The sequence below is a fragment of the Ovis aries genome, chromosome 15, assembly GCF_016772045.2.
Source record: "Ovis aries strain OAR_USU_Benz2616 breed Rambouillet chromosome 15, ARS-UI_Ramb_v3.0, whole genome shotgun sequence".
NCBI classification, from domain to species: Eukaryota; Metazoa; Chordata; class Mammalia; order Artiodactyla; family Bovidae; genus Ovis; species Ovis aries.
In genome coordinates this window covers 40,747,915-41,324,630 of record NC_056068.1, presented here as the reverse complement: position 1 = coordinate 41,324,630, position 576,716 = coordinate 40,747,915, and the positions used below count along the sequence as shown (strand labels likewise).

General features: G+C 46.6%; 1 protein-coding gene and 1 non-coding gene across 5 annotated transcripts; one reads left to right on the top strand and one right to left on the bottom strand.

Annotated features, from left to right (window-relative positions):
• Positions 1 to 145,474: 145,474 nt before the first annotated feature.
• Positions 145,475 to 500,426, bottom strand: GALNT18 (polypeptide N-acetylgalactosaminyltransferase 18). Of its 4 annotated transcripts, none has more exons than XM_027979390.2 (12): positions 499,776 to 500,426; positions 328,856 to 329,048; positions 315,188 to 315,354; positions 255,363 to 255,546; positions 253,659 to 253,856; positions 248,343 to 248,457; positions 211,803 to 211,988; positions 202,042 to 202,179; positions 196,536 to 196,631; positions 162,395 to 162,559; positions 161,597 to 161,647; positions 145,475 to 145,898 (listed from the first exon to the last, which is right to left on the bottom strand). In XM_027979390.2, the coding sequence occupies exons 1-12, from the start codon at positions 500,008 to 500,010 to the stop codon at positions 145,752 to 145,754; spliced, it is 1,875 nt and encodes a 624-aa protein (XP_027835191.1). In that variant the 5' UTR covers positions 500,011 to 500,426; the 3' UTR covers positions 145,475 to 145,751. The 4 variants fall into 4 exon arrangements, 3 of the variants coding, with proteins under 3 accessions (XP_027835191.1, XP_027835192.1, XP_027835193.1); XR_003591776.2 differs by lacking the exon at positions 161,597 to 161,647 and adding an exon at positions 151,022 to 151,239 and having other exon boundaries at positions 145,786 to 145,898; XM_027979391.2 differs by lacking the exon at positions 161,597 to 161,647.
• Positions 500,427 to 532,918: 32,492 nt separating this feature from the next.
• On the top strand, positions 532,919 to 532,991 carry TRNAG-UCC (transfer RNA glycine (anticodon UCC)). The gene has a single exon. It is a non-coding gene; the product is annotated as a tRNA-Gly (tRNA).
• Positions 532,992 to 576,716: the final 43,725 nt, after the last annotated feature.

Genomic DNA, 576,716 nt, shown 5'->3' with positions numbered 1-576,716 from the left:
TGACCAGTGCTGGCACAGGCATTGCAGTTTTGGGTGCATTTCATTGATTTGCTGAGTATACTTCTCAGATGTAATGGTTTTGCTTGGATTTGGAAAGCTGTAGTGGATCAGATGGGCAACAGAACACCAGTGAAAATAACCTTAGTTTTTGGTCAAGTTTGGCTTTGGGAAGTGCTTTGGAGCTTCTTCTCAGTCCAGCCACTGAGCTGGTCGTCACTGGTTGTCATGTAAAATCCACTTTTCGTTGTACGTCACAATCCAATGGAGAAATGGTCCATTGCCGTGTAGAGTAAGAGAAGATGACACTTCAAAAAGACAATTATTTTTTTTTATTTTCAGTCAACTCATGAGGCATCTACTTATCAGACTTTTTCACCTTTCCAATTTGCTTCAAATGCCATATGATCGTAGACTGAACAACAATTTTTTTCAGTATTAAGATATTATATCAGTTCAGTTCAGTCGCTCAGTCGTGTTTGACTCTTTGTGACCCCATGAATCGCAGCACACCAGGCCTCCCTGTCCATCACCAACTCCCGGAGTTCACTCAAACTCACGTCCATCGAGTCGGTGATGCCATCCAGCCATCTCATCCTCTGTCGTCCCCCTTCTCCTCCTGCCCCCACTCCCTCCCAGCATCAGAGTCTTTTCCAATGAGTCAACTCTTTGCATGAGGTGGCCAAAGTACTGGAGTTTCAGCTTCAGCATCAGTCCTTCCAATTAACACCCAGGAGTGATCTCCTTTAGGATGGACTGGTTGGATCTCCTTGCAGTCCAAGAGACTCTCAAGAGTCTTCTCCAACACCACAGGTCAAAAGCATTAATTCTTCAACGCTCAGCTTTCTTCACAGTCCAACTCTCACATCCATACATGACCACCAGAAAAACCATAGCCTTGACTAGACGGATCTTTGTTGGCAAAGTAATATCTCTGCTTTTCAATATGCTATCTAGGTTGGTCATAACTTTCCTTCCAAGGAGTAAGCCTCTTTTAATTTCATGGCTGCAGTCACCATCTGCAGTGATTTTGGAGCCCCCCAAAATAAAGTCTGACACTGTTTCCACTGTTTCCCCATCTATTTGCCATGAAGTGATGAGACCAGATGCCATGACTTTCGTTTTCTGAATGTTGAGCTTTAAGCCAACTTTTTCACTCTCCTCTTTCACTTTCATCAGGAGGCTTTTTAGTTCCTCTTCACTTTCTGCCATAAGGATGGTGTCATCTGCATATCTGAGGTTACTGATATTTCTCCCGGCAATCTTGATTCCAGTTTGTGCTTCTTCCAGCCCAGCGTTTCTCATGATGTACTCTGCATATAAGTTAAATAAGCAGGGTGACAATATACAGCCTTCATGTACCCCTTTTCCTATTTGGAACCAGTCTGTTGTTCCATGTCCAGTTCTAACTGTTGCTTCCTGACCTGCATACAGATTTCTCAAGAGGCAGGTGAGGTGGTCTGGTATTCCCATCTCTTTCAGAATTTTCCACAGTTTATTGTGATCCACACAGTCAAAGGCTTTGGCATAGTCAATAAAGCAGAAATAGATGTTTTTCTGGAACTCTTTTGCTTTTTTGATGATCCAGCAGATGTTGGAAATTTGATCTCTGGTTCCTCTACCTTTTCTAAAACCAGCTTGAACATCTGGAAGTTCACGGTTCACATACTGCTGAAGCTTGGCTTGTAGAATATATCCAGAGGAAAACATGGTCTGAAAGGATATGTATACCCTAGGGTTCATTGCAGCACTGTTTACAATAGCCAGGACATGGAAGCAACTTAAACGTTCATCAACAGTGGAATGGATAAAGATGTTGTGGTACATATATACAATGGAATATTACTCAGCCATTAAAAAGAATGAAGTGATATCATCTGCAGCATCATGGATGGACTTAGAGATTGTCACATTGAGTGAAGTAGGTCAGACAGAGAAGGAAAAATACCATATGGCATCCCTTATATGTTGAATCTAAATAGAAATGATACAAATTAACTGACAAAATAGAGAGAGACAGACTCAGAGAACAAGCTTACGGTTGCCAGGGGGAAGGGATAATTAGGGAGTTTGCGATGGATATGTACACACTGCTCTATTTAAAATGGATAACCAGCAAGGACCTATGCATAGCTTATGGAACTCTGCTCAATGCTGTGTGGTAGTCTGGATAAGAGGGGGGTTGGGGGAGAATGGATACCTGTATATGTGTGCCTGAGTACTTTTGCTGTTCATCTGAAACTATCACAACATTGTTAATTGGCTATATTCCAATACAAAAAAAAAGTTTAAATACAGCTTATTATTATGTGACATGATGGTGGTAACATATTATTATTTTTTGTTGTTCCTTATTTGATTGCTAATATTATAAAGTCTCCCAAAGAGCATTTTTGAAATTATAATGGACCATAAAATCCAAGTGCCTAGAATCATTGATCTACTACAACTGCTCTGTTCTCCCCAGGAAATCTAAACCAGCAGAAAGAACTCCACACCAACCAGCCAGCACTATGCCCAAGGGAAGCCCAGCAGTGCTCATCATTTGTGCTTTGCTCTGAAGCCTTGAACCTTGCTGTGTGTCCTGTTGACTTGTGATGGAGACATTATCTAAACAGTGCCAAGTTTTAATTCACAACTTGGAAAATGCATGGCTGCTGAGCATGCCAGGATATCAGCCATAGAAAGCAGGGACTGACTAGCCAGTAGGTGGGCTTGGGGACTGGCACCTTGCCTGGCTGGCACCAGTAGTGGGAGTAGTGGGTATTCTATTGCCCAAAGGCCAAGAGGTTGCTATTCCTGGACACACACAATAGACATCCAAGTCAGGGGCCAGTTGGTGGGTGAGTAGGAGTCACACTCAAGTGGTAGATAATACCTGAGGTCACAAGATGGAGGGACAGTGGTGCTCTCAGTCAGTGAACATTCCAACTGTCGGAGGCTCCCAGGAAGAAGCAAGTCAGCTGTTAGTAGAACACAGCCCCTGGGGAGGGAATGGCTTGAGAGAGGTCAGGGTCCCACCAGATGTGGTGGGGTTGAGGACAGGGTTCAAGTCCAGCATAGAAATCAAATGTTAGACAAAGAAACTGGAAGGAACCCAGATGAAAGACCCGAACCCACCTGTGGTGAGGGAGAGGGTCAGAAGCAAGAGCAGGCTGTGCTCATGGGCCTTGGCCAAGAGGCTGAGATCACAAATGTCTTCCTACCACGGGCAGGTTGGCTACAGACCTGGGCTGGGCAGAGTCTTCAGGAAGTGGCCCCAGCATCTGGAGCTTTGAGAAGATCAGAAGATCAGGGCTTCTGTTTTAGAAAGCAGTTCTTATGCTGCATTCCCTGCAACACCCGTGCGCAAAGAAATTGGGCCAACTCTGCACATTCCGTCCTTCTCCCGGAATCTTACAGAATACATGACTGTACTCAAGGCCCTGAGAAGTCCTCTGGGAAAGAGCTAACTGCTTAATCCAGCGTTCCCTAAATGATCAGTGCCTAAGACCCTGAGTCAGCGCCGAGCCTATTAACCCTTAACCTGAGGGCTGACAGAATGCCCTATGGGAAATGCTGCTCCGGGAAATGGACCTGAAGGCAAACAAACCGCCTGCGCTTTGAGGTTTGTGTGCCTGTGTGCGCATGTGTGTGTGTGCATGTACGCATACATGCCAGAAAGAGAGTGATTAATCTTCAAATGAGCCACGGAAATCGTGCGTTAATACCACCATCTGCAGCCTGAATGGGTCACCATAATGGGCTCTGACCAGAACACTGAGTCTTTGCTTCAGGTCCTTTTATTTCAATGCCAGGGAGGCTCTGATTGGCTCACTTTCAAAGGGGAAATATGAAAAATTCAACAGGACAGATTTCCCACGATAATGTCACAACTTCTCTCATTCCCTCCCAGTGTTAGGGCAGTTACATTTCAATTTGTTGTTTTTCACGGTATTTATTACCATCAAGTGTTCTAGGATGTGTCAGAGGCAGCCTCAGCTCATCATGGTGACAGCCCTCATCTGTGCACAGAGGGTGAGCTGTGCGCAGAGGGTGAGCTGTGCCCAGGAGGTCTCTACTTGTTAGAACAAAGCCCTGAAGTCGGACTCTGCTCTCAAGGAAGAGTGTTTAACTTGCAGAGGTTGCCTGAGCAACCACAATGACCTGATTTCCTTTGTTACCAAACCAAACCTGGGTCTACTCGCCTGGATGCAGGAGAGCAATCTACTCACCCTGGATCATGGTAAAGTAAAGAATGGTGTTTATTGCAAGGCATCCAACATGGGGCCCAGGAAGGAGAATGGGCAGCTCATGCTCAAAAGACCTGGACTCTCTGATGGTTTTCAGGAAAGAGGTTTTAAAAACTGTATGATGGAGAGGGTTGTGGGGCACATGATCAGCTTGTGCTAAATTCTCTGATTTGTTGGTGGTTAGGTAGTAGGTTGATGTTTTTGGAATATCAATCATCAACCTTCTGGTTCCAGTTGTCTGAAGTCCACATGCTGGTGGTCAGCATGCAAACCTCTTCACTTGGTGGGGGTCTTAGCATCGACAAAACAACTCAGAATATTATCTACAATCCTCAGGAGGAACTAAATGTCCTTGATTTTATTTTATGGCTAAACTTTTACTATGTTGTCTTGTTTGACTATTTTCCTTTGCTTCTCACTTCTGTGATTAAATTTGCAGAAGGCCTAAGAGGCTAAAGCTTTTCTATAAACAAGGGGCAGGAGGTGATAGGGAAGGGGGTCTGTCCTTGGGAAGGCCCTGCAGGGTCCTGCTCTGTTTCACTTTGAGCCTCACCTCCTTGGAGGAGGCATCATTGCCTAGTGGCCTGTATGGGCTGTATGAATGGCCTGTATGAGGCTGTATGGGCTGGAATTTGACTGCCTGCACTTGAATTTTGGCTCCACCATTAACCGGCTGTTTGACCTTGCGTGAGTTATTTAACCACTCTCAGCCTTAGTTTCCTAATCTTAATAGCATCTATCTCATGGGTTGTAGTAAGATTAAATACATTTAAAACTCTTAAATCACAGAAAAGGATGCAATAAATTCTAGCCATTATCACAGTTATCAGGAGGTTTCCTTACTCTAATTTAACTACCAATACCTTCCTTTTAGCTTTGGATTCAGAGGTGGGGTTGGGGGATGCTATTTCCCTTTTAATGTTTGGCTCAGAAGTAGATATAAACTCTGTCTTAGGTTTTAAAGAGTCTACTGAGGAAGGACAGCAGGGAAATAAATGTTAAGACTATAAGCATCATCCTCCCAATCCAAAACACACAACATTTATCTTCCTCCTTGGACTTAAGGTGAGGATTAAATTGGACAGTGTATGCACAGTACTTAGCAGAGTGAATTTGCATAGTGAAGTTCCATTAAATTTGCCCTATTGATATGCGCCCACTGTCACGGTGGTGTTAGCCTCAGGGGAGGGATTTGCAGAGTATTTCATGTGCTTTCTAATTTAATTCCTCTGTATTTAGGCGTTTTGGTGGAGGATCAGGGGCTCAGGTCAACACCCATCTGTGACTTTGATTGCCCTGTTTCACCTTATCCTTGCTTCTTCTTCCTCCAATCAGAAATGCTCTTTGCATCCTTTCAGCCTATATATAGTCTATGCATCCTTCACTCTCCTCTGTGGTATGTTCCTGGGATCACCCCAGGTATTTCTAACAGCTCTGAACATCTAGCTGTGCAGTCTCGACTGTTGGCAGGATTGATGTCATACAGTCGCTGAAAGGGTGGAGGGGTGTAACTCATTGCTATAGGCTAAATTGTGTCCTTCCAAATTCATACGACAAAGCCTAAACCCCCATACGGACTGTACTGGAGATAGGGCTGTTAAGGAAGTAATTAATGCTGCTGCTGCTGCTGCTAAGTCGCTTCAGTCGTGTCCAACTCTGTGCGACCCCACAGACGGCAGCCCACCAGGCTCCCCCGTCCCTAAAGGAGGTCATAAAGGTGGAGCCCTGATCTGATAGAATTAGTGTCCTTAAAAAAGAGATACCAGAATGTTGGGGTGCATGTGTCTTTTTGAGTTATGGTTTTTTCCAGATGGTGGTTCTATTTTAAGTTTTTTGAGGAACCTCCATACTGTTTTCTATAGTGACTGCACCAGTTTATATTCCCACAAACAATGGAGGAAGGTTCCCTTTTCTTCACACCCTCTCCAGCATTTATTGTTTATAGATTTTTTGATAATAACCATTCTGACTGCTATGAGGTGGTACCTCATCCTAGTTTTGACTTGTATTTCAGTGATAATTAGTAACATTGAGCATCTTTCCATGTGCTTGTTGGCCATCTGTCTGACTTATTTGGAGAAATGTCTATTTAGATCTTCCCCTAACGTTCACCGCAGCACTATATACAATAGTTAGGACACGGAAGCAACCCAAATGCCCATCAATGAGGAATGGCAGATGTGGTAAATAGACATAGTGGAATATTACTGAGTCGTAAAAAAGAATGAAATAGTGCCATTTGCAGAGACACGGATAGACCTACAGAATGTCACACGGAGTAAACTGTCAGAAAGAGAGAAACATCATATAATACTGCTTGTATGTGATATTTAGAAACATGGTACAGACGAACTTACTTGCAAAGCAGAAATAGAAACACAAATGTGGAGAACAAACTTATGGATACCAAGGAGGGAAGTGGGGTGGGATAAACTGGGAGACTGGGATTGGCAAACGTGCACTACCAGGTATAAGAGAGACAACTAATGAGAACCTCCTATGTAGCACAGGGAATTCTACTCCATGTTCTGTGGTAACTTAAATGGGAAGAAAATCTAAACAAGAGAGGATATTTGTGTACATATAACCGATTCACTTTGCTGTACAGCAGAAACTAACACAGCATTGCAAAGCAACTAAACATCAATACAAATCAGTTTTAAAATCTGAACAAAACCTTCAAATCACCAAGAAAGACAAAAGTCAGAAGTAAAAAAAAGAAAGGAAGAAAACAAACTTGAGATTTAGCTCCTTCAATAAAAGAAGAAAAATGTAAAAAACAAAAAGAGATAACAGAGATCTCTATCGCATAAGGGAACAGTAAAAAGGGAGCCATTCACAAGAAGAGAACTCTCTCCGGAAATGAAACCCTGCTAGAACCCTGATCTTGGACTTTGCAACCTACGAAAATAAATGGTTATTTAAGCCTATAGGTTTAATTGTTATTTAAGTCTATAGTAGTTTGGTCTGGCAGCCCGAGCTGACTAGTATCCTCATGTTCACTGCATGGGATTAACATGCTGTGGTCTGCACAGGGGATTTATACAAATAAGAAAAACCTAGTTTGTGACTTCAAATGTCTTATTGCCTTTGCTGAGAGGGGAAGATAGACCCTGTGGTAAAGGCTTTGGTAAAAGTAGGCACAATATGCCAGGGAGGATGGTGTTTTATAACATGATAGTTAGGCTTTGGAGTCACACAGACCTTAGTTTGAAATCTGCATTTGCAATGTGATCTCCTTCAAGTTGCCTAGCCTCTCTGAACCTCAGTTACTTCACTGTAAAATAATAATAATAATAATTCATAATAATAATTGTGAGCTTAAGTTAAGCAGTAAAGTACTTATTAGAAACATGGGGAAATAGTCACAGTTATTTACAATACTACTGTTAATAGCACATGGAAAGAGCATCATACCGCTGGAAGGAGGGTCAAAAATCTTCCAGAGGAGACAAAATTAGAGCTGAGTTTTTATAGGATGAGTATGGGGTCGCACAGAGTCGGACATGACTGAAGTGACTTAGCAGCAGCAGCAGCCGATAACCAGAAGAAGATAGGTGTGAAGGACATTTGAGGTAGTAGGAACAGAGTTTGTAATTTGGAGGCCAGAAATCGTGTGCCACATTTAAGGAATTTCCAGTAGACCAGTATGACCTGATAAAGTCTCAAGGGGTGAAGGGGCTGTGGTAGGAGGGCTCAGGGAGTAGCAGGGGGTACAGAACAAGAAAGGTAGTTAGGAGCTATGAAGTGAAGATGTTGGGGACTCATCTAAGAATGTTAAATAGTAGGTCTTGGAGCCATCATCAGATTTACATTTTTGAAAAGCCCTCTGACAATAATGTGGAAGATGGATTTACTGAGGAGGGATTGGTAGGAGACAGAGAGACTTATATGGATATTTTAATGATTAAAGGAGAAAAGACAAGGGTCTGAATTAAGACAATAGCAATGGGGACTGAGGGCTTTCCTTGTGGCTCAACTGATAAAGAATGTGCCTGCAATGCAGGAGACCCGGGTTTTGATCCCTGGGTTGGGAAGATCCCCTGGAAAAGAGGCAGGCTACCCATTCCAGTATTCTGGCCTGTAGAATTCCATGGACTGTATAGTCCATGGGGTCACAAAGAGTCGGACATAACTGAGCGAGTTTCACAAACAGTGGGGACTGTAGTTGACAGATCTGAGAGACTGGGAGATTAGCTGGGGAGGATGAGGAGGGAGCAGTAATTAAGGAGAGGGAGAAGAGAATGGACAGAACTGGGTCCTCAGTTTCTGTCACGGCTTCAAGATGCATGGTGGTCTCCGTCCCTGAGATGGGATGGCCTTGCAAGTGGAGTGAGTTGCATGTAGGACATGAGATTTTGGTGTCTGTGAATCTCCCATAGAGAGATATCCTTCTGAATGGATTGAATGTAGAATTCTAAAGCTCTTCAGAGAGCACTGGGCTGGAGACATCTATTTGGGTTTATCTTTATACTGGAAGTTGAAGCTTAGATTTGAATGAAGTCACTTAAGGGAGAAATGTGTAAAGAGAAGGCTAAGGAAAGAGTGTGGTGAACTTAGATATTTCAGGGAAAGAGGAGCCATTGGAGCCAGTGACGTGATGTGTGAGAGGTCAAAAGGTCAGGAGGAGGGCGTGGTGGCACCCAGGTGGAAGGGAGAGCTTAAGGAAGGAGTACATGCCAGGAATGCTACTGCCACAGAGACGCCAGGCAAGGGAGGCGTGTTGCATCTGACTGGCAGTCACTGGTCTCAGGAGAATTGTTTAAAGCTGAGGGAGTGAGCTGTGTTGAGAAAGCTTGACTGTTAAGTGAGGGCTGAAGAAAGGGGGTTACCCAAGGAAGGCTATGGGCTATGGGAGGCTCCCCTTTCAAAGAAAGGAGAGACTCGTGCACATTTGTAATCTGTGGGGAAGGAACCAGTGGCGAGGAAAAGGCTGAAATTATAGAGAATAGTGGTTGATGGGACCAAGCTCCTGAAGAGACTTGCCCCACCTGGAAAGGGTCTGCAGAGCACAGGGTGCAAGCCTAACTTGACAGGAGGAGGGGACACCCGTCTCACTGAGGGAAAGGGAGGAGAAAGAGACACCTGCTGATGAAGGCAAGGCTGACACTGACGGGAAAGGGAGTTGTCTGGATGGTTGGATTTCTTTGTGGGATAAGAGAAGAGGTCACCTGATGAGATGAGGAGCTTGAAAAGGGGTAACAGTTTGGACTAGTGTTTGGCATGGAGGGGGGAAGCTGCTGGGGAGATGCAGAAGATCCCCCATCAGCGCAGAAGCCTTAGCATTCTTAACAGGATCTGAATGGGGCAGGAGAATTGAGCACATGAAGAGAGAATAATGAAAGAGCTGTTCATCGTGGAAAAAGAAAAGGAACTACAAGGGCCACAGACAGATTGGGAGGCTGTAACATGACCAGTCGACTGGAGGTCTCCCTTAAATGTACACCAGGAGTATGAGAATCAGAGATATACATCTCGGTCTTTAAAAACGGTCAGAGAACAGGACAGAATGGTAAGATTACAGAGGGAAAAGAAAAGCAAGCTCCTAGATGTGTTAATATTTATGTGTGAGAGTTGGACTGTGAAGAAGGCTGAGCGCCGAAGAATTGATGCTTTTGAACTGTGGTGTTGGAGAAGAGTCCTGAGAGTCCCTTGGACTGCAAGGAGATCCAACCAGTCCATTCTGAAGGAGATCAACCCTGGGATTTCTTTGGAAGGAATGATGCTAAAGCTGAAGCTCCAGTACTTTGGCCACCTCATGCGAAGAGTTGACTCATTGGAAAAGACTTTGATGCTGGGAGGGGTTGGGGGCAGGAGGAGAAGCGGACGACTGAGGATGAGATGGCTGGATGGCATCACGGACTCGATGGATGTGAGTCTGAGTGAACTCCTGGAGATGGTGATGGACAGGGAGGCCTGGAGTGCTGCGATTCATGGGGTTGCAAAGAGTCGGACACGACTGAGCGACTGAACTGAACTGAACTGAAAGTAAATGAACAGGAAACTTTTGTATTAAAAAGAACCAGGGTCTTGGGTCTTCTACATCTGTGATTCTCAAATTATAATATGCATGTGGGTCACTACAGGATTTTGTTAAAATGCAGCTTCTGTTTCAGAAAGCCTAGAGTGGGATTCTACGTTTCAGTAAGCATCTTCAGTGATGCTGGCTCTCCTGGTCCACAGATCACACTTGAAGATGCAAGGTCTAAATGGATATCGAAATGGTCCAGGGTGAAGATAGGCTTGGGGGTAGAGAGAAAGTCCACGCTTGAGGCCTCCCTGATCAAGGGTGCTCCTGACTGCCGTCACGGGAGGGAGATGGAGTAGGACAGATGAGAAGTGTGAGAAGTGCTCTGCCTGGCGTGTCCCGTGGCAATTTCCCCACAATAAGAGAGAAGGCTGCTAATTGGCTAGTGACACTTGGTATTAATTAGCTCAATAGAATCGGTCCCTTGAAGCCTGTTTTGCATAATTAATGAGTGCTCAGCTATAAGCTGCTGAAAACACTGAAGCCAAAGTGTGACAATTTTCTGATCAGCTAAGCAGAAACACCACAATCCCCTATTGTTTGTGGACACAGAGCAAAGCTTGGTTGTTTGTTGCTAAGTTGAGTCTGACTCTTTGCGACCCCATGGATTGCAGCTCATCAGGCTTTCCTGTCCTTCACCATCTCCCGGTGTTTGCTCAAACTCATGTCCATTGAGTCAGTTATGCTATCTGATCATCTCATCCTCTGTCGTCCCTTTCTCCTCCTGCCTTCAATCTTCCCCATCATCAAGGTCTTTTCCAATGAGTTAGCTCTTCGCTTCAGCATCAGCCCTTCCATTGAATATTCAGGGTTGATTTCACTTAGGATTGACAGGTTTGATCTCTATGCTGTCCAAGGGGCTCTCAAGAGTCTTTTCCAACACCACACTTCAAAAGCATCAATTCTTCAGTGCTCAGCTTTCTTTATAGTCCAACTCTTATATCTGTACATGACTACTAGAAAGACCATAGCTTTAACCATATGGACATTTGCTAATGACTGAGATTGGCTACAGAGCCCTTGGCTCTGCCATGTCCTAATGGGGGGGAGGCAGGCTGAAACATGTGGGCACCCCAGGCAGACTGATAATTTGATGCCTCTCCAACAACATATTCTTTAAATATTTGTTCAACATTTAATTAGAGAGGAAGTGGAGTGCAGCTTTGAGGAGGAGCAAAGCAGGACAGTACTGGGCCAGGTACAGTTTTTTTCTCTGTTGTCTCAAGCAATTCAGCTCTGGCCCCAACTTTCTTAACATGCTTAGCCAAACAAGACCATCCAGTCACAGGCCCACCCTCCTTAGAAACCAGGTTTGCTTCCACTTCTATGTATTTCTGGAGATATCCCTGGGAGGTTCTGCCTTTGATCCCAGGCTGCTCTCTGAGGTGCTCTTTCCAAGAGTTCTTTCAACAAATAGAATTTTTAAAAAACAGCTTGTTATCTTTCTAGAGAATTTTAGCCTCATTTTTTCAATGATTCTATGGACAACCGCTCAGATGGCGGTGCCTTTTTCTCTGGGAGATGGTCCTGAGATAGGTCAGTCTCCTTAGCACTCAACCAGAGATGCAGTTAGTGGGGAGAGCTGGTTCTTTGGTGCTTACTTATGCCATTGGTAGGATAATTTGAAGAGAAGTCCTTGTTTCTTAGAAACCTAAATTCTGAGCCAAACTGTCTAGGTTTAAATTTTACTTTTGCTCTGTATGAACAGCTACCTGGCTATGGGTAGAGTTTGTAACTTTTCTGAGCCTCTGATCCCCCATATCCCTGTAATATGGGGATAATGATAGATGGCTTTTCTAATGTTCTTCTGAGAATTAAGTGAGTTAATAATGTGTGTGTATGCGCTTGCACGCTCAGTCACTCAGCTGTGTCTGACTCTTCGTGGCCCCATGGCCTGTAGGTCACCAGGCTCCTCTGTCCATGCAATTTTCCAGGCAAGGGTATTGGAGTGGGCTGCCATTTCCTACTCCAGGGGATCTTTCCCACCCAGGGATCTCATGCATCTCCTGCCTTGGCAGGCACATTCTTTACCACTGTGCCACCTAGGAAGTGAGTTAATAATGGGGAGTACTTAAACAGTTCTTGACATATAATAAGAATTAAATAAATATTAATTATAGTTATTATTATTCTGCAGCTATTAGCTTCTATGCTGCATAACAACTGTCACAAAATTAGTGATTTTAAACATGTTTTAACATTTGAACATCAATAAATATACTATATCAATAGAATAAAGGACAAAGCCACATGATCAACTCAATAGACGCAGGAAAGCATTTGACAAAATCCAACAGTCCATAATAAAAACTCTCAACAAATTAGGAGTAGAAAGGAACTTCTTCAGTTTCATTAAGTGCAGCTATGAAACTCTGCAGCTAACATCTTACTTAAGGGTGAAAATCTGTAAGATCATAAATGAGACAAAGCTATTCTCATTTATGATTTCTATTCAATGTTATTTTGGAGGGTCTAGCCAGGGTAATTAGGTAACAGAAGTAATTCAGATTGGAAAGGAAGAAGTGAGACTATATGTATTCACAAGAGACATGATCCTGTATATAGCTGGTCCTAAGGCATCAACTAAAAATGGCTAGAACTAATGAACAAGTTCAGCAAGATTTCAGGATATGCGATTCATAAACAAAAATTCATTGTATATCTATACACTTACAATGGCCAGTCCAGAAAAGGATATTAGGAAAAACAACTCCAGTTACAATAACATACAAAGTTTAGAAGTGAATTTTTAAAAGAAGTGAAAAATTTATGCTCTGAGAACTATAAAATATTGTTAAAACTAAAGAAGATCTAAATAAATGGAAAGACATCCCATATTTGTGGATCAGAAGATATATTATTGTTAAGATGGCAATTTTCCAAAACTGGTTTATAGGTTCGATTCTTATAACCCCAGCTGTTTTCCTTGAAGAAACTGACAAGGTGATCCTAAAATTATTTGAAAACTCAAGGGGTCATGATAGACAAAACAATCTTGAAAAATACCAAAGTTAGAGGACTTATGGGCTTCCCAGGTGGCTCGGTGGGTAAAGAATCCATCTGCAATGCAGGAGACACAGGAGACTCAGATTCAGTCCCTGGGTTGGGAAGATTACTTGGAGGAGGGCATGACCATCCACTCCAGTATTCTTGCCTGGAGGATCCCATGCACAGAGGAGCCTGGTGGGCTACAGTACATGGAGTTGCAAAGAGTCAGATATGGCTGAAGTGACTTAGCACACATGCACACAGAGGACTTACACTTCTCAGTTTAATAACTTGCCATAAAGCTACAGACAGTGCGGTATTAGGATAAAGATAATTATAGGGCTCAATGGAATAAAACTGAGAATCCAGAAATAAACTGTGACATTATGGTCAATAGATGGGGGAAAGACTGGTCTTTTCATCAAATTGTGTGTGTGTGTGTTAGTATATGTTTTAAGCACTAGTAATGTGTTTATTTGGAGAAGGCGATGGCACCCCACTCCAGTACTCTTGCCTGGAAAATCCCATGGGCGGAGGAGCCTGGTAGGCTGCAGTCAATGGGGTTGCTAGGAGTCGGACACGACTGAGTGACTTCACTTTCCCTTTTCACTTTCATGCATTGGAGAAGGAAATGGCAACCCACTCCAGTGTTCTTGCCTGGAGAATCCCAGGGACGGGGGAGCCTGGTGGGCTGCTGTCTCTGGGGTGGCACAAGGTTGGACATGACTGAAGCGACTTAGCAGCAACAATGTGTTTATTAGGATTTCTACAGGAATGGGTACAAGTAGAAATATTAGGCGGAGAAGGCAATGGCACCCCACTCCAGTACTCTTGCCTGGAAAATCCCATGGATGGAGGAGCCTGGTGGGCTGCCGTCTATGGGGTCACACAGAGTCGGACACGACTGAAGTGACTTAGCAGCAGCAGCAGCAGAAATATTAGGCATTCTGGTTGTAATATTGGCTTTTAAGTCATTTGCTGTGCACCTAACATGTGCCAGGCATTTTCTTAGGTGCTGGTGGTATGAGGCAAGTTATACAGATATAGTTAGTCCATTAACCCCTCTCTGATCATTGATAAGCTGGGCCTGCTTTGCTTAATCTGTTTAGTGGCTCTGTTAATTGATGCATACTTGCGAGCTCAGTCACTCAGTCATGGCCAACTCTTCGTGACCCCATGGACTGTAGCCTGCCAGGCTCCTCTGTCCATGGAATTTTTCAGGCAAGAATACCAGAGTGGGTTGCTGTTTCCTACACCAGAAGATCTTCCTGACCCATAGACTGAACCCACGTCTCTTGCACTGGCAGGAGGGTTCTTGACCACTGCACTACCTGGGCAGGCTATTTGATGCATACACATATAGAATTCTAGTAGCTTCCTATTCGATAGGCTCTTTTATTGTTATGAAATCTCTGTTGTATCTCTAGTAAACAGAGTTTTGATTTTTTTAAAAATCCAAGATCTATTAAAAGCGTTTAATGAGGTAGAGAGCCATTAAGAGTGCCAGAAACTGATGACAGCAAACTGGTTTTTGAAACAAACAATCAAGATTCCAATGAAATGTGAGAAAAAGCCCCATGAGATCTAACAAGTAAGAGAAGGAAGCCAATAAAATGACAAATGGAGCTTTTAGTTGATCTAAAGGCTTTTTGCAAAATGTTTGGAATGCTTTTTGGTTTTAATGTCTATTTAGGTATAGCTATCCCAGAGTTTGATTAGTGTTTTCATGGAATATCTTCTTTCATCCTTTTACTTTCATCCATTCTATAGTTTTCTATTTAGGGTACCAATCAAAATCCTCTGGGATATACCAGGATACTTCCCTCTTTGGAATAAAGCGTCAACCAGAAATAGATGAGGCCTCATAAGGTGAAGCTCAACTTTGAATAATCTAATATCTAGTTGTAATTAAGGTGACCTTCCAGAAGCAAAAGTAAATCCTCTCTGGAGTAAAATACAAGAGCCACAAATGATCTCTGTGATTTATTAAACACGTTGTACAGCACACAGTAAAAAATAATAAAGCATGCAAGAAGACAAGATTTGTGAAAAAATAGAAGAAGACAAAAAAGAAAAGACAAAAAGACATATTCACTAAAAATCCTGACATTAGACTTATCCCACACAGGGTTTTAAATGATTATATTAAAATCTCTAAGAGTAAATATCCAGATAGGAAAAAACTGACAGAGAACTAGATACTATCATAAAGGATTAAACGGAAATTGCAGAACTTCCTTCTTGGGAGATCACAAACTCCATGTTTGACCCTCCACCTCATGTGTTTTCTGAAACTTTTCTGTTTCTCAGCCTCTCAATCACTGCTTTTGCTTTTGGATTTGTCCTTTGTTTCTGCTGTTTTGTTGTGTTCAGTTGCCCAGTCATGTCTGACTCTTTGCAGCCCTATGGACTATAGCCCGCCAGGCTCCTCTACCCAGGGAATTTTCCAGGTGAAAATACTGCAGTGGAGGGCCATTTCCTGTTCTAGGGGATCTTCCTGACCCAGGGATTGAACCTGAGTTTCTTGCACCTCCTGCATTGGCAGGCAGATTCTTTACCACTAGAGCCATCTGGGAAAAGCCCAAATGCTAGGCTAAATTCTTTTGTTTTTCTATTTTATTTTTACCATATTCTAAAGTTTTAAAAATAATCTTAATCATTTTCTACATGTTCAAACAGATTTTTGAGATATTTTGATTGTTTAATTGTTTTTAGAGAAAGACTTGGACCAAAATAACTTATGCTGCCTTTGCCAGAAGCAGAACCACCAGAGTTTTCCCAGCATTTTCATGTGGGCTTAATTGATTGTGCAAAGTTAGACCATAGTTTTGGAATTTAAACTGAGACTTTTCTGTTTCCTGAAGAAGAAAGGAGGGAAGTGCTTACCAATGAGAAGCTGAATGACCACCATATCCCAATTCTTCAGTCCCAGAAACTCACAGGCTAATATATATATACATATACACCCAGATATAATCTAAGATTGTCTGTGAGAATTACCCTATGCTTAGCAAGGTGGCACTAGTGGTAAAGAACCTGCCCACCAGGAGACATAAGAGACACACCATGGGTTTGATCCCTGGGTCAGGAGGATCACTTGGAGAAGGGAATGGCTACCACTCCAGTATTCTTGCCTGGAGAATCCAATGGACGGAGGAGCCTGGTGAGCTCCTAGGGACAGAGTCCCTAGTGCTGTAAAGAGTCAGACTTAACTGAAGCTGCTTAGCACGCATGCATCTATGCAAACACAGAAAAGGAGGAGTGGGTGTTTTGATACTTCAGTGGGAAAGATCTCATGATACTCAGGAGAAGGGCAGGAAAGCAAGAAGCCCTTCTCATACCTTAGGGAGTTTCAAAAGTATTTGTAAGAGTTGCTGATAGCATGCATTTTAGAAATGTGTATTTTTGTCCTGAGGGGTTAACTTTCTTTGAGTAACGCTTTACATGTTCAGCATCTGTCTCTGTTATAGGGCACAGGACTGACTTCTTTATCACTTGGTTCCGGTTAGTACTGTTTCAGTTGAGGAAAGAGACTGGGATAAGAGTATGCTTTCCAATATTTGATTGGAAGGAGGAAATTTACCACTTTGCTCTGGTTACCTTTCAAAAAGGACTGGAGAACTTCTGGAAAAGAGCTGAAACAATCCAAACAATCACTTTGGCTGAAATTTGTGTTTTCCTTGGGACTCACTGCTAATTCCCTAAGTTGTGTGCTAATGTGTGGAGAACTTCTAAAGTGGCTGTCACTGTGAGCGGCATAATTATAGGTTGTCTACAATGCTTGATAAGCAAATGGAGAAGAAAAAAATCTTTTAAGACTGAAAAAAAAAAAAAAACCAACCAAACACACACACCTGAAGATAATGAAGATGGTAAAGAATCCTGGAGGGCACCCAACTGCTCTGTTTTCCAGGGCTGAGAAAAAGAGAAATGGAGAGAAAAGTTCCATGTTGAATCCAGGGGCAATTTCTGGTCTTCTTCGTGCCCCTGGTTGTCAGGAGAGCAATGCTAATGTGAGGAGACTCTGTATGGAAAAGTCTGGTCTTTGGAGGAGAAGGAAGGACTCTCAGACTCTGGCTCTACCACTTACTCAGTGCATGGTCTGAGAATACTATTCACTTTTTTTGAGCCTCATCTGTAAGATGGTGATGATCACTCTTGCTTCACTGGTTTGTTGCAAAGATGAAATGTGGAAACCACTGTGAAAGCAGAACATTCAGCATGTCAGTAGAGCATTCAGAGAGTTAAAGAGGAGCCAGATGTGGTTAGTTTGATGCTGCGGCTATATATGGAGTCAAACAGGCTTGGGTTTGAATACCACTTTTTATTTCCTCATTTGTTTGGATTAAAGGACATGATGTAGACAGAGTGCTTAGTATAGATTCTGCCATAGGGCAAATGCTCAATAGAAGTTATCTGCTATTATTATTGTTGTCCTTTTTGTGATGATGATGACAATGATGATGATAATTATGACAAGGTAGGGGAACTTATTTGTTTTTGCCCATTTTGAGATTCAGTTCAGTTCAGTTCAGTCGCTCAGTCATGTCCAACTCTTTGCGACCCCATGAATTACAGCACGCCAGGCCTCCCCGTCCATCACCAACTGCCAGAGTTCACTTAAACTCATGTCCATCAAATCAGTGATGTCATCCAGCCATCTCATCCTCTGTTGTCCCCTTCTCCTCCTGCCCCCAATCCCTCCCAGCATCAGAGTCTTTTCCGATGAGTTAACTCTTCACATGAGGTGGCCAAAGCGCTGGAGTCTCAGCTTCAGCATTAGTCCTCCCAAAGAACACCCAGGACTGATCTCCTTTAGGATGGACTGGCTGGATCTCCTTGCAGTCCAAGGGACTCTCAAGAGTCTTCTCCAAAACCACGGTTCAAAAGCATCAATTCTTTGGCACTCAGCTTTCTTCACAGTCCAACTCTCACATCCATACATGACCACTGGAAAAACCATAGCCTTGACTAGATAGACCTTTGTTGGCAAAGTAATGTCTCTGCTTTTGAATATGCTATCTAGGTTGGTCATAACTTTCCTTCCAAGGAGTAAGCGTCTTTTAATTTCATGGCTGCAATCACCATCTGCAGTGATTTTGGAGGCCCAAGGACATCGATTTAGTAAGATTAGGTCTTCCAAGTCCAAACATATGCCTTTAACTAGATGGCATATCAATGTAAGGTTTGAAGAGATTAACAAAAAGAACTGGAGAATTTCTGAACTCATATTCAGGAATGTATTTTACTTGACCTCAACATAAATATATGTAGCCAGTTATACATGACCTAGGAAGCATTCTGATGAAAACATCCACTGGTTCCTCATAAGGAACTAATAGGCACCCTTACAGGAGAGGCTAGGGGAATATGTTTGTTCTGGCTTGGTGTGGATTTTTACTGGGTTCTAAAGATTCTGTGCTTTTTAATGCTCTTTTTCCTACAATATTTGAGTTGGAATCTTCCTTTCTCATATATTGCTCACTTTAAAAGTATAATCAGCTTCTGATTATCTGGGGATAAGTAGAATGGTTTGATGAACAAGATGTACATGGGCTTGGTACATGCTTGCCTTACCAGAACAGCTGGGACAAGGGCTTGACTTACCATTTACCCTCCCTGCCTTGGGAGTGGAAGAGAGACAAAATCTGCAGCTGAGGTCAAAGGCAAGCTGAACAGGAAGAAATGCTTTAGCTCAAAGGAAGTTGTCAGCTTAGATGAAGCATTTGCTTGGCAATAGAGAAAACACTGAATATCTTTTTAAATTATTTTCTCCCACCTTCCTTGACATTGTATTGCCTTTCTATTTTCTGACTTCTTGATCTGAATACTTAATCTGTTAGAGGCAGAGTGTGTAGATTGGAAATGAAAAAGATCAAAGGGAGGATTTTTCCTCGGAATAATGTTTTGACTGTACCTTATAGATGTTAGTATATAATGTTTTCATTTTCATTATTTCCTAGAGATTATATGTATTAGTTAGGGTTCTTTCAGCAGCAAATAACAGAAAATCTTGATCCAAATGCCTCAAGGAGCTATTATTTCCCATAACAAGGAGTTGGAAGCAGGAATATTTCAGAGCTAGTTTATTCAGAAGTTCAGTGATACCTTTAGGCTACTTATTTTCATGGTGCAGCTTTGCGTGTCACATGCCCTTGACAACTTCCAGATGCAGAAAAAAGACTTTCTTTTTAGCAAAGAAGTAAGCCTTTCCCAGGGGACTTCCCAGGTGGCTCAGTGGTGAAGAATACACCTGCCAACGCAGGAGGCATGGGTTTGATCCCTGAGTTAGGAAGGTTCCCTGAAGGGGAAAATGGCAACCCATTCCAGTATTCTTGCCTAGGAAACCCCAGGGTTACAGTCTGTGGGGTTGCAAAGAGTCAGACATGGCTTGGTGATAAAACAACAACAAAGCCTTTCCCAGAAGTCATTCATCAGACTCTTTTGAAGTTCATTTGCTAGGATTACTTTATATGTCTGTTCTTAAAATCACTGGCAGTGGGAGTGAGACCACTGGTTTGATTGAAGACAATCAAGAGCCTACCTCATCTGAAGCAGACGATGTCCTAGAGAGAAGAGGGGACATATGAAAAGAAGCAAGGGAAGGTTCAAAACAAGGAAGGAAGAAAAATAAATACAGGAAATGCAACCAGCAATAACTACTACTTTCTGCAATTGTGGTTTTGATTTCTCTTTTTCACCATGCTGTGCCAGCTGATGGTATCTTAGTTCCCCAAGCAAGTATGGAGCCCAGGCCTTGGCAATTAAAGTGCCATGTCCTAACCACTGGACTGACAGGAAATTTCCTTGATTTCTTCTTAATCTTAGGAGTTGTTTACAGTATTGGAAAAAGTTTTAAAATGGTCAGAGATTTTGTTTTGTTTCTACTTTAATTTTGAATTATGGATAATAATATGGTTGAGTGTTTTACTTTTTAGAATTTTGAGGGTTCTTTGGTCTAATATATAGAGAACTTTTGCATATTATGGCATGTGAGAATAGAGAGTAGTTTCTGTTTTTGAGTTGAAACTCTCAATTATGTCATTCAGACTTTCTATATCCTTACCAATTATTAAGTTGATGTTCTTCTAAACTTTCTGTTTTGAAATATTTTAGATTTACAGAAAAGCTTGCAAATATAGTACAGATGGGTTGCATACACTTTTCACAAAGCATCCCTAATATTAGTCAACATAACTGCTGTACATTGTAAAAGCCAAGAAATTAATATTAGTACAATTCAATTGCTTAACTTACAGATTTTTTCATATTTCACCAGTTTTCCCACTAATGTTTAACTTGAGAGAGGGTAAAGCATCTGCCTGCAGTGCAGGAGACCTGGGTTCAGTCCCTGCATTGGGAAGATCCCCTGGAGAAGGAAATGGCAACCCACTCCAGTACTCTTGCCTGGAAAATTCCATGGACAGAGGAGCCTGGTAGGATATAGTCCATGGGGTCTCAAAGAGTCGGACACGACTGAGTGACTTCGCTTCACTTTAAAGACCATTAGGTATTAAAATGTCCATTTGGCCTCTTTCACTTTGCATTTCTAGCAACTTTTGGCTTCATATATTAACCACATATAGATTCAAGACAATTTTACTTTAATGTGGCTCTTACTCTCTACCATTATACTATGATCTTTTCAATCTCATTTAATGTTCTTTCTTTGAATTCAACATTTTCTGTGGATGACAAACCCTGACTTCTTTTTCTTTAAATTTACCTAGATTTCTTCCCCCGTTTGTTTCCTTTCAGCTTTATGAAAGTAAGATAGCTTTGTCTGAGTGTGTATCAGTTGGGGGTCCTGGTAGAAAACTGGTGCCATGCTCAAAAATTGGATAATTTAACGGAAGAACCATTTTTAAAGATATGCTATGTGGAGAAGCAGTAACAGTGCAGTACCCTTGAACTTAGTGATGGGGCGCTGTTATCACCACCGTGTCAGTTACTGGAACCTGAAGAGAAGGGCCTGCCTGATGGGAGTGGTGGACTTTGGTGTCAAGAGGCAACCAGCATGGTGACTCTGCAAGAAGAAACCCAGGAAATGTCCTGACTTCATTTTCTTCCCTTCCTTAGCGCTCCTGTGGGTACCTCCTATAACCAAACCCAATTGGAAGCCTGAGGGCAAGGCAGTGTGGTGATACATTGGTGTCGGTTGGCTTCCTGGCTCACAAAATAGTGGAGAATGGAAACAGTGGATCTGGAGAGCAAATAAAAAATGTCTAGTACACGATGTGTTGTTTTATATAGAGCTAGAGTTAGTTTATTTGACTCAACCTGAGAACTCTTTTTATGTATTAGGTTAATGTCTTGCTTCAACACTTTTTGTCATATCAGATGTTTTTAGTCTTATTTCTGTCATCTGTTTTCTATTTTCTGCTTTTTAAATTCCATCTTACTATTTCTGAGTTTTCTATCATTTGCTATTGTCTGATTTCTATTTTCTGCTTTGCTAATTTGGAAGATAAACAACTGATTTTCAGCTCCACTGCTTAGTAACCCAGGCTGTATACTTAAAGAACACAGTTAAACATAATTTTGGTCTCAGAGTCTCAATTTTGTAGATGAAGCAATATGAACAGACAGCTCCACCTGCCATGAAAGCTAAAAAGATTAATGCATACACTTTCCTCATATCTCCCAACTTTCAAGGTTTTGTTGGTATGGGCTGTGATTTTTGTTCTAATTTATGTGTTTTTTCCTCATGTCATTTTAATCCAAAGAATTACAAGGCTCACTTTCTGTATAATTGATCACGTTAGTTACTGAGATGAAAGTCTTAGATGGATTCATTGCTCTGGAGAACTGTGCTCATCTGGGGCTGGATTCTCCCATGACTATATTCATTAGTCTTTAGTTTGCTCTCCCTGCTTTGAGGTGAGCTGGCTGTGCTTGCATAAAATCCTAGAGGTTCCTGGCTTTTGGTTTGAAATGGTGTTATTATTTCTCTTCTTCCCCACTGGGCCTTTTGACAGTTATCCTTAGGGTATCTACACTCGCTGCTCCTCCCCCACACTCTGCTCAGAAATTTTGCAAGTTGGGGAAAGGGATCCCTGGGTGGAATATCGCACATTCCCTTTGGATACTTCTAGCCCCAGCCTCTCCATTACTCCAAGTTGGATATCGAAGGGGGATATTGGTAAGATTTTCTTTTTAGTGTCCTTGGTACTGCTTTGCACTGTCTCTGTCAATTCCTAGAGTCAAATATTTTTTATTTTAGTTCTAGAATAATTCTTGAAATGTCAATAGTATACTTACTATTTCTTCTTTTCATGCACTGATATAGGTTTGGGGAAACAAAGTTTTATAACTCTGCTCATATACTGTTACTTTTTCCTGAATGTTTTGCTTTTTTATAAAAAAAAATTCAAATTCAAATCTTTAATTTATCTAATGCTTATTTTTCTATATAGTATTTTTCAATGTGGTAATTTATTTGATAGTTACATTCTAGAAAGTATTTTCTTTATGAAGACCTGACTCTGTTTTGACCCAATTGATAGGGACAGAGTAAAGGGACAAAATAGGTAGCTAAACAGTTAATCCCACTAGGGGACTGTAAGTAAAGAAAAAAAAAAAAAAGGGAGACCTCTGTAAGCTAACAATCACTCAAGAAAGCAGGTTTGCTTAACCACAAAATCAAGCAGGCTTGCTCAGCAGCAAAACCATGCAGCAGAGGCATAAGGCATGGCCCCAAACAATAAGACAGTGGTGGACTGAGATCCGCATCCTGCCCAGTGAACTCAGTCAGTTCATGATTCCTAGGACATGCTCCTCTGCACGCACGAAAGACAAAGATATAAGAAAACCGTGATGTTCTACTGAGCCCTGGCGTGACTCACCATTTTTAGTACAGATTACCGTCTTTTTGCTCATTTCCATTGCGCCATGACAGTCCTGGCTTGACCATGTAGGGACAGGAAAAACCCCTGCTTGACTGTGGAGGGGAAGCTGCTGATAGAAGCTTGGCATCTGCTCAAGAATAGGGAAGAAGGTGGTCTTCCACGTTTCCTTTGATTATAAAACTGTAGCCCACTAATTTCTCGGGGCACTCACAAGCATCCTAGAAAAATCGCTTCTTATCACACACTCTGAGCATGTGTGCATGCTAAGTTACTTCAGTCGTGTCTGACTCTTTGCAACCCTGTGAACTGTAGCCTGCCAGGCTCCTCTGTCCATGGAGATTCTCCAGGCAAGTATACTGGAGTGGGTTGCCATGCCCTTCTCCAGGAGATCTTCCTGACCCAGGGATCGACCTCTCATCTCCAGCACTGGCAGGTGGGTTCTTTGCCATTAGTGTCACCTGGGAAGTCCATCTATCACTTTGCCTCCTACTAAATTTCTGCATTGAGACATAAAGAACCAGAGCTGCTCAGAGCCTCCCAAATGCATTAACTGTGGTTTCACCATGGTTAATGTTTTGTATCAAATAGTTTATCGGATAATCATAGTTTCCTACCTCTACTGTGAACCTGATTCTCATAGATATTTGGTCTATTGTTGACTCTCTATTCTGTTTCACGGTCTTAATGATTTTCTTCCTTGCTCTCTCTCCATCCTCCCATCCCCCCAAACCCATTCACTGTGTCTGGGGTGTGACAGCCTGAGATAATAAGCACTCTTGAATGAGGCATTTCCTTTCGTTTTCCTGCCCCTCAAAAGCATGGTGCATGTTCTCCTTCCCTGTCTGGCCCCACCACTGTCCCTTCCTCAGAGATTCTTCTGAGTCTTCAGAGGTTCCTGATGAAGTGTCCTGCCAACCTCTCACCCAATTTGTATTTACAAGTGGACAGGGATGGCTTCCGGGATATGAGAAGTCTGTTACCATCAGAGTCCTAAGGAAGGAGTGGGTGAGCTTTGCAGGCTGCAAATTTCCAGTCATCTTGAGCCCACAGACCCACCCACTCCTTCCTCTGACCTTCACTATAGCTACTCAGAGACTCCACTTGCTTCAAGACTATCTCATCTCCTCACTAGCAAGGTCCTTTGTCTAGTAAGAACTTGGTAGGGCTCTGAGACTGTGTACTATTGAGCATTTAAACTATTTAACATTTGGGAGTGGGTCTGTCTTCTCCAGTCTTATGAATACATGAACAACCCCACAAGCCCCGCAGAAGAGTACAGAGCTCTAGACATGCTTTGATATGTGTGACTTTTCAGAGCTGCACAAGGACCCTCAATCTTGGAGCAATTACAACTTTTCAGGAATTCTGAACCTACTAGAGGAGAGAAATTGACAGGAGTATCATTTTTTCCTGTTCCATTAAAAAAGGCAATTTTAGGGAAAATTGAAATTTATGATTTTTTTTTAAAGCACTCTAAATCTGAAACCATCTTGATAGCTGCAGAACATAAAAATGCATTATGGAATACTTGGCTTGCTCATAAAATGATCTAGTTTGGCATATTAAATGTCAAAGTATGGTTTATGAAGATAACAATTATACATTTACTAATTGAACTGACATTCAGATACATCCCAGTTTGCAATAGACAGAATGACAACACTGAGTTTAAGGAACAGAGCACCTCAGAGTACTCACAAAAAGAGAACATTTCTTTCTGTTTCTTTGTAGATTGCACAGTCACAGAACCAAGAGAAACCCAGTCAAGAATTTCAGCTTCCTTTCTTCCTCTGGATCTAGAGAGACAGAGTTGTATAGTGGTAAAGACCGAGGACTCTAGCACCACACTGCTAGGGTCTGAATCCCAGCTCTGCTATTTGCTACCTTGGTTGAGTCTCTTATCTGTTTGTGTTTCCATTTTCTCATCTATAAAACAAGGATGATGAAGGATTTCTTCATAATATTGTTTTAAGGATTAAATTAATATATGGAATATCTTTCAAGGAATTTTTAGCATATAATATAGACTATATAAATATTAACTACTATTACTATCAAAACTAGATAATAATCCTTAAGGTTCTATCCCAAACTAGGAGTAAGTCATTGCAACTACCATAAAATTTCTTAAGGGCAGGAATACATCGATCTTTAGTTTAGGGACCACAGGGCTGTGAGATTGGGAAAGCAAATTTAGTTCACAGATGTATTTTGTTTGACTTGAAAGTATTTACAGAAACAGATCCAAGTACATATGGAAATTGAACACATAATATAGATGATATCTCAAATTACTGGAGCAAGGAATTATTTTTTAATAAATGTGTGAAAACAAGATAGCCATTTTAAAAAGATGAATTTATATTCTTTTACACATATATAAGCATAAACTTGAAATGGATCACATTTCTAAACATACAAAATTAGGCTATATAAGTACTAGAAGAAAATTTGGGTGAATTCCTCTGTGATCTGAGTGTGGGGAAGCTATAACTCGAAATACAAAAAGTACAAAATGCCAAAAACAAAAAAATCAACCTTTGACTGCAAAAAAAAAAAATATACTCCCCACTTTTTAATGACAAAAAATACCATAAATAACTCAAAAGATAATTGAGAAATTGGGAGGAAATATTTGCTATATATATCACAGATGTGGGTTGATATCTCTAACATAACATTGAGTGGAGGGAGAGACCAAAAATCTGTTAGTAAAATGACAAAATTAATAAGCAACCAATTTATAGAAGTATCTAAAATGGCCCTAAAATGTATGAAAAATATTCAATTTCACTTGTAATAAAAGAATGTACATTTAAACTAAACCAAGATATTACATTTCATGCATCAGATTGGTAAACATTCCAAAGTTTGATAATATATCTACTTGGAGAGGTTTCAGGAAAATAGGAAGCCTCATACGTTGATGAGAATGAAAAATGGAACAATTTCCAAGGAGGGAAATTTGGAAATACCTAACACAACTACATATTTACTAAGTCTTGGGTCCAGCAATCCCATCTCTAGGACTTGGCATGGAAAGTACACTGCCAACAATATGCACAAGGTTTTCATTGCTGCCTTTTTGTATAATTGCAAAATATTGGAAAGTACTTAAATGCTCAAATATAGGAGATTGGCCGAAATAAACCGTAGCATATGTACACAATGGAGTTAATGCCACTGTAAAAAAGAAATGAAGTTTATCCCTGTGAATGGAATCAGAGTAATTTCCAGGATATATTGTTAAGTGACAAAAAACAAATTGCAAAAAGTATGTACAATATACCATCTTTTGTGTAAGAAGGAAGGAGGAATAATGAAATAAGTGTATATTTGCTTACTTTTGTCAAAAGAAACAAAGAAATAAAATTGATTACTTCCAAAGCTGAGGGGAAATGGGATGAAGAGGGCAAGGGAAAGACCATCACTTCTTTGTATGTCTTTTTGCATAGATTTGACTTTTGGAAGCATATTTATGCTTTATAAACTTGAAAAGGCAAAATTAAGTAATTGTGGATGGGAAAGTTAAAACTGAATGCAAATAGAAAAAAGTAAACTCAACTGTATCTTGAATTAATAACATAACTATGTCAGAGGGAAAAGATAACTAGTTCAAAATAATTTGAGCACAACTCTTTGACCATAATATATACCCTCTGTTTAGGGGAATAAAAGAACTACAAACGCTTTTGATTGTGTGGGTAAAACTATTTTGAAATCAGTTTTTTGGGGGGCTTCCCTGAAAGTTCAGTGGGTCTGTGCTGTGCTAAGTCCCTTCAGTTGTGTCCAACTCTTTGCGACCCCAAGGACTGTAGCCTGCTAGGCTCCTCTGTCCATGGGATTCTCCAGGCAAGAATACTGGAGTTGGTTGCTGTGCACTTCTCCAGGAGATCTTCCCGGTTCAGGAACTGAACCCACGTCTCTTACGTCTCCTGCATTGGCAGGTGTGTTCTTTACCACCAGCACCTCCTGGGAAGTCCAGTGGCTAAGAATTCATGCTTCCCCTGTAGGAGGCATGGGTTGGATCCTTGGTCAAGGAACTAAGATCCCTTCTTGCCACGCAGTGCAGGCAACAAACAAAATAAACAGCTTTTAAAAGTACATTGTAAGCCTGAATGGTTGAGTAAATGGAGGTTAAGATTTTCAATGTGGAAGAGATCCAAATATTAAGTAAGAAAATGTGAGGAAGAACTCTATAGGGCTGGACTGGAATTTTAAGTACCAATATGAACTCATGGGAGAAGGCAATGGCAACCCACTCCAGTACTCTTGCCTGGAAAATCCCATGGATGGAGGAGCCTGGTAGGCTGCAGTCCATGGGGTTGCTAAGAGTCAGACATGACTGAACGTCTTCACTTTCACTTTTCACTTTCATGCATTGGAGAAGGAAATGGCAACCCACTCCAGTGTTCTTGTTGGGAGAATCCCAGGGATGGGGAAGCCTCCTGGGCTGCCGTCTATGGGGTCGCACAGAGTCAGACATGACTGAAGTGACTTAGCAGCAGCAGCAGCATGAACTCATGATTTCTTATATATAAATATTCCCTAGATACATATATTGAAAAGAAGCAGTAACACTCCAGTAGCAATGATTATACTCAGTGCCAAAGTCTTGGTTTCTAAATACCATTCCTCACTAAGAGAAACCAAGTATCTTTGGAGAAATAGCTAACTACTGGACAGCATCAGGGAGGGTATGAGATAAACCTGAGCATCTTTCTGTGCCAAAAAAGAAGAGAATGTTAAAAAAAAAAAAAAAGAATTCAAGCATGTCACAAAAGATATAGAAACCACTTTGAAAGGGGGGGACATCCAAGGTAGGATAATTTGAGCAAAACAAATTAAGATTTTAATGGACTAGGAATTATATTTAAATAGGAATTATAAGTTCACGAATGGATAAATGGATAGATAGGTGAGAAGAGAGGTTTCATCAATATGTTGCAAATATTTTCTTACAATGGAACATGAACTAGTAAATGCAAGGGAGTCATGGAAGTGAAATCCACCGTTTTATAGCGATCAGAGTAAAGACTGGATCAGACAATTCACCCATAAATGTTAAATCAAAGGGAAAAGTTTGATGAGGAGCAGGACATTTCAGTTCAGTTTAGTCGCTCAGTTGTGTTCAACTCTTTGTGATCCCAAGGACTGCAGCATGCCAGGCTTCCCTGTCCAACACCAACTCCTGGAGCTTGATCAAACTCAAGTCCATCGAGTTGGTGATGCCATCCAACCGTCTCATCCTCTATCATCCCCTTCTCCTCCCACCTTCAATCTTTTCTACCATCAGGGTCATTTCAAAATGAGTCAGTTTTTTGCATCAGGTGGCCAAAGTATTGGAGTTTCAGCTTTAGCATCAGTCCTTCCCATGAATATTCAGGACTGATTTCCTTTAGGATAGACTGATTGGATCTCCTTGCAGCCACAAAAGTCTTCTCCAACACCACAATTCAAAAGCATCAATTCTCGGTGCTCAGCTTTCTTTAGAGTTCAACTCTCATATTCATACACGACTACTGGAAAAACCATAGCTTTGACTAGGTCGACCTTTGTCGGCAAAGTAATATCTCTACTTTTTTGCTGTCTAGGTTGGTCATAGCTTTTCTTCCAAGGTGCAAGCATCTTTTAATTTCATGGCTGCAGTCACCATCTGCAGTGATTTTGGAGACCAAGAAAATAAAGTCTCTCACTGTTTCCCCATCTATTTGCCTTGAAATGATGGAACTGACTGCCATGATCTTAGTTTTCTGAATGCTGAGTTTTAAGCCAACTTTTTCACTCTCCTCGTTCACTTTCATCAAGAGGCTCTTTAGTTCTTCTTCGATTTCTGCCATAAGGGTAGTGTCATCTGTGTATCTGAGGTTACTGATATTTCTCCCAGCAATCTTGATTCCAGCTTGTGCTTCATCTAGCCCGGCATGATGCACTCTGCATATAAGTTAAATAAGCAGGGTGACAATATACAGCCTTGACGTACTCCTTTTCCTATTTGAAACCAGTCTGTTGTTCCATATCTGGTTCAAACTGTTGCTTCTTTACCTCATATAGATTTCTCAGGAGGTAGATCAGGTGGTCTGGTATTCCCATCTCCTGAAGAATTTTCCATAGTTTTAGTGATCTACACAATCAAAGGCTTTGGTGTAGTCAATAAAGCAGAAGTAGATGCTTTTTTGGAATTCTTTTGCTTTTATGATGATCCAACAGATGTTGGCAATTTGATCTATGGCTCCTCTGCCTTTTCTAAATCCAGCTTGAACATCTGGAAGTTCATAGTTCATGTACTTTTGAAGCCTGGCTTGGAGAATTTTGAGCATTACTTTACTAGCAGTGAGATGAGTGCAATTGTGCGGTAGTTTGAGCATTCTTTGGCATTGCCTTTCTTTGGGATTGGAATGAAAACTGACCTTTTCCAGTCCTATGACCACTGCTGAGCTTTCCAAATTTGCTGGCATATTGAGTGCAGCATTTTAACAGCATCATCTTCCAGGATTTGAAATAGCTCAACTGGAATTCCATTACCTCTACTATCTTTGTTCATAGTGATGCTTCCTAAGGCCCCCTTGACTTCCCATTCCAGGATGTCTGGCTTTAGGTGAGTGATCACACCATCATGGTTATCTGGGTCATGAAGATATTTTTTGTATAGTTCTTCTGTGTATTCTTGCCACCTCTTCTTATATCTTCTGCTTCTGTTAGGTCATACCATTTTTGTCATTTATTGTGCCCATTTTTGCATGAAATGTTCCCTTGGTGTCTCTAATTTTCTGGAAAAGATCTCTAGTCTTTCCCATTCTGTTGTTTTCCTCTATTTCTTTGCATTGATCACTGAGGAAGGCTTTCTTATTTCTCATTGCTATTCCTTGGAACTCTGTATTCAAACAGGTATTTTTTAGGTCAGAACATTTAGACGTCTGCAAATGTCTCCCCATAGATTTAGAAGAAAGTCTAGATAGGATGTTTTGAACTAAGAATTGCAATATCTGAAATTTAGATCTCAATGCATGGGCTTATAGTAGATTGGACACAACAAAAGTCAGGTCATTAAACAATATTCAAATCTTGGCACAGAGAAAAATACTAAAACACAGAAAGTTTGGAAGTAAAATAATAGAAAAATATTTTTTTCTTCTAAACACTAACCAAAAAAAAAAAAAAAACAAACCAGAAAGCAAAATCCCCCAACCCCACAAACTGCTGCATAGTTATATTAATTTTAGACAAAATAGAATAGACCTTAAGACAAAAAACATTACCAGAGATAAAGATGGACATTTGAGAATGATATAACACTTGATTCAACTTTCAGATATTACATTTAAAAATGCTAACGGCTCTTAATAACATAAAATGTATAAAACTTGACAGAACTGTGAAGAGAAACAGGCAAATCTACACTTGTACTTCAAGATTTTAACACCTGAATCTCAATATTTGGTAGGCAAAAATAAATAAATAAATAAAATAAGGTAAGGATATAGACATTTGAACAGCATGATTAGCAGAAAAGCCTCATAAACTTTTAAAAACTATTCCACTTAACAAATTAATACTACACATATTTCAAGTTATACATGGAACACTTTATTCTAATTGACCTTATGCTCAGTCATAAAACAAGTCTCAACAAATTTCAAAGAACTGAAATCACACAGTGTGCATTCTTTTTCCATAATATGATTAGACTTGAAATCAGTACTAAAGACATAATGATAAATTTTGTATAATTTTAGAATTTAGAAATACATTTGAAAGTAGCCCCTGAGTCAAAGAAGAAGTCACAAAGGACATTAGAAAAAATTTTTAATTGAATGATAATAAAAGTATCAAAATATTTGTGTGTAGGTAGGTAAAAGAGGAAACTATCTTTATGTTATGATAGTACAAAGTAATGAGGGCTTCCCTGATAGCTTAGTTGGTAAAGAATCCACCTGCAGCGCAAGAGGCCCTGGTTCAATTCCTGGGTTGGGAAGATCCCCTGGAGAAGGGATAAGGCTATCCACTCCAGTATTCTGGCCTGGAGAATTCCATGGACTGTATAGTCCACGGGGTTGCAAAGAGTCGGACATGACTGAGTGGACTTTCACAAAGTAATGGATCAAATATCTTTGTCAAGAAGTTAGAAAAAAGGAACAGATTAGTAGCAAAGAAAGAGTAAATTAGTAATAAATATAAGCAGAAATTAATGAAAGAAAACAGTGAAGAGGATCAACAAAAACTCAAGTTGGTCCTTTGAGAAGAGTAATGTCCTTGATACACCTCTACTGAGTATATAAAAAGGAAAAGAGAGAGGGTATCTATCCAATGTTAGGGATGAAAAGGCAGCACAGCTAGAGATTCTGCTGATGCTAAAAACAAGATAATATTCAGTTCAGTCCCTCATCATGTCTGACTCTTTGAGACCTCACGGACTGCAGCAAGTCAGGCTTCCCTGTCCATTGCCAATTTCCGGAGCTTGCTCAAACTCATGTCCACTGAGTCAGTGAGGCTATCCAACCATCTCATCTTCTGTTGTTCCCTTCTCCTCCTGCCTTCAATCTTTCCCAGCATCAGGGTCTTTTCAAATGAGTCAGTTCTTTGCATCAGGTGGCCAAAGTATTGGAGCTTTAGCTTCAGCATCAGTCTTTCTAATGAATATTCAGGACTGATTTTTTTTTTTTAATGATTGACTGGTTTGATCTCCTTGCAGTCCAAGGGACTTTCAAGAGTCTTCTCCAACACCACAGTTCAAAAGATGATATTAACGGCATGGTGTTAATTAGATAGCCTGGGTTTAGATAGGATGGGCAGTATTCTGGAAAAAAATTCAACTTATCGAAAGGAAGTTTTTCATAACTTTGGTGTATAGAGAGATTTCTCAGACAGGATATTAAAAAAGAGCTAACTGTAAAGAAAAACTATACTGAGGTTTACTATGTTAAAATTAAGAACTTGTCTGTTCATTGCATAACATCATTAAAAAAGTGAAAATTCAGCCAAGAGTGGGAGAAAATATTTGCTATATATAAAATAGACAAAGAGCTGATATTAGGAATGTCAGAAGAACTTCTACAAACCAGTAAGGAAAAGACAATCAGCAAAGTAGAAAAATAGGCAGAAGACTTGATAGGCAATTCACAAATGAAGATAGCAAATGGCAAACAACACATAGGCCCCGTTACTAACCAGAGAATGTAAATTAAAACCATGAGATACTCCACACTCAACCAGAATGGATACATTTTCAAAGTCTGGTAATACTAAATGCTGGAGTATATGGGGAACAATTGGACCTGTTATATTTCAAAACTGAATATACACATATCATATGACCCCAAAATTTCTCTCCTAGATTTACACCCAACAGAAATTTGTGCACAGGAAGACCAAGAGGTTTGTATAAGGATATTCATAGCTGCATTATTCACCATGGTCCCCAAGAAGGAGCAATCTAAATGTATATGGACAGCAAAGTTAAATTATCTAGAGTGATATGTCAGCAATATTTGATGGAAAAGCTTAACTCAAAGGAGTAATTAATGTGTGTGTGAAAGCTCAGTCACGTTGGACTCTTCACAACCCTATGGACTGTAACCCGCCAGGCTTTCGTGTCCATGGCATTGTCCAGGCAAGAATAATGGAGTGGGTTGCCATTTCCTCCTCCAGGAGATCGTCCAGACTTGGGGATTATACTCGCATCTCTGGTGTCTCCAGCATTGGCAGGCAGATTCTTTACCACTGCACCACCTGGGAAGACCAATTAATGTATAATTTCATTTATATTACGTTCAAAAACCAGGCAAAATGCTAGTGTTTAGGGATGCATGCTTAGGTAGTAAAACTATAAAGTAGGGAACTCACTGCTCTAAAATCAAGACAGTGTTGCCCCCTATCGAGGTGAAAGCATGACGTGGCTTCTGAAATGCTGATAATCATCTCAATCAGAGGTCAGCACCCGAGTCTGGTGCTTATTTAAAAAAAAATTTATTTTGATGTGGACCATGTTTTAAAAGTTTGTATTGGATTTGTTGCAATATTGTTTCTGTTTTACATTTTGGTTTATCAGCCATGAGGCATGTGGGGTCTTAGCTCTCTGACCCGGGATCATACCTACACCCCTTGCATTGGAAGGTGAAATCATAACATCGGACCTCTGCATGGTAGCAAAGAGAAGTCCTGTCTGGTGCTTATTTTTGTAAATAAAGTTTTATTGGGACAAAGTCAGGCCCACTTGTGTGCTGTGGTCCATGGATGCTCTCACAGCACAGTGACAGGGTTAAATAGTTGCTAAAAGGACAGAATCAGTTAAGTATTTACTCTCTGGCTCTTAAAAACAGAAAGTTTGCTGACTTTGACCTAAACCTTCACCTGAAAACTGATTTCACAGGTATTCTTTTGTGACACATCACTGCCCTCTACCTTTTTTCTTTTTCCTTGCTGTTCACTTTTAATATATATTTTTCTGTATATGTCTTATATTTCACATTAAAATGATATTTAGACTCTATATTAACTTTGAGCAAAGACTACCAGAGAAACACCTTACATACGGTTTGTTCTGACATCTCAGCAAATGTACACTTTATGGATTTTCAGGGATGCTCAGAGAGAGTAAATGATCTTGCCAGGATCTCAGAGCTTGTATGGGGAGATCAGATTTGAACCTAGTCTCTCCTGTAAGTCCCTGATGCTTCCATCATATCACTGAAGTTGTCTCCTGGATATTGTTAGAAAGGAAACAAATAGGAAAAGAAAGCAAAAGCAGCCTGACTGTCAAGCATTTTAAGGGCCCATTGTTGTTGTTTAGTTGCTAGGTCATGTCCAGCTCCTTGCGACCCCATGGATGGTAGCCAGCCAGGCTCCTCTGTCCATGGCTTTGTCCAGGCAAGAATACTGGAGTGGGTTGCCATTTCCTCCTCCAGGGGGTCTTCTCAACCTAGGGATCAAACCCACGTCTCCCGTGTCTCCTTCCATAGCAGGCAGATTCTTTATCACTGAGCCACCAGGGAAGCCCATAGCCAGCCTCTAAATTTAGCCAGTATACTTTTCACCAGGAAACAAAAAGAGAAGGCTTAACTGGACCATATTTTTAGTCTCTTGAATAAATGCTTTACCAAAAGGCTTGCAGATGAGGTGGGAAAAGAATGGAGTTCTGGTAACTTCTAGTTCTAATAATTTACCTTTGGTGATGCAGGGGAAGCCATCTTCAAACCCCAGTTTGACTCTGAAGCTTGTGGAAGCCGGCAGTTGATTGATGGTTTTCATTGCCATGACGCCTGTAAACCTTTCTGCAAGCCTTGAAAAAGAAGTGACAAGACTGGTCCAGCCACTCAGTCCCTGTGGGAGCTTTATATTCTGCTTCCTCTGCAATATACCCAGGGTTACAGATGAAACAAGTGCTTTTCTCCAGTAATAATTAAAGCAGAGATGCCGTCTCAGAATCTACTCTGCTTTGGCAAAACGTTTATTGCCTCTGCTATAGTTCACCAAATGTAAATAATGGGGCAGATTAACCTACCTATTATTATAACTGCTCACTCAAGTCTTTATATCAAGAGCCATTACATGTAAATTAGTCCTGGGGGAATGCTATTTACAGCTGCTGGCCAAGCACCCAGTGGATGTTCCTAAATTTGTTTACATGCTTTCCCCAACGAAATCCTCAGTGGATTTAGGTTACTCCATCCTGTTCTTTAAGTGACCTTAAATTCTCCAGGTCATCCTAGTGACATTTCTTTTTCCATCATACTTGATTATTTATGTAATTGACAGGATTATGCCCAGTACTCTTGCTGGCCCTCAAGATATCAAAGGCACTGTGGACTAATGTGCTTAATTTTGGCACCAGACAGACTTGGGTTCAAATCCCAGGTTCTTCCTCTTACTGGTCGTGGGGATAATGTTAGACAAGTTATTTAACCTCTCAAAACTTCAAATTCTTTGCCTAGAAAACACACAATTGTTAAAATTCAATAAGATAATAGAAACAAATTGTTAAACTTGGTATCAGGCCTATAGGAAGCAATCATTATTGTTTATTATTATTTTTTAATTATATATTTTACTGTCTTGCTTAACTCTTAGTATCCATTATTATTGTTGTTTAATGAAACTTATTTATAGACTGGACAGACAGGGAGGCACCAAGAGCAGTGGGGAGAGTTTATGGAGCCTTTTGGAAATGGATGGTGTCTGGGTGGTCTGAGCTAGTTAGCAAATGGTTTAGGGAAAAAGTTCTCCCCCCATCACTAGCTCCCACCAACCATCCACATTCCCTGGCCTGGGGTCTCTGCTTCTTGATCTTCCAGACCTCACGTAGTCCAACAGCCCAGGGCCTGGCATGGTCCTTGATTAATCATAATCTCTGTTCACAATATTGTGCTCTTCCTGGCTCTGGCTTCTAGCAGCAGAAGTTTTATAAACCTCTGGTTCTGATTTTTAATTAGAATATGGTAATTTAATTAGGATTAAGCAAGGCACCATGTCCTCACCTCTCTAGTCCTTGCCTTTTTCTGAAGTCACATGGTTTCTTTGCTCCTAGGGGTCGGGATGCCTCTTCCCTGCTGTAGTTTTGCTATGCTTCATTTCAAAGCCCACGTACAAATGCATCACCTACAGCAGATGTCATAAAATGGGCACCCATGTTCTCTCACTTGATCCTTAGAACATGCTTATGAGGCTGTTGGGAGCTAGTATCACCCCTACTTTACTGGTAAGGAAGCCAGGACTCGTTTGTTGTTATTTAGTGGCTAAGTCATGTCTGACTCTTTGCAACCCCACAGACTGTAGCCCTCGAGACTTCTCTGGCCATGGGATTTCCCAGGCAAGAATACTGGAGAGAGTTGCCATTTCTTTCTCCAGGGGATCTTCTAGACCCAGGAATCACACTGGTGTTTCCTGCACTGGCAGGCAGATTCTTTATCCCTGAGTCACCAGGGAAGCCAGAAGGAACTCTGAGACCTGGGTATATCTGGGCTGAGATGCCAGGTTTCCTGGGTCTGTGCCAGCACATTGAGGTTCTCTGAGATGATCATCGTATCTTCCCTAGACTAGTTGTGGATACAGAGGAATGGGAACTCATTAGAGTCAGTCCCCTTTTAAACCCTGTCTCTGGTCTGACTTGGGTTTGTTCCCTAGGTTGGGAAGATCTCCTGGAGTGGCACATAGCAACTGATTCCAGTATTCTTGCCTAGAGAATCCCAAGGACAAAGAAGCCTGGAGGGCTATAGTCCATAGGATTGCAAAGAGTCAGACACAACTGAGGGAACTTAGCACAGCACACACTGGTCTCAAGCAGACCCCAGGTGCTATGTAAAAAGAGGGTCTAGATCACCCTTCTGCACATGCTGACTTAGCCCGTGAACCCAGATTTCTCTAGCGGCTGCCTTCTTCCATATTCTGGCCTGCTTAGCATCAGCCCCCTCCTGTCCAGCCTCTTCCTTGACTGCTTCCATCAGCTCCTTCCACTTTCCAAACTCTGACTTCATTTCCTGGCTATTGACACCCACAATCCTGTTTGATGTGGCCCCAGCCACCTCCATACCTTTGTGCTACCCTCTCCAGCAGCCTTCATCTTGAATATGCCTCCTGGATCTGATGCCATCTCCAGGAGCCCGTGCTGGCTCCTAGTGCTCAGTAATATTATCCCAGGGGTTGTTAAGCTCTAGATCTTGCCTGTCTGGTGCCATTCATGTCTCATCTGCAGAACTCTAAAACATCCAGGTACCTGGGCAAAATTTCTAGAAGGAAGATAATGTTCTACACTGTTGGGTTAATACCTCATCATTTCTTGCCTCTGGCATAGGCTGCTCCTAACCTGGCTAGCATCCAGAGGTTTAGTAGCTAGTATCACATTTGGAAGTCATCTTCAGCAAGCCCTGTCCCTGCTACCTCTTTCCCTTGGCTGCTCAAAGTCCCTCCCCCAGCTTCAATATCTCAGCCTGTTTGCTTCCAACCTGTCTCTACTTTTGGACCCTAGTTTACCTGCATCTCTGAACTCCATTCGACCGTTTGAGTTCTTGACTTACAGCAAATCTGTTCTCTCTTTAGATGTGACACTGTAGGATGAACTGGCTGATACAGGGAATGCTTAAGAGAGTGAGTTTCAGAACCTGACTTAAAAAAAGTTGATTTATGAATTTTAAGTCATATTAAAGGCTATGCTTTTTTACTTTCTATTGCAGCAAAATATACATAATATACCATGTACATTCTAACCATTTTTTTTAAAACCCTTGTTTTGTATTGGAGTATAGCTGATTGACAATGCTGTGATGGTTTCAGGTAGACAGCAAAGGGGCTGAATCATACATACATATGTATGAAGGCATACATATATGCCTTCTCCCTCAACATTTTAACCATTTTTAAACGTAGAATTCTGTAGCACTAAGTACATTCACATTGTTGTGAAGCTGAAACCATGCAAATCAGATGGGACTTGAACTCACAGTCTTTTAATTGAAACCACACACCTGGTCTTAGTACCTAATCAAGCTCAGGCAGCTGATGTCTCACTGCAGAAAGAATTCAATGAGAAACAAAGGGATGGGCAAGAAGTGGTTTTATTTAGAGAGGTACACATTCCATAGATAGAATGTGGTCTGTCTCAAGGAGCCAAAGTGGCCTTTGGAGAAATGCACTCCACAGAGAGTGTGGGCCATCTCAGAAAACGAGAGGCTCAAAATATGGGGTTAGCTTTTATGAGCTGGGTGATTTCATAGGCTAATGAGTGGGAAGATTTTTCCAACTGTTTTGGGGAAGGGGTAGGGATTTCCAGGAACTGGGCTCCTGCCCATTTTTTGGCCTTTGATGGCTGGTCTCAGAATCATCATGGAGCTGGTGGGCGTGTCATTTAGCGTGCATGTTAAAGCATTGTAATGCGTGTGTGTGAGGCTCAAGGTCCACTGGAAGCTGGATCTTCTGCCATCTTGGGCACAGTTGGTTCTCACTAGTTTTTGTCATGTTCTATGGTTCCTTGCCTGGAGAATCCCCATAGACAGAGGAGCCTGGCCAGCTACAGTCCATGGGGTTGCAAAGAGTCAGACACGACTGAGCGACTAAACACACAGCACACATGGCTGTATTCTTCTTTTAGAGGCCGGGCTCTGAATCCTTTCCTCTTGTTTCAAAATGGCAGGCAATGTTCTTTTTTGTTGACAGAATCCTTGGGCAATTTCCCAGCCTACTTGAATCTCCCATCTATGAAGTGGGAGCGGTTGTGGTGTCCACCTTATAGTGGTGTTCTCTGACCATCACACCTGCAGCGCCTGGCACATGGCTGGCTCTCAATGAACATCTCTAGCATGAGCGTATGTATCAGACTTTTACTCTCCCCAGTTATGGCCCCAGGGCTCAGCTGAAGGACCAACTCTCAAAGAGGTGACAGGGAGAAAATTGGGCTCTCTTGAGGACCACAGTGACTTAAACTCCAACAGTTTTCAATACAGTACCCAAAGTCCAGTGGAAATGAGTTAACAGGTTACTGTCAGAATGAAACAGGAAGCAATATTGTCCTCACTGTAGAGTTGACAGGCCCAGTGCATGGCTTAAGACCTTGTTTCGCTACTGGCTGGGGGTACCCCTCAGACTAGGACCTTCCTCTTGACAAAGTTCAGTTTCCTCATCTCTCAGCAGGAACAACAGTCCCTATTTCCCAGGGGTGCTGTGAGATCATGATGGGAACACATTCTGTGTACTCTCCCCTCCAGCACCCTCCCTTCTACCCTTCTTGAGTTCTTGTGGCTGGACCAATAATAACATTGATGCCAGGCAGATTAACAGGAGAAAAAAAAAACACATTGCTAATTCGTCACACTGATGTCACAGAAATGGAACCTAACAAGCGGCCAAAGCAGGCAGCTTTTATACTTTGTAGACAATTAAACAATAAATTTGTGAGAAATTGACAGGACTAAGAAATTTAGATTTGGGGTACTCAATTGAAGACTCTAAACAGAGTTTGGGCGTGGAGTAGTGAATTAAAGGAGGAAAAAGATCTGTATATACAGACTTCTCAGCCCTAAATTCCCCATCTCTGGTGATGAGGGTCCCTTCCACCTTCAGATGCAGGGAAGGCACCTTTCATATGAGAGATCTATTTCCTGCTTTCAGGGAGACAGAGGAGAGGGTTGGAGTGTCCCTCTTGTATCAGTTATTTCTTAAGTAACTTAAATTCAAAGTAATCAACATGCCACTGTGGTATATGTTGGGGTGGCCCCTTCCTGGGCCCCAACAGAGGCCACCCCTTTCCTTGAGGAGCAGCCAAGCCTGGTGGAGGGGGTGGGTCTCAGCTGCAAAGGAGCAACAAGCGATTTGCAGTTTGGATTCAGCCTATCCCTAATTCTTCTTTTTGTTGCTAATGTAACAAAAGTGAAAGAGACAGAGGGCAGGACTTGATTCACTTCTCCAGTGTTTTTAAGGTGCGAATATAAAACTGAAAACTGCAGGAATGAGTGGAGGGTCGGTCTCCAGGAGAAGGCAGAGCCAGGCTCGGGAGGCCCAGGGCTTGGACAGTGTCCCCCAGAGTCTCCTGCGTCACACTGGCCACCCTGGGGACTCTGTGGTCAGTGAGGAGGGGCTTCTGCCTGGACATGGCATCCTCCCCAAGGCACACGCTGGCTGGGTCAGACCAAATGATGCTTCCTTTCCCAGAGGAGGGAGGGCAACATCCTCCAGCCCACACAAGGGCCATGCAGGGCCTGTGCTGAGCCAGGGTTCTTCCGGAACATTCAATCACGCCAGACGTTCTCAATCTCAGCACTGCTGACATCCTGGCTTAGAGAATTCTTTGTTGCGGGGGCTGTCCTGTGCAATTTGGTTTGTTTCTCTGTCCCCCTGGCCTCAACCCACTGATGCCAGCAGCACCATTCCTCCTTCCCTCTCCAAATTGTAAAAATCCAACTGTCTGCAGACAGTGCCAAATGCCTCCTGGGGCAAAATTTCGTTCTGCTGAAAACCACTGGATTGGGCCGATCAGTTGGGTGATCCAGGTTGGCCCTTCTCTCAGGTGGGCAACTCTGGGCAACACAGGTGGGGGTTACTGAAACTGTGTATGAGCCTCTGTGTCCTTGTCTTTTGAAGTTAAATGCTGATTCATGAGTTAATAATTGCAAAATAAGATGTAGAAGCAATAGGTTGTTCTAGGAAACTGTTAACAATTTAGACTATAATTCTATCACATAGCAGAATCACCAAACTCACAGTTCCCTGAAAGATATAGATAGCTAGATATAGATATCTTCCTTGACACATATTCGTAAGTTTTTTTTTACAGGAAGCAGCCCCCCCACCCCCAGATGGAAACTGCTGACCACAGGAACATAAACTCTAGACTGGTTGAAACCAGAAACTTGATGATGCTCAAAACTTCACCTTGATGACAACCCATCCAAGAACTGTCCATGAACTGATCACATCCTGCTCCTTGATCACTGTAAAATTCCTCACCACCCCCTCCAGGGTGGGTCACTACAAAATCACTCACTAGTCCTGAGGGCATTAGACCATTGTGGTTCCCCTTGAATGGGAAAGCAATAAAAGCTACTCTTTTCTACTTCACCCAAATCTTGGTCTTGATATTTGTATTCGGCACTGGTAAACAGAGGTTGAGTTTGGCAACAGAATTCCACAGTTCTGTGCTTTGCTTTTCCCCTGCCCTTCTCTACTTTGAGTGAGGGGTGCCCCTGCCCTCTGGCTTCCACTTAGCTTCAGTGCAAGGGGGACGAGGGAGGAGATGTGAGGAAGGGAGGACATGAGGTCAGGGTTTCTGCCCTGCAGTCTCTCTTTGCAGATTGTGAGGGACTGGCTGCCTTCCTTCTGAGAGACCACAGCTCCCGTCTGGTGGTCCTCTCCAGGTCTGTTCACTGCTCTCCATCAGCTCTGGGGTGACAACAGCTTCGTCTCCACTCACTATGATGACCCTGGGGTGCTGCCTGTCTTGGCCAGTTCCCTACATTCTATCTTCACCTTCTAAACTCCTCTCATGACCCAATTTGAATGTGCCCTCTATTTGTTGCTGAAACTTGAATACATCATGTGCCCTTTACAAAACATCACCACAAAAGATGTTCAACACTGCTAATTTTTAGAGAAATGCAATTCGAACTCCAATGAGATATCACCTCACACCACTCAGAATGGCTACCATAAAAAAGTCTGCAAACAATACCTGCCAGGGAGTGTAGAGCAAAGGGACCCTCCTGCACTGTTGGTGGGAATGTAAATTGGTCATTTACATATGGAGAACGGTATGGACCTTCCTTAAAAAAAGGAAAAACAGAGCTACCATATGACCTTGCAATCCCACTCCTGAGCTTATATCCAGAGAAAAACATGGTCCAAAAGGATACATGCTCCTCAGTGTTCATTGCAGTGCTGTTTACAGTAGTCAAGACATGGAAGCAACCTACATGTCCATCTACAGAGGAATGGATAAAGATAATGTGGTACATATATACAATGGAGTATTCCTCAACCATTAAAAAGAATGAAATAATGCCATTTTCAGCAACATGCGCGGACCTAAAGAGAGTGTCATACAGAGGAAGTCAGTCAGACAGAAGAGAAATGTCATACGACATCCCTTATATGTGGAATCTATAAAGAAATGATACAAAAGAACTTACAAAACACAAAGAGATTCACAGACTTAGAGAATGAGCTTATGGTTGCCAGGGGCAAAGGGATAGTTAGGGAGTTTGGGGTGGACAGGTACACACAGCTATATTTAAAAGGGGTAACCGACAAGGGCCTGCTGTTTAGCACATGGAAGGAACTCTGCTCAGTGTTATGTGGAAGCGAGATGGGAGGGGAGTTTGGGGGAGAATGGGTACATATATATGTATGAGTTCCTTCTGCTGTTTGCCTGAAACTATCACAATATTGTTAATCAGCTCTACCTCAATAATAAAAAAAAAGCTTAAAAAACCCCCACATTTTCATGAATGAATATTTACTTTTTCTTGTATCAGGACACTTGACTGTTCATTGATTCACTGTTTTTTTGCTTTTGTTTTTTTTACATCCACCTATTCTGGGCCAGGTTCATATGATGCCAGGTGCTGGGGACACAGGAACAGATGTGGTCCCTGCCCAAAGGAATCTTATGTCTTATAGGAAATCAGAAGGGTGGATGGTTATGACAGGTGTTCAGCTGATTAGAGAGCAGTGTGACAAAGCCTCACTCATTCCATGGAAGGGGGAGCTCGGAGAGAGTATGGTCCAGTGGAGAAAATGCTGCCTCTCCCCCCAGAGATGTGGCTCTGCTCTAGAAAGATGTCCCCAGAACACGGCAAGTGTCCTTGGAAGGGGCACAGTCTCCAGGCCCTGGGGACTCTGTCCTGGAGGAACAAGCCTTCCTCTCTGTGGGCCCCAAAGCACATTCACCATGAGACCCTCCACCCTTGGCTGTCTGACATCCCTGACAGACGCAGTGAAGAAGCAGAACATTCCAGAGCAGAGAAGTCCTTCCCTGCAGCTGCTGCTAAACAGGCTTGTGTCCCAGGCACCCCTCCCCTCACCCCCACAGTTTGCCAGCCAACTATATTCCAAAGGTCACAGTTTCCTCCCAGCAGTTTGCTTCAGAGCTGTGGTCTCCTGGACCCTGAAATAAATTAAAATATTGATTGATTCTTAATATTCTCTCAAATCTCTCAAAATCTCTGGGTCTTATATAAATCAATGTGCCAGTTACAGGGACTTATTCAATAATCTGCAAAGTATCCTGGTAATTACTTTCGGGTTCACTTCACAGCAGAGGCTGGCTACCTCTCCATCATCTTTGAGGCCCTGGGTACAATAACTTATCAGGGGAACTCTCATTTCTTACTTTAATTACTGAGTCTCTTTGACATGGTACCTGTACAGCAGAACGAAGCTCACTTGTTAGAATGAGTCTGTTGGGCAGACCTGGATCAGGAATTCACAAAACTGGTGACTTCTGCTGCCTTGTCTGTCTCCCTGGCTCTGTCCTCTCTGCCTGTTCCTCCAGCGTCCTTAGATTTCTGACAATGACAGCTCAGAAATTAATTTAATAGCACCTCATTTCCCCAGATGAAATAAAGAACTTGTCGGATGAAGGTGATACTCTCTGAAAACCTCAAGCACCTCTGCACTTTCGCTGCTGCCCAAGGCAGCTGCCTGGATTCCAGGAGTGGAGGAGGCTGGGGAGGAAGAGCAGGGAGACGGACTGTACGCCTCCCAGAACGTGCTCGTTTCTTCTGCTCTGAGGAACAAAGCGGCTTCGGCTTGTTAGGGACCGATGTGGTTCTCTAGGATGATGGTGTGCTTCTAACAGAGCTGGAGATGCCGCCACAGGCCCCCCTACTCCTGAGCCTTGCCTTCTGTGCCGACATCCTCCCGTGCTAAGCTCTAGCTGGATGGATGCCCAGCCATCCCAGGGACACGTTCTGCTCTTCTGCCATTTTCCACCTGTGAATGAATACTCTTCTCTCTGTCTGGAATGCTTTCCTCCTCTTTCCTCCACCCAACAAACTCCTCATCAGCTCTCAAAGCCTAGTTCAGATGTGAACTCCTATGGGAAGCTCTGTGCCCCACCACACCCTGCATTTTCCTGTTAGGAATCTAGATGAGCTTCAGAGGTCTCTTTTTTTGTATGTGTGGTGATGGGGGGAACATGCCTGCAGGCTGGCTTTCCACCACCTTACAGTGAAGTTCCATGGTGACCTCTAAGGCCCTAGGTCATCTGCCTCCACTGCCTCCGAGCTCACGCCCTGTACACTGTGGAGCTCTCTGGGCTCCAGGTACACTGGCTACCCGACTGTTCTTCCAAACCGCAGGCGTGGGCTCCTTCATTTGCTGCCCCCTCTGCCTGGGACACCTTCCCACACCACGTGTGCCTCACCCCCTCCCTCCCCGCAGGTCTCTGCCGAAATGTCATCTGTCCCCAGAGTCCTTCCCTGACCACTGGGTTTAAAAGAGCCCCTCTTCCATCTCCTCAGCCTTCCTAATTTTTCTCCACAGCCCTTAATACCATCTGATATTATACAATGCGTGCCACAAGCTCAGTCACTAAGTTGTGTCCAACTCTTTTGTGACTCCATGGACTGTAGCCTGCCAGACGCTTCTGTTCATAGGATTTCCCAGGCAAGAATACTGGAGTGGGTTGTCATTTCCTTCTTCATGGGGGTCTTCCCAACCCAGGGATCGAACCCACATCTCCTGCAATGGCAGGCGAATTTTTTACCACTGAGCCACCAGGGAAGCCCTGATATCATACAATGCTTCTGTTTATTTATTATCTATGTTTCAAACTAAATTGTAGGCTATATAAGGGTAAGGGTGTTTATCTGTTGTTTTCACCACTATGACCTGGAACCTAAATGGTGCTTGACATGCAGTAGGGATATCCATGCCTCTGTTTATAGTATGGAATGAGTAAATTGATGGTGAAGTGCTGTTTGTGGGAGTTGATTTGCTGTTTGGTCCATTCCCAACCCCTGGATAGGAATCCCAGTCCCTTGAGGAAGACATTACAAGTAGAACCTGAAGAAGCTTTTCTCACCGAGGACTGGGAGGCCACACGTTTAGATCTCCAGCTGAGTGTGAGGGATGATGTCAGGCACTAGGGTCTTCTGCCAGGGGCCTAGCCATGTTGTGACCTGCAGAGAGCTCCAGGGCCTCAGTGGTGCCACTCTGAAGAGGAGCAAGGGGTCTAGAGCCCATGAGAGCTGATAGGATGCTGAGGATGGAGAAGGTCACCAGCAGTGTACGGGATTGGCTAGTGTGTGAGCACAGCAAAGACATCACCTGGGGCCCCAGGCTTGCAGTCTGGGGTGAGCAGAGGGAAATAAAGAGACTGAATCAGAGGTATGACCGCTCCCTTATCGAGGTAGGGACTGCATTCTTGCCCACAGGCCAGGGGTTTATTGCTGTGTTGATGGGGTTGCTTTGGGTTATGAAGTGAGATTCACACTGAGCCACATGTGTCCCTGTTCAAACTGGCCACAGGTTTAGGTCATCGTCATAGAAAATGCTCTCCAGTCAACCTCCTCAGGGCTTGTGGGAACTGGAACTCAAGCTTATTTTCTTCTCACTGCTGAGAAGAGAACTCTTTGGTGTGTCTTTGTACAGACTCCAGCAGTGGGGTGACCGATCCTTTACCACAGGGCGGTCCCGGGCTGTGTCATCCATGGAGGGGGCTGCCCAGCTGTAGGTGGTGAGTAATCTATCCTCTGCTCCCCAGTCAAATGGGTAATGAAGACCCCGTAGGGAACACATTTTTGTTCGTTTGCACGACAGCCTTTCTTTTGGCGACCCACCCCTCCCTGACTCAATGTGGCTCAATGTGGGGCTGTAGTCATGGCACCACGCCCTCCCCACCCCAACACCGTGCTTTGAAGTAGCTCGTCTCTGGCTGTGTGGTTAGTCCAGGGCTGGGCAATCAGCACTGTAGAGCTGACCAGCCTTTTCTGAGAGTCTGCTCTGTTTCTTTTGAGGCTCAGCTCAGAATGAGGACTGGAGTCTACCAGCAGCCACTTCCCTGCACCTGGAAAATGTCAGCTTGCAGAATTAAGTCACCACTTCCACGGAAGCCAGGCTGAATGAAGGAGGAAGAGGCAGCCTGGCTGACTCCACTGGAGCCCTGGTTCTGGCCAAGTCTACATCCATATCCCCCTGGGTTTGTTAGGTCATATCCAATAAACCCTTTTTGCTGTGGCTAATTTGAGCTAGATTTCTGTCACTTATAACCAAAAAGTCCTGATAAACATAGGTCAGTTCCCCCCTCTCTGCAAACCTCAGGGCTTGAGAGCCCAGGCCAGGGAATGCTATAGGAGAAAACTGGGAGAATCCTCTACCCTGAGCCCCTCTCTGCCCACCTTCTGCCCTCTGCCACATACGCCTGTGCTCTGGCAGGAGGAGCAGGGGCCATGAGGCTGGACTGCAGCCAGCAGCACTTGGTACAGTTAGCATCAGCTGCCCTGCCCTTTCTTTAGCCAGTATTATGGATTTTCTTTTTTTGTCCCACCGCTTCAAATTCCCAAGAGATGGGTTATGGAGAGTTGTCGTAACCTCCTCCCTTACTCCCAGGCAGAAACACAGGGGTCAAGACCAAATGTTTTATTTGGGAGGCCTGGGGGCTAGTCTGGCATATGGGTCTGGATGAGGCTGCAGCTAGAGTTGGGAGTTTCTCAGCAGGACAGAAGGAGATATTAAATAGGGTGCAGCTAAAAGCCATGCAGAAAGACAAGGTCCAAGGAAAGGGTTAAGTGACCAGTCTGAAAAGGCCAGAAGAGATTTCAGAACTGGGAGCAGTTGCAGAAATCTGGGAGACAGAGACACAAGAGCAGGCACAGTGGGCACAGAAGTGAAGTGGCTCCAGGATGACCACCTAAATGGGGCGGAGTTTGCTGCTGACTTTCATGGACCCTCAAAGAGTGTGATCAGTGAGTGGACAGACAGCCCACCTGGATGGCTGATGTCTCCCTTGTGTTTCGGCTGTGCTGGGTCTGCACTGAGGCACGTGGACTCTTTGTTGTGGCAGACTCTCTGTAGGTGTGGTGCCTGGGCTCTAGAGTATGCAGGCTCAGTAGTTGTGGCCTGTGGGCTTAGTTGCCCCATGTCATGCGAGATCTTAGTTCCCTGACCAGGGATTGAACCTGTGTCCCCTGCAATGGAAGGCGGATTCTGAACCACTGTACCACCAGGGAAGTGGATGGTTGACTTCTGTGGGAATCAACTGCTTCTTTCCTACTCTTGCCTGTATATACTCATGATGTTGCTGCTGCTGCTGCTAAGTTGCTTCAGTCGTGTTAGGATAATCTTTTTTCCTTCTTGCTTTCTTTAAGCTAATGAGGGGTAATAATTTGGGGATTTTTTTTTTTTTTCTGAAGAGAAGTCAGGTCTGAATTTATTTCTCAATCTTGGTTCATTTTCCCTTGTTTTTCTCTGCGGCAACCACATGCCTCTTACTCTACATTTCCTTCAAGGAGACACTTTCAAGGACCTTCCTTTCACTCCTCCCAGGGGCTGCTGCAGCCTGAACCTGGGACTCAGGACCACGGAGTTCTAGCCACGCCTATATCAGTTATTAGCCATGTGACCTTACTATGCCACTTACCCTTGGTGGGCAGATTAAGTCATTTTCAAAATTCCTCCTAGCTCTGTTATTCTGGGATGCTGTAAATCAGTGTCCTTTACTGATCAATCTCTAAACCATAGTAACCTCATTCAGAAATGCCATTCCTAAGTCTCACTGGTGAGCAGGTGTCTGCCCACAGACCCCGCTCCCCAGATGCTACAGGCAATTTGGGAACTATATTTTTAAAATCACCACAGATGGGAAGACTAAGCTGAAATGAGACTTGTTTAAAAATGCTGCTTTTAGCATTTTAGCCCCATCTCTTCATCCCTCATTGCTTTCAGCTTTTTGGATGGCCGCCCCAAATAGCCCATGTTCTTGCTGATTGCTCAACAAAATCTCCCAGAGAAGAGCCTTGGATCACTGCTGGTCCACAGCCCCTCCTTCCTGCCACCCCATAATTCTCCTCCTAGTCCATTGCAGAGCTATTGAGATCCCACATGATCAATGCTAGGGCCTCTTTAACAGCCTCTGCTATCTGCATAAACATGGGCAGCTTTGCGTTTTCATTGTGCCCGAGAGGTCTATAACAGCTTCCATTATCTTCCCTACCAAATCTGTCTGTAACCTTAATCTAAGTCTTGGCTCTATGGGTTCATTTGCATATGTCATCTTTTTATCCACACAGTAATGCTCTTCCTGCCTCCATATTGCTATTTTCTTTTCCTGAAAACAATCCATCTTCAGATAATATTCTCAGAATTGGGATCACCTTCAACCCTAACAAGCTTGTCCCCAGCTGGGTGAGTAACATGCCTCTTGGGCTTGGGGCTGGTCCAGCATCTGGTCTTGTCCTTGGGGCAGCATGGCAATGGGCAGAACCTCCAGTTGGTAGAATGGTGAGTTGGGAGTTGGGCCAGGAAGCAGCATGGGTAAGGGTACAAGGGGTGGACCAGGGTGCAGGCCAGGAAAACTCAGGAGCCAGGGTGGATGGAGTCAAGTTGGGAAGGGTTAGGAGACAGAATGGGGAAAGTCAGAGGTAAGGGTCGTAGTAACTGGGTGGAATCCAAAAGCTGGGGGCTTGGAATCCAACACAGCCAAGCCCAAAACGGCACTGAGAACCCAGGCATTGTGACAGCTCCGGACCCAGAGAGACTTGTGCTGGGGACCTTATATGAAAATCTGGAGCCAGACTGTCCGGATTTAAATTCTGGCTATCCTGTTAACAGCTGAGTGACTTGGAGCAACTCCCTTCCTTCTCTGTGTCTCAGTTTCCCCATGTATAAATTGAATGACTCTAATACTACCTTCCTTATACTGAGTTAAAACACATAAAACTCTTAGAAGTGGTACTTGACTCATAGTAGCATTAAATTCAGTAATTATCTTTACATTAAAAAAAAATTAAAGAAACAAGATCACTTTGCATATGGAGAATTCTTCTCCTCCCACCCCACAGCCCCATTCCCAGGTATGCTACAGGCTCTGAGCAACTACTGATGCTGCTGTGTGAGGCTTTATCTCCCACCCAGGGGAGGTCTCATCTTGGGGGGCACAGTGTCTCACTGCCTCTATTAATGGTGGGATAATTGAACTATTTGTTTTTATTTCTAAATTCTACTGGGAACACAGAAAGTAAACACTGTATATTTCCACAATAACCAGGATGTAAGCTTTGACATTAGTCAATCCTGTGTTCAAATCTCTATTTTCTATTCACTTATCATAACATGACATTTTACTGATTATAGCCCTTCTGAGTCTTGATTTCCCCATCCACACATTGGAGGTAACAACATGTATCTCACAGAATGAATTCAAGTGTCAAGGTACAGTGTGCAGAGCATGTGACTCAAACACTCTTTCCCTCTCGAAGAGCCCTGTGTCAACTAGGGGTGCAGTCTCATCTGACGGCTCTCCTGGATGGAGGTCCCTTCCAAGCCTCCTCCTGCGGCTGCTGGTGGACTGAAGGCTAGGCTAGCAGTAGGCTGTTGGCTGGAGGCCCCCTCAGTTCCTACCACATGGGTCTCTCAATAGGGCAGCTCACAACACGGCAGCTGACTTTCTTCAGAGCAAGCGAATGAGAGGGTGAGCAAGGTGGAAGCCAGACCTACTATTGGAAGTGATATCCCACACTATGCATTACCCACTCCCACTCAGGATGGGGGATTAACACAAGGGCATTAATACCAGGAAGTGGGGAAACTTGGGGCCACCTTGGAGGCTGCCTACCACACTCTAAAACTGCCTCTCCCCACACATGCCCTTCAAATCCCCCCTCTCAAAAGGCACTGTTTTGGTCACAACCTCTAAGTCATCTCTCACTTTATTTCCTCTCTACCCTCAACCAGAGCTAAACTCCACAGGCACCAAAGCTTTCAGTCCTTAAGCAAGAGAGTTACCTTAATAGAAGCTCTTAATATTGTAACTTGAAGATGTTTCTTTTTCTCCCCTGCAGCTCTCTAAGTTTTCCATTTCTTTAAACAGAGAAGAAACAGCTTTTCCCTATGGGTTTCCCCGGTGACTAGTGGTAAAGAATTTGCCTCCAGTACCAGAGACCTAGGTTCAATCCCTGCGTCAGGAAGATCCCCTGGAGAAGGAAATGGCAACCCACTCCAGTTTTCTTGCCTGGGAAATCCATGGACAGAGAAGCCTGGTGGACACAGTCCATGGGGTCGCAAAAGAGTCGGACATGACTTAGCGACTAAACAACAATTACAAATCCCCAAGGAACTGTAGTAGCCAAATTCTGTCTTAGGCATGTATTTACAAGGATATTCAAAATCTACTTTTATCTTGTATTCAGAAATCTTCTAACCCCATACTGTTTAAAAATTGCCTTTGGCAAGACTTAGGTGATAGGGTATGTTGCTTCTGTGGGGATGGATCAGCCCTACCATCCACTCCAAAGCTGGGACACATTTGCCTAAGGTTTGCTGATTTCTTCTAACAGGACTCATGTTGACTTCAGTAGCAATCGGGCTGAAAAGGAGAGAGCAAAGAAATGCTGAGATGGGGAAGCTGAGAGCAAACTGGTACCAGCCCTGTGAGGAGAAAGAGAACTGTGGGATGGAGGCAGATATAGGAGGCCTATGAACGGCTAGTCTTGGTCTCAGCAAAAAATCCCAGTGCTCTTTGTGCCATAACCCTAATCCAAGCCTGGGTCAGAGTTCACAAGAGGTCAGAGGAAGCAGTGAAATCAGATAATTGGGATAATCCAGGAGACTTCAAAAAGCATGCAGAGTTAGGCACTACTATTACTGGGAACTTGAGGCTCAGAGAGGCAGAACAGTTGTTCAAGGTCACACAGCCTTGAAGTGACACTGTATCCCTCAACTCTCTTTTCCCAAGGTTACATCAGGGGCCCTGACCCTGGAATAGAGGGGATCAGGTAAGTCCAACAAAGTTACAGAGCAGATTTCTCCCCATTTGTATCCTAAACTCTTCCTACTGTGATGCCTGGCTTTTCACTTTAACAGCCTCAAACCAGTCCAACAAACTTTCTTCGCTTTTGCTCCCGTCCCTGGTGTTCTTATTTAAGTGCTCCCAGCCTTCCCATCACCATGGATACCCTTTGTATTGTTTTTCCCATCAGAGTCCATGCTTTGGAAAATTCTATCTACCATGTACTCTCCCCTTGCAGACAATAATAAATTTGTTTCCATGGGTTTTATTCATCAAAACCATATGTAACTGCCAATCAGAGCTTCTGATCCGTAAGAGATCATCACAGTTGGTATAAATATTGAGCTGTCTAAATTGAAGCTTGTAGCTTCATTTAGTTTGGGGGCGGGGTTTACTGAGGAAAACGTACGTAGTTTCCATAAGGAACTTGAAAATTTTGAAAAAAGCACATAACTGTCTGTCACTGATCCAACTGTGAAGGTGAAACAAGACCCCAAAGCCCCACCCCACAGCACAGAGCTCCCTGAGCCCCATGCTAGAACAGATCTAAGCAACAGTTCCTCCCGTCAGGCACTGAACCCACTACCCCTGGACTCTAGGTGCCGTGGGAGCCTTAGGGCAGGACCAGATGCCTTCTTATTTAAAGAGAAAGTGGGCAGGGCTCTCTGCCCTGTGGCCCTACTGCCTCCCCTCCCCTTTCTACCATTTGCCCTCCGTTCTCCTGATTCTTGGATCCCACGGGCAGAGGGGCCTGGTGGGCTACCGTCCGCAGGGTTGCAAAGAGTCAGATGCGACTGAGCATGCGTGCATGCTGCTGATCCCTGAAGCAGATACACTTGAGGCAGGCGAGTAGGCATGATTTAAACTATGGCTAGCAGTTTCCTCCACATTATCAGCCAAGCCCTTTGTAGAGTTTCCTATGGCTCCTTCAACATGGTGGTCTCAGCATACCCTCTGGGAGGTACAGAAGGCCTGAGGTGGGCTGGGAATGGTTCCCCATTCTCCAGATCCTGTCTGTGCACATGCCATGTCCAGGCTAACAAAGCTGCGGGCACCTTTGCCCAGCACCCCATCCCCAGCCCAGACGTGTGGTCTTCATGGAGCTGTCTCAGTAGGAGGCTCAGCCTGCATGTGAGGAGGAGACACGGCTTTCCACACCATACCTTGTTATTCCTCACATGCTGGCCACTGGGCCCACAGCTTTCGGATCTCATGGCTGCCTAGGGGTTTGTCCAGCTTGCTTCCAAGGTGCTGTTGGCAGGAGTGTGGCCAGGTAGAACGGTGAACTCCATGAAGACAGGGGAGATAGAGGTGCCCAGAGAGCGCAGCTCTGTCTCCACCGCAGGCCTGTGTGTTGAGGCCCTTTTCCTGCCAAACCCTCTGTAGATCTTCCGCCACTCTCCCCAGGGCCACCCACAGCTCCTGGCATCTTCCCAGTGGAGCGCCGGCGTCATGAGGAGGTCAGACCTTATGGTGGGGGAGGGGTTTGGCCCGTGGAGCTGATCTCTCCTTCCCTAGAAGATCGTGAGATGTACAGGTCACTGAGACCCTGGCCCAAGCAACCCTCAGTGGGGTATGCACAACCTATGCTAGAAACCAGATTATCAACTTTTTGTGTATGACAAAAAAGGTAGGATATGGCAGATAAAGTTTGTCTTCTTGGATATATATATATATATATATATATACTATATAAATGTATATTTTAAAAATATGTATGCATTTTAATTATTTAATCTTTATTAAAGGAATTGAAAGAAATACATATGATCCTTTCAATGAAATCTCAATTAAAACACTTTAAAAGTTTTAATTTAATCTAATAGGGACTGGGAAACCTAAATAAGGATTCAAGTTAAGAAAGCTGGTGGAATGGTCATGAGATGAGTCATTGAAAGCGTACAAAATGATTAATAATGAGTTTTAAAAAATCCTTGTCTTTTAACAAATGCCATGGAAAAACTTCCAGTTTATTTCTGGACAGTCTGGGACGCCCAATTTTATTTTATTTTTTAAAGGTAGCATAAGAGGAAAACATAAGTACCTAATAAATAATAGTAATAAATAAAACAAAACCCTATAGAAAAATGCTTATCCAAATGGAATCATCAAGGAACCTTCAGAAGGAGTTTATTACATGAATTTTTCCAGCAGCCTTAAATGAGGTCAGGCTCCAGCGGGCCTGGAAACCTGGGTTTAGGGATATATCAACACCTATCAAGCCGTGAATCCTGCGCCTTTACATCTCTAATTGTTTCGACTTCTTCCAGTCCCAAAGGCAGTAATTCAAATGTCTCTGACTTTTTAAGCCATCCTGATTTCCAAAAGCTCAAGCACTGCATCTCTTTTCATGCCTAGAACTTGAAATTGGCCTCAACAGATTCCTTTTCCTTCTCTTTAAACTCCTAAATATACTGCTCTTGGGCAGGCAGGGAGCCTGTGCCCGTCTTCAAACCAAACTGCAGGGCCAAGGGCAAAGTCAGAGAGACAGGAGGAATGGTCACCTCTGACCTGTGGAGGAGGACTGCCTTCAGCACTGACATTAGGAGACAGCGGGGCTTGGATCAAAAGACCCCAAAGAAAGAAACCCAAGTCTATAGCTCTAAAACTTCTGAAAACTCAAGCTGCAGCATTAAAGTAGGTATAAAGAGGTCAGAAAGGGCCTTTCTTCTCTTAAAACCTCAAGATTATTTCTTAACTTCTCCAGGTTAAAACCACCAGCTTCAGGAGATGTCCTGAGGCGACTTCCCACAAATAGCCTAAACTTATCTTTCCTCAATAACATTTTGTGAGTTTGTGCTGTTTGACAGTGATCTTGTTACCCTGGTGACAGCTGATTGGACAAGAGAGAAGCCACCCTCTGCTAAGGGGTACCGGCATGAAGCCCCTCAGGGAGCTCCATTAGCATGACCCTCTGTTCGATAGGATGACTGCATATTAGATAGTGATGAACCAATTCATTCAAACCTTTTGGGGAAGAGCATGGGCACACAATAGTTGGTTGGACTCAAGCTGCATCCCGAATGGTAAAGAGCTGTGGTTTTGGTTCTTCAGCGTAGCCCTGGACTCCAGAGTGCATGTTGAGTTGGGATGGTGATGGCCTATGACTCCCCACTGTATTAGTCTCTTACTGCTGCTGCAACAACTCAGCACAAATTTAGTGGCTTGAAAGAAGACACACTTGTTCTCTAACAGTTATGGAGGCGGGAAGTCTAAAATCAAAATGTTGATGGGGCTGTGTTCCTCGGAGGTTTCAGTGGAGAATCCATTTCCCTGTCTCTTTTAGCTTCTAGAGGCTGCCTGTCGTTCTTTTTTTGAAACTAAAGAACATATGTTTCATTGGGGTATAGTTGCTTTGCCTGTTGGTTTCGGCAGTGCAATGAAGTGAATCAGCTCTAAGTATGCGTATATCCTCTTCCTCTTGGACCTTCCTCTTTGGCCCTCATCCCATCCTTCTGGGTTACCACAGAACAGCTGAGCCCCCTGCGCTCTGCAGCACATTCCCACCAGCCTTTCCACACCAGGACAGCTCTATGGATAACAGTATGGAGGTTCCTTAAGACACTAAAAATAGAACTACCATAGGACCCAGCAATCCCACTACTAGGCATATACCCTGAGAAAACCATAGTTCAAAAAGACACACGTACATGTGTCTAAACATTGGCATATCTTGTCTCTCTAAGGCCACCTGGTCTCTCTATTTCTGTTTCCATTTGATTCTTCTCTTGATTAACTGGCTTCCTCTGCTTACACATAGTATTCATGACCCCCCGTAGCAGCTATCAATCTGGATACTAGATCCTTTTTCAAACCTAAAGAGCCACCATCAGCTGGCCACAGTCCCTATGCCATTTATCCAAAGTCTTTGAAACTGACTGGCCATTGGCAAGTCATGCCTGCATGACTTAACTTCATTGCCTGCGTTTCTTAACTTGTGGCCTCTTCCTTGAATCACTCCAATCTCTAGTATCTATCATCACATCTACCACTGCTGTGTCTACGACCTTCCTTCTTAAGAGACCTTTGTGATTACATTGGGCCCACCTGAGTAATCCAACATAATCACAAGATCATTTACTTAGTCCCTTCCTTGGTGGCCCAGACAGTAAAAACGTCTGCCTACAGTGGGGGTAGACCCAGGTTCGATCCCTGGGTCAGGAAGATGCCCTGGAGAAGGAAATGGTAACCCATTCCAGTACTCTCGCCTGGAAAATCCCACGGATAGAGGAGCCTGGTAGGCTACAGTCCATGGGGTTGTAAAAAGTTGGACATGACTGAGCAACTTCACTTCACTTCACTTTTGCCATATGAGGTTACAAACTTGTGAGTTCTAGGGATTAGGTGGGCTGCTGTCCATGGGGTCACACAGAGTCGGACACGACTGAGCTACTTCACTTTCACTTTTCACTTTGATGCATTGGAGAAGGAAATGGCAACCCACTCCAGTATTCTTGCCTGGAGAATCCCAGGGATGGGGGAGCCTGGTGGGCTGCCGTCTATGGGGTCGCACAGAGTCGGACACGACTGAAGCGACTTAGCAGCAGCAGCAGCAGGGATTAGGCTGTGGATGTTTTGGGGGACATTATTTGGGCTGCCACACCTGCTCTGCTATATATTCTTTCAACAAATCTGTATTTCTGGTAATTGTATAATTCTATATACTTAGGCTTCAGCATCTGGCCTGCCCACATCCCCTGGAGGGAATAATGCAAGTATGGTATGATTCTGTCCTCCATGGCAATAACTGGTGAGTAGCTGAACTATTTTCTGGTTAATTACCTATTGAGTAATGATGCATTGACTTGCCATTAGCAGCCAATGACTCATTGACTTGCCAATGGTCAGTCAGTTTCAAAGACTTTGGATAAATGGCATAGGTACTGTGGCCAGTTGATGGTGGCTGTTTAGGTTTGAAAAATGATCTAGCATCTGGATTGATAGCTGCTACTGAGGGGGAGGGGGTGCTGTTCATGAATAGTATGTGTAAGCAGAGGAAGCCAGTTAATCAAGAGAAGAATTAAATGGAAACAGAAATAGAGAGACCAGGTGGCCTTAGAGAGACAAGATATTCCCCATGTTTAGACCCTGTGGGGCCTGGCTGTGCTTCTTACCCTGAACTGTAGTGTAAACTCTCTCTGTGCAGCTGCAATGAACCACATCTCTGTTCTGGAGCCAGATTGCCATTTGATTTTCTTGCAACAAAAACAGCTCCAAATAGAAGACTCTTTTTTGCATGACTTCTTAAAAAGACGACTTACGCAACCCTTTAAACCACAGGTCCTGTCTTCAGGCGGGGGTCTTTGGAAATTCAAGAAGGGCAATGAGGAGGTAAGGCGTTGCCCCTATGAGCTGCTTCTGTCCGTGGTGCTTCAATTCCTTGGCCTGGCTGTCCTTCCATCCAGCAGCTAGAACTCTTGAAGGGCAGACCCAGGTTCTCCAGCTCTGATCAGGATGGGGTTTTATGTGACAGTTTTCTCAGGGTTGAGTTGCTGAGAAAAAAAAAAAAAATCTACTCTCACATTCCTATCCTCACCATATCACCTCAGTCCATACACCTGGACTTCTGCCTTAGTTTCCCTGTGCTGAACTCTGGTTTCTCACCCTCAGCCCTCCCTGTCCAGCCCCCTCCCAGAATTGACTGCCATGCGCTTCACTCCTAGATCTTGGTTGGGGCTGTGCTGTGACTGAGCATCACTCAGAATCACAGACCAGGAGTGCCCCCTACTGCGTAGACACCTGTTGCCACCACCCACCCATCAGGCACTGGCACCTACTCCCGCCATTCGTGAACTTTCCACACCCTCTGGCACCTGAACCTGCATCTTCCAGCCTCCCAACATGCCCCTGTTCTTTTAGATCAGGTCTCCCCCTTGATCCCCACAAGTAAGTATCAGTGAGAACCCTGCTGCCTTACCCTCCTTGCCACTCCCTACTTGCCCAGCGTAGGACTCTTCAGGAATCCCAGAGCCATGAAATAATGAGCAGATTTTTGTTCATCAGCATGCATTTTGTGAATCCAAGAATGAATGAGGTCTTTGCTGCCTCCAGCACCTTTGCTGTCAGGGAAAAATTGAAGAAGACCTGAAATGGCTGAGGAGCTGGCTGGTGATTTAATTTCCTCCTAATTTTTCTGCCTCTCGGGAAATTGGCAAATTAATTGGAAGCCAGACTTCTCAACTCTGCTGGAATGTAAGTGGTTGCCCCAGGAATGCAGGTCCATGGGGTCAGCTGGGAGGCCTCAGACACTGGGTCCGGTGGTACAAGGCCACCTGGGGATCCTAGGACAGTCCTTCCCATTCCCTGCAGCTCGGCTGCGGGATCTTGGGCACATGTGGGCCGTCCTGTTTCAGCATCCTGTGGAGAGCATCCTGCTGCTCAGTATCATCTATTTCCCTTTCCTGGTGCTATTTCTGCTGTGGAGCTGATCTTGTTTTGCCTTAATACATGGGGTGCCAGACAAGACCTGGGTAAGTAGACAGGCCCCTAAGGTTCAACACGTTGGTTTCGTAAGCCTTGAGCATAGCGCTGGGAGCCCTGTCGTGGGTGCTGCAGCCTGGGTTGAGTCTGCAGCGCTTCCCAGCTGTATTCAATCCCAGAACACGTTGGTTTCAGAGCACTGATGAACATCTCCCTCAAAGAGTATTCAGTGACACGCATTTAGGAAAATATTATTCTATTACAGGATTTATCACATTGGATTGAAGTGATTTATTTGCATGTCTGCTTCCCCACCAGGCTGTGAGTTTCTAAAGGGCGAGAAATAGATCTTATTTATGTTTTTATCTCCAGCACCTGGCACAGTGCTTCTTTGTAGAGTTGGTCCCTTAAATAGCTCTTGCCAAGGTCACCAGTTACCTCCATCTTGGTTCCCATCTTATTAAAATTTCCAATAACATTTTACTCAGTTTGGTGCTCCTTCCTTCATCTCTTTTTTTTTCTCTTTTTAAAAAATATTTATTCATTTGACTGTGTTGGGTCTTAGTTGTGACAGCCAAGATCTTTAGTTGCAGCAAGCAGAATCTAATTCCCTGACCAGGGATTGAACCTGGGCTCCCTTCTTTGGGAGCAAGGAGTCTAAGCCACTGAACCACCAGGAAAGTCCCCCCACCTTTACCCCCCTTTTCTTTTCTCTTGGTTCCTCGGACACCACCGTCTCCACAGGACCAGCGACTCCTTTGCACCCCCTGGCTGAACACTTCTCTCTCCGTTATCTAAACATTGAAGTGCTCAGGGCTCCATCCTTGGACAGTTCCTCTGCCACCAGCTCCACCCTTTCCCCGGGTGACCTCGGGCAGATCCACAGCATAAATCATCTCCTGTAATCTGATGATAATCATGCTTATATCTCTAAATGCGGCCTTTTTCTTGAGCCCTGGACACATATCTGGCTACCTATTTGACATCTTCTCTTAAATTTAATATTTAACATGTTCAAAGCAAACCTCCTGATTTTACCCAGTACACCTGGTCGTAGGGCTTTCCTGGTGGTTCAGCGGTAAAGAATCTACATGTAATGCAGGAGATATGGGTTTATCTTTGGGTTGGGAAGAGCTCCTGGAGAAGGAAATGGCAGCCCATTCCAGTATTCTTGCCTAGGAAATCCCATGGACGGAGAAGCCTGGCGGGCTACAGTCCACAGGGTCTTGAAAGAGTCGGACACAAGTTAGTGAGGGAACATCAAGAAACCTGTTCGTTTCCCAGTCTTTCTGTGTTAGTAAGTAACGTTGTCAGCTACTGGTGGCTGCTTGTATCCAAACGCTAGAACTTATCACATTTAAAAAATTTCCCTTTCAGTCCATCAGGACATCCTACTAGTATCCTCTCTGTGATTGTTTAGATTATTATTTGGCAAATATTCTTTCTTCTCCTCCTGTCTCTATAGAGTAGGCTTCCCCTGCCTCACCCCCACGCCCCCAGAGTGATAATAGATTTGGTCAAGTGACTTGCTTTGCCCACTGGGATGTCAGCAAATGTGTCCAGAGCTATGTTAGCAAACTGTGGTTTGGCACTTACTTCCTGTGTTATCAGTGTGCTACCTGTCAGCTCCAAGTTCACTGTTTGCTGCCTGAGTTACGGAAATAGATCAAGGCCCTTTACACCTTTTCCCTTTGCCAGCTGGCAAGATGTTAATTTGTCAGCAGAGGGCACTGGATATGACTGCTGAGGAGTCGGCGATGCCCTGCTCCTCAGAGGGCTTCCTGGTTCCTGCTTCCCTGGTGATTGTGGAACTCCTACCTGAGGGACCCAGAGAACCTCTTCATCATCATAGTCCTCTTTGACTATTTCAGTAGCCTCTTAACTGTTCTCCTTTCTTGCACTCTTGTTACTCTGGACCATTTCTGGGTCTCAACTGATTAAAGATGCTTCAGTTGGTTACATGTAAATTTAAATTATATCAGGTTCTGTTTCAAACTAATTTATCCTATCCCAGCATCTTGGCCCATTTATTTACTTGATTTGGGGCCCTTATCACAACATTTGAATTATAAGATCTTTATAAAGTATCCTCATATCTGCTAGGACAGGTCTTCCTCTTCAGTGCGTTTTTTCAGGTTTCTTTTCGTTGTTGTTTTTACACTTCCCCACCCCCAAACTGGAGTATAATTGCTTTACAATGTTGCGTTAGTTTCTGCTGTACAGCAAAGTGAAGCAGCTATATGTGTACCCATGTCCCTTCCCTCTTAGAGCTCCCTCCTACATCCTTCCCCTCTAGGGCATCACACAGCACTGGGCTGAGCTCCCCATCTATACAGTAGCTTCCCACGAGCTATCTGCTTTACACCCAATAGCATATATGTGTCAATCCTGCTCTCCCAGTTCATCTCACCCGCCTCCCACCCACCGCCCACCTCTTCAATGCAGTTTGTTCCAACCTTCTTTTCTATAAACTCTTCCAGATGAATTTTAGAATCATTTTGTCATGTTCCAAAGAAACCTCAATATTAGAAATTCACTTGGAAACATTAATATCTTTATGCTATTGAGTTTTTCCATCTAACAGATTGACATGTCTATATTTAGTTATCTTTTATATCTGCAATAGAGCTTTCTGATTTTCCTTATATAGGCCCTGCATTTTCTTTGTTAAGATTACTTGCAGGCATTTATGTCTTTTGTTACTATACTATTCTGCACCAGATTCTTAATTTTTCTATTATATCCTTTAAGTGAGTACTATTGTTATTTAGACAAGTTATTGATTTTTACATGTTTACTCTGTAATGAATCATTTTATTGAATTCTCCTTATCAGTTCTATGTGTTTTCAATGAACCTCTTGAGTTTTATGGGTTTGAAATTCATCTTGACTGTAAATAATGATGGTTTTCTTTTCCTTTCCAATAATTATACTGCTTGTTATGTCTTGTATCCCATTATATCAGTTAGAACTTTTAGAACAATGTTATATAATAATAGTAATCTGGTGCATTTTTACATTTAGATGCAAAAAATGAAAATTGACCCTTTTTTCACTCTCTTGATAAAAATTAACTCAAAATGAATCATGCACTCAAATATAAGAGCTAAAACTGTGAAAGTTCTAGAAGCAAGCATGGAGAAAAAATCTTTGGGTCCTTGGGTTAGTTAATAATTTCTTAGACAAGACACAAAAAGCATGAATTATGAAAGAAAAAAAATGATAAATTGGATTTGATCAAAATAAACCTTTTGCTTTTTGAAGGACACTCTTAAGAAAACTAAAAGACAATCCCAAATAGAAGAAAATACTTTCAAAACACAAATCTGACAAAGAACTTGTATTTAGACCATATAAAGAACCCTTGCAGTTCAATAATAGGGAAAACAACTATATAAAAAAGAGATGAAAATTTGAACAGACACTTCACCAAAAAAGATATATCGGTGGCAAATAGGTGCATGGAAAGATGGTCAATATCACCAGCTATTGGACGAATACAAATGAAAGCCTAATCAAGGTATTACTGTGTATTTATGAAAGAGCTAAAACCAAAGGACTGATAATACCAAGTGCTGATGAGGAAGTAGGGCAGTCCAGAGTTGGAGGAAGTGCAAAATGGCACCGCACTTTGGAAAACAGCTGGGAGGTTTCCTATAAAATTAAATACTCACTTAGATTTCTACTTTTAGCTTCTTGATGGAAAAACTCTGTGAACAGAGAAACCTGGCAGGCTACAGTCCATGGGGTCACAAAGAGTCAGACCAGACTGAGCAACTGAGCACGCAAGCAATGCTTTTAGATACTTCCCTCATAAAAGTAAACATATATGTTTACACGAACCCCTTTACACAGATGTTTCGAGAAACTGTATTCATAATACTCTGAAGCTTAAAACAAACCAATGTCCATCAATCACAGAATGGGTAAACACATTTGGTACATTTATACACAGAATATATGCATTCAGCAACTTGGATGAGTCTCAAAAGCAGTATTCTAGGTGAAAGAAGCAGGACACCAAAGGCTGCTGCATGCTTTCATTATCTGACATTCTGGAGGAGGCCGAAGCATGGGGACAGAAATCAGATCAGTGGTTGGCAGGGCTGGGGTAGAGGAAGGAATTGACTCTAAGGGAACTTAAGGGAACTTTGGGGGATGATGAAAACAGTTTATATATTGGACATTGTGGTGTTTAAATGATGGTATATATTTGCTAGAACCTATCAGATTGTACACTCTAAAGGGGTAAATTTAGTGTATGCAAATTGTACCTCAACAAACGTTTTTTTAAAAAGACAAGGATAGGACTTCCCTGGGGGTACAGTGGATAAGAATTCGTCTGCCAATGCAGGGAACACGGGTTCGATCCCTGGTCCAAGAAGATCACACATGCTGCGAGCAACTGAAGCTGTGTGCCACAACCACTGAGCCCGTGCTCTAGAGCCCACAGTCCGAAACTGCTGAGCCTGCATGTTGCAACTACTGAAGCCCAAGGGCCTAGAGCTTGTGTTCCACAACAAGAGGAGCGACCTCAGTGGGAAGCCCTCCCACCACAACTAGAGAGGAGCCCCTGCTGCTGCAGCTAGAGAAAGCCCACACTCAGCAATGAAGACCCAGTACAACCAACAATAGATAAATGATGAAAAGGACAAGGATACATGCATTAGCTGTAATCCTTGTTTTTATCCTTGTTTTAATAAGGATGCCATTATTTATGTATTATTTTGGCACAGCTTTGAGGGAAAAGAAAAGATGCATTCTTTATTATGTTAAGAAAATAGCCTTTAGTATCATTAAGATTGGGCTTCCCAGGTGCTGCTAGTAGTAAAGAAGCTACCTGCCAATGTAGGAGATGTAGAAGTGGGTTTAATCCCTAGGTTGGGAAGATGCTCTGGAGTAGGAAATGGCACCCTACTCCAGTATTTTTGCCTGGAGAATTCCATGGGCAGAGGAGCCTTGTGGGCTACAGTCCGTGGAGTTGCAAAGAGTTGGACATGACTGAGCAGCTGAGCACATCACATCGTAAAGATTTCTGAGCTGTCAGGATAATCATCAACAGAAACTGATCTTGGTGATTTAAGCAGAAAAGGAATTTACTAACTGGATTCTGGATAGTTAAGGGAATCACTGGAAAGCCAGGACCAAAGGGAGCCTGGGCAACTTGCCCCACAGCCCAGCTCATGACACAGAATAAAGAGGAACGTGCTGCCGTCTTGGAATGTGGGATACGCCGCTTGAAGTACTTGCGCTGCTGGGCCTGGGGCCGGGATGCAGCTATCTGTGCTTCCGTCATGGCCGCCTGCAAACTGATGCTGCTGCTACTAATGGAACACTGTAACTTTTTTCCCTGCATTCAATAAAGGTGAAATTAAAAAAAAAAAAAAAAAAACCTCTGCTCCCTGTCATCTTTGCTCCACCTTTTGAGTTTAGGTCAAGTGCCTCATTGTTGCTTCAAGGGTGGGGCTGGCACCCATGGCAGTGAGCATTCGTTTTCTCCATTTCTAAAGGGGAAAAACTCTGCCTCCACCCAAATTCAGAAAGTGAGGACTTTCTCAAACATAGAGAGGAGGATGGATTGCTCTCCCACATCTGTGGAATGCTATCCCACTAAAAAAGCCCCACCAGGCGTCCACTGGTACCATCTGTTTCTAGTATTTTGGAGAATGTCCTCTTTAATAATAAATGTTGAATCTTCATACATGATTTTCCTGCTCCTGCTGAGATACTTATGTGATTTCTCTTATTTGACCCATTGATGTGTTCTATAAACAGATTTACTCATATTAAAATGGTTTTGCATTGCATTCTTTGGGTAAACCCTGCTTGGTTGTGGTAAATTATTCTATTAATAGACTGTTGAATTCCATCTGCTGGGTTTTGTCTCAAATCTCCACGTTTGTATTCATGAGGGAGCTTGGTCTCATTTCCTTTTATTTTATGCTCTTTGTCAGTTTCAATGACATGCTGGACTCTTCCTCTCAGGAGTTTTCTACCCCCTGGTTGGGATTTCAGCTCTGAAATCTTTTTCATAAACTGCAGTCTTCACTACAGCCCATGTGGCTCATCAAGCAATAGGAAATTATGGGGATGGACACAGATATGATGAGAGAGTCCAGATGCCTGAGGCACCCCTTAAATTACTCTGGGACAATTACCGAGGGCCGACCATGTGCCAGCTGCTCAGTTATTTAACCTGAAGCTTAAATAAGCTTCTCCTCTGTGGGTAGAATTCAGATGACCCGTGAGAATCATCTGGAAATAGAGAATGTGAGAGCACACCCGGAGGCCATCTCATCTACCCACGTGTTATGGTTGGGAAACGTAGGCTCACAGAAGGGACGAGACATGCCCCAGGTACATACCCAGCTTTGCCTGATTTTTTTGAACCTCGCTCTTTCAAAGACTCCACTTCATAGACAGGGCAGCCAAAATACAGATTCAGACCCTGCTGAAAATATCTTTTGGGCCCCTCAGTGAGTGTGGATGAGCTGAAACCCTTAACACAGCTGGTATTTATGTCCTGTACAGTTAGGCCTCAGGCCCTCTGAAGACCTCTGAGCCCCTGCCAGCTGGCCCACCCCTCATGAGTCTTGTCCAAAGAGAAGTATGAGGAACATCATATATGGCCCAGAGCCTAAGCCGAGGGTTTGGAGTCTGGATTTAAATCCCGAGTTTAGCACATAGTAATTGTGAGGCCTGGGATTTGGAAGCCTCAGTTTCTCATCTGTACAATGGGATACTGAAATAGACTAAAGCGAAGCCCACCCTGGGCTCAGAACAAGCACTCAGTTATTTCTATAAAGAATGTGCTCTGTGCCACACCTGTGGCTGATGGTAGGGCTACAGAGATAACTAAGACTGAAGATGGTATAGTGCAAATGTATGTTCAAGACACACTTTTTGCTCATAGCAATGGCATCTTTAAAAAGCCTCATCTTTCACTTTTCTCTGGAAGCAATGTTTAACAGAATAAGAAGGCCTTTGAAGAATTATCAGGACACTTCCTCCTCATCCTCTCAAGTTCTTTGATTTTTATGGAGATACTTTCATGATCTCTCACCTGTGCTTACCTCTTCTTCATTGCTCACAGCCCAGGGGTTCTCTGGGAGCTGTGTCCAGGGCCAGAGTCCCAGGCCAACATCCCACAAATTTCTTCCAACCACCTCCTCCATGCCTCACCTCTCCTGTTCACCCAGTTCCCACTTGGGAGCTTAGTTGTGCCCTCTGGCCTATGGCCATTGTCTTGTTTCACAACAGAACTGTCTGCAGAGCTTTCCCTTGAGTATTTTACCTTGTATCCATGTCCCCAGGTCTGGCATCCCAAGAGTCTATCCCATGTTACTTTCTAGAATACATAAGAGACCAGGGCAAAAACTGATCCATAGCAGAGTTCTGCAGACAGTCTGATTCCGTAACAGCCTTGGCCTGTAAAGATGAGGTGCCGTGCAAAGGATAAGGCCCCTGATGGCATGTCTGGAGAAATGACTACACTTAGTCACTGAGTGACCTTGGGTGTGTCTATTTCCCCTCTCTGGGTCTCCATTTCCTCCTTTGTGCAATGAAAACCCTTCCTACAGCACTGATCTCCCTGGTCTAATGGACTTTCAAATGGAGCCAGTGAAGTCAAAGGTCTTTGAAAAGTGTAAAGCTGCAAGGCACTCTTATTGGTTGAGGTTTTGTTTAATTGGCAATATGAGAAGACATCTTGGTCAGAAATTGTTTGGTTACCAGGACGCAGGAGAATTTCCAGGCACCCCATGGAGGAACTATAACTGGGCTTCACAGGGGCTGAAAGTCATCAGCCTCCTCCTCTCTCTGCCTCTGTCTGGGGTCACATTTCTCTCTGCTCCATTCTCCTCTCTGTTAAACTAGTCTCTTTTCCAAAGCTTGCAGTGATGTTCCCCAGATTCAACTCCTCCGTCACTCTGCCTGGCATTGGTGCGGTAGTTATGGCACCCAACAGCATATAGTCGACTCTGTCCTTGTGGCCTAAAACTCAGCCTGCGTGAGGCATCCATCCTTAGTGCCATCAGCTTCGGGTGCTGAGTGTGACCCCATGTTACCCAGAACTGGCTTCGGTCTGGTGGCAGGTTCTCAGAGAGGAAGAGAGCCTAGAGCAGGCTTGCTGGAGCTAAGTCAGCCATCTTGGTGTTTCCTTTCATAATGGAGTAGAACCAATCAGGAACCTGGCAGGAGTAAAGTCAGGCAGAGAAGTAATAGAAGTGCTGGCGCTTGAATGCAGGCCTCCCAACCCATGACATAGGATTTTTTTTTTTTTTTAATCCCTCCTGCCCTTCTCTGGTTCTGATGCAGAGAACTGTCTGTACTGGGTGGACCTTCTCCTGTAATGGAGAAATGGAAATCAAAATGACAGGCCTTGTGTGGCCGGGTGGGACCCACAGGTGTGTCTTTCGGGCCGAGGAGCTGGTGTAGGTTGGGAGGGCTGCCTTGCAGGGTGAACCCTCGGAAGTCAGGCTGTGGCTGCACTCTGCAGTCCCCTGGCCACGTGGGTAGTTACCACTTGGAACTACAGGAGTTCTAGGGGGCCGTTGGGCTGATTTAGTGCCTCTCTTCAGGGCTTGCGTGGAGGACTGAGCAGACCATTAATTCAATGTCAGCCACAAAGGCCTCCCCAAGACATGCCTCTTGCCTTCCAACCCTCCAGCTCCATATATGGTCATCGAAAGCCTGAACCTCATCTCACATCCACACTCCTTTGATTGCCCCAGAAAAGGAAGCCTTGTGTTCATTTTGAGAAGCTTTGCTAGGCTCTGGGGATATAGTGGTGAGCAAACAGAAGCATTTCTGCCCCGAAGGGGGCTCATGGCCTGGAGCAGAAGGCAGACAAATCCACTCTGTGCTGTAGAAGGAAGGAACCGGGAGCTAGGAGGACACAGAACAGCCCCTGGCCTGGTGCGGGTGGGGAGGTCCCACCAGGAATGATCTCCCTGAGAAAGGAGCAGAAGTTGGGGCTTGCAGGATGAACTAACAGTTTTGAGCACTCAGGGCATGCTTGGCTCTAAATTCTATACATGCGTCATCTCCTTCCTCCTGCAGCTACAAGTGCTATTGTTGCCTCCATTTTACAGACGAGGACATTGGGGTTTGCAGAGCTTTTGTAAATGGCCCAAAGCCACATTTTTTTTTTTTTCTTTTCTTTTACGTGCTAGAGCTGGGGATTTGAAGCCTGGCTGTCTGGCTTCAGGTCCTGCATATGTAACCACTAACCACAACAGATGTTAAGTGAGCAGAGGTGGCAAGATAATAGCCAGCGTGGGGAAGGCACCAAGCGAGGCCAACTCGGCAGAGCACAGTGCCGTGAGTGAGGACAGCCAGGTGCCAGAGGAGGCCTGAAGTCTGGCAGGGCCTTGTAGGGGCTTGGGGGACCTTGCAGGCCACATCACGAATTTTATTCTTTATCCGGAGCACAACAGGTTAGAAAACGCAGAAGGAATTTAAGGACAGGAAACACAGGATCAAAATTGTAATTTTAAAAGATCATTCTGTTTACAGAATGGAGAACAGATTGGAAGGGGGCAGGAGTGGATGCGCGGAGACAAATTTAGAGGCCAGGGCAGGGCCCAGGGAGGGATGATGCAGCTTGAAGGAGGGGGCCGTGAAGACACAGGGTGGGTGGGAAGTAGGAGTGCAGAGTTCTCTAGGAGGGAAAATTGGCCGTGTTTGGTGACTGGGGCTGCAGGAGCGGGAGGCCTCAGGGAGAGGCTTCAGGTTCTGACTTGCGCAACTAGACGAAGAGCGGGGCCACTCACGGAGAGGGAAGCCTTTGGGAGCATGCACTTATTTTCTGCATTCCTCCACACGTTTATGTGACTCTCCAATTCTAGGGGCAATTTTACTTTGCAAATGTTTAACAATAGCTGTGTCTAAGGGGGTTGGTGTGATACTTCTGGGAAATGACAAAATGGCAGCTTTGGCTTTTCTGCCCCTTCTGGACCCTGCACTGTCACCAGGAAAGTGACTTAGAGGATGGCACCAGAGCCCACTCCAGCAAGTGAAGGGAATGAACTTCTAGGCCGTTTTTCTGGAGGCAAAATCTCAGCCCCTTCTTTCCAAGCTCCCTCTGCAAGAAATTCATACTTTTCTAGAATTCCACATTCCCTAAAACCCAGGTTCTCCCAAGGAGGGCTGAAAGTAAGGTGGGGATGGGGGACATGCACTTAGGCACACGATGTGGTATGAAGCAGTTCAACAGAAAATCCCAGGGAAGCTGTTCAAAGTCCCATTTCCAGCCCAGCAACTGAAGTAGAGATGAGGAAGTAGCCACTAAACAAATAACAGCAAGCAATGGCTAAGATTAAGAATCAGCCAACTCCTATCAGTAACACAAAGTTTTGCACCTGGAAAACCCTCCTCTGGCAGGTGTTTGTTCCATTCCTCACAGTCGAGGCATTTAGTGAAGCAGGTTTACTGGACATGGTGGTGCCCATCCAGACACCCTCTTTGGGACCAGGGCTCTCCATCCTCCAGCTGCCAGGAGTGGAAGCTTCTGGCAGCTCATAGCCAAGTCCACTCTGGAAACTGCCGTCCACCTCCTTGTTGCCATACTTAAGGTTGGGTGCTTTTCCTGAGGCAGCCTTGCCTAATCGAGACAACCCTAAAGGCCACCCCAGCTGCAGGGCTCCAGCCCCAGAGGGTCCCAGTGTATTGGGCATCCCCATGGGATTCAGTGCTAAATGAAAATGTGGGGCTCCCTTGTTTAAATTATTAAGCATTTCAAGACAGCAATGGACGGCATAGCACTGAACCAAGCCCTGGGTCTGTCTGAGCACAGGGTCTGGTGACTATAGTCTGAGCACACCCACCAAATCAGCTCTGCTGGCTTTGGGGCAGGGGGATAACGTCCAGTCCTGTAACCTGGGCCAGGCTAGGCTGAAGAGCACAGAGTCCTGCTGGGTCCCAGGGCTGTGCTGCTCACTCCCCCGTGGCTGGGAACCACCCGGGAGCTTGCGATCCAGCAGTTCTGGCGCAGGACTTGCATTTCTGACTAGCTCCTTGGAAACACCTGAGGCTGACTGTCTTCAGGTCACACTTTAAGCAACAAGGTCCCAAGAGACAGCTCAGGTCAATGATGTGGACCTGGGCATCAGTGTTTCTTTTCACTTGGCCTCTCCGGCTACAGATCTTGTCTTTAGGGACCTGGCACTTCTGTTCTGAACTGTGAGAAGATAGCTTAGAGTTAGACTCACCTGTTATGTCATGAGTCAGTTTGGGTTTAGTCAAAGATAGGATCTCCTAAAGGTAGGTTGGAGAAGGCAATGGCACCCCACTCCAGTACTCTTGCCTGGAAAATCCCATGGATGGAGGAGCCTGGTAGGCTGCCGTCCATGGAGTCGCTAAGAGTTGGACACGGCTGAGCGACTTCACTTTCCCTTTTCACTTTCATGCATTGGAGAAGGAAATGGCAACCCACTCCAGTGTTCTTGCCTGGAGAATCCCAGGGACGGGCGAGCCTGGTGGGCTGCCGTCTGTGGGGTCGCATGGAGTCGGACACGACTGAAGTGACTTAGCAGCAGCAGCACAGGTAGGTAGTCTGCATCAATCTGTTCTGCTAACAGGAACAACAACAACACAAAGACGCCTTAGCAGGTTGTATTTATTGAGCACAAACCATATGCTAGAAACAGAACTAATCATTTCACAGGCATTGTCTTTTTTCCCATAGTTTAACTGTGTTTAGTTGAAAAGTACTATTAACATTAGTGAATACACATTTTCCAGGCCCTATAACTGGTTTTGGCGCAAATGCCAAAATTATATTTTGATTATGTACATTGTTATTAATGGTTGTTTATGTCACTTAAGGGCTTCAAAAAAAAGTATTTAAAGACACATAAACTTTTTACTATTAATTCTATTCGTTTAAATTTTATTTATTTATTTTTATTTTTTTGGTTGTACCATGCAGCATGTGGTACCTTAGTTCCCCAGCCAGGGATCAAACCCATATCCCCTGCATTGGAAATGTGGAGTCTTAACCACTGGGCCACCAGGGAAGTCCCTACTACTAATTTTCATCCATAATCTTGCATATGCCCGCTAACATCCTTAGAGTAGGTACCACCTTGATGCCCATTTTACAGATGTGGAAAATGAAATAAGAACTGTTCCGTAACCTGCCCTTTCTGCCTGGCTCCCAAGTCCTTTTCTTAAATACTCTCAAGTAGTTGGTCTTAGTTGTGAATAAATGGGAACAGGTTTACACTAAACAGTTTGCAGCGTGAACTCGCAGGGGATCGTTCATTTGCTCTTTACAGCCATCCTGAAACACAGCACAGGGATTCAGTAAACTGAATAGATAAAGTGATTGAGGCCTGGAGCTGATAAGTGACTTGCCAAGTTCAGAGCCAGTCTGCGGGAGATGGAAAGCCCAGGGAACTAGGACTCTGTGGGCACCCCATGATGTCACTTCTCCATGGGAGGGCGAACAGGAAGGGGAGTGTTTGAGGAGGTGGGGACCCAGCTCCAAGACTGAAGTGTTCAGGCAGTGGCTCCAGGGAAAGGACAAGTTCAGGGATAGCACTGGGGAGACATGTGCTCCCAGGAAGGGCCTTCCTAGGGGCTGGTGCTGAGCTTCTGCTGCCATGGGAGAGGGTGAGAATTTACCCCTTCCTAAGGTCTCTCCTCTGATCCTGGAGCAAAGGGCTAGAAGGGAAGCCTCAGACCCTTGGGTTGGAAGACTGACTCCACCTATTGCTGGCGAATCGGTATCAGTGTTTATGCAGTGGAATTAAGAATAATGCCCTCCCTCCACCCCCAAACTGGCTTGTTAGGAGGATTAAATGAGTTCATCCATGGAGGGCTCTGAGAAGAATGTCTGATCTTCCTCCTCTGGTAAGAATTGCATGCTTGCTAAGTAGCTTCAGTTGTGTCCGACTCTTTGCAACCCTCTGGACTGTAATCCACCAGGCTCCTCTGTGCATGGGATTCTCCAGGCAAGAATACTTGGAGTGGATTGCCACGCCTCTCTCCAGAAGATCTTCCCAACCAGGGATCGAACCTGGGTCTCCTGCATTGCCGGCAGATTCTTTTACCACTGTGCCACCAGGGAAGCCCTGAAAGTGAGTGTTAGTCGCTCAGTCGTGTCTGACTCTGTGTGACCCGTGGACTGTAGCCCACCAGACTCCTCTGTCCATGGGATTCTCCAGGCAAGAGTACTGGAGTGGGTTGCCATGCCCTTCTCCAGGGGATCTTCCTGATCCAGGGATCGAACTCACATCTCTTACATCTCCTGCATTGGCGGGTGGGTTCTTTATGCTAATACCACCCAGGAAGAGTTCATGCAAGTGGCTCTCACCTCCAACATTGGATGCGACCAACAGCAGGTCCCCCTGAGCTGAGGGCCTGGTATTTCCTTGTCTCATCAACTACCAGCCTTCACCGTGTTGGTGGGACCCAGCCCCCACATTTCCATCCTCCAGATCTCCCTTTTGTTAACATGTTGGGAAGCAGATCATTGCTGAAATTCTTCCGCACCCATATGGAATATACACAACCTTCAAAAAAATGACCCCAATTTTCTCTCCAAGTGTGATGAAACACAAACAGCTCACCTGAAGGTCAGGATGCTTTGCCATTAGGTAGCCGTGTGATTTGGGGAAAGCACCTAAATTTTCTGGACTGTGGTTTCCACACCTAAACTATGGAGAAGTTGGATTATATTTTAATTTAAGAAAAAAGTGCCCCGAGCCCCTACTCCAAGCTGGGCAATGCGTGGGGCCCCAGGGACATAAAACTAAAGAAGCCAAACTCCTCTCCTCAAGGAATTCCACTCCAGAGGAACACACTGGAGGGATGCATCATTTAATACTTGGGTTTGGCTCTGACAGCCTAGAATTATGCCCATTCTCAGTCCTGACTCCTACCAATAGTATTGTGTTCAACAATGAACAAATAAATATGTCTGTTGCTAATCTTTGTTCTTCCATCAGGTACCCATCCATTCTGGTCAAAGAAACATTCCAATGGCAATCATCTAAATTCTGAACCACTGGCTTGGTTCTGACAATCTGAGTTCTGAACCACTGGCTTGGTTCAACAATCTAAATGCTGAACCACTGGCTTGGTATCTGCCCCAACAAGGTCCTCTTGCTGGTCAAAGTCCAATGACTTCCAAAGTTTAGATCTAGTGATATTACAGGTGACCTTTAGTTTCTCGGGGTTAGTGGAGACAGAGACATTGAGAGGTCCCCTCTGACATTCTCCCAGCTTACCTGTGCCCTTTTCCAAGAGGCCTCTGGCTGGTACTTTACATCAGCAGGCCTGGAGGCTTATGTCTCAGTAATTCAGCAACCACGGCAGCTGGTTCTTTTCTCTTAAGATTTAAGACTTGCCATTTATCTGTGTCAAAATTGCAAAGGAGCAAGTTTCCAAAGACAGATTTATTATGTGTGTGGAGTGTCTCAGGTGCAGCAGTGCATAGAGATGGGCTGAATTCCATATTTTCTCTCAGTTTTTGTTCTATAAAAATAGCCACTTTGACTTTGCAATCAGACAAGTGAGAAATATACAGTCTTGAGCTGTGAGTCACCGCGGGGCATTCGCAGAAAGTAACATTATTGTGGGACTGGGTTCTAGCCGTTGGTTTCAGGGTCAGCTGCCAGGCTTACCTAGTCACTGGCTTAAGCAAGAAGCATGCTGTAACCAGAACCGACCACATCATTTGGGAGGCTCAGTGCTAAATGAAAATGTGGGGCCTCAATGTTAAAAAGTAGGAAAAAAATGCTGTAATAGATAAAGCCTTTCCCTTTCTTCTGTGGCCTTTCTCTCACTTGTCGTGGTGCTTTTCATTTGCTATTTAATGTTATCCTAAGAAAAGTTAAAGTTTTCCATTAGAGGTACAAAATTTTAAAATTTTCATAATGTCTAGTTGTTTTGTTTGTTTGTTTGTTTTTTATTGTCTGTATCTATGTCATTCTTTTGGAGAAGGAAATGGCAACCCACTCTAGCATTCTTGCCTAGAGAATCCCAGGGACAGAGGAGCATGGTGGGCTGCCGTCTATGGGGTCGCACAGAGTCGGACACGACTGAAGTGACTTAGCAGCAGCAGCAGCAGCAGCAGCAGCAGCAATGCTTTTACTGTTTACCTATTTATTGTGCAATGCAAACTTAAATGCAAATGTAAAGCATATAACTCCTAGGTGGAAGCTCTGAAATTATACAATTGTATTTCGCAGCTTGTCCCCAGTGGATGTCTTGCGTGCTCTAGAAAAGACAAACCCATGCCAGGATCAGGAATACAGAAGGAAGAAAGGATCTTCAGGCAGGGAGTTGGCTGAGGGGGTGCTCCAGGCATGCAGTGTGAATCCTCACTGGTGTCCTGGAACTCCTTCCCAGGATGCAAGGCGCATGAGTGCTCATTCTGGCCTGAGAGCTTCCAGCTTTGCCTTCCTGCCGCCCCCCACCCCATCCTCAGTACTGAGATCTTGTGCATCTTGGGGATGGGGGCTGGAGACATCAAACCAGGCATCTCCTCTTCCCATGAACTCATCACCAACAGGCACAGCAGATGGGTTTCTCCACAGATTTTTAAATGTTCATGCTGGAATGGACATTAATTTCTAATCCTTGGAAACTGTTTTGTCTTATTTGGGCAAAAAGTCTTTGCAGATGTCATTAAGCTGAGGAACTTGCAAGGGAAAGATTATCCTGGGCAGTCTGGGTGGGACCTAAATGCCATCATAAGTGTCCTTATGAGAGAGGCAGAGGGAGATTCCACATGCAGACAGAAGAGAAGTCAGTGTAAAGACGGAGGCAGAGATGGGGTTGCTGAGCACAAGGAACGTGGAGCCACCAGAAGCTGCAAGAGGCAAGGAACAGATTTTCCCCTTTAGCTTCTGGAGGGAGCTTAGCGCTGCTGGCAGCTTGGTTTTAGCCAGTGAAATTGATTTTGGACTTCTAACTCGCAGGACTGTGAGAGAACAGTTCTGTTTCAAGCCTCAGTGTTTGTGGTAATTTGTTACAGCAGTTTTAGAAAACCAAAACACAAGCTACTAGAGTTAGTAAGTATAATCAGGAAAGTTGCTAGACACAAGGTCAATACACAAAAATCAACTATATTTCTATCAGCATCTAATAACTTAAAAACTAGAATAAAATATTCCATTTATAATAAACATCAAATTCCTATTGTTAAATCCAATGAGAAAAGTAGAGCCCTGAAATATTATTGAGATAAATTAAAGAAGACCTAATTAAATGAAGGTATATACTGTGGTCATGGATTGGAAAACTGCAAGATGTAGTTTTGCAAGATTGCAATAATGTAAGATGTCAACTATCCCCATATTAATCCTTAGATTGAATAATACCAATAAAATTCTGGTAGTTTTTTAAAATTGATAAACTGATTCCAAAATTTATATAGAAATGCAAAGGGCAAAGAATAACCTAGGCAATCTTGAAGAAGAGTAACATCAGACAGCTTACATTACCAGACAAGATCCATTATTAATTTACTGTAATTTAGATAATATCAAACTGTCACAAGGATAGAAACACTTATCAATGGTATAAAATAAAGCTCAGAAACAGACTCACATATATAATGACCTGATTTATTAATAAGGCAGTGCATAGGAAAAGAGTTTGTTAGTAAATATTTCTCAATTGATTTTATGTAAAAGATAGTACTTCTATTCCTACTTCATATCAAGCATAAAATCAGATACATATGGATAGCAGCTCTAAGTATTAATAATAAAAAATAAAGTTGTAGAATAAAGCATAGAATAATGTCTTCATGACTCTGAATAAGCAAAGCTTTTTTTTTTAAAGGACACAAAACTGCTAACCAACCAAAGAAAAATATATTAATAATTTAGAAGAACTTTGGTTTTCTAAAAGACATCATTAAGAGAGTAAAAAGGTAATGAATGCTCAGAGTAGACAAGATATTTGCAATACATATATCTAATTAAGAACTTGTATCCAGAGCATACAAAGAACTCCTACAAATCAATTAGAAAGAGACAACCCAATAGAAAAAAAAATTGGCAAAAGACTTTAATAGACACTTCACCACGAGAACCTCTGAAGGGTGGCAAACAAACAGAAAAACAAAAAACAGCCCTAAACCAACCACATGAAGAGGTACTAAATGTCATTAATTATTAAGGAAATGCCTCAGTTGTACTACCACACACCCACCAAAATGGCTAAAGTGATAAAGATGAAAGGTTTCAAGTCAAGGTGGGTGAGGGTGTGGAGCAAAAGAATTCTCCTACACTGCTGGCAGGGGTGTAAATCGGTGCAATTCTTTTGATCAGCTGTTTGTCAGTGTCTAATAAAGCTGAACATATGCATACCTCATGACCCAGTTATACACCAAATAGAAAGGCATTCATGCGTTCACCAAACAGTATGTACTACAATGATCATAGCAGCATTATGGATATTACCCAAATGTCCACAAGAATAAATAAATTGAGATATTCATATAATAGATGTCGATATAGATGTGAAAATAAATGGTCTAATTCCATGCAACAATATGTATGAAACCCAGAAAACATAATATTGAGTGAAAAAAAAACCTAGATTCCAGTAAATATCCATTTATTATTCCATTTGTATAGAGCCCAGAAACCAACAAAACAAATCTTTACTGTTAGACTCTGGAACAATGTCTCCCCTTCAGTAGGTGCAGTAACTGGAAGGGACCACAGAGAGGGACTTGGGGGCACTGGTCATGTTTTGTTTCTTGACTTCGGTGCTGGTTACGTGTATGTTTAGTTTGTGAAAATTCATTGAGCTTGAGGCATATTTTGCTTCAATAGAAAGTATATAAAATCTCATTTTATATAAAAACATTAGGACTGGGATTAATGAAAGTAATTTAGCACAGGTCCTGGCACATTGTAACTATTTTAAAAAGACTTCTTCCAATTTATTTTATATTTTTAACTTTTTCTTTTATACTGGAGTATAGCTGATTAACAATGTGATAGCTTCAGGTGGACAGCAAAGGGCCTCAGCCATACATATATACGTATCTATTCTCCCCAAACTCCCCTCCCATCCAGGCTGCCATACAAAATTGAGCAGAGTTTCACATGCTACACAATAGGTTCTTGTTGGTTATCCATTTTAAATATAGCAGTGTGTACATGTTGATCCCAAACTTTCTAACTAACCCTTCCCCTCATCCTTCCCTCCTGGCAACCAAAAGTTGTCTCTAAGTCTGTGAGTCTGTTTCTGCAAAAAGACAGCTATTTTTATTATTGCTACATAATAGAAATGATTTCCTGAGGGACATCTGCTACAGCTGCTGCTGCCTCCTCCATTCTGCCTTGCTTGATGTTAGCCTGACAAATGAGGCCCTGTCCAGTCCTGACTCTGCTACGGTGACTCTGAAATTTGTCAAAATTTGTGCAGCAGTGCAGATCATCATCAGACGTGTAAACTGAAATCTGGTGAACAGTAATGTCTGTTAACAAGGAGTTATTGTTCTCCACTTTCAACATTTTTCTAAAGCAGTTCTGGCAAATGAGGCCAGGACCCATGAAAGGGCAATGACTAAGGTTTTCCAGAATCGTGTCTGACATGGATTTCACATACAGGCACCTTATCTAAGTGAGATTTAGAAATGGCTTCACTGGGCATTTTTGCAGGGGCCAAGGTATTCTCTGTGTGTGTGTGTGTGTGTGTGTGTGTGTGTGTGTGTGTGTGTGTATGTGTGCACACGCGCGCGCTCAGTAGTGTCTGACTCTTTGCCACCCCAATGACTGTAGCTTGCCAGACTCCTCTGCCCAAGGAGTTTCCCAGGCAATAATTTGGAGTGGGTTGCCATTTCTTACTCCAGGGTATTCTAGGAGTTGCTGTAATGTTCTTTGCTTTTGCCTCCTCAGCACATGCTGGCCCCATTTGCCCTCTGTATGAAGCTTTGTATTGTTTCCCTTTGTGATAAGGATCCTAAGGCTGAAGGCTCAGATCCAGATGTAATTCATGCTGCGCATCCCTATCTGTTTGTTTGTCTATACATTTCCTTTTTCCAGAAAGGCACTAAGTAGCTTACATGAATATTACTGTTGGAGTTACCCTTAGGGTATTTGCCTCACCCATGACCCTTCTCTTATAAGCTGCCCCTCTCAGTTTTAGTTGTGGGTCTGGAAGGCATGTTTGCATTTCATTAGGTGAAATGACCATGACCCCACCTGAATAGATCAGGTGGAGGGGACTGACCCAACTTGGACCACTTGCAGTCTTTCTCCTGAGATTTGAAACTGATGCTTAGAGACAGTAGTCACTGTCCACTGAGTGGCTGAATGGATAGTTGCACTGACCCATTTTCACAAGAAGAGAAGAAAGGATGTCTACAGTGACAGACAGAAGGAAATAGATGCAGAGAAGAAAGCAGAAAGCGGGCATTTGAAGAAGAGAAAGGAGAGAGACGGGGACACCTTGGTTTCTGATATTTCTCTCAATTCTGGTTCTTCTCTCTCCTGTGGGCCACCTGCACTCTCTCCCCCGGGGCCGTGAGATGACCTGCTACTATTATAATGCCCTTCTCCTCTTATTTGTACCTGAAGCTAGCTCAAGTAGATTGTCTGGTTTCAGGCTAAAATAATAAATATTCCAACAAGAAACTCATATTTAAAACATGTCAACAAATGGAAAATGTGTCAACAAATGACATTTAAAACCTGTCCTCATATGGAAGGCTAGTATGCTATCAGGAGAGAGAAGAGGATACCAACGGCAGCCAGAGGACCCTATCCATTTTCTGCTAGCAGCCACAGATGCCAAGGAGGATGAGTCATCAAGATCAGGTGTTCTCAACCCTGATTTGCATAAAAGGGACATGGGAGCTTCTAAAATATACTCCTAGGCCCCACCCCGGAGACCATGATTCAGTTACTCTGCTCTGGGATCTTGATGTTGGAAAAGCTCCCTTGTGATTCTAAAGTGTGGCCAGGGTCAAGAGCCACTGAGTGACATTATTCGCAAGATGTAGAAATAAAAATACATAATAAGCCAAACAAAAACAGTTCCTTAAGAGAAGTATAGAAATAGCATTGTGGTCACAGAGAGAAATCCCTTCCACAGAGCCTCATTTGCAGGGTATGTGTTGTGTGCTCAACAGTGTCCCCACAGCAAGTACAGATGTGGCTCTGAATGTGAGCTGATGGATAATTCCAGAGCACATCTGGTAAAGCACTTTCACCTGGTGGAGCAAAGTGTCTCAGTTGTGTGGTTTCATCTTAGAGTGAGTTTTAGAGTACTTAGAACAAATGTTTATACTAAGACTCCTGAAATTTAAAGCAGCTTCCCGCCCCACGCCCCTCCCAAGGAGGGGGACCATAATTTTCACCAGGTCAGTGGTAACTCTGAGTCCCAGAAAGTTTCAGTTGAAGGAGAAGTTTTCACAGGCTGACTATCTTTTCAGTGACTCTCTATCATACAGGGGTCTCCCAGCTGCCCAAGCAGGCTTCCAGATAGACCCATTTATGGGCACCAAACAGGTGTAGAGCCTGCTGTGTTGCTGACTTAAGCATGGGGCAAATCTGCCTTAATAGTTGGTTAGCAGGATGAGGATTGGTGTCCCCTTAGGAAATAGTGAGGAACCTGGCAAGGACACGTGTGTAAACAGAAAGCAAAGAGGAAGGCTGAAGAGGGGCCAAGATGCTCCTTGGAAAGCATCTGAGATACACTCTAGTGCACAAGCAAAAGGGCAACAAAACCCCAAAGTTCTCTGAGTGTAAACAGCAATAATTTCTGCTCGAAAAAAATTTAAAGCAAGTGGACCAAATACCCATATTGTTCATAAAACATCTCTGTAAACACCCATGGAACATTTAACCTTGAGAAATATAGTTTCCTGGTGCTGTCTCTAAGCTAAATTGTTTGCAAAATATATGGCTATGTGACTGAATTAGTTAACTTCTTCCTTAGGGTTATTGACCATAAGTCAGTTTAATGCTGGAGGCTGTCTACCAAAAATGATGACTTTGTTTTTAGAAGCATTTGATCTCTAGTCCTTCTTTACAACATTAATTAGATAGTAGATAAGTCATCTATCAAGGTCAGTTTTGGTTCATGACATTGGACTATGATATCTAGGGATAAAGATATATATACGCTTTCAATTTTTTATAACTAGGGGTTATATCCTGATATCCTATTCACTGAAGAGGAATAGCAAGACTTTGAGGTGTTGATTAAACAGAAGGCAAGCCAGAATAAATACCTGTTTTATCTCTTTGGGAAATGCCATCTGATTCATCAAAAGGATATTTTTATTAGGTAGTTCCTAAATCAGGCTTTGGGGCTCCCCTGGTGGCTCAGTGGTAAAGAATCCACCTGCTAATGCAGGTGATGTGGGTTCAATCCCTGGATCAGAGAGATCCCCTGGAGAATGAAATGGCAACCCACTCCAGTATTCTTGCCTGAGAAGTCCCATGGATAGAGGTGTCTGGCGGGCTAGAGTCCATGGGGTCACAGAGTCAGACACAACTTATCAGCTAAAACAACAATGACAAAATCAGGCTTTAGCTAACTACAGCCACAGGCCAAATCTAGTCTGCAGCCTGTTTTTGTGCAGCCTACAAGCTAAGAAGTTCATGGTTGACATACTGTTGAAGCCTGGCTTGGAGAATTTTGGGAATTACTTTGCTAGCAAAATCCCATGGACGGAGGAGCCTGGTGGGCTGTAGTTCATGGGGTCACGAAGAGGCGGACATGACTGAGCGACTTCACTTTCACTTTTCACTTTCATGCATTGGAGAAGGAAATGGCAACCCACTCCAGTGTTCTTGCCTGGAGAATCCCAGGGACAGGGGAGCCTGGTGGGCTGCTATCTATGGGGTGCATAGAGTCAGACACGACTGAAGCGACTTAGCAGAAGCAGCAGCAGCAGCATGTGAGATGAGTGCAATTATGCTGTAGTTTGAACATTCTTTGGCATTGCCTTTCTTTGGGACTGGAATGAAAACTGAACTTTCCCAATCCTGTGGCCATTGCTGAGTTTTCCAGATTTCTTGGCATATTTAGTGCAGCACTTTCACAGCATCATCTTTTAGGATTTGAAATAGCTCAACTGGAATTCCATCACCTCCACTAGCTTTGGTCATAGTGATGCTTCCTAAGGCCCTCTTGACTTTGCATTCCAGGATGTCTGGCTCTAGATGAGTGATCACACCATTGTGGTTATCTGGGTCATGAAGATCTTTTTGTATAGTTCTTCTGTGGGATGACAGAGAATGAGATGGTTGGATGGCATCATTGACTCAATGGAGATGAATTTGGGTAAACTCTGGGAGCTGGTGATGGACAGGGAGGCCTGGCGTGCTGCAGTCCAGGGGGTCACAAAGAGTCGGACACAACTGAGTGACTGAACTGAACTCTGTGTATTCTTTCTACCTCTTCTTAATATCTTCTGCTTCTGTTAGGTCCGTACAAGTTTCTGTCCTTTATTGTGCCCATCTCTGCATGAAACGTTCCCTTGGTATCTCTGATTTTCTTGAAGAGATCTCCAGTCTTTCTCATTCTATTGTTTTCCTCTATTTCTTTGCCTTGATCACTGAGGAAGGCTTTCTTATCTCTCCTTGCTATTCTTTGGAACTCTGCATTCAAATGGGTATATCTTTCCTTTTGTCCTTTGCCTTTCACTTCTCTTCTTTTCTCAGCTATTTGTAAGGTGTCGTCAGACAACCATTTTGCCTTTTTTGCATTTCTTTTCCTTGGATATGGTCTTGATGCCTGCCTTCTGTACAGTGTCATGAACCTCCATCCATAGTTCTTTAGGCACTCTGTCTATCAGATCTAATCCCTTGAATCTATTTGTCACTTCAATTGTAAGGGATTTGATTTAGGTCATACCTGAATGGTCTAGTGGTTTTCCCTACTTTCTTCATTTTAAGCCTGAATTTGGCAATAAGGAGTTCATGATCTGAGCCACAGTCATCTCCTGATCTTGTTTTTGCTGACTGTATAGAGCTTCTCCATCTTTGGCTGCAAAAAATATAATCAATCTGATTTCAGTATTGACCATCTAATGATGTCCAAGAGTAGAGTCTTCTCTTGTGTTGTTGGAAAAGGGTGTTTGCTATGACCTGTGCATTCTCTTCACAAAACTGTTAGCCTTTGACCTGCTTTGTTTTATAATCCAAGGCCAAATTTGCCTGTTATTCCAGGTATCTCTTGACTTCCTACTTTTGCATGCCAGTCCCTTATAATGAAAAAGGCATCTTTTTTGGGTATTAGTTCTAGAAGGTCTTGTAGGTCTTCATAGAACTGTTCAACGTCAGCTTCTTCAGCATTACTGGTCTGGATATAGACTTGGATTACTGTGATGTATAATGGTTTGCCTTGGAAACAAACAGCGATTATTCTGTCATTTTTGAGATTGCATTCAAGTACTGCATTTTGGACTCTTTGGTTGACTTTGATGGCTACTCCATTTCTTCTAAGGGATTCTTGCCCACAGTAGTAGATATAATGGTCATCTGAGTTAATTCACCAATTCCAGCCCATTTTAGTTCACTGATCCCTAAAATGTTGATGTTCACTCTTTAGAAAAGGCAGAGGAACCAGAGACCAAATTGCCAACATCTGCTGGATCATAGAAAAAGCAAGAGGGTTCCAGAAAAACATCTACTTCTGCTTTATTTTTTGACTACACCAAAGCCTTTGACTGTGTGGATCACAACAAACTGTGGAAAATTCTTCAAGCGATGGGAATACCAGACTACCTGACCTGCCTCTTGAGAAATCTGTATGCAGGTCAAGAAGCAACAGTTAGAACTGGACATGGGAAAACAGACTGGTTCTAAATCAGAAAAGGAGTACATCAAGGCTGTATATTGTCACCTTACTTATTTAACTTATATGCAGAGTACACCGTGTGAAATGCCAGGCTGGATGAAGCACAAGCTGGAATCAAGATTTCTGGGAGAAATATCAATAACCTCAGATATGCAGATGATGTCACCCTTATGACAGAAATCAAAGAAGAACTAATGAGCCTCTTGATAAAAGTGAAAGAGGAGAGTGAAAAAGTTGGCTTAAAACTGAACATTCAGAAAACTAAGATCATGGCATCCAGTCCTATCACTTCATGGCAAATGGATGGAGAAACAATGGAAACAGTGAGAGACTTTATTTTCTTGGGCTCCAAAATCACTGCAGATGGGAACTGTAGCCATGAAATTAAAAGACGCTCCTTGGAAGAAAAGCAATGGCCAACCTAGATAGCATATTAAAAAGTAGAGACATTACTTTGCCAATAAAGGTCTGTCTAGTCAAAGCTATGGTTTTTCCAGTGGTCATGTATGGATGTGAGAGTTGGAGTATAAAGAAAGCTGAGCATTGAAGAATTGATGCTTTTGAACTGTGGTGTTGGAGAAGATTCTTGAGAGTTCCTTGGACTGCAAGGAGATCCAACCAGTCCATTCTAAAGGAGATCAACCCTGGGATTTCTTTGGAAGGAATGATGCTAAAGCTGAAACTCCAGTACTTTGGCCACCTCATGTGAAGAGTTGACTCATTGGAGAAGACTCTGATGCTGGGAGGGATTGAGGGCAGGAGGAGAAGGGGACGACAGAGGATGAGATGGCTGGATGGCATCACTGACTCGATGGAGAGTTTGAGTGAACTCCAGGAGTTGGTGATGGACAGGGAGGCCTGGATTGCTGCGACTCATGGGGTTGCAAAGAATCGGACAGGACTGAGTGGCTGAACTGAACTGAACTGATGTGAAGAACTGACTAATTTGAAAAGACCCTGATGCTGGGAAAGATTGAAGGCGGGAGGAGAAGGGGATGACAGAGGATGAGATGGTTGGATGACATCACCGACTCGATAGACATGAGTTTGAGTAGGCTCTGGGAGGTGGAAGATGGACAGGAAAGCCTGGTTGCTGCAGTCCATGGGGTCGCAAAGAGTTGGACACAACTGAGCGACTGAACTGATTGACAAGCGAAGAGTGTTCTTTTGCATTTTAAACTGGTTGAAAACACCAGAGGAATAGTATTTTGGAACCCACAAAAGTTACATAAAATCAAATTTCAGTGTTCATAAATAAGAGTTTACTGAAACGCCACCCTGCTTGTTATACATTGTCTATGACTGCTTTCATTCTACAGTGGCCGAGTTGGGTCATTGCAACACAGGTTGTATGGCCTCACAGCCTAAGTATTTACTCTCTGGCCTTCTATAAGAAAAGCTTTTAGACCCTGTGCCTGCGGAATGCAAGCAGCAGCCACACTGAGGCCATACGTGTGCTGTTGCTTCAGTCCTGTTTGACTCTGTGTGACCGTATGGACTTTAGCCTGTCAGTTTCCTCGGTCCGTGGGATTCTCCAGGCAAGGATACTGGAGTGGGTTGCCAGCCCTCCTCCAGGAGATCTTCCTGACCCAGGGATTGAACCTGCGTCTCTTATGTCTTCTGCATGGGCAGGTGTGTTCTTTACCACTGGAGCCACTTGGGAAGCCCGCAGTGAGGCCATGTAACACTTAACCACAAAGGTCAAAGAACTGTCAAATACTACAAACCATCTTATATCATTCTTAGGAAAATTTTTCCCCATAGGAAATAGTACAATAGTCAGTAGTAGAATAACCATGCCTAAAACATATTCTATTCTAGAAAGAACATTGGACTGAGAAATTCAAGTTTAACTTTGGATCAGAAGACAAAAAGTCAACCATCATGCATCTAGATGAAATTGAATAATTGTAAGTGTATAGGAAATGCTCTCAAAAATGGGAGATACCACTTTTGAAGTCATTTAATGATTCAGGCAAATATTTATTGATAAATTACTGTGTGTAAAATATCATGCCCAGAGTATTTATAACAGACTTAAATCTAAAAGCAGACCACCGAGACCAACCCTGAGTAGTTCTGGGCACAGGAGATTTTGTTCAGGTGTTTTATTTAGCTTGAGGCCTTTGTTTTAATCAACTGTATAAAATGAGAGATCATTACCAGGCCTGAGTCAGCAAGTGGCCTGGGATCTACAAGACTTGAATAATTGAACTTGCCTTGTACGGCTGCGGAAATTAAGCTTCTGGCCTCTCAATCATCAAATGCATACATCCTGTAATTATTTTCTAGACTGTTCCCGTGGCTGGTTGTCATGGCATGGATCAGTTACACCTGTGGGAGCTTAGCATAAGATCCGGAGTTGCCAGTGAGTTTTCTCTCTTCCTTGGGGTTATTGTTTGACCACGCACTAGGTGAGTAAGCACCTTATTTCCTAGGATACGACACGGAGAGAAGTGTATCTAAGTAATCAGCATTCTACCTGGGAGGGAGTCAAAGAGAAAACATCTCCCTTGAGGCAGGGGAAGCAACATTTAATAGCTGACTAGTTAGAAACTGGTGGCTCAGTGATGAAGAATATGCCTGCAAAGCTGGAGATGCGTGTTTGGTCTCTGAGTCAGGAAGATCCCCTGGGGAAGGAAATGGCAACCCACTCCAGTACTCTTGCCTGGGAAATCGACTGGACCGAGGAGCATGGTGGGCTACAGTCCATGGGGTCACAGAAGAATCGGATAAGGCTTAGCGACTAAGCAACAACAACAACAGGATAGAAACTGGTCCTAGCAGGTCCCATTGACTTGGGGATGAAGGATTTAAAAACAGGAAGTCTGTCCCACAGTTCTGGAGGGATGGGAGGGCAGGCTGCCACACAACTCCCTCCATCAAATGCGTCAGGTTTTATGAAGAGAATTACCTTGCTGGGGAGAGCTAGCATGAGTCTTCTGGGTTTTCAGTGGATGGGGTGAATTGGAGGCTATTGAATAAGAAAGGGAGCCTCTAGGGACAGGGTGTGACTTTTAGGTCAAATACAAGGAAGAAGGGTCTCAACCTCTTCTTACAGGTGAGCTTTGCTTTTGCTACCACAGCTATAGCAATGAGTCCTAACTAGCCACTGTAAAAAGAAATGATGATTATAACATACATATAAGAAAAGGGAAAAATGAATAAGATGGTATCAATCATGAGAGTATAGAAAGTTAGAAGGACATTAAAACAGCAATAAAAAAGCAATATGCGTTTTTAAAAGAATATAAATCACAATAAAGTCAGTCAGAAACTTAAAAATAGCAATCAATAAAGTGGTTCAGATTTAAAAGAAAATGTAAAAGGCTATAAACCAAGAAAATAGAAGGTTAAAATAGAAAAGTAAATGAGATGAAGATTAAGATAAAAGAGCAAAAACATTAGTTAAAAAGTAAAAAAATAAAGTACAAGCAGATGGAAGCTAAGGATTAAGAACTAAAAACTATAAAGGTAAAAACAGAAATCACAAGGATAATAACACTAAAGAAGCATCTTTAAATAAAAAATTTCAAATGTGTATAGCGTGAGAGAAATATATATATATATATATATATATATATATATATATATATAGCCATGAGGCAGGAACTGGCTGGAAGAAATGAGAACAAGTCTTAGGATGTTCTAGCCAATGGATCAAACCCTCCCGATTAGGGAACTGAAAGAGAAAGGTGGAGTCTTACATTCTGAGAATCACCTTCTACACAAAATCTTTTTATTTAATTTCTTTATTGTCCACTCTGTGCAGCACATGGGATCTTAGTTTCCCAACCAGGGGTCAAACCCATGCCCCCTACATTGGAAGTGGACCACTGGACCACCAGGGAAGTCCCATCTACACAAAATTTAGCACAGTTGCAAAGCAGTCAAGTCTTGGCTCTTGTAATGAGACGAGACAAGACACTTTAACACAAACAGCTAGGGTGTCAAAGTTGGCCCACATCTGCCTTTTGCAACTATCCAGCAAGAATAATCATTTCAGGTAGTTATCAACATCTCCATGGTTCAATTAATATAATTACTTAAAATTAGATAACAGAATTGACAATAAAACTCAAGTCTAGTTTTTTATTCTACAGCTTTGTTCATCCTAAAGCTTCCAAAGTCTAATCTTCAGTTGCCAGACTTGGGAACTGCCCTTTTCTGTTTGTTCTGAATGTTAGCTACTCACTCCTGGCTGTTAGGAATGAAGGAATAAATTCACTTATTTTCCATTCTACCACATTCCACTTTTCTCCTCTCAGTTTTAAATTGTTGGAGTGTATACCATTTATGTTCTATGATGTTGCCTTTATTTCCACCCTTGTTTGTATTTGAGTCTGCATGAGTGTGTGTGCTAAGTTGCTTCAGTTGTGTCTGACTCTGTGACCCCATGAACTGTAGCCAGTCAGGGTCCTTTGTTCGTGGGGATTCTCCAGGCAAGAATACTGGAGTGGGTTGCCCTCCTCCATGGAATCTTCCACCCCAGGAACTGAACCCTCATCTCCATCATTGACAGGTGGGTTCTTTACCACTAGCGCCACCTGGGAAGCCAGGTTAAATATATTTAATGCTTAGTGATATTCTTTTTGCCTGGTTTCCTGCAATCATCTCTTGAGTTCATTCTCTACTCTGGAGTCAGTGTTCTCCAGAAAAACAGAATGAACAGGGTGTGCGTGTGTGTGTGTATATACCTATACAGAAAGAGATTTATTATAAGGAATTGACTCACACAATTATGGTGGCTGAAAAATCCCTAGATGTGTTGTTTTCAAGCTGGAGACCCAGTAGAGCTGATGGTATAGTTCCACTTCAAAAGCCAGCAGGCTTGAGCCCCAAGAAGAGCTGACGTTTCAGTTCAAGTCCAAGTCCAAAGGCAGGAAAAGACCAGTGTTACAGCTCTGTAGTCAGGCAGGAGGAATTCCCTCTTACCTGAGGGAAGGGCAGCCATCCTGTTCTTTTCAGGTCTTCAACTGATTGGGTGTGATCCACCCACTTTGGGGAGGGCTACCTGCTTTACTCAGTTTACTGATTCAGATGTTAATCTCATCCAAAAACCTTTCACAGACATACCTAGAATAATGTTTGATTATATATCTGGGCAGCCTGCGGCCCAGTCAAATTAACACATAAGATTTAATATCAAGAAAGGCTCCTGAGAACAATATTCCCAGAGCTCTTTCATGTTTAAACCATTTGGCTTGAAAGTGTGTCTATATATAAGACCTTTGTTTTTAAATTCTTTTCCTTCATTATCTTATAACTGCTTTGAGAGAGTACCGTTGACATATGTACACTGCCCTGTATAAAAGAGATGGCTAGTTGGGAAGCTGCTGTATGACATAGGGAGCTCAGCCTGAAGCTCTGTGATGACCTAGGGGAGCAGGATGGGATTTGATAGGAGGAAGGTGCCAGAGGGAGAGGATATATGTATACTTATAGCTGATTCACTTCATTGTACAGCAGAAACTTCATTTCACAACATTGTAAAGCTATTATCCTCCAATTAAAAAAAAATAAAAAAAGAATGGTTTCACTATACTGGTGTTCAACAATGTTGTGAGGAAGTTTGAGGCAGCTTGGTTTATTTCCTTTACAAGTGATTTAATCATTGTGCTTGGCTGCTGAAAGAATCCTTTATCTTTAAAATCTAATAATTGCATTAGGATGCATCTCGGTTATGATCACTTGGAGTCAGTTTTTCCTAGCACATGATTTGCGTTTTCAATACGTAAATTCAAGTCTCCTTTTACTTTAAGAAAATGTTCTTAAATCTCATTTTAATTATTTTTTGTTGGTTTTTATTTTCTCATAGTTTGGTTTTTCTCTTTGGAGACATGACTCATGCATACGTTGGATTTTTGGTGTATCTTCCTTGTCATTTGTAGGCATCTTCTGTGTTATCTGCAGTCTTTTCTTTCTGGTCTTCCTTCTAATTTCTTCTTTTCTGAAAAGTTTATTTTTTGGAGGGAGGATCTTCCCATTAATTCTCTAATTGTTTTACTTCTCATCTCGCTTCTTCCCTGAACTCTTGTATTTCTGATTTTTTAAAAATCACTGCCGGCATCAAGTTTTAAAACAGTATGGTAGAACATTTGGTTATGATATTTAGATAGTGAGTTTTCTTCATCTGCAGGAAAGTTCTTCTAGGCTTTGAAAGTGTTACCTTTGTGAGTGTTTGGGTGGGTCCTGTGCCTATTCAATATTTGCTAGCTTAATGTATTAGATTGATTTCTGGACTGACTAGCCGCAGGCAGTTCCTTTGTTCATCTGTTGGAGGTGGTTGTGAGATGAGATGAGAGAAGACGTGGAAAATCTCCAGACTTTGCAACTCAAGGGCTTCGTGTTGTGTTAAGGTGCTGGGCCATTTCCTTTAAATATGGCACCCCCGTGTAGCTATACCCACTCTGCCCCTAAACTGCTCAGATGGGCTTCTAGAGCCATCTTTGTTTTTCTCTGTTTCTTTATTGGCCCCTGCCACCAAAAGTGTATTTTTCATGCCTTCTGAGCTGTGCCATTCCTGGGTCCTCTTGGACACAATCTCTGGTCCTTCTTAGCCTCACTCACAGAAGTCCCCCCCCTAGGGTAGTTATCCTCTCCTTCTGGGGATGGAATTTTTGTTGATGATCTGAGGTCTGCACTCTCAGTTCTTACCTTCTGGCTTCTCCCATCACTGAGTCTTATGAGGATTCCCACAGGACTCAGCTGGTCACACCTGTTTTGCTGATTGTTTAAATGTAACGGGGTTTTGTGGGTTTTCTTATTTTATTTAAAACAGTGCTTGTGCTTTTCTTTTCTCAGCCTCTCCCCTCAGTTCTTGTCTCTCTATATGGCTTCCAAAAGGGGCCAGAAAAAGTCCAAAACAGAATCAAACAATGCAGTAGTTTTAAAAAATCTCCACAGTAATTTCAATGTCCAGAGGAGAAATGATGGTTCTATAAAAGCCAGGGAATGATAATCACAGCACTTAACATAATGGTTATCCCTGGATACAGGAAGTGTGTGGAATGCAGGAAAATGCAACTGGGGAAAGAAAGCTTCAATGGTACAGGTAATATTTTATTTCTTTTTTAAATAATTCTGTTTATTTATTTATTTTGGTCTGTGCTGGGGCTTTGTTGCTTTGCACATGATTTAGTTGCATCGAGCGGGGGCCACCCTAGTTGCAGCGCACAGGCTTCTCATTGTGGTGGCTTCTCTTTTTGCACAGCACTTGCTCAGAACCACTGGGCTTCAGTAGGTGCTGCTTCCAGACTCTAGGGCACAGGCTCAGTAGTTGTGGCACATGAGCGTACTTGCCCCTTGGCAAGTGGGATCTTCCTGGACCAGGGATTAAACCCGTGTTTGCATTGGCAGGTGGATTCTTTACCACTGAAGCACCAGGGAACCCAATATTTTATTTCTTAAATTGAGTACTAGGTTCAGGAGTATTTAGATTATTGTTTGCCGTGTATTATTATGTATGATTAAAATATTTCATAGTTAAAAATTTTTAAAATCCTTTAAACACTCAAGGAGAGAATTATATTTTAGTGATTTGAAATATGATTTATATTAATATGACTTGCTGAAAAATGACTGTAATAGCTTGTGTTTAAGGACAACAAAAAAACAGCTCTATTTAGGAAGCTAACAAGCCAATATTACTACTTACTTCTCTCATCCCCAGACATATGAAAGGACCTTCAGAAAGCCCACCAGAGTACCTAGGATACTGGTATTCTTTTTTTTATTTCTTTTTTTAAATTTGAGGTATAGTTAATTTACAATATTAGTTTAGTTTCAGGTATATAACATAATGATTCACAATTTTTTAAGATTATACTTCACTTTCTATTCCTGTAAAATATTGGCTATATTCCCCGTGCTTTACAATATATCCTTGTAGCTTCTATTATATACAATAGTTTGTGTCTCAGTCCCCACTCCTATCTTTTCCCTCCTCCTTTCCCCCTTCCCACTGGTAACCACTAGTTTGTTCTCTATATCTGTGAGTCTGCTTCCCTTTTGCTATCTTCATTAGTTTTTTGTTTTTAGATTCCACGTGGAAGTGATGTGGAATACAGTATTTGTCTTTCTCTGTTTGACATTTCAGTAAGTATAATATCCTCCAACTCCAATCATGTTGTTGCAAATGGCAAGTTTTTGTTCTTTGTTATGGCTGAGTAGTATTCCATCATGTATATGCATATGACTTCTTTATCTAGTCATCTTCTGATGGACACTTAGGTTGCTTCCATATTGGTGTCCTTATTTTAAAAGAATATCCGCTATGGTGTCTTTAACTGGACTCTAAAACAAGTGGAATATCAAACAATAATACTCCCATGCTGTATTAATCTTGTTTGGCCAAAACCAGGAGAGCATAAAGTGGTAATTAGAGGTCTGGTTAATAATGACATGGTCCTTGACACCACGACTCCATATCCCCTTCTGTTTTACAACCATTTCTCAGAGAACTTAAAGCATACTTCCTAAGAATAGGATCAGAAAGCACATGGCTATAGTGATGATAATAATGACAGGAAAAACAACTTTAATTTTCCATATATTGACATGAAAATTTATGTTGGTAAGGGAAAAATAGTCATGTGGACTAATATATATGACATGTTGTAGTTTATAAATAAAATTTAAAGATATCTATATCTTTTTTCTGTAGACAGAAGGGTAAACAATGTTATCACGGCACAGTGGGGATTGATTGGTGTTAGGATAGAGAAACGGAGTTTCACTTCCAAATTTAATAATTTGAAAAGTTTATACTTTTAAACTTTTCGTGCATGATTTTATTTTACTGTTTTAAACATATTTTTTCAAATGAAAAATAAAATGCATCTCTTCTTGTTATCGCCAGCCTCCAGAGCACTTGCCATCAGTTCCAGCCTGGGAATGAGTCCCTGCTCCCTACCTGAGGGGATGGACAGCCTTTGTGCCCCTCTTTTGCAGGAGTCCAAGGGCTAGACCATTAGGGCTAAAGTCCCCAACTTCATTTCTCCAGGACATCCGGGTGGCCTTCCCTGGTAATACAAGTCTCCCAGGCTCAGCTTCAAAGCTAGCCTCCCCCTCCCTTCACTTCAGGTTCTTATTTTTTTAAATGACAGAAGAGATGTGTTTAAACATCCAATTCAAAACAGAGAGGCTCTGAAGGTGTCTGTGTTTCTTCTCCCCTGGGAGCCCTGATTTGGGTTATGAGCTGGATATGTGTCTAGGGGTCCTGCCTTGGGTTGCTAATCTCAGCCCCCTATGGATTCCAATCTGCGTCAGTTCCCTGTGTGTCACAGGAGGAAAGAGACCCGGGTGCTGAGGTTATCCTATGGCCAAGAGGCTTTGCTGTCTCCAGGCTGTGGCCCATAGGGCTGAGCAGTCCAGATCTGCAGGACAATGGTATGCGCTGGCCCAAATCAGAACCCAAATGGGGACTGATGATGGCAGGATGTATGGTTACAGAGGGGGGCTTACTAGTGATTCATAGACATTTCCCATCGTTTCCAAAAAGGTTTCTCTAAAAATTTCAAACTTGCCATTTTATTGGGGAAAAAAAAGGAAATAGGTTGTTTTTTTTTTTCATTTATACCAGAACTCCAGAGACATCTCCTTGTCACGTGAGGCTCCTATTGCTCCTACAAATAGAGTTCATTATTTTGTCAAAGTGAATTAAAATAGAATGTCACTTAGTGAATGCCACATTTCCAGATTTGACATAGTATATAAAAGGTCCTTTTTTTAAAAAAGGAGAGAAATCTGAAAACCTTGGTCAGAAACTCACTTGAAGAAGAAAGACATATAGGCATTAAAAAAATCCCATTTGGGTTTCATAAAATTCCTTTCCAATGTGACAGTCTGGTAGAAATCAAGCAGTTTTCAGTTCCAAAAATGCAATTTTGATTAAAAATTTATCAAGCTATTTGGAGGAAAGATACTACATAAACTGAGAATAAGTCTTATGGGTCCCTTGGAAAGAAGCTGGGAAATTTCCACATCAAAGCAGTAAACAGTGTTCACTCCCTACGAACAAATATGCTTTCTTAGTGTTTGGAGTGAATTTCTTGTCACATTCCGGTGGTTTATGCCTGTGGCAGCTGAGGATGACCGGAGACACTAGAGGCCAATTCAGAAGGCCACACTCAAGAGGCATTCAAGGATCCAATGCTTCTCACCTCACAGGGGGACAGCCTGGGGCCTGGAATCCTGTGCTGCAGAGCCTGCATCTGGACACACCTCTCCTCAAGCTACAAAATACAAAGAAACCATACGGGACTAAAAACTGCGTACATGCAAAGTTGGGGCAAATTCTGGACCAAAAGATAACACAAAGATGAAAAAACCTGACTGCCAAATTAAGAATGCCAGGGGAAATATAAATAACCTCACATATGCAGATGACACTATGTTTATGGCAAAAAAGTAAAGAGGAACTAAAGAGCCTCTTGGTGAACGTGAAAGAGGAGGGTTAAAAAGCTGGTTTATTTTGAATTCACCATTCAAAAAACTAAGATTGTGGTATCCAGTTCCATCACTTCATGGAAAATAGATGGGGAAACAGTAGAAACAGTGAGAAACTTCATTTTCTTGGGCTCCAAAATCACTGCAGATGGTGAGTGTAGCCATGAAATTAATAGACACTTGCTCCTTGGAAGAAAAGCTATCACAAAACTAGACAGTGTATTAAAAAGCAGAGACATCACTTTGCTGATAAAGATCCGTATAGTCAAAACTATGATTTTTCCCAGTAGTCACGAACGGATGTGAGAGTTGGACCATAAAGAAGGCTGAGTGCTGAAGAATGGATGCTTTCAAATGGTGCTGGAGAAGACTCTTGAGAGTTCCTTGGACAACAAGGAGATCAAACCATTCAATCTTAAAGGAAATCAAGCCTGAATATTCATTGGAAAGACTGATGCTGAAGCTAAAGCTCTAATAATTTGGCCACCTAATTCAGAGAGCTGACTCATTAGAAAAGACCCTGATGCTGAGAAAGATTGAGGGCAAGAGAAGAAGGGTGTGACAGAGGATGAGATGGTTGGTAGCATCATTGAATCTATGGACATGAATTTGACAAAATTCCAGGAGGCAGTGAAGGTCAGGGAAGCCTGGCATGCTGCAGACCAAGGGGTCGAAAAGAGACATGACTGAGCAACTGAATAACAGCAAGAGTGAAAAACTGGATGTCAGCAGCAAAAGCAGGGCACTGTGATGCCCCCTGCATGCACCACCAACAGAGGGGTGGGCAGGCCACCCAAGCCACCCCTCCAGCCTGATCCCTAGGAACACCCCCACCCTCGCCCCATATAAGGAAATACTTGCACTCCCCCGTGTGGGGAGCAAGCAAAGGAACCTGTTATTCCCCATCCCTCCTGCAGCCCCAATAAAGCCTTGCCTAAATTTCATGTCTGGCCTCTAGTCAATGTCTATTAATTAGGGAAGGCCAAGAACCCTGATCATTATCAACAGGATTTCCTGAAAGAGTGAAAACTATCACCTCCATCTTCTGGTGGCAGGTAGAAGTGGGCAGCTAAGTGAAGAATGTTTTGTCTCGTCTTCTGCCCACAGGGCGCAGGAATCATGAGCCTCTGAGATGAGAGGGAATTAGGAATTATGGGAGCTGTGGGCTCACTTCCACAAGGTTGAATTTAGGGCTGTCTCTTCTTTACCCACACTCTGCCCCAACCTTCTTTGATTGATGAACTCTTAGTCAAATATTCTTTGTCCTGGCAAGATTCTCCCTCACTTTTACACAAGGATAATCAATTTTGAACTCTCCAAATATATCATATCATACGTATTCAATGAACCTAAAACATTGCAATGCAATTATGTATATAAACGGCTGTCTAATCCTTTAAACAGTTCTTTAAGAAGAAGGATTTTGTCTTATAGAATTCTATATTCCTAACATAATATGGTACTTAACACATAGTAGATGTTCAGGAAAAGTCTGTTAAATAAATGGTTGGATGGACTGATAAGCAAGTGAGTGAATGAGTGATTGAATAGGTAAAAATATAAGCGAATAAAATTCAGTCTTGAAAAAATATGAGTGAATGGAACAATGAATAAATCAAATGTCTCTTCTCTATATGCATATTTATATATGTATTATGCATATACACTTACGTAAACTTCTCTATACATGTTATTCATATTGAAGTCATTTCCTCCCCTGTTAAAATTCATTCTGCATCCTCAGGAAAGACACCAATAGGCTCTGAGATCATTCTGTTAGGGAGAGTCAGGAATCAGAGCAGCCTTGTCCCCTGCTGGAGGCTGTTGAGGGGAAGCTGCTTCTTGGGGACTGGCCATGATGATTTTATTTCTGGGACTCTCCCCATTCAAGGACCTGCTTCCTATTTTTGACCCTGACATCTTGACTCATTGGCTTCCATCCTTCTACAATGAAAACTGAATCCCAACAACTTTGTCTGGAGTGTGACTATGACCATTAGTACCTGCACTCAGTCCCTGATACTTGCTCTCCCCCCAGGAGAATGGGGCAAGAGGTCTAGACCTGAGGTCCGCAGACACTTCAGCAGAAATGAGGCCCAAATATACACCTAGAGTATCATGATCCAAGGCCATGCACAGGGGACAGTGCATAGCTGATCTTGCTCCAAATCCTCGCTCTGCCCCTTGTTTGGGTGTATCCTCTGTGAGCCTCAGTTTATTCATTTGTTGAGTGGGGATAACCGTATCTATAAAGAAGGTGCATACAATAAACACAAGAAAGACCAATTTCCTTCATGCTTGATATAAAATTTAAAAATAGCAGCTGAAGGAGGAAAGCTGCTCTTGGACTTGTGGCTCTGGTCATTGACCACCCAAGACACAGCTCTAGAAGGGCATTAATTCCACTGAATCCCACCAGTAGTCCCCTCCCTTCACCTTCAGTGATACTAGCATTGCTGGCTCATCTCCCAGGATAGCCTGTGGCTCCCAGTGGCTACAAAAAGCTGTTCTACCGAGCAATTAAAAGAGTGACTGGAGACCCTCTTATGGTTCAGGACTAAAGACAAGATATGGGACACCTTGGACTTCCCTGGTGACTTAGATGGTAAAGAATCTGCCTGCACCACAGGAGATCTGGGTTCAATCCCTGGATTGGAAAGATTCCCAGGAGAAGGAAATGGTGACCTACTCCAGTATTCTTGCCTGGAGAATTCCATGGACAGAGGAGCCTGGGGTCACAAAGAGTCAGACACAGCTGGGTGACTAACATACACAAGCACATAACACACACACACACACACACACACACACACAGAGGACACCTTAGGGGTTCCCAAGGGGCTCAGTAGTAAAGAACCTGCCTGCCAATGCACACAACACAAAAGGCTTGGGTTCAATCTCTGCGTTGGGAAGATCTCCTGCAGGAGGAAATGGCAACCCCCTCCACAATTCTTGTCTGGAAAATTTCACAGACAGAGTCTGGTAGGCTACAGTCCATGGGGTCCCAAAGAGTCAAACACAACTGAGCACGCACGCACATGGGACACCTGGCTCTTATTTCAGGACAAAGTTTGTTCTGCCAAAAAGCTTGTTCCACCATCTTTGTCTACCAAGGATCTAGGGTCTTGCTACAGCCCTAGATTGCTGTAGGGCTGTAGCCCATTGCTACAGCCTGGATGAACTTGATGGGTCCTCAGCCCTGCTGACACTACAGTCCTATACTGTGTCTGTTAGAAAAGACAGAGGAGAGAGTGGGCAATTTCTGCAGAGAGAACGATCAAGCCAGTGTTGGGCTGGAGAAGTCCCTTAATCACCTGGGTCATAGCCGGGAAGAAGAGCTAAGAAAAGAGGGGGTCTCGGTGAGAGCACAGGGATTCTAGAGTCATCCTGATCTCGAGCCACGCTAAGCAGATGTGAATAGATCATACCGGCAAGGACTCTGGTGAGGCAGTGACCCGGAGAGGAGGCACCTCCTTAAATTTACACCTGGGGTGCCTTCCTCATTTGCATCACTGTAGTACTGGCCTATGTGTGTGTGTGTGTGTGTGTGTGTGTGTGTGTGTGTGTGTGTGAACTCAGTTGTGCCTGAGTGACTCTTGGACCCCATGGACTGTAGCCAGCCAGACTCCTCTGTCCATAGACTTTTCCAGGCAAGAATATTGGAGAGGGTTGCTATTTCTTCCTTCAGGGTATCTTCCCAACCCAGGGATTGAACCCACATCTCTTATGTCTCCTTATGTCTCTCTTACGCCATTGGCAGGTTCTTTACCTCTAGCACTACCTGGGAGGCCCATTGGCCTAGGTCACAGAATTGTAGCCACCTCATCGCAGAGTCAGACATGACTGAATCGACTTAGCAGCAGCGTCTATAAAATGGGATGTTGACCAAACCTAAAAATACTATTAATAGTTAATGCTATAAAACACTGTTATGCTCCCTTTACCCACATTAACTGATTTAGTCCTCACAACAAGTTTGCAAGGTAGGTTCAATGATAATCTCGATTTTACAAATGACCACACGGAGGCTTGCCCATGTTCTCACATCTAGTAACTTGGCAGAGCTGGTATTTGAACCCTGGGAGCCTGGCCCCAGTGTCCAACCTCATCACCATCCTGCCAAACTAGCTAGAGTGCAGGATGGGTGTAGGGAGGACCACATGAAATGACAAAGACAAGAAATCAGTGCCGAAGAGAGAGACTGTCATTAATAACCTGAGAGGTGCCCAGTCAGCCCCATCTTAGCTCCTCCATACTTGGAGCATAGCTGGGCAGGTCCAAGGTGACATACACCCTGAAGACCTGACCGGGCAGCAATAGCCTTGGGACACACTTGCTCCAGCAGATCCTGGACTGGAGTTCTCTGGACACACTGAAGACCTGGGTTCAGGGCCATTGGCTTTCCTCCCAGGACCACCATATGACAGCGTGAATCCAGCTCCTGTGAAGCTGTCACAAGGTTCATTCACATGCATATGAGATAATGCTGTGAGTGATGCCCATTAATTAAGTAGAGCAATTTGTTTATAATTAACTTGAGAAATTTATGGCTTTAGAAAACAATTACAGGAGCTGATATAAACACATTAAGTAGCGATAGCAATGCCAAATTAAATTGCTTTCAAGAAGAACCACTGACATTAATGCCATGGCCATCACTAGTCACGTCTGACAGCAGCTTGTAAATTTATCAGTTTGTCTACGAGCCAACTCCTCAGGCAATTGGAATGGAAAACTTCAGCCACTGGAAACTGCTTATGATACAGTGCTAAGTGAAAAAGGCAGGTTTAAAAATGTACATGGCGCATTCCCAACTTGGTAAAAACATTCTTTGTATTTCCCCCTCTTATGATATATATATACATCATATATTTATGTGATATATGTATCTATGAATATACATGTACCAATATAAATAAATATATTTCTCTCTGGTGAAAAAAATACATAAAAATGAAAGAAATACATATGGAGTACGTAGAAAAAGGTTTTGGTTATTTTTCCTGGGTAATGAGATTACTGACTTCTTTTATCTTTTTTCTTTATGATGTTTTGTACTTTTCCAAAATTTCAAGGACTCCCTTGGGGGTCCAATGGTTAAAACACCACACTCCCAATGCAGGGGGCCCAGGTTCAATACCTGGTCAGGAAACTAGATGCCATGTGATACAGCCAAGAGCCCGCACACTGCAGCTAAGACCTGGTGCAGCCAAAAAAAGAGAATTGATTCTTTTTTTTTTTTGAATTGATTCTTTTTACAGCAAAAGAGAGTAAAGGTTATGGAACGTGTAGATGTAGAAAAGATTAAAAAGGCAGAGATACTTTCTTTTTCAAGTCAATTACTTTTAAAGTTTAGGCAGAACTTCTGTAATAATTGTGTGTGCTACTTCATTGGCATTTTAAGGTAACTTTTATTTTTGGGTGAGAAAATGACAAAATAAACTCACCATGTTCACAAATGTGATCCTCATCATTGGGATATTCTGATTCTTTAATTGGGGAAGCAACGCAGCACCCTTCAACTTTTAAGAAAGTCAGCTCATGGAAATACTGCAGGAGGCTGTGGACTCAGTGCCCACACTGTGGGTTCCTGCAAATTCAGGATGAGACACACCAACCAGCCATTCTGGATAAGGATGAGCTCTCAGAAGACTCTTTGAATAAACCTCTTGCTGACAAGTATGTGTACTTTGAAGAGGGGTGAATACCCATCCTTGCCAAATGATGCATCTTCAAAATGTCACAAGTGAAGAAAAAAAGGCATTTGGCTAAAAACTGTGAATGTCTTCTCAGAAAGTGCACTCCCAGAATGTCATAAGTCATTTGACCTCTGTCCCTTCCCCAGCTAAGAGGAGATAGTGTGACCTGTGGGGTCATGTGTTTGCCAAAGACAGTGCTCGTTATGAGCACAGATGGGATCCTCTTTCTGTTAACATTTCATGAACACTAACTCTGTGTCAGGCAGTAGCCCTCACCTTTCATAGCGTAGCACATTTGTAATTATTCTTCGACCTCTGCCTCTTGAAGGTTTTTTAAGCCAGGGTCTGGTGCTCCTCAAAGTATGGTCACTGGAACATTCATTTGGCTAGATGTTCCTTGAAAAAGATTTCATAGTCCAGAAAGTTGGGAAACACTGATTATTCTTTCCCTTCTTGGAGAGTCCTAATGGCATCAGTTTATCCAAGTCGTTGAGGAATCCCCTTGTAAAGAATCTTACTTAGCCTTGCTTAGTATGTTTAACAAGTTTTCCAAGCTTCTTTGTGCACAGAATGCTCTTGATCCTATAACATCTCTTAACATTTGAAATTAGTGTTCCTGAAATTAGTGTTTGAAAAAAGGGCAATGTCTTATCTTAGTATGAAGAGGCAGAACAATTGAGTTGAAGACTAGCTGGGCAAGTTATTTCACTCACACCTCACTAGGTTATTGACAGAATATACCTAGCATGGAATAGACCCTCAAAAATGTTTCAGAAAATTTTGAGTCAGAGGAAAGTCTGAAGCCCAGACCAGTGAAGCAATGGGCTCAATTGAAACTCACAATCAAAGCTCTGTTTTATTTTTATGACACATATAGAGAGACGTTCCAGAATCAAATAAAGTAGAAATGCTGTCTATAAAACTTTATTCATTTGACAGTGAGTCATTCTCTTGTTTGGCTTGGAAACACAACTGTGGGCCTGCATAATCCAAGGCACCTCATTATTTTAGAGGCAAAACTGATGCTCGTGAAGCCACATGGTTTATCCAAGATCACAGGACCATCAAGGGGGCTTCTCAGGCTCTGACCCTGCCTGCCTGCTCTCAGTCCCTCCGAATGAGATGGCACAGAAAGGATCTCCTAGATGAGGCAGCTGAATGGTTAAGTCCTGGCTTTACAGATCTGTGTACTGCTGGGCAAGTGGTCTGAATGCTGTGCGTCTCGGTTTCCTCTTCTACTATATGGTGATCATGGGAATTCCCGGGTGGTCCAGTGTTTAAGACTTTCATTGCTGTGGACCCAGGTTCAATCCCTGGTCAGGGAACTCAGATCCCACAAGCTGCATGGTGTGCCCAAAATAAATAAATGGTAATCACAAACTCGCCATACAAAGCTGTTGAGAAAATAGAATGACATCAGAAAAAGATTTTTTTTTAAATCCACTGTTATAAGCTCAGTCAGTATGGGATACATTTTATCCCTGTCTTTTTATTACCAATTTGCAGTGTATTTGATTATTTTTTCTCCCCAGGATATGCATTCAAGTTTTCCCTTCTCTCTGGCTATTTGTCATTCTGGAACAGTCCTTTATATTTGAGTAACAAGAACTTTCAATATCAATAGAAGACAAATGGATTAAATATATAAATTGCCCGTTGATAAAAAACAAATGATGCTCAATTCTAAGGGTGTGAAATTGAGAAAAACAGAGCAGGTGATTTATCACACCCTGGCTCTGTCTTCTAACAGGGCCTGAAGATTCAGAAATCAGGTCCCCTCAGATGGAGGCGCTGAGGGTCATGTTCTGACTTCTGCCTTGTCATTAGCTCCAGCCCAGAGGGACAGCCTTGCTGACTTGACCCTGATGCTATCATGGGTCAGCATAAGGCTGTGGGGGCAGACACCAGTGTGTTTCCCTGGGAGAGTCATTCATTTCAGGCTGGCAGAGGGCTTGCTTTCCTTGGTAGTCAGGCAGTATTTGGAGCATTCTGCAGACAGCTGGGCCCCAGGCAGCCTTACCAAGCTCTTTCGTGGCAGTACAAGAATTTATTTATTCTGACTCCTTGGAGACAGAAGTCTTGCTATCAACATCTAGAGAAACATCCTCTCTTTTCCATCACCTCTAATTCCACCCTCTCATGCCTTTACTCCATGCTGTACCTCACATTCGGAGAAGGTAATGGCACCCCACTCCAGTACTCTTGCCTGGAAAATCCCAAGGGTGGAGGAGCCTGGTAAGCTGCAGTCCATGGGGTCGTGAAGAGCCGGACACGACTGAGCAACTTCACTTTCCTTTTTCACTTTCATGCATTGGAGAAGGAAATGGCAACCCGCTCTAGTGTTCTTGCCTGGAGAATCCCAGGGACAGGGGAGCCTGGTGGGCTGCAGTCTATGGGGTCGCACAGAGTCAGACACGACTGAAGCAGCTTAGCAGCAGCAGCAGCAGTACCTCACATTTGGTCCATTGTATTGGCCTTCCAGGGGCTTCCCAGGTGGTGCTAGTGATAAAGAACCTGCCTGCCAATGCAGGAGACATAAGAGATGTGGGTTTGATCCCTGGATTGGGAAGATCCCCTGGAGGAGGGTGTGGCAACCCACTCCAGGATTCTTGCCTGGAGAATCCCAGGGACAAAGGAGCCTGGGGGGCTATGGTCCATAGGATTGCAAAGAATTGGACAGGACTGAAGTGACTTAGCACACACTTTGGCCTTCTAACTGACTTTCCAGCATCTTCTCTATCCACCTTCCTATTGACCATCTGCAGCCAGAACCATTTTCTAAAACTGTTGAGTTTAGAAACTCCAGTGACTACCTTTGTTTTCCAAAAACCTTAATCTGATATCTGGGATCTTCCAAACCTGGCTAGTTTGCCTTTCACTTTATTTTACATTCCTCTCACAGGTGCTTCCTTTGCTGCAATAATATTGAGTTTCTTGATGCTTATTTTTTCCATTCTCACCCTGTTATTTTAAGTCTGTAAGTCGTTGCAGTGGCTATTTCCACTGGATGGCCTTTTCCCCCCTCTTCATCACCTTCATAATTCAGCTCAAATGTCAACTGTTTGATGTCATCTTCTATGCTCCCTAGAATTAATCATCTTCTGCCTTGGAATCTCATACTGCTCTCTTCATATCCTTCATAAACATTTGCAAAGATTTCCATTTTCCTCACCAAATTATTAGCACTTTTAGTCCTGGGCCTGTGTTTACCCAGCTCAGCAGGCCCAGTACCCAGTTCAGTTTCTGGTACACAGAATCTACTTAATACATGGATAACTTAATGGATGGATAGAAAGATTGGATTGATGGAAGGAAGGATTAGATGGAAGATGGCTGGCTGGATGAGTAGATGGAAGACAGGAAAAGAGGAAGGAATAAAAAAGAAAAGAAGCAAGAAGAGGAGGGAGGGAGGCATGAAAGAAAGAAAAATTAGTGAGTGACCATGTAGATGTGCTACGGAGATTGTACCCCAGGTAGATTTTAAAAGGTTGAAATCTAGCTAAAGACAGCTGTTTTGCCTGTGGGGAGGTTGTGATTGGTTTTGTGATAAAGCAAAAGGAACTTCTAAAATAAAATAGAAAAGAAAACTTGTTTTTCTCCCTGGCAAAGTTTGGGCTTCAGGGAACTTGTAGGAATCACGGAGGAATGATGGAGGAAAAAAGTCAGGCTGTCTTGGCCAAGACTCAGGGGACAGAAAGTAAAGAAGGCTGAGAGGGAACTCTAGTAGCAGAAAGAGTGAGTCAAAATTTGAACCACGGAGAGGGATTTTGCTCTTCATCTGTGAATTGTCCAGAGCCTGGCACAGTGGCATCACTGATTCTATGAACATGAGCTTGGGCAAATGCCAGGAGATAGCAGAGGATAGGGAAGCTTGGTGTGCTGCAGTCCATGGGGTCACAGTCGAATACGGCTGAGTGAACAACAGCACAATGGCTGGCACACAGTAGGTGTACGGTAAATACTTACTGAATGAGTGAGGAAGCATGTGCTCAGAGCACGTATAATACCCAAAGTAGGTCTATTCTCCTCTGGGAGCAGTAAGTGATCCAGAGACTTCTTAGTCTCTGGGCATCACTGCGAGAGGATTCCATGATTTCCATGGTTGCCAAGTTAATGCTGAGGGGCTCAGGTAACATTAGCTGATTTTTCTCTTATTCTTTTTGTATGTTATTATTTTCCTCAAACGCTGAGTGTTTGTATGTGGGTAGCTCTGGGCCGTGGAGTAGAAGCCCTTCCCCTCCTGAGAGTGGAGGCTTGAACCAAGAGAAGGAATCTATTTTTCCTGATGGTGGGATGAGCAGAATGAAACATAGCTCAACAGCTGAGATTCAGCTCTCCACATGGAATATCAGGTATTGAGTCTCTGAAACAGAGGTTCAGCCCTAATTCTAAATAATTAAAACAACACAATGGGAGGTGAGACAAGGAAATTTCCTTACAAAAGATTTCCTGGCTATTGAGAAAGGGATGGGCTTGCACTGCATGGATTCAGTAGCTAAAGGATTCAGTATGGCTTAGGTATTTTGAGTCTGCAGGTAGAAAGATATCAACACAAGATTCAATTTCTATATCCCTGAGGTAAAAGAGAAAGAGGATTTTGAAAGGCCCCTGTCCTTCTTATTACATGATTCTTTAGATCAATAAAACACTTATGAGACATTGACTGCTTGCCAAGAGCTGAGTTAGACACTGAGACGAAGAAAACATGGCCCCTGCTTTCAAGAGGCCCCAGGATAGAAAGATGGGCCTAAATCAATGGCAGGACCCCATGACCAGGGCTCAAAAGGAGGCATGGGTGCCAGTGCCCGGGGGCTCACTGGGGAAGGAGTTGGATTTCACTTTATGTGGGGAAATCATAAAAGGATTCCCAGAGGAGGAAGCATTATGAGGAGGGAGAGTTTGCCAGACAGACGAAAGAGGATGTTCTAGGCAGATGGACTAAATGTTGAGGCTAGTGTGCTAAGTCTCTTCAGTCACATCCAACTCTTTGTGACCCCGTGGACAGTAGCCCGCCAGGCTCCTCTGTCCATGGGGTTCTCCAGGCAAGAGTAATGAAGTGGGTTGTCATGCCCTCCTCCAGGGGATCTTCCTGACCCAGGGATTGAACCCATGTCTCTTTATGTGTCCTGCACTGGCAGGTGGGTTCTTTACCACGAGTGCCAGCTGGGAAGCCCTGTTGGTGCAAGACCAGTGCAAAAGAACCCAGTGAAAAGAATCCGAATGTCAAATGCTGAGAGAAGCTTGAACTTGAATGATTGCAGCAGGGACGGGAAAATATATATGGATTATATATATATATATATAAAATATCATACAGTAAAGAATCTGCTGCAATGCAGGAGACACAGGTTCGATCCCTGGGCTGGGAAGATCCTTTGGAAAAGAGAACGGCTACCCAACTCAGTATTCTTGCCTGGAGAATTCAATGGACAGAGGAACCTGGTGGGCTCCAGTCCATGGGGGTCACAAAGAGCCAAGAACAACTGAGTGATGAATATGTTCACTTTTTTCATATATATATATATATATATATATATATATACACACACACACACATATATATGGAACTGGCTGGCCTGGATGAATGATTGGACATGAGGGATGGAGAAGGTGGAAACAAGGATGAAACCTGTGTTTCTAGCTTGAATGACATGATCCACAGAGATGGGAACAAACAGGAAAGATCAGACTTGAGAGCAACATGAAGAGGACAGATTTCAGTTGTCTTGGGGACACTCAGGATGAAATATCTGGATAAATGGATCTGGAGCAGAGGATAAAGGACAGAATGGAGATACAGATTTGAGAGCCATGGGGGAAATACATGGGGCCCTGGTGATGCACTTTGAAGTCAAGACCCATGAGTGGGGAGCCCTGCTGTCTCTGTGATCAGAGAAGGGTGCAGCTTGGTGAGACGGTGTGATTTCAGAATGGGAGAAGGAGTGAGCCCTTCCTAACAGCCTTAGAGACTTTCCCCACCTATTGTTTAAAATCCATAGTGTGTCTGGAGGGAAGCTCCCCTTCAGTGTTTTTCACTCTGCTCTCTAGAGGCAGAGCTATGGGCTCCAAGGGTTGGGGGATTTTGTGTGAAAAGCTGTGGGCCCAGAGAAGAGGGGACCTGCAGGGTAGATGGTATCACTGCTGGATACTAAGATGACATTAGTGCCCTTCCTCTTTAAGATTTAAGATGTTCTTATCTGCTGGGCATCCGGAGGGGGCCAGGAAGGGGGCCTGAGTGCCTTGTGGGGGAAGCCTGCCCTCATCCCTTCCCTTTCCGTAGGCTCACCCATTGGGCAGCACTACAGCCAGCCCTCCTGAGCCAGCCCCCTGCCTCTCCGTCAGGAGAGTGAAGTGTCCTTGATGGAGCTTCTGGCTTGTGCTGCTCAGACTGAGTCAGTGCGCTTCCCTCCATTTCACACGTGTTACCTGTCGCTCCTTGAGAGGGATTGTTGGGTGGGAAGGAAAACAGCTTCAGTTAGGAGCAGGTACGATTGAGATTCAAATATTTGCCTTCTTTGGCCCCCAGCATAAGCCTAAAAGACCCAGGCAACCCCATATCCTGCACAGGAGTCAACGTCCAGGATGGGTCTCCAGGGGCGGGACCAGGTTGTGGGGAGGAGGGGGAGTGGTTGAGAGCACCTCATGGCCTGGCCTGACAACCAGCTGTGTGATGGGAGGTGTGGCTTTTACTTCTTTCTGTCTGGGCAATGCCAAAGGCAAGAGACTTGCTCTACAGAGCTAGTTTGTGGTTGCTGCTAAGGTCATGTACATTCAGAGAAACAGGGGTAGAGCAGGAGGCTCTAATTCTGGCCCAGACACACCCTTCTGCCCCCTGCCTCTTGACACAGAGAGTCAGAAGCTACCTCACTGGATTCCCTGAAGGTGTGGGTCCCTAGAATGCCATTCATGTTACAGTCTAAGAAAAAGGAGGGACAGAAAATAACTTTTATGGGCTCCTATCACGGGGAGCTCCAAGTTTCATCTACCTCTGTTTCATTGACCATGCCAAAGCCTTTGACTGTGTGGATCATAATAAACTGTGGAAAGCTTGTAAAGAGAAGGGAATACCAGACCATCTTACCTGTCTCCTGATAAACCTGTATGTGGGTCAAGAAGCAGCAGTTAGAACCCTGTGTAGAAAAACTGATTGGTTCAAGATCAAGAAAGGAGTACGACAGGGCTGTCTGCTTCACCCTTTTTAATCTATATGCTGAGCACATCACGAGAAATGCTGGGCTGGATGAGTTACAAGCTGGAATCAAGATAGGCAGGAGAAACATCAGCAACCTTAGATATGTGGATGATACCACTCTAGTGGCAGCAAGCAAAGAGGAACTAAAGAGCCTCTTGATGAGGGTGAAGGAGATTGAAAGAACCGGCTTAAAACTAAATATTAAACAAAACTAAGACCATGGTGTCTGACCCCATTATTTCATGACAAATAGAGGGGGAAAGTGAAAGTAGTGACAGATCTTTTCTTCTTGGGATTCGGCATCACTATGCATGGTGAAATGCGTCATCGGTGAAATGCCCTGCAGCCAAGAAATTAGAAGACATTTGCTTCTTGGCAGGAAAGCCATGACAAACCCAGACAGTCTATTGGAAAGCAGACACATTACCAACAAAGGTCTGTATAGTCGAGGCTATGGTCTTCCCAGTGGTCATGTTTAGTTGCGAGAGCTGGACCATAAAAAAAGCAGAGTGTCGAAGAATTGATGCCTTTGGACTATGGTGCTGGAGAAGACTCCTGAGAGTCCCTTGGACAGCAAGGAGCTCAAGCCAGTTAACCTTAAGGGGAATCAAGCCTGAGTACTAATTGGATGGACTGATGCTGAAGCTGAAGCTCCAGTATTTTGGTCATCTGATGTGAATAGATGACTCTTTGGAAAAGTCCCTGATGCTGGTAAAGATTGAGGGCAGAAGGAGAAGGTGTCAGAGGATGAGATTGCTGGATGCCATCACCAATGCACTGGACATGAACTTGGGCAAACTTCACCATCTGGTATGCTACAGCCCATGGGGTTGCAAAGAGTCAGACACAACTGGGTGACTGAAGGACAACAGTCATGGGGCAGATGCTATGCTGAGCGTTTTCTCTATGTTGCCCTCACAGAATTCTACGCAGGGATTCAGAGGGTCTAAGCCACTTGCCCAAGGTCACTCAGCTAGTGAGTGGTAGAGCCAGGACGTGAGCCCCGGGAGGTCTGGCTCCTGATGCAAGGCTCTTTCTGTCCACCACGCTACCCCTCTGAAGGAGGATGCCCAACACCATGTCCCACACCCTCCACTCTGGGCTCCAATCCAGTTCATCCTTACCTGGCTCACTTGCTTACAGCTGCCCCACAGAGGTCTCTAATGCCCCATCCTCCCTCCTGAAGCCCTCTTCCTGTATTCCAATTCCCCGTACTTTTCAAGGCAGTTCAAGACCCAGAGTTTCACCTTTGGAATCTGCCCTTTAGCAGACTCACTCTCCAGTATCTGCCGGGTGATTCCCAGGCTCTGTCTTGGATAATGTGTTCCCTTCCCATTTTCCATCTGCTGTTCTCCCAGTCAGTATAGGATCAAACTGCTAACTGTCCTCTCTATTTTCAACTGGAGGATAGCTGGCTGTCCATGGAATGGCTACTGGTCAGAGCTCCAGTGCTGACTGAGAAAGTTCCTTTTGGGCTGGACTAGCTGAAATGACCTTAGAACTGTCCTCCCATTTCCAACTCCAGGCGGTTGGCTGAGTTTTCCTATTTTTGTTTCTGTGCATATTTTCCTGTCTCTGACTTTACATCAGAGAGTTTGACACTTCTGTTTTCAGTCTTTTCTAGAGATTTCTGAGTGAGGACTCGGGCTGTCTGTCCATGCTTTTGTCTCTTGGGCCATGGAAAGAGCTTAATAATATGTCAGTGATCGACACTCTCCCTGTAAGTCTTCTTGCCTCTTTCTGCCCAGTCTGGCTCAATTATAAGGAGAAGACTGCAGGTGTCAATTATAAGGAGAAGACTGCCCTGTCCATCGCCTCTCACCTCTGCTCAACACTGGTGCTTCTCTATGCAATACTGCAACTTTCTGCCCGAGGGGGAGACTGGAAGGACAGGGTTCTGACGCCCCTGGGAGCAGCCCTCAGCCAGTGATGGATGGGAACAAGGGACAGCCAGCCAGCTTCCTCGTCCCTCAGGTAGGAGAGCCCAGAGGCGTATTCTACATGACCAGGTGTCCCTGATGAGGCTTTCCTCAGCTTCCCGCAGCAGTGACCCCCTCACTTGCTCATCTGAGTTGCATCCCTTCCTGTCTCTATCTCACCCCTCACTCCCCTAAAAGTACTTGCTGTACAAATTGCTTGTACTCAAAGCCTTCTTAGGATAGGCTTCTGGGGGAATCCATCCCAAGAAGTCCTCGGTGGCTCTGGCGTCCATGTGGCCACTTTCCAGGGGGGTCACAGTCACATCAAACCCCCGTAATAATTTCAGGATCCAGTCAGTGTACATGCTAAAGCTCCAGCCAGTGTGGGAGGCCAAAAAAAATGTTGAACATAGTCATCGTAATGGAAGCAAGTTATGGAGCTAATAATACTGATATTTTCAATGGACTGAATTAAATTATGCTTCCCATCTTGTATCTTAATTAAAGGGATAAAAACCGTTTTACATTTTAATTAGCAAGTATGTCTTGGAAAGACTTAAATTAATATGGGAGTCATCTCCATAGGAGAGCAGCCTCTGCCAAGATTCACGAGGCCAGAGAGAGCTCGGAGATCAGACTAAAGCTTCTGGTATGGATGAGCACGGCCACAGCAGGAACTTGGAAACCTCTGAATTTCCTGAAAGAATAAAAGCAGGATCATGGCATTAGCTTGGAGGCATGACCACTTCCTTTCCTACAGGGGCCATTCTCTATGCATCAATCTTCTTGAAGACATTTGACCACTCGATCTAGAAGATGAGAGAGTAATGAGGAACCATTTGAATGATGACTCCGCTTTGGCTGTCTTCTCGGATGAGAGTTCCTAGGGGTTCTGGAAGCCCTGTTGGCAGAGCCTGAAATGAAAAAGGTTTCCCATAGAGCTGGTCTAGCAAACACCTTCATTAAATATCCTTTGCTGGTTTCAGAGAGGAGCTGGGCTCCCAAGGCTGTGTGTTTTCCTTTGTCCAAAGAGGAAGACTATCCGGGGCCATGCTTGTTGGCTCACGCTGAGTACATAAGGTCCATGGCAGTCCTGTAGGCATATTTTTATTATTATTTTTGTTTTACTTGTAAAAAATGTCACAAGGAATACCTGTGTATAAACATTGAAAGTATATACAAGCAAAGAAGAAATTCACAACAGAAAGCATAACCCCTCACCCAGAGATAATCGCTGATGACACTTTGCATGGTTTCCTCTACATTTCCTTGGGTGCACCTGCCTCCTGGTATCTCTCTGGCTAACGTTTCTGAGGATCCCGGGCAATGGGTGGGGTGAGGGCGTGGAGTATAGTGCTCACGTTTTTCTGCTGCTTCTGGTTCTGAACTCCTACCCCATCTCCATTCTTCATTCCTGCTCAGCATCCTCCTTCACTCCTGTCAGCTGCTCCAGCGTTTTTGGTTCATTTCATCAGCCAGGAGCTGGCTACCCCCATTTTCATTTCCCTTAACACAGCCCATTGTATAATGACTGGTATTGAAGGATTTAGGTAAAAAAAGACTTAAGCATGGGAAAAGGAATAATAGTCACCATTATTCTTTCCTCGAGGACTTTTTACTCTCCATTTCATCCAAGGTCCTCCCGCTGGATTTCTTGGCTTTGCTCTCTCTCCCCAAATTCTCCTCCCATTTCCTCTCTTTTTGGTTATCTCATCGTCCCCCAAACTCCTTCCTCCTGAGTTGCCAAGAGACCACCATAGTATTTCTATTACTTGTGTTATGCTGGACAATTTATTTTTCCCCCCTATCTCTTACAAATAGGCTAGCCCAAGGACTTTCCTTTCATACCCCAAAAAGCCAGGAATTTTCTAAATCATGTAGCCAACTACTTTTGAGATGAATTTACCATTCCTCTAAAAGATAGAAGTAATTTTATTTGATTTGATCTTTCCCCTGAAATATTCTTTTACATAAATTAAGGGGGTGGGGAAGTAGGGGGACCTGTGCAAAAACTTATCCATATGTTTAGACTCAGTTCTTAAACATGTGAGTCTAGCTCAGGAAATATAAAAAATTTTGAGGTTTCTGATACATTTTGCTGAGTTTCCATGAAGAAAAGACATACCATCCCACACTCGCTCTAGCACTGCCACGTGAGGATCTGTTTCTCTCTACCCTGGGTGGCTTTGGATAACATAATTTACAGGGGGAACTGATGAGCTATTTTGATCGGTCAAAGTCACACCTGCATGTTGATGTCATTCCAACAGCAGTTTCTGAGCTGTGTGTGGGCCAAGACTGGAAGACAGGAGCCGTTGGTGGAAATCCCACATGTCACCTCTTTGACATCCCGTTCCCAAATGGAATCTTAAGCTCTGCACAACAATTTATCAAAGGGTTTCTAAATGTCACTTTCCAATTTGCATCAGACCTTTTCTACATATTAATGTGATTCTGTAACTAATGTATATATTTTTGCTGCTCTACCTAAATTTGCATTTGAAACTCTAATGAAGCTACCGAGTGAGCCAACCCCCTGGGGAAAAATGATTCAGTTGCTTCCCTTCGTGGCCCATGAGGATGTCCTCCCAGAATCAGAGAAAAGTCAGAATTGACTCAGAAATTCCACTCTCCAGGATCTCCATCAATTTCAGTGCTCAGTTTGGCTCCAGCTCAACTCTCTCTCTTTTTTAAATATTAGTGGGTTCCATCCCTGGGTTGGGAAGATCCCCTGGAGTAGGAAATGGCAACCCACTCCAATATTCTTGCCTGAAAAATCTCATGGACAGAGGAGCCTGGCAGGCTGCAGTTCATAGAGTCACAAAGAGTTGGGCACAACTGAAGTGACATTTATTGTTTGGTTGAGTTGGGTCTTACTTGTGGCACACAGGCTCTTCCAGGGGCAGCATATGGGGTCTAGTTCCCTGACCAGGGATTGAACCCAGCCGCCCTGAACTGGGAGCATGGAGTCTTAGCCCCTGGGCCACCAGGGGAGTCCCCAGCCCAATTCTTGACTCCTGCATTATCTGGCTCTGGGTAAAGCCTGCTCCAGTTTGTTTGGTTTTCCTCATTCAAAGACGATGAACTGGCTTTAAAGGGATGGGTCTCTTGCTCCCCAGGAATTTTGTCATTGAGAGGATGGCCTGGTCCGGGGTCCAGAAGTAAGAAGTTTCCTCAGAGGTGACTCACAGCAGGGAGAGCCAGACAGCCAAACCAAGTCCAAGTTCCCTGGGGAAATACCTTTGCTGTGTTGTTCTGGGCTGAAATGGATATCTCTGAGCATCACTTCCCTGGTCAGGGTCTCCGACTCTGAGAGCCTGGGGTTTGCACTCTAGAGAAAGATTCTGGAGTGTTCACTGCTTCCCATCCTGTCACCCTCTGCTCTCTTCCTCCTCTTGCCTGGCCTGACCTTGAAAACAAGATGTGGCTCCTGGTTGGACACCAAGGGCTTGCTTGAAAGTTTGGGAGGGAAGGGAGCATTCAGCCACTTCCTTCTCCAGAGGATCTTCCTGATGCAGGGACTAAACCCACTTCTCTTGAGTCTCCTACATTGGCAGGTAGGTTCTTTACCAGCTGAGCCACTAGGGAAGCCTTCAGCCCTACTCAGCAGCAGTCTTTGACCTCTTCACTATCAAGGCCCTGAATCTGCTCTGACTGGGACCAGGAGGGCATTGAAGCCTCAGCCACAACCTTAAGCCAAGGAAGAAGTTTTCTGAGCTTCTAGCTTCAGTATCTAGTCACTGAGGAGAGACTCTGGCCCCTCATCTCTGACCCAAGACCAGCCTTGGCCCATAGCTGCTAGATTGCTGGCATTTCCTGGTCTATTGATGAGTCTCACTGGGAATTGATCCTGTGTTATTTTGCTAAGGCTGTTGTAACAGATTGCCACCACCTGGTTGGCTTAAAACAACAGAAATTTATTCTCTCACAGTTCTGGAGGCCAAAAGTCTACAATCAAGATATGGGCAGTGTTAGTCACTCAGTTGTGTCCAACTCTTTGCAACCCCGTGGACTGTAGCCCGCCAGGCTCCTCTGTCCATGGGGTTCTCCAGGCAAGAATACTGGAGTGGGTTGCCATTTCCTTCTCCAGGGGATCTTCCTGACCCAGATGTGGGCAGGGTTGGCTCCTCCTGGAAGTTCTGAGGGGGCCTCTCCTGGCTTCTGGACACTGTAAACAATCCTTGGTGTCCTGTGGCTCACAGACAATGTTGTTCCAACCTCTGGTTCTGTTGCCACACCGCCTTCTCCTCAGTGTGTCTCTCTCACCTTCTCTTCTCTCCTAAAGACACGGGCCATTGGATTTAGGGCCCACTGAGGCAATTCAACTAACCTCAGAGCCCTCCCTGAAGGCCAGCCATTGCCCATTCCTGTCTAGCTTCTTGCTGACTCCCTGCTCCCATCTCCGACCCCAGATAACCTTCTTTAGCTCCAAGTGCCGCTCATGTCCAAGTTCCCCCAGTAACGCTCTCTCCTTACTTGTCGGCAGAATTCTTCCTCCACTCGGAATGTCAGAAGTCAACCAGAGTTCACTGTGCCCCACAAGGCACAGAATAATGGATTCCAGAATCTGGTCAAGCCAGGACAAGGGCAGAAGCTGGGGGGAGACGGCAGGGGCCTTGTGAGAGACCTGTCTTGGTTTTGGCATCGACACTCGCTCCCTGTGTTGGTGGCTCTGAGTGCCTGTTTCCTCAGTGTGGACGATGTTGGGCCACGACGGGTGGTTGTGAGAGAGCTGAGGACTGTGGGTGAGGGGACTAGGGAACCAGCGATGCTATAGGCTGGTGATGCTACAGGGTCATCCTGCTCTCTCCTGCTCCCCTCACCTTCTACAGTAAGGCCTTTGTGACTATGCAGATGAGGGGTAGTAATTCTGCAATGTGGAAACACTGTCATGTTATGCTTAAGAGGAATAGCTACCTCTTCCCCTCCCTCCCCCCAATAGGAAATAAGATGAAACTAAGCCGGGAGCCTGGGGATCCAGCCACAGGGTGAAAAGACTGAGGGGACTACGGGGAGAGAAGAGGAAGAGAGATGACACTCAGCATCCACCAGGGACAGATTCTGAATGAAGTGTCCACTCTTGTAATAGTCTGTGCCTGTAGAACTTTCTAGAATATAAAATATAAACTAAAAACAAAAACCCTTAGGCATCACTAAGGGGTGACAGATAGGAAGTGCTCAATAAAAGTCAATTCCCTCTCCTCCTATCTTCTTCTGAAGCCACTGCTCTTGGTCCCACCTTCCTCCTTGGCACAGGAAAGCACCACTAAGTCAAAACTTGCCCCTCGGCCCCACAGATCTAACCCTCCCACCATTCCCTGTGTTCTCCTTGTGAGCGGGTTAATCCAGAGTCCTGAGTGCCAACTTCAAAGCCACAGTAATGACTGTGAAAGAAAGGATGGTTAAGGAGTCCCCACCTTTCAGAGCTGAGATGATAGTTTCCCTGGGGTGGAGTGAGGGGGTGGTGGTGTTTAAGTATAATCACTGCTAGGTTGAATTCGAGTGGAGTCTTCCTTTGTGAGTGTCTGGAAGGACAGGTTTTCAGTCTTCTCTATTCCAAAAAATATTCAGGCCTAAGGTTCTTAACATTTTCTGACACTCATATGGGTTTTCCACAATGAGTGAATTTAGTTTAAACAATTCACAGTTGAGGATGAATATGCAAACAGGTATTAATTAAGACCTTTGCTTTTCCTGCCTCATTTTGAGTGTTCAGGGTATTCAGTCACACTGGGTAGGGTTAGTCTATCCCTCTGGTGCCCAACCCTGGGTACCCACGGCCCTGTTCCAGGTCGCCCTCCCCAACGTCTCAAGATTATTCAAGGCTAGCATCACGTAGAGCTGAGCCCAGGTCAGTCCTCCACCAGTGAGAGTGCACCCACTCACAGGGCCTCTGATTAATTAACCGAGTTCTGCTGAAGGCCTTTTTGTGGATGGATGGAGGAAGGCGTGTGGCCCTTTAAACACGCTTAATTAAGCTGGAGGAAATGCTGGGCTCTTTGGCAATGAGCCAGGCCTCAAAGCCAGGCTTGTGGAAGATTTGCACAATGTGCTCTGTGTTTGTACCTTTGAAATGGGATCCGTCTGTCTGGGGAATGCCTTGTGCATCTTACATTCCCTGTATTCTTTCTCGGCAACAGTCAGACTGGGGAGAGCTCAGAGAAGCGTGCGTCTCCCCTGCACTCTCCTTAGAGATAAGCTGTGACTTTACCATGCAGGGAGCTTGGCCAGCTGCTGCTGAGGAAGGGACATGAGATGTATGTGTAACCACAGCATTAAAGAAAGAAAGTGAAAGTGAAAGTCACTTAGTTGAGTCCGATGCTTTGCGACCCCATGGACTATACAGTCCATGAAATTTTCCAGGCCATAATACTGGAGTAGGTAGCTGTTTCCTTCTCCAGGGGATCTCCCCAATCCAGGGATCGAACCAAGGCCTCCCACATTGCAGGTGGATAGCATTAGATATGGCATTTGACATATTCAGTAACAGGGAGAGCACAAGTCCAGCCAATCAAAGCAAACAACAGCCGTAAATAACAGAGCTAATCTGATGGGTACTACCTGAATACCAGCCATGGAAAAAGTTATCTATTACAAAGAGTTTCACATACATTTGAGGGCTTCCCAGGTGGCTCAGCAGTAAAGAATCTACCTGCCAGTGTGGGAGACTCAGGAGATGTGGGTTAGATCCCTGGGTCAAGAAGATTCCCTGGAGAAGGAAATGGCTACCCACTCCAGTACTCTTGCCTGGGAAATTTGATGGACAGAGGAGCCTGGCAGACCATTGTCTGTAGGGTCGCAAAGAGTTGGACACGGCTAAGTGTACCTGAGCATGAATGCCTCACATACATTTTCCCATTTGATTGTTGCCACAATCCCATGAGCTGGGTTGAGATACTTTCCTATTCTAGAGATGGGAAACTGATGCCCAGGAATGTGTCTTCCCCAAGGCCGCAGAGTTAATGTCACAGCTGGAAGCCAAGCACCCTCCTTATTCTTTCTACCACCTCACTTGTTTGTGCCTGTGCAGATGCTGGGACTCTACCAGGTCCAGAGAGATCAAGAGAATACCTCCCAGTTTGTGGCTGGATTGCTAACTGATGAGTCCAGGGCCAAGGTGACCATGAGGGCAGAGATGTGTGTGTGCGCTCAGTCACTCAGGCATGTTGGACCCTTTGAGATCCACCAGGCTCCTCCGCCCATGGGATTTCCCAGGAGAGAATATAGGAGTGTGTTGCCGTGGCTTCCTCCAGGGGATCTTCCCAACCCAGGGATCGGACCCATGTATCCTGCATCTCCTGCAATGCAGGAAGATTCTTTATCAACTGGGCCTTTGGGAAGCCCGGAGGGCAGGGATGGGCGATAGCAATACTCTGTGATTTGTGGTCAGTCAGGATGAAGCCTAGAGCCAAGTGTAGGCCTTCTTATAGCCTCTGCTCACAAAGCCCTGTGATCCTATGGGAGGCTCAGCGGAAGGAAGGATGGTACAGAATATATGCAGAGAGGAACATTCCTGGAAGACAAGGACATGGGTATTTGTTTTAGAAGGCGGTCCATCAGGAAGCACAGGAGGAACCGAAGCAAGTCAACTCTGGAAGACAAAGAGCCATTGAAGGTGATGCCAACAAAGTCACCCTCATGGGTGGCCAGCATTAGTCCCCGGGGACTTCTGAAACCAACAGGGCTTTTGCCTCAGAATTGTGCCAGTGGAGGATGGGGAGGCTGGGGCACTTACCCACCCACTTCCTCCCCTAGCCCTGGGCATTAACTTCCTGGCACTTTGCAGCTGCTCTTGGCCCCTCAGGGAAACCAGCAGGCAGATAAGAGAGACTGGGTGCTCAGAGGACGGGGTGCTGAGAACGATCTTCATAGCCACAGGTGTCTAGGATGCCCATGGATCCCCAAGGAAGCCAGAAAAGAGCAGAAGGCTCTCCCCTTCATAGGGCTGCTTTCCTCCAGGTGAAAGAGGCAAACACGGAGGTTCCTGGCTTCTGTGCATGCCCAGGACTTTCAGAGAAACTTGGAGACTGTGCCCCATCCCTCTCCAGCTACAGGCTGCCAGTGTCTAAACTTCCCACTCCCCACAGCCTGACTTATTTGGAGACTCTCTGGAGCCTCCAAGGTTGGGCGGAGACTTCTTGTAGCTCTGGTGGGAAAAGCCACCCCGCTAAGGCTGACAGTCTCCCCTTCTCCACGGCCCCCACCTACACACCAATCTGTAGCTGGCACCTCCAGCCTTTAAGGGCCTGGTAGGGACCTGTGACAGATACAGAACATTTTAATTTTGGAAGCCATTGATCTGGAGCACATTAACAAATGACACCTGTCATTTGAAATGTTGTTTGCCATTCATCTTGTCTTATCTGAGCACCAACTGCATCAGATAGGATACAGGCCAGTTTTCAGGGACAAATGGCTTGCACGTCCTCCCTCGCCCCAGAGCCAAGAGGAATTGTCCCACAGTGGCAGTGCCTGTGAGGATGGCTCCGGGGCCAAGGACAGGAGAAAGTAGTAGGGAAGTGCCTGGAAGTGGCTAAGAATAGGAGCTCCTCATTTCCACCATGAAGGGAATCTTCTGGTACCTTTCAGCGGTGAGTTGGAGAGAGCTCTGTCAGTCGCACGTGGACCTCAATAGGCAGCTTCATGTGTGTGAAAAGCACCAAGCCAAGGGTTCATCACAGGTGCCTGGAGCTTGCTTCCATCTAGCAAGATGTGAAGCTGAGCAGACACTTATCCCTCTCTTTTCTTTCAGGACACCATCTGTAAACAGAAGCTTGGAAGTCTCTTCCCTGCCCTGTTTCACTAGGCTGCTCAACAGAGTTGAGGCAGAATGGCTCTAAGAAAAGTAGAAGGAACCACGGAGATGCACTTTATTTATAAATTGATGTGGATGAGTCAAAGTCAAGACAACCTGGGTAGGCTGGGCAAGGCTGGGCAGAGTGACTCACCTATAGCTCTGCCACAGATTCAGTGATGCTAATCCCTCTGAACAAAGGCAAATGTTCCAGCAGAAGGAATGGGGTCCAGCACAGAAACCAGGGGTGAGGACAATTCCTAGAACTTAGTGGAAGCCTTCTTGCTCCCTAATATTCCTCTTGCCTCATTTGGACACTCTAAGTAAACCTCTGAAGAATATTTTGGTGTCCTCAAGGGGAGGATGGGAGAAATGGAAAGAGTAGCACTGAAATATACACACGGCCATGCGTGAAATCGACAGCTAGTGGGACGCTGCTCTATAGCACGGGGAGCTCAGCTCGGTGCTCTGTGACGGCCTAGAGGGGTGGGGTGGGCGTGGGAGGTGGGAGGGAGGCTCAAGAGGGAGGAGATATGTGGACACATACAGCTGACTCACTTTGTTGTATAGCAGAAACCAGCACAACATTGTAAAGCGATTGTACTCCAATAAAAAGGGTGTTTTTGTATCCTCAATGCTATAAAGGAGTGTCCTGGCCTAGGGGCATCGGCTGGATTTGCTGCCTAGCGTTGTGGTACCCTATTGCCCTCCCTCTTGTCTGTTCTCAACCCTTCTGCTTTAGATGAGGCATCAGCTATTGGTGGAGGGATGAAACGTCCCTGGATCTCAAGGTGATCTAGGCTTCAGGCAGTCAGAACATGACATTCCTCTCCTGGACACTGAGCTGAGTTCAGGGTTGGCTATATGATCTAATTAGAACCAAAGCAATGCAATGAAATGCTTTCTGGGGCTTCCAGAAGAGAACCTTTCATGCTTGTCAGCTAGACTTAAAGCTGAGGATGGGATCCTGGAGGGCAGGAAGCATTCTTTCCACCCTGTGGAGCCTAAGGTGGAAGTTGACCCAGTAGAAGACAGAACTCAGAAAAGGAAAGAATTGGTTTCCAGTGGTACCATTTGAGTTCTGAATCCAGCTGTGCCCGGAGCTGAACTCACCCCTGGGACTTTCAGCTTTGAGAGCCAATAAATTTCGTCTGTGCTTAAGTCGTTTTGAATTAGGCTTCCAGTCTCTTGCAACTGTCGCACCTGGAGAAGAGACAGCATCTTTACAAGAAGTTCAGCTGGCATTCTCACTGTGTACCAGGGTCTTTTCAGCCTGGATCATGTGAGTTTGCCCTGAAAAACTGATGATTTTGGATGCACTGTAAAGGTCTACATTCTGAACTTGAATGGTGGAGAACTTAGCCAAGGTATAAGGTACCAATGAAAGACCCTTCCCAAGTGGCCATCTCTGGCCCTGAGTGAGAACTTGGCGGTCACCATGGATGGTACCTTACTTGTCAATCAACATGCTGCCCTGGACCTCCTTCCTTCATGATGAGGCTAAGAAGATAACAGGAGTTAGATTATATACCGTTCATTCCTTTATTTACTCAGATGTTCTCTAATTCACTCAACAAATAAATAAAAAAGGAAACGGTGAATGATACGTCTAGTAAAGCTGACTGACGAGGGAGTAACATTCACACTACTGCCTTTAACAGCCAGTGTGGTATACACTGCAGAAGCTGTGGTTCCCAAAGGGCTTCAGGCAAGGGGATCTATTGGGAGTGCTGGGCCATGTCAGGGGCCTCAGTGCAGGGTATGTCCACTGGGGAGCCAGTGCCAAATGTCACCTTTGTCAGAGGTGGCGTCTCTCCCATCAGTGCTCTGGCCAGGAGACATATGGGCTAGGATGTTGGTTAGTGGATGGTGAATAGCCATTGGAGGAGGAGAAGTATTTCAACATTTTAACAGCTGGCGTGGTGTTTTGGGTGAGTATTGGCTGCATTTCAGGTCTAATGGAAACCAGACTTTGAAGAGCTTGGCGCAGCAAGTTGAGAAATCTGCATCCTACTTTGAAGACAACGCGGAGCCATTGGGGGCATTAAGAAAGAGAGTGGCACAACCAGATTTGTGATGTGGAAGCACATGTCTACGGACGGCATGGAAGATGATTAGATATAAGATCAGAAACAGGTAGCCTTAACGGGAGACTCATGACAGCTGTCCAGGCAAAAGATGGTGTGGGGGACAGTGTTAGAACAATCTTTTCCCCTTCAGAGGTTACTGGACTGAGTGGCTTGGAAGAAGGCGGCTGTGTGGTGATGTGGGTGGGTTGGCTGAGTATAACATCTTTTCTGATGGTGCAGGGTAAGAGTTGGCTGTTTGATGCAGTTCATTTCCTGTTGCATGTAGAAAGTTCCTGAACACTCCCAAGAAACCTGCCATTGCAAGGTATCACCCTCTATTCCCTAACTTGGGTGCTCTGCTGGGATTCTGAAAAGCTTCAATCCATAGATAGACATCAGTGAGGACACTGAGATGCTTAGCTTTGACTGTCTCTACTTGAAAGGCTCAAGATAAAGTTTCTGAAGAATGCTTCTGCCTTCTCTGCTGGACGGGAGGGCACTTACGTGTCTCAGGCCCTTAACCAATCGCAGTCCGCCAGCAACCCTGAGAGTCCCTGAATATTCATGACTGTAAATGAGTGGGTCAGGAGCTCTGGGAAATTCACTCCTCAAACATTTGCTAATGCCTACTGTGCACCAGGCCCTACTGTTAGGGAGAATAGTGACTGAAATTGCCCACCCTGTCCAGGGACCACAGTAACCCTTCGCATGATAGGAGATAATAAGCCACCACCAACCAGAAGAATTTGGGAAAGGTCAGAAGGAGACACTACATGTCCTACCAACCTCTCAGAGTCACCTTGCTGGAATCCAACTTGGCCGAATAATGTGTGCACCACCAGGAAGGACCCTGAGTCAGAATAATTACCCAGAGGAAACCAGGAAACTAATCCCATCAGCATAAAGCCCAAGACTATAAGACTATGAGCCGTGTGGCAGAGCAGTTCTCCCGGGTTGACTGGCCCTCCTGCTCCCCACCTGGTGCCCTTTCCCATAAAGCCCGGGACCATGAGCCACGTGGCAGAGCAGCTCCCCGAGGGTGACTGGCCTTCCTGCTCCCCACCTGGTACCCTTTCCCAATAAAGTCTCTCGCTTTGTCAGCTTGTGAATCTCCCGAGGCAGCTCATTTCCAAGTGTTAGACAAGAGCCCGCTCTAGGGCCCTGGAAGGAGTCCTAGTTCCTATAACACTGCTGCTGTTTTCACACCAGTGCATCACAGAACGCTTCACCAATCCACACCCGGAAGTGCTCTAGGCAAATCCAAAGCTGTATTTTATTTCCCCACTAGGCAAAGCCCATGTTGCTGGGCTTTCAGTAGCGTCAGCGTCAGGGTCATCCAGGCTCTCCAGCAATTGCTCCCTGCTTGGTCCTTCTGGTCCCCTAGGGTAACTCTTAGGCATCCAAAGACTATGGGTCTAGGAGGCTGCAGGTCAAAGCAAGCACCAGTGTGGCAGGTCATCTCTGCTATTCCCGAGCACTGGAGAACAGTGTTCGCGTAAACGTCCTCTTTATCGCACCATGATGTCTTCTGCAGAATCTGAAAGGAGTAGCTCTAAGGACCCAAATCTGCCACGCAGTCCAAACTAGACTTTGGCCTTGGGGATGGTTTTGCAATTAAGTATGTGACATGGTTCTCTGCTGATAATCCCCTTGCTGCCACTAGGAAGCAGAGTCAAAGCGGCTTCTCGCTGGAGAGCTCTCTTTTTGATTCAAAACTGGGCCCTTAAAGGAGACAACTAACTCTTTGTACTGAACATTCAAAAACTACTATTGTTAAGGGCAGCTTTTGAACCAACAAAGACAGTATCATTTCCTTGCAGAGACTCAAGGGAGAGCCTATCTGACTAGGTGTGGGTATGGGGAAGGGGACTCATGGGGAGGAATTGTTGAAGGTATGGGGGAGGAAAAAGGGGTCTCAAGGATCGGAGAAAGCTGAGAAAAACCCAGGAAGAATCTGGATTGTCTTGAGTGCCAGCCTTGTGGTGGGTAAAGAGAGGTTGAGCAACTCCCCTGAGGGCACCAGGGATGCCAAGTAACCTAGTGGGAGGAATCTGCTGGAATCCTGGATCAGGGTTAATACCAGTAATTGCTAATACTTCCATTGCACTTAATATGCATCAGGGACTACTGTGTTCTTTGCACTTATGAATGCATTTAATCTTCCCATCAATACTATGAGATAAACATCAGTATTGCTACTATTAGCATATTCCAAATGAGGAAATTGAGGCAGAGAGAGGTTGAATAATTTGCTCAAGCCACTGAGCTGGTGGCTGGTGAAGTGGGATGCAGAGCTGGGGAATTGGCTCCAGGGTCTGTGCTGAGAACCGCTGTGCCAGAACGAGGCCTGGGGAGTGGGTTCCCAAGTGCACCAGCAGGAGAGCCAGGCTGAGTTCCTTGGGTCCTCATTTTGCCACCTTTGTGATGGAGGAAGGGTGGATAATGATGGGTCTGGTGAAAGTAAATGAGACAGAGTGAAGAAAAAGAGCTTTATGGGTTGAAGTGTTCTGTACACACACTCAGGGAGGTGGTTTAGTTTGCTCCTGTGGTGAGGGGAGAAGAAGAGGCTGGAAGACTGACTTTCCCAAGGAGAATCCAGCTGGTGCCCCAGCGATGGGGACTCAGAGAGGCACTGAGGCCAGAGAAGCGGACACCTGGGAAAGGAAGCGAGCCTGGCGGTCAGCACCCATCAGGGATACATCCACCCAGAGATGGATTTGAGTGCTGGTCTCCATACAAGACCCCATCTGGAGCCCTTCTGCGGACTCTGAACACTTGGTTGGAGCCCAGCTGAGGTGCTCCTCCTGCTGACCTGCTTGCCACACCCCATAGGTCCCCAGATGTTCGCCATACCCAGGAGGTCCCCGCATGCTTGCCACACCGCCTTCCTACCCAGAGGTCCCAGGGTCCTCCCTCCATCCCTCTCCCTCCTCTTGAAACCCTCCTCATCTCTCCAGGCCCAGTGCCAAGGCTGCCGCATTCCTGAAGCTTCCATGCCATTTTTAAGGCTAAAGAGAACCCGGCTCCCTGAATGATTCACAGTGCAGCATTTTCCGCTTTATTCTGTTTGTTGGCCTTATTTGTATCTTCCTCCCATGAGCTCCCTGAGCTCAGAGAACAACTCCTGTTAAACTGAATTGAGGAGAATTTGGGGAGTACCCAGAGCCCTCCCTCCAGCTCTGCATGTGACTGCAGGTTAGTCACGAAAGCTCTCTGGGCCAGTCTCCCTGTCTGATGAGGAGAGGGCTGGGCTGGATGATTTTGAGGTCCTTGCAGCACTGACCTCCCTGTTGTTCTAGGGACGGGACACCACCAGGTAGGGAATCACTGGGCAAGCAGAGGTCAGCCTGTGTGTCTGTGTGTCCGTGTGTTCTCTCTGTGGACCAGACCCTATGTGTCTTTAGTGTTGGTTGAATCTCACATCCGGCTCTGAGAGGTGGCTTAGGACCCGGAGTGGTTAGAATTAACACCTACTTTATTTAGCTGGCAACAAGAATTTTGTTGGCAATAAATTGTTTTGCCAATGAGAACATAATCACTTCTCATCAGATTACCCCTCACCAGGAGCTGTTCTTAAATCCTTTCCATGTCCCATCCAGCTCTGACTTGGAAGAAAAAAAAATTAAAAACAAATTAGATGTTAGGATGATGAATTTGATGAAGGGCAAAGATTCCCTGAGGCTTTTCCTCCTGCAGAGACACTCAGGAAGTGGGGAGGATGTTCACCAGCAAGCTTAAGAAGCTGCCAGAGGAGTCTAAGGCTGTAAGAGTTAGCTGCACTCCCACAGTCTCACTCCCATGTTGCATGAAACTGGGGTTCAGGCCTGGTTCCTCTGTGCGTGCACTTACTCACTCACAAGGCAGCAAATAAAACTGTCCCCAGAGCCTGCTCTGTGAGCCCTCCATCCTTACATGTCTAAACTTGCCTTGCATGAAAGGAGGAAGCAGATGCAAGAAGATTCCAGGTGCGGGACTCCATGCTCATAGTCAATATCAGACAGCTGGAAGGCCTCCTAAACCAGTGCCAGACCCAGCACCAGGCCTCGGGGTAAAGGGCACAGGTCTCCGGGATTCTCCTGTCCTGACCGTGCTCAGGGGAGCATTGTCTCCAAAGCATTTTCAGCCAGTCCATGTAGCCCAACAACTTTCATTCCTTCAACGCAAGCCCACTTCTGATACTCATCTTGCTAGTAAACAGGCTGTAGTTTTCACCAAGAAGCCCCATTTCTGGCATGCAAATATGCTAATTTTCAGAGTCTCAGCTGTCGATGGAAATACAAATAATAGAAGTGTTGACAACAGTTGCTTGTGACACATGGGCTTTCTCTTGGGTGTGTTGTTAGCAGCTGTCCCCAGGTCTGGGGGTTCCCGATTAGGGCAACAGCTCTGAAAATTGAATTCTACTCTATGCTCAAATATTGGAAAGTAAATTACACACATCATAACAAGGAACCACAAACAGGAGACCTTGTGACCCTGCCAATCACTGAGTTTGGAGAGAGAAAGTAATTTACTAAACCATGTCTCATGCCTGATCCCTTGCTAGAGATTCAGTCCCTGACTGAGTCCACAACCCCAGATATGGACCCCAAGCCCCATCACTAGCTGACCACTGACCCTGGCCACAGATGGAGCCACCGTGCTCTGCAGAGCCTGGACCCCCAGCAAGTCAAACTCCAGTCCCGGAGGCGAGCTGGCAGGGAGTTTAGAACAGCATGTGATTGTAACTATTCAGGCCACAGGGTAAGCCTCCAAGCCTGAAAGTCCCTAGTAAATAGAGCTTGGTTTGAATATCCTGTCAGTTGCTTTCCTGGGAGAGATGCGGATTTTCACCTCCTTAGGATACAAACCACTAATTCAGGCCTCTGGGAGTTATTTCATCGGGAGCTTTCACTTCCTATAAATGTACTGCCTAGATTTTTGGCACATCTGGGGACTCAGAGTCAGTTTAACATTTTAAAGAAGCTAAAGAATACGTAAAACATTCTAATAAAAATATATTTAGAGCCCAGGCGGGAGGAATAATTATTACATTAATGCATTGGACTCTTATTCCCAAAGGCAATTTTGCTTATGTAAAATCTGTCCCCCTCACCTTCCAATCCTTGTTAACTGGTCTCAGGGAATGACAATGTATTTACATTTTCTTTCCTGAGAACTCTGGAATTTCTGAGTCTGGAATATGAAGTCCCCTCACTTTTTAAAAAAGTTATTATTATTGGAATACAGTTGGTTTACAATGCTGTGTTACTTTTTGCTGTACAACAAAGTGAATCAGTTATATATACACATGCATCCACTTTTTTTTAGATTTCTTCCCATATAGATCATTACAGAGTACTGAGTAGAGTTCCCTGTGCTACGGGCTTCTCAGGTGGCTCTAGTGGCAAAGAACCCGCCTGCCAACGCAGGAGACATAAGAGATGCAGGTTCGATCCCTGGGTCGGGAAGATCCTTTGGAGGAGGGCACACAACCCACTCCAGTATTCCTGGCTGGAGAATCCCATGGACAGAGGAGCCTGGCAGGCTGCAGTCCTTAGGGTCGCACAGAGTCAGACGCATCTGAAGTGACTTAGCATGCGCGCACCCTGTGCTACACATAGGTCCTTGTTAGCTAGCTATTTTATACTTAGTCATGTGTATATGTTAATCCCAGTCTCAAATTTGCCCCTTCCCCCTTTCTCCCCAGTAACCATAAGATTGTTTCCCACACCTGTGACTCTAGTTCTGTTTTGTCAATAAGTTCATTTGTACCGTTTTTTAAGATTCCACGTATAAGTGATATTGTATGATGTTTGTCTTTGTCTGACTTTACTTAGTATGACAATCTCTAGGTCCATCCCTTTTGCTGCAAATGGCATTGTTTCATTCATTTTTATGACTGCGACCTTCCTTTATCTATATGGACTATATCTTCTTTATCCATTTCTCTGTTGATGTACTTTTAAGTTGCTTCCATATCCTGGCCCCCTCACTATTTTTATTTATGATGTAAAGCATAAAACAAACACTACCATGAACAGGTTCCAAGTTTTGGAATCAGACATCTGGGCCTCATATCATAGCTCTGCCCACTGCTAGCTGTATAACCTTGGGCTCTCAGCTTCAGCCTCTCTGAGCCTCAGTGTCTGCATTTGAAAAATGGGGCTAATAAAATTTATCTTATTAGGGGTTATGGGATGACTACACTGTGTTGTAAAGTACTGGTCATTTAGAAAGTGCTCAGTTAAGAGTAGCTGCTATGAGTTCAAGGCTAACCCAACAGAGAAGCTGTATATGGAAATAGCATTAGGAACACTTACATTTGGGTGTTGTGATTGCTTCTATTTGAAGAATAATTATTCATGAGCCTTAGTAGACCTAAAGCCTGGCAAGTGGTCTTTTAATTTCATGGCTGTTGTCACTGTCTGCAGTGATTTAGGAGCCCAAGAAAATGAAGCCTATCACTGTTCCCGTTTTTTTTCCAATCTATTTGCCATGAAGTGATGGGACTGGATGCCATGATCTTAGTTTTTTACAGTGCTTTACAATTTATAAAATTTTCACGCACGACTTCTTATAGTCCCATAATAGCCTTTCTTCCTTATCCCTGTCTTGCCGCTCCCCCTTCCCTCTCCCTACTGGTAACCACTAATTTGTTTTCTGTATTTCCGAGTCTCCTTCTTTTTTGTTATATTCACTAGTTTGTTGTGTGTTTTAGATTCTACATATAAGTGATATTATATAGTATTTGTATTTCTCTGTCTGACTTATTTCACTTAGCATAATACCCTCCAAATCTATTCAAATATCATTCTCTTTTATGGCCGAGTAGTATTCCATCGTATATATACACCGCATCTTCTTTATCCATTTGTCTGTTGATGGACACTTATGTTGCTTTCATAACTTGGAAGCTGTAAATAATGCTACTATGAACCCTGGGGGCTTCCCAGGTGATGCTAGTGGTAAAGAATCTGCCTGCCAGTGCAAGAGATGCAAGAGATGCAGGTTTGAACTCTGGGTTGGGAAGACCCTCTGGAGTAGGGAATGACAACCCACTCCAGCATTCTTGCCTGGAAGATTCCATGGACAGAGGAACCTGGCAGGCTACAATCCTTGGGGGTGCAGAGTCTGACATGACTGAGCACAGCAGCCGTAGCATGAACACTGGGGTTCCCGTTGGGATGGGCTCTTTCCTGTTAGTTTTTGGATTCAGTTCTCACTAGAATCCAACTGGGCCAGTATTACTCTCCTCCCTGTGTTACAGGTGAGGATGACATAGAAGCTGAGGGGAAATGTCTGCCCATTTCCCAAGGCTGGTATGTAAGGGAGTCAGAATTCAAACCAGATCTGTTTGCCTTGAATTACTTTTATTAAAGGAGGACATTTTCTTCAAGGTGTGTGTTTGGGTTTCTAAGTAACACGCAGAAAAACCTCTGGTGGTCACTTGATCTAAACTTTCTCTGGCCACTTTATAGGGGAAAAGCCTTCTGAGGGAGATGAGGAAGAGAGAGAAGTCTCACAACTCCCCGCGGGAACTGGAGGTGGCGGGCACAGAGGTATCAAGTTGTCTGGTGGTGATCTTCACTCTGTTGTTTTGCATTTTTATCTCTAGAGCATCTTCTACAAGCCAGGCTTCTCACTGGGTCCTCATAGCCTCTTTTCAAGGTAGTTATTTGTACCTCCACTTCACAGATGAGGGGGAGGGTTGATGAGAAGTTTTGTCCCCAAAGCGACATAATCTGGTAAATTTTAGAACCAGTATCTGAACCCAGATTTGCTGATTGGAAAGTCCTTGCTGTTTTCACCATGCAATCTTGTCAATTTAGGAGTCGGAAATTGAGACTTAGAAAGAATTACGATTTTTCTTTCTGGGATTCATGGTGACTGAAGTGAGAAAATGGAGAGGTTCAAGCAAATGCCTCAGAAGCCTGCATTAACTTCTGAGTTGCCGTGATTTGGGAAGGAAGATGTGCACACACAAGGTGGCATGGATGAGAAGAAACATCTGGTCCAATACCGAAGCTCGGGCGCAGAAAAGGAGCGCGATCTGATAGGCCATTGTAGAAAAGAAAACATGCAGAAAGACCATGAGACTGGGACCAAATCCTGCTCCACCACTTCCTATTGGGCACACTTGGGCAAGTGATATATTGAGCCTTAGTCTTCTTACTTAAAATGAGGATAAGTGGGGCCTGGTAAAAATTAGAAGAAAAGAAAAGCCCACAGTAGGCATATGGCAGGCCCCAGCTTTCCCAGGCTACACAACTCTAAAAGGTGAAGACCAACACCTCCTACCTGGGCATCATTCCTGGAGGCGCTTCTGAGGCATATGGAGGGCACTGGAGGCTGGAACCCCCCCGCCCCCACCTTCCCCAGTCACTGCTGAAAAACTGGGTTCTCGCTCGTAGGGCTCCCTGACTCTAGAAGTCACAGAGAGCAGGGCTTGGGGTGGTCAGTACTTTTGGGGCAAAGAACTTGGCCGAGTTTGGAAATCCAGCTCAGCGTTTCCTCGGTCTACAGCCCCAGGAGACTTGAGTAACAAAGATACTGCAGTCCCACTGGTGGCTGCTTCCTTGTTGCTAAGCAACCAAATATTTGATATTAAGTTCCTGTTGATGAAGCTAATTGCAAAGGTTAATTGTCCTCTGAGATGAAAAACGCTCCAGGAATGTACTTAGGAGTTGGTCTCTGTACTATCGAGAGGATGTGATTTTTTGAGAAATCCTGTTTTCCAGATGGTGATGGCATCAGCAGTTTATTCTTCCTGCATTGTTCACCCCCTCAAGCAGAAGTTTTCAAACTCAATGAAGGAGATGTTCAAGGGGGCTCTTGTATGGAATCTCAGTCTATGGAAGAGATCAAGGAAAGCTCACCTGGAGAGGGCAGGGTGGATTTCATAGCCCACCCCCCACCAGACCCATGCCCATGCAGGGACACTCCCACTCAGAACCCTTCCTCTCTCCATCCTTCTACCCAGGGTCTTATCTGTTGCGCAGGTTGCTGGTTTCTCAGTTGTGTCTCCATCATTTCACTGTGAGATCCTTGAGAGGTTCTCATTTGTGCCTTCATCACTACACATTTACCTCCTTGAGAGGTAAAGCTGTGCTCCGGCTACCTCTGTGTCCTGAGCGTCCAGCATGGAGTCTGGTGCAAGTGAACACCAGTGCATGTCTAGTAAATGGCAGCCTCATCTGTTGTGAACCAGGCTGGGTCAGGTGAATGCAGCTAAATTACTTGCTTCAAAGATCATATGGAATTCCAACACTGTTCCAGTTGCTGAGTCATGGGCCCCTGGGAAAGCAGGTCAGGGACACAGATCAGAGGAGAGAGTGGGTTTCCGTCTCATCTCCAGTACATACTGGCTATGTGACCTTGGGAGATGGCCTCACCACCTTTAAATGGGGATTATAAAGTCCAGTTTGCCTCTGAAGGCTGTCCTGAGAACTGCTGTTGATTCTGTAAAGTCCAGGACGTGATGCCTGGCACAGTGCATGGTTCAGGGAATGGTAGTTGGTTTTATTGCTGTTGCTGTGTATTTGTTGTAGTTGCTGTTTTACAACAAGAGGTTGAAGTGATCGCTGTAGGGCAGTCTGCCTCCGGAAACTTCTGATTCAGTTCATGAGAGATCTAAGGAAAGGCACAGCCACAAACCTGGGGACAGAAGAGAGCAGGCAAAAAGGAGCAGGGTATGGCTCTCCAAACTGTCTCCAGTTGCTTTTCCATTTCACCAGTGAGGCTTCCTTCCAAGTAGACGCTGGCCATGTCATTTGGGAGGCTAAGTGGTGATAGGGTGACAAGGTGGTGACCGGTTACTGGTCCTGACTCAGGGTTACCTGTGGGGACCAATAGGCAGCTGGCAGCATCACAGAGTTGAGGGGCTCCCCAGGATCTGAATGGGGCTCAGATCCTGACGTCTGGGTTCCTGATGGGGTTGTTCCTTCAGAAGTGACATCAGTTCAAGTCTGACACATCTTCACTCTTTTCCTCATTCAGCATCTACTTAGGGGGCCCCCATCACAGGCCAGGATGAAGGGGTATAGACAGAACTACATGAGTCCTATTTCAAGGAGACATGGTTCATGTGTGTATGCTCAGTCATGCCCAGCTCTGGGACCCCGTGGACTGTAGCCCACCAGGCTCCTCCATCCATGCGATTTTCCAGACAAGAATACTGGAGTGGGTTGCCACTTCCTCCTCCAGATGGGCTTCCCAACCCAGTGATCCAATTGGCATCTTCTGAGTCTCCTGCATTGGCAGGCAGTTTCTTTACCACTGAGCCAGAGCTCACAGTCTAATGTAGGGGTTGGCAATCTTTTAAAATAAAGGGCTAGCTAGTACAGTCATCCCTCAGTATCTGCAGGAAATTGGTTCCAGGATACCTGTGTCCCCACCCTGTGGACACCAAACTCCTCAGATGCTCAAGTCCCTTATGTAAAATGGTATACTATTTGTATAAAATCTGAGCACATCTCTCACATACTTTAAATCATCTCTAGATTACTTACAACACCTAGTACAACGTAAGTAGCTGTAAATACAATGTAAATGCTATGTAAGTAGTCGCCAGTGCACAGCAAATTCAAGTTTTGTTTTTTGGAACTTTCTGGAACTTTTTTCCCAAATATTTTTGATCTATGGTTACTTGAATCCACTGATGCAGAACCCACAGATACGGAAGACTGACTACAAATATTTTTAGCTTTGTGGACCATATGGTCTCTGTTGCAATTACTCAGCTCAACTATTGTAGCATGAAAACAGCTATAGACAATATGGAAACAGGCATGACTCTGCTCCAATAAAACTTTCCCTAAAAAACCCAGTTCAGCCCAAGGGCTATAGTTTGCTCACCCCTTAGAGAAAGATGAAGTTGTAAATAAGTCGTGACAATGTGTCATCGTGCAGATATTACATGGTGTGGCAGTGGGCCAATAAGGGGGAAAAGTATTTCTTGTTTAAGAAACTTCCTGAAGAAATCAGCTGGGTGCCTTTGGGAAAGTCACTCTCTACATCTTAATTTCTCCAATAGGATTTTGATATTATCACAGGATAAATGTGAGGACCTATGCATGTAACATGTGGTTTGGGTCACAGTGATGTCTATAAGTCAACTTGATAAATGTTAGCAATAATAATAGCTATAATAATAATAATGATGATGATAATGTTTTTGAGGGTTTTTTAGATGTGGCAGCCACACTTTCATGCACTTTGCACACACCGTCTCATTTAAACCTGAGAACTATACTCTGGAAGATCTATACTCATTCCTTCCATTTTACATATGAGAAAACTAAGAAGCAAAGAGGTTAAATAACTTAGCTAGTAAGGGCAGAGCCAGGATTCAAAGAGAGTCCAAAGCCAGAACTCTAACATTACACCTACAATTACCATTGATTTTATGTTTGTGGCCCTACTCAAGCCGGGAGGGACAGTTGCTGGTTAGTACGCTTGTGGCTGTGGACAGCGGGCATGGGCTTCATTGCTCTCTGCTGGCAGCAGAGCCTGAAGCCAAGTGTCTGGCTGTGGCAACCGATGAGGGAAGCCCATACTCTGTGAGCATGACCTCGAAGGGTCATTCCCACTGTGTCTGCCTCAGGGACTCAAAGGTACAGGTGGTGTCTTCCAGCCCTCTGCCCTTTGCAGTTAAGCCTGCTTCTTGTTGTATCAAGCTTTGTTCCTCCCCCATCCTTTCTCCCCTTATCCCTTATTACCATTTACCCCCAAAAAAAACAAATTAAAAAATATGGAGTCCTGTAAGGATGGGTGATGATATCCTTACTCACTAATTCGGAGCCATCTCTTTAGAGTTCAGTTTTCATTCTGTGCTCACAATGAGGGCAAATGGACCAACTCTGTCAAGAAACAGAGCCATAAGCCCTCTGGACTAAGGATGCCTTTGTCTACTTCTGAGTGATGGCCTCCCAGGGATCAGATGGTCTGGCTTACGATCATGCTTTTAACAGCTAATTGCATTTCTTAACTATGCTGCTTCAGACCAAGTTACACAAAGTATTGAATACAATTCCTGGAAGTCTGACATAGCTTTTCAGAGTAGCAGGGCAGAGCTCATCTTACTGGAAATCTCCCTTGACCTTTGGAAGGGGCTCAGAATAGCAAGAGTCAGAAGCCCCCACCCCCTTAGTGTACTCCAGGATTCCAGTGAGAGTTGGCCCTTGAAGTTGGGGTGGGAGCCAGCCTAGAATAAACCTGTTAAAGGCAGCTTTTACTTGGCCCAAGGTTGAAATTCAGAGCACCAGACTCCAGGGAAGATGCTTGTGTTCAAGGATTGATATCTGTGGCTAGCTCATAATGATAATAATGACAATAGGTACCACCGATTTCACTCCTGTGGATCAAAACCCTCTTACGCAGCACTTCTCAGCATCACCTTTCTCTTGTTGCAGCTGCTGTTGCAAAGGCCACTTCTGCGTGGGATGTGGTCAATTTCCCGCAGGTACCGCCAGACAGGTTCTCACCTTAGATGTGCCTGTGTCACTTGCCTCCTATCCTGGGACTTCCCTATTGATGCCACTGTAAATAGAACCTCACTTTGCACCCATACAAGTGCAAGGAAGTTAGTGTCCCATGGGGTGGAATGTTGGCCAATGGGAGATAGAAGCCCCTGAGGACATTCTTTTTTCTGTCCCTCCCCTGATAGATGGTCCTCAGACACAGCTTGTGTGGCTCGAGAGCTCTCGGAGATGCCATTGTAATTAAGCATTATGGGATTGCTTCTATCAGTGATAACCAGAGTCTGGTGGCTACAGTGTGCTCAGACTGGATTTCTGGGTGTGGGTGGTGGGGAGCTAGTCCACAGTGGTCTATTTAGGACAAGGGGTTCCCACCAAGTATGCTGCTACTGCTGCTAAGTCGCTTCAGTTGTGTCCGATTCTGTGTGACCTCAGAGACGGCAGCCCACCAGGCTCCCCCGTCCCTGGGATTCTCCAGGCAAGAACACTGGAGTGGGTTGCCATTTCCTTCTCCAGTGCATGAAAGTAAAAGTGAAAGGGAAGTGGCTCAGTCATGTCCGACTCTTAGCGACCTCATGGACTGCAGCCTACCAGGCTCCTCCGCCCATGGGATTTTCCAGGCAAGAGTGCTGGAGTGGGGCGCCATTGCCTTCTCCACCACCAAGTATAGAAGGCATCAATTTCAATAGTGAACATGGGCTGGATGGGGTTAAGCTGGAACCAAGTGGAGGTAAATTTGCTTCAATACCAAGAAGTCTCAGGCCTATATTCTTGACTTTCTGAGGATGTTGGCTATTTACTGCCATAAATGTGGAGCAGGTTAAATGCTACTTTTTTGCTCTGGAGTACATCCCCTTTGGCTAGTCCGGGGGTTGAGCTATGTAGCTACTTGAGAACTTTCTGGGCCAAGGGCTAATGGACTATCAGGACAGAGAGGGGGTGTTTTGGATGATTTTATATCAGCACTTGAGCCAAAACTCCCACACATCTTTTGAAAGCCCAGACAAAATAAAATCGGGACAGACTCCACTGTGATAACATCCATCTCCACTATGACGGATGCTGAGCCTGAAATGCATTAATTCCCCATTCATGTTTAGAGGAGATCTACATGCTTACATACAGAGGACAATCAGAGATAACCTAATCTAGGGTTTGTTTTTATTTTTTTTTCCTGTTAACTACTAATGATTTTACCCAGAAGTCACAAACATGGTGTAACAGAGACAATGCTCATGTGAGAACACGGGAATGTTATATTCCACAGTTTCCCTTGCAGTTGCGTGTGGCCTCAGACTAGATTCTAGCTATTAATAACGGGAAAGGAGGTAGATATCCTTTACCGCCTGGTGGCTCGGGTGGTAAACAATCTGCCTGCAATGCAGGATACCTGGGTTTGATCCCTGGGTTGGGAAGATCCCCTGGAGAAGGGATAGGCTACCCACTCCAGTATTCTTGCCTGGAGAATCCCCATGGACAGAGGAGCCTGGTGGGCTACAGTCCATGGGGTTGCAAAGAGTAGCACATGACTGAGTGACTAAGCACAGGTAGATGTATGCCACTTTCAGTCTTGCCCATAAAACTCTGCATATACTACCCACCATTTCTCTCTTTCCCCCTTCTCCTGGCTGGAAGCCAAGAAGTCCAGTTAAGTGGAGCCCATGATGCAAGGGGCTTGATCCTTAACACTGCTTGGAGGTGGAGACACCCAGGAAATGCACCTGGGGTAGGCACCTGTCCCAGGCCAGGCTGTGTTAAGCCATTGAGAAAGGGGATTGCTCATTCTTGGAGCTTAGCTCGCTAATGCTAACAAAGCAAGGAGACAATGCCCTGCCAGCCCTTGTGTCTCCAGATCTCTGTGAGATGGTTGGAGTGCATCTCCAGCCATCTCTTCCACTGGTATCCTAAGGTTTACAGGTTTTGCCACAGTAGATCATGATGGAGATATAGGAAGGTTTTACTAATGGGCCAGGTGGGTTCCAGAAGAGCAGACTTCTGTGGGAAGAGCAGAATTTGTAATTCACTGTGATCACTTATTTCCCTGTGCACACAGGCGAGGGACTGCTGAGAATCAGCCTGCAAAACTCCAGACCTCTCCCTCTGGTTCCATCCAGTGTCCTTTCGAGTCCATTGAGTTTTGTCCTCAGGCTTGGTTACTAACAAGGAGATGAGGTTCCACCCTTCCAATCCTGTTGGTTTTGTAACCTGGAGTGCTGTAGAATTTTCTTATGCAGATACGGTATGGATTCTGCTGTCCTGAGGAGGGAGGGATCAGGGTGCCACCCCTCCTTTCATCTCCTACAAGGGACTCACCTGAGACTGAGTCCTCTCCAGGGCACCTCTCATGGGGAACGTTACTTTTTTCTCAGAGACAATCTAGCACTGATTTGTTTGAAAAAAGGAAGCTTTTTTCTTGGTAGGAAGTTTTGACCTTATTGCTTTACCAAATAGTAATTAATATGTAGGGCATTTGGCTCTTGTCTGGGGTTGGATTAGCTCATAAAGGCCACCAACTGAGCTACAAATAGCTCACTTGTTGCCACTCAGAAGAAGTGACAGCCCGTCCTTTTGGGAAGGATGATTCCCAAGTTGTTCTACTTCATTCCCAAATTATTTTTATACTCCTTCCCAAATCATCATTACATATATATATATATATATATATATATATATATATATATATATGCACACATCCCCTAGAAGGTAGATAACTCTGTTCCATAGCCCAGCACTCAGATGGTAAAGAATCTGCCTGCAAGGCAGGAGCCACAGGAGATCTGGGTTTGATCCATGGGTCGGGAAGATCCCCTGGAGGAGGGCATGGCACCCCTTTTCCAGTATTCTTGCCTACAGAATCCCATGGACAAAGGAGCCTGGTGGGCTGTAGTCCATAGGGTTGCGGAGAATCAGACATGAGTGAGCAACCAACACTTTCACTTTTTTAGCAGCCCAGCACACCAGGCGCATTCCCACCTCAGACCTTTGGCACTGGCTGCTTCCTCTGCCTAGAACACACTTCTCCAGATCTCTGCCTTGTTGCTCCTTTCTTTCCTTCAAGTTGTTGCTCAGCTGACATCTTCTCAGGGAGGTATTTCTTGACCATCCTATAAAATTGCATTCCCCACCTCCCAGCAGCTTAATTTCTCCCCCTGTTTTCAATAACGTCACAGCAATTATCACCTTCCAACATGCTATCTATTTTACTTATTTTTTATTTATTGCCTCTGGTTTCCCTTAAACAATATATAAGCTCCAAGAAAACAGGGTTTTCATCTGTGTTGTTTCCTTTTATCTTAAGCAGTGCCTTTATCTTTATCCCTTGCATCTTAAACAGTGCCTGGACTATGGCAGATGCTCAGTGGATACTTGTTGAATGAATTAATGACCCTGTTTTACAGATAAAGGAGCAAAGTCTTAGAGGCGGTGGTTAGATTCTGAGCTAGTGAGTACCAGGAAAGATTTCAAACCCACGAATTTCTGCTTCAAAGCATGTGTATTTTTTTCTCTGACATCAGACTTCAGACATGTTCAATGTGGCCCTGGGGTCGTTATATGGGATGATGTGGCCGTGAGAAGAATATTTGTTGTCCCACATCAGGCACCAATGAGTGGACTGTTTGGGGGGAGCGGGGCACATGCTCTGCAGAGCTTCTATTGTATCCACAGGGGCATTTATCTCATCAGCAGCATCTATGGGCTCTTGAAATCGTTTCACCTTTCTGTAGTTCAAACGCCTTGAGCTCCCTACCTGCAAATATTGCCTTTGAGGTTTTTCAAGCCATGTTGAAGTCCCGTCATGCTTGATGGGACTCGGGTTGGGTGTTCCATGACACTGTTGGCAGCCACACACTTCTCATCAACGTGCTGTCTGCGCCCTTCTCTCCCAGGTGGCTCACCTTGGAGGGGGTGACTTGTGATCAGCTGCTCATGTTTTGCTGATGGGGTTGGAACCAGCCAGAGTCACCTCATTTTGAGCCATAAAATTTTCCATGGAAGGGATCAAGTCTTGCCTTAAATCAGTGGGTCTTCAAGTAGGCTGAAACCTGAGTCCAACTCCCAGATATTCTGATTCAATTGGTCCAGACATCCATTGTGATTTTTAAAACCTCCCAGGTGGTTCTACATAGGCAGCCAGGGCAGGAAATGCAGCTTAGGCTGATTCTAGAGCCTCGTTGCAAGAGGAGAGGCAGAAAATACAATTCGACTGAAAGCAGAAGTATTTCCGAAAAGTCACATCTCATCCTTCAATTCTCCTCACTTCCCCTGACATCCTGCTAGTACCTGGAGACCTTGGCCTCTTTAGTTTCATTGCAGGATTCTGATGTTTGTTTTCTTGATGCCTTTCTTACTATAGATGATGGCAGTTTTGGTTCTTTCCATGTCTATCAGTAAAATAGGCATCAAACTAATAGCACTGGCCTTATAGGTTTGAGACTAAAATAAGCTAATACATAGTTAAGTGCCTGGCATGCAGGCATGTATGGATCAGCTATCATTGTTGCTATCAAACATCTTGCTTATAAAATGCCTGTTCCAGAGTCTGTTGTTACAGTAGTTGGTATGAGCTCCACCATAAACTTCCCTTAGATTTTGCATGACTCTTCAAGGGTCTTTGCTGTGTCACTGGCATGCTCCAGAGACTATCACCAGAAAAAGTCTCATCCCATGTCTCTTTAAAGCTTAATACCACAAATTTTGGATTCTTTGCTGAGCATTTCCTGCTTGGGCACCAGCCAGTCTCACCTGCTTCTGGACTAGCTTTCTGAGCCTGGTACCATAGTGGTGGGCTTCTCCAGTGGCTCAGTGGTAAAGAATCTGCCTGCAATGCAGGAGACTTGGGTTTGATCCCTAGGTGGGGAAGATCCCCTGGAGGAGGGCATGGCAACCCATTCCAGTATTCTTGCCTAGAGAATCCCAGGGACAGAGGAGCCTGGTGGGCTACAGAGTCAGACACGACTGAGGTGACTTAGCATGTATGCACCATAGAGATATCTACTCCAAGGATGCCTGTGATTACTCCTGCCAGCTCTGTGGCACAGCTTTGTACCCTCAGGAGGACTCTGGATTGTGTCTCTACTGGTCCAAACCTCAGTTTTCTTCTCTCATTGATGCAGTCCCAGAAGTGGCTGTGGACAGATGCCACCCAGCCTGTGACAGTGACCGTGGGGGAAAGAAACATTGAACTGAATGGAAGGGGACCAGCACTGGCAGGACCTGTGAGTGGAGAGCCCTGGGCTGGTGGGCTGGCGGGCTGGTGTAGCCAAACCACCAAATTGTATGTGGTCCAATCACACATACAAAGATCTCCTAGAACTGGACTTGGGAAATTAGCTGTGAGGGCCTGGGATGCTGGACCCCGACCAGGGGACAAGCATCCACATCTACCCATGCCCTGCATGGGTGAAACAAGGACACCTACTTTGGGGAGAGCATAGCAACACGAGACAGCACGATAGATGGTTGTTTCCATCCGGAGAGACTGGCAGAGCGACCTGTGTCTGTGGACTAGACAGACTAGGTGATGCAGACACCAGCTCAGACTCCAGAAACTGTTGGCTGGGGGTGGGGGCAGACGAAATATTTAATAGGGTAGCCATGTAGTGTGACAGACAGGTGACTGTGGGCACAAGTCACAGGAAACCCAGCTTCACACGGGACTCCCAGTGGCAGCCACTTCCCTCAACTGTGGCTACAGGCTGCTTGGCCACAAGTTTTTGCTTCATGACCACTCCATTCTGCACACGAGGGAAGCCAGGACACTATGCTTGTCTTGAGCTGGGCCTCATGCAGTTGTCCTGGCCCAGCACCCCTGAGAGGAGGGATTAGGTTCTCTTGTTTACCACTGTGTCTCTTGGGCACAGAAAAGTATGTGGCCTTAGCAGGTGTTTTATAATCATTTGTTGAGTAAATGGATGAAGGCATGAACCAATGAGTGAATCTCAACACAGCGCAATGACGGGAAATAGACGCTACCTCCAGTCTACACGGCAGGAAGCTGGCAGGTGCCACAGTCACCTGTACATCTGTGCTGTAAATGCAGTAAATGAAGTAAGACTTCCGCGCTCACAATGACTGGGATGGGAATTTGCATCAGGGACCAAGATGAGCACAGAGGGAGGGCCGAATGGGTCTCTGTGAATCAGGGCCCAGGACCTGGGCATGTTTGGGCCTGTGGATGGAGAATCGGTGGAGCCAGCAGTTGGGAACGGCTGCCAACGGAGGCAGGACTGACACAGTAATGAAAAAGACATATGGTCCATTCAAGAGAGAACTAGTTAGTGAGTAAATCGCTCTGAAAGTGGAATATTTCTGAGGTGGATGCAGAATTCACAGGCTTTAATCGTAGATCACGTCATGTTTTAAAACACATTTCTCTGTGTCGACAGTTTCACTTATTTTGCAGATTGTGCCTGATTCAAGAGCCATAATTCCTACCAGTGAGGCTGGAGCCGTGTCATTTGTGTTCCCAAATTGGGTTTGCAGATTACACCTAAACAGCCATCTCTTCATTTAGGGAAGCTGAAGATGCACCATCAGCATGGCCACAGTGACAGACGAGAAGCCCCGCATCTGGTAGGGTTTCCCCCAAGCAGAGCTGACTCTGCAACTGGCAGGTCTTGTCCATCCCTAATGATGTTATCATCCCACGTGTGGCCTTCTGCTTTGGAGGCAGGTGGGTGCCTGAGGCAGCTGGTGTGCTGAGAGCGCTGGTAGAGTCTAAAATTTGAGGCTCACATCTAGTACCAAGGACAGCTGCGTACGAGGTTCCCCAAGCACAGCTCACACGGATCAGCAACGGACAGAGACGGTGGGTTGCTGGGAAGCCCAGGCTGACTCCCAGGGACCTCAGGTGTCTGTGTGAGGCAAGGCAGCTGCAGGGATGGGGAGCCTGGTTAAGTCTCAAGGGGAGACACATACAGACAAGCTTCACTGATGGGGGTTATTACAGGTGTACAGTGAGCTGTGGAGCAGCTCAAACATCTCAGCTGACATAGACATTCCCTCTGTGTCCAGAGTTTCTGGGACTGTACCAAGAAGCCAGATTCCTAGAGAACCCACTGTTCTGTATCTAGGTCAAGGACCTATTTTTAGGTGATAGGATGCCAAATGGGACTTCATCTGTTTTCTTGGAATTGGAAGTAGAAACCCAAAGTTGAAGTGACTAGGGGCTGTTGTGTTCCCATGTTTCTAGATGGAACCACCTGATACATCTCTGTGGGGCACTGCCCGCCCACCGTGTGCGGTGCACAGTCTTATCTGACTCTTTGTGACTCTGTGGACTGTATCCCGCCAGCTCCTCTGTCCCTGGGATTCACCAGGCAAGAATATTGGCCTGGCTCCCCTGCCAGGGGATCTTCCCAACCCAGAGATCGAAACCAGGTCTCCCGCATCTCCTGCACTGGCAGGCAGATTCTTAGCCACTGTGCCACCTGGGACTCTCATACGTACATATATGCACATATACCTACATACATACTCTTTTTCTTTAGATAATTAACCCCTAAGGTAGAACCTGTATTTTTGTTTCTCCCTTTAGACTGCTTGTGTCTAATACTTTAGTCTCAAAGAGGCTAAACATTTATTTGGGGATTCGGCTCCCTCAGAGCAAACTAGCCCCGACTGACCTTTCAGCATGGGATGACTCCAAGTGACAAGGTCCCTGTTCTCTATCGTAAAGCAGGAGAGAGCATCCCTCTTCTTCCTGTGCTGGGCCATGCTAGCGGCCAACCTCAGGAGAGCATGCGGGGGAGTAGAAATTCCCGTCTCTCTTCCTAGGAGTTAGGAAGATCCCCTTGCAGGGGAACCACTCCAATATTCTTGCCTGGAGAATCCCAGAGACAGAGGAGCTGGTGGGCTGCAGTCCACGGAGTCACTAAAGTCGGACATGACTGAGTGCACGCCCACGGCGTGTGAGGGGCCAGGCTCCCCTGTTCCCTCTCAGCCACCGTCCTCCGCACGCGGTGTGCCTGGGCTCCTGGGAGAGCTGACCCGGGAGAAACCGCTGGCTGGCAGACACTAGGCTGTCCTCAGCCTCTCCTCTGGGTCCTGTTGACTAATGCTTTCACACTGAATCTTAGGCGCTTGGACCTCTCTTCTCTTAGGATTCATTATCTCCCAGGAAGCTGCTCAGTATTTCATGTAAACAGCCTTTTGAGTGCCTGGCCCCACCAATCCAATAGATTGAACCATAGAAATAATAGCAGCACCCCACTCCAGTACTCTTGCCTGGAAAATCCCATGGATGGAGGAGCCTGGGAGGCTGCAGTCCATGGGGTCGCATAGAGTCGGGCACAACTGAGTGACTTCATGTTCACTTTTCACTTTCATGCATTGGAGAAGGAAATGGCAACCCACTCCAATGTTCTTGCCTGGAGAATCCCAGGGACAGGGGAGCCTGGTGGGCTGCCGTCTCTGGGGTCACACAGAGTCAGACACAACTGTGGTGATTTGGCAGCAGCAGCAGCGATGTTTTTTGAGTACTTAACTATATTCGAGGTACAGTGTTAAGCACTTTGTATTCTTTAATTGATTGAATTCTCAAAATAACCTTATTAGTCAAGATTCTTTTGATTGCACGTTACCAAAACTCCAGCTAAAACCAGCTCAAACATAACAGGCCATGTATTGACTAATGGAACTGAAAAGTCCACTCTCAAGCACCTGCCAAAGTTAAACAGACAGAACAATGGCATGGGTATCTCAGAGCGGGACTTGGATACTCTTTCACTTTCTTTTACAGTTCTATATTATGTATTTGTTTACACCAGACATTATTTTTTATAATAAGAGAACTTTTCTTTAAATGAATCTTCTATGGTATTCTCCCACATTGTTTTGTGTATTACAATCAGTTGGGACTCTTGTTTTCTGGTCTATGATCTCAAGGGCAGGGGCTTTTTTCTTACATGTCTTTGTAGCCTTTCCTTTGCCTTTTAAATTTGTGTTCAAGGATGTGTGTAGACTGGATTGGATTCATGTGTCTCATAAGGGAAGCTTTTTGCAGTTTCAATTCTTCCAGAAGGCAGATGATAATAAGAAAGTAGTTTACACTTGATCCAATACATGATTTCTCAGGACAAACCTTGTAACCTCAAATGGAGGTAATAATCCCAGGTTACTGTGAAGCTCAAATGAGTTAGAGCCCAGTGTAGGCTGTAAAACTCTGTGTGCCCGGCAGTTGGTAATGACCTGGGTTTATGGAGCCACCTCCTTCCAAAGCCTCTATTCAAGGTGAGTCATGTCTATTTCTACATTTCCTAAGGACCATCATCATTATCTCTTGATGAAAAGAAGTGGTGGAAGAGAGAGAGAAGCTGAGAACATTGATTTAGGACACACTATTAATCCCCTGCTGTGAGCACACCCTGCACCCACATATTCCACTGTCAGATTGTCAAATTCTCCTGACATCTCATTCTGGGGAGCTTGAAGGGTCCTCAGACTCTTGATAGACTTAAGACTAAGTTCAGTATCTTGCTTTCCAAACGGATCCTCATGACATACTCTTATCCCAGGGAGTGGTGCCCTTTATACCTTCTCTTCCTCATGCTCCATATTCAAACCACTGCTGTGATCCATCTACTTTACCTGCTCTGTGACCTTGGAATTTCTTCTCTCCATCTTCACTGCTGTGACCCTGGTCAAAGCTATCATCGTCCCTACCTCCTCCTTGATCTACCTGGGAAAGGGTTTGCCCTCCTCCAATCAAATGCAGTCCTGATCATGTCACCTGCCTGCTTAAAACTTTTCAATGGCTTCCCTCATCCTGAGGATGAAGGCTCCATCCTTAGCAAAGCTTACAAAGGCCTTCATGGCAGGGTATCACCTACTCCACTCTCCTATTTTGCCCCTTCACTCTTCCAGACCCTCCTGTGTGAGCTGTCCATAGGCCCCCTCACCTGCCTCTCTCTCCATGTGCTGGTCCCCAGGATGGAAGGACATGTCTCTATCCTCCAGTTATTGCTCCTCAACATAGCTCAGCTCAGATGTCACTTCCTCAGCACCCAACTCTTATCTCCTTCTTAATACTTAACTACAGTTCAATTTCATATTACTTATTCAATTCTGTGGTTAACATTTGTCGTTTCCACTAGTATGTAGGCTCTATAAAGGTAGTGGCTGTGTCTCTTCTAATTCACTGTCGTGTCCCCAGCACACAGCACCCAGTGGGTGATTGGTACATAGGTGCTGAATGAACACACACATGCATGCCGGGCACTGTGCCGGGAGAGAGGGCTGCAAGACAGATTAAGCGATGCTGCTGCCCTCAAGATGCTCATAGTCTAACAGGAGGCACAGCACAGGTACACTGATCATTTCAAGGGGTCTGTGGGGATCCTCCGAAGAATTGTTTGATGGGGATAAAACACACATAGAAGGGAATGTAAAGAGGCCCAGTCATACCAACGTCGAAAAACTAACTTGCATTCTCACAGACAGATCATATCTATATGAAATACAGCAATACTGCTCTTGGAGACTGACGACCTAGGTACGAATACAAACTCTTTCACTTACTAGCTCCGAGAACTTGTGCAAGTAACTGATCCCTTTGGAACCACTTTTATTCCTCATCTGTAAAATGGATGCTTTATATTAACCTCACGATCTACATTGAGACTTTACTAGATGTACCTCAAAGTGTATAGACGGTAAATGCGCATCATGAATATTTGTTGAATGTCTGTTACTTCTGATCACACTGAACCCTTACGATCTACCTACCATCCCACCCAAGACAACTTTCAGATGGTGAGCACCCCACAGGAGATGCCTGCCCTCCTGTCCTGCCCTGTGCCTGCACACAGGGACCTGAGAAAGATATCCAGTTGAGTACATGGCTCTGCAACCAGCCATGACCCCTGGAGAGGAGGTGAAGGCCTTTTAAGGTTTGGTCCATTTGATGGAGTTTGGACACACTGTTCAGTTTGGCCAATCTACCCAAGTTTGAAGCAGAGGAAAGAAGCTTCTGCCACGCCTCTGTCCTTGTCCTTCCTGGTGATTTTCCTTGAACCATTAATTGTGAAGCTATACTCTGAGCCTCCCTGACAACGGTTTCCACGTGTGGGCACTGGGCCTCCAGGGCCAGGGCTCCAGAGCTCTAATCATTCTGCCCTCTGTTCACCCTTCCCCTCGGCCTGCCTTTTCCTGGGGCCCCACCTGCCTGTCTTGCTGTTAACATCGAAGGACAAATGCAGTCCTATATTTCAGAGTCATCTGGCAGATCTGATTAATTTTGGAAATGAACAATGCAAAGATTCATCACAAACTTTCAGGTATGAGCAGCCATAAACAAAACCAGAGCACGGAGCACTATTTATTTATTAAAACTGTAAATTGAAGGGAAATGGGCTATTTATTTTGCACAATGTCTTCCACAGAAGTAATTGGCTCATTAATCACACTCTCACCGTGGTCACGTTTGGAAGGTCAGGCTCACCAGGGAAATGAAACAGGGGGTGGTGTTTACAGCTCTGGCAGCATGTGGAGCCCCACGAGGCTGGCTCCTGGGGACCGTGTCACATCCCAGGGAGATTCTATATCATGCGAAGGCAGCCAGGCAGTTGGGAGAGGGTGTGGCATAGTGGCTGGAGGTTCCCTGGGGGCTCAGCAGTTAAGAATCAGCCTGCAGTGCAGGAGATGCAAGAGACGTGGGTTCCCTCCCTGGGTAGGAAAGATTCCCTGGAGGAGGGCATGGCAACCCAGTCCTGTATTCTTGCCTGGAGAATCCCATGGACAGAGGACCCTGGTGGGCTCCGGTCCACAGGGTCACAAAGAGTCGGACATGACTGAGCGACTGAATACGGGCACGTACTGAGGAAGGGATCCAGTTATACCAGGGGCATTTCCATGGCCAGGAACTGAGGATGGATGAAGTGTGAGTAGAACATCTTAGGCGAGCAGAAAGTATTGGGAAAAACAACCTCCATGCTCCTCTTTGCTCAAGGGATCACTTCCTTGGATAGTCCCTTTAGTAGTTCAATCCCTTTTGGAAATCTTGGTGCTGCTCGCCAAGGAACCCAGGGACGGAATTTGAGTGCACCCTTCAGACACAGCACAGCGCCCCCTAGGGGCTATTGTGAGGGTGGCGGCAGAAGGAAGCTGAACCTCACCTGGAAGAGGACAGGGAGGGGTGGGGGCGGGGAACCAAGACTGGTTCTGAATTTAGGCCACTGGGCTCAGCTGCTTCTCTCACCAGGAGTGGCTCCTCCTGGGAGAAGGTTCTGTGCCATGGACTGGATTCTGGGTGTTTTCTACAAAAAATGCTGTGTCACAAGCGGGGTCTGCAGTATACTTTGCTGGGCCCAGCACAAAATAAAGATACAGAGCCCCTTGTTCAGAAATTAACAAGACGGTGACAGCAGAGCATCAGACTAAGCTGGGGCTGGAGGTGGCTGGAGGGAACTCTGAACTCAGGGTCCCGGGCCACACAGCCATGAAGCCACATTAGCTTCTCCCTGCGGGGATCAGGGGTGGGTCTGGGCCCCCTCCTCTGGGTACAGTGATGAGAAGGTTTAACAGAGAGAAGAGGCATTATGTGAGGAAGATCTTTAAAGTCTGGTTCCCAGGCGTGACCACACTGTGTAATCTGGAAAAATATCCACATTAGGGCTAAGGCCCCCGAGGCCCTTTTTGGCCAATCAGTTGGTAAAGCACCGAGGAAAGACAGAGTTCCTGTCTGTGGGCAGAGAGATGGACTGAGGCCAGAGCCAGGCAGTGGGGGTCTCGTGGGGTCGGGAGCTGGAGGTGTGCCCACTTCCTTCCCCTCTCTCCTCGTGAGTGCCAAGGGCTGGAGAGTGAGCAGGGCTGAGCACACAGTTTTGGGTGACTGTCCTGCCCTTACTTTCCCATCATGAAGAAAGCAAGCAGAGCCAGACTCTTAAGGCCAGGGAGTTTCTGTCTTGCCTCAGAACTCCCTTGGATCTCTTGTCTGCATTTAGAAAGAGATGACGAGAATAAAAAGGCTCTGATTTCCAGCAGCCTCTGCTTCACAGGCACCATGTTAAATAGCTAAATCGTGGCAGCCTCGTTCCTGTAAAAAGACTTTTGGAGCATGGACAGAAATAACTTTCCCATTTGGGATCAGTGTGTGTGTATATGTGTGTGTGTGTGACATACTGCATGCGTGTGCACACACGTGGATGTGTGAAGCCTGTGCATGTGCATGCAAACACTGAAGGTGCAACATGCGCCTCCCTATTACTTGTGTGCACAGCAGTTGTAGGGACTGTGTGTGTTCACACACAGTTGAAGGTCTGTGCGTGAGTAGACTCTGATGTCTGAAACCTTTACACCCTGGTTCTGGCAGTCAGTCTCGTCTGTTGTAAAGAGCAGGGGCGATTCGCCAGTCTATGTCTGACGCAGGATGCAGCATGCTTGGGGCTGGTGCATGGGGATGACCCAGAAAGATGTTATGGGGAGGGAGGTGGGAGGGGGGTTCATGTTTGGGAATGCATGTAAGAATTAAAGATTTTAAAATTTAAATAATAAAAAACTAAAAAAAAAAAAAAGAGCAGGGGCAAGAGTCAGCAACACGTGAGCGGGTTGGGTCTGGGGTGCGGGGGGCTGTCTGTCGTCCCAGTCTGTGTCACAGTCACATCAGAGCTCCATGGGGTGGGTCCACTGCCTCTGTTCACCAGCATGCCTCTGTCCTCTGCTTGCTTTGGCTTCCCCCTCTCAACCTCAGCACACACAGGCTCTGGCTCACTCAGCCCTCTGGGGCTCATCTCTGTGTGCGGTCGTGGCTCCTAGCCTTCTTCACCAACTGTGTCATGGTGCCAGTTTGCAGGCAGAATGTGATCAGCCCAGCTCACTGTCTTGAGTTGTCATCAATCGCTGACCAGTCTCTGGATCCTGCCTGCAGGTCAGGTCTCATCAGCTATAGCGGGGGGAACCTAGTCACGGCACAAGTGGGGTCACTGCTGGGGCTGTGGTTGGGATAGTTTTCCTTAGAAGTGCGTGGACACAGAGGGCCATGATGAACATCTCAGGTCCTTCAGCAAAGCCTCTGTCACCTGCTTAGGACCCACCCTGTGGAGGCTGGGACACCTGGGCTGCCCCACAGGCAGGACTTGCTGGGCAAAGTGGGCTCAAGGGGAGGCAGCCTTCTGGGCCTGGGGTCTGCTCTTCACCCTCCTCTGCTCCCCCCTTAGGAGTTAAAGTGTGCCCCCTACTCATATGTTGAAGTCTTGACTTCAGAATGTTACCTTGTTTGGAGATGGGGTCTTAACCGAGGTACTGATGCTAAAATGAGGTCATTAGGATGGACATTAATCCAGTACAAATGGTGTCCTTATAAGAAAGAGAAATTTGTAAACAGGACACAGAGAGAAGATGGTTATTTGCCAGCTAGGGAGCAAGGCCTGGCAAACCCCCTTTCGTCACAGCCCTCGGGGGAATCAACACTGCCAACACCTTCATTTTGGACTTCTGGGCTCCAGGAACGTGAAACACCACACTTCTGCTGTTTAAGCCACCTGGTCTATGGTATTTTGTTATAGAAGCTCTAGCAAACTAGTACACACACCAAGACTAACTTCCCCCAAAGACGGGAAGAGGCCATTGGACACCACCGTCCCTGGAGGGTGGACTAGGGCTACAGATGTCCAGCGAGGGCGACAGCCAGGGGGCCAGGCCTTCTTGCGCTCACACCCACCCCTGTGTGTAAGGCCCTAACCTGGGTGCTCCCGACACCAGGCCCCTGGGCTCTTCGCAGGAGGAAGCTCTGAGTCTGGTATCTTAGCGAGGTGTTTACCATCTTTGGTGAGACCCACTGAAGGCCAGGAAAAAAATCTCATCCTGTTTGCATTTCAGAAAGAGTCCTTGAAAACTAGTGTGGAGGGGAGGGGAGATGGAAATGGAGGAAGGCTGGAGACGGGGAGGCAGGCCCTCGTGTGTGATGAGGGGGCCCAGGAGGAGATTTGGGGGCTGTTGAAGAGGCATCGCTGCCACGATGGACTGACAAGATATGGGAGTGAGGAGCAGGGAGGTTAGAGGCAGAGGACTCTGGTGTGAGCACCTGGAGGAGGGTGGTGCTGGTCACCTGGGTGGGCCTGGAAGGATGAGTGACAGGTCTGTTTTCTGCATGTCAGATGAGCACTGTCCAAGGGACAGCCACCCAGCTGCCTGGGGCCCGTCAGCAGCAGAGACTGGACCTGGGGTGCAGAGGAGAGGTCCGGGCACAGGCAGGGATTTGAGCATTACTGCTGGGAGGGATTGGGGGCAGGAGGAGAAGGGGATGACAGAGGATGAGATGGCTGGATGGCATCACGGACTCGATGGACGTGAGTCTGAGTGAACTCCGGGAGTTGGTGATGGACAGGGAGGCCTGGCGTGCTGCGATTCATGGGGTCGCAAAGAGTCGGACACAACTGAGCGACTGAACTGAACTGTGTCATGGGTGGGGGCCCTTGTGCAGAGGGACTGGCTGTGAGCTGCTTCTCCCAGCAACAGGGCTAGAGACTGGCACTCAAGAGGTGATCAGGGCGAGCACAGAAGGGGTGGGGGTGATGACACGGTTAGGGAGGAAACGCAGGGGGAAGCCGGCCACCTACAAGCCAAGGAACCCCTGAGGCTTCTAGATGCTCGGGGAGAGGCCTGGACCCGATTCTCCTCACAGCTCTCAGAAGGAGCCAGCCCAGCTGACACCCCGACTTCAAACTCCTAGCCTTCAGAACCGTGTGACGACAGCTGTTTAAGCCACCCAGTATGTGGCACGTTGTTGCCCCTGGAAACTAATGCACCATGATTCATGGAAGGAGTTAATGGTCTCAGCAGCTGGACGTGGCAGTTGCTGACACAAGTCTCACTGCTGAGGGCCTAAGCCGTGGACAGCTTTGGGAGGTGAAGGCGGTGGCTTCCGGAGAGCAGTGTGGCCCAAAGCCCAGTGGCTGACGAGTCTTCCTGTTTCTCAGGATGAAGCACTAAGGCGTCTTGTGGAGGCAGAGGGAACCCTCTCTCTGGAGGTGACCCTGAGGTCGAGGTGCCCGTCTCGTCTCCCTGGGCCCCACAGAGAAAGCTGGCGGCTTGCACAACAAGCTCCCACTGTCTGCACGGCCTTAAAGCCTCGTTTCTCTGGCATGGGAGCAGGGAAGGCACACACAGCCACATCTTGGGCTCCATGTTCAGAGGAGCCAGGCCTGAATCTCCACCAAATGACTGCAACACCCCTTTTCTTAATCAATGGTATTTTATTGTCAGTTATAAATATTTTCCACGTGTCCCCTATTTACAGTTGCAAAATAGTTTATGATATTATACCTTCACCCACCGTTCGGCATCTTTCTATAAACTCCATGAAAACTGAATAGGAAATACAAAGCTCTTTTGGGGGCCCACCAACCTGGTTCCCCAGACTCCAAACACCCCCACACGGACAGCAGGCAGCATTGCAGCGGGTGCTACACAGTAGCAAAGGGGCGGGGCGTGGGGGCAGCTCCCGGCGGGGTCAGGATGCCAGGCTCCTCAGGACGTTGGTGATGCTCCAGTGCTGGCCCGAACACCTCTGCAGCACCAGCTGGAAGCCGAACTCCGCTTCATTGTTCTCCTGCAGCTCCAGACAGCGCTTGGACTTGCGGTTCTGAATGGGGCCTCCCTAGGAGCCAGGGTGGAGAGTGGGGTCAGAGGGTGTGGGGGAGCCATAGGCCCAGTGGCTGGTGGGGATTACTTGTGGGTGCAGATGCGTGGGATCCTGGGAGGCTGCAGGGGGTCTGGGGTCAGCATGGCCACAGAGCCTGAGGCTCCTCATCTCCAGGTGCTGGCTTCCTCCCCGAGATGGAACCCTGTGCCTTTGTTTTCTTCACAGGGCCCTAGTCTTTTGTTAGGAAAGAGGACAGAAATGCCCCAGCCCAGCTTCCATCTATTAGCTGCGTGTGGCATGCTGGTTTGCTTCTACTGCACCTGCCATGGGGGCTGGCCCTGCTCCCTATTTATTCTGTAAATCCGAGTTCCTTGGGACCGCCCCAGGATTGGCCTGAATGTGAGCATCACCGGAGGCCCAGGACCTCCTGCATTTAGGGTCCTTGCTCCCAACTGAACCTCTGGAGTCATCAGTGCTGGCCTCAACCAAACCCACACCCCTGGATCCTGTCTTGGTCAGCCCTGGGTATGCGTGGCTTCCCTCCATGCTGCTGATGTCCCAGAAGGTTCTGTAGCCACGCAGACTCAGTTTATGCTCAAAGCCCTTGAAGGAAGGGAGGTTCTGCTTCTTAAGGCAGCAAAAAAGAAACCTCCAATTTTTGCTTTTAGTGAGATCCTTGCAGGCCTTGGACACTCTGAGGCTGCTGGCTGGCACCTGGGTGAAGGTCCAGACTCTCGGAGTATCTCTGAGTTTCATCAAAGATGTGCTCAGCCTGACTTTGGCCTCCCAAGCAGTCAGGCTCTTACAAGTTGGCCTCCTGGAGCTTCATGGTCCTGGAGTATATGGAAACTCACTTTTCCCCAGAATCTACTCCTCCTGTGCTTCCCATCTCAGCAATAAGCAAGCATTTCCACTGACACCTCTGCTTCTCCCCAGTACTGATTAGGCACCAAGTCCTACCAATTCCTCCTGATACCCTGTGACTATCCCCTTATCCCCATGCCATCACATCTGCCCTGGTTTAGGCAGATGTCACCTGGACAACTGCACCAGTCTCCTAACTGACTCCCCTTCCACAAGCAGGACTCTGTATGCACCCCCAGCTGCCCCCATGCCCATCCCAGCGAACAGCACCCTGTGATAGAGGGGGACACACTCATCTTCTGTAAGGAAGCCAGCCCCTTGGCCACTATTGTCCCCATGGCGACCACTGACACCTCAAGAGAACACTGAGACTCAGTTCTTCCAACCACTTGGGAAATGAGCAGCATCCCCTGCAGCTGAGTGTACACAGCCCTGAGACCCACCAATCCCATGCCCAGGCAGGTATCTAGAAGAACTGTCTGCACCGGTTCTGAAGCATGGTTTATAAAAGCTCCAACCTGGACACCACCTAAATGTCCATCAATAGTACAATGGATAAATAACTTGTGGTTATTCACATAACTTGTACTCAGCCTTAAAAATGACCAAACCCAAGCTCCATCCATCAAGGACAAATCCTACAAATACAATGCTAGCAAAAGAAGCCAGACAAAGAACACATACACAATTAGACTTATACATACTTCCCAAACAGGCAAAATAAGACCCCAGACTCAGAGTCAGGGCTGGGTATCTTGGGGAGGGCGGAGGGGGAAAATGATTGACAGTAGACCAAAGGATGCTTCTTGGGAGTGGGGAGTGTGCTATTTCCTGACCTGGCTGGCGGCTACCTAAATGTTGGCTTTGTTTTAAATTATTGAGTTGAATACTTACCTTGGTATGTATGTTTGGATGGTTCTATCTGCGTATATGTTATTCTTCAGCTAAAAAAATTAAAACAAAAATCCAGCTCTCTCAGAGGGATTTTGAACAGCAGGTGAAGGAGCCAGGGTGGCAGAGGAGGGTAAGGAGTGTGTTTTATGTGTGTGTCTGGGAGGGGCTCCCCATTTCCCGTGTGTGGCCCGGGGACTGCAAACCTCCTTAGAAGCATTCAAGGGAGCAAAGCAGTGTCTCCCCGTGTGCCCCGACCCCAGCACCTCCCCCGAGGAGCGTAGGGACTCACTGACCCTAAGAGTGGAGGGAGAGCACAACAAGAGCAGCTCGCCTGGGGCCCAGAGGTGCAGCCAGAGAGAAGCCCTCAGGCTCGGGCTCTGAGGGGCCGGGGGACGATGGGCCACTGGGCCAGGGCTCGGAAAGGCCCCTGGGTCCCTGTGTTGGAAGAGATGTGGAAGGCTGGCCCTCTCACTCTCACCTGCAAGCTGACGGAACCCTCCTGGCTGCACTCTTCCCTGGGCCGCTCCGTCTTGGGAGAATTCTCCACTGAAGGAAAATTGTTGTCTTGGGGGCAATCAGCAAGGGGCCCCAGCCTGTGCCCTGAGGTTTCCGGAGGTGGGTGGGCTCCTTCTTCTCCACCTTCTCCTTTACCGTAGGAGAAGATGGGGCCCACAGTCCCCCCTAGTTCCATTCTCTACCAGGTGAAACATTTCCAGTTCCTTGCGAGATAATCCGGTTTCATTTTCCCACCCTGGTTGCCCTCCCGTGGACAAACTCCAGTAGTGTGTATCTCTCAGAACTGACCACGGAGCAGAGGGTCCCCACCTCGTCTCCACTGGACAAGAGGCTCCTTGGACATAGCCAAGGAATCTGCACTTTGGTGGCCACACCACGCTCCCGAGCCCTGCCTGGGTGACTCTGTTGGCCAGCCTCAAGCCGTATCTCCAGAAGCTGTGCTCCACCTCGGGTCCTCTCCCTGTCCCCCAAAATCTTGGCTTCTGAATCCAGAGGAGTCCCTTGTGACACCTGCTCTAAGCGAGGCCAGCCAGTCACTCCACCAGGCTCGGGTTTCCGAGGCCTGAGCGCTCTGCTGCCCACACCCAGGCTGGGTCTAGTGCTTTGTGGGCCTAGGGCCAGCCCCCCCGATCCTCCTGTATCCCCAGCAGCCTGGTGGGATGTCTTATTCTATGAGGCTGGAGGAGAGCTCAGGCAGGATGGGGATGAAACCAGCCCAGCTCTCTAATCACAAGGTCTGCTGGTGATTCGGGTGGTGAGACAGAGGAGAGGCCTGGACAAAGATGCTTCTGCCTGGGGCAAGCTGCTCTGCCCTTCTGCTTCCTTTCTCTCCAGGGCCAGATGGTAACTTTGGTCCTGATGACTGAAGAATGAGCAGAAGGCTCGATGGGCAACCCCTTTAGCAGCTATAACACAACAGATGGGTATGAAGCTATTCACGGTGTCAGGATTGGGGCTCCAGAAAAAGAGCACAACAGGCAGAAAAGAAGGATAGACGAGGATTCTGACAGTTCAGGTTGTCCTCAAGGCCAGGACAGGCCTTGCCAACCGTCACCAAGCCCAGACCACTGAAAGCTGGAGAGACTTGTCCAAAACAGAGGCGTCCATAGCCCTCTCCTTTCCTGCCAGCTACTCGGGCACATTCTAAGCCTTCCTCAGGGGCACCATGCCAAGGCCCAGAGAGGGAGGTGGGGCAGAGGTCTTTGAGAAGCAGAGTGTTCCTTCAGAGACTCAAATATGGCATTTCCCAGGCCCTACCCTGACCCAGACACACTCTCAGCACCCAAGACACAGGAAGCATGGTGACCCTGAGGCAGAAACAGCCTGTATGGCCTCCGGGAAGGCTGTGGGAGAAATGGAGTCAGGCCAAGAGCAGGGCTGTGAAGGAGACACAACCTCAGAGAAGGCATCTGGACCCGACAGTGGAGAATGAGGCCAGGAGAGCTCTCTCCCCAGAGGCTTTGAAGGAGAATCTTCTAGAACAGAGCAGCAAGGCCACCTTGGAGGCCTGATATACGTCTTGGGACACATGCGGGTTATGGAGAGAGGAGCCAGCCCACTGTCTGATGTGCAGCTGTGCTGGTCACCGGCTAGTCTCCCTCCTGTCTTCCTTCCCGGACCTCAAGCTCTGTCATTGAGCAAACCCTGGAATCTCACCCCATTCCTGGGCAAGTTCGATTTGCCACAATTGCGGAGACTCCTTTTCTTTATTCGGTCCCTTCACAGTGAGCTCAGCACCTTTGGGGGCAGCCTGGTGGAGCTGCTATCCTTACCTCTACCTTCAGGCTCTGCCCTGAGATAGAAGTAGTGACGGTCAGGGCTCATTCCCCATGTCCCCGGCACTGCGTTAAGTGCTTCACACACTGTTTCAAGTGTTCCTCACAATAACGCTGAGCAGTGGAGGTAAGAATTATCCCCATTTTGTAGAATTGGAGACTGAGGCTCAGAGAGTTGGGCCACATGGTCAGTCAGTGGCAGAGTCAGGCTGGGAGTCTGCCGCCTTCACTGCTCCCCACCAGGCCGAGTGGCTGGACCCCCCCTCCATTCATCCCCGCCCAGGCCTGTTGGTGAACTAGACTGAGAGCTGCTGGTGCGTCACAGCTTGTGGTGGAGGACGGCCACCCGTTGAGCCCTAGGGGCTCTGGAGTCAGGTTGATCTCATTCTTTTGAGAGTTCTCTGCAAAGACGTGATTCATCACTCTATCCATCCATCCAGTATTTAATGAGTGCCTCACTCCAGTATTCTTGCCTGGAGAATCCCATGGACGGAGGAGCTTGGTAGGCTACAGTCCACGGGTTGCAAAGAGTCGGACATCACTGAGCGACTTCACTTTCACTTATCACATTCTGGGAATAGCTACTGGCCACTGACACGTGCTGCTGCTGCCGCTAAGTCACTTCAGTCGTGTCCAACTCTGTGCAACCCCATAGATGACAGCCTACCAGGCTCCTCCGTCCATGGGAGTTTTCAGGCAAGAGAACTGGAGTGGGGTGCCATTGCCTTCTCCCCACTGACACATACCAGTGACTAAACAGGAGAACTTTCTCTTTGTGGAGACTGTGTTCTAGGGGGAAGAGAGAAGAGTAGACTCTTTACTGTGTTAAAGGTGCTAAGATTATGCACAAAAATGGAGAACAGTGCTGTGGATTGAATGTGTCCCCTATAAATTCAAGTGTTGAAGCCCTGATCCCCAGCATGATGCAAGGTAGGGCCTTTGGGAGGGAATTAGGTCCCGGGGTAGAGCCCTCCTGATGGAATTAGTGTCCTTGTAAGAAGAGACGCAGGAGAGATGGTCTCTTTCTCCGGGCCACGTGAGGACATAGTGAAAAGGTGGCCGTGTGAAAACCAGGAAGAGGGTTCTCACCAGACACCAATCTGCTGGCACCTTGATCCTGAACTTTCCAGCCTCCAGAATGGTGAGTAATAAATGTTTGTTGTTCAAGTTTCCCAGTCACTGGTCTTCTTTTTATACTAGCAGGATAGACTAAGTCCAGCAGGTTGGGAGGATTCGGGAACTGCCGTGAGCAGGAGGCAGGCTGCAGCCGCAGGAGATGCTTGGGGGTGATCCTGAGAAGGTGCGAGCTGGGCAAGGCGTGAGGGAGGAAAAAAGGAGTCTAAGTGCATCGGAGAGCCTTGTGACCCAGGATGAAGCTCCTGCACCCACAGAGGCCTGGTGTGTGCAGGGAACAGCATGGGGTCGGGGGAGGAGAGGACACCCAGGAGCCGAGAGAGGGGCAGGCTGTGTGAAGGGACTCTGGCTCTTCATCCGGTGACACGACTGGCCACTGCGTGGGACTGACATGCTAACTGGGTCCCTCGGGCTGCTGTGTGGCATGTAGAGCACGGCGGTGGGGGAGCGGGGAGGAAGGAACCAGGACCACCTGTTAGCAGGTTCTCAACCCCACCAGAGAGCCCCTGCCAGCCCCGCCCTCAGGGCAGAGCGAAGTTGCCTGGTTTACCAGTCCAGTCATCTAAATTATTTGTAATACTTACAACTACAGGATCTGGAAACACACAATACTTTTAATTAAAGAATTTAAATAAGGGCAATTAAACCTGGCAGGAGAGAGGCCGCAGCACACAGAGAGCTTAATTGGAACGGAAACCAAGTTAAGTATGGAAACAGCATTAAAGAAAAAAAAAGGAAAACTGAATGTATGGAATTAAGAAGGCTAATAATAATTCCTAGAGCTGGGTTCCCAGCCCCCAGCCTAGCTCCTTCTTCTTCCAAGCCTCTCTGGCGTAGAGACTAGAATGGGCATCAGAGTTGGGACGAGTGGAAGTAAGAACATGGGACTCTGCTCCCAGCTCTCCCTGCCTGTAACCCTGGTAAGCGGCTGAGCCATCCTGGGCTTCAGTCTTCTTGTTTATATAAGGTACCAGACGACCGTGGGGGTACAGACACATGGAGCGCTGACTATGGGCCTGGCGGGGCACGTGGCACTATGGTCCATAAGCTCCTTGGGCTGAGGTGCTGAAGAGCTGACTCTGGATTTCACAGCCACGCACCTCCTCTCTGCCTGTTTGCCCAGGTATGTCTCTGGCAGGTGACTAACCTGCCCAGTTCTTCCTGGGGATGTGGTCAGGGCAAATGGATTAGACAGCCCCTGGAGGGCTTTGTGACACCCTCGATCACTGGGCCCCACCTTCTGACCCACACAGGCCTAGTGTGCGCAGTAAACAGCATGGGGCTGGGGAAGAAAATGAGGCCCAAGAGCTAAATGAGGTTCAAGAGCTAAATGAGGCCCAAGAGCTAATGTGAGTGGACTTTGGCTGTTCATCCTGTGACAGGGCTGGCCACTGCAGGGTGGAGCTGACGTGCTGACCAGGTCCCTCCCGCTGCTGCGTGGAGTGTAGAGCACGGGCGGGGGTGGGGTGGGGGGGTCGGGGATGGGGGAGTGGGGTGGTTGGGGGGTGGGGAAGGAGGAAGGAAGCGCCTTTTTAAGCTGCCTGTGCCCCACTCCAGCACTCTCACCTGGAAAATCCCATGGATGGAGGAGCCTGGTGGGCTGTAGTCCATGAGGTCGCTAAGAGTCGGATACGACTGAGCGACTTCACTTTCACTTTTCACTTTCATGCATTGGAGAAGGAAATGGCAACCCACTCCAGTGTTCCTGCCTGGAGAATCCCAGGGATGGGGGAGCCTGGTGGGCTGCCGTCTATGGGGTTGCACAGAGTTGGACACGACTGAAGCGACTTGGCAGCAGCAGCAGTGCTTTTCACAGCTGCCGGTGCTGCTGGTCCAGGGACCATACTTTGGGGACCACAAGCAAACCGTGATCCTCTCTGGGGAAAGGATGAGGCTTGGTTATCGCCCTGAGCTGGAGCACCTGGAGCAGCTGCGCTGCACTCAGGAAGCTCTCGCGCTTGCAATCAAGGTGTTTCCAAGGAGGCTGCACGAAGATTGAATCCTGTATTCCCGAGACTGCTTCTTTCAGAGCTCTGTTTCCACTCTTTGTTCTAATTAGTTTTCCACGGGCAAGTGGCCCAGTGGGTCTTTGGCTGTAAGCACAGTGGATGTGGGAGTTTCCAGGTTAAGTCGTTACCAATTAACAATCAAATAATTCAAAGCATGGGTGGGATGTTAGTGCTAGTTAAAGAAATCCTGAGATTAAGTCTTTTTTGTAGAGGAAAGTAGTCTTTCTGTACTATGAATATTCAACACTCGGTTTATTTAAAAAGTGCTTCGGTGTTTGTTATTCTTAAAGGAGACGCACGTGTCCCTGAGTGAGATTCTGCTTCGGATTTACTCTGAGGTCTGTTGGACTGAAAATGGGGTAATGGCAATGTCAAATGCAAAAGGAAAGGTGGAGGAGGGTATCCAGCAAGATGGCTGGAGGGAGTTTGCTGAGGAAGCAGGAATACAGCCAGTTCATACACATCTACAACTGGCCTGTCAGGGAGACCGTAGCCCCAGACTCCTACTGCAGTAATCCACGGGTTTTCTAGAGACAAGACAAAGCCTCCTTGGCATTAAGGTTTAAAGCATGGGCCCTGGAGGCAGAATCCTGATTTGACCCTGGACAAATACTATAATCTCTCTGTGCCTCAGTTTCCTCATCTGTAGAACGGGGATATGAAGCGCCTGATGGCAATGTCATGAGGATTAAGTGATATTTATACAGCAGTTACAGTAGTACCTGGTGCACAGTAAGAACCACATGAATGTTTGATACATAAAATTTAAAATCCCACCCACAGGTTCCCTGGTGGCTCAGTGGTAAAGAATCCACCTGCCAATGCAGGAGACACAGGTTTGATCCCCGGTCCGGGAAGATCCCACATACCTCAGAGCAACTAAGCCCCTGAGCCACAATTACTGAGCTTGAGCTCTAGAGCCCAGAAGCCACAACTACTGAGGCTGCACAACCTAGAACCCGTGCTGCACAAGAGAGACCACCGCAATGCGAAGCCTGCACATCGTAACTAGAGAGTAACCCCCCCCCGACGCAACGAGAGAGAAGCTGGTGCGGCAGTGAAGACCCAGCACGGCCAAGAATAAGTAACTAACCAACTAAATGAAAATTTAAAATAAGTAAAATTCCCCCCAGGTCTGAACAGTGAGGTACTGAGCCTTCACACCTGGTCCTGGCTCCTGATCTAAAGTACTGGCAGCCATAAACTAAAAATCACTAAGCAAATATTCAGGGCCTAAATAAAGCTTTGTCAGTCCTTCAAAACTGGATGGTTCTACACTTGCCCCTTCATGTGACATGGAAATGAAAAGCTGCTTTATTCCAGAGCCGCAAAGAAACACCCGATTATAGTCTTTTCTTCTCAGTACAAAAGGTTCTCCAAGTTGGACTTCCCGACAGCGCCTGGGGATTGGAGCAGGAGAAAGTCAAGGACTCCTCCTCCTTGCGTGCTGGGAAATTCTTTGGCAGAATCAGTGGTGCTCCCTGGGAAATGTGCTCTGCAAATAAGTTCTTTTTGGAGTGAGTTACTGATCTTGCATCAAATTATCAAATTAGACCCCACAAATCAGAACAAGTGGTCCACGGCCAGGCTCTGCGCTCAGCTCTCTTCCAGGCAGTCTCTGCAGGCTGTCGAAATTCTTTCTCTCCTGGCCTTAACGGTCATCTATGCTGTTACCCTTGATGCTCTCCATTTGGAAAAGGCATTAAAAAGCCTTTTAAAGCCCTTGCCTCTGAGCTGAGAATGAGGCAAGACTGGGGGCTGAGATGGGAGGACAGCCCACCAGTGGGAAGGCTGCCCTGTGCACTGAATGGGCCTTGCCTGTGATTCTATCAAAGAACCCAATGGCCCACGGGGATGACAGCACATCTCAGAGCCTGGGGCAGCATGAAATATGGTCAGAACACACTGACATCTCATCAGAGCCTCTTGTTTTAACAAATATTCATACAAATTGCGACTCCCTTTCATACAATATGCATACTTGTTGTAGTAAAGATCATTTCCACCTTCCTCCCCCAAATCTAAAGCTATAGGAAGAGTAAGCTGGAGCAGCCTGCTTCAAGTATGGCTGTGTATCACAGCTGGATGCACTACCCTCTAAAAATGTTCTTGTAGGGATTTTCCAACTAAACTGAGCCCTTGGACTACGATGTTCAAATGTCCTTGAAATACTATAGTACAGTTATTTTTTTTTCAGCATGCATACGTGCATGCAAGGAGTTGTTGAGGGTAGAGTTCATCTTTGGGTCTCCCACAAATCTGTCTTGAGATCTGGGACACAGAATATTTGTATTAGTATTTGTGAATTTTTAGAAAGGATTCTTTCATTTAATTGACAGCATCCTGGGGTATCTCTTCTATTTCAGGCTTTCAGTTAGGTGCTAAAGACACTGAAAGTGTAAGATAGCCCATCCCTCCAGTCTATTAGTTGATGGGAGAAAGAGTGATGGAGAAAAATAACAGATAAACAATTCCATAAAGTGGGATAACGATGACCCTCATAGCAGCCCATTTTAAGTTCATGGTGCTTCTTAGTAAGGTGGGCCCAGTTGGGGCGTCTAAGTAGAAAAAGCCCTTTTCTGGGCATTAGGAGCTTAGAATTATAGAATGACGTCAGAGTTGGCAAGCCATGAGAACCGTCCAATCCAACTCTACTTAGAGTTGTGGCACCACTGATGGCCTACTGAGTGGTTCTCTGAGTCCACCTCTTCCTTGAATGGCCAATTTCATGTCCAGACATCTCTGTAAGAAAGCTGCTCTGTAAATTGCCCTTGTATCCCCCTCCAGCTGGTCCTCCCTCAGAGCTACTTAGGATAAGCCTGTTCTCTTTGCCTACAGAAACCCTTACGATATTTGAGGGCGGATATCATCCATTTCTGAGGTCATTCTTGCTTCAACCATGTATTCAAATAGAGTTTAAGGAAGCTGAAACTTAAAGGACACACATCATAACAGCCTTCCTAGGGCATGAATTTCCTCAATAACATCTTGGAGAGAGGACTTGGCATTTGCTTAACCATTCAAAGTAATAGTGATGGGGGGTGGTGGGGAGGATGGGTACCTCATTGCCCCTGAGAGGCAGTCGATTGCTTTGGTGCCACAAAAGCAATCGACTTTTGGTGTAGTGACCTAATACCTGCTTCCTTTCTCTCCTTCTATTGGTCCAGGGGTGCTTATTAGATGCCTCTTTCACTGACACTGCATTGCCTAATCCCAGAATCCCCCAGATATCAGTATGTGGGGTATTCTGAGAAGGTTAAAGTCTTATGCACGTGTGTGTGCTGAGTTCCTTCAGTCATGTCCGACTGTTTGCGACCCTATGGACTGTAGCCTGCCCGGCTCCTCTGTCCATGGGATTCCCCTGGCAAGGATACTGGGGTGGTTTGCCATGCCCTTCTCCAGGGGATCTAACCTGTGTCTCTTATGTCTCCTGCATTGGCAGGCAGGTTCTTTACTCCTGGTGGCCCCTGGGAAGCCCTAATGTCTTACACCTAATGTATATGAGTCTATAATCCCAGGACATAGTCAGCTTAGGAAATTCTTTAATTCTAGATGAATCACAAGTTAGGAAAATCATGAAGGAACAACTACCACTTCTGATAATGAAGTCTCGTCACTTGTTGACACGGGAAATGTTGGCTGTTTAGAGATGGGTGCTCACTGACCTCTTCAAACTCAGAGCCTGGGATGGCCCTCAATCCATAATCTCCCCTCACAACCACCTCCATTTAATTCATCACTACTTCCGATAGACTGATGAACTGACTCTCAGTGTTCTCCCCAACAGTTGCCTGGTCCCATGCCCCCATGGCAACCGCATCCATCCCTTTTCTCACAGGGATGATGGGACAGCCTTCTACTTTCTTCTCTGTCTTCCATTCCACCTGGTACTCTGCTGCCAGAGGTATTCAGACCACATCATGTCAGTCTAAAGCTTATTGAACCCCTCCTGTGAAAAGTGAAGTCAAAGTGTTAGTCGCTCAGTCTTGTTTGACTCTTTGTGACCCCATGGGCCTGCCAGGCTCCTCTGTCCATAGAATTCTCCAGGCAAGAATACTGGAGTGGGTAGCCATTCCCTTCTTCAGGGGATCTCCTGACCCAGGGGTCAAACTCGGGTCTCCTGCACTGCAGGCAGATTCTTTACCATTTGAGCCACCAGGGAAGCCCATGAACACTCCTAGTTCCTCCCTTGGCTTTTAAGGTAAAGTCAAACCTCTTGGGCTTAATTTTCAATGACCATTACCTGCCTCCAAACTGACTCTGTGTCTCATCTCTCTCATACCCCAATTCTAAATTCCACCCACACCAACAATGAATTTCTGTTCCCCGGACATACCCTGCCTTTTTCTGCCTTTGCCAATGCTGAGCCTCTACCTGGGCTGTTCTTCCTTTCCACACCTGGGAAGTATCCTGCAACTTTCAAGATCCAGATCAAACATGTCTCGAATGTGAGGCCATGCCTGAGCTGTGCAGCCAGAGCCCGTCACCCTGGGCTTCCAGAACACTGTATCCCCCTCATCTCTGCTCTTGCCATCCACTTTTGTTATGTGTTTATACACCCAAGAACTCCTCCAGGGCAGAGGCCGTGTCTGATTCATATCTGCATCCGTCCTGCCCAACCACTGTGCTCAATAAATGTTTGATGAATGACTGAAGGAAAGAATGTTCATCATTGGAAAATTGCTCATCAGAGCCCTGTACATCAGCGTTGCTGAGAGATGTTTTCATCAAATGTGGTTTCTCAGTGTCAGTATCTGATGCTGTTCTGATTCATCCTGAAGCACTGGAAATTCAGAAGAGCATGCAGGGGTTAGAGGACAGGCATTTTATTTGTTAAACAGAAAAGCAGGCTATGAGATAGAACACTGAGATATGCAAATACTATCTTCTTTGTAGGAGAAACTGGGAGAATCACACTAGATTATTTTGGAATTAATTCAGCCTAAATGTCTGTGAAGTTTAAATGCAGCCCTCAGGAGGGTAAATAATGCAGAATGTGAAAGTGAGAAGGAGATTTGAAATGCACCAGTAAAATCTTTCAGCCCAGCTTCTGCACCAGAACATTTTAGTTGGTAGAATCCCTTTGTAATTTGCAGAGATTAAAACCTGTTGCAAGAAAACTAGCCTAAGCCATAACTTCAATCATTTAAGAGGCTCCCAGCTTCCTCTGGCCTCATCAACAGTAGCTCCTAAACAGCAAGGGCTTGAGGACAGATTCTAGGATGCTTGATAAATATTGATCATTTTGCATGAAACAAAAATTTCACAAACATTAATTTTTAAATATCAAGTGAGAGTGGCTGCTCTGGGTTTGCAAATTAGGGATTTAAAAATATTATTTCCAAATAATATTTGGTAGAAGGATCAAAGAGGTGATGCCAGGGTTCCCTGGGAGTTCTAATTAGATTTATGTATAAGGAACGAAAAACTGCCCGGTCCTCAGGGCTGCACATGCTAACACGGCCTGCTTTTGTCACGGTGTCCCTTCAAGCATGAGTGTGTGGGGCTGCCTGTTCAAGGCTGTGTGTGTGCTGAGATGAGTGAAGGACGGAGCTGGATTTTGGAGGAATATTCCTTTCTCTGCCCAAGTCAGAAAAGGGCAGATGAGATGAGGGCCAGCTGGGGCACCAAGGCCTCTGGATCTGGGCATGGGTGGGAAGGCCATCTGTCTGCGAGGGCTGGAAAGGAGCTAGACATGTCTGTGTGCAGGGATGGGATGTCAAAGCAGCTCAAGCTCAGATTCAAACCACATGAGGCTAGGCACAGAGAGGCCGAGGCCCCACAGGCAGTCTGAGCTCTATTCCCCTGGTGATTCTGGAGCTTCTGGGAGGAGCAAGGACTTGGAAGAGGCCAGGGAGCTCACTTCAGTTCAGTTCAGGGGCATTCATAGCCAGTGACACACGGTTCCCAGAGGGGCAGGTGCCTGGCTAGGCCCTGATTTCTCGATGGTATTCCACGGCAAGCCGGGTCCTCTCCTCCTCCCTCTCCCAGTGCATTGAAGCAGCGTGCCTGCTCATCCTAGGACCCCCAGCCACACCTGCCTGCTTGTTTCGTCCACCCCACCAAACGCTGGGCTCCTGGGGGGCAGCCTCAGATTCTGTCCTGACAGGAGGTCGTGGGGGCCAGGCAGGGTCCTGAAGACCCCAGGGTCATGGAGGAGAAGGAGAAGGAGGAAGGAATGGCTAAACTTTCAAACTGCATCTCAGCCTCCGGTAACTCTCCTACCTGCCTCTTTCCCCCTTCTAGAATTTCTCCTCGCCATTCAGCTCCACAATTCCAGCCACTGCGGGCTTTCAAAACCCAGACCTAACGTTCCAATCCTCCATATGAAGCCTCGCCGTCCATGGGATCAGGTCCAGGCCCATCTGCCCCTCAGACACATGCCCAGGTGTGCCCCACGATGCCCGCCAGGGCCCCGCCACATGCACCGGCTGCAGCTCCCTGCGTGCGGCTTGGGTTTAGTGCCTTCAGCTTGCACCTCTGCCATTCCTTCTCCCTGGAATGGCCCCTCTCGACTCCTTTATGGAGCAAACTCTTACGTCATCTGCAGGAGCCAAGCTACGTACTATCTCTTCTGAAAAGCCACCAGCCCTGCCCCAACCCACCACCCCCAGCTTCCTGCATAGTGGCATACAACTCCCAGGAGGAAACTGAGAGCAGGGGCGAAGCAGAGTGACTGGAGGCAGCACAGAGCAGCCTGATGTGAGCCCCGACAAGACCCTCCAGATGGCACAGTCCCCATCCCACCCATCCAGGTCAGCCCCATTCATCTCCACGGGCTGATGTACCTACTTCTCTCTGTTGCCTCCAGCCTGCGAGTCTATTTTGCATCTAACCTGAGCTGGGAGACAATAGCCACTTCACCACCAAGTCCACGGCTAGCCTTCCTCCCTGACCACACATCTTCAGGACTCCCTCTGCCTTGTAATTTAAAGGTGGACAGAAAGTCCATATAGTCAAAGCTATGGTTTTTCTAGTAGTCATGTACAAATGTGAGATTTGGACTATAAAGAAGGCTGAGCATTGAAGAATTGATACTTTCAAATGGTGCTGGAGAAGACTCTTGAGAGTCCTTTGGACAGCAAGGAGATCAAACCAGTCAACTGTAAAGGAAATCAACCCTGGATATTCATTGAAAGGACTGATGTTGAAGCTGATGCTCCAATACTTTGGCCACCTGATGGGAAGAGCCGACTCTTTGGAAAAGGTCCTGATTCTGGGAAAAATTGAAGGCAGAAGGAGACGGGGGTGACAGAGGATGAGATGGTTGATGGCATCACCGATTTAGTGGACATGAGTTTGAGCAAGCTCCGCGAGAGGGTGAAGGACAGGGAAGCCTGGAGTGCTGCAGTCCATGCGGTTGCAAAGAATCGGACATGACTGAGCAACTGAACAACAGCAAGAGGGGAGATGCAGCCCTGTGCTGTGTCGCTCTGGGCTGGAAACCTGGCAGAGGAAAATGATAGAGCCTTCCACTGGGCACAGGGTGGGGTCACAACAGGCCACAGCTGGGACACGTGGGCTCCACCAGGAGAGAGGGATGGGGGAGGAAGACGTGTCCTCCATTCTAAGCCTCAGCCCTGACCCTGACCTTCTTTAGGGGCCACTTCTAACACCCTCACACTCTTACAAGTAGAAAAGAGAATCTGAAGTAGTTCAGGAGGAATAATAATAACCAGTGAGCGCCTTGGGTCTGTTATTTGACATCTTTGTGCCTCATCTGTGATCTTGGGCTAATGGTCCACAGCAAATCACACACAGTCGCTGTGATGACTGAATGAGCTGGTGTATGCCCGGCATCCAGGAAGTCTGGCACAGGGTGAACACTGTATGAACCTTGGCTAATTCTTCCTATGGGACAGAACTTTATCATTTGCAGCACGTGTCAAAGGTCACGTGGATAGGAAGGGGCAGGACCAGAGGCCCCAGTCCCTGGGCACCATTCCCTTTCACTGAACCCCACGCCCTGTGCAGGCCCAGCCTGGACTCTGAGCTGCATCCCCTACCTGCCCTTAGACGTGCTGGCATTTGCCTCCCGGTGCTGCTCCCCGGCATCTGCTTTTCTGGGGTCACAAAGTCCTGGTCTGGGCTCTCACTCCTGCTCTCCAAGTAGCCTGTGAATCTATGACTTATGTTGAAGTTGTCACTGAGAGTTGACCTTCACCATCCATTTAGGACCCAACTGAGGGTCTCTCTCAGGTCTATCTGGTTCTGCACACCCAGACCACAGGTCAGAGGTGCCCTGTGCCAGACTTGATGTAGCAGGACCTCCTCGTCCCCGTCCACCACTACAGGGGAGAGTGACTGGACGTGAGGGCTGGAATCCAGGTCAGGCCGACCGAACATCTCCTTCCTATGCCCGTCAGCCTCCTTCCAGGGTGGAAGCAGCTTGCTGGGAGTCTGGAGTCGGGGCCTCTGCCTCTACATCCCGCGAGTATAGACTTTCTGTTTCTGACTTCCCCAGGAGCATCTACCACGTGCAGCCCCCAGCAGCCCTGATGCTGTAAAAGAACCCCCTTACCTCCTGTGATGAGCGCTTTCCCTGTACTCTCTGGGAGGTGGATGCTCCTATCTGCGGGTGGAAATGGATCCTAATTTAGTGGATTCCCTAGGGGCTGGGGGCCTCTGGGCCAAGGCACGGGTTTTCTTCAAAGCTGGGTCATCACGGGCTGTCTCCAGCTGGCGCCCTGCTCCTGGGGCATCATTTTATAACTGGGCCATTGCAGAGCAGGAAGATAAATACAGTCCTCAGGATTGGTGGAGACTTAATAAAAGAATGTTTCTTGGTCACCAGTGTGCAGACTGCCCTTCACGAAATGGTCCCCAGACACTGCCCTTTGAGGAAACCTCATTTCCCACAGAACGACGAGGAAGGCAGAGTGGCTCACAGATCACAGGGGACCCAGCACTGTCTGGACCTGGGTTACTGGCTTACTGGCGCTTGTCAGAAGGGGTGAGTTTTGGAGTCAGAGACTCAGAGTTTCAATCCCAGCCCTGCCCCCTCGCTATGTGACTTCAGGCAGGGGACTCCCACCTCTGAGCCTGTTTCTTTATATCTAAAAATTAAATAAAATACCACTAAAGCAACAACAGTGACAACAATAATAATAAACTCCCTCAGAGCCAGGATGAGGAGTCAATGTGCTAACCAATTCCAACCCTTGCCCTCCACCCACCCGCCCCTGCCCCGCACACAAGTAGATGCTCACTAAATCCTGAGACTTGGCTCCTGTCCTCTCCTCCTCCACCCTCCCATCCCTCCCAGGCCTGGCCCCTCCCTGGTTCCTCCTGATGTTGCTCCTCCGGGCGGGGCTGCTACCTGAGAGAACTGCCAGTGGAGCTTCATCCTCTTGGCTTTGGCATAGCTGCACTCGATGAGCCGCGGCCGGCTGTTGACGTCCACCAGGCACCGGTTGTCATCGTCGTCCACCGTGGGGCTCAGGATGCCCACGTGGATCTGCTGGCTGCTCGTGTAGTACACATTCTGGGGAATGAGGTCAAAGGTTAACAGCCAGAGAGATGGGGAGGGTCTGCGGGGCATCTCCTCGGGCAGCTGGCCGAGAGAGCACAATCCAGTGACCTTCAAATAATCTTCCATTGCAACGGACAAGAAGAGCCCCTTTTACGTTGATTTAGTACAGCGCCTGGTCCAGAGGTACAACTGATACAAAATTCTCAAGAAATCAAACAGCCTCACTTTATGCAGCGTACTCAATTTTCTATACTTTTTTCATTGAAAAACAGTGGTCATAACCTTTAAATGGATTTCACCACCCACAGTTTAAAAAACACTGCTTGAATCCACTATTTGCAGGCTTGCTGACTTCTTCTTTCCATAAATATTTTGTGTAAGATGCTGCACTTGACCAGGAGTTAAAGAGCGAAAGACCTGGGCCACGTCTTAGGGAGCTCAGAGTTCTGTGGGAGGGGTGATATGTAATAGACAATTTCCACCCATCCTAAGACTGTGTAGAGCAGTTGGCAAACGTCTTCTTAAAGGGCCAGGTGGCAAATAAATATCTGGGGCTTTGCAGCATGCTGGGAGGTCTCCCAACCACCACCAGGTTCTGTGGTTCTCTAGGACTCAGAAGATTCAGCATATAGTTGCCCTCACAGCTATGATTTATTCTGGGGGAAAAGATATAAATCAAATAAGCAAAGGGAAAGGCATGTGGGCAAAGCCTGGAGGAAACCAGCTGTCAGCTCCCAAGGGTCCTTCCACAGCAGTCACAGAAGCTGCCCAGGAGTCCCCAGCAAGGAGCCAAGATAACGCTTGTGAAGGGTTATCTACCAGAGAAACTCTTAGAGGCTCAGCACCCGGCTTTTTACTGGAGGCTGGTCACACAGGCAGCCTCTGCTTGGTACATACCCATCCCAGACTTCCAGCAGGAAGGCAGGTGTTCAGCATAAACCATAGTAGTTGTATAATCAGTTTGGGCACAGTGAGCCACTTATACCATCTGTGGGAATGGTGGGAACCTTCCTGCAATCCAAGCTCCCAGATGCCAGTCAAGGGCCAACCATGTAAGCGGGCCTTTCAAAGGAGAGCAGTCAGGCTGCTGTTTCAACCATTTTTTGCACAAAGGGCCAAATGATCTGGAAAATCAGCTCTGTGATTGTAGTGCAAACACTGCCATGGGCAATACAAATGAGTGACTTTATTTGCATTGACCGGGGCTGACTCTGGTCTAGCGGAAAGCCACAGGACCTTGGCCTTCAAAGTTTTCAGTCACTTCCCCCAACCTTAGGGCAGTGGTTCCCAACAAGGACAGTCATAGGGTTTGTGAGCTCTCGTCCTGTGTCACCAAAGAAATTTAACACCCCAACCTCTGATTAGGTCGCATGGACAAATCAAGACCCCGTACTTCTCTGCTTTAGGTTAGAATTCAGGGTAGGCCCTATTGTTATCTTGATCTATTAAAAAAAAAAAAAACTCTCACTGGTAAATGTTTTTGATTAATTTCAGATGGTAAGAGGAAGTATTTCTTGTCTTAAAGAAGGTGATTATCGAGGACTTTTAAAACAGGGTGCAGAGCGTGAAAGGGACTGTGCGGGGAGAAGGGCAATGCACACGAGGAGAGCAAATAAGGGGTGGCCTTTCAGGGCCATGTTCTTCCTGAACTTCGGCATTCAGGGAAGGGGTGGAGAGACAGTCATCCTTCAGACGTTAAACAGAGCCTCAGGCCAGTGGATCAGCTAAGGCCCCAGCAGGAGACAGGCGTGCGCTCAGGTGGAGGAATCCAAGGAGAGCAAATACAGGCAGGGGGCTCAGTGGTGTGGGTCTAGGGGAAGGGAGCACAGGGGTAGTTTAGTTCCTTGGGACAGTAGCATGCAGCTGTTACCGTCACCAGGCTCAAAGGGATGAGAGGAGACAGCAAGTACCAGAATGTGTAAAAGTTACATGCAGAGATTTGTGAGAAGGGTCCAGGGAGGGAGAGGTTTGGGGTGATGGTGAGTGGTGGTTAATAACCACCCCAACATCACTCTCCCTTCCCCAGTCCGTTCCTCTGCTGGGTTGGCCCATTGGAAGAACCCAGCTGGAAGTCAGACGACATAGGAACCCATGGAAATTTCTGTAAAGTCAGCCTCCCAGGACAGAACAAAAAGGATGGAGAGACAGATTGTAGATGTTCATTACAGCTGGATTTGTTCTCCAAGGAAGTCTTATGAATCCATGGAAATGGACATCAAAACTACCAGAGTGACTGATTCTTCCCTTAAAAGAGGTAAGGGATGACCAAAGTTCTACGCAGAGGCCAAATGTAGAATGCCTGCCTTAATGTGGAAATGTGACTAGAACACAGAGCCAGGGAGGCCCTACTTTTTTATTGTATATTAGTCACTCAGTCGTGTCCGACTCTTTGTGACCCCACAGACTGTAACCCACCTAGTCGACACCTAAACTGGGTAAGACATGGGCTTCTCATCAGAATCCTGAGACTGTCCATCGGGTGGCCTGGCTTCCCAGTTCACCATCAAGGGGAGTTGATGACCTGCTGTGGCTTCCAGTTTACTGGCATTGAGGGAGAATTTGATGACTGGTAGGATTTAGGAAATTAAATTAGATGCAGGTAGGAATCTCATCCATCCATCCAATCATCTAACAACAAGTAATCTCTAAGTTGGGTCCTGAGGGTCCAAAGGTGAGAAAGCCATGGTTTCCTGTCCTGGATGAGCCAATAGTCAAGTTGGGGAAACTAACATATCAGGAAATAGTGGTCCTAAACACACTGATGTGAGAACTGTTATCACTTCCTCCATCTCTTACCCCAACTCTTGTGATGTTGAAAATCAATATAAAAGCTCACCAACTCCAAAAAGCCTTCCCTCAATGCACAAAAGCATGAGCCTGCTGCCAGAGCCTCTCTGAAAGATGCACAGCTATATATATGCCCTTGGGTTGAACACACCATACTCTCTCCTCAGGACAGTGTAGCTCTTAGTCACATAGCAGGTCAGGACCCGAATTTCCTGAAGCTCCGGGGTGTGGGCTGTCAGACAAGGACAGCCAGGAAGGCAGTTACTGCCACTCCATCCTTCATCCCTGTCACTAGCACTTGGCTCTCATTTCTAGGGTGGGCTCCACAGACACAGCAGCCGCCCAGGTAATAGCTGAAACCAGTTTTATCCACTTAGCTGCTCTGAGGTGCTTGGGGGAGATGCTCAGAGAGTCATGTGTGCACTTACTTACTATCTGGTACTGCTGTCATCAGAGCTGTTTATTACTCCAGAGTCTGGGAAATCACCATAAGGACAGACAGTTGTTTGTTATCAAAAAAGCAAGCAACAAAGTGCATCTCGAGTAGGGTAACCACCAGCCGGTCAGATCACAGGGCAACTTAGCAAAGAAGATTCTGTTAAGCTGTCACTTGGACACCTCGAAAGCCCAATCAGAAGTGGACTGAATCAATAAATGGCCTGAACACTAAAGAGGGAAACAGTTTTTTACAAGACAACATGCTTTTGGTGGCTCAGATGGTAAAGCATCTGTCTACAACACGAGAGACCTGGGTTTGAGCCCTGGGTTGGGAAGATCCCCTGGAGAAGGAAATGGCAATCCACTCCAGTACTGTTGCCTGGAAAATCCCATGGACAGAGGAGCCTGGTACGCTACTGTCTATGGGGTCGCAAAGAGTCGGACACGACTGAGCGACTTATCTAACTTCATGCTGTTAGTGCCTGTAGGTCCAGCAGGCCCAGCTATGCTTCTGAGCAACAGGGAAACTGGAGATTTAATAGGAGATTCACAGAGAAGGCAATGGCACCCCACTCTGGTACTCTTGCCTGGAAGATCCATGGATAGAGGAGCCTGGTGGGCTGTAGTCCATGGGGTTGCTAAGAGTCGGACACGACTGAGTGACTTCACTTTCACTTTTCACTTTCATGCATTGGAGAAGGAACTGGCAGCCCACTCCAGTGTTCTTGCCTGGAGAATCCCAGGGACAGGGAAGCCTGGTGGGCTGCCATCTATGGGGTCTCACAGAGTTGGACACGACTGAAGTGACTTAGCAGCAGCAGCAGCAGACTTAGAATTGTGATTCCTAGTGTGGGGCACTTTTGCCAACCAGAGGACATTTGGCCATGTCTGGGGACATCTTTGGTTGCTATGATGACGGTGGGAAAGCCTGATACTGGCGACTAGTAGGTAGAGGTCACGATGCTGCTCAGCACCCTACAATGCACAGGACAGTCCCCCGCAGCAAAGAACTATCCGGTCTCAAGTGTCGAGTGCTGCTATGCTTTATCCCAGTGAATCCTAGTAACGACTCTATGAGGCAGATGTTACCATCACCCTCATCTTGTGGATGAGGAAACTGAGGGACAGAGAAATTAAGAACTTGTCCAAAGACACGCAGCTGGAGAACAGTAGCTGAAATCTAAACCGAGGCAGTTTGATGCCAAAGCTGGGCCTGTAACCTCTCATCTTACTCGCCACCCTCCTCCCTCCCATTACTCCAGCACCAGTGACCAGGCTGGATGGGGAGAGGCCAGCTTGGAAGCTTCCATTGTGATCCTATGAGCAAAGGGTGGGGCGGGGCTGTCCTGAATTAGGGAACAGCCGCAGGCTGGATGATCCTTGACAAAAAGGCCTAGAATACAAGGTGCTACCAAGTGCTAAGACCGCAGCAGCCCTCCTGTGACTCGCATCAGAGGTGGAGGCCGAGCTGCTGCCCTGTCTGAGGGTGATTTGTGACTCCCCTGCCTCCCGGGGCACAGGTGCGCATCCCTGACCCCCAGCTCCTCCTCAGCCACAAATGCCTGCTTCAGCTCCCTGTCCTCTCAGCCCACACAGCTCAGCAGGGCTACAAACCCCATCTGACGCTGAAAGAGAAAAATCACCAGCGAGGGAACAGGACAGACATGTGGCAAGTCGGGTCTTATGCCGGGGGATCTTCCTGTCCCTCAGGCTAGGGTCAGGAGTAAGGACCCATCGCTGAGCTGGACGGCCAGCCAGGGAGCCTGTAGTGCCCTTTGGGGCACACTCCTGCCTTCAGGGTCACTGAGGCAAGGCTAGGCAAAGCCCCCGAGGGCGAGAGGTTCCCCTTGCTGTCACCTCATCTCCCAGGTAAGCAAGGGCCCCCGCCCTGCAGGAGGTGGCTGGGCCCCCTGCCAGCTGCGCCCAGCATCCCTTCTCTCCCTGGCTGGCTCGGAGCCGGGACCTGCCTCTGTCAGACTGAGGTGCAGCCTTCTAGACGCTCCAGCCCTCACTGTATAAAAGGTCACTCCCCTGGGGGTAGAAACACTTCGGGAAGGGAAGAGTGAGAAGAAAACAAACATTTGTACCCTGCACCAAGCCAGGGACCATCCACACCTGAGGTCATCCTCGGCTCTAGGGATGAGGAAACAGGCTGAGAGAGCTCTGAAGACCTTGCCAGCTGCACAGGCGGATGGTTCTGCTCCCTTTGTGATGAGGGGGAGATTCCCCAAGATGGCTGAGATCCTGGCAGTTCAGGGCTTTCCTCCCGCTCCCTGGGCCCAGCCGCCCAAAGGGGCCTCCCATCAGCCTGGCTGGAACTGGGGTGCCATCTCCCCCACAGCCCCGAACCCTCAGTTCAGGCAGGGGAGCGAGGATCCCCAAGAGCCCTCCTGAAATCACCCCTCGGAACCAGCAAGGGAACTGCCAGGTCATTTCCACCAGATCATTCACACTGAGTCCTGGGACTCCAAGAAGGGGGTCTCAGGGCCCCTGAAGGCACTCAGGTCTGGGAGGATGGCCCACTGGGTAGGGTTCTAGGACCCCCTCTCCCAGCCCAACCTGGGCTTGCTTTCTTATTCAACTCTCACATAACATTTTACTTGAACAAGAGTTTATGAAGAATTTACCAAAAAAGTTTGAAAACCGCTGATGTCAACCATGAGAACTTCATTTAGGAGAAGGTCATTAATGCCCAGTAAAGCTTCATCAGCTTAAACCCCACCAATCGGCACTTGTGAACACTGGACGACCAGCTTTAACTTCCTGTCTCCAATCTCCTCCAGGCCACTAGTCCCTCATTCCTATCATTCAGTCCCCTCTTCTGTCCAGACTCCCATACCTGCACTGGCATACCTTAGCCTCTGTGGAAAGGCTGCAGCCCTCATAGGAAATCATGGGATGGGCAGGCGAAGGGGTGCTGCTGGTGATAAGAGAGGGCCTCCTAGCAAATCAGGAACAGGGAGCAAAATGGGGTTGGATAGATAACTTAATAATACATTTTCAAGGTACAACAGAAGTACCGGCTCTCTGGCAAACAATGGCATGCCGATTTTGAGCAACTCTGTTTCTTCCATTAACTGAGGTTTCCTTGGCAACACTGCTGGCCTACAAGTAAGTGCCTTTGAAAAATGAGGTGTCTTAGAGACAGAGACACTCTCTCACCAGGAGATGGGCGCAGCAGTGGTAGCATTTGGCTAAAACATTCCTCGGCCTGGAGAAGGGTAAGGGGGAGGCAGGGGGAGAGGCAGATGGGGACACTCTCGACAAGAAGCTCCAGAACAGGAAGAAAACTCTTCCAGAGTGCTTTCATGGGAAAAGTGGGGTCTTTGTGGACATTTCTTAGGATACTTGGAGGGGATCTGTACCCTGGAGGACTGTGGTGGCCCAGCTCTGTGTAGGGGTGGATGTCACCCCAGGGGTGTGACAGTCTAAGGGTTGGAAATTACACTAATTGGGTGACCACAGAGTATCAGAATGGGGGTGTTGACAAAGATCATCAAAGGGTGAACCAACCTGGGGGCTGGAGGGTGGGCTTCCTGGACTAAGGGGTGAGTGCTGGGAGAGGAGAAAGATCTGTGAGCAAATGAAATGGGGGGAGGATAGAGAAATGAAGAGGACACAGTCCTAAATGCGATCAAGCTCGGGGGTGTTCTGCACGTCAGAATCACCTGCAGAACTTTAAAAACTATAAAACACAGCCTTAGGAGTGGGGCCCAGGTGATTCCAGTGAGCAGCCAAGGTGGAAGACTGGGTGTATCGAGGGGATGATGGCAGCCTAGGGAGGAAATGTAGGGCCAGCACCTATAACCAGCTTGCTTCCCAGCCTCCCTCTCATCGTGGGGGGCCAGTGGGATCTGTCTGCAGGGCATTGTTTGGAGGACTCTGAGAGGTTAGGATGCACCGTGTTTAGGACAACAGTTCTCAAAGTGTGGTCCCAGCACCAGACAGGAACTTGTTAGAAATGTATATTTTTAAGCCCAACCCCAGGCATGTTGAATCAGAAACTCTGAGAGTAGGATTCAGGAATCTGTGCTTTCACAAGTCCTCCAGCGAAGTCTGATATAAGTGAACATTTGAGACCTGCTGGTCTAGGAAATGGGGGGTCTGGTGGGCTTACAAGTCAAGAGGGCTCGGGTCTTCACTCAGCGACCCCACCCTCACTGACTAGCTGGAAGCCACTCCGAGCCTCAGTTTCCTGACTGCAGAATACAGCTGTGAGGATGACGAGCCTGATCAGTCCCCTCGTCTGGCCACAGGGACTGGGGCGGGAACAGGAAGCCAGGGAGAAAGGGAGAGGAGACCCAGGGGTCCTGCTGCCCTGCCTCAATGCCCCCATGCCTGGGGCCCCTCCCTGAGTCTGCCCGGCCAGTAGACCTATTGTAAGGATTCACAGAAGCAGCGGGCAGTATGCGGGCACGTCGGCTGGTTGGGGCAGATGGAGAAGGAACAGAGCCTTGCTTTCGTAAATTTCATTTTCGAGTGGTGACTGTGATGTTCGCAGTTTGTACTAGAAATGGCCTTTGTCTTCTTTACCAAGAACGAGCTGCTGGCCCTGCTGCAGGCGGGGCGGGCTGATTTAAGGGCTTGCTTACTGGTCATTAACCCCTCAACACGGAGGTTACCATGCTGAGAGCCGCAGGGCACTGATGCTAAATCAGGAACGGAGAGGACTCATTTCCAAGATGATCTTATGTTCACTAACCACAGGACCAGTTATATTTAAGGAATGGAAACATTTATAAACATTCTGCCTTGGTAACCCTGAAGGAGTGTACATGTGGAAAGCAAGATCCCTTGCTCAGGAACCCCCTTTCTGCCCCTGCCCTCGTGAGTCCAGGAGAAAACAGGTGGTGAGGCTAAGCACATGAACACCCCAGCTTTGTAACTGGCATGCAGCCCCTAGACAGCAATGCATCTAGTTTAAGCCAGCAAATACTCCTTCATGCCCTCTACGGTGTGGGCCTATGCCAGGCGGAGAGGGGGCAGGTAGAGCCTCCCTCAGGAGCTCTCAGACTGGAGGGGAGTCAGCCATGCTGAACAGGGCAGTCAGAATAGCCCCCTGGCCAAGCTTAGCACAGACTAGGAGCAGACCAAAGCGACTAGAACTGGGGGCCACAGCTGGAGTGACGAACTCTACTGGGGGCTGGTCAGTGAGCGATGAGCTCTGAGAACCGCCTAGGAAGAGAGCGTGGGTGCATGCTCAGTCGCTTCAGTCGTGTCTGACTCTTCGTGATCATATGGAGCGTAGCCTGCCAGGCTCCTCTGTCCATGGGATTCTCCAGGCAAGAATCCTGGATAGGGTTGCCATGTCCTCCTCTAGGGGATCTTCCAACCTAGGGATTGAGTCTCCTGTATCTCCTGCACTGCAGGAGAATTCTTTACTGCTGAGCTACCAGGGAAGCCCAGGAAGAGAGCAGTTTGCCCGTACAACTGACGAGGACAAGGGGCCTCTGGCAGAGCGACTGGGATATGCAAGATCACCGAGGCCCAGTGCTGCACTGCCATCTGGGGAAGGAGAATGCCTTGGGGGCGGGGAGGCGAGCTGGGGAAGCAGCTTGGGGTCTGCAGCACTTGGACAGTGTCCTGATGGCCATGGGGAGCTGTGACTCAGATTAACCAGCCCTCTGCTTGTCAGCACACCTGGGGGATCCTCAGAGGAGTCAAACATTTAAGGGGCCTGGCAGCCAGCTTGAGGTTAGAGGTGACTCAGGCTGCTGGGCAGGAGTATCTGGGAAAGCCTGGTGGTGGGCTGGCAGGGCAGCCAGGAGGAGAGGAGCTTCGGACTGAGGGGCGGTCTCTGAACACAAGACTGAATAGAAAAGGCTAAGTCAGGCCCAACTTTTGCCTCCCACTGTGTGCCTGACCCCCTGGAGGAGGGCATGGCAACCCACTCCAGTATCCTTGTCTGGAGAACCCCATGGACAGAGGAGCCTGGTGGGCTCCTGCAGTCTATAGGGTCACGAAGAGTCAGACACGACTGAGCGCCTTAGCGCCCGTGCAGCCCGTGCACCTGGCCTGAGCAGCTGGGGAGCAGTCACGGGCACGCTCGCCGGGCTCAGGAAGTCTGCCTTGATTCCCAGCTGTCTGTGTGTTTTCACGTTTCATCCCAGGCTTTGTGCCCGAAGCACAGGTGTCAGCTCTGTACCACCGCCTGTGAGGTTGTGTGCAGCCCAGCCAGTCCCATCAGCAACCCTAATCCCCTGCCTTGCACTGTCTGCTCTCCCTGGGTCTGCTGGGGTCTCCTGGCTAGGGAGTGTGTCCCAGTGAGCCCCTCAGCCTCAGGAGAGAGCCGAGTGACAGGAGTCACCCTGGAGTTCCTGCATGGAAACCGTGAGAAACCAGAGGCAAACCAGAAAAGAAGGCTGCTGTATTCCTGATGCTGAGAGTCTTATTCACTTTCTTGCAACTTGCTCATCCTAGCCATACAGGGAGGCCTGATCTACAGGCTGGGCAAGCAGAGCACCCCATTGCCTTGGTCCAGGGTTGGTTCCAAAAAGGGTATATGCCCCAGTCTGGGCCAATAAAAGCCCCCTCGCTTCCCTGTTTGTGGGGCCAAGCTGCGAGGCTCTGCTGCTCTTTCTCGTCAGGTGAGTTGCAGAAGCCCTTTCCTCTTTGACTAAGGAGGGAGTAAGTTTACACGTAACGGAAACCAGAGTCAACTAGTGGTGAGAGAAGGAGAGAGAGAGGGAGGGAGGGAGAAAGTTAGGTAAACGCCTTTCAACCCCGTGGATCCTGCCCTACCTAAAGCTGGGACAGACATGAATTTGTCAATTACATTAGGTGATAAAAATCCACTTTGCATTTAAGTTGAGTTGACTTTTTGTCACTTGGAACTAAGAATCTCAACTAATACAGAAGATACGGAGACCTTTCCAGAATACCAAAGGGAATGAGGCAAAAGGTTCATGGAGTCATTTAGCCCAGTAGTCCTTGGCACAGGGTGAATGCAGATATCATGCATGTATAACATTTATTCAGTCTTATATTTATTATAAGAATGTTTTCAAATACAGTACTGAAGTTTTGAATGTCTGCTTTTTTTTTTTTTAAACAAGGAAATCTCTCACTCATCTGCATGCCAGTATGCTTTCTTTAGGGAATGAGAAGCTAGTGAGGCGAGAAGTTCACATGGCCCTAGTAAATCCCTGGGAGTGGGCTGAGTGTCTGAACATTATTCATTATGTGGGTGTAAGTGGAGAATTTAAGAGTTGCAGAGGGAGCCCAGGTTTAGGGCAATAAGATCAGCACTGGTCCAGGATAAGGCAAGGAACGGCTGCCCTGGAACCGGGCTTGATGGCCGAGCCCATCGTTTTCTGCAGCCTCCAGTGTCTGTCTCGAGGGGGCAGTGCCTGCCAACTGCCCCAGCCTGGACCTCAGCCCCACACCCAGTTCTGCTCCTGCCAGCCCTCCCTTACCCCTCCTGCAGAGTCTCTGTCTGCACCCCACACCTGACAGCTCTGTCCAGCAGAATCCCATGGATGGAGGCTGCAGATGAAGGCTACTTCAGGCAGAAGCACACTGCCGAGGGACAGATCAATAGCCCCATCCATAGCAATGGCCAGTGAGGTGGGTCAGGGCCTGGCGGCTGCAGACGGCGCTTGTCACAGAGAGGAAGCTTGGCGAGGATGGGTGCTGCTGTCAGAAGCAGGCAAGGAGGGCAGACCCAGCGACTGGTGCCGGCAGCTGCAAAGAGGCAGGACTGAGCCTGTGATGCCTAACAGTGACCCATCTCCTCCGAGGATGGGCTCCTGGCAGTCTGTATGCTGCGACACTACCACCTGCCCACTGGGGAAAATAGAACTGTTAAGGGGTTGAGAATCCTCCCTCCTCCCAGGAATTTAAATCATGAAATGGAGAGACAGAGATGAGGCAGTGCGATAGCTATTAATAAGACACATTTAGGGGAACTCCCTAGAGAAGATCTGTGAACTTGTATTGCTGAGGGCTGCCCCATTTCTGCCTTTCCCCAGGCAACCCTCCTTTTGAGTCTATAAATGAATCACTGTCGGCTTTCTCTAACGGCAACCACCCTTTGTGTTTCGCTTAAGCGGCCCGTGTTAGTTTCAGCTCTCCTTGAAGACCGCCACTCCTTTCTACCAAGTCCAGCTGTCCAAGTGAAAACAGCTGTCTGTTGCTCATCTGTGTTTCTCTGTCTTCAAGAAAACTCACTCACCTGCTGTCTGCCTGCTGGTCCTTTGTAGGTCCTTATTCTGGAAGGTGCTTTTCAGAACCCTTTAAAGCTGTGTCTGGTTGTCTACCACCCGCTCCATCTGCTCTCCGACAAACAGCTAAGATGGAGCACGTCACATGCCCTGAGGGAAACGCGCCCTGGCATTCCTCTCTTCAAAACACAATGTCGGCCAACTCTGCATCCGCCTGTGACAATCAATGCTGGCTCCTTAGCACCTCTAACAGATCGACTCACTGTCCTGTCCTGCCACCCCGTGCCTCCCTCCAGACTGAGCTCTGATATGTCCCTTCATCGTTAGTGTCAGACTGGGCCACGTGTCTTTAACCAATGGAACGTGAGTGGGAGAGACGCGTGTCGTTTCCAGTCGGAAGCTTTAAGAGCAATCATGTCATCTGCCATGTCTCCTTTTGCTCTCGGCCACTGGATGGGCAGTGTCCCAGAGTAGGGCTGCTCCGCTGGTCCCAGACAAAGACAGGTGACACAGAGCCATAGCTGAATCCTGATGTCCGTGTAGCCTGAGCAAGAGCTGAGTACTTTTTGTTGTGAGACCTTGAGATTTGGGGGTCATCAGCCTAAGTTGAATGATTAAGAAACTGATTCTAGATAAGGAGGACTGTCAAATCCTAAAATGTGAGACACTGACTTTGAAGCCACAAGGTGGGTGGTGAGGAACAACCCCTGGAGGCTGTAAAGACGGTGACCTCTTTTATGCAGTGGTGAAATACTTGACTAGACTGTTGCCTGCCATAAGCTGGTAGACAAAACATGGCAAGTGAGCTTGTGCTTTCGATGAAGAGCACGCCTTTGTTACTGTCGGCTGCTCGTGACAAGCACAGCAAAAGGAAGATAAGGTCAAGAAAGACTTGGACATGGAGCATGATAAAGAAATGTTTGTTATTGTAAGGCACTGGGATTTCGAGGTCATCTGTTACTGGAGCATAACGAAGCCTGAACCGGCTGACACACCTATTTCGCTATGCTCCCTCAGCAAATAATCACACACAGATAGAATCACAAAATGCGATGCGTGCGCTTAAAGACAAGTAACAGGGGTTTGCAAAGTATATACCGAGAGGACTTGCTCCAGCAGGGAAGGGGAAGGAGAGGGATCCAAGAAGGACTGACTCTGGATGCATGTTCCCAGTCTCATCATTCATTAGTTGTGTGACTGTAGACATTGACTTGGCCATTCATTCTTTTGATTTACTCATCTGTGAAAGCAGGAGATAGTAACAGTACCCACGGCATGTTGATGGGGGACTGCCTGTACTAGTTAACGTTAGCCATTAGTAATGTTCCAGCAACGTCGCCCTCTCCCAATCAGATTCCAAGATCTCTGAGGGCTGGGACCGTGCTTGTCTTGCTCATGATTGTATCTCTCTTATCCAACCCTGAGCTTGATATGTAACATATACTCAAAACATATTAGTTGATTAGATGAATCAGTTACTAAACTATTCCAGGGACAGTGAACTCCAGCTCAGACATCCATCCAGGCTCCCTCCCTGGTGCCGGTCACATTCCTTACTCTTAAGAGTCCTCTAGGCTTCTTTCTGTTTAGTTTTGGACTGGTACCTTGTAGCTTCATGTAGCCTTGTGGATTAGCAGTTTGGCCAAGAAAAGGATTCTCTTTCCAAGATTCTCAATATTTGCTCCAGTGCACAGTCTGTGCCAGGCCTAACTCTTACCGGGCCCTCATGAGTAATGAGGGACTCACTCCCTTCCTGCCACACTACAGCTGTTAGCCTGCACTGAATTGGGAAGATCTTATTAACAGAATGTTCCCAGGGAGAGCGTGTGTGTGTGTTTCATAGAGTTTTTAACATGCGGTCAATGGTGACCTAGACTCACCAGTAATCTCAGTGATCTGGAAGATGGAGGAAAGAATACGGTAATAAAATCTATGGGTTAAGATCCAGCAGGGAGAAGTTAGCCCAGAAAAATGGACTTCCTGAGGATGGAATATTGGTGCTTGATTTCAATTTGCAAATATAACTCTTTCTATTTCATATGCTCCAACACCATCCCCCATGCCATCACTCTTCCCTGGGAAGAGTATAACCTGACGTACTGGGGGGAAAAGGTCCAGCTCACATCTTTACCGGATGTCACAGGCCTCAGACAGCAATGCCTGACGGGCTGCGCTAGGACCGGGAAACTGAGGCCGTTCCTCTGGGGACTCCTCTTCTTGCCGTCCCACAAGATGGGCACTCAGTTACTATTTTTTGTATGAATGAATGAACAAATGAATGAGTGAATTAATGAGATAATACAAAGGGAACACAATAGGACATTGTGATATATTATAAAAATAGTTACAGATTTTCCTCATCCTTGCACTGAACCACTTTGCAATGTGACTTTGTTACCCCTCCTTTCAAAGATGGAGTCTGTTTCTCTGCCCGTTGAGTTTATGCTTGGCTGTGTGACTTTTCCGACTCCTGAAAAACTTTCCATAGGCAAACATCAGCCAAGCAGAGACAGGAAAAACATTCATGTGGTCATGCTTGCTGCTTTTTGCTGCCCTCAGAATCCCTGTCATGAGCATCCTGTGAAGCAGCCTGGAGCAGCCTATTGGATGAGAAATCACACACAGCCCAGAAGCACCATCACTCCAGCAGACAGTCAACCCACCTCCAGAAGCTGACTCAACTAGCTAACCAGCAACTGGCCACAGCTGCCTGACAGAGCCCAGCAGAAGACAGGGCCAGCACAGCCCAGCCCAAGCTGTGGACCCTCAGAATCTTGAGATAAGTCAGCAGATGTGTCTTAAGCCACTAAACCCTGGGGTAGTTTGCTATGTAGCAGCAGTGTACTGATCCAGGTAGCTCACTTCACAGGTGTATCAAGGACGCTAAGTGTTTTACAAACACAATTCCTTAATCCTCAAAATAACCCTGCATAAGTGGGGTGTTATCCATTGTTAGGTGAGAAAACAGAATTAGATAGAGGTAAACAGACAGCAAATGGCAGAGCTGGGAGCTGAACGCGGGTCATCTGGCTCCATAGCCCAGCTCTCACTCACTCCAATATCCTGCTTTTCACTAAAGAAAGAAAGGAAGGCTCGATTCCACCCCTTCCATGTGAGCTGCACTCCTGACATGTCTTCCTGCCCTGTTTTTTCCCCATGCATCCTACTCTTCATTTAGGGTCCAGGCGCAGCTCCTCCTCCAGGAGGCTTCCCTGACTCCAGGTTGCCAAGACCCAGCCCTCTTTCCCCTTGGCAGCTGAGACTCTGATTGCTTTTCCCAGCTGGAAGGAGGCTTCACGGAGTCCTGCTGGCCCTGGACCGAAAGCAGCATGGCGTGACCAGGACAGAGTTCTACTGCAGGTGTGGTGTGCGGTCTCCACACTGTACCCATGGAGCGAGCTTTGGAAGTGGGTGCTTCGTCCTGACCACACAACCTGGGGGCTGAGGGGGGCTGCAGTGGCAGCAGGAAAAGGGACGTGGTCCCCCCACATTCTTTCCCTCTCACCCTCCCAGCTCCCATGGGGCCTAAATGTGCACCTAAGGTTTAATTTGTGTTGTCTGTACGGGACTTTCTCACCCTCTCTTACCCCCGATATGTTCTGTGTGTACTTCTTCTCCTGATTGATCTTTCCTTATTTGCTCTCCTCCTAAGCTTTACTTTGAGTCTTCTGAAAACACCTATTAAAATCCTGGTGTCTTTCAAAGACAGTCCTTCCCAACCAAAAGGGCCTTTGCCTGTCTAGATGGTTAGGCCCTTCAAGATGGCTATTCTCTTGCTCTCTACAGGTCCCCGCCTTCACTCACATGACTATCCAATCCTCTTACTTATAGGGCTTAATAAACCCCTGGCAACTGATGAGTCTACCTGACATCAGTTTGCCCTATAGACAGTGGCCTCCTTCCCCTCCTAGCAGCAGAGCCTGCTGCCATGTCCTGTCCACCATCTGCTGCCCATGGTGGGGTGTCGCCCTTTGCGTAAGATCCCTGGGTCCAATGAGCCACTGATGTCTCTGTCGCTGTCCCTGGGCTTTTTCTTCGGTCTCGAGGCTAAGCAACTACAAGGCTGGCAGGCCTATGGGATATAGCCCTACACTGTCCCTACCAAAATAGCTTTCCTGGAGGGTGCCACCACTCTTGAGTGCTTCTGAAATGTGCTGATACTCTCATCAGGGACATGGGATGGAGCCGACCCTCTCCTCTCCCTGTAGCTCTCCTTCCAGGCCTCAGCTCCTCCATCCTGGCATAAAAACATCTCCGCCTGAAGCATCAGACATTAGACACCACTGCACTCTGCACACTTTGTGCTCATCAGATGCTTCCCAGGTAGCTGTCACATCCATCAAGGTCTTTGGCATCAGGCTCATCCCTCTATATTCCACCAGCAAGACTTTGGCTTCTCAGTCAATGAATCCACCATGGCCTCAATTCCAGGGAGGGCCACCCACCCCCAGGCCCCAGCCCTCAGTGCCTGAACTGCTGCGCCCCTGAAATCTTAATCTTGATGACTCCCTCTTTTACTTCCCAAATGCCTTCTCATCAACCTGAAACCTTCAGAATGATAACCCTTTTCTACCTTCCTCTCCCTTCTGGCCTCTCAAGTCCCTAGAAAGGCTGTACTCACATTCTTGCAATCATCCCCTTGCCATCATCTTCAAGTCTTTACTTCCTCATTTCTTTCTGTCTTTCACACCCTGTAAACCCTACCTCTGCAGCCTCATTCGCCTTCTCCACCCCTGTACCCTGGATGTAGCGTGCGTGTTGTGTAGATTCAGTCATGTGTGACTCTTAGCGGCCCTATAGACTGTAGCCTGCCAGGCTCCTCTGTTCATGGAATTCTCCAGGCAAGAATACTGGAGTGCTTGGCCATTTCTTCCTCCAGGGGATCTTCCCAACCAGGGAAAGAACCTGTGTCTCTTACGTCTCTTACACTGGCAGGTGGGTTCTTTACCCCTAGCACCACTTGGGAAGCCTCCATCCTTTCTGTAACTCCAAGAAAAATCATAGCACTGGGCAAGTTAGACCCATCACAAGCTCCTGGTTTTCAACATCAACGGGGCCCTGCAGCAATACCTGGTGTTCCCTCTTCAGGTGCCTGCCGAGCCTCTGCACCCCTTCCCCTGAGCATGGTTCCTAAATTTTCTTTACTCTTGAATGCAGCCAGATCCCCTCACTTTACTTGCAAGGCAGCTGCCAACTTATTCCTTTTGAGCCTCCCTCCATCCTGCCCTTGAGCCCCAGAGGCAACTGTTCTTCTCCAATCCCAGTGCTCACTCCTGGCCTTGGACCCCATCCTCTCCCATCCCTGCTCTATGCCCATCCTGAGAATGTGGCTTCATCCTCTTTCCAGTAGACACCTTTCTCTATAGACTTCTCTTCATCAATCTCAAAACAAGTTCCTTTATTGCTTTCCTTAAAAAGCAAATCTTAAAACACATGGTCCTATCTCAACCCCACTTGCTTCTAAAAGGCAGCCCCTTTCTCCATCCTTTCATAGCAAACTTGGAGGAAGAGCAGTCTACACTCATTGGCTGCTCCTCATTCACTTCCCTGGATGGAGACTCTCTAGCTACCAGATTCTTCTAGTCTTTCCATGACTACCACGTACACCATAGGGGATAGAATGGCCCCATCACATCAGTAGTCCTCATTTTCCAGGGCAAAATTTGTGTGCATACACACGTGTTAGGCCTCTTCAATCGTGTCTGACTCTGCAATCCCGTGGACCGTAGTCCGCCAGGATCCTCTGTCCCTGGGGATTCTCCAGGCAAGAACATTGGAGTGGGCTGCCATGCCCCCCTCCAGAGGAATTTCCTGACCCACGGATGGAACTGGCATCTCCTGTGACTCCTGCATCGCTGGTGAATTCTTTTCTGCTCAGCCACCCGGGAAGCCTGCCAGGGTGAAACTTGCCACCCCAGAAACCCCCAGGGGGATTGAGAAGGTGAATATTGATCAGCCCATATTGTGGTCATCACTTAAAAGGCTTACATTTTCCATGAATTTAGTCATTTCTGTATCCAACACAAATTTGTTAAGCACCTATAATGCCCCAGATAAACATGACTGTTTTCTGAGTAGCCCAGGATGTTCCGAGGAGCTAGAGATACTGCAGAGACATAAATGTGTTTTGTAGGCTCAATTCTACAAGAATTAAGACCAGCAGGTCCTTTTTCCTGCAGAAAAAAGTTATGAAATTTTCCTTTTAAGTATGTCCTTCACCCAAGTCAACCCCACTCCCACACATGTTCCTGCAGTTCAGAGTGTATTTTTGAGCAAGAAAAAAAAATAAAGCTGTTTTGGTGATAGATTTAGAGAGCCCAGCTCTGTTGAAATTCCCAGTGTATTAACACAGTGCCAACCTCAGGGACTCCGCTAAAACTCGACACTGGCAGGGCTAATGTACAGCAGTGAATAGACTTCAAGAAAAGCAGCTGGGACAAAGGCAATGTGGGGACAATGGAGGTAGCTGGGAAAATCAAAGAGAAGACTCCATTTCAGCCCATGATATATTCTGAGCACGTCTACTTAGAAACTTTCTTGAAACAGACAAGCATATTCTTAAGCTTTCCTGATGTAAACACAATTCAGACATCCCCACTCAATGCAACCAGCCATTTTCAAGTCCCCACGCCTATTTCTTACACTCCTTTGTCACATTCTTAGCGAGGGGTGGTACGACCTCCTCAAGGGGACCCTTGGGAATGCTTGGGGGATGATTTGGTCCCACGCTGACACTCGTGATAGTTAGGGCCCAGGGATGCTAAACATCCTGCATTGAGGAGGACAGTTCCATGCAGTGAAGAACTGCCCCAGCCAAAATGCCACAACCATCCTAGTAAGAAGCAGCAGGAGGGGGCAGCCCACTTCTTGATGGCTAGTGCTTTGTGCAAAGGGCAGTGGAGAACTCATATAGACTATGCAGAAAACTCCCCACTCCCTGCTCCAAATGGATGAAAGAAAGAGGGAGTGCCCTTGAACAGATGTGGACTGTACCTGTCTGTTCAGGAGTAGTCTCTCCCAAGACGGAATGCCTGCAACTTACATTCTGTCACTGGCTTAGTGTTCTGATCCTGGGCTCTCCTCAGTGCAGTTGTGCAAAAGCAGCTTGAGTCAGGGAGTGAGTTATAGAAAGCTCTGAGGGCGGGATATGTGTGTAAGTACAGCCCTGCCAATAGGACAACCCTTAGATTCTGAGAGTCTTTCTTGCTGGGGGTTGGGTCAAATGGAAAGGTAGCTGATGACTGGGTGACTTGAACGTGTCACCTGATTGCCTTGACCCCGGTTTCGCTCCTGTACACACGGAGTAATAGCAGCACCTACTTTCCAGGGCTCTTGGGGATTTCAACAGAGATTATACACACAGAGCATTTAGAAAAATGCCTAAAAACAGTAAACAATAAATGCAGGCTCTCATTAGCATTATCTTTAGGTAGACTAGCAAGTTCCTCAAACTGCTGAGAGATTGCCCCAACCAGAACAAGAAGCCACGTTACTCAGCCCAGTTCTGTGCCAGGCTTGGTGCCAGACACACAAGTTTGTTACTTAACTCGAAGTACCCACCCCCATTTTCCTGATCAGGAAGCTGAGGCTCAGGGAAGTAAAGTGACTTGTCAGAGAACACAGAACCAAGTCCTGGGAGGCTGGTTCAGTGACCCGTTTGCAAGGCCCAAGGCCTGGGAGGCAAAGCTCTCTAAGAGTGGTGGGCTGGTGGTGGGCGGGAGGCTTGGACTCTGGCTAGTGAGCTGGAACTGGTTTCCTCATTGCTGGCCCACTATGGGGCCTCTGATGATCGCTGCTTCCCAGTCTGTGGGAGATTAATAAAAGTGACACAGAACTTGCTGTTTACAACTCTAATTGTGGAGTTTGGACATGAAGTGAAGAACATATCATGAGAAATGAATAACAAATCAAGTGGCTCCCGCTGAAGCTGGGGGAGCAGCCCGTGCTACCTCGCTTCAGTCCTGTCTGACTCTTTGCAACCCTGTGGACTGTACCCTGCCAAGCTCCTCTGTCCAAGGAATTTTCCAGGCAAGAATACTGGAGTGGGTTGCTCTGCCCTCCTCTAGGGGATCTTCCTGACCCAGGGATCGAACCCGCGCCTCTTACACCTTCGGCATTGGCAGACGGGTTCTTACCACTAGCACTGCCTGGGAAGCCAGGGAGCGGCCCCGGGCTCAGCATCGCTCAGGGGAGGAGGATTTACCACTAGCACTGCCTGGGAAGCCAGGCAGCGGCCCGGGGCTCAGCATCACTCGGGGGAGGAGGAGGTCACCACTGCGGCACCGACATCTGGGCAGCAGACCCGCCTGTCCGCTGTCGCCCTGTGCGCCGGCACCGCACACCAAGCGCACATCCGGGCCACGGCTCTGCCCCGAGTGTCACTACTGAACGGGAAATGGCAGTGGGGTGCTTTCCTAAAGCCGGGTGGGGCCAGCTCCAGGCAGACGCTCACGGGCAGCCCCAGTGGGTGTCAGTGATGGAGATGGAGCCTGTGATGGTCACCGAGGCCACGCCCTGTGGAGGAGCCGGATCTGGGAGGCAGTGCTGTGAGAGAAACAGCAGGGGGCGACTGCCTGCTCCTCCCGCCCTCGAGTGTTCCCCTTCTGCTCGCGTGGAGAGGCTGCCCTTGGGGGTGACATAATCATACCGACCATCATGTTCTAGGCACTGGGCTATGGGCCATCAGAGCCCTCAGAACCATTTAGTGAAGCCCCTGTTCAGAGGTTACAACTGGCGTTAGAAAGATGGAGTCACCAGCCACAATCACACATGTGCTGTGGGAAGTACTGGGCCTGGATCCCAGCCTCGCCTGACCCCAAGTTTATGAAGGTACAATCACACTGCCCTGAGTCCTCTGGTGCAAAAGCTGTCCCCGCAAACAAGTGGTCTGCACCGTGAATGGGGGAGTGCTGAGGGATGGCTGCCCATAGAGTGTGCAGAAAGTGGGCTGTCCCAGGGCCAGGCATTGCATCACCCCAGAGGCCTCACTCACCCTGTATCTCATAGACATGGTGGCCCCTGGAATCATGTGTATCTATAGCTTAGAGACCAATAGAGAGCCACTTTATAACCCAGTGATTCCATTCCTGTTTATCCAAAAAATCCAAAACCACTAGTTAGAAAAGGTACACGGCACCCCAATGTTTGTAGCAGCACTATCCACAGTTGCCAAGATGTGGAAGCAACCCAAGTGTCCATCGACAGATGAATGGAGAAAGAAGACGTGTGCATAGATACAATGGGATACTACTCAGCCAAGGAAAAGAACAAAATCTTGCCATTTGCGGTGACATGATGGGCTTGGAGTGAGATAAGTCAGACAGAGAAAGACAAATACTGTATGATATCACTTTTATGTGGAATCTAAAAAATAATGCAAGCCAGTGAATGTAACCAAAAAGGAACATACTTACAGATATAAAGAATAGAGAGGTGGTTACCAGTGGAGAGAGGGGCAAGACAAGGGCGGGAACTAATAGGTACCTACTATTAGGCACATCATAAGCTACAAGGATATATTTTACAACATTGGGAATATAATCAATTTTGTAACAACTGTAAATGGACTTGTTGTTTGGTTACTAAGCTGTGCTCCACTCTTTGTGATCCCAAGGAGTATAGCTAGCCAGGTGCCTCTGTCCATGGGATTTCCAGGCAAGAATACTGGAATGGTTTGCCATTTCCTTCTCCAGGGGATCTTCCTGACCCAGGGATCAAACCCATGTCTCCTGCACTGGCAGGTGGATTCTTTACCACTGAGCCACCAGGGAAGCCGAATAAATGGAGTATAATCTTTAAAACTGTGAATCACTATTTGTACACCTGTAACATATAATATTGTATAGTAATTATACTTCAATTAAAACAAACAAAAAAAGAATTATAAAGGATCTGAGAATTCAACCTGCTAACAAGCTAACCTAATGGATGTTGGTAGAAAACACGACTTCTGGGTCAGAAGCAAAGAACCATTATCCTCTGTATCTTACCACAGTCAGTTCCTACTTTACTGAAAGAGTTAACAATTTACAGAATTTTTATTAATAAAAACATGATCAAATTAGTATTTGGAATCTCTAAGGATTGTATTGTAAAATAAAATATTAAATGCAGAAGATGTCTTAAGAAAATGAAGGACCCTGTGTGGATTAGTCCCCAAACAATGCAGACCTGGAGGTGGCCAGCTAGAGCTTCAGGCCTGGGTGAGGCTCCTCCCAGACTGTAACTGAGTCAGGGCCCTGTACTAACAGTCCTCAGCTGACACCTGGGCGATACAACCACACACAAGAAGACAAGAAACAAACTCAGGGAAGTTTTTCAAAACCTTACAACAGCTTGATGCCTGGCATTCTTCTTTATTTATAGATAAAAATTGTAGAGAAGTGAAGTCTGCCAAAGTTCGCAGAGAAGTGGCTGGTGATTTAAATTCTCAGCCCAAGAAGTAAAACTTTTCAGCTGTCTCTGAGATGTTACTTGAAAGTTCTGGGGATGCAAGCACAGTCCGTGAAGGGCCTCTGACACCCCATGTGCTGGTCTTGGGAGCATGGCCAACCAGGCCAGGGGTGATGGCTTTATCATGACCCCGTGTGGGAATGGCAGTTTCTAGAGAGTGATTAACAGACAAATAAGCTAGTCCTTTCTCTCATTTCTCTCTCTCTCTGCCTGTGTGTGTACATGTACGCACAGCCAAGTGAGAAAAAATGAAGAAATTGTAAAAATTCCAAAAAGCGAAGGAAACACATTCCATTTACAATCCCACACTTCTCTTAAACGCATTACCCGGTCTAACATGAAATTCATCTCCAGGGTAAGTTCTAATCTTTATACCTTGCGTCAAAAAGCACTTCCTGAAGCATAAATGTGACAGCTTCAGTATTTCAAAAACTTTAGAAGGAATTAAAATCCCTTTCATCTTCCTTCTTCTACAGAATTTGCTTTCCTATAGAAAAAGCACCTACCCCTCCCCGCCCCCCACTCCCACCCCCACTGCCCCGCCGGGTGTCTTTCACAGTCTAGAAGATTCAGGCAGACTGGGAAAGGCCCTCAGAACCTGTCTTGACCCATTTCTCCTCTGATGGCCTAATGAGAAAGTGGTTTGGGGCCATAGGTTGCATCATATGAATGGTAATTAGCTAAGTGACCACCTCTCTCTCCAGACCAGGGCTCGTTCAGGTCCGAGACCTGGGTAACGCTGTTACCCACAGTCCTTGGCCACGCTGTTACCCACAGTCTGCCTCCCACAGTCCTTGGCCTGACATAACACTCAATGCAAGTTTGCTGAATGAGCAGATGAATGAATGAGTGAGTGACTGAATAAACAGAGGCTGTGGGGAGACCCCACTGTTGTATTTCTCCCAGCAGAAGAAATTTTCCAGGCTGTTACACTAATTAGGGCTAATATTCTCAGTTATTTTGAGGATTGCTTGAAATTTGCTGCTAATTTAAAAAAAAAGGTTACGTTTACTCATTAACCAATTAGCATGCTTCCCAGCAGCTTCACTTCACTAATTTGATTAGTTACACTAGGCTTTCTCCTACCCAGGGCCTTCCTTCTCTGAGACTCAGGAATATCACAACGCTAACAGAGTGAACTTTTCAAACAACATTTAAACAGAGCCTCTCAAAGGGTTGAAGCGAGATGTGAACATGGCCTCTCTGCCTCACCCAAGCTGCCTGTGGGTCCCTGATGTGTTTGAGATCCACTGGGCTCCACAGGAAGTTGCTGTTCTCCAGCACCCCTCCTCTTACTAGACAGATTTGCTCTTCAAGGGAAATGAAACTTCCCAAAAGGTGAGGGCTTCCTAAAAGACAGCCTGGCCTGTGTCTAATGAATGAATGGACAAAACTGGAGGAGAAAATGGAAGTCAAAATACAGGCATCCTTCCCAGCCCTGTCTTGGCCAGTAACTCATCGTGTGACCCGGGCAGGAAGTTCACATTCCCAGATGCCATGTTCTTGTTTTCTTATTCGTCAGAGGAAGAACTGATTTAGGAAATACCTAAGTTTCTGTGGTAGAGACAAGGCTTCCTGGGCACCCAGAAAACCCTGACTTCCCACGTCCTCTGTTTGAGGCAGGGCCATGTGATAATTCTGGTTAATTGAATGTGACAGGAGGTGACGTGAGGCCCTTTTCATCTGAGGCACGGAAGTCAGGTTACCAGTCACGTTCTTTCTTTTTAGGGATGCTGGGGGTTGAACTGTGTACCTCAAAAATTCATATGTTGAAGTCTTAACATCTAGTACCTGAGACTGTGACCTTATTTGGAAATACAGTTAGCTGCAGATATAATTATAAATTAGGATGAGAGTGGAGTGGGTGGGCCCCTAATCCAATATGACTGGCATCCTCATAAAACGGGGGAACGTGGACGCAGATAAGCACTCGGGGAGAACACCACGTGATGGGGAATTTCGCTGCCACAAGCCAAGAAACTGCCAGAAACTGGGGGGAGAGGCCTGGAGTAGATGCTTCCCAGGTGCCTTCAGAGAGAGCACGGCCCTGCCGACACTGCAGTCTCAGACTTCTAGCCTTCAGAACTGTGAGATGATGAACTCCATTCTCTAAGCCACCCAGTTTGGGCTTCTTTGTTACAGCTGCCCTAGGGCACGACTGAGCGACTTCATTTTCACTTTTCACTTTCATGCATTGGAAAAGGAAATGGCAACCCACTCCAGTGTTCTTGCCTGGAGAGTCCCAGGGATGGGGGAGCGTGGTGGGCTGCCGTCTATGGGGTCGCACAGAGTCGGACACGACTGAAGCGACTTAGCAGCAGCAGCAGCAGGAAATTGGAGGAAAGACCATGTGCTTAGGCTATGAATCCACAAGGGTTTCTGAGTCACCCCACCTTTAGCCAACTTTGTGAAAAGACTAAGAGAAATACCTAAAACTTGGGAATAAGGCAAAAGGGAAGGGAGGTAATCTATCCATTCAGTATCATAGTGGAGCATTGTCTAACAAGCCCACCCAAGAGTATGTAATTTTCCAAGAGAATACACCCATGTTTGACTTTGTTATTAACCTTTTGATTTGTACTCAGACACACTCTCGCCTGGAAAGTCCCATGGACGGAGGAGCCTGGTGGGCTGCAGTCCATGGAGTCGCTAAGAGTCGGACACGACTGAGCGACTTCCCTTTCACTTTTCACTTTCATGCACTGGAGAAGGAAATGGCAACCCACTCCAGTGTTCTTGCCTGGAGAATCCCAGGGATGGGGGAGCCTGGTGGGCTGCCATCTATGGGGTCACACAGAGTTGGACACGACTGAAGTGACTTAAGCAGCAGCAGCAGCAGACACACTAACTTCTAGATTTCTGTCTGGGTTGAAAAGATCACATCATAGGCTATGATTTTATTTCTCTGTAGGGCGTTAACTACTTTTGGATCGAATTTACAGTCTTATTCTAACACTTCTTTAGAAAATGCCCACAGACACTGAGTTCCTCAAATGCTTTCAGTACCTGCTTGCTGCTTCCTTTATTAATGAGCTAAATACGTTTTCATTACATGTTCATTTCAATTTAAGAATCATGTTTTCCTTTTTTTTTAAATTGATTAGTTAATGCTAGTGTGATTTGGGACTGATTATTACGTGGTTGATACAGGTTCTTTTTGAGAACCTGTATTTTTAAAACCCCAAATGGAAAAATTTAGAAATTTGGATGAAGAAAAGAAGGAAGGGAAGTTCACCTTCAAGTCACAGGATGAACTTAGCCAGCCCGAGGTCCTCCCTTCTTTCCCTCTTCTTCCTTATTATATTCAAATCTCTGTGTCCTTATAATTTTGGAAGTTTCGTATCCCTCTTGAATCTAATTTTCTCCAGGCTACACAATTCCCTTTCTTAAGGACAAGGTCTTTGCCAATCTGGTAATAATTATCCAATATTTAGCAAGCAATGATTGTGTTCCAGGTGTATTGTCTAAGTGTTTCATGTGCATCAATTTATTGTTTATTTCATTCTTAAAATTAATGTTTATTTAATTCTTAAAACAACCCTAAAGGGTAGATACTACTATAATCTCTACTTTTTAGGTTGTGAAATTGACACAGAGAAGTTATGACACTTACCCAGGGAACTGGGTTAGTAAATGATAAGGCTGGGATTTGAACCCAGGTAGTCTGGTTCTTGACCATTATGTACCTCGTCATTTGCCTTTTAACATTTTTATGCTTCCTATCAAGTGTGATGCTCAGGCAGGAATATATGGGGTTTCATACCAGAGGCCAGCAAGACTGTCATCGTGGGTAGGTCTCTGTTCCCCAGATAACAATGGGAGATGTCACACCCCCCTGCTGGAGTTGTGCAGTGCGCAACCTGCACGACTGCATGTGGCAGTCCTGTCTGTGGACTTCCTCGGGTTCTCCTTGACCTCTGTGGCTGTGGTCCCAAAAGATTTGCTGAGAACTGTTAGTAGGAGGGGAAATACTCCTAGAAATGCATGTTGAGGATTTTATTTGGACCAAACCTAGGAGATTCAGAGTATCCCTGAAGCCTGTATCTTTTCACAGTCCCCTTCTGAGATGTACCCTGACCTTGTACTAACGTCATCCTCCTCCTCATCTTGTCTCTTCCATGAGGCAATCAATTTCTTAAGGGTTAGTAGATGCCATTGGGAAGCCTTGAGAACCAGAGGCCCTGCCTTCTTACCATCTGCTTATCCCCTGCACCTCAGTCAGTTCAGTTCAGTCACTCAGTCATGTCCAACTCTTTGCAACCCCATGGACTGCAGCATGACAGGTTTCCATCCATCCCCAACTCCTGGAGTCTACTCAAACTCATGTCCATTAGTCAGTGATGCCATCCAACCATCTCATCCTCTGTCGTCCCCTTCTCCTCCACCTTCAATCTTCCCCAGCATCAGGGTCTTTTCCAATGAGTCAGTTCTTTGCATCAAGGGGCCAAAGTATTGGAGTTGCAGCTTCAGCATCAGTCCTTCCAATGAATATTCAGGACTGATTTCCTTTAGGATAGACTGGTTTGATCTCCTTGCAGTCCAAGGGACTCTTAAGCGTCTCCTCCAATACCACAGTTCAAAAGCATCACTTTTTAGGCACTCAGTTTTCTTTACAGTCCAACTCTCACATCCATACATGACTACTGAAAAAACCATAGCTTTGACTAGATGGGCCTTTGTTGGCAAAGTAATGTCTCTGCTTTTTAATATGCTGTCTAGGTTGGTCATAACTTTTCTTCCAAGGAGTAAGCGTCATTTAATTTCATGACTACAGTCACCATCTGCAGTGATTTTGGAGCCGCCCCCCCCCCCAAAAAAAAAAATCCGTCACTGTTTCCATTGTTTCCCCATCTATTTGCCATGAAGTGATGGGACCAGATGCCATGATCTTCGTTTTTTGAATCTTGAGTTTTAAGCCAACTTTTTCACTCTTGTCTCTCACTTTAATCAAGAAGCTCTTCAGTTCTTCTTTGCTTTCTGCCATAAGAGTGGTGTCATCTGCATATCTGAGGTTATTGGTATTTCTCCTGGCAATCTTGATTCCAGCTTGTGCTTCTTCCAGTTCAGCATTTTCATGATGTACTCTGCATATAAGTTAAATAAGCAGGGTGACAATATACAGCCTTGACGTAATCCTTTCCCAATTTGGAACCAGTCTGTTGTTCCATGTCCAGTTCTAACTGTTGTTTCTTGACCTGCATACAGATTTCTCTGGAGGTAGTTAAGGTGGTATGGTATTCCCACATCTTGAAGAATTTCCCACAGTTTGTTGTGATCCACACAGTCAAAGACTTTGGCATAGTCAATAAAGCAGAAGTAGATGCTTTTCTGGCACTCTCTTGCTTTTTCGATTATTCAATGGATGTTGGCAATTTGATCTCTGATTGGGCTTCCTTTGTGGCTCAGAGGATAAAGCATCTGCCCGCAATGAGGGAGACCTGGGTTTGATCCCTTGGTTGGGAAGATCCCCTGGAGAAGGAAATGGCAACCCACTCCAGTATTCTTTCCTAGAGAATCCCATGGATGGAGGAGCCTGGTAGGCTATAGTCCACGGGGTTGCAAAGAGTCAGATACGACTGAGTGACTTCACTTTCTTTCCTCTGCCTTTTCTAAATCCAGCTTGAACATTTGGAAGCTCACAGTTTACGTACTGTTAAAGCTTGGCTTGAAGAATTTTGAGCATTACTTTGCTAGCGAGTGAGATGAGTGCAATTGTGCGGTAGTTTGAGCATTCTTTGGCTTTGCCTTTCTTTGTGATTGGAATGAAAACTGACCTTTTCCAGTCCCATGGCCACTGCTGAGTTTCCCAAATTTGCTGGCATATTGAGTGCAGCACTTTCACAGCATCATCTTTTAGGATTTGAAAGAGCTCAACTGGAATTCCATCACCTCCACTAGCTTTGTTCATAGTGATGCCTCCTAAGGCCCCCTTGATTTCGCATTCCAGGATGTCTGGCTCTAGGTGAGTGATCACACCATTGTGGTTATCTGGGTCATGAAGATCTTTTTTGTACAGTTCTTCTGTGTATTCTTGCCACCTCTTCTTAATATCTTCTGCTTCTGTTAGGTCCATACAAGTTTCTGTCCTTTATTGTGCTCATCTTTGCATGAAATGTTCCCTTGGTATCTCTAATTTTCTTGAAGAGATCTCTAGTCTTTCCCATTCTGTTGTTTTCCTCTATTTCTTTGCATTTATCACTGAGGAAGGCTTTCTGATCTCTCCTTGCTACTCTTTGGAACTCTGCATTCAGATGGGTATATCTTTCCTTTATCTCCTTTGCTTTCATTTCTCTTCTTTTCACAGCTATTTGTAAGGCCTCCCAGACAACCATTTTGCCTTTTTGCATTTCTTTTTCTTGGGGATGGTCTTGATCACTGCCCCTTTTACAGTGTCTTGAACCTCCATCCATAGTTCTTCGGGCACTCTGTCTATCAGATAGAATCCCTTGAATCTAATTTGTCATTTCCACTGTGTAATGGTAAGGGATTTGATTTAGGTAATACCTGAATGGTCTAGTAGTTTTCCCTACTTTCTTCAATTTAAGTCTGAATTTGGCAATAAGAAGTTCATGATCTGAGCCACAGTCATCTCCCAATCTTGTTTTTGCTGACTGTACAGAACTTCTCCATCTTTGGCCGCAAAGAATATAATCAATCTGATCTCAGTATTGACCATCTGCTGATGTCCATGTGTAGAGTCTTCTCTTGCGTTGTTGGAAGAGGGTGTTTGCTATGACCAGGGCCTGCGCCACGGATGCAGTCCACCCTAATGGATGGATGAACACCTGCCAAGGATACACAGCCCATCTCCAGGATGACCCAGTTCTCTCCAGCTCTCCCAACTCATTGGGAAGGCCAGACTCAACAAATTCCTGCCACAGCAGAGTCCCCACACCCCCCTGTTCTTGGAAATGTGTGTGATTTGAGGCTAGCCTTAAGCTTCCTTACTTCTGGGTATTGACGGCTATGTACCTCAAGCCTGGTAGGAGAGGGCAGCTGGGCCCCAGTGTTCATGTACAGACCAGTTACAGGAAGGTACTGTGGGGGATTGGCGGGGGAGGGGGGACCCAAGATTTTAAGGCCTGCTGCAGCTCCACAACAAAAAGCTGATTTACAAAGCATCAAGGCAAGGCAACTCCAAGTATTCCTGGCAAGCACAGCACAAGCTCACAACATCCTAGGCAACTGGATTTCAGAACCAAAGAATTCAAGGTAAGCAGATTGGCAGAGCTGGCTGAGCAGGGCCTGGAGATGGCCAGTCCAACTTCCTCACTGGCAGATAAGAACACAGACCCAGGCAAAACTAATCAATCGTGCTAGAGATGAAAACTGTCATTACCTGGGCTTCCCTGGTGTTTCAGATGGTAAAGAATCCGTCCACAGTGTGGGAGACCTGGGTTCAATCCCTGGGTCGGGAAGATCCCCTGGAGAAGGAAATAGCAACCCACTCCAGTATTCTTGCCTGGAGAATTCCATGGACAGAGAAGCCTGGAGAATTCCATGGACAGAGAAGCCTGGAGGGGTACAGTCCATGGGTTCACAAAGATTTGGACACGACTAAGCGACTAACACATAGCATTGGATGGAGGTAATGACCAAGAGGCAGAATGAGGAAGCCCACTGGGATGATGGGTTTGATGTAGGTGATGCCTGTACAACATCTACGGATGTGGAAACTCACTGAACTGTATTCTTAAGATGTGTATGCTGCTGCTGCTGCACAGTCGCTTCAGTCATGTCCGACTCTGTGCAACCCCATAGACGGCAGCCCACCAGGCTCCCCCGTCCCTGGGATTCTCCAGGCAAGAACACTGGAGTGGGTTGCCATTTCCTTCTCCAATTAAGATGTGTATACCTTAGTGTAAAAGCATACCTCAGTAAAAGAATAAAACAAAATAAGGCCCAGAGAGGGTTAAGGTGATTGCAAATGTGTGCCAAGACCAAGCTCAGGTTTCCTGATGCCCTATTCACTGTCCTCACCGCTACCCCACTGCATTTTTGCTACTATAGCAAAATGCTCTCATAGCCTATGGGTCAGCTTTGACCAAGGTTGGAGCCCAAAGCACATGACATCTGAGGTCAAGGAAAGTCAGTCTAGTGTGAGCTGGAGTTAGAAACTGGAGGGTATTTATACTGAGCAAGGCTCAATGATCAGTGATAATAACAATAATATCATCATAGCAATAGTAACAGCTAAACATTTATTGAGACCTTACTATATGCTAGGCATTACTTTAAATGTATTAAATCCTTACAACATTGTTCTTTATGGTATACGCCACTATTAATCCATATTTTACAGGTGAAAGAAATAGGCCCACATTTAAAAACCTGTCCAAAGGTTCACAGCTGGAAAGTTTCAAAGCTGCCATTTGGACTCAGGCAATCTGGCTCCAGAATCCATGTTCCTCACAGCATAGACTGCCCCGTCCTGAAGCACCTGCAGCCGGCAGACTCGGCTTGAACAGGCACCCACCATCCCCCAGAGGAGACATCTGACATGCGGCCAGAGATGCAGATGAGCATCGACACCGCACGTTTCCACCGAGATTCATTAAAAGTGAGTGCACCTATTGCACCTTGGATCATACGTGTTACAACGCAGAGAGGGAATTTACACCGAGATGGAACTACTATGACCTGGGCCATCTTGGCCCACACTCAGGAACAACTGAAACTCAGGTGCCTGACTGCATGAACAAGCAGAGAAATGCAAATTAAAACTACAACGTGATAGCCGTATACAACCACCACAATGTCTAGAAGTTTAGGAAGACAGATAATACGGAATACCGCCAAGGATGGGGAAGAACTACAACTCTCACATATGGCTGGTGGGGTAAAAATGAATACAACTACTTAGGAAAACTGTTTGGCAGTGTATTAGATGGCTCTGGCTGCCATAACAAAATGCCACAGACTGGGTGGCTTAAAGGAAGATGGAACTACCTATGACCTTGTTTATGTTTTCGCACAGTTTTGGAGTCGGGAAGTCTAAGATCAAGGTGGTGGCCTGCTCAGTTTTTGGTGAGAGTTTCTGGTGCAAATGGCCACCTTCTTGCCGTGTCCTTACACGGCAGAGAGTGATGGAGCGCTCGGGTGGTTCTCCTTATAAGGACACGATCCCCATAAAATCAGTGTTGCACTTTATGACCTTATTTAACCTGATTACTTCTTTACTCCGCAAACAGACAGGCTTAGCACTTCAACACGTGAATTTTGGAGTGACACAGTTTCAGTCTATAGCATTCTGCTCTTGGCCCCCCAAATTAATTTCCTTCTTTCACGCAATGTACATTCACTTCATCCCAACAGCCTTGAAAGTCTTAACTCATTCCAGCATTGACTCTACAGTCAAGATATCATCTAAATCAGATATGTGGGAGACTCAAGGTATGATTCATTCTGAGGCAGAATTTCTCTCCAGCTAAGAACCTGTGAAATCAGACAAGTTATGTACTTTCAAAATATGATGGTGAGACAGGCATAGGATAGGTGATCACATTCCAAAAGGGAGAAACTGGAAGGAAGAAAGGGGTGATGGGTCTCAAGCGAGGCCAAAACCCAGAAAGGCAAAATTCTACTGGATCTTAAGGCTCAGGAAAAATCATCTTTGTCTGGACACTCTGCCCTCCAGGCCCACTGGGGTGGGAGCATCACCCCTCACTGCACTGCGGGGCAGCCTGCCCCTTTGGCTCTCTGGAGTGGCCCTGTCCAAGCTGCTTACTGCCTTGGTCCCACCTCACTGGCTTGGGGCAGGGTCATCCTGGCCCACTGAAACCAGAGTGGCAGGCCCATCCTTTGAGTGAACAGCCTTACCCTGGGGGCAGTGGTAGGAGTAAAGACTTGTGCCCTGATGATCTCTAAATCACCTTCAGTATCCTTTGTCCCTTTTCTTGTGGAACAGTACATGTTAACAACTGAATAGCTTTATGGTCCCATCTTACAGAATCCGAGATGTCCAATAGTGTTCCTTTATCTTTCCCTGATTTACCTTTACTTCAAACTGGCAGCATCCCTGCTGGTATAATCCCTCTCTATTGATGCCTTCTGCTGTGAGATGGTTGGTTAAGTCCAAGAGCCCCACCCTTTATCTCTTAATCAAATGATTGTTCAGTAGCACTTTTGGTGAAGTGAAGTCGCTCAGTCATGTCCGACTCTTTTTGACCCCGTGGACTGTAACCTACCAGGCTCCTCCATCCATGGGATTTTCCAGGCAAGAATACTGGAGTGGGTTGCCATTTCCTTCTCCAGGGGATCTTCCCGACCCAGGGATTGAATCCAGGTCTCCCACCTTGCCGGCAAACGCTTTAACCTCTGAGCCACCAGTATTCTCTCCAAATCAACCTTTCTCATTTTTTGTAATGTGGATAGGCTGAGAATTTCCCAGACCTTCACATTAAGGCTAAATGAGGTCATAAGAGCAGAGCTCTGATGCAATAGGATTAGTGTCCTTTTAAGAAGAGACTCCAGAGAGCTTGCTCATTCTTTCCCCATTGCCATACAAGGACATAGTGAGAAGTGTCTATCTGCAAACTCAAAGAGAGACCAGCTCAGCTGGCACTTTGATCTTGGACTTTCAGCCTCAGAACTGTGAGCAAATACATTTCCATTGTTTCAGCTATCTGGTTTCTGGCATTTTGTTACAGCAGCCCTTGCAGACTAATATAGGCCGTGTCTGCTAAAAGTGATCATACGTCAACCCTACGACTCAGTGATTCGACTTCTAGGTTTAAATCCAGAAGCAATGAGTACATATGCACACCAAAAGACACGGACGAGAATGTCCATAGCAGGAGTATTTGTAATATTCCCAACCTGGCAGTAGCCCAACTGTCCATCAACAGTAGAATATACAGTAAACACGGCATGTTCATAAAACGGAATATGACATGGTAGGAAAAAAATGAACAGATTACAACTATATATATACAGAAATAATGATGAAGGAGAGATTCAAAAATGAGAAAGCATACACCCTATGATGCTATTTACATAAGGCTCAAAGCAATACTGTGTTTTGTTTTGTTTTGTTTTGACCTGGGTGCTGTTCCACAGGTGTGTTTGCTCTGAAAGTTCATTACTCTGTACACTTATAATTTGTCTATTTTCTGCATATATGTTACATGCCAACAAAATGCTTGCATGAAAGTAGTCACTCATTAAAAATGTTACACCATTCTAACAATGGAGAATGAGTTGATATACCGTGTGGTGTGAGGATAATGTGATCTGCTGACTGTGACTGACCGATCAGTGACATCACAGCAGCTCGGCCCACAAAAAGGACCGGGTGGTAGAGATCACCGGGGGCAATTTCTGGAAAGTCCTGGGATGGTACGCTAGTGACACATCATGGTATCCTCTAGTGGTATAACCTTCAGTTTAGGCAGGTAACAGCTCTTTCAAACACTTAACTTCAACTGCACAAACACACGTATCTTCTATACTAAAGTATCTTTTAAAAATCATTTTATACTTCTGGAGGTAAGATAAGTAAACTCTGAAAATGCCAAGTCATAATCGGTCAGTCTATAGTGTCCTTGGCCATTGATTGTCCATTGTACTTTGTTGAATAAATCATTTTTCTTGACAGTGTCTCAACGTCCTCTTTGGATATCTGAAGCCTAGACTATGAATGGAGAATTTTAGGGGGATAACTTACTTTTCTGGTAGCTTCCCTTCATTCTGTGCTAGAAGGTCAGAAGACCTAGAAAGGATCTCATGGCTATAAATTTTGGCCCCAGCTATGATGGACCAAAGGGCAGAACCTGAGGCACTCTGAAGGGATTCTGAGATGGCAGGGAGTCTAGGGGAAACTTAGGGCTCCCTCCAGCCAGGGAAAGGCACGGCTGCCAGAGCCAAGACTGTAATCTGTGACAGTCTCCCCAGCGGAGGCAGGTGTCTCTCTGCAGAGATGTATCACCTTCCTTGTGCCCACCCCAAGGGAACCTGGCATCCGAGCCCCTGCTCCTTTAGACTCCTTCCAGGCATTTAAGTATGACTCTCTTTTCTTCTCACGAGGAAACTTTCTAATGAAAAGCCCCCAAGGTCCATGGGCCCAGAGTAGCCATGAGAGAGTTTAGCTTCTCTTTTCCCACCAGACACACACATGTACACACCCGGCACGGGGATCTCAGAACACTCACCTGGGGTGTCATCCCGTGGCAGATGTACACAATAGGAACATTTTCTGTCTCTGGACCCTGATCAAGACACAAATCAGTCTTCAGGGAGTTCTGCAACTGAACACCAGAGGAGAGGGAGTCACACATAAGAAACAGAGAAATAAAAGCATTGAATCAGGAGAAACAAGCATTCCACTGAGACAGGCTCTGCTTCCGTAGTCAACTCTGCTTTCAGTCAACCCTGAATACTACAGAAATCAACAAGTACCAACAAATACCAAGAAACCAACAGTGTTGGCCTTGCATTAAAGGTGCTGAAGGCAGAGCAGCCTCCTCTGAAGGACAAGAACTTGGATGCTGTTAAACAGGATTTTGGGAGCTGAGAGGGTCTAGGTAAAAATATGGCACACAGACACACACACACAGACACACACACACAGATGGCACTACATTTCTCATCCTCTCCTTTTGCACAAGGGTGGCACAATGGCCAACAGAAGTCCCTGGATAGAAGACTTTGTTCTTGAGGGTTGAGGGACGAGAGGAACATGTCAGCTGTTTGGGGGCCTGGGATGCCCCCTGGGATCAGGTCTTCTCTGTCTCCTCCAGATCCAGCAGTGGCTGGCCAGGCCCCAGTGGGGACCCAGCTAATGAAGTTTCCCTAGAGTGGAAGGTCTGGTGGGTGAATAAGAGAGAAGCGGACCAGAGAGGGAACAGGAGAGGAGAGAGGTGTCTCTTATCCTCACCTACAAACACATGCCAATCAACAGTACAAAAGACCTATGAACCAATATCTTAGCACATCTAGGTAGGAAAGCTGATACTCAATGTCCCCTTCTGGCTTAAGCCCACTCTCAGCCCTTGGAAAGGGCAGCTTGTGGTTCATGTGGGCCTGCTTACATGTCACAGCTGAGGAGACCAGGGCAGGCACCAACTCTTAGTTTAGAATGAATTGACGATTCTCTTTCTTTCCTCCTCTCTCCCCATCCTTCTCTTTCTGGAATGTGACAATCTCATCATCCTCTTATTCTGCCCTAGGGATCCTGATGAGAGACCAAACACCATGCTCAGTGGGTGCTGGCCACTCAGACTGTGGGGCCATTTAGATCGGGTATGGGGATCTGCTGGGCTTGTGCAAACAGAGAAATCCAGCTGTGATGAAGGGGGGATGAAGCAGGAGGCAGACGGATTTAGAGATAAGAGATGATCCTGCCCCCGCTGTGGTTTTCGTGGCTTCCCAGCGCGAGTGCCTGGGTCTAGCTGTACCTGGGCCTGTAAGAGAGCTTATGGTATCTTTACCCACCTAAACTAGCTTTACCTACCAAGCTAGCTTACATAGCTCTTCTTAGTGATCAAAGCACTTTATTTACAACTGGAGGCTGGAGATGGGGGTCCAGGGGAGACCAGGGCAATGGGCCACAGGTGAGTCATCTATCCGGGGAGGGCCAGAGGCAGACAGAGGCTAAGTTTTTGTAGTCTTCATGGTAGGAGTGCAGTGAATTAACAAGTGTGAAGCACAACAGATAACTGGAGGCCCACACTTGATCTATGAACATCCTGTTCTTGACAGGGGACAAAGAACAGAGTCAAATTCTTTTCTTTTCAGCTCCCCTTCCCTTACTGGGTGATAGCAGCTCAATCTCAAACTTGGAGTTTAGAGGTTCTGGAGAAACATGAACATGTATCAGCTCCCTAGGCAGGGCCCCAGAAGCATCCATGCAGCATAAAATCCTCTATCATAAACCAACTACCTGACTGGCCTGCGTGGGAGGAGTACATGCAAATACACCCTGGACTCCTCCCACGGCCCACGGAGGGCTGTCTGTCATATCTGAAGCCGTGATCCATTAGTGAGACCTGCATAAAGTTCCAGAAAGCCCTGGTATCAGACATGGCTCTCCTGTGGGCCCCCAAAGCTGGCCTCTGAATGAGGGTGGGTGGTGACTTTTGATAAAGTCCTCTTTGATTCTGTGTCATCCATCCCCTATTAAGCAGATTGTCTGATGAGGAAGTTGGGAGAGACAGGTTGAGATGAAATCTTGGCTCCAGCTGTTTAGTCTTGGGCAAAGCAACATAACTCCTTGTCTATTTCCTTCTCTCTCTTAAATATGGATAATTATAGTGCCAAACTCATACGTTTGTGGATTAACTGAAATAATCTCTGCAAGTGCTTAGTACAGGGCCTGACAAATAGCAAAAGTGCAATAACTATTAGGTGCTATTATTACTGCTATAACTATCCTGAAAGCCAGTCAGGGAAGTTAGCGTTAATGACTGCATCTATGCACCAGGTTCCAGGTGAAGGGCTTTCCATGCATTATCCCACCTAATCCTCAAAATCACTCAGCCAGATTGGTAATGCTAACTCTCTTAAGGGTGCAGGAAGTTATGTTGTAGCAAGAAGCTCTGCCTCACCTCTCGGCCTGTAACGCTGTTCCCACTGCATGGGCCCTCTGCTTTGGCCTTCTCTTTCCCCCGACTAAGCCCTCCTCCTCCCGTGGTTCTCAGCCTCTCCGTCACTCTGGAAGCCTTTGCTGACTTGCATCGGGGTGTGGGGCCACCATACCTCCATTTCTCTGAGCGCAGCACTTACACGCTGTGTTCTAGTCACTTCTCTACTTGCCTGGCTCCTCTATCCGTCACCAGACCAGGTCGAAGGCTTTCTCACTGCCTGTGACACAGGACAGCCCTGGCACGTATTAGACAGTAAGTCCTTATGGGATGAATGAATGAAGAAAATGAGCAATGAATGAATGGCCTCAGAGTTGGAGAAATGGCAGAGCTGGAGTCTGTCTCCAAAGCCCAAGCTCTTTCCGTCATCAAATGGTGACAATCCTGAGACTGTGAAACATGTCCCAGGAAGTGATATGACTCTAACCTTTAAGGTTTTACAAACTGCCAGGGTTACACAGTGATTAAGCAGCGAAGCTAACTTTCAGAAGCAGGCATGTCTGTTTCTGGATGCCACTCCATCTCTCCTGTCAGCACCAGAGCTGGGATTAGTCGAAGCCATGCTGTCTCCCAGGCCCGAAGCTCAGAATCCTGGGGGAGGCCCATGCCCACACTGCAAGGCCCATGATCCTTCTGCCTGCCGGAGGCATTAAGGAGACCTTTTACTAGATTAATGGTCTGGGTTATTCAGACTTGACAGCGGCCTGAGAGTTCCAGGGGGTTATTTGACCTGAGCAATGAAGTTTAGGCATGAGTTGGAAGGGGGAAAAAAAAAACCTTCACCGAGAAGACATCTGGTCTCTCCACTTCAGAGTAAAAGTAATCACCAGGAAGAAAGATTCAGCTCCACAAATTGTCTTGCTCTTGCACTGCATCCTGCCTCAACCATCACCAGCTTACTGCCCTTATTGAGTTCATTACGCTTCTGGACAAGCAAGTGTCTCTGCTCATGTAAGAGCGCAGCTCGTGGAGGAGGCAGGAGAGAGGGGCTCCAGCCGAGCCCTGAACAGTAGCCGGCGAATGCACGCGTGCAGGGTCGTGAATGCACACGTGCAGGGTCACAGACGTCCGCCAGTCCCAGGAATGGCTGACGCAGTGCAGTCCTCTGGAGTGGCGGGAGGATGGGTTTTCAGCAGGACAGACTGAAAACAGCCCCCACTGTGGACTCAGCCAGATCCAGATCGCAATGTGGATATGCCACTTACTATTTGACCAGCCAAAGGTTTCTGGGAGTGATCTGGGTGAGGGGTCTACACGGTGAACGTGCTATCTGTGCTCCTACGATGAGACTCTTTTGCTTACACGACCAGAATGTCTTGGGCCCAGACCCAGGATTGCAATGGCTGCGTGCAGGCACCTCCACTGTTATGCCTCTCTGGCTGAGTTTGGCAAATACTTTTAGCTACAGCTGATAGCTTGGTGAGATCGTGAATCCAGAAGCTTGCCTTGGCTTTCAGAGGCCTGGGCCAACAGCTTCTCCGGAGCCACAGTAGCATGTCTGTCCTATTTTGGTCCAAGAGTAACCAGGCAGTACACATGATGTGCTGTGGATAGATATCAGCTGTGTCCTCAGGACGGTTCTGGGGAGCTGGATGGGGCAGATGGGCACCTCACAGTCCAGCGTGCTTCCACGGTGAAGGCAGGGTCTGGGGCCTCAGGTAACCGCTGAGCAGCGCCAGCTGAGGAGTTTCCTGACATTTGAATTATACCAGCCTGAGAAGGGGGGAGGCAAGAGGCCACTGGGCAGTTCTCTCAGGACATGTCAGCCACAGCACGGGGACTCTCAGGGGAAGGCACAACCCCCTCTGATAGTCAGGCCTCTGGGGACAACAGAGGCCCTGCAGGGGGGTCGAAAGGGGCAGTTCCTGGTACCCTGGCTCTGTCTCCTTTAGAATCCTAGGATGTGAGCATTGACAGGCCCAAGGGAACACTGAAGCTGGCCCTTTAGCAGAATCCTTCCTCTCCAGGCTGAGGCTGTGCCCATTAAGTTCCTGCCGAGGCAGGCCTTGAACTCAGTTCTGGCCACAGGCCATCAGAGGAAGAATTCTTCCGTCAAGTTTTCATCCTGGAGTATCTAAAAGGTCTGAGGGGACACTCCAGAGGGAGGAATGGGAGTGATATCAGAAGCTGATGCTCTAGACTCAGTTTCACTCAGGTTGACGACCTGTGTGAACATGGGCAGTCACTGTGCTTCTTTCTTTCCCCATCTGTAACACACCAGGGGCAGGGAGTGAGCCTAGTAACCCCAGGGGAGAGTTACGAGGGTAATTTTGAGGGCTTAACTGTCATAGAGAATCCTCATGTATTCGCTCAGCAAAAACCAGGACAGATATCCAAAAATCAATCAGGTATTTAAAATACCTTAAGAATTGTAATGTCCTGGGGATATTGGAAGCATGGGGAGAGTTTATCATCTTCAAAGTATTTTAACCTCAGACACAAACTACATTTCTATATCGGAGACTTTCTTCTACCCATGAGGAGAGCATTATTTTACCCCACTTAACATATGAAGAAACTGAGAACCACAGACATTAAGACACTCGCTCAGGAAGTGGCTGGGTCAAGACTGGAACCAGGTCCATGTGGATCCAAACCCTCTGCTCTGCCTCTCTGTCTTGCTGCCTCTGCTGGGGGAACCGCCAATCAATAAGTAGTACTAAAACATCACTCAAAATCCAATGAACTCTGGAAGGATATGCTTCCCAGATCTGCTTTCTAGGAGGCTCTGCATGAGTGGAAGGCATAGCACCTTGGGTGAGGGAGGCATGCAGGCTGGTTGGTAGAATCTCAGGCACCCATACTTGGGAAACAGTTGGGGTTGTCTTGCGATCTTAACCTAACTGCATGTTTTTGCTTTATTAAGTGGCATATTCGTGTTTGGGGCCAGCGCTGAATTGCTTAGGATTGTAAGGAGAGACTAAGCACCCCTCTCAAGGGAATGGAGAGGTGTGGGCCATGAACGTATAGGCTGCTTCACATGAAGCTCCAGAAACCAGCCTCTTGTCCCCAGGTCTATCACAGGTCCCACTTGGGCGCATGTGTCTGGATGAAACCCCAAGGGTGGGCTCCTTACCACCCCGTAGGCAATGATGTCCGAGTACATCCTCATTTCTGGGTACACGCTGACCAGGTACCACCGGAAGGTCTTGCACTGCAGCTGTTTTCTCAGAGCCTTCCTTGCAGTGATGTCCCCGATATCAATTCCTGAGTCCTGTGCGAGATGCAAACACAGAGATGCAGCCACCACCGTGGTACCGCTTTTCCCTGAACCTCCCTGACCACAGTTCTGGAGACTGCCTGTTGAAGGCATTACCTGGGAACTTAACTCAGGCGTTTCCCCATGTGTGCCTTGGCCCCATAACCATCCTGTTTGGTCTGCAAAACAGGAGATCAGCACTGATGGGGACTGTTGTCAAAGGCCATTGAAAATAAAGGGACTAAATCCTTAAAAAATACTAAAGAAAAAAAGCTGTAGTCTTTGTGTAAGTAAAAGAAATGGAAGAATATAGTCTGAGTAAGGCTATCACTTTGCTGACAAATGTCTATATATTCAAAGCTGTGGTTTTTCCAGTGGTCATGTATGGATCTAAGAGCTGGACCATAAAGAAGGCTGAGTGCCAAAGAATTGAAGCTTTCAAACTGTGGTGCTGGAGGAGACTCTTAAGAGTCCCTTGGACAGCAAGATCAGGCCAGTCAATCCTAAAGGAAATCAGTCTTGAATATTCAGTGGAAGGACTGATGCTGAAGCTCCAATACTTTGGCCACCTGATGTGAAGAGCTGACTCATTGGAAAAGATTCTGAGGCTGGGGAAGATTGAGGGCAGGAGAGAAGGGGGCGATAGGGGAAGAGATGGTTGGATAGCATCACTGACTCAATGGACATGAGTTTGAGCAAACTTCGGGAGAGAGTAAAGGAGAGGGAAGCCTGGCGTGCTGCAGCCCATGGGGTTGCAAAGAGCTGGACATGACTGAGCGACTGAACCAACAACACAGTTACCTCTATCTCAAGAGATAAGATGAGAGATTCTGAACTGTGTGGGGGAGAGGGAGAGGTAAGGAAAAGAGTTGAAGATGGAATACTGCTAATTCTAATACTATTCCTAGTGATCAGGGCAGCTAAGGCTTACATAACACAATGGGCCAGGCTTTGTTCCATATGAGACAGACACAGATATTTTTATATTTTACTTATATTTAATTTTTAGGATTCCATGGCAGCTCAGCTGGTAAAGAATCTGCCTGCAGTGCAGGAGACCTCAGTTCGATCCCTGGGTTGGGAAGATCCCCTGGAGAAGGGAATGGCTACACACTCCAGTATTCTGATCAGGAGAATTCCATGGACTGTATAGTTCATGGGGTCGCAAGAGTCAGACACGACTGAGCAACTTTCATTTTCACTTTATATTAAATTTACATATATGGTCCTATTTAAACTCATGAGGGAGCACAATATAACCCTCATTTTGGAGATGTGGGAGGTTCAGTGACCTCCTGGGTGACTTGCCTAAATCCCACAGCTAGTAAGTGATGGAGCTGAACCCATCAGCCTGGGTCTGCTTTAAAATTTACAGGGGCATTTGCAAGAGCCTGACCTTCTGCCTGCTTAGACCAAGTCCTTGCGGAAGAAGTAGAGCCCCTCTCTCTAAGCCTGGTTGGGGTGCTTAGCATAGACAGTACTGCGTCCCTCATTTCCCAGGCGTAACAAAGACGTGGCCCTGAGCCACTGCGGTGCAGCAGGCAAGGAGCAGTCACAGAGACATGGGTGTGTCCTTTAGTGTGAGTGAGAGAGAACCCCCCACATTTCTTGTGGTCCCAGGAAGCCCTGGGACCTGTACCCCAGCTGCTGAATAGGGCACAAAATCAGCTGAGAAAGAGCTGATGCCACAGCAGAAGATGGAGAGGGGTCCCACCAGCTGGGGATCAGATAGAGACAGGTGACATCTCAGAGGATGACACCATGGAGCCAGCGACCAGACAGGGCAAGTGTTGTCTCGTGAGATAGCAGCTTGGAGCAGAGACAGCAGGATGGGGCAGCACAGGTCTCTCCCTCTGACACTGCGGTCCATGGGCTGCCAGTGTGACCCCATCTGGTTCTACCGTCAATTCTGGGATCAAGTTAGTGGGGTTGGGAAAATAATGAAATTGACAGTTTAACTCTGAAATATCTGGGGAAAACCACAAAGACAGTTGCTGCATGTATCTGGACATGATCAGATCACATTCTTGATATCAGACAATGGGGGCTTGAGTCAAAACAAAAATAAATATAGAAGAAATACATTTATTTTTATCTACCGAAGTTCAGGTCATATAAAAATTTGAACTTGCTACAGCCTGAAGGTTTAAGTTCTGGAATCCCAGGGCGCAATTTCAGTGAGGTTATGCCCTTGGAGCATTTCCTGATAACCTCTTCTATGATCGGTCTGCTCCCTAGCTCCTGCCCAGAGCCTTCCCAGCAACTTCCACTTGTTATTTCTCTGCTGGACCCCTGTTCCCTGATGATCAGGAAACGTGTCCTGCTGATCTCTGTGTCCCTCGTCTAGCACTGCACCTGAACTCTACTGATGAGACCGAGTTGAAAAAATATGTATGAAACAATGAACACAGCAACTGACGAGAAATGTATCCTGCTCAATCCTCTGTTAAGTATTAACTTAAAGACATCTCTTAAGTACTAACTCTTTAAATTTCTCTGCGCTTTACCCTTACATCACAAAGCTATGTGCCTGGACCCAGGCCATCCCACTTAATGCTATATGTGATGACAAATGAACACTGTCTCAGCTTTTACAGAAAGCCACTAGAAGAATCCGTCTCAGGAAGACCTCTGTGTTTTCCTAAAAAATCTAGGTTCCCATGGGAAAACTTCCTTTCTACATTCAGGATCAAGGGAGAGTTTGTCTCTCTGAAGTGAAGTGAAGTAGCTCAGTCGTGTCCAACTCTTTGTGACCCCTGTCGACTGTAGCCTACCAGGCTCCTCCCTCCATGGAATTTTCCAGGCAAGAGTACTGGAGTGGGTTGCCATTTCCTTCTCCAGGGATCTTCCCGACCCAGGCATCGAACCCGGCTGCCTTGCAGGCAGACGCTTTACCATCTGAGCTACCAGGGAAGCCGTTTGTCTCTCTACTTCTAACCTAATCAAAAGTGGGAGAGAGACAATACATCAGGAGTACACTCTACTTTAACTTCTAGGAGACTCAAGAAACAGAGTTTTGCTCGGCTTCCATGTCTGGATATTGTGTCCCTTTCCCCTTCCTGTTTATTAATTGACTTTTGCCTTCCCATTTTAATGGTTCAGCACATCTGTACTGTGTTGTTCGCTATAAATTGCATCAAACTCTATTTCGGAGCAGGAGGCAGAAATTGGGAAATGAGCAAACTTCCTCAGAGAAGGTCACCTTGACCCTTATTATTAGAAAATACATGTATCTTCCCTGGCCAAATAATTAGAGGGTTGAACAGTGTCCACCCAGAACCTCTGAATGTGACCTTATTTGGGAAAAGGGTCTTTGTGGATATACTTAATTAGAGATGTTGAGATGATTCTGGATTTAGGATGATCCTAAATCTGTATGAGAGAAAGGAGAGGAAACACGGAGATAGAAGCATAGAATGAAAAGACACATCTGCAAGCCAAGGAACCCCGAGAGCCCCCCGCAAGCTGGAAAAGGCCAGGAGGGACCCTCCCCCAGGGCCTCTGGAGGCAGCATGGGCCTGGCAGTCCCTTGACTGTGGGCTTCTGACCTCCAAAACTACCAGAGAACACATTTCTGCTGTTTTAAGTCACCCAGTTTGTGGTAATTTGTTTTGGCAGTCCTGGGACACTAATATACTTAACTACAAAAAAAGCTGTCCAGTATTCCTGCCTCTGTGTGCAGCCACACACAAAATTCCTTGTAGCCAAACCTCAAGAATGGTCGTCGCCTAACAGCCATGGTGAGTCATCCTTGGTACTCAGCCTGTCTTCAGGCAAGAGGAAGCAAGAGTTTCCGAATCCTGCGTAAGGAAATAGTGATGCTTTGCTGCAGACTGACTTTCTGTTTGCTGATAAGCAAACTGACTTTCAATTAAAGTAGAGGAAGCGTGAGCGGAAGGCTCCTCTGATCTTCCGAAAGCTTGGGACTGCACGTGGTGAGGGAGTGGGTGAGAGAGCTGGTTCTCTTCAGTGCACGGCCAGGGAAGAACTCCGCATAGAGGGCAGCAAGGGAGGATGACTGCCCAACAAGGGCATTCTGAGGCTCGGGTGAGAATCAATTCTCTAATGCTTTCTATTGGCCAAGCACTGATCAAAGTCTTTCCACATGTTAACTTATTTAATTCTCCAAGCAGCCAACTAGGCAGGGTTGAAGGGTTCCAGCTCTGCACTTGTAGACAGAAGCTTAAGGAAATTGGGAGCAGATGTGCCTGGGACTGAGCAGAAGGTACTGCGATGCTGCTACTTCAAGGACAGCCGGGGAAAGTCCTGGGGAAAACACAGAGGGATGCAGAACCCATAATTCCTTCCTCTCATTTCTTTTTCAACTTCATCTTTACTGAGTGCCTAGACTGTGTCAGGCACTGTCCTAAGCATCATGAACACAAAGAAGAAGAAGTCACATTCTGTCTGAGAGGAGAATTTGAAAGATCCAGACAAGTAAACAGACTCTGCACAGAGTGTGAAGCATGGAAGGGAGCAGAGAGTGTTGAGGGGCAACAGAAGAGGGGCCCTTAGTCTATCCCATGGTGTGGGACGGCCAGGATGATGCGGAAGGGGAGGACAGCAGTCAAAGAAGGCTTCCTGGAGTAGGTGATGCTATGGGTGAGCTGGGAAAAATAAGCAGGTAAACGAGTGTTACCCAAATCTGGCTTCCCCAAACTAGCACCTAGACAGCGTTTCATAGGTTCGGGCACCACTACACACCTCCTCATCAAAATCTCTGAGGATGAGACACAGAATCAACATTTTAAAAAGGTTTCCAAGTGACTCTGATGCAGTTGGTTAGTAGAGCTGTTTTGGGGAGTCATTGATCAAAGGAGAATGGGATCACACACGGGGCCAGCAGATTCATTTGTTAATAAATGTTAGTGAGGCTTTATTGAGCCCTGGCCATGCACCTCACCTTGGGCTAGACCTGGTGACACAAATAGGAATATCACAATCTGTCCTCAGGGAGCCCACGGTCTAGGGCAGTGATTCTCAGCCCCGGATGAACATTAACATCCCCAAAGAGCCTTCAAAAAAAGAAAAAAAATCCCTAGTTCCCTTCCAAACCAATTAAATCATAATCTCTGGGGTGGAGCCCAAATGATTTTAAAGTTCAGCCAGATTTAAGAGCCATTGATCTAATGAGAGAGAGATTTTTCAGACAATGGAACATTCTCTTGCAGGGTAATGACGCAGTGACGGAGACACGCAGGGGAAAGGGCATTCTTCCCAGACGGGACCGCCTTCTAGAGAAGACGTCAGCAGAGCGGAGTCTAAAAAGATGGAGGAGAAGTGGTAAGGGTGGAGGCTGGGGAAGAAGTTTTGAGAGGAACTGCAAGCAGAGAGGACAAAATGGGCCCCCATGGAGAGATAAGGGCAGCACTCAGGGAAGTGCCCCAGTCCATGCCATCTGCAGAGCCTCCAAACTCAGGGTGGCGGGCGGCGGGACTGGGGAGGTGGTTGGAGGATAAAGTGTAGACCCACATCCAATGCTGCTCTCTATGCCTGATCCTGAGCACACGGAGAGTCATTTAAAGATTTCAAGTAGGACAGCGGCATGGTCATCGTGAGTTTAAAAAGATGACTCTGGGTAGTGGGAAGGATAGATTTAAGGGGTAAGACTTGAGTCAGGGAAACCAGCCAGAGGCTCTTGCAGAGGAAGAAGCAAGGCCTGAACTCAGAAGCGAGAGGAATGGAAAGGTGGGCTCGATGATGGACTGGGAATGGAGGATGATTAAAGAATGACGCTCAGGAATAGGCTCACAAGTCTAGGCAGATGGGGGGCATCATGTATTTAGACACAGGATAAGAACAGAAGCAGATTTGGGGAAGAAAGATACACTCAGTTTTGGTCAGATTCAGACTGAAGTGCCTGTGGGAACACCCAGGGGAAGATGTGCAGGTGAAGTCTGCAGCTAAAGGCAGGAGTCAGGCCAAGGTCCTCTCTAGGTAGGCAGTGCAGAACCCAAGAGTCAGTGGGATTGCCCTGCAGAGGTCTATCACAAGAGCAGGCGGCCAAGGATGGATTCCTGGGGAGCACTGAAACATCCCCCGGAAGCAAGAGTTGCCTACAAGGAGTTAGGAGCAGTCAGAGAGATGCAGACGGTCTAGGGTGTGGAATCATGGAGCCGAGGGAGTGACGAGTTTCAAGGAAAAGGTGGGATCCTGTAAGTTGAAGACTTTAAAATATTCATTAAATTAAGCAGGTAGGAGGCCCATGATGACTCTGTCAAAAGCAGCTTCGGTATTGATATGTGACTTCAGAAGTGAATGGGAGCTACGGAGTGGCTCTTCCCACAAGCCTGATAGAGGCAGAAGGGGGAGTTTGGACATAGTAGCGAACAGGGGCTCAAGAGGAAACACACTGACCTCTTCCTTCTCCTCCTAAAGGCTTTATCCTGGACATTTCCACCTCTCACCTGTCCTTCTTGTCTTACCACCCCCCAGCTCCCACCCACTTGACTTGGTCTGAACTCCTCTAGGAGTCACCAGCAGACACTGAGTTTCATCATTTTCCAATTACTTTTACTCAAAGTACACAATTCTCTACCACTCTTCGGATTTGCTGTCTATTTCAACATCTGTCAGCTGCAGTGGCAGGGGGTGTGGTGGAGAGGGCTACAAAGTTTGCGGCTTTACAGTGCAGAGAGAAGGGGGACAAGGGCATGGACAGGACCCCAGTCCTTTACAGAACCCGGGGAATCACACTGCTTTGCTGGTGAGCTCCTGGAGAATTTCCAAGTGTGCTCAACATTTTGCTATCAGAGGACTCCCACAGCAGGGCTCGGCATTCAGCCCAGAGTGCTGTGATCCAACGCCCACAGCCACAGATGGGTCCAGAACGCACCACCGTTTCCCTAGAAACACTCCCACTGTCAGAGCTGTGTTCGGGGCTGGTTCATCAAGGTTGGGCTCCCGCTGGTACTGCTGGGGTTCCTCATTCTTTCTCCCGACTGCTGAGGTCTGGTTGATTGTACAAAGGTGCAGCCAACCCAAGACCCACTCCCCCCCGTGCCATGGTGGTGGTCCTTAGGGAACTGCTTGAAAGATCCCACCCAGCCTACTTTCTCAATCCCTCAGCCTGAGTAAAACAGTAACTTGGTGGAGATATCAGGAAATAAGGCCTTCACATGGAAACTTTGAGCAAAGATCAACCATTTAGCTGTCAGGAGGAGAGAGCAGAGGCTTTCCAAAGGACTCTCGAGGAGAAGCCATGGCCTCGGAGCAAAGCAGGAGGTCATACAGTCAACAGCTCCATGTCACATAAAACACAACCTAAGCAATGACCTTCAGGCAGACTGGCTGGCGAGCAGGTGGGGATCCCGTGGCTGGCATCTGTTAGGCTCACCTAACCCAGCTGTCCAAGGTCATTTCCGTATGACACACAGCAAGGCTGAACAAAGCTACCAGAGATACATTGCTTTCTGTCTTGCACTTAAAAAAAATATATTTTTTCATTGAAGGACAATTGGTTTACAGAATTTTGTTGTTTTCTGTCAAACCTGAACATGAATCAGCCATAGGTATACATATGTCCCCTCCCTCTTGAACCTCCCTCCCATCTCCCCCACATCATATCCCTCTAGGTTGATACAGAGCCCCTGTTTGAGTTCCCTGAGACATACAGCAAATTCCCACTGGCTATCTATTTTACGTATGGTAATGTAAGTTTTGCAGCCATGAAATTAAAAGATGCTTACTCCTTGGAAGGAAAGTTATGACCAACCTAGATAGCATATTAAAAAGCAGAGACATTACTTTGCCAACAAAGGTCCGTCTAGTCAAGGCTATGATTTATCCAGTGGTCATGTAGGGACGTAAGAGTTGGACTGTGAAGAAAGATTAGCGCCGAAGAATTCATGCTTTTGAACTGTGGTGTTGGAGAGGACTCTTGAAGAGTCCCTTGGACTGCAAGGAGATCCAACCAGTCCATTCTAAAGGAGATCAGTCCTGGGTGTTCATTGGAAGGACTGATGCTGAAGCTGAAACTCCAATACTTTGGCCACCTCATGCGAAGAGTTGACTCATTGGAAAAGACTCTGATGCTGGAAGGAATTGGGGGCAGGAGAAGGGGATGACCGAGGATGAGATGGCTGGATGGCATCACTGACTTGATGGACGTGAGTCTGAAAGAACTCTGGGACTTGGTGATGGACAGGGAGGCCTGGCGTGCTGCGATTCATGAGGTCGCAAAGAGTCAGACACGACTGAGCAACTGAACCGAACTGAATGTAAGTTTCCATGTTACTCCTTCCATACATTTCACCCTCTCCTCTCCTCTCCTCCCCCCATGTCCATAAGTCTGTTCTCTATGTTTCTTTCTCCATTGCTGCCCTGCAAATAAACTCTTCAGTACCATCTTTCTAGATTCCATATATATATGTTAGTATACAATATTTATCTTTCTCTGACTTACTTCACTCTGTATAATAGGCTCTAGGTTCATCCACCTCATTAGAACAGACTCAAATACATTCCTTTTTATGGCTGAGTGATATTCCATTGTTTACATGTCCCACAATTTATTTATCCACTCATCTGTCGATGGACATCTAGGTTGCTTCCTGTTCTGTGCTAAGTCACTTTAGTAGTGACTGACTCTTTGCGACCCCATGGAGTGTAGCCCTCCAGACTTCTCTGTCCATGGGATTTTCCAGGCAAGAATACTGGAGTGGGTTGCCATTTCCTCCTCCAGGGGATCTTCCTGACCAGGGACCCATGTCTCTTTGTATCTCCTGCACTGGCAGGTGGGTTCTTACCACTAGCACCACCTGGGAAGTCCCACATATTCTAGCTACTGTAAATAGTCTCTTGCACTTCTTAAATATGGGTGACTACAGGGCTAGGGGGCTTCCCAGGTGGCTCAGTGGTAAAGCATCTGCCTGCCAATGAGGAGACATGGGTTTGATCCCTGGGTCAGGAAGATACCCTGGAGAAGGAAATGGTAACTTACTCTGGTATTCTTGCCTGGGAAATCCCATGGACAGAGAAGCCTGGCAGTCTACAGCCCAAGGAGTCACAGAGAGTTGGACACAGCTTAGTGTTTAAACAATAAGAGGGCTAGCGGACAGTAGCAGACAATGATGAGGTTCTCTGAAGGTAACAAGCAGCCTAAAAAATGCCTAGAACAGGTCCCTTCTCCTCCTGAGGGTCCTTGTGGGAGTGCCCCACCCATGTGGTTCAAGAAATCCCAAAGGTATAAGGACATTGCTTATTGGTTTGGTCAAAGGTTTGACAGAGAAGCTCTCATTCAGTCTACAGGGATATTAAGGTGCATTTGGTGAATTTTGGTAATTTCTGGGATATTTGTAATCTGGGACCATGAAATATCTATTGTCAGAGAAGCTGAGGACCTGGGAGCATGCTGGAACCTTGGAGCCACCTGGTTCAACTTTCTCAGATAGAAGGAGGACATTGTGGTCTGGAGGGAAAGGAGGAGGTGACCAGAGATGGGGCGGGTAAGGCACCCCATGGCGCCCCGCGGTCAGACCCCTTTCTGCTTTATGCAGTATCTTAGGGCTGAGAGCTCAGGCAGCATGGCAAATAAGACCCTGGCTGTCTCCTGGGAAGAAGCGTTTAGTTGTACATTTGCTTTGCTTGTTTGCTCCCCATCAACCCTCAAGAACGCCATCCCTGCAGTGGCTTCCTACCTCTTGGGGTATGTTCCATGCCATGTACACATGGCTTTTAAATTCGTCCATCCAGACTTCAGCCACCCTGAGGGCGTTCCTGCGGACGTGGGCGGTGAGGTCCTCGGTGTAGGGCTTGTGGGCTCGCTCGATGTGGGCAATCCGTGAGCAGGGCAGGACCTCCACGCTCCCGCCACACTGCCATACCTGCAGAAGACACGGAGCCACTCATCAGTGCCCAGACTTGACTCTGCGCCTTGAACCCAGGCCACGGGTGACAACGAACAGGAGCTTGGACACACCCAGCTCGCCTCACCTTCCTCTCCTGCTTGCAAAGGGAGCGAGCTGTGCCTTAATTCCACTCCCAGAACAGGAAGGCTATTGAGTCGTTCATTTGTGTCTTCTTCCCGTTTGCTGTGGTTACCAGCAAAGAGTTAATACACCCTTCCTCTCCAGTCCTCCACCTTCCTTCCCCCAAGGAGGACACTGGACATTGTGTGACCAGTGATCTGAGTTCTCCTTGCCCCAAGTTAACAAAATCCTTGGTGATGGTCTCTGCAGCAGTGTTTGACATGGAGGAACCAGCAGAACCTCCAGGAGAGGTGTCACATTACAACGGGCCATGTGGGCCTGGACAAGGCTGAGCAGTCTCCACAGGGAGAGCCAGCGCCCTGCTCCTGCTCCATCCTTCCTGAGCCCTGAGTTCTGATGGAACCCGAGGAAGGGGGAGGTTCAAAGAAAGGAATGATATGAAGCTTCTCCCTGATTTTGGTGAGTAGGAGCTTCAACTGGATGCAATTCAGTTTTGAAAAACAGAGAAAACTGAGCTTGCAACCTGAGTGTTGAGGGACAGTGTCTTGGAGCCCTTGCCACAATCATCCCAGACACTCTGGATGTCTAGCGTTCTGGAACATGCATGTCCTTTTGTGCCTTTAGGCCTTTACTCACCCTATTTGCAATTTTGGGATGCCCGCCCTACTCTTCTCCAGCTGAAAAAAATTATCATCTCTCAAGATCTTGGCCACACTGTTGCGGGGTCTTTGCTCAGTTCTTGGGGCACAGCCGATGGCTCCCTCCTCTGGCCCTCAAAGCTCTTGACACCACAACTTACCTGCTAGTCTGTTCCTAGAGGGCAGAGTAACTCATTCATTTCTCTTCTCTAGCACTGAACACACAGCCTGGTACATGTAGGCGTTTGGTAAGTACTTTTTGAATAAATATTCAAATGATTGGTGTATATAACCAGACAATCATTCAATAAATGATTCATGCTTAATAAAGTGGGATGGACCTGAAATACCTGATCAGAACTGATGAGTAAGACTTCGGAGAAAAGCAATCAAGATCTCCTGGTGGACAGCAGTGGCCGTTTGTCAGGTATTGTCAGTTGAGCAATTTGGCAGATGATATTCGCGCCTATAACATGCACCCATCAACACCCATAGGTCTTCCTCTAAGGCTAGGTCAGTTTCAGGCTTAGCTTAATTTCCCCCTGTGTTGGTTAGGAAGAGACTGCCTTCTCTTCCACCAGGCTTTTTCATACCAATTGGTCCCTGTAAGTTTCTAGAGTTGGAAAGCAAGGCACTGACTGACCACTTTCTGAGCTTCTCTTGCATTTACTATACCATTTAGGGCCAATGGGCTTCCCTTGTGGCTCGGCTGGTAAAGAATCCGCCTGCAATGACCTGGACTCGATCCCTGGGTTGGGAAGATCCCCTGGAGAATTCCATGGACCGTATAGTCCATGGTGTTGCAAAGAATCCGACGTGACTGGGCAACTTTCATCTTCACTTTAGGGCCAATGGAAAGGAAACAGACATCCCCACTGAGCATCTGCTATGTGCCAGCACTGGACTGTGTAGCATGGCGGTTATGAGCAAAGGGTCTGAACTCAGACTGCTGCTGCTGCTGAGTCACTTCAGGCGTGTCCGACTCTGTGCGACCCCATAGACGGCAGCCCACCAGGCTCCCCCGTCCCTGGGATTCTCCAGGCAAGAACACTGGAGTGGGGTGCCGTTGCCTTCTCCACTAACTCAGACTGCTTGCATTCAAATCTGGGCTCTGTTTCATACTAGCTGTGTGACTGTGAGTTATTCACTTGACCTCAGTGTGTCTCAGTTTCCTCATCTCCAATGGGGATCCTACTATTCCCATCTCACAAGGCTGCTGAGAAGATTAAAGTGCTAATATGCAAAGTGCTTAGAAAGATGCCTAGCACATAATCAGCACTTGATCAGCCTCAGCTGCTACTGATGATGTACAGCGGAATCTTCAGAATAAGATACTGTGAGGTAGCAGTTATTGTGTATGCGTGTATGCTAGGCCCCGGAGAAGGCAATGGCACCCCACTCCAGTACTCTTGCCTGGAAGATACCATGGACTGGGGAGCCTGGTAGGCTGCAGTCCACGGGGTCGCAAAGAGTCAGACACGAATGAGCGACTTCACTTTCACTTTTCACTTTCATGCATTGGAGAAGGAAATGGCAACCCACTCCAGTGTTCTTGCCTGGAGAATCCCAGGGAAGGGGGAGCCTGGTGGGCTGCCGTCTATGGGGTCGCACATAGTCGGACACGACTGAAGCGACTTAGCAGCAGCAGCAGCAGCGTGCTAGGTCGATTCAGTCGTGTCTGACTCTGCCTGCCTGGCTCCTCTGTCCATGGGATTCTCCAGGCAAGAACACTGGAGTGGGTTGTCTAGGGGATCTTCCCCACCCAGGGATCAAACCTGTGTCTGCTAGTCTCCTGCATTGGCAGGCGGGGTCTTTACCACTAGCGCCACCTAGTGGTAGCGCTGCTGGAAGCCCAGTGGTTATTGTCTCCAGTGCCAAATGAGGAAACAGATCAAGGCTGTCCCTTACCCGAGACCACACAGCTGTTACGGAAAACAGAAGGATGTATCTGAACTTGACTAAAGCTCAAGGAAGAGCTAGTGCTTCCCCTAGGGTGACCAAGATTTGAAGGAAGTTCCCACACCCAGGGGTGGTTCTGAGGATCAGAAGAGGGAGCCGTGGAAGGACCCAGGCTATGCATCTTTGTGTCCATGACCTCTACATTCTGGGACTGTGTTGATTTCCAATTCACGGGTTGCTCAGATTTTCAAGAAAAGCCTTGTAAATACCATGAATATGTACTGACAACACAGAGTCAGGGTAATTACTCCTTGTGCAACCAGAATGGAGGCTACTAATTGACATATTTCAGCAACACAACACAGAACATGATTTGTAACACAGCTCTTTGATTCCAAGACCAGTTTCTCAAAGAGTTGGTCACCATTTCACCTTAGAGTGGGCACATGTGCCATGATTCTAATCAGAAGGGTGGCTGCAGCACCTCCCATCATGCCTTTGGCTGCTCAGTGAAAGGAGCAGTGTGGACTCCGCTGAGCTCTTGAAGCCACACCCCTCTCCCCGTCCTGCAGCCACGCCCTCATCCAGACCACTGCCACGTCCCATCTGGACACTGCAACAGCCTTCGAACAACTGCCCTCCCTCCTGCCTTCCTCGTCCAGTCTCGTCTCCACCCAGCAGCCAGAATGAATGTATTTTATTTTAAATTGGAGGATAATTGTTTCACAGTATCGGTTTCTGTCCTGCAAGTGTGGATCAGCCGTAAGTATACATACGTCCCCTTCCTCTGGATCCTTCCTCCCAGCCCCATCCCACCTTACCCCTCTAGGTTGTCCTAGACAACTGGGTTGAACTCCCTGTTACACGCAACTTCCCACAAACTACCTATTTGACATATGGCAGTGTATATGTTTCAAAGCTATGCTCTCAATTCGTCCCACCCTCTCCTTCCCCCGCTGGCCACAAGTCTGTTCTCTACCTCTGTGTCTCTATTCTTACCCTGCAAACAGGTTCATCAATACCATTTTTCTGGATTCCATATATATGCATTAATATACAATATTTGTTTTGAAGGTGCACCCTGGATCATGTCCTGCTGGCACCGCACCCTTCCCAGTACAGCCTCTGAGGCTCCTGGGGCCTGGCCCCTGCCCGTCCCTCCAGCCCCGTGCTTGCTTCCCGACACAGTCCACGCTGGAGCCACGCTGACATTCCTGTTTCCCCCAGCACGCCGGGGCTCCTCTCGCCTATGGACTTCGGCATATGCCGTCACATACCCCTCCTACCCCACTTCATGTAACGTTCTCAGGGTGTCACTTCAGCATCACAGTTCTGTATCCCCCTCACCTAGGTTAACCTGTCCTGTTCTGTGGCTCCAGCCCTATCTTTCCCGATCATGACAGTCTTGTATTTGCTTCTTGACTATCTCCTCCCCTCTTCCACAATGTTCTCCAAGCTCTTCACCTCCTTCTCTTTAGACAGGTACTAAATGGTGCCTAGAACAGATCATGGTTTTCCAGCAGAGGTGGGGTGGCTGGGCCGGGTCAGGGTAGCACGTAGTGTTTAAAAGCACAGCTTTGAAGCCAGAGAGAATTGGATCCCAGCGTTTTTCTCTGCCACCTGCTACTGTCACCTTTGGCAGGCTATTTCTCCTCCCAAGCCTCAATTTCACCCCGGAAAAGAAGGGGATGGAGTGCAGATATGTATTTAACCCTGAGCTTACCTCCATGTGAGCTCCTCATGCATGCTAGTTGAGGCGGGGGCAGGATATCTGGGTCTATTCTGATCCTATCATGTCCTGGCTGAGTGGCAACTCTGGGGTGCTTCACCTCAGGTCTAGGAAACGTGCATAGCAGTGACTGCTGAACTGGACTGTGGGCTCTGGAAGCCCCTGTCATAATGCAGGGAATATTGCTAAGCCCTTAGTCTGCACTTGGTATTTTTAGGTATTTTATAATAACCATTATGGTTGCTATTGACTTCTCCTGTACAGCCACATTCAGGAGACAAGTGATTGCAGAGGAGTTATGTGTCTGGTGAAGCCCAACAGACAACAGACATGTTACCCTCCAGAGTGCCTGACCCAGCAGGGAGAGGCTCCTCTCCAGGGGCTGGGGGCACCTGTTCACCTAGAACACCTCTGCCCTCTTCTCTTCTGTGAAAAGAAACTCATCTATGGAGACCATCTGCCTTGTATATGGCCTTTGGGTTCCTGGAAGCTTCTGGTTGGAGCAGAAGAGTGTATTTGGCATGTCTGCCCCTCCACTTCTGGACCCTGCACAATGACCCTGAAATAAACAAGAGAGAGCCTGTGCTCCACGATCCTCACATGAGGAGTGACTCCACTGACCCATGGCTTGACCCAGAGAGAACCTTAGAAGTCTGCCCCACAGCTGATCTCAGAGACCCTCTCACGGACTGCAGACAAGCGATAGGGAAGAAAACCACTGGCATTTGGGTTTCATGAAAGATGATGCCCTGAAGCATCCATGGAGGCGTGGGAGGAACGGGGGATGAGGAAGTAGAAGGGTGCCAGGCCTGGGACAGCGGTCATAGCTGGCATGTGGTGGCATGTTGTGGGAGGTGATAGACAGGAGGCATTGTGCTAGAGAAGCAGGGCCAGTGGAGGGAGGACAAAGGGGCAGAGCCACAGCTCAGTATCGCAGGTTCTAGGGGGTAGAGATGCCAGGAGGAGGAAGGGCCAGGGCTGGGTATCAGAGCAGAACAAGGGCCACGAATCAAGAAGGCAGATGAGGTCACTGGGCGTAGGAAGCCACTACCGTTTCCCTTGTGTGCTTGTGACCCCGGTCCGTTATAAGGAGTGAAGCGAATGCTAGTCTTACGGGCACCAGGAACGCCTGGTGGGACGGAGGCTAGGCTGGACCTTGTGGCCTCTGGATGGGCACTGGGCATGTTTCTCGACCACACCACGTTCTCTCCTTTCTCTGTGCCTTTGTACCCACTATTGCCCCTTTCTGGAAAAACTCCCTCGCTTGTTACCCAGTTCAAATATCACCTTCTTTCACCCACCCAGTCCAAATTAGATCCCCTGTGAGTACTTTTAGCTCTCCACTCTTTTTCCTTAATGATGCTTATTCACAATACTTCTATTTATGCATTTATTCCTTCAATGTCTGCCCTCCGCCTCCGTAAAGGATAAGCTGCAGGAAGACAAGGAGCATGTTGTATGTGCCAGCACCGAGGACTTAGTACATGTTCAATAACTGTGATTTGAATGAGTGGTTCCAGCAATCCCAGAGCCCTGGGCTTGGACTAACCATACAGAGAGGCGGTTTAACTCGCTCAGCTGGCTCCCCTAATAAAGGCCATAAACATAAAATGTGCCAGATTTTACTGAACACAATGACTTCCTTCAAACCCAAGTGGTTTTTCAGCAAAGCTCTGACATTTAAGTGCAGGCTGCTGCAACGGAGGAGAGTTACTTTGGCTGCAGAGCTTAAATTACCATCGTAAAACCTGGGAAGTTATCAAATGAGTCTGGGAGATTGCAGGCGGTTTTGTCTTACAGAGCCATGAACCCAGTGTAGGGGAAGCCCCTGACCTCGCCAGTGCTCACAGATGCCCGCGGAGGAGCTGCCAGGCTGCCCCCAGATGTGACCATGACTGAGAACCTGAACTGTCGTAAATGGCAGCGTGAGTCCTGCTCATCACCAGCTCTTCCCAGGGAGCCCTAATTTTGCGATTGTTTCAGGAAAAACTTGGTGCATCCACCTGGGAACTGCAAGCAAGCGCGCAGGTCTTGGGGGCTGGTGGAGAGACTGTGGACCCTGCCTCTGCCACTCATTAGCCTTCAGCTAGGACTTGTCCTTGGATGTCAGGTGCCTTCTTATTGGGGCAACTGGCAGGTGTAAAAGAGATCATGTATGAAAAGCTCCCACTAGCAAAGACAGCCATCTAGTAGGTTCATAGGAAAGATCAGATTCCTTTCTCTTCCTGGGACTGGGAGCTGCCTGGGGTTAGGGTCAGAAGACCGAATTTATGTCCTATGTTTGCCAGTTACATAAACAGACCTGTTTCCGTCCCAAGCCCCTGTTTTTCCCAGCTGCCAAATGGAGGAGGTGGACTCAGGGACATCTTAGATCGCTTCTGCCAGTACTTCAAGTGATGCCCAGTATGTGAGACAAAATTGGTAGAGTTGTGAATTGGGAGCTGTGAAGTAGGGAGACACTGGAAGCAAGACGCCAGGATCCAGTGTGACCATTCCTCCCATTTACAGATTGGTGATCACTCTGTAAACTTTGGTAGGAATAGCAGGTAACATCCCCATATTGAATCCATTCACTTATTACTGTCCTTCTGAAGCACTGGGTTAAGAAGGATTCTAAGGTACATCCCTGGTGGTCCAATGGTTAAGAATCTGCCTTGCACTGCCGGAGTTCGATCGCTGATTGGGGAATTCGGGGAATCAGTTGCTCCACATGCCACAGAACAACTAAGTCCACACACTGCCCCTAACGGGCCTGCACGCCCCAGAGCCCACGCGTCACAACTGGAGACTGTGTGATGCAATAAAGATCCTGCCTGCGGCCACTAAGACCCAATGCGGTCAAAGATATATACATTTCAAAGGATTCCGAGCCTCTGTCTGGTCTCAGTGGAAAAGCACGCTACCATTTATTAGTAATATCTACCATAAGTAAGGGATTGAGGGTGGTGGCATCTGAGTCTTGTACTTCATAATCATGTTTCGCAGGATAAGATCCCAAATCCTGTCCAGCTTTTATCTCCTTATGGCTTTTAATGAGCTATTCTCTCTTGGCAAAATATTCCCACTGTTCCCTTAGCCCAGAAACCCTCCTTCCTACTCTCCGTCCATCCAAAACCAGCCTGGCCCTGTTCCTCCTAACTCCTGGAACACATGATTTGCACCACTCATGTGGTCCTTATTTCTTGGCTCATGTTGTTAATTACCTTTTTATGTGTAGCTGTCTCACCTAACTTGGCTGTGAAATGCTGAGACAAGAGCTGAAAGCCAAACCAGGCAGGTTAGGGGGAAGAAGACGAGAAGGATGGAGGCTGAGGCCTGAGAATGGCTGGCAGATCAGACACGTGTTTGCAGAGTGGTTGTAGGGTCAGAAAGGCAGGCAAACAAAGACACTGGCAAGGGCTGGGTATTCTTAGACATCCTTCAATTTTCACCTTAGACAGGGCAGGCGTTTTACTCTATTCGTAGCCCTGTGTGGGACTGAGAAAGAGAGGTCAAACCTGGGCAAAGCTAAGACCAAAGCCAGTGGTGGTCAGCCTCTTCCCCCTGTCACATTCCTATTTATTTGCCTGGCTAATTCCTACCTACTTTCGCAGCTGCCCTACATTTATTAAATGCCTCTGCTCTGCATTCCCATGTTCCCTGTACTTCCTCTAGCTGTGTGTGTGTGTGTGTGTGTGTGTGTGTGTGTGTACAATGTTTATGTACAGTCTAAAGGCATATAGCACAAGGGACAACTGTCTGTGTGCCACCAGCATAAGAAAGAGTGACTGGCAGTGACATCTTTGTGTGTTTCTCCCTACCCTCAAAGGTAAGCCACCATCCTGAATCTTGTTAATAATGTCCTTGCCATCAAGCTCAACTACCTACTTAGTTTTCCCTGGTTTTAAAGGCTATATTGTCTGCATTCAGCCACTTGCTTCTTGCCTCATTTATTTTCATCACTATCGTGTTCCGTTGTATAAATATACAGGCATTTATTTACACATGCTCTTGGTGGTCCCCAGTCTGGCTATTTCCCGGATTATGAATAGTGCTATTGGAATGTATACGTGTCTCTTGGCACCCAAGAGAGGGCGCCTCTCCGTGTATCTACACCACGGTGTGACCTCTGAGGCACGGGTTATGACGCCCCTTCAGCTCTCCTAAGGAGAGTGGGATCCTGTTCTCCACCCCCACCAGCTCAGGTGAGCACCCATGCTGCTTCACAATCTTGCCAGCATTTGGCATTGTCCTTAGATGGGTGTGAAACTCACTGTCACTGTAGTTTTAATTTGCAATTCCCTGAGCACCAGTGAGATGGAGCTTTTTTCCTATTTATGGGCCTGAAGCACTAGCCTGTGAGAGAAGGCCCTTTGAGCTGAAACAGGGCCTGGCACATGACAGGTGCTTGATAAACTGCATGGACAAGGAGCTGAGAGTTGGGCCTTAGTTCTGAGTCATCGCCTGTGCACTTTCCTTGGTGCCTTCCCAGGTTTCCAAGAGCAGATACTTCATTATTCTCAAGTGTAAGGAAACATTTTTAAAGTCCGGCAATGCTTATTCTTCCATCAGAAAAACACTCCCTGGGGATCCAGCTTCCCAAGCCCTGTTTTTACAGTAAAACACTGCCAAAGAGTCTTTTGGACAGAATTGCCACTCAGAATTAAAAAAAAATGCTGCTTTTTCTTGGAAGGTGTCCCTGAAGGGGTCTGATTTGGGGTCAGCCCTAAGAAGCACTTGAAGCAGTTCCCCTGTTTGAAAGGGATTTTTCATAACTATCAGAAGGCGGCAAGAGGATTCATCTGGCAGGAATCCAGGAAGAGACCAGCTGGGCTGGAATGTCTGGAAGCTTTTTATGAAGAAAAAGTAAAAAGGCTGTTTTGCAGGGTATTGAGATTTGCTGAAATAGCTGTTTACCTATTGGAAACCCAGGGGCTGCCATGGCGCCAAGTTCAGAAAACCAGCCCATCCTAGACAGGGGGTCCAGCTTTTCCTTGGACCCTAGTGCTCTGACTATAAAGACTGGAACCATGAGAGTTCATTTCCTTATAGGAAATTCCAGGAGGATCACTTTATAAACATGCAGTCATTGAGATTGTATCCTTCAATGTTTCCAACCAAGGAGAATTTATTTATGGTTACCTCAAATCTCTTATCAGTCAACAGCCCTGATTACTTATTGTTCAAACACAACTGGCTTGATTGGACTCAAGACAAATGGAAGAAAAGGAAGAAGACAGGCCTGGTTCTATCCAGGGTGGAGGAAGTGAAGCCAGTCTCCATGGATGTGGCTGAATCCTGCTGCTCATGAAAACCTGTGCGCCTCTCTGCGTCTTCCAGCCTCCCTTGAGTCAGGAGGGATCGTGTGAGCAGCTCAGGCCAATGAAACTAGAGGAAATTACAGTTGTTACTTTCGGGCCCAGATATTTAAGTGTCCAGTGAGGGAACCCATGAACACTTCTACCTCTTTCCCCCCAATCCACTGGATGTTTTCATCGAAATGACCTTGAAGTTCAAAGATGGGGAAGACACAAAAAAGCACCCTCAGCCCTCAGTTACCACTTGAAGAGGAGCTGCCTAGGAGCGCCTTGCACCCTTTAGGGGGCTGTGAAGTAAGTGAGAAATAAACTTGTCCTGGGTTCAGCCTTTGGGGCCTGGGGGCTGCTGCGGCAGACTGTGATCGTTTCCTTGGTTCATACAAGTTGCAAGCATGTGAGGGGCAAGGGGATCAGAGAGGCTTGGGCCCTGCAGCATGGATAACAGGGGTTCAATCTATTAAGTGAGACTTTGCCGCAGAAGGTCCAGGCGTGGGGAGAGATTTCCAAGTTCAGATAATTAGTCCATTCAGAGCCAGTCCCTACTAGGGGCTGAAGATACAAAGAGGGGATTTAGCTCTCAGTGGGGAGAAAGGGAACTGTCAGGGGAAGGTAGGCATTAGGACTCCTATAAAACAGGCTATACAGAGAGTCCGGTTCAAGTTCAGAATCAGAGAAGCTGTGAGAAAACCAAAGGAGAACCCAGCAGGCTGGAAAGGGGAAAGCCCGGGCCCTGGAGACCATGAGTGGCTCAGTGTTCCCAGTGGCAGCCCAGGCAGCAGCCCCATGACGGCACCACGGAGCCCAGCGTGGGCCAGGGCAAGGGGGGCTGCAGCCACATCTCCAGCCCTGGGCAGGTGACGCGGTCGAGGCAGGGCTGCCCCTCTGTGTGAAGCTGAGAAGGCTGGGGAGGCTGGCTAGTTCCAGCCCAGGCATTTCTATAGACCCAACACTACAGAAGCGTTCCAGCTCTGAGACCGAAGTGTCAGCCACGTTCCAAATCAGGGTCCCACTGACACGTGTGCTGTCTACTCTAATCACGTCTTTTTGTTTTGAACTAAGATCTCTGGCCCCGTTACCATCACTGATGCTGTCAGAAAATAATAATGAGCTTGAATGTCACAGGGACTCAGGGAATAATTTTCTGAAATCCAAATAAAACCCTTCCCGTCCCTAGTGTGAGAGTCATTTTTATCAGCCCCTCCATTTACTCAGGAGTGCTCAGAGCCCTCTCTGGTGGGTTAAGCCCCCCTGAATTGCTGTGAGCGCCTTCTCCTTGTGGATGTATTCAGAAAAGCTCTCTCTATCCAGCTGCTATTCAAAGCTGATTCCTGGACTATGTTTAATTTATACTTTGCTATATGAAGATGAGCCACTTACTCGTTTAAAGTGTTTCCTTTTTTATGTCTTTAATCAGTGGCTCTTTCCTCTCTCAGAAGTTTAATCTAATCAGAAACAAACTCCCACCAACACATATGAATGGCTCTTTAGCATGTTCTATCCAAATTCAAATTGAAAGTCCATACTGGATGAACCCCAAAACACTGGCCCAAAGAATAAGCCAGGAGGAGAAGTCAGGAGGTCCTTTCTGAAATGCAGGGCAATCAGAATCACCTGAGGAAACTATAACACACTCTGTCACCTCCTAGCACAGTGGGGTCAGGTGACAGGGGACCCCTGTGTCACTTGGACAGTGTAGGTGGCGAAGTTTGGCAGACCCTGGGTGCAGACATTAGAAGAAGCTGTGTGTCTGGCTCATGCATCACACCCACCTTTGGCTCAGAGGGATCCTTGAGGGTAACATTTAGATGATAAAAGTGAATATGAGATGCTGAACATTTTCTCACTCAGAAATATTTGTTCTAAAGAGTTTCACTCCGCTGGAATTCAGATTAAGAAAGCAGTGTGCTGAGTCTTCACGTAAAGAGATTTGCCCTTCTCATACACATCAAAATGAATTGTCGGCTTGAGTTTCATCTCTGATAGGTACCTACAGCAAACGCACATTAAAAATGAGATCTGTGGGCTTCTCTGGTGGTCCACTGGTTGGAATCCACCTTGCAATGTGGGGGACCCCAGTTCGACCCCTGGTCCCACATGTCTCAGAGCAACTAAGCTTCGCGTACCACAACTACTGAGCCCGTGTGCCTAGAGGCCGTGCTCCTCCCAAGAAGGGGCCATCGCAATGAGAGGCCCACACACCACAGCTAGAGAGCAGCTGCTGCTCACTTCAACTAGAGGACGCCTGCACAGCAATGAAGACCTAGCACAGACAATAAATAAAACTTTCAAAAAGGGGATTTATGAAATAGATCAGCATTGCAGTTCAGCAGAGCTGCAGGGGACCTAACCAATTACCTTCCTTTTCCCATCTGAGGCTCAAGGTTGCATGATACTTTAGAAGCCGAGTAGGAAATGTTTCCAAGGCCTCTGCCTCTTGGGAGATAGGAGGTCACAGTGGTCAGAGCACAGGGGTTTAACAGTCTTGATGTCAAATCCTGGGCTTCTCAGGTGGTGCTAATGGCAAAGAACCTGCCTGCAAGTGCAGGAGACATAAGAGATGCTAGTTTGATCCTTGGGTCAGGAAGATCTCTTGGAGAAGCAATTGGAAACCCACTTCACACATGCATGATGTCAAATCCTACATTTTCCATTTGCTGGATTGGTGACTTTAGAGAATTTATTTCACTTTCTAACATACAGTTGTCTGTGAAATGGAGACAAAAATGACACACTGCAAAAATAGTTGTGAGCATCAAATGAATGAATACACAGAGGGTTATTTCAACACCTAGTCCAAGTTTAGAGCCTGCTAAGTATGTGGTATAACTATTATCTCTGTAAAATTTTGTTGATGATAAGATTCGCTACCACTGTAGTAAGAGATTTTTAGGGCTGGAGGAAACACTACATTCCACTGGGCTCAAGATTTATACGTCCATCTGCCTACACATTGCCTCCACTTGTGCATCTCTCAGGCACCGCACATTTACCTTGTCCAAAACCAAGTTCTTGATTTCCTTCCCTGCCTCCCTGGGTGTCCCTTCGTTTTCCCCTCATCGACATAACAGCCCATGCCTGAAACCTGCATAAATAATTATGTAACTCATCTATAATTATGTCCCCTTCCTTTCCTTAGCATCCAATAATACATCAGTAAATGCAGTCAGTTCTACCTCCTAAATATAGCTTAAATTTAATCACACCTCTCAATCTGCACAGACAATTCTGGTCTAAGCTGCCATTATCTTTGTGTGGACAACTCTATCAACAGCCTTCTAACAAGTTGGGTTTTTTTGGCTGCAACTCTTGTTGCCCTCCACTCCATCTTCCAAAATTATAAATCAATCATGTCCCTTCTATCCTTTGATTCAACTTAACCATTATTTGTGGCTACTTCCTTCCTTTGGGCTGAGGGCTTTGGTGTGAGATGGGAATTTTGTCTGGAAAAAAACATGCAAAGTCCGTGACTTTCGGAAACTTATATTCTTACATTACGTTTTTTGTTGAGTCATTCAGTTCAGTTTAGTCACTCACTAGTGTCTGACTCTTCGCAACCTCATGGACTGCAGCACACCAGGTTTCCCTGTCCATCTCCAACTCTCAGAGCTTGCTCACATTCATGTCCATCGAGTTGGTGAAGCCATCCAACCATCTCATCCTCTGTCGTCCCCTTTTCCTTCTGCCTTCAACCTTTCCCAGCATCAGGGTTCTTTCCCAATGAGTCAGTTCTTTGCATTAGGTGGCCAAAGTATTGGCACTTCAGCTTCAGCATCAGTCCTTCCAAGGAATATTCAGGACTGATTTCCTTTAGGATTGGCTGGTCTGATCTCCCCATAGTCCAAGGAACTCTCAAGAGTCTTCTCCAACATCACAGTTCAAAAGCATCAGTTCTTCAGTGCTCAGCTTTCTTTATAGTCCAGCTCTCACATCCATACATGACTACTGGAAAAACCATAGCTTTGGCTAGATGGACCTTTGTCAGCAAAGTAATGTCTCTTCTTTTTAACACTCTTTTTAGGTTGGTCATAGCTTTTCTTCCAAGGAGCAAGCAGTTTTTAATTTCAAGGCTGCAGTCACCATCTGCAGTGATTTTGGAGCCCAAGAAAACAAAGTCTGTCATTGTTTCCATTATTTCCCCATCTATTTGCCATGATGTGATGGGACCAGGTGCCATGATCTTAGTTTTTTGAATGTTGAGTTTTAAGTCAGCTTTTTTACTCTCCTCTTTCACATTCATCAAGAGGCTTTTTAGTTCCTCTTTGCTTTCAGCCATAAGGGTGCATATCTGAGGTTACTGACATTTCTCTCCACAACCTTGATTCCAGTTTGCGCTTCATCCAGCCCAGCATTTCTCATGATGTACTCTGCATATAAGTTAAATAAGCAGGGTGACAATATACAGCCTTGATGTACTCCTTTCCCAATTAGGAACCAGTCCTTTTTTTTTTTTTTTAATGTGCAGTTCTCTTGCTTCTTGACCTGCATACAGATTTCTCAGGAGGCAGGTAAGGTGGTCTTGTATTCCCATCTTTTTAAGAATGTTCCACAGTTTGTTCCGCAGTCAAAGGCTTTGGTGTAGTAAATAAAGAAGAAGTTTTTCTGGAACTCTCTTGCTTTTCCAATGATCCAATGGATGTTGGCAATTTGATCTCTGGTTCCTCTGCCTTTTCTAAATCCAGATTGCACATCTGGAAGTTCTCGGTTCATGTCCTGTTGAAGCCTTGCTTAGGGAATTTTGAGCATTACTTTGATAACGTGTGTGATGAGTGTAATTGTGCGGTAGTTTGAACATCCTTGACATTGCCTTTCTTTGGGATTTGAATGAAAACAGACTTTTTCCAGTCCTGTGGCCACTGCCGAGTTTTCCAAATTTACTGGCATATTGAGTGCAGCACTTTCACAGCATCATCTTCCAGGATTTGAAACAGCTCAACTGGAATTCCATCACCTCCACTAGCTTTTTCTGTAGTGATGCTTCCTAAGGCCCCCTTGACTAGGCATTCCAGGATGTCTGGCTCTAGGTGAGTGATCACACCATCATGGTTATCTGGGTCATGAAGATCTTTTATGTATAGTTCTTCTGTGTATTCTTGCCACCTCTTCTTAATATCTTCTGCTTCTTTTAGGTCCATACAGTTTCTGTCCTTTATCGAGCCCATCTTTGCATGAAATGTACCCTTGGTATCTCTAATTTTCTTGAAGAGATCACTAGTCTTTCCCATTGTTGTTTTCCTCTATTTCTTTGCATTGATCACTGCGGAAGGCTTTCTTATTTCTCCTTGCTATTCTTTGGAACTCTGCATTCAGATGGGTATATCTTTCCTTTTCTCCTTTGCCTTTCACTTCTCTTCTTTTCTCAGCTATTTCTAAGACCTCCTCAGGCAACCATTTTGCTTTTTTGCATTTCTTTTTGTTGGGGATGGTACGGGTCACCACCTACTATACAACGTCACAAACCTCTTTCCATAGTTCTTCAGGCACTCTATCAGATCTAATCCCTTGAATCTATTTGTCACTTTCACTGTATAATCATAATGGATTTGATTTAGGTCATAACTTAGGGGTCTAGTAGTTCCCTACTTTCTTCAATTTAAGTCTGAATTTTGCAATATGGAGTTCATGATCTGAGCCACACTCAGCTCCCAATCTTGTTTTTGCTCACTGGATAGAGCTTCTCCATCTTGGCCTACAAAGAATATAATCAATTTCAACCCCCCAAATTCATATTTTGAAGCCTTAAGCCCCCGTGTGACTCTTTTGGGGAGAGAGCCTTTACGGATGTGATGAAGGTCAACGGGCACTGTAAGGGTGGAATCCTACCCAGACAGAACTGGTGTCCTTATAAGAAGGGGGAGGGAACATAGAGCTCTCTCTCTACCACGAGGGCACAGCAGGAAGGTGGTTGTTTGGACGCCAGGAAGAGAGCTCTTACCAGGATCTGACCCTGACGGTTCCCTGATCTCAGATGTTCAGCCTTCAGAACTGTGACAAATAAACTTCTGTTGTTTAAGTCATCCTGTCTATGCTATTTTGTTAACGCGGCACTTACTATGATTTGTGAATATACATTTATTCTTTGCTCCCTTTTATCAGCTATCTGTCCCTTTATACCATCAGTTCCAAGAGGGAAAGGTCTGTGTTTACCTTTTAAGCACTGTGTGCCAAATTTTAAGCGTGTAATTTTAAGCATTATGTGCCCAGTGTTAAACTTTGTACACTCAATGTGATGTGTGTACACCTAACAAATAACGTCAAATGAATGGATTGCATTAAATGTACATATAAAATTATAAGTGATTGTATGTCCTGGTTTGTTTGTGACAACACTGGTTCATACCTGCTGTTCCAGTGTAACAATTAGCAGTACCCTCTTTAACTCTCAAAAGTGTTCTGGTTTGGATAATAAATTGTCATTTCTTATATATTTATTATTTATCTGTATGCCAAATTTATGAGGCACAATCTGATTTTAGAAACATTGAAATCCAAGATGAGCATCTGTCTTGAAATCACGGCATTACTAATACTTTCTCTTCCTTACTCCTCGACTTCTTCATAGGACTAACAGTTCTAAGGTGGTGAAAATGACACAGGTCATCAAGACCCTCTGTCACTGATGAGCAGCACTTGAAGCAGTCGTAACCAGTGAAGCCAGGCCCACTGTACTGAGTGTGGCCCACATCAAGCAAGGAAAGAGGCCTCACTCATTAGACTTTCCAAAGTAGTCCAGACACAGAGAGAAACAGGACTTCAGGGAGGAAATGTGCCCCAGGGGTGTTACTAGGGGGTAATTCTATCTTCAGGACTGACTTCATGTGCAGGTAAGCCAGTCTGATGGAAAAACTTGTATGTGGGGATAATTTCTGCAAACCATCACTGGTGAGCACTGGGAGGTTGTACTCACTGGGAACTTGTACCTTGCATTGCTTTACAAAGTGAAAAGCATTTGCAATGAGAGTAGATGTCTCTGAATTCCCCTTCTGTGATTTTAGATTTGTGAACATGAGGATTCTTCAAAAGAAAACCATGAGAGTGTCTGGATGGTGATGATGCTGATACTGCTGCTGATGCTGAAGAGGTAGGATGGGCGGAGAAGGAGGTGAGGAGGAGGGAAGGAGGACGCAAGGAGGGGAGGAAGATGGGGACGAGGCAGGCAGTCCCTGCTCAGCTTCTACCAGTCATTCTGAGGAACTGATTTTGGCCTTGCCTGGTGGTCCCTTCCTGGAGAATTGGAAACATGATGTATTGATGGCAAAGAAGTTACCTTCCAACAGCACAGTACAAAGCAGCAGCAGCTTGCTGCTGCTAAGTCGCTTCAGTCGTGTCCGACTCTGTGTGACCCCATAGACGCCAGCCCACCAGGCTCCCCTGTCCCTGGGATTCTCCAGGCAAGAACACTAGAGTGGGTTGCCATTTCCTTCTCCAATGCAGGAAAGTGAAAAGTGAAAGTGAAGTCGCTCAGTCATGTCTGACTCTGCTACCCCATAGACAGCAGCCCACCAGGCTCCCCCATCCATGGGACTCTCCAGGCAAGGGTACTGGAGTGGGGTGCCATTCATTGCCTTCTCCGATACAAAGCAGCAGGCAGACTCAATTAAAGAAAGATAAAACTTTAAAAAAAGAAAAGAAAAGGAGAGAGAACCTGACTCTCTGGAGCTTTAAAACTCATTGCTGGCTCCCAGGTTTTTCCCTCCCTCAAATCAGGAAATTAAATACTGATACATGACTATTGTCTAATCCACAGCCTATAATCAAATTTTGTTAATGATCACAATAATGGCCTTTATAGCTATGTTCCCTTTTGGTCCCATCTTTTTAAGAAGGTAAAACATTTTCTTCAGCCTGGCTCTCAAAATCTTTTATCAATTGTTACCTCTTCTGTGTATCTTATTAATCGTACTTCTCTAAGGCTCCCTCATTGAACACAATTTTAAAAACCTAAATGTGAAGACCCTTCCAGAGTAAAATTGTCCATGGGCTCTCTCCTCCTTCTGCTCCCCACCATTTCTAGCTAATTACTCCATTACGTACTTTTTAAATTACTTTGTTCTTTAGGGATTAATTTTGCACATATCTTTACTAATCGTAAACTTTTACAACGTACAGTTAGGCTGCGTCTGTTCAGCGGCTGGTTTGTAATTGCAGAGTTACTCTGTGGCTGGTGAGCTAAAGATAATGTGCTGAAACAAAGAACCTTCCTCTCGGTGTTTGCAGATGCCTTCTGGCCACCCAGCATGGCAGAATAATTGGCTCTGGGCTGGTTGAGGGCACCAAGCTCCCCTCCCACATGGAGATTGCAGTCAGAAAAGACCTCCAATTCTGGAGGTTTAGGGTTCATAGGCCCCAGGCTGCTCAGACTTCATGCACCCTGGGGATTTCAGGCCCCATGGTCCTAGGGGGCCAGGCCCCGTGGCCACATGCCAACAGATCAGGGCTGGTTATGGCAGACCTCCTAGGAGGAAAATGCCAACTCCTTTCTCAAGGTCAAATCCATACTTTCCCAGGGCCCTTGTACATGGCCTGTCCCTGCAAGCAGTTTTTAAGGAATCCTTCTCCCTCCATTCACGGTCATATAAATCTCTAAATTCCCTACCTCTGCAGTCTCTCCTTTGACATCTATATTCCATCATCACCTCCTGCCCCCAAAACTCCCCTCAAAGCCTTCTTCCCCTCACATCTGGATGCCCCTTTTCCACTCATAACCTCACGGTACCAGGTGGGGATTTAGAGATTTTGGCATCATGCAGAACCATGTTCAAGTCCCAGTTTTACCAAACTCTTTTGCTGCAGGACCTGGGCAAGTGACTCAACCTCTCAGAGCCTCAGTTTTCTCATCTGTAAAATGAGGATAATAATTCTAGCCTTTCATAGTTCCCAGGAAGAAATGATGTACAGAATAAAACTCACCAGGATGTAATAAGCTCTATGAGGGCACAACCTAGATGATCCTGTTCATCACTGTATGCCCAGAGCTTAGCACAGGGTCTAGTATTAAATACATAAAAGCACAAAGTAAACAATAATGGGTAGCTATTATCATCAGTGATCATTTTAGCGTGACTAGTGCACTCCTGAAACACTTCCCTTGACATCTGGGATTTTCCACCAACCCAGATCTCTTTCTAGTCAATTCTTCTCTGTAACTATGGGCACCACCCTGCCACCCACCCTATTTCCTATACCCATGCTCAACTCTAAAATCTCTTTTTAGTTCAGACTTTCATCCTCCTTGGGATCCTCCATCCTCTATCTTTGACTGGACACACACAGAGTACCCAGCCCCTGTCTCACCTGCAATCTTCTCTTTACCTTTAGTTAGATAGTTCTGGCTTCTTGCAGAAGTCAAGACCCAGATCTTATATTTCTCCCTTAGTGCCGAGGGTATAACATAAGCAGCATGATAAACGTTCATTGTGTAAGTAAATAAATGGACAAATAATGCAAGCTTTCTGGTTATTTCCATTGTTGTTTTTAATGTCAAACTTGGCCCATTTCCCCACCCATAAACCAACTCTCTATATCAAACACCCCTTTCCTAATCAATGGCACCCTCAAAACCTCTCATCATCTGGACTTGAAATCTCAGCACCACCTTTGTCAGACTATAATAACTCATTTATATAGGGATCAGGAAAGGCTACCTCTTGACCTCCAGTGATCACTCAAACCACTATCTAACACATCTAACACAGTGCTAAGGAAATACGTGGACAATGCTTCAGCTAAAGCTTGGAGTCACTGGGCAAATTTCCTCAGGAAAAACAAATGTCTGCAAACTTGAAACCTGTGTTTGATGTCTTGAAACTTTTGGCCTTAGAAGATGGCAGAAATGAATAGCTATTCCATTTTATGGCTGTGAGCTGTAGGTTTTATTTACCCCACGGCAGCAGCTGAAGGACAATGCCACGGCAGATTTCAATTCATGACAAAACGGTATAAAACAGCGGCAGGGCTCATGGCCCCACCCACCCACAACACATGCGTGTGCACACACACACACACACAGAAGGATGTGTTACTCTAAGCTCTCATATTATTCTGAACTCCAGCTCCAGCTGGCCTGCCCCAACCATAACATTTAGAAGCAATCAGAGACTAAAATCCAATTTAAGGTGTTTAATTTTCTCTGTCTCCAGGGATGGGAGGTCAGAGAATCTGCTTGCAGCCTTTCTATGAGATGTTGCTTCTGGTGGTTTCCTGAGACCTCAGTTGAGTGAGAATGCTGGTGCCCCCACCCCTTCCCTTCCTTTTCAAGTCTCTCTCTCACTGTGCTGGCAGAGACTAGCTGACTTACCTAAAATTGCGGTGTCCAGCAGCACTGTCCTCATGGCTGGGTGAGATCAGTTATGGTGTTAGCCATGAGCTAACTCTGTCCACTAAGCCCAAGGCCTCTGGAGAGAACCATGTGGTCCCTCAAGTGCTTTAAAAGCCAGGAGGCTTGTCAAGCAGATGTTCACTTGCCTGAGCTTTTTTCACTGGTAATTTTAGCAAAGTCTCTAGCCCTTTAACCCTAGATACATTTTGTAAAAGTCTCAAATGATGGCAATGCCTGTTCTGAGCAGTTGCTATACCCCCTACTTTGCTTTCTCTTCCTCCTCTGTGTCTCTGGCTCCCTGAACCCAGGTTTCCGACTTCCTGTCTGTTACAGGCATTTCTCCTTTGGCAGCTCCTCAGTCTGCCTCTTTTCAGAGGCTCTGGACTCTCATTTTCAGCTTAGCTCTTGTCTCTGTCACTAGTTTTGACGTCTCCTGCAACCTCAGGTGAAGACACCATGTGATCCTGTCTGATCTAAGCCTATCTCCCAGAAGGGCTTTGAGCAGAAACCTCAAGCACTGAAATGGTACTGTGGTCATTTTCCAAAGAGATGCCGGCCCAGGTTTAGCTTCTGAAATTCAACTTTATGCCCTGGGTGATTTTAAATCCTGAAGGCAGAGGTGCATGAGCACTGTGACACAGTGATAAGGCATGAGCCCTGAACCACTCAAGCTAGTTCTGGTCTTGAGTGACTTGGGGAGGCATTTTTTTCTGTTACTTCCAGTTTCCTAACTTACAATATGGGGATAACAACACGGACCTCATGGGAGTCACATTAAAATTAACCAGATAACATATACAGTGATGGTATTCAGTAATGGAAGTTCCTTTCATTATTATTATCTTCCAGACTTGTGGCCTGATCCTTTATCAGCTGTGGAGCATGCATCTGCTTTATGAAATAATAATCTTCTTTTGTTGCCCAAGAATCAATGTTACTTAGCCACATCTTAGACATTCCAGACCTAGAAAGGCCAATGACGGTAACCAAGGAAATGTTTGCCTGGGCTCTCAGCAAGAGGTCATCCATCATAAGTTTACCTTTGCATTTTACTTAAGTCACTGGTGAAAATGTTGAACAAGCCAGGATGAGCAAAAAGCCCACCAAAGGCCACTTTCTGGATTGCCAATGACCATTCTTCTTCCCCATCTGATAACCTAGCTTGCCTGTCACTCACTCTCTGTTTTAGCACCAAGTTACAGATCCCTAGTTCTTAGCCTTAGAGTTCAGCCATACTCATCTTTCTCAATCATCACTCTACACCTGTCACCTCAACTCTCTGGAATGCCTGTCCTCCTCTTCCCACCTGGACAAAACACTTTCATTCCTTATGCCCAAGCTAAATGCTGCCCCTCCGTGAAGCTGCACCCAGCTCTGAAGGGCTGACTGGTCACTGCCTCAGCTACTGCAATACACATGGGATCCACTCATCCTTGCCATTTGATTCTGAGCACTGGGTTATGCCTTACTTAGCACTTTAGTCCAAATTATATTCTCAATGCTGAATTTTCATTCAGGAAATATTTTCTGGAATAAATGTCATAAAGGACTTTAATTCTCTAGGTCAATTTTCTATATAAGGTAATTAAAATATATTTCCTTTCATGCTAATTTTCCAATTTTACTCTACTAGACTTATTTTCATAGGGGTTAATACTTTTTGCACTGATTTTACAACTGGGATATGATTTATCTATCAGCATTTTTTAAATCTACATCTATTTTACAATTATGGCCTCCCTCACAAAGTGATCATGAGCTCACTAAGTTTAGTTTTACTGAATCAAATTTTGCAGATGTAAATTATATTACTATTTACTTCTTCAATCAGTCTTTTAACTTTCACTGTGTTCATTTTTTTTTCGTTGCTTCAGTTCATGTTAATGATCTTTACTACTACTCACAATTTGGAAAAAGAGTGATGGTGGTCTGCTATTCAAAATTTTTTAAAGAATCATCACAAGAAATAGTGTCAGCAGGGAGCTGTGTACTTACTATGGTTGCCAAAGACAGATCAAAGAACACAGAAGTCCTTAAAGTCACAGTGGGGCTTTGGGTCATGACATCCTGTTTAGGCTCAAGACGTTTTCTCTAATCTGTTAGCTAGTACTTAGAAGATGAGATGGTGGTTGTCCTTCCAGCTAGTCTGAGAGCCACTCAAAGACAGAGTCTGTGTCATTCACCTCTAGTTTCCCAGCACCTGACAAGAATGAATGAATGAATACATACATAAACAAATCCACAAGCAGAACATGAGAAATCTGATCTGATTTCTTACTGAAGGCCACTACACTATGCCTACCTATATAAGGCATAATGGTTTCTGAAGCCCGTTTCCCTGAGTTCAAATCTTAGCTTTACCATTTTCCTGGGGCAAGTTATATCATTTCTCTGTGCTTCAGTATATCCCCGTGGGAAGTGGGGGTAATAAAAGATTCTGCATCATGAGGTGGCTGCAAGGATTACGGGAGCTAATATATGTAAAGCACTTAGGAGAGTAGCTCACATATAATTATTGCCACACCTCTATTAACTGTTAGTATTTCAGTCATAAGTCTCATCTCTTTTTCTAATTATACCGAGGGGTGTTTATGCTCCCTGTTATAGGGAGCTCATGATTCCATTTGGCATCCTTTCCTTTTTAATGATTCTAATCTTTGTTTCTTATAAGGAATTGATATCTACATCCATCACAGCTTCCACGCCGCTGTCCGTGGCTCTAACTTTCTGAGATATATAGAATAAATTATCTTACATTTGACTGGCCTTCAAACTTGACAGCTGTTCATTGAGCACTTACTAGGTTCCGAGCATCAGTATGAAGGTTAACTAGCCATAAATCCTGACATTAAATATTTTAAAGTACAGACAGAAAAGAAGTGGGAAAGATGCTATTTGGGTCTTTCATAGATCTTTTCTTCCTTTGAATCCAAGGTTTTCTTGATACATTGTTGGCAAGCCAAAATCCAACTTACAAACTTAATTCACAAACATTTGTGAGTTTGAACATACATACATAATATAATGGTTACATAATAGAAGTTGTGTGATATTAGTACATGAATACATAAATAGATTAATAGAACTGAAATAAAAAATCCAGAAGCAAACCCTAAGTATGACAATTTAGCCTATGATAACGGTAGCATTTTAAACCAGTGAGGAAAAGATGCAATTTTCAAAAGAAGGTATTAGGATAACTGGGGGGCCATACAGAAAAATAAGACATTGGGTCCATTCCTCACACCATACATCAAGATCAATTCTGATGAACTGGAGATTAAAATGCAAAAAAAAAAAAAATACAATCCTACAACTATTAGAAGAAAACATAGGTGGCTTTTCTTTTTAACATTAAAGTGGGTAAATTTTATTCTGACTAAACTCTGGAAGCAAGAAAGAAAAGCTAATGCATTTGCTTACGTTTAAAAAAAAAGGCACCTTTTGCATAGCAAAAAAACTGCGGCAAAACACCAAAGCAAAATAAAAAATAACACACTGGGAGAAAATATTTGCAACGTATATGATGGGAAAAGTATTACCATCCCTAATGTGTAAAGAGGTTCTAAAAATAAAGATTAACAATCCTACAGGAAAATGGGCCAAAGATAAGAAAAGCTCATGGAAAAAAGAAATGCTAATGGCCTTAATCATGCAAAAAGCTTCTCAACCTACTTCTTAATAAGAGAAACGCAAACTGAAACTACTCTGAAAGCCATTTCTCATCTGCCAGATTGGCGAAGCTCCAAATAATTCACAACATACTTTGTTGATTGACGGTGAGGAAACAGGCAGCTTCACCATTCCTGGTGGGAAAAATACTACTCTAGAAGGATATTTGATGTCTAGCAAAATTACACATGTGTTTGCCTTTTTATCTCACAATTTCCCTTTTAGGAAACTATGCAAATGATAATCCAGAAAAATATGAAAAATTGTATGCATGAGATGATTCATTACAGCACCAAGCACCAGAATGAACTATGAAATGTGCCTGCATTGGGGCACCATGCAGCTATGAAGAAGCAATGAGGGATATGTCCATACACTATTGTAATCTTCAGGAAAAAATTTATATAGTGAAAAAAATCACAGCAGTGAAAAGGAAACTAGCATACTTCTACTTATCTAAGAAAAAAAGATGTGAATATATGCATATTTCCATTTTTTAAAAGGGTAAAATAAAACAAACAAGGTGTTTATGTTAGAGGTACTAAAGAAACAGGATAAAAAGAACAGTAATAGCAAATAGATTTTTCTGAACACACTTTCTTTTCTAGATTTGATCTTGGAATTATGTAACTATTTACATAGCTGTAAGAATTAAACATGGAAAAAGCAATTCCTAAAAATCAAAAGCAAAATAAAAGAAATGAACCTGTTTATTTGGTTGGTAGAATAATGCACAGAGAGGAACTATTCTAGTTTAAAGCACAGTGATTTGACTGTACATCTCCAGCGGAATATAACCTAAAAGCAGAAAGAAATGCAAAAAAGAAAATTTAAACTGTTTCTAGTAATCATATCACTGGTGATAGTGTTCAGAGACAGTTGTATGCATGCCGAGGAATAAAACAAGTAATTATGTTGATATCATTAAGAGCCAGAATTTTTGGCATCAGAGAAAGGAAACAGAGATGTAAGATTGATGAAATTGAGTAATAATCCTGTAGTGGGTTTCCCTGGTGGTCTAGTGGTTAAGAATCTGCCTGCCAGTGCAAGGGACGCAGGTTCAATCCCAGGCCTGGGAAGACCCCACATGCCGTGAGGCAACTAAGCCTGTGTGCCAGAGCTGCTGAAGCCGGCGCCCTAGAGCCTGGGCTCTGCGACAAAAGCAGCCACCACAATGAGAAGCCCGCTCACCGCAGCTAGAGAGTAGGCCCCTGCTCTCTGCAGCAAGAGAAAGCCCTCAGGCAGAAATGAAAACCCCATGCAGCCATACCCACACCCACACCCACACCCACACCCACACCCACACACACACACAAAGCCTGTAGTACTAAACTTGATTCAGAGAGATCATCATGAACATTGAAAGTGTTTTCTTTAAACAAAAGGAATATAGCTAGCTCTAACCACTGGAACGGAGAAGGCGATGGCACCCCACTCCAGTATTCTTGCCTGGAAAATGCCATGGACAGAGGAGCCTGGCAGGCTGCGGTCCATGGGGTCGCGAAGAGTCTGACATGACTGAACGATTTCCCTTTCATTTTTCACTTTCATGCATTGGAGAAGGAAATGGCAACCCACTCCAGTGTTCTTGCCTGGAGAATCCCAGGGACAGGGGAGCCTGGTGGGCTGCCACTTATGGGGTCACACAGAGTTGGACATGACTGAAGTGACTTAGCAGCAGCAGCAACCACTGAAAAGACCCAGAAACATGGACCAACTCAGTAGCAGTGAATGCCTGTAGTGCCCAGACCCAGACTGTGATTTTTAAATACCACTTCTCACTAAAAGAAAGCCGAGCTCCTTAGAAAAAAATGGCTGATTACAGGTCTGGAGCAAGAAATGTACAGATGGAACATTTCTAATGCCAGAGAAGTCATTCAAGAGGCCAAAGGACTCTTTTCTGAGGAACGAATGTCAATAGGCTCTCAGTGGCCAAAGGTGAAAAAACTGCAAATCAACTAGGGCATTATATACAATGAATTGAAACACATCAAATATATTTAAACTGTAAGCTCATAACAGTACTCAAAAACCTAATTGGCTCTCTCTAAAAGATGGTAGAGAATCAACTCATTATTTTGCAAACTGTAATAGAATTATTTATTCTGACTTTTCCTAATGAACTGTGTTGTATTTCCAGGCAACCAAAGAATGGATGACTATAAATGTCTCTTTATGAAAGTTATTCCAGCTAATAAACAAAGAAGGAAAAATAAAATTAAAATATCACCATTTTCTAACCCTTAATGAATTACTTGATCTAGGCACTAATCAGCGGTAACTGCTAACATCACAAACAGGGAGACAGCAAGACATTAGGTACCCGGTGATGAAAGCACGCACATATTGCCTTTGAAATATTCTTGCTACAAAACTGCACCTACACCTCCAGGTCTAACTAGCAATTTAGAAGAAATATACAGAACAGGAGTGTTAGATGACATCAGGGAAATGCAATCAGAAAACCTAGACTGTGGGAGTCTCCACAGGACAAATAACCTGGTCTTTTTAAAAATAAATTACAGGGAGAAAAAAAGGAATGGAGAAAGAAATCCAGTGGATTAATAGAGACTTATAAGACATTAATCAACTGGATCTCGATTCAAGCAAATTGTAAAACAAAGTAAAAACTGCTGAGAGAATTGGCGGAGATGTAAACACTGACTGGATAATTGATGGTATTAGGGAATTCTGTTCAACACTTTTAGGACTGAAATAGTATTGTGATCATGTTTCTCTCAGAAAGTTCTTATCTATTTTAGATGCATATTGAAATATTTTTTGATGATATAATATCTGGGATTTGCTTCAAAAAGCCAGAGTTAGGGAGGATTGGGTATGAATAGATTAAAACCAAATTATCCATGAGTTGACAATGTTGATATTGGGTGATGGATGGAAGGGGATTTATTATACCATTCTCTCTATTTGGGGATATGTTTGAAAAAGCTTTTTTTAAAAATTCCATTTATGGTAAGATATTTAGAATATAAAGTACAGTATCCTAGACACTTTTTTAGAGGACATTTGAACCTAGGTTCCAAATTCCCTTCCTATATGGAGAAGGCGATGGCACCCCACTCCAGTTCTCTCGCCTGGAAAATCCCATGAATGGAGGAGCCTGGTAGGCTGCGGTCCATGGGGTTGCTGGGTCAGACACAACTGGGCGACTTCATTTTCACTTTTCACTTTCATGCACTGGAGACGGAAATGGCAACCCACTCCAGTGTTCTTGCCTGGAGAATCCCAGGGACGGCAGAGCCTGGTGGGCTGCCGTCTGTGGGGTCGCACAGAGTTGGACACAACTGAAGCGACGTAGCAGCAGCAGCAGCAGCAGCATAAGAGACAACATCGTGTGTAATATTTGGACCCATGGAACTTGAAAGGAGGCATATGGGACCTGACCCTGACCCCTGGAAGCATGTGCCTATAACCTAGGTTTAGACAACTGTATGAGCTCATGCAGTACTTTGAATTTTGGTGACTGTCGCCAAGACCCAAGCAATGGGACTGGCTTATAACAGGACTATTATACTCTGTACAAATTAAATTTTGCTTAAAAAAATAAAACACTATATGAAATGTATGGTTGTATATTTATGGAACATAGATAAATCTGCATGTATAATAATAATAGATATGATCATGTTTTGTACAGAGCACTTTATAGTTTACAAAGCACTTAAATTGATTTCTTGTTATCTTTGTTGTTAAATTAATGATTATAATAATGAGATAATAAACCACAAGAATGAATTAATATTTTTTGGCCAATATAAACATTTTAAATTGTATTATGCTATTCAGTTCAGTTCAGTTCAGTTGCTCAGTTGTGTCCAACTCTTTGCGACCCCATGAATTACAGCACGCCAGGCCTCTGTGTCCATCACCAACTCCCGGAGTTCACCCAAACTCATGTTCATTGAGTCGGTGATGCCATCCAGCCATCTCATCCTCTGTTATTCCCTTTTCCTCCTGCACCCAATCCCTCCCAGCATCAGGGTCTTTTCCAGTGAGTCAACTCTTCTCATGAGGTGGCCAAAGTCTTGGAGGTTCAGCTTCAGCATCAGTCCTTCCAATGAACACCCAGGACTGGTCTCCTTTAGGATGGACTAGTTGGATCTCCTTGCAGTCCAAGGGACTCTCAAGAGTCTTCTCCAACACCACAGTTCAAAAGCATCAATTCTTCGGTGCTCAGCTTTCTTCACAGTCCAACTCTCACACCCATACATGAATACTGGAAAAACCATAGCCTTGACTAGACGGACCTTTGTTGGCAAAGTAATATCTCTGCTTTTTAATGTGCTCTCTAGGTTGGTCATAACTTTCCTTCCAAGGAGTAAGCCTCATTTAATTTCATAGCTGCAATCACCATCTGCAGTGATTTTGGAGCCCCCCAAAATAAAGTCTGACACTGTTTCCACTGTTTCCCCATCTATTTCCCATGAAGTAACACTATTAGGATAGTAATATCTGGCTTGCCTATAGCACTTGATTGCTAGGTACATTAAATAGGATAATTATAGGGAAACAGCTTTGAAAATACAGATGGCAAGGAATTTACTGCCTAAATTTTCTTCTAGGAGTTTTATCGTTTCAGGTCTTATGTTCAGGTCTTTAATCCATTTTGAGTTAGTTTTTGTGTATGGTTACATTTTTCTATTACGTTAGATAATGGTCCAGTTTTGTGATTTTGCATGTGACTGTCCAGTTTTCCCAATACCATTTAGTGAAGACACCATCTTTTCTCTGTTGTATATTCCTGGTTCATTTGTTGCAAATTAATTGAGCATATGTGAATGGGCTTATTTCTGGAATCTCTATTCTTTTCCTTTGATTTATGTGTCTGATTTTATGCCACTACCATACTGTTTTGATTTATAGTTTTTTTAAGTGCTATTTTGGTTGCAGTATTCAATATATTTGTTATATTGCTATATTCAGTTCAAAATAGGAGAAGGAAATGGGAACCCACTCCAGCATTCTTGCCTAGAGAATTCCATGGACAGAGGAGCCTGATGGGCTGCTATCCATAGAGTCACACAGAGCCGGACACGACTGAAGCAACTTAGCATGCACGCATGCATTGGAGAAGGAAATGGCAACCCACTCCAGTATTCTTGCCTGGAGAATCCCAGGGACAGAGGAGCCTGGTGGGCTGTCGTCTATGGGGTCGCACAGAGTCAGACATGACTGAAGCGACTTAGCAGCAGCAGCAGTTCAAAATATTTTAAAATTACTAGTATATCTCTCCTTTGACCTATGCTATTCAGAAATGTTTCACAATTTCCAAAAATATGGCTTCTTCCTATACTTTTTAGGTATAGATTTTTAATTCCATTGAGATCAGAGAATGTATTTATATGATGTTACTCCCTTGAAACTGTTGAATTTTGTGGTTGTTAGATGCAGTGTTGCACATATGCCCATTTGATTTAAACTATCAATTATGTTGGTCTATCAATTACTGGCAAAATTTATTAAAATCCTCAACTACATTAGTGGTGCTGTTGATGTCTTCTTTAAATTCTATCCATTTTATGTTATATAAGTTAAAGCTGTGCCATTAAGGTTCATAGAAACTTATAATTTTCATATATCCCTGATAAACAACATACTTTCATCTTGTAGAAATCTACCTTATTTTTCCTAAAGCATGGTGTAATAGTATTTTTTTAAACATTAATTTAACTACAACTTTCTTTTGATTGATTAGTATTTACCTGCCATGACGTTCTCCATCTGTTTACATTTTAACTTATCTGTATTATCATATTTCAGGCTTATAAACAGACTACAGATAATTTCTAAAATCCAGTTTTCAAATGTTAATCTTAATTTGGCCCATGCACATTTACTACATTTACTGATATATTTGGATTATTTCTACCGTTTCATATATTTTCTTCTTGAATTACCTGTCTTCTTTCTCTTTCTTACCATTTTCATGTCTTGTTTTTTTCCCTCTACTTCTTTAGAAGTTAGACTTTCTGTATCTATGATCTTCACGGATTCTCTAGGAATTTTAACAGATTCAGTTCAGTTCAGTTCAGTCGCTCAGTCATGTCCGACTTTTTGCGACCCCATGAATCGCAGCACGCCAGGCCTCCCTGTCCATCACTATCTCCCGGAGTTCACTCAGACTCACGTCCATCGAGTCAGTGATGTCATCCAGCCATCTCATCCTCAGTCATCCCTTCTCCTCCTGCCTCCAATCTCTCCCAGCATCAGAGTCTTTTCCAATGAGTCAACTCTTCGCATGAGGTGGCCAAAGTACTGGAGTTTCAGCTTTAGCATCATTCCTTCCAAAGAAATCCCAGGGTTGATCTCCTTCAGAATGGACTGGTTGGATCTCCTTGCAGTCCAAGGGACTCTCGAGAGTCTTCTCCAACACCACAGTTCAAAAGCATCAATTCTTCGGCGCTCAGCTTTCTTCACAGTCCAACTCTCACATCCATACATGACCACAGGAAAAACCATAGCCTTGACTAGCCGGACCTTAGTCAGCAAAGTAATGTCTCTGCTTTTGAATATACTATCTAGGTTGGTCATAACTTTCCTTATAAGGAGTAAGTGTCTTTTAATTTCATGGCTGTGGTCACCATCTGCAGTGATTTTGGAGCTCCAAAAAATAAAGTCTGACACTGTTTCCCCGTCTATTTCCCGTGAAGTGATGGGACCAGATGCCATGATCTTCGTTTTCTGAATGTTGAGCTTTAAGCCAACTTTTTCACTCTCTTCTTTCACTTTCATCAAGAGGCCTTTTAGCTCCTCTTCACTTTCTGCCCTAAGGGTGGTATCATCTGCATATCTAAGGTTATTGATATTTCTCCCAGCAATCTTGATTCCAGCTTGTGTTTCTTCCAGTCCAGCGTTTCTCATGATATACTCTGCATATAAGTTAAATAAGCAGGGTGATATATACAGCCTTGACGTACTCCTTTTCCTATTTGGAACCAGTCTGTTGTTCCATGTCCAGTTCTAACTGTTGCTTCCTGACCTGCATACAGATTTCTCAAGAGGCAGGTCAGGTGGTCTGTATTCCCATCTCTTTCAGAATTTTCCATAGTTTCTTGTGATCCACACAGTCAAAGGCTTTGGCATAGTCAATAAAGCAGAAAGAGATGTTTTTCTGGAACTCTCTTACTTTTCCATGATCCAGCGGATGTTGGCAATTTGATCTCTGGTTCCTCTGCCTTTCTAAAACCAGCTTGAACATTGGGGAGCTCACGGTTCACGTATTGCTGAAGCCTGGCTTGGAGAATTTTGAGCATTACTTTACTAGCATGTGAGATGAATGCAATTGTGTGGTAGTCTGAGCATTCTTTGGCATTGCCTTTCTTTGGAATTGGAATGAAAACTGACCTTTTCGAGTCCTGTGGCCACTGATGAGTTTTCCAAATGTGCTGGCATATTGAGTGCAGCACTTTCACAGCATCATCTGTCAGGATTTGAAACAGCTCAACTGGAATTCCATCACCTCCACTAGCTTTGTTCATAGTGATGCTTTCTAAGGCCCACTTGACTTCACTTTCCAAGATGTCTGGCTCTAGATTAGTGATCACATCATCATGATTATCTGGGTCGTGAAGATCTTTTTTGTACAGTTCTTCCATGTATTCTTGCCACCTCTTCTTAACAGATTATCAGAATTTAAAGTCAACTGGATCTTCTCCATCTTCACAAGCATTATGGACATTTTAAGCACTTTATTTATAATCACTCCCTCCCAACTTATTTGCAATTTTCATCATGCACTGTAATTTTGTTTTAATAATCCCACAATACATTACTGAAGTGTTAATAACTCTATAATACATTACTAAAGTGTTATTTACCATGAATATTTCTTTACATTTGCTCATATATTTATACTTATGCATATATGAGCTAATTATTATTCTTTCATTTCAGAATTCCTGCTGAGCTCATCTTCCTTGTATCTGAAGTATATCCTTTAAAAATTTTTTAGTTAGGATCTGTCAGTAGCAAACTCAATTTTGTGTCAGAAAATAGCTTCCTTTTACCCTAGTTTATGAAGGATTTTTAAAAAATTGAATGTACATGTAACAGTTGGTTTTTCTCTCAGCAATACAGAAGATGTTATTTCATGGTCTTCTGGATTCCACTATTGCCACTGGAAAGTCTGTTGTTATTCTAATTATCATAAAATTTTAGGTAATCTATCTTTTCTGATTGCTGTAAAGTCTTCTCGTCATCTTTGCTTTTCTATGGTTCCATGATATGTCTAAATGTGAATATTTTTGTATTTATTTTACTTTGGACAGGATTGGTGTCTTTCAGCAGTACAGGAACATTTTCAGTCATTTCTATTCAAATATTGCTTCCGCTTAATCCTCTTTCTATCATCGCCATTTGGAATTCTAAGATATTAGACCCTCTTTCTCATTTCCGCATGTCTCTCAACCTCTTTCTTTCATATTTTTTCTTTTGTCTTCCCGGGTGATTTTGAATAATTTCTTCAGCACTATTTTCCATTTTTCTTAATTTTTCCTTTAATATCCATCCAGCTGTTTAATCCATCCACTAAGCTTTTAATTTCCATTTTTATGTTAGTCATGTTTGAAATTCTATTTTTATCCGAATATATCTGGTCTTTTTATAGTCTCCTACTTCATACTCATATTTAAATCTCTTTTAAAAGTTATTAAATATACAGCTTATATCCTGTATCTGATAGATTCAGTGCTTGACGACTTTGTAGACCAAATTGGGCTGTCCAATGCTTTTGCTGGTGTTTGCTCTTGGTTCTTTTTCCATTGTCTGCTTTATGATTTAAAAAAAAAAAAAAGAAAACAACTTAAAATCACATTCCTTGGAACTCTAGCTAGGAGAAACTTTTTGGCCTGGGTCTTTCTCAGAAAGGATTTGTATACACTTTTGCAGATGCCTAAAAACTTCCAACAACTTTAAGCTAAATTTTCCTCTTGAGATTCTCTGGACCTGAAGTATTTTGATTTCAGATGATAGGCGCAAGGGAGGGGCTCACAGAGGAGAATTTTTCTTTTCTTCCTGGCCCAAGATTGAGACAGGCAATCTTCACTCTAATAATGAAAATGTGGGTGGGAGTAGTTCTGGCCCATCTATATATTCGGATAATTGGCCTTTGCAGCCCCTGCTTTCTGGGAGGTAAGGGGTAGGGGTTTTTTATTAGTCTCTTCATGTTGGTTAAGCCTTGCACTTTGTGCTTTGCCGTTCAGTTGGGTCTGACTCTTCGCGACCCCATGGACTGTAGCCTGCCAGGTACCTCTGTCCATGGGGATTTTCCAGGAAAGAATACTGGAGCGGGTTGCCATGCCCTCCTCCAGCTTAAGCCTTAGTCTTTGTGTCCTGTCCTCTGTATACTCAATGAAACTGGGATATCATAAGCTTCAGGTTACCTGGTTCTTCAGATATAATGGACTCAGGCTTTCTCTGGTTCCTACTTTCACTTAGGTTTGGTGTTTGTATTGATTTCCTTGGGTTGTTATAACAAAGCATGGCCAACTGAATTATCTAAAACTACTGAAATGTACTCTCTCACAGTTCTGAAGGCTAGAAGTCTGAAATCAAGTATTGGTAGGCAATGCCCTCCCTAAAGCTCTAGGAGGATCTTTCCTTTCCTCGTCTAGCTTCTGGTAGCCGCAGCATTCAGTGGCTTGTGGCATCGTAACTCCAATCTCTGTCTCCATCTTCACGTGGTCATCTTCCCTCTGTGTCTGGGTCCAAAGTCTCCTTCTTTTATGAGGACACCCACCAGTCATATTGGATTAAGGCCCACCCTGACCCAGTATGACCTCATCTTAACCTGATTACATCTGTGAAGGTCCTATTTCCAAATAGTCACAGGTACAGAGGGTTAGAATTTCAACATGTTTTAAAGGAGATTCAATTCAACCCATAACAGTTTCTAGCCACTTTTAAATTCCTTGCCAGCTCCTGAATTCTTTCTTATATATTCTATTATTTTATAGCTATCATCGGTATAATCTTTCTGTCTTCTATTCAGTGTCAGCTCTTATTTCTCACTCTTTTCATTCTGCTTGCCCACAGCAGTTCCCTTCTTTTTTTCCCACTGAGTTGTAGACTTAGAAATTGGGAAAAACAAGGCTTATTAGAATTGACTGCAAAATAAGAATAAGTTTGTAAATGAGGACTCTGTAGACAAGATTGTGTAAAGTAGAAGAAAATTACTGCATGGACACTGTAGTACTCTTTGGGGAATGCACAAAGAACATTTATTCCTAGATCACTGTGGTGTATCTAGCTAGGCTTTTGAATCGTAAAGACCCAAGGGTGAATCTTTTCTCTGCCTCTTATAAGTCATATGACTTTGAGAACATATTATGTAAGCTCTTCATTTCACAACTTCCTCATCTGAAAAAGGGGGTACTATGATAACAGCTACTTTTTAGGGCGCTTTGTAGATGGATGATGTAAGTAAAGTGCCACAGCAGGTATTGAATATTTGTGCAAATGACTCTGTTTCTGTGTGCCGGATGGGTAAGGACTTTGAATAAGTTGCCTCTGAATAAGTGAGGGGAGGAAAGCAATGTCCCAACTCTTTTTTTTTAACCACACGGCATGTGAGATCCTAGTCCTATGACCAAGGATTGAACCCAAGTTAATTCAAATTAACTAGCTCTGTCCTCAGCTCTGCCAGCCAACAAGTTGCTTGGTACCCGCTTTAAAAACCATCTTTCCTTCAACTCCATGGCACTTCACCTCTGTCAAACAGGAGGGAACAGACAGAAAAAGAAAAAAAAAAAAAAAGCCAGGCAACATTTTGTATTGTAATTTACACCCCCAGCACAAAACCCCCAAATTTTAAACAAGTATTGAAAGCCTCACCCAGGCCCACACTCCAGAACAGCTTTATATTAATAGTCTAGGCAAGGAAAAGCCAGAAATCTCCCACCACTCTGTGATTGACTCACATGTATGTTAGAGGTAGAGTTCACAAATCTAATTCCTTTCTCCATTCCCGGACATTTTTACCCAGAAAGCCTAAGTGACTAGAGGCGGTTCTGGCCGCTCAGCCAATTCCCAGCAGCAGCTTCTAGTGAAAAATATTATGTTTGGGGGCAAGCATTTATCCAGGAGTGTGCGGAAATGAGATGGTGAGGACGCAAATGGTGAATAAATGACCGGTGTAGGGAAAGCAGAGGAATGAGGGCGATTATGCAGGCTCTGTCCTCTATGAATACATTAGCTCCCCCAATGAACCCATGTATCTTGACTGCCTCCAAAGCAATTTATTTGGGTTTCGGTGAATACAGGTGTCTGGAAGTGTTCTCTAAGCTCGGCTTCAGACAAGCTGCTCCAGCCTCCAGAACTTAAAAGCCCTAGCATTAAGCCTGGGTGACAAGCCAGGCCCATGCAGCCTGCCAGGCCATTGTAATTGTGAGATGCTCATTAGAGATGCGCAGTCTCCGGTCAGGAAAGGGCAGGGGCTATCCAGCGTCAGTTGACTGCCCAGTGGGTAGTGGGGATGGCTAAGGAGGGTTACCTAAGCTGGAGCCTTTGAGTGGAAACTGGAGAGTGGGAACAGGAGATGGCCAGATACAGACACTGAGGTCAAAGGGGCAAGAGGGGAGTCATTGGTGGGAACCAGGCAGACGCTAGGTGGCCTGCATGGAGGGTTGGCAGTGAGGGGGAACAGCTCGGATGACTGCCATGAACACAGCAGGAATGAGGGGTGGCCAGGGACTGGCAAGCCTGTAGTGCATGTGTGCCAGGCTGCTTAAAGATCCCCATGGAGAGGACAGCGGGGACCACAGTGGGGACAAGCCCAGCTTACATGTCGCTTTTTTCATGAGGCGAGAACCACAACCTGGACAGAGAGGTGGTCTTCCCTTTACAGGGCGAGGTCCTTCCTTGCATCCCTGATCACACTGCTGTCAACTGCCAAGGGGTCGAATGTGTCTCTCAGTCATGGGAAGGGCTTCCTTTTGGAGTTACCTTTACATAGGCCCAGAGAAGGCGGTCAGTGCCTTGGAGACGTTCCCATATGATGAGAGAGTAAATGGTGCCTAGTGTGGACTCACACCACACATTGATAGCTGCAAAGGGTCCTGTACTTTGGGGCAGGATGGTGGCTATCTCTGGAGAGTGATGGGAGGTATGTACGTGCCTGAGGGTCTGACCACCAGGTGGAGGGCCAGGAACCTGCATGGCGCGAGCCTGGCTGTGCCTTGCTGTTTATACTCCATGAGTTTACTCCTCTGTGGCATTCTCTCGACAAAGTCTTGAGGAAGGTTCTGTGGGCCACTGTGGAGGAGATGGAGAATAACAGAGAAACCCTGAGGGGAGGTGACAGTGAAGAGAAGCAACTCTGAGGGTCCCTCTTGTTCACCTCCCTGTTCCTGGAGCTCCCTTTTGCTCACTCCCTGGAAACCTGCATTTGGTTTCAACACAGAGGTTTATTTCCTTGATTTGGGAGCTCAACTCTCTCATGTCCCCACCCTAGCCAAAACAGTTTCTGACGTTCTTTTCTTCCTGAAAATTCTATAGGTCCCAACCTGTGTCTCTATCCCATCCCTAGCAGCCCTGATCACATATGCATGGGCCAAGGTTAGGGACTGGACGTTCAGTATCAGTCCACCACCGTCAACCCGGAGCCAAATTTCTGCACCCCGCTGGACTCATTCACCCACTGGGGAGCTGAGCGAAGCCTTCCTGGTGAGAAACTCTGCTCACCCTGATCCCGAGCTCGACATTTTCGCCTCCATAGACCTCCATGCCTTCGTCCAGCAGGCCGATCTCCTGGAAGTACTGCCGGTCCACAATGAAGCAACCGATGAGGGCAGGGCTCCTGCAGGGCATGGAGAGATGGAGGGTAGTTAGCAGAGGGGCCGTCTCATGGGGGTCAACAGAGCAGGAAGCGCAGTGCTGCCTTCCTGCCAGGAGGGTCTGGCCTTCTCCCTTCCTTTGCTGCCAAAACTGGTGTGAGCCTCGTTCTCTGAGTGGCCGCCCTGCGCCCCGCAGGTCCACACTCACCAGCTACTCCAGGGAGCCTTTTCCATTAGGACAGAGGCAGACAGCTCCTGTCCTGTGCCCAGGCATCATTTTTGGTGGTGCTTGCCTGTGTGCCAACCAGAGAAGCAATGCTCAGTCTTCCAGTCTCGGCTGCATGTCTGTATCTCTGGCTGGAGAAGCTGGTCTCTGTTGCTACCTGTGTACCCACAACAACTTTCCCATTCTTCACCTTGGTCCCTTTAGAGAGATGAGCTGGGGCTTTGGATAGCATAGTAAATCATTTGGATTTTACCTGTGGATAAAGGAATGTCAACGAAGAATTTTAAGCAGACAGTGGTAATAAGCAGATCTGTGTTTGTAAAAAGAATACTCTCCAGCCATGGGGTGATCGATTGGAGGAGATTGGGTAGAAATCGAGGAATCCGGTTGGGAAGCTTATTGTTATATCCAGGTGAGCAATGATGAAGACCTGGGCTGGAGTACCAGGAATGGAGCTAGGGATTGTTTAAAGACATATGTTGAAGTAAAATCAGCAGAAATTTGAGGCAGATGAACTCTGAAGGTGAGAGGGAGGAATCTGGATGCCAGCTAGCCTTCTGCTTGGGTGATGATGGGGTGGGGGCCATTGATAGGTGGATAGAGAAGAAGCTGGTTTTAGAAGGAAGAGGGATTCCATGCTGGGAAAACTGATTTTAAGGTGCCTCTGGGTCACCAGGGGGAGATATCCAATAGGTAGGGTGTAGGTGGCTGGTATGGGTAAGAATTCAGCAGGGGTCTTAGGCTGGAACAACGCGCCAATAGCTGGTGGGGCCAGGAACTGAAAGGCCTTTCCTAGTAAGCGTGATTGCGGGGCTCACGGCTGTGTGCAGACACCCAGCACAGACTGTCACGAGGAGATTTACATTAGGTGAATCAGCAAGAGACCGAGTGGGCTGCTTCTCTGCTGAGAGCATCCTCTTACACAAATAACATTAAATTGTTCCACTGCACACTGCTACCACTTCTAGCCCCTGTGCAGCATCTTCTCAGCTGGTGGCTGAGGAACTGGATGGGAAGAGAAAGAAAAGGAGAAATGAAGACTACTCAGTGATGAGAAAACTGTCACTCAAATGCAAATGGACTCATCTTTGAAACTGGAAACTCATCAAGGTGGAGAAACAGCTATTTTGCAGGCCATTTCTTTGGAGAAGGCTGATGCAGGAGACTGCCTGGGTAGAGACTGGTGCTTTGGGGTCCCTGTCCCTCCTGCTTTCAAATTTAGTCAGTTCATTTGCTCAGTCATGTCCAACTCTTTGCGATCCCATGGACTGCAGCATGCCTGGCCTCCCTGTCCATCACCAACTCCTGGAATTTACTCAAACTCATGTCCATTGAGTCAGTGATGCCATCCAACCATCTCATCCTCTGTCATCCCCTTCTCAAATTGCAGCCTTTTATTTGAAAGGACTCAGTTTCCACATGAAGGCATCCAGGGCAGTCAATACAACCCAATCCATTGCTCCTTTAGGCTGAGTTCTGGTGGGGGGTGCTTGACCTGCCTTTAGAGGTGACTGCTAGGGGAATGCACACCCATTCTGGCTGTGCATCTCTGAAAGAAGTTCCCTAGCCTCCCTGAGCCTCTGATTCCATATCTATCAAATAGAGTCAACTATAACCTCACAAGGATTAAATTAAACAATATAAAGCACTTGAAATCCTCTGAGACATAATTGGAACTCAAAAGATCATTTTTAAAAGATGCACTTGCACACTGAAGAAGCCCAGAAAATCCTCTCTCTAAGTGCACAGTGATTTTAAAACATTGACCCTGCAGAGTTAACATCAGCATTTTCCTTGATGTTACTGAAGTGCTGAGTGGGGCAGGGCATTCCAGGATACAAAGGAGGGAGCCTTCCCCTCATGGCCAGGCCAAGTCAAAGCAAGAACAGAATCTAAGATAGTTTCCCTTGGAAGAGCACAGGCATCCTCAGTCTATTACTTATTAACTGGCTAGGGTATTAAGTGGGCCCACTCAGCCTGAAAGTGTTATTGATTTATATCTTGCCTTATTCCCCAAAGGGTTAGAAACAGTTTATAAGAAAAAGTAAAATACATTATAAAAAAAGAGATAAATGTCTGAAAAGCTAAAATTTCACCCCAAATTAGGGGTCAGTTAGAATGCGTGAGTCTTCCTTCATGGATCTTAGAGTAGACCCGCAAAGTTGACCCTAAACTTCCTGGTGGCCACAGAGAAACACACAGGCCTTAGAAATAAGATTCAGAGTTCCCATGTGGAAATGTTATACTGATTTCCCAGGAATAGAAAGCTTTCAGTTTGAAAGAAATTTCTCATGTCAGTCCTCTTAAAGAGGTCACTTTGGGACATAGTGAACACCAGTCTCAAAGCCATCCCTTTAGAGTTCAATAGAAGATCTCTCTGGGCTCTGTTTAGAGCTTACATCATGTGTGGGCAAAGCATTGAAGTAGAGCTCAGAGGAAATAGGAGCCAAGGTGGGCAAGATACATGTGTATAACCCACAGCTTGCTGTGAGGCATCTTCATCTTCCTATGGGGTATAAAACCAAGAATGTTCTTTCAAAGTCTTCCATTAATATAATTTCTTCCATTAATATAAAGTTAAAAATTTTTAGTTAATTTTTGTATTGGAGTATAGTTGATACACAATGTTGCATTAGTTTCTCTTATATGGCAAAGTCAGTCAGTTATATATACTTATATATCCACTCTTTTTTAGATTCCATTACCATACAGGTCATTACAGGGTACTGAATGGAGTTCCCTGTGCTATGTATACACGCGTGCTCAGTCACTTCAGTCTTGTCCGATTTTTTGTGACCCCGTAGACTGTAGCCTGACAGGCTCCTTTGTCCACGGTACTCTCCAGGCAAGAATACTGGAGATGATTGCCAGGCCCTCCTCCAAGGGAGCTTCCCCACCCAGGGATTGAACCAGCGTCTCTTAGGTGTCCTGGTTCATCAAGTGGGTTCTTGACCACTAGCGCCACCTGGGAAGCCCTCCCTGAGCTATACACAGGTTCTTATAATTATCTATTTTATATATAGTGGCGTGTATATGTCAGTCCCAATCTTTCAATATATCCCTCCCTCTTCCTTCTTGCTTCAGTTAAGTTTTTGATATAGATTAGGTGATGAAATATTTGAGGTTCAGATGATACTCTTTGTCAAGAACCTAGAATGTGGGTTTAAGGATTACGTCCAGGCTGACACATTTAGAGATGAGGGGAGCAGAAGCAGCTAGTACCAGTGCAGACTTCGGCAAGAACGCTTGCTGTGTGATGGTCTACTTCCCAACAGCAGCAGTCAACAGACCTGGGGGTAGAATTCAGCCACACCAGTTCTGAGCTCAACAGTGTGTGCCTGGGAGGATGATAGTTGGGCGTGGTCTCTGGCTGGTCTGGGTTTGGATCCTGTCTTCACTGGCTGGAGCCTTTGGCAGGGCCGTTCCCCTTTGTCACAGTGAGCTGTCCCCAGGTTATGACAAAGAGCAGATGAGCCCACATGTGTAAGAGGCCCTTGCACACAGTGACCTCTCAGCAAACATTCATTAATAATAACACAGAAGTGCGGCCCAGGCCTAACACATAGGTGACAGAGACAACGCAGGAGAGATAGGTGGCGTTCTCTTCCATCTTGTTTTAAATATGAATATGGCTTTTTCCTTCTGGCAAGGAAAAATGCAATCCCAGATAGTAATCACCCATTTTCAATTATATTTTTCATAATCTTTCTCCTTCATGTAATACAAGGCAACACCAGTTTCTAATCTCCTCTTTCATTCCAGGAACTCTCCCCTAGGCCACCTTCTGATGCCATCTATGTATTTAATGGGCAGGGCTTTGCAGGGAGCATACAGGCACTTGGTCAGTGATTAACCAGGTAGAAATAAAGGCTGGTATGGCTGGCTTTTCCAGGAGTCCTGACCCATAAGAAAAACGCCACATAGAGGAGTCACTTGAGTGTCTCTAAGTGAAAGTAAAGTCGCTCAGTAGTGTCCGACTCTTTGTGACCCGTGGACTGTAGCCCACCAAGCTCCTCTGTCCATGGGATTCTACAGGCAAGAATACTGGAGTGGGTTGCCATTTCCTTCTCCAGGAATGCTTCAAGGAGCAAGCAAAGAACCCGAGGTGGAAGTCACCTGCTTCATTGCTGGAGGTGCCCTATATAGAGTGTCTCTAAAGGCAGCAGCAAAGACAGAGTTCAGGATCTTAGCATGGCAGTTTGGAGCCGCTTTTGACTGAGTGCTGAAGGGTAAGCTCAAACATCAGCCAGGCATACAGGTGCCATGGGGTGCGCCAGCCTCACTGCCTGGGGCTGCCACCTCCCTGTTCTCCTTCCTCCCAGACCCTCTGAACCTCCTCTGTGTCCATGAACTCACTCTGCTCCTGTGAATTCACAGGAGTGTCCTTGCTCCAACCTTGCAATCTCCTACTTTCCCGTGAAAACAAGTGTGGATATTACACTCTCTATAAAGGATCCTCACACCCACACTTCCCATCAGCATGGGGAATAATTTGTTATTCCAATTATTTTGTCTGTCTTCCCTATATTCTAGGCTTTTGTGGGCAGGAGCTGAGTGGTGATCACTACAGATCCCCAGCACACAGCACAGTAGTTGGCACCCAGCAGGTGTCCCACAGCGATGTGTTGAAATGAGTAACTTTGAGCCTTTGAATCGGTTCTGGATGCCACAGCTTTTTAAAAAGGGATCATCAGTATGTATACCTATGGGTGATTCCTGTTGATATATGGCAGAAACCAATACAATATTGTAAAGCAATTATACTCCAATTAAAAATAAATAAAATTTTTAAAAAGGGATCATGGAGGCTGTAAGCTGTGACTGAAGGTCACTTGTAATTTCTCTCCACCACCCTATCTTGCCCCATAATGGGGCTGGAGTTCAGTGAATGAGGGTCAGGCTGGGCGGGGAGCCCTTGTCTGCAAGTCAACACAGGGAGACCCCCCAGCTAAGAACACATTAAAATTAAAAAAAAAAAAAAAAAAAAGAACACATTACCTGATCGGGGCTGTGGAGTTCTCCAGCTTCCACCAGGCCTTGGGGGGGTTGAGGTAGCGGCACCACAGCTCCCAGTCAAAGCCCTGGGCCGCCAGCGGGTACTCTTCTATCTCGAAGTTGTCGTATTTGATGTTGTCAAAGGATGGGGAGATGATCCGTTTCCGGTTCTCCTTAATGCGGGTGAGTACGGGTTCAGCCCTAGGCAGGGAGGAGGGGGAAGGAGATTGGCACCTTCAGTAGTTCCTTCCCCAGCAGAAGGAGGAAGGGACTCCTGGATCTCTCCTGCAGGCGAGAGCTGCTCTGCCTCCCACCCCCACACTGCTGGGTTACACGAGGCTTGACTCCTTATTCAGCGTGAACCAGGCGGAGCGGACAGATTTTTAGTACCTTAGATCCTAATGTCTGTTTGGTTTCCTTTATTCCATCAGAAAAAAAAAAAGAAACCAAGACTCAAGAAAGAAGAAAGAAACAGTTCTGAGGTTCCATGGAAAGCTTTCAACTTGGGCTTTGATTTTGCGAAAATTCAGTGTGTCACCCAGGAGGAAAAAGCAGATGAGGACGGCAGACACACGGAGGTTGAGAACAAACCTGTCTCCACCCATCGTGCGGTGCTTCTTCAGTCCTTGCAGGCATGCCACCCCCACCCCACCCATCCGCACCGCCCAAGGAGAGGTGAGGGGGGTCACGCTTCCACAGAGCCCAGAGCCCTTGTGGATACCAGGCGAGCAAAATGTTTGCAGACAGGAATGATAAGCTTCTCATTAATAATGCATTTGTTGCATAATTGTTTATTCAAATCTGCTTGAAATAGTAAGTGTCCCTCTCTTCTCCTGGCCATAAATCCAATGAAAATGCTTTTTAAACAGTTACAAATGGCAAGCAGGGACTTCAGCTATGAAAAATGACTGCGTTGCAGCCTTAATTCGGACCTGTTATGTCGAAGTATGCTGTGTGCATGCCTGCTGTTCCCTCTTGCCAAAGGACCCTCCTCACTCTACTCTGGGGAGGCAGAGGGTGGTGCTCAGAGTTCAAGAGGGACAGCAGACACCAATGCTACCAGGCATAGTGGCTAAGAGGGCGGTATACTCGGCTAGCCCCAGCACCCGGGCCCCCCACCCCCAGGCTCTCTGCAGAGCCACCCCCAGTGGACCACATGGCATGCCCTGAGGCCTACAGGGATGTCAGCACCAGGCGCCTTGTCTCTGCTTGCCTGAAGCCACTGAGGCCTTGCCCACCAGCACCTGAGCAGCCCTGGCCAGAGAAAAGAAAGGTGCTCTAAGACCTAGTTTTATCAGTGGAATGAATCTGAGATTTTCTGCTCCCTCTGATCTGGAATCTGGAGGGAGCCCAGGGTGCTTAGCTCCCTTTGCTCTCTTGGTCTTGGCCCTGTCTGTGGGCTGGGCTTCAATTCATGTCTGGTCCAGCTCCCCTTTCCCGGGGGTTGCAGCCTGGTCCTTAGTTGGGCTGGAACTCTCACTCTGCCCCAGGCATTTACTCTTCTCCCCCGTCATGTCTCCTAGAGGACCACGTCGGCCCTTATGCCACCAACCCTTGAGACACTGTGTTTTGACCTATTGATCCCTGACCCTCTCCCACTCTGAAGGGCCAGCTGACTCCTTTCCCCCATCATGACTGAGATCCCAGTGGGCTTTGACCCTGGACCACCCTGGGACTCATCATCCTCAGCTCCCAACGGGCACTTACCAGCCCACATTGAACTCCACATGGGCATCAAAGAGCGCCACTACAGGGGCAGTGGCGGCCCTCCAGCCGCTGACCCTGGAGCGGATGAGGCCTTCCTGCTTGCTGTGCCGCACGACCTTGATGAAGCCTGGCTTCTGGCCGTTCACCTTGTCCACGTACTCTGTCAGCTTCTCCTTCAGCTCCTCTGTGAGGGAGAAAATGCACTGTTAGCATGATGAAGACGTTCACCCTTCCAGGGTGAGCTGACCCCCAGAGAGAGGCAGGAGGGGCCAGTCCCTTCCCAAGGATGGCACTCCCCAGGATGGCCAACACAGCTCAGCTTTGAAGGGGAAAATGGAGGTGAAAACAGTGTTTATCATGCCCAGCAACATGAAGAGGGTCACTGCTTCACACACATGGTGCATTTAATCTTCACAACAGGCCCTTGGGAAAATCCAGCTCTGAAGTTTGATCAATTTGTCCAACACCCTGAAATTATGAGTGGGAGTTCAGTTCAGGACAGGTCTAATGACCTCAGAAGTCCCATTCTTTCTCATCTGTTCAGGGTCTTCCTTCTTCCCCAGTGTTCTCCATCAGCCCTCCCCAATCCCCAGAGAAAGCTCCATGTGCAAAGATCATAGCTCGAGACCCAATCCTTGCCTGGAACTCCATCTTTCCAGGAAGTGGATGACCAAGAGCTGTGTAAGTGGCTGGCATCGATTTGTTGCTGGGTGTCCCTGGGCCTGGCTAAACATCCAATTCCCCTGCATTTTCATAACCACATATGACCCTGCAGCAGCAGAACAGGGCAGCACGTTCATCGTGTTTCCATAGCAGCTCAGGAAACACACTATGACACCTCCCTCCTCCAGACAGTGGCCTAAGTGGGCCACATTCACCCACGTTCAACCACAGCACTTCCCCAGGACCTGATTTCCAACTGCCCCTCCTCCCTTCTTCCCAGCCTGCCCATGCCCAGGCTCTGGGACAGACCCAGGTGGGCTGAGCCCCGCGTGTCCCTTGGCGTCCAATCTTGGGTCTTGCTGGACAGGCAGCCCACTAGGAGTGAGGAAAGGGCAGGAGGCAGCTGGCGCAGCACCTGGCACATGGGAGGTGCAGCTCCTGGCAGGAGCATAGGGTGGTAGAAAGAGGACAGCACTTGGAGCCAGCAACATAGCATTTTAATTCTATTTGCCATGGAATTGGCCTCGTGACCTGTTATTAAACCACTGCTTGATGTCCATGGGGATGTTTAGATAGAGTGAATGTAATTTGCACATAGGAAGGACATGAATGAGGGGCTGAGGATTTGAGGGCAGACAATTATGGATTGAATTGTTTCTCCCCAAAGGCTTTGGTCTGACCCCAGACTTCAGAGCACAACCTTATTTGGAAATAGAATCTTTACAGATTTAACCAAATTAAGATAGGTCATTAGGTCCTAATTCAATAGGATTAGTGTCCTTATACTAATAAAAGGGGGAAATTTAGACACAGAGACAGACTACACAGAAGGAAGACAGGGTGGAGAGATGCAGAGATGGCCATCTAGCATCCAAGGAACATTTGAGGGTGCCAGAAGCTGGGGAGGAGCCCTGGGACAGATCCCTCCCATCTTCAGAGGGAGCACCTTGATTGTGGACTTCCAGCCTCCAGAACAGTGAGACAATGCATTTATGTTGTCACCCAGTCTGGGGTGCTTTGTACTCTGCAGCCCCAGGGAACAGATATGGTTGTTATGAGGATTAAATGGGAGTGACGCTTGTGAAAAGTGCATAGCACTTTCTTTCCTGTTCACAGTTTCCAATAGTGGGAGTTATGAAAGCTGGGGGAGCTGACTGTCCCTGCAAATCAAGGGACCCATCTCTGGCTGACAAAGCCCTCTTCACATGCTCTGGTCCAGGACCACTTCTTCCTGTTCTGGCCTGCCCCCAGCTCCGAGGTCTGCAAGCAGCAAGGCCACGGGAGCCAAATAGGAGACACAGATGTGCGCTGTGGCCGCATGCCCAGGAAAGGCAACAGAGCACGGTGGCTACTGCTGGAAGCGGTAGCAGATATTGGTTTCAATTCTTTTACCACACGATGCTGGCCAAACAAAAGGCTGCGTAAGATGTGGCCCCTGGGCTGCTTTTTGCACCACTGCCTGAGTTACCACTAAGGAGATGAGAAAACTGAATCTGAGGCGAAGAAGCCGACAGGGAGGCAGGCTTTGGTGCTAGACAGCCACTCCCTTGCTCTGTGACCTTGGGCAAGTTCCTGGGAATTCCAAGACCTCAGAGTTAGGACTTGGAATTTCATTTTGAACCAATTACCCATCAAAGGTTTGAATCCTCTCTGTGGATCCAGATGAGTGATTATCCAGCCCATGCAATGTCAGAAAACCCTATACAATCTATCCCAGGTATTAGATTTTTTTTCTTTTACTCTTTAAATGCCACAGTTCCTCAACCTTCCACTCATTTGGGGACCACTGAGGGCAGATCAAGTCCCTCTTCCATGTGGCAACCTTTTAGAGCTGAAGACCATCCTTGAGTCCTTGATGCGAATTTCTCTAGGTCAAATGTCTTTAATTCCTCCTTGTATTTTCTCATCTCTTGTAAGTTTCGAGTTCTTTTATCATGGTGAACTTCTCCTAAAAATGTAAGTTTTTCTCTAGTGCTTTTAAATTACATAGCTAGAAATTGGCCTATTTTTTTCCTGGAGCAAACTTAGCTATATAGGCTAGAGGGAACTAATCACCTCCCTGAATCTAGAATTGATGTACCCATTAATATCATAATAGCTTAAGGTCACATTAACTCTGCTTACTTTTGATACAAATTGACCTTACTAGAAACATATACTTAGATTCTCTTCATGTGATGCTGCTGAGTCAGGCCTCCACCATCCCATCTCTTCGTGGATGCAGGTGTGAGTGGATGGATGCAGGTGTGAGTGGATGGACATGTGTATGCTTGTGTCTGTGTGTGTGTGTGTGTGTGTGTGTGTGTGTGTGTATACTCCAGTGCTCCGAGTTAAAACAAGGATCTTTCATTTACACCCCTTTATTTCAATCTTTTCAAAGATTTACAGCACTTCTCTGAAGTCAGAATGTTTTTCCCCCTTGATTCTGTTATCCAATGCTTTGTTATCTAGCTCAGCCAGCTTTCCAGCTTCTGCAAAAGTGATGAGCATGTGGCTTTTGTTGTTGTTCAACTCATCCTTTCAAACAGTGTGACCCTTGTCTGGGGCTAGCCTCAGTGGGGGCTGTCAGGCATTCTCATTCAGCCCAGAGAAAATTCAGCTGACTTTTGGGTCACACCAACATGCGGTGCAGCTCACTCTAGCCAATAAGAAAATGACCTTGCGCTCTCCCACTGACTGGAGAGGCCTGGGGATGCGGCTGTCTCAGTAATGGCAGGAAGTCACTGGTACAGTGGCATAGGTCGGTGTACCCCTTACACGCGTACAAGATCTTTAAGCATGGTTGCCAGGAGGCCTCTTAAAATACATATTATTTCATCGTTTCAAAGGTCCACTCTTCATGAATCCAAAAAGGATCTTCATAGATCTTACACAGAGCTCATAAAGCCTGATGTTTGGACTTTTGTTGGTGGTCATTAAGTGGAGAGTGCACACAACTTGGAAAGAGACTGGGATAGCACCAAAAGACCCCTCTTCCCTGCCCCCACAGAGGATAGACCCCTGGTCTCCCTCTCCACTCTCGAGTGAGGACACTGCCTGTGGGGACCACTGTTACTGCAGTGTTGCTCGGACAGGGCTGTGGGTCATTGCCACCAAGTGATGTGCCATGAAAGTGAAGGAGGAGAGCGGAAAAGTTGGCCTAAAGCTCAACATTCAGAAAATGAAGATCATGGCGTCCGGTCCCATCGCTTCATGGCAAATAGATGGGGAAACAGTGGAAACAGTGGCTGACTTTATTTTTCTGGGCTCCAAAATCACTGCAGATGGTGATTGCAGCCATGAAATTAAAAGACGCTTACTCCTTGGAAGGAAAGCTATGACCAACCTAGACAGCATATTACAAAGCAGAGACATTACTTTGCCAACAAAGATCCGCCTAGTCAAGGCTATGGTTTTTCCAGTGGTCATGTATGGATGTGAGAGTTGGACTATAAAGAAAGCTGAGCACTGAAGAATTGATGCTTTTGAACTGTGGTGTTGGAGAAGATGCTTGAGAGTCCCTTGGACTGCAAGGAGATCCAACCAGTCCATCCTAATGGAAATCAATCCTGAATATTCATTGGAAGGACCAGTGTTGAAGCTGTAACTCTAACATTTTGGCCACCTGATGTGAAGAGCTGGTTCATTGGAAAAGACCCTGATGCTGGGAAAGATTGAGGGCAGGAGGAGAAGGGGATGACAGAGGATGAGATGGGTGGATGGCATCACTGACTCAATGGACAAGGGTTTGGGTAAACTCCAGGAGTTGGTGATGGACAGGGAGGCCTGGCATTCTGTGGTTCATGGGGTCGTAAAGAGTTGGACATGACTGAGGAACTGAACTGAACTGAACTGATGTGCCATGAATCCCGCCTCTCTGAATTCTCATCCTGGGTGGCCGCTTTGCACACTGAATCTCAGCTAACCCTGGGACAACAGAATGCAGCCAGAGGGTCCCTGTGAAAATTCCAGGCCTAGGCCTTCGGAGGCCTTGCAGCTTTTTCTGCTTTAGCTCACTTGCTGCCCTAAGTAAGGAAGCTGGCCTCCTAGAGGATGAGCAGCCCAGGGAGTCTGGGTCATTTAGGTCATCTCACTGAGGCCCTGGAATGTGAAGTCAAGTGGGCCTTAGAAAGCATCACTACAAACAAAGCTAGTGGAGGTGATGGAATTCCAGTTGAGCTATTTCAAATCCTGAAAGATGATGCTGTGAAAGTGCTACACTCAATATGCTAGCACATTTGGAAAACTCAGCAGTGGCCACAGGACTGGAAAAGGTCAGTTTTCATTCCAATCCCAAAGAAAGGCAATGCCAAAGAATGCTCAAACTACCGCACAATTGCACTCATCTCACATGCTAGTAAAGTAATGCTCAAAATTCTCCAAGCCAGGCTTCAGCAAAACGTGAACCGATTGGATCTCCAACCAGTCCATTCTGAAGGAGATCAGCCCTGGGTGTTCCTTGGAAGGAATGATGCTAAAGCTGAAACTCCAGTACTTTGGCCATCTCATGTGAAGAGTTGACTCATTGGAAAAGACTCTGATGCTGAGAGGGATTGGGGGCAGGAGCAGAAGGGGACAACAGAGGATGAGATGGCTGGATGGCATCACCAACTCGATGGACGTTTGAGTGAACTCTGGGAGTTGGTGATGGACAGGGAGGCCTGGCGTGCTGCGATTCATGGGGTCGCAGAGTCGGACATGACTGAGCGAATGAACTGAACTGAGGTTCAGTTCAGGCTACAGGTTTGAGTGAGGCCATCTGGTTTTTTTTTTTTTTTTTTTTTTTTGCCATATTGTGCAGCATGTGGGATGTTAGTTTCCTGACCAGAGATCAAACCTGTACCTCCTGAAGTGGAAGCACCGAGTCTTAACCACAGGACTGCTAGGGAAGCCCATCCAGGGATATTTTATTTTTTTTTAATGTGGACTATTTTTTTAAAAGTCTTTATTGAATTTGCTACAATATTGCTTCTGTTTTATGCTTTGTCTTTTTTGGCCCTGAGGCATGTGGGATCTCATCTCCCTGACTAAGATCAAACCTGCACCTTCTGCATTGGAAGGTGAAGTCTTACCACTGGACTTCCCAGGAAGTCACATGTGTGGCCATCTTGGATCCTTCAGCCACCAGTAGATCACAGTCACATCAGTGATCCTAACTGACATCATACAGCAGAGACAAGCTGCGCTTATTACAGAATCGTGAGGCAGTGAATGCTTGCAGTTTCAAGCCATGAACTTCTGGGATGGTTTGCTATACACAGAAGCTAATAAAATGGGATCTATTGTCTCGGAACAGGGCTGGGTTTAAAATAAGATTGTGAATTCCTGATGCACAGGAAATGAAACCAGACACAGAAGAGCCAGCTTGGAAGGTGGCAGCAAGAGATGAGAAGGCTTTGCTTCTTGTAGGAACTGCCTGCCCCTTTGTACCTCTGAGTTTTGCTGTTAACCAGAATAAAGATTTCTGGTGGAACAGCCAGGAAAAAAGATTCTGTTCTCAGTCTGTTGTATCTCAAATATTAGCTATTGATTAGAAGAGAGGATTCCCTTAGCCCCCACCACACAACTGCTATTAAACAAATTTTTAAAGGCCTGAAATACCCTTGACAACACTGGTTCAGTCTTGGCAAAGCCCTTTTACTTAAATAGATTTTCGTCTTTTCCTTTAAACTTTGCTAACTGCCAAAGCAAGAAAGAACAATATCAAAACCATTTCGACTTGTGCTAGAAAACTGTTGTGTAAGATATTGCCTATTTTATATATACATGGAATATCTCTCAGAACTTAGCTCAAAAAAACATATGAAGAACTTGAGGTTTTCTTTATACTTAAACACAAACACATAACCTGTTATATTTACTTTTTTTGCCAAGGCTGCTAGGAAGCTCAGAGACAATATAATAACTAATCACAGGGTTCTACCAGGACTTTTGCTTTTGTTAAAGCTTCAATTTTCAAGTTGCAGTCTAAAAGCTGCACTATCTTTTACCTTTGGTAGCTACTCTGTTTTTTGAAATATCTGTAAAGTGTCTTCATAAGAGCAGGACAGGAGTATAAATGTGGAAAGAAGGGGAAGGCCATACTTCACATTGGCTTTACCGTGTTGGGAAAGTGGAGGCAGGGTCCGCTCTCTGTCGTGCAGTCAGATGTAGACTCAATGGCAGAGCTGTAACTCAGCCGCCAGTGCTGACCGAGGAATACAATTTGCGCCCTGCACGGGGCCACGTGTCCTCCTGCTTGTGTTGCTCCTCAGCCTCTCCTGCTGTCCACAAATCCCTGCTCCGCTGACATCTGAACGACCTCTGCACATCAGCACTCCCAGAAGCTGTGCTGATGAAACAACATTCTGCTCTCTGGAGGTCACAGGCCACTCCCCACCCTCCCCGGCCCGTGCCTGCCCTTGGAGCCAGCTGAGTGCAAGCTGCTGTTCTCCCCCTTCAGGCGTAGATGCCAAGTGAAAATGCAACATTCACCAGGCTGGTTAGGCAGAGCCCTTTCTTCCCTGTCTATATATGCCCTTTGTACTGCTAAATAAAAAGCAATTAGCTCCTCAGAGTCACCCTAAAAGAAACATAATGCAAGCTGAACAGAAGTCTGGTACCAACAGCTGTTAATCTGATTTAAACACCTAATGAGATACTCTTTATCTCTTGCATAAAGGAAAATAAAGGATCAGGACACTGACGTCCAATGGGGCTCCACTATGAAAGATGGCTGCACAGGCATCCTTGTAAACCAGCCTGCCCATCCTTGTCACGGAGAACCAGGTCCGGCTCCTCATCCTTCTCTTAGTGCTCAATCATTTCTCCTGCTTGCTGGAGGTTTGGGGGAAGGAAGAATGAAGGGAGGGGCCACTCATTCATTCATTCAACAAACAATGAGCACTTGCTATGTACCAGCTATTGATCTAGCTGCTATGGCTCTAACAGTGAATAGGATAGTCCGTAAAGAGCTTTCATTCTGCTGGATGTTTAAAAGGCATGTGCTGTAGTCTACACAGAGAGGGGACTGGGTAGAGATGGGGAGAGAGGGGGAGAGAGAAAGGAGGGAGGGAGGTGGGGGGTCGGTGAGAGAGAATGAGGAGCAAGAAAGGGAGAGATTTTTGCAAAAGAACTCCGGGCACTGATTCAGTGCTCCCTGGCGCTGAGACTTCCTAAAGACTGGGCCTTCTGAGCCTGAGAAGCCGTGCATGGTGCAGTGGGTGGGCAGGCAGGGGAGCACAGGCTGAAGTCAGAAGACTCATATTCTGTTACTTTCCTGATTTTGCCACATTCTCACCCCTTGAGGGGGTATTTGGCAGTGTCTGGAGACAGCTTTGATGGTCACATCTGGAGAGGGTGCCACAGGCATGCACGCCACTAAACATCCTACAATGCGCAGGACAGCCCTCCACAATCAAAAGTTTTCCAGTTCAAAGTGTCAGCAGTGCTGAGTTTGAGGAACCCTGCAGGGCTCTTAATGAACGGAGGTCCCATTCTGGAAATCCGAGCATGCATGAGTTTTCAAACTGGCAGCTCTGGTCCTACATCTGTATTTCTTTGGTCTGCAAGGCAATCCTGCTTGGCAGCAACTGGCTGGAACCAAGTAGGAGCTGCTCCTATAAAAAGGGCTCAGTAACAGGTATAAACCCCCTATGAGATTCTGACAGGCAGCCAAGATTGGTAACAACTGAAATAAATGAAGATTGGCTTTATAACAGGTGGGAAAGGAGCCTCCTCTAGAATTGTGTGGTTTCAGCCCACAGTAGAGGGTCAGAGTCTGAAAGAGTCACCCCTATGACCTGGCTGGATAGTTGTCCTTTTCATTCTCCCAAACCCATGGGCTCCACCTGGCTGCTTTCGACTGCAGGCCTTTCACTTAGCAGTTGTTTTCTCTGCGTAGTCATCTTTGGATCAAATGCTTTGGACAGTCCTCTGTAGGTCCCCCGCTGCCCTCTGCACAAGGCACGCTCTTGTTTGCCCCCTCTCCCCATCTGCACACTTTTATGCCACCCAGTCCTGCTACTAGCTCAGTGCTGTCCTCCAAAGCCCAGCCTAGATCAGAGTTGCCACCCCCTCCCTCCAGTTGCCTGGGAGGGGTGGGTGAACACCCTGCTGACAAGTGCTAATAATTGCTAGTTGCCAATGATGCTAATCTGAAGATTAAAAGCACAGCGCATTTCTGTTTATTCCTCCAAAAGTGAACAGTAGCTGATCTTCCTCAGATCAGAAGATTAACTGGGTTTCCTCTAAAGCCATTTAGGGCCATTGAAACACCAATGATGTGTCAAAACACTTTAAAAGAGAAATTATTCATTTGGATGCAATGGTTGTCATACCTAGCTGCTCATCCACTCACCGGGGGATCTAAAAAATAAAAGAAGATGCCAGCCCACCCCTCCCCACCCCACCCCTAAAGAATCTGGAGGGAGACTGTGGACTCATATGGTCCTGCTGATGAATGATGGTGACCTGGGCTTGAGCAGTTTCAACCCCAGAAGAATAGACCAGCCTGAGACTCCAGCCCAAGAGCAGCCTTGTTTCATGAATTGCTCTTTCTTTAAGATCACTCTGGACAGGCTTTCAAACCCTGGGCAGTTTACAAATGCGTTCCACGCCATTCTCTCCCATATACTCCTCTTCTCTCTTCTCTCCCATATACTCCTTTAATAGCTTCACTTCTTCAAAGTCAATTGATACTGAAGTAGCTCTGGAATGACCTTTAACGGTTCTCCTTACTCAGGACTTGGAGAAAGGCTCCACCTAGGAGCCATACAGACAGCATAACAGGGTCCAGGCAGATTGTCACAATCTTCCTGGGAGTTTCCAGGCTTTAATTCAGCTATTCCAAGTCCCAGAATTACCACCTGTTAATAGACCCAGCCATTTGTTTCCAGATGTACTCTTTTGTATCATAGCCAGGCATGAGTGATCACCAAAACCCACGTGAAATATGTACTCCTCACTTAGTGAGGTCTCTAAACTCAAGCTCTTAGCATCCATTAACGGCCTCTTATCTGCTCCTAAATGACTTATTTTCCCAAAGATCCTGTATCTTGCAACAAAATGGTCAGAACTGGTTTCTAAAGATGATTGAGGTGGATGATGTATAAATGGTCCCTTGGACAGTCAAGGATGTGTGTTGGGTGCCAGCCAATGTTTAACTCTCCATCGCTCTCTTCTTTTCTTTTTCTCTCCCTCTCAACAAATGAAAACCTGACTTATAACATCTTCCAGTGTCTGTAGTTTAAATACTCTCCCATCATGGCTGGCTTCGGGCTACTCACCTGATGCTACTGACTTTAAGTTCAGAAGAGATGTGCAGAGTCTGGAACGTATGATCAGCCGGCAGCGGTCCAGGTCAGCCGAGCACACTGGTTCCAGTGGCCAAAGCAGAAAGGCTGTGGTTCTGTGGGTGCTTCCCTTTACTCACTATATAATGGGCACTGTGCTCAGGACTTTACTTCAATCCATCCTGTTCTTTATTCATTCATTCAGCAATTACATATTAAGCACTTTTGAAGTGCTGTACATTATTCTAGATTTTCATCATATTGAAATCTCACTACGACCCTACCAACAATGACATTTATAGCTAATGGGAATTTATTTGGTGCTTATCATGTGCCATGTACTGTTCCAAACAGGGTTTATATATGACTGATTCAGTCCTCTCAATGACTGTACTACTACTCAAGGTAGGCAGTACTGTCATTCCCATTCCATACATTAGGAAACCCCAGCAGAGAGAGGTGGAGCTAGAGGAAGTTAGGCTGGGATGCAAATACAGGCAGCCTGCCTCGAATCTGTGTCCTTAATCCCACAGACTATTATCTCCAAATGATAAAAGACAGAGTTCAAAGATCAGACTTGAAATGACATGCCCAAAATGACACAGACAGTAAAAAATGAGCAGGGATTCAAACTCACATCCGCCTGATTGCACAGACCCTGCTCTGGCACCTGCCCATTGCCCACCAAAGGAGCGCGTGTCCAGGTCTCAGCAGCATTCTATCATCACAGATCTGTTCCGGGAAGAAAACAGCCTCTTTTTTTACAGCTATGTATCCTTATAGCCCAAGGGAAGGAATTAGACTGACAGATTCAGCTTTCTTTTGATGCGAGAGCCGATAGATCATTTATACACAAAATCTAGTTTCTCTGGGATACAAATCCTCGAGCAAGCAAGATCAAGAAAGGAGGGAACAGGGCCTCAGACTGAGTGCTTGTTACCTTTGGATCCACAGTGCAGTCACGCCTGGCAAATTCACTGTGGCTCCGAGGACAGAAGGCTGCTGGAATCCATCTGGGTGTTCCGCGTGGGCCAGTCTGGGGTATAGGCGTGTGCTCCAGCACCCTTCAGTTCCAGGCAGGGGCGTCTGAGTGCTCACGTCTGCTTGGCTCCTGCCACCCCCAGATTTGCCCAAATATGAAAAGCCAGCAAAAGAACCCAGCTCTTCTTCCCCCAGCGCCAGAGCACCAGGCTCTCTATTCTATCCACTCTCTTATGTTTCCACCATGAGTAACTCAGAAAATGAAAATGAAAAAAGCAGACTCACAGACCTCAGTTGTCCTCATGGACTAGAAGACCCTGGAAAAGGACCGACTTGCCTTTGCCCTCTCTGGGGCCACGTGAGAAGGAAACCCTTGTAAACCAAAGATGAGCACCAGCACAGATGCCGTGAAATTGCTTGCAGGACATAAAATGCTCCTGCTATTCTGAAGGTTCTCAGCAGGAATTCCAGGACTTATTAAAAATGCCATGAATGTCGGGGGTCCAGGCAGAGTGGACATTGCTCCAGTCCAGCCGCTCCAGCTCAAGAGTACTAGGTAGGTAGGCCCCCCATGAGCTTCTAGGGAGGATGTGATCAAGAACTCAAAGCCTTGGAAAATACTGGAGTCCAGCCATTAACCACAGGTTAAATCCAGGCTGAGAACAGGCCCTGTTGATGTCCCAGCAGGCAAAGGTGATCCCAGAGGCTGGGCCCACGTACTGGCACTGGGAAGGACCATTGCCATTAGCGATTAAGTCAGACACCAACCAGAATTTCGGTGCTAACTTATCTTGTGCTAGAGCTGGAGAGTTCGAGTGTTGCCTAGCTCAGAAAATTGATGATCAGAATCTCAGGAAGAAGAGCCTAAGACTTTATGATTATGAGTCCAAAATCTTGAGATTCTCAGATACCAAGTCCCATGATCCTGAGATCCTAGGAGTCTAAGCTTCTGTAAATGCCTACAGGCCCAGCTTCCCTATGCCCACTCCTACTCACCACCCCCTGTCATTGCTATTGGCCTACCAGGTCCTGGTCCCTTTTTGCTTCTCAGACTCTTCTGCCAGACTCTCCACATGTCATGTTCCCAAATACGCCAAGCTCAGTGGTGCCACAGTGCCTTTGCATGAACTGCTCCCTCTGCTTGAAAACAGTCTTCCTGTCTCATATGACCTGGCTCGGGTTCTTTAGAAACGCTTCCCTCCCCTGCTTGTTGCTCTTTAACTGGAAGGAAAGGCCAGGGGAAGAGAGGTTTTTGGTTTTTTTTTTTTTTTTTTTTCTTTTTTCCTCCTTGGAAAACAGACATGGGACACTAGAAACACTGGTGCTCCTCTGGGTGACCAGTGAGGACTGACATCAGGCTTTAGGGTCCAAGTCCTGCTGATGCAGCTCTGAGCATCCTCCAGGGGAAAAGTGAAGGCTGTAAGTCAGCTCAGTACTCATGCAAATCACTGCTGTTCAGGCTGTGTGACCGGCAGCCTCAGCTTGGCTGATTCACGATTCAGGAAACCCAGAGGTGTGGGCTTGGCACACATATTTACACCTCAGTCTGCTGTTGTGCCTGTCAGCTCAGGAGGTTTGATGGGCTTCTCCTCAGCTCCAGAACACCTTCAGGCAATCTATTCTCAGCAGGAAGGATCCCATGAAGGGGTGGGTGATAAGGAAGAACTGAAGTACTCTGCTTTTAGCCTTTAAGATTTTATTTCTTTATTGCAAGATCAGGGGCTTAGGAGAGAGGTTTAAACCCTTGTTGTTCAGTCGCTAAGTCATCTTCAACTCTGTGACCCCATGGACTGCAGTACGCCAGGATTCCCTGTCCTTCACTGTCTCCCAGAGTTTGCTCAAACTTATGTCCATGGAGTTGATGCTATCCAACCACCTCATCCTCTGTTGTCCCCTTCTCCTCCTGCCCTCAATCTTTCCCAGCATCAGGGTCTTTTCCAGTAAGTCAGCTCTTCGCATGAGGTGGCCAAAGTATTGGAGCTTCAGCTTCAGCATCAGTCCTTCCAATCAATAGTCAGGACTGATTTCCTCTAGGATGGACTGGTTGGATCTCCTTGCAGTCCAAGGGACTCTCAAGAGTCTTATCCAACACCACAGTTTGAAAGCATCAATTCTTTGGCACTCAGACTTCTTTATGGTCCAACTCTCACATCCATACATAACTACTGGAAAAATGAACCCTTGTCTGCAAAGTAATGTCTCTATTTTTTAATATGCTGTCTAGGTTTGTCATAGCTTTCCTTCCAAGGAGCAAGCATCTTTTAATTTCATGGCTGCAGTCACCATCTGCAATAATTCTGGAGTCCAGGAAAATAAAATCTGTCACTGTTTCCATTTTTTTCCCTTCTATTTGCCATGAAGTGATGGGACCAGATGCCATGATCTTAACTTTTTGAATGTTCATTTTTGAGCCAGCTTTTTCACTTTCCTCTTTTACCCTCACCAAGAGGCTCTTTAGTTCCTCCTCACTTTATGCCATCAGAGTGGTATCATATGCATATCTGAGGTTGTTGATATTTCTTTCAGCAATCTTGATTCCAGCCTGTGATTCATCCAGCCTGGTATTTCACATGATGTACTCTGCATATAAGTTGAATAAGCAGGGTGACAATATATAGCCTTGATGTACTCATTTCTCAATTTTGAACCAGTCCATTGTTTCATGTCTGGTTCTAACTGTTGCTTCTTGACCAGCATACAGGTTTCTCAGAAGGCAGGTAGGAGGTCTGCTATTCCCAACTCTTTAAGAATTTTCCACAGTTTGTTGTGATCCACACAGTCAAAGGCATAGTTAATGAAGCAGATGTTTTTCTGGAATTCCTTGCTTTCTCTATGACCCAACAAATGTTGGTAATTTGAGCTCTCGTTCCTCTGCCTTTTCTAAACCCAGCTTGTACATCTGAAATTTCTTGGTTCATGTACTGCTGAAGCCTTTCTTGAAGGATTTTGAGCATTAACCTGCTAGCAGGTTAAATGAGGGCAATTATACAATAGTTTGAGCATTCTTTGTCATTGCCCTTTTTGGGACTGGAATGAAAACTGACCTTCATTCAGTTTAGTGTTAGTCATTCAGTTGTGTCCGACTCTTTGTGACCCCATGGACTGCAGTCTGCAAGCTCCTCTGTCCATGGGATTCTCCAGGCAAGAGTACTGGAGTGGGTAACCATTCCCTTCTCCAGGGCATCTTCCCAACCCAGGGATCGAGCACAGGTCTCCTGCATTTCAAGGTAGATTCTTTACCATCTGAGCCACCAAGAAGGCCCTCATTTAAATCCTAGGCAAGCCATTCATCAGCTGTGTAACTTTGGGTATGTAATCTAACCACCCTGAGCCTCAGTTTTCTTACCTTTAAGATGGGAATAACTCTATCTACCTCTTTAGTTGCTATAGGGTTCTGTAAGTTATTGCCCGGCATGTTATAATTACTTAATAGGTGGGACTATTATTTTCTCATTAGCCTGAACCCCTTTGTTTCCTTCCTCCTTTTTGAAGGAAGGGGCCTAAGGCTGGAAGCAGGGACCCTTGCATTATTTGGGAAAGTTGGGCCTATAGCAAATTGCCCAGGCCCAGGACTTCCCCAGGCACAGGATCTCACTGACCCTCCTGGGGGCCACTCACCATCTGGCCACTTCATACTCAGTCCTCAAACCTTTCCCACCTGACTTGCCATCCTTTGACCACTCCTTTGGGGGCAATTTCTATGTGCAAGGCTTTCTTTTTATTAAATCACTGAATACTAATGAGAACTACAATTTGGTAAGGATTAATAGTAATCCATTTTATAGACGAGGAACCTGAGGCACAAAGATGTTAAGTAACTCATGCAAGTTCAAACACATGCAAATCTCGGAGCTATCATGGGTTTGGTTCCAGATTATTGCAACAGAGCAAATATCACACGAAAATGAGTCACAGGAATTTTTTGTTTTCTTGTGCACATACAAGTTACATTTACACTAAACTATAGTCTATTAAATGTGCAATAACATTATGTCTAAAAAATGGGTATGCTTTAACTAAAAAATCCTTTATTGCTGAAAAAAGGCTGTCACCTGAGCCTTCAGCAAGTTGTGATCTTTTTGCTGGTGGAGGGTTTGAATATTGTGAGAATTACCAAAATGAGACTTAGATCCACAAAGTGAGCAAATGCTGTAGGGGAAATGGTGCTGATAGACTTCCTTGACTCAGGATTGCCACAAACCTTCGATTTGTAAAAAAAACAACAACAAAAAAACCCCACTGTATCTTCAAAGCATAATAAAGTGAACTATGCCTGTAACTAACAAGTGGTGGAGCTGACATGCAAAGTTGGCAGCTTGGCCTCAGAGTTCACATTTTAAGACATTTCCTACCTTTGGGATTAGCAGTGGGAGGGTGCACTCAATGAGCATCAGCCCAGGCTCTGTGCCGGGCACTTCAGTGTGTCTCAGCAGCCTCACTTTATGATTTAAAGCAGATAAAAAGCAAAAGAAGCCTATGCTACCTTCGTTCTCATTCACAGCACATCCATGAGGCAGGACCCTTTTACACTCTTGGGCCTATTTCCCAAATGAGCAAAATGAGGTTAGGACAAGGGGGCCAGGGTATCCATATGTCAGTTCCCATAGTCACTGTTGAGGGCTGTTCCTGGGGCCTGCTAATTCTCAGCATATCCAGGCTGCTCTGTGCATGGCAGAGAAACCTGCCTTGGCTTTGGAGAAAACCCCTTGATAAAGAGATGCAAACAGGGGCAGTGGGAAGGCAGCTGTGTGTACCTAAAAGATGAGGCCGTAAGTGTAGCCTAGCATCACCTGCTCTGCCAAACTGTCCTGGCTTTGGGCACCCACCAAGACTGGCATACAGCAGGGACGCCATCCGTGCTCATTCTGATTTTTTATAAACACATTTACAGGAATGAATGAACGAATGGTGTCTCAACTCAATGTGTCCTGGTGACCAGGATTAAACGCCTCCAGAAAGACCTCGGGGCTTATTGTCTTTGGCTGCCTGTGCCCCGGGGCTCCACCTCCCTCATTGCACTGACTTGTTCAGTGTCCCACTGGACTGTGAGCCCTTGGCAGAGAAATATGGGTCTTCCTCTTTCCTGTCCCCAGAGTCCAGCAGAGCCTGGCGTTTATGGAGGGATGTTGCTGGCTGGGCAGCACCTGGAACAGAAGTCTTCAAACTAAGGTTTGGAGATTTTTCTGGAAAATACCCCCAAAACTCAGAGGTGTTTCTGGTAAGCCTATACAGGAGTTAAAAAATCACACTTTGTCTGGAACCCACTTTCTGAAGTTTCCGCACAACTGCTAACCAACAGTGGTGCCTGGGCTCACTGGTTTGTTTCATACGCATCGCCCTGGTCAGTCCTATGCAGGCTAAACAGTACTGTGGTCGTTGTTCACAGATGAAAACTGAGGCTTAGTAACATGAAGATTCTTCCCTAAAATCATGCAGCTTATAGTGGCAAGGCTCAGACTCAGTCCCAGAGGCAGGAGGCCAGTAGGAAGCCAGCCTTTGCCACTTCCTCTCTTCAAGGTCACTGTTGAACTTCTGCCTGCTCAATCCCCTCAATAAATGGAATAACCTTGAGAAACACATCATCCTTTCCACACCCCTGCTGCTTCCTGGGGTCCACAGAAGCTGAACAGGTCCTACTCCCTCCGCCGCCTGCTCTGACCACGGTGTTGGGAAACGTTTACAGCCAACATTGCTCAGTGCTGTCACGTGCGCCAGGCACTGTCTTCAGCCTTTCGTCTGACCTGTCACACTACGTCCTTATCTGGACCTGGGAGGAAGGATCCAGCACAAGCCCTACCGTCTAGATGAGAAAGCAGATTCAACTTGCCCAGCATCACGTTACTAGTGGTGAAGCCTGGATCCAAACCGCATCTGTGCCACTCAAGTCCAGTGCCAGCATCCAGCCTGCTAGAACCCAAACTTTCCAGGGTAAAAATGGACACATGAACTCTGGCTCAAGGGAAGACATCCTACTGCCTCAGTACTCATCCCTCTGGGCCAGCTGCTGCCTAGACTGAATGACCTCAAAGAGGAAACCTCGCTCCCTTCCCTCGAGGACTCACAGACTGTTAATGGAGACCAGCAATGCATACATACATACGTGGATTTATTCTCTGATGTCAGGCAGTGAGTCTGTGTATGTGAAAAAAAAAAAAAGCAAGCACCGTGAGGGGCAGACAGTGATGGAGAAGGGACCTGGCAGCCACGATCTCCAGGCAGGGGTGATATTGACCACAGAGGAGCAGCGATGCCATTTATCTAACACAGAGGAGGAAGCTGAAAGCATTTGGAAAGCCGGAGACAAGTTGTGGATCTCAGGGGAAACTCCAGCAAAGGCTTAGGGCTGTAGGCTGGTCTCAGCAAGGGGCTGGGTTTCCAGGAAAGGCCCCAGGCTGAGAAGTGAAATGAACTGTGTGTTCAGCCTGGCATGGCGCAACCAGACAAAGCAGGCAGCCCCCTAGAAAGTAAGACTGGCCCCCACGCATCCCTCCGGTGACCTCTCAGCCTTGGACTGCCCAGCCTCATTCATGAAACTGAGCAGAGATGAGGCCTGAGAAGGGAGAGGGCCAGCCCAGCACTGTCCCCTCCTCCCTTGCCCCAGGCAAAGCCTTTTCTGTCCACGTTTCAGTTCTGGTAGGACTGGGAGAGGCTGGGGTTGAGAGAGATGCAAATCTAGGCTTGGGTTATGGGAGGCTGAGAGCTGTCTAATAAAACTCACCGAGTGCTCCAGGCTGCTGAGGCTGCGCTGCATTGCAAGTGGAAAAAACAACAAAAAATCAACCACTGGAATCATTGCTTTGTGTTTTTTAGTTTAGCGCCTTGGACTGATGCCTATGCCTGCATGTTGATGTGGACGGCTAACGCTGGCTGCCCTTGGGCTCCCCTGTCCATCCCGCACTGGCCTTCCTCTTCCTTTAAAGCTACCAAAGGTAGAGCTGAGGGGCCTAGAGATGCCATCAGGATGCAGGATGTAGGTAAGTAGGTAGCATCCCAGTGGCTCAGTGGTAAAGAACCCACCTGCCAATGCAGGAGATGTGGGTTTGATCTCTGGTTGGGAAGATCCCCTGCAGGAGGAAACTGGCAACCCACTCCAGTATTCTTGCCTAAGAAATCCCATGGACAGAGGAGCCTGGCAGGCCACAGTCCATGGCATCACAAAAGAGTTGGCCACGACTTAGCCACTAAATGGCAACAAGGTAATTACAGGTACCCCAACCACTGGCAGGAGGCTGTGGGACCAGGTGGGTGAGCAGCCCCACTGAAGAACTGCCCGCTATAAAGTCTGCAAACGTTCACAGCTCGCAGCAGTCAGCGTCATTTTTGCAGGCCTTTGGAGTTATTGATTTTTTTTCAGACCCCGTTATTTCAGCAACATGTATCCTCATATCCCTCTAGCAAGACTTACTTCAGAAAATCCAAGAAACATTACTTCCCTGACAGACAGGCACCAAACACTGACCACATTGCTCTTCCTCACTTCATATCCCATTGTGTTCCTTTCATTCAGGTGTTCAACTGGCAGATGCCTCCAGAGCGCTCAGCACGTGGCAGGCTGGGTGCTCGGGGCTGCGTATATGGAGTAAGTCTGAGCTCTACCCTCAAGAAGCTCATAGTTCAGGGGAGGAAATAACTGAACAGATCATTTTCAAGCATTGAAATATACTCTAAAAGTGGCTGTCACCAGGCGCTGTGATAATACAGCATGGGATGGGACCAGGGTCATAGGATGACATCTGAGTTTGTCTCAAATGGATGGATGAGGGGACTTGGCTATAGGAAGATAAAAGGGGACAGAAAGAAGTGTCCTAGGAAGAAAAATAACATGCATAAAGCCTGAGGGGCAAGAACATGCACATTTGACAAATGGTGAGTGGCAGGCACGCCACATGTGGGTGACAGCTGAGCTTGGGGGAACAGATTCAATGAGTGGAGAGGTCACTAGATATATGAGTTGTGTCCAGGTTGTAAGGGGGCTTGAAGGCTGGGCTAAAAAAATATTAGAAAGTCGTAAGGAAGTTGTTTGGTATCCTCTCACCTTAAGGTCTCTGAGAAATCAGCTGAAATGTCAGGACAGACCTTTTATCCATTTATTAATTTTAAAACGTACCATAGCAGCAAAAGAAACTGCCCCCTTCCGGAAAGTCAAGCAAGTGAGGTTTTTGGTTCCCATTCCCCAAATAATACAAGTCATTGTATTACTTGTTATTAGGAGTTCCTCACCCAGCCCCAAGCCTCACTCAGGCCTATCCTGGGTCTCTAACAAGGGCCAGGGACCACTGTCTGAGCCAGTAGGACATGGAATGAGCATGTCTGGCCTGTCATGAGCATGTCAAAGCTAGGTCTGGCCACTTCCAGGGTCACTGAAACCCTTCCTGACCACATGCTGACTATACCTGCCCTGTGATGAGTTCCTTGCTCCCCCAGAACATCTGGAGTTAAAGCGTCCAGGCCTGATGCTCCTACTATGGAAACAACTCATGGGTCACCCAGGTGTGAGGCCCGCCTGGTCCCTGAGCAGGTCTGGCCTTGTGCCTAGACTTCTGCAGAGAACGCCACACACACAATCAGCTCAGCAGCATCAGCCTGTATTGGTCTCCAGCCTCAGAATCTGGGCTTTTTGTCATCTCTTTCAAATCATTCATTCATTCATTCAGTGAAAATATGGAGGACATAGTATCAGACACCCATACTCAGATAAGATTCAGTCCCTGTCTATCCAGGCCCTGAAAGGTGCTGCATCAGAACTCCTTTATGGATGGATGTCTGAATCCCTATGACTGTTATGATGCCCGTAGCCCAGAGAGCCCCAAACAGAAGCCTGGTCATGGTGAAGTGACTTCCACCAGAAGAGGATGAGATGGCCCGAGAGGTAACAGAGAGAAGGGAAGTAGGAGAGGAGAGGGACCTTAGTCTGTCTGATTACCTACCATGTACTAGGTACTTCCTCTGTGTGTGTGTTTCAGTCACTTAGTCGTGTCCAGCTCTTTGCAACCCCATGGACTGTAGCTTGCCAGGTTCTTCCGTCCATGGAACCCTCCAGACAAGGATACTGGAGTGGGTATTCCCTTCTCCAGGGGATCTCCTTACCCAGGGATTGAACACCAGTCTCTCACATTGCAGGCAAATTCTTTACCGTCTGAGTCACCAGGGAAGCCCAGGTACTTCATCTACATTATCTCGTTTCATCTTTACAATGATCCCATGAGATGGGAAAACTGGACCCAGAGACCAGGAGAAAGGTGACGGCACAGCTTCAGGAACCACAGAGTTTGGGGTCCTCTTGCCAGAGATGAAAGCTAGAACACTGAGCAAATGTTAGGGGAAACTCAACCTTCTGTAGGCAAATCACAGCCACCCAAACCTGATGTGAACCTCACGTAGCTCCAAGCAGACTCTCCAACTCTGGCGAGGACAAGGGCGGCATTGCTGCCTGTTGCTGCGGGTATGGCCAGGTGGGATGGCTGAGCCTTCCCCAACCACGGCAACCTGCCTCCGTTGCTAATCCACCAGGGACTGGACAACCTCACCCAGAAGCGTGTCTCTAAAGTCTGGGCCGGACACTGAGGAACTGAGATAGTTGAGTGGTACTTTAATTGCTTTTTCCCCCACTGACTCTGAAAGAGCAAAGGCTTGACAGGACATCAGCTGGGTCTGCTGATGGTATTCGTAAGCATCGTTTGGCTTTCTTGATTCTGGCCTGGAATCCACAAAAGCTGGATCAAGCAGGACATTGTGTGAGGAGAGTGCGAGGGCGTATGTTTAGAGACGAAGTGACGCCAGAGGAGAAATGCGTGAACCGGTTACTATGGAGAGAAGCAGGGACGCTGGAGAGAGGACGCACCTGTGGGAGGTGGCCGTGAGTCAGAGGAGGAGACCATGAGGCGGAGCTGAAAACAAACCTCCTCTCTCAGAAGCCTGCTCAACAATATGGACAGACTGGTCAGGAGCAAAGGGAACTTGAGAATGGGTGCCAGGCAAGAGGACGGTCCCACGGGGAGTGCAGAGGAGTGCGTGTGACCTGAGGCTGGGGATCAGGGCTGCTGGGGCGGGAAGTATCAGCCTCAGCCTGCCCGGCAGCAGCTAACCCAAGGCTGTAAGTGTCTGGTGAGGCTGAAAGGGAAGACAGGTGAGCGCTCTGGCTCTCTAATCTGCTACTGGTGCTGTAATCAGATGGAGCCAGAGGAAGGCTGTTTCTGGTGCAAATATCAGGATTGGCAGGGAGGGTCTTGGCTGCCCAGATGCCAAAGGGAAGGTTTCCATTTCATTCAAAGCAGGATGCTGGACCACTAGCTAACAATTCTCTGCCACCATGGCTAGAGAGAACAGTTTCACGGTTATTTACCCTTTGTGCATCTTAGCGACCTCAGAGTCTAATAAAACCTATAGGTCTTTTCCTCTGAAAAAAAAATCCACACACACACACACACACACACACACACATACACACAAGCACAGATACATGCGTGCACACATCCAAACACACAGACACTGCCTATTTTAAGGGGTCAGGAAGTCCCCAGTGACCATGAGTATTCTTCTAGGAGTCAAGGGTACTTCCTGCCTCAAACATCTCCTGATCTTAACACAGCTAATTCCCAGGGTTCAGTCTCTGCTTGAACTTTATAACCTCAGAAAGGCATTCCCTGAGTACCTCATCAACCCACTCTTCCAATCCATCCCTCCACCCTCTCTGTCTTGTTTTTATGAAAGCGTTTTTAATTATCTAAGAATTACATCAATCCTTATTTTATTGTTGTGATGTTGTTGTCTGTGTCTGTAGCTAAAATGTCAGATTTATATAGGCATGGACTTTTTCTCTACTAATTTCTAGTGCTAAGACAGTACTTGATATATGATAGGGGAGCAATAAATTTTTAAAAAAAAACCACCTTTGCTATTCTGGACTTATCATTCCTATGAACCATGAGGAATTGGTGGAGTGTTGGGAACCTTGGGGGAAATATCCATATATTCTTCCAGGGCCTGGCAAAGAGGGCCTGGGTTCTAGTAGACAGACTTCCAAGAGTGGACATAAAATGATCTGTGATTTCATGGAGTGCTGCAGAAGACTCTTGAAAGCCCCTTGGACTTCAAGGAAATCAAACCGGTCAATCCTAAAGGAAATTAACCCTGAATATTCACTGGAAGGACGGACGCTGAAGCAGAAGCTCCAATACTTTTGCCACCTGATGTGAAGAGCTGGCTCATTTCCCAGCCTGCTGCTGGGAAAGATTGAGGGCAGGAGGAGAGGGGAGCAACAGAGACGAGATGGTTGGATGGCGTCACCAACTCAGTGGACGTGAGTTTGAGCACGTTTCCGGAGATAGTGAAGGACAGGGAGGCCTGGCTTACACAGTCCATGGGGTCTCAATCACACACGACTCAGCGACTGAAAAACAACAACTTTGAAAGGAAGCCCTTGGAACCAAAACTCTGCTTGTACAGCCAGTGATGATCCGAAACAGGAAGAACACAGGAAACCCAGAAAAACCAGACCCTAGGGAACTTTTTTAAGAGGGCTCTCATTTTTTAAAGATTGTATAGAGAAAATAGGAGATCAAAATTGCCGTTGATGGGGATCTGCAAGAACCAAGTTAAGAAAGGGCCTGTTATTTGGGCCGATGGCATGTATGGGACATCCAAGAGAAAGCACGGCTCCTCAGCTTCCATCCTGCAGCTCACCGCTGTTGCCCTCCAGAATAATGCTTGATTTGAAGGGAAGAGGAAGGAAATTAACATTTATTAAATAACTGCTATGTTCCCGCACTAAACTGCTCCACACATTAGAGGTATTATTTAATCTTCACAACGATCCTGAAGGAGCTATTGGTATTTGCATTTTACAGATGAGAGAACGGAGGTGTTGAGCACATGCCCAAGATTGCATACCTAATAGGCAGCAGAGGCTGGACTCAAATCTGTATATATATCTTTCTCCCAAGTGAGCTCCTGCCATGCCCACTGCCTCCTCTCTGTAAACCCTAGAGGTCAGGACGGGGACCCCTGGCTGGGCGTGACACCTTATGTCAGTTATGCCTGAGCCCCCTGGGCAGTAGGTTGAAGTGGAGGAAGGAATCAATAGTCACCATAGGAGACACTGACTGTGGGCTGGTTGGTACTTTCTAAGCATTTTCCACAGCTATCTCATTCACTCCTCACAACATGCTTATGGGAAGATGACTTTAAATGACTTTTTCTCTTTTAAAGATGAGGAAACTGAAGTGCAGAGGCATCAGTGTAAGTCACCGGCTTATAAATGGCAAGATCAGGTTTTAAAATCAGGAATTCAGTCTCTTCTGGGTGTTCACTGAAAATGAACATGAGGACAGTGGCTGACTATTCCCAGGGGACTCCAGCCTCCCAGCCGAGAAGACCACAGCTCAGGGCACCAGGATCCATTGGCGATAATAACACTGAACTAATATGCAGAAGAAAAGGGCTGGAAAACCAGATGGAGTTCAATCTCAGAAAAGGGAAAGGATTGGTCTCAATGCAGACAATCGGATTTAATACCAAGCACAGATAAAATTTACTTAAAAAAAATCTTTTTTAATGTGGACCATTTTAAAGTCTTTACGGAATTTGTTACAATAGTGCTTCTGATTTGTTTTGGTATTTCCAACCAAGGATTGAACCACACCCCCTGCGTTGGAAGGTGGAGTCTTAACCACTGGACTGCCAGGGAAGTCCCAAGATGTACTTTTTAAGAGAAGAAGAAAGGTGTTCCAGGCACATAAAACCAGCACGTGCACAAATCCTGAAAACAGGAGTATGGGGCTTCAGCCAGGGTGGAGGACAGCCAGGTTGGAGGGGATGAGGTGGGGATGAGAGGAGGGAGGGGCAGACCCTGAAGAAGGGACCCTGAACACCATGTTTAAGAGGTTCATCTTTACCCAAGAGCAAGGAGCAAGACTGGAAAAGGTGAGAAATGAGTACCTACCTCATAAAATGGTGATTCCTAGGACCCAGCACAGGTTTATCAGAGCAAAGAAGTAAGTGAAACACATTTCTTTCCATTAAGGCTTGTCAGTGCCTCTGGTCAGGGAAATTCATGGAAATGTGTAAATAGTAACAATAATAATAACATCAATAACAACTACAAACAGCAACAATACAAAATTCTACAAATCAGTGTAGTATAATGGTTACATGGACAGATTTGTGATCCCTACTGCTTCCCCATTTACTAGTGTGGGGACTAGTGGGGGAACATGAGCTATATTTGTTCTACCTCACTGGACATGTGGTCTAAGTTGTAAAATGAGAATAATAATAAAAAACTACCTTATAGAGCTGTTGTGAGGTTAAAGAGTTAATGCATGCAAAGCTTTTAGAAGAGTGACTGGTAGGTATTCAACACTGTTACCTGTTACTATGGTTATTAATAGTAACATTTATTGAGCACTTACTATGCAATACCTACACAGCACTAAAAATTTTACATGCATTATCCAATTTAAAGATTATGGTGGTATGAAAATATATCCACAAGGTCTTTGATGTTTCTCCTTTTGAGAAATGGAAATTGATTCCTTTCCCCCTTGAGTGTGGGCTGGACTCAGCTACCTGCTCCTAAGGAATAGAACGTGGCAGAAGGGGAAGCGTGTCACTTCTGAGACTGTGATGAGAAGCATCGCAGCTTGCCCTTTGTCTCTTGGATCACTCGCTCTGGGGGAAGCCAGCTGGCATGTCAGGAACAAAGATCCATGCAGGGGCTCTGGCCACAATCAAGCCTGCAGGTGACTGTAGCCCTAGTCAACACGCCGACTGTAGCCTGATGATCCAGAACCACCCAGCTAAGATACTCCTCGTTTCCTGACCCTCAAAGGTTGTGTGTGATAATAAATATTTGTTGTTTTAACCTGTTAAGATTGGGTAATTTGTAACATAGAAATGGCTTCCCTGGGGGCTCAGCCAGTAAAGAATCCACCTGCAGTGTGGGAGACCTGGGATCGATCTCTGGGTTGGGAAGATCCCCTGAAGAAAAGAATGGCCACCCACTCCAGTATTCTTGCCTGGAGAATTCCATGGATAGAGGAACCTGGTAGGTTACAGCCCATGGGGTCACAAACAGCTGGACACAATTGAGCGACTAACACTTTCAACTAATACAATGATAAATATGATAGATAACTATTACAAAGTCTCTCTTCATACCCTTTAGAAAGATAAGCAAAGTAATCAGGTAGCAAACCAGAGATGGCATATCTTATGTAACAAAGGCACTTGCTATCCAATTCCAGTTGATGATTACTAAGTATTTTTCAAGAGAAGCCAGAAACCTGGATATCCTGGTGAGAAATCTCCTGATTTTCAACATGAGTTCAGATTTTTTAAATGCTGTGCAGACCAAACAAAACATTTGCCAGTAAGCTACCATTTTGAAATATCTGGACTGGACGCTTGACAATTTTGGCTTGGGTGCTTACATGATCAAGTGAAATAGTAATTAAGTGAAGAACTATGTCCAAAGAGATTGATTTACGGGTCGATATCAATGAGAGAGGGGTTTCTAGGAGCAAACAAAAAGCTCTGTCCTTAATTCCATCCCAGATACATATTTTTCCTGATAACTTAGACAAAGACCGAGAGGTTGTACACATCAAGATTTGTGACCAATAAGATGGTGGGGGCGGGGGGAGGGGGATTGTGATAACTCCAGAAAAGAAAAGCTTTAGTAAGTGAGGCTGGGTAAAATCTAACAAGGGGACACTTTACAGACATAAAATTGCAAACTCTACACCTGTGCCCTCAGCTCAGGTGCACAAGACAGGAAGTGGAGCCAAAATGTCCTATCGGCCCTGTGGCAGCTCCTACAGGGAGGGACAGAGGAGAAGTGAGAGATGCCCATCAGCCTTGGATGGGTGGCCGCTGAAGCAGAGAGGAGGAAGGAGGAAGGAGCAGAGAGGAGCCAGGCACAAGGAACCTCAGGGGAGCCTGGCAGCAGCTGAAGGGCTCAGGTCCCACTTGTGGTCAGTGTCCAGGAGCCACAGCTGAGGTTTGCAGGTGGGGCTGAAGGGAGGTATGGCATGAACCTCATCCCAGGAGGCTGATTGCCAGGAGCAGTTGAAAAGTCAAACAGAAGATTCTTCAGCAGAGAACACAGCTCATCAACCTGGATGAAGAGTCAGGGGCTTGGTCACGTGGGAAAAGCAAGAACTCAGTTACAAAGGCCAGCATCCCACAAATAAGTTGGAACCACTTGCTGTTATCATCATCCAATGCATCCCAGAGGCTTGCTTCATTCAGATGCAATGCTGGGGGGAGGGGAGAGAAAGAGTCCAGATGAGACCCATGAAGAGCAGTACCTGGGAATTCCCTGCATTTGGTACCTGGATCAAGTCCCCAGACTTCAGCCTTGGATCCCATTATCATTCTTAAATGTGCTCTCACTCCTGGCTTTGGTATCACTAGGAAAATCTGTGCTGTCACCAGGCTAATCGTGCCTTGACTCAAATTGTCTAGATGGACATGAAATAGGCTTGGAATAGGTCTTGTTAAGCTCTCATTCTATTTCTTGCCAGTCCTCCTCTATTGGAATCTTGCGATTCCAATCTTTGAGTTACTGATCTAAAGAGCTATAAACATCTCTGAGCTCAGCACGGAATCGGCTCCAGTGTCAGGAGCGGGGACAAATGCCCCACTCTGTAATGGCTGAGGGTGGGCTGGGGCAGGAACTCGGATGGGTTTCAGATACAAGACACAGGAAAGCAGCAGTAAGCAGGGGGGCAGCTAGAGCCCGATCATGCAGGATTCTAAATGTGAGACTGAGCTGCCTGGCTTCAAGTTGTCACGTGATAAGGAGCTGTGGAATGGTCCTAAACAGCAGCATAACGGCCTCAGAGCTTTCCTTTGGCAAGACCCTTCCAGCAGTTGGTGCATGTTCTCTAAGATGGAAAAATATAGACTGGATGTGCGTGGGGACAGTGGGGCAAGCGAATAAGTAAGAAAGTGGCTACATTAACCTTCGAGATGACCAGTAGGGCCTCAGAATCCCACACACTGAAGTTTTCAGGTCCCTTAGAGTTTTCACAACACATTTAAGCACCTTCTTCACATTTGCATGTTTGACTTCTAATCTCAAGTCTTAGAAAGTTCTCCCTTCCTCTATGAAGCCTCATCGAGCCCCCTAAGATTAGGCTGGATGCTCTCCCTTCACCCCAGTGTTTCCTAGTCATTTCTCCCACTAGACCATAAGCTCCTTGAGGGCCCTGTCCTTGGCTTGCTTGGTTATAGCTTTGGTGCCTGGTCCTGAACTTCACCCAGAGAACCTGATCTGGAAAAGCTGTTTGAGAAAGAACAAATGCTTCTCTCCTGACTCTGGGAGGGGGCTGTGTGAAGTTCACCCACATCACACAAATTCTTTCTGTTGCTTCTAGCGAAACACTCAAGGGACCATTTGCAGGACTGGAGAGCTGTCCACATTCCTCCATGGAGCCAGTTTAAAGCACACTCACCCATCCACCCTCCCACACACCCTTAAATTGCTGAAATTAAGTTCATGGCATGTAAACAGTAGGGCAGACCAGTCCAGTTCTCTGTAAGGATCTCTATCTGACCTACTCCAAACCCCTTACAGTCAGAGGGGAAGGGTGTTTCTAGATCTTTTGCATTCCAGAAGAGAACCAGGGAATCATGATATGTCTGAACTCAGAAATTCCAGGCCTGGAAGGGCAGAGAAAGTAACTCTTCATAAATGAGAAATGAACAAATAAACACACAAACCCAGATCAGCCTCCTGGATGTGGCAAGTATTTGGCCATGCTTTGGTGGGAAGGCAAAACAGGGACGCAGGCTACCAGGTGAGCTCCCTGCAGGGTATGATGCTAGGTAGTATGGTCAGGCTAGCTGTTCCCAGCCCTCTGCTCTAAGGCTCAGGTCCTAGTTCAAACCTTGCTGCCTCTTGTGATGCTTGAAGAGGCTGAGTGGGGAGCACTCGAAGTTCCCCTTTAACATTCTGGTCATCAAACACATCTTTTAGGAACAATAATACTAGGGTCCCTCTACTAGAATGGGCCCTCTGCTGGTGGCTCAGACAGTAAAGCGTCTGTCTACGGTATGAGAGACCTGGGTTAAATCCCTGGGTTGCGAAGATTCCCTGGAGAAGGAAATGGCAACCTACTCCAGTACTCTTGCCTTGAAAATCCCATGGACACAGGAGCTTGGTGCAGGCTACTGTCCATGGGACCGCAAAGAGTTGGGCACAACTAAGCGACTTCACTTCACTTCACTTCACTTCTACGAGGAAATAGTCCTTTCTGCTATTTTGATCAAACATTTCACCTTCACTTGCTTAATATCACCATTTAAAGTAGTAAGCAAGAGAGGGGCAAGTTGCTTTGTATATAGTAGGAAAAGTACATTAAGCAAACTCTTATTGGGAACATATTACGTGCTAGGCATTAAGTGCTGAAGAAACACAGTCCCTGGTCTTGAGGAATTCCTAGCCCAACGGGAGACAGATGTGACGAGAGATGAATAGACTCCATTCTAAACGGTGAGTGCAGAACAATAGAGGTGAAGACACACAGCTCAGGGGACTCCCAGGAACTAAGTCTTGGTGAGAGTAAAGGAGGGCTTCACAGAAGAGGTGGCATCTCAGCTGGGCTTTGAGGATTGAAGAGAAGTTTTCCAGGTAGATAAGGGTGAGACTATTCTTCTAGTTAGAGTAACAGCATGGACAGAAGCCAGAAGGTATGCCATGGACCTACAGAGTAAATCAAAAGTCATCACATATGGCTGGCATGGAATTCTTCACATAAAGAAGAATTAGGCTGGAAAACTAGAAAGCCAACAGTCAGGCACTAGAAGAATCATGCAAGCATGATTTATTTTATATCACCTTGGGAACACTACTCTTCAGCATGTTTACAGACCGTAGATTGCCTTTAAATGATCCAGCCTCATGGAATTAGATTTCTTTCCCCCTTGTCTGTGAAATGTAAGCAATGCATTCAATAGTCTCAGAAAAAATAACTATTGTCGTCGGGGGCGTAGACATGTTTTAATCTGCGATGACAGTTTGTCTTGAATCATAAACTGCTTGTATATTGCGGAACCAGGCTTTGATGGCAGGCGGATAGGCTGTCGTGTCGAGCAAAACTTCAAAGCGACGGAAAGCAAGATAACTTGCTCCCTTAGTCAGGTGCCCAGGGTAACTGTCTGTGCAGTGTGTGGAGCCACATGAGATCCAGGACAGCTGCCACAGCGCCTGACGGGAAGGACTTCACACGGTGTCACCCCTAAGTCCTCCTCTTCATGAATAGTGCCCCCCCCAAATCTTGGGGGAGCTCTAAGTTTTTCTCCTTTTCCAAGTCTGAAGTGCAACATGGCGATGCCCCTGTCTTGCAGCTGCAGGCAGGAACAGAGGCTGAGGGTGGGAACGGGAAGACATGACGGCCTCTTACAGTGCTGCTGGCATTTGACAGGGAACCTCAGGTGTCCCTGTGGGCCCCGGGGAATGCGGTGATGCTTGTTTTTCTCTGGAGTTAGCACACCCCTGGAAGGTGGGTGCTTTTCTTTTCCCTGCCCCAGGCATTCCTCTGAAGAAAGTGAGCCTTGGAACCAGGAAAGAATGGTGGTCATTGAGAAAGAATCATGCTCTCCTTAGGGCAGAAGGGAAGATAAAGCTCAAACATGGTGTGGACAAGACAAGACGTAGGGCAAGAAGCAAGGACCTGGAGAGTGGAGAGGGATGCAGAAAGCCAAGGCGTACCTGCAGTCAAGCACTTGACCTTGAACTTGTGACATCCTTCTCAGACCCCCTCCCGAGAAGGGTCTTTGACAGTCCGCTTATCTAATCCTTCACCGTTGCGTGAATCCCCCACATCGTATTTCTGACAAGGAGCTCCTGCTTTGTTTGATTATCTCCTGTGCTGGAGAACTCAGTACCTGACAAATCAGTTCATTCTTCTGTCCAGTGGCTCTGGCTGAGAGACAATGCTTCCATTCCTGACTCCCCACACCTGTTCCCAGGGAGTAGTGTGCCATGGGCATGATCCAGGAAATGACAGTAGTCCCTTCCAGGCAGCCTGTCTACTGCAAGGAATCTGAGCCCAGACACGCCAGGCAGATGACGAGCTAATGCCGGGCCACTTGCCTGGCAGCTAGAGGAGAGTGCTCCCACTCCTCACGGGGTCCCTGAAAGGCAGGGCTTCCCTTCTGGAAAGCGGTAGTGAGTGTCAGGAGAAGCTCATGCACGCACAGCAGAGAGCCAATTATCTCTGCTCCAGGAAATGGGGATGGCATCGATCATTGGATTCCCTGGGGAAGCCTGGGCTTCCAGCTATCTGCAGATGGGCCAGACAAGCGGTGAGATCACTTGGATTCAACTCAGCTGTTTTTATTCTTGTGCCCTCCCCTAAGCAATACCCGTGAAATATGGGAAGGCAGAGGAATGGGAGCAAGAGCTAAAGCACTCACGGTTGACATGAGCCTGGGCCCTGAAGGAGTTAAGGAGTTAAGGGGCCCTGAAGGAGTTAAGCACCCAGGGGTGCAGGTCGAACATTCAGTGCAGGAGACTTTAAGAGACTCTGGCTTTATGGGACCATGGCTCCAACCAAACTTAACCCAGTTCTCAAACTCTATGCTCATGACCATATTCTCATTCAGTGTGACTCTGCCTTATCTCTGATCACAACCTAACTCTGACTTCATGTTGACTTTGATCTCCTGTTGATCCCAACCATCATCCCTCTCCAGATCCTGACCCACCCTGGTGACTCCACCAGCCACGGCTTCACCATCACCCTGGACTCACCCTGAATACACCCTAGACATGTTCTAACCTAGCCTCCAGTGGACCCTGACTCTACTCCCAGTCCTAGGCTGTTTCAGACAGCAAGGATGGCAGGGGTCCCTCCTGCAACTGGCAACAGACTCTCAGTCACAGGACTGTTTTGATGGGCCATGTGTCTCCTTTCTTCCCTCACCCCCAGTACATTTCATGTGGTCCAGACACCTTCTTCTTCAGAGAAGTCTGAACAAGGAAAAGCCTGATTTGGTCACATGTCGCTTCTGTGTCTTGAGTCGGGGGACGTGGCTGCAAGGTACTGGCTGGCCATCACTCATATTTCCTATTTGTTCTGTGCTGGGTAATGGGGAGGAGGCGAGTAGGGTTTCGGTGCTCAGACAAGATGGAGATAGGATTTCTCTTTTTCCCTTCCCATTCTTTGTTTTAGCTTTCTAGGTTATGAAGGAGACATGGGAGGAAATCACTGCATCACCTGTCTGAAAATCATTTCCAATTGTATTTAAATCATTCTTAAGACAAGACTAAGACTGGGTATGTCCTCAGCAGAGACCAGTTAGATAAATCCTTTCCAAAGTGAATTTGAAATGGCTAGACTTAAGAAGGAATTAGGTGAAAAGGAAGAGGGTAAGTCTCACTGCCTGAGTTTGGCAGTTGAGTTGGGTAAACAGGGTGAGGAGGGCTTGTGCAAATGATGCCTGGGCTTGGGGTTTCTTCCTCCTCCAACCACAAAGCATGACTCTAGGATTTAGAGCAGAGAGAAGCCCATGGAAGCAAGAGGGCTCTTTCTTGGGGGTCCATTCTACAAGGTCTGCAGTAAAAGAAAGGAAGATATTTTCTTGTTTTAAAAAAAAAAAACTAGAGAGAAGTAATGAAGGCAGAACACAAGTGGAAGTTTCCCAAGGGCCCCATTTTACCCAATCTATAAGCCGGAAAACATCTTTCCAGTGCCCAGGAACTATAAGAGTAGGAGGAAAAAGTTAACATTTCTCAAGAGTGAAAAAACTGTCAAGATTGATGAAGTAATGATGGTAAGAGTTCTACTTGGGAAGGAAGAAATATGACTTTCACCTAAGCGGGGATGTGTCTCTTTTACCCTATGGCTTGGAACCCTGAATTTCTGTCTTTCTCTGGGCAGGCAGCTTTACTGATACACTAGCCCTAACCCAATTTTTAGCTCCTTCAGTGTGGTACTTTACAGTGGGCAGAGAATCAACAGTTCTGCCAGACCAGAAGCCTAGTATCCATAGAGATTTCTGTTAGAGAGATCTGAATGTTTCAATGAATCACAAGTAGATAAACATTCCCCAGAGTGTGGACTCTATAGTCCCTGGGGTCGCAAAGAGTCGGACACGACTGATTAACTTTCACTTTTCATAGTATGTCTCCCTATTGTGACTTTCTTACTGCGAATCACTGTGTAAATTACATTGTCACTTAAAAAAAAAAATCACATCTATTAGAGAAATAAGTAGGTCACTGAATCTCAAAATAATAGCCATTATTTACTGAGTACCTACTATGGGCCAAACATCTATGCTGGAATGGCAGTTTTCTGGTTTATGGTGAAAAAAACCAAAACAAACAAACAAACTTTCCTCATTAAGTGAGAGGAGGGTCCTCATGATGTCTGCAGCTCCCACAACATAAGAGTCTATTATAATGACTGGGCTCTGTGATTTATTGTACCTTTTCTGATTTTCTATGCTGGCACCTGAGGACAACTAGCACATTGCAGGTAAATGTTGAAATATTCCCTCTCCATAGGACTAACACTTTATACTAAGCACAATAAGAGCTGGTAAACCTAACAAACATCTAAGAGCTGATATTTCCAGTCCCATTTCTATCCCCAAAGTCACTTATGTAAGTGGTCTAATATCTGCAAGCTGTTTCAGTCCTGTGGCAAAGAGGGGATGGTTCCAGGTACCATGGCGGTGCAACAAAGGCAACATTGAATATGAGGGGCCATGGGATTAAAATATCTTAGAAACTAGGGCCCAGAACATGGTCAAGGTCATATTCTAGAGTGACAGCCATCGAAACTAATATGACAACCAGAATTCATGGAGGATGCCCAAGACAGGAGACAACAGACGAGAAAGGACATGAAAGTTCTTACATACGGTGCAGGGTCATCTTTTTGACCAGTGGGTGTTCCCATCATTTCCTTTTGGAAGGATGAGAGCCTTGTCCCCATGGGCATGAATCTTCAGATCCTTTGCAAGAGAGTGAACCCCAGAGGAACATTATCCATGGGGGATTTAGGCAGAGGTGAGGGGCCTGGGGCCAGGAGGACTAGCAGGTGGACTAACCTAGGACAGCCTCCAACAGCTTCACTTGAGAAAGACTCCTAATCAGCGTCAAGGAAGGAAGCAAGTTCAGTGTCAAGGTGCTGAGTCTACATGGATGTGAGCCAACAGATTCCCAAATGTGGGAGCTGGGAACAGATTGGGATTTTTAAAAATATCTATTCATTTATTTGGCTGCATTGGATCTTTACTGCATCATGCAGAATCTCTTGTTGGCATGCAAGGACTCTCTACTTGTGGCTCGTTGAACTCAGTAGTTGGCAGCATGCAGGCTTAGTTGCTGTGTGGACCTTGGTTCCCTGACCAGGGATCAAACCCACATCCCCTGCATTGCCAGGTGGATTCTTAACCACTAGACCCCAAAGGAAGTCCTCAGGTTGGGATTCTATACACGCAGTGGGCTGAGGCAGGCTCTCAGGCAGGCTCTTATAGGGGAGGAGTGCTGGAGGACTGTGATGGGTAGGGCTGGCTGGGGACTACAGGAGGTGGCTTTAAGGGCTGGCATTTCAGCCGATGGTCATCCCACTTCATAATCGTGTGCCTTTCTGACAGACCAGGCAAAGGGTGGAACCGAACTGCTGAAAGCATCCTTCAGTCAGATCAGCAAATTGTCGCGTGAGAAAACAGACCAGACTATGCTTACAAAGGAGTGGCAGTTAGGGAAGCTGCCTCCGCCTGAGAGAGGCCACCTCTTCAGCATACCTGTCTCTGCTCTGCAGAACCACAGGCAAAGAGCAAAGGCCATTGGGCTTCAGTTCCATTTCTTATTATTCAGAAACAGCACTGCAGAGCTTTCTCAAAAGTCAGCTTCATGATGTAGCCAGCCAACAATACAAGATGATTTATGGGAGAGGAGAGGAGATATTCCCCGTGACCGCTATTATCCAGACACAGTCAGAGAACACTGCGGGACGAGGGGAGCATAGGGTTTTATTTGGCCACTGAACTTAATAAACCTAAGAGGAGGGCAAAGTGGAAGAAGGAATACGTCCAAGCAAAGGTTTACTAGACTAATGGAATAGGGCTCAAGTCCTCCGGGAATGCATGTGAAGAGCGTGAGTGAAAAGTCAGAAGCCAGAATTGACTCTAGAGACAGGAGACCCGATGAGAACTCTTAATTGATATATTGAGTGGAAGCCCCACCTCCACCACTTACAACTTGAGCAAGTGTGTCCTGGACATTCCCTGGGAGGCTCTGGATCTAAGATATGATCCTCTTCTTGAGGAATTTATAAACTAGCTGGTCAGAGGAAATAAATGAAAAAGTACCAGCATGCATGCCTGCATGCTAAGTCGTGTCCGACTCTGTGACCCCATGGACAGCAGCCCACCAGGCTTCTCTGTCCACGGGATTCTCTAGGCAAGAATACTGGAGTGTGTTGGGACCTAACACACGCCATGATAGGCTTCAGGGACTAGGGTAGGACTCACGGGAAAGGCTGAGTCATTGCCCAGTGAGGTCATCCCCGCGGATGTCAGGACTTGGCTAATCAGCATACTCCCCATAACCTGGTTTGAGTTTCTCAGGATGTAAAAGACATCCCCCTGCAGCCAATAGCCAGTTAGTAAATACCAGGAAACCCCTGCAGCCAATAAAGATTAGCCAATTAGTAAATACTAGGAAACTCCTGCAGCCAATCAGCCCTTGCCAACTCTCTGTTCTAAAACCTATAAATACTGCTGTAAATCTGGGCTTGGGGCTCCTTGCTCCACTCCACTGCGTTGGATGTGGCGGAAGCCCCAGCTCGAGCTAGAAATAAAACCCCTTCATGCTTCTGCATTGCTGTGGACATCTTATTCTCTCAGTTTTGGGGACTCGGACTCTGGGCATAACAGAGTGGGTACACAGAGAACCAGACAAATAACTAAAAAGTATATGTGTTGAAAGGGGACCTCCCAGGACTGCTGCTGCCAGTGCCCCTGTCCCTGTGGTGAGCCCCTGCTGACCCATGCCTTCACAGGAGACCCTCCAACACTAGCAGATATTATGAACTGGATCCTGACAGAAGTCTCCTTGACAATTGGTTTCCATGGCTTCTCAAGCTCCCATCCTCATCCACCAACCACAAGCTCCTAGAGGACAAGCGCTGGGCATATGTAACCAAGAAAGCGATGCCAGCCTGGCTCAGAGCCGTGCTCTATGAAGGAACCATCTGACTTTGGTCAGCCACAAGCTGGATTCCTAGACTCTTCTCAAGACAGACACACAAACCCAGACAATGTGGCTCAAAATGGGCAAATAGCAAGGATTCCCAATCAAAGCTGCATCCTAATCACCAAGACTGCCATTTTGGACCTGCACTCAGGTGTCAGGATGCATTTTTAGTGGGGAGATGTCTTTAGTTAAAACAGCCCTGGTACCACAGGTTGAAGATGAAACCAGTACTTTCTTCCAAATGCTACTGACAGTCCTCACTCACTCACTGAGGCACAAGCAAGGCCACAGTTCTCTGGCTCCTGCCCACCCATCCCCAGCTGTTGGCTCTTGGAAGGAGTGAGAATGCCCTTCTCATAGATTCCCAGCTCAGGGCCAGCAGACTCATTTCCTGGGAAAGAAGTCTAGTCGGCACTCCCCAAACCCCACCCGGGTTCCTGGAGCTCAGGGTTCCCAAGGGCAGGCTAGGTGGGCTGCAGAGCCTTTCCTCATAGTCTGGTCTGGCTAAAGGGCAAGGCCTAGGAAAAGCTCAGGGGCCCACCTGGCTGCAGTCGTGGGCCTCAACAGCCCTCTGTCTCCATGTTGACCTGGCATTAATGAGCTGACAAGGTCCCTGGGGCACCCCAGGTCCCTCTTTGCCCATGCCCACCCCAGCTCTGCACTCTCTCTGCCACCAGAGGCAGCTACACCCAGAAATCTCAGATCTCAGCTCTTCCCTAAGACAGTTACCCCATCAGATCCTGCATTTTATCCAGCACTGATCTGGAGAAGGCAATGGCACCCCACTCCAGTCCTCTTGCCTGGAAAATCCCATGGACGGGGGAGCCTGGTAGGCTGCAGTCCATGGGGTCGCGAACAGTCGGACACGACTGAGCAACTTCACTTTCACTTTTCACTTTCATGCATTGGAGAAGGAAATGGCAACCCACTCCAGTGTTCTTGCCTGGAGAATCCCCGGGACAGGGGAGCCTGGTGGGCTGCCATCTATGGGGTCACACAGAGTCGGACACGACTGAAGCAACTTAGCAGTAGCAGACCTGGATTCTAGCTTTGTCCCTAAATCACTGTGTGATCTTGAACAAGGTGCTTCCCCTCTCTGGACCTCAGTTCCTTATCTGAAAAATAAAGGCACTGGACTAAGCAGGTCCTCCTACCATAAATCTCTGGGGGCTGACAGCCCATGAGTCTCTAGTCTTTGCCGGAGGTCCTTTCAATCCCTCCTGCAAACAGAGTAACACATGCAGACAACCAACAAACTCCATCCAGGCAGCCAGAAGCTAAACCTGAAGCCACCTGCATCAGGAGAGTGAGGTCCAGAGGCACTGTGAGCTGGGACAACCTGCATCCACTCCCCTACCTCCCTGAGTCCTCTCTGCGCCCCAGGGGCTGACCTGTGGGGAGTCCAGAGGGAAGGCGGGCATTCTCCCTACACCCTGCTCACATTTTTGTGAATAATCTCTGTTATTACTCTCTCCTCAGATTCCCCAGTTTGAGAGTGCCACCTGCTTCCTGCCAGGACCCTGCAGCTAGGTGAGTACAGATTTGATCTTGTAGTCAGGGGACGAAGGATCCATATGGAAAACAGGAAGATGGAGAAGTGAGCTCAGAACAGAACCTTTGAAAGCCCTAACTCACATTTTTACCTTCATCAAACTCAAAAAATAAAGATGGCAAATGAAATAAAGAGATTATCAGTGGAATTTTTACATGTCTTAAATGAGTAATCATTGACCCCGTATAATATAATTAATTTCTATTTACCAATCTCTGTTCACTAAAACTTTCCCCAGATTTCTCTCCCCTGCAGTTTTCAATAACACGCATGAAAGTTTGTTTTGCTTTGTGGCAGAGAATATGCACAGAGTGTGCCTGGAGTTCCAGTTAAATGATCGCGATCTGTTTAATTTTATGACTCAGAGCTGGTGGCTCTGGCCTCCTATGTTACCATCGCTCCAGAAATGCAGCAGCGCTTGATGTTTTAGATAAAAAGGTCTGAGTGATGCTTATTTAACTCAGGCTGCTGGCCACTCTGAAACGCTGTATGTTTCTCAAGCTTTCCTCCATGTACACAGGAGTTATGCAGGCGGCACTCTCCACAACAGCTTCCCGCTGGGGTGGGGTGTGTTGGAAGTGGCAGGACCTTCTGACTTTCTGGCTGCTCCTCCCAGGAGACCCAGCATGTGATGAAGGGCCTGGGCTTTTTTTCCTTTTTTGCCTCAGTTTTCTTTATCTCTCCCCAAGGTCATATTGCCAAAACCTCTTCACCCTCTTTGTCTTTTGCTTTATCGCCTTTCTCCTTGTCCCAACTTCCAGTTTCCTTTTATCTACCCTGATATCTACCCACAAGTGAAATCCCCACAACAGGGGGAAAGGCTTGTGGAAATAAAACCCTCCCTTAGTTGAACTTCACTGAAGACACTCTTTTGTGTTCCTTTTTGGTCCCCATTGAGTCTAACACAGCTCAGGGCTCACATGGGGAACTCAGTTCACTCCATGGATCAATTAAGACATTGATCCATAGGGCAAACAACCATCCTAGTTAATCAGAAGGAGCCAAGTTAGCGCGGAAAATCCCCGACACTTTGGGAGGGTTGGCCACCCTTCCCGAGCCGACCATGTGTGCACCTGACTTGTTACTGCTGCCCCGTCTCACGTATCCGGAAGTCTTTGATGAGGTCCTCTACAAGTAGAGCCTGAGATGGGGATCCTTGAGTAGGTGTTTACCTGAGTGACGGCTCCCAAGTAATTCCCCTGAGGGAGTGAGGAGAGCAGCTTAGGGCAGGGAAAGAAGCTGGGCAAACATCTGCCTTCAGCAGCAGGCCAGGCTCAGAGTTGTCCCCTCTTGCAGTGAGGGGTGGAGTTTTAGACCCCCGTATCAATCAGGCACTAGTTCTGGGCCATCCCGAGGATGAGCATAACCTCCCAGGCATTTCTGGGTGAGGCAGCTCTCAATAGAGAGAGCAATCTCCAGGGGACAGGACCCTCACAGCCCCCGGGGGGGCAGGTAGACTGGCCAGTAAAGGGGCTCTGGGTGGGACGCCAATAGCATCCACGACACCGACCTCAGCTTCAGCCTGGTCTTTCAGGGAGCGCCCTCAGAACCTGTTACCAGTCAAGCTGCAGCTTCCTTCCTGCTTCACCCCAAGCACACCCAGACCTCACAAGTGCGCTTCTACCTCAGTTTTCTGGTCTGTACTCCAGGAACTCACCTGAGACCCTCCTTGGCCAGGGCCTGGCCCCTGCTAGAATTTGCCAGTTTTCCCCAGAGACTTCTCCTGACCCTTTTCTCCCAGACATGGATTGTGCTTCAAAATTCCTGAAGCTGGGAATCTCTGATCCCTACCCTGGTCTCAGTTAGCCTGCATGCATACTAAGTCACTTCAGTCAAGTCCAACTCTTTGTGACGCCATGCGCTATAGCGCGCCAGGCTCCTCTCTCCATGGGATTCTTCAGGCAAGCACACTGGAGTGGGTTGCCACGTCCTCCTCTAGGGCATCTTCCCCACCCAGGGATCGAACCCACATCTCCTGTGTCTCCTGCATCAGCAGGCAGGTTGTTATTAATTATTATTATTATTATTATTTTTACCACTAACACCACCTAGAAAGCCCTGTAAGTTAGTCAGTATCACCGCAAGTTACAGCTTCCTGCAGGGGTTCTGTCCATCGGACAGATCTGCTGGACAGAGACACAAAATGAAGTGGGTCTTGATGCACAGTGGGCTCTGCCCACTGTGGGCAGCAGGTCAACCTCACAGGGCAGGAAATGCTCTCACCCTAGTTTCGCTCGACCTGGATGGTAGCTTCACCTGCCGCAGAGGTCCGAGCATGCCTTGCAGCTTGGCCAGTGAGGATTCAGAGTCAATATCACAGGCTTTTAGAAATGCAGCTTTTAAAAGTATCAGAACATATGCATCATGGCCCTCGTGGCGGATGCTGTGGATGCCCCAGCCGTTTCCTTGGAGATTCATCCTTTTCCAGCGCTCCTCTCACCCGCACATCTAAGTGCCAGAATATTTACCCTAGGGCTTTACTCACAGAGTAGCCCGCTCTGCCTCAGCACACGGGGGGCTGGAGTGCTAGAGACTAACAGCCCTGAGAGCTGCCTGAACCGATGACTAAAGGGAGCGGTGTATAAATACCCCAGCTCCCTCACCTCGCAGGGTCGCTCACTTGTGGGCATGTGTTTTATACCATTTCCCAGAGTTCCCCTGGTTTCAGCTCCACCTGCCCACTGTGGTGCTTGACTTGATAACATGCTCTTTTTCTAGCTGCTTCCCTTCCTTGTCTTAACTCCCCACTCTGCTGGCGTATCTTGAACTTCCCAAATAAACTACTTTCTACTGAATCTGTGTCGCAGGGTCTGATCCCTGGGGAACATCCCTTCCAAGGCAAAGCTGAAGAAGCTGGGGCCAGGCCTGCCACACAAGACTTAAGCCCTGTGTAGGCTGCTGCTACATGCCTGAGCCCTGCGGTGAGCTCCCTGTGGGACCTCTCTTCACGCCAGCCCGTCCTGCACTGAGCAGCCCCAGAGAAGGAAGAGGTGGCCCCGTCAAACATCCTGCCAGAGTTCCAGATGTCCTATTAGTATTCGGAGGTGTTCCCCACTTTCTCTAGAGGCCACTGACCCTGGGAGGTGATTTTAATCAGGGATTTGATCATCCTACGGATGATTCCTTGGTCATGCTCATTCTTCCCAGGCTCCCTGAGGCCCCTTAACAACATTAGATTGCGGTTTTAGGTTTATATAATTTGGTGCTTAATGCCCCTTATTATTAGCCCAGAACAACGGAAGTAACTTGTCGGAGTGTCAGCTTCATGCCAGAGCCACCCCTTCCCAGAATGCCCCACTCTGGGTGTGTGGCTGCACTCTGGGCTCGGCATGGGAGCAGGGGCTCCAGGCGGCAAGGCTACTCTCAAGGTCTGGGCCCTGGTCTTTGAAGCCTTCCTGTGTAGCCCAGGGATTCTGCCTCTCTTCAAGGGAGTGAGCATGGAGCCACCTCTGCCACCAAGACAGGTCACCTGGTCCTGACCTCCTCGAGCCTGGATATTGGCCCCACTCAGTGGTGCCTCTGAGTCCAAATGACTACTTAAGATCTTCCTTTGAATGTCTCAAAGGCATCTCACATTCAGCATATCCAAACTTCAGCGCTCGGTCTTTCTCTCCAAACCTGTTCTTCTCTTCTCTGCTTTCCCACCTCAGTAAGTAGCACCATTATTCAAACCAGAAACCTGAATGTCATCTCTCCTTCACTCCCTTCATCCAATCACCAGCAAATCCAAATATATCTCAAATCCATCATCTCCTCTTTGTCTTCAGTCACCATAGTGCAAACCATTATCTCTGAAGTATTGCTGCTGCTGCTGTTACTGCTAAGTTGCTTCAGTCGTGTCCGACTCTGTGCGACCCCATAGACGGCAGCCCACCAGGCTCCTCTGTCGTCCCTGGGATTCTCCAGGCAAGAACACTGGAGTGGGTTGCCGTTTCCTTCTCCAGTGCATGAAAGTGAAAAGTGAAAGTGAAGTCGCTCAGTTGTGTCCAACTCCTAGCGATCCCATGGACTGCAGCCTACCAGCTCCTCCATCCATGGGATTTTCCAGGCAAGAGTACTGGAGTGGGGTGCCATTGCCTTCATGATTCCTCTGCTTCCTTCCATTTGTACCTCAAACTCTTCACCACAGACTACAGACTAGTCAGAGATCTTCCAAAAATATCAGTCAGATCATACTTCTCCCCCATTTAAAACTCACCAGTGTTTCAGGTCTCCAGAGGGCATCTCTATGACTTCTCTTTCTGCAATCAGCCAGAGGAAACTCTGCTTTTTAAAGGGCTCTTGTATTAGACTTCCCTGGTGGCTCAGGCAGTAAAGCGTCTGTCTACAATGCGGGAGACCCGGGTTCGATCCCTGTATCAGGTAGATCCCCTGGAGAAGGAAATGGCAACCCACTCCAGTACTCTTGTCTGGAAAATCCCATGGACCGAGGAGCCTGGTAGGCTGCAGTCCATGGGGTCGCTACAAGTTGGATACGACTGAGCGAGTTCACATTAATACTCAGGTCAGACCCACCCAACCAACTGTGAACCTTAATTACATCAGCAAAAATTCCTTCACAGCAATAACCAGATGAGTGTTTGATTGAACATCTAGAGTCCACACTAGAGGCCAGGAGTCTTGGGGCTCCATCTGGGAACTCTGCCTACACAGTGATCAATAATATTTGCTGAATTAAAAAAAAGAAAAGAATCTCCTTCTGGCCACCTGTTTGTACAAGCAATTGGTCCAAGTCCATGTGGGTCTGTCTCTAGGTATACGGCAGGCCGTCTATACAAAAGCAAACAAACAAACAAGCCTGGAGGGCAACATAGGAGAAGAGAAGGGGGACACACCAAACTTGGAGCTGAAAAATGTGGGCTTAAGCCCTCGTCCTGCCACCATCGTACAGGGAGAGCTGTGGTGACCCGCTGTCTCCTCTGACCCTCAATTCCTCCCATCTCTAAAATGGGCACAAAATATCTGCGTCATAAAATGGAAAACATCAATTCCATCCATCCATCTTCCTATCCACCTTCCACTCACCCACCTGTGTATCCACCCACCTACTCACCCATCCATCGATTCATCTACCCAGCCACTCCACCTCCCCCACTTCTCTCTCCTTCCCTCCCCCATGGATGCACCTGGCTTAATGTAGAAACCCAATAACTGGGAAATGGGAGGATGGGATTGGTTTTTCCTGCCATGAAGAATTCAGGAATTCAGGGAGGAGTAACCTCACCCACTGCTGGACTGATCCATGTAGGAATGTGGAGCATGTAGGTTCAGAGGACAGCAACTGGACATCTAAGATCATGGAGACTCACTCCACAGAGATTAAACAACAACCTTGAATGTTTTTTCAGAGAAAATACAATCACTTCAGGCAATGCCCCAGCTTCATGCCTGAGCAGGTCCGGTCAGGAGCACTCAGCAAACAATCTTGTTTTCTTTGATTCTCTGCATTAGTTCTCACGTTTTAAGCCAAATGAAATTTGACAACACAGACAAGCTTGCAGACACTCCGTCTATGGGACTTCACCAGGAACCTCTTTCAAAGTAGGGAAAATGTTCCTTTCTTCAGCATCTCAGCACTGTGGGGCAGGTGTAGAAGGCAATGGCACCACTGGCAGCCGGTCTGGCATTAAATAAACCCTGCATCGCTGGAATTTTCTCTCCCATCTGTGAGTCAATTAATGACAAGTCAATTCCTCCCCACTGTCTGGGTAGAGAACTCTCACTGCCCTCCTGATCTCATCCACAGGATCCTTCGATCAACCCCCTCTGAGACCCGAGTCAGGACATTCTGCCAAGGCAGGAAGCCTGCCTTCACCATTAACCCTGCTGAAGATGCTTTTGTTAATTTCCATTTGGCTCAGAACCCATGGTAGTGCTGAGCCTTGATCTAATTTCTAATTCATTTTTGTTACCCATCAAGTTCACTGGGTGAGGAAGGGTTTAAAGATTTGGGTTTGTAAAGCTCCACACTTCTTTCTCACAATGAGACAAATAGGAGGCCTAGGCGTTTTCCCCCTGGGTCTTATTCAGCTTCAAAATGCTGTGGTTATTCACTCTCAGATGGCAACCAGAACAGTATCAACCCACGGACCACAAACACACTCCAAGACACTCCCTCGGGGTTGCAGGTTGCAGGCTATGCAAGAAATGGAAGTAATGTGGTGGGAGAGAATCAGGCGTGCCAGTGAGTGCTGGTGAGCTGTGGCGAATCCAAACCACAGCCCCCCGCGCCCTGGGGAAGGCCCACGGGCGAGGCTGTGCTCCCACCTCCCTCCCTGGTTTCCTCTCCCATTTCCCGCCCCGAGAGAGTCCTGCTAAGATGAGCCTGATCAGACTGACACACTCTCCAAACGATTGTCACACCATCTGGCTCCTCTTAGACCTAGGCAGCTTTCCAGGTGCTAGTCACTCTTGTCCCCCACTACTGGCCTGTCCCAGGGTACCTAACGCAAGTTGCGTCCAAGGTCTCAGGATGCAAGGATGTCACCAAGAATGGCATTCAAGTCCATCACCTAGAAACAAAATCTACAATTTGATTGCATTGTCATACGCTATTCTGAAAGGGTCCATCGGCCCAGAAGGGGCCTCCCTGAATCAGTGAAACTCACCCATGTGGCCTGTGCACTGTGAATTTCTTAAACTGTGCCTGTGATGAAGGGAAACTGCACAAAGACGTGTCTAGGTCAGCCTACCTGAACTGGCTGCTTTCTGAGATCTGGGAACCAGCAAATGCAAGAGGGAGTGAGTGTGAGATGAGGTTCTCAGTAAGGATGTCTGAGCTAAAGAGCACCTCTAGAGAAGCTTCTATTTCTCAGACTGGCAGTCAACATGATCAGGCTGTAGACAGCCAGATACAACCATATCTGACCTGCCCACGTGGCTTGTTCAGCCCACCAAACATGAAAGTATTATTCCCAACTTGGAAAAAAAGCAGGTCTTGCAGGCTAGAAATAGGCTGCACCCAGCACTGGCTGCCTCTCTGAGCTGAACTTGGGCTCATTCTCTTGTTCACCACAGTCCCCACCAGTCCTCATTGCCTCACCTCCGCCATTCACGTTATCTATCCAGCCTTGATGGGTAACTGAGTTTAGGATCCCTGAACACAGTGACAAGGTTAAGTGCTCAGGTTCTACAGCCAGGTGCAACTTGGGTCCAGATGTTGGCTCTGCCTTTCTTAGCTGTGTAATCTGTAGCTTTTCCAAGCCTTGGTGCTCTCATCTGTGAAACGAGCAGAAGAGCTAAACAGACATTTCTCCAAAGAAGACATACAGATGGTCAATAAACACATGGAAAGGGGCTTAACATCTCTCCTTATCAGAGAAATACAAATCAAAACTACAAAGAGGTATTACTTCATATCAGTCGGAATGGTCGTCATCACACAATCCACAAGCAACAAACGCTGGAGAGGGTGTGGGGAAAAGGGAAGCCTCTTGCACTGTTGGTGGGAATGCAAATTGATACAGCCACTACAGAGAACAGTATGGAGATTCCTGAAAAAAACTAGGAATAAAACTACCATGTGACCCAGCAATCCCACTACTGGGCATATGCCCCGAGAAAATCATAATTGAAAAAGACAATCCACCACTGTTCATTGCAGCATTACTTACAAAGCCAAGACACGGAAGCAACCTAGATGTCCATCAGTAGATGAATGGATAAAGAAGTTGTGGTATATATATACAATGGGATATTACTCAGCCATAAAAAGGAACACATTTAAGCCAGTTCTAGTGAGGTGGATGAACCTAGAGCCTGTCATACAGAGTGAAGCAAGTCAGAAAGAGAAAAATATCATAAAGCTCCAGTGGCTCAGTGCGTAAAGGATGTGCCTGCAATGTGGAGATACAGGTTTGATTCCTGGGTCAGGAAGATCCTCCGGAGTAGGAAATGGCAACCCATTCCAGTACTCTTGCCTGGAAAATTCCATGAACAAAGGAGCCTGAAAGGCTACAGTCCACGGGGTCACAAAGAGTCAGACACGACTGAGTACACGGCACAACACATATACATGGAATCTAGAAAAATGGTACTGATGGACCTATCTGCGGGGCAGGAACAGCAGCAAAGCGGGGGAAGAAGGGGGTGGGATGAGCTGGGAGAGTAGCACTGAGACACATCCACCACCGCACGTAAAACAGACGGGGCAGAGGGGGCAGCTGTATAAACACAGAGAGCTCAGCCTGGTGCTCTGGGACAACCTGGAGGGGTGTGACGGGGTGGGAGGCGGGTGGGAGGCTCAGGAGGGAAGGGACATATGTATATCTGCGGCTGATTCACAGTCGTTGTATGGCAGAAGCCAACACAATATTATAAAGCAATTATCCTTCAATTAAAAATAAATTAAAAAAAAAAACAATACCTACTTCATTTGGTTGTTCTTTCAATTAAACAAAGTAACACATCAAAGATGCTTAGAAACAAACGGTAGCTCTGATGACATAGCATTTGCCTAGGCTAAGAACCTACCAGCCTGGAGGCAGGGTGTATATATGAAAGGGGAAGACATTTATTCTGATGACCGAAATCCTAAATAGCTCTTAGCCCCGTGTTGTCTAAGGAAGCAGGATGCTGCCTTCCCTCTGGCTTTGCAGATGCTCTGCCCCCGTCTCTGTCTCCATTTTCATTCAGCCATCAGATCCACTAGCGAATCACCAGGGTCCTGGTGGGCACGAGGCACTGTGTGAGGCCTTGCGGGAAAGAGAGAAGGACTCAAAGAGGAAACTTTCATTCAGAGCTAAGTAACTACTGAGTCTCAGTTTCCTCATCTATAAAGTGGGTAAAAATACTGGAAAAATTAAAGAATACGGTGCGACACGTACCTAGCACTTTGCTTGGATCATATCAGGTGCCCAATACATGGTCGTGCTGATGCCTTCCATAAAGTCCAGGGGTTGTTGCTTAGTCGCTGAGTTGTGTCCGACTCTTTGCAAACCCATGGACTGTAGCCCACCAGGTTCCTCTGTCCATGGGATTTCCCAGGCAAGAATACTGGAGTCGGTTGTCATTTCCTCCTCCATAAAGTCTAAGCAGAGAGTCACAGAAAAAAAGGCAGCCTGTCTTTCCCCTCCTCAATCCCCAAGGCCCAGCTCAAATGCCAGTTCTTCCGGAAGGCTTCCCAGAATGACTGAAACCTCTTCCTGGTCTCCCCCAGCACTCTCTCCTTCACTTGTGACCAGTGGCACTTAAACATTTTTACATTGTGGGTAATGGCTGTTCGTCTGTGGTTTATCAGCTGCCCTAGGCTGGGAGCTCTCTGGGAGTGGAAACTGTTCCTCCTCAGTCCTCAAATCATTGCTGCTGAGTGTGATGCCTCACGCTCCCTGAACATTTGTTGAATGAATGGGTGAGTACCGTCAGCAAAGCGCTGAGCACTGGCTATGCCAGTGATCAGATGTGTGACATTGCTCTGGATCTCAGTTTTTCCTCCAGTAAAATGAGGGCCTTGGACTACATTTTAGGGCTAGATTTACATTTTAGCTTGCTTCAAGCTGCCCAGTGCCCTGTAAGGGAAGCTCATCCAGGTAGGGGAGGAACCCACAAATGAGCTAGGTCACACATCTCTATCACAGGTCAGGGGCTCAGTGGAAAAGCATCTAAGCCAGGGGCAGCTACTGGCAGTAACAGTACAGGGGCCAGGGAGGAACAAATCAATGGAGCTATAGGTACCGGTACCCAGGCAGTACCCTACTTGGTTAGATGAAAAATCAAGCCCCCACTCCAGCAGCACAGGTGGGGTCAAAGGGCAACTGTGCGCTGTCTCATAGACCAGCCTTCCATCAGTGCTACTCAACTCAGCCTTCTTGCCCACTGATCTCACATCCCCCTGGTTTCTTTCTGTTCAGACCCTTTCTCCCTAAAATTTGACTTACATCTAGAGCTCCTGAGATATGGGCTTTTAAAAACAGCTAGAAATGAGAATCTCATTTTTGCATCAGTGTCAAAAGAGAGCCATAGACTGTACGTACTACTTGCTTCCATCCTCAGACTAGAACTCGCCTGAAGTAGGGAGCCACATCTGGTTCACCACTGCCTCCCCTGTGCCAAGCTTAGAGCCTGGTGCTTGGTTTGCCGAATGCATGCATGTGAATGACTTTCGGAGCAGAACAGGAATAAATATCTGTGGGCTTGAGCAGACAAGCAAGGCAGTCTCTCAGTTCAGTTCAGTTCAGTTCAGTCACTCAGTCCTGTCCGACTCTTTGCGACCCTATGAATCACAGCACGCCAGGCCTCCCTGTCCATCACCAACTCCCGGAGTTCACTCAGACTCACGTTCATCGAGTCCGTGAGGCCATCTAGCCATCTCATCCTCGGTCGTCCCCTTTTCCTCCTGCCCCCAGTCCCTCCCAGCATCAGAGTCTTTTCCAATGAGTCAACTCTTCACATGAGGTGGCCAAAGTACTGGAGTTTCAGCTTTAGCATTTTTCCTTCCAAAGAAATCCCAGGGCTGATCTCCTTCAGAATGGACTGGTTGGATCTCCTTGCAGTCCAAGGGACTCTCAAGAGTCTTCTCCAACACCACAGTTCAAAAGCATCAATTCTTTGGCGCTCAGCCTTCTTCACAGTCCAACTCTCACATCCATACATGACAAATGGAAAAACCATACCCTTGACTAGATGGACCTTAGTCGGCAAAGTAATATCTCTGCTTTTGAATATGCTATCTAGGTTGGTCATAAGTTTTCTTCCAAGGAGTAAGCGTCTTTTAATTTCATGGCTGCAATCACCATCTGCAGTGATTTTGGAGCCCAAAAAATGAAGTCTGACACTGTTTCCACTGTTTATCCATCTATTTCCCATGGAGTGATGGGACCGGATGCCATGATCTTCGTTTTCTGAATGTTGAGCTTTAAGCCAACTTTTTCACTCTCCTCTTTCACTTTCATCAAGAGGCTTTTTAGTTCCTCTTCACTTTCTGCCATAAGGGTGGTGTCATCTGCATATCTGAGGTTATTGACATTAGGGCCTGGTAAATAAAAACAAAACCCAAACAGCCCTATGCCTGGCCCCTGCCACAGTGAGTCCATACCTGTTATTGGACCCTCTGGCTCCAGTTCTTTGTACTGGTTTCCCCCGCCCCCAGCATTATTTTCAGCATAGCCTCCCAGCCAGCATGGGGGTGCTGGTATCCCACAGACTCTGAAGGCTAACAGGCAGGACAGCTCTGGGCGGCAGCTGGCACTCCAGCTGCAGGTGCCAACTCTCATGCATTCACACCTCTTCTTGCTGAGCACTGAGGCCCTGGAGATGCTGGAGGACACCTGGGTCACTGCGTGGTTTGGGGTAGCCTTTCAGGAAATCAGTCCCACCAGAAGACATTCCATCCTCCACAGATTTGCTATCAGTAGGAAGTATTTGATTGATTGCGCTTTGAGCGCTTTCCACTACTGGGGAAGTGGGGGGTGAGGCGCGGGATGTGAGCTCACTGCACAGCCTGGTGTTCAGCTTGGCTTGTCTTCAACACCAGTTTGTCTTTTCAAGCTGCTGAGCAAGATAGGCTGCGGGCCAGGAGTGGACATGGAGACCTTTCCTGCTGGCCACACCACGGGCTGGGCCAGTGTGTCCCTGGCCTTTGCCAAGGGCAGCTTGCCTCCCAGCTGTGGGCAGCAGGACCCCGGGCCTGAGGGCAAGAGACAGCTCTCCTGGGTCCTCCCACACTTGGCTCAGCGCTCCAGCTCCAGGAATTGCCCCGTCGACAGATGGCTACCCAGCTGACCAGAGGGATAGTGCCACTGGTATTTGGTTCCTGCTGGCTTTGTCAGCCAGATACTGGTCACCTTGGCCAGTCTGTAAAGCAAAATGGTCCAAAGCTCCCTTGTGCAGACTGCTTCCAGGCAGCTCATGAGCTACGGGCAGGCACTTTGCCCTCCTAGGGTTGTTCTTGGTCAGCCGGGAAATATGTTAAGGAATTCCTGGTTATTGAAGTCAGTTTCCTTTATTGGCAAAGGAACACAAAACGGTGATGAACCACCCGTCCACACCATAGCCGGACTCAAGCAGGCTCAGCTATGTGACATGCCAGGGCCTCAGCAGGGTGCCTGGTGAGGACAGAGAGGCGGCCGACAGCACGCAGGTTAGAGCCGGAGAAAGTGACAGAGCTCTGGGCAGGCCCACAAAGAGGCAGTGTTCCCAGGGCCAGGCACGCCAAGGCATCGTGCACTAAGGATGCTCTTTTGGGTGGCTCAGTGGTAAAGAATCTGCCTACCAGTGTAGGAGACTCAGGAGAAGTGGGTTCAGTCCCCGGGTGGGGAAGATCCCCTGGAGGAGGAAATGGCAACCCTCTCCAGGATTCTTGCCTGAGGAATCCACTGGACGGGGAGGCCTGGTGTGCTACAGTCCACGGCGCTGTAAGAGTCGGACATGACTAAGCACCTGAGCACATGCTTTCCGGTGGAGCGGCCCATCAGTGGGAGGCCCCAGCCCCCAGGACGCAGGAAGGAAGGTGGACCGAGCCAGCGGAGTGGGACCCCAGCACCTGGCGGCACAGGGAGCAGGGTCCAATCTCTCAAGGAAGAGGGCTAGCCAGGAAGAGGTGCGGAGCCAGGCCCTAGGGGAGTGTTCAAACAAGGCTGCATCCCTGCAGGGGCCTGATGCCCCTCAGCTGGGTGCCCTGGTGAAGGGCACAGCCCCAGGACCACGTGGGCCGTGACCAGACACTAACATGATGGAATCTGCCAGAGACAGTTATCTGACTCCCTTCTACCCTCACAGTCACTGGCCAAAGCAGACTCAGTCTGCCGATCAGGGCCTGAGTAGGCAGGGAGGGGCAGGCAGTGCTGCCCAGAGCAGCCAGGAGCTCGCGTCGCGTAAGCCGTGTCCGCAGGAGAGTGCTGCCGGATGACACGCGAAGACACGAATCTGTGGCCACGGGGAAGAGTAACTCTCAGGCTGGTGATGAAGGGTGAATTTTGTCAGGAAGAGGCAGCCCCAGGCATAAGGAGCAGCAGTGAGAGCCTCCAGGACTCTTGTAGGATTCAGGACCAGCTGCTTCCCGGGTGGCACTCACTAGTGGTGAAGGATCTGCCTGCCAACGCAGGGGACATAGAAGATGGGGGTCCCATAGAAGATCCCTGGGTCAGGAAGACCCCCGGGAGGAGGGCACAGCAACCCACTCCAGTACTCTTGCCTGGAGAATCCCATGGACATAGGAGCCGGGTGGGCTACAGTCTACAGCGTCACAAAGAGACATGACTGAAGTGGCTTAGCACACACTCACGCCTCCATCTCGAGGTTGCTGGGTATGCGGGCGTGACCCTGAAGTGACACTGGTCAAAGGCACAGGGGTGGGTGGTGACAAGCAGCCTTCTGCTGAGCTGGCTGACGGCCCACATGCCTGGTTGTACAAACACCTTTAAGCTGCCTGAGCCTTGGCTGTAATTAGGTTAGCTATATGGGATTCTTTAAGCTCCATAAAGCACAATACCGTTGGACCATTCTTTTTCTCTGCTTTTTTAATTTTTGCAATTATTCCAGCTGCACACAAAGCTGTTGGTATTTTTACAGCCTGGAATGAGTATCTCTCGTGTAGGACAGCATCTTTGAAACATTAAACAATGATTAGGCAGGCGCTGGGCCAAGGGATGATGGGGGCTTTCCGGGAAGTGCAGGGGGACCCAGCAGCTGGCGGCAAGCAAGCTGGCAGCTCTGATTCTATTTTGTCACTACACTGATTTTCTTACCAACAATTAAAAATAACAATGATTCACAGTTGTACGATTACCTGTCATTCAGCAGGATTCTGAAGATGTCCTGGGTGATGGTGGAAGGGGCTAAACCACAGTGGTGGGGACTTGCACACCTCAGCTCACACGTGCACACACAAGCCCAGCATTATGGACTGAATGCGTGTGCCCCTAGAACCATATATTCAAGTTCTAATCCCCAAGGTGAAGGTATCTGAAGGTGGGCCCTTTGGAAGGTAACTGGGTTTAGAGGAGGTCCCAGGGGTGGAGCCCGCATAATAGGATTAGTGCCCTTATAGGAAGAGGAGAAGACACCAGAGCTTAGCTCTCTCCACACCTAGGCACCAAGGAGGGCCGTGTGAGGACGCAGAGAGAAGGCAGCTGTCTATGAGCAGGAAGTAGGCTCTCAGCAGACACTGAATCTGCTAGCACCTTGAACTTGGACTTCCCAGACTCCAGAACATGAGAGGTAAACCCCTACTGTTTAAGCCACTCAGATCACGGTGTTTTGTTACAGCAGCCCAGACGGACTAAGACCCCAGGTACACACGTGCTTGCTCAGAGCGCTTACACATGATCACATGTTACATGCACACTCACAGGTTTGTACCCACTCACCCACACGTGTTCACACGCACACATATGTGTGCACACAAGCATATCAGCTTCCCTCTGTTTCTAAGAAAACATCAAGCTGACTCCCTCTCACAAGGTGACCTAAAGCACGGCTGCCAGCTCCACCTGTTACCTCTCAGCTCTGAGCCTAGAAGCCTCTGTGCAGGGTCCCGCCTTCTGACCGAGCCCAGGGCAGAGCTCCAGCTGAGGAGACGGCCACACCTTCTCTTCAGGGCCTTCTTCCCCTCCTCCTTCACTCACCCTGCTGCCGAACATCTCTCTTTGTACGGAGGTAAGAGAATGAGGGTAAAATTCAAGTCAGAAACCCACGGTGCACCAGAGGCAGCCTTGTTTAATAGTCGAGGGTGCAGGCAGGCTCTGAGGCCAGACAGCCTGGGTGCAAACTCTGTCTCTGTGTGACTCTGGACATGTTCCTCAACTCTTTTGTGCCTATTTCCTTCTTATATAAAATGATATTAATCATGGTCCTTACCATTGCCACAGAGTGCTGATTAATTTATGAAAAGTTACTTAGAATAGTCTCTGGCACAAACCTGGTCCAGCCAGCAGGGGGGGTAGCACAGAGGGACGCCAGACTGCCTGGAAGCAGTGGCCTGGGAGTGGACCCTGAAGCCCGGAGCTGGCAAAGGGGCTGGAAGGGAGGGATGAGTGTCATTCCAGAAGACAACTAAGCAGGTCCCACAGTCACCATGAGCAAGCCTGAGGGGCCTGGCCGTGGGCTACCATGTCCATGTACAGTGCAGACAGCAGAAAGACTGGCCACTGGACCAAGCAGGGACACGGTATGGAGGTGAGCAGCGAGCCTTGGCAGGAGTCAGGAGACCCAAGGTCCCATCCGGCCTCTGTCACTCACATACTGTGGGGCCCTGGCCAGTCTCTGCCTGATGTAGATACTGGTTCCCTCCGGAGAGCCGGCTGGGGCTTGCCTGTCAGCCTGCCTGCCTCCTGACACTGTGGTGGGGGAAAGTGTTAGTCACTCAGTCATCATGTCCAACTCTTTGTGACCCCATGGACTGCCAGGCTTCTCCACTCATGGGATTTTCCAGGCAAACATGCGGGAGTGGGTTGCCATTTCCTTCTCCAGGAGATCATCCCAGGAACTGAACCCAGGTCTCCTGCATTGCAGGCAGACTCTTCACCATCCGAGCCACCGGAGGGAGAGTCCGTTTGGCCTGTATCTCAAGGCCTGCATACTTCCAAGCCTCCTCCTGCCAGAAGGTGTGGAAGGCTTTGAGCAAACATGGCCAGTGTGAAGGCTGGATCCCTGGGCGAAGGATATCCACTGCCCAGGAGACAGTTCAACCCCAGCTGAAGCATGCGAGGTGCTGGGAGCTGGCCATTCTCTTGTTGGAAGGCAAGGCATCAGGCTGGTGTAGGCTGGGCAAGTCACTGCCAACCATGTGCTGACCACAATCTCCAGGGAACGAGACGCTTAAAAGAATATTTGATATCACCATTGCTTTGATGTGCTTTTAGTCACCAAATTCAGATTCATTTTGCAATTGCAAGTAGCATGAAAGAAGACTGCCTGATTTTTCAAGTTTATTAAAAGAAGACATGAGTTAAGAAAGGAAACAGAGAAACTGAGCACAGCAAAAGAAGTGGGGGTGGCTGGACTGTGGGATGGGGTGACTCGGGGACAGCTGGTGGGAGAGCCGGAAAGGGCTCATGTTCACTGAGCACCTGGCCAAGTACTGAATGCCTGAGTCTCATGAGAGTGTTCACCATGTGTGTGGGGTGGGTGATGTGGAGGTAAATGTTTAGCTGTGAGTTAAAGTACTTGGCACAAAGTATGCGGCCATTAAAAACCTGTTGAGGGAACAGATGAATGAAATGAATGATCAAGTGAACGAAAGCCAAGAATCAAAGGCAGAGATGATTTTATCAGCTGCAAGTCCTGGTGCTTCCCTCCCTCTGAAGGTCTATAAAGGTTGAATCACTCAGTCCCAGCTAAAGACATTGGCCCATTGGGATTCACTGAAGAGCACGGTAATTAAAACCAGGAGGCTCTGAGCTGTGTTCCAACCATTGCCTTGAGATACTGCCTTAGACTGGCAGGGCAGGCAGCCTGGCAGCCACTGTCAGGAACGCCTGCAGGGGCTGGGTAACATGGAAGAGAGGAGGCTCAGGTTGGCCATCTGACTCCATGCGTAGGACCTGAGGTCAGGCCATGATGGTGTAACCGCAAAAGAAGCTCCCCTTCTGCTCTGCACCCCTTCCCCATTCCTGCCATCTCCCTAGGATGCAGCAGAGAGGGTCCCAAGGGCCCTGCCCCAGGAGGAAATACTCCACCCCGCAGTGCCTACAGCCAGGCTAGCCCTGGAGGCTCTGAAGTGCCTGCTGTCCCAGGCTCCTCAGCTGCAGCACACAGGATGATGGGAGACAGAAATTAGAACTGTGATTCCCAGAGAAGGTCCCATTGTATCAGAATGCTCTGGGGTGCTTATTGATGTGCAGATTCCAAGCCTTGCCTCAGGCTACAGAATCCACATGCATTCTTTCACTGAATCAATATTTACTGAACACCTACAAGAATCAAGCACCATTGTAGGTGCTGGAGACACAGCAATGAACAAAACAAATGTCCCTGTCTTCATGGAACATGCATACTGCTGCTGCTAAGTCACTTCAGTCGTGTCCGTCTCTGTGCAACCCCATAGATGGCAGCCCACCAGGTTCCCCCGTCCCTGGGATTCTCCAGGCAAGAACACTAGAGTGGGTTGCCATTTCCTTCTCCAATGCATGAAAGTGAAAAGTGAAGTCGCTCAGTCGTGTCCGACTCTTAGCGACCCCATGGACTGCAGCCCACCAGGCTCCTCCGTCCATGGGATTTTCCAGGCAAGAGTGCTGGAGTGGGGTGCCACAGTGGAGGGAAAATGTACAAATAAATAAGGAGAGTAACTAAGTGAGTACAGTGTATCAGAAGGTGACAGATACTGTTGAAGAAAGGAAGCACTCAAGGGATGAAGAGAGACAGAGGTTAAGGCTGCCATTTTAATAATGTGTCATCTGCAACATTTGAAGGGGTAAAGAAACAAGTGGTGCAGTATCAGAGGGCAAGAGCATTCCAAAAGGCAGGGGAGTGTGTGCATGCTAAGTTGCTTGAGTCGTGTCCAACTCTTTGCAACCCCATGGACTGTAGCCCACCAGGCTCCTCTGTCCACGGAATTCTCCAGGCAAGAATACTGGAGAGGCTTGCCATGCCCTCCTCCACGGGATCTTCTGACCCAGGGATCAAACTCACCTCTGTCTCCTGTATTGGCACATGGGTTCTTTACCACTAGCATCACCAGCGGAAGCAAGTGCAAATGTCCTGAATCAAGAATGTGCCTGGTATAATTCTCTGTATTTTTAATCAAGCTCAAACGTAAGTGTTTTGAGGCCACTTTAGAGGACTGACAGCATCCTGCACAGGTGCCAGCCCCTGAAAGAGTGGAGCTTGTTTAGGAAATTGCTAAGGTGGTAAAGGACAGGGACTCCAAGTTCTACACAAGGGCCTCCTGCAGAAACTTCAGTCCTTGACTTCTGGGACGAAGATAAAGGTCTTGAGTGGTGTGGGTGAAGAAAGCAGTGATTGACTGTTTTTGTGTTTGTGAAAACACAAGCCTGACCCCAAAGCAAAGGTGCCCTTGGGGGTCTGGGGGCAGTTGGGGAACACGAGGCACCCGCACAACAGAACCTGTGACAACCACTTGGAAGACAGTCTCTGGAAGCTCTGTTCTCCGGCTTCAGGCTTCACTTAGAGTTTTAAACACCAGCATCGCTTCCATCATGCATAATCTCATTCACGCCTCCAAACAATCCCAGAGGTAAGAATCATACGTCTCAATTTTATAGATAAGGAAAATAGGATTCACAGAGGTTAAGAACACACAGCTGGGAAGAAGCTAGAAAGAGCTGGAACTAAATAGCTGGCCTAATGTGAATTCCGGCTCTTCCCACCAGGGCACACTTATTCCGCGAAGAAAGAAAAGCCTGGGTTGCTTCTAACTGGGGGCCACACGGCAGTTGTTATCGTTGCTGTCTCTACTGCTCTCATTTTAACTCTTCCTCGGTGCTCTCTTTGCAGCTTGTGGCATGTTCACCCTCATCACCCTGTGTGTCCTCGGTGACCAAGGAGCACACAGGGAGGGGGCAAAGCCTGATGTCTACACAGGGCACAAAAGGCTCCTGGCTGGCAAGTGGCAGAACTGAGACCTGAAACCAAGTCCTGTTATGTCTCACCCCACTTTGCTTTTAATCACAGGATTCCCTGATGGCAGGGACTGGATCTGACCCATCACTCCCTCCACGCCCTTGGCCCAGGCTGGGCACCCTAGGAATGTTAGCTGAGCTGAGTTGGCCTGATGTCAAATCAATGAAAGTCCGGTGCTGAGTGGGCTGATGCCCTAGAGGGAGTCCTCCAAGGATACAGCCAGAGCCACCTTCCCCGTCAGGCTGGGCCCTCAGGCAGCCCTCGGCTAAGGCTAGAGGTGTTCCCCTTCCTCCAAGAGCCACAGTCTCAATGTCTCTCCCACCCCTCCTTGAGAGCTCAGCGCAGGCTGGTCTCAGGGAGACCCATTACTGGTCAGATCTCCAGCCCATTCCCCAGAGGCGCCAACCCTTCATTGCCTCCAGCTCCCTTCCCATTAGCCCATCTGCTTTTTCTTCCCAGAGGCAAGCCTGGTTTCTGTGCCCAGGGTCCCATCCTCTCCTCCCTTCTCAGAGGCTGTCCTCACCTTTGTCTCAGAGAACTCAGGCGCCCTCCCCAGACCAAGGGCCTCATATGCCCCCTCTCCAGACCAATCAAATTACTAGAGCTAAGGCATGACAACCCTAGATTCCTTCAAAGCTCTCCAAGCGATTCTAATGTGCAGTCAGAGTCACGAGAACGATCTGCCTTTCAGAAAGAGAGAGGAAAAAAACATAACACAGCACAGTACAATAGAACACAATAGAAATGAATAACATAGGCCAGATTATAATAGAGCGTGTCAGAGCACTGTGCACGTAATAGGAATCAACTATTGTTTCTTAAAAGTTTTGTTTCAATTGTGTGTGCGCGTGTATGGGTATGAGTAGGCCTGTCATCCTGGGTCATGACTGCAGACTGTGGTTAACTGGTGGAAAACATCGCTCCAGCTCCTCCTCAGCTCCTGATTCTCCTTCACAGTCAACATCCCTGATGGAAGCATCTACCTCCCAGCGGCTCCTCATCTTCATCTGGCTTCCGCAGCCCTGCCCCCACCCTTCCCACTGAGATTTCCATGATCCGCACCCCTCACATCTAATGCCCTCTTCCTAGACTCCGTGTCCTTGCACTTGCCTGTGAAAGTGAAAGTCACTCAGTCGTGTCCTACTCTTTGCAACCCCATGGACTATACAGCTCATGGAATTCTCTAGGCCAGAATATTGGAGCTGGTAAGCCTTTCCCTTCTCCAGGGGATCTTCCCAACCCAGGGATCGAAGCCAGGTCTCCCGTATTGCAGGCGGATTCTTTACCAGCTGAGCCACAAGGGGAGCTCTTTGAATGCCTTGGGCTTAGTCAAAGAGGTGGCTTGCTCCTGAAATTCTCTTTGTCCTCAGAGTCTGGCTTGCCCTCCAGATCCACTTGGCCATTCCCTCTCTGTCTCTATCATCTAACCCTCTTCTTCCTGACTCCTAAACACCTATCCTCAGCATCCTTTCAAACTTCTATTTCTTTTGTTCTCTCCTCTTCAGTTTTCCATCCTTTCCTCCCAACCAAAGGCTGTAATTAATGTGTGTACAAGACTCCCCATTCGCGTCCCCATACTTTCTTATCAGGCTCCAGTGTGTGGCTGGCCAGCTGTGACGCAGTCTCCTGGGCATGGAGGTGGGGGCTGGGGAGGGATGATGATGATGGATTGCTGATGGTAATGATGATGGTAATGATAATGGATCTCATTGCTCAACTCACAAAGAGATCCTTGACCATGTCAGGCAAGTGAGGTAAGCAAGGGAGGAAAACAATCCCCATTTACAGAGGAAAAACTGAGACTCTGAGAGGCTGAGGAGAGTTTCTGGGGTCACTCACCCATAATGGAGAGGGTCCTAGAACCCAAGACTTCAGACTTCAGAGTTCTTTCCCTTCACACCATGCGCTGGAACTCAACACATGCATCCTATTCATTAAAGCAGAGATTCTCAACCAGAGCTGTGTTTCAGAATCATCAAGGATGCTCTTAAAAGCAGAGATAGTCAGATTCCATCACAAACTTACTGGGTTAGAATCTTCTGGGAAGGCTTTTGCTTGATTTGTATTTTGAAGTAATTACAGACGCACAGGAAAGTACACAGAAGTACACAAGGAGGTCCCACGCACCTTTCACCCAGCCTCCCCCAACGTTAACACCTTACACAACTATAGTGTGATATCAAAATGAGGACACTGACGTTACCAAAATCACAAGGCTTCTCCAGGTCTTGTCAGTAATATGTGCACTCCTCCGGGTGTGTGTTTTCAGTAATATGTGCACTCCTCCGGGTGTGTGTTTTCAGTAATATGTGCATGCCTCCGGGTGTGTGTTTTCAGTAATATGTACACTCCTCTGGGTGTGTGTTTTCAGCAATATGTGCACTCCTCCGGGTGTGTGTTTTCAGTAATATGTGCATGCCTCCGGGTGTGTGTTTTCAGTAATATGTGCATGCCTCCGGGTGTGTGTTTTCAGTAATATGTGCACTCCTCCGGGTGTGTGTTTTCAGTAATATGTGCACTCCTCCGGGTGTGTGTTTTCAGTAATATGTACACTCCTCTGGGTGTGTGTTTTCAGTAATATGTGCATGCCTCCGGGTGTGTGTTTTCAGTAATATGTACACTCCTCTGGGTGTGTGTTTGTAGTTCTGTGCAATTTTGTCAAGTGTGGCCTTGTGTACTCATCACCAAGTCAAGCTACTTAACTATGTCATCAACTCAATACTTCCCAGAGCTTTGGGTTTAAACGCGCCGCCCCCCCCACCTCCATCTCTGATCTGATGAAGAACCCACCCACTCTTCCTCCTGCCCCCTATCCTGGGAATGACCGCCATCCTCTAAGTCACCCTGGTTTGAGACTGAGTCATCATTTACCAGCCCTCCTTTGGCCTTCTCTCAGTCAAGAGATCCAACAGATGCTTCCTTTATAAAACCTCTCAGGCTCATATCTCGCCCTCAGTCCCCACACCCAACACAACTCCAGGCCCCTTAAGTTCTTGCTATATGTATGGCTGCAGTTACGATGCATCCGGTTCCCTTCTTCAAGATGTCCCGTTCCCCCAGCCAATGATTTAAAACACATCCAAAGCCCTTCATTGCCCAGTCCTGACTGTATCACTCCTCTTACCAAAATATGGTTATCACCATTTAGAAAATTAAGTCCAAATCATTTAAATTCAAACATGAAACCCTCTATATGTGGCTCACTTTCCTTATCTAAATTTCTCAATCTCAGTTTTCCCCCTCTTTCCCACATGAATTAATGACAAAACAGCATCCTTCAGGCCACAATAAAGTTTTTACCATGGGAATGAAATGAAAGAATGGCTCTTCCATCCCTTGCGTCCTGGCAATGTAAGAGGCCAGGAGGACAGCTGGCCTTGCTGGAGCAAGATAGGGTTCACGGGCAGGCTAGTCATAAAATAGCAGTGTTAGCCACTGGGGAGTGGGAGCTTTCTCAGCATCCACTCCTTGGAGCCAGGCAGGTAGCTGCATAGGAAGGTCTCCCTACTCGAGGTCTCCCTCACAACAGGCCATCACCCCTAAGCCTCCTCTGCCTATCTGCTGCCATCCGAGGTGCCTTTTCCTTCCTTCACATCCACGGAACAATGAGAGTCACATGATGCATAAGCACTGCCCTTCAGAAAGCTCTAAAAGTCCCTTCTTACTACACTATACTACACTTCTTACTGCACGATAATAAAATGAAACAGAAAATTTGCTTATAGAGATTAAAATATTTCAATTATCTGATACGTTTCAGCTTTAATTGATAACAAAATACAAATTGCTTATCTGAACTTCTCATTACAGCAACAGATTCACTGGGAAATTTACTACCTGACATCAGAGAAAATGCTAAAGATAACATAAGCCCAATGACTGTGCTCCTGTGACCAGGTTGCATTATCTATAGCACATTCATATTAAAGCTCCTATCGGGAGAAGCGGTTCTCAAACTGTCTCAGTGCATGGTCTCTAAGTTTGGAAAATATTATGGATACAGTACACATGGGAAGAATCAGAAGTCATGGAATAGGTACCAAGGGAATGAGGTACCTGGTAGTAGCTGGAGAAAGGGAGACATGCTGTGAGGGCTTCAACAAGGGATTGCAGGTCGCCTGGGGCTTTGCTCAGGTCAGATGGAATGTGGAGCAGGGGATGCAGAAAAGAAGCTAGACTTTCAACAGCTCTGTTGCTGTCATTGCAGTGTTTATCTTCCACCATCCTCACCATCAACACCACTATGACTACCACCAGCACCATCAACACTCCCACCATTGCCACCACCGCTGCTAGGACAACGGCAATGAAAAGTCTTCTAGGCCAAGGCCAAGGCGCAGAGCAAAGTGGAATGACGCTTCACAGAAAGAGTCACTGGAAAGGCTCCCTGTGTATGTGGAGGGGGTGGAGGTCACGACTATTTATCTCATCCTACTGCGCCAGGATGTTGAGGGAGAGAGCTGACACCCAGCGAGGAACAGCTTTGGGACCGGCCCCTCCGGAACGCGAAGAGCGCAGCTATGGACTGAACCTCTCCTCTCGGAGGCAACGTCCCAGAGAGGGAAGAGCCACGGAGAGCCTGCAGAAAATGAGAACCCCGCGCGGAGGCGGAGACGCCCCACCGGGCAGGGAGCCGGGCACTCACCGTTACTGCTGTAGTCATCCACCAGGATGATCTCCTTGAGCAGGTGCGGAGGTGTGCGCTCGATGGCCGAGTGGATGGAGCGCAGCAGCACGGATAGCGCTTCATTGACAAAGATGAACACGATGCTCACCTCTGGGAGGCTGTCGGGGAATGAGAGGTTGCGGCACCTGGAAAGAAGAGCAGCCAAGCTCTTAGATCTGGCACTGACTCGGCAGGGGTCGCCCCAGGTGCTGGCCCGCCCATGTCTTGGCTCCAGCTTTGCTGGAAAGCTCAGGAGTCCACATTCTCCCCCGGGGTCTTCTCTTTGATATACTTAAGATAATCACAAAGTGTATAGCAGACAAGCCCTCAGCCACTGAAACCCGTTTGCCCCACTACAGAGTCTGAATTTGTCAACAACTCTCCCAGATGAACAGTTGTATCACTAGACCGTAGTACAGGGCCTGGAACCCAGCAGGCTGTCACCAAATGTTTACTGGAAGAATGACACTGTATTTCTAAATCCAATAGGATGGGAAATGCAACCGAAAGAAAATCTTAGTTTTTCCAAAATGACAGCCAGTGCTTAAATGAGGCCAGACCTTAGATGACCTACTTCAGGAGAAAAACATGTCTCCTTCCAGAGACTCCTCCTGCCAGAATCCACTTTTCCTCACTCCTAAAGGAACGCTGCCTAGAGCCTCTCTTATGCCTCTTTCATCTTATGGATCCAGCCTCCAGAGACAGGTGGAAACCAGACGCAGAGCCTCAACATGATAGAGAAATGGAAGGACAATTTGGACCTCATTTCACAGATGAAGATGCTAAGGCTCAGAGAGGCTAGGTCCCCACCATATGTCAGCTGCCAAGATGAAACCTCAACTCTGGTCTTATTTCTATACCAAGGCTCTCCCTTCAAGGAGAAGTGGTCAGGTGAGAGACTGCCCCTAACTCTCCCATTGCCTCCCTAGATCCATTGAAACCCATTTGGAGGTCTCTTATCCAAAGGACGTGAGGCAAAATCACTAAAGTCTGCATGCCGCTCTCCATGGGAAGAGGAACGTGAGACCCTAAAATTAGACCCCATCACGAGGCCAGACAATAAGGAATGTCATGGCTCGCAAGGGCATGTCAATTTCTTCTCCTGTAAGCATTGACTTTGTCGATGGGAAACCACGGCTGGTGCCCTTCTCTGGCTGACACTAAATACTGTTCCAGAGGGCACCGAGCTCCCATCTTCAGGACAGCTGAATGAAAGGAGAGAGCAGCAATTGTGGCCCTGACCTCGGTCCTCGGCTCAGAGTGGAGGCTGCCTGCTCCCGCTATCGGCCACCAAAGATTCCAGGGGTTCAGCGCTGGTGACCGTGTTGCACTGCTCCAAAGTGGGAGGTACAGTCAGGTGAGCATAATAATGCAATAATGAGCATAATAGCACAGGGCTTCTGCTCATTGTAATTAAAGTGCTGCAGGATAGGGATGGGCCTGCTCTTCCTTAATGAGGAAGGCTGCAGGATAACCAGCGCTGAGCAATTTTGGAGAAATCACAGTGGGGCTCCAGTCTGCTTAAGTGCAGGAGATTAATAAACTAAAATCACTATCTCTATGGTTACCAGAAATTTACAGAAACTTCTCATTCTGTTTCCAGCTCTCTTTTTCTCTCACGAAAAAAGTGAATGGGGGAAGGGAAAGAACCAAAGTTTCATCCAAATCTGCTTCACACTTAGGATGTGAGGAAAGCCATCAGGGTAACAGATTGGTGTAGAATTCATTCATTCTTGCATTTAATGGAATATATTGAGTTTTTTTTCCATGAGGCGGTATTGCATTCAGGGTTAAAACAACAAGGACAAAGTGCTTGTCCTCATGGAACTTGTGCTCTGCAGTGGGAAACAGGCAAACACAGCAGCAAGCAATGATACAATTTCATTCACGCACTGAAATGAAAAGTAATGTGGTGTTAGAGGACAATGTGGTGCCCTGGCAGCTGTTCTAGAAGGAGTGGTCAGGGAAGGGCTCTATGAGGGAGAGAGGTTGGAGAAACCCACCTGGCACACCACAGGTGCAAAGGCCCGTGGGGTCGACGGGACAGTGTTGCGACTAGAGAGGAGGTGATGGAGGGAGCCAGCTCAGGTAACTGCAGTGAAGGGAGGAGAGATGAGGAGAATGAGGGAGAAAGGCTGAATGAGGGAGAAAGGCTAGGATATCTCCTTAAGCTCATCTACTGCTGCCAAGTCACTTCAGTTGTGTCCGACTCTGTGCGACCCCATAGACAGCAGCCCAACAGGCTCCTCCGTCCCTAGGATTCTCCAGGCAAGAACACTGGAGTGGGTTGCCATTTCCTTCTCCAATGCATGAAAGTGAAAAGTGAAAGGGAAGTCGCTCAGTCATGTCCGACCCTCAGCGACCCCATGGACTGCAGCCCACCAGGCTCCTCTGTCCATGGGATTTTCCAGGCAAGAGTACTGGAGTGGGGTGCCATTGCCTTCTCCGTTAAGCTCATCAGACCCTTTCAAAAAACGTGTTGTTGTTGTGAATAGTACTGTTATAACAGCAATTAAAAGGTGGTGGTTAACAGTCAAATAATTCTTCGGGCTAGTGCTTACTTATGGTTATCAAGACCAGCAGTTGGCCTTTCCTTAGGAATGGAAAATGATAGAAGTATTAACACACAACCTACTTGCTAATCGCAGTTAAAGAAAACACTTTATATGGTGAGACTACTAGCACATGACCTTTATTTTTCTTTTTTGAAAGTGTAATGAACAGCTCCTAATAAGGTCACGATATCAGTACAAGCTGTCTGCCCCACCAGCCACGAGACTGACCCTAGTCTGTTCCTACACCTCCAAGGGTTTCCTCTGAGTTCTCAGAGCCTCTGTATCTAAAGCCTCAGGTGTGTTTCCCAAGTGTTTTCCGGGGTTGAGGGTTAACTGCCTTCCACTCCTCTCTTTTCTTTTTCAAAGCTCCACATAAGCACTGCAAGCTGAATTTCTCCCGGTAATGGATGGCCGTCCTGATGGGCTGAGCTGCTGTGTCTGGTATCCATCTCCTGGTGACCTTTCTCCAAGCAGAGCAGGAATGTTATATTTGTTTTTCAAGCTAAACTCTACTGATCACTATTTTTATATGCAAGACTCTTTCAAACTCAGCTGTTACATGACAACCCTTTTGAACACAACAGAACACCTAGGAGAGTACCTCACATTTGTGTGTGTTCATGTCTCTCCTCCCACTATAATGACTTCCCTGAGAGCAGGGACTTTATTTTGCTACTGTGCTAGCTCCCAACCTTAAACCAGAGTCTGGCGTATAGTAGGTTTTCAGAATTAAACCAACACGGTTATTTATTTTATGGATAAATAACCATGGATACCTTGGAGATATTGCAGGTTTGAGTCCAGACCACTGCAATATGGCAAACACTGCCATGTAGTGAGTTATATGAATATTCTGATTTTTCAGTGCATTTAAAGTTATGTTTCTATTACATGATAGCATATTGTGTGTGATAGCATTGTCTGAAAAAAAAAAACAATATACATGCCTTAATTTAAAAATGCTTTATGGTTAAAAAATGCTAACCATTACATGATAACACAACACTTCAACTTGTAGAAAATTTAGTATCTGTGAAGCACAATAACGTGAAATGCAATAAGACAAGGCAGGTCTGCATGAGGCCTGAACTTCACGTGCATGCCACTGATCTCAGCTCTCTCCTTTTGTATCAGCCTCCTCCCTAGAAGGAGAGTCAGGTCTTCTCTCACCAGCAGGTCCTTCCTTCTCCTGCTCTCCTTCACTGGGATTTTGGCCCCAGTCGCTCACATTCCATCTCCAGCAGCTCTCAGATCCTCTGCACTATAATTAAGCGATCTCCCCTGGCCAAACGTACCGAGCTCCTTAAATCCTTCCTCCCTCCCTTCTCTCTGGAGAGTCACTTAAGACCTTCCCAGGATCAGCGTTGGTGCTTTTTCTCCAGACTGCACAGCATCTAACCTTAACCTGGGTCTCCGTGAGTAGAGAGGTGAAGGGTGGGCAAGATAAGAAAGATGAGGTGGGCTAGTTTATAGGGAGAGAGCATTATGGGGGAGAAGGGATGGATAAAGCCACCCAGGCGCTGACCCAGCTGTGCCCCAAACTGCTGTGTGATCCTGAGCAAGCCACTCCCCTGCTCTCCATGTCTTTTCACATGGAGGCAGGGACAGAGGGAGGCAGGAGAAATGATCACTTAGGTGTCTTCTCCATATAGTTCAGGATCTTCTCTCTCATATTTGATGAACGGAAAACTTCTCACTAAAGAAATAGTTTGCAAACTTCCTCTTCCTCCTAGCCAGCACCTGGCCATCACCAAATGCCACAAGACACATATATCCAATCACCACTGTAGTAGTGACTAGGCAGTGTGACCAACTCATCCAAGTCTGCCCAGGACTCTCCCAACACTGAGAATCCCAAGAACACCAGGATGGTTGGCCCTCCTATGACTAGAGCCCAGCTTCATGATGGCGAGGATCTTGTTCACGACTGCGCATGCTCTGCCTGGCACTGTTCTGGTCATCAGCAAGCATTCATTCAGCCAGCATCTGCTGAATAAACTGAGGCTACTGTTTCAAAGCACCCAACACACATATAATGGATACACATAGTCCCGGTTCCTATCTTCATCTCAACATTGGAGCAGAACTTACAAGACTGAGGGGAGAGGCAAAAAGAGGGAGGAAGACCAGCATGTCAGACGAGATGTCCTCATACTTGCCGGTCCCGCCAGACACTGAACTGGGGACAGGAGCCTGTCTGCAGCAGGGCATCCCAAGTCCTGCCAAAGGAACACATGTCCAACAGCTGCTATGGAAAAGGGTTGTTCCAGACCAAGCCCAGCGCTTCTGCTCCAAAATCTGGCCACTTTACCCAACAACCAGCCCCAGCCTCTACCTGAGGGCTATGCCTCTTGTACTCACACACCAATGATCTCCCCCAGCCCCTGTGTCTGCTGGAGTCTGGCCAGTACAGCCTCTGCTCCCAGAGCCTGCCGTCCCCACCTGCTCTGGTGTCTGCCTCTGTCTATCCTTGTCTCTGCTCACCTCTCCAGAGAAGGGCCAGGGTATGCGAGAGTCAGAGGAGCCACCAGGGTGTAACCGACCCTTCCCTATTTACACGCCTTGAGAAAGCCTGACTGTACCAGACTGGTCCCTTACTCATTTTAAGAAGAGGCATATTCTCCTGTAAAATTAAGCCATAAAAGTTCCCTTTGTACTTTATTCTTGTTCAAAGTTAAGCCATTTTCCACTAAAGATAAAAACAAGGCATTTCTGAGCGGGCAGAACTGTGGCTGTCTAATAAGCCAGGATTGATGGCCCTGATAAAGTTGACTGCATCGATCCCTGCACACAGAGGTGGTGCGGGGACGGGAGCCTCCCAGCAGAGCTCCCCAGGACGGTTTTGAGCTGTTCATGAGGCAAGTTTATGTCGAGGGCTTTAGTGATGCCATTACCTGCGAGAGGCAGAGAGGCAGTGCCAGACTAAGAGAGGCCAAGTCAGGCACCCAGGAACTGGGTACCAGCCAGGGCAGCAGCCAGACATCTCCATAGTGGAGGGATGGATTCTTCCTGTGACTCTGGCAAATCTATGAGCTCCCAGTGCATCGAAGCATGGAGGCCGATTGACCCCTTTCAGTGTGAAGATCAAAGCAGAATGTGAGCTGGGGGCTGCTGGCCAATGTGTATGGGGAACTAGGTCTAACTATGCCTGGGTTCTGGGGGTGCAGGAGGGACCATCTGGACCAAGCAGAGAGAAGATAACACTCCCCTGCATACCCACTCCCCTGAGTGTCCCCAGCCCCTAGGTTTCTCCTAGATAGGATCAAGGGTCTCCCCTTTCCCAGGGTCAGCACACAACAGTTCAGCTGCACTGTTGACCACCTAAGGATGGCACCCTGGGGTCAGCAGTGTCTTCTTATCCCTTCATGGCCATCTGTATCCTCACCCTGGCCTCCACCCTCCCACCTGCACCCACAAGACTTGCTTGATCCTCCTCTGACTTCACTTGGTTACACTTCTGGCTTCTTCCAGAACTTTTCAGATTAGACAGGTTCCCAGCCTGCCAGCATCCAGTCTGCTGGACTTAATGAGACCCAGGGATGACAGCAGTGTGGGGGTCCTCACTGGGCATGCGTGCAGTCAAGACTTCCACTCCTGGTGGCTGGCATCTCTATCTCTGTAACCTCTGGGGCTCAGAGACTGCACTGTGCTTGCTACCCCTACTGCCCAGGGACTCCACACAGAATATCTGGAAGTAACAACATTAATAATTTCTACTCACTGAGTGCTTATGACTCGCCATAAATCATACTAAGAGATATATGTATATTTTTACCCCCCCCCATTTTTATTTTTTCCTATAGGAACAGTCCTATAGGGTAAACATTTTATCCCCATTTTATAGATGAGGGCAATTGGACTGAGACAGCAAGTTATTTTCCAGGGCTTCCACCTGGGCTCATTTGCCTCCAAAGTCAGTGCTCAAAGATCCTGTTAAACTAGGGTCTGCACCTTCCTTCTATGACCATCTAGAGATTTGTCTGGCCAGACACCAGTGTTGTGACAACCCAGAGACCTGGTGCAGGGAGGGACGAAATGGAAGTCACTCCAGGTCAACTCTGATGAAAGATACGGTGGACACAGTGCATCTAGGAGGAGGATGTGGGCTATTATGATAAAGCTCTACTGGTCACGTGAAGCCTAGATTGCCTTCCCGTTTCATTGAGCCCATAGAGATAGCAATCCCCGAACACATTCTCTGTTTGAAGCCGGTTCTCTGCCCTCCTCCAGAGCCTGGGTGTGTGCTTTCCGATGGTGTGATTATGCAACTGTGTGTAGACACTGGCCGACAAAGAATCCCAGCCACCTGCTGTCACCCGAGTAAGCTCAGCTCCTTCCTCCCTGACAGCACACATATAAACCAGTGAAGAAAGACACAGAGCACTTCCTGGCCTGGGATGTGATCCCTGTTAGACTCTCACAGGCTCCTTTGTTTTTCTTTCATGCCATGTATATTGCTATCGCCACTTAGCTTTTACGTGATTATTTAACAGATGTCAGTATTTCCACTAGACTAGAAGCTGCATGAGATCAAGACCACATCTGCTTTGCTCACCAGCCCCCCACCCCCACCACCGTGCCTCATACAGCGTCCAGCACAGAGAACAAACTCAGGAAGCACCCAGTATCTGGCTGAATGAGCAACTGAACAAACGCTCAAGCAGTGAACAGTAGAATGAATGCAGGCCCGGTAAAACCCCGTGGGTGGGATTTCCACCACAGCCGAACAGAATGGAATCATGGAGTTGAACATTTCCTCCCTGCCCGACCACAACAATAAGCCCAGATCATCCCATAAGCCAGAGGGGTCGTGGAGGCAATGGGGACATTTAGTGTAGCCAGGGGCTTTAGGGTCCTGGTAGGATGCATGTCTGGCTCCAATGTGGAAGAGATAGTGGACAGGAGTTTTAATCATCTACAAGGCAAGAGAAATGGGCCAGCCTCATCTCAGAAGAGCGTCTGACACCAGAACGACCACAGGTAAAGTTCTAAGTAGAGGTGATCATCAAAGTGTCCAGCTTTCACTCAGAATCAGTTCTACTAACATCCTTTCAGGGGACTCCACTGATTTGGAGAAAGGATCTGCTATATCAAACATAGACTATAAGCAGAAGAAGGGGGGGAATGAATCAATTAAAATGTAAATAGCCAACAGGAAGCTGGGCAATCATTTGCTCCTAAAACTTATTAGAAATCCAGGGAAAATGGGATTGCTGGGACTACACAGACAGCACCCAGAAAACAAAGTCAGCTGGCTCTAGTGGAGAAGTCACACAAGGGACTGAGCGTCTCCATGTGGTGGGTTTGTGGGTGAGCAGGCCAGGCCTGTGGCAAGGAGAGCTGAGGAACGTGGGGGAGGTGGGGGAGGTGGGGAAGGCAGGCACTGCAGGTGAGAAGAAGGAGGATGGGGCATCTTTGCTTTCCAGCAGAGCCTGGCTCCAGCCTCTGATGCTCAGAACTCTGGGGCTGGGGAGAAACCACTCTGATCTGTCTTGCAATGCCCGCCAGGCCCTCCTCTCACCTCGTGTCAGGGTGGAAGGCCTGGCCTGTCACTCCTTGTCTGCTTAGTGGTCCTTCTAGTAGCTAAAGTCAGGACCGTACCCCCCAGGCCATCCTTTTTACAAATCAGAGACCCAGATGTGTTCAGTTGCACAGTCGTGTCTGACTCTTTATGACCCCTTTGACTATAGCCTGTCAGGCTCCTCTGTCCAGGGAGTTTTCCAGACAAGAACACTGGAATGGGCTGCCATTTCCTCCTCCAAGGGATCTTCCCAACCCAGGGATCAAACCCGGGTCTCTTGCATCTGCTGCACTGGCAGGCAGATCCTTTACCGCTGAGCCAGCAGGGAAGCCCAGGGACCCAGATAAAGAGTAACAAAACGTTAAACAGCAGTTACGGTGATGTCAGGCAATGTTCTAAGGCGCCTACATATATTACATGTTCAGTCTTGAAGAATTGATGCTTTTGAACTGTGGTGTTGGAGAAGACTCTTGAGAGTCCCTTGGACTGCAAGGAGATCCAACCAGTCCATTCTGAAGGAGATCAGCCCTGGGATTTCTTTGGAAGGAATGATGCTAAAGCTGAAACTCCAGTACTGTGGCCACCTCATGCGAAGAGTTGCCTCATTGGAAAAGACTCTGATGCTGGGAGGGATTGGGGGCAGGAGGAGAAGGGACAACCGAGGATGAGATGGCTGGATGGCATCACTGACTCAATGGATGTGAGTCTGAGTGAACTCCGGGAGTTGGTGATGGACAGGGAGGCCTGGCGTGATGCGATTCATGGGGTCGCAAAGAGTTGGACACGACTGAGCGACTCAACTGAACTGAACCATCTCCAGTTTACAGACAGGAAAACCAAGGCATAGAGAGGCTAGTTAACTTGCTGGAGGTCAACCAGTTTAGAAGTGAGAGACCTGGCCTTGGAATGCAGGCAATTGAGTTTTACATATTACTCTATAATCTAGCAGAAACGCCATCTGTCATGTTACCCAGTCCTTCCTCTTGAGTTGTTCTCCTCTGAACATACCTCACTTTCTCTATATCCCATAAAATCCAATTCTGTAGCTTTGATCTGAGTAGCAGAGTAAAACAAAACTATTCATCTCCCCGTTTTAAGACATTAATATTGCTCAAGATTGAATTATATATAAGAACAATCATGTGATACTACTGGTTCATAATATGTTTAATTAACCAGGAACCACAAGTACTTTCCCAGATTGCCCCAGTTAAGAAGTATTTCCTCCTGTGTCTGTGCAGTTAGCATTTTTGATGCAGCAGAATCATTACTCAGGGTGTTGATTTTACCCCTTTGTCCTGAGGCAACCATCATGGAAGTCCCATCTCTCAAAGACCTCTGAGTCATCTCCACAGAGCCAAGATTCCAAACTAGAAAAGCTCCCCTAGGAAGGGTGGGGCAAGGGGGCTGAAGAGCATCCTAGAGACACAGACTTACATAGAAACACTGGAAACTTGATCAAGTTTCTTAATCTAGGAAATATTCAGCACTCTCCTATATAAAATGTGAATAATAATAACTACCCCACAGAGACATGAGGATAAAAGTTAAAGGAGAGGGTGGACATTAATCTGTCTGCACAGTGCCTGGCGCACAGGAAGGACTGGTGAGCAGACAGTGGCTCTTGGTGTAAATCCTTGGCCCTGGGGAAGCAACCCCTAGATAATCCAGCGATCGTGTCCCAGCTTCTCACCTGAAACTGCCCCGCTTTCCCACCAGGACCAGATACATAACCTGTGGGGCTCAGTGCAAAAGGAAAACACAGTGGCCTTTGTTGAAAACTTGCTGAGAATTTTAACACAGCAACAGCAGAACATTAAACCAAGGGCAGGGCACTTTTAGCCTTCGGAGGATCTTGTGTAAAAGGGGCCCACTGGATAGTGTCCTGATACTAACACTGCCGCTGTAAGAAAGTCCTGCACCTTGGTGCCTTCAAACAACACATATTAGTTATCTTCAATTCTGGAGGCCAGAAGTTGGACAGAGGTCTCACTGGGCTGAAGTCAAAGTGTCAGCAGCACCGCATTCCCTTCTGGAAGTTCCAGGTGATTACCTGTTAGACACTGTTCTTGCCTTTTTCAGTATCTACAGGTTCCCCCTGTTTACAGCTCTTTTCCATCTTCAAAGCCACAGTGTCTGGCTGAGTCCTTCTCACATTGCCATCGCTCTGGCTTTCTCTTCCACATTTAAGTCTCTGGGATTACTCTGGGCTCATCCAGATAATTCAGGGTGATCTCCTTATTCTAAAGCCAACTGATTAGCCATCTCAATTCCATCTGCAACCTTAATTCCCCTTTGCATATACCATGTTCAAAGGTTCCAGAGATCAGGACGTGGACACCATTGGGAGGCCGTCACCTGCCTATCATACATGCTGCTCATGAAGCCAGTCCTCCTGAACCCCAAAGTTCAGAGATCTCAGAGGTCTGTCTAGTGGCTGCAGCATGAAGGCCCTGTGACCCTCCAATCCGTACACACAGATCTGGTGGCCATACTCACAGTGGCAACACCGCAAACACCCGCAGCCACCTTGGAGGGACCCTAACCTGCTCCCAGGAGGAGCCAGAGCCCCGGCTCCAGGCTGCATTCTCTCCCTGCGGTAATCCCGCCCTGACTCTTTCCACTTCAGTGCTCTTCTTTCCACAGAGTCTCCCCAGCTCGGGACTCACCACTCCTTTGGGGACAGGCGTGCATGCTTCTGCCCCAGTTGCTCCCACTAAGAGGAGCTGCAGAAAATAGTCCAGTCCCCTTTACCAGCCCCCTGTTTCCTGGTGGCTCAGACGGTAAAGAATCTGCCTGCAGTGCTGGAGACCCAGGTTCAATCCCTGGGTCGGAAAGGGAATGGCTACCCACTCCAGTATCCCTGCCTGGAGAATTCCATGGACAGAGAAGGCTCTGGGCTACAGTTCATGGAGCAGCAAAAGAGCCAAACGTGATTAGCGACTAAACCACCACCAGCAGCAAGGAGGGGTTGAATCCCAAATTACAGCTGGGCAGTGACAAGCACAGATGACAACTGGGACCTGTGACTGGTACCTAAAGTGGGGCCAGCCTTGTGGGACTGAGCCCTTGACTTATGGGATCTGACACGAACTCTGGCAGGTAGCGTCCAAAGCTAATTGAACTGTAGGGACACCCAGCTGGTGTCACAGAATTGGCCGATATGGGGAAGAAAACCCCACATCTGGTGTCAAAGTGTCATGAGTAGGAGGGTAAGGCGTGCGCCTCCTACTTGCTCCAGAAGGTTACTGTGAGACATCAAAGAGTTAATGTAAATAAAGTGCGAAATGCTTCCCTGAAAACATGGCTCACGCTACATAAACGTTTGGCAGTGTAATTTGAAATACGGTGACAGTAAAGATATTGAAAAGATGTTTCTGAAATGAGTGAAACGGGATAAGCAAGCAGTGACCTTGTTACAAGGCAGTGATGTTTTCATGGAAATTAACAGACAAAGAGAGGCACTGCTTCACCCAAGCGTGTGCTTGTTTCAAGCGGTCCACCAACGGCTCTCTAATCCTGGGTGTGTGTCTGGCACAGCAGCTGAAGTAGAGCTAGACAGAGCCTCCCAAGTCCACGTGCAAAGAGAAACCAGCATCCTTAGAGCCTCTGCAGAGCCCCTGCTGAGAGCAGGCAGGCTCAGCTCTGCCTGTTATCAGCGATTCTGTTTTACTGGCTATAAAAAGGGGTTGACAGAAGTTGCCTTGCCCACAGGGGAGGTGTGGAAGCTCCATAAACTGTAAAGTTCTGTGCAGAGGAAAGGTCTTTCCATTATGATTACTGCTTCTCTCCAGTGGCTCAGGAGGAAACCACAGAATTCAGCTCACCTGGAGTCCTTCAGAGACATCCCCCTCCGGCCCCTGCCCACGCACCTGCCACCACCTTCTTAGCAAACTCAGGAAGTCCAGGCTGTCTTTTCTGAATGCACTTCCTTCAGAGCGGGCTTTCCAGGGAGCCCTGCACTTTAGAGAAAGGCCACGCGGCCTCGTCTCTCCACCCAGCAACTCCTGCTTCTCTCCCATGGAAACTGGAAGGACTGGTGTGCGCAGCGCCTCTCTCAGTGAAGGGCGGAAGGGTGTCAGTCAGCTCTCAGCATGCCTCCTGCACAGTCGAGGCCAGCCCAGCTGTGGGCTCGGATACATTGGCTTCTGGATACATTGGTTCAAGTCCCAGCTCAAGTCCCAGTTGAATCACTTATTCAACTGTGTGATGTCAGCCAGAACTCGTATTCTTTCTGTTCCTCATCTACTTCGGCTTGAATGGGACTGTGCCAGCTGCCTGCCCACCTTCATGCAGGTTGGTGTGGTCCACATGGGAAGCACATCTCAACCAATCAAGCCCATGTAAACACCAGTCATCATTACAGCCACGCTGCAGTCAGCAAAATCCACCATTTCCCCTTATTTTGGGAAAAATGTGTATTGAGTTGCACCCGAGTCCATAGCTTTTGTGCTGGCCAAGATCATGGCTGAGGCCTCTGCAGAGTCCTGTGTGTGTGTGCCAAGTCACTTCAGTCATGTCCGACTCTTTGCAACCCTATAGACTGTAGCCCACCAGGTTCCTCTGTCCACAGGATTCTCCAGGCATGAGCACTGGAGTGGGTTGCCATACCCTTCTCCAGGGGACCTTCCTGACCCAGGGGTTGAACCCGTGTCTCCCGCATTGCAGGTGGATTCTTTACCCACTGAGCCATCTGGGAAGCCCCCACGTATTCTTTAAATGAACATATACTCTTTTTTCCCCATGTAGATCCTTAGATGGTCTTTCATCCCTTGGCCCAGGTTCACTTGGGCCAAGAAAAACCATACCTAACTACAGGGCATACAGCAGATGTTCAATAAATGTCTATGAAACTGAACTGAACTCTCCTTTCCAAAGAACACAGACTCCAAACCCAGAAGCAAGATCTTTCTTGACAGCTCCAGACACAAGCTAACTGTGGTGTGCAGCTTTAAGAAAAATTTAAAAATAAGTAGAAAGAGAGGAAGAGAAGGTGCGGAGGGAGAAGGTGAGGAAGAGAAGGGGGGAGCTCACAAAAGTTAATGAGATTTTCTCAGCTGTGGTACGTGCCCACATTTTTAATAATTAGGAGTAATAAAAATTCTAACTGAACCTTAAAGGAACATCTTTGGTAACAAAGAGAGAAGTCAAGACAGACTTCTCTGTCGGGTGTAATGACTTGTTAGCCTTGGAAGATGGATGTACTTTAAGAAACTAATTTACAGGAAAAAATAATTGTTCATAAAAATGCAACTAATTGGGTTAAAATGACTTATTAACAGGAGTGCCAGATGATTCTTGTGCCCTTAAGGATTAAATTCGGTTATTAATCCCAAAATCTCCTATTTCTCATGGAAGAAAGCCTTCTCCCTGCTTAGTAGATTGAGAAACTGAGGCTGGGAGGAGAGGGAGAGTAACTTGCTCGATGCAGGCTGAGTGGGGAGGACCATAGGCTAAAGCTGGGAAGAGATCAGGAGTCCGGACACCAGTCCTGGCTCCGTCCCCAACACCACAGGGACTCCACCTCCCCACCAGCAGGTCGACAAGGGCCCAGCCACTGACTCTGCTCACCCACTGGGTCTGAGGTCAGGCAGGGGCCGGTCGAGGGGTAGGCGGTCACTGAGGTAGGCGTTGTAGCCGTAGTACTGGAACTGCTTCAGGGCCACACGCCGGCCTTCGGGGCTGAGCTCCTGGCCCCAGTGTGCAAACAGAGAGGAGTCTGTGAAGGGCTCAGCCTCTGCCTCCTCAGGTTTGGCGGGGGCTTCTGGAGAAAGAAGGGATAAGGAGACAGTGGGTCAGAGTACACCCCTCATATGCCATGACAATCCTTCACCCTTCCTCACCATTGCTTTGGATAAAACGATCTTAGCCCCAACTTTGGGGGTGGGGGGCGAATAGAATCGTCATGCTCCCCCAAGCCCATTTATCCTTCCATACATCCATTCATCCACCCAGCAACCACTAACACAATGGATACAGAAATACACCCAGCAGAGTCCGAGGGAAAGCCGGTGGGCATGATCCTGATGCCCTGTGGCTTTATGCCAGAAGCTCCTCCTTTCCCAGTCTGCCTTCTCATCAGATGCCGGGCCCAGCCCTTGAATGGCATTTCTGCTTCCCTTTCCCCAGATCACACCCCGATTCCCTGCTAGTCCTAAACTGTCCCACACCCGGACCCCCAAGCTGAGTGCCTGCTCCCTTGCCCAGTTCTTGCCAGTCTGCTCTCTCTCCACTGTCTGGTCCTGCTGAGAGTTTCCTAGCTACACCCTATGGCATTCACCTAACTGCTAGGGCCCTCAGCCAGACTGCCTCCTGCTGCTTCAGGCTCTGCCCACCAGGAGAGGGGCTTGTTGGCACAGCGGACAGACAGACCATCCCCAAACCTCCACACGCCCTGGGCACTGCACATTGGACCTCTGGTAGACTTTGTAGGGGCAAACCTCACACCAGATCAAGAGAATTCACGGTTCTCCTGGAAATGTCCAAGAAAATGGAGGGGGTATTATTACCTATAAGAGCAGAGGCTTGGATGTATATAGACACAGATTCAAACAAATCCCTGCCCCACTATTCACTGGCGACATGAGCATAAGCAAACACTCAACCTCTTGATGCCTTGATTTCCCCACTTGTAATGTGGGGATATTAATAACAATACCTACTCCTCATTCCTGAGATCTGTGAGGATTACATGCAATAATGTACACGGAACACTTTTTTCAGAGTAAGTGCACAATAAATGGGACTCGGGGTTGCTATAGCAAGGGTAGCCTGGTGGGTGAAGACCCTCTTTTACAGGGATAATGAGTAGGTCTTGCCAGGACACAGGCTGACTATGGAACTCATTCCAAGGGACAGGTAGTCAGGCCCACCATTTAAGGTCAGCAATCAAAGAAATTGGACAGGGATGCTAAGGCCACTGGACTGGCCTTTCATGTTCATAAACATGATGTAAGTAAGAGATGGAGCCTGGAATGGGACAGGGACCAGGAGGAAGCAGAAGAGGGTTCAGAACAGGAGAGGCAGGCTTAGGACACTTGCCAAAGTCCCTTCAGCTATCTACATGGAGCCAGTAGGTGCAAACACACTTATGTCAGGAAACTTAAAGGTACAGTCTGGAGACAGGCAAAGGGCTAGGGCCCTTGGTCTTCAAGGCTGGAGAGCTCAGAGCTGCATACCACAGCTCTTACCACCTCCTTCTCCTGACAGATTCTTGGAAGAGTCCATTTGGGAAGAGGAGGAGGCTTGAGAATAAGCCTTCCAGCACCCAGGACACTCCTATCACAGAAGGGGTGCTCCTGGGGGAGGAAGCCCCATCACTGGAGGTACACAAAGGAATTCACAGGCAGAGGCGGCTGTCCTAACTCCTTGCAAATTAGACAGCGAATGATTCTGAAAGCAGAGCGAGCGCACCAACGCCAGAGACTCGGGTCAGGGAGATACCAATACTCGTGCCCATGGAGCTGGGACTCACGGCTGCTGGGTGAGCATGTGTAAGCACCCCTGCTTTTTGGGGGCCATGTCCTGGGCACATACTCACACTCTGGAGATCCATGTAACTCCTGGGATAACCATCACAGCTAGCACTTGCTGAGTGCTTACCATGAGTCAGGCTCTGCCATAAGCATTTTTCACATACCAACTCATTTCCCCTACAGGGTGGGGACTGCCACTGTCACCATTCTAGAGATAGTGAACGCGAGGCACACAGAGGATAAGAAACCTTGGCCTGGTTCACTTAGAAGGAAGTGAAGTAGCTGAGATGCAATCTGAGGTGGTCTGTCCCCCAAGGCAGTGGTCCCAACCCTTAGGCTGCACTGTCTTCACAGAGCAAAGGGCTGGATACAGGTGAATTCCAAAGATGCACATGGCGTGTCATCTCAGTTACCACTTTTCCTTAAAGATGCAGAAGGAAACTCAGATATATTAAACATATTAGACATTTAAAGGAGTAAAGTGCAAACTACGTGCGCATTTCTATGACAAAGCAAGAACTTCTGGGACTGCGGTGCTGCTCAAGGCTCCATCCCAGAGCTCAGGCTGCCCTTGGCCCCTCGACTTGGTGTGTTTGAAAGGAAATACAGGGCTCACCTGATCTTGAAGGTCCTTGTTATTTCTAAAAAGATGGATGGTTCATTCGTTTGGATTCAGGAGCAGCAAAAATCTAAATGAGTGAACCAACTGAATCACACATATAATATTTAACACAAATGGAGTTTCACTGCTCTCACATACCTAAACGGATATTATCAAGTAAAATCAGGTCATTTAATGAAAAAATTATGATTCACAATTAGACTGGTATTGCATAAAAATGGATTATAAACATATTAAAGTCCTGGGTCCCAACACATGCTTGTGCCTTTTTACTCAGTATGGGTACAAAGGACAACAAGTTTGATAGCAGTGGGTTCTGAATGATGAGTCACGGGCAGGACAGGGAGAAGAGGGGGTATATTTGGTGAATTTCTGCCTGAGCCAAGCACAGCGCTGGCTCATGTCTTTACCCAAGGTTCTCTCTGCTGTGCTCACGGGCTGGATCCCATGAGGGCAGGAGGACATCTGTCTTGTTCCCTGCTGTATCTGTGGCTCCCAGCAGAGTCTGTGGCTCTTACAAGGAGATCAGTCCATCATTTCAAAACAAATCAGTTTATCAGTACCCCATAGTGGTTAGTTACTAGACACGAGGAAACCAAAGATGAAGAGGTTGAATGGCTAATCTGAGGTCACCCAGTTTGTCAGGGGCACTGAACCTTTTCTCTGCACCAAGTGGGAAACTATGGTCCGAGGGCCCACCATCTTTTACATAAATAAAGCTTTATTGTAACACATGATATTCACTTGCTCTATATTTAGCTATAGTGCTTTAGGACAGCAAACGCAGAGTATGACAGAGACCCATACGGCTTGAAAAGTGGAAAATATGTACTTTCTGGCCCTTTAAGCAAAAGTACGCTGACCCCTGATCTACACCTCACATTTGACATCCCTTAGGTAAAGAGGACTTGCCTCTGCTAATCCATCCATTTTGTTTCCTTAGGAGCCCTGGTTGTAGAGACTGAATGTATACTCCAGCTCTGCCATTTTCCAGATTAGCTTAGCTGCACCTCAGTTCCTCATCTGGAAAGTGGAATGGGTACTAACAGTACTTTCTTGGTAGACTATTGGTGCATATTCAATGAGAAGGTCCATGTGAGAGGTTAGCACAGTGCCCAGCACATAATAAGTGTTAGCACAGGGTGCGTCAGTGGCTAAGGACACACACAGCCCCACAGCCTGCCAGGGTGCTCCTCCATTTACACTTCTTGAGCTCAGGTGAGGAAGATGAATGAGGTCCCAGCTCTGGAAGATGCTGCTGCTGTGTAGCCCCAGATGAAGGGCATCCATGTCGACAGAGTGGCCTCCCATTAACCAGTCCTAGGCTCAACCCCCCGCACTCTCCAGTAAGAGAGCAGACCTATAAGAAGGACCATGTCTGACACAGTTAGGGTGACAAAGAGGCCCCAGGGAAGTGCCTGGGCTGGGTCCTCTGCAGGGGTCTGGAGGTGTCCAGACCCATCTGGTGAGGCGCAAGACCCACAGACATCTCTCACCCAATGATCAAGTGTCCCTAGGGGCAGGCATGGGCTGTGGCCCCCGCTGGGGTTCACTCTTGACTCACGGAAGGGGTGACCTGAGAGACGTGTATATTCAGGGGGCTCAGTGCCCCCCCAGGAGAGCTCATTCATGGCACAAATGAGGAGAACACAAGGAACTCAGCCGGGTGGCTGAGCCAGTGTTTGGAGGGTTCTGAGCACAGCACGGAGGCTGCGGTCCCAGCCCACTCCTCACCCAGCCCTGTGCTCGTCTGTGTCCCAGGGAGAAGCAGGCTGAGAGGGAACACTGAAGGGCCGTTTCACTAGACAGTCACGCACGGGGCACAAGCGGCACCCGTGTGACGCCCGGGCAGGAGAACTATTCCTCTGCTTCCCCTGACTCACTATGAACAACCACGAGCTGTGGGCAGGAGGGGGCCCCAGTGGGGCCCGACTCATGAAGGACACTCACTGGAGACTCATTGGTCGAGGGGGGCAGTGCCGTGTTCGGCCCCTCTCTGCTCATGACCTCCCATAGCCAGTGGTCCTTCTTGGCCACAAGACAGATGGCTCTAACAGAGCAAAAACTAGAGAACAAGAACTGGAGCTGCCAGGACCCTAGCAGGCCTGGGACGGCCAGTGAGTGGGGAAGGAAGAACCACAGCACAGACTGCAAGTCCGAAAGGCCCGACTGGCCATGTGATTTGGAAATAGTTTCTGAACCTTCAGACACGTATGCCAAGGTGCCACTTGCCAGCCATCACCAAAGGTTCTGTCCAAAGTGGCCAAGTGCCATTCAAAAATTATTTGAGGACCAATGAGGAGGGGACTGCAGGCTAACCTTGGGTGTTTACTGCAAAACCTTGCCCCTGAAGCTGATCCCTGCAAACACTGTACCGCAATCCCACTGCACTGGCCCTGCCCGGTGGTAAGACCAGGCCATCGCAGTGGCCCCAAGATGTAGGTTCTATCATTCCCATCACAGATGAGAAAAGACTGCACCTCAGAGACAGGAAAGAGCTTGATGCTGAAACTACTCCTGGCCACAGCCCGGCCTCTGTGCCATGGGAGAGACACACTGTCTGGCCTGAGGACTAGAGGCACTTCAGGCCCCGAGAGGCTGCTGATGTTGGCCTGCACTGGTTCACAGCAGTTGGTAACCCACTGCAATACCTTCACAGCACTGGCAAACAGCTGCTTCCCCGAGGCCCTCCACGTGGCCCTCTTATCCCAACTGCTCTGGCCCTTTTCTTGGATCCGGATCTTTCTACCAGCCAGCAACTGAAACGTGTATGCCTGCTCTGCCTCCCCACCCCAGCTGTTCCGTGCTGTGACCAGCATTTATGCCAACTGGCTAGTGTCTGTGCCTTGCTAGTTAAGTACAATTTGACTATAACTTGTTCGAGCCCTTCCTAGGAGGCCTCTGTGAAAAAGAATTATGGGTTTCTGGAGACAATTCACTCAGCTCATCCATTCCCCATGTTAGTGCCCAGGCCTCATCACGCATGACCTGTTTTCCAGAAAGTTCTGCCAGTGATCACATCTAGGAAATGCCACGATATGGTCCCAGAGACAGGCCCACAGAGCCTGACATGCAGCCCGCTAATGAGAGCGGAGAATTTCAGATCCAGGTCCTGACAGCCTCCGTGCTAATTCACAGAGACAGGAGGGAACTGGGGCAGGAAAGCAGCTTCCGAAGCTCCAAACAATGAATGTACCCAAGGCTGCAGCTCCGAGCCTGAGCCCCAGCTCGCCAGCCAGGCACGGGGAGGCCATCTGGAGACCCAGTCAAGGCCCGTGAGGCCTCCAAAGCTGCTGATGCTGAAAGCGGGAGGAATACCTGTGTGAGGAGGGCTGCTTCAGGGAGCCCCCCGAGTGAAGGCTCTCCCAGCTGCTTCTGCCTGTCTGGGCGGCGCCAAGACTGCACGATGGAGGAGAAAGAAAATGGGTCTTGGAGTGAAACAGACATTACCATACTGCCCAGCCCCTCCCATTTCTGATGGCCTGTCCTCTCTAGGACCACGTTCCTGGGGATCCCTGTCTTTTGAAGCTGAGCCATTTTGTCCACTCCTGCCACGCCCTTCAGTGGAAATTCTGAGGCTGGAGGAGCTGCAGAAGAGGCTGTAGCCCAGACCTCTCCCTGAGCCCGACTCTGCTCCTTGGACTTTAAGATGAATCTTAAAATAGCAACAGAAGGGGTAACATTGCACGATCGCTGCTGGAGGTCAAAGTGATTTGGGGCTGGACAGCAGGACTGGCCAAGCTCTGCTGGGGGACAGATTGAGCCACCTGGGACGAGGCCCACTTTGCCAAGGACCAGTCAGCCAGTTGCTCAGGCTGGACTAGGGGCTCACTGGAAGTGGCAGTTCTGCTTCTGATCCCTCCATATGGGCACCTTTGGGAATATTTCGCCAAGCAGTGGAGCCCTCTTGTTTTTTTTTTTGTTTGTTTTGTTTTTAATGGTTTTCCCCAGTTTCCTTTATGCCCCTCTTCCAGGCAGTTAAGAAGACTGAGGCAGGGTGGTGAGAGGGCCTGTCTTCTGCCCTGCAGCCAGTCCTATAGCCTGCTATTTAGGTTTCTGCCCTCCGGCCATGCTCAGAGCTGAAGCTTTGGTGTTGGGTGGTGAAATCCAGAGTCCAGGGACAGGGAGGCAGGGAGGAAGGCCAATGTCCCAGGTAATTGCCTGCTGTGTGCACTGGGGCCCTGTGTCTAAAGGATGTCTGGGGGGCAGGCATAGACGGCCCTGGTGCCTGTCCGCCTCCCGGAGTGTCCTGGGGGCCCCTTCTCCCACTCTCCTAGGCCTGTTCTTCATTTTCTCTGGGTTAGATCCACAGTCCAGCCTTTCAAGTCTGCATTTCCTTGGTTGTGGAACAGGAAGAGACTGCCAGGCTGGTGGGGGGAGCCGCTGTGAAGTCGGCTTTTGGAGGGATGAAGGCTAAGCATGAAATAATGGAGCTGGCAGTGCTGAATATCCAGATAAGAATTCTTAATGCAGTTTCCTTTCCTTCCACTCCTTTCATTTTTTTTTAACAGCTTTATTAGGGTGTAATTTACATACCATAAAATTCACCTGTTTCAAAAGTACAGTTAAGTGATTTCTAGAAAACTTTTCTTCCATTCTTGAGATGTCTTGTTGTATGCTTTATTTGGTGTTAAAAAGAAAAGGGCTAATTGAATACTCAGAAATGTACGTTGTTGTTGTTCAGTATCACCTGCTGGCTGGCTCCCTGCTGATGATAAAGGACCATTGTTCCCACTTAAACAGCTTGATGCCTGGGCCTCGCCCGAGAAGCCCAGAAGCCCGGGAAGCATCTTCAGAGCCTCAAAGCCAGTCCATGGGAGCAAAACTGATGAGGCAGGATTCACACCTCCACACATGGGCTGGTTCACCCCAGCACAGCAACGGCTAGACCTGACTGCCTCTGCTCGCCCTCTGCAGTGCCACCTCCACACTCCAGGATGTGTGGCCTCCCCACTTCTCTTCCGACACCCAGCCCTGGATCCAAAGTGGTGCCCCTGGGCCTGTCCTAGCCAGAGGGAGGCACCGAGATCCTGGGGGAAACAGACAGTCCTGAGAGGCAGGGAGCCTCAGTCCACCCTCCCCCCCAACATGGGGCAAATCCCCGTTTCCCGCTCTGTGAGATGGACCCAGTGTTTGGGCTCTACTGGGGAGAAGAAGGAGGACTTGCGCATATCACCATGATGCTTTTCTTACTCCTCGAAAAGGAAGGCATCAGGTCTCCACTTGTACTTGGGCTCCCAAGGGGAGATCTTCAGGATTTTAAAAACATCCTTCAATGTGCTAAGAGTCCTAATAATAAGGAAGCAAAGTACTGTGTTGAGCTGAGGGTCTCCCCTCCTTTCCAGTTTTAGAGATGCAGTATGACATGAGCTGAAGGTCTTTTGCCCCCACAGTTCGGCTTTCTTTTCCAGGAATCCTAAGAATGGCTAAGAGAAAGAAGTGGGATCTGGCAGGAAAGAGCTTGGAGGTAATCAGAAGCAAGGAGCTCTGACAGTCTCAGGCCCCACACCATTCGAAGCCTCCGCAGAACGACTTTATCCACTGTGGAACAGACACACGGGGAGAGCTTCCTCTGGCACGTGGACAGCCCTGCGGGGAAGGGGAGCGGCTGCCACAGAAGGCCTCCTGACCAGTCAGGGCCAGGCCTGCATGGCGAAGGACAGCCTCCCACCGGGGCTCCAGAGTCAGCTCTGCCCTAGGCAGGCTGTGTGCCCTTCGTCAATCCCCCTGAACCTCAGCCAGCTTGTCTGTTTGATGGGGATGATAAAAGCTCTCACTAACTGTGAAGACAAGGCGAGCTGGTGGCATCAGTAAAGTGCTTCGCAAACTCAGACTCCTGGCCTGTGGATCTGTTTCCTGTTGCTGCCGTAACAAATGTCCACAAATTTAACGACTTTATGCTAATGTATTATCTTGTAGTTTTGGAGGTCAAGGGTCTGACAAGGTCTCTCTAGGATAAAATCAAGGTATTGGCAGGGTTGTGTGCCTTTCTGCATGTCCTAGAGGACAATTCTTGAATCCTTGAATCCTCCATTCCAGCTTCTAGAGGCCATCTGCTGTCCTTGGCCCATGACCCTCTTATTTCATGGCCAATGCCAACAACAGTGGGTTGAATTCCTCTCACGTGGCATCCCTCTGACTTCTGATCCCCTTTGACACTTTGAAGGCCCCCATGATTACATTGGGTCCACCTGGATAATCTCGGACACTCCCTATTTTAAGGTGAACTGATGGGCACCCTTAATTTCATCCACAACCTTAACTCCCCATTGCCATATCAGCTAATATTCACAAACCCCAGAGATTGGGATGCACTTATCTTTGTGTGTGGGGGGGGGCGGGGCACATTATTCTGCCTTACCTAGTAACAGTTCCATCACTGTGGGTTTTGCTCTTTATAAAGGTGTGATTCTAATACTCTGCTCTCAGGGTTGGAACCCTGAGAGGCAAAGGAACGACAGCTCACATTTGTTGAGAGCTGATCAGCTCTCAGCACAGCGGTGGTCTCCTCCCTGACATGGCTCTGGGACTTGCACGAGGGGACACACACCCAGGAAACCAGGGCAGGGCTGCCAGTCAGGTTCTCCAAAGGAGGCAGGTGCCCACGAGGCCAGCAGGTAGCTGGGAGCCTCGTCCCTGACCTTGAATCCACCCTGGCCCTGCCTCCCTCACGCACCAGCTAGTGAACAGCGAACAAGAGCCCGGGAGGTGCAAGGCATGTGCCGAGGCCACTGCCCTCCTGCCTCCTGCTTCTTCCCCACCAGCTCTGACTGAATCATCCTCTTCTCCAACTGGCTCCTTACTGCCGGCCCTGCCTCCCCTGCTGTGCTTTGAATTGGTGAGTTTGGTTACCCCAAACTCTGGCTTTCAAAACTCCCTGAAGCTGCAGTTCTATTGTTTTGGGAGTTTTCTCATCTGGGAATCTGAGAAACTGCATACTGGCAGATACCTAAAACCATCTGCATTAGATTTCATGGGAGTCATCAGAGGCAGTATGATGTAATGCGAGGGTTGGCAGGCTCTTTCTGTAAAGGACCAGTAGTGAGTATTTTAGGTTCTCAGATCACGAGGTCTTGGTTATAACTACTCCACTCTGCCCTGGTCTCTTGAAAGCAGTCATAGAGCATATGCAAATGAGGGGGTGTGGCCTTGTTCCAGAAAGAGTATTTCTTCTATAGCAGGCAGCAGGTCAGCTCTGGCCCCTGGGCTGCAGTTTGCTGACCCCAGTGCAGTGGCAGCAGAGACTGGCTCCTGGCTGCTGCATCTAATAAGCCAGGTCATAACTGCTCTGTGCTTCAGTTTCCTCACTAGTAAATAGGATAACAATACCAACCTTGTAGGGTAGTAGTGAGAAACGGAGAAGGGAACCTGTGTCCGGCACTCAGAGCACAGCCTGGCAGCTTGTAAGCTGGGTGAGTGTTAGCTAGGATCTGCCTGCCGGTCAAGAGCGTCCACCTCCAGGACACCTCTCAGCCTGACTGTATGAGGGCCCACTCTTACTCTCCTAGTACTGGCCTCATGGGCCACTACTCGAGCCCACCTAATTCAGCCCCAGCTGGGAAGGACCAAGGTAGTTATGATCCTGGGTGTTCAAGTCACTGAGAACAGGATCCTGAGCAAGGCCAGAATAGCGGACAGAGGAATCAGGCCTGCCCTCCTGGGAGGGGCTGGGAAGGATAAGAGAAGGCTGGGATTCAAGAAGTGTGATGGGTCCTAACAAGAAACTAGAGAATGAGTCAGGGGCCTAGGGAGAAGCACTAGTCATTCCGTTCTGGGCTGACACGGCAGACAAGGAACAGGAACTCATCTGACTCCGGACACTGTGTGATGGCCTCTGGCAGGCAGACAGATCTCACACCAGGTTCCTTGCCAGCCTGGGCCCACCATGCCCTCTACCCTCTACGGGGTGGGCTGTGGGCCTGGGTGTGGCTGAGCTCACCGCTGAGACAGCCTGGCAGGTAGGGACAGCCAGAGCTCAGCGTGTGCATCCACGCTCATGGAAATGGAAATGGACCTGATTAGAAATTATACGGAATGAAAGCAGCCATTAAAGGTCCAAGGTTTTATGCTCCGAGCCAACCACATAAAGAACATGTGAAAAACTCATTTTAGGGAGTGACGAATGTACGTACCTTAGGAACGAGGATTTATAGGTGCCATTATGCGCCACTTTAAAACAACCCCTTAAACCTAGAATTCTGCCTAGGAGATATAATGACCTCTGAAGCACATATCATCATTTTTTTTTTTTTCCTGAGAGCTGACAGCCTGGAGATGAGCACCCAGACTTCTACTAAATATACACCTCACCATTCACACATAAAACACAGTGTTTCCACACATCAACTCTTGAGATGAACAAGTTGGTGACCCTGTTGACGTTAAAGTGGCATGCTTCTCCTGGCACAAATACGCAGATGGGAACAGCTGGGCTCAACGGGGAGAAAGAAATGTGCTCCTTTGCAGCAAGACGGTCTACAACTCGGACCAGCTTCAGACTGCCTGCAACAGCTGCAGTTCCTAGGTGTGGGACAGGCTACAGGAGAGTCCTTGCTTTGGGAAACCTGCAGCCTGAGATAAGCTGGTAAGAGTGCGTCCCTGTCCTCCATAATATTACTTTACCCTCTTTACTCTGGTCTCAGCCTCTCTGGAAGCCTGCGGGTTTCCAGTGTCTTTCTTCTGGTCTTAAAGGGGCAGCCGTGCGCTGTCTGGCAGTGGTTCCCTTTCATGAATGAACATCAGACTTACCCAGAGGGCTTGTTCCATCACAGCTCATGCTGGGCCCCGCCCGCAGGGTTTCTGATGTAGCAGCAGGTCTGGGGTGGGACCTGAGAATATTCATTTCTAACTAATTCCCAGGAGATACTGAAGCTGCTGGAGGGGCCCCACTCTGAGAACCAGGCTGTAGAGATGATGGGAGTCACAGGCTTCCTTCTAGCCCTGACTCTGCAGCTTATTCATCCTGAGAATGAGCAAGTCCCTCCCTCTCTTCAGGCCTTAGTTTTCTCTTGGGTAAACTTACTGGGGTGGGATGCAATGATCTCTAAGACCCTTTCACATGATTCTAAGATAGTTCATCTCACATGGGAATTGGTGAAGCAGAATGTTCAATGGTATCCTTAGGTCTCTGGTTCAAACTTTTTATTTTAAATAAACTAAGGTCCAGAGAGGTTAAAATGACTTGCCCAAGGTCATCAGCTCGGTAGCAGCTGATTCTTGGACCATGTAAGTAAATCAAGGCCCTGAGTGCCCTCATTCGCTTCTCAGTGCATCTTCTACTACCCGTGAGGATTTCTGCAAAGTGGTGCTAGGGACAGACCACCTTCTGGACCCCCAAGCCTACCCAGTACCTCTGAAGCTGCCGAACCCTAGAGCCCGAGCCTTGGACAGATCAGCAGCTCCTCCCTCAGATACTCCTCACCAAGGCTGGTACCCAGGTCTATGCAGATGCCCCTGCAGCCTATACGTCAGGCTGGCAGGGAGGTGAGGGGAGCACTGCCAGTGTGGAGGGAGGGGATATTAATCACCAGAGCCCGGGACTATTAACCAGGCTCCCAGAGGAGAGCAGGCTTCCTGTTTTGCTCAGTTATCATCAGTTGTATCCTTATCCAGGGGTGCACATTTGCGCACACACATACACACACATACGAGTCACAGCAGCCCGCAGCAGCCTACAAAAGCTCGTTCTGAAAACAGATTTCTCTAGTCGTCCCAAGAGGCTGCTCACCGCATGTTGGAAGACCATTAAAATGTGTCATTTCAAAGATGAGAGAAGAACACTTGTAAAAACAAACTTGCATGAAGAAATATTACGGGGTTGCATTCTGGTTCAACAGGCACATTTGCATCTTGAAGTGCAGTTGCCAGTGGAGAAGGATCCATAGGACCCGGGGTGGAGGGTGGGTGTGCTCACAGGCTCCTGGGTGCCCGGGCTGTGGGGGCCCCAGGGCCAAGCGCCACCACTCCCAGCAGCTGTTGGCTCCCTGGACATCTTTTCCTGGTTGCTCTGAGTCGTAAATCTCCCAGCCCTGGCAGTCAAGGCTGTATTTCAGTGAAGAGAAGTGGATTTGTCCTTCGAAAAAAGTTAACAAACAGGCCCTCCCAACCCCAGGCTCTTGCAGGACCAGGAGAGGCTTTGAATCCATGTCAAAGAAGCCATCAAAGGAAATAGGCCGTTTCAAACAAAATTCATTTCTCAAGCATGACGGTAAAAATATTTATCACATGAAAGATGTGAAAACCTTTATGATGTCTCAGCGTTCTGTATTATGGATGCAGCACGTGTCCAGCAGAATGTGTGCCAAAAAAAAAAAAACAAAAAACCGTTATGCCTGTGATTTTAAAAGGGGGAAAAAATTAGACCTTTCCATCTGGTAAATTCTTAATTTGCCAACCCTGTCGTGCTACATGGGCACCTGAGGCAGAGGAAGGAGGTGGGCTTGGTTCTGAGTCAGATAAAAGAACCAAGAGCTTCAGACAAAGAAAGTCTACATGTCCGGACACAGTGAATAGGGTCCCACACTTATCTATCTCTGTCAGCCGGGGGCCTTGGAGAGCATCCAAGCTCCTGCCTCATGCACAGGGTCAGACAAGGCCACTACAGTGCACCTCAGGATTACCAACAGGGTCCGAACTTCCTGCAGGGACCTCCACAATCAGGAGCGTTTGCTGTTCTAATGGCTTTTCAAGGTGCAAGACAAAGCCTGTTCTTTCATCCAGAAAGGATCACAGGGGTGGGGAGGGGCGGGGGTGGGGGGCAAGCCAGCCTTTCTGGGAGGCCCAAGTTTCTCAGTCTCAGATCTGAGGATGAAAGGTCTGCTCAGAGAACCTAGGGTGCCCAGGTTCTACCTCCATACCACACCTCACGGTTGGTGGGTTATCAGAGTGGGCACTGGGATGCACGGCCTCTAACGGATCCATGAGCATATCCTTCTCTTCAAGAAGGAGAGGCACCCAACGCTAATGCCCTTTCCTCTGGATGGGTGGCTTAAAAAGAAGCACCCTGGTGGGCCCTGGCACACTGAAAAAGACACAGGGGCTTGCCCTACCTTTTCTGGGTACCCACAGAGAGGTGGAAATTAAACTCTATGCATTTGGAGGAACAAATGAAAGTTAATTTACTTAATCAACAAACTGCATCGAGATGCAACTGTGCAGAGAGAGCCTGGTCTGGCGGGGAAGTCCAGGACCTCTGAGCCACACAGCTGGAGTTTGGCTTCACTCTTCATTAGCTGTGTGGCCTGGTATAAGTCACTTACCCTCTCTGTGCCTTGGTTTCCTAACGTGGAAAATCGGGGGTAATCATACTACCTGCCTCCTTGTGGGGACTGAATAAATTAATGACAGCCTCTCACATTCTATGTGCTATATAATCCCTGGCAACGGTTGCTATCATTATGGGCAGGTACTATGCCAGCTGCTGGGACAGAACTATGAGCCAACAGTGGGGCATTTATGAGGTGGCTGCTCATGACTTTCTCACCTTTCCCAGCAGAGTCAGGGATACAGAGTAACTGAGAACAGGTAGCTACAGGGAAGGCTCCTATACCTTCCTTAATGGGACAAGAGGACCCAGAGCCTGCTGGTATCCTAGGGTGAGGTGCCTGGGGAAGGTCAGGCTCTGCTCCCTGCTCCTCCCCCCATTCCTGCTAGGGTGAGGAGAGTAAGGGAAGTCGGGAAAGCCACACGGGAGTAGGGGAGCCCAGTGCCCAAACGTGAGAGCCTCTGCATCAGGATGGATCCGTCTGACTGGGGAGCTGGGTGGGAGGCAGTGACTTTTCCGGCCAGGTTGGTCTGTCGCACGTGCAGCCCAGGGGCAAGGACACGGGGATTCCCTTCCTAGGGGGCTGTGACTCTGCGGGACGCCCTATGGATTCCTCACAGCATGGGAGCTGTCCAGGCTGGCCTCTGCTCAGGACCCAGTGGGCGGGCACCTTAGCAAGACAACCCAGAGTGTAAGGCTAAGGAGTGTAGCTCAGGCAGGGTCCTGAAGGCAGACTCCACGAACCAGAGAGACCTGGAGGTGCAAGACCCTCCACTGTTGAGAGTCACGAACAGGAGGCCCCCAGACCCCTCACACATATACGCCACTTGTCTTATGTAAGATATACCGCAGTTAGCATCCTGGACTATAGAACCGGACAAGGTCAGTGCCACATTAACCCTTCCTCCTGCCAGGCCCAAGGAGGAGCAGTCGGACTGACGGGTGTGTAGGGGTGCTGGGCTCTCTCGGGGTGAGGGCCTCACCCTGCCCAGGAGTCCTGCCTCTGAGCTCTTGTCTCCCTGCATTCCTTGACAGTGCACGGCTGAGCACAGCAGGTCAGAAAGTTCCCAGATGCAGACACGGGGCAGTCAGAGCCTGAAGGACCATCCATCCAGGACCACAGGAACCTTCCAGCCAGACCAGTGTTCTTGGCCTCCTTTGACTATAACTCACTACATTTATGTCTGGTACATACATGCAAACACACATAAGAGAAACCACAGTTTACAAAACAGTCTTTAGCCTTACTGTATGTGACTAACTTTGGTATATTCTTTTTTACTACAATATTTTGTTAAGAACAGACGTCGGGGACTTCCCTGATGGTCCGGTAGTTAAGAATACACCTGCCAATGCAGGGGAATGTAGGTCCGACCCCTGGTTCGGGAAGATTCCACATACCTCGGGGCAACTAAGCCCAGGTGCCACAACTCCTGAGCCTGCACACCCTGGAGCGCTGCTCTGCAGCCAGAGAGGCCACCACAGCGAGAAGTGTGTGCATCACAACTGGAGAGTGGCCCCTACTCCCCACAACCAGAAAAGGCCCGCACACAGCAAAGAAGACAGAGCTGCGCATCTTAAAAAAAGAGAACAAATGTTGGCTATGAACTAGGAGATTGATTCTATAACCTACTAATGGGTTGTGACCAGCATTTTGCAGAACAATGATCTAGATCAATGGATTGCAACCTTTTATAAATCAATGTCTCCTTTTCATAAATATTAAAAATTCCTACTTTCATATTCCTTGAAATTTAAAATAAATTATCACAATTGAAAACAAAAATAATGGCCATTTTGGAAGCCTTTTTCAAAGTATGCATGCCACCTAACTACTTTCCCAAGACTGATATAGAATCCCCCATAGGAGAAAAGACGCCCTCCGCCCAATTAACCTAGCTAAGAGTGGTTTTCAAGAGCTTCTGCGGACTCCCCTTGGGGAAAGTAGACCCTGTGTTGGGGGGGAGGGAGGCCTGAGGTCCCTTTACCATAACGCTTTGAGTCCTAAATTCCTAGAATTTTGCATAGAAAACTTTTGAAAGAAAGGGTCACTGGCTAAAAAAATGGTTGGAACCTCACAGGCTCATGCGTTCACCTGTCTCATTTCCCTGGGGAGAGAAAGAGGCAAAGCCATTCATTCCATTAGAAAGATTCAGGGATTTGCTGAAGGGAACACACAGGCCAGAAGTGAGAGGGAGACAGGACAGGACCTGAGACCTGATCTATGGCCATACCACCTTGAATGCACCCCATCTCATCTGATCTCAGAAGTGGGGCCTGGGCAGGATGTTCTGAGGCCTTCAAACTGTTACAAAAAGGCCCAGCAATAAGGACATGCACAATAAAGGGACCCAATTCCCTGGCTTTGAGTTTGATTTCTAGAAGACTCAGGGTGGAAAAATATTAACTGGGAGTCAGAAGCCCTGCTTAACAGCTACATGTGGCTGTGATTAATAAAAAGGGAAAATAAACTGACCATCTCTGAATGGAGGCAGCGTGTCTGGAGAAGAACATCTTCCTAATCTGGGATCCAGGAGGAAGGGAGCTCTTGACGGTGAGAAGTCAGGTGCCCCTGTGCGAGCGTGTGTCCATGGGGGCGGTGGGCGGGTGAGCAGAGGGCTCTGCTGGCTCTTCCTCTAAGAGACAGAAGTCAGTGCCAAGCGTCAGGCTCACGGCTCTGTGGCACCCACTCTCAGGCGCTGCTCCCCGAGGCTGTCCTCCACATTTGATGCTCGGAACACCCCCAGGATGGGCTGGTTCCAGATGCAGCTGCTGCCCTCTGCTCCTTCAAAGGGACTTGTCTGACCCAGAGCCAGGAGCAGCAATGCCAGAGGCTCTTTCCTGGACTCCTGCAAGGTCCTCTGAACACAGCAGAGGCTGCCGTGCCTATTGGATGGCCAGCCAGAGGCATCAAAGGGAACCACTCGGTGTCCTGGAGTGAGCGCAGGTCCAGGCCATAAATGTCTCTGAGGGTTGGAGCCAGCCCAGAAGACACTCACACACACTCACACACAGAGCACAGATGGGCGCTGTCCCTGAGTCTGTGGCTTACCTGAGTTCCCAACCCTGGCTGCACACCAGTGCCAATTGGGGAGCAGACAAAAAAAACTATAAATGCTCAGGCCCACCCCAGACTGTCCTCTTCAAATTCTCTGCAGGTAGGGTTCCAGGCATCCTTTTAGTTTTGTTTCATTTTTTAATCTGTCCAAGTGATTTCAATACACAGCCAATTTAGAACCACTGGGCTGGGGAACCGTTCCCAAACTTCAGTGTGTGCACCTGGGGAAAAGACAAATTCCCTCCAAGATCGTCCATCCCGCAAGATTCTAGAGTAGATTTGGTTTAGTGGCTCAATCGTGTCCGACTTTAGATTCCCCGTGGACTGTAGCCTGACTGGCTCCTCTGTCCATGGGATTTTTCAAACAAGAATACTAGAACGGGTCGCCATTTCTTTCTCCAGAGGATCTTCGTAACCTGGGAATTGAATCCAAGTCTCCTGCAATGCAGACAAATGCTTTACCGGTGAGCAACCAGGGAAGCCAAGCAGAAGGTTTGGGACAGGGTAATTATTAACAAGTCCTAAGAAATGAGCTCCTCCCTATCAATAGAACTTCATGTCAATTCAAACCATTGCACATCTCAAATGATAAAGCAATCCTTAGTATTTCATCCCCTTAACAAATACTGTAATCCTTTTATATCCCGTGAGTATTTATTGGACAAATACTATGTCATCTTTCATATGGAGCACTGTGGTATCATTACCCTCTTTCAAACAGCCTTCTGGAAGTTTAATAACTGATGGCGCCAGGTCTATTTTCCTCATCTGAGCATCACGATGCCTCATTTTCCCAACCTGGGCATCAAAGGGCTCCTTTTCCCAAGGGCAAATTGTTGAAGGCACTTGGATATACAGATACAGAAAAGAAGGGCACTCAAGGCCTGGAGCTGTAGCGCCCCAGCTCCACACTGGTGAGTATGGTCCTCCCTCCTGCCATGCATTTCTCATAAACAGCTGAGCCTGTTCTGATATTCTGAGTCTTTTCTCTGCACCACAATCTCCTCTTGTGTTTCTGATGCAGTATTCCCTAGAACACACGTTGAGAAACAGAGCTGCTGAGCCCAGGCTGCATGGAGGTTGCTGGAGAGTAAAAGAGGCCAAGTTGGGGGTGGGAGGATCACACAGGCTCTTCACTGAACCCCCACTCCCCTGTGTTTCCCACTAGCAGAATTCTTGGAACTGGGAGCTTTTACAAACAGCACCCCTATAAATCAAAGTGGCCCCCTCCACTTCGAGAATGCCTGTTTAGCCCGCAGCCATTGCAGCAGATTCCACAGGTGCTAGTGCTGGAGAAAGTCTGGGAACCACAGAAGGGATACAGAGATGAGGGAGCCTCCCTGCAGCCTCACACTCAGGACAAGATGGACAGATAATCAGGTGTCCCGCCAGCGTACCAACCTCACACTCAGGTATGAGATGGACAGGTAACCAATGTCCCACCAGCATACCAACCTCACACTCAGTACAAGATGGACAGGTAATCAGGTATCCCGCCAGCGTACCAACCTCACACTCAGTACAAGATGGACAGGTAAGCAGGTGTCCTGCCAGCATACCAACCTCACACTCAGGTATGAGATGGACAGGTAAGCAGGTGTCCCGCCAGCGTACCAACCTCACACTCAGGTATGAGATGGACAGGTAAGCAGGTGTCCCACCAGCATACCAACCTCACACTCAGTACAAGATGGACAGGTAATCAGGTATCCCGCCAGCGTACCAACCTCACACTCAGTACAAGATGGACAGGTAAGCAGGTGTCCCGCCAGTGTACCAACCTCATGCTCAGGTATGAGATGGACAGATAATGAGGTGTCCCGCCAGTGTACCAACCTCACGCTCAGGTATGAGATGGACAGGTAACCAGGTGTCCTACTGGATACCACCATGTCACAATGGGCTGGCCAGCTGGACAGATGGACAGACTGCCAGAGGGTCACTTAGGCTTGCTGCCGCAGCCAGGGCTCGGTAAGGGGCTATGCTGGTGGGGGTGCTATGTTGGTATGGGGGTAGCAGGCGTGACTGCTGCCTCTGGAGACGCCCTGACAGAATGCAGCGTTCTGCATGACTGCCAGTAAGCCAGCTCTGAGGAGATTGCTTTTTGGCTCCTGGGAGCCAGGAAAGGCTGTCTGAGTTGTATAAACGACTGTCTCAGACAGCACAGTGCTAATGATGGCCTCAAACCAGGGCCCCAGACTGTTCCCAAGGACTTCACAGAGGGAGCGGATGAAAGGCATCTGGGCAGCTCTGCAAACCTCCCCCTCATTATGAGCACGGTTCCAACACCTCACGGCACCACAAGGGCCTCGCTGTTCCTGTCTGCAGCCTCCCCTTCACCAGAAGCCCAGGCTTTTCCTCAGGAGCCAGGGGGGCCCTCGAGGCAGGCGATTCAGCAGGCGCACCCTGGAACAGGCACCCCTTCTCCGCCAGCATCTTCAGAGCCCTGATTCCACATGCCACTCAGCCGCCCTCAGCATCCATTTCGTGTGTGAGTACATCAAAGTGGTCAAGACCACGGGCACCAAATGTGACAGGCCAGGGTTTGACTCTCAGCCTGCCACTCATTACCCGTGTGACCCTGAGCAAATGCTGGAATCTTTCTCAGCACCTCAGATTACTCAGATGTGGGAAAGGATAAAAAGAAAACCTACCTCCTAAGAGCTGGGAAGAGTATATGAAACATTTCATGGAAAGCATTTACATGAAACATTTGATGGAAAGCACTTACCGTGCCTGGGATGGGGTAAGCATCCAATCAGTGTCAGTGAGTAGTACCAAGGTCATTGTTGCAGCACAGGTTCACACACACACACACACACACACACACACACACACAAGGACTGAGAAGCAAATCCCCAAGCACAGGTCTCTGCCCTGCACCAGGCACATGAGACCTTGTGCTCCGAACCTTTTAAGCCTCCACTTAGACCAAACAATGGCTATCACCGCCAACAGTTAGAAATACTGTTTTTCCAACCTGCTTTTGTGTCTCGGGTTCCCTTGGCCAATGGACAGTGACACCTAGATGGAGATGGTTTTGAAGTTGTGTCCAAAGTGTCTCCTTGCCTTGGGAGGGCTCAGGGCCAGCCCTGTTTCACACCTGGCCCCCACTGTCATTCTTGCTGTGTCCCTGAGTCTACAGACCTCGGGTTCTCAGGCTTAGGGCCAAGTCTTCGGCTCCAGGTTCCCAGAATTGAGACCCTAGGCACTCAGTTACATCTACAGTCCGTCTGTCTGTGCATGTTCCTATTGTTGGCGCAGAGGAAATTCTACTGTGTCATGCCCCATGTTTGTGGCCTGGCCTGTAGATGGGAACTTTCACCTTCTCAGAAGATGGGGAAAAGCCCCCTACCTTCCTCTGTACACCTCACTTCCTCGCAGTCATTAGGGTGTGAGAAAGAGCCTACCCTGCATGCCATTGTCTGGGTAAGTGGCCACTCTGCAGACCCCATTATTCCTCAGGCATAGCCTTGAAGACAGTGACAGGATGACTATACACTGGCAAAATTTTGATCTTGCAATCTCTCTATGACTCCTTTCTACTCGAGGGCTAGTTGAGATACTGGTAGAGAACAGAACATCAACTGAAAATCTGGGTAGGACCTCCTTAGCTGGGTCCCTTGGCAGATTCTCAGACCCCTCCCTTCCTGCAGAGAGCGTCTCCTACCACCGCGACCCTAGCTACGGTTGGCCTGTACCAGCATCTCCCCCAGGGCCTGTCCCCACACTCAAAGGCCAGGAAGGACAGCCAGGACCTGTGGCTGCCATGGTGTGTCTATAGTACCTCCACAGTCCCCAACCACCTGTGGCCACAGGATTCATCCCCTATGTCCAGGGACACTTTCTCCCTCCATGTCCCCATCCTAAAAGCTTCTGCCTGGGAGTCAAATATCCCTCCCAGTGACTTAAAAAAAAAAACAACTTTGGCAGCACTGCACAGCATGCAGGGTCTTAGTTCCCTGGCCTGGGATCGAACCCAAGCTCCCTGCCGTGAAAGCACACAGTCTTACCCACTGGACTGCTGGGGAGTCCTCCAATGACTTCTTGATCCCTCCCCATCCACACCCAAAAGCCCCTGCACATATGCCATCACCCTCTCATCTGCGTCCTCATTCCTTACCTTTCCTCTGGATCAGTCTCCTGATATCATCCATGTGCCCCAGTCTCCCTCACCTAATAAAACCTTTCTTGGGTCCCCTCACCCTATCCTCTCATTCCTCCCCTCTTCTTCAATTCCAGTCTTCTTGCAAGAGAAGTCTACACAGACTGCCTCCTCCTCTCATCCTTGGTTGGTTGGCTGGGCCTCAGTTCTGCTCATGGTTGCAGGGATTCCCTGAGGCCAGGACTGTGTCCCCAAAGTATGTCTTCATCCCCAGACATGGCCCAGGGCTTAGGACACGACAGAGGCCCAACAGATGTTTGACAAACGAATGAATGGACAAGTGAACACAACTCATATCAGTGGTACCATTCTATGACTTCATTTTCTCATCTGAGAATCAGGGAAGCAGGCAGCGCTGGTCCGGTCTGACACGGCATTGGTCCAAGACCTCCCTCTCCATGCCATCATGACAGGCAGGTGGTGGCTGGCTGCCTATAAGGGTGCCAGTGACTGGGGTGGCAACAATAATCCCAGGCAAGCTTTTTCTTGCTCTGATTCCCTGGCTTTCTTTCAATACATCCCCTTTCCTTTCCCTCTGTTGAGCACACCCACTCTGTTGTGAGATTTTGCGCTTACCTGAGATGATATTCATAATGTCCACATCACAGGAGTTGGCACATAAAAGTAGAATCCTCGTGGAGCTGTACTAAGCAAGAAAACTGAGGCTCAGAGAAGTTTGGTAACCTGCCTGGGATACCAGCAAGAAAATGAGGTAGGCAGCTTCCAGTCACTCTGGTCCCATTTTAGTTCTTTGGACCACCCCAAGACAAGATACTCTCAAACCATCTCTGAGACACAAAGGCCCAGAAAATCCCTGGAACCATACAGAACATTATTGAATAGAATTAAATAGAACTCAATAGGGCAACTGTCACTTATTTGACTATCTCAGTGCAAAATACTCTGAGGCAAGAGCTTGCAAGAGTGAAAATGTATTTATTGAGCAATCAAATGAAAGTGCTCTGGGCCCAGAATATGCTCTCGTATAGAACTTACGTTATAAATACAAACCCAATCTTATTCCAAGGTTTGAAATGAAAGATTTGCCTTTCAGTAGAGAATCTGCATTGCAACATAAAGATGTCTTAACTATTCAGGAAAGATGCAAGACCTGGTTAATGCTGTATCTTCACAGCATTTAGAAAGCCCGGGGATTCCAGAGGGCTCATTTCAGGCCTGAAGGCGACAGCACACACAGACAGTGCCTGGTGAAATATGTGAGCATGACTGGCAGCATCCTGGGTACCATCTCTAAAGGAAGTCTCCAGGGACAGCAGCAGCAGGGTCACCCTTTTGCAAGGCTGAAGTGGACATGTATGTTGGGGGAGACAGGAGCAAGTTCACTCCCAGGCCATTCGGTCAGCACTGAACACTTATTACCTGTCAAGTGCCAGGTGCTGTGACTGTGACGGTGAACTTTCCAGGCCTGTCTGCCTCATGGAGCATACATTCTACTGATGGAGACAGACACTCAGTGAAATAAAAGCAGGTCACTGCAGATTGTGACACTTGTTATGAAGGAAATGGGTCTAGTGGCACAAGAAAGAGAAACCTGGAAGGGAGGCGCTGCTTTAGACAGACTGGTCAGAACAGGTCAGGCTAAAGACAGGTTGAGCTGGTATATGAAGGGTGAGAAGAATGGGCTACAGGGGAAGGGAGACAGTAGGCATGAGAGACTTACAGCTTAAGGGGTCCAAGGGGGCCCAAAGAGCTAAAATGGACCAGCATGATGGAAGCTGGGAAAAGATCACATGGGAGTCTGTAAGTCGGGATAAGGAGTGTGAGTCTTGTTCCACAGCAAGGGAAACCTTTGAAGGGTTTAAGCAAAGGGGCTTCCCTGATGTCTCAGATGATGAAGATTCTGCCTGCAATGCAGGAGACCCAGGTTCCATCCCCGGGTCAGGAAGATCCCCTAGAGAAGGGAAAAGCTATCCACTCCAGTATTCTTGCCTGGAGAATTCCATGGACAGAGGAGCCTGGTGGGTACAGTCCAGGGGGTCACAAAGAGTCAGACACAACTGAGTGACTAACACTTTGACAAGCAAAGGAGCAACAGGAACTGATGAATATATGGAAAAGCTCATTCTGATCAGACAATGAACGGGAGGAAGCCACTTACGAGCTATAGAGCAAGCCAGGCAAGAAAGGCCTTGGATGAGGCTGGTAGTTTGAGACACAGAGAAGTAACCAGATTTAAGTTACCTCTTAGAAGTAGAAACATCAGGCTTTAAAATTAAGTAGAGGTAGATTCATTCATTCATTCATTCATTCATTTAACAAACATTGAAGATCAAGAAACAGGAGGTTCCTAACCATGGAAGAGTTGCTGGAACAGAGGCAAGGCTTGGGAGGCCTTAGATTTCCCATAGGTCAAACATATAGATACAGACATTTATCTATGTATCTATCATCTGTCTGTCTATCTATTTATCTATTTATCTCTAGTGATACACCTTTCATGGAAAGACATTGCATTCATTCCACAAACAGAGATGAACTACTAAATACTATGAAAATTTCAACACATAAATTCCAACTGCCTCCCACTTTAATTTTATCACAACAAAGAGAATAGCCAAATAAGATCTCCTTCTTCTTCTTCTTATAATCCTACTTTGTGTCATTTCTCTGGGTGCTTTCTACCTACATAATATATCTTGTTATTGTATCACAGCCACTGCATCTCAAATAGCTGATAATATCAGCTTTAATATCATATTAAAATATTATAATATAATTATCATATTTCTAGAGCCTGTTAACATTTACTTTCTACAGTGATATCCTTCTAAATATCCATGTGAGTCATTTCTTTCTTTTTTTTTTTTTTAAATGAAAATCACAGGTAGTTGCTCAGGGAAAAAACAATCAACCTCATTAAAAGAGCAGGGTGAAACCCTGAGAGCCAGACTCCTGACATCCTGAGAGTTTAGAGTTGGAGTTCCCAAGACCCCAAATTGAGTTTTGCTCCTTTTAGTGATAATGAATGTTCAAATCCAAGGCATACTTTAAAACAAAGCCTTCAAAACTTGACCAGAAGCTGCTGGATTCCGTTGCTTTGCTCAGGATGGGACTTGACAATACCACCAGCCAGTTCTGAAAGGAGAAAGGTGGACAGTTGCTGTACCTGTCCAACTTTTATTTCTTGTGTTTTCAGCAGATGCGCAGCCTCAGGCAGCATAAGCGACATTAGAAAACTAGAGAAGAGCCAGTCTGACTCCCCCAGTGCCTACAGGCCTCCTACAGGGAGTCTCAAGTGAAACGAGTGCCCCATGGCCTCTGGGTGGCCACTGTCACGGTCCACACTCAGCTGCCGCACACACACCTTGACTCCATAGAAATCCAAACCGTGCAGACCCTGACTCCACTGTCTACACCAGAGGAAGCAACAGGGGCCAAATCTAGGAGCAGAGCTGGGAGCCACGGTTTTCATGACCTACCTCTGAACTCAAAAGTTCCTTTCCTGAATGGGGACATGGCTCATGATGATGCAAATACGGACATGGAGAAGACGTAAGTGTCTTCTCTATTCAGCTTTCCCTTCTTGTCCCCGGGAGGCTCTCTTTCAACATATGAGTTCAAGAGTCATATTTCCCCTTTATATCTGTCAGCCAGGCCCATGGAAATCAGAAATCAATTCGTTTAGGTTGCCCCCAAACCAGCTGATAACTCTAGCTCAGCATAAAGGCTCTGATGAAAAGCAGTGGAACTGAGGGCCCTCTAGACACCAATAACAGCACGGAGATGGCACCCTTCAGAGTCAGGCTCCCTGGGGTCCCAGGCTCTTACCCTTGCAATAGCTGACTTATTGGAGCTGGAATTGTTCACACCTGGGAATATATCTTTCCATTCTCCTTCTATTTTCTCCTGTGCATATTCAGGAATACTCAGAGCCAGGGAATGTGATTCCTCTTGGGTGAACAGAGCTAACTGGACACACTGAGAAGGGAGAAATTTTCCCCATAGCCTATAAAATTAACAGCAATAAATAAGCAAATAAAATGTGCTTGCCACCACTCGGGAGGTGCTGTGGCATCCTCCTTTATTGGCTCATAAAGCATCATCCGGCACTCTTGCTCTGCTATTGGCAGCATCAGTGACAAAGCTGAGCTTTCAGCTCACTAATTGGAATGTCTCTTTTTCAGGAAACTCTTTCTGAAGGAATCAAATTTCACATCCCCCAGTGACTCTTTCAGGAGCCACTGCCCAAGGCGCTTAGATATTGGAGATGGCTATTTCATAGCAACTTTCAGATGGTATGACAGGACCGCACAGGGGAGGCAGATTCTTGAAAAGGCCTGTGTAACAGGAAATGCTAAGATGGGAGTCTTCACTAAGACACCAAGATGTGATGGAGACCAGATGCCCAAGTTAGGTTTTCCTTACCAGTGGGGAAACTTCAAAGTAGGTGACTGGAAAGGACTGGGTTGTTAGAGATTAAAGAGCGGATTTTTGAGGATTTCTGAGCTGGGGGTCTCTGTCAAGGGGAAATGTTGGATGACCTACCTCTCACACCAAGCTTAATGAGAGAGGCTTCAATGATATCATCTACAGTATGGATGCGTGTGTTCTCCACAGCTGGGGGACACAGGAGGCTCACAACTGATGTCTCATGCCTGAGAAAGCTAAAGCAACCACTAAGCACCATCCCCACCCCCTTCAAAAGCAGGACAGTGGTGCACAAACATGGAATCCAGGGAGGGAATGTCAGGCTGCTATCATTTTAATAGGTCTCCTTTCCAAGAAGGCAGCTAGCTAACGTAAGGGATTCTTCCATAAGCCACTATGGGGATCAAAAAATATGGAAGGATTGGGAGGATACAGTTAAGATTTAGGGATGGCCTCTGGCAAGAAAGTATCAGTTACCTGGTCCAGCAGGGTAATTTCCAGAGAACTCATGAAAATTATAATAAGAGTCATCTTCCATGTCTGACAGATGAAGAAGGCACAAAGCCATCTTCAGACAGTATCAGCTAAGTCAGAGAGATCCTGCCACCTGCTCCTCCCACCTGCCCCACTTTTCTCCCTCCATTCCAGAATGGTGGAAGAGCATAGCTAGCAAATAAGGAAGGAGGTGTGAAGAAAGAGAGAAGCAGGACTGCCCTGCCCCTCCTTGGACTGCGGAACCTTTGGAGAAGAATCAGCATCAAACCAAGTTTGAAGTTTCATGCTTATATAGCCCTGTACTCTCTTAATGATGGAATCTAGACCGTACTTTGGTTAAGTTTGAAGTTTCATGCTTATATAGCCCTGTACTCTCTTAATGATGGAATCTAGACTGTACTTTGGTTTAAAGTAATCATATGACTTATTCTTGCCCATTAATTAAAGAAAGTCCTGGTCCTGTCTGAATTTTCACCCCACTGAGGTGGAAGACTTACTCATGTTGAGGATGTTTGAAAGGACAGAGATATCAGAAATACAGATGCTTTTTTAATTACACCCCAGGGATCCTGTTTATTCAAAGTACCAGATTTACCGAGTTAGAGCAGAAAGGGAAGGCTTCATTTCATCATCCATGGTTGATGGCTAATTCTGCCAGAAAGCCCTACAATTAGCAGCTGATCCCTTTGGGATATCATGCTCGATCTAAGATGAAAGCTTCAGTCCCATTTGGTCTTGATATTTTCCTGACTGTGGGGAAAAGCCTCACGGAGCTGGCTTTATGCTCGCAACAAAACAAATCTATATTTGGGGTTGTTTGTCTCGATTTGCAAAGATAAATTGGGGATATATAGAAAATCCTAAAAGCTTCCAAACAGGTCATATATAAAGGAGCAGAAAATTGGATGGCAGCAGATCTCCAAAGCAATACTGGTATTTAGAAGTCAATGAATCAGCACCTTCAAGAGTCTAAAGAAAATTTGTCCTCATTTAGAGGACTAAAGCCAGCCTCACTTGTCAATCAAATATGAGTGTAGAATAAAGACATTTTCAGACATGCAAGGACAAAATATTTATTTCCCATGGCTTCTTTCTTGGGAAGCTGCTGGAAGACAAGATGCTATAAAAAGGGAACAAACCAAGAAGGGGAAATCCATGGGATTAACCCAGGGAATTCAGCCCAGAAGTGAGGATGAGGGACCATACCTCAAGATGAAGTTGCCCTGAAGCCTCAGACAGCAGCACTGAGGCAGGCCTGGAGCAAACCACCCCGACTGGAGCGGAGGGATTAAGCACTCCAGGAAACAAAATGAAACTGATGGATTATATGAGAGATTCAAATACTTGGAAAGTAATATCAAAGGCATAAGACAGATAGGATAGAGCACATAGGAAAAAAATCCATGCTAAATACTAATGTAATTATTTTTTCTAAAAAGGGCAAATATTAATATTAGTGTGCCTGGCATTTGCATGTCTGCCCTCATAGCCATTCCCTGTTCTCTGCCCTGTTCTGTACCATGGCAGCTAGGTGGGGTCGACTCCTGCTGGCTGCCCTTCTCAACTGGCTTCTATCTGTATTTGGCCAAGAAAAGAGGAGGCACTAGAGGGAGACGGGAGGTGGGCGGGAGGAAGAAGCCAGGGTATTTCTCCCCCTCATTCTCTGCTTCCTGTGGCGTCTCTCGCAGGAGCGGCATCTCCCACACAGGTGCCTCCTCTTTGATGAGTCTGTTTTGGTTCCACCTTCGGCCCACAAGCCTTGGCTCTCCAGCCTTAAGCATGATAGCAGCTTCCTGTTTGCCTCAACGTCTCCTGTTTGGCTTTCCAGCTTTTCCATGACTTGTTCAAACCAGTCAACCCTAAAGGAAATCAACCCTGAACATTCATTGAAAGGACTGATGCTGGAGCTCCAATACTTTGGTCACCTGACACAAAAAAGCCCATTCATTGGGAAAGACCCTGATCCTAGGAAAGATCGAAGGCAGGAGAAGGGAACGACAGAGGATGAGACAGTTGCATGGCATCACCGACTCAGTGGAAATGAGTTCGAGCAAGCTCCAGGAGACGGTAAATGACAGGGAAGTCTGGCGTGTTGCAGGCCATGGAGTTGCAGAGTTGGACACAACTTAGTGACTGAACAACAAATATATATATATATATATACACATACAACAAAGTCTCATCTACTATAACAGGAAATCAATATATACTGCCTAATACTGGTGAGTCAGGAAACAGTGATATAAGCATATTATTTAGAAACATGGTGGCAAATATGAGAAGAAATAACTAAAAGGTTTAAATAGGTCTCCTTTAAGGGTCAAAGCTGGACAGATGACTCTGGTGAAGCAGAGAACTACTGTATTTTATTACAGATAATATTTGATGATTTTAAGTAAGTAAAGAATTACTTTATTTACTTAAATAGTGGAAACAGTGGCAGTCTTTATTTTGAGGGGCTCCAAAATCACTGCAGATGGTGACTGCAGCCATGAAATTAAAAGACACTTGCTCCTTGGAAGAAAAGTTATGACCAACCTAGACAGCATATTAAAAAGCAGAGACATTACTTTGCCAACAAAGGTCCATCCAGTCAAGGCTATGGTTTTTCTGGTAGTCACGCATGGATGTGAGAGTTGGACTATAAAGAAAGCTGAGTGCCAAAGAACTGATGCTTTTGAACTGTGGTGTTGGAGAACACTTTTGAGAGTCCCTTGGACTGCAAGGAGATCCAACCAGTCCATCCTAAAGGAAATCAGTCCTGAATATTCATTAGGAAGGACTGATGTTGAAGCTGAAATTTTGGCCACCTGATGCAAAGAACTGACTCATTTGAAAAGACCCTGATGCTGGGAAAGATTGAAGGCAGGAGGCGAAGGGGATGACAGAGGATGAGATGGTTGGATGGCATCACTGACTCAATATATATGAGTCTGAGTAAACTCCGGGAGTTGGTGATGGACAGGGAGGCCTGGCGTGCTGCGGTTCATGGGGTTGCAAAGAGCTGGACATGACAGGACAAGAGCTGAAGCGACTGAACTGAACTGAACTGAACTGAGTTACTTTGATAAAAGTCAAAATAATTTTTTAAAATGATTCATTCTGGTGATTTACTAAGGGATGGCATTAAACTCACTAACCTATAGTTCATAAAGCTGACCTTTTGCCCCCATGTGAAAAATCAGGGTATTTATTTATTTTGACTTCTGTCCCCAGTCCCAATCCCCACAACACCCTGAAGCCCCTGGATGCTGGATCAGTGGTTTCTTCTGTAAATTTACCTTCTGTGAAGCTTCATCTAGTGAAGCTCAGGTCAGAAAGGTGAACTCATTTAAAACTATTGTGTTTCATATCACTGTTTCTAAACCCCAGCTGCACTGTGGACAGGTAAGTTACCTGCTCACCTCCCCAAACCAGCAGTGAGGGAGAGGCAGGGAGAGGGTAAAGAGAGGGGAGCAAAGGCGCAAGCCCACCCCATCCCCACCAGGAGACGGCAAAAGTGACCTCGTGAGTTTCCAGATTCAGGCAGGGAAACACTGCTCCTTGCTGTCTTCACTACTTGGGCTGAAACTTCCTTTTATTTGATGAGCGAATCTGAAATGTAAACTCCCAGAACAAGTCAAGGGTGGTGGAATGCAGCGGCGCCATTCCTGCCGGGGCTCGCTGTCAGCAGAGGAGTGATCATGGCAGGCTGGTTCCTGCCGTCTGGAGGCTTCCTGACTCTCCAGATGAGTCCTCCCATCCCCCGTCAGCATCTGCTGCAGCGTGCTCTGCAGAACCTTCCTCCTGTGCAGAGTTATTACTGCTGTGACACAGAAGGTTCCAGATCAAATGACTATGCAAAATGCTGGCTAGTTTTGGTTAAGCGGAAAAGAACCGTGACTCAGGACTTCTCAGGCCTCTGATGTGCATTGGAAACCTCTAAGAGCGAAGTGTAATTACAGCACTGGGTAAACCCGCTGCCTGGGGAGCCCTCTCCTAAGAGGGGCAACCCAGGACCAATGTTCCACGGAACCTGCTTTGGGAAATGTTTCCACCAAAAATCTTCTCCAAGTTCCTTAGCTCTGATCCTTCAACATAATGGAATTTGCTCTAATTGTTTCTAGAGGGTTCTTCCAATGGGATTGTGGTGGCAGGCTCTCCATGGGTCTGGGCAGCTACACATAAGAGCTGGGTAAGTGATCTCATGGCTGAGAGGGTGATTGAGCCACCCAAAGCATCCTTAGCCCAGCAAGGTGAGTCTTCCTCAAGTTCCCATGAGCGAAGACAGTCTGTGCCACCACTCACCCAGGTACCGCACAGCACCCACAGCTCCCTGAGGGCCACGTGCATCCCCTCCTCTGTGCTCTCCCTCAGGCCGGTGCCCCTTCCAAAACATGGGTCCCTCCTTCTCTACTGTCTTACTGTAAGCTCACTTGAAAGCCAACTCTGGGACAAGCATTTGGGTTCGAGTAGGAGGTGAAGAAAATCCTGAAGTGAGAACAGTGACACAGAAGAGGGAAGGCAGGCAACAAAGGGTACTTTTTCCCACCAGTACTGTGGGTGACTGGGGCAGAGTATTGCTAGGGCAACTCAGGAGCGTAGAATCCACACCTCAGAGCTGTCTTCCCCATGGGCGAGGGACCTGGGGTATTTATACTCCATCTCCCGCCAGTCATTGGCTGATGGCTGTTGGGGGCAGCAGCATCAATTGCCCAGCCTTCTCGCCTGCCCTTCACAGCAGAGGGAACACTGGTGGGAAGAGAAAACAGCCCAAGAAAGAAGCGCATGTGCTGGTGGCAGGAAGCTGGGCCAGTGTGCACCGAAGGAGCCAGGCGAGGCCTGGGCAGCACTTCCTGTGCCTGCCACCACACGCTCACTGCCCACCCACTAGCCCCCAGCACACACACATACGGTCGGCCCTTCAAGGCGTGGTCCTTGTTTGCTCTGTCCAGTGCCTAGCTCAGCGTAGAGATTTGTTGAAGGAACATACTCCATTCCACAGCATCAGTCACCCCCTACCTGGTTAGTTCCGTACTGTCCCCTTGCTCCTCTCTAACCACACTGAATGGTAACTGTCCATGTCCTTGTCTGTTTTCCTACTGAACTGTGACTTCTTGAGAAAAGGACCCTTGTTTCCCCAGGGCCCAGGCGCATGGTGAGTGTTCATTGTGCCTGGACTGAATGGAACCAACTTTCCACTAGCACCCGTGGCATGGAGAACCTGGGGTGAGAAAGGACAGCGTGCTGTCAAGGGCGGATGCACTCAGCACTGGCCTGGCTGCTGAGAAGCCCTTGTGAGCCACGCTGAGCCTGAGGGCCAGATGGAGCCCGTCACCCTCCCCCAGCTGTGCTGGTACCCACACGACTGGCACGCCTGGGCTGGGCCCTCAGCCCCACCTTGGATTCGTGCCTCCACGCTGCTCTCCATCACAGCCCGCAGACCCACAGACCCAGTGGGCAAGGGAATGAGAGGGCGCTGGGTAGGAGGTCTGTCTTGGACTGCTCTGCAATGAGGGGAAATCCATGGAGGGCAGAGGGAGAGAAGGCATCTCTGGACTCACTGAAGAGGGGCCATCTTCCCCTGAGGGTGAGCCCCAGCCCTTTATGCTCACACAGAATCCATGGGGACCATTACACCATTCTGGATTCCCATAGACAGGACAGTCTGTCTTCCTCTGGGAAATCCTTGCCTTGTCTGAATGGGAATTCAGAAACAGGACTACTAAGGCAATCATCATTAAAAAGAAAATAAAAGCAAACTAGTATCCCAGTCATACTAAGGGTCTGTGCGTTGGCTAAAATATCAGTCTCAGATGCTTCACGGAATTAGCTAAAGCAAATTCCCATTCACCAGTCAGGCACAGTCACAAAAAACGAGGAATAAAACCCTCCAAGGTCAAAAACAGAAGGCTTGCCCTTCCTGCCCCAGGTTTACCCTTTGCTACTCACATTGTGGTCCATGGACCAGTGGCACGAGTTTCACCTAGGAGCTTGTTAGAAAAACATACTCTTAGACCCCAGCCCAGACCTACCTAAGCATAATCTGAGTTAACAAGCCCTTGGGTGACTTACATCCACATTAAAATCTTTGCTCAGATTTTAGTCTGAGACACCTTTGCTCAGACTCACTCCAGTGGCTCAGGATTTTCTTCTTTAAACCCTGAGAAGCTCATGGGTTTGCCAGTCCAAAATCTTGACTCCCACCCCATCAGTCCATTCTGCTGCCTGCCATTGTGCTGAGAGAGAGACCCATGGCCCTTGGCCTCCGCTCTCGCTATTCCCTTTACCCAGAGTTCCCTCCTCCCCACAGCTCCCTTCTTAGCCTGGCTAAATTATCTTTCAAAACTCAGCCTCTAGGAAGCTGCCCTCGACTCTCCGGGTTGTAAAAGGCACTTCTCTGGGCTTCCGAGGCACTCAGCCCTCAGGCCTGGCTTAGCTGTCGCACTGGACAGTTCTGCAGACTTTTCTTTCTCCCCCATCATGGGGAAGCTGTGTGGTCACCTTTACAGAACCAACTGCTAGCAAAGACACTTAAAACATCTTGGGTGAAGAGAACTGAATGTTCACTGGGCGCTTTTCTGAGGATTTAATTGCCCGTCCATTCTGGAGAAGCCCATGGCAGAGTGGATCTAAGACTGTGCCCCCAGCCCGCTTCTGGCCTGTCACAGAGATCCTGGAAGCCAAAGTGTGTGGAAGTCTTGGGAACTGTCAGCCTGCCACCCCCATAAGGCAGCTCTGAAACACACATACTTTTTCCTGTCAATCGAGTCACAACTCTGAAAGGCAGAAGGCACTAAAGCCAGCCCTCAGTGACACTAGTGAGCTGCAGGAGGGCAGGCTGATGGGGGCTGTGCCTTCAAGGTGCCCCAAAGTGTCTTCAATAAACAATGAGCTCAATATCTGGGAGTGAGTTGATATTTAGTCTTCTTTCCATGAATTTTTGGAGGGACAATTAATGTGGCTTTAAAAGAGCAGCCATGAACTGAGTGTGGACAGAGGCAGGTTGAAATGAAGGCCCAGAGCAAAGCAACCATCACTGGACAGGCTGGGTGCAATGCGTAACCCTCCCTGGAAAGAAACAGAATCTCCTCCATCCCTGAGCCTCTCCACTCATTTAATCTTCCCAAGAGCTCAGTGAGATAACCATTATCATCTGCATTTTACAAATTAGAAGTTAGAAGCTCAGAGTCGTTTAAAGGATTATCTGAAGTCCCAGAGCAGGTGAGTGTTGGGGTCAGGATGGAGGTAGGAGGAGTGAGGATGACTGTTGGAGGCTGGCCATCTCCAAGGACATCCTGTGGAATCTTGCAATATCAAGAGCCTTCTGATGACCACTGGGAACACAGCTTATCTTGAGCAATTTCCTTCCCTTCAAAAAGAGTTAGGTGAACTGTTAACAAAGCACCCCAGGATCTCTCTGCTGCCTTCTAATGATGGAACAGGCACAAGATGGAGTATGTATGAAGTCAGTTGGCTTATGAGAATGAGATTGGTGGGAACTGGAAGGACTGGTCCAAAACAGCCCTGGCAAAGGGCAGAGGAAGGCGCTGTGCCAAGGTCCAGGAGGAGTGAGGAGAAGCCAAGCAGCTGTGCAGTGCCCTCGGGAGGGCCTCTCTACAGGGGACTGTAGGCAAGTTACTCAGCATTTCCAAGTCTCAGCTTCCTCATCAATAAACTGTGACCAGTATGCCAATCTCCAGGTGAGACTATCATAAGATAACATGGAGATAACCAGTGAATCCTCCTAGGGAGAGATCTTTGAAAATCAGTGTTATGAGAGCTGGATAGAAGGTGGCCAGAGCACCAGCTGTGGCCCAGGAGTCAGAGGAGGCCTTCACGGGGAGGATGAAGAGCCGGGAGTTTGCTTCTGAGAAAGAGAAGAGAGGGCAAGGACTGCCAGGCTGACCAGCTGGGGTGGGCCTGGGATGAAACACGAGCAGTGAAACTCCCTTTAAGAACTTCCACGATTCTGGAGCCATTGAAAGCTGCTGCCCTCATAATCTTCTTCAGAAAGGCCTACCGTGAGCCTGAACCCTTTGTGAAGTCCCTGTAAACTCACCAAGTCAGCACACTGAGCACATTTTGAAGGTGATCCATGGGAAGACAGGAGCCCAGGTGGGGGCCAGCCTTAAGGCCCTGCGAGTGAGCAGGAATCTATAAGGGCTGTGTTCCTGTGCACACACTCTCAGTCATGTCCGACTCTGAGACCTCATGGACTGTAGCCCGCCAGGCTCCTGTGTCCATGCGATTCTCCAGGCAATACTGGAGTTGGTTGCCAATTACCTCCTCCAGGGGATCTTCCGAACCCAGGGATCAAACCCGTGTCTCCTGCCTCTCCTGCACCGTCAGGAGGATTCTTTACCACTGAGCCACCTGAGAAGCCCTATATTCCCAGGGCTGCAAAATTACCCAGAATGACGTATAGATCTTTGAGGGGGGAGTAGGTCCAGCTGACAACTGCTCACGTTCGTCAGACCCACAACTGTCCCGAGAGCTTCGCAACTCTTATCTTTCTTGCTTTCTTTTTCTCCTGCATTCCTTTCCTGAACATTCTCTGCCTATCACAAGATCCTCTGAAGGTCAGAAATCAGAAATTCATTTTGCATCAAGCCTGTCCTCATCACAGGAAAGACAGAAAAAAGAGTATTTCTTTTTTTATGAGAAGAAAGTATGTGTAATTCCAAGGTCCTTGGGTACCACAGGACACGGGTGCTCCTGTCAAGAAGGGACAGAGCTGAGGAGTAGATCTGAAAGTTAAATAACTCCAAGTGGGGTTTCTTCACCACTTTTTTTTTTTTTAATAATTCATAGTACCAGACAGGTTGACAACTTATTGAAAATGGTTCCTCACCTGGAAAGTGCTTATTACTTACAGTGTACCATCTTTATTACATCGATACTGACATTTAACACTCAATAAATCTCCACTCCTTCCATGGAGATGTGCCTGACAGCCAACAGGAGTCCCTGTCTTTTCTCTGCTTTCCAGCAGGTTTTGGTTTCAGAAACTGTGCTCAGCCCCCAGGTCCCTCAAGTCCAAGGCAAATCTGAGTGGGAAAGGGCAGTCCTGGGATTTCCTTTGTCCAAGTTGGGCCCCTTCCCCGACCTAGCCAAACCTCTGGTCTGCTAACAATAGCTGATACATCCATGTAACAGGAGTTGGGTAAAAGCTGAGTAAGAGAATGAGGGAAGGATAGAATGTCACGGCCACATGCCGCTGCATGAGCTGCTGTAACAGCCGAGGCCCCTCCCAGTCCAGCCTCCTTCTACCACCCAACTCTCCACTCTCCCCTACCCCGGGAAGGACCAGCCATCATCTCCCAATAGGCCGATATGCCCCCCAACCTCTCGGCCTTTGCTTATGTGTTTCCCTCTGCCCTAAATGCCTGATCCCCCGTCAAGTCCAAGTCTAACGTCTCCTGCTCTGTGTATACTCACCCTGCCTCCCACAGAAACACTCACTGCTCTCTAGCCTGTGCGCCTGTTTAACCTGGCACAGATAGCACACAGTTCCACTCAGCACGGCTGCCTGTTACTTCCTGAGATTCTCCAGGAAGGGAGTGATCTTTCTCATTTCAGTGTCTGACTTATCAAAGGCCCAGAATTAAACAATATACAGGTAGCCCCCGGCTTTTGGAAAGTTCACATCATGCCACTTTATTTTCACGAAAGACTTAGTTAGTTAGTACCTGTTTTCACTAGTGGAAAGAAATCCAAAGAGGATTTTTGTCTTTACAAAAAAAAAAAAAGATGAAAAGCAAAATAGAATCCAGCATTTGTTTTGCAGCAAGCCAAATAATGCGTTGCCTCAGTTAGAGGTGGTACACACCCTAAGCAGAGAGAGTGGCACTACCAAGCTCCTTACTTGGGAATTATACTCAGCCTCTCAGCCTCAAGCCGCCATACCTTTGAACTGTGTCCGTGAGCAACTGTGCTTTATCTCAGTTTATTTTGCGCATCCATTAGTGAGATGTGTCTTCGGGTACCTGCTTCTCCGCTTCCCACTATTTCAGTTTATGAAAGGTTAAATAGGAATGCTCTATTTCGGGGAAATGTAGACTGAATGAATGAACGGGTATGTCACCTTCTTCCTGCCTTCTCCCCCTTCTTCCCTTTCTCTCCTTACTTCCTCTACCTCTATCTGGCAATTTCACAGACTCTTCTTTCTTTGGGTTTGCTAGGTCCCTGAAATGGTAGATTATGGTAGCTAACATTTTGAGCTCTCAAGTCAGACAAATATATCTTTATGACCCTGCCTTGAAGCTTACCAAGTAAGGGATCTCCTAACCCCTTGAGCCTTAACTTTCTTATCTATAAAATGGGGATAGTAATATACAACCCATTAGGTGGTTGGAAGGCTCAATGAGGTCATGCATATAAAGTGCTTGCATAAGCTATGCTGCCTGGAAACATAGAAACTGTTCCCTGCCCTGGGAGGACAGGAACTCCCAGTGTCCCCAGTGGGAACTCCAGGGAAGCCCCAAACATTTCCAACAGTCATAGGGCACTTATGATATGCCAGTTATTGCTCACTGGAGCCTCCAGACAATCCTCTGTGGTAGGAAGAATAAGGCCCCCAGAGACGTCTACCTCCTGACCCTCAAAATCTGTGAATATGGTCTATTATATGAAAAAGGGGACTTCAGTTTGCTAATCAATCTCAAAATGGGGAGATTAGCATGGATTACCTGGGAGGGCCCAATGTAAACACAAGGATCCTTACAAGTGAAAGACAGGCAGGAGTGTCAGAGTGACTCAGTGTTAGAAAGACTCAACTACTCTTGCTGACTTTGAGGACGGAGGAAGACAACCAGGAGTTAAGGAACACAGGCAATTTATAGAAGCTGAAAAAGACCAGAAAACAGATTCTCTCCAGAGCCTTCATGAGGAAGATGATGTCTATTTGTCTCCTCCGCTATCCTTGCCAGCTGCGTGAATATGGAATCCCCACACAGGTCTCTCTGGAGGGAAGGTGTGATCGTGTCCAGTCCGGCCTGTATGGTGGAGCTTGGGAATTAGATGTGGTCCCTTAGCCATGAAAACATTGAAGATTTAGGGAACATTCTTAATTTCTCTGTGCTTCAGATTTCTCATCTGTATACTGATAGGAACAACAGCAAACACATAATGGGTGTTTACCAAGTGACAGGCTCTGTTCAACAAGCATTATATGTGTTAACCTATTCCTTATAACAACCCACTGAGGTAGGTATTATTGTTATCCTATCCTGGTGGCTCATTGAGAAAGTATCCACTTGCCAAAGTAGGCAACACAGGTTCGATCCCAGGTCTGGAAGACCTCCTGGAGAAGGAAGGGGCAACCCACTCCAGTATTCTTGCCTGGAAAATCCCAAGGACAGAGGAGCCTGGTGGGCTACAGTCCTTGCAGTTACAAAAAAAGTCAGACACGACTTAGTGACTAAACAAAAAAATTTTCCAGATAGGATACTAAAGCACAGAAAGTTTATATTAAACATCATGCCCAAGGTCACAGAGCCAATGGTGGGAAGAGCTAAAAATTGAATACACCCAGTCTGGCTCAAGCCTCAGCAGTCCTACCCACTGTTCTATACTGCCTCACAAACATAGGACTGTTAGGAATTAAATAAGATATCTATGTAACATGCATTTATAATTATCATATAATAAAAGTACATAAAGTCCTGATATAATAAATATTAAACATTGGTTGACATGAAGGAACTGACAAGTGGAGGGAGGCTCTGTGATGGAGCCTTCCAGTACAGTCCAGGGACCTGCAGATTCTACTCTTTGCAAAACGGGTGACAATGTGACAAGAGTCACCAGGGAATGCAAGCCCTCCACAGGACCAGCCCTGACTTGTGTGCCTGACCAGAGGTCTTCCCCAGCAAGCACAGCCAAGAAACTTGCTCATGCCTTTGACCGATGATGTCTCCAAATCACGCTGTGTTGGGGCTGGTTCTCCTAGATGAAATTGAGATAGCTCAGCATTGACTCTTAGAGGGTCTGTCTGCTGGATCCAAATTGGATAAGGAACCCAGCAGCCCTGTCACTCTGACACAGCTTTACTCATCAGACCTGAAAGCTTAGTCCCTAAACGTGGGCTCTGGAAGGTATTTGTGGGGGGTGGGGGGCAATATTGGTGGCAAGGGAGCAGAAGTATTGTGTTCACTGACACGGGGAGGACCACCCATAGAGGTCAGATCTGGGACCGCAACACGTCTCCAGAGAGAGGTCCATCTCACTTGTTTCTTTGGCCCACGTGAGGCCATCAGCATCAGGGAGGTCAGAAGCCAGGTCTGTGATGCCAGGTGACTCTCTATCAGAGGTCCTGGCCATACAAGGGTACCTCGCTTCTCTGACATCCCAGGAGTTCTGCAGGAGCTGCTCAGACATAAGATGTAACCTAGGGACCATCTGGCAGAGTCAGATGGCAGAAGAGACTCACTATCATCACACAGCCACAGCAGTGATATGTATAGGCATGAACACCTTCCAGGCCTCCTTCCTGGGCTCAGAGCACCAATCTATTCACTGAAGGCAAAGAACAATTCTTCCTGCCAGATGGGGGAATGTATCAAAAGCACTTTCCCAGAGTATAACCAATTAAAGCCTGGGTTTTAAAATCCGACTGATTCGCTCAAAGAAGCAAAGCCTGGGCCGCAGGGGCTCTTCCTGCTGAGCCGCTTCTCTGTTTCCCAAAGCAGATCTAAAACCTCCCCACGGACTTGGTTTTCAGATGGCTATGCGCAGAGTCCGCTGATAATCTCCATGCTTCAGAGCACTTGCCAGGCATTTTCTGATGCATATTCATTTAATCATTCAACACAATTTCACTTTACCCTTTAACCCCGGAATCTGAGCCCTGGGAAGGCTGACAGCAGAGTGCTACGGTGGCAGGTTGCACACACTGAGCAGTTCTGGCTGATGCAGCCTACACCACAGTCACAGAGGCAAATGAGAACGGGGACCTCAGAGGCATTCGCTCCCCTCTACAAGCATGACAGTCTCATGTGGCCCCCGCAGCCACGCTGAGCCCGAGGAACAAAGCCTGCCTGTTACAGGCAACTCAAACTGACGGACTCGGTAATGAAAAGCTCATCTCTCATAGAAGGAAACAGTACCTGTGATCCATTTAGCACTGACTCAAAATTTGATTCTTAAATTCTAAAGTGAATAATGAGTGATGAGTTTTATTGGCTCAACCAGAAGTAATGGGTTAATGCAAAAAAAAAACACAACAACTCCTTCAGGACACATGAAAATCACTCCAAATTACATCCTGGTGTTTAAGTAACACAGGGCATCCTGGTGCCAGACAAGGACCTAGCATTTTATCCAGTGTGTCCACATTGACGCCCTGTCAGTGTGCAGCAGTGCACACTCAGAAATGAGTGGGCACCGGCTTGCTTTCCTAAGCACAGCCTCACAAGGGGCATCTCTCATGTCTGGAAGCTGCTGTTTTGAAACCAGGGACACCTGCACCCGAGAAGCCAAGAATGCTGCAAACAGAAGGAAGAAGTGGCCTCGCCAGCAACAGACAGAAGCACACGGCTGATAATGGATCCGTGTTCTCAAGCTCCTGAGGCAAAGCCCAGGCCCATGACTCTCAATCTCTGGGGCCTCAACAAGGCGGCTTTCCCTCAGCGGGATGGTTCTTTTTATCTGGCTTCTCTTTGTAGCCTAAGGCTGAGACCACTCAAGAAACAACAACCCCTCATTCATTAAAACCCCTCAGTTTTAGAAACAGCTCAAACTTGCTGCATAAACTTAGCAAGCAGCCTCAGCTTTCTCATCTGTAAGAAGACGGTATTAGCTACTTTGAAGAACTGTTAGGGGAATAAGGGGAAAGACTGGAAGTTTCTAGCGCTGTCCCTAGCACAGCGGTGTTCAGCTAATAGTTGTTGGTTACAAAGAGGAAATGTTACCTATCTACATCTCCAGAGTTTTTTTGAAAAAAAGTATGTGAGGAAAACCTACCACTGGGCCTTCCAGTTGGTAAGCTCAGGGTAAATAGTAATGTCCACCCTTTTCTTCTACCTTCTCACTCCCCAGAATGCGGCAGGTAACCAGAGGCCAGATCATAATCATTCAGACTGCCAAGTTCAGATGCCAAGGGAGGCAAGTTACTTCCCCTCTTTGTGCCTCTGTTTACTTATCTGCAAAATGGAGTTAAAAATAGCCCAGAGGGCTGCTGTAAGGATTTAACGAGGTCATGCATATAACAACTAGGCACACAATACCTGGCACATAGTAAATGTTTAATAAATGTTTACAATCAGTGCGCTTTTTTCCATACCGTCAAGCAATGCTTCAGCACCAGCTGGGTGTCTTACAATTCAGCTCCGTCCTGATATTATCACTATCTACCTAAAGATAGTATCAGATCCCACAGATTAAGGGCTCAATCCTACAAGACAACCCTACCCCCACCTCACTTCAGATGCGAACTTAAGTCCACATTGTCACATGGGCATCAGACTGACCAGCTATAGAGTGAAGCTTCTCACAACCCCTCTTTGGGTCTGACTGATTTGCTAGAGTGACCCACAGCATTCAGAGAAACAGTCAACTTACCAGATTACTGGTTTATTATAAAAGGGCGCATCTCAGGAACAGTCAGAGGGAAGAGATACCTAGGGCAAGGTGTGTGGAAACAGTACGGAGCTTCCGAGCTCTTTGAGTATACCACTCGCCGGCATCTCCACAGGTTCATCAACCTGGGAATGCTCCAAACCCTGGCCTTGGGGGTCTTTGTAGAGGCTTCACAACACAAGGATGCTCACTTAAATCATTGGCCACTGGCATTTAACTCAACCTTTAGCCCCTCTCCCTTCCCTGGAGGTTGGGGTGAGGCTAAAATGTCCAACCCTCCAATCACATAGCTGGCTGCATCCAACCACCTCCCAACCTTAGGTGGCCTCCAGGCTTCCCAAAAGTCACCCCATTACCATAACAAAGACACCTTTACAGCTCCCATCACTTAACAAATTCTGAGGGTTTTAGGAGCTCTGTGCCAGGAATAGCAACAAAGACCAAATATATATTTCTTACTATAAATCACAATATCACAATGTTAAGTATTATCATTACCATCATCACCATCATCATCAGGAATAAGGGAGAAAAGGACTAAATCTCCAGAGTAGAAACTGAACACAGGAAGATGGTATTAAAATTCCCAGCAGAAAGCATACTATTTTAAGAAGCAGTATAAGCAAGGTGAAGAACTGACTCATTTGAAAAGATCCTGATGCTGGGAAAGACTGAAGGTGGGAGGAGAAGTGGACAACAGAGGATGAGATGGCTGGATGGCATCACCGACTCGATGGACGTGAGTTTGAGTAAACTCCTGGAGCTGGTGACGGACAGGGAGGCCTGGCGTGCTGCAGTCCATGGGGTCGCAAAGAGTCGGACACGACTGAGTGACTGAACTGAACTGATAAGCAAGGCAGACACTTGAACCTAGGAACCAGGGTCCCTTCCCCAGCACCTCCAGTCTAGCATCTTCTGTGACCAGTCTGTTTCTCTAAGTCTGTACTGGTTTTTGATCACTTTTTCTAAAACACAAGGCAGCTCACTCTCTCTTGGCAGGTTCCGATAGACACCGCAGAATAGCAGTTGGGGGGCTATTATAAGGGGTGGAAGAAGGAAAGACCACAGCAGGAGGGAAGGACAGACCCTGAAGATGGCCTGGGGGCGATGCTGAGTTTCAGTGTGCAGATCGCACCACTTTGCTGACTGTTTCCGCCTTTGCCTCTGCTGCTTCCACCACAGTGCTCTACACTCTCACCTGGACGGCTGGCCTGGATCTCTGCGGTGCTCTGGGCTAGTCTAAGCACCTCCGCGTCTATCCCTTACTCCCTGTAATCCACCACTGTGGCAGCCGGAGCAAACTTTTGAAAACGTAAATCAGATCACATCAGTTCAGTTCAGTTCAGTCGCTCAGTCGTGTCTGACTCTTTGCAGGCCCATGAATTGCAGCACACCAGGCCTCCCTGTCCATCACCAACTCCCGGAGTTCACTCAGACTCACGTCCACCGAGTCGGTGATGCCATCCAGCCATCTCATCCTGTCGTCCCCTTCTCCTCCTGCCCTCAATCCCTCCCAGCATCAGAGTCTTTTCCAATGAGTCAACTCTTCTCATGAGGTGGCCAAAGTACTGGAGTTTCAGCTTTAGCATCATTCCTTCCAAAGAACACCCAGGGCTGATCTCCTTCAGAATGGACTGGTTGGATCTCCTTGCAGTCCAAGGGACTCTCAAGAGTATTCTCCAGCACCACAGTTCAAAAGCATCAATTCTTTAGCGCTCAGCTTTCTTCACAGTCCAACTCTCACATCCATACATGACCACATAGCCTTGACTAGACAGACCTTTGTTGGCAAAGTAATGTCTCTGCTTTTCAATATGCTGTTTAGGTTGGTCATAATTTTCCTTCCAAGGAGTAGGCGTCTTTTAATTTCATGGCTGCAGTCACCATCTACAGTGATTTTGGAGCCCCCCAAAAAATAAAGTCTGACACTGTTTCCACTGTTCTCCCATCTATTTGCCATGAAGTGATGGGAGCAGATGCCATGATCTTCGTTTTCTGAATGTTGAGCTTTAAGCCAACTTTTTCACTCTTTCCTCTTTCACTTTCATCAAGAGGCTTTTTAGTTCCTCTTCACTTTCTGCCATAAGGGTGGTGTCATCTGCATATCCGATATGATATTGATATTTCTCCCAGCAATCTTGATTCCAGTTTGTGCTTCTTCCAGCCCAGCATTTCTCATGATGTACCCTGCATATAAGTTAAATAAGCAGGCTGACAATATACAGCCTTGACGTACTCTTTTTCCTATTTGGAACCAGTCTGTTGTTCCATGTCCAGTTCTAAATGTTGCTTCCTGACCTACATACAGGTTTCTCAAGAGGCAGGTCAGGTGGTCTGGTATTCCCATCTCTTTCAGAATTTTCCACAGTTTATTGTGATCCACACAGTCAAAGGCTTTGCTCTCTTACTTAAAACTGAACAAAAGCTTTTCTTCTCAGTATAGGGCTTCCCAGGTGGTTCAGTGGGTAAAGAATCTACCTACAATGAAGGAGACACAGGAGACGTGGGTTCAATCCCTGGGACAGGAAGATCCCCTAGAGGAGGAAATGGTGACCCACTCCAGTGTTCTTGCCTGGAGAATCCCATAGACAGAGGAGCCTGGTGGGCTACAGTCCATGGGGTTGCAAAGAGTCAGAAATGACTGAAGTGGCTGAGTATGCATACACACATGCTCACTTAGTATAATTCTCAAAGTCTTCACCTTGGTCTATGGGGGCCTCATTGCTCCCACCTATTGCACTCTCCCTAACATTTTACCTCTTTTTAATAACTTATACCCTTTAGGTATCATCTTACCCTTTAGGTAAATCATTTCCAGATTTGGCTTTAAACTGGAGAAAGAACTTAAATTCGCATAGGAAACAATCTGAGTGTAACATTCTTCTAGGATTATGTACAGTTTCTTCTAATTTACCAGTGGCCCTGCTCACAACTAATCTGGCAGACTTCATTGCTATCAACTGATGTTTAGCAAGTTGTTCAATGCACACCACTTGATTTTCCTAAGAAGCAACTCTTTTCACTCATATTTCACTGGGCTGCTTAAAATTTAAATCAAATTATGTTATCACAAGTGCAGGCAGCATAAGGAGGACTGGACAGGAACACAACTCTCTAACCCTTGGTAAGCATTCACCCCAGAGGTGAGCACAGAGGCTCATAGGAAACCCAGGGGCTTCCTGTGGGCTCTGAGTACCCAGCAGGCCACACCCCTCAGTCAGCAGCTTCTACAGAAGGACGAGCACGGAGAGCATGGATGAATTTGTGAGTTGGTTAAGTAGAGATGAGTTGAGAGAGATTCTATTGCAGTAGTAGCACTCATTATCAATAGTAATTGTAGCTGTAGTCACAGAAGATTAAATGGAAATTTGCCAAAATGTTTTCTCTGATAGATTGTTACATTCCTCCTAACAATTTCCCTTATCTTTTAAACTTTTGATGTGCCATAAATAATATTTCACAAAAATAAAGAGTAAATGGTGCTTGTGGCTGAATCAAAGAATACTGCTGACAGTTATCATTTCAGGAGCTCCTATTCTATGCCAGCAGTTTTCACATGACCTCGTGTCCTCATAGCCACTCTGCGGAGCCAGTGATGCCCCCTTCATGACTGTATGACTGTGTTCACTTAGGAAGCCCCAGATCCCAGCCCAGGTCTCTGTCCCAATACTCTGTCCTTTCTCTGGCCCATAAAGTGGTGAATGCAGGCAGCTTCTTCCTGAGCTGCCAGGGCATCAAGTCCACAGCTATCAGGAGGAACAAATCTTCCCCTATGCCACTGTCCCACCCTCCTCTTTGCAAGCTGGTCGGAAATAAAGCCTTTCCTCATCAGCTATGCCCCCTGCCCCCATCCTCTTCCTGTGGCTGCAGCCTGTCCCTACTCCTCACTGTGGGCTCGAGACGCCCATCCTGGGACAGACGCAGCCCCGTCGGCATGGCCCTCTTAAGGCTACACAAGGATTGCTCTATCTCACCTCCCTCTGGAAGCTCCTTTTCTGGACTGTGGATTTCTTGTTCAGCCCTCCACTGCCTGCATTCCATCTTGGCCCATCTTAGCCATTCCATCTTAGCCTCACTCTTAGCCCATCTGGGTTTCTGCACCATTCCAGCCCTGACCTCCAGGGACTCCAGTGTTGCCCTCCAAGAAGCATAATCCACACCACGGCCTGTCCTATGTTCACCCATGCTCTGCATGGTTCCCACACCCATGCCTTACATCTTGGTGACCCAAGCTCTGTTCTGACCTGGATCCCTGATGTCACCCCCAGAAAGACTGAGGCCTCTGCTGCCCTGATTTAGTACTAACACAGCACATTCTCACATTGCTGGGGTGCAGGGATCACAGGAAGTGGACAATGTATGGGAAGAGGCTTCCCCGACCAGTTCCTGAGAATCCCAGTGGCAGCTTCAGACAGAGGCAGCCTTCCCAGTGATGGCAGCAGTTAGCTCCCAACAGCCCCAAAGCCAAAGGATTCAAAGAGATTAAGATTCAGACTTAGAGAAACAGAGGCAGAAACAAGATCCAAAGAAAGGGATCAGAATCTGAAAGAAAGGCCAAGCGATACTGAAACTTGGCATTTTCACCACATTTGTTCTCATCTCATTCTCTTCTACAAAAAGATTTCATTGGAAACCGCAAATAGGATCTCAGCGCAAAGGATAAAGAAACTGCAGGTCTACAGGAAGAAAAGTCACAGAGCAGAACTCTAGGGAAGTGTGAGTCTGGACAGATGGCATTCGTGGCAGAGGACGTGCAAGATGCTGGCCCTTCAGGAGTCTCTGACTCTGATGGACAGACACGGGTTTCCAATCCCAGTGTCATCACTCCCCACTTACGTGGCTTGATGCTTGTGTCTTAACTTCTCTAAGTTTTCACTTCGCTCCACGTGAAATAATGACAGTAACACCTGCCTCATGACTGCTGAGGCTTAAATGAGTTAGTACTGGCCCAGCACCTAGACTAGCAATGGCTGGAGACATGTTTGGTGTTCACACATGGTGGGTATGGATGGAGGCACAGGACTGGTTGTCAGCAGGTAGAAGCCAGAAGCCAAGGATGCTGGTTAACACTGGTAGTCATCCCACAATTAAGAGGAAAGCTCCCACAATGCAGAACAATCCAGTCCAAAGGGTCAATAGTGCCAAGGCGGAGAAGCTTTTCAAAGCATAGCAAAGCACAGATTAGTCCTCAACCCCATGCTCGAGCCACCCTGCCCTTCTCTTTCTGGACAGTGCATTTCATCAGGTCAGGACCAGGGACCTCTTTTTCTTATATTTCTATCATGGCATCTGGTCCCATCACTTTATGGCAAATACATGCGGAAACAGTGGCTGATATATTTTTCTGGGCTTCAAAATCACTGCAGATAGTGATTGCAGCCATGAAATTAAAAGATGCTTACTCCTTGGAAGAAAAGTTACGACCAACCTACATAGTATATTGAAAAGCAGAGACATTACTTTGCCAACAAAGGTCCGTCTAGTCAAGGCTATGGTTTTTCCAGTGGTCATGTATGGATGTGAGAGTCGGACTAAAAAGAAAGCTTAGCACCAAAGAATTGATGCTTTTGAATGGTGGTGGAGAAGACTCTCGAGAGTCCCTTGGACTGCAAGGAGATCCAGCCAGTCCATCCTAAAGGAGATCAGTCCTGGGTGTTCACTGGAAGGACTGATGTTGAAGCGGAAACTCCAGTACTTTGGCCACCTCATGTGAAGAGCTGACTCATTTGAAGAGACCCTGATGCTGGGAAAGACTGAAGGCAGGAGGAGAAGGGGACGACAGAGGATGAAATGGTTGGATGGCATCACCGACTCAATGGACATGTGTTTGGGTGGACTCCGGGAGGTGGTGATGGACAGGGAGGCCTGGCGTGCTGCGGTTCATGGGGTCGCAGAGTCAGACACGACTGAGTGACTGAACTGAACTGAACTGAACTGAACTGAACAAAGGGAGAAAGTAGAGTACTGAGCACTTCCCCTGGCTTCCCTTATATCTGGAAGTTCCCGTCCTCTCTGCTGTCCCCACAGAGCTGTGCCCACCTGGCAGCCAGGCACAGAGCAGGGATGCACAAGACTGATTTGCTAGCTGACTGGCAGGGAGGCCTCGGAGCCATGCCATGCCAGCCTGCAGGCTGGGCAGAAAAGCAGCTCCAAGGAGGCCGAACTCACAGAGAAAGGCTGGGCCAGGGGGCATCTCTGAGAAGGACCCCTCTTCCATACCCACTCACAGAGACCAAAAGTGACCACCTGATTTCTCCCAGACTTGACAATAATCCTGTATTCAGGTGGTAGAAGGCAGAATTCATCCCTTCACTCAATTCAGCAAACACTGGTCGTGTACTCTGATCTGCACAGCACTAAAAATCTATGTTAAAAAAAAAAAAAAAGAAAGAAAAAAAACTTCAGTGTTATTAAAAAAAAAAATTTAGTGGTTTTTTTTTTCCCAGCTATACATCTTTTTAACCAAGACATCGATGAAAATGAATAAATAAAAGAAGGAAAGAGATGTTTAAATCTCATAGAACTTTGGATCTGACCAGCCTCATTTTTAAATGGCGAAAATACCTATTTGAAAAAATGGCAAAAAAAAACCACAATTAATATTATTCTATTACTCACTCTCTCTTGATTCATTGAGCCTCTGAAGCATAGTATTTTTTTAATGTAACTCTTTTATGAACAAACTATTCTAAGACACAGTCTGCCTGTGTTAGATAATAATGTGTCTTCCACAGAGATGGCCCAATAAGTGAAGCCACTTATTTCTCATTCCTAAATTCAATAAGGCCTGTTTATATATTGCCTGTGTGTGAGAGAGAACACAGGGGAAAGTGCCTTGAGAACAGAAGCCTGTACAAATGTTGGCCCTGTGATCTGTATTAGCCATCATAATTTCCAGATTCCTAAGGGCAGGACAAGGGAGGTTTTGCTTTTTTGGATCCTTGGCTCATAAGTTGCTAAGATGCCTGTCCTTTTTTTTCCTCTTGCTGACTCAGTCTGGGGAGGGTAGAAGCAAATTCAGCCCAGGAAGGCCTGAGGTCGCACTCCCGGGATTTTGCTCCTGCGCCTGTGGCCCTGCTCCCCTGTACACTGAAGGTCCTTGTGAGACCCTCTGGAGGAGCCTTGAACCAGAAGGTGCCCAGCTGGAAGGAGCCAAGAAGAGCCTTGCCTATTGCCAAATGCCCGTCTGGCCCAAAGCAGGAAGTCTGCAGGAACACACCCACAGCGCTGAGTGTAGGGCCTGTCTGAGGATGAAGCGCCCTCCCCGGAGCCGGGCCCAGCGCCTCATAAAGCCAGGCCTAGACTGCGTAAATAAGACATCTCTCTAAGGTGAGGGGAGTCTTGCAGGATTTATGTGCTCTGAGGCCCCCTTGCAAACAAGCTTAAACCAACAGGACCTGAGTCCCTCCCTTCTGTGAGCTGTGTGACTTGGCTCCAAAGGTTGGGGTAAAAGGCTGCTGTGTTTGCCTGGGGTTTGCCACTGGACGGCCAGAGGCATGTGTGGCCCTTGAGAGACCTGGGTCTTTGAGCCCTTTGGGGAAAGGATGGCTCAGGAGCAGAGACAGGAGGCCTCTGACATGCTCTGCTGGCTTCTGTGTAAAGGAAAACAGGTAGAGAGAGCCAGGAAGGGAACGAGGAAGGAAAGTCATTTACAGGAACGGCCTGAGCAGAGAAACCAAATGTGGGCTCCCGTCAGCATCGTGAGTGGCCTGCTGCATAATTCTCCCATTGTGGTTCTGTTTATGTGTCTGCTTTTAAGGTTAATCATTTGTTGGTTTGATCAAGGCCTCCTCCACTGATCACTTCTGTTAGCATAAGAACAGTATGCCTGGTATGAAATGCAAACATTCTCATTTGGCAAACGCCGAGTTTGCTAAATTATCCTTCCAGCTGCAGATAAGTTGTGACAGTTGTAATAAGTTGCCAGTCAGAAGGCGCGCCGCGCATCCTTAGAGAAATTCACGGCTGAATTTCTCACCAGCATCAGTCCATAACTCCCTCTGAAAGAGAGAGGAAGTATTCTTTCTAGCTCCAAGAAGGAAAACATTTAAGATGGAAGCCTAGCCACTGACCGTTGGGGTTTCAGGCTAGTCCATGAGCCCCACTTACCCAGACTCCCCCACTAAAGGTTTGCAGTACACAGGCCAGGCCAACACCTTACGGGAGTAGAGGGCTTTTGGACCCAGTACAGTGAAAGCTGTACCTTGGCTTTCCAGACAGCTATCTCTAAGGGAGTAGATAGAGCCTAGCACTGAAGAGGGCCAGGAGTGTGAGCATACACTGAGGGTATTGGAGGTAATGAGCTGTAGGAAGAAGAGCAAGGCTTTGAGTAAGAGAAGCCTTATTTCGAACATGAGCTTTGTCTCACTCATGAGCTGAGTGGGCTTGGATAAGTTAACTCACCTCTCTGAGCTTCAGTTTCTTTTAGGTCATGTAGAGTTACTAGGAAGAGCCTGGAAGGACGGACTTACACCGAGAAACTGGCACACTATGATTTCTTGATAGAGAGCAGCTATAGCTATCCCCATTCCTGAAGTGAACCCAATCAAGCGCCTACCTCCACGGCAATTTCCAATCAAACTTCTACCTGAAGTGATGCTATTGGCCGCAGGCACCATCTGTCTTTCATTTTACAAAGATGTGATGTCGGCCTCTTTAGACTAGGACCTATGCTAGGTTCAAATACCAATAAAGTTGGCCCCTTCCCAGCCCAAAGTTGAGATTATCTGTGGGTGATTTTGACAGAAAAGATTTCCTAATTCTTTTTTGGATTTTTTTTTTTTTTTGAAGTACAGTTGATTTTTAACACTGTGTTAGTTTCAGCTGCACAGGAAAATGATTCAAGATTCCTTAATTATGAGTCAAAACTATTTCAATGCAACAGTATTCCCTGGTTGAAAGGATTATGAGAAAACTTTACTACCTTCTCTGACAGTTTCAGCTTTATTTCCAGGCTTCATCTTTTTTCTTCTTTTTTGTAGATGTGTAATGTACATACAGAAAGGTACATCTAACACGAGCGTACAGTCTGATGAACTGTCACAAGCTGAGCACCTCCATACAACTCCCATCATCACCAGCACCCTGGACAGAATCATCACCAGCACCCCAGACATCCCACACAACCATAATGCTGAATTCTAGGTGTACACATTCATTTTGCCTGTTTTACTATTTTGACATTATCTTTAAAAATTTTTCTGTAAGGGGTTCTTGTCTTTCCTGGACTATTTTCACCTAGTGAAAGCAAAAGTCGCTCAGTCGCGTCTGACTCTTTGTGACCCCGTGTACCATACAGTCCATGGAATTCTCCAGGCCAGAATACTGGAGTAGGTAGCCTTTCCCTTCTCCAGGGGATCTTCCCAACCCAGGGATCGAACTCAGGTCTCCCACATTGCAGGCAGATTCTTTATCAGCTGAGCCACAAGGGAAGTCCAAGAATGCTGGAGTGAGTAGCCTATCCCTTCTCCAGAGGATCTTCCTGACCCAGGAATCGAACCAGGGTCTCCTGCATTGCAGGTGGATTCTTTATCAACTAAGCTATCAGGGAAGCCCTAAACAAAGAAGAGGTTTCCTTTAACATCGTGAAATTCCACCATTACATGGTTTTCATTTATGATGAGCCCCTGAGGGCTGCCGGGGCAAGTGTGCTTGACCAAAATAGGTGCTCAGTAAATTGAGTAAATGAATAATAATATCAGATCCCTCAACAGTCAACACACTTGAGCAAAAGGACGATCATGAAAACAGGTGCAGGGCAAGGAGTATGGTGATGGGTCTTAGAAGGAACTCTAGAGCAGACGCCTCTTTTCTAGGTCATTCTGTTCAGGTGGACTGGACAACCCTGGGCCCAATCCTGATTCACCAGTGTTCTGTTGAGTATCAGGCATTTTGTGCTGCCTTTAAACAGATTTCCTTGTTAAAAAGAAAAAAAAACTGACCACAAATAAACCAGGTCATCGATTATTAAATGAAGGCCTACACTAGGTAAGCAGGACAATCTACCGAGAGCCAAATATGTATCAGGCACTCTGCTTCCCTCTGAAGATTCAGAGATGAATCAGGCACTCCTGCTGCCCAGAAGTAGCTCAGAGGCTAAAGGAAGATAAAGGCACGCAAGCAAACAACTGCAATATTAAAGTGTAGGAACTGCTCTAATCCAGATAGACATCAAGGGTCATGCAACACAGGAGCAAAGTTTATAAGAAATGCTACACTGAAGAGACGCCATTTGAAGAGGACCTGAAGAGTGAGTGGTGTTTACTAGATCAACACAGGGGCAGGACACTGTAGGCTGAGCAAACAACAAGAGTATCAGTAGGGTTATTTGGTAGTAAGCACTTCTATGGGCACACTGGTTGTTTATAGCTTATGTCTGCTGGGATTAGTCATGGGCTAGTTGTGAGAGATCATGAATATTCACCCTAAGTACAAACAGGAAGGGCAGGCCATGCTGGGGGAACAGTGCTGAGGTACCAGCTCCTTGAACATCTAACCTCTACTAAGGGTGGCACGGAGGTGTGATGCTTGCCAACACTGACCACTCCTAAGTCCACATTAGACATTAGTAATCAATCACAGCACTCCTACATGATCACCCAGAAGCACCCCCAGGATCCTGCTCTGCAAAGAGCTCTGGGCAGCAAATACCAATAATAGGAGTTGGCATCATCCTGGGTGGTACTTCATGGCTTCCACTGCCTCACCACCTCTTCCCTCATAAATAGCATAGAGTCTGGCTTCAGTCCTCAACATTCCACTGAAACTGTTCTATCAAGAATCTCTATTAACTTCCTTCTCACCAAATTCAGACGTCCTTCTGACTTGATGCCACGCCCACTCCCTACTGAAAACCCTTTTCCTACTCTATGCATCCAGTGTACTGCTCCCTCCTTTATCCAGTGTCTCCAAGTTATGTCTACACTTCCTCCCCACTGTTTCAGATCTGGCCTTTCTTCACTGTCAGCATCCTAGTCCAGGTCTTACTGATGGAACCTCCAAGTCAGAGAAGTGAGCCATCCATCCTCACACACCTTGAACAGGAGTCGCCTTCCCATTACAGTTTCTTCATCAGTGCAGGATGGCAGTGTTTAAAGCCTGGCTCAGCTTTGGGGGGTGAAACTATGGATTACTGAGGCCTCCTCCAGCCACCCTACAGCAACTTGTAATGCCCAGAACCATCTGATTGATTTAGATCTTAGGAGCTTCTGTGATGGAAGATCCAGCTGAGCAAGAGGGTAGAAGCTACCAGCTGAAATAAAGTTTAGGGCTTATCTATTGATTTCAAATGATCTATGTCCCCAGAGGTCCAGCACACTGCACTTCTAGCAAATGAATATAAAAAATGTACAAGCAACACACACACCCCATAAAATCCCACATGGATTTGCTACCGACACCTGAACCTAAGCAGTTCATCCATTTTGCAAAAGAAAAGCCACCACAAAATATCTAATATGGGTTTAATGCACATGTGGGCTTTTTTCTGCAGGGAGATCATTTCAGATTCAGAATGGTCAGGGATGATGTCTAAATCCTATCCAGATGACCAACTATTTCCCCAAATAGCTACAAGGAGACCCCAGAAAAACAATGAGGATTATCAGCCAACCGGTGACTCAGGCATTGGGAGTAGGAGGTGACTCCCCAGAGGGCTTACGTTGAAGGGTATTCCTGTCCCAGCCTCACGTTTCCTGGAAGAAGGCTAGCAGCTGACACTATTGATTCCTGGTTTTGTTTTTCCTGGTAGAAAGTGGGGCATTTGTGTTAGATAAATTACAAATGAACTAGGAGAAAGAACTGTGTTGTTAGTAAAGTGAAGGCATGTGAAGAAATTCACAAGACCATGCCAAGCAGATAAAACTTCTAGTTGTGGGCAAGAAAAAGCTCAGGAGACCTGCAGCTGGCCAGACTGGTATGCTGGCAGCAAGTATGCCCTGGAGACTTTTAGCAACGGAGAAGGGTGGAGAACTGGTCATGTAAAATGGCCTGCTGGCCCTCTCTCAGGCAGTTCGCTCCTCCCCAGACCAAACTTTTGCTTCTGTATCTTCCACACTAGGTACCCCAGACAAAGAAAAGTGCAGGCCAAAACCTTCCAGGGATATTTCCCATGGAAAGGCCATCTCTCTATGAGGGAGTCTCTCCCTTGCAGAGGCTGTTCTGCATATATGAAAATGTGGACAAACAGAAGCAAAAGTGCCCAGTGACTAAGGGCTGGCCACCTCGGCTTTGTTAGTCACAACCATTATACGGACACTAGTGTTTGATAATGAGTGAAAGCGAAGAGGAACTAAAAAGCCTCTTGATGAAAGTAAAAGAGGAGAGTGAAAAAGTTGGCTTAAAGCTCAATATTCAGAAAACTAAGATCATGGCATCTGGTCCCATCACTTCATGGGAAATAGATGGCGAAACAGTGGAAACTGTCAAAGTTTATTTTTCTGGGCTCCAAAATCACTGCAGATGGTGACTGCAGCCATGAAATTAAAAGATGCTTACTCCTTGGAAGAAAAGTTATGACCAACCTAGATAGCATATTCAAAAGCAGAGACATTACTTTGCCAACAAAGGTCCGTCTAGTCAAGGCTATGGTTTTTCCAGTGGTCATGTATGGATGTGAGAGTTGGGACTGTGAAGAAAGCTGAGCGATGAACAATTGATGCTTTTGAACTGTGGTGCTGGAGGAGACTCTTGAGAGTCCCTTGGACTGCAAGGAGATCCAACCAGTCCATTCTAAAGGAGATCAGCCTGGGTGTTCTTTGGAAGGAATGATGCTAAAGCTGAAACTCCAGTACTTTGGCCACCTCATGCGAAGAGTTGACTCATTGGAAAAGACTCTGATGCTGGGAGGGATTGAGGGCAGGAGGAGAAGGGGACGACAGAGGATGAGATGGCTGGATGGCATCACCAACTCGATTGATGTGAGTCTGAGTGAACTCTGGGAGTTGGTGATGGACAGGGAGGCCTGGCGTGCTGCGATTCATGGGGTCGCAAAGAGTCAGACACGATTGAGCGACTGAACTGAGATAATGACAAGATAAATGAATTTTCCCATTAATGAAAATGTCAACTTTCTAAAAGTTGCTCATTCATTAAAAACAAAAAAAAATTACTGAAATAAACATTTATTAAAGACTTACTTTATACCAGGAACATTCAAGTTCCATTAAAACCCATGAAAGACACATTTTCCCCATCTTATAAGAACACTGCGTCTCAGAGAAAAACCCTGGACTGAGTCAATATCCCAGCCACCAGCCCCAATGCACTTTCCTTTTTATTCTTTCTTTCGCTTCCTCTTCTTCTTCCTCCTCCTTCTCTTCTTCTGCTTCAACTTCTTTCTACTTTTCAGTGTCTTATATTTATACAAGCTTTATAGCCACAAAGATTAAAAGATCAGCTATTTCTATGTGTTGTGCTGTGCTTAGTCACTCAGTTATGTACGACTCTTTGTGACCCCATGGACTGTAGCCACCAGGCTCCTCTGTCCATGGAATTTTCCAAGCAAGCATAAGGGAGTGGGTTGCCATTTCCCACTCCCAGGGATCTTCCCAACCCAGGGATCAAACCCATGTCTCTTACATCTCCTGCATTGGCAGGTGGATTTTTTATCACTCACCACCTGGGAGGCTCAACTACTCCTATAAACCTTATAAAAAAAATCCTGCTCCACCTCCAACCCTGCCTCCCAACATTTCCCAAGGCAACTAACTGCTTTCAATTCTTCTGGCTTTTTCTCTTAGTATATACTCCCTATCTTTATATAACATATAATATGAAGAAGTGAAGTCACTCAGCTGTGTCCATGGACTCTTTGCGACCCCACGGACTATAGCCTGCCAGGCTCCTCCGTCCATGGGATTTCAAGGCAAGAATACTGGAGTGAGTTGCCACTTCCTTCTCTAGGGGATCTTCCCAACCCAGGGATCAAACCCAGATCTCCCACATGACAGGCAGACTCATTACTGTCTGAGCCACAACATATCTTTATATTACTTCTTCCTAATTGTTTAGGTGAAAGCATTATCTATTGACTTTCTCTAGTAGAAGATAAAGATTTAACTGTCACAAACATACTTTGCCTCCCCTTCCCACTCATTTCCAGCTATGCATTTCTGAAAATGACTTTGTTCTATACCCACAATTAATAATTTAGGTCAGTATAGAATTCCAAGTTAAAAACCATTCCCCCTCAGAATTTTAAAGGCATTGTTCTCTTTTTTTCTAGTTTCCAACATTGTTTTTGAGTGATCTTAAGCCATTGTGATTCTTCCTCCTTTGTCTTTTCTGTACAGGAGTACAGGAGCTTGAAAGAGCTTCACTTTGTCCATGGTGTTCTGAAAATTCACCTTTATACATCTTGATATTAGTCTGTTTTCATTCACTATGAGAAGCAGTCAGTGGGCCCTCTCAATCCTGATATGTGCCTCAATTACAAAACATTTTCTTGTATTATTTCTTTGATCATTTCTCCTTTCTTACCCATCCTTTCTATCTGGAACACCTATGATTTGCTCTTGGACTTCCAGGACTGATGTACTACCTGCCTCTTCTCTCCTACTTTCCATCTCTTTGTCTTTATCTCATTTCCACAGTCTAAAAGATTACTCCAATTTTAGCTTCCAGCGTATCTGCTGAGTGTTTCATTTTTGTTAGCATGTTAATTTTGTTAATTCCCAAGAACTCTGACTGTGATCTTACTTTTGTAAAAGCATCTTCTTCCTGGACACAGTTTCTACTCTTATCCCTCTGAAGATATTTAATAATTTTTAAAAGTTCATTTCCTGGATTGTCTGTTTCCTTTAGGTTTTTCTCATTTGTTTGTTTCACATCCCTTGTATATTGTTTCCTGATGTTCTTTTGGGGTGTCTGGTGACCTTCAATCATCTTCTCTTATTTAAGGGTTGGGCACTAAAAGATTTGTTGGAAATTCTGCAGAGGGGGAATGTTGTGACTATGAGCTTTACAGTGAAGTAACCTAGATGCATCATTTTGAGGGGAAACATACATTATTAACATTTTCTTAGTGTTTTAGTATTTCAGCACAGTTAACTCTTTCTACATTGACAAGGGTTTTTGTTTTACTTTTTGTCATTTCAAAATTTCATGACGTCAGCCACCAGAATGCAAAAAAAAAGTAGGCTCTTCACTTTGTACAAAGAGGAAAGTAATGCATTTCATTAAAAGTTCACTTTGACCAAAGAAGAGACAACATTCAACGAAAAGCCACATACAAGAAGACCCAAGAAAATCCAAGTTTCATAGTGTTATCTACAGTAAGGATTAGTTTGACCAGCTTTTCAAGCATTCATGGTGCAGTGGTAAAGAATCCACCTAATAATGAAGGAGATGCAAGAGATGTGGATTCAGTTCCTGCGTGGGAAAGATCCCCTGGAGGAGGAAATGGCAACCTACTCCACCCCACTCTTTTTGAAAGACTGATCAGGTTTCCCAGAGAAGACTCTTCTTATCACATGAACGTGAAAGTCACTCAGTCATAACCAGCTCTTTGCAATCCCACGGACTATACAGTCCTTGGTATTCTCCAGGCCCGAATACTAGAGTGGGTACCATTCCCTTCTCCAGGGGATCTTCCCAACTCAGGAACTGAACCCAGGTCTCCCACATTGCAGGTGGATTGTTTACCAGCTGAGCCACCAGGGAAGCCCAAGAATACTGGAGTGGGTAGCCTATCCCTTCTCCAGTGGATCTTCCTGACCCAAGAATTGAACTGGGGTCTCCTGCATTGCAGGAAGATTCTTTGCCAACTATCAGAGGCTATCGGGGAAGCCCCTCTTATCACATGACTAGAGCATAAAAATTTGCTCCTGTTCTAGGAACAAGTGGAGAATAATGGCCAGGGATGTCTCTATATCCAGTGTAAGACAGGCTTTCACTTTATCCTGCTGTTTTCAGTATGGCATCCCACTTGGCTAGATGTTGCTCAGCCCCAAATCCTGTTTCACTCTCCTGAAAGAGTAAATCTTCAGTCTTCTGTCAAGGTTGGTGGTGGGTGGTAGCATTTATTTACCTGACTCCATGGAGTAAAAGAGGAAACTGGAGGGTCTAACTGCTTCTCAAAGGACTTTCAACCAGTCCCCTTGCTTTCAGTCCTGATCATATCTACACTTTCAGCAGTAGCTGCTAGCAATGTAAATACGGAAGAAGTAGAGATTGCAAAGATACTTCTAGAGCATTGTCTGTTAGGAAGGGAAGGGGAGTGAGGTTATGATGGAACAAAGGACAGCAAAGGCGTGCTTGAGGGACCTCGGGTTCAAATAAGAGGTTCAGTGTTTGTAACCTAGTGAGAGCTTTGGAGGGCAAGGATATTTGTGAACTAAGAGGACAGATTTGGAGCTTGAGATATTGGACATGAATCAGAACCAGATGATGAGGAGGCTCCAATAGAAGGAACCAAAGAAGAACCTTTCCAGGCACCACCCCCTGGCCCCCAGAGACCCATCTTCTCTCCTAGGTTCTCAGGCCACATGTGGACAGAAACCCCTAAGGACAGATAAGAATGGCCAGAGCTTTTAAAAGGGGGTAAAGGCATTGAATACACCAAGAGAAAATGCAACTGGTGCTCAGGGCCCCATGTCTGGTCTTTCGCCAACAGGCCTCAAGTCTCTAGGCCCTCTTTCCTTAGCACTTCCAGCTTTCACACCCTGACCTTCCTCCCCATTTATTACCTGCAAGTATCAAGGAGATGACCACTGCAAGGGCTGTCCCAGAATGCGCCCTCTGTCTTCTAGGACTGCCTAAACTCCCTTCAATAGGAGAAAAAGCCCTTCCAGTCCCACTCAGAGATGGACAGTATGCCAGCTTCCCTGGAGGCTCAGTGGTAAAGAACTCACTGCCGGTGCAGAAGATGCAGGTTCGATTCCTGGACTGGGAAGATCCCCGGAAGAAGGAAACTGGCAACCCACTCTAGTAACCTTGCCTGGGAAATCCCATGGACAGAGGAGCCTGGCAGGCTACAGTCCACAGGGCCGCAAAAGAGTTGGACACAACCGAGCGACTAAACAATAACAACAAAGTTTCTCTGGGAGGGGAGACAAATTGGGTTCACTGGAGTCTGAAAAGAGCCCAGGTTTTACAGCCAGGTTCTACATTTGGTTCAAACTGTGTGGCTGTGGCAAGTTACTCAGCCTCTTTGAGTCTAAGTTTCTATACTTTTAAAATGTAAAGAATCATGTTCATCTCATAGGATTTTCCTGAGGATTACACATACAGTTTTAAAGTACCTCATAGAATTACTTGGCATGCAATGGATAGCCAGGAACAGTAAAAGTAGCAGTAGCTAGAGCAGAAAATGGCAACCCACTCCAGTAATCTTGCCTGGAAAAATCCCATGGACAGTGGAGCCTAGCAGGCTACAGTCCACGGGGTTGCAGAAGAGTCGGACACAACTGAGCAACTCGACAACAACTAGCAGTAGCAGTAAGCAAGGACGCTGCTGTTGCTGACACACAAAAGAACCAGACACATAAAAAGCACCTCCCTGAGTCTACTAGTTTCTGTGTGTGCTGGACTTTACCTATGAGTAAGGCACTGTGGGTGGAAGAACTGCATGTCCTACACAGCAGTCACACTCATCCCCTGGTGTTAACTACAGGTGCGGTGTAAATTAACTGCAGTTCCTCAAAAAGTATTCTTTGGTTTTAAATAAGCATCGTAATTGAATTTTAGTTCACAGAATTGATAAGGGGAATTACTGATACACATTTTCTAGATTCTGATGCTGCAGACAGGAAATTTTAACGTTGTTGATCAGTGACACTTACTGGCAAAGTGCAGCATGGCAGCCTAGCTCCATTAGACATGGTGAGAGGGGACAACTGCCAGGAAGAATCTCCCAAAGGGTGTAGGTAAATAGGGGGTGGTAGATTAGAGACCTCCAAGCATGGCAGAACACATTATCTTAGCAAGGGTAAAGTGAATAAAACACTAAGGAAAGTAAAGCTTGTAATCAAGAAAATTTTTACAGTCTTGAAATACTCACATAAACACCCTGGGATGCCACAGAAGAGCACTTCATGCAAACATCTCTCTTAACAAACATTTTCCCTCAATTATTCGCCATTTTACAAGGGAAATCAATAAAAAAGTGTATATATATATATATATACATACATATATATATGTCTAGTATAACCAAATTTATAACTAAGTATAATTGAATCATTTTGCTGTATACTTGAAACTAAAGCAACATTGTAAATTAACTATGGTTCAATTTAAAATAGGATGAACCACAAAAATTCACTTTTCAGTCAACCTATAGCACACAGCTCTTATTAAGCAAGGAACATTAGTACATTGGGCTTCCCAGGTGGTGGTGGTGGTGAAGAACCCACCTGTCAATGCAGCTGACATAAGAGACTTGGGTTCGATCCCTGGGTCAGGAAGATCCCCTGGAGGAGGGCAGAGCAATCCACTCCAGTATTCTTGCATGGAAAATCCCATGAATAGAGGAGCCTGGCAGGCTGCAGTCCATGGGGTCTCACAGCGTTGGACACGACAGAAGCAGCTGAGCACACAATACGTACATTTGGTCTGGAGCAGCTTTTGAAACATGTAAAATTGACTTCATGCCAATCTGAGATCACAGTTCTAAGAATATATTGTCTTACATTACTACACAAGGAATTGTTGTTGCTTTGTTTTAAGGTTTTAGTTTGAAAAACTTAAAACCTATAGAAAAGTTGAAAGAATGGCACAATGAATATCTGTATAGCCATCACCTAGATTTATCAGTTGTTAACATCTTACCACATTACTCATGTGCTCGCTCCTTGTTACTCCACCTCTAAATACAGCATCAATTATCACCTAAGTACAGGCATTCTTATACATTAATATAATGCCATTGTCATTCTCAATGAGTTTAACATTGATAGAATGAATTATCTCACATACATTCTGTATTCAAATTTTCCCTGTTATCCCAACAGTGTTCTTTATAGCTCTTGTTAGTTTCCCCAGTTCATGATCAAATCAGAGATAAAGCATTACATTTCATCGTCATATCTTTTTGGTCTCCTTTTAGTCTAACATCGTCCATCCGAACACACACACACATATACACACATTCTTTTTTTTTCTTTCAAAACATTTATAGCTTTAGAGTTTATGCTATTTGATTTTGAGGCTATTTATGATGTAAATGTGTCTGATTAACTTCTCTTTATTACATTTAGGTCAATTTTTTGACCTGAATACTATGTAAGTGATGTGTCTTTCCCATTCAGTTCAGTTCAGTTCAGTTCAGTTGCTCAGTCGTGTCCGACTCTTTGCGACCCCATGCCTCCCTGTCCATCACCAACTCCCAGAGTTCACTCAGACTCAGGTCCACTGAGTCAGTGATGCCATCCAGCCATCTCATCCTCTGTCGTCCCCTTCTCCTCCTGCCCCCAATCCCTGCCAGCATCAGAGTCTTTTCCAATGAGTCAACTCTTCACATGAGGTGGCCAGAGTACTGGAGTTTCAGCTTTGGCATCATTCCTTCCAAAGAACACCCAGGCTGATCTCCTTTAGAATGGACTGGTTGGATCCCCTTACAGTCCAAGGGACTCTCAAGAGTCTTCTCCAACACCACAGTTCAAAAGCATCAATTCTTCGGCGCTCAGCCTTCTTCGCAGTCCAACTCTCACATCCATACATGACCACAGGAAAAACCATAGCCCTGACTAAATGGACCTTAGTCGGCAAAGTAATGTCTCTGCTTTTGAATATGCTATCTAGGTTGGTCATAACTTTTCTTCCAAGGAGCAAGCGTCTTTTAATTTCATGGCTGCGGTCACCATCTGCAGTGATTTTGGAGCCCCAAAAAAATAAAGTCTGACACTGTTTCCACTCCATCAAAAATCACATTGTCCCGTTACCGGTAAAGCTAAGTGTGATCACTTGATGGAGACGGTGTCTGCTATGTTTCTCCACAGTAAAATCACTTCGTTCCTTTGTAATTAATAAGTAATATGTGGGGCTGTTACTTTGAGGCCATGTAGATATCTGCGTCCCCAAGTTGTTGTTTTTTAATCACTGCAATTATTGTGATCTCTCCCTAACAGATTTGAGCAGTAATGGGAGGACAAAGGCCTGGTCTTCATTCACTCACTATCTCTATAAATCCCATTTAGCACTGGTTAATGATAATGAAGCCTTTGGCACTTTTTTTTTTTTTCCTATAGATGCTCTTACAGGATAGAATTCCATTTAAAAAATGCATTACACCAAAGCACAGTGAAAGCAATTACCCATACTCAATTACTCTGGCATCACTACATCACTGGAGATACTCTTAAATGCAATGCAAGGGCGATTTTGAATATTCTGAAGGTGAAAATTGGTCTACAACAGCAGAGCCTCAGGAACCCTCAGTGGCTCCCAAGAACTACCCAATACATCCCCAAACCCTTATCTGGGCGTTCAAGGCTAGAGGATCCGGCCGCACAGTTCATCCTCTCTCCCGTGACTCCCTTTCACATCCCCATCACGCTGAACTGTCCTCTTCTTCTTAGATACCCCTTCATGCTCTTCCCTTGCTCATTTGGATTCCTTTGCCTTGAACATTCTGATCTCCATCAGAGAATTTACAGACGTTTTTACTCAGATTTGAAGGCCAAGGTCAAATGTGTGCTCTTCCACAAGCATTTGTTCCAAAAGTAACGTCTCCCTTATCTGAGTTCTCTTTATCTGGGAAATGAGAGCCCTCGGTACCTGCCCTCGGTACAGCTTCGTTCTGTCTATGTCTTCTCTTCCCATAAGGCTGAAATCAGAGCTGAACAGTACCCTGAGAATGTATTCAGAACATCAATGATGTTCAAGTACCAAAACATTTTTGAGAAAATTTAATATCTAAAAAAAAAATGTAAGCATTTAAGCAGTTATCATGAGAAAAATTAGAACTGGCTGGTATTCCTCATAAATATTTATAATTTAATATATTTTTATTTTGAATTACATATGGGGGAGAAGAGAAGGGAGAACTATCTTTCTTAGGACCCCATATATCTTAATCTAGTCTGGGCTGAAAACTCCAGCAACAGAATTCGCAATATTTCTTCCCTAGCCCCAGGCCCAGCACAGTGTGCTATGCATGGTAACTGCTCAGTAAGTAGCTACTGAATGACTGAGAGAAAACTAGGAATTACAATTGTTTTGCTCCCTTGAAGATGGAATGACTCTCCCCAGCTCTCCTATGCCCCTCATCCAAGGCACAGCTCATCCCAAGAGGCCCTCTGTAACTACCACATCAGAGAACAAGGGATGGCCCTAGGCCTTCGGCTTCAGGCTTGCATATTTGAATTCAAGACGTTCACTGGCCTGTGTTCTGCACAGGGCAACTCCGTCCTCTGTGAAAAATGGAAGGTCCTGTTCATGATGACGACTGCAGGGCGAGTTCACTTCTTTGGCTATGCTTGGGGCCACCCTAGCACCACTCAGAAGGTATATTCATATGAGACATAGCCCGGGTGGTCTCCCTCTGGAAAGTTTCTCAGGGGAAGAGCCTATTAGTACATCCTTCGGTACTTGGTTATAGCGTCTGACCCCTCCAGACCCCTCACTGTGGCCCTGTGAATACTAATAAAGTGCCTATGCTCTGCCAGCCATGGCATGGGGAGTTAGGCATGGGGGTGTTACCACCACATCACAGAGGAAATACTGAAATACCTGGAGGACACCAGGATAAACAAGGCAATGTAAGATGAGGGGCTTTGGAAATTCCCACACTGGAAAAATTACCTATAAGGGCAGCCAGCGTTTTGCCCAGCACTGAAGTGCACAAAGCACTTTGACATCTCTGGTCTCAGTATGCTTCCCCAAAAGCCCTCTGGGATGGGCTGGCAAGAAGCATTAAATATGAAACAGGGTAATAACGAAAGCTCCTTTCTCTGTGTCTCCTCTTCAGTGAAGTCTCTCCATGTCCCAAACTCTATTCAGGCCACTCGGCAAGTATCACTAATCACCAGCCTTATACCAGGCCCTGGGGACATAGAAAGACCCTTTGAGCACTAACTATATGCAAAGGATCTGACCATTTAGTGACACATTTTCTGAGTCTGACTCTGGGCTCAGTGCAAGGAACACAGAAGTTAAAGCACCTACCCGTGAGGACTTCTCCAGCTATTGTCACTTTTCTCACCATCTCCCCGTCTTCACTGGGAAGATTTAAAAGCAAGAGCTGATGAAGCTGTTGACCCATCTGTCTCTTCTTCCAGGCTGTGATCTTTTTCGGAAAAGAGGCATCTCTGTGGTGGCAAGCCTCAGGGTTGAACACACCGCAACACTGTTTCTAAGACAGGCTTACGTGTTAGTGGACAGTCCTGGGAGCCTATCAAGCATGTATGCCCACTGATCTCCACCCTTAGGATAAGAATATCCAGCAGGCTGCGGGTGACTGCCCCAGGCAACAGTCTCTGCACACCCTGCCATCGCTCCGCCGGTGCGGACAGTGCCCAGGCAGCCCAGTGCAATTCCTGCAGACACAGCGGTCCCCTTTCCTCCCGGGAGGGTGTGCAGCTGGCACCACTGTCTACATCTGCCAAAGACATGGGGTCAGGTGATGGGGTTCCCCGGGGCTTTCAGACGGACAGGCTGCAGCTGAGGACCTTCTGTCCTGGAGAGTCTGAAATCAGGCTGCCTTTACCTTGGGCCGAATGAGGTTTCCCACTGGAGATGTGGTGCTAAAGTGTCCAAGGACCAGGTTCAGGGACCCACACCCTGACATCTCAGCCAAGGGATCTGATGAAGACTGGATGGACCAGCTGTCTGGCTTCGCACAGGGGGACTCCTCACAGCTACTTACTAACCCAGCACCCAGGACCTGGTCTCAAACCTTACAGACTGGCCCACACACAGCCCCATCCTGAGGTTGCTCTGTCCTCCAGTCACCATTGAAGCACAGCTGAGCCAGTCCCCTGGGGCAGACAGAGCAGCGCCCCGCACACGTGACCCAGAGCAGCCTCTGCCCATCCCCCATCCTGATCCCAAGGAGACCTGCTGGGCCTCCCGTTACACTGATGCAATGGTTCTTCTGCTGTTTTGGGACACACACACCTTGGAAAACCTGAGAAAAGGGTTGGATGGTCTCTCCTCAAAATGCATACACACACATACACACACCCCTACATATATATACACATATATATGCGTGGGGGGGGTACATATATATACATACACAGAATTATTCCCACAATTTTTGCATGTTTACACATTCTCTAAAACCCATCCATGAAGTCCAGGTTAAGAACTCTTGCTTTTAAATCTTCCCAGTAGCCGAGCAACCCTGGGTTCTTAGCAAACTTCCTTCTCAAAGTCCCCAAAGTAGAAGCCAGTTTCTCCATCTGAAACCCCCTGCCCTCATGGGGTCAGAGCTGAGCTCTGTCTCCCGGGCAGGAATAAACAGTTAACACAACCCCAGGGCCAGTGGCCTGTGACCTCGCACACAGCGTGGAGGACCCTGGCTGGGCGCACTCGACCCTTGTCACAGCTGTCACGCTCTGCCCAACCCAGACCTGCCAGCAGGGCAGACTGCTATCTTTGTGGGAGGAGTTCATGGCACTCTGTCACTCACACACATTCTCTCTGGGTTTCCCTCAGAGATGGAGGGACGCATCCTCCGAGTGCTGTAGAAACCCCTCATTCTGAGCGGGCCCAGTAATGTGGGATGAAAGGCGTGGTGCGTGCAAACACACACAGGCACACACAGTTCTTTCTGAGCCCAGGGCAGTGACAGCAAATGAGCCATTTCCTCAGGATGGCTCGGCCCAGCTCAGACCTTATTATGACATAATTTAAGTGGCAGGGTCTTCATCCCAATTGGCATTTTGGGTGGGGATTGTGTGTCTAGAAGGTGCTATGAGGGGCTAGGCAGCCCCTGAGGTCTGGGCTCACCATGTGCCCTAACCCAGTGGTATTATCCATGCCCAACTACTCTCTTAGCCCATCTAGCCAAGCATCCAGGACACAGGTGACATGCCAGAAAAAGGACACCTTTCAACAAAGTCCCAGAATGAAGGTAACTCCTCTCATCAATCAGGTGGCCCTGAGTATGTTGCAGGGAGGCGCTTTCCGGTGTGGGGAGTGTGTGTGTGTATGAGTTTACACATCAACAGGCCCCTAGTGCAAGGGATCACAAAGAGTCGGTCACATGACTGAGCATGCACGCATGTACCCTCTGGGCTATAGAAACACACTGGAGAAGAAAAAGGTGACTTGAGCAGAAAGAACAGCTATTTTAGAATCACAGACACTTAGACCCGGATTCAGGGCCACACTCCTGTGCCTAATCCCTGTGTGACCTCAGGAAAGGCACTTCATGTCTCAGGGCCTGTTTTCTCTTCTGTGACAGGGGAATCAGAACCTCCCTCTGTGGTCTGGTAGAAATAAATATGAGGATTGAAGGTGAGGTGTCAGCATCACGCCTGGTACATCACAGATGGTTAAGACCCATCTGTTCCTTTTCTGTTCCTTGCTCGAGTCTCTGCAACTCTTGATGGAATCATCTCAGAGAAAAATCTGGCTCTGGCTTTTTAAACCCTCCATCGACCCCAGAGTCTACCAGTTTTATGCTTCCACATCCTATAAGAGGAAAGTGACTGGCGCCGCTCTGAGCTCTCCCAAGCTCTCAGAGAGGACGTGGGTGATAAAATTGAGGATACTGAGTTCCCCCAAATGTAAAGCTGCCTCTCGCTATGCATCACCAGCAGAGCCAGACCTGTCTTCCCTGCCAGACCCCAAGCTCCTGCTTCTTAAACAATCTAATCCATTTTGTTCAAAGCAAGAGACAAGAGGGCTTTAAGGAATAGGAGGGCAGTTTTCTTAGGACATTCACATAGTCACAGTAAAGCAGTTTATGTCTCCAGCGGCATTTCTTCTGGGATTGTTCACAAGGAACATAACTTAGTTTTTTGCAGCACTTTAAAGACTGTTGTTTTGTTGTAAGTGGGACTGAAAATGTGCTTCTAGGTACCTACAGGGTCCCGTTTGACTGATTCTGATGGGACTTCTAAAAAGAAAGCGTCAAGCTTGAATGAATCCCGGATGGAAAGTGGGCCAAATGGTGAGTGAGCAGCTCAGACCCTGAGCGCTGGACCTGCCATGGTCTAAAGGTGGTCACTGAGAGTGAAGGGGACCCTCTCCCTAGGAGATCCCCTGTGATCACAAAGGAAGGGGTCAGAATGGGAAGGGGAGCTTCCTAGAACACCGTCACTTAAAGAGAATCCTAGATTCAAACCCACCTGATGAGTCCCATATTACAGATGAGGGAACTGAGGCTCAGAGATGTGAGGTCACTTGTCCAAGGTTATGCAGAGAGTAAGTGCTGGGGCCTGGGTTCCAGCACGTACACCTGTAGCTGCCGTGCCAGGTGGATGTGTCAGAGGAATCACCTCTGACTTGCAGACCAAGGCTCCCCACGTGGAATGACAAAGACTCTAGCACTTTATTCCACAGCATCCTGAAACCCTGCCAGGAAGCAGCTCCCCTGGGCACTGGTTTTGCAGTGACAGTGGGTGGCAGGCCTCCCTGGTGGCCAAGAGTCTCCAATCCTGGCACATCTGAGTGTAGATAAGGAGAAAAGCAATCACACAGAGAATTTTTTTTCCAAGTGTGAAATTTCGCATTTCCTATTACTTGTCACTGATCCGACTGTGGCCACAAGTCACTGGTCTTATGTCGTGGGGCTATACCTGAGGTCATACACCTTTAAGTGGCAGAAGCAGGTCTTTGTCTGCATCCGAGACTCCTGCTCTTTCCAGGGGATCTCCTTTTCAGATGCAGCAACTAAGCCCACACAGCCCTACCCTCACTCAGATAACATAGCGGGCGACACACCAAGCATATAAACAGAAGGGGCTCTCAGATGGAGACAAGCGCTGCTAAGAACAATGAAGCAGAGTAAGGGAGACGGAGACAGACAGGCCAGCAACTATTTGATGAAGGCAGTTGGAGAAGGCCTCTTCAACAGGGCAAACAAAACCTGAGCAGAGACCTGGGGAGAGGGAGGAAGGGGGAGGGCAGCCACCTGGCTTTCAGGAAGGAAGAGCAATTCAGCCCGAGCAGCAGGTGCAGGGACCCCAGGGGACGGGGGGGAGAGTGCTTGGTGAGGGGAATGAAGGGCGAAAGGCCCCATGGCTGGGGCTCAGGAGTGACGGCGAGAGTGGGGCAGAACTGGTTCCTGCAGGTAGCAGAGGAGCCTGTCCACAAGGTGCTCTGACAGAGCGGAGGGCCGGAGTTTCTCTCCAAGCCCAGGGCCCTGGCCAGGTATTGGTGCCAGGACAGAGATGCAGAGGGGCTGAGGCTTCTGGGAGTTCAGCAACAGAGGGCAGGTGCTTTGGGACTCAGGAACTGGGCTTCCAGGAGGAGGAGAATATCGCGAGGCCGCCAAGAGCTGGGAGGACTGGGGAAGGAGTCCATGAAGAAGGGCTGGGACCAGGTCCAAGCAAGAATGGCTGTAAGACAGACCTTCACACAGCCTCCTTCTAGCCCCAGCTCCACTTGGGAGTGGCCACAGAGCTATGACATAGACCCAGCTCAAGGGAAGATCGTACAGGGACAGGGAGCAGGGCATCCTGTACGAAGTAAAACACTCAAAAGACAAGGTCTTACACCCTGAAAAGTCAACTGGAATCTCCTCCAAGTAGCCTTGTCCCTGGAATGTTGAAGAAAAGGAGACAGGGTATGTGTGCGTGTGTGTGTGTGTGTGTGTGTGTGTGTGCGTGCGCGCGTGCGTGTTATTTGCTCAGTTGTGTCCAACTCTTTGTGACTCCATGGACTGTAGCCTGCCAAGCTCCTCTGTCCATGGAATTCTCCAGGCAAGAATACTGGAATGGGTAGCCAGTCCCTTCTCCAGAGGATCTCCCTGACCCAAGGATCAAACCCAGGTCTCCTGCATTGCGGGCAGATTCTTTACCATCTGGACCACAAGGGAAGCCTGAAGAAAAGGAGGCCTGGACCCAAATTCTCAGTTTTGCATAAGAGGCCTTAGAAAAGTCAACTGACCACTCTCCAAGTCTCCATTTCCTATAGGTAGCAAGCCCCGCCCCATGGGGGTGTCATGGGGGATACACATGATTGAGCTCCCAGCACGCACTGGCACACAGCAGACCCTCAGTAAAGGGTGGTCGTCCCTGCTACCACTGCAGTATATGGACGGACTAAGAGAGATGCCAAGGCCTTGACTGATGTCAGCTGACCCAGTTACAATGTGTCAGAAAAGGTCAGCTCTGTGAAACAGGTCATGCAGTGATCACTGCAGCCCAGGGGCAGCCAGACAGCCCAAGAGAGATGGGAGACGAGGCTCCACCCACTCAAACCTGCTGGGATTCAGCACTCCCATCTTTCACTGCTGTGCTAAGAATGCTCGTTCCCACCCTGTAAGAAATAAACAGGGGGGTGGGGGTGGGGGAGGTCTATACAAATATATAAACCCATATGTGCACACATATGGATTTACTGTAGTTAAAGGGAGCATTTGGGGTGTTTTAGTTATCCTCAGACAACTAAAGACCAAGGGACCCTCACATACAGCCCTGGCATCCCTCGTCTGGCTGGTCCTAAAACAACGTTTAAAATAAAGCAGTCACTCCCTTCTCTATCCCTTGAGAGACACTAGCTGCCTGGATGAAGCTGGCAGCAACAGAGCTCCTGCCCCAACCCCCAGTCTCAGTGGCCCACCCCACTGAGTCACCTAGGTCCCCTCTTCTCATCCCTTGTGATGCCTGTCACAGTCCCTGAGTTTCAAATCCTGCTCAGAAAGCTTGACAAATTATCGTAACCAAAGTGAGAACACTGATAATCTTGCAAAATGAGCCTCCTAGGAGAAGGATCCGCACTTTCTCAGTCTTACCAACTTTAGCTGAAGAGTACTGTAACGTGGGGGACTTTAGACAGGCTTCCCCATGGCCAGTGCCTCCTCTGGCCTGGTTTAACAGCTCTGCTCTGAAGGCCTGTCTCCTGCCAGCAATCCCCAAGGTGGCAGAGCCCCAGAGAGGCCAGTAGAAGGCTGATATCCTCAGATACAATGCCGGGCTCCAGAGAATGTCTCAGGAGCCGTGGGATGCCAGGTTCTTTGAACATGATTGCCCAAGACCCTGCCTATCCCCAATCTGGGACCTTTCTCACCAACCAGCCCAAAGCCCTTTCTGTACCATTAACCCAATACAGACAGCAACTGCATTTCATGGTTGAAAAAGCCAGTGACGGGATAAGTGGTGTTTGTTATCTAACCAAATTGCAGAGGAAATGATGTGTGAATGAGAAAATTCTAACACAACCGTGGCTTACTTCTGACAGCTTCGATTATGGTTTTGTTTAGTTAAGCACTTGTGCATTCTAATGAACCGTCTTATGGAATTATTAATTGGACCTGGGATTTCCAGGGCTTTTCCACTGCTCTAAATCCTTCCTAGCGGAGATGACATGTCTTTGGGTGTCTTGACTACAAAGGTTGGTTTTCCACTTGAAAATCCTGAGGCTAAAGATCAGAATAAACCAGATTCAGACATGCAAGCTGAAATAGGTAGAGTAGCTTTTGGTCTTTCTAACCAAGTTGAGGACACAAAGAAGCAAATTCTTGAAATTATAGGGATATAGAACAAGACCGATTCAGGGGCACTGATCTGTGGCTTTTCATTAGGAAAGCAGTCCAGTTGAGAAATAAGTCAGAACCAGTGGCTCAATTGTCCAGGAGCCGAGCGCTAGTCATCTGAGATTAGGGAGGGAACGCTGGACCCATGAACTCCCCGAAACACAGACCAGGAAGACCTGGCAGAGGCCCCAGGCCCCTGTCCCTCAGGACGTCCAGTATCTGCTCTCCCAGTTCTGGCTGCACCAGCACCTCAAGCCTTTCTGTCCCATTCCCTGGGACATTGCTGTCACAGCTGAAGGACCCTGTCAGCCCCCTGGATGAAACCAAACCCAGATCTGCTGCTGCTGGCAATGGAGGGGATGTCCCACACTGAGAATAGAGAGGTTCCCTGGGACCCACCGGCCACTGCCCCATGCAGTCTTACAGACGGTGCCCTTCACGTGCACCCCTGCCATTCAGCCCATGCCTGCTCGCCTGCCAGAGGGGTATGTGTCAGTCAGGGCCCCACAGGAAACTAGCCAAGAGGGCTTAACAAGGAACCCTTCACAAAGGAGGGAAGGGTTGAGGGACGTCAACAAGGGCTGCAGGCAGCCTGGGCTAGCAAGACAGGGGCTATCACAGACTCAGGTCAGAGAGGGTTATGGAGGGGAGTCCCCCAGAAAGGAGCAGGATCTGTGGGTGCGGGGAGAGAGGAAGAACACGGCCACTGCACCCCCAGCACGAAGAGGCCTGGACAGGAAGTGGCCAGTCTTGGCCCAGCTCTCCTGCTGGTGCCCCCCACTGGCTATGCCCACCCGGGGGCCCAGCCAGGGGCATGGAAGCTTGTTGGATGCAATCCACAGAGGTCAGCCTACTGAGACCCAGGGCATCATCAAGAAAAGTGGGGAATGAAAGCTGACAAAGTGGAGGGGCAAAGCAGACCCTCCCAGGCCTGGAACCCGTTCTCTGATTCCCACAAAGGGCCACATGGTTGGATCTGATTCACATCTTCTTTTCACTCCCTGTGACTGCGTTTCATCTTGCCCTTGGGGGATCTCTCCTGGTTACCCCCTCCCCACCACACTCGATGCACTTTTCCATTTCCATGTATCTCAGCCCCATCCCCGTGTCAGGATAAACCTTAGGAAGAATGGGTGGTGACCCATCCAGCAAGCTGCAATCAGGAAAATCTGGACCCCAGGTCTCCTTGGAATCACTGGCAGCCTGGGAACCTACTACTCTCCTTCCTGGGAGCAGGTGGAGCTTGTGGGTAAGAATGGGCCCTGCCTGCTATGCAAGGGCCAGCAACAGTTCCCAGTGCCTGCCAGGGATCGGCTTCTATATCCTAGGAGAAAACTGGAGCAGGGCTGCCAGTCAAGCACCCGACAGGAGATGCCAAACACGTCATCCAAGGCCGAGGGGGCAGCAGGACAGCAGGTAGCCACCAACTGTCCTTCCTCTTCCCAAGAAGGTGGGCCTCCTGGAGAGAACCCCGAGCAGTGTTCTTGAGTGATGTTTTAACAAACACTCCTAAATAGCTTATAATTGCAATGCATGCCCAGCAGGCACTGTTTGTTTTAAAAGCTTTACGAAGATCTTCCCGTTTACTTCTCATAAGAAGCTATGAGGGAGGGATGGTTATCTTCTCCATTTTACAGATGAGAAAAGTGAGGCACAAAGGGGTTAATTAACCTGCCTTAGATCACATGGGGAGCAAATGGTAGAGCAAGACTCAGACTCAGGCAACCTGGCACCCAGATGTGTCCTCTTAGCTTCTGAGCTAGCGGGAGCACACTGACTGCCACCCCTGCCAGCCACAGGCATGAACTTGCCACCCAGACACACGGCCTACGCCCCACTCCTTCCAGACTGGATATGTAAGGCATCGCTGGAAAGACTTGTGCCAGTCATCAAACGAAAGAGAACAATCTCGGAGGTGACCCAGGGCCTCTCTGCCCTGCAAGGAAAAGTCGTGGGCTGAGTTTCTGAGAGGAGGCCTCTGAAATGGATATGAGCACGTGGGGGTTCAGAAGGAAGAGCTCTGAGGACCCACCTTTCCTGAAGGGAGGGAAGAAGTGGGACTGGGCAGAGTGAGAAGTCTCAAAAGAAGCCCCAGCTGTCCCTGAGGTGGGGGTTAGAGGGGGTGATCTCACACAGCTGGGGTCATTTCAGCAGGACAGCCCAAGGAGGCACCATGGCCTGGGCAAGGCAGCCCTCTCCATCGAAGCACTCCCTCAACAGCAGGGCTTGCTGCCAGCAGTGCTCCCAGTGGGTGGAAACCATTTCTTTGTTCCTGGAGGGGATCCAGGACACACATCACCATGCCCATCATACGCTGTAAATCAGAAACCTGCTGCCTAGCCTTGGCCACCCAGGAAGCCTCTCCAAACGTCCTTGTGTCAGGCTACTTGGCTATATTAACCAGGACGCAACTCCAGAGCTGTTAGGAATCCCGGGTTCCCTTGCCCTAAACACAAGGCCTACACGTCCTGGCTCTCTTCTGTGCCCCATAATGGGTCCCACATGGGCTGACACCCACACTCCCAAGCCAGAAGTTTTCTAAGGGTCTTGAAAGATCACAATTTTCTGAATACTCACAGGGGTAACAACTAGCAAACATCAGAAATAACCAGAAACGTGAAAACAGGAGAGTCTGTCTGGAGCTCTGAAGACCTGCGGGCCCAGCTCGGCCACCGGCTGGGCTTGTTCCTCATTCCCTGGCTCTTTGGTCTGTGCCCTGGGCTCCCCCAGTCCCTCCAGGCAGACTCGTTCTCCAGCTCTTGTGGACTCTGTAGGCCTCACCAGAAAGGCCACAGGGATGTTCTGAGAGGCCAAGGGGAGTTTCGCTCGCATCTCACAAGAAATGCTAGGCAGGACAGCCACTTTTCTGAGCTCCTACCTTACCGCTGAACTGTCCTCTTCCACAATCAGAAAATGTCAGAGAAAATCCCCATGGAGAGAATCTAAAGAATTATTCAAAGCCACCTTCATCTAACATAATTTACACCACAATCACAGTGGCTTCTGACAGCAGCTTAAATGAAGGGAACTGTTGAGTGGCTCAGACGCGCCCTCTGGGAGGACCAAGCAGCGCCCCATTGGTAGAGAAGCCCAGCGCTTCTCCACGTGGTCCCAGGCAGCTGCCCCTGCTCCTGCAGTCCTGGCACCCTGCTGGGGACTCTTCCACCATCACCCCCTTCATAGGGGGCCCAAGACCAGCTGACCCAAGAGTCCACCCCCAAGAACACTTTCTTAAGGTCCAAGAAAAAGCAAGAACCAAAGAACAGGGACACGGGTGGTTCAAAAGTGGGGAAAACCCTAGCACCACATCAGCCACCCTCGGGAGAGATGGCGGCACCCCCCTGACCTGGGAAGGGAGGTTCCAGGTCTCTTGTCTTACAAGAGTCCTCCTCCTGAGGTGCTCCTTGCCCCAGTCCAGAGAATAAGCAGTAGTTCAGACACACATCATCTCTGCCCTGCAAACCCTGTGACTGCTGGACCCCCAAGAGAGAGCTGCCCATCCCCTACACCTCACAGCCAACCTGCCACTCTTTCAGCACAACTTCCAGTGGTCAATCGGGGCGCGTGGATGAGGACAGGGATGGAGCCAGGCTGGAGGGTCCTCCCTTCCAGAGGGGAGTAGGGAATGAGGTCTTCGCTAATTTTTTGTGGTTGTGTTTGAACCATGGCCTTGGCTCATGGCACAGATAAGAGGCCTGTCCACAGAAACACACAGCTCACTGTTAGGCTCAAAAAGCAAATGAAGACCTCCAGACTGGTCCGTGCCACATGTTAAGCCCCTCAGGACAACTGCAGGAAAGCTCAGAGCCTGCTGGGATCCTGATGTAAGCCACCGGGACTGCATTCTTTTCTGGATGCTGAAAAACAACAACAGACCAGACACCACACTGCACCCATGGAATCCGGGTCTCCAACAGTCTTGGGGCGATGGCTCCTCCTCGGCTGACAAGGACACTTGGCCATCGGCACACAGCTGGTAGTGCACCATCTGTGCCTCGCATGTGCCATCTGGAGCATGTGTTTGCCATGCGGACAGTACAGGTTAGACCCCCTTCCAAATCTAGGTTCTACAGCCTCCCTACTGTTGAAACACCGACAAAGGTGTTAAGTCTTAAACTTCTTTCCTCGTCCTCAGATTAGGCAGGTGGGATTAAAGTAAGGGACAGAGGTCAGTGCCATCCACCAAGAATTCAGACAGAAGTCCTCCTTTACGAATTGCTTGCCAAGAGAGTAGCAATTTGTGTGCACTTTCTTACCTGAGCCCTGCCGTTATGTCTGCAAGGCAAATTCCACCTGAGTGAAAGCTGAGCTCTGCTGAGCACTGCTTCTGGAGCCAGGAGGCCTGCCTTCTGGACTCAGTTTTACCACCAGCATATTTTATGAAGCTGAGAAAGTCATTTCACTTTCTTGTGAATAACGGTCATCATAATAGGCACTAAATTCCCTCCATGCATATTATCTCCTTCAGTACAACAACCCTGTAAGGCATCTTTACTCCCATTTCACAGATAAGGAAACTGAGGCTGATGGAGGCTAAGTAGCTTGCTCCAAGTACAGGGGAAGCTGGAGGTCTTCAAAGCCAAGAAGTCTGGTTCCAAAGCTGACAGTGTTAACTACCTTAAACACTGCCCACCCTGGGAACGTTGGTGGGCGAGCCAGGGTACGTGACTATAAGCGACAGCAACAGCACTGGCCGATGCAGGCAGACAAGGAATTACTGAGAGGACATTGGGTGACCATGGGACTGCCAGGAGAGCTAGAGGACCAGATTCCTGGTAATGTCAGCAAACACTTTACTCCAAGTCTTGTTTCAGTAGAGGCCCACCCAGCACTGCCCGTGGTGCTGATATTGGATGTTGCTACCCACACTGCAGCCTCCAGCGCCCTGAGAATTTGAAGCTCCTGGCACCCCAGCCATTGCCAGCCAACCTTGACTCGAAGCCTGGGAAGCCACATATGATGGATGCAAGACAAGCCATGAACCTGGGCCTGGATCAAGGAAGGCCAGGAAATCACTTCTCTTGTAGGAGGCTGTTCTGATAGGTCTCTATTCCCACCAAGACTCAAAAGTAGGGAATTCCTCAAACATAAGAAGTAAGTTCAGATGCTGGGTAGTTCAAAATGACAAAAGTCCAGCTGAGGTTGATGGAGGCTAAGTATGAGGAAACTGGACACTGGATTCTCCAAGGTTCTGTTCAGTAGCTTGAGTCCATTTAATTTGGCAAGCACATTGCAGTAGAGTATATCATAATTCCCACTCATTAGCTCCATCATACATATAAAATATTAGACATCGTTATTCATTGCCATTGACTTGTGGGGCCCCTTCCCTCCTATGGGAGAATACGTCTCCAGTGATATCAGGCTTCAGCAGTAACTGGCTTTGACCAATAGGATATGACATAAATTATGCCCTAAAAGAAACTTTGGGAACCATCACATGGAAGACTCTTGCTTTTTTTTCTCTTCCAGGAAAACAGTATGTCCCAAATGGAACAACCTCCAGACTAGGCCTCAGAATGGGAAGAACTCAGCAGAGCCCTATAGTAACCACAATTGACCCACACAGTCTCCAACATTAATAAGAGCAAGAAATAAATGTCATTTTTAATAAGTCATTGATTTGGTGGGGGGCACTGTTTGTTATAACAAAACTATCTGATTCAACACTGAGACTCATTCCACATCACTGCCTATTAAAGAGAATACACAAATAAATAGGATCCAGTCCCCACCTTTGTGGCACTTCTCTGTGACACGCTCAAGTCATAGCTGGCACAGAGAGTGGAGATGTTTCAAAGAAAGCATAAACACAATGCCCAGGGAACACTAGGAGAGGGGACAGAGATTCTGCCTGGGGCTTCTCAGAAGATTTTCTAGGGGATGTGAAATTTGAACTGCATCTTGAAGGTTAAGGTCAGTGTTAGCAGAGAAGGTTGAAGAGGAAAGAGGAGAGAATTCCATACAAATAGGCAAATTCAGAGGTCCAAGAAAAAAATATATATGCAAGAATAAATTCTGGCGTTGCTGGAGTATAGGCAATTAAGGAGGAGGGGCAGTGGGAAAAACAGCCAAATGGAGAAGCGGATTTCAAATGCCCCAGAATGCCATGCCAACAGGATTCAACCTCATACTCAAGACTGCAAGAATGATCAAAAGTTGGCAGCAAATCCATATTTCAGAAATAGCAACCTAGAGGTGGAAGAGTGGAGGATGGGGTAGAAGCGAAGAACGCAGTGAAGAAGACTGTTAGATCAGAACCAGTTCCAGAAGCGGAACAGTGACGATGAGAACAAAAGGTTCTCAAAGCATTTCAGAGTTCATCAGTGAGACGTGGTTGGACGAGGGATGAGGCAGGGACGATAAAGATGGCACAGCATATGATGGCATAGATTTAATCACTGATTGGAGGGTAGAGGCATTCGTGGATACGGGGAAGCAGAAAGGGAAGCAGGCATGGGAGAAGCTGACCACTTGGCGCTGAACACAGCCCATGTGAGCTGTCTCTGGGACAAACCCACAGAGGGGTCCAGTTGGTTGCTGGACAAGATGGAAGAAATTCCCACCTGCCTGGAGTTGGGAAGCATGTGGGAAAAGCTTCAGATAGTGTTGACATTTGCATTAAGGCCACTAGGTGTTCACTAAACAGACTATTGGAAGAGGGGAAGAGAACAGCACTCCAGGCAGGGATTATACAATTAGAAAGCCAAAGGATACAATCAGGGAAGATCAAGCTTTTAAACATGGTTGAAGGAAGAGGAGCAGAAACGTGGTGACTGCCCTGTGTGACATCCCACAAGCCATGGGACTGGTCACGGAGTTATTCTTTCTATGGGTGAGGGAAGTGGCTGTGTGACAGTGATGTACTAACACTTTATGAACAAATCTGCAGACTCTGGAAAGCGGATGCCTTTGGGCCCTTGGTGTTACTTTATAAACTCAACTGTGGGTCCGTTTCTGGCATTTATGAATTCTTCTTTCTCTTTCTGTCCTTCTGCTATAAAAATCATAATATGTCTAGCTATTCAAAGAAGGAATAAATGTCATATCATTCTTCCTTTAAAAATAGAGAGTATTCATCAAGACAGACTGGGTTAGACTGCAGTAATAAAAACTCTCAAAACACCAGTACAGCCATGGTTTACTTCTCACTCATGCTATGCATCCATCCAGGGTCAACCAGGAGCTCTGCTCCTGTGTTCTCACTGCCATCTTCATACTGAGATCTAAGCTGATAGAGCAGCTGCACCACAGACCCTTGTGTTCATGGCGAGAGGGAAGAGAACAAGGTGAGGCACACACTGGCTCCTAAAGCTTCCACCTGAAAATGAAGCATGTCACTTCTGCTCATAGTTCCTTGGCCAAAACAATTAAGTCACATGGCCGAGACTGGCATGCAGGGGCACTGGGGGAAGTATAGCCCTCCCAAAGGAGCATATGAGATCCCCCGAGCAGCAGTGGAGTCTATAAGACACACTCACTAAGCTGGCCAGCTTCTTCAATATCTGTGATGCTGTTCCACAATTCTCACATGACCTGGACACTTCCTCCAAAAGGAGCTCAAACCTGGGGCTACATTTTCTCATTTAGAAATGCATCTCTTCAGTCATTGGCATCAGATTGCCAGTGATCTTAATATTTCCAGCCAAGAGTACATCAAGCTGACACCTGTCCTCCCTGCACTGTGATTCTTTCAAAAGCCTTCATTATCTTGAGGTGCCCCCCAACCCTAAACTAAGGATGGAGCCAAGAATCACCTACTTCTGCTTATGGATTTTCTCTACATAAAGAAAAAGAAAACCTAGCACAGAACCTGTATTTCACTCTCAGAGGCATTTTCAGATCGAAAGTCACTTACTGGTCTGCTGCTGGGTGGGTGGGGTTTCTCTCTATGCCTGTAGATAATTTGTTGACCTTGAAAGTCTCCAGTGTGATGCGGTCAAATCATTCCAGTACCATACAGGGACAATAATTATTATTCCCAGGTGATTTTGCAATTAATGGATTTTTACTAAGTGAATATCCACATGAGTTTCATTCAATGGAACTGCAAACTGAAACCAATGAGCACTGTCTCCACTACCGTGGTTCACCAATGAGAGGTACCAGGCCATGAGCAATGAAATATTTAAACCCCTTCAAGATTAGATAGGTAGATAGATATACATATTTTTTTCATCTCAAGTCTAAACGTATGTATAAAACCGTATTTTAATTTTCTTTGTGTTGCTTTCTCAAACAGATCTTTCTGAGGCTAAGAAATTCCTCCCTCCACCCCCAGTCTTGCACGACCCCATCAAGCAGGCATCTGCAAGAGGCTAATTCCTACTTACTGCCTGATAGACACTAATTATTATCTATTTGTTTTAACTGTGAAAGGTAAAAAGCCTGGCAAACTCAGGCCCCCCTGGTCAAAGACAGACTGAAGGCTCCCTATAGTCACCACTGCCCAAAATACTGACATCTCTAATGCAAGGCAGGCTGGTGGCTGAGTGTTTCTTGGACTCTTTCTACCTGCCAGACACTGCGATAAGCACTCTACCTGGGTTGTCTCATTTAATCCTCATGACAACCCCATCAGGTAGATCCTATGATTACCCCATTTTATAGAGGAAACGGAGACTTACAGAATTTTATGGAAAGACTATAAAAAGTGGGCACCATATGAATAGAGTCTTACAGGATAGTTTGGACTAGCCAGGGGTTCAGAGAGAAGAAGACTCCTCAATCAAACTAAACAACACGGGTAAAGGCATGGAAATGACGAAGACTGCAGTTGTCCCTTGAGCAATGAGAGTATGAAGGGTGCACATTCACTTACACTGGGTATTTTTCCGCAGTAAACACTACATAACCCAGGGTTGGTTGAATCTGTGGATATGGCAGAACCACAGATAGAAAGCCTATCTATAAAGTATAAGTGAATTGACCCCTGCTGTTATTCAAGGTCAACTATACTGTGTGTTTGAGGAAAGGCACAGAGCAGGATGGTGAGAACACACGGTACTTAGGTAGAACAGCTTAAAAATAAGCGTGTGAAGGCCAAATCAGGAAGGGACTCAGCAGATAAGAATCCTCCTGCCAGTGCAGGGAACACAGGTTTGATCCCTGCTCCTGGAAGACTCCACATGCCTCAGGACCACCAAGCCCATCCGCCGCAACTACTTAGCTCGCACTCTTGATCTCGCAAGCCGCAGCTACTGGCGCCTGCACGCTCTAGGGCCCTCGAGGCACAGTTAATGAGCTGCTGTGCCGCAACTACTGAAGCCCTCACACCCTAGCGCCAGCAAGTCACAAGCCCTGAGCCCGTGTGCTACGACTGCTGAAGCCCAGGTGCCGAGAGCCGGGGCTCCACAGCCAGAGAGGCCACTGCAGTGAGAGAAAGCCCACAGGCAGCAACAAAGACCTGGCGCAGCCAAAAACAACTAATAAATAAATATAGCAGCGTGTACATGTAAAAAAAAATTTTTTTTAAGAGTTTGGAATCCTCTGATTCCAGGAACTGGACAAGAAACAATGGAGGGAAGCAGGCAGGGGTGAGACCGTAAGGAGTGGTGAGACTGTGGAACTGGAAGGTGCCCTTCAACAGGTAAAAGCACTTGAATTCTTTCTTTTTTCTCTTTTTGGGTAAGTGTAGGCTGAATTTGGCCCTTAGAGAATCAGCTTACAACTCTACTAGACGGTGAGAAGCTGATAAGATGATTAATCAGGGAACAAGGTAGTTGTGGCACCCCATTCCAGTACTCTTGCCTGGAAAATCCCACGGACGGAGGAGCCTGGTGGGCTGCAGTCCATGGGGTCGCAAAGAGTCGGACACGACTGAGCGACTTCACTTTCACTTTTCACTTTCATGCATTAGAGAAGGAAATGGCAACCCACTCCAGTGTTCTTGCCTGGAGAATCCCAGGGACGGCAGAGTCCGTAGGGTCACAGAGTCGGACACGACTGAAGCGACTTAGCAGCTTAGCAGCAAGGTAGTTGGATCTCTTATTTTAGAGAGCTGCCTTTGGCAAGAGTGTGGATGACAGGCTCTGTAAGACAAGACTGAGGGCAAGAAAAGCACTGGGGAGAAAGGTGCAGGGAAGCCGCAGGAGATGAAGCCAGGTAGGGCCCCAGCAATGGCAGTGGGGAGGAAACAGTAATGGATTGGAGAAGGAAATGTTAAGGAGAAAGAAACTGGCAGGACTTAAAAGCAATTAGGATGTAGGGAAAAAACAGATTTCAAATATAATGCCCAGGTTTCTGGTACAGACCATGGTGCAAAGATTATTATTAAACCCAGAGGGTATGGAAAGAAGATAATGAGAGTCATCTTAGACAAGCTGATGGGCAAAGCTCTGACATTACTGCCACCAAGAGAGGCCCACAGGGCTGGAGTAGGTCTTGGTCATGACACCTTGCTATCTTCATGGCTGAAGAGGTGGTGGACTCACCTGAGATATGAAATTCTGCCACCCCAGAGGACAACGTCTGCTGTATTACAGCGGTGACCAAAAGCTCCAGGAGGCCCTAAGACTGGTGCTTATCCCCAGGACACCGACTGTGCTAGGACACCCACTGATGCAGGAGGTCACCAGATACTAGGTGTGATACAGATACATTTTGGGGCGCTGTGACTGGACCATGGAGTACCCAGCACTTGGTTAAACATTCTGGGTGTGTCCACAAGAGTGTTTCTGAGTGAGCTTAATATTGAATTTGGCAGATTGAGTAAAACAGATTGTCCTCCTCTATGTGGGTGGGCCCCATCCAATCAGTTGAAGGCCTGAATAGAATGAGAAAGCTGACTCTCTACAAGTTATAGGAAATTCCTCCTGCCTGACTGTTTGATTTGGGATATCTGTCTTTTCTTGCCTTCAGACTGGAACTGAGACATTGGCTCTTCTTGGGATGTGAGCTTGCTAGCCTTGGAACTGGAACTATACCATCAGCCACTGCACTATACATCCACCTTGCTGACTATAGATTTAGGGATTCCTCAGCCTCCATAATCATGTGAGCTAATCCCTTATAATTAATCTCTTTATTACACACAGCACACACCCTGTGGTTCTGGTCCTCTGAAGATGTAACTGATACATCAGGTCAAAAAGGAGCAGGCCAGAACCCTGTCCCCTTGTCATCAGAACTGGTTGGGGCTGCTCAGGCTACATGGAGAGCTACCTGTGTCTAAACAGGTCTATTTCTCCTGTGTAGATTGTCCAGGAGAATATAAAACCAAGACAGGAGATAGGAGCTCCCCATTTATTGAGCACCTATTGTATGCTAGTCACATTGCTGGAGGCTTTAATAGCTAATTATTTAAACCTCATAGCAGGACTAAGAAGTGGGCTCAAATATCCTCACTTGATAGACAGAAAAACAAGATTCAGGGCTTTAGTCAGTCACACAGCTGGCCCAGATACAAACATGATTCCATCCTATTGAAGAGCTCTGCTCTCAGCACCCTGCCTCCCTAGCTAAGCACCTCCTCTAGGGATGGAAGAACAGTTAAGAGTGCACAGAGGCTGAATTAGACCATATCATGCAAACTCAAGCATGTCCAGTCCCAAAGTCCACAGGTGCTGGCCCTTCGGGGGATGGGATTGGCCAGGTGTGGGCTCATGGAGGGGTACAATCTCACATGTGGGACATGTATCCCAACCAGGTACTGTTGAGTCGTGCCAGCCTGGCATTCCTCGGGGAACTTGCAGCTCAGGAAGGAGTCTAACCCTGCCCTTGACCTGTGTGGTCCTGGGGGCCCTGGCACCGGGCTGTGGTGTCTCCAGTCCCAGAACTGGCTGGGCACCCATGGCACAGAGTCACCAGCTCTGCACCCGCTCTGTGCTGAGCAAATCAATCTAACTCATCCAGAAGGGGATTAAGCTGGATCAGCAATCCTCTCTAACAGGTTTACCTGTTCTGACCAAACATGAACCGCATGTACCTGTAAGTATGAGTGTGTGTGTGTGAGAAAGAGACTGTTTATAGGTGTGTGTCTGTGTATGAGTGTGCATGCCTGTGTAGCTCCCTTGCTTTTCGGTATGGATTTTTCTACAGAAATATGCCTGCATCTTCCTGAAGGTCCTCTAAGTCCAGTCCCCGGTACTGCAGGACCCTGGAGTGCAGCTGGGAGATGGCTCGAGTACCACAGATTCACCTAAATCCCAGATGAGCAGCTTTTCCTGGAGCCCAGGCCCTCTCCACTCCTCCTGGGCACAGATTCATTCACATGCAAAGTCGTACACAGAAGGGCCAGGCCAGGCCAGCCAGAGAGGAGAAACACAAGGCAAATTCCAGCCCTAAGATGGGCAGGGCGGGGAACTAGCTCCCTGCCAACATAACATCCACTCAGTAACTTAGGGAAATTTTTAAATCCAGTGGACAAATGCCCTCCCTCCATAGGAAACAGGAAGATAGACCTTTTCTTTGGGCTGCTGACAGGGCCCTGTCTCCAGTACTTCAAGGTGTGGGCTCTCTCAGCGACATCAGGGTGATGTTAACGGAACCCAGGAAATAGGCGATACAGGCCCCTGAGCTTTGCTATCCAGGATGACTTTTGCAATTAACCCTTCTGAAAGCCAACCTGCTCAGAATACATGTGCTGCAGGCATCCTGTTGAGGAGAAAGAGAGGCAGACCAGTGACCATTTAGTTGGAGATCTCTCACAGGCCACACAGAGCTGGGACCTGTGGGAACTTTCAGAGTTCACAACACGAGGCCACACTGGTCAGTTGTGCTGGCCTGTGGAGAACATGTATCCTCTTGTCAACCAACAGTACAAACTTACTGTCTGCTGGGTGCTGACGGGAAGCTCAGCCTGGCACCGCCAACTCCCAGTTCCTGGGAAAGCCCTGATAGGATTAATGGTGTTGGAGAGGGCAGAGCCAGGGATGTGAAGCCAATGGCGAGGAACCTGAGAGTGCCTCTGGGGCCTCCAGGAGCTGAGGGTGGGGCCAAGCTGCTCACTGAGGACCGCATGTGATGCCCATGTCCACACCAAGCTGGGCATGCTCTGAGGACACGACTCCAGCCAGCTGCAGCCCTTGCCTAAGGCCAGGCATTCTCTCACGCCTCCTGAACATAGGCACTGGGGCAGAAAGAGAAAGCACGACACACAGATTTATCTCAAATAAGTGCAAACTCACAGTCACCTTCAGCAAAGACTAGCGAGGCTAGAAGCCAATTTGTGGTTTCCCATAAACAACTGAGGCATGACAGTGTATGAGCTTTCAGAAAATCCTGCAGAAAACTCCAAGAGGCATCTGAGAGCCCTTCCTGGCATTCCAGACATGTGGGGGGGGCTTGGGAATCATCCAGCTGCATCACACCTGCCCAGTCCCCATCTGGCCCCCCATCCAGCCCCCCATCCCACCTGCCCTGCAGGAAGAAGCTCTGGGCAGCCACTTACTCTCCTTTTGCACCCTCCCAAGGAGCCAGTCTCCATACTGCCCTGCAGGGCTCTGTGCCCAGGAAGGAGGCTCCTGCCTATGCTATCACCCAACCTCCCTGGGCAGGGCTCAGCCAACAGGAGGGGAAAAAATCAAAGGGTAAGAGGAGGGGTGGGGGGCGCACAACTCTGGGAGTAGTCATGTCCATCCACGACTGTCGTTCCTGCCAGACTGCGACACTTCCAAGACTCAGGCTCTTTCCTGCCTTGGTAACACCATGTCTTCCCTTGTTCCACCAGCCCTAGGTGCGGCAGAGCTTCCTCCCACTGAGAGTCTCTGGGCACCTCACTGTCCTTGACCTTTAACTCCATCGTTGCTTCTTGGTTAAGGCTTCTGTGTGAACCAATAGGGCTAAGTCCTGCTTCATGCCAGGTCCTTTCTAATAGGTATGATTGTCTATATATGAATGTCTATGTGACGTCCACGTTTCTGTAAGTGTGGGTACAGGCAGGCTATACACACATTCAGCCCTGTGTGTGCACCTGGACACACACACACACAACTCAGTTTTTCCCTGAACTTTCAAGGCCGACAGAAGGAAGCCATCTGTGTGTGTCCACCTCTGTATCCCAGAATTTCCTGTACCTACTCTTATCCTGATGCCACTGGAAAAGCTTAGTCTAGGTCTCTGCCTGACCTCACTCGATGGTAAACTCCTTGAGAGCAAGGAAAGAAGGAGTAGCAGGAAAAAGTAGAAAGGAGGAAGGGAGATGAATGGAGAGAGGAAGACAAGAAGAAGATGACTCTCGTCCACTCAGTACCTGCTATGGAGCCATTTCTCTAGGCTAAAGACCATGTAGATAACCGGTCTCAGTTTGCAAGTGGGAAGCCAGGGCTCAAAGGTTTGGGGTAACAATTAAAACCACACAGCTAATGAGCAGTGGAGAAGCGTTCATCTGTAGGTGACGGGGGTCGTGCCCCTTCCCAGGCCACCATGTTGCTTTGTTGTCCCCCAACCTGGATCACAGTTAAAGCCAAACAGTAGGTGCTCAACCAATGCTTGTAAAACTGATCTGAATCTGAGAAGGAGGCCCAGAGGCATGCTTAAGTCCAAGGAGAAAGCTGAAGAGGGCCAAACTGCTCAAGGGCTGAGCTCAGGTCATCTTGAGTGACCCATGGATAGTGTCTGTGGCAGCAGTCCTCCAGGAAACATCAGGGCTTCCCTGGGAGCCGCTTCAAGGCTGGTCCTTAGTCAAAGCCAGGGTGTTGGTAAGTGGCCGGACAAGGACTTTCTGATGGTCAGATGCGTGGCTGAGGATCAGAGCATCAGGAGAACTGAGCTGCTAACACACTCAGGCTACCTACTCAGCAAGGCTGGGGCAGGAACTCAGTGGCAGATAATCTGCAGCGACAGACTGTCACTCACAGAAACTGAAATGCCAGGTAGCTAAGCAGACAGCAATAAAGATGCTTAACAATTATAATAATGATACCTAGACTCGTCCTTTGAAGGTCAGATGGCTCAAAGTTTGGGGTCTCTTCAGGGATCAAAGTAGCACCTGGGCATACCAGCTTCATCATAGTGACCCGTATGTCATCCTTGTCTATCCCTGTTACGCCTCAGCCATTAGTTAATCTGAGGCCCCTAAAACTCTTGCTGCTGTGTGGCCTCAGAAATATCTGCTTGTCTTGCCAAAATTAGCAAGAGATACTGTTGAGCTGGTATAGGAATAAGCTCCATCTTCAAAGCAATCCTGTATTCGTGGTATATCTGGTGATTACAGGTATAGCAAACCTGTACTCACAGCTAGTCAGTGAATGGAGGCGAATCTGAGGCCTGGCCAATTTGCCAACAGTCACACCGCTGGCAAGTGATGGAGAGGTATGCAAATCCCAGTCTGCTGTATTCAAATCCTGTACACTCTACCACACCCAGTGATGCCAATGCCTTCCAATCCCATTGGAATGCCACAGTGCTCCTTATCCCCACAGTCAAAGCATGTAGGTCTCCCCAAGGAGCCGCGGAGAGCGAGGTGACCGTGGCTCAGAGGCAGACACGTGGAACATCTCCAGATCACCAGAGCCGGCCCCCACGGAACTGAGTCAGGGCTCACTGTGGGCACCCTGATCTCTCCACGGTGCCAGCTCTCCACAACAGCTATTTATAAACCTCATTTGTACACACGGGACGGCATATTTTGGCTTTTTCCCTGCACTTTAAATAACTAAGTTGCGGATGAAGGAAACAGAATGGAAACGTTATCCAGTCCCTGGCTGGCCCTGGTGCACGTCTATATATCCGATAGCGTCTCCTGCTGCCGTTTCTAACAGGCTCTTCTCTTCTCTTCCTCATGATCCCCTGCTCTCCCTTGTGGTCCTAAACAAAGGCAAGGTGGGCACACGGCCAAAGTTGCTCACCACCCCCCTGGCAGAGGGAGCAGAAAGGGACCGCCATGCTCCCAGGCCCCTCAGGGAATGATAGAGCAAAGGCCTGGCATGGACTGAGCCCTTACTATGTGCCAGCACTGGACGTGGTCTCATTCAACCCTCATCGTTCTCCGTGCTATGACCCCTAGTCTACAGATAAGGAGACAGACTTGAGGAGGTCAAGCATCTTGCCCAAGGTCACACAGCTGGAAAGTGATGAAGCCAACACTCAGACTGGGACAACCTGACCCTGGCATCCAGGCTTTTGATCACAGCCAGTTGGCTCGGGCCCCTGACCATAGCTAGTCAGCCCTAATGAACTCCAGTGGTGGTCCTGGACACCAAGCTGATGGCTCCCAAGGGAGGCCAATATTCAAAAAGGCAGAGGAGGACCATGGGATCTCCCAGGGCTCTCTGCAAACCAAAACTGGAGACACTGAGCCCATGGCACGTGTAATATGAAAGGAGGGGAGAGCTCTGACCAGCCATTCGGTCTCACCCTTAACCTGAGTAATGGTTCTCAAACATTCATTCCGTCAATCATTCAATAACATTTGCTGAATACCTACTCCACGCCAGACCCTGTGCTGCGTGCTCTTGATGAAAGGTAAATATGCCACAGCGTTGTCCTTAAGACACTTAGCCAGTCAGGAAGACAGATGAGAATGTGGTGGCCGAGCCAACTGAGGCACACACCCAACTGAGGCTCAGGACCACCCTTGCCCAAGACATGGGAATGCCGTCCTCCCGCCATTCCGCGTTGACTTGAAACCTTCCACCTTTTCTCCAATCCATCTTCTTTTCCCCTGGTATCTCCCTTGTTTTAATTAGCAGACAAATAGAACCTGTTCGATCCTTGCTAGCTTCCTGAGGTGTTCTGCATGCTGTGGTTACAAATGCAACTGCAGACAAATTGCTCCTGCCACCTGTCCTGAAAGACGTGCTAGAGGCCTGTAAGTGTTTGATTCTGTAGATGTTCCTTATGCAGCAGGGCCACATAATGAGTCTGCCCGTATCTTCTTCAGGGTGGGAGGAAAACAGCTCAATGCAGTGGAGACAACACCAGGCGGGGAGACAGCAGACGTGGTTTGGGTCCTTGGCTCTGCCACTTTCTTCTGAGTGTCCCCAGGCAAGGCTTCTAACTTCTCTGAAACTCTACCCCCCTATCGTTAGACAGAGGAGATTGGATAAGGCACCCCACTGGGTCACTTCCAAAGTCCCAGGGAGCGTCTTGGTTCTCAGCCCACAGCTGGTGCTTTTCATATAACACAAAAGAATGCGTGAGGAATTCTGTTGGTGAGGCAGGTCCTGGCCCCACCAGCTGGAGATCTGCACACACTGGTACCTGGATGAGAGCAGGGGATTCTGAGCAAGCAGGCCTGGGCATTCCTGCTTCTGCCACAGAGCAGCTCTGGAACATGGGGTGTATCAGTGAACCTAAAGAAGCCTCAGTTTACTCATCAATAATAGGGTGACACCAATACTTTTTCCATTGGGTTGGTGTGAAAACTTGTCTGAAATAATGTGATTTGGGGTACACGACAGAGCTCTGGGTACAGTCTCCTGAGTTATCTTTTTCTGTGGAACCTCTGTGGTCGTCCAGGGCCAAGTTCCAATGTCCTAAGGTGACCCCTTGTTCTCATGGGCTCCAGTTTCCAGGCTGGGCCCTGAGCTAGTGCCACTCCCCAGGGAGCAAAGCCTGCCCTGCCCCCGCTGGATAGCCAGGCCCAGCTGCTGTTGGCTGGACCTTCTGTGCTCCTGCAGAAGGTCCTATGAGATCCACCTGCCCGACTGGTATGCAGGAAATTCCTCCTTGAAAGTATGGGTGCCACCTGCTGGCAGATGTTTCCCAGACCTTCTCTGCCACGTCAGTGACCCCGGCCCACCCGGCCTGCCCCCTGAGTGAGTTCCCTGCCACGCTAGCATCTTCATCTGTTTCTACCCTGGGGACTGTCTGCGGTGCTGGACCCTGCCCTGCTCCCTGGGTCTCTCTCAGAAATGAGTTTCTGTGGCTCCTTTTGGAGCACCCAGAGGGGTCACATGGAGTCACCAGGAGGGTCTTTACCACGGGGAGGGTGGTCCCTGCCCGAGGAGCTCCAAGTCCCTCACACACCTCCTGTCCAAACACACACACAGGAACTCATGGGCCTGTCCCAGCAAGCTGGTCGTTCAGCCTTCGTTCCTTCTCCAGCTGTTCTGGGCTATTCTTTGCAGGAGTCTGTATTGGGTGAGACCTGAATCATCCGATCTTGGACTAGATTGGGCCCATGGAAAAGTCCACGTAGCAATGAGAATAATAAAAGCTTTCATTTACTCAGTTTCTGGCACTTTATATATTTTACTTCGCTGAATTTGACCCAACAATTAAGTGACATGGGTACTGCTATCCCCTTTATTTTACAGAGGAGGATTAGACTGGTCAGTCAGGTTCTCAAGATCACACCACTAACAGGTAGCAGGGCAGGCTGACCAGCCAGCTCTGCCTGCTCCAAGGCCTAGTGCTCAGCCATACTGCTGTCCCAGGGGACAGAGGCAGGCTAACCTGGCAGGGGTAGGTGAGGGCGAAGTGAGCCCGGTTTCCTGTCTCTTGTCTTTCATCATCACTGAAGGCCTGATTGGACACTGCTGTTCTGGTCTCTTAATTCCTCCCTTTCCTACATCAGGTTTTTCGCCTGTAGCTCTTCAGTGAAACAAGCCAAGACCTTCAGCAATTCATATCTTGGAAATGAAAACTGAGACAAAAGGAAAAGTCCCCTGGTCCCTGCCTGCCACTTAGGTAGGTCACAGCTAGAATGATTCTCCGAAAACAAGGCTTTACGGTGTTTGCGAAAGGGGCTCAGCAAAACAATCCTGCACTTCGGGCATGGTTGGTGGTCACGGATGGGGCTTCCTTTGCTGCCTTCATGGTCTGGTCCTTCCTTCAAGGCAGAATTGTGTGTCAGGAAAGAAGAGGACCTAGCTAAAGCCAGTCGGCATCATTACAGTACGTTTCTTATTTACTTTCCTGGAAAGCAGGTAATGTTCATGCTCCCTGGATCTCCCATGCTGTCTCATGCAGTTACATTTCACGGTCTATAGTGAAGGCTCACTATGGGTCAGGCATCGCTGTAAGTGCTTTATCAATCCTTCTAACAACTCTGGGGGATAGCTGCTACTATTAGTCCTATTCTAAAAACAAGGAAACCGAGGCACAGGAACTGGGCTGCAGAGCTTGCCCAGGGTCACACAGCCAAGAAGGGGCAGAGCTGGGATTCAAACCCAGGCAATCCAGTGCCACAGCCTGGATGTTTAGTCACTCTGCTGAGCCAGTCTTCATTTGCTAGGGATCATTCTATATACAAATAAAGGCAGATATACAATCATACTTTTATAACACTTTTAAAATGGATTCTCAAGTCAGAAAAAAAAAAAAAAAAAAGCCTCTATCTAAGTGTGTTTGTTAGGAGAGAGTTCAAAAATTGCAGCCGCCCAGAAATAGGTGATCACGTTTTCAAGGAGAAAAGGTTTTGTAGGTCTGCATGGTGTCTAGACAGAAAGCTGAAGAGAAAGGATCTGTCCATGCGTGTCTCCAGGGGTACCCAGGGAAGAAGAGCCTGACTTGAGGCGACAGCTCCTAGTGATTAGACAGAAATAGCCCAGCCGTGGAGGAGAGCCAGCCACGAGGCTGGCCGGGGCTGGAGGAAACAGCTTTTAAAGCAGTGCTGTCCAAAACCTAATTCTTGGGCTTCCTGCAACAGAGTCACCTCAGGATTTTAGTAAAAACACAGATTCAAAGCCTCCCCCCAGACCCATGAATGGGAATCTCTAGGGAGGGAAGAGGGCAATGGGAGGGGGTATAGCCCCAACCCTGAATCTGTAACAAGCACCCCAGGTGTTCTGATGGCAAGGAAGTTTGGAATCCTCTGCTATAAAACCTTATGGTTCTATTTGCCATAAGTCTCTCTGCCCCATGCATCCCTGGGAAATATGGCTCTGCCACCAGAATACACCATGACTTACAGCCCAGCCCCCGCCACATGGAGGAGGATAATCTGATACTAATATAATAAATTAACATCAATCATGAGAGCTACTGATTATTAGCATTTACTGCATGCCAGACACTGCTGGGTACGTTCCCAATCTTATTTACGCGCATTCTCATCACAGCCTTCTGCTGTAGTTGTGGTCAACCTTGTTTTGCTGATGATAAAATTAAGGCTCTGAGAGTCTGGGTGGCTAGCTCAGGGCTACAAGCAAAGTGAGCAGTGGAGATGGAATTCAGACTCGTTCTGCCACTTTGGCTGTTGTGGCTTTGAGCACAAGGTCAGTGCTGCAAGCAGGCCCCCCTCTGCCATCATCCCCAGGGCCACGCTGGGACTAGGCAGGCCACCAGCTGAGGAAGGGGCCCTTCCAGCTGCACACCCACTTCAGCTCATCCCCCAGGGACACCTGTCCCCCTGTTCTGATGCCTGTCAACATGCTGGGCTGATACCAGCTCTGTTAGGCCTGAGTCTGCAGGATGGGAGAGGCCAGGGTATCACCACCTGAGGTGAACCCTCTGTGGCTAGAAGACACAAGCCTGAGGCCCCAGAACCTGTAGAGCTTCTCTGGGCACCTCACATACCTCCCCTTCTGCTGACCGAATGATGTCTGCTGACCCCAGGGAGAATCCTCACTTCCAAGATGTGTGCCAGGAGGGGAGGCTGCTCACCTCTATGACAATGACTGGGGCCTCACTGGGGCTCTGGGAGGATTAATGCTGACACCATGTAGAAAGAACCTGATCCAGCCGCCGGCCCCCACACTGTAGGCGCCCAGACCTCCTGCCTTACTCCTGCTGTTGTCATCTTTAATGTCTTGGTATCATCCCCATCCGGACAGCACTAACAGATCCCCTACCCCAGGCCACAGGTCAGAAATCCCAAGAAACTCTGGGGGCTCCTTTGCTGGAAGAGGTACCCCACATCCCCTGACTCCCTTGCCATCAGTGCTGTGGGTTCCCTCAGTCTCCCTGAGCACTCAGCCTAGGACGTCAGCTTCCCAGGGGCAGGGCCTAACTTTCTTGTTCTGCGCTCTTTCCCTGGGCTAGAAGTGTGCCTGGGAGGGAGCAGGCACTCAGTTAATGCTGAATGAGTGAATCCAGTCATCTGACACCCACGAACTGCACACCTGCTCTGCACAGGGCTCAGGACTGAGAACACACACACCTGGAGCGTGTGGTTCTGCCCTTACCCCCGACACCCAGGCCCCCTCTCAGGGGCTCCAGACTGATGGAAGTCCCCTTCCTGCCCACCCTGCTCCTCTTTTCCCAAAGTGAGTCTAACTCAGCAGTGGAGCCACACTCCTCTGCTCCCTTCACATCTGTCCTGGGATCAAGACTCCCAGAGAGAGATGTTCAGACCATGGCCTCCTTCTGGAACTTTCCATGTAGGCCCAGGGCTGGAGCCAAGCCCAGAAGCGCAAACAGTAGCTGTCTCTTGGCCTGGCCACCCCTCCAGAAAGCTGTCCTGACACATTCTTACTGCTCATAGCCTCTTGCAGGAAAATCCACTTGCAAGACAGAAAGAGACACAGGCCTGAGCCAGAAAAGCTTCATATTCACCTCTCAGAAGGCCCCGGGAGGACCCAGCTCCAAATAGTGGGAACACCAAGCAGTCACAAGGTTGGGCTGCAGGGAACATAGAGGGAAGCTGTCCACAGGGGAGCCTGTGAAAGGGGCCTCCTGGCCCCCCACTGATGGGCTAATGGATCCCTCTCAACTACTTAAGTATATTTACTGAGCATTAAAGACTCTACTCAAAAGCTGCAAGAAAAGCTATGTCCAGATCTCATGAAGCAAAAGAAAAAAAAAAAAAAAACCCATAGCACTAAAGTGCTAGAAGGGGCTGCCGAAAGATGGATCATAAATAAAGAAGACACCGTCTCAGAATATCAAGGAAGTTGATGGCAGACTAGGATTTGCGCTACACAAATGTGATATATGGCTTTGAGACATAGCACCTGGCAGAGATGAGGAGCACCTCTATCCCCAGTGCCTACTCCAGGGACGGCAGAAAAGGGCACAGGGCCAGGAACCAGAGACCCATGGTGGCACTGCAGGCCAGCTCTTCTCAAGCTGGGCCACCCTAAATGAGGGGCTTACCCTCCCTGGGTCCATGTTTCCTTCTCTGAAAACAGCAAGAGACTGTCCTGCACATATTTTGTGGTGTCATAAATATTTTTTCATTTCCATGTCAACATTTTAGACTGAGATAGCTCTGTCATCTTCTCCAGTGCTTAGACAGTGTTCTTGTAACCTTGGCAAAGGGCCCTGGAAGGCACGTGATAATTGTTTCTCTGCCTCGTTGCTATGGAAACTTGCAACTCCTGCATCCCCGGTGCTAGGACAATAGAGTGCCTGGAACTCCTGGGTGGTTTGGGTTTGTTTTGTCCGCATGCATTGTACAAAAGAAGCACTGAAGTTTTCCCAGAGCTGAAGGTGGTGGCTTGCTGATATGAGTCACTTCCACTCCCCCTTAATTACCAAGTTTCACTAGAAAGCTTGGGGTCGTGACAATCACATTAGCAATACTGATACTGCACTGAGGGGCTCCCACTATGAGCACACCTCTCGGCCCTGAAAACTGACTCCAGTTCTGCCTTCTTTGGGCTTCCCTTGGCTTGCTCTGAAACTCGGGTGACGCTTTATAGCTTTCCTGTTACTTTTAATGAGACACACACTTCAAAAACATGCCCTCAACAAGCACTGAAGGGTCCAACAGCACCTCTGTGTGACTCCCTCTGATTATGAAAACATATCAACTCAGCAGACATGCATGTCAGAAAGCAGGTCTTTAAGGGCCCAAACAGGAATGTGTAATTGGCAGAAAGGCCTCTGATGGTGGTATATTCGAACTCTGAATTGCTGGAGAGGGAAAGCGGGTTAGAAAAGCAACCCCTCTCTAGAACCCTATATGATGCATCAGATTTGCCCAAAGGTTGGTGCATTGTTACAGTTCTCTTTCTACAGTGGTAGTGATTTCAGGAGCCAGCAATGTGGTCAAGGCACGCTGCCTTGCTCCTGATGAAACGGCATGCAACAGGTCTTCACTCGCCCCACATCCAATCCTGAGACCACCATGGTCTCCACTGGCTGAAATTAATGGGGTGACACCATGGCGGCCAACATTTCTCACATCATGCTCTGTACCTACCAGCTCTTTTACCCTCCCTTCCCAAACAGGGCAGCCTGCCACTGCCTGAATAATTGCCGGCATTTCCACGCATGCATCAGACCCAGAATCAAGCCCAACTCCTTCATCTCTCTCACCCTCCCAAACCTGACTGGTCATCAAGTCTTCCCTGAATTCCACCTCTACTGCCTCTGCTGCTGTGCTGGCCCTTTTCACAGGCACTCATCCAGTCATCTCCTAGTTGGCCTCCTTACCTTCAGCCTTCCCCACTCCAAGCCATCCTCCGCCAGAGGGGTCTCCCCAACCACAGACCTCATCATGCCGCTCCACTACAGCTCTTCCGTGGCTCTCTAAGCCTTGCGCCATCGAGTCTCCACCCATCTGTTGCTGCTGTTGTTCATTCACTAAGTCGTATCTGACCCTTTGCGACCCCATGGACTGTAGCCCGACAGGCTCCTCTGGCTATGGGATTTCCCAGGCAAGAATACTAGAGTGGGTTGCTATTTCCTTCTCCAGGGAATCTTTTTGATACAGGGATTGAACCCATGCCTCTCACATTGGCAGGCGGATTCTATAACCACTGAGCTACCAGAGAAGCCCCGTCATCCATTAGCCCGACACATAGGGCTCTTCCTGCACTGGTCCCCACCCACAAATAGCCACTGGGGGAACAGTCCTTCATCCAGCTCAGACCCTCTCCTCTTAAAACCCTCCTTCACCCTCTCTACTATACTGGATACAGCAAGTCATAGCCACCTCTGTGCTACCATAGCAACCCGGACTCCCTCCTCTTAGCTCTCCTCCTTCCATGATGTCTGCATGTTTCTTTTGATATCTGTCTCCTCTCCTGACCATGAGCTCTTTGTGGGCAGGGACCTCAACTTAGACAGCCTCGTGAAGAGCATGGTACTGGCACACACTTGATAATTTTTCAATGAATCAATGAATGAAGAACCTGCCACATGCTGCTTGCTTTTCACATGAAGAATAACTCTTTCCACACCTTAATCACAAAAAGCAATCAAGCCAAGCTCAAAGAGAAAGAACCTGGCTATCAAGAAAAGAATGTGGAGTGAAAAGGTGAACAGTTATGCTCCTTGAGTCCAAATCGTATCCCTACCCTTTTCTAGCTGCGTGACTTTAGTCAATTGTCTTCACCTCTCTGAGCATCCACTTTCCTACTTGCAATATGGAGGGGGAGTATGTAATATGTTCATAAGTTTCTGTGAACATTGACTGTTACATAAAGTACTTGGGAAGGGTCTGGCACAAGGCAAGCACTCAGTCAATGTTAGTTACTACTGGCGGGCAGGCACCAGCTTCCCAGATGTTTCTACCATTTAGAGAACAACGAGCTCTGTCCAAATGGCCTCCATGTCTTAGATATTTCTAGAGCCTCCATTTCAGGAAGTTGTGAATCCCAGCCTTGCTGACCTGTGACAAGTGTGGGTCCTCAGGGGCAGAATCCAAGGGAGGTCTCAGGGGAAATAGCATCTCTGGCATAGGTGTCCACCATCGTAGCTTCCTCTCCACCTCCTAATTGGGCCACCTTAGCCCCAGTCCTGTGCCCGCTCCCTTGGCTGGCTGAAATGACAGGGGCCTGGTGCAGGGAAAAGGGGGCTCAGTGGGGGACCCTGGGGACCCTGAGTGAGCAGTTTTTCATGCCCTTAGTTTCAGGGTAGGGACATCCCTCTCTGCTATCGTCTTAGCTGCTCAAGCTGCTGTATGGAAACACCACAGGCTGTGTGGCTTAGAAACAACAGAGAGTCGCTTCTGATGGATATAGAGGCAGGAAGTCCGAGACCAAGATGCCAGCATGCTGACTTTTTCCTGTGTCCACACACAATGAAAGGGGCTGGGGAGCTCTCTGGAGCCTCTCTCATTAGGGCACTAATCCCATTCCCAAAGCTCCACCCTGTCACCTAATCTCCTCCCAAAGGCCCCACCTTCTAATACCATCATCTGGGTGGGGGGAGGGTTAGCATTTCAACAGGGACTCAAACACTGGGACCATAGCAGCTACCCTGCCCCATCCTTCACACCACTTGGCACCGGGAGGCCACTCACAAGTGCTGCTGGAGGCGTTCCCATCCTGGGGGAATGGGGTGAGGCGGGCCAAGGTGTGGGGAAGGAGACAGGGAAGAGTGGCACGGGGAAGGGCCTGGCTTTACCATTCAGCTCTCGGGGCCTCAAGGCCCAGCTTTGCCCCAGCCGCCCACTGACCTGCACGAACTCCATCTCCCCCAGAGACCCAGGCTTGCTCCTCCATAAAGTGAAGGGCTTTGGGTTAGATCACCATCTCCTGCATCCTGTGGCTCAGGGACGTGACCCAGGCTTTGAATGTGTCGCAGGGTAGGGGGTGGGAGGGGGTGCAGCGTTGTTTCCTATTTCCTTCCCTCCATCCCCCCTGCTGGTGCTTTGAGCTCTAGTCCAGTGGCTTCTGGAAATACCCATTCTTCTTCAGACAGGAAGAGCCTTTTCTAAATCACTTTTCCTCTCACCAAGTCCAAGCCAAGAAACCTGGAACAATAAATAGCCAGGCCAGTCTTCCATCATGGTTGTCTGCAAACCTAATAAAAATAGATGCCTTGGGCTCTGGAATGGTGAGCACGATTCTTCCTCATCAGCCCGTAAGGTCCTTGGGCTTCAGTATCTCTTCCAGAGGCAAGAAGCAGATGACCAGCAGGCCCAGCTGGGACATCGAGACCCCACGGGCGTGGGTTGCCCAGTCCCCTCTGGCTCTCAACTGTCAGCCTCAGAGAAACCAGGCATGTTGTGATGGAAATGGAGGCGACTCAGCCTTCAGTGCATGCGAGGAGGCAGCGACTATGCTCTGTGGTCCAGAGTGCTGGGTCCTGCTGATTTATTTCCAGAGACATGCCTTCCCTATTATTAATAATGAAACACTTGGATATCTACGGAGGTCTTGCTCTGTGTCAGGCACTACACTAAATGCTCTGGCTGTATCAAGTTATAAACTGATTTGTTTATACAACTGAAAACTCAGTGGGCACTCAGCATGTGCCTGAAGCCGTGCTGGGCACCGAGGCACAGCGTAGAGCCATGGTGCCCACACTCAGCAAGCAAACGGCCCAGGATCATGGCTCTGAGCTTACGTGTGCACCCAGTAGGATCACCTGGTGTGTAACTCTGGGCCACACCTCCCAAACAGGATTCTTCAGTTTCCTCAAGCACCTGGTTCCTAAGCCACACTTTGTGAAACACTGGTCTGGTGCTATGGGAGAAATCTATTACCAGGTTCCTGTGACATGAAGAAACTGAGGTTCAGAGAGGCTGAGTAGCTTGTACTCATCACACAGCTCATAAGGGGCAAACTTGAATAGAGATATTTCTCCATCAGATTTCAGAGCCAATGTTCTTGATTATTACTCTAGCCTGCCTTCCCAAACCTAACCCAAAGAATTGTAAGTGTATTCATAGTTTACCAGATCATTTCATTGCTGTGTGATCCTTGTGACTACCTAACCACATGCGGTGGAAAGTGTTACAATCATTCCCATTTTTCAAATATTGATATAAGAATGGGGCTTAGAGAGTAAAGCAACTTGTTCAAGGTCACAGAATAAGCAGGCCCCGGAGCCAAGCTTCAAAGTCAGGTCTGTCCCACTGTAAGGCTTATGCTTTTTCTAAGACTCTCCTTCTGAAAATTCTTTATAAAAATAAGGAGCAATCAGACGGAAAGGCAACCATGAAAACCAGTCATGCTCAAAAGGAAAGGAAAAAATCACAGGTATTCTGTTAGCAGGTTAAACTTGGAGGAGGGGAACTCTTTTCCCCATGGTTCTAGAGGTGTTCACAGGCAAAGAAGCCCTGAATCGCCTTGCCCCATGGAGCTCAACCCACAGACTGGGAAATTCTGCGTGTACATGCATCACCATGAGGATGCATGCTTGCCACCGCACATGTGGCATATTTGGCCACATTTGGACATTCACCCGCACACACCATATCCAGGCCACACGCCTTGAAATCCCAACCCCTTGAGAACACCCCATGAAAAAGTCACCTTGTGCCAGGTGGTCCTCCACCACTCCAAATGGCCTTCGCCACAGGATTAAACAGCCTCTGCTGAAAAGTGTTTTCCAGTCAAAAGGGGTTTTGATAGCCAGAGTGCATGTGTAAAGGTCAGTCCCCACTCAAGGGACACCCATGCCAGGGGAAGAGACGGACAGCTGGGGAGGGGCTGCCTGGGGATGACATTTGGAATTACATGTCTCTCTAAGCTGCCTGCAGAGCTGGAGCGCTCACAGGAAGGCCTGGATCCCAGAGGACTTGGTCTTACCTTTACATGACAAGTCCCTGTGCATATAGCAAACACCAACTAACCTGCAAGGGGAGGGGAGATGCATCTCACAGCCCCAAGCAAGTGCAGAGCTAACTCCTCCCAGAGCTGGACACCTTGGGAAAGGTGCCAACGGTTGGGCCCCCTCCCGGCCTCTTAGCCAGGCTGCCAGTGCCGACTCCCTTGCTTCTTTCTTGACTCACACTGAGCCCTGACATCCCTGAGGAGGCTTACAAGCCCACAGAGACCTTGTTGCCTAGCTACCGCTGGACCACAGCATGCTTGCAAGATGGGTGCACAGGGAGGAGGCTCAGCCACACCCATCTACTTGGTGAACACCAACTCGACATGACCTGCCAACCCAGCCAGGACCCTAGGATCACCCAGACTTCCCCTCACCCACAACCTCAAGTACTCAGTCCTGCTCTTTCTGCCCTTTTTATTCTCTCCCAGGTCTGTCCTCTTCTCTTTGTCCCAACTGACAAAGGATCCTTCCCAGGACTTTAGTCAGGCTCCTCAGAATCCACATTCTGACTGTACTTTGAATTTGGGCTCTTGTGTTCATCTCTGCACCACGCAAATTCAGCAAGAATCCTACTAAATCAGTTTACCCAGATCCCCCACCACCACTCCCACCCTCAGGATCTGATCAGACTCAGCTGATCAGATTGGCTTATGCATCCTCCACAGCCCTCCAAATGATGTCTGATCACCTCAGCCTGCCTGCAAGAATCTCTGTCAGTTTAGCCCAAATCTCTTACCCCTGATGCTCCTCCCAGTAATTTTCCCTCCACTGAGCCCACCCTGCTCTTGGCTACACATTCCCACTTGTCTTGTTGTATTTGAAATTGAGCCTGGTTCTATAGGGAGGTCTCTTTTCCTCTACTGCAATTGTCTTGAATAAAATCTGCCTTTTCCACTTTAGCTACTGTCCAGCTCGGATTGGGGGCAGGAGGAGAAGGGGACGACAGAGGATGAGATGGCTGGATGGCATCACTGACTCGATGGATGTGAGTCTGAGTGAACTCCGGGAGTTGGTGATGGACAGGGAGGCCTGGCGTGCTGCAATTCATGGGGTCGCAAAGAGTCAGACACAACTGAGTTACTGAACTGAACTGAACTGAGCTCTGTTTTGTTTTTATTTTCTATTTTTTTAATAAAATCACACCCACCCCTGTTCCCTAGGCCCTAAAGCATCATCTCTTGCATGTTCTCCCTATGAGGACCTCCCAGCATTCATCATCTCAGAACCTATTTTGTCTACAGTTGTCCAACACAACTCAAATCCTGCCATTGCAATGCTTTAAGATGCAACATGACTCCCACTGGGTAAACCCAAAACCTTGACTTGGCCTTCTAAGCCCTTGGCAACCTAGAACCAGCCAACCTGCATGACATTATCTACTGCCCAACCTCTCCAAATACTCCAGCCTCTAGCCATATAAACACATCTGTTCCCCAAACAGTTCATTGTATCTACTGCAGTAGATATCCTGAATGTTACGGGTTTCTTCCCAGGTCTTTATCCTTCTGTCTTATTAACTCCTGGAAGGCCTAGCACAGAGTGGGCACTGAGTGAAATTTTAGATCAGATAGGTAGCGGAGTGGGTGATGGGTGGATAGACAGATGGAAGAGGAATCTGTTACCTGCTCTTGTCATCTTTACCCAATGTGTCTCTGGGAGGCAAGTAACCTGATCAGACATTCTCAGACAGAAAGGTTGCTTGGCCTCTACTTTTTTTTTTTTTTTTTTTTGGCCTCTACTTTTAAACCAATGGATACGAAAGATGAGAATAACAATACCTACACTGTAGAGCTGTTGTGAAGATTAAATTAGAAAACAAAGTATTTCGCCCTGTGCCTGACACATAGTCAGTATACAACATACAGTAGCCCCCACTGCTGCTGGAACCAGCGCCCATGTGTAAGTTCCTTTGCCTCCCAGTGGGCAAGTGCCAGGTGCCCCAGCCTCCCCTAGTTCTGGTTGAGATGACTCTTCCCTGAAGGCTGGAGTGGAGGTGGAGGGTAGCCACAGAGGAGCGCCTGGCCTACTTTGTGTAATTTTAGGCTCAGTCAAGGCTCCAGACAGTAAGTGATGGAAAGAGCACTCTAAGCCAACTGCAGATAATGAGGCCTGGGGGACAGGGAGCTCGGGGTGGCTCTCTCCAGCAGGGCCTGCTCCACCTGAAGGCCCAGGGCTCTCATCCAGCTTCAGGCTGTGCCCAGGGCTCAGGCCTCTGCACAATTGCCAGGCATGCTCCCATTCCACAAAAAGAAAAGGGGGGGGCGGGAAGGAAGGCAACCTCTGACATCCCAAGCTACAGGGAAACTCCTCTCCAATACCCAACTAAAAAGGCAGGAAGAGTTAAGATAAAGTTTCTCCATATAACACAGAGGCCTGTGTGTCCAAGCCAGTTCTCTAGCCCCTGCTACCAGGATGCTTAGGGGCCTTACAAGTCTCCCAGCACCCAGACACTCCCCACTAGCTCGTCTTCCACACGGCACCCAGGGGGAGCAGTATACACATAGATTCTATCCTCCCCAGCCTATAATCCACTCAAGGGAGCTGACTGCCTTCCAGAGAAAGTCCAGATTCCTTGGTATGGTCTTCAAGACCCTTCCAGCCCCTCACCCTGCCCCATGTGCTAGCATACACTTTCACAGGCCTCTGCATATGCTCTTCCCTCCGACTGGAACACACCAGAGTGACTCAGCAAGGCGGTGACAGAGCCAGGACTCCAGGCCTTGGTGCTAGTGGTAAAGAGCCTGCCTATCAATGCGGGAGACATAAGAGACTTGATCAAGACTCAGTTCCTGGGTCGGGAAGATCCCCTGGAGGAGGGCATGACAACCCACTCCAGTATTCTTGCCTGGAGAATCCCATGGACAAAGGAGCCTGGTGGGCTACAGTCCAGAGGGTAACAAAGAGTCGGACTGAAGCGACTTAGCATGCACGCACACTCACGGCACTGAGTTCCACACTCCTTGGGTGGGAAGGGCTTTGGGCTTCCAAAGCAGCCCAGTCGCATGTGCTGGGATGCCAGGACAGATCTCTCCCTTTTCTCACATCCCAGATCCCCTGAATTTGCCCTCATTACACATCACTGTGTGACACCGTGAGCACCCAGTCGATGGCTCTATTACCCAAGTAGAGCCAGCACAGGCTGCAGTCTGCATCTCCAAGGCTCTGAACAGCTCAGCGGCAAAAGGGCCTACAAGCTGACATTTCCAGTTAACCTGGTTCTTACCCTCAGGCCCTGTGCACTGCACAGTACAGCCTCACGGACCGCAGAGGTAGGAGTCCAGGGGTGGAGGCAGACCCTGGCATCCGGGGCAGCAAGGAAGCCCCTCTCCAACGCCCATTCGGGAAGGCAGCGAGAGCTAAGACAAAACCACTCTGTCCATCACAAGACTCTTGTCCCAGCTAGGCCTCTGGTCCCTGCTGCTCTGCTCTCAGGCACCTCCCTCCCTCTGACATCTGGACCTTCCGGGGCCTCTGGACCAGGGACCTCCTGATTTGTCAGGAGAAGAGCCTCTGAAGACCTCCAGCCATGTGCTCAAAACTATTGCTTCCCTCCATCAATAATGGCTCCTCACATCCAAACACATCTTGAATCGCACCAAGTGTCAGGCATACAAGAGTAAACACATGTGACTTATCACTTTTCCCACTTCAACAAACTCTACTTTCGCATGCTAAGCCTCCTCCTACTTAAGGCCGTATCTGTAAATTCAATAAATCTCTCTGCTTAGAGTAGAAGATTCAACACAAATACAAAATCTCTTTGACCACAATAGGATGTTTTCCTGGATGTCTCATCTACACCTGCATTTATACTAATGCACTTCAAATTAGCTGCCGTAGCAGAAACCATTAGTTAGAACTTCCAAATTATGTCTGGGAACATGACTATCCAGAAGAAAGACCATACTTCCCAGCTTCCCCTAAAGCTAGGTGTGGCCATGCAACTATACTCTGGATAATAGGATGTAGGAAGAAGTGGTATGTGTAACTTCCAGGAATTTTCCTAAAAGAAAAAGGATGTGCACTTCTCCTCCTTCCTTTTCCTATTAGGTGGAAGGTACATACAATGGCTGGAGCTGCAGCAGCCACTTTGGACCATGTATTGGAAGGCTCATATTGAGAATGATAGGGACAAGGTAAAAAGAGCCCAGGCCTCTGATACTGGAATAGCCAAACCAGCCCCAGACTGCTTAACTCCAGACTCTTTGAATATAAGAGAGAAACACAGTTCTATCCTGCCTAAACCACTGTTATACTGAGTTTTCTGTCAAGTCACTGCTAAACCTAATTCTAATTGATACAGCAGGTTACCTAAAAAACCTTATTTGCTTCTCTAGGCATTTTCCTCTGTATCAGTACCAAACACTGCAGGTAGAGCTGCTCTGTCCCACACGCTTGGGTTTCTGCAAGGGACTGCTTCATTCTAAATGGAATATGTACTCCCAGATCTTAGCCAAAACTTGTCACTGGCAAAGGGTCCCTTGACTCTTGTGGTTTCTTCTCCTCATTTCTATCTGCCCTGACCTTCCAGTTTGATATCCACTGGCCAGGTTTTCTGGCCTACAAGTCTATCCTGCCATTCCCAGTTTCTTCGCCATGTTGCATATAGGCAGGGTTTATTTCACATAGTGGTTTCCAAATGTCTAGCTTCTTGGGACTGTTCTGAGTACAAATCTGATGGGACCCTGAGCATTGCCCCTCCCCTGCCCTCACCCTGTAGGAGAGGCTAGCCCATACAAGTATGTCCTTATGGACCTACCTTCTTCCGTCTACCTTGAAGCATGATGAGGTAACAGAGTCAAGGGCTTGTGCTGGCTGATTTTACCTTCTCAAAGAGCCCAGCTGCCAGTCAGGCCTAATTTGGCCACAAGAGTCAGCTGGGGAAGAGGAAGGCTCACTTGATACAGGGATGCTGCTGCTGCTGCTAAGTTGCATCAGTCATGTCTGACTCTGTGCAACCCCATAGACGGCAGCCCACCAGGCTCCCCCATCCCTGGGATTCTCCAGGCAAGATCACTAGAGTGGGCTGCCATTTCCTTTTCCAAAGCATGAAAGTGAAAAGTGAAACTGAAGTCGCTCAGTCGTGTCCGACTCTTTGCGACCCCATGGACTGCAGCCCACCAGGCTTCTCTGTCCATGGGATTTTCCAGGCAAGAGTACTGGAGTGGGGTGCCATTGCCTTCTCCTGATACAGGGCAGAGGCCACTGAAAAGGAGACTTGGCCTCCAAGACAGGACTCTGGTGGACGACCCAGAGAGGAAGGACTCAACCAGCATTACAGAGTCACAAACCAAAGCGGGCCGTAGGAAAGACCCAGAGGCAAGGGAAGCTCAGCTCCCAGCCCTTCGGGAGAGCAGACTCAGATGATTCCGGCCCAGGCGGGACACAGGATGCAGAGTTCAGACCTCCTTGGGCTCCAGTCTCCAGGATGAGCAGGTTGATGGTGCCCATTCCCTGAGGGCCTACACACTTGGGACCTCTCAGAGAAAGACACAGGGGGCCTCCAGGCAGGCCTGTTCTCACGACTTTCCAATAGGACATGTTGATTTTGGGCACCCTGCCACTAGGGGACCTTGACCAAGGACCTTGATCTTGACCTTGTGCCACGTGGGGCCCAGAGCTGAGCAACCCCTAAGCCCTCCCCTGTCTCACCCTTACACAGATCTTCTGAAAGCCTTCTCCTGCTCTTTCCTCTCCCTGCTTTTCTCTCCCCACCACCTGCCCCAGGCCTCTATTCATTCATAATTTAGAAGTAAAGCATTTATCAGGTTTCACTAGCTTCTCAGATTACAGGTGCATGGGATACTTCCTGACACCAGAGAGGCCCACGGGAGTCCACGTACGCCTGGGGAGTCGATGGTCTAGAGTGATGCTGTCCAACAGAACTTCCTGTGACAGAAACGCTCCATTCTCACACCATGCGGGACAGCAGCCATCAGCCACGTGCGGCTTCTGAGCACTTTCAGTGCAGCGAGTGCAACTGAGCAGCTGAATTTTTAATTTTACTTAATTTAAATAGCCACACGTGGCTAGTGGCTGCTCTCTTGAACACGGACAATCTGAAGGAGTCAAATAAGCAAACAGTTGTTCAAACACGGAGATGAATGTTATTAATTGTGATAATCACCATGGAAGGCATGAGCAGTATGTAGTGAGTATGTATGATGGGGGAATTTATCCTTGCCGGAGGGCGAGGGACTGTTCCTCTGAAGCAGTAGCGTTTTAGTGAGTGACCCAACTACAGACATACAAAACAAAACTCCATGAGGAAAAAAAAAAGTCCAAAAGGAAAGATACCAAAAATATTTTTCAAATGCTTTGTAACAAATTCATCTTATTTATATAAAGAAGAATAAACTTTTTTTTTTTAAGTGGGTCAACTCAACACTATATATTTCTCTCTGAGGGAAAGTAAACTAAATAAAGTTGCTGTCTATTTATATGTGGGCCAAACCTAATTTTTTTTCTTATGCAACAGAGTCTGTCAGAGAACAAAGTGCTTTCCTGCCCATCCTGGGGAAAGGGGATAAATGGCCCCAGGATCATTGCCTCAGACACACACTTTGCCTTCCGTCATCAGAGACTTTAGGGCCTGAGATCATCCGTGAGGCCTGGCCACACACACATTCATCAAGCCCAGAAATTTCTAGCACTTTGGACCTCTTTAGCTTCCTTAGGATAAAGGCACAGTGGCTCTGCCTGGGAGGCTATGACTGCTCACCCCCCTGGTGAGGACAGAGCAGGCTGAAGCTTTGGAAAAGTTGGTGGATAGAGTTGCCTGGAGAACTGCCCAGGTGACTGCTCATTTTCTGGACTGGAATAAGAAGTGTAAAAAGGGAAGTGACATATTACAAATGCATTCAACAAAGGGAAGGGAGAGGCGAAGCAGCCAGGGGTGTTGGGAGGCTCCTGTCTTCTGCCAGGAGCCAGGAAGTCAGGCCTCTGCCCTCTGGGTAGGGGTTCTAGGCAGTGAGACGTGTCATGTGAGAGATGCAGGCACTGGCCCTACTTACTGGCCAGGGTCAGACTGTGGCAAGGAGCCTAGGCCTCTGAGAAAGTTAGCCGCTCTCCCATTGGCCCGCATAACTCTCGGTTCAGACACTCACAGCAGGGGGCGTCATGTTGGATTCATGTATGTACAAGCTTCCATCACTGCAGAGAGACCAGAAGCTCGTAGGGGGCGGGCGCCAGTTCATCTATCCCAGCACCCTCGCGCCCTGCTCAGGGCCTAGTGGAGAGCAGGTGTGAGAAAATGACTGTTGAATCAAGAAAAAGAGCATATGGGCAGCATGGTGTTCAAATCCCAGCCAGCGTTCTGATGGCTGTGTGAGGCCAGTTACATAACCTCAAAGAGTCTCAAAGTCTGGATTAAATGTGAGGCAGCATTTTAGGCCCAGCCTGGACCCTGGCTCCCAGTAAGCCCAGTAGGCAGGGGTTTATCACGGACAGAGCAGCAGGGTGATGAGACCCCGCTAAGTACAAAGTAATTCCCAGAGACCCCTCACCCTAACTTAAAGAACTTGCCTTTGGCCTGAGGTTATCCTCAATACTCTAGCTTCCATATGGTGCTGCTGGCATTTCTCAGGGAAGAAGTACCAGCCTCACCTCATAGCCAAGCCTCTGTCCCCATGCCCAGTCTCTGATGCCTCACCCCGACTCCTGAGTCACTCCAGACAGAGATCAGCAGTTTTCCCAGAGCCATAGTTTCCCACCCAGTGGACCTCAGGCAGACATCATTAGCAATCCCAAAGCCCTGGACAGCTCTAGGCACCTGGGTGGACCTCCCAGTGACAACTCTTCCAGTTTAGATGAGATCAGTAGTGCTTAAGCTGTTGACCCAGGACCAACAGTATCAGCATCACCTGGGAATCTGCTAGATATGCAAATGCTAGGGCCCCACCCCATTCCACACCAACTCTTGGGGGTGGGGCTCAGACATCTACCTTTTAACAAGCGCTCCAAAGGATTCTGACAGATTCTTAAATTTGAGAACCACTCTGAAATTCTCCCTAGTTCCCCTTTCTTTACTGCACCTCTTCCCATCCCCAGACTGGTGTTTTCCTCCAGTGCCCCAGCCAGGGCTAGTACTAAGGCCCCGAGCAGACTTTCCTGCCTGCTGCCTGAATCTCACGGTGGCCCCAACTGTGCATATTCTCCTTCCTGACCCAGCACCCAGAGCCAGCCTCTACTGGAATGAAGACACTGCTCAACCAGCAGGGCTGCCTCTCTAAAGCCCATCTCCACAGACTCAGGGCATGGATGGAGCGAGAGCAGCCACCATGCCCTCCCAGAACCCCATAGGCCAGAGCAAATCCACAGAGGAGACAGGAAGGAAAGCTCAGGGATGAGAAAAGCCTTTGAAATTCATTGTAAAGAGAACTGAGAGACCCAGGGAAGACCCTAAGCAGAAGGGAGAAATGTGGAGAGGACGGAGGGGCACCAAGCTCCCCCCATGGTTACCAGGCTTCCCCGGGAGCTGCTACCCAGGTGGCCCCTCCTGAGCCCTGCCAAGCAGTCCTCCTTTGAAGTTTCACTTTCTGCTTAGCTGCGATCCCTGGCTGCTGGGTGCCAGGGTTGCCTGCCACTCCCCTGACTGCAAGTCCTCAAGTGTGGCCCAGAAATCCACTTAGCTCCTAGAAAATGCAGGGGCACAGCCCTAAGGGAGCACTAAAGAATTTGCAGCACAAGACACAAACACTTCTTGCTCTGGCTTGCTGATTCTTTTGTAATTATGCATTGATTACCTCGCTCCTTCCACACTGCTGGCCCCTGCTCAGCACTTCCTAACCACCAATGGGTCTGCTCGTTAAGGGCCAGGGGATGAATCCCCCAGGTCATCACCATGCTGATACCCACCCTGCCCTCCTCAGCTCAGGTTCATCTCTCTGCCCCAGGGCAGTACTCCAGCTGGAAGCCCTACAAACTCGCTGTGACAGCAATAGCTCTAGACTAGCTCCCCTTCCTGCCCTCTGTCCTGTCCGGGACATCTCCCCAGTCGGCCTGCTCCCCTCTACTCCAGTTCAGCCCCAAAAGCCATCCCAATGGCCCCCTCGGCCCTGTCTCTTTCCCAAGAGCAGCTGGGTGCTAGAGGAAGCCCGATAAGAGGAGGGGCCACAGAGATGTGGGGGGCCTGGTAAGGAAGGGGCACAGTGAGACTCGGGGTGTCTTGGTCTGAAATATCTCAGGGAATATCTAAAATCTGTGTCTCTAATGAGAACCTACTGTGTAGCACAGGGAACTACTCCGTGCTCCATGGTGACCTAAATCGGAAGGAAATCCAAAAAGGAAGGGATTCTATGTATACGTATAGCTGATTCACTGTGCTGTACAGCAGAAACGAATCCAACGCAGCAACTATACTCCAATATAAACTAAACTGAAAAATAAAATCTGTGTCTCCAGCGTTTTTCAACATGCCTTCTGTGGAAGATGTAATCTGCAGCTGTTAGCAGGTGTTACGTGAAAAACGAGGGGCAGAGGCTACTTCTGTGATGAAATGCATTTGGAACACCCTAGAAATGAACCAGGCTTTCTTACAAAACGGTGTCCTAGAGCCTTGAGTGTGGAAATATATTGAGGTCATTCACAAGGAAAGATTTTCAAACGTATTTAGCCACAGTGTTCTCCTGCATGGGCCCGGCATGGAACTAGAGATCTGCAGGACACACTTCGGGAATGGGGGTGCTTTCAGCAGTCGGGTTGTACGAGTGTGTCTGACTCCCTCCCGTGACTTATACAGATCCATCTCTCCCGAGATGCCACATATGTGAAAGGTGTCCACAGAGAGTCAAAACTAGCCAGATTAGAGGCCGGTAGGGCCCTGTTGCTGACAGCACGTGTCTGAGCCCACTGTCTCCCAGCAGGGGCTAAGGACCCTGGAAGGAGCAAGGTGGAGGTGAGCGACAGGAGTGGGTCCTAAGCAGCCTGTTGGTCAAGAATCTGTAATCCTTGAAACTGCTTTTGCAGGCACCTTCCTAGGCACTTTGAAATCATGGTCCCATTACATCCTACCAACAACCCAGTGAGGTATTTATCATTATTGCCATTTTACAGATGTGGAAACTGAGACTCAAAGACGCCAAGAAACCAGCAGGATTTAAATTAAGATTCCTAATGATGAGTCCTGCTAAGGACCCTGAGGGGAGACCTGGCCACCCAAAGAAGGGCAAAAGGAAAGGACAGAGCCCACTGACCGAAGACTTTCTGTCTACCCCCCTGCCCACCACCACCACTCACACCAGTGAGGATGCCAAGCACCCGCCCTCTCTGACAGCCAGCAGGCTGCAGGGGTCTCTTTTATCAGATCTAACTTGTGAGCATTTTCCTGACATGGTGTAAACATTTGTCAGAACAGGGTTCTTATCTTCCCCTGCTGCTGCTAAGTCACGTCAGTGGTGTCCGACTCTGTGTGACCCCATAGACAGCAGCCCACCAGGCTCCTCCATCCCTGGGATTCTCCAGGCAAGAATACTGGAGTGGGTTGCCATTTCCTTCTCCAGTGCATGAAAGTGAAAAGTGAAAGTGAAGTCTCCCAGTCGTGTCCAACTCTTAGTGACCCCATGGACTGAAGCCCACCAGGCTCCTCCATCCATGGATCTTCCAGGCAAGAGGACTGGAGTGGGGTGCCAGCACCTTCTCCGTTATCTTCCCCAGCCCCAGCTTAACCTATGCTCTAGTGCTCAAAAGAGTCAGACCTCAATAGCATCACCCCAGGAGTGGGCATGTGTGGCATGTGGAAACACAGGTCTGGTGAGCACCTCTTGTGACAAAACTCACCTGGGGTTTGCTTTCTCACTTAAACCACCCTGTTTGTTTGGAGGAAATCCCATTATTCTCCATGAAGTAAGTCCCTGCACCTCATAATTTCCAAGAGACTTAGTCCCATGCACGGCACAGATACTCAGGGGAGGCTTCTGCACCTCTGAACACATTCAAGCAGATCCTTCTCAACCTCCCAGAAACCCACATTTCTACAAGGAAAAACAGGAGCAGGGGAGAGACACTTTTGGTGCCAGAGGGAGCAGGGGGCTCACAGACCCTCTGGAGACTCCAAAGACAAGCAGACTTTTGTCTCATTTGCCCGGTGCACGCGTGCATGCTAAGTTGCTTCAGTCCCGGGTCCAGCTTTTTGTAACCCCATGAACAGAAGCCTGCCAGGCTGCTCTGTCCATGGGATTCTCCAGGCAAGAATACTGGAGTGGGTTGCCATACCCTCCTCCAAGGGATATTCCAGACCCAGGGATCAAACCGAGTCTCTTATGTGTCCTGCATTGGCAGGTGGGTTCTTGACCACCACCACCACCACCACCACCACCTAGGAAGCCCCTCATTTGCCCCATTCATCCACAAATTTTTTCAGCACCCACTCTGTGCCATTGAAAGATCATAGAAGCTTCCCTGGTCAATAAAATGTGCCTGTCTTATGGGGTCTTTATTTACAAGTGAATGGGATTTGAGCTAAAATTTGTGAGCATCAGCTACATGAGTCAGGTTTACTTCTCTGAATCTTGACTATAGCACTACAAGATAGGAAGAGTATCCCCATTTTCTAGACGGGAGACTTATGCTCAGGGAAGTTACATTACTTGTAAAAGGTCGAATCGCTCTGCTGATCTGTCACCAGGAGTCAACCTTTTTCCTCCTTACCATGCTGTCTTCTTGGACTTTAAAAGCATAAAAGGAGTCAGACAAGACTTAGTGACTAAACAGCGACAACAACAACAAGCACTGAACAATCACAGGGAAAGGAAAGATTTCTCTGCCTCCCCTATCTAAAACACAATCTTCTCCCTCCCACGACTATCCTTTTCACAAGGCTTATCACTGCTTCCTTAGTAACTATATGTCTTCTTCTTTAGTCTGTGTCCACCAGGGAAGCAACAATTTAATTGTCACTCCAGTTTACACAGTATCTATGGAACTAGCATATACCTGGAACACAGAAAGCTCTCAACAACTAATTGTTGAATGAATAAATAAACAGATACCCAAGGTGGTCCAAGAAGATGCAAGATGGCACTTGGCTACCTACATGAGGCATGTTTTCTGCCTTGGATGGATTCAGAGCCAGTGAATAACTAGGCCCATTTTAATGGTCTTTAATGAGTTTTGGAGAATAGAAGGAAAGTCAAGAGATTAACCAAGCATCCTACAGCTCCAGTTTCTAAAGAGAGAGAGGAAGTAAATCCTAGGCGACAGACATGTAGAGGTACCCATGAGAGATTCTAGGAGAATGACACCTGGGAGGATTTGAGCACTAGGGGCCCCAGATGGCCTGTTGTACTGGGTCGAATAATTCCCACCCACCCCCAAATTCATGTCCATCCAGAACTTCAGGATGAGAACTTATTTGAAGATGGCATCATAGGTATAATTAGATAAGATGAGGTCCTACTAGACTAGGGTGGGCCTTAATCCAATGACTGAAAAACAGAGCTGCCGAGACACACAGGGAACAAGTTCACAGGAAGACAGAGGTAGAGACTGCAGTGATGTTGGACAAGCCAAAGAACACCACGGACTGCTGACAACCACCAGAGGCTAGGAAGGAGCAAGCTAGGGCTGGCCCCCAGATCCTTCAGAGGGAGCACGGCCTTATGGAACGCCTTGACTTTGGACTTCTAGACTCCAGAATTATGAACGAACACACGTCTAATGAGTGAAGCCACCCACTCTGTGGTGCTCTGTTACAACCACCTTGGGAAACTGTTGTACCTACGGAGGCAGTGGCGAATCTTCCTTGGCTAGATCTTCCACAGACCAAGGGATGGCCCCAGGGTCAGATGTAACAGCCTGGTTAGGGAGCACCTCACCTGGACCAGATGGACTCTTTCTCGAAGAGACAACCTCTTCTCCAAGGATTCCAGTACCTGCTTTCACGCAGTTAGGGTAAATGTAAGGAGCAAAGGTGAAACTCCATTGTGTGCTTAGGAAATCAACCATCAGGGCCAAGCAGCATATATGTAGGTGGCAAAACTTTAGGCGGCACCATTCATCCTATCATTTGTACCCAGAATTGTGTAGACACCCCCAGTACCCCACACAGGGAAGCCCTGACAGGAATTACAAAAATATATTGCTGAATTCATCAGCAATATGGCACCAATCAACTCAGTTTTCCATGAGCAATTATGGAATAAATGGAGCTGGCAAAAGGTGAGTCAGTCTCACTTCTATACAAAACAGTGTCCTTGAGGGGGAAAAAAAAATCAATGTAAAAATAAGACTTCTTGCTGGCTCCAGCTCCCTACCGCTGCTGAGGATTTTTGCAATCTGCATGTGGAAGTTGCACCATGCAAATGCAGACCATGCCACCAGCTCCCATGATGCCAGGAGCCAGCAACTTGAACTTGGCAGAACAGTCAACTGATATTCTGAAAGAAGTAAAGCATAGTTTGCAGGGAGCAAATACTTTATGATGTGACAATGTAAGCTACCATTATCTTTAATGAATATCAGTGACTATCCAGTTATGAGTGACAGAAAAATATGTAGTAAACTGTAGTCCCAAGTAAGCTTAAATGTTATGTTCAGCTCATGTTATCACCTAAAGAACACAAAGGAAAAGGTATACCGATTTTGTTACTAAGAAGTCCATCTCTCCATGGTCCCAAAAAATAAATGTTGAAGAAATCTTTCCAGAATATTAGATAGAAGATTTGTCATGCCATTTGCCTGCCCCCGAAGCCAACAAGTCTCAGAGAGACCCTGGTGCCCTATCTTGGGTCTTTCCCTGATAATCTCAGGGCACTGCCACTGGGTGGCCCTTGGAAATTTGCTGCTGCTGCTGCTGCTGCTGCTAAGTCGCTTCAGTCGTGTCTGACTCTGTGCAACCCCATAGACAGCAGCCCACCAGGCTACCCCAAGCCTGGGATTCTCCAGGCAAGAACACTGGAGTGGGTTGCCATTTCCTTCTCCAATGCATGAAAATGAAAAGTGAAAGTTAAGTCACTCAGTCGTGTCTGACTCTTCGCGACCCCATGAACTGCAGCCCACCAGGCTCCTCCGTCCATGGGATTTTCCAGGCAAGAGTCCTGGAGTGGGGTGCCATTGGCTTTTCCTGGAAATTGTCTAGTGTAGCTATTTTCATGCTGTTTCAAGGAGCTGAAGATGCCACAGAAGTGCCCTCCCACCAGGTCCCTGCAAACAAGAGAGCCTCTGAGCCTTACTCCAAAGTGGGCAGGGTGGCTAAAGATGAAGGCAGCAGAGGCAGGGCTGGATAGATGTGGGTCTCCACCACTCTGCCCTGGCCAGCGCCAGCCAGCACCACCCCCACCCCTTGTGGGACAACCTCACCACGCAGAGGCCCTCACTTGACCACAAAATGTTTAGAAAATATCATATTCCTTACATTCTTAGATGTTCATTTCTTTTTTACATTTCAACATTTCTGAAATGGTGATGAATCTTAAAATTAATGTGTACCTTAATGCCATAATGTTTCTTTGTTCCCCTCTGAAAAACTATTATTAAATCAGTGATCTGTCTTACAATTGGTGGAGTGCTAAAATATAGAGAAGAGCATACCTCATAAGAGATGCAGTTGGACCCTGAATTTTGTCTAGGAAAAGACAGGAAAGAATGCCTAAGTCCTACTGCTGAGTGCTTGCAAACACTCCAGCTGGCGCGCTTCACTGAGGCCAGGCACTGGGGCGGAGCCTGGGCGTACCCGAGCTGTGAGGCAAGTAGCAGCAAGAATGGCCGTGACTGATGCCTGGGCCCTGCAGCATTTCCCACCTGCTCTGCAAACATCAGAGACGAAAGGCTCAGAGTTTCCTGGCCCGGAGTCCCAGCAGCTGAGAAGCTGCTGAATTTGCCCAGCTTCTCTGGTAGGAAAGCAAGGGGAGGTGAAGAAAGGTGGCAGTGGTTCCTGTTGTTCCTCTGTGGCCAAGAAGTTGGCTTGAGGAGACATACTTCATGGAGAAAATAATACAGTATCTGCACCATAGGAGGAGGGGTTCCTGAAGCCCCTTGTTATGGTTCCCCTGATCAAGGACAGTGTCAGTTCTCACCTCTGTGTCTGGAAGGTCCTCCCTGTCTTTCCAGAGCAGCCATGAGGCACGGTGATTAAAGCCGCAGCCTGCCTGTGTTGGACCTGGCTCTATCACCTACTAAACTATTGTTTTGTGCCTCTGCTTCCTCGTTTAGAAAATGCAAGCAATAAAAGCACTTCCCTCACAGGCTATTTTCAGGAGTATATGAGTTAAAACATATACAATGTCAGGAATGCGGCCCAGCACCTAGCAGGTTCTATTGAAGTGCTAGTTCAGAGATTAGCTGTTGGCCTAGTAAACCCTCATTCACTCTCTGAAAACTCAACCCCATAATCACCTTCAAGCAGCCTTCCCTGACTGCACCGCCCCTCACTTTCCTTCTGCTACCTCTGTTACCGGGATATTTATGGGTGAAGTGACTTTGTCTGGGGGAAAGGGGGACAGCCAGTCTCTCCTCTGTATCATCTGCCTCACACTACAATTGTCTGCTTACTTCCCTCGTTAGAGGGGGTCTTCATAAAGGCAGGTGGTGTTTCTTGATCATCTCTGTACCATCATGCTTAGAACATGACCTGGAACTGCGTATGACTCATGACTGTTTAGAGCATAGAGAGTGATGGGATGGGATGGGATGGGAGAGAACGGAACAATGGAACCATGAAATGCAATAGAACAATTGTGACGAGATCTTTTCAAATCACAAAAGGACATTTGCTCAAGGTAGATTCAGGAAGATAAATCACCTTAATCTATCTGGAAGGCAATCCACTAATTGGCACCAACATCTTTAAGGCCTGGAACAAGCAGGTATCCCTGAGGACATAGAATCAGGCAAACTCTTTGAGTCCTACCTGTGGAAGAAACTTTCTTCTGGGCCAGCAGGAGCTCAGCTAGAAAGGGCTCTGCACCACCCCCCAGTTCCTGAGCCTCTCGAGGTTTCAGGCTCTATGTCAGGTGGGCCAGGAAATAGAGTCCAGCTCCCCACATGGGCAGTGCTGATGGGGACCATTGCCTTGGGCCCTCAGACCCAATTAAGTCTCCAGGGAGCACAGCTACTGAAATTCCCACCAGGCCTTTCTTGGAGAACCCCTCACTGGCATAACATGCCACAACTCTGCCACCAGGGAGCTGACAAAGTTCACAGCTCAGCTACCTGAGGGTGTTGTCCTGCAGAGGCCCCTTGATTGACACTTCTACCGTGGAAAACTCGTTTTATTTAACCTTTCCTTCCCTTATGACATTTTAACGAAAAAGTCACTTAAGACCCGCAGTGAAAAATACCTTTTACTAGAACAATGCATAACCCAAATACCATTTGCCTTTGCTTATCAATTCTTGGTTCATTCATCATCTTTATTAAAAATCCATGAAGAAACAGCAGACTGGAAACTGCTGGGTGCCTTCTTCCGGGAGATGAGGAGGGAAGGGAAAGAAAAGGGAAGGGGATCTGGGCTCCCTGTAAGCATAGCCATATTCTCTTCATGGCAGCCCTGGAGAGGCCTTTCTCATCCTCCACCTGCAGTCCTGCCCCGGAAAGCCTATATCTGGGGCCAAAACCCAACACTTCTCCTGCAAATGAAGCTCTATGTCACAGGAAGAGAAAGTGCACAGCTCCGGATTCAAATCCCTGCCCTGCCTTTGTGTCAGTTGATCTGGGGCAAGTTACACAAGCTCCCGACATTCAGTTTCCTAGTCTGCAAAATGGGTGTAGCAATACAAGATGGGTGTCAAGGATTAAATGAGAAAGTAAATGTGAAAATGCCTAGCAGAGTCAGGCAAAAACTAGATGTTCAGTAAAAAAGATGGTCCCGTCATTAATTCATCCTGAAAGTGTAGTTTTCTGAGGGAACGCTTTCTGGTCCAGCTTGGGAGTAGGGATGGAGGAGGTGATAAACTTTAGTGCAGAACTGAGATCAAGGATCTTCCCAAAGTCTTCCAGGGGTCCTAGGTGTGGTTTCTCCAAAGAAATAAGGCACTACCTCCAGAAATCTTGGGCTCCCCAGCGTAGAGAGGGAGAAGGGCTGATGAGCAGAGGCAGCAAAGGGGAGGCATCTCTGTGGAAAGAGGAGGTCAGGACAGAGGCCAAGGATGAAATAACAACGGCCATTACCCACAGCCAAATTTCACCTCCCCATAGATCTTCAGGGCAGCAGATGTCATTAACTCCATGTCCTGACGCCATGGTTCACACGGGTGGTGGGACCTGCCACAGCCACACAGTGGGCAGCGCTCTGCCCAGGTCATCTGAGCACCCCCACTCTTAAGCTCTTCTCTTTAACAAAGGTCTCCTAAGAGGCAGAAATAAGTTATCCTGGAAACATCCACTCTTAAGCTCTTCTCTTTAACAAAAGTCTCCTAAGAGGCTTCAGAAGTTATTTTGGAAACATCTACCACCACCATCCCTGTCAAGCTGGCCTACAAGCTCAGGGCACACAACATGATCTCAAAGCTCCATGTAAGACTCCACAGGACTTCTGCAAATAGCAAAATAGTCAGTAGATAAATAGATGATATGTTATGAAATTCCATGAGGAAAAGGAATCAATCACACATTCAGTTCATCTAAATACCGAGCAGTCCTCCTTTAATCCCCATGTTATTGATACCTCGAGGCTGAGGGAGGCTATTGAACCTGGATCACGTGAAAGAAAGCAGCAAAGCACGCTTGAACTCAGATCTGCTTAGCCTGGGGCCCAGGCCCTCCCTCCGACCACCCTGCCCGAGGCTTCATCCCGTCCCCTGCAGTCCTCACGGTCACAGATGGAGACAGCAAGAACTGTCCTGTTTCTTCTGCGTGCTGTGCTTTCCCTGTCTTCTACAATTTGCCATCTTTCTTGATACTTCCTGATCAGCTTCCCTGCTGAAAATAAGAACCCCACTGCTCAGTAGCTGCCTCCAAGACCCCCATTGCATCAGGCAGGGGTGCTCTCAGCAGCCCCTTGGTTCACAGGGGTGTATCCAAATCCATCCTCCTGGAGTCAGCATGCAGCTGTGGGCCTCGTGCCTATGTGGTCTGGGGACTTGGCTCTTTCTGACTTTGCTTCCACAGTGCAAATCAGCTCAGCCTGTGGTCTGTTCTTTCTAGAAGCTTGGTTTCGATAGTCTAAATAGGGTCCCTTGATAGAGGAACAGCAAAGAGCCAAGAAGACCGATCTGCTGCCCTTCACTGCAAAACTGGACAGCTTCCAGCTGAGAGCCTCACCACGACGGGCCCCCCATAGCTTCCTATTTGTGAGTCTGAACATTTAAGCTGACAAAGGATTTAAGTGCTCACATTCAACTGACACTTATCCAGGCACTGGTCTGGGCCCACCCTTATGCATTATCTCATCTGATTATCACTCTAACCTCATTTCACACGTGAGGAAACCGAGGCTCAGACTATTTACTGAGCTTGTGGTTGAGGGTGAGGGTCACACAGAGAGCAAGTGGGATTCAAACTCAGGCTCTGAGGCCAAGTCCAACAGTCTCTCTCCACAGGCCTGCCTCCCCCAACACCACACTTTTGTGGAAACTATTCTGAGAAATCAAAGCAACTCTTTTCTATCCAGAACTATAAATATCCAGAGACAGGGAGATGAGATGAGAAAACAGACATCCTTTCCCAGGATCTGGGAGCAAATTCTTGCAAAGCTCCCAAAAGCATTTTGAGTTCTGAAAGCAAAAAAACTGCCAATGCAGACAAAAAGAAGGAAAGAGAAAAAGAAAGAAAAAGCAGAGGGCAGAACATAAAAGGCTGTGCTGATCTGACACTGGGCTATCACGGCTGTGTGAACACCCTAAAACCATCGAGCATCTGCTGGATGCTGACTGCAAGCGAGGCATGGGCTATATGCAGGTTGCCTGGTTTAACCCTTAGAGCAGCCCTACCAGCTAGGTACCAACATTAACTCCATTCTACAGTTGCAGAAACTTGGGCACAGAGAAGTGAAGTAACTTGCTCAGGGTCATAGAGTTTGTAAGCTTTAACTCCAAGGTGTGTGGCCTCAAAGTCCAGGTTTATAACCACTGTGTAGACAGCCTCCAACTGAACAGCCCAGCTTAAGACACCTGACTCTCTGTTGGCACCCCATTCTAGGTCCTAAAAGGACAGGCATATTCTTGAGTCTGAACTCTGTTGTGAACTTCAGCTGGGAACCCAGAGCCAGCCCCGCATTCCCAAATCCCCAGAAGGATGACAGGAGAGCACTTGGAAGACCGCAACTGGAATAAATAAATGACCAACACCTCCACCATTCTGGCCCTTTGGGTCCTCTCTCCCATGTCTCCTTTCTTATCTTCCCCACAGGCCTGTGCATTTCCTCTGCCTCCTTTCAGGGCTGGAAGATACATTTGCTTCAGATGCAAACCTGAAAACTGTCCCTGCTCATCACAGTGATGGCAGGGCAGGCAGTCCCCCCATTCCAGAACAAATCGGTTGCTAAACGAGTTGCTTGGAATTTAATGCCAATGCTTTCTATGACAACCGTGCTAACCCAAGAAGTCTCCAGCCAGCCAACCCACACAGCATATTTACCCAGAATGTACTCAGCCAACGTTTACTCTAGCTTCTACTGTCCAATGCAGTAGGTACTAGCCACATGTGGCTATTTAAATTTTAACAATGTTAATTAAAATTAAATAAATCACACGAACCACACTTCAAGTATTTGAAAGTGGCAGGTGCTACTGAATACCACGTTGAGCAGAGCAGATATAGAACATTTCCATCATCCCAGAAAGTTCTACTGGGCAGCCTGATCTAGACTCTAGCCCCAGGTTCCAACTCTGTGTAAGATAATAAATTCCTTCAGAGGTTAAACTTGGGGTGCCAGTACCACACCACCCTTCCTAAGGGAAATTGTGGTAAATAGCAAGGACCAAGGAGTGAGGCTTTGGAGTCACACAGCTCCCAGCCTGTCCCAGCTCTGACACTTCTAACCATGTCATTAGCTTCTCTGTGCTTCAGTTTCCTCATTCCAGCATGGGGACAAGATCCTCTGAGCAGGTATCCATGAAGATCAAGTGAGAGGGTGCTCAGCGTACCCAGAGCTCCTTCTGTTCACTGCTAATTCTATCAGCCACACAGTGGTGACACAACCCTAACCCGAAGCCATCACCAGTGACTGTGTGGTCTGGGCCAGCGGTGGTAAAGGGCCAAAATGGGACCCATGGTTGCAGAGGCTGGTAGCCTCAAGGGTCCGCCCCTCTCTCCTCTCTCCATCTTGGGTCATTTCAGTCCCTGTATTGGAATGATCTAAGGTCACTTATAAATCAGCAACCAGGAGGGTAAGTACCCCATCACAGGCACTGGGAGGGGAAGAGCAGGACAACAAGAAGCCTGGAAATCCCCCAAGGTGGCCCTAGGGAAAAAAAGAAAGAGAAGCCGGCAAGCCGTGGAAAGATCGTTTCATTCATTCAGTAAGCAATTATTCAGCATGTCAGGTCTGTATACTAGGCAGCAAAAAGACACAGAGGAATAAGACATAGTCCCTGACCTCAAGCCCTCCGCAAACAAGCGAGTAAAACAACAGAAAATGAATCAACGCATGAGTGCAGTAAGTGCTGCGGTCATGGAAAATCCAGCGGGTCTCGGGAGCTTAGACAACCAGATGGTGGGTGAAGGGATCTTGGGAATGGGGAATGAGAAAGATTTGGGAGGCTTCCAAGAGGTGGCACTTGTACTAAATCTTCAAAGGAAGTGTGGAGAGGCGTCCCAGGCAGAGGAAGCTGCAGGAACAAGGATCTATGAGGCATGAATACTTCATGTCACTACATCAAGCAGTTCCACGGAGTCAGGGGCTTATTCAGGGGTGTGATGGGCACAGGGGAGGGAGCAGGTCATGTAGTCTTAGGGCATCAGGCTGTGGTTCTGCCCCATGTACTCTCTTGTTCCAAGACATGCCCGTTTCATTGTGACTGAGAAGAACAAGAGGCTGAGCCAAACTGCAGTCACATTTCAAATACTGTTCTGAGCGGGCATACTCCATATCTGCTCACATTCCATCAGGGAGCCTGTTGGCATTACGTGTAAGGAATGTTCATAAGTTAGAGATCATCTATACCTTTTTTTAAAAATTTAAAATATAGGCAAAGTATGAGCCTTGATCGGATCCTGGACGACACAAATGCTAATAATGCATGAGTTAGCACCTTTTTTCTTAAAGGGTCAGATGGTAAAATATTTCAGGCTTTGTGGAACATACAGTCTCTGTCACAACTACTCAATTCTGCAGCTGTAGCACAAAGGCAGCCATAAACAATACGTAAATGACTGAGTGTATCTGTGTTCCAAGAAAACCTTCATTTATGAAAATAGGCAGCGGGCCGGATTTGGCCCCCATAGCTGACCCTTGCTATAAAGAACATCCTCATGCTCAGAATGGAAATACAAATAGAGAATGTAGATAATGGTATTGTACTGATGTTAATTTTCCTGAGTGTGATAAGTATACTGTGGTTCTGCAGGAAAATGTCTTTGTTCTTAGGAGATACATGCTGAAGTATTTAGAGGGCATAAAGCCTACAACTAATTCTCAAGTGGATCAGGGAAATAATAAGCATATGAAGAAAGCAAGATAAGGCAAATGTGCAAAACGTTAAGAATAGTGAAGCCAGGTGAAGGGAATATGGATGTTCTCTGAATTAATCTTGCAACTTCTTTATGAGTTTGAAATCTTTCAAAATAAAAATGTTTGGAGGAAAACTAGAAACTGAAGCAGCTTCAGAGGGCCAAAGGTCTTCATGAACAGACCGCTCTGTACTTCCCTCGTCCTTCAGAGCTTTCTGACCTGACCTAGGACAGGCCTGTCTTTCTGCAGATCGGATGTAACCCACTTTGGATCATGCATCTTGTTTTTCTTGATTTGTTCTGCAATACCAGGGGAAGTCATTGGGATGCAAAAATGGGTACAGGTTCTTGGCTCATTCTCAGACCCCCTTTTGTCTGAATTCTTGTTTTCCTCACCCAACGGCCTGGAGACCAGTCTGCTTTTGACACTGAGCCTCAGCGGCTGTGGAAGAAGCAGCAGCTCTGAGAGCCCTAAGTACTCCCAGTCGTGGGATTTTCTGCAGAAGACAGACTCAGGAGCAGCCGCTGTGGGAAGGAAGCCTTTAGCACTCTGTGTCTGATCAAAGGCCACCTGGACCCCACAGGTGCTTGGTGTGAAGCTTTCTGCTGAGCCAGGAGCCACTGACACTGCTGAAAAGGTTGGCAGCAGCACTTTCCCAAGTAACCCAGATCCGAATCTCCAATGGTCCCACTGCAGAGAGATTTCCTAATTCTCGACTTACTAGTAATCAATACCATGAAAAACACTAACCCTTCCATTAAAGTAGGCATCCATTGATTTCCATTGGGAAGGTGTCGTTTGGAGGCCCAGAATCTCAAAGACCTTCAGGTTTGATTTTTCATCTGTCAAAGCAATACCAAAAAGTACAAAATACATAATTCTTGGAAAGGGTTGAAGGGAGCAGAGAGGAAATGACCACTCAGCCCTCCCACCCTCCCACTCTCCTGCCAAGCATGGCCTTGGAGCAATGTCCATCTGTGCAGCTCCTTGGGCCTCCCTGGGCACGAAACCTGGCCAGCACCAACCGGGGATGCCCATCACCACCTCTGCAAGCCAGTTCAGGACCACATCCTCTTCTAGGAAAGGAAAAGGGAAACAGAAGTCCTCCACCAATGAGAGATGACAGCACTTGGGAACCAGGACTCTGAGAGGTTGGGCATACACTTCTTAGTGTCCTCAGGAGCTGGGTTCTAGAGACTTTCTATCTCTAAAGACTATATCCTATGAAGATAAGCACCCTGTATATCTTCTTCCACCACATCTCCCAACATCCCTGGCGGTAGGCCACACTCATTTGCAATTACTTGCTACCCTCACCCTGTCGGTAACAGAATTATACAACCTCTCTCCTCTTGCCTTGTGACTTACAAAGGTCCCACCCCCACTATCAGGCTCTGTCATGTGACCTTTTCTGGCCAAAGGAATGTGAGAAGACATGAAGCATGCCTGGTCTGAGCAGAAGTTTTAAAAGTGACTATGCAGATGTGACTAAAGATCCTCTTGCTCTTTTCAGCCATAATAAAATAGGCATGTCACAGCATGAGAAAGTATATGGAGCAGAACCACAGTCAACACACAGTCCAAATGCAACACAAGGAAGACCTTTGTAGGCCACCGAGACTGGGGTGCTATTTGTTATACAGCCAGACTTAGCAACAACTGACTCACCACCCTCAAATACAGGAGCAGTAAGTAGGCTGCAGGGGGTCTGCTGGCTCTTTACACCCTTAGCCTGTGACTCCTATGCACCACCTGACAAAGCCCAGGCCAGTTTCCCTCTTCACTGAGACTCACTTTCCATCTATTTACACCCGAGGCTCCTCTGTGAGAGGGCATCGGAGGGCAGACACACTGAAACCATACTCACAGAAAACTAGTCAATCTAATCACACTAGGACCACAGCCTTGTCTAACTCAATGAAACTAGGCCATGCCCTGTGGGGCCACCCAAGACGGGTGGGCCATGGTGGAGAGGTCTGACAGAATCTGGTCCACTGGAGAAGGGAATAGCAAACACTTCAGTATTCTTGCCTTGAGAACCCCATGAACAGTATGAAAAGGCAAAATGATAGGATACTGAAAAAGGAACTCTCCAGGTCGGTAGGTACCCAGTATGCTACTAGAGATCAGTGGAGAAATAACTCCAGAAAGAATGAAGGGATGGAGCCAAAGCAAAAACAATACCCAGTTGTGGATGTCACTGGTGATAGAAGCAAGGTCCAATGCTGTAAAGAGCAATATTGCGTAGGAACCTGGAATGTCAGGTCCATGAATCACGGCAAATTGGAAGTGGTCAAACAGGAGATGGCAAGAGTGAACGTCGACATTCTAGGAATCAGCGAACTAAAATGGACTGGAATGGGTGAATTTAACTCAGATGACCATCATATCTACTACTGCGGGCAGGAATCCCTCAGAAGAAATGCAGCAGCCATCATGGTCTACAAAAGAGTCCAAAATGCAGTACTTGGATGCAATCTCAAAAATGACAGAATGATCTCTGTTCGTCTCCAAGGCAAACCATTCAATATCACAGTTATCCAAGTCTATGTCCCAACCAGTAACGCTGAAGAAGCTTAAGTCAAATGGTTCTATGAAGATCTACAAGACCTTTTAGAACTAACACCCAAAAAAGATGTCCTTTTCATTATAGGGGACTGGAATGCAAATATAGGAAGTCAAGAAACACCTGGAGTAACAGGCAAATTTGGCCTTGGAATATGGAGAAAGCAGGGCAAAGGCTAATAGAGTTTTGCCAAGAGAACGCACTGGTCATAGAAAACACCCTCTTCCAACAACACAAGAGGAGACTCTACACATGGACATCACCAGGTGGTCAACACCGAAATCAGACTGATTATACTCTTTGCAGCCAAAGATGGAGAAGCTCTATACAGTCAGCAAAAACAAGACTGGGAGCTGACTGTGGCTCAGATCATGAAATTTGTATTGCCAAATTCAGTCTTAAATTGAAGAAAGTGGGGAAAACCACTAGATCATTAAGGCATGACCTAAATCAAATCCCTTATGATTATACAGTGGAAGTGAGAAATAGCTTTAAGGGATTAGAGCTGATAGATAGAGTGCCTGATGAACTATGGAATGAGGTTCGTGACATTGTACAGGAGACAGGGACCAAGACCATCCCCATGGAAAAGAAACGCAAACAAAATGGCTGTCTGGGGAGGCCTTACAAATAGCTGTGAAAAGAAGAGAAGCGAAAAGCAAAGGAGAAAAGGAAAGATATAAGCATCTGAATGCAGGGTTCCAAAGAATAGCAAGGAGAGATAAGAAAGCCTTCCTCAGATATCAATGCAAAGAAATAGAGGAAAAGAACAGAATGGGAAAGACTAGAGATCTCTTCAAGAACATTAGAGATACCAAGGGAACATTTTATGCAAAAATGGGCTCGATAAAGGACAGAAATGGTATGGACCTAACAGAAGCAGAAGATATTAAAAAGAGGTAGCAAGAATACATGGAAGAACTGTACAAAAAAGATCTTCACGACCCAGATGATCATGATGATGTGATCACTAATCTAGAGCCAGACATCCTGGAATGTGAAGTCAATGGGCCTTAGAAAGCATCACTATGAACAAAGCTAGTGGAGCTGATGGAATTCCAGTTGAGTTATTTCAAATCCTGAAAGATGGTGCTGTGAAAGTGCTGCACTCAGTATGCCAGCAAATTTGGAAAACTCAGCAGTGGCCACAGGACTGGAAAAGGTCAGTTTTCATTCCAGTCCCAAAGAAAGGCAATGCCAAAGAATGCTCAAACTACCACACAATTGCACTCATCTCACATGCTAGTAAAGTAATGCTCAAAATTCTCCAAGCCAGACTTCAGCAATATGTGAACCATGAACTTCCAGATGTTCAAGCTGGTTTTAGAAAAGGCAGAGGAACCAGAGATCAAATTGCCAACATCCACTGGATCATCAAAAAAGCAAGAGAGTTCCAGAAAAACATCTATTTCTGCTTTATTGACTATGCCAACATCTTTGACTGTGTGGATCACAATAAACTGTGGAAAATTCTGAAAGAGATGGGAATACCAGACCACCTAACCTGCCTCTTGAGAAATCTGTATGCAGGTCAGGAAGCAACAGCTAGAACTGGACATGGAACAACAGACTGGTTCCAAATAGTAAAAGGAGTATGTCAAGGCTGTATATTGTCACCCTGCTTATTTAACTTACATGCAGAGTACAACATGAGAAACGCTGGGCTGGAAGAAGCACAAGCTGGAATCAAGATTGCCGGGAGAAATATCAATAACCTCAGATATGCAGATGACACCACCCTTATGGCAGAAAGTGAAGAGGACCTAAAAAGCCTCTTGATAAAAGTGAAAGAGGAGAATGGAAAAGTCGGCTTAAAGCTCAACATTTAGAAAACGAAGATCATGGCATCTGGTCCCATCACTTCATGGGAAATAGATGGGGAAACAGTGGAAACAGTGTCAGACTTTATTTTGGGGGGGCCCCAAAATCACCACAGATGGTGACTGAAGCCATGAAATTAAAAGATGCTTACCTCTTGGAAGGAAAGTTATGACCAACCTAGATAGCATATTCAAAAGCAGAGACATTACTTTGCCAACAAAGGTCCATCTAGTCAAGGCTATGGTTTTTCCAGTGGTCATGTATGGATGTGAGAGTTGTACTGTGAGGAAAGCTGAGCGCCGAAGAATTGATGCTTTTGAACTGTGGTGTTGGAGAAGACTCTTGAGAGTCCCTTGGACTGCAAGGAGATCCAACCAGTCCATTCTAACGGAGATCGGTCCTGGGTGTTCTTTGGAAGGAATGATGCTAAAGCTGAAACTCCAGTACTTGGGCCACCTCATGCGAAAAGTTGACTCACTGGAAAAGACTCTGATGCTGGGAGGGATTGTGGGCAGGAGGAGAAGGGGATGGCAGAGCATGAGCTGGCTGGATGGCATCACTGACTTGATGGACATGAGTTTGAGTGAACTCCGGGAGATGGTGACGGACAGGGAGGCCCGGCGTGCTGCAATTCATGGGGTCGCAAAGAGTCGGACACAACTGAGCGACTGAACTGAACTGAACTGAACTGATGAGGCTCCTTGGAAATGAGTCTTCCCATCAGCATCCTTAGTTCATGACTCATTCCCTCCAGTGATTCTAGTAGAGGTAAGTAAAAGCAGGCCTAACGTTTCAGCAACACTAATGGGAATCTCAGAGTGAATATTCCTTCTCGACTTCTGGAGAGACTCCACACCAAGGGCAGATGGACACTCACTGTTTGATAGAGGGAGCTCCATTACAGGAGAGGGAGTCTGAAGTGCTGAACTCCCATCCAGGGGAAGTTGCTGGACCATATCACCCCCTTAAGCCATGGGTCTCCAAGGGTCTCAGTGACTTCAGAAAGTCACTCCCCTCTCTGAACTGATCAGTGGTTTCCGAAGCCAGCTCTGGGTTCCTCAGAGGTCTCAGCAAACAGTCAAGGTAAAAAGCAACCTGTGGCCAGTGGGCCATCATCCCCTGCTAAATTCAGTCAAACCAGCTCTGCTTTATACTTTTGAACGTGTTGGATTTCTAAATAAGATTCTGTTCAGCCAGAAATTCCATGATTAACTGCATTCAAAACTACTGAACAGGTGATCTCTAGCAACTTTCCAGCTCTGACGCACTGGGAGCTTCTCTGATGCCCAACTTCTTGTGCATTCTGCATCCGCCTGCCTCCTTGTCACTGTAGGCAGGGATTTATTAACACCCAGAGGGCAGCCAGTGATGACTGACTGACAAGCAAGGATAGAATGAGGTAGATTCAAAACAACTCAACCAAGAGTTATAAAACAGCTGCCACTAAGTTCTGCAAGGCAATTCGCCTTTGGAAGGCTAAAGATAAAAGAAAAAATTCAGTTCAAGATGCCACCATGGAAGTGAGCTCAGAGGTTTTGATTTCAGCTCAAAGTTTATCTTCTGCTTGAGGGTTCTGGTAAGACCACCACCTGCCCCAACCCCAACATCCCAACTTGAAATGGGTCCTTTGGAGTGAGGTACATACTTTCAGATCACATTATATGGCCAACATGTCCTGGAAACTATCTCTGGGTGTGGAACTTTGTAGGGGGATTTGTTGATCAGAATTCTCTGATTCTCATTCTGTACCCTACCCCATACCTTTTTTTTCTATCTCTCTCATATTCTCTCTGAATTCTTCTAAGAACCTCTGGTCTTAGAGAACTCATTGGCCATGGGGCCTCCAGCTGAGGGATGGAGAGTCTTCCGGTTTCCCAAAGCCCCCATGGGAGAACACACACTCTGAGCCCGGGGCAATGGGGCAGTCTTAATAATCAGGACTTCACTACACCAAGGGCCGCTTCCCGTCCACCCAGGCAAACTGTGCCTTCTGAAATGACTGAACAATTCCCCACGTGACAAGAATCCATTTTCCACCCAGCACCAACCATAGGACAAAGAGTGGGCTGGATGCTGGGGCAGAACCTGGGGTGACTGTGACCTACACTCGAGTTGCTGATAAGTAGGCAAGCAGGGCAGAGATGAGAAATGGGGGCCGGAAAACAGGGTATGAGATTGCTGGAGCAGTCAGAGGAGAGAAACTGAAGCAGAGATGAGCTGGCCAGTGGAGACAGGAAATGCTCAGGAAAGAGAAAAACTCCAGTTCAAGGAGATTTCCATAAGAGGGATGTAAACAGGGCAGGCTGCTCAGGAAGTAAGGGGCTGCCTGATGGAAAATGCAGCTTGGACTTTTCCTGGCTGGGAAAACACACAGAATGGGCCTAGATTCCTCTGTGAGCAGAGATGTGAGCAAGCTCAGGCAGGCTAGAGTCAGAGTCAGAGTGAACCCAGGACTGCGACGGGAAGAGAACCCCATCGCATGGATCAGCATTAGCCTCAAAAAGCTTAGCAGTGGGCTGAGCACTCAGTGTGAGATCTAGTGTGTTGGACTGAGTCTACCAGGAACTACCCCAGCAGCCTCGCTGTTGAGCTCTTGCCCACCACCCCCCGTCTCCACCCCACAGTCAGGGCAGCCCTCCCCACTGCCTGCCGTCAGGTCTCCTCCCTTCTTGCACGCCCCAGCTGGCCCACCATTGCCCCATCTGCCTGCCTCTCCGGGCAGCTCAGCCCAGCAGGCCTTGTACACTCTGGCCCTGTCCACGACTCCAGCCCCATCCGGGCTTCTTCCCCTCACTCCCTAGGTTTCTCCCACACACCAAGCTCTATTCTTCCTTGATGACTCTGCCCCTTGCCTTGAAAGCTTTTTCCCCCTCATGATTTGACTAGCCAGAAACGCTTTTCCTTCAGATCTCAGTTTAACAGTCTCAAAACCTCCCCTGACCACCCAAGCTTGAGAAGGACCTCCCCACCCCAAGGGGAAAGGACCGTGCTCCTCTCATCATCTTCCTACCTTGTAGGCACTTCTTACAACGAGTGCTGACCCACATTTAACATCAGACTCCAGACCTAGCTGAGCACTGTGGGAAAGGGACCAGCCAGCTCTCAACACAGCCTCAGTGCCAGCCCTGAGCATCCAGGCATCATTAAACTATCACTGAATAAACTGAATAATACATCACTTACTTGCCTGTAGAGGGCCGGTCTCCAAACTGCTCCCCACATATTCCCTCGAATCATATTAAACCCACTCCATACTGAAGACAAGCAATAACACTGAAGTTAACATTCACTCAGGGCTTTTCATGTGACTCAGACTTTCCTGGGTTACCTCCCTGAATCCTCACCACAACTTAAGGAGATGAGATTTCTCCTTAGCATTTCACAGATGAGAAAATCAAGGCTTAAAACAAATGCAAGTGCTTGATCAAGAGCACATGGCTAGTGTGTAGTAGGGTTTGGATTCAAACTCAGGCAGACTGGTCTTTGGCCCATGTGCTTAGCTACCACCAGGATGGCATCTCCAGGATGCAAAAGGGAAGGTCTTCCCAAGGGTGTATGTTTGGAGAATCAACTTCTGACTATTAGAAGGAGGAAGTCAATAAGCCATAATATGTTTTCTTAGCATTCTGGGAAACGAGATTGCTTGCTGATAAGTGGAGCTCTTCAAAACTAATGCCACCTTCTGAGTCTGGGCCCCTGCATTTCCAGAAGCCCCCCAAGGCTTCAGTCCTCTCAAGACCAGGTCAGATCGAAGTCAGAGGAAGTGCAATGTGAATGTTATGTCCCCCTAGGAAGAGGTACCTCCTCCTTCGCAGGGAGAATGGGCTGTGGAGGGTGCTATGCAATTTTCAAATCATCTGTGTCCTCAGGGGCCCTTTTCAAGGGAACACGTTGGCTCTGACAACCTCCTGTCGATTAGCTGTGTCCAGGCCAAACATAATAACTTGATAAAGAAAGTTTTAATTCAGGGCAAACAGGCTTTCTCCACAGAGCCCATAATATGCAATGAGGTTATTTAATCTAAAAAGAAATCCAATGACCTGGAAAATATTTGGTGTGCATTAAAGAGATCATTTCCTTCACCCATATCTCAGTAAGCTCCTACTTAACTTGTGGACAGCCTTATTCACCTGGCTTGAAGTTGCTAGTTATTTATGGAATTTCTCTCCTGTCCCCCTTCCTGGGAATGACACAGTGAGCCATGTGCCCAGCAATGGAGATGGTGACCCCAACACTGGGCGTCACTCCCTTAAGGAGGCACTTTACAAATGCAGATGCCCAGGTTCCACTCCTGGGGATTATGGTTCAGCAGACCTAAGCCGGGCCCAGGAAAGGAACCTGTATCTTTCCATGCAGGCAGGCCTGTGGAGCAGCGTTCAGACACAGTCAAGCAGTGGTGCAGATGCTGTTGCCAAGTAGCGTTTTGCAGGGATCCAGGCTGTCACTCCTTCCTGTGAGCTCCTTGATTATGAAACATTCAGCCTCAATTTCCTAATCTAGAGAAGGAATACACAATATACGGCCTTCTTGCCCCTTGGGTGGCTCGTGGGGATCAAGGGAGATGATATGAGTAAAATAAGAAAATAACTAACATTCACTACCTATTAGCCACACCCCAGGCACCAGAGGAAGCACTCTGCCTGCATAACCTAAAAAAAATCGTATGAAGGAGTCACCTTCAACTCAGTTACCTGTGTTTTAAAGGTGCCTAACTGGAAGGCTGCAGTCCATGGGGTCGCGAAGAGTCGGACACGACTGAGCAACTTCACTTTCACTTTTCACTTCCATGCATTGGAGAAGGCAATGGCAACCCACTCCAGTGTTCTTGCCTGGAGAATCCCAGGGACGGGGCAGCCTGGTGGGCTGCCGTCTATGGGGTAGCACAGAGTCAACTGAAGCGATTTAGCAGCAGCAGCAAACTGAGGCACAAAGAGCTTAGGTAACTGGCCCCAAATCACTGAGCTAGGATATGAGCTCGGGCTTCTCTCCAATTCCACCAGTGAAACCTGGAATGTGCTGGGCACGTTTGAGACAGTGGTTCCAGATTCTGCTTCCCTGCCCCCTCCCCACTAATGGCATCAGGATGGGAGATCTACGCCAGAGGGACCTGACAGGAGAAGCCTTGAACTTAAACGCAGTCGGCCGGTGCCCTTCTGCAGGAGGACCAGCAACGATGGCCCTCATATGACCCACTCCTCCCTGCCAGCTGTCAGGGATGTCACTGTGTCATCCCCAGGCAGGGGGACAGGAGAGAAATTCCGGGAAGCATGCACCAGTTTCTGCTGACAGGAAAGAAGGAAAAGATGACCGATTCAGAGGAGCCCAGCTCCAGAGTCCTGCCCTTCCTGAGCCGCAACACCTCCACAGGCACTTCACCATCACGCTGGCTGCCTTTGAAGAGGTTAATACCTCACAACCCTACAAACTCCCCCCTGGAAGCTCCCTACATACAACTGTAGATCCTAAATATGAAGCGCCCTGTCCTGGGGGCGGGAGAGCAGGGGTGGGAGTGGGGAGCAGAGCATCCTGAAGCTTGTGAGAAGGCTGAGAAGACTGACTGCAAAGGGGTTTCAGCCCCATGCTAAGGGTGTGCCTACCTCAGTTATCAGTCAGGCCAAGATGAAAAGTCACTTTTAACTGAACACTCTCTAGTACCAGGAACTTGCTCACAGATGATAAGATTCAAGTTTCACCACCACCATGCCAAGCTGGGCTTTAGTATCCATTTTACAAATGCAGAACCTGAAGGTCAGGGAAGGGGAAGGAAAAGAGGGGGTTGGGAGCACTATTCAACCCTGTCCTCGCCCAGCAATCTGGGCCAGCATGGGAAGACGTGCTTGTCTGGTCAACAAACGGCTTCCAGGAAGGAGAAATTGCTGTGAACAATCCTCAAACCCCGAAGGCAAAGCACTAGATGCTGTGAGGACAGACAGATTTTCTCTCCAACAAGGGCTTCGTGAGACTATAGAGGCTATCCTATTTCCTATCGTCATTGTCCCAATAAACCTATTCAGAGGACGCCCAGGCACCGGCACAGGCAGTGACTGTCTGAGGCTGAGCTCAATCCTTCATGCTCCAGGAGCCTGGTGTTCTGACCCCACCATGCTTGAGGCGCTGCTCTGGGGCTTACTGGACATGTTTCATCTGGTGTTCATGGCAACGGAAGAGGTGGTGCATCCCATCAGGACAGTCATTTTAGAAGAAATTGCTCAGGGAAATTATATCAGCTCCCTGAGTCTCCCAGCAAGTCTCAGGTAGGGTTGGCCCACAAGCCTGAGCTCTCCGTGTGACACCAGGGGGTCTTTCAATGGCAGATGAGGCTCCAAGCCAATCAGTCATTGTGGGTGTGGCTCCCCACCCCCATGGGAGAGGGAGTTCCCTGGTCACAGGACAAGTTCCACCCCACCAGTGGCTGTCTGTGGCATCAGCTGAGGAAACGGCCTCCCCGTAGGACAACTGCCAGGTGGATCAGACAAAAGCAAAACACAGAAACAAAAAAGCCCTGGGTCCCTACACTGCAGAAAGGGCCAGAGAAGACGAATGGCTTCTAAGGCTACAAGCGAACCCCTGGCTGCGTGGACCAGAGAGGGGTTACATCTGCTTCCTCAGGCTGGGAGAGGAGAGAGAGCTGGCAAGTTAGGTAGATGGTGGCTGAGCCTTCCTTTTAGTCTGGACTTTAAGGCCTGGTTGGAATACATAGTCCTGAACTTTGGTATAATGTTGCATGCGTGTGTGTGTGCTAAGTCGCTCCAGTCACGCGTTACCTTAAAACTATCAAAACACAAGATCTTCCCTCAATTCCTAACCACACCAAATGCTGACTATTTCGCCTGATATCACATTCTGCAGAAGAAGGCATCAGACCTGGCTTCTGGCTTGGCCTTTCACCTTCTTAAACGAACCCACAGCATCAGGGCCACCAGGACGCCACGTGAGGTCTATTTAGGGTCAAAATCTGTTTCATGACATGAAAAGTCCACCCACCGGCACAGACCACTTTCCAAGATGGAGGAAAGAAACCCAAATGCAATCTGACAGCAGGCAGGAGCCTGTGTCAAAGGGGAGCCCCTTCTGCAGGCCGACCGGGAGAGCCACGCCTAACAGACGGAGCCACTTCACGATCTCCCCCAGCACAGGAGTCACGTTAGGGAAGCAAGGACAAGCGCTGGCATAAATTACTCTGCGTGTTCATAAGGGCTCGCCGCTCAACACTCCCAGGAGGCTTACGAATTGTTTTCTCCAGCCTGGCAGACCCAAAACATGCAAATTAATAGTCATGATTTATCGTGGGGTGTTTTTCACCCGTGTTCTTGGACCAGGCTTCTTTAAGTATTTCGGTTCATCTATCTAGCACGTGCCCAGTCGAGTTCCTGCTACTGTTCTACAAAACGCATCATAAATCCACCATTTAAGAGAGGTTTATTTAAGCCAGCCTGGTGTCCAGGGTCTGAGCTCATTATCATGAATACAATTAATTCCTGGCAGGGCATTAGAGGGTGGAAGCCAATTCACTGCTTCCGTGAGCCACTGAACAGTCGTGCAGAGTCTCTGCAGGGGTGGGGAGGGGACTGTCGAAGTACTGTTCCTCTACTCCAGAGCCGCTTGCTAGCCGCGAATCAGCCTCTGCTTTTAGGCCGCCACACCTCTGGCTCAAGCTGTGTCTTCCCCTTGGCATGCCCTCTCTACCCCACACCTTTGTCTTCCAAAATTCTCAACAGCCTTCAAGGCCCAGTTCAAGGACTTACTCCACTAAAGCTTTTCCTGATCATCTGAGGCAAGGCCATCCCTGTCGCCGCTCCAGCCTAAGCAGGGGTAGATGAAGAGGCTAAATGAGAGATGGCAGACCCTGGGCCCAGTCTCTTCTCTTTCCAGGACCCAAGTCTCAATTGATAAGACAACCTCAAATTTTCTCTCAGGTGAAAGTTATCTTCTATGAGTCATGAGTTCCTCACGTCCTTCCTAGCATCCAGCACAACGTGTCCTGCAAATAGCAGATGCCATGAGATGATGGAAGGGAGGAAAGGAATGGAAAAAGAAAGAAAAGAAGAAGGGAAGATGAATCTCACAGCGAATTAAAGGTCCTTGTGTAAGTCATCAAATATCCTAGAGAAAATAAGTTATCAGCATGATGGAAATGTAATATCAGTCTCAAATATTGAACACAATACCAGTTTACTGAGAATAACACTGGGAGGATTGACCTGACCTCCATTTCACAGAAGGGGACACTATGGTTCAGAGTACATGCAGCCACTAACCCAGTATCACCCGGGGAGATAGTCAGGACTTCAGGCTTTTCCGTTGAACCATCTGGCTATCTGTTTTCTCTTTCTTTCTAGAAGGCCAGGATACCTGGCATGTATGAGAGCCTGGGTAGATAAGAGCGCATGCTGCCCTTCTCTAAGAGCACACTCCTCCTGCCGTGACTGCATGTAGCCTGGGGCCAGGGCAGTGATTCCGGGGTCTTTAGCCAGGTTGCTGCTCACCAGGCTGTGGGTTCCAGGTGGAGCCTCACTCTGGTTTCATGGCTTGGGTTTGGAATAACTAAGAGAAAAATCTAAATGACGGCACATCATATGATTCCAGTGATTTTTCCCAAAGACATGAACTACAAGATGTTGCTGCTTTAACCAGATGCAGTTAGAGGACAGGCCAGTGTGGACAGGAGGAGGCATTAACATTCAGTGGCATGTTCAGCTGCTCTCTGCAGGCACCTGCTCGGCCACACCAAGCATCCACATTGTAAAACTCATTTAAGTTTCACAATGACCATATCAGGAGAGATTATTATCCCATTTCATAGATCAAGAATTTGAGACTCTGAGTGGTTAAATATTTCATGTAAGGTCACAAAGCTGGAAGAAGTTCGAGATAGAATTCAATCCTGGGCCCACTCAACTATGAAGTTCAAGCTAGGGTCTAAGCCTGTTCCCTTAGCTGGGTTAGCACATGGAACTAATGAGGTCAGGGCTCTGGGTGTGGGGCTCACGTTATCTGAGAATGAAAATGTGCTTTGACCTAGATGATCATTTTTTGTTTAATTGTACTTGGTTTTGCACAGAGCAAATCTCTTTCCTTTGGCTGTGGCCTGCGCCCCAGTTATCACGCTCTGAATGAACTCCCTTAGTCCAGAGATGGAACAAGGTGAGGGAGCTGACTGAGAGCAGACATCACCACCCTTCCATAGAAAGCCCTTAGCCCTGGCCCACCACTGCTGGGTCTTAGGGGGCCTGCCTTCTGTAGACAGAGACCCAAACTCAAGCTTCAGCAATGGTCAGATCACCTTTTCTGCCTTTTGGACTGTCAGACTGTCACCATGATGCAAGATTACTTAGCACTGACTGGCTGTGTGGTCTGAATTCAGTCTCCTCATCTGTAAAATGGGGAGGATCACAGATCCTCATTAACAGGTTAGTGGTGGGGAGGGGATGAAATAATGTATATGCTGTGCTCAGCAAGTGCCTGACCATCCCAGGGCTCAGAAATATTAGCTATTGCTCTGATTATTATCATAGTCTTTCAAGTTCATACCCACCAGGCCCTCCTAGACTCAGAAGATAGCTGGAGAGGGCCACTGTAGAGCCACTGAACCATGCATTGCTACAGGCCACAGAATGGAGCCAGGCCCCAGCTAGGGCAGCCCTACCTATCTAGCCCGGCTCTGAGCAAGCGTCCCCTGAAGATTTCCATCTGAAAAACGGCTGGCTTATTGGGAGCAGAGCGACCACTGAATGACGGAAGAAGACTTCCGCCCTCTGTGCTTTCCTGACTCCATGCCTTCTGGCTTCTGTTTCACTAGAGACAGTGTCATTGGTTAGGGGTCTATCGTCTCCTCTCTAAACCAAGGAGTCTCAGTGAAGCTCACGGAATCCTGAATTCCAAACACAGAAGCCAGTAATGCTACATGATTCAGGGCTAAAAGATGGAACCCTTTTCTCTTAGTAGAAAGGGGAGGTGGCAGGCAAGCTTTTGACCGACCTCTTGTTAAGGAACAGTCTTGCTTTGGAAGGCACTTACATAAAAGCAAAAGATGGGGCCCGGTGGTATGGGTATGGCCAAGTCTTCCAAGAAGTGAGAGGCTACCCTGTATAATGGAGGGAACGACTGCAGCAATGTAGGAGAAGGAGAAAAAGGGCTTGACCTCAAGACATGACCTTCACCATGACCTTCTAGTCTTCCCGGAAGTGAAGATTCTATGAATGCCTCACAAAATGCTGCTTGCGGGAATGGTTTTCTGGCCGGTGCTGACTTGAGGCAAAGCAGAGACCACAGGGACACAGACCACAGCCTGACATGGGGGACACTGAGATGTGCCCTGGAATGTGCTGAAGTCCTGGGAAGGCTGACGATACCCCCGGGCCATGGAATCAAGGACCAGGAGGAGGTGAGCCAAGGAAACTGGTGAGTTTGTACAAGGATCCAGGGTAGACTATTCTGCAGGTCACTGGCTTTGGAAAGGAAACTGAAAAGAGTAACAGTGAGCAACATCAAACTCAGAAGCCAAATACTCTCCTTGCCTTCTCTTTGTAATTGCTCCCCAAACTCCCTATTCCAGGTACAGAACACATGGCCCAATGTTCAGCTTTTCCTGTAGGTAGAAAGAACTTTAATTAAGAAGTAAATTGCAGTTTGAGTGTACCTGGTAATGTGTGTGATGGCCTTGAGCCAATTAAGAAGTTTCCCTTTTATCCTTTACTTTGCTGGAATGGATTGATTGATTGTTTGGCTTTTGAATAAATGAGAAAAGACAACAAGGCATCTCAGGAAGGGACCCCAACTCCCAGACTCAGAAGGAAACTGGGGTCATGTGTAGCAGGCAGGCCTGGGCCTCCATGTGCAGGACAAAAGGGTGCTGCAGTCTCCTTGCTTCCACTGGCTCCCTTGGAGATGCCCACTGTGCCAGCAGAGGCAGTGATGGAGGAAGAAAGGAAAGCACAATCCCAGTCCATCTTTCCCCACCAGCTACCCTCCCCAGATCAGCCTAGGTTGCTACGTGCCTTCTTAAAAATGGAAAGGGCTACAACAATAGCAAAGAACTTGAGGCCAGAACCAGCTGGCTCCCTAGAGATCCAGACGGGACGGAGTGGCCTCTCTTGGCCTCAGAAAGGAAAGAGATGAGGGCAGCACCATTGGACAGCTGGGAAAAGGACAAGTCACTTCTGGAGCTGTACCCAGCTCGAGTTTCCTAGCCAGCAGCACCCCAGCAGACATGCAGGGCTGGCCAGGAACTGGCTATGGACAGATAGCATCCCACTGGGGAAAGCGTGAGTCTGGGAATTTGTTGGGCCAAGTGATGGTGATGACAGAGAATCATCCTATCACTCTGCCATGGCATGGCCCACCCTAGTCAGCCCCCAGCTGGCTCCCGTGAGTGCCAAGGTGAGGCCCCGCTGCCACCAACTCTTCAGGCTTGACCAGGGCTTGGAGGTGACAGACAGCAGTCTACCTGCCCAGGCTCTATGGCTTGCTCCAAACAGTGATTTCCAAACTTGTTTTAATCCTCTGTGTCCAAATAAACCCCTATGTGAACCCTAATATATAATACAGATAGAGCAGAGCCGCTCTGGAAGTGGAGGGAGAGATGGGGTCTCTACCCCTACAATTACCCATCTGTCACAAGCCCCTGGATCACTGCCAAGGTACCCATGGGCTTAAGCAGAAACCAGGAAGATTAGATGAGAGCCTTGGAACTGACACCCGGAGCTCCAGTGTGGGAAGGAGCAGTGAAAGAGGTGTGGTTAAGATTAACTGATAATCTGTCCCTTTCTAAATAAACTATTAAACCCATTCCTGTATGCTCTGAAGTCATGCTAACAAACTTTATAAATCAGTACACTAAGCCCTGAAATGCTCAAGAGCTAATTTCCACATTTTAGAGGCTGGTCTCAGTTAGGAAAGAGTCCTAGGGTCTGGAGGCTGTTAGGACACAGATTTAACATGCTGGGTCAATACCCAACCCACGGCTGAGCTGTGACTCAGTCACTGCACTTGTACATGGTTTCATAGGACCTAAGAACTCAACAAAAGATGCTCCCCAAACCTCACAGTGGTGGGCCTCCTATGGCAATGAGAGGAGGGCCAGAAGGGAGGGAGTTGGGAGATGGAAAGATCTGCATCAGCCAACTTTGGACAAGAAAGCAAAAGGGAGACAAAGTGGATTAGTGAGATGAGGAGACAGAGGACGGATGGATGGATGGATGGGTGGATGATAGATAGATAGATAGATAGATGGATAGACAGATAGCTCTATGAAGCAGAGACCTATATTCAACAATCAGATAAACTCTGGCTTCACCATTAAGTCAACCTGTATTTAGACACAGGTTTTCTGAAAGCACCTTGGTAGGTCCAGGCAAACCTTACCTGTCATTGATCTTAAAGGCCGATGATAAAGAAAAGGAAGAACTGTTCCTTTTCTGCCTTGAGACCTAACTCTGGGTTCTCCTTCCCAAAGGTTTTGCAAAACAATCCCCAGATGTTAGCCCCTAAATATCCCTGGCTGTCTCTTGCCTCTGGGCCTTTGGCCAGACTGCTCCTCAGTCCCTCCCTTCACCATCTTGCTACTGAAGTCTTGACACAGTGTTCCAGTTCAAATGACGACAGCTCTATGCCCAGACAGTCCAGCCACTGGAGGTTACAGATTAACAAGGCTTCCACACAGGAGTAATATTCTTAATATTTATTAACTAGAAGAGGATGGGCACTGCCCAAGCAGAACACCCAACTAATCAAAATAGATACTTATCAAGACAAGCAAGATGGCCACCCAAGCATGTCCAGTGACCATCCAGCCTGCCTCCACCTATCATCACCCCACATCAGGGCTGTGTCTCCCCAGGTCTAATGAGGACCTAACTCACTCCTGGCTCAGTAGGGCTGAAGGCAGAGGGTAGGAAACTCTATACCTGCTGACAAGCATCTCTAAACTGCAGGATCTTATTTCCACCCTATCCGGGCCAGGTCAACTGCAGTGCAGCTTCAGTGACCTTTGAAGTGAAGTGAAAGTCACTCAGTAGTGCCCGACTCTTTGCGACCCCACGGACTATACAGTCCATGGAATTCTCCAGGCCAGAATGCTTAAGTGGGTAGCTTTTCCTTTCTCCATGGGGTCTTCCCAACCCAGGGATCAAACCCAAGTCTCCTGCATTGCAGGCGGATCCTTTACCAGCTGAGCCACAGGGAAGCCCAAAAATGCTGGAGTGGGTAGCCTATCCCTTCTCCGGCAGATCTTCCTGACCCAAGAATTGATCTGGGATCTCCTGCTTTGCAGTTGGACTCTTTACCCACTGAGCTACCAGGGAAGCCCAGTGGCCTTTACCCTTCTCCAACACAAAGACATCCTAGTAAGAGAACAAAAAAGAGTATGCCCTCCACAGTGCCACCCTGAAGCCTGCTTTGTAGCTCCCTATAGCCCTTGGAGACAGGGAGACAGTGTGTTTGCTGACAAGAAAATTGTATGCGTTGTGAGTTTTGTCTACCTGCTAGTATCCCAAGAGAAGCAAGCTTGCTGAGCCCCAGCTGTGATGGCCAGAAAAGCCTCATCTTTCCTAAGTTGTTCAAAGACACAGGAGTGTCTTGAGAGCTGGGGCAGAAATGGGGGTGGGAGACAGGTGGCTCAGCCCACACTGGTGCTGAGTGGACTTGGCACGGGGCAGAGGGAGGCCGGGGCAAGAGGCAGGCCCCAGGTGGTCCTAGTTTCCTGGCTGTTTCCTGGATTCAGAAAATCGCTGAATCCACTGGCTCCAACTGATGTGGCAAATTCACTTCTCTTCCAGCTACAAACGGGCTCTAAACAGAGCCAGGTGCTGGTCGTCTACAAGTTCTGCCTTCCGGGGATGCCTGCCAGGATTTTCCACTTTTCTCACCCATCTGTAATAACTGCTGACCTCCCTGCTCCTTTGGATCTGACCATGAATCCAAGCAGAGCCATGAGCAGCTGAGACCCTGGCGGACCTCCTGCCTACCCAGCTGGCCCCTCCCTGTACACAGTCCTAATCCCACCACAAGCCCAATTCATCCACTGCAGCACCGAGAGCAAGGGTGCAGAAGGGTATAGCTCCTTGTTATCTCAACAGGGGCTGCTCCTGGGTGCTTGGTAATGCCAGTGGGCTCTGGCTCCCCACCCCAGCTAGACTTGCAGGTGTAGGCAGAGGTCTCCATATAGGGGTGTATAAGAACTGCATCTGTCTGTTTCATGCTCAGCAGGACAGAAACATCCAGGCTGGTCAGAGACTTGTGCTTGTTCCCAAATGGGCTGCCACCCTCCATATGCTGGGAGCCTCTCTGCTTGTGGACTGATTGTTCTATGGGTGAGCAGCCACTCATTCAGAAAGCATTCACAGAAAGCTGACCAAGTGTCAGGCCCCCGGGTATGTGAGATGCTGAGAACAGGACCAAGTCCCTGAGGACAGTCACAGTCTCCAGGAGAAGACAGACAACAAGTGAACAGATATATCAAGTCATCTCAAGTAGATACATAAAGGAAAGCAAAGGAGAAGCAATGAGAAAGAGGAGCAAGCCTCTATGAGGAGGTGAGATCTGGGCAAAGGGCTCAATGAAGTGATGAGGGTCCATGCAAGGAGCTGGGCATTCTGGGTAGAGGCCCCAAGGCAGGAACAAAGATGGATGTTTGAGAAGCAGCACAAGGCTGACAGGACCAGGGTAGAATAAGAGGCTTGGGAGAGTGGTGGAAGGGGAGTTCAGGAAGGCAGGCAGGGCCAGATGACCTTTCCCAATTATTCACTGCCTCCCTGTAAGAGGGCTATACATGCCCATTCATCAGCCTGTGACTGACCATGCTATCCAGTGGGGGAACTGCACACCCAGCCCCATAGTGCGTGGCTATCTCACTTGCTTGGGCCAATGGAACATGAGTGGAAGTGACGTATGCCACTTGGAGGAGAAGCCTTAAGAGCTATTATTTTTTTCAACCACTGCTACTCCTCAGGCTGGGTCCTCCTTGAAGCAGGGATGACATTCAATGTGAATGAGAAATATACTGTAGGGGTTGAAAGCATTTGATGTTACTGCCACGAAACCTAGCAGAAACTCACTAACAGCTTCACGGGTGCCATTAAAGGAGGTAGAATTTATTCTTCATCTAATGAATAGCCATTATAGGGCTTTGAGAAAAGAACCATGAACTGAATGATTGCACTTTTGAAAGACCACCCTGGCTGCTGAATGGAGAACAGAATTCCCTCTCAGCCATTCTCCTGTCAGCTATTCCCCTCAACCCAATCACCCAGCACATCTACTGACACACATTCCATGAAGATGTGGCCATCAGGAGCCTCTGGGAGTTAAGGGTCCAAGATACCCCTGAGCCATCTTATCCCTCATGTTATTTTATACTCCGAACTGAAGGGCACTGGCTTCTCTTTAAATTCTGCCAACACACACTTCGGAAAAAAATGTTCAGGTGATGTACTGAGGAAGCCATGAGGGCCAGCAAAGAGATGGTGTCTTCCACTCAAACTGAGAAGTTGCATTCCATTTTTTACTATACTAGGGGATTGGCCTCATTCAGTCACTCATCAGGGAAGATAAAGCCAATTCTGCCCCTGTTCCTCCGTTCTTTGCAGGACCATCTCTTAGGTTCTCTCTCCTGGCACATGGTCCTTCTGCATGAGTATTCTGCATGTTCGTCTCATATCTCCTACATATCTCCTAATAGATAATGACCTACTGGATGACCCTGTATCCTCCAGAGCATCTCATACAGTGCTCAATTAGCATATTTTAAGTGAATGAATAAAAGCATATTATCAAAATCCATAGATGAAAATAAAATCCAGAAGACAGAAAGGCTGCTAGCTCTGTTTCTGGCTGGAAAGTACATGAAAGCTGGATTTAATCAATAAATGAAAAAGGTTGTGGTTACTAAATTTCTTTCTACTTGGCACCAGCAAAGGACACATTTACATCCCATTCCCTAAAGGTAGAACATCAAAGACCAGAGGTCTTATGAGATGTCATTCATTCAAATGCAGATCTTCAGAAGGGCATATATCAGGCCAGTTCTAATGCCCTGACCACATATGTGACCAGAGAAAATGCTGAAATCTTCTGTTCTACTCTTACTAAAGGCAAAAACTGAACGGGCAATGTGTACTCTCTCACCCAGTGATTGAATCTTCACAATGTCCCGGGCATTAACTGGACCAGGAGGGAAAAATGAAGTTGTCTGAGGAACAGCCCCATCTGTAAGAAGCACATGATCTCAAAACCCACACAAGACCCCGGGAAGTAAATTCTGGTCTTGAGCAAGTCAACAGCTCTCCACAAAATGAAAACACAAGGTTACACTCAATGACACAGAGGTAAAAGAAGTTCTTACAAGGGCATAAGAATTTAGGGGAAAATGGCATCATGAGCTGGCAGGCTAGAGACAATGTGAGCTTTGAAGAGTGCAGCCAGGCCGAGAGGAAGAGAAAAGACGACACACAGAGAAGCAAGAAAGGGCAGCAGAAGAAGTGGCCCCTGGATTCCAGGGACTTGGTTACAAAAGGCAGGACAAGTGGCCAGAGGCAATAAAATTAAAGCAAACTGTCCTGCCAACACTTGCGGACAGGAAGCGCAAGGATAGACAGCGTGCTACACCAGGAGAAGCTAGGAAGTGACGTCCAGGAAATGAAGAAACACACATAAACACACATGAGCTTGCATTTCAGTCTTAAAAATGGAAACCAACGTAAACAGGAACCTGACAGACATCAGATTATCAACGGATGAAAAGCCGATGGGAAATACTATGAGACCAATTCCTGTTCTCTAGGGCATTTCAACTGGTCACAATCTCACCCGTGAGTGGGGGCGCGTAGAGCTCAGAAGAGCCCTTTTGAACATGTAAAGAAAGAAAAGAAAGCCTTCAGTAAAACACCAAGAGAGCCATTTCTCTTTGGCCTTCTTGGGGAGCATGAAGTGCAAATAAGCAAAACCAGTGAGGCACAGTGTAATTATTCCTATTATCCAGAAATATTTATGAGCACAGATGCGCACATTAAGCACTTCTGCTGCAGACTGAAGAGCGAAGGTTGCCTCCAGAAGAAGTTTCTGTATGATTGAACTGCGAGCTGAACTAGCCAGTTTTTCTTTTGCATGGAACACTATTTTTACTTGAAAGAACAACAAACAGATAATAATTATTCAAAAGCTGGGCATCTGTTATGGTGGAGCTCTGATTGTGGCGAGGCTGATAAAATGAAAGTAAGCTAGTCAAGTCACAGAAAATAACTGATGGTAATTTTCCCAGTGATAAACTTTAAGCTCTTAAGCCAAAGACAATAATAAAATTAGAATTTTTGAAAACCTGCATCCACTACCATGAGCTTGACAGTTTTCTAATTCTGTACGTAAAAGCTTTTAATATCAATGGCAATAGTAGTAAAAGTAATTTTTGTTACTGTATAGTAAAACTAGTTCAACATTTAAAATATCTGAATAACTCAGTGAACCTATTTTTTTTTTCCAAATGAATAATGCAAAGTTTTACCAGATCATGCTTGGGTAAAAGAAACAAGCATAAAAGTTCAAGACAGATCACTAGATTTTAATGTAATGGAGTACCAAAATTTTTTTAATGTAATTTCAGATTCCACATTGCAACTAGCCCCTAAAAACCTGCCATTTGTCCAGTTTAGGGATAGTATAAAAAACCAATATCTATAATTATCTGAAAATGCTATTAATATACAAGAATGTTTTTCATATTCTTCAACCAAAACAATATATTGCAACAGACAATGCAGAAGCAGTTTGATAATCCAGTTTTTTTTTTTATCAAACCAGATATTAAAGAGACTTGTGAAAATATAAAACAAGCCCATGCTTCCCAAGGAAGTATCTTTTGTTTTGGAAACTCCAGTTATTTTTTATTTTTTAAAAAATGTTATCTATGTGGACATTTAATTGAGTTTACTATTGTTATTGGTAACTAAACTGATAAACAATTATTTTGAAATTTTCTCAGTTTAAATTTCTTAACGTGGCAAATACTGATAGGTGAAACCTACATGAACAAAAGCTCTTTGAGGTCCTTAATGATTTTTAAGAGCATAAAGGAATCCTATGATTTAAGCACTTGAAAACATAGATTTAAATTATTGTGAGATGATAGGAAATTCTACTTGTTCAGAGCCCAGCATCCATAAGACCCAGGCCCAGCGTCCTCCAAATCCCAACGATGAGATCATCCTTATTGACAAGCAGATGCCACAAGGGACATTGTCGCTGGGGCTGTAAACAATCAGGGCGAGGCTGATAAAATAATTTGTTTCAGGGTCTATATTTAGCTGGTACACATTGGCCCCACAATAACAGTAATTAAAATACTGAAATAACTTTTTACCATTTGGTTAAAAGCTACTGTCTCCCACCACCTAACAGAAATTTCCCACCCCCCACTATCTGCTGCTGCTGCTGCTAAGTCGCTTCAGTCGTCTCCGACTCTGTGCGACCCTATAGACGGCAGCCCACCAGGCTCCCCTGTCCCTGGGATTCTCCAGGCAAGAACACTGGAGTGGGCTGCCATTTCCTTCTGGACAATGCTACATCAGTTATTCACACTTCAACCTTCCTCAGCTTCTCCCTCAAGGGAGAGAAAACACGTGAGGCAGACTGATTTCAACGGGACAACATTCCAGAGGTCTGAACACTGACTGGAAACACTGTGATGCCCAAGTCACTAGGTCCTGGAGACAGACTGTCAGCAAAGCAGGCCTGCCGCTGAAGAGCGAGTTACACACCAAACCAACGAGAGCTGCCAGAGGTGGCTGGGGGACCGCCAGCTTGCCTACAAGGCAGGGATGAGCAGTGACCATATCTAAGCCCAGATCCAGGAGGGAGCTCCTGGTAGCTCAGCCCAGTCTTTGAAGAGGAGCTCCAGACTCAGCTTTACAGAACCACACAGAGCCAAGCAGGGGAAACATCCTAAAGTGGGGAAAGCTGAAACTGATGCTTAAAATCTAATGTCCTCATGTATTCTGCTTCAGAAGTTATATCCCTGTGGATTAATACCAGTAATCAACATCAAAGTCAACCTATAACAAGGAAAATTATGGGGAAAATTTTTTCCCTTTGACTTTCCCTGGTAGGTACTCAAAATGAAAATGGTCACGGCTGGGAAGGCAAGGTGGAGCCTCACCGCCACTCGGACCCCCAACACTCCCAGTCAGACTTAAGCAAGAACACCTCTTCATGACCCTAAAAGTTCATATTAAATCAAAATGCAGAAATCCAAGGGGAAAGAGAGAGAGAAGGAGAAATAAAGCCTTTCCTTTAATTCACTGGGTGATGTATCTTCCCACTATTTAATCGCAATACGGATGTTTCACAAATCTCCATCTTCTTTTCTAACTTCCACACCTTTATACATGCAGGTCTTTCTGCCTTGAGGCTCCTAACCCTTTCTCCAAAATTTGAAGTTGAAATCCAACCCTGATCTCTCAGTGATCAGTTCAAATACCTCTTTCTCCATGAAAACTTCCCCAAGCACAGGCACGTACCTCCTCAGCTGCAAGTCCACCCTCTGTTGACTTTCCACCACACATGCTTTTCAGTTCTTTCTTATGACACTTATCACATTCTGCCTTGGGATGGGTTACCTTTGTCCATGTCTTCATCCCCATACTGGATTATGACCTTGCAGGCAAGGACTACATGCCCTCCTTTGCATGTCTCTCGGCACCATGCATAGAATCTGGCATTGTCTCTTGATTAAATCAACAAATGCACGAAGGAATAGATGGAAGGAAGGAACAATGGTGTAATGTTAAGCTCCTGCCTGGTGAGTCAATTCTTATGTCTCCCTACTGGTTATGAAGTCTCTCCCTGGATCAGGCAGATGCTAGGCTCAGCAATATCCCTTTTTCCTTATCATTTACATCCTGACTAACTCCATCTACCTCCTTCAGATCTGGTGGATGAAGACTCAGGGATGCCTTGAAACATGAGGAGATTCATCTGGGTCATTTCTGGGCTCTGGAGGAAGTTTTTAGTTCTGTTTTCTCTATCCAAAGAGGAATACTGCAACCACCTTATTCACACACGTAAGCAGGCTCTAGATTTCAAAACCCAGCTCCAGGATTTATTAAGAGTGACGAGTGATTTGTATTTCACCACTCTCCCTTTTGATGAGAACAGATGTTACTTGTCTCTAACTCCCAGACACCTGGAACTAGGGAAATTCCCAGTGCCCACTTAATTACCACTGAACAAGCAGTGCCCATTAGAACTCTTTACCTACAAGGCATGTTTCTGCCCAAACCTGAGGAAGCAGGATCAGTTATACCAGTGAGCACAGTGACTGCCATAAACCTGGCATGGTCCCCTTTATCTTGGGGAAGACGGCATGGATGAAATCCCAAGGCATGGAATCACCTTCCCAATCGATAGTAGAAAGTGAAGGGACTCTGAAACCCTGAATCAAGGGAATGGATTGTTTAGGCCTTGCTCTTTAGTCATGTGTCCCTCCCCTGAGGGTCCCCATAGGAGTGGGGAGAGAGGCTTGGAGGGAGAAAGGGCCCACAGGCACTTTGCAAATTGAGTCTTCTGCCATGGACCAGTGAGGAAGTGGGGCAAGACATGTTTTTTCCAGAAGAGAAGCACATTTATAAAACCAATAGCTCCTTCTTGTTCCTCTGAATAAACAAGATCTGAAGCTCTAAAAAGGAGCAAGCAGTGCCCTTTGCCAAAGATAGCAAATACCTACATTCCAAGAGCATCTTCACATTTAGCCACATTGCTAAAAACGTCACCCAAATATGCCCCAAAGGGAAACCAAGGCTCCCCTTTTGCTGTTCAACAAGCGTGGGAAACTGTTAGTTCCATAAGAGCTTCAACCAAGAGAGGCTTTTAGTAGTTTTTTTTTTAAAAAAAAAGCCCTAAATAGCTGATTTGTACAAGACTCCCAGCCTTGCTGAATGCTAACAACAGCCAGAGCCAATATGGGGAGGGTGACACGGTTTGTCCATCGTCCATCACTCCCAGCACAGCCGCTGAGTGTGAGCCAGGGCCTTCAAAGGCTTGATCCCAACTCAGCTGCCCACAAAGATTCCCTACAACCTACTCCCAGATCCACAGCCTAGAGAATCCGTGGCAGGACCCAGGCATCCATATGTCTTACAGAACCGACGTGGCCCAGGAATGCAGAGACCACATGGTCACATGGAGCACCCACTGCATCCAGGGCTGCAGAACTTGATCCAGCCGGTGGAGGAGAGTGAGAGAGAGAGAGAGAGCAAAGAATCCAGAGCTAAGGTTCCACAGATCTGGGTCCTGCTCCTGGCTCTGCCACTTGCTGCCTTTGTGACTTCACCAAGGGTAACACTCAAATATGTAACAACCACAATGGCAAGCCCATGTGGCAGAGATTGCTGTGTGTTCCCTGAACGCACTTCCTTTTCCTCCTGGGCAACCAGCTACACTACGTTTCTCAGCCTCCCTTATTGTTAGGGAACACCACACGACTGAGTTCCTGCCGATAAAACATGGCAGAAATTACGTGCTCCACTTCTAATCCAGGCCCATGAAAACTCCCCGTGAGGTCCTCCACATTCTCTTCACATATCTGCAGCTGCAAGCAGAGGGTCCAGCGGAAGGCTGCAAGTCCCAAGCCCACGTCCTTGGGTGGAAGGAAGACTGCCAGCTCACTAGGAACCTCCGCGTTGGTCACTGGATAAGTGAGGAATACATTTTTATTGGTTAAAGCCACTGAGGTTTGGAAGTTGGTACTACAGTTAGCTTTCCTTACTCTAAATAAAATAGGGATCAACCAATCAGAAGGACTCTGACTATCATGCTGTACCAACACACTTAGTATATTCCTGAGGGATATTACCACGCAACTTACTTCCGAAACTTCATTTCCTCATTGGTGAGACAGGAATGTCATTGTCTACTTAATAAGGTTATTATAAGGATTGACTGAGATCATGTATGTACAGCATCTAAGCATAGTACTTTGCCCATAGCTGACTGAATTGGAGGGATTTCATTGAGTTCCTTCTCATTTGTAGTTCTCAGGTTCCTTATTTGTACAGTGAAAATTAGTCCAAATAGCCTGAATTTTCTCTTCCTCTCTTATATTTTCAACCACGGGCATCCAATCTTTAAGCAAAGCAGTCCCCCACCACCAGCCCACCACAGTAAGCACTTCTGTCATTTTTAAACAGCTTTATGGAAATTGGTTCCTTCTGGGTAAATGTGAGCTCCAGAGGAGGCCAAGACGATGATGGAAGTGCACCTTCTTTGGTGCCAGATGGAGATACAATGAGCCCAGTCATACAGATGGGCCCCAGATTCTTTTAAGAGACCAAAATACACCAGTTACAAGGTTTGAGGGCCTGAGAACACATCTATAATCCTGAAAGCCAATACCAACTGTGATTAAATTCTACAAGGACTTAAACATTGATGTAACACAGTCATTAAAGGTTCAGAACTGTTGTCAAACCACATGCACAACCAATCCCTTTCTCATAGAGTGCTAACAGTGTCACTGTGGATGCTGCTGCTGCTGCTAAGTCGCTTCAGTCATGTCCAACTCTGTGTGACCCCCATAAACAGCAGCCCACCAGGCTCCCCCATCCCTGGGATTCTCTAGGTAAGAACACTGGAGTGTGTTGCCATTTCCTTCTCCGATGCAGGAAAGTGAAAAGTGAAAGTGAAGTCGCTCAGTCGTGTTCGACTCCTAGCAACCCCATGGACTGCAGCCTACCAGGCTCCTCCGTCCATGGGATTTTCCAGGCAACAGTACTGGAGTGGGGTGCCATTGCCTTCTCCTGTTATTGTGGATACATGATTTAATATTTGTGCACCTCAATTTTATCAGAAAAGGGGGATAATATTTCCCTATCTCAGACTGTTGCTGTGAAAATAAAGTGAGATAATTCATATTTAGCACTTGACATGGTACCTGATGCATAATAAATACTCAGTAAACATTAGCTATTCATATGTTTGGCACACGTCAGAACAAACTTTTCAAGCAGTTACAAAGACTCCTATTTCTCTAAGCAAGTACCTAGAAACACTGTCAATTGCTCTCCCGCAGACATTTTTCTATTTAATGGCTCTAAAGGGACAGAAAAGCTTTAATCAATTCCCAGAAGTAAAATGCTAAGAAATTATATGCACGGTTACAAAAGAAAAAAAAAATCAAAGATGTTTCCCATACATTTTTCAGCAGACAAAAACATATTGACGTGCTGCTCCTACAGGGAAACGGGATGAATTTTCTGGATAATCTTGAGCCATACATCTTTCCACCACTGTGTCTGCTCAGAGGCTAAAATGTCCCTCCAGCCAAACAAAAGGCTCCTTCCCCAAAAGTTCCTACTCTGGTTCCCTGGAGGAACCATGTTACTCTATTCTTCCTCTAATGCTTTTTTGTTCATTAAGTGAATATTTTCTTGCAGAATATTTTAATTTCCAGAGTGATTTTTAACTCTGTTTCTTAGGCTATTTTCTTGGTGGTTGATCTGGGGCTTACATTATAATTTTAGTCCATTCAAGTTCATTAACTTAATTCTAGTGAAATACAGACATTTTACTACTTATAGTTCTAGTCCATCCTTTCTATTTTTGTTCCTCTTCTGTGTTTATCATCAAACATGTTACATTTCCATATGCTATAGTCAATGCAATTATATAACGTATATTGTTTATGCAATTCCTTTTTAAATCAGTTAAGAGAAAAAGGAAGAATAAATATGGAATTACACTGTATTTTACAGTTGTCCATATAATTACATTCAGTGGCACTTTTTTTGAGTGAACTCAGATTACTGTTTGTCTGTTGTCACTTGTACTCAGCCTGAAGGAAATCCTTTAGTACTTCTTGTAAAGGGGATCTGATGGTAACCAAATCTCTCAGTTTTGTTTACCTGGCAATGTCTTTATTTAACCTTCATTTTTGAAGAATAGTTTTGCTATATATAAGATTCTTAGCCACCATCATTTCTTTTTTAAAAAATTGGAGTATAATTATTTTATAGTGGTATGTTAGTTTCTGTGCTGTACATGAAGTGAATCATATATATATATATATATATATACACATATCTGATACATATATACCTGCATATATCCCCTCCCTCTTAGACCTCTCTCCAACCCCACCCCCATCCCATCCATTACACATGGTAGTGTATATAGTCGCTTTTAATCCCCCCAGTTCATCCCACCCTCTCCTTCCATCCCAGTATCTACATGTCCTTTAGCTACTTCTGTGTCTCTACTCTTGTCCTGGAAATAGGTTCATCTGTACCATTTTTCTAACCATTGTTTCTAGTGAGAAATCACCTGTTAATCTTATTGGGTTTCTCTTATAGGTGATGAGTAGTTCTGTTCTGCTACTGCTTTCAACATTTTTTCATTGTCTATCATTAAATATGCCATTGGTGGTGGTTTTTTTTTATTAATGGTGTTCCACATTTCTCTAAGGCTCTGCTTATTTTTCTTCATTATTTTTTTCTCTTTTCTTCAGATTTCATAATCTTTATCGATCTATTTTCAAGGTTGCTAATATTGATACTTTCTTTTGTCAACTCAAATCTAATTTTAAATGTTTCTAGTGAACTTTTCATTTCACTTTTCATATTTTCAAGTCCAAAACTTCCAGTTTGTTCTTTTCCATAATTTTTCTCTTTATTTATATTCCCCATTGACAAGATGCTGTCATCACGTTGTGTCCGACTCTTTGCGACACCATGAACGGTAGCCCCCAGGCTGCTCTATCCATAGGGATTCAGGCAAGAATACTGGAGTGGGTTGCCATGCCCTTCTCCAGGGGATCTTCCCATCCCAGGGATCAAACCCAGGTCTCCCGCATTGCAGGTGGATTTTTTACTGTCTGAGCTACAAGGGAAGCTTAAGAATACTGGAGTGGGTAGCCTATCCCTTCTCCAGAGGATCTTCCTGACCCAGGAATCAAACTGGAGTCTCTTGCATTGCAGGCAGATTCTTTACCAGCTGAGCTACCAGGGAAGTCCTGCTGTCGTTATCCTTTAATTCTTTCAGCAAAGTTTTCTTTAGTTCTTTGGAAAAATTTATAGTAACTGCTTTGAAGTCTGCGCCTGGTAATTCCAACCTCCAGGTACCCTCAGAGATAATTTCTGTTATCTGCCTTTTTCCTCCTGATGGGCTACATGTTCTTCTGTCCTTGCTGTCTTATAAATTTTTTGTTGAAAACCAGACATTTTGGATAATATATGTTAGCCTCTTTGAATACTGATGAGTACCTCTGCCCTCCCCTCCAGGACTCGTTTTTGTTTTCTTATTTGCTCATTTGTTCAGTGAAATAAATGGACTGGTTCAGTGGCATCTTCTACCTGCACAGTGTGCCGTCTATGATGCGATCCCTTGCAGCGCATAGCCTTAGGCCTGTGAGTCCCTATTGAATCCCTTGGGATGACAGTTGTTTTCTTAAGTTGGTTTTTTCTTTTTAACTATCTCTTTTACTTATCTTCCTATTAGGCTTCTGGATGGACTGCCCTATTGGTATTACACCAAGCTGTTAGCTTCCACTAATTACTATCTGATTGCTCTATTATTTGCAACAGAACTTTGAGGCATAAGTTGCTCCACAGTCTGATCCGCTTAAATCCAGACTCCTACGCAGGGGCTTTCTTGGAGGCAAGTCTTCAAAGCTTGCTTTGAAGAGTCCTCCCAAGAGGGTTCTTCTCAGATAATTCATTCTCTGGTTCTCTCTGTAAAATGTCTAGCTGGGCTGCTATCTCTCTCATTGCTATTATGGAGCTACTAACCTCCTCTTAAATACTCACCAAATGCTTTTTGTCTTGAAATTCCTCACACTTTGTTCCAAATAACCTGGACAGCTACAGAACTCTATGCTCTTACGGCCCACCTCTCCCCCTAGGTAGGATCTCTGTACCATGACTCTGGAGCTAAGAGTAGGAGTGGCGGTCCACTTCTCTCGGTGACATCCCTGCCCCATCAGCTGTGTACCGAGTGTGGATGGCACCACTGCTCACCTCGGATTGCCTCTCCTGGCATGGAAACGTCACCCTACGTGTGGACTAGGGTGTGGATGATTAGGGCCCAGTGTTCGTGGCCAAGGATAGAACTTTCTGTCGACAAATGGGGACTGGATGGCACAAAGTCATAGACTGCTTGGCCAGGCTTGCATGCAATAAAGCTTCTGCAACACAAAATTGGGAGTGATAAAAAATACAGTGGCTTGACTCTCCTGGGGAGAAACTGCAGCCTTAGAGTAGAAGCTGGAGGGGAAAGGGAGCCCTGTCTTCTTATCCACATCTGCCCAGAGAAGAGATCTGTCTCACTGAGCTCGTGTTCAAGGGGAGAGTAGGTCGTGGCTCAAATACCACAGATTGTTGCTATACCTACTGAGATTTAGTACATTTTCTTGAATAAGTGTTTTTTCATTTGACGTGGGCCTTTAGAATAACTTCCAGGGACTTTAAATGGTTGGAATTTTTAAAATAATTTCCGCAGTTATGTTTGTTTCACTGGGGAGAGGCTCCACAGAGATCCTCACACTGCCATTCCTGAAGTGCTTCTCCTAACCCCATGTGATTTGCACTAAAAAAAGATCCATTTAGGAACAGCTGGCTCCATTTACCAGTGTTGTTTACTTCATTGTGACCATATTTTCTAAATTAAATATAAGGGACATATGGTCTGGCAAGGGCTTTGTACTGCTTCCAGGTAGGGGAGTTGATGTAGGCAGGTAAACTTTGGAAATAGTAGAATTCATTTAGATGGTTTCTGGGGCTAACAGGTCAGAATATTTCAAATTCAGTTGTCCCAGGTAACCTAGGGATATATAGTTGCTAAAACTCTTGTTCTCTTTAGAAGTTAGAAGGAATTCCTGGCTGACACAAAGTCTCCTTTGAAAGGGGACACTTCTAAATTGTGTCTTCCCATCAATGATCTCAATCTATGTTTGGTAGTTCTCCAAAAGACAACCAATTAATTCTAATGGGAATTCAACACAGAGAGAATTGGATTCCAAACAAACTAACACTCAATAGCCAAGACCAAGTCTTGCTATGTAACACCAGTCCTCCAAGGCTGGAAACAAGCTGTTTCGCTTCAACTTTGAATTAGTCACCACCTAAGCATACAGAAACTTCAAAATTTCTCAGCTGAAGTATGGGAATATGGATGTAGGTAAAGGAATGCGGCCTGGCAAAGGAAGGGAAAGAAATAGGATTGTCTCTGAGACTTCATTCTCCAACCAGACTGAAGGCACCAGGGAAATCTGGTTTTAAAATGATAGACAGTCCCAACCCCCTCAGTCATCAGGGTAACATACCCTCCCTGGAAATATGCATCTGCCTAATTGCTTGAGATTGTGCACAAACTGAATATTTATGATCTTCGTGTTATCACAAAAGCTGTACTTTTAAATGTTTCTACCCAATATTTAAAACCATTTTTTCTATCCTTAAAAAGACCCACAGATTTTATTGGACCGACTGCTATGTGAGACGTGTGGCTAGCCAGGGACTGCTAGGACTATGGACTGCAGATTTCCAGATCAGGGGAAAGGGAGACAGAAAGTACTGGAGTCAGAGTGATTGCAATACATAGCCAGTTTGTTACCCATAGTGTGAATAAGGACATGAACTTAAGCAAACTACAGGTGATGGGGAGGGACAGAGAGGCCCGGCGTGCTGCAGCCCGTGGGGTCGAGAAGAGTCAGACACAGTTGGGCAACTGAACAAAAACAACAATATATTTAACCATTTTTCAATGATATGTATGGGCTTGATAAGTAAGTTAAAAACCCCTTTAAAAGCACTATGAATTTCTGATTTCCCTTAGTCTTGTGTGAGCTCCACTGACAGGTGGTGACCATATCATGTACCCGGTTGGGTCTCAGTTCTAGCATCAACAAAGTGAGGCAGGCCTACAGTTCAGGTGACCCACTGTTGAGCTCATGTTGCTAAGGAGAGGGGAGGGACAGAGCAGACAAGCAATCTGTTTCCAGTCCTAGATACTCTGGGCAACGTCACACCGATGATTGGCCGTACCAGGATTTGAACCACATCGGTCTGACTCCAAATCTTAGCACCTTGTCTGAGCTGAAAGAGGCAGGGCTGCTGCGTATCAGAAAGACACATTTAGGACCAGAACCCAGACTGCCATTTCAGACCTTTCAGAAGCTTCCTGGATTTTGCTCCTGTTTTTGCAAACTGGCAAAGACCATAAGACCTCCACTCTCAAGGCAAAGAGAAATTGATAAGGAATTTGGGAAGCTTTTCTGCCCCGGGGAAGAATCAGCCTCAATGACAGTTTGGTATTAACTAGCTCAGCCATGCAGGGAGGCATAATTAGTTTCCCAGCTCAGAGCTTCATTCCACTGGTCCCCCATACCCCAAGGGCTATACAATCTGTTTGAAATGAAAAGAAAAACAAAATCACTGCTCTCCTCAGCTCACCCATTGGGCTATTTGCTCGTGGCCACGGGCAAAAGGTGAGGCAGCCATCTGTCTACTGAGGTATAAGAAGAATGGAATAGTCATTTTTAAATGACATTTTCAATTTTTCCCCTATGTCTACTATGCCCTCTTCCACCCTACTGCTTAAATGACTCTTTTCAAATTGAAAATATCAGGGAATAATTGGAAAAGAAAAATTGTAGTAGTCCTTAGCTCCTGCCAACGGGCTGCTCTGTCCTGGCGGGCAGAGTCCGAGAAGAAACTTCTTCCTGTGACCATGCCTTGGCTCTACCAACTGGAAAGGAGAAGCTGTGCTGGTCACTGTGAAGACCTGCACTCATGGGTGGGTGATTTCCCAGGTAGCACCCGGGGGCCCAGGAGGTCTGGGCTGCCCGGCTCTGCTCCTGCACCAGCTCCCTGCCTGTGATGCCCAAGGAATTTCAACAGAGCAGGAAGGAAAAACCCTCTCCTGACTCGGGAGCCATTCTTTGAGAGTCCTTCCTCCTCTCACAGTTGGCAGGGGCCTTCTGAGTGTGAAAAGGCAGTTCCCAATTCACCACCATCACCCCAGAGACACCCTGAGAGGGTGTGGCTCTCACAGAGGCCTCAGGGCAGAGAGCAGACCTAGTCCAGCCAGAAGCCAAAAGCTACCTTTCTCTCAGCTCTGGGCCCGGAGGAGTTCTTTATTCTTTCTTGGAAATTAAGCTACACTTTCTCCTTCCAATTGACTCACCAGGTATCCATTTAAACGATCTCAGCTTCATCTCTCCTCCTGAAACACAGACATCCTGTTCAGCTGCATCTTTTCTGGAGTCTTTCTCCGCTTTTGGTGCGGTTTATCCTTCCTCTTCTGTACCCACAGGATTGCTTTCGTTTGAAAGTGACCACAAGTGACAGCTTCATTACAATAAAGACATCATGGGTCCCTTGAAGGCTCCAGGCTTTTCTCACAAGCTGGTTCCTGAGAGATCTCAGTGGAGGAAAGCACATTTTACACACACACACACACCACACACACACACACACACACACACACACACACACACACCACGCACACACATAGAGCCATGGCTTCTCTTTAATTAAACCTTGAAACAGCAGTGTAAGCTGTGAGAGGCCATGAGAGAGGCCCCAGGACTGCATGTCTTCCTGTCGCTGATCAAGAAGGAGGGCGCAGCGTGAGACAGCCTCGCAGAAGCCACCCCCAAGCCTGGAGGGACAAGAATCAGCTCTCTGGGCCCCTGGCTTCCCTTCCAGACGACTTTGAAGCCAGAGACCTGGGTGGGAATCCTCTTACTAAGTGGTTTTAGGCAGGTCGGCTTATTTATTCATTTAGTCACCCAACAAATTCCTAATTAACCCAACTATATGCCCTACTGGCATGTAGTTTCCAGTGAAACACTGGAAAATGGAAAAAAATAGGCCTCGGTCTCCACTCTCAGGGAACTTACAGTCTAATGGGAAAGCAGATGAACAGTTAGTGTGTAGTACAACTTTCTCACCTGTAAAATGGGGCTAAGGATCTGATTTTAAGGATTAAATCCTGATAATACAAAGAAGATTAACAGTACCAACCAAACAACTAGTCAGTGCCTGATAAGTGTTGATTTTTTTCTCTTTTCCTGTCCTTGGCACAAAATCTCTGCCCCTCCTCCATCTGCACCACTGTGCAGGTTTGAAAGGCCGGAAAGAGGCCTGCTCGTGATACAAAGACTGCACCACCAGGAGCTGCCATGTGCTGCGGGACATGAAGACAGGTTCTGCTCCAGGTACTGTGTCCCCAGTCCTGGAGAGGATGCCAGGTGCTGGGGTGCAGGCCCCAAGGACCCAGACAGGGGCCCTCCAGCCTCACCCCATAGAAAGAAATCTGCCCATCCTTTGTCCCTGGAGCACCCAACTTCACCTGAGAATACACAACAAAGGGTTACTTCTCACTGCGGAAGTTTCTTCTCATGTTGAAGGGAGTAACTGGATATAGAGGGGAATTTTCTAGACCTGACTCAGGACCTCTCCACCCCCATCCCAGAATCTCTGGCACCCAGGGGAGGATCCTCAGGTCAGTCACCAAGTTGCTCCAGGTCGTGCATCCCTCAGCACAAAGTTTGAGGGTGAGGGTCCTCTTGTACCTTCTGGTTCTAGTATACCCTGAATCTCAATAAAGAGCCTTCAGACAACAGCCTTCACAGTTGACATAAGACTTGGGAACTGCCAAAGTTGGACAGCTCAACTTTTTTGTTTAATAGATGAAGAAAGAGGGAAGGGGCTGCATAGAGCTGCACAACACAATATTTTGTTTCTAATAGTGACCAGAGTGAAATAAGATTTAATTTTTGATTTCTAAAAATCAATGCATAATTTCTGTACTTCTAAAGTAATTACAAACCAAAAAATACATATGCAGTTTTGCTAAAATAAAAAAAAAAGAAAACAAACAACTAGCTGTTGTTGAAAAACATTCACAGTTGTATAGTTTTAGGTATATAAAAGAATTATTTTGTTTTGTTAAGGCAATTCTTATCCCCCTACTCTTCAGTGATCAAAAAAAAAAAATTCCCACTAATCAAGAAATGGTTTATTGTCCAGGAAGTTGCATAATGATTTACTTCAACTCTCTAGTAAAAAAGCAAAACCATCCCTCAGTTTTCTGTCATTAGTAAGAGATCTTTTTCAAAAAGGACTTTAAATAGATAAGTACTTTTTTAAAAAATGTAGAATGTACCTTCTCAATATGAAACTACATCTATCTTTGAGTTGTAAAGAATGCATATTAAAATTAGATCATGCAACAAAATGCACATTTTGTAGAGAAGAAAGAAAGAAAAGATTAAATTGAATCTTCCTGACAATTGTCTTAAATCACACCTTCCTGCCTGCAATTGAAATTATAAGTCACGTTGCTTTGTGTTAAATCAAATTCCCCCCAGCAGGAAGACAGGCTGCTGCAGCTCCAGTTCTGTTGGGAGGTGGGTTGAGATGGAAGAAAACACTTCTCTCCTCCAGGAGGCTCTTCCGCCACCAGGGATTTGAGGAAAAGAGATTCTCTGACCAGGTAACAGGATACCTTTGCATAACTATCCCACCAGGTTTCTACGAACAGTGCATTCCTAACATTGTCCCTGGACCACTGTGATGCCAAGTGGGCTTTATTTTACAAAACAAATATTTCTCTACAATTGAGGGCAGGTACCCAGGCCTGCGGGCTTAAAGATTTCCAGGCAACAGTCACATCAAACCGAGACACTCCAGGTGTTTAAATGTCACAGTGTGAGGCTGGGCTCCCCTCTAACCTCACTTCTGAACCATCTCAGTTCAGTTCAGTTCAGTTCAGTTAGTCACTCAGTCATGTCCGACTCTTTGCAACCTCATGAACCACAGCACGCCAGGCCTTCCTGCCCATCACTAACTCCTGGAGTCCACCCAAACCCACGTCCATCGAGTCAGTGATGCCATCCAACCATCTCATCCTCCGTTGTCCCCTTCTCCTCCTGCCCTCAATCTTTCCCAGCATCAGGGTCTTTTCCAATGAGTCAGCTCTTGGCATCCGGTGGCCAAAGTATTGGAGTTTCAGCTTCAACATCAGTCCTTCCAATGAACGCCCAGGACTGATCTCCTTTAGGATGGACTGGTTGTATCTCCTTGCAGTCCAAGCAAGGGACTCTAAAGAGTCTTCTCCAACACCACAGTTCAAAAGCTGAACCATCCCAGGCTGGCCTTAACTGGGGAAGTCCTAACACACTCATCCTGTCAGCTGCACTGAAACAGGGATCAAGGTTGACAGTCTACGTGTTACAACCAGAAAATGTATCCCTGACCGTATTTTCTATGCCAGCTCCAAGAATAAAAGGTGGTGGGAACAAAGGGAAGAGGGAAAGTGGAAGACTGAAGGAAAGAACGTGCTTCCCCACACGCCCAGGGGTAGGGCAGGGTGGGGTGCTGTCCATTCCGCATTTAATCAGCACTTCAGTTATTTTCAACTCTTAATCAGCACAACAATCCTACAGGGTTTAAGGAGCAGTCATCCTCCTGTCCATAGCTGGGGGAACTGAGGCACAGGGAAGTGAAGAGACTTGCCCAAGATCACCCAGTATGTAAAGGGCCGTGCTGATTCCAGCCACCGTCTGCCTGCACACGCTGTGCCATGATTCACAAGACTCCAAGTTTCCCTCTTCCAGGTAACTGTTGGTTTTACTTAATGCCTGAACTTGCCCTCTCCTAATCTTCTCTATTCCACTCCTCTAAACCCTCCTCATTCACCAAAGGTGTGCCATTAAATCCCAGCTCCTCCGTAGAGTCTGCACTACGAGCACACTCTTCGAGAATTCAATATTAACCCTCACTACATTTGTTAGTTTGCAAAAGATCGTCCCCTGTTTCTTGGGTTGTCTTCCTAGCCTGACGATGAGATTTTCAAAGCAAAGGACTGTGTCCTACATACACACATGGCACAGAGTCAAGCCCATAAGGGGTGTTCAGAAGCAGCCACAGAAAAGCCTGGATTGGTGCCTTTAAAAGCTGGGCTCCTCTGCGACCCCTTCCTGGGGCTCCCCCTTTCTCCCAGGGCATTTCTTCCACAGTGCCCTCCAAGGCCCGTACAGCCTGCTCCCCGACTGGCCCTCTCTGACCTCATCTCGTACCCCCTTCTCCCACAGTCACTCTGCCCTGGCCACACTGTTCTCAATCCACAGACACCAGGTCCACTCCTGCCTTGGCCCTTGTGCGCTGGGTGTTTCCTCCACCTGGAACTATTACCCCAGACAGAGCTCACACCTAATTTTCTTCAAGCCTCTCCTTATTAGAAGGCACCTGACTACCTCACTTCATTGCAAACCCTTCATACGTCTGTCTTCATCCCACTGATATACCTCCACCACTTACTAGGTGCTTAATAAAAGCTAGCTGGATGAAGGAAGGAAAGAATCTGACCGCGTGACCAACAGAAGATAGGAATACCTCCCAGTTCACTGTTAAACTCTGAGTCAAAGCAGAGAGGAACAGGAACTTAGAAGTAGTTTCTTCCAACCATCCCAGGCCTCCACCCCAAGCCTCAGTGCCAGATCTGGGGCCCATCTCCAACACCTGCCCACAGAACTAGGGCCTACATTCTATGCACCTGAGCCCAGATATATTCCTTTCTTGATTAAATGGGAATTATGGGCAAACCTAGACATGTGTGCAGTTTCCTCTGTATGCAACGCTCCCCTTCATCGCCCCCAACTTGACCCTATCCCCTGATCCTGGAAGACACTTCAGTGAAGCTTTGCTCTGAATGAGCAGAGGAGATGGTTTTGCTCACACTTAAGTCTGTGAAGTCAAGTAGGCCTTAGGAAGCATCACTACAAACAAAGCTAGTGGAGGTGATGGAATTCCAGTTGAGCTATTTCAAATCCTGAAAGATGATGCTGTGAAAGTGCCACACTCAATATGTCAGCACATTTGGAAAACTCAGCAGTGGCCACAGGACTGGAAAAGGTCAGTTTTCATTCCAATCCCAAAGAAAGGCAATGCTGAAGAATGCTCAAACTACCACACAATTGCACTTATCTCACACACTAGTAAAGTAATGCTCAAAATTCTCCAAGCCATCAGCAATACGTGAACCATGAACTTCCAGATGTTCAAGCTGGTTTTAGAAAAGGCAGGGGAACCAGGGATTAAATTGCAAACATCTGCTGGATCATAGAAAAAGCAAGAGAGTTCCAGAAAACATCTATTTCTGCTTTCTTGACTATGCCAAAGTCTTTGTGTGGATCACAATAAACTGTGGAAAATTCTGAAAGAGATGGGAATACCAGACCACCTGACCTGCCTCTTGAGAAACCTATATGCAGGTTGGGAAGCAACAGTTAGAACTGGACATTGATCAACAGACTGGCTCCAAATAGGAAAAGGAGTACGTCAAGGCTGTATATTGTCACCCTGCTTATTTAACTTATATGCAGAGTACATCATGAGAAATGCTGGGCTGGAGGAAGTACAAGCTGGAATCAAGATTGCTGGGAGAAATTGTCAATAACCTCAGATATGCAGATGACACCACCCTTATGGCAGAAAGTGAAGAACTAAAGAGCCTCTTGTTGAAAGTGAAAGAGGAGAGTGAAAAAGTTGGCTTAAAGCTCAACATTCAGAAGACTAAGATCATGGCATCTGGTCCCATCACTTCATGGGAAATAGATGGGGAAACAGTGGTAACAGTGGCTGACTTTATTTTTCTCGGCTCCAAAATCACTGCAGATGGTGACTGCAACCATGAAATTAAAAGACGCTTACTGCTTGGAAGGAAAGTTATGACCAACCTTGCAGCATACTGAAAAGCAGAGACATTACTTTGCCAACAATGGTCCATCTAGTCAAGGCTATGGTTTTTCCAGTGGTCATGTATGGTTGTGAGAGTTGGACTAGAAAGAAAGCTGAGCACTGAAGAATTGATGCTTTTGAACTGTGGTGTTGGAGAAGACTCTTGAGAGTCCCTTGGACTGCAAGAAGATTCAACCAGTCCATTCTAAAGGAGATCGGTCCTGGGTATTCTTTGGAAGGACTGGTGTTGAAGCTGAAACTCCAACACTTTGGCCACCTGATGCGAAGAGCTGACTCACTGGAAAAGACCCTGATGCTGGGAAAGATTGAAGGCAGGAAGAGAAGGGGACGACAGAGGATGAGATGGTTGGATGGCATCACCAACTCAATGGACTTGTGTTTGGGTGGACTCCAGGAGTTGGTGATGGACAGGGAGGCGTGGCGTGCTGTGGTTCATGGGGTCGCAAAGAGTCAGACACAACTGAGCGACTGAACTGAACTGAAGTCTTCTCCTAGAAACAGAGATATTGCTGGGTGTGAAGGGCCAGGCCTGCAGTCTGTCTCAGCCTTCCACAGCACTCCACCCTGACAACCCCTGGCACAGGCCACTTCCTGTACCTCCAGAGAAGGGCACTGACAAAAGAGTCACTTGGTAACCCACCTCAGGGTCCTGCTGCTCTCATGAATCCTTCTAGTATCACCTGCAACCCTCCTACTGAGAGGGGGTGATCCTATTTTCTCTTGCTTAGCATCACTGGAGCAGAAAAACAAGAGGGTGCCTAGTTCCATACTAAGGAGCTTCAGAGAGGTAACTTATTAACTGCATCGCCTTGGACAAGTTAACTACAGTCACTGAGACTTGATTTCCTCATCTGTAAAATGGGGGTAACAACATAATCCCACAGGGTTGCTTACAAAGTTAAAATGAGTTTTCACATAAAGCATTTAGCATATAACAGGTGCTCAACAGACATTGATTCTCTGCCTCTTCCAGTTTCTTCTCTAGACAAGTTCAGAGCTATTTATACAACCCCTCCTCTCATTTGTTCTTTTATTTTAATTTTTGATTCATTGATAAAATTTTCTTCCATTATTTTCCTTTGGATTCTCCTTCTAATATAAATCCTCATGTATGCATGCTAAGTCACTTCACTCGTGTCCTACTTTTTGCAACCCTATGGACTGTAGCTTACCAGTCTCCTCTGTCCATGGGGATTCTCCAGGCAAGAATACTGGAGTAGGCTGCCATGCCTCCTCCAGGGATCTTCCCAACCCAGGGATCAAACCCACGTCTCCTATGATTCCTGCATTGCTGGTGGGTTGTTTTCGTTTTTGCCACTGAGCCACTGGGGAGGGCCCTCAGGTTCTAATAAAATTTTTTTAAAGTCTGGCCCAATTATAGTCTTGGAGCATATACATCATAATTCTTGCCTGTTATACTTTCCTCCCATATACTCTTTTTAGAAAGCAAAGTAAATCAGAGGATCAGTTTATTATTAAAGTGAGATTTAGAAATGTTAAAAGACTGCTTCTCCAACTGTGGGGCAGGTCTAAAGCCTTACCAACACCCCTCCCAATACTTGGTGGCTCCTTCTCTCCCTTCAGAGAAATATGATGATGATTAATTACAAAAAGCCTGTCCCACTCATCAAGATCCTTTGAGGCAGGAACCACATAAACACAAAGGATCATAACTGCAATAAAGAGAAACCAGAAAACCTCTCTGCTCTGGGACCCTACCCAGGCAGAGCTAAATAAATCTGAAACAGAAGATCAAAAAGGATCCTCCACATGGATAACAGAAAATGTCACCAGCATAAACAGGAAGAGAGATTAGTTCAATAAAGGAATAAAGTGACATCTGTGGGTCTCAAGTAAGATTTTTGCTTACTTTTAACTTCCCAGCATATAACTCACAAGGTTATTAATACGGACTCCTACTGTTTTGGGCAAATAAACAGCTGCTGATGTTTTGTGCCCAAACCACTTTATTAGAGCTTTCCTTTACAGCAATTGTTTTTTCCTTTCCAAATCCTGAAAGGCTCAGACAGCTGAAAAAAAAAAACAAACAAAAAAAAAAAACAGGGAGTATTAAGGCAGAATGAATAACAAGAGAGGAGGCAGCTTGTGGGGGCAGAGCAAATGGGGCAGGGGCTGCCAGACCCTCACCATCCCCTCTGCCACTCTTGGACAAAGTCAACGTTCAAGATCAGAGAGCAGAGACACAGATGTGGTGAGCTATTTTTACCATGATGCTAGGAGTTAGCACTGAAAAGAATTTACCAGCTTGAGAAGCTGAGGATGACCAGCTCTCCAGGTTTTCCCAAAGTTGAGGGTCCTCTGCGGACACAAGATTTTCAGTTTTAAAAAAGGGAAAGTCCCTGGCAACCCAGTGGTTAAGACTTCAGACGTCTACTACAGGTGGTGCAGGTTCGATCCCTGGTCAGGGAACTAAGATCCTGCATGCCACACAGTGTGGCTGATACATAAATACACTTTTTAGAAAGAGGGGACGTCAAGCAGGACTATTGGTCACCCCAGGAGCCGCCTGACTGTGCCAGTGCATGGGAAAGCACTGTAGGAGTTTGAAAGTCACATGTGAAATCTGAATGAGGTCCAGCCTGCAGCCAGCACACCCTGCTTTTCCTATGAGGCCAAGTTCCTGAGGGGCTCACAGTGATTCCAGAGAAAGGGTTTCCAGAGCCTCCCTTGCTGGCACCGCAACTCCGAGGTTCCTTAATTATACGAGGACAAAGCAAGCCGCCTGCCTGGATCCCTTTTTCATCAGTCTCTTGCTGACCTAAGGCCTCTAAGCTTACATTTGAAAACCATCTTTGATAAAATGATCTTCCAGTCCCTCCTCCATGAGACTGTCATCGTCTTTTCTCTTCTGGAGAGAGCACAAATGCTGGAGAGTTTCCCTTCTTGGCTTCGCCACCTAGTAGCTCTGTGACCTTGGGCAAACTCTCTAAGTCACTATGTCTCAGCGTTCCCACCTCTCAAACTCTCCCTCACATGCAGTGATGCTAAAAGGCGGTCATGCGTGGACAGCACCGAGCCCAGTCTCTGACCCATAGGCGTAGTTCTCGTCCTCTCTTCCCTTTGATATCATCCAGCTTCAATTCTTTATATGCCTGTTGCTCTTAAAGTAAATCAAGGGGTTGGCTAAGATTCTCATTTGGCATTTCTGTAACTTCAAATCTCTCCTTAACTTTCATTCTCATTTGGCATTTCTGTAGTTTCAAATCTCTCCCTAGCTTTCTAACTCTTTTTTTTTTTTTTTTTACTTTTATTTATTTATTTATTTTTTTTTTTTCATGCATTCCCAAACATGAACCCCCCTCCCACCTCCCTCCCCATAACATCTTTCTGGGTCATCCCCATGCACCAGCCCCAAGCATGCTGCATCCTGCGTCAGACATAGACTGGCGATTCAATTCACATGATAGTATACATGTTAGAATGTCATTCTCCCAAATCATCCCACCCTCTCCCTCTCCCTCTGAGTCCAAAAGTCCGTTATACACATCTGTGTCTCTTTCCCTGTCTTGCATACAGGGTCGTCATTGCCAAAATAGAAAGCCCAGAGATAAATCCACACACATATGGACACCTTATCTTTGACAAAGGAGGCAAGAATATACAATGGAGTAAAGACAATCTCTTTAACAAGTGGTGCTGGGAAAACTGGTCAACCACTTGTAAAAGAATGAAACTAGATCACTTTCTAACACCGCACACAAAAATAAACTCAAAATGGATTAAAGATCTAAATGTAAGATCAGAAACTATAAAACTCCTAGAGGAGAACATAGGCAAAACACTCTCAGACATAAATCACAGCAGGATCCTCTATGATCCACCTCCCAGAATTCTGGAAATAAAAGCAAAAATAAACAAATGGGATCTAATTAAAATTAAAAGCTTCTGCACAACAAAGGAAAATATAAGCAAGGTGAAAAGACAGCCTTCTGAATGGGAGAAAATAATAGCAAATGAAGCAACTGACAAACAACTAATCTCAAAAATATACAAGCAACTTCTGCAGCTCAACTCCAGAAAAATAAATGACCCAATCAAAAAATGGGCCAAAGAACTAAATAGACATTTCTCCAAAGAAGACATACGGATGGCTAACAAACACATGAAAAGATGCTCAACATCACTCATTATTAGAGAAATGCAAATCAAAACCACAATGAGGTACCACTTCACACCAGTCAGAATGGCTGCGATCCAAAAATCTGCAAGCAATAAATGCTGGCGAGGGTGTGGAGAAAAGGGAACCCTCCTACACTGTTGGTGGGAATGCAAACTAGTACAGCCACTATGGAAAACAGTGTGGAGATTCCTTAAAAAATTGCAAATAGAACTACCTTATGACCCAGCAATCCCACTTCTGGGCATACACACCGAGGAAACCAGAATTGAAAGAGACACATGTACCCCAATGTTCATCGCAGCACTGTTTATAATAGCCAGGACATGGAAACAACCTAGATGTCCATCAGCAGATGAATGGATAAGAAAGCTGTGGTACATATACACAATGGAGTATTACTCAGCCGTTAAAAAGAATTCATTTGAATCAGTTCTGATGAGATGGATGAAACTGGAGCCGATTATACAGAGTGAAGTAAGCCAGAAAGAAAAACACCAATACAGTATACTAACACATATATATGGAATTTAGGAAGATGGCAATGACGACCCTTTCTAACTCTTATATTCCTTGTCCCAAGCAATCTTGTATTCCTAAGTCCTAATATACCACTAACATGACACTTATTAGCTCAAGTTTCAAATCCTGCCCTGGTCGCTGAACTGCCTTCCCTCTCCTGCAGGATCTCAGTGGCCTTTTTAACTCTAAGCTCCCACAGGACAGAGACGGATAAGCAAGTCAGACCACTGAAGCCAAACCAGGCACCAGAACTTTAGAAGCAACATCCCTGTTGGTCCAGTGGTTAAGAATCCACCTGGCAATTCAGGGGACACAGGTTTGATCCCTGGTCCAGAAAGACCCCACATGCCTCGGAGCAACAAGACTGTGTACCACAAGAGGAGGTGGTGCACCTCCTGGGCCTTCCTATCTAGAGCCCACGCTCTGCAACAAGAGAAGCCCCTGCTTGCTGCAACCAGAGAGACTCCATGTACAGCAACAAAGACCCAGAACATCCAAAAATAAATAAGTAAACAAAAATTTTACAAAATAATAAGAAAAAGTTAAGTATAGATGCAGCACCTAACCATCTCAAATAGGTGCTCTACCCTGAATCTTAAACTCTGGACATGGGTGGAATGAACCCAATCATGCCGAAGAGCTGGCCTTAGCCTCCTCTTCAGGCATCATTTTCCATTGCTCTTGTCTGTCCTGAGGAGATGAGTGCTAATGTCACTTCTCTGGATCTCTCCAAACACTGTGTTTATGTGACCTCAGAGAGGATAGTGATAACAAACGTAGCCCAACAAAGTGTGTCTGGCAGCCCCAGTACCATTTCAGCAATACCATCATAAAGGAAGTCTGTCCCTTTCATTACAGCTGGATACTGAAGGCTTTCCACGGGCGTCACTAAGGGCAGCTTCATCTCCCAAAAGCAAACCTTCACAAAACTAAAACTGAATGCTGGGCAGTGGAAGAGAACTACATCTCAGAAATACATGCCTACTGACTGGGATGATCTGCCCTAGCAACATATTTTAATCTATAATTGCGTAGCCAGAAAAAACTACCAAAGCATTAGTGTTCACACTATCAGGAACCCTCTTGCTTAAAGCTCCAGTGGGCTGCATTCAGCTGGGTCCATAGAGTACACAGACTCACACCGAAGATTCCAGAACAGCAGCTGTTTCCAGTCATTGTCACAACATATTGTAAATTGGAACCGTTTGCAGCAATGTGTTATTAACAATAATTTAAGTACCAAAGCATATGAATGATTAACTACGAATTGAAGCCATTTCAAGGTTATCACATTCTCTTGCATATTAATATGCTTCCTCAAGTCGGAGAGAGAGGGACGGAGTGAGAAGGAACGCAACGTGTTGGGACGTGCGTGGTCCTGGCCCTCCCCTGGGGCGTGCGCTCTGCATGTGAAGGCATGTGTGTGAGGAGCGGGGAGCTTCGAGAACACCTGTGCTCAAGCATTGCCCTGTGGAATGGCACTCACTTTGACCCCGAAGGCAAAGTGACATTTGATAAGTTGACAACTGTAGGCGCAATGGAATTATCAAGTCTTTGCAGAACTCAAGGCACTGCAGCCCTAGGGAGACCTTCAAGTACAATCCACCATTTACAGAATCTAGACCATCCGCCAGCGGACCCAACCCTCTCGGCCCCTTGCTCTCTACCACAGCGCCCATGCCACACTGATGGACTGCCCTTCCAGCATCTCTCTCTCCCCAGGTCCCACGTTGGCGCCTTCTGGCTATAGTCATCACTCATACTCAGTTTGGTGTTTCCCCAAAGGACCTTCTGTGTAATATCAGCTCAATCTGGGCTGCCCTCCAATATGCCTCTCACAAGGCACCCTATCTGTCCTAGTCTCCAGAACCGAACACAAGCAACGAAAACTGGCAACAATCCTAAAGAGACTCCCAAGCTCTACGTCAAGGCAGCAGCCCATTCAACTTCCCAAGTTAAGTGACATCAGAAATCCTGTAGGACAGTAGTGAAGATGTTCCAGCAACCGCGCACTGGCTCTGGACCCCACAAACACCTTTAAAAACAAACAGACCACCTAAATCCGAGTAACTGAAGCTGCGCTTCAAGGCCCTCACAAACCAGAAAAACAAACTGTGGCTCTCCAACATTTCATTGTGAATTCTCCTTGAGGCTCTACATCAACCTACTTATCAAGGGCAAATAACAATTTATGTCAAGTGAGTGGGAAAGAATGTGGAATTCATTTATTTTACAGCCTACACACTTCTGGATAAAAATGAAAATTCTTTGGCCATGGTAAAAAAAAGTCGTATTTTTTGGCAAGGCTTTTCTACTCCATGAAGATATGGACCTGGGCTATTAATAAAGATAATTGGGCTCAACCTCTAAATTTTGCTATTGGATTCTCTCAAAATATCAATTTCTGTTACTATTATAATTTCACATGCCACAGTTCATTCCGAAGGACAAATAAGTTTACTCTTTAAATGACACCCTTTCCTCAAATAATCTTCAAGCATTTTGCAAACATTATATCCTCTTCTTTACAACCCTGCCAAGTCAGGGATCAGATGAGAAGGACATCAGCCAATTCTCAGTAACATTCAAAAGCTATAAGGAGACAAAAAAAAAAAAAAAAAAACCCTCCCAACAACTGGGCCTTGGATATTTTCCGATTTTTAGGGACTATATATGTGTTTGTAATTTTGGTGACCAACCTACTGTTACTGAATTAATTACTGTTACTGGTACAATATCCACATACTATGCCTAATAAAATTTTAGGAAACAAAAGCAGTTAATAATCCATTTCTCCCATTGTTCGGATGATCTTGACTCAGTGAAGTAAGATAATGGATTTAGAAATTAGTCATATAATGTAATACATTATTAATCATGGTATTCAGAAGGGTAAATAGATGTTACAAGAATACCACCCAGGAATTCAATTTCATTTTAGATTTATTTACTCTCTTAAATTCTTTACTCTACCATCATCCCTCAAATAAATCTAAGTATGATGTTTCCTTTTCTTCCAAAACAGTGATTTTCAACCCCTTTTTAAAAAGAAAGCAGAGTCCTTTAAAAAATGAAATATCTTACAGAAAACCAAATATAAGACAGATGAAAGAAAAAACATTGGTTGTATAGAGGGGAGAGAATGAGGAAAGGAGGGATCAAAGAGACCTCACTTGACCCTTCTATTTCTTAAGTCTCAGATCAAACCTTCTAGAAGCTTGGGGCTCCTGGGGACAGAGTTCGAGAATCACTGCCCTAAAGCATATGTGCAAAGCAAAAATTATGTGTATATAAAATAGAATACAGGCATGATATAAGTTTCATCAATTAATGATATATGGAAATAAAACACATACATAAAATACGCAAATCGCAAACACTGATATCCCAAGAGAAAAACCAGCAAAAGACACCAGTACAAAATTAAAACAAACACAGGGCTCGGGAGAAGATGCTAAGTTCTACAGCAATCAAGGGAGTACAGAGCAAAAGAACAGAGGATTTGATAGCGGTTACATTTGCCCAGAAACAGTTGAAGGGTAACACCCAAGGCTGGCCAGGCTCTGAGAAGCAGGTACAATGTTATATTGCCATTGGCTGCACAGAAAGGTTTTCCTTTTGAAAAACAATCTTTCATAAAAATTGCTCATATTTTTTGAGTCAATAATAATCCCATTTGTGGAAAGGCACCATTAAAGTCATTCAAAAGAAGAACACAGTGAGGTAAAGATGTTTATTTCTGATTAGTTATAATAGAAAAGAAAATGTTCAATAATAGGCAAGGGGTTAAATCAATAACTGTATACTGATGGTGGAATATTATGCAGTCACTAAAAATACAGTAAAAGTTCTCTTTAAGAAAGAAAGTGAAAGTGAAAGTCACTCAGTCATGTCCGACTCTTTGCAATCCCATGGAATACACAGTCCGTGGAATTCTCCAGGCCAGAATACTGGAGTGGGTAGGCGTTCCCTTCTCCAGGGGATCTTCCCAACCCAGGGATTGAATCCAAGTCTCCCACATTACAGGCAGATTCTTTGCCAGCTGAGCCACCAGGGAAGCCCTCTCTTTAAGAAATCTCCAGTTAATTGCCTCTCTTGATTAAGCATGTTTTCATTCTCTCCATGAAAAACAAAACCAAACAGGATGCGATTGTCCCTCTGTGTCAATTTCTCTCCCTCACCCCATTCACATCTCCAGCTAACAATGGCGTTATAAGGCAACCAAGAATACACTGGGTTTGTTTCCAAATGTGTTTAGAATCTTGGAACTTGCCATTGTAACAGCGTAACTTAATCACATATTATATGACCAATGGCCAATGGAAGATCATTGCTAAAAATTTAGAGTTATTTCTAAGAAAATTAATTTAAAGCTTTGGAAAGACTTTATAGAACTCATCACATAAATAGCAGTTAAATTACTCATGAACAAAGTCACTGCAAAAGACCAAAGTAATAAAAATGTGGGCCACTACACTGCTTCATAAGTACCTTCAAGTTCTCAATGAACATTAAAGAAAACAGAACTAGAAATCAGACTTTGTAAACAGCACTTTATGGGAGTGGCTTATTCCATGAAGAAGCTGCTTACAAAGTCAGATTTCTAGTTCTGTTTTCTTTAACAGATCCAAACCAAAGATAAAGCCTTGGCCTTCCATCAAAAAGCTGAGAAATACATGCACAGTAAAACAAAATATTTAATGCATGTACGTGATATTTTGTTTTAGTTTCTTCTTTAATCAGGTTTTCAGTAAACTGGCTAACTCAAACCCAAACTGTGTTGAAGAAGAGGTATACTATCGTCCTTCAAAAATGTGTTCACTGCAACAGGGACTAGGAGGGTCTGGATTCACCTCTGTATCCAAAGCCACCACTCAGTGTGGTGCCTGGCACACACTGGGCCTCCAATAAATAAGGACTGAATCAATAAGAGAAATCCACCCTGAATACTCGTTGGAAGGACTGATGCTGAAATTGAAAGTCCAGTATTTTGGTCATCTGATGCGAACAGCTGACTCATTGGAAAAGTCCCTGATGCTGGGAAAGATTGAGGACAGAAAATGAAGAGGGCATCACCGATGCAACGGACATGAACTTGGGCAAACTTCAGGAGAGGGTGAGGGACAGAGAGGCCTGGCTTGCTGCAGTCCATGGGGTTGCAAAGAGTTGGACACCACTGGGCAACTGAATAACAACAACAAAATCAATAAACTATGTAGCAAATATTGAAAAAATGCTTCTAACAAAAAGTAAACTGAGGAAAGCAGAATATAAAATTACATGTAAACCATGACTACACCTGCATTTTTAAATATGGAGGCAGAAGGACAAAGCTAGAAGGCAATGTCAAAATACAAAATAGTTGTGTTAGATTAGAATGAATTAGAGGAATTTTATACATTTTAAAATATTTTATTTAATGTTGGCTCATTCTTTTTTATATTCAAGAGATGCTAACCAAGAAAAATGAAAAGCTGTATGGGTTTCTACTCGACTTCTACAGGAAGACGTGGACCCACACTTCCATTTCCTATGCCCTCCGACACTCCAGCCGCCTTCACCCTCTATACTTAACCCACTGCACCCCCTCCAGCAATTCCATCTTTCTCCTCTAAGACCAAACCTGTACTAATACTTGTTTGTGTTTCCAATCCATCAGGATGCTATTTTTAAAATCCAGAGTTATCCACCCTCTCATTTACCATCTATCTGGTTAAAAAATAATTATCAAAACTGCAATTTACTTTCCCAAGAGATTCCCAAACACCATCTAATTAAATCATTCAATCAGAAAACAAATTAAAATGAAATATCACTGCAACCCCAAGAGGAAAATAAACTTTTCAGTCATGACTAGAACGCAGCTCCAGGGTGACGCTCCAAAGCCTCTTCTAATTGCAAGTCCTATGGAACATCCAGTAGAACATTTTGTGACATCTGCAGCTTCCAGGACAACTTTCCTTCCAAAGCAAAGAGGAGCCTGTGCAAGGCTCCAAAGCAAAACATAGTCATTCGAGAGTGGAAATGCTTTTATTAATGACTAACCAGTGCCCTGGGCACCCACACTGTGTGCTCATTCATTCATCTACTCAGCCACCCAACACACACTCTCAGAAGAATGTGCCAGGAACTGTCCTGGGTGTTCCACAAACACTTCTTATGTGAATGTAACCTCTGCCTTTTGGTGTGAAACAAAACCCAGAGCTTCCTGAGTTTAACTATGGAAGAGTCTCCAGGCGGAAAGGCTATGACTCCATCATCCCTTGGCCACCCTCTGACGTCTCCAACTCCGACACCCACTCCCACCATCCAGGAACTCTAGCAGAGCTCTGCTGCCCCTGTGACTCATTGACCCTCTTAAGGGACAGCCTAGCATGCGGTTAAAAACACAGGTCCTGAAGCAACATGAGCTTGGTTTAAATCTCTGTACCTTAGACAAATTATATAAGCTCTCCATATGTAAAACGGAGCTTACATACTTACCTCATGGGGGGAGGAGAATTAAATAAGTCAACGTACATAAAGTACTTAAATAATGCCTGGCACACAGCTGGTGCTATATAATTTTTAGCTACTAACTATTATTATTATCCCTATTCCCCCTGAGCTTAGCAGAGTAAACTGGTTTGCTCAAAAGGCCCTCCCTACTAACTAGAGGAAACTCGACAGTGGAAATCACGTAAATGGCCCATATCATCAAGGACAAGCCTCTGGTCTTTTCCCTTCCCACCCTCTGCCTTCAGAAAGTGGCACTTCAGTTCAGTTCAGTCGCTCAGTTGTGTCCGACTCTTTGCGACCCCATGAATCGCAGCACGCCAGGCCTCCCTGTCCATCCCAAACGCCATAGGCCCCTTACATAAGTAAGATAAATCCCTAGCCCACCTGGCTCCTCTGTCCATGGACTTCTCCAGGCAAGAATATTGGAGTGGGTAGCCATTCCCTTCTCCAGGGGATCTTCCCGACCCAGGAACTGATCTTGGGCCTCCCGCATTGCAGGCAGATTCTTTACCAGCTGGGCTGCCAGGGAAGCCAAATTTTACTTTAAATTCCCCCAAATACTTGCTCAAGGGTGGCTCCAGCATCACCGGGGGTGCTGTCACTAATTGTGGCAACACCATCATGGCACAACAGCCAAGCATCCTATGCCTCCCCCTGCCTCATGGCTAGTCTTTGCTAAGTCACTGGCCCTTCCCCACCCCACTGTGAGCCAGGGCTTCTACCTCTCCAGCTGAGAATCTGGCCTTTTCTGAATATCCACAGGACTCATAATACAGTCATTGCGCATACACAAGAGAGCTGGATCACCATGTGTTTTAAGGATAATGCTCCCTCTTTTTTTCTTCCCCTCTCAATTTTTTCAGGTATACACTTGAAAGTTTCAAACAAGGCATAGCTATAAGGTTTCCTGGGAGCAAAAACACAAAGACTCCTTTCAGCTTCCACACCGCCCTCATTTTCACGTAGAGTCTTATAAATCACATGATACGGTCCACATTCAACATGACAAGGGTGCACTCTGGGATGAGCCCATGACCCCAAGATCTCCTCACTGCTTCCCAGTGTAGTATCTTGCTCACCTCCTCCCTGACCAGACTGGAAAGCACAAGAGGATCATTTTCCAGAAACATTAACACACACACACACAGAATCTGTGAATGAAAATCTCTTAAAATCTGTGGGCAAACTAGAAATGTCAAAGTAAGGTACGGCCTGCATCCCTCTGGGAACATTATGAATCACCCTGGGGCAAACACTGTACTTCTACCGCTGACTAATTGTCAATCTGGACCCACCGGATGGAAAAGAACAAGTAAGAAACACAGCAACAGGCACATCAGAGAGATAAACTGGTCTGCTATGCAAGCCCATGGCAGGTACCAAGGAGAGCTGCGAAGCAGAGGCGGCAGAGCCATGAACTTGTTTTAAAGTCAGCAGTCAGGAAGCACCGTGGATACGTATACCTCTCCTGCACTCACCTGAACCTCCCCCCTGGGAAGGAACTTTTGTACATATGGGGAAGCAAACCGAATGTAGAGAGAGCAGCTGTCCCCACCATGGCAGGGGCAGCAGATGCAAGGTTGGATCCGGACAACCAAGTGTAAACAAATGAGAGTGCTCCTGGGAGAGAAACAGTCAACCCAATATGTGCCAAAGTCTGCCTGGTTGACAGGTGAACTAGGCTCTGCTGGCGCTGTCCTGCCCTTACAAAGCTGACATGCCTGGTAGAAAACAGGGGGAACAGAAGCACAGAAAAAAGAAATGTGAACGTGAGAGACGGGCATGTGCGTGCACACTCTGACCTGTGGTGCCCAGCTGGAGCTCTCTATCTGTTGCCTCTGACAGCTCATCGGACAGGGTCGCCTGGGGAGAGCGCTCCGTACCCCATCCTCCCCTTGACCCCAGCCCTAGCCTGGAGCGCAATCACCCGGCTCAGCCTAAGACTCCAGACCTAGCGCGCGCGGATCTGTTTGCTCTGCCCCAGCCACTCCCTGGGCCTGGGAGTGGAGCTACCGGAGGGAAGAGCCTTCACTGGCAGCCCAGGGCGGGTTCTCCCAGTCCTGGGCGGAGGCGCCACCGCAGTGGACAGAGCTCCAGGCGCCCATGCTTCTTCACCGAGCCAACACCTGCTCCTGGAGAGGGTCTTGGACCCGCGGGCTGTGGTGCGGGTGGAGACCGCTTAGGTTCAGACAGCACTCCTAGCCACAGATCCCTCTGCACACCCAATCGCTTACGGGCCGCTCACAGCCGGGCTGGGACTAGGGCCATGCATTCTTCCCAGCTCCGGCTCGTCCCGCAGCCTGTAGGTCCTAAATGCAGCGACTTGGGCCTCACGCTTCTCCCCGTAGGCCCAACGGTAGCCAAATAAGCCCGATCGCCTTTGAGCGCTCCCGCGTACACACACCGACGCTCACATGTACCCACACTCTGAACCGGGCCTGCGTGCGACCCCGAGACCCTCGAGCAACTAGCCGGTAGTCACACGCACACTGGGACACGTGCGCAGCGCACCCCCACACCGCCAGCGAGCTGCACACACCCGCGCGTGGAGCCCCGCGCGCACACGTGTGCCCTGGAGAGGCGCGCACAGCCGCCGACACTGAGGGTCCGGTACTCAGGCAAGAACACACACGCAGCCCCGCCAAGCGTCTGCGGCCTCAGAGCCCCGCAGTCACTCGAGAGATGCCCACCAGCCTCGGCGCACCGCGCACGGCTCTGGGCACTCCCCGGCCCCGTGGGCTGCCCAAGTTTCCCCGGGCGCCAGTACCTTGGATATGCTGCTTTATGACATTCTCCAGGTGATCCAGCCGTTCAATAATCTTCAGGGTGTCCCCTTTGTCTTCCTCCAGCTTCTTGTCGGGCGCCGGCTCCTGCCCCCGCACATACACGCTGGCGATGTAGTTGGTGACCCAGCCCACGTAGAGCAGACATATGATGTTGGTCATGCCGCTCAGGATCACGCAAGTGGACACCAAAGTTTTGGTCTTCCTGGTGCACACCATTCTGGGCTCCCTCCTCCATATAGAGCTCCCGGGGGCCCCTTCTCTCTGCGCACCCGGGACTCCCCCGCGATCACACCCCCTCGGACGCCCGGGGCCGCCGGGCGCCGGAGCACCTGAGTCCCGACGGTCTCCAAAGCCCGGACCGCTGGCAGTGGAGCCGCCGTGCCCAAGTTTGGAGCTCCCGCCGCTGGCCGCCGTGAGAGAGAGCTTGACAAAGGAAATGAGGTGGATTATTTTTCCAAATTAAAAATCTCCTAGCCCTTCTCGGAGCAGTCACGGGTGGTCGGCAGCCGCGCGCCTTGATACGAGCGTCTGGGAAACTTTGCCACAGCCTGGATCCGCGGCCGCGCCGCTTCCCATCGCCGGGCGCCGATTGCCTTGGCGGTCCGACCCGCCCGCGCTGCTGGAAGGACGGCGGCGGCGGCAGCGGCGGCGGCGGCAGGGAGAACCGCGGGGCCCAGCGGCCCGGCCCCCTCCGAGCGACAAGCGCCGCCACCAATCGCGCTCGGGCTCGGAAGAGGGGCCGGGGCTGGGCGGTCGCGGACCAACGCGGAGGGTGCGGGAGGCGGAGTCCGGCCCGGGGCCCCACCTGCTGGCCGCCCCTGGCCCCCGCCCTCCAGGGGCGCTCCAGAACCTCCACCCTCGCCCGCGCTGGCTGCCCCAGAGCCGAGGCTCCCGGAGAGGGCGCGCCACCAGTCCCAGTCCTGGGCCGGCAGATTCCACCTCTAGGGGTATGCCGCTTGTTCTCGCGCAGAAACCTCCAGGCTTCCGGAGGGAGCTCGGCTCAGCGTTCCACCGCTCGATCGCTGGGCTTCTCGCGTGGATCCCACCTGCCGGCTCTCAACCCTTTTTCTGGTTGCCAGGACTCGGGGAGGCCAGGGAAGCGTGGGCCGGATGGCCTGTGCAGTCTCGCCCTCGGTCAGGCCCCGTGGGCGTCCACTTCTTCCTTGACTACACCCTGTCCGCAGGCTTCCTGAATGGCTCCAGACCCCACAACTGTCAAAAGAGTCAACCCTTTTAGGAATCTCTTAGGAGGTTCTGTACCATCTCCACTACCGAACACTCAAAGGTTTTTAACGCCCCTAGCTATATATATTTTTTAAGTCTGTGCAGTTCCGGGACAAACTGTGTCTTGTAACCCCAGTTGTCATTCATGTGGGCCCGGGCTCATCCCAATGCGTGTGGAGATCCTGCACAGAAATATCCCTGGGGGGATTAAGCTCTCTGTGAGCTGTAAGTCCTTGTACATGCTGTTTGTGATTGATGTTAGGGAGGACAGAACTGTGCCTCACAGCAGAGGGGCATGGCTGGACTCCAGTGACTGACACTGTTTTGTTATTAGAGCACATGCTTATTCATATTATCCCTTTCTGTTGAACACTCACTTCTTCTCAGAACCTGAATAAAATTCCTTCAAACAAAGATTCTTCAAAACACAGATTTCTATCCTCTTCTCTGTCTCTGGAATGCATTTTCCTGTCCTGAAGAGTGTCCCTTGGCGCGCCAGCACCCCAACAAGCTGTGATCCTGGTACCCAAGGCAGCGCCCTCAAGTGATGTTTTCTGGACCTGGCCCAGCAAAAGAGGGTGGACACAAAATCAGTGAAGGGGCATTTGATGGCCACCAGCCTGGAAGCCCTTTAACCAATGCTTTGCATACAGAACTCCCAAAAGATACTATGAAAACAGACGAAACTGGAGATCTTGGAAGATTTCTCTCTACCCATAACTGGGAAAGAAAACAATACGTGTAGGTTGGATAGAGAGTAGAGGAAGGTACTATGTACGAGTCCATACATATGAAAAAAGAGAGTACAGACTGTTTCTGGAAAAAAAATCAAGGGACAGAAATCTGCATCCATGAGGGAATAAAACCTGTCTCTCTTTCTTTTCCTCTAGAAGTATAATCAGATCACAAACAGAGGTTCTGGACTTCCTTCTAGTTGGATGAATTTATAAGCAGTGGCTTTGAATACAGCTAATGGTAAAGGTCTAATTACTCGTGTTTCATACTCTCTCCCAGGAGGGGACCTGGAAATTCAGCTCTTCCCAGGATCTTCCTAAACCACCACAAGGCTGGACAGAGAGAAGCAATACTCATTTTTCACATTCTTATTGGGGAAAAAACCCCAAATTTAAAAATAAGGTTCAAATAGAAAACAGAATGGATTGTGTGACTTTATATTTTGATCCAGCTGGCCCAGTCATCGATTTGTAATGTGGAGGGACTGAATGCATTAAAAGAAGAATGAGGATCAGAGTCTTCTCTCGAAAGGTCACAAACTCTAGTTGACCAGTTCAAAGATTATTCACTGTAGGTACAGCCAGGCTCCACAACTCTCATCCCAGATCCACCACTTATTGGTTATGAGAGTTTGGACGAGCTTCAAAACACCAAAGGGGCTCAGTTTCCCCTTACATCAAATATAAACAATACTTGCTGGAGAACTGGTTGTGATGATGAAATGAGAGAACGTACGAGGCAGAATGTTTCATTAGTGCAGGATATATACTGGGTGCTCAGGATCATGTGAACTTTCCTTCCAGGGTATGGTGAACTTGACTAGAATTCCGTGAACTCCATTGGCTATTCAGCAATAGTTCGTTTCTCCACCGACCAGTATCAGTTCTCTCTCCCCCAATGGAAGTTAACAGGAACCAGAACTATAGGCAACAAGTTGCTTAACTTTCTGAGCTGAGCTCCGGCACATTGACTTTCTATTCCTAATGTCTGTCTTCACCATCAGTAGGGCACATAGGTCAATAGTATGTTCAAATGAATGGCTGGTTTCCAGGACCCTCTAATTCCCACTAAAAATCCCTAATTCTTTGGTTTTAAACAAGCAAATTGGAAGGGAATACAAAGATTTAACCCAGAAAGATTTCAGAGTCACAAGGACAGAGAAGAGTTAGCCTCTATGGAAGCCCTCCTATAAACAATGCCTGGGTAGAGATTCATTTCTTTGACCCTCATTCAATCCAACAAGTAATTATTGAGCCCCTGAGGTTTTGTCTGAATGACCAGTTGCCCCAGACCCTGCCCAGTTTATTACAAACGTGTATATAACCCGTCTCATAGTCTCCCATGAGCCTCTTTTCTGAAACTGGAAAGCTGCTACAAGGGGATCACTGTGAAGTTCATCAGAAAATGGGTGTGTGCAGGCTTAGCAGAGACTCAAGGACAATATATTTCTGTAAATTTATACCTATTATTTGAACCTAGGGTCTCCTACTGCTACAAGAGGAAAGAGTATCTTGAAGAGTCTACGCAAGGGGCTAGAGATCCTTGTTAGGGTCTTTGTGGCACAACCTTTGGATTTTACCCATCTTTTATATTAGGTCGGCAGCTTCCTTCTTTATGTGATTGAGTAGGGGGCAAGTACGACCCATTCCAGTACTCTTGCCTAGAAATTCCATGGACAGAGGAGCCTGGTAAACTGCAGTCCATGGGGTCACAGAGCTGGACACAATGGAGTGACTGCGTCCAGCACAACACAGCAGGTAGGACTTCCTACCCGCAAGTACAGCCCATCCTGTTGTTGTTCACTCACTCCGTTGTGTCCAGCTCTTTGCAACCCCATGGACTGAGGATTCCAGGCTTCCCTGTCCGTCACCAACTCCCGGAGCTTACTCAAACTCATGTCCATCGAGTCAGTGATGTGATACCATCCAGCCTTCTCATCCTCTGCCGTCCCCTTCTCCTCCTGCCTTCAGGCTTTCCCAGCATCAGGGTCTTTTCCCGTGAGTCAGCTCTTCGAATCAGGTGACCAAAGTATTGGAGCCACTCTGCTATCTCCCCAGTACTAAGCCTACATTCAGAATGCTTTTGATAGGAGGGTTGGAAAAACCAGTCGTTAATGGATCTTAATTATCAGTTGATTACCTTCTGAGAAGGGTGTCCTGACCTGAGGACTACGGAGGAGCAGGAGACCAGTCTTCATCAGTGGCAAGAGTCATTCATCAGAGGGGTGTCAGTGGTCATCTATACCCACCAGATGGCACCACCGTGCAACACCTCGGTGCCAAAGGTGCCAAATGGGATTTGGGGGCTCCAGGGGGAAAATGAGCCTCGACAGTGGAAAGTCAATTCCCAGGCAGGGTACCTGGGAATTGGGTTTTCCAGGTCCCTGGGAGAACAGGGATTACTAGGGCTTCTGGCAGGGAGGGATGCAAGGTTCAGACACAAAGGCTGTGGAGAAACAACAGGTCTAAGACTGGATTCTGCCAAACCACAGGACTGAGATGTTATTGACAGAAAAGGCACTCTTCTGGAGGAGGGATGGTGAACAAAGAGAGAAATGTTTGTTCAGTACTTACATTGTATCCAGTCTAGTATTTTTCACATGTTGTCTCTTGAGCAGAGACTAAGGGATCCAGAGAGCTGGATACATATCCCAGGCCTGGCACTTACTAGTATGATCTTGGGCAAATTACCTAAACTCTCTGTGCCTTGGTTTTTTATCTGTAAAATGGGGACGATAATAATAATAACGGTTGTGAGCATTAGATGAACTCATATAAAGCACACTGAAGGCACTATATATACTTAATCTCAGTCATGTCCGACTCTTTGCAACCCCATGGACTGTTGCCTGCCAGGCACCTCTGTCCATGGGGATTCTCCAGGCAAGAATACTGGAGTGGGTTGCCATGCCCTTCTCCAGGGGATCGTCCCAACCCAGGAATCAAACCCAGGTCTCCCACATTGCAGAAGGATTCATTACCGTCTGAGCCACCAGGGAAGCCCAAAGGCATTATGTAAGTAAGTATTGGCTATTGTTATTTTTACCATCTCTGGGCACCGAAGTATTTGAAAGTTCAACCAAAACAGAGACAAGCCACCCAGAGGGAAATTTCCTCTATCTAGGAGCGAAAGATCCTGGAAACCGACTCTTGACTTCTCCTCTTTCACCTTGTTGAAGGACCCAGAGCAAGTCCTAGAGGAATCACAGGGCAGCAAATCCCAACTGAAATCCTGCAACTAGAGCCAGCTAACGCTCTGTGTCTACTTATTCACCTACAGAGTGTTTTTGAGTGCCTGTTCTGTGTTAGACCCAGTGCTGGCTGCTGCTAACACAGAGATGACTTATAGATGTACACCCTTGCCCTCAAGAAGATCATTGTTCAGTGGAGGAGGCCAACAGATAAACAGCTATCATACAGTCTGATGAGCTCCAAACTGATATACTATATTAATATGAAAGAAAAAGGCCCAGGTAGATGCACCAGATTCCTCCCTAATAAGTGACTGTGCAACTTCCAAACAGCTCTGCTTTCATTCAATCACTGGACAGCTCTGCTGGGTGGGAATTTGTTCTTTAGACCTAGAGGAAAGTATTTGTAAGATAGTTAGTCGACCGAGGATCGATATCCAGCATATATATAAAGAATTCATATAAAACAACAAAAGAGAGAGGCAAGAATATCCAAATGGAAACATGGGCTAAAAATATGAACAAGGAATTAACTAAAGAAGTGTAGATATCCAATATAAATAAGCAATGATGCTTAAACTTGTTAAAAATCAGGAAGTTACATTTTAAAATATAAATACCATATCTCATGTATCAGACTGACAGATTTAAGGAGATGATTTTCAAGCATTGGAGAGAGTATAAAAGAAATAGGTACTCATTATCCTGCTGGTGAAAGTGTGACTGGTATAGTCACTTTGGAATGCTGTTTGGCAGTAATGATGAAATTTAAAATGTACATGCCCTATGACCTTGTGCTTGAAGTGTAGTCCATGGAACATTCCGGTGCTTATTTAAAATGAAGAGTCTCAGGCCCACCCCACATCTATTGAAAAAGAATCTGCATTTTTATCAAAATCCTCAGATGACTCATGTATACAATAAGGCCTGAAAAGCAAGACACATGAAACTTTTAACCATAGGCTTCCTTCGGAAAAAAAAACCTGATTAAGGGTAGCGGTCAAGTGCTGAACTTCTTACCAGGTACCTCTGTAATATCTGAATTTTTATAATGACTACTTCTTAATATTACACTTCTGAAATTCAAATTATTATTTTCTTAATTTAAAATTTGACTCCTGTTTTTGTGCTTAAAACAATCTGCTTCACACTGGTTGCCATCCTTTGTGAACTGAGCTAGTCTTGGAGGTACTCTAAGCCTGTTTCTTAGTCTGTCAAAGAGGAATAGTAACTATACCTCAGCCCAGCCTCACACATTGGTAGGTTCTGAGCACAGCGTATCAAACCTAACTCAGCCTTTGACATTCATGATAATACTTCTTCATCATCAGGAAAATGGACATACCTGTGGCATCTGGCCATTGAGAAGAGAGCAGTACCACAGGAAGAAGATTTCTGCTGAATGGAATAAACACAGAAACAAGCCCATGCACACACACACACACACACACACACACACACACACACACACACTTCTTGAGTGACCTATACTTATTGTGGGTATTTCCTATTGAACAAAAATGAAAGGAATCATTAAGGTACATGATCACTTTCATCATGTAGGGAAAGCAGGAATGTTATCAACCACCATCTCTTTCTTTTGCTCACTCAGAACCATTTCTTAGTTTTGTGTGTTTTACATTAATAACAATATGTTGTCAGCGGCTGGAGATACAGTAAAGAAGTTTGGCTTCTTGTCCTTTAACAGGATGCTCAGTAGAAGATACATTGATTAGGGAAGCAATAGAGCATGATGGTTACACACACGTGACCAGGCAGACTTGGGTTTGAATTCTAGATCTGCCGTTTACTGGTATTGTGAACTGGGGCAAGTTGTTGTTGTGAAGATTAAATGAAATAATATTTGTAAAACTTGGTACTGAACCTCTGGCAAGCATTCAACAAATGTTAGTTTTAGTGTTACTTAACACTTTTATTTAGACAACAAATTATGGTATTTCATTTCCAATCCATAATTATACATATTTTATAGCCTATATTGAGGAGTCCAACCCTTCTGTAGCCCAAGGACTATATATACATTTTTAATGTTCTATTACTTAGAGGGATGAGTATTAGTTTTTACACAATTTATATAAGTAACCAAGTAAAACTATGGAGAACAGTGATATGTCTTATTTGACTGCCTAGACTTCCAAGGCAGGTAGGGTATACCAGCACTGTTCAATCCACAGAGCACTGTTCACACATACTTTGTCTTAAGCTTCACAGCCACCCCAAAAGGCAAGTTATTATCATGCCAGTTTTCCAAATGAGGAAACTGTATTTAAGGCAAATATTAATGAGTAAAAGTGGTAGAGGGCTTCTGACTCCAATTCCAGTACCCCTTTCCATATATCACATCCCTCCTGGGTATCTGTTATGGAATATCATCTTCATTGAAGAAATAACTAGCTGATGAGACCCCAATTTAAAAAAGAAAAGAAAAGAAAAAGACCACAAGTGAGAGATCTCTTGGAAGTATTTGCATCTTCAAAGATGATTGTTAAAAACAGAAGCACTCTCAAACCCTAATTGGATACTGTCCTCTGAGCAAGGAAAAGAGCTACTAAATCCCTTTTCCAAAGGATAGAATCTGGCTGGGGAAGTGGGGCAAAGGAAGTCATGTGTACTAAGCCCTTACTGAGAGCAGAAGTATGGTCACAGATTTCCTCAAACCCATGAAAGGCTCTTGCCTGCTAATTTATGTGGCTTCTAGAAGGCAGAAAAAAGAACTGGGATGGCAAAATGACTCTCTTTTTAGAAGCTGCCTGGAGGCTCCTGTCATGCCTGGGTAAAAGGACCGCACAGAGCCCTCCTTCCCAAAGCCAGCAAGGAGGAGCACAGGACCTGTGTGAGGGATGGCTGGTGCCAAGCAGGCATGAGGAGAAGCCAGTGACCTTTTCAGGTTTGGTATATGATGGTCTGGGGCATTACTGGCCCATAAGTGTGTGCTGTGCTTCGCTGCCAACCAGATGGTAAATAAAATATTCAGCAGACATACAACCTCCCCACCACGGCGAGGTGACTGGCTTGTTCAGAACAGAGTGATTGCGGTGGAAGGCACAAATTGCAAGCGGCAAGAAGCAGCTGGGAAAGAGGCAACAATCTGCTTCTTGTGGCAGAGCCAGAGACCAGAGCTGGGGACAGCTTGCGTTTGCAGCAGACCTAGAGCCCCTCCTCAGAGAACCGTGGAATCTGTCATCAAAGGACTTCTGGAAACTTGGTTCCGAGACAAACACAGATGCACGAAAGTACACAAAAGTACAAAGTACTCAGATGGATGATTCCAGATAAAACAGCCTTAGCAGGTACCAACAGATAGGCTGATATAGCAGGATGTATTTGCCGATACCAATACAATCAGTCTTCTGAAAGAGTCCAAATCCAAAGACCATCTAGGTATTTGCTAGTAATTCTCCACCGCACATGGAATCTCTTATCCAAGCACTTGATGAGGGAGCTGACAGACTCCAGAATAGAGAGCTTAGGACCCTGTGTCCCCAAGTAGTTTGACAGAACTAACATTCAATCCAGCAATTCCACTTTCAGGAGTTTTTCCAAAGACAACATAAACAAACAGTAATTCAAAAAGGTATCTAGTCACTGTAGCATTACTTGCAATAACCAAGCTATGGAAGCAACCTAAGTGTAGATTGATAGATGAATGGATTGATATATAAAAAAGGGAATATTACTCAGCCATAAAGAAGAATGAAATTGTGCCACTTGCCACAATGTGGATGGACCTAGAGTGTATTTGCTAAGTGAAATATGCCAGAGAAAGATGAATACCTAAGATAAATAGTACCATAAGATAAATACTAAAATTTCATTTATATGTAGAATCTAAAAAAACAAAACAAACAAACACAAACAACAGAAAAGACTCGTAGATACTAGGGAGGGGTGGAGACAGATGGGTGAAATAGGCGAGGTCGATTGAGAGGTACAAACTTCCAGTTACAATGGAAAAAATCCCACTACAAGGAGATAGATGTAATGTGTAGCGTAGGGAATATGATGAATAATACTGTAAGAACTCTGTATGGTGACAGATGAAACTACACTCTTCATGGTCATCATTTTGTAATTTATAAAAATATCAGGCCTCCCTAGTGGTCCAGTAGTTAAGAGCCTGCCTTGCAATGCAGGGGACAACAGTTTGATCACCCATCAGGGAAGATTCCACATGCTTTAGGGTAAGGGCAACTAGGCCCTGGGCCACAGCTACTGAGCCTGTGCTCTTGAGCCCTCAAGCTGCAATACTGAGCCCGAGCGCGGCAACTACTAAAGCCCACACCCACCACAGCCCGTGATCTGCAGTAAGACAAGCCACTGCGATAAGAAGCCCATGCCTCTCAACTAGAGCGTAGCCCCTACTCTCCACAACTAGAGAAAGCCCACACACAGCAATGAAGGCCCAGCACAAAGGTAAAAATAAATATAAATTCTTAAGAATTTTTTTAATTTATAAAGATATCGAATCACTATGCTGCACACCTGAAATTAATATAATTTTGTAAGTCAGCTGTACTTCAATTACAAATAAATACATAAATAACTTAATAAGTTCCTGGATATGTGATCAATAAATAAAAATCAATTGCTTTTCAATACTTTAATAAAAATATTCTATTTATAGCAACAGAAAATACACCTAAAACTCCAGCTAGCACAAGTTGTGCAAGAGACACATCACAGCTCCAGCAGTCACACTTTCAATGGCCACAGTTCCGTCTAAGAAGGTCATGACTAAGTAAAACCTTGAGGTCCAAAGCTGACCTCTCAGACCTACCCAACTATCTTTTGCTGAAGATCTTTTTCCTAAGGGTCCCCCAGATGGAGTCCATGGGTCTCCAACAACTCAATGGAGGCCAAGCGACTAGAATAGTTGGAAGAGACAGTAGGGGATCTAACCCCTTATAAAATCGAGGCTGGAGGGTCTTCCCCACTCTTCAGACAGTATTTCTTTCATGCTCCAGCCTCCCAGATCTTAAACAAATAATGGGTATTTTTTCCTTTTTAGTCTAATCATGGTAACAACAACAAAAGAAGCTGCCTGAACTAGAAGAACTTGTTCCGAAGTGTTCCATCTTCCCAGCTCCCTGACCACACTTCTATCCACTCAAAGCAGGATAACAGGCAAGTCAAGGCACCCAGTGGCCGGCATCTGACATGGCAAACTGTGAAAGGCCATGCATCATCCCCTCTGGGATCATGTCTGAGCACACTGATGCTGTAGGCATCAGTCCCAGACTGGAGAAGACCAAGCCTACTCCCTTACAGAACAGAAGGCTCCCATCCCCGGGGTGGGCGGGGGCCTAGCGGGGGCACCCACCGAGGGGCTGGAGCCATGCCCTCGCTCAGTAAAATCCCAGAGTCCAGACGCTGAGAGATCTTTTATACCCCGTGCTTCTCTGAGTAAGTTCCCTGGCAGCTGCGACTTTTCTAAATCTCTCAAAGGCTGCAGCAGTCTAGATAAAGATGAACTTCTGAAGGCAGCGGCCCATGGTTACCACGGCTGCTGTCAGTTTGCCTCAGCTCATGTTCTGGGTTCACTGATGAGAATCCAGAATCTTTGACAAAGCTCCAGACCCTCTGCTCCAACAATCCTTGGATGGCCACCTTCATCTGGGGAGACTCGGTGCTGGCCACAGGGACTGAAGTGGTAACACAGTCCAGGGTTTGGCCACCACCTTGGGATTGAGCCCTGACAACCCGCAAGTGCTGCTGGGAATGTGGCGTCCATTTTTTTTCCTGACTCTTTAAAGAGAGGTTACTTTTCAACATCACACTGTTGTTGACTCAAATTAATCACTCAATTTATCAAATACTGACTTAACAATGGGAGGATGGCATTAAGGTAGGGCTATTTGCCTTTCCATAGAATAATCCCAATCTGCTGAGCAATTTAAATGCTTATTAATAGTTTTAAAGTGTGTCCTTCCTAACAATCAAGCTGCCGCTTTTCACAGCTGCCTGTGTCCCTGCCTCCCACAGCACTGCCAGATTCTTTCTTAAGTGTTTACTCTTAACGTGCTATAAATTGGGAAAACAGCTGAACTATTAGAATTGTATGCAAATGAGGGCAGAAAGCCTTTTTTGTTGTTTTTGGCTTTAAGCAAGGAACTAAAGAACTCTCCCATGAATAAAGTATTCAGGGGTTTGACACATTTATTGATTAACTTATTTCCTGCTTTTCAACCTCCTCACTGTTCCAGCAGCTGGTACTCCAGCCCCACCAATCAATTCCCCACAAACCAGCCAGAGTGAACACACACACACCCTCTGTCCCTCCCGTCTTAGAATCCTTTAGCAGCTTCTCGTTGCTCTGGGAATGAAGTCTGGCCTCCCTGTGGCCTTTGATAAGCGCTGAGAGCCTGGTGAGATCCGGCCTCTCCTGCCTTCCTCCTTCATCACTTGCAGGCCCTTGTATAGGTCACTCTTAACCTCGCCCCAGGCCCCTCAGCTCATCTCACAGATTTCCTCTTGACCCCTCTCGCTCCAGGCTTCCCCAGTGGCTCAGAAGTTAAAGACTCTGCCCACAGTGTGGGAGATGGGTTCAACCCCTGGATTGGGAAGATCCCCTGGAGAAGGGAATAGCTACCCACTCCAGTATTCTTGCCTGGAGAATCCCATGGGATCCTATGGGATCACAAAGAGTTGGACATGTCTGAGCAACTAACACTGTCACTTTCCTTCCTCCACAGACTGCTTGATCCCTTGAACAAATCCATGCATCCAACATTGGCCCATGGTCTCATTTACTTCTCCATCCAAACATTTAGCCCCAAATCACAACTGCATAATGGCATTCCAGATTTAAAGCTCTACCATTTATTAGCTGAATTGTCTCAGGCAATTTACTTAACCTCTCTCAGCTTGTTTCTTTATCTGTGTGCGTGTGTGTTACCTCACTTCAGTCGTGTCCGACTCTTTGCGACCCCAGGGACTGTAGCCTGCCAGGCTCCACTGTCCATGGGATTCTCCAGGCAAGGATACTGGCTGCTGCTGCTGCTGCTAAGTGGCTTCAGTCGTGTCCGACTCTGTGCGACCCCATAGACGGCAGCCCACCAGGCTCCGCCATCCCTGGGATTCTCCAGGCAAGAACACTGGAGTGGGTTGCCATTTCCTTCTCCAATGCATGAAAGTGAAAGTGAAGTCGCTCAGTCCTGTCCGACTCTTTGCGACCCCAGGGACTGTAGCCTGCCAGGCTCCACTGTCCATGGGATTCTCCAGGCAAGGATACTGGAGTGGGTGGCTATTCCCTTCTCCAAGGGATCTTCCCAACCCAGGGATCAAATCCACATTTCTCATGACTCCTGCGTTGGCAGGCGGGTTCTTTACCAGTTGCACCACCTGGGAAGTCCTTCTTTATCTATAAAATGGAGATAATTATGTCACCTACCTCACTTCACAGTGAGGGTTGAGATGGTAATAGATAGAGCACCTAGCATAATAAATGTGATCACTATTCTTTTTCAATTATCTGTTTTCCTCACCAAAATATAAGTCCCCTAAGGTAAGGAACCATGCCTGTCTTGCACTTACCATGGGGTGCACGGTACTGAGCAAGGAATCTGGAACACAGCTACTCAATTATTGCTAAATATTTACTGAATGAAGACATGAATGTCAGAATGCCACCTAAGAATCCTCAGAGGCTCCCATTTCAAACCTGAGCAAATTTCCATTCTTTCACATGCATTCTCCAACCAGCCTGTTCAGCTTCTCTCTGCTGCGCTGTAACAGCTTGTCTGATGAAATTCCCTTCAAATCGTTTCACTTCATCAAGTCCTCCCTTTCAGAGCTGGGTCTTCCCTCCCCCAAGAAGCTTCCCCGTGCTCACTGCTCAGGTCTTCTTGAATCTCCCACTTCGAATCACTTGTTTTGCTCTCTGGCATTCCCAAGCTCCTTTTGGCCCTCGTCTCTCTGTCAGCTGATATGCAGTGATATGCCGTGGCCTTGAAGGCAACCTCTGCTCTACCGCTCGCTTTGTGCCCCATCCCCACCCCAGCCCTGGTCAGAGTCAGCACACCCTCAGTCAGGGTCGCTCTGCCTCTCACTCCTGCCAGAGGACCTCTCCTTTTGATAACATTCTCTCAAAAATCACATCCTTGCAGTGTTTACCTCTCAGTTTCCAAGCTTTGCCACGCCTCACTTAAGGTATTGACTTTTCAATTCGTGATAAATTATTCAGCAGCTCATTTTCAGCCAGACTCCTCTTTTCTTCAGGGCCTTCTCCTCCAGCCACCATTTCGGGGCAGCCTTTAAGTTCTAATGACGTGTTTACAATTCATGCTCTGCCAGACATTAAAGCATCGCGGTGCACTCAGGGATGATGAAGCACTACTTGGGATTCTCAGCAGAGCGAAGGGCCCAATAAGAGTGCGGCTCTGCTGTTTACAGAGAGCAAAGATTTCTGTCTTCACTACAAAAGATGTGTGTGCAGACAGTGGCAGAAGGGTTCTGGTTCAAAGGCAGAGCTTTGGCTGGAACTTTCCAAGCCTCCCTGAAGAGCAGACTGGCAGCTGATGGGGACAGCTAGTCCTAATCCAATCAGCTGCAGACTTAAGGGTTTTCCCTCTCTGTGCCAGTGGGCTGAATGTTGAGGGGGGGGGGGGGGGGGGGCAGGGGGAGGGAGTGGAGGAGGGGGAAAGGAAAGGGAAAAGAAATAAAAGAAACCATGATCTTCTATAATCAGGGGCATCTGACAAAGCAAGCAAGTAAGAAGCAACACGTAATGCTTACCCTTAGGACTGAGTTTTTACATAGAGGCTTCGCCTCCTGTTCAAAGGACCACTACCAGCCCCTGTCTGAGCCCTTCCTGTTAAAAGGTGTTGTAACCCACCACAAGCTCCATTCCTGCTGGATGTTACCAGCCCTGGCAGTCCAGCTCCTTGGCTCTTGGCCTCCCAGGCTCCTAGTTGGAGACCTCACCCATCCCACCCCCTACTGCTTCCTAATCTGATTGTGCCTTAAGATCACAGGCCATGACTATGTATTCAGGGCCATCGGACATATGAAGGTGTAATTTGCATGGTCAGTAATGGGGGAAGACAGGTGACAGAACTCTCATTGAGAGTCACATGAAGGGAAGGAGGCTCCTTGTTATCTTAGATGTTGCCGACATCATTCTCTAAATTATTTGGTTAATCTCCAGCCTAGGGTTTAGGCTAATGATCCCCTCCCAAAGAATATCAGAATTGAGAAGCAGGCACCAGGACTTTTTGGAGTCCATCAAAACTGGAGTTTCTGGTGACACCGCAGAAGGAACTGAAAACAAATAATAACACAAGTAAGGAAGGCAGCATGTGCCATAGCCAGAGGAAGAAAATAAAAAGAGTTGGCACTTTTGCTCTGCCACAAAATTCCATCTTTCCCTCCTTGCTCCTCTCTCTTTTACTAAACCCTGTGCTGTGTTTAGTCATGTCCGACTCTTTTGCAACTCCATGGCCTGAGGCCCACCAGGCTCCTCTGCCCATGGAATTCTCCAGGCAAGAATGTTGGAGTGGGGTGCCATTCCTTACTGCAGGGGATCTTCCCAACCCAAAGATCAAACCCACACCTCTTGTGTCTCCTGCACTGGCAGGCGGATTCTTTACCACTGAGCCACCCCCTGAATGCTGAAAAGATACAAAACCTGAGAGGACAAGATATTGTACCAGAGGCACCCACGCTCTCTTCTTAGAGAAACCCTCAACCCTGCCAGGTGTGTTTTGGCACCCTGCTTCTCCCAAGGTCCTTATCCCTGCTTCCGGCAAAGCTGATTGAATAAGGGGTGGACACCTCTTGGCCAGAGGTCAGCCCAATCAGATTCTCTCTCCCAAGAATCTGTGACTGAGACACAAAAGATTGAATCAGTTACAGTGAGGAGTAAAGAAGGGTAGTGGTGTGCAGTCGGGAGGTAAGGCCACCATTTTCGGAGAGCCAGAATGGGCCATGTGAAAGCAGATAAAGAAATAGAGAAGCTAGCTGAACAGAGAGAATGAAAGATGGGAAGAGACAGAGAGATGGGGATGGGGCGGGGAAGAGGGGGGACTTCTACAATTACATATTATGAGTCACCTGAACGTATCCCTACCTCCAAGTTACTCACGACTGAATAAATAATTCACCCAGCAAGGCAAGTGGTGGCAGTGGTTTAGTCACTAAGCTGTGTCCAACTCTTAGAACCCCATGGACTGTAGCCTTCCAGACTTCTCTGTCCATGGGATTCTCCAGAAATGAACACTGGAGTGCGTTGCCATTTCCTTCTCCAGGGGATCTTCCCAACCCAGGAATTGAACCTGTATCTCCTGCTTTGCAGGCAGATTCTTTGCCAACTGAGCTACAAGGGAAGCCCAGCAATGCAAGCAGAAATAACTAACACTTAATGAGCACCTGCTAAGTGCTACAGATATGGCTTGCTATAGATTGGAACACTTCAGCTCTGGTAGAAACAATCCGTGACATTGATCAACTGATGAGTGATTTACCGCCACGCTCTAGCTAAGGCGACTGATGCTCACACAGCTTAGGGAAACAGTAGAAGGTCCTGTAACTAGAGCGTGGCAAAGCCTGGATGGGAACGTGTTGGGGATGATGGCAAGCCCATGGTTCTTCAGCTCCCACTCTAAGGTATAAAGGTGTGAGGACCTCTGCTCTGACAATACTGAGAAACCAGCAGGTTCACAACAATGAGGTTTCCAACAAAGTGAAGCAAACCCTTCAAGGGAAATTTTTTTTTTAAAAAAAAACATGTTAGTTGGAAGTCCTAAAACATATGTGACATTCTCCTCCTGCCTGTTTAAACTAATCACTGATGAGCACAATGTAACATTTTCCTGATCCGTTCATCCCTTCAAAACTATATGGAGGATATCTTGTTTGCCTGGCACTAGGGCTGCAAGGAGATCCAACCAGTCCATCCTAAAGGAGACCAGTCCTAAGTGTTCATTGGAGGGACTGATGCTGAAGCTGAAACTCCAGTACTTTGGCCACCTGATGTGAGGAGCTGACTCACTGGAAAAGACCCTGGTGCTGGGAGGGACTGGGGGCAGGAGGAGAAGGGGATGACAGAGGATGAGATGGCTGGATGGCATCACCGACTCAATGGACATGAGTTTGGGTGAACTCCAGGAGTTGGTGATGGACAGGGAGGCCTGGCATGCTGCGATTCATGGGGTCCCAAAGAGTCGGACACGACTGAGCGACTGAACTGAACTGAACTGAAGAACTAAGAAAACAAAGTTGCATAAAACAAAAGACTTTCCCCCAGGGAGTTCAAAGCCTGGAGGGGAAATACATAAATAATATTCAATACCCATGACGGTGGCAGCTAACATCTCTGGTTAGCTGGTATTTTACTTGCATTATCTTAATCCTCATAATAAATCTGTGCAGGAAATACTATTATTATTATTCTCATTTTACAGAAGCAGAAATTGAGATTCAAAGAGTCCAAGTAATTTGCTGCTGCTAAACAGTGAAGCAGGGCAAATTCATATAATCAGTCTAGAATCTGAGCTATTAGCATTGCACTCTACAGTTTCCTCTATGTAAGCCAATAATTGCAAGCAGGATAATCAGGGCAAAGTCAGGTACTGGCTTTTGACCACACGGAAAGAGTGATCAGACCAGTGGTAGTAGAATTTCACCAGGAGGACACAGGAAACCATCCAGATAAAAAGAATGCTGCGGCTGCTTCTGCCATTTCCTTCTCCAGTGCATGAAAGTGAAAAGTGAAAGTGAAGTCGCTCAGTCATGCCCGACTCTTCGCAACCCCATGGACTGCAGCCCACCAGGCTCCTCCGTCCATGAGATTTTCCAGGCAAGAGTACTGGAGTGGGGTGCCATTGCCTCCTCCGAGACAAAGAGAATAGCATAAGCAAAAGCACAGCGATGGGAAATGGCATCAGACACCAAGACAGCTGCCAGGAGGCTCATGCATTTGGAGCACCATGTGTGGGAAATGGAGGGCAAAGGAAAAAGTGGAGAGAAATGAGGGCAGAAAGACAGGAGGGGCCCAGATGTGGGCAACCTCATGTTACACCTCACTTGCCTAGAGGAAATTAGGAGGCAATGAGGGTGTCAGGTGGGGAAAAGATGGTATAATCTTTGTATTTTCAGAGCGATAAGAAAAGTTGTTCAGGCTACAGGGTGGAGTGTGAGAGTAAAGTTGGTGGTTCTGAAAAGGGAGGGGAACAGGAAGGAGGGGATACCGGCCTTCTAGGGACATATGGAAATGGTGTGTGTGTGTGTGTTTGGGGACTAGCCACAATAAATGACTAGGAATGAAGCACTGGAGTCCTGAAATGTTACATAGCCATCTGCAGATGAGACAGATCTGCCCAACGAATTGTCCTGCCCCAAATGCCCAACTAGAAGCCCTAGGTCAAGAGAAACTTGAGGTCATTCTAGATGCTCTTTCCTTCACCCTGCCTCACCCCACAGCCAACACACATATGTATTAGCAGTCTGAAAGTCCTGTGTCTTCCGCCGCTTCTCTGCATCTACGTGCAGGTCTCAACATTTCTTCTTCTGTGTGTGCTCTTTGTCTTTGGATTCCTGACACTTAACACTGTGCTGGGAGCAGAGTGGGTGAGGACTGAAGTTTGCTGAACCCAGTGGAGCTGCTTAATCCTGTGGGATACATCCCTGCACAATACTCTTGACTTGAGTGAAATCAATTAATGCCCTCTTCGCTTGTGATCTTGACATGACTATTTCTCCCAGGTCTCAGCAAAGTTGATGATTTCTGCTTGGTTTCCTCACAACATAAGAAACACCACGTTTAATCATCAGTTGCTGTTCTCTTCAGAAACCATATTGCCCAGCATCCCCTGGGTAATCAGAGCAAATATAATGTCTTTACTGCATCTATTTGTTATTTGGAATGCATAGCAAGCCTTCATGGAAAATTTCCTTAAGTTCACATTTCCCTTCAGAATGAGTCTTTATCTACATTTAACTCTTGAGTCACCTCTCTCTCTCTCAGACACACACAGACACACACAAACACACACACACACACACACCATCTTCAGATCTTAAATAGGAATAGTCTTCAACTGAGAGCCAAGAGATCTCCACTCTGGACTAGGTTTTGATGTTACTTGACCTTAATTAAGCAACTTAACCTCAATTTCCTCATTTATAAAATAAGGGATCTGACTCAAATAGTTTTCAAATGGCTTTTCATGGAATCTAGGCATTCTTTGGAGGTAACTAGAGATAACACTGGAGATAAAGGAGCGCTCACACACACACACACACACACACACACACTCACACATTCACACACACACTCCCTGTGATAATCAGTGGTGGTTTCCACCAAACAGTTTTACTAGGAAATGTCTTCTGGGCATATGGTAGTATCTCACTTGTGGGCCTCTTTGTGGCTGAGTAGGATCACATGGCTGGCTTTGATCCATGTGACCTAAAAAGTTTTGTGGGTCACTGTCATATCAGAGCTTTTAATTACCAATGCAATACTCTTCAAAGTTGTCTCTTTTCTTCTGCCGTGGCAACCAGCAACACTGGGATGGTGGTTGCTTCATCCACTGGTGTCCTGGAGTGGAATTATGACCTGAGCCCAAGCCCATCTATGTCAGACATACAGCATAAATAAGAAAAGGCTTTTCATAACAGCTGATAAATTTAGGAGGCTGATTTTCACTGCACATAACCTAGCCTATGCTGACTAATACACACACACACACACTCATACATAAATTCTACTTAAGATTTTGTTTGACAAATGGGTCCAAAGGCTAAAATCAAAATTGAAAATTTCATTTCTGAGGACCCTTGCAATCAGAAATCTATGATTCTACACAGATTCTTCCAATACTCTGGCTATCTTCCCTACCCTCTTTACATATTTCAACTGTACTTAATTTCCATGAACTTCTCTTAATTTGATGGGTACCCTCCCCCCACAGAGATTTACTTAAAATTGTATGCCAATTTTGGAATCTCAAAATGGTGACCCACTTTTTCTTCACCACACGTACGTTCACTTACCACAGCCGTCGGAACAGACTTCTCTGCCAAAGCTGACAGCTGCACTCTGACAAGGTGAGCCTTGTTGCAAGCTGTACCCAACTGTCTCTATTTCCCTGAGACACAAGTGAAAATAAGTGTCCTCACTTCAGAGTCACTGCTTGTCTGAGTGTTTTAGTCAGCTAGTACCCCTACTGTGCCTGGAAAGAGTTCTATGCAAAGAAGTTTCCCAGTAAATATATTGATGGTTTTTGTGAAAATAGTGGATACATGTAGCATCACTGTTTCTTTCATAGTCTGATGTCTTATGGAACCTCCCTCTTTCAAGGTCAGCTAGACCAGATGGGTTCTTTGACTGCTAAAAATAGCTTAGATGGGACACCAACTGGAATCTGGGAGATTAAATTCAATCAGTAATTTAAAAATTTTGTTGTGCCTAATCTAGTAATCTCCTTCAGTTCAGTAGGTCTGGGATGATGGCTTAAAATCCATATTGTTAATAAGGTAACTCGGATGCAGGTAGTTACAGAACCACAATTTGAGAGGTTTAACACTTGATCTTTAAGCTTTTTGGAATGAAGCCTAAGAATCTGGCTAATTTCAAATTCCAGATATGCAAGAGATCCCAAAGGTTCAGTAAAAGGTACCACAGGAGAAGCACTAGTCATTTTTAGACATTGCCCCTTTGGTGGTTAAGACAAGGCATGGGAAATGAAGGAGCTGGGATTTCACAGCATCAGAAAAGGCTGTAGGAAACTGGAGGGAGGGTCTCTTCTAAGGGTCTCATCATCTAAGTCTAATGCTACCAGTGATGCCAGAGCAGGGCCCAGAGTTTACAAAAAACTGTAGTGGGTAGACCAAGAACTCAACAAGGTTGCCAAACTAAGGCAAGGAAGGGACCCAGAGCAGGTTCTGGATGTGAAGCCCAGGGCCTGCAGGGAAATGAGAAGGTGGACATGCAAGTGACAGGTCTAGGCAGTTATTTGGAGGAGAGATCTGAGTGAGTCCTAGGGATACACACAGTGGCCTGGACGTCAGTTACCCCCTTGTAGGGGACTAAGGATGAGCCTGGCAGAGTGGTTCCTAGAGTAACGAATAATGTCTCTGGAAGACAGATTCAGTAAAAATTGGGTTGGGCTTTAATCAAAGTGTCCAGGAGTGGGAAAAGTCAGAGGATGAGTATGATTCATGACCCAGGGAGAACCGAGAGTTGAACCTAATAAATCTGGTTGTTGAAAGGGTTGACTCAATAAGGTTAGAAATAGGAGACAAAGTTAAAAATTTGGGGAGCTGGTAGAAATCAGAATGGAGCAGACAGTAGAACATGGGAGCAGGAGTGAAGAGAAAGGTGGAAGGCAACCTCTCTTCTTACGACTATGAGACTGGTATCTCACTTCTGCTGGTTCCATGTGCTGTGGGGTGGGTGGCCTGGTTTGAAGACAAATGAGGCAGGCGCTGACCTGTCCTCAGTGGATCGTACAGAGAATGGACCCTTGGACTCAGAAGTCAGCCAAGGTCTATTCATCCACCTTGGCAACAAAACAGAGCTGAGCCATCAGATCCCAAACACAGCACTGAGGAATCAGGGTAGACAGTGGGATTGCTTGGGTCATGAGACTTCCTAGGCTCCAGTTTGACAAACAAACACAGCTTAATGGGGAGAGGAAATTTTTTCAGAACAAGAAAGGGCAGCATTCTCTTCTTCCTCATCTTCTTGTTCCTCCCATTACAGAAGGCCTTTGCTGAGACAGTGGAACATGGCCCAGTAATTCCACTGAGGCTGTGTTAATTGTTTCTCATCACAAATTTGGGCACATCCTTTCCCAATTAAAAATTCGTTGCATTCAAGGAAAAAATAATCTAGGGCTCATTAGAGTTTTGTTTTTTAATCAGTTAATAGAATGTGGTAGATAATGGAGGGAGAAGGGAGAGTTGGGCTGAAGACTGGAAAATTGATTCTCTTCCCAGTTCTGACATTTACTAGCCATGCGACCTTGGGCTAATCGCTTCATGTATTTAGGCTTTTGTTCCCTTGTTTGTAACAAGAAGGTTGGCAAATTTGATGGTTTCTAAAAGTCCTTCCAACTCAGACGTTCTCTGGTGTCTGATTGTACTTCCTTCCCACCTAACAAGAAGGCTTAGGAAAATGGAATTGGCTCACCTTGCAGAAATGGGCATTTAATTGTGGGATGAATAGATGGAGGGATTAACAAATGAGTTGCATCCAGTGATACATATTTCTGGACATCTCCAATGAAAGGGTTGCCATACCAATGTGAGGAGGAGACCTCAGCAGGTGAGGAAAGCAAATCATACAGTTAAAGAAATGGGGACATGGCTATATGAGTTGTAGATCCAGATCCACCTTTGACCTTCACTGATGTTAAATCCTAGAATTCATGAATATAGACTCTCGGAACTCAAAGGCTTACCATGTCAAATCAACCCATTTGACAGGTGGGGAAACTAAGGCTAGGCAAAGTGACTTGCCTACAGTCCCAGAGCTTGCTAGCATCAGAAAGTCTGAAGCAGCTCTTCTGCCTCTCCCTCCTGTACTTTTTCTCTGCACTGTGCTGTAGCACATTTCCCAGAAGCACAGCTAAAAATGGAGCTGAAGCTTTAGGCAAAAGCCCAGAGCTAATGACCCAGTGTTACATGAATGGCAAACTATTATCAAAGCAAAGGACTTCCCCAAAGACTCTATACCCCGTATCCCAGCCTGTGCTCTGGAACCACCCTCCCCCTAACAACTGCAGCTGAAAAGCAGCATGAAACTGTGGACTCTGAAAAAGGCACATCCCGTAAGAGAATATGATAAGGAGCAAAGATGGAAACAGCTAATTTTAGGGATTTTCTGGGAATAATTCCAAAGAGAGTTGGGCTTACTGAGAACACTCAGGGGCAGTGGCAAAAGTTAGAACCTCCTCCTCTCCCCAGAACCATGAAAAACCCCCTTCCCATCTGGCCAGGAACTTTGCCAACTAACTTCCTTCTAAGGCATTCAAACTCTCTGGACCTTGATTTCTCTTCTGTAAAATAGAGAAGAACAAAGCCTGCGATAATCAAGTGAGGCTCATGCATATCCAGGCATCATATTCATCCATTCAAGACTGTCTTCACTTCAGGTCATCATTGCTTAAGAATCTCTTGTGGCTCCCTGTATTCATTCTTACCCCTGAAACATTGCTTCTTTAGTTCCCTTGCCTAATGTGAAGAGTTCCTTGATCACTCAAGGCCCCAAGGAGGCATTCCTCCTGCTTTCTCCACTGGTATTCTATAATACTCATTTGGCAACATATCTGATGCCTACAATCACACGTTACTGTTATTTCAGGAAAAGATCTCTTTCTAGCTAGGCAGAATAATAGGCCCCTGGATATGTCTACATTTGAATCCCCAGAACCTGTGAATATATTATATTATGTGGCAAGGGAGAATTAAGCTTGCAATGGAATTAAAGTTACTAATCTGTTGACCTTAAGGAAAGTATCCTGGGTTATCCAGGTGAGCCCAATGTAATCACAGGTGTCCTTAAACAAGGAAGAGGGAAACAGGAGACCCAGAACAAGAGATAGCATTGTGAGAATAACTAGGTTGGAAGATGGATGAGACCGCCAGCCATGGAATGCAGGAGGCCTCTGGAAGCTGGGAGAGGGAAGGAAGTGGATTCTTGTCTAGAGCCTCCAGAGGGAACACAGTTGCTTGCCAACAGCTTGATCTTGACCCAGTGAAACTGATGTTAAAATTCTTATCTCCAGAAAAGATAAAATTTTGTATTGTTTTAAGTCATTATGTTTGTGGTTATTTGTTATAGTGTGTGTGTCTCTGTGTGTGTGTGTGTGCTCAGCCACTTCAGGCGTGTCCAACTCTTTGTGAGCCTATAGACTGTAGTCCACCAGGCTCCTCTGTCCATGGAGCTCTCCAGGTGAAAATACTGGAGTGGATTGCCATGCCCTCCTCCAGGGGATTTTCCTGACCCAGGAGTGGAACCTGCATCTCCTGCACTGCAGGCAGGTTCTTTACCCACTGAGCAACCTACTTATACACCCTACAATTTATGCTGACCTGGATGTTATGTAGTCGGTATTTATAGCACTAAACACAGAGTAAAAAGTAAACAACTCGTGGTTATTTTTTAAGTTAGTGAATGAATGAACTGCTGCTGCTGCTGCTGCTGCTGCTAAGTCACTTCAGTCGTGTCCGACTCTGTGTGACCCCATAGATGGCAGCCCACCAGGCTCCCCTGTCCCGGGGATTCTCCAGGCAAGAACACTGGAGAGGGTTGCCATTTCCTTCTCCAATGCATGAAAGTGAAAAGTGAAAAGTGAAATTGAAGTCGCTCAGTCGTGTTCGACTGTTTGCAACCCCATGGACTGCAGCCTACCAGGCCGTCCATGGGATTTTCCAGGCAAGAGGACTGGAGTGGGGTGCCATTGCCTTCTCCAATGAATGAACTAACTGATATAAAAACATTTGAAAATTAATCAATCAAATGATAAATAGCTCTAAGTTATAAAAACCCCTGAAAGCAGACTCAGGTGTCCGGGTATAATATAGCATGATTTCATGGACATTGCTGGTGTTGTCATTATGTTTCCAAGGCCATATCATACACTGGAAATTACCGTGGACTTGAAGTCAAAAGACCAGGGACAGAGTCTTATTGCTGGCACACATTAGCTGTCAGACCTTGGATAAATTGTGTAACTTTTCTATACCTCAATTATCTCATCCATAACAGAAAGAGACTATTTACTACTCTGAGAACTTCCTGGAGCAGTTCTGGGACTCTGATGAGCCAACGCACAGACAAGGGCGGTGAAAACTGTAAAATGCTATGCAAATGGGAGTGGCTGTTCATTTACCACCCTTTTCTTTGGACTAATTTTTAACTAAAAAGCATTTTCTTGGTGCCTCTACTGTGCTCACATTGCTACATGAGTCCTTGTGGCAAAATAAAAGAAATAAAAGTTTTGGATGGGTACATAATTCAAACTAGGCACCAGGGTGAAGTGAGAGAAGTCATTCTAGTCTAGGAGCCCAGGACCACTTCTTGCTCATTTGGCCCCAGGCACTGAGGGACCAGGTACTGCTGATAATGGGCTAGAAGCTTCCTGCTACAGACCACAGTTCAGTGAGCTGAGAGGCCCAGAGCCTGGATTGAACCAACAAGAGGGGTCTCTCATTTAGGGGAAGCCTTTAAAAAAGTTTTTTTTATTGTTTTAAAACACACATGATACAAAATTTACCGTCTTAACAATTTTAAATGTACAGTCGAATGGCATCACCCACATCCACAATGTTGTACAACAATCCCCACCATCCATTTCCAGAAGTTTTCATCATCCAAAGATTCTGTGCCCATTGAACTATAAAGTCCTATTCTCCACTGAAAGAAGACTTGTGTGGGTAGCTGGTCCCACCCCAAACACAGAGCACTTGCGGAGCAGTTCCTACCTGCTGAATGAGCCTTGCAAGCTCTGTCTCCACCCTGTGGGATCTCCACAGACACATGGCCCATTGGCGTGGGGTCTGGGAGGATAGACTTCGGGCACACACAAGCGTAATCTCTGAAAGATGTCTGGCCCTCAGGACTAACGCGTTGGGCTTCTTTAGTAGAGTTTTTATTTCCTTGGGGAGTTAAGTCTTCTGGACTGCCAGCTGGGCTGCCCCAGGCCAAGAACTGAGTTTGACAAAACTACACATATAAAGCTCCTTACTTCTCAAAGAAAAGTGCCCTAGACCCTCCTACTTACTTAAAGAGTCCAAGGCATTCACAGTTCTGTTTCTTATAGGTGAACTCATTAACAAAAAAAGAAAAAGAAGAAGCTAAGAACATGTGATACAGAGTTTTCTTTCTTCCCATTAGGCTCAAATTCTCCCTACAACTCTTCTCAGCTTCAGAAAAGTGGGATAAATGTCCTTCTAGCTATTTAAATCTAATTTCTCACTTATGCTTTTGATTCTTTACTAATCCATAAATGCAAAAGGAGAAAAAAATGCTATAGACACAAGAAAGTGTTCATTATTGCAATATCAGTAAAAATTACATAAGCTAAAATTTTGGTCAAAAATGGCTGTTTGCTAGTAAGTGTTTATTTCTTCTGTGCCCCCACTAATGTGATAGAAAGAAAAACTCTTTAAAGTCACAAAGGAATGGGAAAGGGGACATCAGTTTATGAGAGATTGTAATAAATTTTTAGAAGACTACAAATTGTTGGAAGAATAGTTACTGGCTTAGTAAGATAAAGGAAAACCAGAGGAGGGGATTAAAAAAAAAAGAGCAATTTGTTCAATAAAACCGTGGAAAGGCTAAGAATTCAGGGGAACCAGAACACCTAGATCAAGGCATTTGGTTCCCAACCCACTTACTTCTTCGCCAGGTAGAAGATATGAGTTTTCTTTCTGGCAAAACTAACAGAAGTTCAGGGTTCAGAGGCACCCAGGAGGTGGAGAGCAGGATTAATGACTAAAAGATTAATTGAAAGTCTGTAAAATGAAGCGATGGGTCCAAGTCTTCTTTTGTTGCCATCTGGACTCCAGGCAGAATGCTGGTAATCAGGCACTTCCCTGCTTGGCTTTTGGAGGTCTCTTCTCTGGCATTTGGGGAGCACCAGTAAAATGACCAACAACTTGCCCAACTATCTTTTAAGTGAACCCCACCACCCACTCCCACGTGCTATACACACACACACACTTTTGTGTCTTACTGTTAAATATGAAGAGCCAAGGCTCATCAATAATTGAGAACAACCTCTAACACAGAAGTGAAAGATCAAAACAATCACGGGGAAAATACACTTTATCTAACAGATAATACAAAGCAGAAGAGAAGATTTGCTTCAAATTATTACCCTGTCAGATACGGGAAGAAAAAAAAAGAAACAAGCACATTAAACAGCAGGACACTAAGACAGAAAACACTCAAAGATTAAGAAAGAGCTCTTGGAAATTACCATATATGATTGCCAAAGTAAAAAACTTGAATAGAATGCCTTCAAAATAAAGTCCAAAAAATCTGAAGGGAAATAAAACAAACAGACAAAGAGATAACCGATGGAGAGGGAAAATATTAAATAGAAGTTAAAACCAAGAATTATATCATACAGCTTATAGGAGCCACAGAAAGAGAAAAACAGAAAGTTAGGGGAAAAGAGTAGAGGACATCTCAAATCTATGTCTCCAGGTTGAAAGAACCCACAGGTTATCTAGCACGATAACTGAAGAAAAGCTACATTAAAACTCCATCAGTATGCAATTTCAAGGACCAGGGTAGAGAGAGAAAATTATAATATATTCCAAAGTGAAAATAATTTGAAAAGGAGAAGTAAGAATTATGATGATTTCAGACTTTTCCTTAGCAATACCAAAACTATAGATCAGGGCCATCCAATGTGATTGGAAACCTTTTAACTTAAGACTTTACACATAGTCAAACTAGCCACCAAAATTTAACAGTGGAACAAAGATATTTCAGGTATTTAATGAACCCGAGAGGATATTCATTTACTAGGAAACTACGTAGCACATACTTCAGCAAAAAAAGAGGGGGTAAACCAAGAAAGATAATGACATGGAAGACAGGAAGCAGTGGACACAGCTTAGGAAAACAGTGGCTGGGGGACTCCAGGGTAACAGAGCTGCAACTTCTGGCATTGCGGAGAATCTGAGGAGTCACTCACAATAAAAAGGGAAGGAGAACTCCACATGATATCCTAAAAGTGGAATATTTGGAAAAGATTAAGAACATGTGAATGGTGAAATAAATATTTTTAAATTAAGTAATTATGAATTTGAATAATAAAAACTGAAGGAGAAATAAAACAGAATCATAGTAATATGTTAGAGTTTGAAGTAAGCAATATTTGCATAGTCATAATGATATAAAACTAATTATTTGTTACATAAAAAATTGTGATACAATTTTATTGGGAAGGTGAAAGATGAGAAATCAAGATGTGGTATAAAAAAGCTTAATCTTTCCTACCATAAAAGGAAATCAATAGATAATATCAGAAATAAATGAGAAATAGCAGTAGATATATATTATTTAGAAATATGGATTAGCTATAATAAGAAAACCTAAGTAATTAAAGGAGTGGTTATTTCTACATAGCGGGGTTAAGATGGGATGGCACAGCATATTGAAATGTTGTCTTCTATTATTGTTAAGATATATTTAATATCTTAAAATATAAAATACACATATACTACATATACTGCTGACTAGAAGCTGTTTCTAATTAAAAACAATTACACGGGGCATTCATTTTGGGCATGAGGAAGTGCCAGGTATTGGATTTACCATCTCAAATTACACAATTAGAAAACCAGACAAAATATATGAAACAACAATTTTTCAGACATTGAACAACACAGGACCATGATCTCAGTGAGAAGAGAAGCAAATGTGGTAAGTTCTGTAACTGCCCTAGAGTACTGCCTGAAGGCTATTTGCAGGCTACAACGCAGGGACAAGGATTCCAAACTGCCTGGTAATCTTGGTGAGTCGAGAAGCTAGAAACCAGAGTTCAGAAAGGCCAGTGACTAGAATTTGTATGAGAGAGTACCAGAGAGAAGAGAGTTGCTCAGGAAGAGGGAGCGAGCTTGAAAGATCTGAAGAGAGGGTCCTTTGAATTTAGGACCTGCACATACATGAGATAAAACTGCCTGAGGCTGATGAGAAAAGCACCAGAAAATAGCAGGCTGAACAACTTTCAGGACTGAGAATATCTCACCCAATATTTCAAATGAGAATATTCTCACCCAGGACCGAGAATATTTCAGATTGCCACCAACGTAGTGGCGAAGGAAATGGCAACCCACTGCAGTGTTCTTGCTTGGGAAATCCCATGGACAGAGGAGCCTGGTGGGCTACAGTCCATGGGGTCGCAAAAGAGTCAGACATGATTTAGCAACTAAACCATCACAACCACCGCCAAAGTAGAAAGACCTTAGAGTACAAATGACATCCAACTAGAGTCTTCCAAAGGGTATCGTTTAAATTAACCCCAAACCAAAGGCTGCTCTGGATCTGCTCCAACAAAGCCTAATTTTGAGCTTGAAAAAGATCAAACTAATCCCAAAGAATATAACTGCATGTCAGATAAAGTCAGCCCAACAGTATTTTTTCAAAAAATACAATGACATCTAGTAACTAACTAAAATCAATAATGTCAGCATTCAACGAAAAATTACCAAACATGCAAATGGTAGAAATTTCTAATTATAAGACAAGTTCTGGAGATCTAATGTACCGCATGGAGCATGGTGATTATAACTAATAATACTGTAACGTATACTTGAAATTTGCTAAGAGAATAGATCATGTATTCTCACTACACACACGAAAATGGAAACCATGTGAGATAATGGAAATGTTAATTAACTTGATTGTGGTCATTACTTCACAATGTATACATATATTAAGTCATCGCATTGTACACCTTAAAGTAACCATATTGTTACAACCTAAATATATACAGGTGTAGCTTGTTTTATTGTGCTTTGCTTTATCAAACTTCACAGATACTGTGTTTTTAGCAAATTGAAGGTTTAAGGCAACCCTGCACTGCCAAATGATGGTTAGCATTTTTCTATCAATAGAATATTTTAAAAATTAAGGTATGCATATTTTTTAGACAAAATGGTATTGCACATTTAACTACAGTATAGTATAAACTTAACTTTTATGTGCACCAGGAAAGCAAAAAATCATGTGTCTCACAGTATTGGGATATTTGCTTTGCTGTAATGGTCTGGAACCAAACTTGCAATATCTTTGGGGTGTGACTGTACAATTTTTGTCAATCATACCTCAATAAAGCTAGAAAAGATTTTTTAAAGAAATAGATCTTGTTAACAATGAAACATTACTAGTAATAAATTGAAAATAAAAACTATAAACTCACAGATCTAAAAAAAGCTCAGTGACTCCAAGGGGATCAAACATTTTAAAATGCAGCCTGTCCATTATTCTGTTTCTGTTTCATAGATAGTTTTATTTAGAAGAGAAGCTAAAGGCAAAGAAGAAAAGGAAAGATATATCCATCTGAATGCAGAGTTCCAAAGAAGAGCAAGGAGAGATAAGAAAGACTTCCTCAGCGATCAATGCAAAGGAATAGAGGAAAACAATAGAATGGGAAAGACTAGTGATCTCTCCAAGAAAATTAGAGATACCAAGGGAACATTTCATGCGAAGAGGGGTATGGAAATGGTATGGACCCAACAGAAGCAGATTTATTAATAAAAGGTGGCAAGAATACACAGAAGGACTATAAAAAAGATCTTAAAGACCCAGATAACCACGATGGTGTGATCACTCACCTAGAGCCAGACATCCTGGAATGCGAAGTCAAGTGGACCTTAGGAATCATCACTACAAACAAAGCTAGCGAAGGTGATGGAATTCCAACTGAGCTATTTCAAATCCTAAAAGATGATGCTGTGAAAGTACTTCACTCAATATGCCAGCAAATTTAGAAAACTCAGCAGTGGCCACAGGACTGGAAAAGGTCAGTTTTCATTCCAATTGCAAAGAAAGGCAATGCCAAAGAATGTTCAAACTGCCACACAATTGCACTCATCTCATACCCTAGCAAAGTAATGCTCAAAATTCTTCAAGTGAGGGTTCAACAGTATGTGAACAAGAACTTCCAGATGTTCAAGCTGGATTTAGAAAAGGCAGAGTAGCCAGAGATCAAATTGCCAACATCCATTGGATTATTGGAAAAGCAAGAGAGTTCCAGAAAAGCATCTACTTCTGCTTTATTGATTACCCTAAAGCCTTTGACTGTGTAGATCACAAAAAACTGAGGAAAATTCTTCAAGAGATGGGAATACCAGACCACCTGACCTGCCTCCTGAGAAATAATGTATGCAGGTCAAGAAGCAACAGTTAGAACCGGACATGGAAAAATGGACTGGTTCCAAATTGGGAAAGGAGTACATGTATATTGTCACCCTGCTTATTTAACTTATATGCAGAGTACATCATGAGAAACGCTGGGCTGGAAGAAGCACAAGCTGGGGTCAAGATTGCCAGGAGAAATATCAATAACCTCAGATATGCAGATGATACCACCCTTATGGCAGAAAGTGAAGAGGAACTGAGGAGCTTCTTGATGAAAGTGAAAGAGAAGAGTGAAAAAGCTGGCCTAAAACTCAACATTTAAAAAATGAAGATATGGCATCTTGTCCCATCACTTCATGGCAAATAGATGGGGAAATGATGGACACAGTGACAGACTTTATATTTTGGGGCTCCAAAATCACTGCAGATGTTGACTGCAGCCACGAAATTAAAAGACGCTTGTTCCTGGAAAGAAAAGCTGTGACCAACCTAGACAGCATATTTAAAAGAAGAGGCATTACTTTGCCGACAAAGGTCCATCTAGTCAAAGCTATGGTTTTTCCAGTAGTCATGTATGGATATGAGACTTGAACTATAAAGAAAGCTGAGCACCAAAGAATTGATGCTTTTGAATTGTGGTACTGGAGAAGACTCTTGAGAGTCCCCTGGATAGCAGGGAGATCCAACCAGTCCTTCCTAAAGGAGATCAGTCCTGGGTGTTCACTGGAAGGACCGATGCTGAAGCTGAAGTTCCAATTCTTTGGCCACCTGATGTGAAGAACTGACTCACTGGAAAATACACTGATGCTGGGCAAGACTGAAGGCAGGAGGAGAAGGGGATGACAGAGGATGAGATGGTTGGATAGCACTACCAACTCGATGGACCTGAGCTTGAGCAAGCTCTGGGAGTTGGTGAAGGACAGGGAAGCCTGGCGTGCTGCAGTCCATGGGGTTGCAAAAAGTTGGACACGACTGAGCAACTTCACTTTCACTTTCATAGTTGCCTTACAACTTTGTGTTAGTTTCTGCTGTACAGCAAAGTGAATCACTATACAAAAGTATCCAATCTTTTTTAGACTTCCTTCCCATTTAGGTCACCACGGATCACTAAGTAGGGTTCCCTGTAGATGGAGTGGGAGGTTGGGGTTAACAGATATAAACTTTTATGTATAGAATGGATAAACAACAAAGTCTCTGTATAGCACAGAGAATTATGTTCAATATCCTATGATAAACCATAATAGAAAAGAATATTTTTAAAAGAATGTGTATGTATGTATGGCTGCATCATTTTGCTGCACAGCAGAAATTAACACAATATTGTAAATCAACTATACTTCAATACAGATATTGATTAAAAATAAAATAAAAATGCAACAGACCACTTAATAATCAAATTACTGAAAAAAATTGTTAAAAAGAAATTCTTACAAGCAGTCAGATGAAAACAAATACATTATGTACAGAGAAATGAAGATAAGAATGACAGGAGATTTTATGTCAGAAACTGTGCAAACCAGAAGAAAATAAAGCTATCAGCTAGAGTTTTGTGCCCAACAAAAGTATCTTTCAGAAATGAAAGTGAGCTAAACACTTTTGAAAACAAACAATATCTGAGAAAATTCTTTACCAGCACACCTGCACTATAAAATATACTAAAGGAAATTCTTCAAGCATGAGGAATAATACTAATTGGAAATTTGTATCTACCCAAAGGAATTAAGAGGAATATGTGGACTAATATGAAAGATATTTTCCACTGTTTAATCTCTTTATTAAAACTGTCTATTGAAAATAAAATAATACCAGCATCTCATGGTGTTTATAACATACATAGGAGTAAAATGTGACCATAATACAAGAGAAGAAAAAAGTTTCTTACACTTCACGTGGAATGGTCTAACACTGTCTGAGAGTAGACTGTGATGAGTGAAAGATGTACCAATATATTGTAAATGGTAGAGGAACCAACAACAAGACAAGGTAGACAAGAGAGATCAATTGGAATCATACAAATATTGCAAAAAAAAGGAAAAAGATAGCCAACAAACAGCAATATGGTAGATTTAAACCCAGACGTATCAATAATCACATTAAATATAGGCAATCTAAACACTGCAATTAAAAGCAGAGATTGTTACACTGGATTAAGAAAAGCAAGAACCAATTTTGTCTATCTATAAGAACCCACTTTAAAACTGTAGACACTTATTTTTTTAATATAAATTTATTTATTTAAATTGGAGGCTAAGTACTTTACAATATTGTATTGGTTTTGCCATACATCAACATGAATCCACCATGGGTATACATGTGTTCCTCATCCTGAAACCCCTTCCCAGTCCCTCCCCATACCATATTTTCCACCCATCTGCAAAACTTGAAATTTAGAGGGACTTCCCTTGTGGTCCAGTGACTAAGACTCTGCCTTCCCAATGTAGGCGGCCTGGGTTTGACCCCTTTCCAGAGAACTAGATCCCACATGCCTCAACCAAGAAGCTGTATGCCCAAACTAAAGATCCCACATACTGCAACTAAGGCCCAGTGCAGACAAATAAAGAGACAACTTTTTTTTAGAGTTAAAATTTAGAAACATGAAAGTTTTAGTAGCACATGGAGATGAAAGGACATGTGAGTTCAGTGCATTTGCAAATAAGAGCTAGACTCATTCTGAAAACCAAAAGATGAGCAAAGAAACATAATCTGACCAAGTGGAATAATGTGTCTGACAATGGGATGGCAAAAATAATAATAATAATAATAAATAAATAAAACTGTAGACACAAGCAAGTTAAAAGTAAAAGAATGCAAAAAGATACACCATCAAAGCACTAATTGAAGGTAAGTTTGAGGGGCTACATTAATACAGAGAAAACACTTTTGGACAAGAAATATTAAAAGATAAAGGGATATGTTTATAATAACAAATTGATTAATCCATCAAGAGGAGAGAACAGACCTAAATGTATATATATAGTTAATAACAGAACCTCAAAAAAGGAAGTAAAAAACTGATAGAACTGAAGGAAGGATTAGATAAACCCACAATTGCATTGCATGTTTTAACACTTTTCAGGACTTGAACAACTTGGTGAAGATCACTAAAAATATAGAAAACATGAATGGGGAATTCCCTGGTGGTTCGGTGGTTAGAACTCTACACTTCCACTGCAAGGGGCCTGGGTTCAATCCCCAGTCAGGGAACTAAGATCCCACAAGCTGAAACAGAAACGAAACATGAATAAACCAAACCAAATAGACCCGTATAGAACATACCAGTCAACAACAATGGAGTACACATTCTTTTCAAGCACACATGTAACATTTACCAAGAATGACTATATTCTGGACCATAAAAAGCCTATAATTAAAAAAGATCAGGACTATATAATGTAAGTCTTTAGATCACAATGAAGTTAACTGAATCATTAACATAAAGATATCTGCAAAAAGCCAAATGTTTGGAAATTAACAACATGCTTACAAATGATCCATTTGACAAAGGAGAAATCAAAAGGAAAAAGACAGTGTTCTCAGCTAAGTAAACATAAAATCACAAAATCCCTGGGATAGATGTAAAGATTAGAATTGCTTAGAGGAGATTTCACAGATTAGAGAAACAGAGGTAAGGTGTGGTGAGCACCACAGGTAAAAGCAGAGGGGCGGAATGTCCATCTGGCAGCAGCAATAAACGCTCACACCTGCCCTCCGTCCTACCTCATCCAGCTTCTGTTACATCTCTTCTATCCTCTCAACTAGACGTTTCCAAAACATGGATACAATATAGCCATCTCTATCAACATCAGCCATTTATCTTCTTTAACTCATCATAGTTATATTTTTGTAAAAGAAGGAAATCCAAAAAGGAGGAGATATATGTGTATGTATGACTGACTCACTCTGTTGTACAGCAGAAAAGAACACAATATTGTAAAGCAACTATACTCCAATAAAAAATTTTTTAAAAACCATTTTTCTGCGCTGCCTATAGTTATGCACACACACCTCCTTCTGACCAACATCCACCCAAAAACATGCACACACATACCTAGGGCTGAACTGAACGAGGGATGACCACCTGACTCCAAATTAGCCAGTATGTTGAAAGCAAAAAAGTGAATGTGTTAGTCATTCAGTCACATCCTACTCTTTGTGAGCCCATGGACTGTAGCCTGCCAGGCTCCTCTGCCCATGGAGTTTTCCAGGCAAGAATACTGGAGTGGGTAGCCATTCCCTTCTCCAGGGGATCTTCCCAACCCAGGGATCAAAACAGGGTCTCCTGCATTGCAGCCGGATTCTTTACAGTCTGAGCCACTAGTTGTCTAGAAATCTGACTTTGTGTGACCCTGCATCAGGGGAAGAGCGAGGCCGAACGGATTCTATCTTGAGAACTTGATGTGAGACATAAGATTGCTGACAGTTGGTGGTGAGAAAGTCTTGTAAATTGAAAGTAATGGCAACCGTTTGCAAGTTGATGAGTAAAAGTGGGAAGCTGTTCTGCAGAGAAAGGAAAATGGAGCTAACAAGAAGGAAAGAGCAGAGAAGAGCCCATGGCCCAAGAGAGAGAAATAGAGCCAGTAGCCAGCTGCTTCTGTTCCTCTCCATCTCCCCTGATGCTCGACTGCACTTGATTTCATGTCCTTTGATTCTGTGAGAGCTCTGCTTCCTTGCAATAAACACTATTCTTTACTTGAGTAACTCTGAGAGAGTTTTGTTTTCTTGCAACCCAAGGAACCATAAATTGAATGATTTCATGTGTCTTTTTAATTGCCTCCCAACATTGCATGGTAACTTCTTTAATGTTAATCGGTGTCTTTTATTTCATCTGTATAACACAGCTTATAGTCACATGACTTGAATTATAGAAATGCTGATAAGGTTCACAATGAATTAATTCATTAATCTGGTTACTGACACCTCTACCACCATCAGAATCATGAATTGCTTGTTTTGTCTGCTCTATCGAGTCCTTTGTGAATCTTTTTTTTTTTCTCCTCTATCGAGTCCTTTGTGAATCTTTTTTTTTTTTTTTCTCTACTCCCTTTGGCTCTGGTGGCACTAAGAATCTCAGGCTTCCAACCCTCTCCCATTGAAGCAGGCATATGGCCCTCGGTGTAGGTCAGTCAGGCTCTCATTTGGAATCTCAGACATCGGGTAGTAGTTTCCTAAAGAAATGTTGATCACTTGAGAACCCTGGAGCTCCCTTGATAACTGGCCTTTCGGGCGTCTGATTGTTCAGCTTTTTCTTCAGTCCTAGGGCTGTTCACTATCCTTCCAAACGCCCCTTTTCTAGTTTAAGTAGTCAGAGTCCATCTCTACTGCTCTCAGCCTGATTCCTCGCTGATACAGGCTGGTTCCCAAAGAGGTCAGTTTCTTCCCTGGCTATATAGAATAATGGGAAGAAATGCCTCTTTTTGGAAAGAGCAGCTAATTTTGAAGCATGCTATCTTTGAAACAAATAAAATATTTCTTTCTTGATCAGTTGCCCCACTGCTGTCTTCTTTTATATATCACCAACCCAATCTCTGGGTTGCCTTTTCTGCAAGAGGCATCATTAGTTTTGCCTCAGTTGTTTATACTCAACCTCATCCTCATCTTCTAAAGCTGTCTATGAGTGAATGAGTGATGAATGTGACCCTTTAGAGGTGTCATAAGCATTTGGGAAACCAGGCAACAGAGGCTAACTTCACTTAGCCAAGGTAACACTTCTTCTATAGCAATATAAAGCAGACTTCATTCTTTGGGTCTGAAGGATCTGTAATCAACCAAGAAGGCATCTCCCAGGCTTTAATCTGGTGTCCCAGTTTCCGATGATGAACCCACTCTGGCCCTTTGAATCAACATCCCTCCTTAAAGAGAAGCAACACTTAGGGTGTTGGCTCTGATTCTTCCAAGACCTCAAGTTCCAAGGCAGTTTGTCTCTCAACACTCTGATTCATTATCCTATTTTACTGAAGTACTTAGAATGAGAGCTCTGGAGAAGTGCTCTGTGCAATTACATAAATGAATAGACACATTTATTTGAAAATTTTTCAGATTTCCTAGAAAGAAATTTTATGGTCTTTCCTTGACACTAATTTCTGAAACTGGATATCCCCAGATATCCTTGCCCTGCCCAGGGAGCTGCATTTCCAAGGCAATATAAAACCCAGTCATTAGTTATTCATTCATTTTGCAAATCATTGTCGAGCAACTACTGCATGCCAGGCACTGTACTGCAAGCTGGGTATATGATGGAGAAGAAAACAAACATAACCCTGCCCTCAAGAGAACACAGTCCAGCGGAGGAGAGAGGAAAAAAATCGTACATGAATAATTGCATGCGTACATGTGTGTGTGTTGCTCAGTTGCTTCAGTCGTGTCCAACTCTTTGCAACACTATGCACTGTTGCCTAACAGACTTCTCTGTCCATGGGATTCTCCAGGCACAAACACTGGAGTGGGTTGCCATGCCCTCCTCCAGAGAGTCTTCCCAACCCAGGGATTGAACCCATGTCTCTTGCATCTCCTGCATTGCAGGCAGATTCTTTACCCACTGAGCCACCGGAGAAATATCAATAGCATTAGAAGGGAATATTAGATGGCAGAGGGCAGAAGAGTCTCCCTGAAACCTGAAGGATAAGAAGCGAGGAGAACTGGAATCAAGTAGATGGAGTAGCATAGATGAGGCCTAGAGGCAGGAAAGAGCTCCTCATGTGTTTGAGGAACTAAGTGGAGCTCTGTTTAGGCATATTTAGACTAAGACGCTTATGATGTATCCAAGTAGAAAACTCAAGTAGGTAGCTGAATCGAGTAGTTGGATATGTAGGACTGGAGTTCAAATGAGAGAGTGAGATGGAGATACAAGTATGGTCATTATCAGCATGTAGATATCTTGGGCTATAAAAATCGATCATTTAGGAAGAGAGAAAGAAGCCGCCCTGCAGAACACCAATATGTAGACATTGGAAGAGCGTCTATAACAAAGACTGAGAAGAAATTGTCATAGACATCAGAGATAAGAAGAAAATCAGTGGTGTAAGAGTGATCATCTGGATCTAATGCAACTGAGAGAGTGAGTAAGATGAGGAAATAGATTGTCCATTGAACTTGACAACATGGAGATTACGGTAACCTTGACACAGGAAGTTTTGGTGAAATGGTGCAATGGAAGAGACATAATTTGAGAATTTTGAGGTGATAAAATAGGAAATAGAGATAAGCATGTAAACAAATATTTTGAGACACTAAGCTGTGAAGGGATGCAGGGAAATCGGCAGTAATTGGAGCAGGATGAGGGAAACAAAAAAGGACTTTAAGCATAAAGGATAGTCAGTCATGCTTATGAGCTGAAGAAAATAGTCCCACTGAAAAGGGGGAGGATTGATCATTTAGAAGGGATTGGAGATACTGGAGAAGTAAATCTTGAGAAAGTGAGAGAAGATGGCAACAAGAGCCTCTTGAGGACCTAGCTCCAGGAGATGCTGAGCTGATAGAAGCAACACGCTTTCTCTTTGTTCCACCCACTTAATGAAATCCTTAAACTCTGACTCTGACATCCACTGCAGCATGACTGTTACGGACTGAATTGTGCCTCCCCAAAAGGAGGAGGCTGGAATCCTAACCTCAGTACCCTAGAATGTGACCTTAGTTAAAAACAGGGTCCTCACAGATGTAATTAGCTAAGATAAGGTCACACTGGAGTAGGTAGGGCTTTAATCCAATGTGGCTGGTGTCCTCATACGTGGAGGAGGAGAGACAGGGATACATGGAGGAAGAATGGCGCACGATGACAGACGCAGGAACTGAAGCGCAGCAGCTGCAAGGCAAGGAATATTAGGCATTGCTGGCAAACCATCAGAAGCTAGGAAGAGGCCAGGAAGAATTCGCCTCTACAGGTTTCAGAGACAGCATGACCCTGCCAACATGCTGATTTGGGACTTTTAGCCTTCAGGACTATGAGGCAGTAAGTTTGTTGTTTTAAGTCACCTGGGCTGTGGTATTTTGTTATGGCAGCCTTAGAAACAAATACAGCTTCTACCATCCCTGTGGTCCCCACAGACACTTGCCTTTCTGCCAGACTGAAACTTCTCTAAGTGAAAGAAGCTAAGTCTGCCTGGAGTTTCTGGTCCCTTTCTAGTGGATGAGCTTTATTCAAAGTCCCAGGTCCCTCCTGCCCAGCCTTAGGAAACCAGGTAACACTGAGCTCTGTGCTAAGTTAGCCAAGCACAAATTTGCCTAGGTTTTATAGAGGCTTAACCTATCCCAGCCTTGGCCCCCCTGGGGTCCATTTGACATGATGGACATGGCAACCATCCAGCTGAGGAAACTACTTTCTTACTAGCAATGCAAGAAAAATCCCTTTTGAAAGAGACCAGAAGGGATTCGGGCTGAGCCTTCTGCACAGCAACCCAGGGAAGATAGGATCCTTTTGTGCTGGGGTGCTTGCATGAGATAATGGAATGAGGAAAGCAGGGATCAGCCAATAGCATGAGGAAGAGTGAGTGATACCGTATCAGCTGGAGGTGGAGGGAGGCGCTATATTAGCCAAAGTGTTTCTGGAGTGTAAATACGGTCCACATGAGCAAGGGACGGAAACGGGAGTGTAGGGATCACTGCCTAATTTAACATGAAGAAGAAGACAGAAGAGCCCCTGTAGGGCAGGCAGCTGTGCTGTACCGTGTACAGCGCCACACCATGGTGCCTGAGATCTGTCTGTTCAGGTTGGATCCAGGCAGTGTGATGCGAGGAGGGACACGATTCAGTCTGATCTGCTACGAAGAGGCCACAAAGGCTAGGCATAGGATCCAGGCTCCAGCCAAGTGGGCCGGGGTTTGGATGAGACCCATAATCTGAAAGAAAGTGTGTGAGCCATGGGAGGACCCCCAACTGTGGATGAAGTCCACATAATGAGAAGCAGGAGGGCAGGGAATTCTTCCACTCGGCTGCTGCACAGATAGCCAAGGTTTGCCTGGGCTCATCGAGTCCTGGGTCTGGTTCATTAAACAAATATTTATTGAACTTTTACTATGTTCAAATCCAATTCATGCTAGGAATACAAAAGGAACACAATAAAGATTCTTCCCCAGAGGATCCTGGTCTAGTGAAGAAAACAGACCCATCAGCAAATAGTTACCACAAAGTGTGATAAATGGTATTTTGAGATATGAACAAAGTGCTGTGGGAATGCAGAGGGGAGGGACACTGCTCTGCCCAGAGGACTCAGGGAGGCAGAAAATACATTGCACTTGTTTTATAGACCTAGATAAATTATGGAATAAAAGGAAAACAAATTTTTTTTACAGCTTCATAACCTTACATCCTCAACCCCATAGTCCAGACTTTGTTTCATTCTTGCTGTTTGCTATCCCTTTTGAATTACTGAGTTCAAACTAAGAGCAATCACATATTGGACTTATTCATCACCGTATCATTACAACATTAAGGCCAGGAACATTCCCCAGGAAGGCCACACAGGCTCCTGCACTGTCTCAATAGCCTCTATCCTATTCAGTCAGATGACAGACCTGGGGACCGGGTTGTCAAATGGTAACACTTCTCAGGTTTACATGGAACGCTTGGTGAAACCTCTTCTATGTTTCATGAAAATACCAACAGGTAACACAATAAAGCCATGGAAACCAGAGCCAGCACTCTCCCTGCCGTGCCATCTCTGCTCCCAGAGAGACGTCCCCCACGGCCTCCACTGATTGGACAGTGGGCTTGTAGCGCCACACCTTGGCTAGAGCTGATTGGTTCACTGACAAACCGACCCAACCCAAACTGACCAACCTGAGTCTTACTTCCCAGACTTTAAAATTGCAATAGAGGAGTTCTATTAGAGAGTAGTTCATCTGGGGAGGTATGTAAAAGTGGCAGTTGTGTTTGCTTAGGTTTAAGTGGGGCAGACAACGGCACTCAGAAAAAATGGCAAAACAGAGAGGTTCACTGAGAGAAGCAGAGAGGAGCAGCCGGGGAAGGGGAGGGGCCGGGAAGAGGTGAAGACCGCCTTTGAGGCTGATGACATCCACTTCCTTTCAGGTTATCCTAGAGTGCCCTGAGTTCATAATCTTTTTTACTTTGCTGAAGGAAAAAGAGTCAGTTGGTCTGCGCTTGAGGACTTCTCTTTTTTTATGATATAAAGCAGGCAGCCCCAGCCATGAACAAAAAAAGATATGATGGGACCCTTTTACTTGTTTATAGTGTGGGGAGTACTTATGAAAAAGTGGAGGACTTTGTAACATGAAAAGTTTCTAGGAGGGAAGAAACCCATGCCTTTAACTATTCCCTCCAAGCCTTAAATGGAGGAATATTTATGGGGTGGTCTTAAACAATGGGGTGCCCAGGACAGTGGTAGGCAAAGGAATGCCAGCAATGCATTGCCATGGGAGTAGAGACAGGTAGAACTTAGGGGTTGTCCTGCCACCCTATCGGGCTTCCCTGATAGTTCAGTGGGTAAAGAATCCGCCTGCAATGCAGGCGACCCAGTTCAACTCCTGGATCGGGAAGATCTGCTGGAGAAGGGATAGGCTACTCACTCCAGTAACAGAGACTGTGAATGAGTGGGCACTAAAGCCAGCCTGCATCCAGTCTTTCAGACACTGACTTGAGTCCCACTGACTTGAGTGGCCATGAACTGTACTGAAAAAGGCAGATTGTGAATGCTCTAACTTATAGGCTTAAAACATGGAGACCTCCCAAGTAAAACCCTGAGGAAGCATCATAAGTGAAGAGGGTTTCACACCAGCATCCAGGGTAGAGATTCAGGTGGAAATAACCTGAGAGATGGCTGTGCTCCATAAATGATTCCCACAGTAGAAAGCAGGGCTTTGTTGCACTTTTCTAACAATCTAAAAAGAGGAGGTCATTGTGTTGACTGGGCCACCCAAGGTGCAGGCTCCACACCCTGTGGTAGACCCTAGGTGATATGGCCAATTTGCTGGGGGAGCCCTTTCACGGGGCAGTGGCTTCTTGAAACTTACGATGGCTGGGGCCGCAGCCCACCAAGGCCAGCTTTAACTCAGCAGCCAGCATCCTTCCATCACAGTCTGCAGGGTCCCCAAGCTGAAAGCACAAGCATTGCGTACATAAAGGGGGAGGCATTTGAGCCTTGCAAGGGTAAACTGAGTTTCTGATTTTCCTACTGCCCCCAGAATGGGTGGTACAGCATTCTCCCCTGACACTTGGCCAAGGCATGCTAATCACATCCTATGATATAAGTCAGAGCCCTCTGACTACCCAGTCCCTCATGGGGCTGGGAACTTCATTTCCCAGCCTTGAATTTTTGAGAAACTGTTGTGTCCTTCCGATTAATTCTACTTTTTCCTTAAATTAGCTTGCACAGTCCTGTCACTTGCACCTAAATCCTTGAATAAGGCAGAAATGAAGGTTAAGAGAAGATCATTGCCAGAATTGGGGTGGAAATTTCTCTAATTTATAGAGGTAATTTAAAAAGCAAACATTTGGTATGTTCCTGTTAAGGTCAGGTTGAGTTACATGCTTAATGACTAAATACCCTGCCCTGTGAACCCAAGGCAGGGAACAGGGAGAAAAGCAATAAAAAGCTTTGTATGATGCTCTCCATCCCCCGCTATCTTCCTCTGGCCTGTGAGAATCTATCAAAAATAAGAGAATTACCAACTATACTGTTCAATATTTGCTTTCTGAGGCAGGAAAATTCATGCTGATTTATTTGCTCCCTTCCCTCTGACCCTCACCGTATTTTCTAGAACTCTTCAGAAACTAAAACTCTGGGTAGAGGGTGCTACATTCTGGAAAACTGTGAGTGGAGACAGAGGCAGACCCTAGAAGCTCAGTATTCCAGAGCTTGGGGCTTTCTGTGTCCTGCATGCAGATAAAAATAGAACTGGACTCAGGCTCACATTTAGACGGGAAACCAGAACTTCCGAACAGGAGACAGTTCCTCTGCCCAAAGACAGATGCCTGAAGGACCACGGGATACTGATGCTGGAGCAGAAGCCATGCTCCTCAGACCACAGAGCAGGTCAAGATATGCAGGGGGCTTGGGGAGTGAGTGAGATGCCAGGACACTTGAGGAATGAGGGCAATCTGTTGGCAAAATAAAAGAAAGTCTAGTTTAACTTCTTCTCACGAATGGACAAACAACTGGAAAATCCAATGTGAAACACAATGAAGAAACAGACAAAATTACATCTCTGAAAAATTATTTACCACAGGAGACGCAGTAAATTGTTAGAAACCTGCTTGATGCTTCAACACTGTGAAGGAAGACCTGGATGCTGGAAGGCAGGCTGAAAGAACCACGAAGGGAAACCAAGCTAAGATGAAGCCTGGGAACTGGGTAACATTTTAAAAGATGTAACAGAACCCCAAAGAAAAAGGCAAAAAAGTTTGCTGCTATTCAGTTGCTAAGTTATGTCTGACTCTTTGCAACCCCTTGGACTGCAGCACACCAGGCTCCTCTGTCCTCTACTATCTCCTGGAGTTTGCTCAGATTTACATCCGTTGAGTTGGTGATGCTATCTAACCATCTCATCCTCTGTCTCCCCCTTCTTCTTCTTCTCTCAGTCTTTCCCAGCATCAGGGTCTTTTCCAGTGAGTTAGCTATTCACATCAGGTGGACAAAGTATTGGAGATTCAACTTCAGAATCAGTCCTTCCAATGAATATTCAGAGTTGACTTCCTTTAGGATTGACTGGTTTCATCTCCTTGCCCATAAATGGCAAAACTGACCCACCAAAAAAAAAAAAAAAACAAACAAAACCAAAAAAACCCCTCTGATCTTTGATTTGGAGGACAAACTCAGGAACATCTCCAAGATTAGAGGGAAAGGGAAAAGGGGATGAGAATGATGAGAGGAAGGTGATAACCACGGAAACAGTTTGAACATCAAATCACAGAATAGTTGGTATCCATAGCAAGAAGCTAACCTGAGCTAGCATCTCTGAAACCATTCCAACGTACAGTGCCACTCTTAGACAAGAAGGGTCCCTGTCCTGGCCCCCACATTTTAGAGAGCCCTGTTTTGGCCCTCCTCTGGCCACACCCCTCCCCATGAAGCAGAGTCCACAGGGCCAAGTGGTTGCACCCCTCTCAGCTGGTCCCCTGCTTTGCAGCCAGACTGTGCTCTGGGTGAAGGGGTGAAAGGTTTGGTCGCTCAGTCATGTCCAGCTCTGTGACCACATGGACTGTAGCCTTCCAGGCTCCTCTGTCCCAGGCAAGAGTACTGGAGTGGGGAGTCATTTCCTCCTCCAGGGGATTTTCCTGACCAAGGGATCGAATCCAGGTCTCCTGTTTTGCAGGCAGATTCTTTACCATTTGAGCACCAGCTGCTTTGTGTGCCCTGAATTAAATTCTTTGCCCATTCAATCAGAGTCTGCTTCCCAGATCTGATCAGGCCTGCCCCCAGGACAAATCCTCCACTCATTAGGTCTAACTCCATAAGTTAGACCCCTCCACTCATGTGTATTCCCTTAGGCTTGAGTGGCGGCCAAGAGGAGCTGTTGGCAGGCCTTACAGACAGAGCTTAGACATGCACGCTGGGACATCCGCTGGGTGCCTGCAATGGCCTTTGCAGTGGGGGTCAGAGCCAGAAACGGGAAGAGAAAGAGAGGTGGTCTGACGGCTGGGGGCCATGTGACAGCTCTCCCTGCAACACCATATTCTCAGAACTCGGGAGGCTGAGGATTCTAAATTCAGACTGGCCTTCCGGGTGCTTATAAAGCTACTGTTGTCCAGGTAGGAGGACAGAATGTATTGTATTTCACAGCGTTTAATTTTCAAACATGTAAGCGTACGGTATGTGTCCTCTGTTAGTGCTCTTACTCTCTCACCAGTTTGAGGGGTGGGGGAGGCAGGGCTTGCCAGTTCTTGATGATCCACTCCTTCAGTGCCCTCTAAAAGAAATGGAACTTTTAGGACTGCCTGCACAGACAGTAGTGGCCAGCATCTTTCATGGAAGAAGGGAGAAAGGCTTTCTGGTAGGGCACCCGGCTCCAGTCAGGACCGGGAGCAGAATGACGGCAACCTGACAGCACTCTGTCTTTCCCTCTGGGGTTAGGCTGTGGGGGCAGCAGGCTCCAGAGCCAAACACCACGCCCTGAACCCCTGCCCAAGGGCAGCCAGAGCAGAGGATGCACCTCCACTCTCGCGCTGCAAGCATCGCCTTCAGGGTAGCTGAGCTGCTTCCTGCCACTGAGACTCAGTTGCATAATCCATAAACATCCTGGTGCCCAGCCCACTTGGGCATTTTTCTTCTAGCTTCAGTCTGCCATAGCAAATGCCTGGGAATTTGAAAAGCTGAGTACCATCGTCTGAACATGATGCTGGGGAGATTTGCTACTGCTATTTATGGTGACACCTGTGTGTGGCCATTGTAGGAACTTCAGGGAGCTTCAAGGAACTACAGGGGCATGGACTGGACTTCCGGACTTGCCGCTATTTTTCACAGATGGGCGCTTGTGATGGTTCATTTTATGTGTCAACTTGGCTAGGCTATGATATTCAGCTCTTCAAACACCAGTCTAGATGTTGCTGTGAAGATATTTTTTAGATATGATTAATGTTTAAATCTACAGACTTTGAGTAAAGCAGATTACCCTCCATGAGTGGGCGGGCCTCATTCAATCAGTTAAAGGCCTTGAGCAAAGACCAAGTTTTACCAAAGAGGAAAGCGCTCTCTTCCTGACTGCAACAGAAATCCTGCCCTACAGATTTCAGACTTGTCCAGCCCCACAGTTGGTGAGTCAATTCCTTAGAACAAATACTCCCCTCTCTCTATGTGTGTGTGTGTGAGTATGTGTTAGACACTCAGTCCTTATTCTTTGTGACCCCATGGACTATAGCGCACCCAGCTCCTCTGTCCATGGAGTTCTCCAGGCAAGAATACCGGAGTGGGTTGCCATTTCCTTCTCCAGGGGGTCTTCCTGACCCAGGGATTGAACCTGGGTTTCCTGCAACACAGGCCAATTCTTTACCATCTGAGCCACCAGGGAAGCCCATACGTATGTATATATATGTATGTTCATATACATAGATGTGTATATACTTACACATGTGAGTGTGTATCAGATTGGTTCTTTTTCTCTGTAGAGCCCAAACTAATATAGAACTCAAGCACTGCATTCTAGGAATGTGTTGGGGGTACTGTTTGTCCCCCAACCTATACAGTAGAGCACTTTGCTTGATCAAGATATACTCAAGTCACATCAAAGGCCCAGATCAAAGGCAGAGGGTCAAGACCATTCTCCAGGTCCCCTAGGCCCTGTGATGTAAGAACTGGACTGAAACCGGTGTGGTGGCTTAAGTCCAAGGAGGCACGGGGTCAAGGAGGGAGGCCACAGCTTGATGCTCCTGCAGCGACCACCTGCTCAGCTCACTCATTCTGGACAACTATCACAGGGCATGGGGCAGCAGTCCTACTCCAGAAGTCACTTTCCGATGGGCAGGGAATTTCCACTGTGCTGGGCCAGGCTCCCATTGGCTGTAGGCCTTGGCAGAACCGAGCCTGCCAGTGGCTGGTTATGAAAATCAGCAGCTGGCGAGGCCTGGAGGCAATGAGCCAGCAAGGCTGGATGGAGAGCTGGGTGGGTCCCAGTGGCACCCACACCTGACGGGTTAGCCTAAGTCAACTTAACCCAAGTCACTGCTCTGTGGGGGACAACAAGCAGAAGAACCATGGCTGGAATCCTGATATCACGTCTGACGATTCAGCATCTGAGACTTGGCTTCCTCATCTGGAAATTGGGGCTAATAAAATCTCAGAGCTGTCAATTCTAATCTGAAAGGGTAACACTGGAGTGGGAACACCTGGCACAGAGCTAGTATCCAGTGAATGTCAGTGTGCTTCCTCTGCCAGGGAGGATGGGACAGCATTGCCATAAAGGGTGATGGGAGTGGGCTCTCAAGCGCTTTGTGAACCCCAGGCCTGCCCCTTCCTCTGTCAAATGAGATTCTCTCTCCCCACAGGATGGCTGTGAAGACTGGATGAGACACCCACATAGACCACTTCACAGAGGATGCCTTCAGTCAATGCTAGAAAAAGGGAGCCCTGTGCCCTCCTGCTCCTCAGGAGGAAGCAGAAACAACTGAGCTGTGTTTAATTAGCTCCTGTAACATCTCAGGACAGGGAAAAACGCATATGAGCAGCATGATTTTCAAGGTGGTGCCGGGTCTGCCAAGAGCTGGGTCTGGTCAGCGTGAGTGCTGGCTTCTGGCTGAAACCTTCGGCCTATAATATTATGCTCACCACCTGTCGCCCGCGCTTGTTAGTCCAAGGCAGTGAGAGGATCTGCCTAGTGACAGACATAGCCCTGTGTGCAGACGGCCAGGGCCTGAGGCTGCATCCAAAAACCATGTCCAGCCAGAGGATGGAGCCAAACTGGCCAGTCCATTCTCCAGGCTGGAAAGGGAGACTAGCAGCTCCAGATGGATAGCTCTGACCTTTGTCTTGTTCAGCTCAGGAGGAAGAATATTCCTGCACGTGGAGCACATTTTCATGATCTTCTTCAACAAACAGGTGGAGAAATCCTCCTGGTTCTGAATATGCAGTGGGAAATGGGGGGCAATTTATAAGCATATCTGCCTTCTGAGGATGCTGACAGTCCCTTTGGCTATGCAAGATGGCAGGGAACTGAATCTGGAGAAGGGCACAGCAATCCACTCCAGTATTCTTGCCTGGAGAATCCCATGGACAGAGGAGCCCGGCAGGCTACTGTCCACAGTGTCGCAAAGAATCGGACACAACTGAAGCAACTTAGCATGCACACACACACAGGGAGCTGAATTGGACAGTAGGAACTAGTCACTAGAGAAAGCCAAGAAAAGAGAGAGTTAGAGTGGGAGGCAATGCTCCCCGCTGAGGAAATGGCTAAAGAACATTCTAGGAATGAGAACATCTAATTTTAATTTATGAACTTTTTTATCCAAATGTTCAGTACAGTCTGGTAGACACACAACTCCCCTATGTGAGCTCATGTGGGCGTGAATTTAGAACAGGGAAGAGGCCCGCATCGGAGTAAACGTGCTAGAGACGCGAGGTCACAGGGGTTACAGAAATTCTGTGTCCTCAGTCGCTCAGTCGTGTCTGACTCTTTGCGACCCCATGAACTGTAGCCTGCCAGGCTCCTCTGTCCATGGGATTTTTCCAGGCAAGAATACTGGGGTAGGTTGCCATTTCCTTCTCCCTCTGTAGACATCGTAGAGAGGAAATAACTTCCGCAGTCCTGGAATGGGGCTTCACATCCATCTCCAGGGCTCACAGGCCATGGAGATCTCAGTTCAGTTCAGTTCAGTTGCTCAGTCGTGTCCGACTCTCAGTCATCATCAATTACATATCAGGTTGGTACAGTGATCATCTCACCAAGCCTTGGTCTTGCAAATCTGCTCAGTTTGTTATTGGGATGAAGTTTAAAGCAGCCACTTCCCTTGTACAGCCATGCTAGAAATGAAGCCATTTGTTGTGAGTGCCCTAAACCATGTATTTGCAGGTGAGAATCAGACTAGTCCCCCGAATTACTCCTGGGATTCCAAAGACAGGGTGCTTGGAGTTGGTCTCACTGGGCTTCCCGTGCCCTCCAGCTGTCTTCTTTCTTGTAACAAAAAGCATCACGTGAAACTGATCTAGACTTCTTGTGCCTTGCAAAGGAACTAGCAGCCCCAAATGTTCTTTGGATTATCTCTGTCCCTCTGCTTACTTCTCTGTACTAATCCTCCCACACCTCACACTCCAGCCTGTGTGGTGTGGAGAGCTGAGTCTCCTCAGGGGGAGTCATTTTTCTCTTCCTTCAAATTACCCACATTATGAAAATCCCAGAGCCTGCAAAGTTGATAATAATAACAGGGAACAGATATTGACGACTCCGTGTATGACAGACACTGAGCTCTTTGTACAGATTATCTCACTTCATTCTGTCAGACTCCCTGCCAGCAGGTACTATGATTATTATTGCCAGTTTCACAGATAAGACAACTGATAAAATCCAGATTCCACTAATATATCTTGATTGCCCATTTGGTATCAGGTTACGTCCTTTACTTATTTTTTTTTCCAAAATCATTTATTGAATATCCATTCTGGATGCCAATATGCTAGATATTGCTATTCCTATGATAAAAATCAAGCTGGCAGTAGTGAATTAAAATCATTCAAGGTGACTCAGTCCATGGTGGATCCTCAGAATTGTGCCTAAGGACCTGACCTATGAGAGGCTCTGAGTTACAAGCCAGTCCATTTTCATTAGGATCTCAATCTTAGGAAACATTTCTGGAATGTGACGCAAACAACACTGGCAAGAAGAGAGAGGTAGAAATAGACCAGGCAGCAAGAAAGCAAGGGGCCTCCCAAGTCCAGCACATTCAGTTCAAGAGAATAAAGGAATCATTCCATTTCAGGGTGTAATTAAGCTTCTTTTTTTAGAGGATCATTATCACATACCAAACCCCGGGCCAGACTTCACTCTTTCTATTACCCGTCGCCCACAAGGCCCAGTCCGTGTTTGCATGTGTCGTCTCTACCCCTTGACGGCAGGTCAAGGGCCCAGTGGAGCTGATGGGCTCACGCAGCCCAGGCCAGCTGGGAGGGGAGCAAGCAGCGGAACAGGGGAAGAAGAGGGGAACCTAGAGGGAACTAGGGATCTCACTCTGCCACTGAGGCTGGCTCCAAAGAGGTGGCAGATTAACCTAGAACAGTGTCTCAAAGAGCGCAGCTCTCTGAGGCTCTACAGTGCTTTCCAGCTGCAAGAGGCTGCCATTTTGGGGCAATGCATGGCTAAGAATGTGATCCCATTACAGTGTCTGGGCAGGGGGTTGTAGCACCACCATCTCTCTGTCTCCATTTCTGGAAAGGGAGAGGGAAAGTCACCACCTCACACACTTCAGGGCCGCTTTCAGGGGCAGAAGGATTTGTGGTCGTATAGAACCAGAGGCTGTAGGTCTGACCGTTTCTCTGCAGTCTCCCTCCTCTCTGTGTCAGCCAACAGAACGCTGAGCAGAAGCCCTAAAAACAGCCCCAGTGACTGAGCTTGTGTATAGCAAGCCCTGTGCCATGTCCTTCGTGCACATTCTCTCATTAATTCCCACCATGGCCCAAAAAGGATGCTGTCTCTGGTTTCATTTTGTAGATGAGAAAACAGGCATCCAGAGGTTCCAAGCTTCACACCCAAGGTCACAGACCTTGTAAGCGGCAGAGCCAGGATCGGTCGGAACCAGGGCCTATCTGCCTGCAAACATTGACCTGTAGGTGGTTTAGCCTTTTTCTGATCTTTATGTCTACCCTGACACCCTCTGACTGACCCTACACAGAGGAAAGCAACTCCTCGCTTAACAATTCAACTTTGATTCCAGAAAGTTCTACGGTTGGGACTGGAGACAAAGGGAAACTCTTCATGATGCACAAATAATGGTGCTGACATTTTTGCCATAAACCAGTGAAGAGCTACTTTTCTCACACAGACTAAAGAGGGAAGGGGGACTGTATATTTATGAACAGCATTTTTGCATTCAGAACAAAACTAGCTTTATAAATCACAAAAAGAAGAATATACATATTCTCATTATTATGAAGGAATATGTTAATGGGAGAACTGTGCTGTTAACGATTAGAAAAATGTGATACGTGGGCATATTTGAAAAGGAACAGTAGACACTGTCTTGGAGATTTTCGTGCCTTAGAGTCTACGAGATGCATTCACTGCACTTGTTCCTCAAGATGAGCTCTGCCAGGTGGCTGCTAATCCCATGCCCATGTGGCAGGTGAGGGAAAACAAGATCAAAGAGGTGATACAGCTTCACCAGGGTCACCCAGAGAACAGGTGCCAGAGCAGGAGCACAGCTACTTCACTCTACCCACTATTACAGTGCAACACCTCCTAAGGGTCCATCGTGTATCCAGCTTCCAGCCAAACAGAGACATAAAAAGGACCTTCACCCTTTCCCTGCCTCTTACCTCCCACCTTCACCTCCAAAACTAGGCATCAAGGGTCTCCTCATCTATGCATGCACCTGGTGGAAAAGGGGGAGCCATTCAGTCTAGAATTCCATTAAAGTGAAGCATTTCCCAGGAGGTCCAGTTGTAGGCCCCTCTATACTTTGTCCTTCCAGTGTCTCCAAACTCAGGCCAGACCCAGCAGGACTGGCCACTCCCACACCACTGGGTAAGCCTTTCTGGCAAGGTCCTCCCTTTCTCCTTCTTATTGGCTTTATTTCTCTTCTGGGAATTGCCCCGTAATTCCACTATTTTGAGGAAATAACTAATAATAATACTAGCAATATTTATTGATAGTGGAAGTGGTAGAAAAAGGACAAAAAAAAACATTTTGAAAACAGATCCCAGCCCATTGAGAAGAGCAGGCAAGGGCTCTCTCTGTCTCATTCCCTATCATCAGCCAGGAGTTTCTGGGTCATTACATTCTGGAGCACATTGGATGAGAACACCACTTCAGACAGTTAGACGTGAAACCCATGGGCCTGATGGGTCCAGCACAGAGTAAATTAACAGCACTTCCCCATCACATCTTGGGTGATCAGGTCTCTAAATGACATAATTAAAGTTTGCGATGCTCAGGCTACACTCCAAGAGATCTGTCTCTACTTATAGCCACGCTGAGCTCTATGTCACAGTGAATCCACTGGAGACCCTCCTTCATGGGGGTAAGAGCACAGAGTCTGGTCTCAGCTAGAACTAGGTTTTCAGTCAAACTCCATTTATCAGTGGTGTGACTCTGAGCAAGTCATTCAACTTAATTTCTCTGTGTCTCAGTTTCTGTGTGATGGAAAACAAAATGTATTGGTAAGTTCAAAATTATGAAGGATCTGAGAGTTTGCACTAACAAGTGAGCCTGGTTTGCATTTTACTTAAAGAAAAACCCAAACTCCCCATGATTGCCAACAAAGCTGTGTATGACTAATTTAGCTCTACTCTCCAGACACACTGGTCTCCTGTCAGTTCTAGAGCATATCTGATTTTTTCCTACCTTGAAACCTTTGCTTGCATTGCTCTATGCCTAGAACAGTCCAGCTTTTAAGCACGAAAGTCAAGTCCTCAGAAAATCTTTCTTAACTACCCTGTCTAAGCACCCTCATCGCCCCACCGACCATGCTTTTCGTTGTTCTCTATCTTTATTTCCTTTGTAGTGTTTTAGGGACAAATGGAGTAGCCATCCTCAGAGACCTGCAGAGTCGAGGGAAAGCACAAGATTAAAGATTCACTTGGAGAGCGGACAGGGGGATGGTACTCTTTTAAAAATGCAAGTCCTGCTGAGAAGGCACAAATTACCAAGTTCAACAAGAACCTCTCAGATCCTGTAGGAGAAGCTTCTGCCCTCAAGAGCCTTAAGCATGGAAGGAAGGAGGAGTATGAAGAAACGGTGGCAAAATCCTACCTCCCCAAAACAATGAATTTGAATTTTTGAGCTATACCTTGACTCCCTTCCCACTCCTAGGCACTGAATTGCAAATATGGGATCCAGGCGTTTTTAATGGTCATAGACTTTAACCTCCTCAGGTATACTGGCAATGCCCATGTATTCATTTCCTTGTGGCCACTATAATAAATTACAACAAATGTAGTGCCTTAAAAGCACAGAAAATTTTTTTGGTAGACAACATATATTTGCAACTTCATTTTTTTCTTTTATTTTATTAAAGTATAGTTACTATACAATATTATATAGGTTAGGTCCCCATGTAGCTCAGTTGGTAAAGCATCTGCCTGCAGTGCAGGAGACCTGGGTTCAATTCCTGGGTAAGGAAGTTCCCCTGGAGAAGGAAATGGCAACCCACTCCTTTTCTTTTATTTTATTATAGTTACTGTATAATATTATATAGGTTACAGGTGAACAATATAATGATTCACAATTTTCACAAGCTTATGTTCCTTTTATAGTTATTTTAAAATATTGGCTATATTCTCTGTGTTGTACAATATATCCTTGTAGCTTACTTTATATATAGCAGTTTGTGCCTCTTAATCCTTTACCGCATCTTGCCCCTCCCACCTCCCCTCTACCCACTGGTAACCACTACTCTGTCCTCTATGTCTGTGAGTCTGTTTCTTTTTTGTTATATTCCCTCATCTGTTGTATTTTTCAGACTCCACATATAAGTGATATTATACCATATTGGTCTTTCTCTGTCTGACTTATTTAACTTAGCATAATGTTCTCTGAGTCCATCCATGTTGCTGCAAATGGCAAAAATCATTCTTTTTATGGCTGAGTTGTATTCCATTGTATATTTATATCACATCTTTATCCATTCACTGGGTTGATGACATTTAGGTTGCTTCCACATCTTGGCAATTGTAAATAATGCTTCTATGAACATTGGGGTGCATGTATCTTTTCAAAGTAGTGTTTTTGGGGGTTGGATATATACCCATAAAAGCACAGAAATTTATTCTCTTAGGTTTCTGAAAGTTAGAAATTCAAAATCAGTGTCACTAGGCCAAAATCAAAGGGTTGGCAGGGTCTCACGGGCTTCACAGAGTCTAAGAGAGAATCTTCTTTGTGATTCTTCCTTCTAGTGGCTGCTGGTATTCTTTGACTTGAGGCCATGTCACTGCAGTCTTTAAGGTCAGAGTCTTTTAATTACTCTGTTTCATTTTCACATTGACTTCTCCTCTTCTCAGCCTTTGACACCAGATGGTATCCAATATTCCTCTGCCTCTCTCTTGTAAACATACATATAATTTCACTTAGTGCCCATTAGGATAACCCGAGCTAATCTCCCCATCTCAAAAACTTTAACTTAATCACATCTTAAAGACCTCTTTTTGCCATATAAAGTAACATTCACAGGTTCTGGCAATAAGGATGGATATATCTCTTAGGGGTTTGTTCTTTACCCACACATACCCCAGCTAGTTGTGGTAGAAAACTAAAAAAGGAATAAAGACCCCTATTCTACCCAGGTTATGGCAAGAAGGGAAAGAAGGGAGGAAGAGATGGGGGAGGTGGAGTGTGCTAGCAATATAGTCAGAGGCAGACCCATGGACTGGAGTAGGAGGTCTGAGTCCAGGTCCATGCATAGGGAGGAGATGGAGCAGCCTCACCTTCCCAGGTGTTCTCACCTGGGCCTGCCTTCTGAAAGCCCATGTGGGAACCAGGAGGTGGATCGGAGAGAGTTTGGATTCTTGGGACCAGAGAAGCTTGGGGAGAACCCTTATGGAGACGAAGGTCAGTGATATCTGTGTAGTCAGTGGATGGGCCTAGGATCCTTCTAGAGGCCAGAAAATGGGTCCAGTGGGGGCAACTTACCTTGAAAGGAAGACCAACATGGAATCGTTATATTGGACCTTTCTGTACATTTGGTACTGACCATTTCCTTCTCGAAGCTCTCCTGTCTTGTTCTCCTGCCTCTCTCAGAGTCCTTTGCCTTAGTCTCGGTTGTCCACAGAGTCACCTGCTCCTGAATTACCCATTATGGCCTCTTCCCATCCCCTATTCACTTTGTGCAAAGTAAGTGACTTCTGAGCCTGGGCCAACCCCTCAGCTTCCTAGGCTCCTGGTGGTGTGGGGAAGACGGAGGGGCTCTGAACAGTGCTGGACAGAGTGAAGAAATGACCTGTGGAGAAAAGGTGAAAGGGGCAGGAATGATTTATTTGGGCAGGAGGCAGCCAAGGGGAGATTTAATAACTGTCTTTGAGGATCTGAAGGGTTATTACACAGAAATCAGTGACCAGCTGCCCCTCTCTGCTCAGAGCACAGGCCCAAAGGAAATGAGTTAATATCCCACAGAAGCAGATGCTCAGGTTAAGGTAAAAAGAAGACAGTCTCCCAGGCCAGGTAGAGATGGACCATAACAGGAACTGAGGGGACCCATCGGGCAGAGCCTCGTGGCGCCCAGTGGACCAGCCTCCTGAACTCACACAGATGCCTCTGTTCAGATGGGGCTCCAGTAGGGGGGGCAGCCAAGCTCACCCCTTCTGGGATGACAGGGTTCTTTCCCAATGGGAGTGGCGACTGCCCCCTCATCCCCTTTCCCAACCCCCATCCCACCTCCTATTCCCAGAATAAAATCCCCAGGAACCGTATGGAGAAAAAGTGGCCATCCTACTGGGGGTGGGATGGTGGTGACCCATGCAGGTATCTCTCTTTTCTATTAATAAAAAGCAGAGCCCAATGTGTGGCAAAAACCACTACAATATTGTAAAGTAATTAGCCTCCAATTAAAATAAATTAATTAATTTTTTAAAAAAAGCAGAGCCCAGAGGCGCAAGAGCACCCCTACCCCTTTTCTCAGGTAAGAACTTTCTGTGTCTGAGAAAATGACCAGTCTGTTCTGGAATATCCATCAGCTCCGGGGACCTATGAGCCTGTGCCTCATTCTCTAGCTGACATTGTGGAGCACCGGGCAGCAGCTTCATGAACAAGAGCAGTTACACTGGGTGGAGGGAATCAAAGAGAACCCGGATTCCAGTCCAGATCAGTACTGTTTCTTCTCACAAATGGAGGCTGTTGGCAGTGAAGAGCTGTCTCCCTTGTCTTTCTCGGGGCTGTAGACACCCACATTCTCTGTTATTTAGCACTTCCTCTCTGCCAAGCCAAACACTCACACACATACAGCATCTCATTTAGCCTTCATGTGATCCCACTGCAGTCACTGTTATTAACTCCCTGGCAACGCAATAGTATCAACCTCACAGGACTATTGCAAGTAAAACAACTTAACGTAGTAAAGCACGCCTGACTCCTAGCAAGTGCCCTGTAAGTATGCGTCATTATCATTACCGCTGCTGCCACTGTTGCCTTCTGGCTGTTAAGGAGACTTAATGGTCTGTCCAAGTTCACACAGCTCGTAAGGCAAACTCAGGTCCCTCTGACACCAAAGTCCATGCCTTTCTGTCCACTCTTCACACATGGAGGCAAAACACGTAGCAGCCAAAAGCCCTGGGGCTTAGAAACACAGACCTAAGCTTGAATTCCAGCTCTGCCAGTAACTATCTGGGCACTGCCTGGTCAGACTGAACATTGACCGCAAACATTCTAGGCCCAGGAGGGAACCTTAACAGTCAAACTGCTTCCAGTATGATTTTCTGGTTGTTCTGTGCATGCGTTATTATCTTTGCCTACCGCTCCCAGCAAAGCTTTTAAAGAACTTGTCATAAGAGATGATATTTTAAACATTTATCTCAAAAAGTAACAATTAGTCACATTGACTGATGGCTTGGTTAATGAGCTGGGAGAACTAGCTGGAGGGAAGTTTTGTGACTCATCCCCTCCACTCACCCGCTACCCCTGACATGGAGCAGGAGTGTCTGTGACGGAGGAAGACAAGAGTGAAACTCCTGAGCACTCACTCAGAGCCAGGCCCATTGCCCATTAATCATCCTGATTAAACCTCACAACACCCTTGAGAGGGAGCTGTTGCAGGTAGGAGGGAGAAGCTGGAGCTCTGATGTTCCCAGAGAGGCATTCTTAGGGGACATAGATCACCCTGGCAGTTTCACCATGCTTCATGCCCAGGCATCCTTGGTTTTGCAGGCCCAGAAAACTCACCAGTTCAGAACAAAGAGTAGGTCCATTTCTCAGGGACAGGCTCACAGGAACCAAGTTCAAGAGCAGATACTACCATGGCCTTGGCGTTGAGAAATGCCCCCATCACAAGGACCTGAACAGCACATTCTCTCGCTATGGATATTGGAAGTCAAATTAGTTACAAACAGCTACCTAGAGAGTGTGGAATCAGAAGAAGGTAACCCCTGGGGGGAACCCATGGTGGTGCTCAGTTCAGTTCAGTCGCTCAGTCATGTCCAACTCTTTGCAACCCCATGAACTGCAGCACGCCAGGCCTCCCTGTCCATCACCATCTCCTGGAGTTCACTCAGACACATCCATCGAGTCGGTGATGCCATCCAGCCATCTCAGGGGACTCTAATTCCAGTTTGTCTACTGAATCTCAGCTCAAGAGTCACCTTCTATGAGAAGCCTCCCTGGATTGAACCCAGGATGCTCTGTCCCTGCTCCCAGAACACAGCCCCACCATGGCTCAGACTGCACTGCCCCACATCTTCACTGTCACACTGAACAGCCTGCCTGCCCTGCTACGTACGCGCTCCTGTGAGGTACAGAGGGTGCCTTACTCCCATGGTGTCTCCTTCACCTGCCATACACAGGGGGTCAGGAAAGACTTACCCAAGGAGTGAAAAATACAAAGCATTGGGCCGGGACTCCCTCCCTGCTGAGCAGGGCCTGCATGAATCTGCCAGCCTCCATCCAGTTCTTTCTTTTCCAGGCTGCATGCTGGGGTCACCCTTCTGTTTGTTCTCCAAACCAGATATACACTGCTGTGAGTTTGGGTCCTACTAGCAAAATTATAATCACATACCAGTCTCGTCTTTCCAAGATTACATGCAACTCCCTCCCCTGGAGGTTTGTGTAGGCCTGGTCACAGTCAGTCTCTCAGTCTCCTGGGTCCCTCCACTGGTGCTTTTGCTATATGTGCTGAGTTTAGTGTTTTACTCTTAGAGGGCAAGCTAAGTGTCTACTGATAAGGATGTGGCTAAGTAAACCGTACCTCCTAACAATGGAATATTGTGCAGCCAGCACAATGATGTTTACAAAGCAGTTTTAATAAACCAGAGGAATGCTGAGTCAATGACATTATGGGGAAAAGAAGTGTGTGTATGCATCATGTGGTTTTAGCCATGTGAACAAAGGGCAAAGATAAAAGACTAGAAAAGATACATTAAACTGTTCTAACAGCAGTGGCCACTGTATAGTTACTTCTGTAGGGTGGGCTAATTGGTGATTTCCCTCTTTTTTCTTTATGCTTATCTGTACTTCCCAAGCTATATATAATATGTAGGTTGCTTTTATAGTTAAGTAAAAAGTTATAGTTAACTTTAAGAGAAAAATTCATAAGGAGAACATTTCTCTAAAAATATACTACTACTCAATTATGCATTCTTTGATTGATTTTTTTTTTTACAGGTCGTAGAGAAACTGGGTTTTTAAGTCTCCTCCCTCCCACATCCCAGGCAGAAGAGATGGCCCAGTGTATCTTGAACTGGAGTCTAATCCATCCTGCCTGGGTACTTTTCCCTTCCCCACAACTCTCTTCTACCCCAGACGCTCTCCCAGGACACACCCGGTTAACACACGCTGCCTCTCTGCATTGTGGGACTATGTTGACCCATGGGGACTTGTAAAGAGGAGGAAATTCATATGCTGCTTCCACTGAAGGACTAGGTAGCTTCTGTCATGACTTGAAGCTCTTTCCAATAAGTATATGGTGCTTTAATCAAATCTTCCTATGTAATGTTTTAAAAGCTTGGCCCCATTTTAAGGTGAGAGTTACATGACGTAAACTTAACCATTTGAATGTGAACAGATCAGTGGCATTCAGTACATGCATGGTGTTGTGTGACCGTCACCTCCATCCAATTCCAAAGCATTTTCATCACCCCAACAGGAAGCCCCAGGCGCATAAAGCAGGTGCTCCCCATCCCCACTCCTCCCAGTCCCAGGCAATCACCAGTCTACTCATGTCTCTATGGATTTACTGCTTCTAGCTCTTTCATGAAAACGGACTCATACAATATGTGACCTTTGGGGTCTGACTTCTTATACTTGGTGTAAGACCATTTTCAAGGTTCTTCCACACTGCAGCATGTATCAATACTCCATTCTTTTGCTGTTGTGAATAGGCCTTCCGTGAACGTATGTGAACAAGTATTGGACTTCCAAATAATATTAATGGAATTATATTTTAGAGTAAATATTTATATTCACCATCTCAAGGCTTCCATCTGGGGCTCCCCGCATTCAGGAGCAAATCTCTCTGTGCTAGCAAGAGAAGTCCTAGCAAGTTAGGAAGATGAAAGGGTTCAGAGATAGTCACCAGGACAGGCCTCGGGTTGTAGGGGAGTTCCAGAAGCCAATTAGTGGGAGAAAGGGGGGACATGACAGAAAAGGAGTAATTACTTCTGCACATCCCTCGGAGTATCACTTAATTAAGCAAAATGATGTCAATGGAATAAGGCACATCCTACCTTCTCATGCTATGCCTTATTTATGCCTGAGAGTGGGATCTATTTGCCTCTCTCCAGCATCTCACTGGGGCTTCCCTGTTGGCTCAGATGATAAAGAATCTGCCTGCAATGCAGGAGACTTGGGTTTGATCCCTGGGTTGGTAAGATCCCCTGGAGGAGGAAATGGCAACCCACTTCAGTATCCTTGCCTGGAGAAGCCCACCGACAGAGGAGCCTGATGGGCTACAGTCCATAAGGTTGCAAAGAGTCAGACTCGATTGAGTGGCTAACACACACACACACCACACACACACACACCATCCCATGGTGCAGCTCTGACCAGGCCCCCAGACATATTCAGGGACTTAGCACAACACTGCTCAACTGACCACTGGCTCCCAGATATCTAGGACTCATCAACTAGCTTCTCCAATCCCAGAAAATGAATGTGTCCAAGCAAAAGTGTGAATAGGACATCATCCCAAATTCAGTGATCCATCCCCCCTGGCCACAGTGGGCAGTCAGTACAAATTATGGAAAATAGCTCAGAGGGACTATGAATAAAGCTAGTGGAGGTGATGGAATGCCAGCTGAGCTATTTCAAATCCTAAAAGATAATGCTATTAAAGTGATGCACTCAATATGCCAGTAAATTTGGAAAACATCGCAGTGACCACAGGACTGGCAAAGGTCAGTTTTTATTCCAATCCCAAAGAAGGATAGTGCCAAAGAATGTCCAAACTACCTCACAATTGCACTCATTTCACATACTAACAAGTAATGCTTAAAATTCTCCAAACTAGGCTTCAACAGTACGTGAACCGTGAACTTTCAGATGTTCAAGCTAGGTTTAGAAAAGGCAGAGCAAGCAGAGATCAAAATGCCAACATCAGCTGGATCATCGAAAAAGCAAGAGAGTTCCAGGAAAACATCTATTTCTGCTTTATTGACTACACTAAAGCCTCTGACTGTGTGGATTACAACAAACTGTGGAAAATTCTGAAAGAGATGGGAATACCAAACCACCTGACCTGCCTCTTGAGAAACCTGTATGCAGGTCAAGAAGCAACAGTTAGAACCAGACATGGAACAATGACTGGTTCCAGATTGGGAAAGGAGTATGTCAAGGCTGTAATTGTCACCCTGCTTATTTAACTTCTATGCAGAGTACATCATGTGAAATGCCAGGGTGGATGAAGCACAAGCTGGAATCAAGATTGCTGGGAGAAATATCAATAACCTCAGATATGCAGATGATACCACCCTTATGGCAGAAAGTGAAGAGGATCTAAAGAGCCTCTTGATGAAAGTGAAAGAGGAGAGTGAAAAAGTTGGCTTAAAGCTCAACATTCAGAAAACAAAGATCATGGCATCTGGTCTCATCACTTCATGGCAAATAGATAGGGAAACAATGGACACAGTGTCAGACTTTATTTTGGGGGGCTCCAAAATCACTGCAGATGGTGACTGCAGCCATGAAATTAAAAGCCACTTGCTCCTTGGAAGAAAAGCTATGATCAGCCTAAACAGCATATTAAAAAGCCGAGACATTACTTTGCCTACAAAGGTCCATCTAGTCAAAGCTATGATTTTTCCAGTAGTCACATATGGATGTGAGAGTTGGACCATAAAGAAAGCTGAACACAGAAGCACAGAAGCACTTTTGAACTGTGGTGTTGAAGAAGGCTCTTGATAGTCCCTTGGAGATCTCTCCAGTCTCCTGAATGTTCTTTGGAAGGACTAATGTTGATGCTGAAACTCCAATACTTTGGGCTACCTGATGCAAAGAACTGACTCATTGGAAAAGACCCTGATGCTGGGAAACATCTGAACTCTCAGCTGATAGGACCCTGTCAAGGAAGTTGGCCAAAATGAATGCTGTGAGGTCAGGGCTTTATAATATGCTAGTTATTGTCAGAGTGTTGCAATATTACAATACATGTATGATGCTATCATGGGAGGTGCAGTGGGGCCATCATGTTGCCATATTACAATCTTAGCCTTACAACATGGTGGTATGCCGTGCAGCTCCCCATCATAACCTCACATTGTGGGGTTGTGTTGGTGCCAAGTCCATTCTGTAGTGTGATGTGCAGTGTGCCACAGTGTTGCAATGGCAGCTTGCCAGGATGTCACAGGCCATGGTGACTTCTGCTGTGTTCTGGCTTTGTGATCTTATAAGAAGTGGGGATGAGATGTGTCTGAAACTGCCTTTCTCACTAGAGGGATTCCTGACTGGTTTGAGGTACAAGAAATCTTTTCATTTCAGTGCCCGAGACACTGTTTGCTACCTTGCTCTGGTCCATTTCCTCCCAGAATCCCAGAGGAGGCTCCAAACATGCCACACATGTTTCTCCTGAAGTGTAAGAGCACGCGGTGATGGTTACCCTGGAGGCTGAAGATCTATGATCTGGGCTTCACTTCTGGTGTCCGCCAGGTGCTTCCTGAAGCTTGCCACATGAGAGGCAGCTGTCAGTCTGCGGTGGAGGATGCAGGCTGGGAGCAGAGGCCCAGAGAATTAACGTTTCCCTGGCAAGAGCAAGAAGTGGCTCCACACTCAGCAATGGCGCAGTCAGGAGTCCAGTTTCTGCCCTTGTGCATGGGGCCCATGGCCCACCCCCCACTACTGCAAAGAGACACCCACCCTCTAGGTGGACATTTCCCAAAATACCCATGTCCTCCCCACATTTTGTCAAGAAAAGCATAAAACCGTGTTGTTGTCTTTCAGTTGCTAAGTCACGTTTAGCCCTTCTGCTAAACGTGGATGGTAGCCCACCAGGCTCCTCTGTCCATGGAATTTTCCAGGCAAGAACACTGGAGCAGGTTGCCATTTCCTCCTCAAGGGATCTTCCCAACCCAGGGGTCGAACCCGGGTTTCTCGCATTGCAGGCAGACCCTTTACCATCTGAGTCACCAGGAAAGCGCCTATGAAACCATAGGAAAGTGTAGTTCAGAGCTTGAAACATTTCTGTTCCAGCTCCAGAAAAGAAGACATTGGCTCACTTCCCTCAGCCTCACTTCTCCAGGCCACAGATGCTGGGAGAGTCCAGGTGAGACAAGACAGCTGATGCCCATCATTCACAGTAGTCACATTCTGTAAAGCTGTTAAAGCTGTTGTGGACACAGAGCCAGTGCTGATAGGGGAAATCAAGGTTGGGCTCCTGTGAGCCTCTGGTCACAACATTTTCACCAACTGCTCAATACATAACCTTGTTTTCTGTATGTATCTGTGTAAAGACACCTTATTTAATGTTTATCGTTGACTCGTTAATATTGAATCACAGCCAAAGCGATGTAACTCATGCCTGAATGAAGCTTATCTAATGTGTATGTTTTCTATGAAAGGATCATCACAGCTTTCTTGTGCTTAGGAACAGTTGACAGCACTTCAGCACTAGACTTGAGGGTGCATTTTAGACAGTGAAGTTGCCAACAAAAATGCAAAAGAAAATGTAGTACTCAAAAGACCACAAAAAGAACACTTGTCTATAGTCTGAAAGGTGGAACAGGAAGGCAGGGCATCACCTATTTGGCCTCAGCCAGGAATATGCCCATTGGAGATGTAAACTTTTTACTGTTCTGCACATGTTCACAAATGACCAGGGAAGCACCGTGGGTATTGGTGTTGGAATCACAAGTGAATTTCAGCCAGTAAAGTCAAATTCGCAAAAACAGAACCTGCAAATAGTGAGGATGGACTGTAATTAGAAGGAACATATCTAGAGATTTATAGGGCACAAGGAATCATCCTAAAGTGCTTTACATATATTGACTCATTTAATCCCACCAGCAACAAAATGAAGCAGCTATTGCTATTGTCCCCATTTCCACAGCTCAGCCAATAAAGACGAAGAAAAAAGAAGTAAAGTAACTTGGTAAATGTCCCACAGCCAAGAGTTGACAAAGGCAGGATATAAACCCAGATATCTTCCTTTAGAATCCCCATGCTTAATCCATATTGTCTCTGGGTAGCATTCTCCATCAGTGGCCTTGGTTTCTCCAGAGAACCACTTGGAAGCCAAAGACTGCAACCCCCTACCTTTCTAGCAGAGCAAATCTGGCTCCTACTTTCTCACCCAGATCAGCTGAAGCCTTCCAGATGCTTCCACTTGTCTGACCTCCTGTCTGTCATTTGGTGACTTTCACCAAAGCTGGCCTTGCCATTGTTGACACATTCACCTTGGTTGTACTGCTTGATTGAAGAGGAGCCTCTCTTCCTGCCACTGGACTATTGAGTTGACAGTTTCTTCAAAGTTTTCCTTTTTTTGAGGGGTGGGGGGAACGGACAGTGCTACATTATATCCTGAGGACATTAAATGCCCTGAGGATATAATTTAATGACATCCTCAAGTCATTAAATCTAGCCATGTGAAGTGAAGCGAAGTCACTCAGTCATGTCCAACTCTTTGCGACCCCGTGGACTGTAGCCTACCAGACTCCCCTGTCCATGAACACTGGAGTGGGTTGCCGTTTCCTTCTCCAGGGGATCTTCCCGACCCAGGGATCAAACCCAGGTCTCCCACATTGCAGGCAGACACTTTAACCTCTGAGCCACCAGGGAAGCCCATGTGAAGCCCCTGCCATAACTCAACAAGAGTTTAGGTACCCATTGAGAATTATTTCCTAAATGAGAGTAATCCCCTGACCTTCTGAGTTCCATTCTCCACTGGTGTATGTACACAAATAGGTGCGAGGTGGTATGGCAGTGTCTATGAGTGCTTTTGAAGTCTGGGAGATTCACGTGACTGTGGAAAAGTTACAAACCTCTCTATGTCTCATTTCAACACAGTCAAGTAGAGGTGATATTATCTGCCTAGTAACAAAAGTGATAAAGTAGGGGTGCTAATAGTACCTGCCTTATCAGGTGGCTGAGAGACTTAGTTGAGAAAATTCATGTTAAAAGCCTTCACACAACACCTGGTACCAAGAAGAACTCAACAAGAAGCTTCTTATTTTTCTTCTCACTTTTTTTCCACATGTATTAATTTTAGTGTTCTGGACTTGCTACCATCAAGTCTAAAGGAGTTCTGCAGTTTTTCACAAGAGTTGTAACATTTCAAAAATCAAATAGAACCCTTGGAGATTTGTACATATTGCCTAAGCTCCCAGGTGGGCATACAATTGGATATCTTTACCCCCACCTCCACCACAAAATTTCCAGAGACAGTAAGGGATTTCTAGGAAGGTAGTAACAATGGTGTTATAATTTTTAATCTTTTTGAATTACCCTATACAACAGATACAGAGAGTAAGCAAAATCAAAGTTCTGCAGACAACACAGTAAAACAAAGATATACACCAGCCTCAAAATGTGAACTATTGCAGGAAAACTACACATACCACCAAGACCATATGGCATCAGGGAGTGTGCAGGGGGAAGCAAAGGAGAGACAAAGGGGAGCCTGAGATTCGGAGAAGCCAAAATTGCCAACAGATACTCCCAAGGGAATGGGAACACGCTCTAGGGGAAACAGCCGTAACAGCAGGTGCCTTACAGGCTTCAGGTTAGGAGCACGAGATTAGAGAGCACTAGAGCAGTCTGGGTTCTGTGAACTCTTAGAATTAACAAGGGCTCCTTTCCAAGACAATGGCCAACACCGAGTAGAAATTACTGGGAGTAGAATCTAATTTGTCTAGGACAATGCATTAAGGAAAAAGGAAAGAAAAGTTCCTTTTAAAACTGTAGGACTGTAACTGAGCCAACAGGTGCTGGAATATGTAAGGGCACGTATTTGAACACTTGGAAATAACAACAGCATAGTGAACTTAACAGCTGTGAAGCTAGGGAAAGGATCCTGGACCACCCTCCCCTCCAAAGTGAATAGGAGAACTCATGCTCTTTAAGCATGAATGACAAAAAAGGATTGTGTTTGAATCCCACACAAATTTATTTTAAGATAAAAAGAGAATAGTGAGCAAAATAATGTCCCCACAGACAATAAAGTATGCTAGAAATAAAGACTAAAAATGTAGAAAAGAAAACAAAGAGAACCCCAGGCACAGATGGCTGCCCTAGTGAATTCTATCAAAACATTTAAAAGAAATAATGCCAATCTTACAAAATGCTCTTAGAAAAACAGAGGCGGGTGGAACTCTTCCAAACTAATTTGATGAGATCAGAATAATTTTGGTACCAAAACCTTAGGAAGACACTAGACATTACAGATCAATATCTCCTACGAATACAAAACACTTGAAAATATTGCAACAAAGATCCAACAGTGTGTAAGAAGGATAAAACTTCACGACCAACTAATGTTCATCTCAGGAATGCAAGGTTGGCTTAACTTTTAAAAAGCAATCAATGTAACAGAAAAAAAAAGGAGAAAAATTTATATGATCATTTGAGTAAATGCACAAAAATCCTTTCACAGAATTCAATACATATTTGTGACTAAAGGACAAAAGTCTTTCCTTAGGAAACTAGGAAAAGAACAGGAATTCCCCAGTCTTTGTGTAAGTATTGGTCCTTTGAGAATTAGACATAGGATTAGACATGCAAGAGATTTATTAGAGGAAATGCTTGTGAGAGGAAATGAAAAGGCCTGGAAGAGGATGAGAGACTTGTCAGATCATGATATGAATCTGAGCTTAGGCGAAGAAGAAAGGAAGAAGGCAGATGGTGCAGAAGCATCTGGAACTCCAGTGCAGTTTTTAGAGACTTAGGCAAAGCCATCTTGGAATCTTCAAGTCACCATCTCCCACCAGAAGAACCCCACATCTCCTAGACACTGAGGGGGAGAAGACTATGGGAAATGTGGCATCTGCACAAAATGATGGGTTTCAGAATGCAGCTGCTGGACCTGCCAATCTTTAACTTGGGAATCTGAAAGGTACACTTTCATAGCCACTGAAGATGTTATAGGATAACTATGAGAAATCTAAAACTGGTCTATACTTATTGGCAAACATGGAATACTTTTCCTATAAGATCAGGAAAAAGTCAGTGATGTCTACTATAATAAGGGAATTCAACATTTCAGAATGTGTAATCAATATATGAACTAACTGCATTTCCATACACTAATCACAAACTGTTAAAAGAAATTTTAAATACCACTTATAATAGCACCCCCAAACCAGACAATATTTAGAGGTAAATTTAACACAATATGTGCAAGCCCTTTACACTGAAAACTACAAAATATCTCTAGGAAATTAAACAAGACTAAGATATATGGAGAGAGAAAACATGCTCTTGGATTGGAAGGCTCAGTATTGTTAAGATATCAATTATCTTAAATTTGATATATAGATACAATACAATCCTTTTATGAACTGAATTGTGTCCCATTCAAAGTCCGTATGTTGAAGCCCTAATCATCTCAGAAGGTGACAATATCTAAAGACAGAGCCTTCAGAGAGGTGATTAGATTAAAATAAAGTCCTCAGTGTGAGCCCTAATCCAATCTGACTGATGTACTAATACAAAGGGGGAATCTGGACACAGAAAGTGACACCAGGGTTGCGCTTCCACAGAGGAAGGGCCATATGAAGACACAGTATGAAGATGGCCACCTGCAATCCAAGGAGACAGTAACCCTGCTGAAGCTTCGTTCTTGGATTTTCGGCCTGCAGAACAGTGAGAATATAAATTTCTGTAGTTTAAGCCACCCAGTCTGTGGTATTCTGTTATGGCAGCCCTATCTAACTAACACAAATCCAGAAAAATCTCAGAAGGCTTTCCTGTAGAAATCGACAGACTGGTTCTAAAATGGAAATGCAAATTCAAATGGTATAGAATAGCCAAAACAGTTTGTTTTTTTTTTAAACTCACAGGACTTTCATTGTCTGGTTTGAAAATATTTAAGGTAATCAAGGTGGTGTAGTACTGTTGTCAGGCTACAGATCAATGAAACAGACTGGAGAAAATAGAAATAGACCCACACATAGATAGACAATTGATCTTCAACAGAGACTCTAAGCCAGTTCATTGGGGAAAGAAAAGCCCTTGCAAGGAATAAAACAACTGGATATGTTTGCTAAAAAACAAACACCTCCACCACATACAATAATTCATTCAAAATGGAAAATAAATGTAAATACTAAAGCAACAAAACTGGAAGACAACATAGGAGAATATTCTTATGACCTTGGGATAAGGAAAATTTTTCTAGAGAGGACATAAAACGCATTACATATAAAAGAAAAAATAAATAAGTCTTCACCAAAATTAATAATATCTACTCATCAAAAGATAGAATTAAGGAAAAGAAAAAGTAAATCACAGACTGAGAGAAAATATTTGTAAAGCATGTATCTGACAAACTGTCTCAAAAATATATAAAGGTTACCTATAAATCAAACATTAAAAGACTAAAAACTCAATAAAAAGGGCAAATGCTTTAAAAATTACTTCACAATAGAAGATATATAAATGGCTAATGAGCACATGGAAAGACCTTCAACATTAGTCATCAAAGACATTAAAATTAAAACCATAATGAGATATCATTCCACACCCACTAAAATGGCTAAATTTTTAAATTGATAATACTGTCTAAGAGGATTCAGAGCACCTGGAACATTCATATGTTGGTGGATGGTTAACGGAGCAACCTCTTGGAAAAATAACTGCCTGTTTCCTTTATTTAAAAAGTTTTCGCTTTTTCATTTTTTCCCTTGAGGTATAATAAACATAACATTATATTAGTTTCTAGTGTACAACATAAAGACTTGGTATTTGTGTGTATTGCTAAATGATCACCACAATAAATCTGGCTAACATCTGTCACCTTGGCTATAATTTTTTTTCTTATGATGAGAACTTTTAAGGCGTGCTCTCTTAGCAACTTTCAAATAAACAATACAGTGCTATTAACTATGGGCACCATGCAAATATCTTTTTGATTAATGTTTTCATTTCCTTAGGCTAAATACTGAGAAACAAAATTGTTTTTTATACAGTTTAGCATACACTTACCCTATGAGCCAACCATTCTACTTCTACATAGACAAAGCTATGGTTTTTCCTGAGGTCATGTATGGATGTGAGAGTTGGACTGTGAAGAAGGCTGAGCACCGAAGAATTGATGCTTTTGAACTGTGGTGTTGGAGAAGACTCTTGAGAGTCCCTTGGACTGCAAGGAGATCCAACCAGTCCATTCTGAAGGAGATCAGCCCTGGGTGTTCTTTGGAAGGAAGGATGCTAAAGCTGAAACTCCAGTACTTTGGCCACCTCATGTGAAGAGTTGACTCATTGGAAAAGACTCTGATGCTGGGAGGGATTAGGGGCAGGAGGAGAAGGGGATGACAGAGGATGAGATGGCTGGATGGCATCACTGACTCAATGGACGTGAGTCTGAGTGAACTCCGGGAGTTGGTGATGGACAGGGAGGCCTGGCGTGATGCGATTCATGGGGTCACAAAGAGTCAGACACGACTGAGTGACTGAAGTGAACTGAACTGAGGTATTCATCCAAGAAAAGTGAAACCATGTGTCCTCAAAAAGACTCATGCAAAAATACTTATAGTAGCTTTTCTTTATAGCCCCAAGCTGGTCAAACCAAAATCTCCAACAAATGGATACAAAAACTGTGGTAAAACTAACATGGAATGCTACTCAGAAACTTTTCAACAATGTATTATGAGTATACTCAAGAACATGTGTGCATCTCAAAAATATATTAAGAACAAAATGTCAGGCACAAAACAGGACAAACTGTATAATCCCATTTGTGTGATGTTTGAGAGCTTGCAAAACTAAACAATAGAGATAAATATTAGAACACTTCCCTCTGGGAGAGGATAGGAAGTTGTCTGGAAAGGAGGAATGGATAAAAAACATGTGGTATGAGTATACAAAAGAATATGAATCCGTCATTGAAAAGAATGAAATAATGTCATAGGCAGCAACACAGAGGAACCTGGAGATTATCAGACTAATTCAGAAAGAGAAAGACAAACGCCAGATGATATCACTTATGTGGAACTGAAAATATGATACACGTGAACTTATTTACAAAACAGAAACAGATAGAACAGATTTGTGGTTGGGAAGGGGGAGGGGTGGGGGAGGGAGGGAGTGACAGTTTGAGACTGGTAGGTGCAAACTATTGTACATAGAATGGATGAGCAACAAGGTCCCACTGTGTAGCACAGGGAACCATATTCCATATTCTGTAATAAACCATGATGGAAAAGAAAAAAAAAGATATGAGTTAGAAAACATAGGACTAATAAATACACTCAAAAGTTAATTATTTGAATAAAGGACACAATAAAAGAGCCCATTAGCTAACATAATTGTGGGGAAAAAAGCAGGGGTAAGGGGATGTACCATACACATAAAATAAAAAGGAGGAAATAACCGTCAAAACTGCACACTTTTTTAAATTATAAGAATCTACTTTGTACCATTCTTTGCAAATAAAGTTGGAATAATAAAGCAGATAATTTTCTGCTGCTAAGCCGCGTCAGTTGTGTCTGACTCTGTTTGACCCCATAGACGGCAGCCCACCAGGCTCTGCTGTCCCTGGGATTCTCCAGGCAAGAACAGTGAAGTGGGTTGCCATTTCCTTCTCCAATGCATGAATGTGAAAAGTAAAAGTGAAGTCTCTCAGTCGTGTCTGACTCTTCGCGACCCCATGGACTGAAGCCTACCAGGCTTCTCCGTCCATGGGATTTTTCCAGGCAAGAGTACTGGAGTGGGGTGCCATTGCCTTCTCCGATAATTTTCTAGACAAATACAACTTGTCAAAATCAACCTCAGTGGAGACAGAAAGTCTAAATGTATAAAATACCACACAGGAAATTAAAAAAAGTATAAAAAAGAGCTTTCCCACGAAAATGTACCAGGTCCAGATTGTTTTTCAGGGAAATTCTTTTTCTAAAAGTTATTTTATGAAGTGAATATAACTTCAATCTGAAAAGATTGCATTAACAAAAGAAAACTATAGACAGCAGTCACTTCTAAATATCAATAAAAATATTAAAGAATTAGTAAATAGAATCCAACAGCACATAAAATATTCATCATAGATCCAATATTCTAAAATCCATCAGTATGACTCATCAAATTACTAGATCTAAGAATTATATAAGCATACATCTAGATAACACACGGCTTCCCAGCTGGTGCTACCGGTGTTGTCCGGGTGGTAAAGAATCTGCCTGCCAACCCAGGAGACGCAGGCAGGAAACAAGTGTTCGATCCCTGGGTCAGGAAGTTCCCCTGGAGGAGGAAGTGGCAACCCACTCCAAGATTCTCACCTGGAAAATTCCAGGGACAGAGGAGCCTGGTGGGCTACAGTTCATGGAGGAGCAAGGAGCTGGCCACGACTTGCTTGACTGAGCACATGAGAGAGAAATAACCCAAAAGAACCCATAGAAAATTACTACAAACACAAAAATTAGTAAAATAGGGTATAGAACCAATCTACAAAAATGAAGTTTCCATATATTCAAATAAAAATCAGTTTATATTGGAAAAGAAAACCCCCTTTGTGAAAGCCAAAAAACATTAAATACCATATCATAAACTTAACAAGAAATGTCCAAATCCTCTATGAAGAAAAACTATAAAACCATGCAAAAATACACAAAAATAACCTTGCATAAATAGAAGGGCATATCATATTCTTGGATAGGAAGACTCAGTATCAAAGATTTCAGGTCTCCCCAAAACTGATTCACAAAACTGAATTCTGAAATTTAATATAATCCAATAAAATATGACTAAATTTCTTTCTGGAGCTAGATGAGTTTATTATAACATTTATTTGAAAGAACAGATAAGTAAAAATAGTCAAGAGAGAAAATCCTGAAAATAATCTTTTTTTAAAAAAATGAGAAAAAAAAAGAGAAGTAAGAAAGGATAGCCTTGTCAGATTTTAAAACATATTAGAATCTCTAATTAAAAGTGTGTGGTGGAGTGGGGGGACTTTTCCATTCATTGAAAAGTTCTTGATGCTGGGAAATATTGAAGGCAGGAGGAGAAGGGGTGACAGAGGATGAGATGGTTGGATGGCATCATTGACGAGTTTGCACAAAGCCCAGGGTATAGTAAAGGACAAGGAAGCCTGGCTTGCTGCAGTCCATGGGGTTGCTAAGAGTCAGACGCAACTCAGTGACTAAACAACAAGGGACAAAGGAGCAAGGTACTTGATACCACTGTGGTGCAGTCCTATCTGCAAAGTAGGATATGATCTCTTGAACAAACTAATTGCAAAGGAATAAAAAGAGGGCAGGGAAACCTGTAAACTGAAGAGAAGAAAAGAAATATCAACCCCTTGTAATGTGTGAATTGGATTTAGATCCTAATCTAACTGGAAAAATAAAAGACAGTTTGTGGAAATTTGAGCACTAACTGGATATTTGATCATAGTAAAAACGTCCTAATTTTTTCCTTGTAATAGTGATGTTAAGATTGTTCTTTTTTTTAAGTTCTTTTCTTTTAGAAAGATGTATGCAAATATTTACAGGTGAAATGAAATGATCTGGGGTAATATTTAGTGTTCTAAATACTCTGGCAAGGAGAGTATATATGAAACTAAAGGGGCTATGAGTTTCCTCTGTGACTGGGCGACAGAAACATGAAGATTGTCCAAGTTTGTAAACGTTTTTATACCAAAGATTTTTAAACGTAAGAAGCTCATCGAACGGGTAATCATTATATTTCAGTGAAGGTAGGCCATTTGAAAGGAGAGAATAGAGCAGGAAAATCCATTAAGTGCATGTAACTCACCCAAAATACATCTCTCTTGCTCCCTTTTACTGGGGCTGGATTACCTGTGAAACAAACGCTCCACGTAGAGTGTGGCATGCCAACAAAACTCTCCATCTGCAGAGGCTGCCAAGCCTTGACACAGGACACTGGCAGCCCAGGTCTCTTTCCCAGGCTATAACAGCCCTTTCTAAGAGTTGGTCTAAGGCATTCTGCCAATCCACAGTCAGTTGGTGGGCATCCTGCTGGCATATCCAATAACATATCTCAGACACTCAGGTAGCTCAGTCACCTCTTCTGCAAAGAAGTCTTCTCTGACCTGTCTTGTCTGACATTCTCTCCTTCTCTAGATTTTAATAGGTACTTTTTCACCAAAAATTTCCTATCAGTGCTACCTACATTGCTGCTGTTTCTTCAGGTCTATCAAATCACACACACGCGCGCACACACACACACACACACACACACACAGAGTAGTGTCTTGTAAGAATAGGCACCAGTGATCACTTAGCAAGCAGCACGGAGACTAGGATTGGAACAGTACAGAGAGGATTAACATGACCGATATGCAATGATGACATGCAAGTCATGAAGCATTCTCTATTTCAAAAAAATTTTAAAGAATAGGCACCATCTACCTATCACCTCCTGTGTTAGGCATTACTCAGCCCTTCGCACTCAAACCTCACCAGGACCCTGAGAAAATAATTTCGTTTTAAGATGAGAAAAATGGAGACAAAAACTTTAAGTAACTTAACCAAAGCCACAGAGTTTATAAATGGCAGAGCTGGGATTTAAATCCAGGTCTATCTGCTTACAAAGAATGTTTATTTAACCACCATGCTGAATTGCCTCCTTTAGCAGCAAGGTGGCTATTCAATCAGTGATTGCCAGGAGATACATGGATCTAGCTGAGAAATTCAAGCCTGCCGTCCCCATGTCTCCTCTTTCATATCTTCATTACATCCCAATGCCAGGACATCCTCTCTGCTCCATCTAATGATAGAGGGGCAGAAGGATACATTCCACTGGGCCTGGAGGAATATAAACACATCTGGAGGGAGGCCACTGCCGAGCAAACCAAACTCCTCCCTGAGTGCGGACAGGAGGAGGTGTCTATAAATAATCATAAGAATATGAGAGATTCTTTCCCCTGGGGCTCCCTTTGCAAAAGGTTGATGGTAATTGATGAGGCTACAGGGACATGCCAGTCCTTTTTCTCTTAGAACCAGGTGTGGTTATTTACAGAAATGTCATTTTCCCAGCCCTCCCTCCCCATCTCTGCCAGAGGCCTAGAGATCAGCAAATATTAATTTACTGCTGCCCTGGGGCACATAGCAATGAGACACCTGTATACACTACTGTCTATAAACCATGTTCAAGCTCCTGGTCTGGCTGAGAGCTGCTTCCTCTTTGGAAACTTGGTGAGAAAGAGAGAGAGAGAGAGAGGTCACAGATTTCTCCTTCCCAGGAAGAGGGAGGTCAGGCAACCTCACTTGAACCCATATCACAAGCCACCAAATCAATAAAATCTGGAGTTCCCACCCTGCCCAGCTCATAGCAGAAGAAATAAATAGACTGCTGGACCAGAAGTCAGAAGCGTGGATACAGACCAATCAATATCTGAGTTCTAGCTCCTACATCTGTAAAATGGAGGTGAGTCTTTGATCACATACCAGATACAAAGGTTTTTGGAAAGAATAAGTTAAGTGATCCTGTTAAATAATTTGTACTATGTGAGAGATCATCATGATAATCACTATCACAGTGCAGTCCTCTGAGTCACTGTTGCAAGTGCCTAAGACAGACCTCAGAAAATACCTTAAAACACTCCTACCAGTACTCTCACAGCCTTGCTGGTTAGTGACCAGCCCAAATTGCCATAAAAGACATACAAACCAAACATATGAATAGAATCTAGGGAATAAACAACAATTTGCCTGTGTACAGACTAGATCTGAGGATTCTTTCACATGGACTATCAAAGGACATTGTGTGGGTTGGGAGGTTGAGTTTTGAAACCATCCAAAAGGAAAACTTCATTTTAACAGGATCCCTTTCCACTTTAAATAGAAAAATACATCAGAGGTAGAAACTCTGTAGGTCTTCCGCTGTGCACTACAGCAAATTCAACAGTCTCGTCTGCTGCACCAGGAAGCCACGATATCACCGAGTTCACCAAGGATAGAATGGTGCCTAAGCGGGACTTACTGGAAGAAGATGCTCATCATGGAGCCCATGACTCATTGGGGTAGAAGCCTGAACGCTGGATGGAAAATAGAGAATCTTATGTCAGCCAGTAGTCCTTATCACTACAGTCAGGTTACTGAGTGCTCTGTCCTTGGTGCTGGGCTAAAGAAGTAAAGCCATTTTAATTGCTATTCCAGCTATGTTGTTCCTTCCTACTCCCTCCCTCCACACTGTCTCAGTATTTTAACTTCTCTCCATCCCCAAGCCACTGACCAAGTTTAAACATCTTCTTTTTCCTGGACCAGGACAATAGCTTCCTAACTGCTTTCATTCATCCATCAGATATCCATTGAGTACTAGGCATGTGATAGGCACTGTTCTAGACCCTAGGGAAAAGTAATGAACTAAAGAAACAAAACAGCTGGCTCTCAGGGAGCCTTCTTATGAACTCCATCATCTAGTATCACTATTTTATAGCCCATCCTCCTTTAGCCAACAGAGGAATCTTTCTGAATCACAGATCTCATCATGGCCCTCCCAGGCTGGCAACCCTCCCCTTGTTCCTGATGCCTAAGGTTGAAGTTCAAGCTTCATGGCCCATAGGACCCTTCCCAACTTAGCCCCACCGAACCATGCAGCCTCATCTTCACCTTTTCTCTGCTCTAGCACCTCTTCTATGGTGAAAACAGCTTGCAACAAACAATAGCAAGCACTGTAGGTGTACTTGAACCTTGAGGGCAGAGAGTCAGCAGGTATGCTCAGCCACCATCCGCCAGCATCCTAAAGAGAAGCATATTTAGGCTGTAGCAAGGCTTTGTATACGTGGGTCATCAGATGGCTCTGCCCCTTGTTGTTCTCTCTTTTTAAGGAGTAAATGTGAAAGTGGCTTTGCCTCGGGAAGAAGAGAAATGATAAGCATCTGGGGTACAGAGAAACATGAGCTTCCCTGGTAGCTCCACTGGTAAAGAATCCGCCTGCAATGCAAGAGACCCTGGTTAGATTCCTGGGTCAGAAAGTTCCCCTGGAGAATGGACAGGCTACCCACTTCCAGTATTCTTGGGCTTGCCTGGTGGCTCAGATGGTAAAGAATCCACCTGCAATGTGAGAGACCTGGGTTCAATCCCTGGGTTGGGAAGATCCCCTGGAGGTGGGCATGCAACCCACACCAGTATTCTTGCCTGGAGAGTTCCCATGGATAGAGGAGCCTGGTGGGCTACAGTCCATGGAGTTGCAGAGTCAGACACAACTGAGCGACTAAGCACAGGACAGCACACACTGAGAGATGAAGGCTAAAGTGCCTGGTGTGTGGAGGACTGCTAGGAGATGCCCGCTGCCTAGCACCTAGAGACCCTGAGAGCCCCCACTCTATAAAAACTGAATTCAGGCACAGCTAACTCTGATCAAAGAAAGAGGTGAGTTTATTCAGGTCCTGGGGAATTTGCAGCCTCTTCTGGGATTTGAGAATCATCCAGCCTAGCTACACCTAATGCCAGGGAACCCAGAGAGAGCCCCTAATATCATTCATTTGTCAGTTCCACCTATCTCCAGCCACACTCCCAACACAGCCTATGGCCCCATCTGAAGCCCCATATACACCAAAATCTTCATTCCCCAAGCGTGCCAAACTCTGATGCCTCCATGCCTTTACACATGTGCTTTCTGGAGCCTATGGAACTTTGTCCTCTGTCAGTCTGGAAAGTTCTTCCCACAGATGTCAAAGAGAGCATCCGACAAAAGAGGTGGTTTATGCCATCATTCAAAGCCTTAATTCTCTCCACTGAGACCCCTGAGATACATACATATATATATATATATATATATATGTCCTCTGGTGGCTCAGATGGTAAAGCGCCTGTCTATCAGTGTGGGAGACCTGGGTTTGATCCCTGGGTCGGAAAGATTCCCTGGAGAAGGAAATGGCAACCCACTCCAGTAGTCTTGCCTAGAAAATCTCATGGACAGAGGAGCCTGGTGCAGGCTACTGTCCATGGGGTCACAAACAGCTGGACACAACTGAGTGATTTCACTTCATATATGTATGTATGTATACACACACACACACACACACACACACACACACACACACACACTCAGTCGCTCAGTCATGGCTGACTCTTTGCAACCCCATGGACTGTAACCTTCCAGGCTCCTCTGTCCATGGAATTTTCCAGGCAAGAACACTGGAGTAGGTTGCCACTTCCTTCTCCAGAGTGTATATATACATACACACACTATTTCATACAGTGGTTAAATTTCTCCCCCAAGAGTCCTGCTAAATTTTGCCTCTTGCGATATATTTGTCCTCACAGAGTCTTCCCACTGAATTATGAGCTCCTCAAATGTAGGGACCATGCCTGCCATCTCTATATTCTGCCTGCCGTGGAGTAGGTAATCAGAGAATGTTTGTGATACTGGACTGGAGTAGAACACACCAAGCTTTCTCCTGCTGTGAAAGCTTAGCACATGCTGATCCCTCAGCCTAGGAATGCTTTTCCCATCATGCCAAATGACTGGTTCCTTCCTTTCCTATAGATCTCAGCTTAAGTTTCTCCTCCCCATAAATCAATATAAAATAAATTATTTTCCACATAACTTCCTGCTTTTTTCTCCATGGGATTTCCAGAATTTACAATGTTCATGGTCTGTCTCTCCTGCTTGACTATAGGCTCCATAATGCATAGAACTGTGTCTATTTTATTCATCACCATGGGGGTGGGGAAGGAGGAAAGAAGCTTAATCTGTAACTGTTATTTTTTGTGAAGGAAGCACATGTAGCTCAGAAAAAAAGCCAGGTTAATGAATTTCTTCTGACCCAGCTCTGCACCACTCACTCCTACAGCTATGCTTCTCCATCTTGTCACATATTGGAATTACCTGGGCAATTGTAAACATTACTGACTTCTGGGTCCCACCACCAGGCCTTCTGATTCAATTATTAGGGGTGTTGCCTGAACATGCTGAGGTTCAGATGCTGCCCAGGTGCTTCTAATATATAGCCAGGGCTTGGAGCCACTGCCCTACAGTGGGGCTTGCTTTCTTGGGTTTTTGGTGGCCTCCTGAGGTCATGACTGACAGCTTTGTCACCAGAGATCATTGTCATCTGACAGGAAGAAGAAGCCCATGGCACCTCTGGCCACCTGAGCACCATCACCTGAGCTCCTTAGAGAAGGTAACACATGAGACATAATAGGTTCTGAACGATAGGTTCTCTACCATGAGGTTCCCAATGATCAGGAAGGATTGAGGAGTCAGAGCTGGCTTGGCCCAGAGAGGAGCTAAGGCAGTCATTCCTTTGGACATGACTACCAAAGCAGGATGGTCACCCATCCGGGCCTTTGCTTCTCCTTCCCTTCCTCTTGATTTCTGTGTCCCCTCGGTTACACTGCCTTAGGTGACCTGGGTTAAACAGCTCTCCAGCCAGGCTCTCCCTGGTCCTGCAAGGGAGAAGCTGGTTTCAAGTCTTGTGGTTTGTGGTTTATCCTGCAAATAGTTCTCACTGTTTCAGAATCAACATCTTCAAGCAGAGAAACATTGTCTTCAGATATGTGTTTATAAAGATAGCTCTGATAGTGGGATTTTTATTAGCAGTATAACCTCTTCCAACCCACAAACTTTTACTGCATTTCTTCTAAATACCCATCACTAAGCTAGAGGCAGGAAAATGTTTAAGTGAATAAGATGCAACCCCTTCTCTCCATGAGCTAGTAGGGGAAATAGGCTGGCAAAGGCATCACTGTAAACAAAGATGAAAATATGAAGCCAAGGATGAGTCCAAGGTATCAAGTGAGGTAGGGAGATGATTCCTGAACTCAGTCATTGAGGATGGCTGAGAGTTGGCTGGGTGCAGGTGGGGAGGATGTCCTCGAGGCAGAGAAGTCCATGTGAATAAAGGCTCCTTGAACAAAAATAAGGAAACAAAGATGACTAATAAAGGAAACTGCATTAAGAAGGGCAAGCCAGGGACTTCCTTGGTGCTTCAGTGGATCAGACTCCACACTCCCAGTGAATGCAGGGGGCCCGGTTCAATCTCTGGTCAGGGAACTAGATTCCACATGCCGCAACTAAAGATCCCGAATGCTGCAACAAAGACTGATGATCCCGCGTGCCACAACTGAGACCCAGCGCAGTCAAATAAACAAATTAAAAT

Bases quoted from the DNA above. Each gene is read 5' to 3' on its own strand.
- GALNT18 (XM_027979390.2), bottom strand. From the start codon at position 500,010: ATGGTGTGCACCAGGAAGACCAAAACTTTGGTGTCCACTTGCGTGATC. The intron at 248,458-253,658 runs GTAATGTGTTCT...CATGCCCTGCAG, and splicing joins AACTCCACAGCCCCGATCAG to GAGCCCTGCCCTCATCGGTT. The intron at 196,632-202,041 runs GTAAGGAGCCCA...TCTGGTGTTCAG, and splicing joins ACATCATTGCCTACGGGGTG to TTGCAGAACTCCCTGAAGAC.